At 39.4% G+C, this 576,716-nt stretch overlaps 15 protein-coding genes and 1 long non-coding RNA gene across 50 annotated transcripts; 7 read left to right on the top strand and 9 right to left on the bottom strand.

The window, feature by feature from the left end:
• Window positions 1-25,408: 25,408 nt before the first annotated feature.
• Window positions 25,409-48,806, bottom strand: LOC308194032. 2 transcript variants are annotated; one of them, XR_013950186.1, is made up of 3 exons: window positions 48,696-48,806; window positions 40,152-40,252; window positions 25,409-25,679 (listed from the first exon to the last, which is right to left on the bottom strand). It is a non-coding gene; the product is annotated as an uncharacterized lncRNA (long non-coding RNA). The 2 variants fall into 2 exon arrangements; XR_013950187.1 differs by lacking the exon at window positions 25,409-25,679 and having other exon boundaries at window positions 39,334-40,252.
• An 11,460-nt stretch (window positions 48,807-60,266) lies between these two features.
• KLF3 (KLF transcription factor 3) lies at window positions 60,267-88,900 on the top strand. Of its 2 annotated transcripts, XM_080588866.1 has the most exons (9): window positions 60,456-60,540; window positions 61,804-61,908; window positions 62,933-63,099; window positions 64,170-64,208; window positions 71,384-71,480; window positions 77,909-78,404; window positions 78,846-78,993; window positions 83,585-83,745; window positions 84,880-88,900. In XM_080588866.1, exons 5-9 carry the CDS (start codon window positions 71,424-71,426, stop codon window positions 85,059-85,061), a joined length of 1,044 nt encoding a protein of 347 aa, XP_080444992.1. In that variant the 5' UTR covers window positions 60,456-60,540; window positions 61,804-61,908; window positions 62,933-63,099; window positions 64,170-64,208; window positions 71,384-71,423; the 3' UTR covers window positions 85,062-88,900. The 2 variants fall into 2 exon arrangements, with proteins under 2 accessions (XP_080444991.1, XP_080444992.1); XM_080588865.1 differs by lacking the exons at window positions 61,804-61,908; window positions 62,933-63,099 and having other exon boundaries at window positions 60,267-60,540.
• Window positions 88,901-94,569: 5,669 nt separating this feature from the next.
• LOC308193819 (toll-like receptor 1) lies at window positions 94,570-99,839 on the bottom strand. 2 transcript variants are annotated; one of them, XM_080588863.1, is made up of 3 exons: window positions 99,713-99,839; window positions 99,418-99,598; window positions 94,570-98,006 (listed from the first exon to the last, which is right to left on the bottom strand). In XM_080588863.1, exon 3 carries the CDS (start codon window positions 97,914-97,916, stop codon window positions 95,460-95,462), a length of 2,457 nt encoding a protein of 818 aa, XP_080444989.1. In that variant the 5' UTR covers window positions 97,917-98,006; window positions 99,418-99,598; window positions 99,713-99,839; the 3' UTR covers window positions 94,570-95,459. The 2 variants fall into 2 exon arrangements, with proteins under 2 accessions (XP_080444989.1, XP_080444990.1); XM_080588864.1 differs by lacking the exons at window positions 99,418-99,598; window positions 99,713-99,839 and having other exon boundaries at window positions 94,570-97,508; window positions 97,901-98,006.
• A 4,056-nt stretch (window positions 99,840-103,895) lies between these two features.
• On the bottom strand, window positions 103,896-108,186 carry LOC308194657 (toll-like receptor 1). The gene is made up of 3 exons (XM_080590818.1): window positions 108,048-108,186; window positions 107,435-107,535; window positions 103,896-105,996 (listed from the first exon to the last, which is right to left on the bottom strand). Exon 3 carries the CDS (start codon window positions 105,936-105,938, stop codon window positions 103,977-103,979), a length of 1,962 nt encoding a protein of 653 aa, XP_080446944.1. The 5' UTR covers window positions 105,939-105,996; window positions 107,435-107,535; window positions 108,048-108,186; the 3' UTR covers window positions 103,896-103,976.
• A 539-nt stretch (window positions 108,187-108,725) lies between these two features.
• FAM114A1 (family with sequence similarity 114 member A1) lies at window positions 108,726-143,322 on the top strand. 3 transcript variants are annotated; one of them, XM_080590819.1, is made up of 14 exons: window positions 108,726-108,859; window positions 111,209-111,558; window positions 113,516-113,603; window positions 123,467-123,580; window positions 123,741-123,847; window positions 124,544-124,678; window positions 127,210-127,362; window positions 129,550-129,673; window positions 134,298-134,380; window positions 135,477-135,647; window positions 136,899-137,038; window positions 138,332-138,404; window positions 141,205-141,258; window positions 142,761-143,322. In XM_080590819.1, the coding sequence occupies exons 2-14, from the start codon at window positions 111,217-111,219 to the stop codon at window positions 142,860-142,862; spliced, it is 1,686 nt and encodes a 561-aa protein (XP_080446945.1). In that variant the 5' UTR covers window positions 108,726-108,859; window positions 111,209-111,216; the 3' UTR covers window positions 142,863-143,322. The 3 variants fall into 3 exon arrangements, with proteins under 3 accessions (XP_080446945.1, XP_080446946.1, XP_080446947.1); XM_080590820.1 differs by having other exon boundaries at window positions 108,796-108,882; XM_080590821.1 differs by lacking the exon at window positions 108,726-108,859 and adding an exon at window positions 108,955-109,521.
• Window positions 143,323-146,660: 3,338 nt separating this feature from the next.
• On the bottom strand, window positions 146,661-175,766 carry TMEM156 (transmembrane protein 156). 3 transcript variants are annotated; one of them, XR_013950787.1, is made up of 8 exons: window positions 174,852-175,766; window positions 170,583-170,864; window positions 168,763-169,023; window positions 167,568-167,675; window positions 164,395-164,499; window positions 158,145-158,249; window positions 152,332-157,862; window positions 146,661-150,090 (listed from the first exon to the last, which is right to left on the bottom strand). XR_013950787.1 is itself a non-coding variant. In XM_080590822.1 (7 exons), the coding sequence occupies exons 1-7, from the start codon at window positions 175,057-175,059 to the stop codon at window positions 150,077-150,079; spliced, it is 1,083 nt and encodes a 360-aa protein (XP_080446948.1). In that variant the 5' UTR covers window positions 175,060-175,763; the 3' UTR covers window positions 146,661-150,076. The 3 variants fall into 3 exon arrangements, 1 of the variants encoding a protein (XP_080446948.1); XR_013950788.1 differs by having other exon boundaries at window positions 152,332-152,387; window positions 174,852-175,762; XM_080590822.1 differs by lacking the exon at window positions 152,332-157,862 and having other exon boundaries at window positions 174,852-175,763.
• Window positions 175,767-177,403: 1,637 nt separating this feature from the next.
• KLHL5 (kelch like family member 5) lies at window positions 177,404-233,998 on the top strand. Of its 5 annotated transcripts, none has more exons than XM_080590808.1 (12): window positions 177,404-177,668; window positions 179,601-179,688; window positions 202,853-203,035; window positions 210,661-210,797; window positions 211,240-211,436; window positions 218,690-218,902; window positions 222,652-222,838; window positions 223,816-224,040; window positions 224,321-224,483; window positions 227,742-227,954; window positions 230,134-230,305; window positions 232,429-233,998. In XM_080590808.1, exons 3-12 carry the CDS (start codon window positions 202,893-202,895, stop codon window positions 232,483-232,485), a joined length of 1,707 nt encoding a protein of 568 aa, XP_080446934.1. In that variant the 5' UTR covers window positions 177,404-177,668; window positions 179,601-179,688; window positions 202,853-202,892; the 3' UTR covers window positions 232,486-233,998. The 5 variants fall into 5 exon arrangements, with proteins under 5 accessions (XP_080446934.1, XP_080446931.1, XP_080446933.1 ...); XM_080590805.1 differs by having other exon boundaries at window positions 177,405-177,668; window positions 179,601-179,692; XM_080590807.1 differs by lacking the exon at window positions 177,404-177,668 and adding an exon at window positions 177,821-178,485 and having other exon boundaries at window positions 179,601-179,692.
• Window positions 233,999-234,274: 276 nt separating this feature from the next.
• WDR19 (WD repeat domain 19) lies at window positions 234,275-275,470 on the top strand. Of its 7 annotated transcripts, XM_080590791.1 has the most exons (37): window positions 234,275-234,379; window positions 235,389-235,480; window positions 235,707-235,772; window positions 236,699-236,824; window positions 239,279-239,394; window positions 239,949-240,064; window positions 240,448-240,528; window positions 242,954-243,066; window positions 244,275-244,448; window positions 244,802-244,872; window positions 245,689-245,861; window positions 245,952-246,066; window positions 246,906-247,012; window positions 247,363-247,485; window positions 249,239-249,388; window positions 249,925-250,072; window positions 250,666-250,870; window positions 251,425-251,584; window positions 252,171-252,281; window positions 252,586-252,695; window positions 253,822-253,879; window positions 254,805-254,951; window positions 255,059-255,141; window positions 256,105-256,188; window positions 257,290-257,436; window positions 258,243-258,367; window positions 259,767-259,879; window positions 260,534-260,602; window positions 262,285-262,362; window positions 267,313-267,409; window positions 269,388-269,512; window positions 269,632-269,713; window positions 270,488-270,638; window positions 271,744-271,867; window positions 273,585-273,661; window positions 274,219-274,339; window positions 275,276-275,470. In XM_080590791.1, the coding sequence occupies exons 1-36, from the start codon at window positions 234,374-234,376 to the stop codon at window positions 274,331-274,333; spliced, it is 4,038 nt and encodes a 1,345-aa protein (XP_080446917.1). In that variant the 5' UTR covers window positions 234,275-234,373; the 3' UTR covers window positions 274,334-274,339; window positions 275,276-275,470. The 7 variants fall into 7 exon arrangements, with proteins under 7 accessions (XP_080446917.1, XP_080446916.1, XP_080446921.1 ...); XM_080590790.1 differs by having other exon boundaries at window positions 274,219-275,470; XM_080590795.1 differs by lacking the exon at window positions 234,275-234,379 and adding an exon at window positions 234,430-234,552 and having other exon boundaries at window positions 235,390-235,480; window positions 274,219-275,470.
• RFC1 (replication factor C subunit 1) lies at window positions 272,665-316,947 on the bottom strand. Of its 5 annotated transcripts, none has more exons than XM_080590801.1 (25): window positions 316,817-316,947; window positions 310,526-310,654; window positions 308,702-308,777; window positions 306,421-306,540; window positions 293,765-293,997; window positions 292,946-293,020; window positions 291,204-291,281; window positions 289,642-289,726; window positions 289,271-289,551; window positions 288,104-288,211; window positions 287,367-287,546; window positions 286,689-286,793; window positions 285,112-285,508; window positions 284,079-284,188; window positions 282,318-282,432; window positions 281,837-281,925; window positions 280,829-280,966; window positions 280,299-280,394; window positions 280,021-280,119; window positions 279,402-279,556; window positions 279,171-279,288; window positions 278,074-278,219; window positions 277,317-277,530; window positions 276,575-276,766; window positions 272,665-276,373 (listed from the first exon to the last, which is right to left on the bottom strand). In XM_080590801.1, the coding sequence occupies exons 1-25, from the start codon at window positions 316,916-316,918 to the stop codon at window positions 276,278-276,280; spliced, it is 3,537 nt and encodes a 1,178-aa protein (XP_080446927.1). In that variant the 5' UTR covers window positions 316,919-316,947; the 3' UTR covers window positions 272,665-276,277. The 5 variants fall into 5 exon arrangements, with proteins under 5 accessions (XP_080446927.1, XP_080446924.1, XP_080446925.1 ...); XM_080590798.1 differs by lacking the exon at window positions 316,817-316,947 and adding an exon at window positions 316,238-316,601; XM_080590799.1 differs by lacking the exon at window positions 316,817-316,947 and adding an exon at window positions 316,238-316,601 and having other exon boundaries at window positions 306,466-306,540.
• A 4,570-nt stretch (window positions 316,948-321,517) lies between these two features.
• KLB (klotho beta) lies at window positions 321,518-340,488 on the top strand. The gene is given in 6 exon segments (XM_080590803.1): window positions 321,518-322,382; window positions 322,384-323,130; window positions 331,122-331,629; window positions 335,465-335,733; window positions 337,107-338,250; window positions 339,936-340,488. Coding segments are annotated over 6 exon segments (3,123 nt in total). The 5' UTR covers window positions 321,518-322,289; the 3' UTR covers window positions 340,298-340,488.
• Window positions 340,489-343,680: 3,192 nt separating this feature from the next.
• RPL9 (ribosomal protein L9) lies at window positions 343,681-348,945 on the bottom strand. The gene is made up of 8 exons (XM_080590815.1): window positions 348,864-348,945; window positions 348,479-348,525; window positions 348,288-348,403; window positions 347,365-347,460; window positions 346,917-347,049; window positions 345,446-345,526; window positions 344,916-345,033; window positions 343,681-343,798 (listed from the first exon to the last, which is right to left on the bottom strand). The coding sequence occupies exons 2-7, from the start codon at window positions 348,522-348,524 to the stop codon at window positions 344,927-344,929; spliced, it is 579 nt and encodes a 192-aa protein (XP_080446941.1). The 5' UTR covers window position 348,525; window positions 348,864-348,945; the 3' UTR covers window positions 343,681-343,798; window positions 344,916-344,926.
• Window positions 348,946-348,981: 36 nt separating this feature from the next.
• LIAS (lipoic acid synthetase) lies at window positions 348,982-358,445 on the top strand. Its single transcript, XM_080590811.1, has 11 exons — window positions 348,982-349,134; window positions 349,274-349,446; window positions 350,121-350,214; window positions 350,924-351,004; window positions 351,247-351,403; window positions 352,338-352,395; window positions 353,066-353,194; window positions 354,339-354,484; window positions 355,688-355,758; window positions 356,550-356,661; window positions 357,559-358,445. The coding sequence occupies exons 1-11, from the start codon at window positions 349,048-349,050 to the stop codon at window positions 357,609-357,611; spliced, it is 1,161 nt and encodes a 386-aa protein (XP_080446937.1). The 5' UTR covers window positions 348,982-349,047; the 3' UTR covers window positions 357,612-358,445.
• Window positions 358,446-360,676: 2,231 nt separating this feature from the next.
• Window positions 360,677-381,895, bottom strand: UGDH (UDP-glucose 6-dehydrogenase). 2 transcript variants are annotated; one of them, XM_080590809.1, is made up of 13 exons: window positions 381,756-381,895; window positions 380,023-380,106; window positions 374,441-374,609; window positions 371,936-372,037; window positions 370,380-370,580; window positions 370,093-370,290; window positions 369,456-369,603; window positions 368,521-368,615; window positions 366,548-366,678; window positions 365,696-365,829; window positions 364,629-364,720; window positions 364,431-364,541; window positions 360,677-363,661 (listed from the first exon to the last, which is right to left on the bottom strand). In XM_080590809.1, the coding sequence occupies exons 2-13, from the start codon at window positions 380,079-380,081 to the stop codon at window positions 363,551-363,553; spliced, it is 1,551 nt and encodes a 516-aa protein (XP_080446935.1). In that variant the 5' UTR covers window positions 380,082-380,106; window positions 381,756-381,895; the 3' UTR covers window positions 360,677-363,550. The 2 variants fall into 2 exon arrangements, with proteins under 2 accessions (XP_080446935.1, XP_080446936.1); XM_080590810.1 differs by lacking the exons at window positions 380,023-380,106; window positions 381,756-381,895 and adding an exon at window positions 375,002-375,176.
• Window positions 381,896-382,324: 429 nt separating this feature from the next.
• On the bottom strand, window positions 382,325-435,458 carry SMIM14 (small integral membrane protein 14; the record flags this gene model as incomplete). 8 transcript variants are annotated; one of them, XR_013950782.1, is made up of 8 exons in its annotated part: window positions 382,325-385,483; window positions 385,948-386,096; window positions 392,761-392,809; window positions 406,785-406,895; window positions 430,887-431,224; window positions 434,498-434,578; window positions 434,695-434,773; window positions 435,277-435,458. XR_013950782.1 is itself a non-coding variant. In XM_080590812.1 (7 exons), 7 exons carry the CDS (start codon window positions 435,456-435,458, stop codon window positions 385,451-385,453), a joined length of 684 nt encoding a protein of 227 aa, XP_080446938.1. In that variant the 3' UTR covers window positions 382,325-385,450. The 8 variants fall into 8 exon arrangements, 3 of the variants coding, with proteins under 3 accessions (XP_080446938.1, XP_080446939.1, XP_080446940.1); XR_013950785.1 differs by having other exon boundaries at window positions 430,887-431,354; window positions 434,695-434,768; window positions 435,277-435,389; XR_013950786.1 differs by having other exon boundaries at window positions 434,695-434,768; window positions 435,277-435,389.
• On the top strand, window positions 435,375-473,322 carry UBE2K (ubiquitin conjugating enzyme E2 K). 2 transcript variants are annotated; one of them, XM_080590817.1, is made up of 7 exons: window positions 435,375-435,510; window positions 450,899-450,992; window positions 456,147-456,205; window positions 458,768-458,850; window positions 467,956-468,055; window positions 471,667-471,795; window positions 471,980-473,322. In XM_080590817.1, the coding sequence occupies exons 1-7, from the start codon at window positions 435,448-435,450 to the stop codon at window positions 472,052-472,054; spliced, it is 603 nt and encodes a 200-aa protein (XP_080446943.1). In that variant the 5' UTR covers window positions 435,375-435,447; the 3' UTR covers window positions 472,055-473,322. The 2 variants fall into 2 exon arrangements, with proteins under 2 accessions (XP_080446943.1, XP_080446942.1); XM_080590816.1 differs by lacking the exon at window positions 435,375-435,510 and adding an exon at window positions 448,508-448,622.
• A 13,719-nt stretch (window positions 473,323-487,041) lies between these two features.
• PDS5A (PDS5 cohesin associated factor A) lies at window positions 487,042-566,130 on the bottom strand. 5 transcript variants are annotated; one of them, XM_080590776.1, is made up of 34 exons: window positions 565,861-566,130; window positions 564,879-565,049; window positions 534,758-534,961; window positions 534,329-534,415; window positions 533,463-533,560; window positions 532,825-532,951; window positions 528,952-529,032; window positions 526,692-526,832; window positions 525,513-525,628; window positions 524,609-524,703; window positions 523,584-523,729; window positions 518,814-518,965; window positions 515,404-515,517; window positions 514,808-514,889; window positions 513,992-514,040; window positions 513,732-513,871; window positions 511,910-512,025; window positions 511,146-511,251; window positions 509,503-509,663; window positions 506,954-507,077; window positions 505,636-505,794; window positions 505,310-505,378; window positions 504,553-504,689; window positions 503,720-503,843; window positions 503,252-503,456; window positions 502,650-502,764; window positions 499,351-499,483; window positions 498,589-498,708; window positions 497,458-497,520; window positions 494,124-494,269; window positions 492,921-493,026; window positions 490,009-490,361; window positions 488,800-488,950; window positions 487,042-488,244 (listed from the first exon to the last, which is right to left on the bottom strand). In XM_080590776.1, exons 1-34 carry the CDS (start codon window positions 565,885-565,887, stop codon window positions 488,209-488,211), a joined length of 4,254 nt encoding a protein of 1,417 aa, XP_080446902.1. In that variant the 5' UTR covers window positions 565,888-566,130; the 3' UTR covers window positions 487,042-488,208. The 5 variants fall into 5 exon arrangements, with proteins under 5 accessions (XP_080446902.1, XP_080446904.1, XP_080446903.1 ...); XM_080590778.1 differs by lacking the exon at window positions 565,861-566,130 and adding an exon at window positions 565,725-565,745; XM_080590777.1 differs by lacking the exon at window positions 565,861-566,130 and adding an exon at window positions 565,296-565,484.
• Between the last annotated feature and the right edge of the window lie 10,586 nt (window positions 566,131-576,716).

Below are 576,716 nucleotides of genomic sequence, written 5' to 3'. Positions count from 1 at the left end.
CTTAATAGCCTGGTACACTGAATATTCACCTGAGATACGTATGTCATGGATTTTAGTTCCCTTCCTGAACTAGGAAGGGCCAACACACCTGAACACTGCAAAACCAGAACTTCAGTCTGGACCTCTTCTGCCCCAAAAGAAGACTCCGAACATTAGCATAGCTTTTACAATCAAAAGACTTCAGGACATTTTCAAAACAAACAAGGCAAAAATCCACAGGCTGTTCTGTATTCCATTAGGCTCTGGTGGTTAGGAGATGAGGGAAATTGTAGAAAGAGGATATAAATAAAAAGTTATATAAAACAATTGTTTTACAAATTCATGATTTTACTGTTATAGCTACAAACATTTTAATTAAAAATACTGGTAATTCCTGCCAGCTCCCGGCTATGTCTGCAGTCAGGCACTAGCAAGAGCTGGAGCCAGGAAGTGTTTCGCAGGCCATTTCGAAATGCCCTGTGCCTCGACAGTCATCCACGGAGCAGGACAGTGAACCTGGCCGTCACACACTTACCCCTGTGGTTTCTCAAAAGTGTCTGAAATGTGCAAGTCTTGCTCTGTATCAGACCAAAGCCAAATGTCAACGTCCCCCCACAAACGCTGACAAACCGTGGTGTTGCCTGCTGTACAGCTGTAGCTGCAGTACCCTGTCCTACATAGCAATGCTGAATTTCATTCAGGGAGGTCCAAAAATATTGATAAGTGAAAACATAAAGTAGACAGGGAAAGCTGTAAAAGAAACCGCTGAACAAAGCAGAGCCATAAGGAATCAATCACTATTATTCATTCCATAATTGAGATCACAATAATAAGCAACAATGAAGTACTGGAGCCATTAAATAAATCAGCAAAAGTTGTGAGGTCCAGTCTTACTGACATATTTAATTTCCTTGCAACTTTTCTATACTAATGCCAAAGGAAAAAAAAAAAAGAGAGAGAAAAGGGAAAAAAAAAAGCTTAATAGCTTAATAATTCTGAATACAGTGCTGAGGTTAGAAGCTAGTCATTTCCCTCCAGCTTGCAGGAGAAAAAATGGGATAGACTATTCTCTGTTCTGCTTGGCTGCAGAACGTTAATGATTAGGTACCTGCGGATAAATGCCTGTTCCAGAGGAAAGGCAAAGCTGTGGCCCTGCCCTGCAGCAGAACTCATGGAGAGCTGCTGAACCTCCCGAGAGCCCCACAGACCTCAGCAGAAGACGAGCAAAGAGCTGCCTCTGCTGGCAAGGGGCTAAAGCATACGTGAGGGATAAGTCTCCAAAAATCAAATACTTCTTACACAGGGGTTGCTACCACTTGGTTGAATTTCTTCTACTGGTTCTCTGCTTCAGCCATTTTCAGCTCCTTTTCACTCACTAGGCCATGAGAATCTGCGCAGGTCTGCAGATGATTTGGAGGGAGCGATTAGGAGAGGTACAAGCACTGGGTATGGCGTTGCACTGTCCTCGTCGCTCCTCAGCAAGCCTTCATGGAGTGCACTGTGACTCACTTTGTACAAATAATAGTTCCACAGACAGGCAGGAAGAGCAAGAGCATTTGTGCTTCACCACCCACTAAGGACTATTTTTGTGCATTTACATTATTCTGGGTTTGAAGAGCTTCAGCCAACCAGTAGAGACCAACACGAAACCTTTTACTGCCCAAGCTTACTTGACAAATAAAAGTGAGTTTCAGTGTGAAAAGTCCATGACCAGTTTTGGGGCTAAAACTCACTCCTCTGAGATGCCTTAAGTACTGCTAATTAAGACACTGGTAGGAATCCAGAGTATTTCACAAGTGATCTGGAAACAGAGGGGAAAAAAACAACACCCCTTAGAGTAACTGTTTAGTGTGCTTTTGTGATTTTAAGCATATTTTTAAAAAATCATTTTAAAATTTCACTGTAGCATAAGACCTAAAATCTGCAGCAGGACCTAGAGAGAAGGGGTGAAACTCCACTGCAAAAACAACATTCAGTGGAAGCCTACATTTACAAACTGACTGGAGAGCAATTGCACAAGGGAACTGGAGTTTGCATCTCCCAGCACATTTTTGTTTAGCTGGGGCTTTCTCACAGACATAAGCTCCACTGCAACTGGCTTTGAAGTCCTGTGCACACCTGCATAGATTACAAAGAAGGGAAGGCAGGTCCCTCCACACCCAAACTGTAAATTAACAATGCAACATGTCAGGTTAAGATATGCCCTCCAGCACCCTGTTTTAAAGTCAGACCAATGGTTGACAATCTCCTGATACGGTTAACCCTTTCCCTGGAATTCATACCCACCTTCCAGACTCCTGAAAGAAGCAGCAAACTTATGCGACTGTGATTTTTTTTAAAGTAATATATCAGTTCAAACTTGGGCCATCTGCTTTAATCCACGGTAGGAACTGAATTATACTAATTATTTTTTCTTCCACAAAGCAGAAAAAAGTACCAGTGCACTGGTAACTTTATTTTTTGCAAACTTCCTGGTACAGCTGTGTGGAGCAGTAATTTCAGCCTGTGAATATACCACAGGTTGAAGAAAGCCAGCCTTTACCTTTCCATTTCACCTGTTACTCTTGGAACAACCCTCTGCTATAGGTCAGTCGTGGCAATTATTGTGTGTTTTGTGTTTTTTTTTTTCTCCAAACCTCTTCATGAGGCTTTGCTCTTCTAGCAGAGAAGTACACCAACAGGCAACAAGAGCTTCAAAAGGAATTTTCACTGAGCCAAAACCAAGCATACTCACCCAAGCTACAAGATCTCGCAGCCTTATGATTGTAATCCCTCGCCTTTCTTCCTCTACTTTGCCATGGTGGGCCATTAATCATACTCATCACGTCCCATCACTTCATACCTAATGGTAGGCAACAACCCATTCCTGTACCATCTGTAATGCTGATCTTCTCCTGACCTGGTGTCCTCTTGCCTCTATCTCATCTCGTTGCTCCTGTCTCTAACATGAAACAAGCATATGAGAACAAAGAGCCCCGCTGACCTCCTCGGCGTGATTTCTGTGGGGCTCAGTGCCCATTACCACTCTGCACTCCACTACTACCTTCATTCAGTACATACAGCCCCAGAACAAGCCTTACTCACATTCAAACTTGCAAATATCTTCACAGGGTGGACACAAGCTGGCATTCAGGAACAGGGTGAAGGTACAAAGTGGTGCACTGGGGATGAGTAAGGGGTGCACTCTCTTCTCTGTGTGGCCATCTCCATGTCTCCGACATTCTTCCAGGGAGCTCGTGCAGCCCTCTCTGGCCTTTGGTGCTACCTGGCAGCATCCCAGCACTCTCTAGGCCAAAGGTAAGAGCCTGGAGACATTTAGGTTGGGCTGCCATTTTATAGTATAGGTAGAGTGATCCAGCAAGGGACCAGCCTGCAGCTCATCCCCTGGTCCAAGCCCCAAAAGACAGTGATGATTCCTGTGGCCAGGTCCTGGTTCTTACAGGGTAAGACCTGAAACATTCCTGAGCAGCGATAAGAAAGATCAGCTAAGTATCCAGCAGTGCTGCTTGAAAAGTATCACCACCCGACTCCTGTCAAATATATATATATTTTTATATATATATATAAGGGGTTACTTTATCTCCCTCTTTTCTCACATACATCTCCTTCCTTGTTGCAAGACCACAAGGCAGAGACCCAGCCATGTTCTCGTGAAAGCAAGAGGGATTTATTACAATTAAAATGCTGATTTTCAGAAGTTTTTTGTCTCAGTGAAAAAGAAATATACCTCTGAAAAACATTACCTATTCGTGTGCCTATATTAAGTGATTTACCTTAAGTATCTAAAACCAGCCACTTTGGGGCATACTCTGAGCTGCATCAAAAGAAAACACATATCCCAGAAGACAAACAAAAAGGAAGAAAATTAAGAAATGACAACCACCAGAGACTTTTATTTAAAATAAATAAATAAATAAAGAGAGAGAGAGAGAGGCATCTTCAGCTGAAAGCTGAACTGTGCCTTTCATTCAAAGAGCACCAGATAACGAGAGCAAACCATCAGATTGCCCAATGGGTGTATGAAAAGGAATAAGGAAGAGAGAGAACTGACTGATAGGAGAGATGTGATGGCACACCACAGCGCGTGGTGGAGTCTTTATTGCTTTCACCTGGATCTTGAATTGCAGGCTGCTTCTCCGTGCAAGGAACCCTGAATTCAGATGTAGGCTGCTGTTGCTTTCCTTTACAATTATGCAGTGAAGTTAACTGGAATAGTCAATGTCATGCATCATTTTGGAGCACCCCAAAATATTATCATTTACAGAGAGCAGATAATGTAGGCGAATGTAAACCGGTTTTTTTTTCATAAAAGGACACAAGTTGGCAGTCCTGTAGGCCAAGCTGAGACTCAACCCATGTTTAGAGTGATATTTCAGGCACTCTCTGCCTCCTTTTCTCCTGCAGCGGTTAAAAAGGGCTAACGTCCCACACCCACAGTGTGAGAATGAAAGGAAAAGGGCCAAGATATGGAACATTCAACATCTAGATGAAAAGCCAGAAAGACAATAACTTGTCACCTAATAAAATTGCTAAAATCTAGGACAACAGAGCATCCCAAAAGCTTTCTCAGCAATGCCAGAATGGGGAATCTAATTCCAGATGGTTCCAGCAGACTGAAGATATCAGTTGTCCTTCATGGATTGTTATGTGCGTTTTCAGCTTTTTTAAAAAAATACCTCTTCCACGTGACAACAGATCAAAAAAGCATGTATATACAGATTCAGAATGATATTTAAGATGTATCTGTGTGTGTTCATATGAACAACAGGATAGAGTGCATGCAATCAGCAGCACTCAAATTCTCTGCTTGATACAAAAATTACTTTTAGAAAATGCTTCAAGTAATGCCAGCACCTGACTTTAACTACTTTCCCTCCTTTCTGCTTCTCTGCTTTTCACTTTTTATCTCAAGAAGCTTCTATCATCAGCATTTCAAGAATCCACATTTTCAAACTCTCTCAGGAAGAGAATACAGTGAATTAGCCATAATAAGCGCAACACTGAAATGACTGACTACCCTGGTATTGATCTTCTCATGTTAGAAATGTAACACAGAGAATGCAACAAACACATAAAATGTGCTTTTTTCAAAGGAAGGAGCAACTTGGTCTAATCTGAAAATAGCAACAGGGAGTGTCTTGTTTATTGTAATTCGCTGGATTTATACGCTCTATCTCAGCTGAAAGAGAAACAAAGACCCTCTGATAATACAGGGGAACTTGAACTTTTGTAAGGAGAGGTAATCAGTCCTTCCCTGAGCTAATCTTAAAGGGCAGAGTACCTATACACTCAGTAGAGAGATATCTCATTAATTCTGTGAATTAACAACACGTAAACTGAGGGAAGTATAATTACCTGCCCTTGAAGGCCATTGCAAGCAAGGGCTAGGAGTTGCTATTGTCAAAAGTTCAAGCTCCCTTCCAGTGAATGTAATTGAACTTTTATCACACTTGTATCACCAGTATCTACAGAGCCGCTGCTCAGAGAAGAATGCTACCCAGGTTGTGTCGAGGTGAATGGATTCCTAAACCTCCTCACTTCCAGTTTCCACTCAGCAGCCACTCTCTGGCACACCCAGGTCTAAACCCTCTACTGTTTCAGAAACTGTTCTCTTACAGGGACCTTAGCAAATAATTGGTAGGTGTCCCCCTTACAAACATCTCCATACTGTGCTTCAGTATCAGAGCCGTCACTGGTCAAATCTCATTCAGATGCCTCTGGAAGACACATTTCTGCCGTCATTTCCATGAGCAGTGGGCACTCACATCCCTTCCTTCACACCCTAGCAGAAGTCACCCCTGTGCTAGCCTTATTCTTCTTCCACGAGCCTGCCTGACCATGGAGCCAGGGGTGCTGGGGCAAGCACAGAAAGAGTTAATATCTCAGGGTCTGTTATTGCTCATTAGTTGATAGTAATGCAGAGGGCCTGGGTGCCCTGGCAAACATCAGGACTTTACGGGCCAAAGACTGTACAAACAATAAGGGACAGTGCATGCTTGTCAGGCCTGAAATCTAAACAGACAGAGCAAACGGAGGTTGAGCTCCCATCCCCACTTGGCAGGTGGGAGAAGGTGCTACCTCCCCTCCAACCACCTCCTCCCCGTCCTGCCTGTGCTGCAGCGTTGTGGGGCCTTAAATGCCCCTGCCCTGAGCATGGCCAGCCTGGGGCACACAGAGGAGCTGAAGGTGGGGTGCCACCCCATCCACACTGAGCGTCCCCAGGAGCCGTTTCATAAGGGCACCCACAGGGATGTTTCCTCCCACTGCTGCATGACGTGGCTCACGCTCTGCATTGCGTGATGTGTCACACACCCTTGAACTCACCCGTGTTGTACTTAACACTGGAAAGAGTCCAGTTTCCTCAGGCCCACGTGTGTCACTAGAGGTGGTGAACTTCCCTGCCTGGGTCCTCCTCATGGCACCACACCACCTGAGGTCAGCTCTCGAGCTTGGCCTCACAAGTGACTCCCCTCACATCCTTCCTTACCCGTTCGGGGCAGGACTAAGTAGGCTGGCTGCATCCCACCTCAGTCTGGCCTCTACCAGACTAGCAGACAGCCTGGCCAGTAAATGATAAGTCAGTAAATTCAAGAAAATGGAAACTGCAGTGGTAGAAATGAAGTGAATGAGAAACAGAACCAGGCTGAAAGCATTTATCTGTGGGTGCTTGGTGTTTCTCCTGAGCCCCGAGAGCAGACTCGTAAGAGTTGCTCTGAAGACAGATCACAAGAGGATGCAAACTTTAAATTGCCAAATAATAAGGGTTATCCAAGTATAACTTCAGAATTTCTTCTCAGAGGATAAAACCATGACTGCTGGCAAGTTGAGATGCCCTTAAGTATAGAAAAGTAAATTAATTTAACAGCCAGGTTGCCATAGCTCTTTCTCTGGGATTTCCCAGATGGAAGTACGTGTGAATGAGTTCCACAGACCATGTGTTATCAACCCCACGTTTCAGGAAGCATCCAGACTGACTGAATATACTCTGCACAAAAGATCTGTGGATGTTCAGAAAATCTGAGAGCTTGGGAACATGTCTGGTTGGCTGTGCCTGCATGACTCCATTGAATAATGTGAGCATGGCACATCCAGAATTCTGGATGCTTCACTTGGACCATACTGCTAATTCACATGAGCAGAACAATGCTGTCTGAAATCCCCAGGACTTTCAGGGTGGCTGTGCATCCGCTGGGTAATTTGTGCAGACATAATCACAGAATCACAGGATGGTGAGGCTGGCAGGGACCTCTGGAGGCACCTGCTCCAACCCCTGCTCCAGCAGGGACACCCACAGCAGGGTGCCCAGGACCACGTCCAGGAGGCTTTTGAAGATCTCCGAGGAGGTCTTCTTCCATACACTGTGGAAACATTCTGGATTTCCCGATCTGTGGCCCCTCAGTCAGGGCTCTACCAGGCAGTCACTCCATAGGCCTGCCCAATGGCCCCAAACCCTGGACCAGTGTAAAACAGCACGTCTGCAAGGGCATCCCCTGGGGAACCCAGATGTGTGAGGGCTCTGTGTTAACAGCGATGCCAAGAACAAGGGCTTGCTACTGTCCGCTTCGCCTCCAGCAGACAAACGCTTGCTTTTTCTTACAGAACCCGTGCCTGGTGCTATTATTTGGAAGGCTGTGCTTCTTCGCTGTAGCCCATCAACAACCAGACGAGGAGCCCATGCAATGATAATTATATGCTAAATATTAAGCCATTTTATAGACAGTTGTGTGTCTTTATAAGGGACAAGCGCAGCAAGTTACCTGCACATGAGGTCCGGCTTAGTGCTGCAGCATCCAGAAAGGACACAGGAGAGGCAGATAACCCAGGGAGCCTTTTTCTCGGGTGCATGGCGAGGCAGGCGCTGCTTGCTGAGGAGGCGGCGGTGTCTCGTTAGTGCAGCCAGAGGCACTGCGCGCCCCAGGGCCCAGCGCAGCCGCCAGCAGCCGGGTGCAGCCCAGCCCGGGCAGGATCAGTGCTGCACCCAGGGCAGCGCCCGCGGCAGCTGCACCCAAGCCTTCCCCTCCCAAATCCCCAGGGCCGGCTCCCTGCCCAGCGCCGGTGCCTCCTGGCAGCCCCAGGCGAGCACAAGCCCTGGCGGGGAATTATCTGGAAAGGAAGTGCGTGAAGGGAGAACTGAGAGAGTGAGGGAAATGGCCAGGGAAGTAAAGCTCGCTTCACCTATCACCAAGCTCCTGGATCAGTGTGATTTCCTAAGGGGTATCCCACACCATACCACAACATCAGACCATGAACACATGTTTATTAACAGGCGGTGGTGCTCATTTATCTACTGCAGTGCAACTTCAGCTATGACGATCATTGAGGGCAAAAGCTTGGCAGTATTTTTAGGACTTGAACCTGTCTTGAACAATGAGGAATTCAGAATTGCATTCGATAAGGGCTTTTTTAAAAGACTGGAAGGCTGTAGGCTCACCTTACAAATACAAGACAACAAGTTGCTGACAGAGACAAGGACAGACTTTTTCCGGAGGCTGTTTTTTTCATGAGTGCCCTCTTCCAGATTCTCCCATATTTCTACATTTATATTAGTCACATTTGAAATTAAGAAACTGGACCATAAAATATGTTTCTTCTTTATTAATTCTGATGATAATCTGGGAGGGGGGGACACACAACAACGACATGACTCAACAAACAGAGGTCTGATTTAGATTCCATTTACTTAAGCGTATATATATATACACATACTTCATATATTTGTATTATATATGTACCTAACTCTGCTGACCTCCATGGAGCTAATCTTGATTTGCAAATACAATGTGCTTGGTCACCTCTTGGCAAATTTTTCCTACCACAGACACCATGATGCCACAGCTGGCAGCAGCTGTTGATGCTGAAGGCAATTCCAACCATGGGGTAAGTGCCCCCTAGAGTGAATTACCTGTTCCTCCTTCAGGTGGTCGTTCCAGATCAGCCGTGAACAAATTAGCAGAACATCACAAAAAAAAATCCATCTTTGGGAAAGACAAAATTTCAGCTTCTAAGCTGGTCCCTCCATAAAGCTGAATGAATGTATGTAAAAGAAACAGATCTCACAGAAATCCAGAAAGAGCAGCGTAAGATGGAGGAGTCATATTCATTGCATGTTACCAGTGCAGGCAGGAATGGTAGACATTTCCAAACCAGACACAGCTACTGAAAGGCCCACACTTCTCTCTATGCCATCTTCAGCTGCTTCAGTAGATGAGCAAGACCTAAGCTAAGGGTTGCAGAGCGTGGCTCGCCCACGGGAGAACCACCCTTCCCTCCCTCCTTTCCTCCAGGCCAGAGAAACCTCCAGGGATTAGATCATCCCTTGGTGTAGGCTGCGGAGCTGGGTTGCCAGCCATGGGTGGGTGTGTGATTAGTCACATTTACATGTCTAAAACATCAGCTCTGCAAACACCCCAGGGCATGGCTATGAATGCACGCAGAGTGCAAACATGATAAAGAAGTTCAATAAGTAGGAAAGCAGTGCCCGAGTTGAAGCACCCCTAAAAGTAGGTCAGATCTACTCCAAGAAAGTTGGCTAATATGGTTTTCTCATCTGATTTACATTGTAACATGCTTTGTTATTGAATGGTTCTTTCAATTTTGTTCATGTTGTTTTGCTGGATACACCATGTGCTCAGTAGACATCTCTAAAACGTAAAAAATTATGTTGGAGAGTCCATCAAAAGGGGCAGGTGTGAATGCACATCTCCAGCAGACATACTCTAAGCACCAACGAGAGTGGTTAAATCAAAGGGACTTCATATACGGTGGCCATAGAGAAAACTTGTTCCACCACCTATCTTGGGGTTTGCAGGCAGTCGCTCTGATGTTTTCCAAAGTTCCTCTCTCTCTGGTGCTAAGGTGTTGCTGTCACCAGAGAGTGGTAAAAACAATGAGGAAGTCCAGGCAGACTAAAATTTGAAGCCAACCTCAGAGGAAGATAATAGAGTACAACTTGTTGACGATGTCTGAAAACATACTGTAAACCCATTTTAAACATTTTCATAGGAAAAAAGAAAAGAATCCATTTTAAGTTTTCCTACTCATGCTTTTCCTTATCTAGACAAAATTAATGGCCACAGAGTCAAATGTTGTTGGGCAAACCATGCATAGGACATGAGGCTGGTGGAAAACAATTTTGAGATCTATCTATACCACACTATCAGAAGTGTGGGAATAAAATGGCTGAACTGAAATGTTGCCCAAAATCTCACCTCCTGTCCAGCCAGCTCCAAACCAGCTGTCAAGGGAGGATCTGTGGTCCTTTCTCCTCCTACAGCCCTGGGAACAGATAAAGTGCTCGAGATAGCAAAGCTTCTCAAGGGAAAACCTCATGGAATCCAGAAAAAGTCTGGAATAAAGAAACCTTCACATGGCTTTGGGGGTACGAGGCTGGGAAGTTAAGTTCGGGTGTCTGGTTGTTTTGCTGTACCCTCATCTGCACCCATACACTCCTCCTCACCCCAAGCACAGCCCTGACAGCCTCTCCCCTCCTTCCTTCACAGCCACGGGCAGCTGACCTGTGCCTGTCTCCAGAACCAGCCCTGCTGAAACAGGAGTGATGGAGCTGGCCAGATGTGCACACTGCCATGTAGCCAGGCAATCGCTTTCTTGTAATCCTAGACCTGGTGCAGCTCAGTTCACCTGATTACATCACTTTTGTTCATATTTAATGTTCATTGTGAAACCTTCTCAAGACAGGAAAAACTAGATAACAAGGGAAGAGCTCTTCTCTGGAGATTGCCACAGATGACGCTTGTGAGACGTGTCCCTTCAGTGATGTACACTTCATCTGAGTTATAGTCAAGAAACTAGCATGACATCCAAAATGTCCAAGAGTTTCCTTGAGACATCCCAAACATGCCATCATTTTTTACAGCTAAGCTGTACAAGGAATAAAATATATATTTTATTTCAGTTTGAATTCATAAAAAAGCACAGTGAGAATCCAAAGCAAGACACACAATGCACACAATCCACCACCCCTGGGGCAATAGCAAGTAACGAGATTTTTTTAAAACAAAAACCAAAAAAATATTTTGGAATAAATTGACTGTACAGGAAAAAGAGACCTAAAACAATTCCCAGGAGTGATGGGCACACCTGTTAAACTACACAGATACGGTCAAAATCAACAACCTCAAAAATAAATGAAGATGATGTTAAATCTCCTCCAGCTGTTGCCAGAAAAATAAAGAGACTAAGTACACACTTCGTATCTCTTTTCAACAACTCTGATCATAACCTGGGGCCATCTCTTACATTATTTCTGCCCTCAAACCATTATCCCTCCACAGCAACAACACAGGTCTGGCCCTGATTTCTCTCTTCTTTATTTCACCCATCCAAATACCCTCCCTTCCTTCCTATCTGGGTTGCGTTGGCAGGTATAGTGAGGAGGGAGGCAAATTGCATTCTGCCTGCAGGGAGAGAATATTAATCCTTTCCTGCTCCATGGAAAATTGGGATTTGCCTATTGTGCTGCACGACAACTATTTTTAAATATTTCTGTCATGATTTTTGGTATTCCAGGTATAGGAAAGGCTCTATCTGATCTTATCTCACTCTGTTTTCCTTGATGACCTCAAATTATGAATCTGTGATCCAGAAAGCACATAGCAGTTGGTATCACCTTACAGAATTATACATGCTGAAATGCTCTCTGACCTGCATCCATGCATTTCTCTAAGATTAATTAATTCGATCAAATTGAAACTTTCTGGTAGCAAAGATCTGTTATCAATTGAACCAAAATAAACTACTGAAAATATAATTACATTTCATTCTTTGCACTTTGCTAATGTTTTAAAAGCCTACAAGTAGTGTTAAATACAAAACTATTTGCTTAACAACTTTTCTATAAAATATTCATTTGTTGGTTTTGTAAAAGCAAACTATTAATTTCTAAAAGTCCCTCTTTGGACTTATTATCTAGACCATTTATTACAGTTTCTCCTCTGCTTGAGTAGCATAAAAGTTCTAGATTTACATAGCTAAATTAATGAGAACATATCATTTAGGACTCTGTCCACAGGTGATTTGCAATACCTAACTGTAAATAGTCTCACCAGTTCAGTGGAATAACTTGTTGCTAAGCACATGCATACAGGCTGTGGCTTGTAAGCTTGCACATAGAAGATGATGGACATTTTATAAATCACTAAGGATTGACAGTATGTGCTGGAGAGTTTTGATATGTTTTTTATTAAATGGCTTTTCGGATAGGAGGCAGTATTTTTATATAAGGAGGGTATTTGCCTTGTATCTATGTACAGTACTAACAAAAAACATAACAAACCAACAAAGCTACGCCAGCAGAAGGGTCATTGTTGAAACACATTTCTAAATCTTTGAAGAGCCATGTTTTATTGTCATTTAAGACAATACATAGGTAGAATTAGAACTGTTTTGAAACCACACCTAGCAACAGTTCAAGAATGAGTATGTTGAGCAAAAAACTTCACTTACGCTAAGGGCACAATTTCTTTCAATTTTCAATATGAAAAAGTTTTGAAGTAAAATTGAGTTGTTTGCTGTTTAGGTAGTTGAAGTTTGCTGCTCTTTCACCTTAGTTACTGCACTGACCTCAGGTGGCCCCAGAAAATGTCAACCACGAATTGCAGCCAAAAAAACACTAAAGCTCTGTCCTGTCCAGTGAATGTCCCATTGATTACAGTGATGCAGGACTCATCTGAAAAGCTTTGTTGAAAACGGTGAGGTGCAGTGTCACTTGAGGATCCCTCTTTTAAGTATAGCATCCTCAGAAACATTTAGTACCACCAAGAGAGTAGACTAGCCCAGGGTTTGCCCCAAGTTTCCTTTTCTCCTGCATGACTAAGGAAAGACTTTTGCATTGTTTCATGTGCTTTTCATGCAGAAAGTTTAGCCTATAAATCGTACCTCCTTCTGTTGGATCCTAATGCTTCAAAAATGATAAGCTGCCTCATAGCTCAACCTAATAGAAGAGCTGCCATCAGCTTTAATAGGAAGCAGATTTGGACTTCATTAGTGCAGTGCAGATGATTTTTAGTACTGTTCCAGGAAAGGAGATAGCTCTATCAGCATATATGGGACATCATTGTCATTTCTTTGTGTGAAGAAGCAAGTGGGTCTGTTGCAGGGAGACTTTTGATGATTTACGATCCACACAGACTTCAGAAATATCATTCCCTTAACAAGGACTGAGCCACATCTTTGATTTGTTTCCTCCTACTAATGACAAGTCTCCAATGAAGTTCATCATTCTTCAGTAATATTTCTCAAAGCATGGACTAAGACTCCTTTGAAGATCTGAAAGGGTTCAAAAGAGGTCACGTAACATTAGAAAAGCAGAGTTAGTCAGCTCATTTCTTCCAGGCAAAGAGTTGTGTTTACTGGCTACCAGTGTTTGCACCAGCCAAGGAACTATGATCTTCCTCTCATTGCTTTTAATTGGCTGGCATTAGTTAAGTCCCTTCAGTACATGGACATGATTGTTTATACTTGCAAGCAGTAATTACCAGCAATTCTCATTACCCCATCCTAAAGGGACTGACCTGCTGTTAATTCAGGAGGTTGTACAAAAGACAGATAAATCAGTGGAGGCTACATTTTCAGAAATCCTTTGTCTCACACTCAAAGGAGAATAGATGGCAAATAGTTCCCTAATTGTTGCAGAGACAAATAATACATGGGCTTGAAATTTTGAAACAGAGGTAGAAAGGGCTGGGCATTCAGCTGGCCTCCACACTTGCAGAAAAACTCACGTTTTTAGAAGACAAGTTCACTGGATGAGCTAGGAAGGTGGTAAACTAATAAAAATGGAATGAGTGAAAAGGGAAACTCAAAGAACACCCATCAAAATCAAGATGTTGGGAACAAAATTAGTCATGAAGCCAAAGGACACAAAATGAAAAAAATATAATTGCCTAATCATCAGCATCAAGAGCTGGATAATAGATGAGAGGGACTGAAGTTACACAACTCTGAGCAACATGACAGTCTCACAGAGCCCAGAATGAAGAGGATGTTAAAGTGAGTGGCTCGGATCTGCGTGGGCACAGGGAACAGGGGAGATGGTGTTGCGTATCATGTAAGATCCATCATTACACGTGTGCAGTTCAGAAATCACTCACAGCTCAAAAGCTTGGCAAAGACCTGCTCATTTGGTTTGTGTGTTCAACGGCAGGCTCTTTGCAACCCAAATGTTCTCTTTGCAGATCTGTTAGAGGTGTATCACCTAAAACTAATATCTGAGTTGCTGTCAGTAAAGAAAATTATCTTGAAAGCTTATGAATTAACATTGTCACATACGAAGTTCAAGATGAGCAAGCAGGTGGTCGGTTTTGCAGACTATCAAATCAAAACAATTAGCTAGGTGTCCAGATCCATAATCAGCTATTTGTCATGCCAGAGCATAAAACTGCATCATGCAGAACTACAATCTGAATGAAACATGCTGGATATCTTTTGTTGCCACTAGAAAATGCAAAAGTATACATAATCATTTCCTAATTTGAAAATGAAATGCATCCAATATAAGGTGCAATTCTACTAGAACTTGACTGAAGAGAGTTTGATAATAGAACTACATTTTTTGCACAAGGGATTGTATGCCATGCATTATATTGCAAGGCAATGAAGTCCAAGCCCATAATATATTCAGATGGTAATTTTAAAGGACAAACATTACTAAGTAGAAAATAGTAATGAGCTATATCAAATACGATTAAAAAAAAAAAAAAAGTGAATGATAACTGTGAATTCCTGAGAAACTTCAGTAGACATTCAAGGAGCCACAGTTTCAAAATGCCAAGGGCAACCATCCCTTCTCTTAGGAAGGGAATGTGAGGGAAGATATTAAATAAACTCCTCTGAAGGAGAAAGGAAAGGGATAGATAATAATTATTACTAACCAGAAGATAGGGACTGATAGAGAAATGGAAGCACAGAGACAGGAAAAAAAAAAAAGACAACAGTTTTTTAAAACATGTTATGAAAAAGAAAAGTCTTCTATAACAAATAGATTTTACAATTTGTCTATAACATATAATGTGATGAGAATGGTAAATTTTTCAATAAAAATACACGAAAGGCAGAAGTGTTAACTACATCTTTCTATACTGCTGCTGGGAACAATCCCAGTCATATAAGGTGGTGATGAAAGGTGAAGCTTTGAAGCTCTATCAGTCCTTCTGTTCAGAAAAAAAAAAAAAAAAAAAAAAAAAAAAAAGAATCCAAGTGCCAAACTCTCATTTATATCTCAAAATCTCAAAATCTCATGAATTAATTCTAAGATTCAAAGATTATGAATCTGTTGTGATGATCTAACCTGCCCTCCTACATAGCACAGGACATTGGGCTTGCATGAATCCCTTAAACTACAGGAAGTCTCCTAGGAAAACACCCACTCTTAAGACCAGAACTATGAAACTGGAAGCTTCCTTCTTGTCAAAGCTTGTTTTGATTCAACGTCTAGTCTTCGGGTCTTCCTACCTTTCTGCAACACTGATGAATTCATTATAGAAGAATACTCTTGATAGCACTGTTTACAGACTACAGCCAGGTCCCTCTTTTACCTTCTTCCCAGTAAAGTATGAACATTATGAGGCACATTTTGCACATTCAGGTCTTCCTTTGCACCCTTGCTAACATGATAACATTCTTCTTGTCCTGTGAATACTCAGACTGGATACTAAATGCCAGTAATTGCTAAACCAGTGCTAAACATATAACCAACAGCAGTGTCTGCATGAGAAAACTAAACACGAGTGCAAGTATAAGCACACGTTTGTTCACGCTACATAATGGTTAGTTCCATAGCACATTTGGGGAATATATGAACTGGCCTTCAGCCAGACTATACTTGAGCATTGTTTCAGGGATAGCGTGGGACAAGACTGCTTAAACAAGCAGTATGGATGAGGCCTCTGTGTTTGGGGGAAGTCTAGGTGTAGGGAGGCAAGCTGTGCTATCCGTCACAGGTAGAGAACTGAACCTGACATAGCCTCCGTAAGCTTCTCTAAATAATTTCCCCATATTTTTAACTTCAAGGGTCACAAAAGTTTATTTTTCAGTGACCCACACTAGCAACTCATGCTCAGACAATTATTCATCCTGCTTACCACGTCCCTCTAAACATCACTCTTCCCCAGCACGGATTTGTCAATTCCATCTCTATGACCTAAGATTTTTGTTCTCGCTACAATGGCGTTATATTAGCCCATGTTAAAGCAAGCATGCCAAGGTCACTTGAATTATAATAGTAATGTTCCCCTTTGACATTGCTAGTTTCTTCAGCATTAATGTCCTCTGCAAACTTCACTCACCCTGGTTATGTGCTTCCTCCAGTATACTTGGAAAAAGACCTGAAAAAACATTTCTCAAAGAACCTTGCTAAAACAAATCTTTTTAAGGAAGAAGAACTTGCACCCAAACAAGAGGTTGTGCAACCTCCACCTGTGGTGGTATCCCAAAATCAACCTGACATGACCCTGGGCAACTTTATCCGTCTCTGAAGTTGCCGTGGCTTTGAGCAAGGGGCTGTATTATATGATCTGCATTTAGCTGTCTTTCAACTAAATGATTCTGTGGTGACTCTCCATTTGTATTCCAAGACCTGTCAGTTGGCCAGCTTTCAGTCAATGTAACATGTGGCATGTTAATTTTATACTGATTGGTTTTCTTAATTGCAGTCTTGTGATGTTGGGTCAAATGCTTTTTGTAATTTCCATTATCCTTATCAAACTAACTTGCCATCTTATCAAAAAAGGTGGCAAATAAGTTTTATGGTATAGATTTCACATACAGTAATGTTGACTGGTATTAATTATTATTTTTTTCCTTTCATTTTCCTTTAATCTAGACCTGCATCAGCTGTTCACTCCTCTGCCCAGGATTCATAATAGGTATTATTGTATCTACCTTAGGTTATCCTGGGCTCCCAGCTCATCCAGAGAGTTTCAGGAGTTACTGAATATCAGCAGGAGTGGTTCAGACACTCTCCAGATGACTCCGTTAAAACATTATGCAAGTTATCTGTATGATCTGATTTTAACGTTTAACTTCCCCTTAAGTTTCTAAAGGAAGGGAAGTTGTCTCATCCCCATCCAGAGACACGAATGCCACTCCTGACTTCTTTCCAAACAAAATGTTCACCAAAGCCCACCGTCCGCTCTGCTCGGCGCTACCGGCAGCTTTCGGGGCCAGCCCTGGCGTGGCAGCCCTCCCGCCTGCCCGGAAAGCCAGCCTAAATGCCGCCTTCTGCTGCCGCTGCGGGAAGGGCCAGGGTGGAGCATGGCATTGAGGTTGCTGGCTCCGGCTGCCGGGAGCCACCCAGCCGCGGGAGTCGCTGCCCTCGCCCTTCCCGGCCTCCTCCTGCTGTTCCTCCGGGAGCAGCCGCCCTGCTCTCCAGTCCTCCCCGGGGCCGCCTCTCCCTGCTCCTCCCTTCCCCTGCCACCGCCGTCCCCAGAGCCGAAGCAGCCCAGCCCTTGGCACAGCTCGGCCTCCTCTACGCAGGGAATAAATGCGTTTTAGCTTCCTCTTCTGAAGAGCTCCGCGAGGGAGCAACGGCATCACCGGGATGCTTCTTGCTCGCCGCGCAAATAAAAGAGCTTGTTGATTAATTGCATGCAACTCAGAACGGGCACTATTCGGTATTAAGGTGCGTATCAAAAAGTTCCATTTATTACACATAGCCCAAATCCTATATATTTTGCAGGACAATCCAATCACAGTAAATTCCAGGAGATTCTCACTTTTGCCTGCTTACTCCGTTTGTGAGTAAGTAAGGCGCTGGCAATTTTTCGCTGTCTCCATATACTTGAGTACAATTTATATTTGTCAGTACCTGTGTCACATCCAAAGCCAAACGCCAACACCCCTCTTTCCACTTACATCATCTGCCAGTATAGACAGTGGACTAACAATCCCAAAATATCGCAAACTGACAAATTGAATACTGCTACTGAAAAAGAACAACTGATATTTCTGTACATAGTGTAGCAGTAAAGAGAAAATAAACCCTTTTCATCATTTTTTCTTCTGCCAAAATGCTGGTTAGTTTTGAAAGAGAGTTTAGTAGCCAGCATGACATTTTGGTGACTGACATTAAAAATGACACTCAACATTCCCATTTCGAACTTGTGAGAAAACTTGTAAGTGTATCTCACTACTAGTTGCAAAATCTGCTTTAGTTTTTCTCCCTGTCAGCCCTATGGGCTTTTCTGTGGCAAACTGTGTTCTGCCTTTTGGTCTGGTCTCCACCCAGTCTATGTGTGTTTTGAATCCCAGTTATTACATAGAGCAAAATAAAGGGATTTTTCATATCAGCAGGCATCTGCGCTCATCATCTGTCACTTCCTGAGAAAGTAAATCTACCTGAACCAATCTTTCCACTCTAATTTCTGTCAGTGTTTGGAGTACAAAGCTGTCCTCCAAAACACTGCTCTTAGGTTCTCCTTAACTGGTGGAGGTCACGACTGATGCCTTAGGAGGAAGCCATGGGGAGTTTTCCCTCTTCGCTGTTCTACATACCACCAAAAGTTAGGTGCCTTTAATAGCAAGTTCCTTTCGCCCGAGATGTCCTTCACAAACAATATTTAAAAGTGAATGATGAATATGAGGGAGATGAGCACCGTTCACAAGCCCTGCAGCTATGGCACACTTAATAAATCATTGCTTTGGGCACTGGGACATTAATCCTTCCCTCCCTGAGAGACAGTGAGACGCCCTACCCTCTGCACCTTATCTCCCATCACATTAGGTTTCTGTGCCATGGTAGAAATCCTGGGACTGAAATGTATCCCTTTCATTTGTGAAGGATTGTCTTCAGGAGCAGAAATGCTGAAGTTTCATGAAAAATCTCATCTTTAAGCTATTGTGGGGAGCGATATTCACAGTTCAGCAGTATCTCTGCTTGTGAAAAATGAATGTGGAACGATCGAGAGATTACAGGACAGGCCTGGTAATCAGCCAGCTTCGAGTGACTAAGCGGCCACATGTACTTATTATCCAAGGTCCTATCCTGCAAGAACTTCAACATATCCCAGAAGAGTCCACCAGGTCCTGTTGAAATCAGGTTATGTTGATATCACTGCAAATGTGGAGCACAAAGGAAGACACAAACCCTACACATAGGTTTACAAAGACAAATTGAAACAGAGTCACAATCCAGGCACGCAGATCTGCATATATCAGCACACACACACAAAAAGCATCACAGATAGAAATGGATCTCCAGAGAGGAAAGAGAGACAGATGGTCCTGGTTCAGACATGAGCGTGGGACCTGTGAGAACTCCTGGCAGTTCCCTCCACTTTCAGAGACATCCTGCGTGGCTTAGGCAAATCACTAGGGTATAAATATGTAAAAGGTTTCATTCTCATCCTTTGGCACATAGGCCCACATCGCCTATCACACTCCCCAAGCTCTTCATTTGTCCCATGAGGGGAAGGAGATGCTCACGCAACAAGGGTGCAAAGAAGCTGAGCGTGAGCTAGGAAATGCCCTGAGTGGAATGAGTATTAAGTCAGGCTTCTCCTAAAGCAGGCTTCTCCCGAAGAGCTGATGCCCAAGTCCAGGCTGCAGGGAGGTGCTTTCCTCCAATCCTGAGGAAGCTAATCCAGGTCAGCAGAAAGAGGAGGAGGAGGATGTGGCAGCAGAGATGCCACCCAGTAGCCCAGGAGGGGCAAGGGAACGCACCTGGGAGGTAGAAGATTCAGGTCTGGATGACTTCTCTTCTGCCTGATTTAGAGCAGGGAGTGAAACTCAGGCTTTCCATCTCCTTAACAAGTGCTTTAAGCACAAGCCATCTGCCACCTGGGTTCCTCAGTGTCAACTGTAATCGTTTGGATGTTATTTTTAAATACTCCTTTGGTCAGAGAGAAAAAACATGCTCTCATGTCCTGGTGTTAGCACAGTGATCTGAGATGAATGCTCCTCATCCAGCAAACACTGCAGTACTTTTACAAACTGAAACAGCAGGGACCCGCTGCAGAATATCCTCCAGTCTATTGAGTTGGGCACCTTCTACAGGACAACAGGGTTTAGACAGCAAAAGAAGGATCAGGACCTGAATTTCTACTACCTCCATGCAATAATCACTAGGTTTTGGAGCACACAGAGGCAGGGACACTTGCTTCTCTTGCTTCAAGACAGGTGCAGTGCAGAAGGTGTGCTCTAACAGATTGCACATTTCAGGCAAGGTAGAGAGATTTGGAGCTGTGAATGCCTGCAGGAAGCAGATAGCAGCAGCTCAGAGGCATTAGCCGGGGAGGGAAGATTGCGTGCATGCCCACTGCAAAAATACAGGTGCATTATGGCCTCGAATTTTGTCATCATCAACACCAAGGACACGGGTGCCTCCCAGGCTGAGCAGACCAGGCACAGGGGATTCGGGTGATCTCAGTATCACACAAATATCAGGTTAGCCAGATACCAGCCTAAACGTTAATCTAGCCCTTAATCTCTAGACTGCATCTATGCTGTGGTGTGGCAGCATCACAAAAGACGAGGCTCGAGGCCAGACTCACTTCCCATCCATTTTACTCACTTGTAGAAGCACCTTCAGGGCTGGCTGTGGGGCAGCCCAGCTGGTACTCAGAGGGGTGAACTCCACGTGCACCCCGTGCATTACGGTGCTCTCAAGGGCACGCTTACTTATGTGTAGAGCAAACAGGCCCCAGGACTCTGTGTGTAACGCCTCTGTCTGGCCTATTTGCCCTTGCAGTCATATGCTATGACCTTTACAATCACCACTGTAATCAGCAAAGACAGGGGTATTTCAGAAGAGGTGGGAAAGCTAATCTGACAAAGAGAAAGTGGAAAGGTAGAAGCTCTTTCCTAGAAGTACACCTGAGGAGCATAGTATAGTATAGAGAATAGGAAGCAAGAAAAACTAATGATAACGTCACTGGCAAATCCCAGCACACCAGAGTCACGAGTCAGGCCTCAAAGAGTCATAAGATTTCAAAGCAAAACGACTTTTTTGTTCTTTCTAGTCACCACCTGATTTTTGAGTCCCTGGGGCTCATATGCAAACTTTCCCACTAGAAAAATTAAGATGAGGTTTTGCCTTCATCACTTCTGTCCAGAATATGCAATTGTATCAAATACACCACAGAGAGCCAAGCTCTCAATGAAACCACCAGAGCTGACACGCGTATTAACCAGAGCACTGGAGAAAGGAAAACTGGGAGCAACAAGCAGCAGAGAGCTCATGTGGAAGAGGAAAAGGCTACGCACACCTCTTTAAACCCTTCCTTAAGGCAGTAAGACACTGGAAGATGGGATATAAATTAGGGAGAATTATAATAGTCACATCTCTTGGGAGAAAATAAAATTTTCCTCACTTTGCCTTCTACGCTAAAGAGACTGCAGAAAATGTTGCATTTAGATAAGCAACTTAAATGCTGAATGTTAGCTAAGGAACTGAAAACTCAGATGTATGGTATGGATAATCAGTGGCATGGCTAATTGGTGACTTCCACAATCTGTTCTCCTGCTGTGAAACATAAGATGTTTCCTTTTTGTTTAGATTGCAAGTCTGAATGGAATAGCACAAGAAACATTTGAATGTTTGCAAACATTGCATTACTTCTTTTATCAGTCAGGGTGCTATTAAGAGAAGAAATGTATTCGAATGAGTTCACTGAGGTTTTTAAAGCTTGCCAATGCATGATGCACACAGATGAGGATATGGGAAAATGTAATGGGACCTTCACCTTGTCTTCCCAACTACATCTGCTACGCCCACATCCTTTCTCTGCCCCTGCACGTTCAAGCTCTCTGCTATTGTCTGGAAGAAGGCCCTGCAGACTGCATTGCTGAAGTACAGAGCTGAGAATTTTTACGAACATGGGCAATCAAAACGGAGTTGACGGCTTACAGGAAGCAAAATAAAGAGGGTTTTGTGTCCGTGTTTGCAGTGTTGCTAATAGGCGACTTTAATATCAGGTGTTAAATACATCCAGGTAATAAATCACACCACAGTAAATCAACGTCTTACTGTACTGTGAACAGTCTTTTTTCTAACTCGTTCTTCTTTGATATGAAGTCTTTGTTCCCATTATGAAACTTGGTGTTTCTCAATGATTTGATTTATCAGTTTGCCAATCCAGTTTCACAGCAATAGAAAAACATCGGGATTTTAATCCAGTTAAAAGAAATGGAATGTTAAAACCACAGATCTCTAATAATTAATTAATGAAATGTCAGTTCAAGTCCCTCCATTTTAACCAAGGTTGTTCATTCAGATCCAAACCTTTCTTTCTTTTTGTATGGTATCCAATACAAACATACTACAAGAGCCCCAAGGAAACATAAAAGTCTCAGTTGTATCTACAGGTAATATCTTTGGGACTTCCTAAATTAGAGGAGTGTGCAGGGAAATGTTTTGATTCCTTTACACATATCAGAATAGCTAGCCTCTCCAAGAGGTAGGAATTTTACTTTAAGGTGTTGCTCCAAGTCTTCTGCAGCAGCTCCCCTGGAGAGACTGGAGAGGGTGAGAATGCTAACAAAGAGATTTCCATGAATAAAGTGCACAAAACCTCTATGCTTGTTGTAGATTGCACTAAAGCTGAAAGCATGCTGCTGTCTTACCATGCCCAAATGGTCTTTCATAGGGCAATGCAGATGTCTGCATGGGGAGCTGGACTGAGACCAGTAGTCCATGGTGCCAGCGATCCCACAACCTCCCTCACAACAGGGATCTGTCCTTTCTTTGTCCCCGTGTCGCCTACAAGCTTTTCCCTTAGCTCTGCTCAGCCTGGGGCAAGGCAGAGCTCACACCCACTGAGGAGCAACAGCCCCTCACCCCAGCCACCCTCCAATGCATCTGGTGCCTCTTCTCTTCCTCAGCAGTGCTCCCCATCTGAAAGTGCTACAAGTTTGGAGAACACGTTTCTTGCAGCATCCTCACCCAAGGGATGGTCTCTGCTTGGAGGAGACATGTTGATGGTGTCATCAGTCAGACCAGCAAAGCAAATGTCTAGAAGCTCATCTATATTCAACCCAGCTCAACTGCATTTTCCAACAGTCACGCCTCTGTCTCTGAGAAGCCTTTCAGCAGTAGGGAACCTCTCTGGCTTGCATTTGCCTCAGCTCATTCCCAGCTAGGGCCCTTCCTGAGTGAACATAAACATGACTCAGCTTTTCCTTTGAAACAGAAGAAATTTGGTTCTCTGTACAGTTCCACTTTGGTGTGCTATGACAGAACACAGATTTCACTTTGTTTAGAAGATGTGACGCCAGTAGCAATTGTGGATTTAATTATATTTCAGCTGCAAGAGAATTTCAGTTATGTTTTTTATGTCTCTTCTGACCTCAAAAAGCCAGCTTTAAACAGGCAGATCATTCTTTAATATCACTGATTGTGGCTAGGTCTGACTTAGAAAATAAATTATTCCTTTTTATCTGAAATGTTCATTTTGGCAACATCAAAAATTTCTCTTCCATATGTATATATGCCTGTAAACTGAATATATGTCATTGTATAGTTGCATAATGAATTGTACAATTAATATCTGAATTTCATAATGAAACTACATAATGAATGTCTTGCGTATACATATGTATATTGGCACATAAATATATGTCAATATCCAGAGTGTCTCTCATACACATACATTGACAGTAAAACTTCTCAGTAATCCTTATTTAGCAGATCCATGACAACCTCAAAAGAAAGCAAATATGCTTGCAAAGGCTGAACCCTCCTGTCAAATGTCTCTCAGAAAAAAAACATTTGTGATAGTCTTCATTCTGTTATATATTTAATAATGTTCTTTATATCTCATATATATTTTCTATAAAGTATTGCTTAAAGACTCATATCTGAGCAATATCACTGTCCCCTTGGCTGAGACAGAAATACATTAGCAATGTTCCATCCTCTTAGTTCAAAAACATGGCACCCCTCAGCGCTTTTACAAAGTTTCTTCTTTTGACGGGATTGTTTGTTTTTTTTTAATTGCAATTTGACCATAGACCTCAAAAAGCACCTTAGAGCAAAAAGGGGAAAGGAGGAGCTGGTATTGCGCATAACAATAGAGTAAGTGGTACATTAGGATAATGAAGAGGAATAAGCAGATAGGAGAAAAAGAGGGTGGATGTGCCTAGCCCCGCTCCCTGCTGAAGCAGCACCCTACCTGCGGCAGGTCTGGTGGCTGCATGCCCGCCCGCCCGCCCGCGCTCCCAACCCCTCTGAGCCAGGCTGCTCCTCCCAGCCCCTGCACGCCAGACGGAGCACCTCGAAGCAGGGCTTTTTAGCTGACACACCTCAAAGTTCCAGGCCCCTCTGCAACCTTAGAAGTGTTTTTTCTTTATGGGAGGGCATCATGTACCATACAGCTATGTAGTCTGCATAGGGTGCTTTCCTAGGGCTTGCCTGCACATGCCAGTAGCAGGGTTTCTTCAAGACCCAACACAGCTCTGAACCCCAGGAGCCTCCCCAGCCACCTGAGGGAAGGTGTCACAGGTGTGGCTTCACGACAAATAAAAAATGAAGTCCAGGGGCTAAAGCAGCTCCTGCTCAAACTGTTCCACAAAATCCAGTCCCCAACTTTCACCAGGGACAAGCTCGCTTTTGTTCATCATGCCTCCCCTTTCTTCTTCCCTCGTCTTCCTGCTAGACCTATTCCCGTTCCTCGTTCCTGTGTCAGTGTCACTTGGCTAAACACCAGCAGAATGTAATTTACATGAAACAGATATAAGATGTAGGGCCTCTTTTCTCCAGTTAGAGAATCAACAGCCTCAGGGGGAGGTTGTTTTATTTTCCTTCTTTGTTGTGCTGGGAGTGGTATGGGGGAAGGAGCTGACAAAATGATATTCAGAAGATGGGGTTCCTCTAAATAAAAACAGACTAAAGAAAATAAGAATAAGCAAAGAGGAAATTTTCTTCTTTCTCCATTCTCTGTGATGCTTCACTCACAGCATCCAGCAACTGTGTTGCTGCTGGAGTATTTCCCACGCTGGGCTGGGCTGGCGGGTGGCCTGCTCTCCTATGGCATTGACACAGCAGGACCAGGCAATGCGTCTGCTCTGGTCCTGAAAGCAGGGATCTAAGAAATACAGCCTCTGCCCTTACAGCTGCTATGGCAAAAGCTACGTAAATCATGATTTGAAGCTTCCCGAGCAAAAACACTAGAGCCACTTGCGTAAAACATCCATCTAGTATAAAGTCACTTTGCCAATTCAGATTGTACAAAACAGCTCTGGTGGCTTAACTCTGACCACTACCTGCAGGCTTTATGCCTGACCCATCACCCCGGCTGCCCGACACCCCACGGGTTTCCACCAGCACACAGAGGCAGCAGAAGTTTGCTGTGGGTGATTACGCAGAAATGTGATCACACACCACACCCGATCTGAATCAAACGTGTACTTCTGGGAGATCCAGTCACACACAGATCCAGCACTAATAACCATGCCGTCGCAGCCTAAGAAGTTTCCAGAGGGAAAAGTGCAGGGCCAGGAACTAGGCAGAAATTCACAGAATCTGAAGGCAAAAGAAATGCTTGCCATGACTGCAAATTGCTTTTTTGCATGACAAAGCCTGTAAAATCATGTTCTTTGAGAGCTATCGATTAAGCATTTTTTAATTCACCTAATTCTGTGGGACTGTACTGCTTTTCTGTCAGGTGCTTTTTCAGATGGTGTCACAGGGGCAGATGTCTTTCAGGAGTCTAGCAGGTAGGAGCAGGAGTATTGCTGGTCCAATTTATAATCTGGAAGAGGGGGAAAAACTGCTATGAGATTGAAATCTAGCTACCATAAAACTACACTGCTGGGCTTTAACTATGCAGCTATCCTTTACGATCAGCATTTGCATGCCACAGTAGCCCCTCTAAGGTTTTATCTGAGACTGAAGTGCCTTCCCTGTTCGATTTGCTCAAATTTTGAAGTGCTATCACACACAGACTTATGCTGGCCTCCACAAAGCGCCTTCGTGCACTGAGCTTCAACGCTGGCGGTTCAGAGAGCCCCTCAGCCAACTTCAGCGATGCTCCGGGGAGAGATTTTAAAAACGTTTGACTTCCATAGCTTCTGCTCGGTGTCCTCGGGGCTGTGGGGAGCAATGGCCCTGCCCGCCCAAGGCAGGGCTGGGCGTGTGCCGCAGCCACCCAAGGGCGTTGCACCTCGCCCAGGCCTCCAGGCCGGCCCCGGGGCCTGGCGGCTCCTCCCTGGCCCTCTCCACAGGCAGCAGCACAACCCTGCGTGTTTAGCCCTGGGGTGTTCGGCTGCTGGTCTCTGGCCACGGCAGCAAGGCAGGAGCTACAGAAAATAGATGTTACCCTGCAGCCTGATCTGCCAGTCCTTTCTGGGCTGTTCTTGTCTGAGGGCAACGCCCTGGCTGTAGGCTTTGGGGAGACTGCTTAAAGTAATTACAGTCTGTCATAACATGAGTTTATTACAATAGTCACATTCATGTAATAGACAGAAATGTTTGTTCCCTTATGAAATACACAGATGCTGGAAGATTTATGTGGGTAATGCAAACAATAATGCCATCGCAGATACGAACCACAGTTGATTTCCATATACTGTACTGAAGAAAGAACTACAGCAATTTATAAAGTTATCTGCCTAAAGCCAATATTTCAGTAAAATATTTACCTTCAAGGATGCAACACACCATCTCCCAGTGATGCATCTCTTTATTGACAGACACGAGTTATTAGCTGCCACTTTAAAATGAAATAGAAGGGCATTTGTCTGCTCAGGGAGAGGATTTCTCTTGGTTTTTAGAGTATTAACAGGCTAGATACAGCATCCGTATGTTGAGGTAACACTAGCACAAGCAGGTTTTAATTCGAACTCCATTATTTTGGCAGGTATCCTCTAAAAACACTGGTGAAGATCTCTTCTGCTGCAGAAGATGCACCCAGACCCCTGTGCCTCCGCATGCTCATGGCAGTTACAACAGCTGGAGGTTCCTGACATTAAAACAGTATTTCCCTACTCTTTCTGATCTACAGGAGAGGGCTTGTGTGTTTGTTAAGTACAGCTTTACTTCTCTGTGTCAGCATGTCCCAAGAGATGCTGCCGTGTCTTCCACCCAAACCACCACAGGCACCTCAGCAGCCAGTCTGCACCCAGCATTGAAAATGTTTCTGTGGCATGGGTGGAAGCTTAATTTGTATAAAACTGATACTTTCTGTTGAAAGTTACATTTGTGTGATAAGGTTTGTAGCTCCACCCTCCTACTTTCATTAGAGCAAAATTTGAAAAGATATTTGCATTTGGCATAATGGTTCATCTGTTTGAACAAGCCACAGTAACGTCTTACTTTAAGTCATCTCTGTGTGCTGGGATGTCGGCACGACATGCAAGGTTAACAAGCACAGCAGTGATAACAGTCCCTTCAGATCTGCTATTAATTCTGCTGCAGATGCCTATTTACTTGAGGCATTTTTGTCAGGAAAAGCAGCGAGGTTGCACCAGTCAGGCACAAGTGGGGAGACTAATCAATATTACTTACCACTTAGAAAGCACCACAAAAATAAACGTTACTTTACAGAGTATAAACTCAAAAGTGTTGAACAGATGTGCAGGACAGACCCAGCTCCAAGGAACTCAAGTTTAAAAAAAAAAAAAAAAAAAAAGGCATTCTATTGAAAAAGATGTCAGTGTTCTCTATTGAATATATTTAATTGCTTAAGTTTTGCTTTGGCTTACTCCATCCTTTCAGAGCTCTCACTGTGCTTTATTCTTAAACATCTTTCTCAAATTAATTTAATTACTTTTTGAAACCATAGGAGCTTATAGTATCCACAGTACCCAGTGCCAATGAATTCTGTTTTAACATGTTGCTTGAAGTATCATCTCTGTTTATTTCCATGATCTTCCCCCTGAATTATTTCATTTGATGTCCCCTAATTCAAGTACTGCAAGAAACAATAATCAACTCATCCCCACATACCTTCTCCCTTCCATTGCCTTTATTCATTTCCATTTTTTTTCTCCCTCAGGTGTCTGTCCCAAGGCTCAGGGATCTTGGTCTATCTAAGAACTCCTGATACAAAATCTATTCCTTATCTTTGTGTGATATTTGTGGACCTTCGCTATACCTTGCATAATGTTACCATATCCTTTCTCAGAACAGCACACTGCATTCAGAATGTGGGTGTATTGTGGATTTATACAGTGGGATAGTTTTACTGTTACAGGCAATTTAGTATCTTCAATTGCTATTTCAATTAAATTTTAAAAACATGCAAAATAATGACAAAAATTAAATGTAAAGCTCTTTGTAACTTCAGTGATCTCACACGGATTCTGTGACTTTATATTCAAGCTTAAGTTTCTGAAGTTAATTTACTGATTTGAGGAATCTAATTGCATTACTTTGGCATATAACTCTATACACAATTCTGTATATAATTATGATGCTGTAAACTTAGATTTCTATATTCATCTTGCTAACTCCTCTCTGCTTGGAAAAAAATAAAAATAAAAATTTTCTTCTCCAGATTCCTGTGGGGGAATGGAGTGGGAATTTAAAACCTCTCATCTTAAAAGTTAAAACACTACAAATCACAAATCTCCTCCTCACCTCTCTTTCCCTACTGGTATTTCTCTGTTTGCTCCTAGAAGCTAAAGATATGACCTGTTGCTGTTATTTGCCAGACACAGAATCTTAAAAAACTATATTAAACAAATATATGTATATAATCTGAATGGTCATACAGTAAGAAAAGCTTTTTGCTCTATAAAACTGATTATAACATATTATAGCCTATATAAAAGTGTATATTGCATAGCTACTGCACTCCTTATCACAGAGCATTCAGGTACTTTGAACTAAATCTAAATCCACACAGGCTCCCTGAAGCTAGTGGAGACATGCTGATCTAAATGAGTTGAAATACAGTGAAGCAACTGCCTGGCCACGGCTGAATCGCGAGAGCTCTTCTGTCGTTTTCCAAAGGACTTCCATGGGCCCAAACAGCATGATTTACCTCAGTAGAGGAGGTCCAGGCAAGCCTTAACGGTGCATTTGCAAAGGTTTTTTGGTTGCAGCCATATTGCTGACAAATGCGTTATTTACACAGGCTGGTGTGATAAGAGAGTGTAAACACCTTAAAAGTGCCATTCCTCTTGCACAATTAGCTCCTGGGTGCTGACTCAGCTCGCTGGGGACAGCGCTTCCCGCCCACCCCAGGCCTTGCTCACCGGCACCTGTCTGCATTGCCATCACACCACTGCTCTTCTGGGGGGCTCCACACCGGCCCCCCAGGCCTGCCAAAGCCTTCTACTGGTCAGCACAAAATTGCCACACTCCTTTCCTAATCCTAGTGCTTCATAATCTAACAAATCACAAGATTAGCCACTTCTGACAGCGCTCCGTTTTATTAGGGCAGGAATAGCTTGTGAGAATCCCTACAGTGCATGCAGGCTTTGTTCAGGTCATGTATAGTGTTCTTGAGATACCAAACCAACCCCCCGAGATGAAAAATATGAATACCAGTAAAAACCACTGACAGTTTAAAAATATTTTTTGCTTAAATTTACAGCTGCTTGCAAAAGCCCAAAGGCTCCAAGCACTAAAAAACTGTACTATTTGGATAGGGGCAGATATACTGTGTTTGCAAATCACATGGCACCTTCTGAAATCCTTCATCCATACTGGGTAAAAATCAATGGATTTGAACCATGGATAAAGGTTTACCTTTGATCATCTTGTAAGAGATAACAGCAGGGGTGATGATATGACCAGACAAGTGTTTGTGATCATATTATTGCATTTCATAAACTGCTGTTCCACACTGTCAGCACATCTCTGAACCACAGCTACTGTGCAGGCTGCAATGCAGTAACCTACAATATGTATGCTGTTTGCTTAATAAAAATAGGTACATCTAAATATAACCATGCATAAAAATATAAATGCATAATAAATAAAAAGTTATAGCTTGTATATCTACATATAACTTTAAACATATAAATATAAACATAAATGTCTTATATAATATATAAATATATATAATATAAACATAAACATAAATAATACATAAACGCATCTAGTAGATGCATCACATGGTAAGTGCTCACTGCAATTATGTCATGGTGTCATGGGAAGGGACAGAGACAGGACAAGAAGCAACAGGCACCAGCTGGAACATGGAAAAATTCAACTGGATTCAAGGAAAACATTTTTGCTATGTGGGTGACCAAGCACCGAAGGATGTTGCCCAGAGAGGCTGTGGAGTCTCCACTCCAGCCTTGCAGATATTTGACACCCGACAGTTCGCAGCCTTAGCGAGCTGCTCCAGCTGACCTACTCGGAGCAGGGGCTTTGGACCACACGGTCTCCAGAGGCCCAACACAAATTATTCTGTGATCCTGTGAGTTCACGGCCATTTGTCATACTACAGTTGAGGGATCAGCAGTTAACATGTGATGGGGACTTCCATATTGTTATAACTCTCAAGGGAAAGTTGCAATAAAGAATTAAAGAAAATTCTGAGAAAATAAAGCAACTATTATCAACAGAAAAAAAAAAAAAGAAAAAAAAAAACAAACAGAAATTGAGAGGTTGGTGTGGTATCACCCAGCCAAATCATCAGCTGGAAGCACAGCTTCTCAGGAAATGGAGGTTGTTTAGGCCACAGGAAATTCCAACACTCCGGAGTCAGTTTTCAACCCAATTTGAGATGAAAAATGTAGATAATACATTTTGCAGAAGATATCCAAAGTATCTAGATTAATAAAAAAGTGTTAATACTGGTAAAAGATTATGACATTGATATACACGTGCACATACATACACACACAAATTAAAAAAGCTAACTGGACAAAGAATACCATTCAGGAAAAGTGATAGAGAAGAATCAAAAGTAAACAAGATGAGATTATTAAAATGGAATATCCCATTTCAATTTTGAATTTCTTTGAAACATTCCCATTAAAAAGCCAGTTGTTTTCAGCATTCAAATTCATGAAATACATTTTGCACCCAGTGGAGTATCATTTTCCAGAGGGAAATTTCCATTTCAAAGTTTTGTATCAGTTCCCTCATCATTAGCTCAGCTATTATTCCAAGAATTGTTATCTTTGAGAAATATGTTTTTTCTTCATTGATACGCCTTCATTTTTCCTAAGCCAAGTTTTTCCTTTCCTTACAATAAAGGGAATTCTTCATTTTTTTACACATTCCTTTAGTTGTTTTTTTTTTTTTTTATAAAAAGACAACCACAAATTTTATTGCCCTGTTTCTTTCCAGACAACCCTTACAAACAACTGCTTTATTTTTAGAATTAGCCCTTCTTGATGGCTTTTATTTTCCTGTGCAGCTCTAAGATGATTTACTGTAATTCAAATTTAACTATCAGTTTGCTGCACCGTACACCTGACAACATGGCACAAATAATACCTACTTATACTCTCTAGCCAGGTACTTCATGTCCTTCATCACTAGATTATGTGAGTACCCCAAATACTGATGAACAGAAAAACATAAATAAGTTTCTTACTTTAATGTACAAAGAAGAAGTAATAAGATTAGTTTTCCAGCAATGCCAGCAATCAGTCCTCAATGACTATGAAAAACAGTGACACCATGCATTATGTTCTTGGGTGCAAGCATATAAAATTTATGGAGGTTAAGTTATGACCAAGAAAGGATGTTTGTACTTCTAGTGGTATAATACCTCTGAATGTCCTATTAGAAGAACCAAACAAAACTGTATTATAAATTTGTAAAGAACTTTGATGTTTCAAACTGATGGCAGTGAAATATTAGACCCTTTGGGGCCACCACATAGTTACTGCATGAGGCAGCTGCAGCCCTACACAGTCGGTCATGAAAAGGTTAAGATTTTCTGGAAGTGGTGTCTCCACAGATGGCAAATTCCTCTTTCTCTTCAAATGAGACTGTCAAAATCAAAACAACCTCTTTCCCAGAGAAAGAAAACTAATTTTCCACGAATTCAACCCTTCCTTCTTCCACCATTTCCTCAGCTGTTGGTCCACTGCCAGTTCAGTGCATCCTTCAGTTCTCTTTGGTTCTCAGAAAAGATTATGTTGGCTGTTTGCTGTTGTTTCCCAGCCCTAGTTACCGTACTCTTACAGCATATGTTACATCCCTCTTTCTCCGATATCATTCCTTCTTTTCTCTTTTGCCTTTACGACCCCATCCCAAGTTTGCAATATCACACACACTGTTCGGAAGACACTACCTCTCCCTATAAAACCTGACTCATTCACACCTCTGAACTCTTAAAGCTAATTGCCTGAAGGGTTTTTTCATCTTGATGGCTTCAAGCTAAGCCTGGTGATTCAGTGTCAGATCTATGTACTACCACCTACTTTTTCAGATCTTGTTTTTCTGTGATAATCTTCATTTGCTTTACTGGGATCTTCTTTAAATGTCTTTAACCTCAACAGATTTCAGGAACTGCAGCTGGTAGGTTTTTTGTTGGTTTTGTTTTCCCCCTTCAGCCTGTCTCCAAGACTGAAGGTTTCTTTTATACTCTCCCTATTTATTTTTTTTAATCATGTAAGAAGAATTAACCATATATCACAACTAGTAGGAGATCAACCATCATTGTTAAATGTCTTAACTAACCCCTGTATCCTTCTCTGAATACTTGTCCATGAGAACATGGATGTACAAATTTGCCATTTACATGTACTAGAAATCTTCTCATTATCAGGACTATTTCTCCATAAATATTCTAATCCAGTTCATAGTCTTCAGCTCTGTGACATCAAGATAGTCAAAAACTTACACATTACTGCACTTCTAGTCAAAGTTTCATATTTTCACATGGTTATAGGATTTTTTTACATATATTCTGATTTATATCAAAACCTACCTAAGAATATAAATAAGCTCTATTAGGAGAGCAAGCTATCAGGTAAACAAAATTTTGTTCACTGCAACTTGATGCAGAATAACACATTCATATAAGCAGGTCAAATTTTCGAGGAATTTCCATGAAATTCCTGAATCTCTGACTTTAGGTCTTGGTTGCATGTGCATGCAGATGGGCATTTAGCTTATATCTATACACATGAAACTGGGGCTGTAAGCTGTTATGGCAAAGGAGGGTCTGCTATAGCATTTTCATCTTTTTTAAAGAAATACAACCTCATATAATTGCTTTGTTTTGAACACATAAAAAAAAAAAAAATGAGGCAAAGCAGAGGAACATAATCCCCAGGCTCTGAACAGCCAAACTATTTGTGCAGCTGGATCACTCCTACTCCTGCAAAGGAGGCGTAGCAGACAGCCACCCACACAGCTTTTCAAACCACCTAATTTCAGTGCTGTGTTTATCCATTGGATATGCCACTTTCAAGCATTTATTCTGTCCATTCTCCCATGCACAACACACACAGGAACTCCTTTTCTAGTCTGTCTCTCTCTGCAGCTTAGTGCAGTCCAATACTAAAGTCAAGGCAAGTCTGTTATGTGAACTACACAATGGCAACAGATACGGTAACAGGACTTCCCAACAAATGAGCAACACTCTTAAATAGCAAATGCTTTTGGATTTGGGGAGAAGTACTGCTGAGAGAGATTTTCGTGTCTGTAGGTAAGTTGGATGTGCACACATGAAAGAGGGCCTTTGTTGTCTAGTGAGGTTAATGAAAAGTTCACCTTAAAGAAGAATTCAAATGCCAAAAAATAAAATAAAATACCCACAACATGAGTGTTACTAAGCACTGTTAGAATAAAAACAACAACAGCAAAAACACAAAGGTGATTGCAGGACTATATATGTCGTGATTTCAGGAAGAAACCCTAAGCTGCATGAGAGGAGTTCTAATCAGCCAAAGTAACCTCCCAGAGTGGCAAGGTGGCAGAGATGCAGGAAAATGCACAAAAACACTTCTCATTTGGTTTAGCTCCACATTGTACTTGCAGTAGTTCAGCTGATGAGGACCTGGGGAGGACATTTAGAGGTGAATTGAATAGGAGTCCGTATTGTGGAGCATATTGTGCTTACAGTACTGGGAGGACCAGGGCCAGCTTTCGTCTTAGAGCACTTAAGGCATTTGTAACCAAAAGTGCCACTGCTGTGAAAAGATCCTGCACAAGATACCTACATCCAGGAAAAGACAGGATAGGATAGGATTTCCTTCCATAGGAAAACTGTGAATCTCTTTAATGGTGAAATATCATCACATATGTTCTAAATATGTGGCAAATTAAAATGATTACTTCATCATCTTTTGCTGCTGTCTCTCAACACTTTTAATTTCACTTTCACTTCCCTCCTAATTTTAAGCCTCCCTAATCAGCACTTCTCCCAAAATTGGTGATTTCTGTCGCTACCTGACCACCAAAAGCTCTTTGCGTAATGTGCCTTAACCAACTGCCTCACAGGTATCTGTGGTGACTGCTCCTGATGAGGGAGGGCTTAGTGGGCAAAAGGAATGGAAAGTGATCTCATTTTCTTGATTATAAATCCAATTATGCAAACAGACCCACCATCATTTCTCTTATTCCTGTTTTCATGGTAGCAGACATAAATTTTCACAAAGTCTTTGAGAAAGCTGTGCTGGCTGGCTAAGTTCTTTCATGATAAATAATATTGTCTGTATCTTGGCTTTCCCTGCCAAATCAAGAGTGAAATCTAGCATGCTTAGTTTTAGCTAAGGAGCAACCTGTTTCCCTAACACTCAAACGAAGTCAAGCTAGTCAAGTTTTACATCAGGAAATCCTTACAAAACAGGGCTTTAGTCATTCCAAGGAGTTTCTTGATTGTTAAATTGAACTGTGCCATGATAAATTGGCACTTTTAAACAAAATGCAGCCTCATAATTCTCACATTTCTTTAAATAAATGTCAAATGAGAACAGGGTGGCTAAATTCCAGGTAGCTTTCTGGAAAGCAGAAAGGTTAATTAATCCACTGTGTAGTTTCAATCTTCAAATACATATATATATGTATATATAAAGAGCTCCAGGATTTTGATTTCAGCAGAGGCTGCTATGCATGCAGCAAGACTACAACGTTCTTCATCAGTGTCTGGTGCTCCCCAGTGATTTTTCTGGATAAGGTCAAAAATTTAGGATTTGATTTTTGTTCACATAGTGGAGCTCAGGCTTAAGGATGTCTGGACATCCTTCTAGCTTCAGCTGTTCATTTTTTCCTCTTTCCATGACCCCTGCCTGGCATATCTTCCCACCAGAGACCAAACTATGTGCTCCATGGTAGACATTTGCCTATTAAACATTGTTTTCAAAAGATATCTGTGACATGAAAAAACCTTATGCACTTTTCTGTTGTGTTTTCCCATTCTAGGCACCATATTTTCCCCGAAGTATGACTTGTTCATTTATAGAGAAATGGAGCATTTTGCTCCTTATTGTAATTGGGTAATCATTTAGTGAGCAACTCTTCTAAGGAGACCACTGTAATTATAGTTAGGGTCTGATCTTTGGAGATCTCCAGAAGCCACCTGGACGTGGTGCTGGGCACCCTGCTGTGGGTGTCCCTGCTGGAGCAGGGGCTGGAGCAGGTGCCTCCAGAGGGCCCTGCCAATTCAGCCATGCCATGATTCTGTGATTCAGTGATTCTGATCCTACATAAACTAGAGGTGCTTTTTCCCTTGACTTCGATGGGAATCAAACCAGATCCTAAATCACTTGGAAGATGCGTACAGAAAAATCCATATCTAATGCTGTCTGTTCAGGAGTGAGGCACATGAAAAAATCAGACCTGAAGCTGTGGTACCAAGGAGTTTTACACTGAGTATGCAATCCGATTACTTGTGCAGTGCGCATGACAAGCACGGTGACTTATATAACAATGCAGCACGTCTAGTATCAATGTTTAAAGAGCAACGCTGCAGAAAACTGAAACCTAATCTGATACTTTTGCAGTATACTGGCAGAAGGACAGAGAGGTGAAGCATTATTAATATGTATTAGAAAGGAATAAAAATTCAAACTGTGAAACATTCATTCCTTCCAGGATAAAACTGTGAAATAGGCCACAGCCAAAACAGTAAGTCTGAGTTTCATATTTCTCTGCTGTGGGGATCTATAATTTCTGATACTACTGCACTTATATCCAGGGATTAGGACTTTGGATATGGATCCAGTGTTCCCATCTTTTCAAAACAGTGTTCAGATTTGATTATAAATTCAAACCTCGACCCAAAATCTCAGTTCCAGCTCAACTCCGTTGAAAATGAGTTATCCAATTCACAACATTCAGATCCCAACTTGTCCAGCTTCCGAGGAGGTTCAACCTCAGCCAAGATGATTCTGAAGTTCTATGGTGATATTGAGATCCAGATGCCTGCAAAGTCTGGGGAAATAGGTTACCTAGAGTAAGAGGAAAACACAAGGGTGGAAATCAGAAGCAAAATAGTGGGAGGACCAGCTGACTGACAAGAGAGGAAAGAAACGCTTAGAAAAGGGAAAGATGCTGACATTGTTGCATAGCTCTTTTCGACACTTCTAGCAGGTAGGAGATAAAAAGCCAGTTCTAGTGTGGAAGCCATGGAGATATGTCAGTGTGTAATGCATCTATCCTAATAAATCTTGCTTTTCAGGTAGACTTACTGGAATGGGAACACTCCCATCCTAATCAGCTATGCAGCTCTGGGAATGGAGCTGACTTGCACTTCTTTCTGAAACAGCAGCATGACTGCTTCCACCTGTGAGCAGGTATCTGGTATTTCAGCTGGCTGACGCATTGACATGTCTGTGTGTACATGACACAAGCCTGGGGTAACAGGCCCGAGTGGAACTGACTTAAACCAGTACCCATGATATCTCCTAATCTTTTAAAGACCCTCCTATAAATATATATATATATATATATAGGTGTAAATGCTGTACTCCTTCCAAACCAAAACTGTAGCATCCTTACTCCAGCCCTCCATAAATGGAGCTGCATGTGGAATATTACTCTTCCAATTTTGCTATTCTTGATAAAGAAGGAAACCACACATCCTTGCTTGTTCTATACTACAGAAAGACGGAAAGACAAACAAGTGGCAATGCTAAGTGACCACCTGCTGTGTAAGCAGTGCCTGAGAAGAATGTAAAAGCTGGTAAGAAACAAACCTGAAACAATTCTGTTCATTCTTAGTGAGACCAGACTCACAAACCTCTTCATGCACAGTGTCTCCTTGATGAGCAAGATCCACATGGGCTGTTAACACAAACTACTCCCTGTTACCCCTCTCTCTCTAATTTCTCATGTACTTACCACTTAAAGTAACTCCTTTAGGTGATGCACAGACCCATAAAGATATTCAAAAAATGAAGGTGCACTGAAAAGAAACATGCAAAAAACACCTTGACACTGCCCTTCTAAGGGCATGGCAGAAATTCTGCAAAATTATCATGCCTAAACCAGTGGGGTTCTGTATTTTTTTCCTACTATCTATATATTTATTAACCTACTTATCATGTGCATGTGTGAAAACTGCACACAGAGCCACAGGTGCAATGGCTGCTAAATTGTGTTGCACACAACTCTGTGCATGTGGTAACAGAAGACAGAATGAGCATTTTAGTCCTGTGGCTGGGTAAGAAAGGTCAGGTCTTAGAAATGCCACCACAAAAGAATCAGCAAAGCTTTAACACACGTGTGCCAAGGACAGATTCCAGTGAGGTCCACACAGAGCTGATGGTTACATTGCAGAAACAGGCCGGGGCAAGAGCAGGGCCATGAGAGGAAAGGGAACCCAGGCTATGTGTCAGAGATGCCTGACAGAGTAAGGAGTTTGAAAACTGCAGGTTGGATCTGAAATTCTTTGGAGATTTGCACAGAGCTGCAGTGAGCAAAAAACTGGACCAAATGTGTTCTCTTACATTCCTCTTTCCACGTAGAAGAAATCCTAGTGGTGTTTAAAATTTTTACATTTGCTGAGCTTAGAGATGAAAAAGGAGAAGCGGGAGTGGTATTTACAAAAGTGATTGAGATTGAAGGTGGAGATTTTTTTTAAGGTGGGAGAAACTAAAGCTTGCTTGTATTGTGGGGTAAAAAACGGCAGAGAAAAAGGAAATTAAAGAGGAAAGTAGAGAAGAGTAGACACAGGAGGGATTCAGCCAGAGATCAGACTCAAGTGGGGCTACATTCCCTGCTGCTCGCTTCGTGCACCCCTACTACCAGCCTGCAGCTTGTACAGCACAAGCATGCTGTCTTGATAGCAGCTTGACTGCTACTTGACCACATTAACTATTAGTTAATATCTCATTAATTATTAGTTAATATCTCATTAACTATTCTGGGATGTGCTTTTGGGACCTGTTGTCCTACCTCCATGACCCCGCTGCAGCAGGCTAAGGAGATGTAATGACAAACCTGAGCGTTGGCACAGATGGACCTCAGGCATGAGAGCAGGCCCAGGCCTGTGCTCCAAACACACTTTGATTTTTTCAAGCATTTATTCCGAAGTCACATAGGAAACTGATGGCATAGCCCAGGGAGTGAAAGTTGGTCTCCAGGGCATTACACTGGCATCTACAGCACATTTTGTCTTCCATGTTCCAGACATGGTCATTTGTGGATACATGTGCGATTGCTTATATGTTGAACTGCACGGTGACTTGACATTACCCACACCACAAACACTGGGAAGCGTCTTCTCAGTTAAAACATTAACCAAATTCTTCGACAAGCTTGGAAAAAAATAAGTTAAGGTGAAGCTCTTTTTTATTTTTCAGTGAAACATTCAGCACTTGGCTCAGGTCCAATATTATGTTATATGTACTTGGAGATCTTTTGGGTATTGAGAGCTTGAGATTACTGAGCATCCCTGAGGACTGGGGAACTCAGGTCTAAGGACTGACTTTTCTAGGGAATCATTTCAGGTTACCTTTAAAATTATAGGACAAATGGCAACAATAAAACAGGTAATAAATTACTATCACAATCAGAGCCCTATATCTCCTTGAAAGCAAACATCTGAACGAAACCAAACTACCGGCAGTGCAATAAAACACAAAGGGTGTGGAGTTTGTGCAATATGTAGACATAATTTCTGCTTCATGAATCTACTTATAGAAAGAGGAAAGATTTCTGGGAAGTAAGCAAGTGTGTTTAAACAGAAAATAAACTTCAAAGAGTATCATAAAAAGAGGAGGGTAAATGCAGAGATGACTTTGTTTTGAACTCAATAAAATTGCTCAATAAAAATGTCTAACATGCAAATTTCATTTTTGTTTTAAACATTATAGTTTCTTTTGCTACTTTGGGCAACATGCTGTCCTTATCCTGGAGGCACTTCCCTTGCTGCTCTTTTCCTTAGACTCTGACCTTGAGGCTCTACAAGGACACCAGAGTTCATCCATATGGATTAGTTTGCAGGACTGGGGATTGCTTATTGCTTATCTGAGGGTGTGGAGTGATGGTTTTCAGATACGGTCACCAAAGCTTTTCTGCTGAAGCAGTACAGGTTAGCTTAAGGTAGGAGAAACTGGATGTGCCACTACTGTAGTAAAAAAAGAAAAACATTTCTCATGATTTCTTTTCAAACTACAGTATAATTTTCAACTATAAGGATCCTATTTCTGATTTTTAATTTAAAACTGCACACTTTTAGAGCAGTGGTGTGTGAGTTGGCATGTCAAGCCAGCCCCTGCTTTACTCTGCCTCCTGATCCCATTTCCTCTTTTAAAAAACTTCATAATCCTCTTCAGCATCACACATCAGATACTCACCAACCAAAAAGACTTAGAGGCAAGAGATACAGTTTCTATTAACTCACATGTTGCCTTTGAGAAGGAGAAGATAAGAATTTCTGGAAGGAAATATACTTCAGCTATATGTACTCATAAGTCCTCCTTCTTAACCTGATAGGATTTCAACTTTTATCAAATGACATAATCATATTTTACCCACAGTTTCCTTATTCTCCTGTGAGCTGAACCAGCTGACATTTATGACTTTAACTGTTAGCATGCTACACGTGATATATCTTAATTTATATACGCGCTCTGCTCACAGCAACAAGGATTGCCAGAAAAAAAAAAAAAAAAAGAAAAGAAAAGAAAAAAAAAGCAAAAAAAAAGCTACTATTCTTCTGGCTTTTAGTGGACACAGCTCCTTGTGGACGGCTACCTCCCTGCCCTGCCTTTGAAAATCCAAACCATTATTATTATCATTTAACAGTTTTTATAGCAACCTCTGTATCAGACATTTAATGTTTTGTAACCAGATTCAGAAATCAAACTTTCTAGTTTTGCATATAACAGATCCCAAGACCCCAAGAAGATAAAAATACCAGCTGAAGCCCACTGTAATCAGAAGACATATGGTGACACCAGGGACTTCAGGACCAAGGCTTCAGTCATTGTCTTCACTTGTCATTCCCCACACTGAGAGCTGGAAAAAAAAAAAAAAGTTCCCTGTTTACTCACACCCTGTCCTTCCCTTGCAAAAATCAAACTCACTAGGAGCATGAAATGTTTCTGGAGACCGTGGCATTGTTTTGATCTGGTTAACATTTCATGCTGTCAATTTTTATGATGTTTTCCAAACAGTGTTAGAACCAAAATGACCTGCTACCTTTTATTTTTAAAGAAGTACGATTGGTCAGATTCCTAGGAATAATTTTTAAAGCCAGATGGCATGTGGTACCAAAGATCAGCTACGCTTACAAAAAAGTACTTCTATAACATTTTGCTTCAAGCAGAGAAAATACAACAGATAAGGCACTGCTGAATCACATTACATTTTCCTCAAAGTAGTAAAAACAATTTTGAAGTTCCCAAAGGCGCCATCTCTGTAGGCCTGTAATAGAGGAAAAAGACAGAGGGGGGGAAAAAAAAAAGTAAGCATTGTTTTCCATTTCTTGAGAACTGCCAGGAACAGAAAGACAATGAATAAGCCTTTCTTGCATTATATATGATATTTTTGCATCTTCATGAATGTTATACATACAAAGTACACATGCACACAAATACACACAGATGTCTAGAAAAAAAAAAAATAATGTCATTAATGCAACCACAGAGATGAGAAATCCAGCATTTCAAAGACAGAAAATGCAGCCCTAAAGTAAAATGTTCTCGCTGAACTTTGCCCTCCTGTATTTATTCTCAGATAGGGGTTTTGTCATAGAAAAGAATAGGAGAAATGGTAGTGATTCCAACAGCACAAACAACATAAAACCACTTTTTGCACAGCTCAGCACAATATCCTTCACTAAAAGCAATGTTTGGCCCTTCCAGATCTACAGGCTGGAGAACTTCAGCCAATTTTCTGCAGCTTTGTTGTACTTGAATTGTGAAGGTCTATTAATTAATCTAGCTTTGCTTAAACTGCCCTATTGCAGATTTCCTATCTGGGAAAAAGTTATTTAATGCATTCAGAATGAAAATGCAGTTAATGCATTCTCCTTGCTGCAATGAGACAATGAAGTCCAATTAAATTTAACAAAGTTTTGCACAACTGAGACAAGGATTTAGAAATCCAAACTAAAGATCTCCCTTAAGTAAACAACATCATTAGTAATATTTTTTTACCCACCTGAATGCTAATGCTCTCATAAATTAGGCATCATAAATTCTGCTACATCCAATTTTCTCTTTATTTTATGTGAAATAATAATAATGAATTAATTAATTCTTTGCATTGATATCAAGCACAGACATTTCCTGAAATGCTTTACAAATTCACCTATGAACAAAGTGTCACTGTAGGTTAAAAATTACATGAAATGAAATAACATTTAGTCCTGCATCTAGGGACTGGCAACAAGAATTTCTGTAGTGTGGCAGAAGTTATCAACTGGAAACACAGAAGAGAAAACTGAGGATACCAGGATCATAGGTTGCCTTTTAGATGCAAATGTAATTATGAGTTAAATAATGTGGTCCTGAGATATTTCAGCCAAAATATTTCCATTAGAAATAGAATAATATTCACGGCAATGTACAAAGCACTGCTGCACCTTCATCTGAAATATTTTATATACAATTCTGATCGCCCATTGTTCAAGAGGGATGAATTCAGGTTGCAAAGATGGTGCTGATGACTCAGATCATCCAAAGAATGGACAGGCTACCATACATAAGAGTACAAAAGCCTTATTTTTTTAACCTAGTGAAATGAAGGTCAAATAGGGATAGAGTATAAACACCAGAAACCTAAAAAATCTTTTTCAGCTACACTGAAAATGCTGGCATTTGATAGACATTGGAATGAATAAATTTATGCCATAATTTATACTTTTAATCAGCAAAGAAATAGGGTTCTGAAACAGGCAATAGGATAAGTTGGAATAGAAACCTAACTGGTTTTACAGTGGAACTCAATTAACTTGTGGAAGGGACTGTATGACACAACTGTCTGCAACAGGAGAGACACAGACTTGATGATCCAGAAGGTCCATTTGAGCTGTATCATCCTACCTGACAGATTTTCATCCTCCACGGATGGTATATACCCCACAGGTTTTCTGCGGATCAGCCACCCACAGAAGACCAGGCATAACCAATGTTTCAAGGATTGCAACAGACGATGGGAAGTAGCACCCCAACATCACACTTTGATTTAAATCAGGAGCTCTGAGGCAGTGCCTACTCAGGTTTACTTTTTTCCAAAAAAAATAACACTCTGGGCCTCTATGGCTACATATGCATGGCCAATGCTAGTCGCTGCCAAAAGCACCTGGGGTCAAAAAGCACAGGGGAGCTCCTGTGGTTTCATCCTCGTCCCCAGGCAGTGCCCGGGGCTGCAGCCCTGCCACAAGCTGCCACGCGCCCAGCACAAGCGCTCGGAGAGCTGCAAGCTCAGAGGACAGCCTTCAAGCAGCCAGGATTTGGAAATCCTGGCTCCCAGCAAGAGGACAGTTTGTTAACATGAGCTGTGGATCCTGCAGCTTTCCAAGCCCGACTCTTTGACTTCGGCCTGTTTTTGTCAAAGACCATCTTCTCTGATGATCCCACCCAGTGCCTGCTTTCTGGTCCATCTGCATCCTCGTGAGCACACATGATCTGGAAAACTGTGGCTATTGCACACGGAAAAAAAACCTTGCCCACCTGCAGCTTGCCAACATTGCTTGCCGTTCCTTCTGCAATCTCGTTAAGCTTTGTTTTGCTTTGCTGACACCAATGCTGCCAAAGAGATCAGCTGGCGAAGGAGACTGCATTAGTAATGTGGCTGGCATTTTGCCTCCTGCAGTTGAGATCACTTCTGAGCACTGACTCTCTACTGGTCCACTTGGACAGACAGCCTAAAACTCTCTCCCTCGGTTCAACTTCCCAGTCATATAGTGTATTTGCCATCGAGCTATTGCACTGGCCTTGCTCCATACCAATGATAATATCTATAATTATTATTTTTCTTGTCTTGTATCTTCTCTTCTCTAGCCAGCCACCTGAGTTGTTGAAATACTTGGTGAGCCTGTGTTCTGTTCCTAAAGCTCCAAGTAGCCCTGTAGCCCTTTCATTGTAACTCACGGTGATGTCTCCACTTTGCTGGAAGATTTTACTTAAATCATTTATAATTTGGGCTAGAATCTTGCTTTTCCAGGTGTTCCCTTGGAAATACTCATCCCTCTCATTCATGCAAATCTTTTCATTTCAGAGATCAGAGATGTGAAGCACAAACTCTGTCTTCTTCGCACATAGTATAAACAGCCCTAAATGTAGCAACCAGGGTGGCATTCATCTCACTTCACCTTAGCCATCTGAAAGTCAGCCTCACTGAATCATCCAGATTCCCTCTATAATGATTGGAAAGGGGAAATTCTTTCCAGAAGGAAAATTTTTCTCCTTCTAATGCAGGGAGAGGTCTCACCATCTGGAGATGTCTCTCCACTGAACACAGAGCACTTCTAGGAAACCACCTAAGACTAACATTCAGAAAACTAAAGGTAGATGAGACATTTATGTTTTAATGTCTTGACAGTATGTTGAGAATAGCAAGTAATTATTTCTGGCTCTTATAAGCTAAGTAAAACTGTTTCTAGCCCATTTCAGAGAAGGCAAATAGAAGCCCATAAATAATATATCTATGGCCTGACAAAGGACGTACTGGCCATCACCGTCAAAGGCACAGGAAGAACGTGGGGGATCCTCAGTCCCAGTCCTGTGCTGAGACCATTAAACTATGCCTGTTTCAACAAATGTCCTCCTACTTGTTGCCAGCAAACATCTCAATAATAGTTTTACACAGGTTGTTAATTGTTTGCTGGGCCTTGCCTTTGACTAGCAATAAAAAGTGGTCACACAGAAAGAATTCTCCAGAACTGGGCTGCCTGTTTGTTTCCCCTACCACCTTCAAGAAGAAATGGGCCAAGTGCAGCATCCAGAGTGGTTGAGAGTGATCATTCACTGCTCTGCAGGCAGTAAAACTCCAGTGGACACAGCTGTACCAGGAAAGGATGTTTTGTTGTTGTTGTTGTTTGGTTCATCAGTTGTTTTTGTGTTGTTTGTTTGTTTGTTTTCCCCCAGGAAAGAAGGGATATGAACAAAAGCAATCTTTTCTCTGGTCACAGTTGTGGAAGGCTTGCCAGCTCCAAAAACATTTTATAGTGTAGAGCAGACTTACAGCCTTCACAGGTATCATCTCCCACCCATAGAAGTCAGGCCAATGACCCTTCAAGTTCATAGGTTGCCCAGGCCACTGTGAACATGTATCTGTGTGTATATATTTATACACACACGTATGTATCTGTGAGTGTTTGCACATTCACTCACACAATTTTATAATTTCTGGAAACTAATTCTTGATAATTAAGCATTTGGTGTTACTAATAACGTATATGGCTCACCAGAAATTTGTGTGCACATCGAGCAGAACCCTGGAGGGGTTTCATTTATTTATTTATTTCCCATTTTATGGAGCCTGATCCATCCTTCACGGCACAGAAGAGACCCACAAGACCAGGAAGGGAGAGGTATGGCTATAAAACCAGTGTAAATAATTAGTGGTGCAATGCAGCTGTAAAATCGCTGGACAAATACCTGCCGCGTCTCCAGTCCATCGAGCTGCTGAACTCCCTGGCCGCCGGGGGGGCATGCCGCCGAGCAGCTCAGCTGTGTCGGACCAGAGGCCGCATGGGAGTCTGAATTCCTGCTGCCAGCTTATCAGAAACAGTCGTAAGACAAAGGGAAAGCTTTGCTCGTTTTCAAACAATTCTGTAACTAAGAGCAGAAAATAGTGGGTTTGTTTGTGGTGGAGGTGGCAGTATATCCTGCGCTCTGCTACTGTGCAGAAAAAGAACGCATTCGAATGCAAAGCGATTGCATTTTAAGCTCAGATTGTAAAGGTTATACCCCGCTCTTCATGTCCTGTGCTTCACGCTGTGGAAAAGCTACAGCATGCCAGAAAGGAGCTCTTTTTCAATATACAGAAACAAAACTGAGGAAACTGTAAACCTACGTTATTTACTGCATCTAAATCTCTTTCTTATGGTAAGCAACAGCTCTGGCCAACAAGCCACAAACCAAAAGACACCTTAGTGGTCCAGGAAGTTCAGAGTTCTTTGAGTTAAATATTGAGCAATGCAGGTGCAGGCTGCAGATGGGAGGCTTGGGTGCGAAAGCATGCCAAGTGCATAACAAAACTCGATTGAAGGAAGCCAATTTTAAGATCTCCATCTGAATTAGCTGCACATAGATGGCAGGAATTCCACACATACCCTGTTTGAGAAACAAGAGTTTTCAAGGTTCTTCAGTGTGCGAATCACTGGCATGAAAAGGGAACTTCTTTGCTTTGCTTTCTCACAATTAAAGTTACCACCAGGCACGCCCAAGTATATGTGGGGGCAAATAACTTCTTGCTGCAATTTAACTGAAGTTTGCAGGGCATTTTGTCTGTATTCACCAAATCAATGCTTTTTCAAGATTTGTGTCTAATTATTTTAGAATTAAGAACTGACGATTTTGCTGAAAGCAAGGAGGCAGACTATCAATATTTCCATTCTTTTCACTTTCCACTTTTCTTTCACTAATCTTTTGTGTATTTTGTGTTACCCTACCCACTGGGATATGTGAAGCATTTTTAAAACTGAGAGAAATTTTGTTTTGGTGTAGTTTTCTTACCTACCTATAGAGCTCTAGTCTGTAAAACTGATATAAGTTCAAGCAATAAATCAAATTATAAAGAAACAACAACAGCAAAGATATGCCAGGGTGGGAGGTACTTGCAAAGAAATCAGCTCAGCCTGAAAAATCTGAGTGCTGATGGGGTGGACAGACTTTACCACGCTTTCAAATCTTGAATTCTCCCCATTTCTGCAAAGCAGCCCAATTAATAGTCCACTGTTTAGGGGGAGAAGATATCAGGAAGAATATACAAAGGTGATGTAGCATCTTCTTAAAGCAAATGATCCTTGCTTGGCTACAGGGCAATGTTCAAGCAATGCCTACCACAAAGCTTAAAACAATGGCAGCCACCCAAGAGAGATCCACTCTGCATAACGCATTCCACTGGAGGCTCAATAGCCTTCTGGTGAACCTACTGGCTCATGGTTTCCTTTAATGGGACCTTTAAAGAACAAAAGGAGATCTGATAGGCATTTCGCTCTTTATTAGGCTCCCCAGCTGCATACTATATCCCTGTTTAGTATGAATTTTTAAGTGAGAAAGCTGTAACACCAGCTTACCTTACTAATACCTGGCTACATAGCTACACAATAAAGACTTGTTTGACTGCTTAAGGTGTTTTCTCTTAGCTTTGTTAAAATGTTTACTAACATTAAAAAAGCAAGTATCTGGCTCTTACCCCATCATTCTATTTCATCTGTAAAACTAAAGGGAATAATAACAGAAGTGACTGTGAGATGTGAAATTTGGTGAGTGGAATCAGTTCTGCAGCCCTACCATAGCAGCCCCTTGCATTTCCTTGGAACTATTGACATGAATATTGGCTTCTTGCATCTGGATCATTGCTCATACAGTGCTTTTAATATATAAAGCACTATGTGTATGCTAACTACTTCATTACTGTTGATGCATACTTGGAAAATAGATCTTATGATTTATTCTTCATGTCCTACATTACTTTGCTTAGGTCCCAATTTTACCTAATGTTTACAGCAAGCATTTCAAGTTTACACATTATCAGTCATAAACAGCAGAGAATCTGCAGTATATTAAGTTAGGTGCATACATAAGTCTTGGCAGAATGCAAGATACTTATTAATTAACAAAGAATGATATTCTTCTTTCTGCAGTATGCCTTCAAAATAACTGCTAAACATTAGTCCAACTTAGGGTGTAAGTGGGATTTATGTGGGAAATGGACTTTTGTTGGCTGTTTACACATGGGTGAATTTTGTCCAGTGGGTGTGTATGTTTACTTTCCACTCTAGAATTTTGGATCCTCCCAATTCTTTATTACTACCTGCCAAAAACACTGTTGTTAGTTTTGGGTTTTTGTACACTTGAAGCCAGATTTATGACCTTTGTGCTTGAAATATTCCACAATTGATCCTTTTTCTGTTCACCTCTTACTCTTGTCCCCAGGCCTGATCATGACTTCTAAAAGAGTTTAAACTGATCGCTGACCACTTTATTAATTGCTCTTGTAACTAAACACTAGTTTGTGAACAAAGTTTTAGTTTCTGGAGTACTGTGGAAAAAAGCGTGTCACTGAGGACTTCTCTATGTTGATGGAGTCTGCATAAATATAAGAAACTAACTTTCTGAAGTGTTTTTTTTCTGAGAACTTCCAACTCCAAAGGACTGCTGTTTGCAACAAGTTTCTTCAGGAGAAAATTGAGAGTTTAAAGACTTGAGGTTTAGTGGCAGATTTTGCAGGAAGCATATAGCCCTTTTTGAGAAAAAATGTTCATTAGCATTCTTTATTATAAAATTATTTTTCCCAAAGCAAGAAAATTCAACTGCTTTTGAATTTGAATGCTATTTTACCTGTCATAACTTAAAAATATTTCCCTAAGCATCTTTTCTATTTTCATTTTATAACTGACACTTTTTATTATCATCTGTGAAACCCAAAAAGTAAAAAAATCTGATTTGAGATTTCCATCTTCTGAATTTATACTTCTTACCTGCAATAAGCACATTCCAAAAAGAGATGTAATTTTACACCAGAATATAATCCTACAATTATACATTTCATTTTCAAAAATCAAGCATTCAGATATGGCAGAATAAAACAAAATGTTGCAAATGGCATTATAAGTGAAAACCATTGGGGTTATCCAACGACAATATGTATTTTCTATGAAATATCAGAGGGTCCACAAGCCCAAAACTCTCCATTTCCAACTATTCATGGAATACATGGCTGACCAGCAGCAGTTTGTTCTGGCCTTTTATTAGAAGGATGCACAATGTGATATCCTCTCCTGATGTTCTCTGCAAATGCTTAAAAAACAAGAGAGATGGCAACAGACACAAGGGACTTTAAATCGAGCTTCAGACAGCTACAGTTGTTCTGTGGTGCTATGTCTCACTGAACTTCTGTGATGGTATCTCTAAATAACTGTTCACCAAATTCATGAACCAACTGTTCAGGAATTTCTCTACTGACTTGAATCTACTTTGACCATGTCTCAATAAAAGTTTAGCTGAGGGAGCTCTTTTGAGAACTGATCGCAATAGGAGTAGCTTTGCTGTTCGTAAAGGGATCCAAAGGAGCCTGAAGAGAGCATACCTTCAGTGTGGACAGACTGTAAAGCAACCTTCACGTTCTCCTAATCTTGGTCTTCTCAGTCCTATGTAATCCAGATATTGCAGACTCTCCACCTGGCACATGAGGAGCAGTGCCTCCAGCACCAATGTAATTTAAATTGCAGTCATTAACATGCCCATGGCTCTTTCTACTCCCATCCCTAGTAAAACCCTCTTACCAATTTTGTGAAAGCATCTTTGGAAAGCAGCCACTCTGCTGTCCTCCCCAGCTCCTGTTCCAACTCAGTTCGCTCCTCTCTGAAGACCTTTTCCTCTTTTCCATCTCTCTTGCATGCTGTGAAAGGAGAAAAGAGGGGTAAAGATCTCATCTACAGTTTATATGGATACAGAAACCCCTTTTTTGTGCCGTATGTGTGACCCAGGAGAGGTAAGATCTCATTTCTGGACAATTTTCAGTAACTTTTTCCTGTTTTGGTAACTGTTTTATTTCTGTTTAAACGTTACTATAGATACTGGAATTCAGCCTCATGAAGTTATATAACTGAGCTTTGCAGAGGCGAGGGCAAGGATGTCAGGAGGGACAGTCACATTCTCCTCTGTGGACCATAGGCAGAAGAGAGCATGCAGTGAGAGCACTCAGAGAGAAGGGCACCCTCCGTACCTCCCTCCAGATCTGGGAGTCTGTGTGGCTTCCTCAGACCCATAAGGACTGAACGTGTCTGAGGCATGTGGGAATGATTGTGTGAAACTAGTCATCAGACACTCGTTAAAAAGTATTGAAAGGATAACAGCACATTTTGTTCAGATGTCGGGAGGTGGCAATGCATTCAAGCAGGCATTCCACAGTTTTGGGAAGGCCAGTGGTTATTCTGAGATAGCACGAATAGAAGCAGAAATGGGGTTTTAAAAACTGCTGAAGTAACTTAGGCACTTGTGTCCCACTGGCTTTCATGATTTTAGTCCTTATTTTTCTGTACTGTTCAGGATAAGGATGTGCAGAGAAACCAACCCAGCTTGGAAGAAGCTAACTTCAGGCCCAGAATGTGGTGGGTTGATCCAGCTGGGCAGCTGAACTCCACCACGACTGCTCTCTCACTCCCCCTCCTCAGAAGAAGAAAAGGGGAAGAAGAAAGTATGATGGAAGGAATAAAAGGCTCATGGGTTGAGTTAAGGATAATTTAATTGAAGGGAAGGGGAAGAGGGAAAAACAAGCAAAGGCCATGCAGAAGCACAGAGGTAGGAAATAAAATTATTGTCTACTTCCTGTCAACGAGCGATGTTTGGCTGTGTCCCAGGAAGCAGGGCCTCAATACGCGTAGCAGTTGTTTGGGAGGACAGATGTCTTCCTAATGAGAGCCACTCCTCTCCTTCCCCTCTCCCGCCTTTTATGTGACACCACATGGTGTGGAATATCCCTTTGGTCGGTTTAGGTCGGCTGCCCTGCTGGTGTCCCCTCCCCACCTCATGCCCACCCCCAGCCTGCTGGCTCTGGGGGGTTTGGAGGGAGTTTGGTGCTGTGCCAGCACTGCTCGGCAATAGGCAAAACATTGGTGTGATACCAGCGCTGGTCTAACTACAAGGGCAGAGCACAGCACTGTATGGGCCACTGCAGGGAAAGTTAACTCCACCCCAGCCGGACCCAGCACACAGAAGCAGAGTGATGGTGTGCTCAGGTACCCCCGGTACCAGGCCCAAAGCAGAGCTAGTCAGCGTTTGTGGCAGCAGTCTGCTGGTACAGCTCCCCGTGCCTGAGACCTGAGGTTCAAAAGTCACCAGCTCGCTCAGAGCAAACTCTGAGCAAAATTACCTAACCATGGTGGTATGCTCTGTGTCCTCAGGCATTTTTCTATTACTCATGAATATTTCTCTATCACATGGCAGGGAAAAAGAAGTTTCTAAACCAACTTGTCAACACCAAAATACATTTGTTTCGCCACCACCACGTTCACAATTCTGGAAATGACTTACAAAAAGTTCATTGCCTCAAAACCTAACAATTCCCTATTGCTTCAGCAAATATAACTGGATTCGAATAAACACCTTCATGTAAGAAGGGGAAGGATGGTTCACTGATTTATGTGCAGTTTCCCAGTACTTCAAGAAAGCCGACTTCAACTCTTGACCCACTGAAACATAAAAGTCCAAGTCCGTATTTCAAAACCGAGATAGGCATTTGGAAGTCCACAGAGAACTTTCTGATGTAGACACTATAGTTTTCACCCTCTCTTGCTAATACTGCCTCAGTTTTCCATGAGTTAAATGGTGATGATGTTTCCCTATTTCACAAAAGTGCAGTGAAGAAAAACTCCCTTAGCATGTATGCAATGGTTTTCATCACAGTTTGAAGGAAAAGACAGAAGAATTAGAGATTAACTGCTTTGCAGGTATATAAAATGCCCACCTGTTTTTTATTTAAACTAGTGTCAGCAGTAATCTCATCTTTTTTGATGACTACTATAAATGCTCCTTTTGCAAGTAGCATAGCTGCTGCTGCTGCTTTGGTGAAGCAAGGAGAGTGCTCAACACGAGAGACATAGGGTACAGTCATTTAGGACTGGAAGTGTCTAAGAATTAATTAACATAACATGGCAATATAGGTAGGCAGATTTTGTGAACAGAAGACCTGTTTCACCATTCCTGTTTTTTTGCTCATGCCTGCCACCCCAGTTTTGTGTCTCAAAGCTCCTTGCATACCAAGTATACTGATATTGGAGCTTTAAACATGTGCAATTTTTAATCAAAAAAAGGCCATTTAGATATTCTTTAATGATTGAAATATTTGCAAGCTATGTGTGCAGTACTGTAGTTGAAATAGAGTCTCTAATATTATTTAGTACATTTGAAGTTAGTGTACTGTTAGTCCACTTTTGTTAGTAGTTTTCCCAAATTATGTAAATCAGGTCAGAGAAATTGAATTTGCATATTAAAAACACAGGTTTTGTGTAAATATAATGAGGGATATTACATGATCCAGTGCTGATAAGGCAAGTACGTGGCCATGACTCCACTGCTCACAGTGGGTAGATAAATACACAGACATTTCATTTCTATTTCCTCCTTCAGTCATCAGCAGCAAAATTAAAATCAAAAAGGCCAGTTCACCCCATCTGAGAAATACCAACAGTCTGAGAAAACAGTATCTAGAATGTACTGACTCCTCCCTTTTTGACAATCTGATTCCTTCAAAAGTGTCTCAAGATGCACATTGAAAAGCTGAGGATTTAAAAAGGACCTGGTCATTTTTGAAAATATAACACTGACATTAACTGTTACAGGTAGATAGGGAGGCACAAGAAGGAACACAAACGTTTAGTCTTCCCTTAAAGCTTAGGCTGGGAAAGGTTTACCTGCTAGTAATCATGCTGGTTTTCAGGATTTCATTGAGGAATGCTGAGTGATATTAAAATGCTTGTGTTATCTGATTCATGAAAAATGATGAAGTTGTTTGGCGAAACACACTGTACAAATGCTTTTCTTATTGTATTGAAAAAACTATGAGCACAACTGGAAGACTTGCACATATTGTGAAATAGTTTTTTTGCTTTCACGTCATTTTAATATCACTCAATATTTCCCAATGAAATCCTGTACAATAAAATCAACTGCAGGCAAGATACTGATACAGTACCCCATGCCTTGTGATGTTCTGAATGCCATGTCCCTTGCTATCTCACTACCTTTTCTTTAACAGTCCCACAGACTGGGCTTGAATTCTAACTACTATCAGAGTATTTCAAAGAAATTCAGTCTACTTTAACCAACTAGTTGTCTCTAGTGTGGTTCCTAGCTCAGAAATGCCAGGGTGACCTTACCATTTGCTGAATCTGTAAATAAGTAATTATTTGGCTTACTTATTAAGGTAACACACCCTAGACAGGATGAAAAACCAGACCTACAAGATAATCCTCATCTCAAGTTTCTGCTGGCTGTACTGTCTCAAAGTATTTGCCCGTATTATAATAGTGAAATTTCATCTATGCTTCGTACTGCAGAATGAAATGTAAGGCACTTGTGGTCAAAGCAGTAGTCATACATGAGTATTCTCTCATATATATCTGAGCTTAGAATTTTGCTCTGCAGATAGAAAAATACATATTCCTCACTACAGAAACTGTATTGTTGAGTATGGAATTCAAATTTTCTGTCAAATCACTTTTCATTAAAATAATTTTTCATTAAAGTAAGTAGATCAATAATGATATTACTAGGTGTCTGTGTAGTAGGCAAACGATTAGTGTATTTCACACTATAGCTGATTTCACCCTGAACATTACTTTTTGTTTATACAATGAAATTCTAAATAACATTGCTTACAAAGGTAACTTGGAAGTAGGAAAGGAAAATAGCAATGATGTTCAAAACTTTAGACATGTTAAGATGAGAAGAAATATTTTTGAAAGGTTGTGCTGCTGTACTTTCCCTAATGCTTTTTTGCTTTTCATACATACCATTTTCAACATACCATTCTTTCTGGAGTATATATTATGTGTATGGAGTACACAGGTATGAAATATGGTAGCCACTGGCTATTTCTTTACTTTGTTCTTAATGTCTGCAGTACAGTAATTTTAACTTGCAATTCATTTTCATTCAGCTTTAACAAGTACAATATTTTAAAGTTACCGGCTGCCATGTACAGCCTGATTTTGAAGAACCCAACGATCCTTATCTTCCCCTATAAGTGTTACTCAGTGTAGAATCACAGAATCACAGTGTCAGTCAGGTTGGAAGGGACCTCAGGAGGTTTTTTAGTCTGGTCTCCTGCACAGAGCAGGTTCAGCTCTGAATACGGAACAGATTTGTCTAGGGTTTGTCCAGTCGTGCCCTAAAAATCTCTTGAAAAGATTCAAGAGACTCTCTGGACAACCTGTTCCAAAGCTTCACAGTGAATGGCTTTTTTCTTATTTCAGCTGGAAACATTCGGTGTTCTTATGACTACTCTCTCATTCTCACACTGTGCTCCTCAGATTCGGTTTCAGCTTCTCAGTAACCTCAGTAACCTCCTCAGAGTAGCTGGGGGGCTGCTGTTAGGTCTCCCTGAAGCCATCTCCTCTCCAGGTGGAACAAGTTTCATTCCGTCAGCCTTTCCTCACAGGTACTTGAGTGAGGCAGATTGCTTTGCCTCTATATATTCATAAGTCACAGCCTTTACTGATTCTTTTTTTTTTTTTTTAATATACCAACATATAAGGCATACAAAAATTAGTTGAAGCTAGAGCATTCCAGGGGTAAACTAGTCCAAACTGGACACATTCTGCAAAGTTTTTTCAAACAGCAAGGGAACAAACCAATATCATGCTAACTTTAGTACATTTCTTCTGACAAAGGAATTAAATTCCATGCTGTGTCTAGTAAGTCACTTCAGAACCTCACAGGTCTGCAGACAAACGTGCTAACTTTTCAGTAAGTATTTAAAAATACTAGAGTAAAAGAGAGACAACATTTTTAGTCCTACATTAACTTTTCAAATTCTGCCAGCATATAGTTTTCACGCAACAGCAGCTTTTGAAGAAAAAAAAAAAAATTGTTTCCCAAAATTGCATGCTTTTGGAGGCTGTTTTTGAATATTGGGCATTATGAGTCATTCATGACTGTGGAAATTCCAGTAAGTCGATGGAGTTATGTCAGACCTGAATTTGACTCTTAATTTCTGACTGTACGTCCTAAACTACACAAGTAAACAAACTCCCCAAATGTGAAAGGAGAGAAAAAATGCAAAAATGGATGTTAGCTTCTTCCTTTTTTTTTTTTTTTTTTTTTTTTAACACATTTCGGTCACCCAAATTAGACCCAATTCCTTCAGTCTGGCAGAAGGACACCTAAAAACTATGATCTCTGGATATGAGACCTCCAAAGGTCAACTTGTGTCTTACTCGAGTTACGTAAAGCTGAAGCCATACATAATAAAAAAGGACAAAATAGGAAAAGAAATGCTTTAGTCAAACAAAAAAATTAACAGAATATCTTAAAATTTATCTACTTTCACATCAGTCAGGCAAATAGATAATAACTGGTGACTGTAGGTATTGCAGCCTTAACTATAGGCTACTACAGTTTAAGTATACAGTTTATTATTTAATTTTATTAAATTTTTATATTATATATATTATATTATATATAAAATTATATATTATATACTATATATTATATTATATATTATATTATATATTATATTATATATAATATATAATATATTATATTATATCTAATTATATATATTATATAAATTATATATATAAATATAAATTAAATTAAAAAATAAAAATAAAATTAATAGTTAAGTATACAGTTTAAGTATACAGCTACTTAACTCTCTTTGTCCTGGAAGAACCAAGATATATTTTTCTGTTAGGAGGAATCACAGAATCATAGAATGGTTTGGGTTGGAAGGGACCTATAAAGAACATCTCGTCCAATCCCCCTGCTATGGGCAGGGACATCTCATTTGATCAGGTTACCCTGATCTGGCATTGCATCCTGAGTTGCTTGACTGAGCAAAGTCACAATGACTTTTACATGTTAAGGACCTTCAGCAGACATAAACTGGTAGGTCTGAATTACTTTTTGTCCAAGCACAGCCAACATTCATCAATAATTCGACTTTCTGTCTAACTGGAACACAAAAAGATTTTTTGAGAGTAGCAACAAGGAGCATTACTTCTCTGGACTTCCCATTGATTCAAGACTTTCACAGCATATTACAGAATGCAGAGCAGGTCTTTCTACAATGAAAGTCAACAGCTACACGCACAGACTGGTTTACATTATATGTACAGTGAATTAAGCTGAACAGAGTAACTCACTTCTGTCCACGTGTTTTCCATTGCTTTCTGTTGAGAAAGAATAGTGGACAGAGTCTGATAAGCAACAGAACAGAACTTTTATAACCAAACCTCTGACTGCATATATTTTTTGTGAGCAAATCACATAATCTCTCCGTTTCCTGTTTTACACACTGAGGAGAAATTCCAGACACAGTCTTCAGGACAATGTAATTGCTATAAACGCACAGTAGTAAAGCTCAAGACAAGTAAGAAGTAAGAGACAGAGGATCTACACAGATGGTAAGACTGTGATCTCAATTACATCACTATCCACACTCCTCTGAGCTCACATTAGGAATAAATTTGATGAGAATTTGGTCTCCAGACCCAACCATTTTTACACATATATGTCTACTATTACTAATATAATTGTTGCTATTCTTTCTGCTATGGAAATCTCAAGTCTCCCTCATCTACATCTTGGACATCAATACTTGCTACAACAGTCTTTCTACACATCAAATAATGAAATTGAACCCCAGCAGCCTTCAGTAAAAGTTACAACTGCAACAAAACCATGCTTGTTCTCAAAAATATCAACATGTATAAAGAAATTAAATCCCCCTTCTCTCCCCACCCCCAAACCTCATCTCTGTAATTTTGATTGCTGCCTGGACTTGAGGGCTGACCCTTACAGGGCAGTTTTTTTATTAAAGGCAGTCATGTGTGACTGGGTGGTTTTAACAAGAAGGAGCAGCCGTCCATCCCTTCCTTGTGTGAGGCAGCGAACACAAAAGAACCCTGTGTTGTGGTGGCTAAAATTTGTTTCTGCACAAGGTGGGAATTCATTTTAGGGGTGAGCAACAATGGCAATTGCCTTGGTCCTCAGGCGATGGGAAGGGGCAGGCAGGGAGGAGGAACCTCGGATGGGTCAGGCGGCAGCACCAGCCATGCCGGAGGAGGGAGGCCGGGAGGGGCTCAGGCGTCTGCCTCCACCCTAGGCCCCATCCGCCTTACCACCAGCTCTGACCAAGCTCCTCGGGTGGTTTCCTCCCTCACGCACCTGCACGACAGACCCGGGAAGCCTGGCTGCTCGCCACCATCTTGCCCTTCCTTTAAGCAAACAGTAAGGTCCCAATTATGCAAACGCACGGGTTGACTCACATGCTACTCACGTGGCCAAGTGGCTACAAGATGAGGGGCTACCACGTCAACATGAGAAGCTTCCACACAGTGAAAGTGTGCCTTGCATTGTACTGTGAAGTTTTGAGTATCTACAAAAGCCTTTCATGGGGACCAGCGGGTTGACACTACCCACACAGCTCCCAGAACTGCACGAGCATCGTCAGCCAAGAGACAGGGCTGAGTCACACAATTCACAGGAGGGTATGTCTATTCTGCAGTCACAACTGATGTGACGGCAGTATGGTATAAACACAGCCGGGCAAGCTCTAAATTAGCCAGCTTGGGCACCGGTAGTAGTCTAGCCATGGAGCTCAGGCCAGCCTAACCACTCAGGTATTTACCCAGCTTTTTGGGCACGTTTTCCAGCCAGCTCTGAGTTCCACGCTGCCGCAGCTGGATTGCGCCCAGCTCCCAAGCTGAGTTGTTTAAAACCAGCTCAGGTATGTCTGTGACTGCAGTGTAGACATACCTAAGCTTCTAAATCATTTAAACTCCTACTGTCTCAATTTCCACATTTCTGAAAACTTGGAATTACAACACCGTGCCGTATCGTTACTGTGCTGCTGAGGTTAAACATTCGGTGTACAAGAAATATTAGTATACCGTTTTAAGTGTGAAATTTATGGTTCTTCCAAGAAGTGAACTGCATTTAAGAAAAATAATGAATTTTGCTGGATATATGATGACCTCTCTCTCATTCCATCCAGAGCTATTTTAGTGAGTACCAGATGTAGAGGTGAATATCTGACTTGAAACTCTGCAGAACACGGTAGGTTTATACGAATGTACCTGAATACATCAAACATGTATAGATCTTATCCTGTATCTGTGGACTAAGGACTATTTATCTGTATAAATACCACTCATTGACTAGATAGTGCATTTTGTAACACAGACCGACTCAGAATAAATGCCAGAGTAACACTTGCATTGCTTGGGACTAGCAATCCACCCCAAGTTCATCCCATAACCCAAAGATGAATTAAGGATTGAAAAAGTACACAAAAAGTACAACAAATAAAAGTACAATTCTTTTATTTTAAACTGATTCAGGGGAAGCAGAATAAAAAGTTTTACCCTTAAAAGATGTAAATTTGTGTACAGTTTAAGTCACATTTATCACAGAGGTAATTTAGCTGATAGTAGCAAGGGTTCATTTCAGCATGGCAGGATTTGGTCCTCTTATAGACATCTGAACATCTTATACTTTTTAATTTAACATTTTAATACTGATTTCTTCATGTCAATGATGCACACCTTCACCTCCGCCCACTCTAAGTACCACCTCCTGTCTGCTTATACCAGAAACCTGAATGTGCCATGCTCTCCACCACGCTTCCAAATGTGAATCTTCCATCTCGTGACAAGGGTTCATGCCATGTGCTACAAAGCAAAGCAAAGGAGACCCGAGCAATATCCTTTATTCCTGTTGTACGAGGGACTTGCATGCCACCGGTCTTCCTCCTGAGAGAGAAGTCATTCAGCACGGCAACATCTGAAATGCTGCTGGGATGATGGGCAAAGCAGAGATGGAGGAGGTGTTGTGCTGGAAGATGTTAAGGGCTGCCATCAGCCAGTCCTTTGATCCAGAAACACTTCCAGACCTGGTTAAAACTGCTGGGTCTGCTAAACAGATGGCAAGGACTCTCCGCACACCCAGCTTCCCCCTCCTGGCTTTTCAATTCCTATCAAAATCAGTGAGATTCTGCTCCCTTTGGAATTGGAACATCTCTTCAAATTTTTGAATTGCTTAAGTACAAAAACCAAACACAGGAAGATAACGAAATGCTGACAGGTGCACAGTCCTGTTTTGCACCACAAAAGCATCACTCACAACCCCCTCTCTCTTGTTTGTTAATACAAATCCAGAGTGACTTCACAGAACGCAGTAAAATTGCACTGGATTAAACTTGGTTCATCTGAGGCCAGAACAAGGTAATAGTTAACAGGAAAATCCAGTGATTTTACCAGGAGGAGCATGCTTGCTACTACTAAACATTTTCGCCTGTCTCACAATTGGACACCAAAACAACTCTGCCCCCTGACTTCAGAGTTCTAGCTAGCTGTGTAACCTGTGCTAGCTCCCAGAATAAAAGAGTGCAAATCTGGGACATAACTACTTTATCTTGAGCATGTTCATGCAAGAAAATTACAGCAGCTCCTTTTCACAGCCCTAACAAAATGTTTTGTGTCTGTGTGTATGTTCTAACACAACAATTCTGTTTATTTTATAGGCTTATAATAAAAAAAAAAAATCACACTTTATGAGCTACATGATAATATTTCAACAATACCTTGTTGTGACATGATACAGTGTAATTATCCAGGAGATACTACAATTTATTGTTATGTCACTGAGTCATACCCTTCAGGGTTTCAGACTGGTGTCTTAGTGTGCTTTTTAAAGCCATACGGACTATCAAGCTATGTCAGGGGACACATTAAAACATACTAGAACCAAAGATGTAAGCTGAACACGTGGCTGTGCACAGCGAAGCATGCATCTTGAAAACATTTCTCCCGATCCTTCTCCCTTCCTTCTGTTTTGCTTTTACAGCTTTATTGACTCGGTAATAATCAAAGAGAACAGAAATAACAACAACCCAAGCATCCAGAGGTGAGTTTCACTGGGGTCCCAGTCAGGGAGTTGAATACACAGGTTGATCCCAGGGAGCTGGACATGCCCAGCACCCACCACTGACATTACCCACAGGACCAAGCGTGTAATGAAGAGTCCCACAGGGCAACTTCTCCATCCTCTAAACGCTTTTCATCTGTCCACAGTTCACACTGCAGGACAGAGCCTTGCCGAGCGCAGCAGTTGCCTTTTGGTTGACGCGTTAGGTACCGTTTATAAATCAGAAGACAGGATGGTACATGGCACAACGAATATATAACACCTTATATACAATATATAGCTTGTTAGGGGCAGAACCTTTGCCTAAGCAACAGAGCTGAGACGGCAGGCCAGGATTTTATTTTACTTTATTAAAGCAAACACCGCTCCAAGTGAAATCCCTCGGTCCGCAGGCGGGCACGGAGACAAGCGGCTCCTGTTTCACGGACCGTACGTGCAAAACCCCAGCCTCCAGCAGCAAGCGCCGTCCCGGGCCGAGTCCTGCCTTCAGCCCAGCGGAGCCCCGAGGAGGGCCGAGCCGGGGCCGCCTCAGGCCGGTGCCCCCCGGCGGGCCTCGGCCCCCTCGGCGCGGAGCGTGAGGCGCCTCCCCCCGCCCGCTGCGCCCCGCGGGAGGTGGGAGCGCGGCCATAAAGCACACCCCGGCACGGGCCTCAGGCGGCCGGCAGCGGGCGAGCCGCCAAGCCGGGGCGGAGGCGGCCCCACACCTCTGCCCCACGCCGGCCGCCTGGCCTCGCCTCGCCTCGCCCCGCTCCCCTCTCCCAGCCCCCGCCGGCGAAGCCAACTCGGCGGCGGCAGCGCCCCAGAGCGAGCACCTCCCTCCTTCCCTCCCTCCTCCCTTCCTTCCCCCCGGGCCGTGACGGCTGCTGTGCCGCCGCAGGTCGGCCGGGGTGGGCAGGGAGGGAGGGGAAGGGGCGCGCTGCGGGGCCGGCCGCCAGGCAGGCGGGGAGGGGAGGGGAGGGGAGGGGAGGAGCGGCCGGCCGGGCAGGTTTGTCGGCGGTGGTTGTCCCGCTCCCCGCCCCTCCCGGGGCCGCTGGCGGATAATTAGTGTCTGCGCGAGGCCGGCTGCCCCCGGGAGGCAGGGCGGGCGGCGGGGAGTCACGGCGTGCCCGCCTGTTTGTGCGCCGCGACTCGCCCCGGCCCCTCGGCGGAGCCTCCACCCCGCGGGCGGGCGGGCGGGGAGCCGCCCTCCTGCCTCCCTCCCTGCCTCCCTCCCCGCCCGGCCGCGCTCCCCTCCGTGACCCTCCCGGGGAGCCGGGCAGGGCGAGAGAGGCGGCGGCGTCATGTGACAGCGCGGCCCGGTGCCAGCAGCCCGGGGGGAAGGCGGGAGGCAGGCAGGCAGGGCGGGAGGGAGCGGGGCCGGCCCCTCCTCACACACACACGACACACACACACACACAGAGCCGGAGCCACGGCGCCTCCAGCCTCCAGCCTCGCCGCCCAGCGCCCCCACGGCGCCCTCCGCACCTCTCGCCCAGCGTAAGTGTGTGTGTGTGTGTGTGTGTGTGCGCGGCAGCCCCCCCCGGAAAGTTTCCCGGAGCTGCCGGAGGGACGGGGTCGTGGGGACGGGGGGGCTTCGGGGGGGCTCCGCGCACCTGCCCGGCCTCCGGGGGGGTCCCCGGCCTCCGCCCGCCCCCCCCGCTGGGACGCCCCCGGGGCCGCCCTCCCGGCTGCGGGCTGCGGGGGCTTTTTGGGGACGGGGGGACGCGGCAGCGGCCCGGGGAGATGTTCCCGGGGGGCCTCGGGTTTTGGGAAGGGGCCGGCCGAGCTCCCGGTTAAGCCAGGGGATGGTCGTGCCCCTCAAAACCATGTCACCCCCCCTCCCCGAGCTGGCAGGGGTCGAGGTGAAGTTCAACCACGCCGCGCCGCAGTTGGGCACGGCGGTAGGAATAACGACCGCAATTTGCTTCCCTTTTTCTGGATGCCGTTCATTTATTGTTATCATTATTATTTCTTTAAGCCTAAACGGGGACGGGAGCGTTTACTTTGGACTTTTGTCAGATGCGCGTCTCGCACGGCTCGGGGCAACCCTGGCACGGGACAGCCTGGTCCGGGGGGCACAGGCGGAGAGAGGGGCTGGGAGCTGCTCAGGAGGGGCATGGAGGGGGCGAAATAAATAGGGACTTGCCTCGTGTCCTCCCCTGATAATTCACTTACTGTACCTGTATTGTCCGCTGTGTTTTATTTGCTTCCTAGCCTTTGAAAACGCAGGAAGTGCCACTGTTTGTAGAGCTGAACTCTGAAGGTTTTATTGTTATGAAAAGCTGAATTTGGGTGCCGGATACAAGAGCTTTGAAGGCTTGACTTTATTTAAACTAATATCCATAAATGCTCATTACCTGTATTGAAAACAAAGGCTCACATGGCTGCTCAGTAACGATTTTTTCCCATAGAATACTTTTAAGATGCACACTTCTGGTAATTGCATGAGGAACTTCTTGTGTGAGAGGAACTACATCTGGATTTGATAATCCTGCCTGACCCAGGAGAGATTTACTTCAAACTAACTTTCCTCTTGTATTTTTAAGAGCTTTTTGTCTAGTATAAATACAAAAACCTGAAGCTGGTGTGAGTGGCCTTTTTTTATTTCTGTCCAAGCAGGCAAAATACCTTTTTTCCCCTGCATGCGGTGTGGTGCAGACCACAAGGGGGACGGGGGCAAGGGCGGGGTGTGTGTGAGGAGGGAGAAGATATGAAGGGGTCTTTGCCTTCCATGGGAAACTGAACAAAATTTCCTCTCAGTAACAGAGCCGTGAGACAGCCCCGATGTGCTGCGAGGATTTGAGCCATGCAGTCGATACCTGGTCAGCCAAAAGCAAAAGCCTTCAGATAAAAAATGATGTAAACGTGAGTGAGATCAGTCAAAGGCTCTAAGGTACTAGAGACAGGAGTTGTACAGCCACCAAAGTTGCTTAGTTCCAGATACTCAGTATGAGGAAAGTAAGGAGCTGATATCATCAGCATAAAGCCTGCACCCACACATCGCTGTGCAGATGCTCTGCTGGCCAGCGCGCTCTTAAACACCAGCCATGGAAAGCCTGCAGCAGTTGTTAGTGCTGCTGTAGTGCCAGTCCACATAATTTGCTGTAACACGTTCTCACATTGGATAGCATTAGATGTCCCACCCCTGGTGTATAAATAACCGATGCAAAGCACGTAAGGGAAAAGAGTGCAATGAAACCACAGCTTTGAAGGAAAGCAAGTGTTGAAGTTACTCTAGTATATGACATCTTGACAAAATGCACCTTTCCTCTGCCTCCACCTTGAGGAAGGAGTTCATTTATCTGGCTGGGTATTTGGGTGTTTCGAAAATAAAAGCGCTTTATCCACAGAAAGTCAGGTCCTGAGGCAAAGTCTCTGCATATGGCAGAGGGATGCCAAAAGCCAAGCGTGCGGTGCTTTGGACAGATGCGCTAGGTGCGCTGAGCTGTGCAGGTCCTCAACCACTGAGCAGTGCTGGCCCAAAGAAGTGAGGTGCTGCCTACAGCTGCTCCTGTGGCGGGCTGATTCCCTTGGTCCTGCTCGTGTAGGTCCTCGCTTCTGGGCTAGGAGCTGACTGCTTGGAGAAACGAAGCTCTGCTTCTGTTTAGCTACTGGCGTTCTGTCAGTCCTGTAATAAATCAATCAATCCCAGGGAAAGGCTTCGGTTAATCATCATGACCCGTGGTGTCTAAAAAATCTCGTGCTCCCTCGTGTTGTTAAGGGTGCCTGTTTGTAAATAGGGCAGGTCCCCAGCATAAAGACAGTGTTTTTCTTCACACCCAATGAACAAACACCTCCACCCACTGTTGTTGTTTTAAAAGACTCCAGCTGCTCATGAATATAGGGTCAGGGAGGGCCGCCTAAATGTTTCTCTGTGCTTTCTCCCCAGCGCAGCCAGCAGAGCTGTTTCCTGTTCTTTGTTTCAAGGCTGGGGTTTGCGTCACACATTCCAAGTGGCATATGTGGTGCTCTTTCCTGTTTCAGGCTGTTTTCTGGTAGATCGGTAGCCTCGTCCAGGCCCCTTGTCACTGCCCCTCGACTCCCAATCCCCACCCAGTGAGTTATCATGTCCCTACACACTCACGATTGCTTAAGATGCCTGTGTTATGTCATCATGAGATTTCCGAGTTAACCTTTAACGCGCACCCGCGACTCCCAATGTGCTTATGGGGGTGACCTGGAGAGCTTCGCTCCCTTTGCCGAGAACGGGTACTCAAGGCTCCAGAGAACTGGGATCCAGTTTTCTCCTCTGGCTTGCAACACCAGCCAGGCTGGAATAGCTCCATTAAAGCTGCGGAGTTACGCTGGTGTAAAAAGAGTGCGAGAAGAGAGCCCACACCTTGCAGATGCACCTTTCTAAGGGAGCTTTGGCTTCTGCCCGTACCCAACCTGGATGGCCCAACGCGAGCACTTCGTAGTTCCAGTTCATGAAAGGAATAAACATTTTCTCGTCATCCAAACTAGAAGATTCTCTGTCTCATGGATGTAATACAGAAAATGAGACTGCTGGCTAATTTTTCTTTGGAATCAATAGGCATAGCTGTCCTGTGTTTTGCGTTTCTGAAGGTGCAAAAGTAGTCTTTTTAGTCCTGTTCTTAGATTTGTCTTCTCCCCACAGCCTGTTACAGGCAAACATGGAGAAACATCAAGAGGAAATCCAAAAAGAGACACAAATCTTGCTGTTGCTTTGGGTCTGACTGATGAAGAGCTAAAGGACCCAAGCCAAAGCTCATTGAAATCAAGAGAAAGACTTGCATTAACTTCACTGGGCTTTTGAATCAGGCCCCTGGATGAAAATGCAAGATGGACTGTTTATTCCTCTCTGTCATTTCTGTGCTGGAATATGTATGTTTCCTGTACACACTGAAATACTTCAACTCTTCTATTTTGCTACTTTTTTTATTTAATTTTTTTAAGTAGCCTTTTAATCTCTGCAGTTGCTCTTTAGGATGCTAAGGATCACTTGTTTGTGATCATTGCGGACGTTTTAAATGCTATTGTGTCTTTTAAGAAGTATCTGAAATACATGCTATGAACTTCCTCTTTCAGGGCTTAATTGTATGTGAAAAAAATACTTACTAAATAACATGCACATCCTTACGTAAACTTGTTTCTTGTCTATTCAGAAATCCAGATAACAAGAAGTATTTGGCCGCACAGTTTTGGTAAGTCGTTTACTGATTATTTTCACATTGGTTACTGCCACTTATTTCTACATAACTATTTTTACTTAATTTACTCAATTTGCACAGGATTTCAAACATTTCATCTTTTTTTTTCCCTGTGACAAAGGAAAACTTGTATTTAACTGCAGTTTGATATTGGAAACTAGCGTATAATAAACACAGTACATTTTGTGGTTCACACCTTTTTGTATTCAGAAGTCTTACAAAATCCAAGACTGAGATTAAAATTATAATAGTTTTGTAAACCAACTTTTTAATATTAATTAGCACTGCTAACCGGAGGTCTTTTAAAGTTCCTTTATGCTGTCAGCATTGAAGCTTTGTGTTTTCATTCCAAGGCTAGTTGCTTCCAATCCAGAATATGAAGTTTGGCAGAGCTGGTTTTAGGAGAGATTTAACCCTTCCCTATTAAGTGTTGACTTGATGCCGAGCTTTCCTTTGAGGGCTTTGTAGCCACAATAGATGCCTCCCAGGGGAAAGAAGTGCAAGTGTACATCAGCCAAACTGAACGATAAAGCTCTAGTAGGTTTTTAGTAGTAAACTAAGTCAGAATGGAAAAAAAAAAACAAGTGTGTTGTCAAGTCTGCCTATCATGGAGTCAGTACGTTACCAGCAAACTTGATCCATGAAGGCACGACAGAATTTCCGCTTTTAAAGAGTCTGAACTTCTTTGAGCACTGTCTCACTTGTACACCCTACGCTATCCAGCTCTTCTCCCTCTTGTTTTTTTCACTGCTGTAGATACACAGAAGTTCATCAGCATTTGCCCTGTATTCAAATCCTCACTCAAATTAGTCATTTAAACTATTATTTATAAATGTATACTTTCTTTCCTTAGGATTAGAATTCCTTTCTTCTCTCCCATACTATCAAGAATTTCTAATCTCTCTCAAGGTTCATGAAATAATAGAATCCTTTATGTTAGAAAGCAGTATCTTCTGTCATTCTTCCCTAGTAATATAAAAAGATAGGATTAATATTTGTCCTTTAAAATTATCTTCAAAATTAAGAAAAACACAATAAAGAAAACAAAGTTCAGTTTGGAAGGGAAAGATTATCATACCATTCCACATACTTCACTTGTTTTCAAAAGTCTGATCTTTTATCCTTACTAGACTGTTTCTCCTTGTAAGCAGTAGCTTGAGACAGGAAACCAGACAGTAGTCTGCCCTGATAAGGGAGAATATTGTCTAATGGAGGTGCCTCAAGAGCTTTTCTTTCTCTTTCCCTTGGGTTCAGTAGATGTAGAACCAAAGGTTGAACTGGACTCCATTTTTCTTTGGCAGAAAAGACACTTTTTAGTGAGCAGTGCAAAAACTTTTTTTGCCCGAAATTTTTACGTTCAAGAAATCCATTTTCTGACATGTGGCTTCAAACAGCCTGCAACAGTAATTATCAAATCTAATTGAAATACTGATTAGTCTGCTACACAGCTGATAAATGATTATGACAAAACAGTTCTAGGTCAAAGTTAGGATGTACAAGCTGCACAAAATACCAGATTTTTCAGCCTGCTTGCACTTCTGAATTAACGTAAGAGATATTCATGTCAATAAAAAGTCAAAATAGTTCGAAATTCTTTGCTATGCAAAAGGAAATAATAAAATGTGCTGTTACATAAAAATCAGAATATTTGATTGTAGTGGATTTTAAAAAACTAGTTGTTTTGATTGAAATCATTCAAGCATCTAGTTGAAGAGGCATATTAATCTTAGAATAATGAAGGCTGGAGGAGAGCTCTTGAGGCCATTTGGTCCAGCCCGTGCACTAGGGTGCATGGCATTTTTGGAGAGCATTTTATTGTTAAGTGACACAACTTAATGAAATCTAAACAAAATATTGCCATTTATCTTAATATTCTTTTTATGCCTAACAAGTAAAGCATTCAGCTGAAAATTTTTGTCCAGGTACCGCTTTCTTTTTAAACAGTATCCTACATTTTTGAACACTTTCCGCCATTTCCCAGAGGAAATCCAGTGAATAAGCAAATGCAGGGGGCTGCTGACCAACAACAGGTTTTCTTGGTGTGCTGCTTCTTCATGATTTTCCCCCTGCTGTCCTTCGTGGGGTGGCTGCTCTGTTCCCTTCCCCCAGCTCCATCTCGAGGCCTTTGCTCCTTCCTCTGCTCATGCTGTCTGGGGCTGAATCTGAGTGCTGTGCTCTGCTGAGCTGGGGAGTTTCTTTGCCTGCTGCTATTTTGGGGCCCGGCGCAGTTCAGCGCTCGCTTACTTCCCATTAAAGTTAATGGAACTTCAGAAATACTTTTTTTTTTGCTGACACAGGTCTTGATGAGCAGCCAGTACTGTCAGTGCAAACACATCTTGCTAGGAGCTCTGGAAAACCCTTTTTCAGCCCTTTCCAGGGACTCCTGCTGTCAGATGCTGTTTTTTTCTGTCAGACTATCTTCCAGGCTTCCACTGAAGGAGGCTTCTCAGCCCAGCCCAGGAAGCCTCCCCTCCCTTTGGATTTCATCAGTGGAGAGTCTTCTGATATTATCACTTCTCCTTAATAACAGGGGAAGTTTGACTTGAGGCTCACAGAAGAAGTACCACTTTCAGGGCAACAGCGTAAGTCCCAAAGGGCTTGGGCCGAAGAGCTGCGGCCACAAGACGTGCGGTGGCGGCCAGATACCAGCAGTGCTGCAAAAGCTGCCCTGTCTTTGGGGAGGCCGCTCAGGCAGTGCTAATTTAGCAGATACCATTACATTATTCTGTAATTATACCAACAGTAACAATAATACCTTGATGCTTCTAGACAAAGCCTCACTGTACCACAGGGCAGCATTCCTTGCTTCCCCAGGCAGAAAGATTGAGAAAGCAAACACTCGCGCATAGTTTTATGCAGAGTGAAGAGAGGCAGGATTTATGGCCCCCACCCTGCTCTCCGCAGCTGTGCTATCTTTCAGGTCACTGCCTGCGCTCCCAGGTCTGGAGCAAGGGCTCTGCGCTGCAGAGAGGATCTGTAGTTGCTGGATGTGCAGAGTCAGAACTGGACATCCACCCCACCCTTTCCTAGCAGGTCTGTGGGGTTGGCGGACCTTGAAGGTGGGGTACAGAGCTGTGGCAGGAGCACGATTGCTCTTCAGCAGCTGTTGTGTGGTGCAGATGTGCAGGCTGGGTGTGTTCTTCAACTGCTTTGCTCCTTTCGGCCACTGCAAATAATCTATACAAATCCTTACTGCCAGAATACAGGCTAAGTAACTTTAAGCTCTCATTTACTAATTATGTCCCTGAAACAGCAAACCGTACTTTCTTATTCACAAGTTAATCGCAAGAAGTACCCAATCCTGACAGGGACACGAACCCTCCTTCTGGAGGGGATACTTCTGTTCTTGTTGGATCGTAAGTGCAGATTTTGTGATTTTTCTCATTTGCTCTTTTCACTGGACTTCACACGTGAAAATACTGAGGAACTTTGCCTGGACTTTACCTTGCACCTGTCCTTATTTGCATACAAAACCCAATTGCTTCATTTGTCTTTCTGAAGTACAGGGTGTGAGCAAAATCTTATCAAAAGCCATGTCCTGTTTGGACAAGTTGGACTGACTTGGCAGAGATCCACAGGGTGGAGTGAATGGGAGGAGGCAAGAAAGTAAAACTGGGTGGCTTGTTAGCAAAAAAAGAGAAGGAGAGAAAAAAAAAAAGAAGAGGGTGGAACGTTTGCCTACCGGATTGCAGTTAATTATTTAGTTTCAGATTACATGCATTTTAAATTCTTTTAGCCCACGTGAAGAAAAAAAAAACTTTTAATGTAAAATAATTTATCTAATAGGTGAACACTAAAAGCCCTTATTTTTTAATACATTTAATGTAAATATATTGTTGTTTCTTCACTGTTATTTTAAGGGTACCTCAGAAAATAGGAACAGTATTTTGATTTTCCAGAAATTAGTTTTATTTACTAAACAGTTCGTGGGCTTTCAAACAAGCATATTATGAAATCAGTGTGTAAAGTAGAACCCAACTGTTTTTTTCATTCCTCTGTAATAGAAACAAGTAAGATTGTTTACTTTCCCTGTTGGCCCCTTCTCACATGTTTAGGGGAAAGACATAGTAAGGTTTTGACTTTGGTAGGCATAATTTTACAAATAACTAAGAAAAACTACTGTTACTTCTTACTTGAAGTAGCATGGTGTATTTGTGTGTTTATTAACGTGTCTGTAGCCGTATTTCCTTGTGAATGTGGGCCAAGCAATCTCTTTGGAGCACTGTTTCTAAACACAAAGAGCATGGTTTTATGAGTTTGTTTGCAGTCTTAGGAAAGTGTCACTCTGAGCTGAATTTTAAATGACAGACCAAAGCTGATTTATATTGACTCTCTAGCAGCTCTATCAATTTCCACAAAGTAAGAATCAAGCTTTCTAATCTGGACCAACAAGACCAAGTGTTATACATTCATTGGTTTTCCTTTCTTGAAAATTTTTCTACTTGCTATCAAACTGGGAAAGAAAAGCTATCTCTTAAGAGTAACACATGATGAAGGAGTACTCAATTTCTGCACTATGATGCAGCAATAAAAGTAATGTTTTCTGCTACTGTTCTTAGATGACTGCATCTGAGAAAGACCGAGAATTACTTTTCACTTTTACTTGGTGCAGTACACTTTCTGTTGTCAGTGGCACTCTAATTCCTGCACAGTAATTTCGAGTCCTTTCAAGAAACACTCAGATGTGTAGCATGAAGTGAAATGTGAAACAGAAGTCTTTCATGCACTTTCTTGGAGCAAAAGGAGGAAAGGACTAATTCTTAAATTGAAGAAAATCCAGTTTTAAAACTGCAAAATGACAAATGAATAGCCTGGGGAGCCTGACTGGTTTCTTAGAACAAACTGCTTCTCTTCTCTTCTCTTCTCTTCTCTTCTCTTCTCTTCTCTTCTCTTCTCTTCTCTTCTCTTCTCTTCTCTTCTCTTCTCTTCTCTTCTCTCTCTTCTCTCTCTTCTCTTCTCTTCTCTTCTCTTCTCTTCTCTTCTCTTCTCTTCTTCTCTTCTCTTCTCTTCTCTTCTCTTCTCTTCTCTTCTCTTCTCTTCTCTTCTCTTCTCTTCTCTTCTCTTCTCTTCTCTTCTCTTCTCTTCTCTTCTCTTCTCTTCTCTCTCCTCTCTTCTCTTCTCTTCTCTTCTCTTCTTCCTCTCTTCACTAAAGTACAAGTTGTTGTCACTGTCAATGCCCATTCAAACTAAAAACTGAAGTTTCTGGAAACTTGAAAGCAGAGTTTTTCCAAAATCTTCTGCATGAAGTCTGAAGTGGTGCAATTTTTCTGTAAATACTCTTCATGTCTAAAAGTACCTCTTTCTTCTGTTTTCACAATGCATATATGTGTCGGTGGACCATGCGTAAGTGATGCATAGATACATGTGTGTACTCAGTGCATAGAATGTGATATATTTCTGGGAAACAGTCTTCTGAAATGTTAGTTCTGTCCGGGAAATATAAAAACCTGAAAAAAATAACCATTCAAAGAAAAGAAGTATGGTTGATAACCTTCTTGCAAGCATGATTAAAGTGGTTAACAAAATTATCACAACTTTTAGTAAGTTGAGTCATCTTAAACAGAACTGCTCCTAAACTAACAGTACGTTTTAAGTTTAAACTTGAAATTGCATTGAGATGTTCTGTTTAACTTTCTCCTTTTTTTTCTTCAGTTTTGCTTTTATCAGGCCTATGATTTTCTAATGAAAAGTTATGAAGATACATTAATTCATTTTTGATCCTAATTTGATTCTGTTAATCGGCAGATATAATTTATATAATACAAATATACAAATTTCATGTTTATATTTTATTACAAATATATTGTAATATTTTCCATAACTCTAAAAACTTTATTCATATACCTGAATAATTAATGATAGACTTGTAACAGCTCATGCCATCTTTCTCTGGAAGCATTTAGCAGTTTATTATTTACAAACACATGTGGCAGTTAATTGCAAGATTGTTCATTAGCGTAGCTCATTAGCTTTACATGAAGCAGGTATATCTTAATATTTCGTTTACATTTTTTGGGAAATTTTCCAGCACAACTACAAATCTGTTGTTGAGCCTTCAGCCTACTTCCTTTGGAGTGAAATTGTCTAGATGGTGTCTGTCTGGCTGTATTCGTTTATTTCCAGTGCCATCTACTGGTCAAAAGTAAATGCAAGTTTTTTGTCAACATCTTAGAGACGTCAGACCACTTCCTGCAGGGCTGTGCAGTGTACTTGTATGTGATCAGAACATCCTCACTGAACATCAGTCATATATATCATCTCAACTAGTATATAAATGCATACCAACATCTACGTGTCACTGAGAACAACTATTACTTTGCTTCTCTTAGTTTTACTTTTTGCTTTACTTTATGGCCCACTCAGCAGAGATATTCTATTCTTTTCCTGCACAGTATCTTCCAAACTCGACCAAAGATATGTAATACAATAGTTAAGTGATGACGTGCTTTGTGCTAAATACTTTTTTTTTCAGGCAGTTCAAGATAAGTTAGAATTGGAAAAGTAAGGTTGAACATTGTAGAAAAAACAACTGAAGCTGCACAGAATACAGCCAGATTTTTTGGAGTGCTTTTCCTTTGCATAGTTAGCAGAAATTATTGTTGAATTGTCAGCAAATCTATTCTCTTGGGAAAATAACTTAGGTTTTTTTTAATGTTAAGTTATTGTAGCACGTTGAATGTACCTCTCCAAATTAGTCCTGATTTTTAATCATCTTTCCTTTGTGTTGATTTCTGTGTCATTGCATATGAAGGTTTTGGCTTTTCTGTGAGGACTTTTAGGAAAGAGATTCTCTCCAGACTCAGTTCACTATATTGTCAGCTATACAAGATTATTCTAAAGTTAAAATCATGATGAGAAGTGTATGGTCTAAACAGTGATGTGTTTACACACTGACAGCTAATGAAGGTTGATATACAGACATGAACAATAAAAATTCACATCAACTTTCATTAAAGTGAGCAGATGTCCCTTTATTTCAGTGGTGAGTGGGGAAGAATAAACTTAAGATAAATTATTTTTTTTAATGAAGCTCTGTCAAATATTTAAGAAACTGTATTAGAGATGGATAAATACAGACATTTACCTGGCGAATAGTAAGTTCTCTACAATTCAGAAAGTTAAATTGGGGCTTTCCTGCAGCTTTCTAACACATTGTCTTTCATGTGTAGGCCGGGACATCGCAGGCATCAGAACAGGTGAATAAAAAAGATGCTAATGTTTGACCCAGTCCCTATCAAGCAAGAAGCCATGGACCCTATTTCAGTGGTAAGACTTCTAAAAATATTTTAGCCATTGTAATGACTCTGTAGTTTTTCCATCTATAAATTTATACCAAGATTTCTCCAAGCTTTAGACTAGTCTAGGAAAGGCTGTGAATCTGTATTTTGATATTAGGGCAATAAGACTTGTAGTGTAAGAAGACTTTTTCTGTACTTCATGAATTTGTTGTCCATAAATGACCTGCAGCTTTACTTCTGCTGGTGTTCCCATCCACAGAGCAGAAGAGAGAACATCCAAGAACTCCTCACCCACACACTGCAAATACGATCTCTTTAGGTCATGCTGCTGATGGAAGTAGGTTGAAATTAAGCTGCCAGACTTCACAGTGAATTGGCAAGAGCCTGTGGTTTCAGTGTTACACCTTTGAACTAAATGAACAGCTTCTCCCCATCCCCTTTCTCTTTCTCTCCTGGTCTTGACCACATGTGCCTAGGGCTAACTCAGTGCTCTAACCAGCAGAAAATTAATCCTGACAAAAAAAGTAATGCCTTTTTTCCTGGGTATGCTGGATTAATTATCTTACTGTGTAATCAGATGAGAAACAGTGTAGGAGGACTGGAGAAAAAGAAGTGGAGACTTGGCTTTTTGATTGGGTTAATTTTCTCTCAACTTGGTATATAGGGTCAGCTCTGCAAAATGTTTGATAAGCAAGAGCAACAGGAACGTGTAGCTGGGAAGGGGACACTGAACTATGATGATTTAGGGTGCCAGGGAAATACAACCTTAGGAAGCAGTTTCATCTATACCTCACCTATTCAACTTCAGGCTGCTGCTGCTGCTGAAAGGAAAGATTGTTTTTTTTTTATCCCTCTTTTTCAGCTTTTTGCTCCCACTGTCTTCTTTGTATGACATGAGGCTATTGTGTGACACAGAATAACTTGGATTCTTTGGATCAGCCCATTGAATGGTCAGAATTGCTAACCCACCAAAAATACCCCCCCCTTTTTTTTTTTTTTGTCAGATCAGGAAACTAATCTGATTCACTCTGCAGCTGCTCAATGCTAGAGCAAGGGGAGGGGGAAGGAGGAGGGAACAGGACCTCCTCTTTCAGCAGTAGCCTGCAATAAGATCAGATTAAGTGTGACATGAAACCACACCCTTAGAAAGGCTGATCAATTAAAAGTGTGAAGTCAGTGTGCATAAATTAGGGTGCATTAAACTCATTAAACTCATGCTCTGACTGGCATCTGTCAGTGAAAAGTTTGTTTCCTGTTTTATTTAAAATGTAGAATAATCGCCATTAAATTAAATACATCTGTGAGCACTCTGATTTCTTTGGTGCTACTAATGACAGTTCTTGAGAGTTAAGTTTTATATTCATTTTAAAATCAAAACTTGACTTCCATGGGGCTTATTTACTTCTGAGCAGTGATAGAAAAATAATTGGCCTATTACTGAGGGTGTAAGCATATTGACAAATTCCAATATTGGGGTCAAGAAAGAACTTTAGTATTGATCAGTCTGTCTGTGACTTCAATCACAGTTATTGCATGTCCTTAGTAAGATTAGTGGTGATTATCTGTGATTATCTAAGGATGTTTTATGGTGTCTATCAAAGGCAGAAAGTGGGCCACCTGTACAATAAAAATGTTAATACATGAGTAACAGAAAATCACTATAGAGACACCATGAGCTGTCTTTTGTACACATTTGCCTTCATCTCCCAAAAAAGGTTCTGTAGTGGCTTGGGATGATGCACGTGAGAGGCGGGAGATCCTGCCCCAGCATCCTGGGCAGGGTCAGTCCCTCAGAAGGCTGACCAGGAGAGGAGTGAGCCTTCTCTCCCCCAGAACAGCGGTAGAGGGAGAACCTGCAATGGGAAGAACAAGGGCACGTTCCCAACCATGATGCACTTCAGGACTGTAGTTCCAGATGTTGTGTATTCTATGCCGCGTGCTGCTTACACATCAGAGGTGTGGTTGGACCTCTGGTGTCATCTTGGGCATCCTCTTAACTCAGTGCTGTCACTCTCAGCTGCTCCTAGAGGCTATTTGGAGCATTTTACCAAATGCGTATATTTTCAGTTACTGCATAATACAAAATAAAAGCAGGAAAGGAAGATTTGGGGGATTTTGGGAGCCTTTCCTGAGAAAGTTCAGATGAAAGGACATTATTTGGGTGACGTTTCCCTCGTGGAGATCACTCAGGTTTGCCTCGAGCTGAGGAGTAAGTTTGTTCCAGGTTCTGTACAGACGCAGGCTGTTGAGCCCAAGCCCTTGAGGTCTTCCTGGCTTCCCCAGCACTTCTTGGTCGTGTAGCTTCCCTGGTGCCCTCCTGCCAAGGCTGCCCAGCAGGAACAGCCTTTAAAGGCATGGCACGGAGAGAACATAGGAAGGGCTAGCAGCCATAGCCAAGTACGTTAGTGTTGTTGACCTTCTTTTGAGGAGGTAGAAGGAAAGACAAACTATTCGTGTCGTTTTTTGGAGGTGTTGAGCATAGGATTCAGTTTAACAGGGGCTGACATAACTCAGTTTCAAAATCAGGATTTGTATTGTATCTGTCATTCCAATAGTATCATTAGAGGTCAGACTAAATGAAGCCCTTTCGGAATGATTGGTTATTTTACCCGAGCATCCACTGTCTGTAGGTATAAAGTCTGTCTTTAAAAAATCCCATTAGTTGGGGTGGGAGAGGGAAACAAATTATAGTCTTGACTCCGCTGTATTTCAGGGCGTGTGGCTGAAAGGATTAACTATACTTCTCAGATGACTGCAGCTCGCACCCACGGCATTTCATCACTCTACCAACAACGCATGCTATTTATTGAATTGAATTATTGAATTATTAAACACATTTTATGATAATTCGTAGTGAACTAGTGTCAGAGTCATCTGAATCCTACCTAAACATTTTCTGTGAGGACTTTTTGAACATTTGGACAAGCACCAGTGACCATTTAGTGAAAGAAGTTCCTTTTCTATGTGTGACCATCTTTCTTTGAATTGAAATAAACGGTTTTCTCTGCTCCTCCATCAGTAAAAAAGAAAAACAAAAAACTTGTTTCACCCCTTTTTAAGGCAAAGTGCAATGTGCTACATGAGGGATTGTGGTCTTAACTTGTCTACTAGCATGCTTTTTCATTTATTAGCTACTCTGGACTAAATCCTGTTCATTCTCTTCCGTGATACTGATTTGACAGCTCGTGTAAGTATGTAAGCAGGTTCTTCATCTGTTCCTAGTTTTGTAAAAGTCTGGCTAGACTACAGTTAAATTCATGGGGTCATGTAGTTTGAAAAAGACTTGATGACTTTCTTTGAAATCTGTTACCCTGTACAACAAACGATATGTTTCACTGTGGCAGTTCAACAGAGTTTAGCAAATGCTATCAGAGTAGTGCTTCGTAATGTCCCCTTGTGAAAGCAGCAGTCTTCTGGGGGCTGATAGGTGCTTTTGACACGTTCGGCTGGTCTTTTTTGATAGCTCGTCAAGAAGAGAAGCATGGTGATTCTTCCTCGTTTTGGGATTACTGATTTAAATGTATCAACCATATGGATACTTTTGAATGATAACTACAATATCAGAAGTTCCTTGAACAGCAAGAAAAGGGAAATGAACTGCTTAGAAAGGTCCAAGAGGGATAGTATCATACCAAACAAAAAAGATCTGGATGGAGACTGTGAAGGAATATCAGTTGAAATACAACCCTGCATCTTAGTAGTGAGCTACTGTGGGGTTACACTGTTCTGCACAGGGATGTTTCATCAAAGCAGAACTTAAAGGAAAGTGAGAATTTGTGGGTTCTTTGTGTGTTGTTTTTTTTTTCTTCTTTTAATCCAAGTCAGACTGAACTCCTGCAGGCACTCTTAATTCCCACAATGGAAATCCAATAAAGTGTATCAGCTTAAATATTTTGGGCAGACAGAGCAATAATATCCAGTTTTACGTTGTTCCAACAGCATACTTTGCATCAATGCTGAGCATTTAGTATTTCCAACATAGGATACTTAGTACGGCTGCAGATTTGGTAGAGATCTGGTCAGGATGGAACAGGCTGCAGTCCCCAGGGGAAGGTCTAGGATTGGTGAGAAAAGACTGCTCTTGCGGGCTATGGAATACACTCCTGCTTACTGCAGTTGGTGGCATTTTGAAGGCCAAGCAGTGGCAGTCAGGCTTTTTTGTTTGCTATTCTTAATGCTCCCGATTTACAGAAGGGCACTGTGAAGTCTGTGAAGAATACATTTCAACAAAAACGTATTACAAGTAGGCTTTGACTGATAGCAGATATCCCACTTTTGGTTGTTCAAGCATCCTTCTTGTCTTTTCCACCCTTCCTGTACCCAACACAGATTTGGAAAGCCTCACATACCGCAAAAAATTAGGTACACAAATAAATTCAAGAAATTCCCCCTTTTTTTCTTCTCTTTGTTGAAATGCGAGAGGCATAAGGAGGCATTTTTCTGCTTCTTTAGATGATGAAAATCTCTCTTGCCATAAAGAAAATAATTTGTTGCACCTCATTTTTCTTTCACAACTTTATCTGCTGTTCAGATAGAAACATGACAATTACATTCATGAAAGGAAGAAAAGTTTAGAAAAATGATCCAGCTTCCCCAAACTGCCATAAGTAGCTGATGCCATCTGTGCCAGATTAATGACAACAATGAAAACCTTTTATGAAAAATACTGCAAGGCATGAGAGGTAATACCAAGTCCCTAAAATAAAGTCACTTTTTAAAAATAAAATTATTTGCTCCCTAGTTTTTAGAAAGTATTTCTTGCTTGTGTAAATATATGTTACTTAACTTTTCCAGTTTACAAGTCTCAGTACAACATCTTAATAGTTCGGTAGTTTTTCAACACACACTGAGTGTTACTTGAAGAATTGGGTACAGCTTGGAGATGCTTCATTCTTTGACTCAATGACCAAAGCCATTCCCTAAGATTTAAAGGGCACGGTCTTTTTGCTTTGTGGTATTCTTGCAGTCTTCCTAAGCTGTAGGGTTCAGACGAGTGCACTTGTGCAAGATGCACAAGGCTCTGCTATGCGTGAATTCATGCGCGCTGTGGTACGCAGAGAACTGTACAGATCACAGGAGTTTGTTATTTTCATGTAACTGATAACTAAATATTAAACTCTATCAATATTCAGAGCCCTTCATCACTTGGAATTCAAATAAATTCATTATCAATTGGCTCAGCAATGGTGGCATACCCACAGAACTTGTTTTACCCCACAATGCATGCAATAATGGCATATTTATAGAATTGTGCGGAACCAGTTACCACAAAAGATGAACATTTTTATAAACTGAATTTTTAAGTCATAAAAAGATTAATTAAAGTTTCAGAGTTTTTAATGTGATACTTACTGTTTGAATATTAAACACAATTTTTATATGCTGCTTTATTTGAAAATAACATTAGTTAAGAGTATTTTATAGACTCAGATTTGTTGTTTCTCATCATGGTAGTATGAAGGCATCAGGAAAATACAATATTTTCTAAACTCACTGTTTCAAAGAAAATGAGGAAAATTATGTTTGTGTCATTTTGCAATAATACTTCTGGTTATCATCAACATTTACAGTCAAATGTCATTTACAGGGAAGACAAAGGTAAGAAACCAGGAAGACTCACTGCTAGAAGTTTTCCTCCAAGAAGAAACATTCTGAAATGTTACAGAAATGATTGTTAATACCTTATGGTTTACAAAAAATATTTTTACTGAAATGTGGACATCATCGCGTAGGTTAAGATTAACTTTGGGTTTTATGCGATCCTGTAATGAGAACTGCTATCTACCACTAACTGACAGGAATCTTCTTCCAACGCTCCAAATATTTATGCCTTGTACTAGTTTTCCAAAATCAGACTGGCTAGTTAGCTGCTTTTTTTTTTTTTTTACCCTGAAGAAAAAAAGAAAACAGAGGTTTAGAATTTACCTGTTTCACTCTTGAGTTTATCACCCATAGGTTATATAGCTCAATTGTATATTTTTTTATCACTCACAGGCTGCAAATAGTTGATTCCTTGTTCTTGTGACAATTGTGAGGTATTGTTTTCCAGTTACTTAAGCAGTTGATTGGGATCCATCATATGACTTCGTGTTCCTCATTTTATACTTAAGTAGTGGGCATAGCACCATGTGTCTGCTGGGTCAGTTAAGTAATGTGCAACTTAGTATATGAAAAGCAGTTTTTGAGGGAGAAAAAACATTGAATGAGCTTTGAGGATTTATTTTTCACCATCTGTCTTGCATTGCTTCTGAAACAGTTAGTGAATCAGTACGTGAGTAACTTCCTCTGAGTGAAGTCTTAGGCTTTAATTCACTTTTGTTTAGAAAGTACATTAAAATGTTTTCTTGAATCTTTTTCATTTTGCCTCAGTTTTATTAGCTGTCATTCTTTTTCAGCTGTAGTTTTATGCACATCGATTCATGATTTGATCTTTATTTTTTCTGCTCTTTCTGACAGTCATACCCGTCCAATTACATGGACCAAATGAAGCCAAACAAGTACAGCGTCATTTATTCTACACCGAGCATGTTGCACAATAAATTCTACTCAAACGCTGACGGACTATCGAATGGAATCCAGATGGAGCCAGTAGACCTTACGGTGAACAAACGAAGCTCACCACCTTCCACTGGAAGTTCTCCTTCCCCCTTGAAATTTCAGACTGTGCACAGGAGAACTTCACCCGGATTGACTCTGTCCTCACCCAGCTCACCTATCAGTAAATTCACGCCATCACCCCCAGGAGTACAGCCTTTATCTATGCCCATAACAATCCCACCTGTAATGGCTGCTGCTCTTTCACGCCATGGACTGAGAAGCCCTGGAATACTCCCAGTTATCCAGCCTGTTGTGGTCCAGCCCGTTCCTTTTATGTATGCTCCCCATCTCCAGCAGCCCATCATGGTGTCCACAGTTCTTACAGATGAGATGGAAAGTCCAAGTAGCATGCAAGGTTTGTGTTGTCAGTTTCTTTTTTATATCCTCTCATCCTGGGAAAATATACCCAGGCACTTCTTCATGTGTTTTTCATGTTTGAGGAAATGGAGACATAATTTCTGTTCTTCTAAAATATGCAGGCAAAGAGTTTACTATGTAAATATTTTACCAAACTTACCATTCTGTTCTATTTTATACCTGCATAAAGCTGTTTATCTTAGTAGGCCTATTGAGATTTGAATTGATGAAAATGTGAATTGAAATTTTTTGAATCATAGTTCATCATTAGATAGACTAAAACCAGAAGATTTTATATGTTTGTATAAATTGCTGCACTAAATATAAAGCTTGGGGAGGGGTTCTTTTGCTTTAACTGTAGATTTTTATGTATATCTGTTTATGTAGCTGCCTATATTTTTGATATGTTGCCTTCCTCCTCTGACCCTTCCCCATACAGTGCCTGTCATTGAGTCTTTCGAGAAGCCTACACTGAAGAAAACAATTAAAGTAGAACCAGGAAGCGAACCATCGAAGACTGACTTCTATCCTGAACGAATGTCACCTCCAATGACCTCGTTGTCTCCCCAGCAAGTGATGCTGCAAGAGTAAGTAGCTAACGGTAGTCCCAAGATCAGCAGGGTAACAAAATGCAGTTCATTGCAGTAGTTACTAATTTGGAGGAGTGAGGGAGAGTCGCTGTGTTTGACATGTGGTAAAATACAGAAAAACATCCTTCCCCGCAGCTGCCACAGTGAGATGTGATTGCAACTTTTTTCTTTTCCTCTTTGACAACATAGGAGTAGATAATATATTTCTACATAGCAACCATGTAGATCTGTCATATTTATATAACGCATTTCTGAAGTAATGCTGCTTCCAATCCTACGATTCGCTGACAGTAGGACTGCCAGTAAGTCAGTGATACATCTTTATGTAAAACCAGCATCAAGCTAGAAAAATACATTGAAGACATTCCATACTGATTTCTGTATTTATATGACCTAAAATACCTTTCCTTAAAAATACTCTTTCGACTTTCTTTTCTTGGAGTACCTCTTTGTCTTTTAAAAAAATTTGGCTACCCAGTGGAAAGAAACCCCTCAGGCCTACAAGTTCTTTGTATACCCAGTGAAGTTCCATGTTTACCTGAGGCCATTGTTCCACAAATGTTTTTTTTGGCAGCTTAAGTAATTCCGGAAGCTCTGTCTCCTCCCCTGCCACTTGTTTGCACCCAAGTACCAACTCATTTTGTGCTGTTACAGCTGTTACTGGGACCAGTCTGTGAACTGGATCACAGATCTGATCAGGTTTAAAGCAGTCCTATTTGCAGAAAGCAGAGCAAGGGCTAGAAAGAAGAAGCCGGTCTGGGGCAGAAATTTTTTGATTGGAAATGTTAAAAATTTCTCAGCAAGTACCTGAGCAACCATGGCCACACTTTCTTTTACAATTTCCCTACAAAAAAAAAAAAAACACTTCCAACTTAACAAACCCATGGAATTGTCCAGAATTCAGCTTCAGCAGGCACTGCTCTGGGTGGACACACAGGCTGGTGGTGTGGCTCTGGCAGGACGTGAAGTTGGGAACTGAGCTAGTTTCATGGTACATGACCTTGGAATCCATTTCTTCCCTTCCTTCCTCCTTGCCATCACCCTCTGAGCCATTGTACAAGGCCTCACCTCCTCGAGTGGGGAAGAAGGACTCCGAGCCAGACTCCCAAAAACAGTGTGTGAGTGCAGGAACACCGGCTGAATCAGAGAATGGTTTGGGTTGGAAGGGACCTTAAAGATCATATAATTCTAACCAGAGAAAGCATGGGACTGGCAGTCTTCTGCATGTCCTTCAGAGCAAAGGCGTGCTGTTGTTCCAGAGCTGGCTGCACCCTACACAAGCTTCTTCCAGGCACCCCTCCTCATTTTCAAGTCTCTCAGCACCTTAGGTGTGGGTTTCAGGCTGCAGGTTCTTTGCAATTAACTCTGATTAGCATTTAATTTGGTACTTGCACCATTTCTGCCTTTTTGGGCGCAATGACAGTTAACTGGTTGCCAGCTAGCTTTCCTAAGCAGGATGCTGTTTATTTAAAAGTAAGCTTGTGTGTTCTGTTACAATGGAATAGAAAACTTCCGTGGTTACTAGGTGGTGACTTGTCTTCCGCAGTGGACCCAACACACGCGGTAGTCAGGTCTGTATGTACTTGGAACTAACTTCTGCGGGGTCAGGGGTATCAAACGCTGCACGTCTGTTCTGTGTTTGGTATCTTTAAGAGGAGCAGACCAGTAAGCGCTGTTCCTGGCTGATACCACACCCTTCCTCCAGGGCTGAGACTTCTGTAGGCTTGTCACCTGCATTAGTGATTTGCATTAACTATTTCCCAGTGAGTCCAGTTTCCACAGGAAACCCATCCGCCAAGCAAGGAATGTAAAATTTGCTGCAAGATACAAGCAGCATTGTTACATGGGAGCGGTCTGTTCCCAAAGCATCTCATCCATTTGCCCATGCAGAGGCATTGTGTTCGTGGAGACCCAGTACTCATATTCCTTCCTTAAATTGCTTCCTAGCTGACCTGTAGAGCTGTGGTTCATGCTCATTCCTAAAGCGAGCCCTTTCGAGTTCAAATTCTGCTGTATCTGCAGCAAGCAGTTTGTATATGGTAGTTTCTACCTTTCATCATTTTAAAAAATAGACAAATCACAGAAGTTACAAGACGAGAGAATTAAACCTTTACAAAATTCCCTGTTGTCTCACAGCTTCATCATCTTCTCTCTCAGCAATATGAGCTGTAGTTACACGTTAGGTTGTTTTTGTCATTTTTCATAGGTTCCAACTGCCCAAAGTTTTGACACACATTCAGACACATGGGGAAGTTACGTTACAGGGGTGTAGGCTCAGTCTCACTTTTAAGTGACTGATTTTGAATTAGCATTAGTTTTTGGCAGATGAATTATGTATATAATGTTGGTGGCATTTCTGTAGGGATTGTTGGACTTCCTAGACTGTCTGATAGTTGATGTAACTATGCAGTGATTTCTAAAATCAAACTTCAGGTAAAAATCTCTGACGAGTATAAGAAGCCTCGTTAATGTTATATTCTCTTGCGAGCATAAGTGTCCAAGTCTAACTCAAGCTAGCAATATAGTGTGGTCTCTTGGTAAAGAAGTAGAAAAAGATGCTGAAATTACAACATGCTTTTTGGAAGATACTCTTAACTATTACAGAACCATGCCTACATGGTTAGCCTTGCATGAATTTGTATCTTGTGTAAGAAGGGACGGAAGAAGGCTGTGCGTTTATTATTAACAATTAATTCTTACCTCTGATTTTTGACACCGTCTTAACCATTTTTTTTAGAACTGCCATCCCCTATCTGAATGTTAATAACATTCTGTAGTCTTAACCAGCCTGCTTTCCTCCAAATGGAAAATGAGACAAATATGCAGCATTTTATGTATGCACTCTTACACCATGAACAATCACAAATGGCATACAGTCAGTATCCTCTTTCTCGGTTTTTCCAGCTGTGACAGTATCCAAGAGTACCCTCCATACATAGATACTTAAACCAAGTTTGCTAGCTGGGCTAAGCCAGAGCTTCTCCAGAAAGAGTAGTATGCTACAGCAGTAAAACTGAACATTACTTTAAAGCATTTCTCCAGAAGCTAAAAGCCTGTCTCTTATTTAAGAGTATGTACATCTGTGTCTAAAATCATTGCCTTGGGTTTTCTGCCATTACAGTACTTTTAGCTGGATTTAATGTGTGCTTGAAGAGTGCATCACTCAACAGTCACAGAAACACCCAAGTTTAAAGCTGGTAACTCTGTAATAACAGAATGGTTACTAGAATGAAACTTTTCTCACTTCAGTAATTTCCATCCTGCTGCTGTGGAGACTAATAGAAACTATTTTTCTTGTTAAACCATGCACAAACTTTTCTTTGCTGTGCCCGATGAGTGTTTTTTCTTCTTCCCTTTTTTTTTCACCAATGGACCTTTAGCACGTGTCCATGATTTTGCTGTGAGAAGTAGTCATTCAGCATTTCTGAATATTAGGCCCTAAAGGAACTTGGTTTAAGTAACTCTCCATATAAACCTAGTGATATTAAATGTAAATCAGCTTGTAAAGAAACGTGAAATACAGTCACTGAGAAAGGACTGGAGTTGTAGAAAGCTTATATCTATCAGATGCAGGGGCTGGTCTTAGAACAAGGAATACTAATATCTGCACATTATATACTAAGTTTCAGTTACAAGCTAAAAAATAAATAAAAAAGAACCAATACGGACCTGCTGATCAGCTGAAAACTACAGCTTTGTGAGGCTGCAAGGTTCATAATGCCACTTACATTTCTGACAAACATACTTCCTCTTTTAACACTGACATGGAAGAAAGAACCAAGGTTCTGCCCAATGGTGCAGTCAGGTTGTTGTTCAAACATAAATACCTGTAGTGAATGACACCTTTTGAGAACCTCGATGTATTTTCAGAGGTGCGAATGTTTATGTTTTTATTTGTTATGGAAGGCTGTATGCAGTTAGTACATGTCCTACCTGCACTGTACCTGTGGGCTTCAAAGCAAAAAAATGTTTATGAAGGTGGAGAGCCAGCTTTAGACATCCTGTGGGTGTGTTGCACAGGCTAAACTCTACTTTTAGGAATTGACGTCAGTGGTATAGGGAGGCCGCACCCTCCTGCCAGCACCAAACAGGAAATTCTTAATTACTCTCTAAAGGAGTGGCTGGAACAATAAAGATTGAGTTCTGCTTTGAAAGCCTAAAGATACAATTTCTTTAATAGTATGGAATAGCCATTTCTAATTACAAGCAAATTAGCAGCGTTTTAAGGCAGAAGAAAAGCTGCAAATAAATACAACAAAAGTTCACTACGAAGTCATAGTTTGAAAAATCTGAGTTTGACTGAAAAACGGGAATTTGAAGGGGTTCTTTTCTTTGTAAGTTTTAAAAAAGCTAGTTAGTAGTAAAAATGGCTACATCATGCTGCAAAGTGAGTAAACATTCAAAAACATTACTGCTAGATTACATGAAATTTGCTAAACCCTCTTGAATTTTTCGACATGCATGTAATGTTGTTCTTTCTGCCAAGAGACAGCGTGGTAGTGAATAAAGGACTCTGTTATGAATCATATTAACTGACGTTTGCTGTGCTAAATGTTCTTCATTTTTAACATGGAACTTAACTTCACAGGAATCACCCTTCGGTTATAGTTCAGCCTGGAAAGAGACCTTTACCTGTGGAATCACCAGACACGCAAAGAAAACGCAGAATACATCGATGTGATTATGAAGGCTGCAACAAGGTCTACACTAAAAGCTCCCACCTGAAAGCTCACAGAAGAACCCATACAGGTTTGAGCATTGCTATGCTTTTCTTTCATCAAGCCTCTGGTAAAACAGTAGATTAAGCTTTTAGTTTGTACTAATTGCCAGATTACCACAGGTGTAAACAACAAAATAACATAGATTAGATCTGGCAGTGTTCTGAATATAATTATGGGCTGAGCGAAAGAGAGGATGTAGCAGGAAAAACCCGCGAGACTGTAAGCCAGAGTAGGATCATGCTGTATGCTTTACATTCACTGGCTCTTTGCTCATTTTCTGTCCAGTTGCTTGCAGATTACTCACTCTGCACACCCTGTAAACACCAAATCAGTTCAAATTGCCCTACCATACCTCTTACATCACTGCTAAATTTGACTGAGACTTCCATGGGAGTAGCCGGTTTACAAAAGTCTGGACTGTGTGCCAAAGACAAACAGGTCTGGTTCATGGGGACATGCTAACCACTGGTCCAATAGTGCTCTTTTCTGAGCGTTCCAATATCCCCATCACTCTTCTCCACAGAAAGGTTCACCTTGACATGCTGAATGTACATCCAAGATCTTTGCAAACAAGACACTTTTAAGTGAAATGGAGCCCAGTTTATGTCTGTCTTACATCTCTACACAAGTCAGCCCTTCCTTCACCTGTTTGGCTGCACAGTGGTGTGAAAGAGAGTGAGGATCACGTATTAGAAATAGTTATTGAGAAAGATTTTAAGTTGAGCTGCTCGTGACAGAGGTGCCTGTCATGCATACTATAGAAACTGTAAGAGGTCACAGCGAGATTTCTACCAGCTGTGTTGAAAGATAGCACCAATCCTTTCCCCAACTAATCTACCCTATGAGGTCCTGTTTTTGAAAATACTTGAACAAATGCTTAAACTTTCACACTTCTGGGCTTGATGAGACAAAACAAGTGCTGATATGGCAGAGGGAGGAACAGAGAGACAATAACAAAAATAAGTTGTGGCAGGAAACAATTTTTGATCTGTTAACTTTGCACGATTTCCAGTGCAGAATACTCTGCAGCCCAGTGCTGGTGGGAGGCTTTTTGAATAAGCTTGAAAGTTCTTGCTGAAATTTGACAAGGCCAGAGGGTAAGTCTGTCAAATAACTGATGTTTTTGTATCTTAAATCACCACTTCTGTGTTTCTTTTTCCAGGTGAAAAACCGTACAAATGCACTTGGGAGGGATGCACGTGGAAGTTTGCTCGTTCTGATGAACTAACGCGGCATTTCCGCAAGCATACAGGAATCAAACCCTTTCAGTGCCCAGACTGTGACCGTAGCTTTTCACGTTCGGACCATCTTGCTCTTCACAGAAAACGTCACATGCTAGTCTGAGTGTCTTCTGTCCCTGACTCCTGTCAACACTTTTTTTTTACACATGCATTTTAATTTGGGTTCAGCTGGTCTGAATCTCTGAGTTTATACCATTAAAGGCTTACATATGGTCAGTAATAGATGTTATCTAACCCTTCTATGTCCTTGCCACGGGTCAGACCTAAAGAATGTGAACACTTTTTTTTTTTCTTTCTCCTGGGGATGCTAAGCAAACCCTTTCTGCAGAGAGTATGTTTAATGTATTCCATTGTGAATAAGGGAATTTGTAAGCAAACGGCTTTTGTTGGTTTCTTCGTATAATCAACCCAGCATATACTGATAAAGTAGTAAATGTTACTGAATATGCAAAATGCTAGTCCTTGCCAGAGACTTTATTTATGTGCCCTCTAAGGGATACACTCTCATTTTATGCTCAACAATGCAATGAATGGATTTCCCAACCTTACTGATTTTTGCAATATGGTTAATACAGCAGTTTTAGAAAGACACCTGATTTAGAAATCCCCTCTGCCCAAACAGTGAATAACACCGTAGGAATAAATCTAAGCAATATACTTGACAGAAAGACTGAGTCATAGTACCACTCACCCGAGTTAAGAAGAAAAATTAGCAGGAATTGGGCTTCACATAATATTCTGTATCTAAACCAATGTCATCTGTCCTCTGTATTATAGTGTAGTATACAGTCCTGTTCTTACTGCATAAAGCCCTGGTGGATTTGTTAAATGAAGACCTTGCGTGACACTGTATGTCTGTTTTCTGTGCACCTGTATGGATGGAACACATACGGTACTCTCCTGTAACACGGCATTAAAAGATACTCATAGAAACCTACCACACCTCATTTCAGGGATGTAGACTATCCCTCTGTAATCACTCCCCTACATTTCCTTTACTTTAGATATTTTTTTCTTTCTGCTGTACCTCAGAAAATAGAAATTGTCATGTCAAAAATGCTCCAAACTGTATTGTTGTGAGTTCCACTTTAATACGCTACAGTATTTTAAGATATTAATTCACAATATTTTTATGACAAGATGGCATCAAATACGAAGCACTTCTGATGATAAATTGAGTCATGTATCTGTTTTGGATAAAAATGTATACCAAACCATCCACTTGACAATTCTGGTCTGTGACTCCAGTAGTCTCTCAATGCTAGGTAGACTAAGCTTTCCTGTGGATATGTCTATTGCATTAAAATGTCATATCAGCAACTCCTCACTCCCAGGTCAGTTAGCAAACACACCTCCATAGTAGAATACAAAGAGAACAAGCTGAATTCAAACAACCTACAGCTGACCCTAGAAACATTCTGGTATGTGGAACGCCACTGAAAGGAAGGTTTACATCTTTATTAGCTGGCAGATTGTGGCACTACAAGGAAACAGGATGTATTTGTCTAGACTCTAGCACACCATGGAGTTTTTGTTCTTTCCCCTATGTAAGGTAAACACCATTCCCTGCAATGTAAACATGATGAAGTCAGATTTTCCTTTCTCTTGGAAAGACCCGGTGGGAAATGGAGGGTTGTGGGGAGGAGGAAGTTGATAAAATCCTCCAGGGGGAGGCAGGTGGAGTGCCCATCTGCACTAAAGGTGGGTACTTTAGGACCAATGGAGAGGAACGCTGTGCTTCTACATCCTGTGGAGTCCAACACCAGGCTGAAATACTGCAGACACGTGAGACTTGAGTGTGAGGAGCCGTCCCTTGCTGACAGGGTTTACCAGGAGTTCAGCTGACACGTGCCCATTACAGTAGAGAAAAAGGGGAGAAACATCCTCATGGCGATTGCTTTAAAATGCAAAGTATTGTTCAAATTGTGTAACAAATCTTACATATGGGAATATGAAACCAGCAATTTTATTTAAGGAATAGAGCCCTTCATCTGTGCTCTGGAAAGGGCAGAATGGGAGTTTGCAGTGCTGGGCTGGGGCGGGTTTTGCACAGCTTTTATGAAGAAGATCCATACGCTCTGTTACCTCACCCCAAATCCTCAGGAATTCACTAGGACTCACCCTGATCGGTTTATCTCCAGAACTGAAAAACCTGGAAAATCAATTGGTCCCTGTTTGCTTGACTGGTTTGTTACTAACCCTGATAAGCTTGCTGCTGTTGAGCAGCTGTTTTAGAATGGTGGTTATCATTGGATTTTCATTTCTTATTTTCAGTGGTAGCAACATTGTGAGGAGTCAGAAATTGCCTCCTTCATTTGGCTCAAAATTTTGATGGTAATTGATAATTGTAGACCTGTTGCTGACTGAGGGGGCTGCCTGGAACTTCTGTAGCATCAAGAACAGGTCTACAGCCACTTGGTAGCTTTTATCCTGGGATAAAAACAATTCTCAATGATTTTAGGGGAAAAAAGTAGGTGGGATTCTATTAATCTGTAAGTGGGTTAATGGCAACTGATCCCATTTTTAGCTTAACAAATGCAAACGCCTAAGATTTGGGATGCTTAAGCAACATTTCTTTCCGATGCTTGATTTCTCTTTTAAGGCTTTCGCAAGATGTTTTCTTTAATGTGTTGTGGGTTTATTTTATTATTTTAAACTAGAAATATAAAATCAGATACCTTAAAGGCTGAACTTCTCTTTACCTGAGAGTCACTTTGCAGAACTTAATCTATTTTATTTACTATGTTCATTCATTAGCCTATGTACCTTTTTTTCCAGAAAATATTTATGATAATGGTGGGGACAAATACAGTGGAGATGCAATAGAACTTTTAAATGTCTTTAGCTATGTGCCTTGTGATTTAGGACAACAAAAAATTAAATAGAAATATTTGAGATTTTTTCATGTAAATGCATTGTTTGTATGATTTATCACTTGGGTCTGTGGTGTCTGTGGAATGTCAAAAAAGTCACATGCAAATAGGATTTAATCTTTTTGCTGAAAAACATGCATTTACATCTTGAGTGGCTCGTTGACTCATTTTAGCAAATTTTGCTTTGAGGGGTACCATGAAATTTTTTAATATATACAACTAAATACTTTTTAACAGCCAGTCTTTCCATCTATGACTTAAAGAGAAGCCAGTTTAGATAAAAAGATTAAAAAAAAAAAACTAATCCTGCAGACGGTGTATGTTTCAAAAAACATCTTTCACTAGCAGTGTTGCACTGTGCAGTAGGTAACAAATAATACTGTTCTACTAAAATGTTCCTGTTGAAACCATTTGATTATAATGGGTTACTAGTTTCTATGACAATCTTATAAAGCTAAGCAGGTGTTACAGTGTGGTTTTATTTAAATATACACTGCCGTGCTGCAGTGGTATTTCTAATGCCACATCTTGTCCAAATATGTTGTTGTCTCTGTCAAGGTTAGCAAAATATAGGTGAATACAAATCCATTTTACATATCTTCAGAGGGCTACACCAGTTTTCATTGTATTTTACAGATATTAGTACTTTTCTACTATTTATGTACTTTAAATGTTAGAGGGTCAAAATAATCTTTCCGCTTAGCATCTCTCACCTGCAAATATAGCAGGGGTGTTATATTTACTTTAATATGTGTATAAACTATGCAGATTTGTTTTAATAAAATGTAATATATTTTATAAGCTAATAAGACTGAATGGGTAATTAAAGGTTTCTAGTGTACATTACTATAACTTGCAAATATGGAGACATTTTGGTAATCTTTCTTACTAAAGATGTGAATGTTTAATGTACTTTCACTGTTTCTACTTTGGTAGTCCGATGGGAATTCAGTAATGACATTTTGTCATGTCAAACTGTGAACATAAATTTGTACTGTACAGTCCTCATACTATATTTAGTATAAAATACATATGTATTATACTTGTTAATAAAGCCATCAGAATATTATTTCTGGTCATGTCATCATCTACTATGCAACAACAGATAGTTACACATGCCCGACGTTCATAAAAGTGTCTAAGGAAGTGTGTAAAATCAGTACTGAATAAAAATAACAAGAACCTACCCTTCCCCCCAAGAAAATCCCACCCTATGAGAGTCTGTAAAATATGTTTAAACACATTAATTTCTAATCCAAAGAGCCTGCCATCAAGAAGTTGAGAGTTCAGGACGAGGCGATCTCTGCACTGAGGTGGGTTGGACCTGCTCAGTGTCGGTGCTTTGCAAGGGCCACCTGCAGCCCCTCTTCCCTGCAGACCCCTTTACGGGCCAAGGTGCTGGAGCTGGGCACACAGGAGATAGGTGTGTGCAAATCATGTGCAGACTGGACCAAAGCATGATGGTTTTCTTCTTCAGCACACATGAAAGGCCCCCACATTGTGAACCTAGGTATTAAATGTTAAAGCAGCCATTTGGAGGGAGAGGGAGAAATTTTGGAAACTCTAGATTCAGATTTTTTTTATTTATTTTTTTTTTCTCCATGGGCAACACTGAGCAGTGCTCATTCCTTATACACATGCCTTTAGGAAGAAGGACACAGCTCTTGCTGTAGCAGACTGTCTTAGAGCATCTTCCCCAAGGGCCTCTCAGTGAGGTTATCTGCAGAGCGCGTTTGGTTTCAACACCACTGCCTACCTCGTGAGGTACATCCAGCATGACACCACGAGAAGCTGCAGGAACAGCTTCAGGACATGCCTGCTCGGCCCGTGAATAGTAAGGTTTGTCATCAGCTGCTCTCTGTGGGGCTGCCCAGGCCCCCAGGGAACCCCTGGCTCTCCGACATGTGTGGGGATCAGAGGGCAGCTGGGATCTGCAGCTCTGGACCAGCGCCCCGTCACGACCTCCAGCCTCAGGCGAGATTTAAGAATGCTTCTTAAGCTTGCTTTGAGGTTTACGCATCGCTGAAACAGTGCAAAGGTGACAGAGAAGAAGCCAGGAACTTGTCCAAGATATTAATGTGCGCCAAGCAGTCTAAAAGCAGAAACAGATGCTTTCTTGTTCTAGTCAGAACTAACACAGCAGCTAATGATTTTACCAAGCATGCAAGTTACTTTCTTGGTTAAAATCTTTCAGGAACTACTTCCAGCCATCAGGTAGTCTTGGAGGGGGTAGAAAGGGAAATCAAGGCACACATACCCCAAGTTGGAGCCCTGCACTGGAAAAGAGGCTTCTAAATAAATATGTAAAGGAAGTATGGGTTTTTGTCTGACAAATTTACAATGAGCAGAATTGAACTTTCAGCACTGTGAAAGAGCCTGGCTCTGGAAGGGCTTCTCAGGGCAGGAGGAGGGTGATGAGTACGTATGCCTGCTCCAGAAGAGCGGGCTCCTATTTTGTGTGAAGAGAACTGGCTTCCTCCCTCAGGGGTATGAGTGTATGATGGGCAACTGAGAAGTGGACCACTAAAACAGGGTTACAGGCCACCACAGCAGCTCCTAGATGAGAGTGGACAGCAAAGTTAGGTATGGCTTTTTGTTTGTTTGTTGGCATTGGTTTGGTTTGGTTTTCGTTGTGGTGTTTGTCTGTTTGTTTTTTCCCAGTTAGTTGGTGCACTCTATTTTCACATGACAAAAGTGAGTACTCAAAAAATGAAATAGTCTCAGTGTTTCCTCAAGTAATAAAAGGGACTGACATTTTTGGTTTTGTGACAAAATTAAAAAATCATAATATAATGCTAATCAGCTTGAAAAACTTTTTTTTTCTCTTTAGAAAGAGTCAGTTTCTTCCCAACAATGCCTCAGATCTCTGATATTTTCCTTGCATCACGCATTTTGTTGGTGTTGCTAAAACAGGACAAAACCAGAGGGCAGTAGGGTATGTTATTTTATATGGAGACCATGTGTCATTTGTTTTACTGGCTGGAGATAAAGAGATTCTGTCATACTACTGGAGAGCCTTTGACCTACCAATGCAATGGAAGTATATACAGTGGTATAGACCAGAACAATGACTGTGACTCTCAAGCAAGCTAATCAAGCCATTACTCTGCACAGATGTGACTTTGTCTGACAAGTTTCTGTTACTTCTGTGACAGACGTCTTTGGATTTTGTGCCATTTAGCTGACAGAATCACAAACACTAAATATAAAACATCCCAGAGCTTAAAGTCTCTGAAGATGTTCAAAAAGGAAAAACTGACTAAACTTAGGGGTTTCTGCTTCTGGTCCCATGTGTTTCACCTCAGCAAAAGCAGAGCTAAGCGAAGGCCCGGCCTAGGCCACCAGGCTTTTGTTTCCCAGAGGGGTATGGGAGCACAGGCCGGAGGATGCCAGGAGTGGATTGTAACCTTCTTGTGAGCTGTGAGATCACTTCTGGCACAGAACTGAGGGCAGACCATGTCTTTTCAGAAACTCCGTTGGATGTCAAACACCAGCTAGAAGTTTTGACTCATCCTCATAAAGATTCGGTAGGCCTTGAGACGCCAAGCTCACACCTTCTGGTGTACTTGGCTGTAGGAGCCTATACCAGCTCCAGGTCTCTGGATGCTAAACAAATATATAGCTGAATCTGTCTCTGTAGGGATGTATTTTCCTAGCAACTAGAGATTTTTAAGATAACTGTTCCATTTTCTCTGAAGTTATTTAGGTTTCCATCAAAACAGGTATTTGTCCTTCTCTAACTGACATTGTGTCCCTTAACTTTCTCACCTCTGTTCTTTCAATAATTTATATTTTTCCACCAGAAAAAGAAAAATTGAGACAACTAATGATGTTTGATTAGAGCAAATGGTTATCCAAAAGTACAGAAAGGATGGTATTTATTGCTCCCAAAAACTGCTTCAATTAGATAATGCAAAATAAGTCCTGGGTAAATAGGATCAGATATTCAAGGAGTGTGTTATCACAAAGTATGAGGTAATCATGATTTGGGAGCTTTGACACCTCACCTGCATTTTATTCAGAGGGCCGGGCAGAGTTTGTGATCTGCTCTGAATAAACTCCATGAATATATGCTCTCTACACCCTACTTAGTAGGAGCGAGCTATGGAGCAGGGGACTGAATCACCACCACTGACTCGGCAGGAGAGCTGCAACCAGGAAGGTCATCTCCTGACCTGGGGAAAATCCCTCTTGTCTGATGTATACCACACACACCTCAAGGGGCTCCTGACTTTGCTGAACCAATGTGATTATTTGTCTCAGTTTTGCTAGCGAAAAATGTTGTGTGTATCTTTAGCACGAAGTGGAAAAACGTGTTGTATGTATTCTAGTGTGAGCTTTCGTTTTCAGGAAATGGTGGGTGATAATTTAACTGGCCACTGGGTGTCGCCCATTATCTGAGAAAAATAGCAAAATTTAAGATGAAGAGGTTGTACTTTAAGAAAATATTTCTTCATGCACATTTAAGAAATGAAGCTGCTACATCTGTCTCACCTTCCGTCACAGAGTCTGATCCTATCACACACAGAAACCTACTCAAAGATTCAAGATTGATTTTGTGTCTTTACAGTGATTTTTAGCCACGAAAACACATTTAACGTATTCTCCACAGTTAAAATTCTGGTCTGGCAAAACATGAACAAAGTCAATACATGATGTTGCTTTCATGTATGCTTTCAGGCTTGTGATTGCAGTGAGAGCAGATCTTGAATTCATTTTTATGAATACAGACATTAGCGTGACAATATTTCAAGGGTTTAACCAACTATTCATATCCTGTAAGTTTTAAAAACTCTCCAAGAAACAACTCTATGAATACGTCTTGCTTAATGAAACCTATGAAGGTTTATGTAGAACCTGATTTTCTACATTTGGTCAAAACAACAAAAAAAAAACACTTTATGAATTCACTGAACAGAAACAAGAGCTTTAGGGAAGGGGAAAAAAGTTCCGACAGAGAAGTGATGAGAAACTCCATCAGATGCTAAATTAAAGAAGAAAGGAACCCCAAAGTGTATTTTAAGTGGATACAGGGTACGCTACAGTGTGCAAATAACTAAAACTCTTGGTAAGGGCGTGAAAGATCTCTGAGGTAGGAAGGACAGAGGATAAAGGGAACACACAGGGTTAATAACCTGAAACAATAAACTTAGCAAACCTGAGAAAAAATATTTCTTTCACGTCTACTTACAACTTCAGTTTCAGAACAGTCTTAAATATGAGGCAATCTTCAAAGGCCCAGAATACCACACACATTATTTAGCATGTTAAAAAACCCCAGCTTGCTGATTGCATTACATTTATGGAGACCGGAAAGTCTGATTTGAGAAATCTTACTTCCTCTTTTCTCATTGTGTGGACAGGGCAATGTGTGCTTGTTGCAAGATTTCCACTAAATATGAATGCTAACCATGTCCTTAGACTTTTGGTAGGGGGGAGCAAGAAGCCTGATATTAGGGAGGAGAAGAGGTTTTCTTGTAGCGTTCTTGGCTGCAAAGCTCAGAGGAGCCCTGGAGAGGTAGAGGCTACAAAGCCCCTAACCATCGTAATGCATCAGCCTTTATTCCTGAATGATTCCTAAAGTATCTGAGAGCTGTAGAGCATTTCAAACCTTAAATTATAGGCATACTCTGGCCATAGCTTTCATAAAGCAGACACTAAAGTTTAGCTAGGCAACTGCTTAATAGCAGACAGCAGTGTTATTGAGGAAGCGAATACTCTGCACCAAGAGTGATGTTGTACAGTCGGGGGAAACTTGCTAAGAAGGAAATGGAGCAACTCCAGCTGTGCCTTCTGGCTGCAGCCCCACGTTGAACATCACGGCTTTTGTGGAAAACGCCCTGCAGCCTACTGTCGTAGGCTGACTGGCACATGAGCTCTGCCATCCATTTCCAGTGCCTGTTCCCCTGGCTGCTGAGTGAGGTTTCCATGAAGCACAAGTGACTCAGAGGGCAGGGCGCAGCCTTGCTGACATGACCTCCTGCAGAGCCCTAAGCTCCCATTTGAACATCTCCCCTGCTTGCAGATAACCTGCTTGTCAAGCATGCCGCATCCATGAGCTCCCACCAAAGTTCTGGGTGGTTAGCAGCCCGCGTTAGGGATCACATCCTCCTACTGACTTACTCACTTCACATGCCACTCACGGCTGCGGTCAGAAGGCTTCTCATTTCCATCAGGTAGTAAGTATAATTACACAGCTCCTCGCCACCAGTGACACGACACCAGGAAGTTTAATAATAGATTAAAAAAAAAAAAAAAGAGACATCTATTAGGTTATCAAATTAAATCCAAGTACAGCAAATAATTAGATGCCTCATATCAACAAGTATCGTTAGTTTAATTAGATTGATTTTAGCGGAGAGGTTATTTCCCAGTGAAGCGCACGCTTTTTATCCTGCAAGGTGACTCTCAGTGCCTGGTGATGAAAGGGCGGGATCACAGAGTTCAGTGAAACTCTAGAGATAAAAGGGGATTTACCTCAAAATATCAGCCTCCTGAGTTTAAATATTTAATAGATGACCTAATTCAGTGACTACTCTGCTAATGCAACGCTTTCACAATGGTTATGCAAGTTCTGCTTCCTATTTTCAGTAAGAGGGGCTTTCCTGCAATATTATCACGTGGCACACATTCTAAATACCTACAAAACTACACTATGAAGTAGGTTGGTTACTAGCTGATCCAGAGAGACAGTAATAAAATAAATCTTATAATTTAACAGAAGAATTACAGTGGTGCAACTGAGAGATTTTTTTAATGAAATTGTAGTAGATTGAGACATTTTTTTTTTAACCTTACAGTTGAAAGAGTTCCTCATAAAAGAATATATTACTGAAGTACTTATATATAACTGTACTTCTGAAAACAAGCAGCTCAATACTTGATATAGGCACAGCAGAAACAGTAATAATATAATACAATAAAAATCATAAATTCAGATATTAGCTATTATTTTGAAGATAACCAATAGCAAATTCTATGAAACGATTGCTTGATGGGTAAATCTATGCAAGCGGCTATGTATGGTACAGCAAAGTAAGAATGATATTAAACACGGATAAATGGCTTCAACTTCCATCTTTTACCCAGGACAGTCTCTGTCTGTGGTCAAGGGAAAGATTTCCCAGAAGTGAAAACAGGCTTGGAATAAGTTGCAGTGAGGTCTGAAGGTGTAGGGATACTGTACCCGCTGTTATACTAGTGTACAGAAACTGATTTAAACAAGAGTTTTTTTCTTGTTTGTATTATTTAATTAAACCTTAGGAAGCAGACCTCTGCCATCTCAACTACAAAACATTCTTGTCAGAACAAAGATTAAGTACGTGACTTTACAATCCCAATGGTATTAAACTAATCACTACTTTGTTACTTTTATATATATATAGATTCAATGGGAAACATCCAAAAAAATGCAACACAAGCCTACAAAAAGTGTAATAACTAGGAAAATTCCTTTTTCATTCTCTAGTCAATGATGGGGAAATAACAGAAAAATTCTGACTACTTTCCCAACTAAAATAAGCAGTAGCAATTTCCATATGCTTCACAACTACATTTTGCTACAAACTCAAAATATTTTTAAAAGATATTAAACACTCATTAATGCAACTTAATGCAGGACAATCAAGTCACTTAATCAGAGGCTGAGTTATACTACCAGTAGAAGTAACATCATTCTCCTCCTCATTTGCTTCAAATGACTTTGGTAGGTTAATGTTAATAGCTGCCCTCAGGTTAGCCCAGAAAAGGGCACGCTTGCTCCTCTCTTTTGGCCACTCCAGGTACGTTCTCTTTGCCATGAGAGCCTTCAGCTTGTGGTACCTCGCGGGGATAATATACTGAGGGATCGGCTCCAGCAAAATCAGGATTAAGCTGTTGCAGTTCTCACTAAACAGCTTGTGATGGGCGAAGTACAGCTCGTAGTGACACCACTCGCTCTGCACAAAGTTGGGAGACAACACAAAGATTGACTTGTAGCTCTTGTCTATGCAGTTAATGATATTCTCCACAATGCTCTTGCCGGGAACAAAGTTTCTCTCGTGCTGGCACAGCTGCACGCTGCCCTCCCCCTTCTCCAGGTTCGGGATCAGCTCGTTCTTCACCCACACGGAATCGCGCTCGCTGTAGGAAATGAAGGCGTGGAACTGCAGGACGGTTTCCCGCTCCTCGGGGCACTCGTGCCAAGCTCTGCGCTTCGTCTGCGTCCACTGCCACAGCATGCGCACGTACCACGGTACGTCCAAGTAGATGCACAGAAAGGCCACCACCCCCACCAGCACCAGCGTCAGCAGCAGAGCTGTCACCAGCAACAGGGTCGTGTTGCAAGCGAGCTCAGTCAAGTGGAAGTCCTTCAGCTGCGTTCCCCTCAGGTCCTCTGGGTACTCGCACACGTACGCCTCCGGCCAGCCGGACAGCTTCCCCCCAGACTGCCTCTCAAGACGCATGAAGGCCTGCAGTTCACAGGAGCACTTGAACGGATTGTGCCCGGCTTCCAGCTCCCGCACCCGCTGGCAGCTCTCAAAGAAGTCGGCAGAAGGGGTGAGGATCGAGTTCATCTCCATATTCAGGAACTCCAGGGCCGAAAAGCCACTGCACCCCGGCAGGTCAGCCAGCCTGTTTGACGCCAGGTTCAGCTCTTTCAAGGACTTCAGCTCAGCAATCCCCTGGGGGACGCTGGCGATCTGGTTGTTTTGTAGGTCCAGTTTGTTGACATTGACCGGCAAGCACCCAAACACGGACTCTGTCAACTGATTTGAGGACAGGTCCAGCTCCATCAGAGACTCGGTCCATTGGCAGTGCTCCTCGGCTCCATCGTTACGCAGCAAGTTGCTGCTCATGTCCAGATACCTCAGTGATTTCATATGCCTTGTCATGGAGCTCACCTTGGGAAGGCTCTCAAATTTATTCCTCTTCAAAATAAGTAACTTCAAATCTGCCAGAGTACTACAATTCTGGAACAATTCATCTGTCAGGGCATTGCGAGAAAAATTTAAATATTGAAATGAGCTTGCTTTCTCTGGACAAAGCATGTGTGGCATGTATGCATCATATATTGTCAAATTGGCAATATTCATCTCTGAAAACTCTCTGTATAGAATCTCCTGGTTGAAATAATAAACCTTATTACGAACATGCTCCAAAGTTAGCACTTTCATGGAGACATCCAGAGAGACTACTTGTTCCAGAGAGCTTAAGAAGGGTACAAATTTGTATGCAGTCAACACTCCCATTGGTCCCCGAAAAGTCAAATTTCTCACAGTCAGATTCTCCACGGGTGAATACCAAATAAGCAGGAAAATTTGCAAAATGATTGGCCATTCTAAGTCCACAGTGTCAAGCATCAGAGTTGTTGTCTTGATTTTCTTCAGAAGCTTTAAAGAAGGAGAGGGGAAATCTTTGTAGCTCAAGGTATATCTTATGTTAACAATTTTTAGGTTTTCTGAAGTGCTCATCCCATCATACAAGAGGGAAAAATTGAAGTTTTGGTTTGCCGAAAAAACAATGTGAAGGCTCTTTGTATTTAAGGCTGTCAGACTCTGAGGCTCATACAGAGAAAACTTTTCTAAGGTAAGGAAGAGAGTGTTCAGCTGTAAATGTGTGATGTGTCTGAAGTCTGACCTTCGTATCATCATGGCACTTAATCCTAGGTATTCCAAATGAAACATGGTCCCAAATTCCTGACAGATGGGCAAGACAGTAAAATTATTGAAAGAAAGATCTAAATGTCTAAGACATGAAAGCGTTTGACAATAAACTTTCCAAATGTTATTATGAGATAAATCTAAGTATTCTAAATCTTGATTAAAAATGAAGACATTAAAGTCAAGCTCTGTAATTAGATTATGAGAAAGATTTAATACTTGAAGGTCAGAAAGAGAAATAAATTCAGAGATACTAAGTTCAGAGATCCTATTATGTGATAAATCTAATACATGAGTATGGAGTGGAATGTTTTTTGGAACATCAGTTAGCAAAAGGCTTGAATAGTTTGCAATGAATTCATTTTCCACAGTTGGATGGATATTATTCCAAAGCGTGAGTGTAAAGACACAAGCAAAGACATAGATACTTGTAAGGGATCCCATTATGCCTTCTAGAATTATCTTGGTTCTTTAGAGAAACACAGAAGCACATCTCTGTTTCCTGTTCAATATGTCTCAGTGAGAAGTCCAACCCTGTGAAAAGAAAACACATGGAATTTTCTGAATGTGATGAATAGGTTCTCCGGCATAACTGAAGAACCTATATGAAGTAGCAGTACCCAAATCTGAAAGAAAACACTTAACACTTTAAAAGACTCCAAGATATTCTAGGTGTCATGAGAAATTTCCTACATTTTCCAAATTATCCCGTAGTTGCCAACTTGACAAAGAACCTCCCTAGAAATGGTGAGGGATGATGAATCTGGTTCCAGAGATCAAAAAGCAGAATGACTAAATGGTTGAGCCTATTGACAGCCTACATAGACTCAGAACGGCACCGGCTCTACCATGAAAATGCATGCTCTGGGCAGTACTATTGCGTTATCAAGACAAGACAACATAGACACAACAGACTGGCAACCAGATGTATGAATGACTCACCAATTCTTTTAGAAGACAGAGACCCATTTTTTTTTTCCTCTGCTGATTGTGGGGGTGGGGGAATTGGGCGGTGGGGGATATTCCTCTGTGTAATCTTTTGTTAATAAAAAATAAAAGCCTATTTTTTGTCAGTTCTGAGTGATAACACGTGTTAGTCCCTAGTAATTTGATTGCCTGATATCAAAACTCTTTCCTTTGCCTTCTAAATCTTCTACCAAGCTTAATCAAGTTTTCTTCCAAATAAGTAAAGCAAAAATATGTGTAATTAACATCACTAAGAGCAATAAAGGAATGAACCATTGAAGTATAAACCTACTTCTGGAGAATCAAACTGAGAAGTCAAATTCTGTCTTTCAGAAAGTTGTACTAGGCAATCCGAGCACAAAAGAGATCCTAAATGAAGCTGAGATGGTTGGTCAAAGTACAGTATCACTCGCAAGAAGAACCAAGATTACTTTAAAGAGTAGCTGACCCTGTTCTTCAGAGCCCAGGCTGACAAAAAAACTCTTGGATCAAATAAACTCTGGGGAGATGGGAAGTCAGGAACAAAGCAAGACTTTTTTTCCTGAAGGGAAAAAAAAAGAAAAAAAAAAAAAACGAAGACACTCTCTGGTCCATGCTCTATTGCCAGATGAATTGTAGTTTACTATACACACTATACTGTACAGTCCAAGGGACAATCCACCCTGTAGAGCACTGAAGTGTGCCAAACTCAAAGAATAGAGCAGATCTGTATAGCGAAGCAATATTAAGGATCAGCAGTAACCCATCCAACACCATTGTACGACAGTATTAAATTCGAGTTGGTTGAGAATGAAAATTGCCATTTTTTTTCCTTTCTTCTGTGTTGAAACTCAACATAAAAATGAGCATTTCCACTAAAATTTCAAAATGCCAGAATATCTTCCCCTGGTGAAGAAAGACAACACCTGAGATCTGATGGATTCCAAACCACCCATAACAAAAATTCTCAAATGTAAATAAAGTAGCAAATATTACCCACCTTTTGTGCATTGAATTCATCTCCAAGTGAAGGACCAGCATAAGACTTCTGCATACTCCGTTAACAACCTCAAGATGGATTTTCAAGCACATGTAATCTTCAAGCTGGAGAATCTCATACAAGATGTTAATTCCTTAACTACTGTGTCAGGAAGTAGGAAGAACAGTTTTTTACCTGTAGACTACAGAATTCCAATAAAGAATTACATTTCCCTGCAATGCAGATATTAACAACACAATGAAAGGAAATTTGTAACAGTCCAAACTCAAAGTACATTTACTTCTGCAATATTTACCTAACTATATGGTTTAGGAAGAAATAAACCTATCTGCAGTACAAAATGTTCCCCAAAAGCAAGAACATTTAAATAATTCTGCATTTCTAATTTCACGTCTGTTTCTGATGGTTACACAGATGTTCTGGAAGTTCATCAACTGCATCTCCTTTTTTGCACGCACAGAAAACAGGAAGCAGAACTTTCACAGCCAACTTCTCTGCGTATCAAAATCTCTTGCAGAGATCTACCCTCCTGAGTTAGTTTCCCCAACAAGCAGATTAATTAATGTAGCACATTAACAGACTCCAAATCTAGTAGTGGGGCAAACTGATGCAATTCAAAACATTTACAGGTCGGTCATCTTTACACTAGATATGGCTTGGATGGTTAAATCAGGGAAATCCCACATTGTAATTTAATTAAAAAAAAATTGGAAAAAAAATAAATCTAGAGATAGTATTTTCTATGATATGAAAGCTGCAGAGCAGCCATGAAGAATAAAGCCATAGAGGGCAATCTGGGAATGAAGGCATCCAATAAAGCAGTCATTCAATTAAAGTTTTGAACAGGAGCATGAGCCTAGTGAACAAATCAACAGAGCAGAGAGTCAGTGCACTGCAGAGGCAGATGTAAATAACCAAAACCAACATCTCACTCCCATGAGCCTCCAAACTAACACAACATGCTTCAGTAAGATTAATCAGCAAGGAAGAAAGAAGCCGAGATAAATAAGTGAACAAAGGTTCATTCTATCCTAATGAATTTTAAGATTAAATTCATGACATATATAATGAATCCTTCACGTATAAGCAGACTGGGGCATCTTGGATGACTGGACTCCATTTAAAGCTTACTCCCCACAGTGAAACAGTACCTTGGAGGAGACTTGAAGGCAAGAATGTATTCAGCTACAAAAAGCTGAGAAGTACGGCAATTTATTCTAACTAGTTGTGCCAGATACATTTGAAGCTTGCATTAGCTTCTTTTAAATCTTTTCCTTTGCCTTTCCAATTTTGCAAAGAATGTAAACTTTTTGCTTTGCTGGAAGAAAATTTCTGGGTTTCAATGTGAGACTGATGAGTGAGATAGTGTTGCTGAAACCTGACAGCAAACCATTCTGCTTTCCTCAATGCAGTGGATCTGAGTAACTCATTACAAGTTGAGACACCTGTGACCCTAGACAAGTCTGGGGATCACGAATGCTTCTGTCTGATTGTCAGCTGATACAGTTTTTTCTTAATGTTAAAGGAGAAGTTCCCATTGGGGAGCATTAATCCATGAAAATGAATAGACTAAGGCACTTGTTGACAGAACAATGGCAGTTTTCCTTCCACTATAACTACTGAAAAATCTTTGCTGTCTTGACAAAATCAAATATACTATCAGCTTTCTTCAGAACTGACTCCAGTGCACACAGGGTTGTCAAAATGAAAAGTACCCACACCTTTATTTATAATATGTTTAATTTCCTTACCACCCTTCTTTAGGAGACATTAAAGTACATTCAGAATACAGTTTTGTACTGCATAAAATACAGTTTTGTACAGTTGTACCATAAAGAAAATTTGGAACTAGTGAAAATAAAACTGACACTCCTAAATACCTCTGTTAATTCATTAGGGACATTGCACAATGTTATTTTTACTAACCCATTCAGCAAAGGTTTGTTTGAGGGTGGTTTCGGTTTACTGATTAAGCCATTTTGCATGATAGCAAAAACTAAAAAGCAGTGTGTACCTGTTCAAGCATCCTGAATGTAGTAGGTAAATACCACCCCTTCTGTCCTGAACATAGCTGTACTCATGCAGATACCTTGTTCCATTTTTTAAGCTTATACTGCTGTATTTTGGGGGGGTTCATTTTTGGTTTTGGTTTTGGTTAAGTGCTTTTTCTTTTTTTTGGTTGTTTTTTGTAGCTTATTCTACCAATGAGCACTTACTTTCACAAACAGCCCTTCCTGCACGTATATCTCACACGTCTGCCTATATATTGTGTTTACTTACCTAGGGAGGAACTGCAGCTACACTCAGCTGAGTATCAGAAGTTATTTAGCGCTGGACCAGCGCTGTCCTGAAGGGTCGAAGGATGTCCCCAATAGGAACTGCTAAAGGGAACTTACATGTGCAAAACATTGAGTTAAAACAGCCAGAGCAGTTAGACTCATCCAAGCACTTACAAGCAGTTAACAGTTATCAGAAGTTGCAAGTGGCTAGGTCAGTGTTTGGTCATATAGAGGACCTTAACTTCAATGGCAGCTCTTTCGTTGTCACAACTTACTCCCATGGGTCAAGTAGGCAAAATGAATGCTAAATGCCACCACAAGTTAAACTGAGCAGAGATTTACCACATTTAATGCCTAAACCTATTTTGCTTGGGCAAAGACAGACACCAGGCACACAACTTTCTCAGTTACTGGCTTATCAATACCTCTTGACTGAGCAGTGAGTGCAAATGAGTGTTATAGTGTTATATAAACGAGCTTCAATGATGATGCTTTGTAGCATTTCTAAAGCTAAAAAAGAGCTGAGCTCTCAGCAAGGCAACCCCTCTGTGTGTTGTGACTTCCATTCTGTCATAGTTTGGTTTCCTTTATGCTACACACTACATAAATATATATGTGTGTGTGTGCTTTCACTTCATTCTGCACATTTTCTAGGTTTTGGAGGGTGGTTAACTCCCACATTATCAGTTTTGTATGTTGATATTGTTCTGCATGTGAAATAGCATTCCTGCTAGTCACTGAGATGACTAGTCAAATGCCAGGAATATGCTGATATGGTATCCGACATCAGAATATATTTACATACACCCTTTTTTGACGCTTGGGAGCTACCTTCCAGAATGTGCCGATACAAGTGCCAGAAAAGAGGCTGACACAGGATGTGAGGCTAACACATGGCCCCACGTCTGGGAAAAAATCCTTCTTGGACTGAAACTGGTTTTATATAGTGTTCAGAGTATGGCAGAGGCTAAAATAATTGTTTGGAATATCCTGATATATCTCTTGAGAAATCTCTGCTGGGGAATCTGAGAAACTGGATGCAGTAATTCACAGCATGTGTAGCTGATTTGTCAATTATCTGGCACATAACGTAAATGTAGCTTGTCCTTCTGACTTCGTGAATAGAGGTCTTACCAGTTGTCCCAAGACCTGGCAAATCTTTTCAGCCTCTGACTGGTTATTGCCTTTCTGATCAGAAACTCATAGCTGTGCTGCAAAAGATACTATTTCAGCTGAAATCGACAGCTGCTTAGAATCATGAAATCGTAGAATCATCTAGGTTGGAAAAGACCTTCAAGATCACCAAGTCCAACCATCAGCCTCACCACGGAGTCCCATCACTAAACTATGTCCCTAAACGCCATGTCTCCTAAACACCTCTTAAGTACCTCCAGGGATGGGGACTCAAGCAACTCCATGTCCTTCTTGTAGTGAGGGGCCCAAAACCAAACACCCTGCTTGAGATGCAGTCTCCCCCGTGCTGCATACAAGAGGACAATCCTTTCCGCAGTCATGCAACTGGACGTGGCCCATGGGCCCAGCCCGTCCAGATCCCTTGTAGAACCCTCCTGCCCTCAGGCAGATCGACGCTGCCGCCCAGCTTGGTGTTGTCTGGGAGCTCAGTGTGGGTGCACTCGATCCACTCATCCAGAGCAGTGCCAAGCTACAGCCACCAAAAGGCAAAGTACCTCATCCTTTTTTCTCTTTAAGAATAAAATCCCCCTTCCTTCCCCACTCAGTCCGGTTCTGTCACAGCCATGCCTGTTCCCTTGCACAGGATATTCACAGAGCTCTGTATCTGGGTCCCGTGCTTTATGTTCTTCAATCTGAAACTTAACCCAGTAATACTCTCAAATTCTGGACTTCTAGACATCTCAGGATACATAATTTTCTTTCTTGCAACCTAATTTTAACAGAGAGCCTATGACCAAGATGTAATGTAGATCTCTGAAGGCACCAGCAATTCAGTCCCTCTTCCACAGGACCATACCAAGTGCTCCAGATTTTATTTCACAGAGAAATATTTACTACAATATTTCAAGCACAGTTGAAAAAAAATAAATATTCAAGTTATATCTTTGTGTCAATCTCAAGTGATTTCCAGTAAACTAGGCTAAATTTTTCCTCTAGTAAGGCAGCATAGACAATTCTGTAGAAATAGTGTTCTATAACAAAAAGTGAAATATATTTACAACAAATAGAAATCATAAAGTATTTATTGGTTCATCAAAAAAAAAAAAAAGAAAAAAGAAAAGAAAAGAAACTGCATTAGAAAGGTTCTTAATCTCTTTCTCCACACCTCTGCCCCTCAGCCACTGGCAGGTTAATATTAATAGCTGCCCTCAGGTTAGCCCAGAAAAGGGCACGCTTGCTCCTCTCTTTCGGCCACTCCAGGTACGTTCTCTTTGCCATGAGAGCCTTCAGCTTGTGGTACCTCGCGGGGATAATATATGGAGGAATCGGCTCCAGCAAAATCAGGATTAAGCTGTTGCAGTTCTCACTAAACAGCTTGTGATGGGCAAAGTACAGCTCGTAGTGACACCACTCGCTCTGCACAAAGTTGGGAGACAACACAAAGATTGACTTGTAGCTCTTGTCTATGCAGTTAATGATATTCTCCACAATGCTCTTGCCGGGAACAAAGTTTCTCTCGTGCTGGCACAGCTGCACGCTGCCCTCCCCCTTCTCCAGGTTCGGGATCAGCTCGTTCTTCACCCACACGGAATCACGCTCGCTGTAGGAAATGAAGGCGTGGAACTGCAGGACGGTTTCCCGCTCCTCGGGGCACTCGTGCCAAGCTCTGCGCTTCGTCTGCGTCCACTGCCACAGCATGCGCACGTACCACGGCACGTCCAGGTAGATGCACAGAAAGGCCACCACCCCCACCAGCACCAGCGTCAGCAGCAGAGCTGTCACCAGCAACAGGGTCGTGTTGCAAGCGAGCTCAGTCAAGTGGAAGTCCTTCAGCTGCGTTCCCCTCAGGTCCTCTGGGTACTCGCACACGTACGCCTCCGGCCAGCCGGACAGCTTCCCCCCAGACTGCCTCTCAAGACGCATGAAGGCCTGCAGCTCACAGGAGCACTTGAACGGATTGTGCCCGGCTTCCAGCTCCCGCACCCGCCAGCAGCTCTCAAAGAAGTCGGCAGAAGGGGTGAGGATCGAGTTCATCTCCATATTCAGGAACTCCAGGGCCGAAAAGCCACCGCACCCCGGCAGGTCAGCCAGCCTGTTTGACGCCAGGTTCAGCTCTTTCAAGGACTTCAGCTCAGCAATCCCCTGGGGGACGCTGGCGATCTGGTTGTTTTGTAGGTCCAGTTTGTTGACATTGACCGGCAAGCACCCAAACACGGACTCTGTCAACTGATTTGAGGACAGGTCCAGCTCCATCAGAGACTCGGTCCATTGGCAGTGCTCCTCGGCTCCATCGTTACGCAGCAAGTTGCTGCTCATGTCCAGATACCTCAGTGATTTCATATGCCTTGTCATGGAGCTCACCTTGGGAAGGCTCTCAAATTTATTCTTCTGCAAGATAAATGTCTCCAGTTGAATTAATTTATCACAGTTTTGAAAAAGCAGATCTGTTAAATCATTGTTTCTAAAATTTATGTATCTAAAGGGACTGTCAAGCGAAGGACATAGCATATGTATCATCTCTGATTCTGCTACTGTCAAGGCTTCAATGTTCATGTTTGCAAATATCTGGTACAGGTCATCCTGTGAAAAGTATAGATCTGTGACTAGAATGTTCTTCAATGCCAGTGCTTTCATGGAAGTACCCGAATACCTGAAGTTATAAGATTCAACGTCCGACAATTGCGTAAAGTTGTTGATATTGAAATATTCAATGGATGAGTGCCATACAGTCTGAAGAAGTTCAAGAAAAATATTCCAGTCCACTGACATATTTGTCAGTGTCAGATTTTGTAGCCTGGAGCCTTTTCTGAAATCAGACAATAAAGTTATTAATTTTTTTACATTGCCATTTGTGATTTGTGACAATGACAGGCTTTCTGTAGTATTTTCTACTACAACCCAATTGTATTCAACTTTGGACTGCTGACGATTTTTATACAACAGTGGAAGGCTCATGATGCTTTTGTCAGAACCACCTTCTGGAAAATTATTAGAAACAGATGTAAAGAGTTCATTTTCCACAGACAGGCTGATATTGTTCCAAAAAGTTAATACAAACAGACACTCATACACAAAAAAGTTTCCGAGATATCTCATATTCTTTGTCATACTGGTTTATGGCTCCTTGCAGATGTTCAATATTTATACATCCATCTTTATTCTGATCCTGTAACAACAACAAAAACAGATCATATCATTAAGTGTATATCCAACAGCCATCATAGACCAACTTTTTTAAGGTTCAAATTTTCTGCCTCTCCCTTTGACTCAGAAAGCAATTATTATAAACCTATTACCATTCACGAGAGGCGTTCCTGAATTATTTATTTAATTTCATTATTTAAGTAAGTGTATTTAATTTTATTAAATAATTTTATTATTTAATTAAGACATTCCTTCATTATTTAATTATTATTTGATGGTGCATTTTCATGCTTTATGATAGGATAAGCAGGGGGAAAAAAAACAGGAACCATATCTCTCTCCTGTTCCACAGCAGTGTTTTGATTGGGTTAAATAGTGGACATGATGAAAACACTGGGTAAGGTGTTTTTTATTTTTATTTTATTTTTGAATTAAAACAGAGCAGCACCTTCAGTATTGAATGCCAAACACTTGGGTTATTATCCTGGCAAAGACATAAACCAGTCTCTCTTTATTTCTGTACAACGCTGGTCAGAAATTCCATCTTAGCTGAGGTCTAAATATGGAACTAACTCCAATGGAACTAATCTATCTTTCTGGTTTAGCATACTATCATGTATTAACATTTCAGTGATTCAGGAATCAGAGGAAATAATCTTAAAAATTACTTTTTCACTTTAAAGCTTATTCTATACATCATACTTCATTTCTCAGCCCCATATGAAAACAAATTATCCAAAAAAGAAAGGGAAAGATAGGAGAGACAGCACAAAACAGAACATGGGCAATTCATATTCTCTGCTGTCACGCTGATAAGCCTTATGGTGGTGCTCTATGATTCTTTGTTTCTGTCACTATAGACAAGAGAATTCACATCTAGTTTGCAAGTGACACTTTGTACCATTGTTGCATACAAGCCATACTATTGTCTGTTCCTGACTGAAGAGGTAAAATCTTAAAGTAAGCCCTTGCTTCTATCAAATGTTCACTCTTGTTTTAGATTATAGCAGTTTAACCACACGAATATAACACAGGCGTAACTCTACTGAATACAGAATCAGATGCACATTTAATTAACGTGTAAAAACTGCCATAAATTAGAGCCTGTTATTGGTATCTCTTTAATTAAATGACAGTACACTGGCCACTGGCATAGTCTGAGTTCTCCTGTTCTGCCTACATACTATAAAGATTAGGCATATATTAAAAAGCAAAAGAAGCATTTTACCATAAATTGCATGCCATTAGTCCTCACTTACCACTCTAGTGCAATCACTTACTTGAAGATGAATATATTCCCCAAATGTCTTGACAAAAGTAGCCAAATTAAGTCATATAATGAAGTTGTTTCCTTCCTTTTTTTTTTTTTTAATATATTTACCTATTTACTAAAAGGCAATCATTATTTTTTTCTGAAACCTGTCAAGAACCCTTTAGGAAGATGATGGCACTCAACTTACAGTGATAATAGACTTCAATGAAATCCAAGGTGAGTAGAAGTGTTCATTTATTGCTCATCTTCTGTACTAATTTTTCTGTTCCAAAACCATTTGTAACATTTCTGCAGTGAGAAAATACAAGTGAAATTAATTACTGAAAAGTGAAAGAGAAAGAAAACTAGTAAATACAAGTGCTAAATTCAGCGAAGCCGTTTAGGAACTCAGGAAACTCATACAACCTCCTATCTCACAGACAGACATACACACACATTTACAATGTTCTTTCATCTTTGAGTAGCAACTTCCTATTACAATACTGATTAATTACTGTAAGATCTATTTTATAGTCAAAATTACCAGTCACGACAAGGAAAAACGAACCCCCAACTATTGAGCTCCATCTATTATGATTCCCACAAAGACAATGCCTTTACTCTTCCACAAGCTCCATTAAAAAGAACAGGTGACTCCTTAGGACTTCTTGAGAGTTCTCAATAAATACATCTACACATTAATAAATTAACCTAAAAGACACCAGAACTACAAGCATGCCCTGATACTTAAATACTCATTGAAACACCTAAAAATAAGCTTATTATTTAGCAATACAAACATTTGTTCTGCTATCACCTACCTTAATGGGAAACTTCAGAGCATTTTGCTCAATAAGTGCTAAGTCACGTAGCTTTATCCTCGTTTGTGAGGCACGCTTCTGAGAACTGAGGTTTTACTTCATGACCTCCTATAAGCAGCTCTCCTCAGTGATTCGTAAGTTTTGTTATGCTTCCCGTGCCAACAGCAAATTTTTTTCTTCAGCAAAGGAAGTCTGGTGACAGAAATGATGCTGCAACAAATCCTGGAACTGCAAAAGGGTATGCTTTGCCTGAAAACGAAGCAGCAAAAAGAGGAAACGGCGTGAGGCATCCGACTGTGACCAGAACCGCAAGTTGTTTGCCAAGAGCCAGCCCACGGCTCCTCACAGGGCTGCGGGCAGCACTGCAGGCACTTACTGGAAGTTGGCGTACGCACCTCCCAGTTACTTTCGGCTGCACTTCCTGGAAATGCAGCCAAGGTGCGGGGTGTCACCTGAAAGGCTAACTCCCTGCTGTGTAATCCTACAGCCGCATATTTCAGCCCCTCTCCGCCTCCTGAGGAGAGCGGGGCCGTGAGGGGCAGTAATGGCAGTCAGGGCGACTCTCCCCGCGGCGGGGCAGTGCTGCCGGCGCCGCCGGTTGCCCGCAGCCCCGGGCGCAACAGGCGGCTGCCTCGGAAGGACATGAGGGAGAAGGACCGAGAGAAGAGCCCTCCCTCCTCCCAGCGGCCCGGCCCGGCACAGCACGGACGGCCCGCGGCCGCCTGGCCATTGCTTCCTCCTCCCCCCGCTGCTGCCGACGTGGCGGGGCGGGGAAGGAGCAGGGGGCGCGCCGGCAAGGGGACTGCTGAGCGGTAAGGAGCACGGCGATTTCTTGGTTTGTTTTGTTTTTCCCTGACACTTTCCTGCGGGCCCCTCACTAACAACTCAAGCCCGGAGGGGATTAAACCAGGAGAAGAAACAAAAAAAAAAAAAAAAGAGGAAGAAGAAAGGGGAAGCAGCGGGTTTGAGGGAGCGGCTGCTCCCGCCTCGCCCTGCCCGCGGGGGCAGGTGGCAGCTGGGAGAAAAGCGACCCCGGGAGGGAGCGCAGTGTCGCCGGGGATTTTCCCCGGGGGACAAAAACGAACAAAAAAAAGTTATCAAGTTATCCCTGAGCGAGGCGGCGCCAGGCGCTTTCGGGGCGGGATGAAACTCCGCGGGCGGCCACCGCACCTCAGAGGTGCCGCGGAGCCTGAGGGGCTGGGGGTCGCCTCTGGCCTCGACGCCTTCTTCTGGATCCGTCAGGGGAGAGGGGCTCCCTCACGACAGAGCTGTCGCGGTCATGTCACGTCGGTACAGCCCGCAGCGACGCCTTGCCCCAGGGTCAAGCACGAGTGGACGGCTTCTTGGTTTCTGACTGATTTTGGGAGTTTGCTGTTAGCTGTTCGGGTCCCCAAAAGCAGGCTCAGCAAAGGACTTGCAGGGACCACAGCGGCCCCCAGAGATGAGCCAGTCCTGCCACTATCCGTGTGCACATGTGAGCCTTTAAAATTTGTACTGGTGTTGGGTATTTGATCATTCAGATCCAGTCCCAGTGCAAAACTGTGATGCATGTATCTACAGGTTTTACTGGGTTTAGTAGAGGATCCTCGTAACTGACACAAATAGAAGCATTTTCTTTAGGTGATGCTACCCATCACACAGAGTACTGTAAAATTATAGCAATATTTGCCTACATTATTTTATGGTGTTTGCTGTATTCGTAATAGAAAACTTCAAATGTTTGTAGCAAATGTAAACATTCTGACTTGTAAATGCATATTTGCTAAAGATAATTAAGTTACAGCGTAAGCTAAAGTAATGTAAGTGGCATCAAGTGTTTATTTATTTATGCCTCTTGTTCACTGATCCTAAATGCTATTCTCGGTACTGTTCAAACAGCTGCTCTAGTTCAAATTAGATAAACAGGCTGCTAAGGCCACAGCTGTACATGATTCTACAGACTTTAATAAAAGGTACTAGTATAAGTACATGCTTGACAGGCAGGTGTCTTACTAATCCCAGTTATATTCTGCTTTTCACCCTCTTTTCTTTTTTGCCAGTCTCTTTTAGAACCTCAGGCATTCCAACAGGTACGAGGTTCTGGACTGTTTTTAGTTCAAATGGGAGTCAGTGAAAAGACAGCATCAGCAGACAGGGTTGCTTGAGTTTATTTTCTGCCACTCAGCTCTGCATGTAGACAAGACCTTGCAATGACAGCTCTCTGTCAAGGTTTGTCTTTCAAGTATGGTGCCAGGCATACTGTTGTTGTCAACAAGTAAATAGTAGTAATTGTGACTAAAGTCCAGTGCTCTTGGCCTCTGCCAGTGCCGCTTCTTAATCAGCTGCAGAGCTTGCTCCGTGGCCATTTCTTTCTCTGTGTGGGTCCTTAGTGCAATGACTACAATGTTGTGGAGAATGCTTGGAAATATGTCAATAACTGTACCTCATGCAAGCTTACCTTGGCTTCAGAATTGAAGTTTAATCACACAGCTTAATTCCAGAACTGATCCCTGACATTTTAGGAACAGGTGAGAAGTGTTACCCAAACAGTAAGCCTTTGAGATAAGCAGTACAGACTCTATGTGAGCAGCAAATGTTTCCTATCTTTGAACTGGCTGCAGGGACCATGGCCTGTTGTGTTTTCAAATTACAACCCATCTCCAATGTATTAATATTACTGCAGCTTTTACTGGTGCTTTTTTCAGCTCCTTGGCATCTTTCTCTCTATCATTCAGAAGATGATAGGAACGTGTGTAAGTGGAGGTGGTGAAAATAGGAGCAAGAACTGCTTGGCCAATATGTTCTAGAGCCATTGCAGCTCAGATTATCACATTTTCCAGTATCCCATCAATACACCTAATAAGGAACATAGGAATTAACCATGTGGAAGCTCTTATAGTTGACTTCTCCAGGCAAATGAATATCCTTTCTCACTCAACCAGCAATATTTTGGAAAACAAAAGAATAATGCTGCTCTTTGTACTTGAGTGCAGTCCTGCAAGGTGAATAGAGTATTCAAAGTATAATCGTGTCAGGGCCAGCATGCTGTATGTACCACAGGGCTCCGTGCTTCAGGAGACCTTACATCAAGGCTATGGTTTTTTTTCAGCAATAGCTTTTGGGAAACACTCCATATTATATGATTATTCATCTAAAAAGACTAATTTATTTTCTGTATTCAGAATTGAAAATGTCTGAAGACTTAGGTGATGGCATTCCACCTGAAGAAAAATCTGAAGTAGTGGAAATGCCCAGCAATGATGTATTGCCTCACGAGTCAGTACCAGACCTTGTGGAGGCTGAGATCTTGCCTACATCTTCACATGAGGAACATGGACAGGCTGCTCAGAGTGCCAGTAATGGACAGAAAGGAGACGTATTTATTAATGAAAATCCTTTGACTGAAAACATAGCTGAAAATCTGCCTTCCAATGGAGAGCTGGCTGAAGACATGCCCACTGAGTGCAATGAGACTGTAAGCCTTGATGCAGAACCTGAGTCTGAAGAAACACCACCTGAACAAAGCAGTCCAGTGAGTAATATTTTCATTTCCATAAATGTTCTCCCCTCCCTGCTCTGTAAGAACAGAGTTTTGTAAAATTTGTATACTGCTTTTTACAAAAACCTAAGGAGTTACATACAGAGAACCTGCATGGGAATAAAATCAGTTAGACTGACTGCAGCGCCAAGCCTTTGGAAACTAGGAACAGCTGAATTTCTCTTCACAGGGTGATATTAATTTGGTCTCTCTAGCTTGGTTGCAATTAAACTGTGCCAGAGCTTGTCTTACTAAGAATCTAGTCCATTTTGAATACTCTTATAATTTATCTGGTGTTCTGTACAAATGTGCTTCATTCAGTTCACAGAACAAACCTGAAAGAGGACCGAACTTAAGCTGCATATGCAGCACTGAGACTTGTGCTTTCCAGTTTTCAAGACATTAGCCTCACACAAATAATCCATCTTTCACAAGATTCACTGAAACTGGCAGCCTTCATTCTAGGCCAGTGTTGTTTGATGTGTGATCCTCCAGCCTCTGGGAGTCCTGAGCAATTGTAAGAAGTTCATTAAAAAAGAAAAGTGCTTTTTTACAGTCTACATGACATTCAATGCACATGATGACATAGCTAAAGATATTTATATCTCCACTGGAACATTTTCAGGTATCCACAAATTGGAAAAGGTTCAAATGCATTTGTTTAGTCCCTCTACCAGTAACAGGGCCCTGCCTCCAAGACGTTACAGGGGATGTATACAGTGCACAATGCAGAGCTGCTTGGGATACTTCAGCTTTTGTTCATGAGTTAATTGTGCAGAGGCAATAAGTTACATGCAATTGAGACAACAGTTCCTTAATATGATTTAAATATGGAGTAGTGATAGTTGTTCAATTCCATGTGTTAATCGAAAAAGGTGGGCAGCACCTCTTCTGGCTGTGTTTTGATTGAACAGTTGTTAGGAATTCCCTGTGCACATCTACTGGGTTACACCTATGAGGAGACTCAGGCAGAGAAGCCTCTAGCTCTGGCTCCCCATGGAACAAAGAAAGGAGATGGATGCCTGCCTGTCCCAAAGAATAACCGCAATACATTTGCATGGCTTTGTAAGATTAGGTGCCTGAAGAAATATTAGGACATCCCTAAAGACGTCCCTAGAGTTTTATGTGCTTTCAGGAATAGGTGCTTTGAATTAAGCTTCCTATTTTGCTTTCTTGTGCACAGAGATTTGAATTTCACATAATGCCCAATCTAACACTGTCTGTAAGTGATTAGGATCCCATTAAGAATCTGTTGCTCTTTTAGGAATGAAAAAAACTTTAAAAATCTGGCTTCTGGCGACCAAACTCTGAACATGGAGGCAATATAAATCAGTCATTGTAATAAAACTACAGAAGTGCGTGTCTGCCCAGGGACAGTATATGTGAAATAAGCTAGAATGACACTTCACTGTGACACATAGTTCTTAACTAATCCTCAGTACAGACACTCTTCTCATTGCAGTTGTAGACACATTCACTGAACAGCCAGTCCTTCCCAGTCAAATGTTGCAATTCCTTAGCTAGCAGTTACCATACAACAGCAGATCCTGCAGAACCCATTACGTGGCCTTTCAGCTCAAAGCCTGCGGGGTTGGTTTAACCCGCTACAGAAGACTTTGAATTAGCCTACCTGACTTTGTATTGAAGTAGACAAATGATCGGTGTCACAGATTTTGGAGTGAGCTTGATGACCGTAGTCTGTTCCTGGAGGGAAGAAAAGGTGAGGTGGGAATAGAAACAGTCCTGCACTGTAATAAAAATGATACCTTTATGCATGGACTACTTTGCACAAAAGCTTAAGCATCTCTTAGAGGAGCTAGCAGCAAAGTTTTTGTCAGTAGTCATTCAGGGCTATTTCTCTGTATATTTTGACTCTAAAGAATCATTCTTCAGAAGGCATCACTCTGATACATGACTTCTAGACAGTAAAGTAATATGTTTGTTCTTGTAGGCCACAGACTCCTCATCTAAAGCAAGTAGATGGGGAGCTTGGGGTACCTGGGGCAAGTCTCTCCTGTCATCAGCTTCTGCCACAGTGGGTAAGTGTTTAGTCAGTAAGCTATATGGAAATAAATAATAATTTTAATATGCTATTAGACATGTTAATGTCGTATATTAAAAATAACATCTAAAGGCAAACCTTGTCTTGATTAATAAGATTTGTAGACAGTTTTCTGCTGATGGGCTGGGCAAGCTGATAGTGTGCCATGATTTTTTTTTTAATAGGATGAAGGACATTCCTAAACTGTCAGGGCGTGTAAATACTTCTCCAGGTCAAGTTATCACAGAATCACAGAATTGTCTAGGTTGGAAGAGACCTCCAAGATCACCTAGTCCAACCTCTGACCTAACACTAACAAGTCCTCCACTAAACCATATCACTAAGTTCATCTAATCTAACATCTAAACGTCTCTTAAAGACCTCCAGGGATGGTGACTCAGCCACTTCCCTGGGCCGCCCATTCCAATGCCTAACAACCCTTTCAGTAAAGAAGTTATTTGTAATACCCAACCTAAACCTCCCCTGGCGCAACTTTAGCCCATTCCCCCTCGTCCTGTCAACAGGCACGTGGGAGAATTATGGACAATGTAATAGGTTTGTTTGTAAAGTGAGTGACTTATCATTGTGTCTGCTTCGCAGAAAGGATGCATAATATGATGCAATGACTATCAGTTGTGGGTTTTGAAGTCAAAGCCTTCCATCCCCAAATCAGGCACATGTGTTTGTGGTTTATGCATTATGACTTCTAACTGTACAATGTGAATTCACTTCTCATAAATTATTCTGGCTTTCACTGACACACAGTGAAGCTGGTAATCTTATCACACCAGAGTTCAGGGAGTAGAGCAGCATATCAAAACGTGGACCCTGTACTCCCTTTCCCTGTATGCTCATTTCCAACAGTACATCAGCCCAAAATATACTCACGAAGACTTCAGGTAAAACTTAGTCATTATACCCATTAAAAACTCACACAGACAAGAAGTGAAGCATGCAATAGATAGTTAGCAGCAGGAAATTGTTTCTCACAAAACAGCTACTAAGCTGTTAGCTAATGAGTTCTCATCAAGGATCCACAAAATACCTTCAAAGGATGAACCTTGGAATTAAAATTAATCGCTAGTTACTAAAAATAATGGATTTAATGGAGTTATGGGGTTTGTGATCCCATATAAGGTTAAATAATTCTCCTAATCCTTTTTTGTTCAATGGGCAATAAATTATTTCTGTCTATTCCTCAGAGGAGGGAACTTCCCTATCATCTCTTCTTTCAGTAACACCCACACTCAGGAGTTCATAATTATCTTTTCTGTCAGACAGTCTGCCAGTTAACATGTCTAACAAACTTAGAATGGGTTTCTAAGATGTCTCCAAACTGATGTAAATAAAGGCTCCTGTTGAAAGGGGCAGGCCTGCCCTGCACTACCAATGTATTTCTCCTCATATGCTAACGATAGCCTTCGTGTAGCAATGTGGGGAGCTGGATTCTGGGACTGATTTTGCAAAGTACCACTGAAGTGTGAGCTGGTTCTTCGCCTGGATTAATTTGCAAATTCCTTAATCTGGTTCACCTTTTAATCACCTAAATGCTACTGCTAGCGTGAGTGAAATGACGAGAACAGACATACAGATGGGGATGAAGACAGCATAACTAGCTGTGGAACTGCATAAGAGTTTGTATTAAACAATAAAATTTGGTGCTTCTCTTTCAGACTTGTAGATGGGCCTTTGTGTTGAAAATTTTACTTATTTTGTTCCCAGCACCATTGCTGGGTAATAAAAGATGCTGCTTTCACAGATTTCTATGAGCCTTGCCTCTCGTACATTCTCAACATAACATTGCTACAACAGCATTCTGAAAAGAATTTGTCTTAGTGTAAATGACAAAAGAGGGAAAGTTATCTGCATGAAAGTAATTCTGCAGTTGATCAGTTGAAATTGTAATGGTGATGGATTAGTTCAGTTCATTTTTATAGCTGCAGCAATGGGTTTCTTGGAACACAGCTCTTCCAGGTGATTCAGTTTCGCCTATGAGATAGCCCCAGTTATAATCTGTTCAGGTTTTGCAGTAAGTAATATTATATCAGACGGAGATTCTAATGTTCCTCGTGAGTTCTAATATTATTTGTTACCAAACAGACATTGTTTTTTGCAGGCTTGCAGTGGCAATCCCACTTAGAGTCTTCTATTTCTTAAAAGTCTTGGCTTCACGGAGCAATCAGTTTAATATCACAAAGCATATACTTTTTCTGTGGGGCAGCATAGCCTTGGATATTTTCTTGCAAAACTGACACAAGCTTGCCTGAAAGTGATGAATACTGTTGGAAAAGGTTTGGGAGACAAACAATAATGTGCATTGTATCCCCTCTATTCCTTCTTTTTGCCTAATAAGTAAACAAGACATACTATTTACAGCTGTTTGCTGCTTTTGTCTATGAAAGCTGCTGCCAGCATTGTATATCTGTGAATTTCCATGGGCTATTTTACGATACGATCTTTTTATAACAAATAAAGTATTGGTTCAGATACATTAAAAATTCATGCTTAATTGATATTAAATACCACCTGACTGTATCAGTATTGTTACTAATTTTCACTGAGTATAAATATGCAAACAAGTTTGTTGTCTAGGCAGTCTGACTTGATAAGACTGTGTGATGTCTATTTAAAATAGGTGTATGCTCACCATGTATATATATTTGCAGCATTTATGTTATTGTAAAGTGAGCATGGTTGGAACAGTTACAAGTTGCAAAGGAGCATCCACAAGCAGAAAAGAAAACAAGAAAAAAATAAAATTATTTTTACCTGTCAATTATTGCAACTGGGAAGGAGTCTAAAAACCGATGTGTAGATACACACCAGCACTTCTGCTGTTTTCTCTTCCTGTTTTCTGGAATTTACAACTTAGACTTCCTGACCCTGGGGTCAGGGTAGGGTTGAGTTCCCATATTCCTATCTAGTAACTGTGGATCTAACTTTTCTGTATGAATTTATTTAATAAAATAGGCATTGAATGAAGCAGAAAACAAATTGACATTCAACTATCCTATAGTCAGATATACTAGGTCTCTCTGGTTTTCCTTATAAGATATTCTGAGGCTGATATGGATACTAAGTCTTAATTAACAGCATTTGAATTTATTACTTGGGTTGCTAAATCGAACATTTTAATACAGTTCGCAGAACCCAAGGTAACTTAAAATGCTACATACATAATCTTAGATTTGCTCTGGGAAATCAATACAGCAAGTAATAGTGTATATCCCTGATATGGAGGGCTTGTTTCCTAGTAGTATGTTATGGAAATTCATGCTTGATCCTGGTACGTATTTACTGCCTGCCACTATAATACACAGGATGTTGGGCTGGGTATGCCATATATCTGGTTCAGTGAGAAACAGAAGAAAAAAGCTACTGGGAATTTCTATAAGCTTTCTTCTTTTTATTAAATATTTATTATTCCCCTCAAAGTTACTCTTTTTAATATCTGAGCAATTCAACCAATATCAGAGCAGCTTCATCTCCTGTTCTACATCAGAAAATGGATTTGCCATGATCCAGTCCATTTAATGTTGCTTATTGCTTTAGTGCATGGTATAATGGTATAAGTAAAGCTGCTCTTCTGGAATTAGACTTATCAGCAACACCTTCAGTATGTGATTTTTCTGTCTCTGTCATTGTTTCTGTATAGCACAGCTGCATGCCTTCTGAAACATGACAAATATTTACCGTTCATTTTTTTCAGAATTCTACAATGTAAAAATAGCAGAAACAATTTGCGATGGACTAGATAACATATTAAAGGCCTAACCAAATACATTCAGCCTTTACCAAATACTTTCTTTCTCTTTAAGACTGAGCTGAAACAGTTGTTCAAGGATCCCAGTTGCATTATTCATCAAACCCTGATTTAGAGCCCCCAAACAGATTAGCATTTTTACTGCATGTCTATATATTTAGCATTGCTGATTTTAGTTTCCAGCAATAGTTTCCGTGTAATATTATCTTATCTCTCTGTAACTACCTGCATACGTAGCTATTGATTGTTTTGGTGATGGTTTTGTCTTCTGGACAAAATGTCTGTTGTCTTTAAAGTGACTGACATTTTTTGGATCAAAGCCCCTTTCCCTGGCATTTCTGCCTGTGAAAGGCTGATGTGATCCTCCTCCACACAACTGATAACACAATGCCTTTGGGAGTAGCAGCAGTCACTGCCTGAACCATGCTCAGTGTCTGACACTAGGTGTCACACTAAGAAAGTTATTGAATCTGCCTTGTTACTGAGGTGAACGGGGTTTGTTTTGTTTTTAAAGATGTAAGAAGTTTGGCTGTCCCCTCTGTGAAACCACAGGGGAGCAGACCCACTGAAATAGTTGCTGGGATGATAGAATGGGAGAAGTAAGCTCAGTGTGATCTGGAGACAGAACTTGTGGTTATTGTCATCTTTTTACCCTCTTTCTTTTAAATTGTATTGCTTACTAAATCAGCAATTACACAGTCCAGTGTTTTAGTAACAATGCTGATAAAACTCTATCAAAAAAAAGCTCATGTTTCTTCCTCGTCCATGTGCCAGCACTCCTGCTTTTTTGAGCACCTGGTAATCCAGTTCAGGAAGCCAAATCGGCGTACAAATAACCCCAGAGGAAAGAAAAATCAATTTTCTGCCTCTTTAGTTCCTTGAATCAATTTGCGGTGGAATGAGGTAAGTGCCAGGGCAAACAGAAGGGACAAACAGGAGCAGGAGCTCCCTCACCAGCACCAGGAAGCCGTTAGGTCAGCCTAGCAGTGACATCAAACCTTAAGCCCCAAGGCTTAACTGGGGCAAAATGTATTTGCAGCCTGTATTTGAAGCTTGTGACTTTTGTTTTTAAAAAACGGCTTGTATTCTTGAAAACTTGCCTGTTTTTTCTTTCCAACTAAGTGAATCTGCTGGTTTAAGGAAAGCTGCTGCCTTTCCACAAGCCTTGTCTTTAATATACTGTATTCTTTTATATGGATGAGCTATGCCTTTTGTATATTTGCAGAAGTTACAGCACTGAACAGGCTGCCTTCCCAAGGAAAGCCTGTTGTATATCAGCTTTTCTATGATTCTGTATCATGTTGTATGCATGTGCTTCACTCCACACAAGTTTGCGTGTTTTGTTTTTTGAAACTCCAGTGCCCTTGATTAGGCTGCCATGTGTCATTACCTCTAATACAACAGAAATAATAAAAACAGAACCCAGCTAGTTAATTCACATGGTCTGAAATTTGTATTATAAAGCTGCATAATGCATCTCTTTCATGCATTGCTTTAATTATATTCTGGTTTCTTGATAATTTTGTGTTTATGTACATTTCTCATCTAGCTCATCACCAAGTAGAACCACACACAGAAATACCCGACACCCATAGTTTTCCCCATATGCTGAAAACTTTGTTTTCCTGTCCCTAAGTGTGAGGGAAGGAAATGTCACTTGTGATGTCACTTTGTTCATGAACTTGGGTATTATTACACATGGATATGTGTATTAGTCAGCATTGCATAGCTTAAATTTAAGTCTGTGCTGAACAGAAATGCAAACGCTTCAGATAATGTCAAACTGAAGCATTGGAATGATGTGAATATCATTTCCATTCTCTACAGATTCTTTTCCCCTGTTATAAAATAAAGAGTTACATAAAAAATAGAGGCTGAATGTTATGCCTTTATTTTCTGTGGTCGTAAAAAAGGACAGTTAATCTCTTCAGAAGATGTATTTTTTTCACTGCATAATTCAGTTTTTCAATCGATTAAAGGAAAACTCTTTTTGTGCCTGAAATCACATGGTGGTCACTCAGCTATTTTGTAAATAGCACATTACAGCTGCAGTAGCAACAAACCCCTTCTACAGATCTTCCTCTCTAAGAATCCTGAGTGCAAGTAACAGATGGGAGGGATTGTGGACATGCTTTTGGGGACTGCAGTCCCATTTGCTTTCTTTATGTCTTTTAACGTGGGCTTATGATGCACCAGAGGTTGAGAACCAATAAACTGCTGTAACAGCCTTTATGCCTGTTGCTATTTTATTAAAGCCTTTTATCAGTTCCAGTAAGGAGATCTGAAACTAGTCTCATTTATGGGCTTAATTGGAATTATTTCTGATTTACAGACTGGATGGCATAAGTATTGTAAGACTCTAGCCAGTGTATTTGTTTTAACTGCAAGGAAGATAATCTTGCTAAAGCCCTGAAGTGACTGGAGTGCCAGTTGCGTAGTCTGAAAGTGAGCACAGTGTGGTCCCACTTCTTTAATGCATATGAGAGAGTTCAGCTGCCTTTTCCACACACCTATATGCATATAGTGGAGTGATTCCTTCCACCAGTGTTCAGGTTCCTCAGTTTCTCTGTCAGTTTCAGATGCTAACTGAAGGCCTTAATCTTCAGCTCAAACTGGGAGAAGCTTCGTTCATTTTAATAGGTTTAATTTCAATCAGTTATTCATCAGGGACACCCCCAGTGGTACAACACGGGTTACAGACTGGGGTAGCCAGAGACAAAATTGCAAACTGATCCTCCCTACCTGTACCACTGAAGCACGGAGTCCAGTTGCCTGGGAGTGTGAGATTGACAAGGCACGGAGTTTCTTGCAGGAGTGGCTGAGGTTTCAGATGTGCTGAACCACCCTCCAGAGGGGTTTGTCTGCCTCTTGTCTGCAGGGAAGCCAAAGCTGCTCAGCTGGGAGTTGGAAGATGAGAGTGCCTGAAGTGAAGTGGGATGTGTCTGACTAAAACATTTGTGATCGCTGCGATTTGGCCTCGGGCAGATCAGGCAAGCTCAAAGGTAGGCCATTTTAGGCAGTGCTTGCAAAAGCTGCCTTCTCAAGTGAAAGGTTCCACCCGGCAAGCTAAGCAACAATATTCTGCTGAAATTACCAGCCAATACAAAAAAAAAGTCATCATGTAGGCAAGAAAAACAAACCAACAGCACAGAAAAACAAACTTAAGAAAGCGTGTGGTTTTCTTCTTAAGCAAGCACCAGTAGCTCTTTCACGTCTGCTATTCAGATGAGTAAGTGGGGGCATCTGAGGTGCTCCTAAGTTGACGATATCAGTTCCGTTGTTACCACACCCAGTGTAAGAAAAACAGTGCGACATTATCTCTAAAATGCGGGCTTGTCTCCCGTAACCCCTTTTATTTCTGTGCTTTCTGAAAACAAAAATTATTATTTTCATTTCCAACGCAGCGTGTAGTTCTGCAGCGTTTGTGCAAGTATGTGTCTCTGACAGTGCTGCGTTGTTTCACTTGCGGTATTCTGATGTTTTGTTGTTGCAGTCAAAGGTACGTGCCATGCAGCTTTGTTCAGCAAAAATGCTCCTAGCTGACCTGAAATACTTCCTTGTCGTTCTCGTGCATGTAACCACAGCCTTGAAAATGCTGCCTAAGTCTGTAAATTGTAGTACAGCAACTGTATGAAGGCAAATCTTCTTGGAGGTATAAGCTCATCTGCAAATCTATGAGAGCCAAATCCAGAATGTTGAAAAATAAAAATAAAACAATGCATTTTTATAGAGAGAAAAAAAATTAAGAATTAATCTGAAAATCAGTAACTTTTTCACAAACACTTGAAATTTTAGCCAAATATATCTTATTTTTTATAGCATTAAAGGACAATAATATGTTATCAAATCAAAATCTTTAAGCAGTTTATGTCAACGGAAAGAACGGAATGCTTTTGCTCATTTAAAAAAAATGTGAGCAGGGGAAATGGAAAAGAATATGGCACCAGGCATCTTTTACATCAGCTTTAAAGCACAATTAATAGTTATTTAAGTGAGTCTCAGGAAAATGATGAGTAAAGAAGTGACTTAAGAATCTATTCATGCAAATATCTTCACTGAGCCAATTAAAATGTGCAGGAGGTTGGGATTAGACAAAGTAGTACTCCACTCTCCAGTATCTGCATTGGAGCAGATTTTACAAGAGGCAAATTATCCAGCGATGATTTATTTTGCTGTGGCAGATAGCCTAGCATGTCCTATGCGGTTGTAAGACACGAGATGAAATAGGCAAAGGCTGTATTTTCTTTAGACAGGTCAGAGGATTTATGTGCCTTGTTTCTCTGTTTCAGTGTAAAACATCAGGGCTCTGTGTAATTTATACTCTCATATGGAAAATCACTTGTTTCTGCTGGTCTGTTCCTTAGGGAACATCTGTTCTTTACTTTGTGTTTTCCTGCAGATACTCCAATTTTCTTGTATGTCATCTTTCAGTAGAGCTGCTTCACATATGGTTTCTGGAGTGTATTTATTATTGAATCCGTAGAGCACCTGATATGCAACCCATCTGGAAATCACAGAATCATAAATTTAGGCTTTCCTTCTTCCTACTCCATTCCAAATAGTTTTGACGTATCTTTAAAAATCAGGTTTTCAAGAAGCATATTTGTATGACTGTATATATATATATGCATACATCTATACATATGTATGTACATGTAGAATATTAAATAGTTCAGTTGGAAGGGACATACAAAGATCCAGTCCACACAAGATCCTGACCACTGGCAAATGATAGGCTGTTTTGCTGTAATTAACTCAAAAAGATGTTTTGAACTTTTCTAATAGGAATTACATGCAATTGTGAGAAAGTTTGGACAACATGTGATGAACTGTTATACTTGACTTCCTGCCTTAGATGTCTAAGTGTCTGCCTAAGCATCTGTATGAATGGCTTTACTGAAATTATTTATGTAGTTACAGTTCAGTTTAAGGTAGAGAGACAAAGAAGTACTGGATCATCATTAATACTTCTAAGTAGTTAGGACAGGTAACTAAAGTACTCTGTGTTGCCCTACTGCTGGAAATGATCAATTTTACAAGCACTGCAGTAACAGTGTACCATGCGAGACCCAGGAAAATAGGGTCACTGAAGCCATTTCATTGTGTTATGGAATAAACAGGAGGGCTTGCCTGGCTCGTTGGTTACTGACTGCAGTCAGCTGATGTGCAGAAGCTTCCAGCTAAGGCAGGTGTGCTAGCTGGGTTATTTGTGGTGAGATAAGTACATCATGAGCATGACTGCTTAGGGTTATATCCAGAAGCAGAGTAGGCAGACAATTTCAGGGTATTCTTTTATTAAGGGCAGCATTTTTCAACTACAGCTGATGCAGATGAGGAAGCTACTGCCTCCTTTTGCTGACCACCAGCCAATCTCACCCTATCCTATAGTGGAATATTAGCAGTCCATGTAATCTGCTTTTGGAAATTATGTGTAAAAAAGCATGCCAAAATGGTTCAGATAAAAACACTAATGACATATGTACATTATTTACATAAAATTGGACCATTTTAGTATACCAGAGTTAAGGAGTCACTGCATGTGCATCTGCACAGAGGGCACAATCTCTATAGGAGATTGTGCACAAGTGGAAGAATAATTGGGTCAATGTTCCTAAAGTACTTAGTGAAGGATACTGAACAACAGATTTCTCACCTCAACCCTGCAGTCACTCACAGTTCATCAAAAGGCAGATAAGGTTAATTGTTCTGGACCTCTGAAAATGGAACAATGCCAAACCCTATGGCATTATGAGAATTATCAAGTTCTCTTTAAACTTTCTAATAGAATATTCAGCATTTTGAAAAGTAGGGAACTAAATTAAACTTACTTGTGTCATTGAAACAAGTTTTACAACATCTTTGATCCAGTGTCATTTGTATTATATTTTAACTTTATTGTTTCTAGTCAGTTAATGTACTGGACATAGTAGAACAAGTGAACTATTAACCTAGAAAATAAGTGAAACAAGTGAGGTAGGTTTAATACTTACTCTGATGATCAGGTTTTTTTTGGTGATCATTCGTGGAACATAAGGATGCTACACGCTGTTTGGAATAAGCGTTCAAATCACATAATCTAAAGTATGTTTTTAATGCAGGTCATGGGATAACAGCAGTGAAGGAAAAAGCAGGAACTACCCTGGGAATTCATAATGCAAGTTCAGCATCTTCAGAAGCAGCAGAGCATCCTGCAGCTGAAACATCAATTATACGTAAGTTCAAGTTCACTGAAATCTTTGACACTCGTTGACACTGCTAGATTAATACAATTCAGAAATTTTAATATTTTGATCACAGGATCCAGTTTACTGTAATTTTTGACTCATAGGGGTGAAAGAAAACTGTAGCTTGGTCTTTTTTTGTTGTTGCTAGAAGCAGAGGATTCTCTGGACCAAAGCTCTTCTGAGAATATTCCTTCTTCTCCTTCATCTGGATCCCGTGGGATGCTGTCAGCTATTACTAATGCTGTACAGAACACAGTGAGTCATTTTAGCAGACCTCTCTCCTGTAGGTATTTTTGATCATTTTTAGGTGTAACTTCACGGCAGGTGACATTTAACAAGTGGAGTTTGTTGGGTTGTAGGTCTTTGTAAAAACAGTTCTGTTCTAAGTCTGTTTCAGGTTTCTTTCACTGAAATTGAAGTCATTAGCCAATGAAAATTCTTCTTCAGTGTAGCTGAAAAATTTTGAGTGAGGAATAATTCTAGTAAGAAGACACAGGAAAAACAACTGCATTTCTATAGACACTTCCAGAGTTATCACATGTCAAAATTTTAGAAATCAGTTAGATAAGGGCAGTCTCATCCTGTTCACGATAGACTTTGTCTCCATATTTTTCTTACCTAAAACATGTTTCCACAGACTAGCTGCCACTTAAGATAAAATAAAAGTGGTATTGCTCTTAAAATTTTCATAGGCAACAGGTGTTACACTTCTTCTCATGTGAGTCTTTCAATTAACTGCAAATATTTGTATGGTTGATTTTTTTCATTTTGAAAATGTATTCAGAACAAAGTAGCATAATTTTATGAGCATATAAATCCTAATGTTAGCTTTAGCAGAGAAAATCTAGGGAGCTGAATGTTCAAAGATGGCATCAGCAAAAGTAATACTCTTTACAGTTCATATTGGCATAAGCTAGAAAGGAAATAACCACATTTCATTATTTTATACAGGGGAAAAGTGTATTATCTGGAGGCTTAGATGCTTTGGAATTTATTGGAAAGACAACCATGAATGTCCTTGCAGAAAGTGATCCTGGATTTAAGAGAACAAAAACACTGATGGCAAGAACAGTTTCTCTCTCTCAGGTTGGATTTATTTTAATACAGCTCTGTCAGTGCTGTTTCAGATTCTTTTTGCAGAATTTCGCATGCCTCAGGGAGAGGCTTTATTTATTGCAGTAGATATTGGCTAGGCTTACAAAAATAAATATTGTGCTTTGTGTTTCCTACAGTTTCTTTTTATTCACAGAACCACAAAAGATGATGTAAAATCATCCTTTCTGCTTAATTATGTGCGGAATAGCTGATTTTGATGAGGTAATATATGTGGTAATAAATTATTATACTCTGGAGAAACAATCAAATTGTTAGTGGTTTTGTAACAGCTGTAGATAGGTGTCCTCCGGCACAAACATCCCTATACTAATTTCCCTGGAAATGAGTAATACTGGAATATGACGTGTGTTTCATTAGGAGTTAAAGCTGGGAAAAGTTATATCTTATGTCCTTTTAAACTAAATGTACCCTTAGAGAGGAGTCAAGTCATGACTTGTATCTTTAAACATTCAGAGATATGGTGATAATAGAACAGACATGTAAGTGCTGCCAGTACAAAATTATTTTAGTTCTCCAGGCACTGAGAGGATGGAGGTTGTGGAAATCAATATACATGGGGGAAGAAAAAAAAAAAAACACCTTTAATTTTACTGCACTTACCACCCAGTAGAAAGTAGTAAGGGATCTCTCCTTTGATGAGATATTTCATCTTTAGTATCAGTCCTTGTAAATTGATACAGACTATTGCTGTTGTGGTAGGCCAAAAGCAAATAACTCTTGTACAGAATGTTATCGTAATTACACATATTACATGTGTCTGTTGCAGCAGCACTCTATTTTAAACAGTCACCGTTAATAAAGTGGAAATGCACGCAGGCATAGCACACTACAGTCTCAGTATCACAGCTGAAGTCTGCACCGCAGTGTGGTTCTGAGTGTGTGTGTCCAATTCGGTAACGTTAGCCGTTGTACTAAGGCTTAAGCTTGTAGAGCATGCTTCATGGAGGGCATCCCAAAGCACTTCACAGGGTAATAGCATTAGACCTGCAGTAATGAAAGTGGCTCCTGATTTTTATAGGGACTGAAAAATTTGATCTATCTGGGAAAATTAATCCAGATTGTAGGATTCATGAATTTAAACACAGGGCTGTTTATACGGGTATATTTGATGCCATATATGAAATGCTGTCTGTATGTAAAACAATGAGATCTTGTTGTTGACTTAACCGGAGCATGTATTTGACTTCTTTTTATAGTTTCAACATTTAAAATGATTTTAAACACATCAAAATTAAAGAGACAAGTGGGATTGTCAAATTACTCAAAATTAAATTTAAACAATGCTTAAAATAAGCCTGATACAATGTAGGATAGATCTTTCAGAAGCAATAAAAAATTAACGTTATAAATGATCAAGTTCCAGTGCCCTAGCCATGCCCAATGCCTTGTAATATGTTGCTTTGCTGTACCTGTAGTGACTAAATTGGGTTTGGGCTTTGAAATGGCCTGTAAGCAGTCTGAGCCATTCTGCTGACTATACACACAGTCAGGCACATAGGGTTAAAATGAGCCTCTGACAATACCTACCTAACAGTATGTGTGAATCCACCCATAAAATTGGATGCAGAAAGTTGTATAAATCAGTTCTCATGGGTCTCATAACATAGTGCTTCCTTTTAGGTGATTTGTACATAAAACTTTATGTGTGATTTGAAGGTGGAGACTTCGAAAAATGTGTCATCGTAAGAGTTATGTAACAAATGAATAACTGAAGACAATATCATAGAAATTTTGAATGATGGAACAGTGTAAGTGGTGTGAGTTTACCTGTATTCAGAGGCTTATATGTGATTTAAAATGCGATTGAGGTGAATTTACCACCTTTACAGTGGCATATTCATACAAGTGGCCAGGCTTTCCTGGAAATTCTGCTGTATAAGAAAATCACTCCAAAATATCCCCAAGTATATGAAGTATAGTTCTGCCTCACTCTTGGAAAAGACATACCTAATTAGTCAGATCTCTTTTGTCAGTCCTGCTGTCACATCAAACTGATTTCAGTATCTACTAAAAATATTTTATGTAGGTAGGAAATATTTATGTAGGTGCATTACTTATGCAGGTAGGTAGGTAGGTCCTGAAAATAATATTCTTCCCATTTTGTGGTCTGTGAAATGGATTGCATGAGTCTTTAATGCTGTATATGAAATAGTCCTTTTTATTTTTCTTCCACTGCAATTGGTGGCTAGATTTATGAGATGGTATTCATAGCTGATATTACTTCTGAAAACATAAGCAAGATTGTTTGTTTATTGTTTAAAAAAAAAAAAAGTTAGTGATTACCATTGGGAAAAACATGCTCAGAATACTACTTAAATATTTTATTAGAGAAGTTTATCAAAAAAAAGTTAGGTATTTCAGCTCTAGAATTTCAGCTCTGTAGGTGTGATATAGTCCCAAATTTTATTACTATTTTCTAAACAAGCAGAAGCGGAAGGTAATAAAATGTCATACCTGCAGCACCACCAATAAAACAACAGGAATGATGTATATTTTTGCAGCTGTTACGAGAAGCTAAAGAAAAAGAGAAACAGAGACGGGCCCAGCAAGTTACAGTTGAAAGGACAGCACATTATGGACTGCTTTTTGATGAGTTCCAGGGTTTGTCTCATCTTGAAGCTCTGGAAATCTTGTCTAATGAAAGTGAAACCCAGGTACAGTATGCAGACTGGATAAGTCACAATGGCTGGTAAAAAAAAAAAAATAAATTGTTCTTTACATTAATTTTGCTATGAAGTTGCATGTGCAAATGAACAGTAAGTTTTCCATCAGCTTCAGAGAAAGCTGGATTGGTCCCAGGGGCAAGTCTGTGGCTTCAGGAAATTCATCTCAATACACCTAGAATTTAACTCAAAGATTAGCTCAAAAGAAACAGCTTTGCAACTGAAAGTTATTTTTGTTAAGATCATGCATAGTGTGTATCTTTCAGCTTGTAACACTGTGCAGATATCTTTTCAGAGTTTGCAAGGAGGTTCAAGTCTTTTGGTTTTGTATCAGGCACTGATACTTATTATACTCAGGAATTTCACACCTACTACACTTGGAAACCAGTGAATTAAAATTAATTCCAGATTAATTATTCAAATCCTGTCTTCTTTTTTGTTGGTTTCTAAACTTACAGAAGACTACCCCAGGAATAATTCCATTACTGGAAGTATACAAATGCTTTATGTCTCTCCAAAGAACATGCTAAAGCTACTGACACCTATATGATACATATATTTTTTAATTTCAGCTGTTGAATTGCTGACACTGCTTCTAGATCAGTAGAACACTGACAGTATATTACTAGAACTTTTGTAAATTTGCATCAGTGGTTTTTTACTGAAACATTTTTCTGAATAAATTTCTTAAAATACATTTTATTTCAGTTTATTTTAGTAATTAGCACTTCTTACCCTCTGGGTTATTTTTAATAAAAAATAACCAACTTAATTTTTTAAGGTTTTATTTGCTCACACAAATAATAGGGGCTCTTTTTAATAGCAGATAGGTAGATACTCTCCATGTTGTTTTGTTTTTTTTCTTTTACTGTGAAGTACTGCACGGTAAGACTTGTGCAAGTTGTAACCTTGAGGTTTCTGATGTGCTGCATGTTATGTCCTAGATTACTGGTTGACAGTCCTACTTTCTCAGCTATCTAGAAGATAAAAACGCATAGGACTGAATGCAACTGTCTGGGTCAATAAGTCCAATTACCTGATATATATTCCAAAAGGCTCAAAGAATATATTCAAATTACACAGTACACACCACACCACGCACACTCATACCACACACTCTCAGTACTTATAAGCTTGGGACCATAATAACAGCCTAAAAGCTACACTCTGATGGGCCCACAGGAATGCAACAGAAACTGAAGGCATTGCTGATGTCCTTGGTCCTTCTAATAGCAGGGATTTAAAAAATATATATTTTTTTAAACTTTTATTTTAAAAAATCACAGTTACCATATGAATTGGGCAAATCATGAATGGGAAATCATATGACTGGGCAGTTATCATATGAAACGGACACAAAAACCCTAGGTAGTCTGTCGTATCTTAAGTTGGGTCTCCCAGCTTTATTTTGTATTTACCCTGAGCATATGAACTGGACATGCCGAGGAGGAACACAGGAGAAGCATTTTGTGTCTCGCCAGTCTCTCACTGAGTCAGTCTGCACTTCGGTGAAGCAAGCTAAAAAAATAAACACCTCGAAACAAGCCTAAAGTAAAATTTTATAACAAGGAGAGAGAAGACATTTCTTTTGGCTTCCATAGGTAGAGAGTGGGATCGTGAGACTAACGCAACATAACTGTAGTGCAAACAGTGATTCAAATAAGCTGTTTCCATCCCTCTTGGGCATGCCACCCTATTACATATGCAGGGACTTGCAGATAATCTGCAACTCGCAGTTAGCTGAAAAGATGTCTTGATACATTCTTCAGAACATGTAGATCAGTGCTCCATCAATAAATTTTGGTGGGATTCCGAAGGAGGAAAATCAGGCTCTCATGAATGTTAAGCTAAGTGTGAGTTGTGTCTGTGCTCTTCTTGCATGCTGTCTTCATCCAAACAACCCCAACTGTTTATTACAGTTTGCAGTTAAACCACTGATATATAATTCAAAATAAACATTCTTGGAGGAGGTAGAGACCCGATGATCTTACAAGGCTGGTGTAACTTTTGCAATACTTAATCAAATGTTAATGAGAACTAAAGACAAGTCTACGTAATTTGGAAATGGAATTAGTGGAAGTTTCCATTTCTTAGCCTGTTTTGGTATCAGGCTCAAAATTAGCAATTTAACAAAGTCTCTGCTTCATTTTTGACTGCTTTATGTCCCTTCTTTTACAGATTCAGTCATATTTAGAAACGCTTGATGGAGAGCAGTTGGAGACTGTGAAAAATGATTTAATTGCTATAAAAGAGATTTTCATTCCAAAGGAATCAGATGATGAAGTCGTGCAGGCACAGAAAGGTAATCAGAAATACAGAGACTTAACTGTATGGACAGTTGTTACTTCTGTATATAGTAATTTAAAAAATTAAAATCCAAACTGTAATTTCTGTTATCTTAATATTCTTTATAAGAAAATCACTCAAATGATTACACTGGAAGTTCTGTAACTTGAAAGAATGCTTAACTTTGGATTTATATTGTAATTGAAGTATGAGATAAAGAAAATACAAGATAAAGACATGTTACGCTATTTTGCTATATCATCAGTGAAAACAAAACAAAAATGAAAAGGGAAAATAACTTTCTGGATGATTGAGGTTTTGCTACAGAGTCTGTTTCTAAAGTTGTGTAATTGGAAAGTTTAGGAGTATTTAACAATGCTTTTCTATTTAGCAATTTCATCCTAACTTTGCACCTTCCCTTGGTAGATAGGGAAAGGATTAGAGTGTAATTAAGGGACTTGAAAAATCTGAACTCTTTGAACAAAAGGCACTTTGAAACATAGTGGCAGTGCTGCCTTCTAGGTGTTGCTTGGCAAGATGTTGCATATGGAGTGTTAGAAAGAAGTTAAAATAGCAGAACATGCCTTAACTATCACAGTGCTCAACATTAAAGAGGGTGGGACCAGTGTGGTAGTCCATAAAATAGCTCACAAAATACATGGATCCTCTAGTTAGCAGGAAAATGGGTGTCTTAAACCGATTAGGACTTTTGGCATTCCCCTGAATGGACTCGGGTCAGGAAAAGTTACCATAATTTATACCTCCAGGCCTGTGAGATCCATGCCAAACCTCTTCTAGCAAATAAAAAGAATCCCCTTGGCTGAACACTGTCTCAAGCCATTAAACATTGTATTCGGAACCTTACTTTGAAAGATCTTTCTTCGCATCCTTTTGATCTTCTCAGGAGTGCTTTGCCTATATTCTGCAAGATGCTGAGGTACGATTTCTCTAACCTTCAGAAAAGTTAGAGAAATTGCATTAACATCCACATATTCCAACTGGAAAGTATTTCCTCATCAGACTGTGTTCTTTCAAGCAGTGCTTGCTCAGTATGGCTGATGTCTCTCACAGGTAGCTTATTGCTTCTCAGGGGAACGAATAGCAAGTGTTCAGTGTAAAGTCTTAGTATGGTAGAGTTTTGTGCTTTGTTTACCCATGTTACTCTTTAAAACTCCACTTCCTTCTGCGGGTTTGTGAGAAATAAGTGGAGAAAGTGTTTTACCTGCTAAAGATTGAGGATTCATGAGATGTGTGTTGTACCTTACTTTATATGGGAAATAGTTTCTTTCTTTGAAACCAGCCTCCATAAAAAGCTCTGCTTCTTGCACAAAGTGATGTTTCCTCTCGTAGTTAGAAGTTCTGTTTTTTTCAGTGAAGCACAGCTGCTGAACACTCTCCTTGAAAATTAACTGGCCTTCTAAATGTGCTGGAACCAAGACAATGAGCACCTTAAAAAAAAGGGACAAAGTCAGAGTTTGCTGCAGGTTTTCCCCTGCAAAAGTAAGTCAGTCAACAGTGAAACGTATCCTCCTCTCTGTGACAACAGAAATAATAACCACACACAAGATCTCTCTGCATTACAGTTAAATGGGTGTTACTTCAGGCTGCAATTCAAAATGACTCACATCCTTTAGTGCAGTCAAACTCAAGATTTATTAGTACTTGAACTACAGATAAATTTCACATATTAATACTAAGTTGGATAAGTTTTAGTTCCACTAGAGGACACAAAAATAATAGAAAAGTGAATCGCCTTTCAAAGTAGCTTTCTGTTAGGATGGAGTTGACAGAATGTGGTCAGACTACTAAGTGGGGACTTGTGGCATTTCTTCAGCCTCTCCCATAACCTGTAGTACATGCAACACTGCATGTACTGTAGAGAGAGTGCTCTTAACACCGTATAGTGCTTTGACACGTCTCCGCTAGGCAGTGTCCTAGTCCAAAAATATGTTGTCGTCATTAAGATCTGTCAGAGTGAGTGAAGGCTTCTTAGGAGCTTCATAAAACCTCCTGAGTCACGGAAAACAGACCTTTTCCTAAATTGTTAATGCACAGGATCTTAAGTGTTTTTAGTAAGAGGAGCAGATGAATAAAACCTCGTAAAACTTAAAGACTTCCAACAATAGGCCCTTACATGACAGCAGTCTGCCACTTTCAGATAAAAACAATACCCAGCACGTTTACATATAATGCTGCATGGGATTTGCATGTCTGCTTCCTCTGATGGAGCACAGTTTTATTAAAGTGTTTCATATTTCATTCGGACTTTGGTTTGCCAGCCTTTACATAATTCGGGTTATGTTCCAGCGACACTCTATTGACTGCACTTAGTGTTCTGGTCGTATTTTACAATTAAGTTTAGCTTTTTGGAGTGCGTCAATGTGTATCCTTCTGGGAGCACACTTGATCTTTTAATTTACACTAAGAAAATGAGTTTAATGTTAGGAGAAATTTTAAATATCATTTGGCATCCAGCACTGATGAAAGACAGTACAGTTTAACAACAGGTTGGCTGATCAGGGTTAAGTGCAGCTCATGTCTTGTTCTAAAGAGAAGGCTTCATTCTGGTTTATGTTCTTAGCCCAGGCTAACTAAGGTCCTGTTAAGCACATTCATAGTCAAGCCAGCAAGCCATATGTTCTTTTAATGGCTTATTTTTATTATAGGAGTGTATAATTTCACTTCAGCTGGCTCATCTTGCAAGAGGTAGTAGGCTATGTTAAAACCTATGGAAGAATTTTGAGTTTTAATCCTGGTTGCTAACTAGTTTATAGCTATAATGAACCTTCCTTCCATAGGATTTTAATTTTTGCTTCTTAGGTTGATAAAACGTGCATGTTTTTTTCCCTTTGTATGATGAAGCCAACCCCTTACAGAAGCCAGAGATTATCTAATGGTGTTTGAAGATGTTAAATCCTATCTATCCACTGAACAATATTTACAAACAGGTTAATCACCACCTATTGTGTAATTTGGTGCCAGTTTCTTTTGATCAAGGTCATGTTATTTATGTGGTGACATGTGTCAATGCTGTGTATATTCAGCAGAACAAGAGACCAGCTGAGAAGAAAACCAATACTTTACATTCAAATATTTGAAAAGGGTGGCTGCTTGTTTTACGTAAACTCTCAGGTTCCATTCTTACCTTAGACTCCCAGGATGTCATTCAGAGGTGTTAGCGCTGCTTTCCGTTTCTACAGTAAACACTTTCAGTTCTACACAAGGAGAAATTACTGCAGTGGTCTTTGGAGGACTGCTTTGGGAAAGGTTTGGGGCTAGGCTTTGTTTTTGACAACTTTGAAACTGGGGTTGGAGGTTTTTGTGTCTCTTTTCTAGGCTCAGTCATATAGGTGGAAAATCAGTATGAACAGAAAGGGAAAGTCTGTTTTCTGACGCAAGTAGGAGAAAGCCAAATGCATAGCCTTCTCTCTGGTGTTTTTCTCTTGCTTTGATTGTGCAATTCTTTCATGTAATTTTCACTGCAGCTTCTTTTCCTTTCAGTTGATTATGAAATATTGAGAGGCAGATACCAGAAAAAAAGTAGCTTTGCCTACATTTTAAAATCCATTAACATCAAAGGTTTTGTGTGCAAGCATGTGAGGTTAAGGGAGAAAGTAACCAAACTGAGCTCTGAATTGAATATGCCATTTATCAACAATTTTGCTAACACTGCAGTGATCCAATGAACTGCCTAACAGTTTCCAGTGTGCTGCAGTTTAAAAAACAGTTTGGCATTGTCTTAAGAACAAGCAAATTCGGTGTGTCCAAGACACAAAGTGAGAACAAAGCAAGACATGAAATTCATTTTTGAAGACTTTTATCGGGCTCAGTGTGGGGACTTTAACCTTTTAGCATCAGCAAGCTAAAAAAAAAAAAAAAAAAAACAGATTTTGCGTATTCCATCAGGAAATGTTTATGAAAATTCCAAACTCATTCAGTGCAGATGAACAGAACAACCAAATCAGCAACTTTTAGGAGCTTAGAGCATGTTAGAATATGGCATCTGCAGGTAGTCAAAGGGATGTATATAATGAAGGTGAAGTTCAAATACTAGTGGTATTTACCTTGACCTTGTGTAATAAAAGTGCAGATTTAAGGCCCGTTACTCCAAACAGAACAGAAAACATTCTTTGTTTAAGCAAAGTTCAATCTTCAAATCAAAAGAATATACACTTCTTAGATGTGGTTTGCAGACAGAACAGTAGAGAACGTGTTTTCCAGTGTGTTTCCTCTGAAACTGTATTAGGATCTGGCCCTGCTGCAGTTTTTATTCTTTGTCATGAAAGAAGAGGTTAGTATCTCTTCCTTGGTTATTTAGTAGGTCATCTATTTTTGTCAGATAACTAGGGATCATGCAACTTCTCTTCTTACCTTCTTGTCTCAGTGAAACTTAGTGGAGTTTAGAATGAAGTGGAAAGAATGGTCAAAGTGTCGAGCTAGGACATCTAGTTGTATAGTTATCTATATTGCTTTTACTCTTCTTTTCTTTGAGCATATATCTCCCCCTCTTCTACATCACCGTCACTGGTTTTCAAGTGCTGGAGTGCTTAGGGAAGCTATTTGACTAGATGTGTTTGATTATGTAGAATATTATAGCTCTAACACCCTGACAAAAAACGTTGTGTTTTCTCTTGCAACAGACATGGGAGAAGAGTTTGTGAGCATGCTTACTGAGCTGCTATTTGAATTACACGTGGCTGCTACTCCTGACAAACTCAACAAGGTTAGTGCCTATTCTGGTCTGACACAGAGCTGTAGCTAGCTCAGATCAGACAGTTCAGAAAACAAAGTACAGGAGGGTGGGACTAAAAGGGTAAATATAGAAAAGTTTTCATAGAACAGCTGAAATTAGGAAGGCAATGCGGTTGCAGTGCCTAGCTCCCACACTTGGCCATATTAGAAAGTCTTGGACCAGGGGTGTCTCAGCAGAACACAGCTCAGCAGATCTGGTCTTACGTGTTAAGAACAGTGACAACATTCATGTTCGGAATTATTTTTTCTTGTGCTTCATGTTTCTGAGGGACTTCTCCAGATCTTTTCAGCCAGAAGGGAGGTGTTGAATTTATCTCATCTAGCTTTAATCACCTAAAAGTTAGATGGCAAAAACTAATTACATTGCTAGTCACATTTTTACTATCAGGCACCCTTAAAGGTGATTAACCTGCTGATCTTTGGCTCAGATGAATATTAATCTCCCTAGCGTAGATAGACTACAGATAACCAGATCAGGCTTAGGTTTTAACGTGTTTCAATTCAACTTTACATTAAAAAAGAGAAATAATAAATTTCCTACTAACCGTAACCATTGTCTCTGAAGTTGTACACAAAGGTTTTTCCACTTTAATCTATTTTCATGCCTGGGAAGGCAGGTGAGAATACAGTAATTTTTCTAATTAGTTTTCCTTTAAGTGTTTAGGACAACTCTCTTACCTCTCCAATATTTTTTGCTTTTCTGTATATCACCCTTTTAATTTTTAATTTGGGAAATTTATTTCCATGTAAATTACTTTGAGTGCTACCTCATAAAGCTGAAATCTTTGTAACTTTGGTATTAACACCAGCTTGGTATATTAGTTGAGGAACGCCATACCTGGACAGGATTTATCCCTGGCTGATCCATCTTTATGCAGTCAGAAATACTTCTCCCTACAGTTTCTTTAATATACACTTAACTAAATGCCACCCAGAGGCATGATATATTTAAAACTTCTGAATGAAAAAAAGCAAGTAATTAAATGTACTATTAATTAACATTTTGGAATATCATTTTATATTCCCCATTTGAACTGTACTTTGGGGTTGGGTTCTGTGTTTGGCAGGCTAGGAAGAAAGCTCATGAGTGGCTGGAAGAAGCCAGTTTTTCCACATCAGTAGAAATAGAAGAGAAGCTAAACGAAAAACCTGGAGAACCTGATGAAGAAAAGACTGAAAAAGGAGAAGATAAAATTGACAATGATAAAACAGAAGTAAATAAGAACAAAACTGTGGAGGTAAAATACCTTTTGGAGGATAAGTTTAATTAAGCAAATTCTCATACATTGTTAGATAATATTACTTCTTTGTCTTCGTGTGTTGGTATTATGTGTCGTACTTATTTGTTAAACTCATGGAAGTATTGAGAAAAATTAATATAAAACTACTCAATGTAGACCCAATAGGAAATTAACTTACATAAATATTTTTACTGTTGGTCTTTTCCCATGAGTAAATATCAAAATATCAGGACCTCTGCTTATCCCTTTTTTTCCCGTCTATGTTTTCGTAAGTACACATGTTTATACACAACATACAGTGAACTGAGGCATTCTGTGGTGTAATACCTATAGGACTTCAAAGGTCGTATGTCAATATTCCTTAGCATCTCTTTCTCCCAGTGACAATACATGGAAAAATATCTGCAACCTTATTTAAACTCTTGAATAGTTCGACTTACAAACAGACAAAACAAATATTTGTTAGGCAATTAACAAGTACTAATTCTCCTTATGAAAGATAGCACTGAAGGCTAAATGTATTTTGTCCATTTAGACAACCCCTCCTGTTGATATGGTTAGTTGTTATTGAATATTTTATGTGAAGTTATAGCAATATTACATGTGGTTTGGATCTTTGTCAAGTTTTTCTGAATTAATTTTAATTACCTGCCATGTTTCCTTACACGAAAAAAAGTCCAAATAAGGAAATGGAGTTACATTGTATATATTAAAGATTTTCATGTGATTGCAAATTTCCAACTGGCACCAGCTTGTGAAAGTTGTGTTGCCAGAGTGCTAGGTAGAATTTTTTATCATAGCTGATAAAAAACACTTTTTTTATTGGGAGACTTATCCACTTCTAATCTGGAAATTCATCTGAGGAATGACTCAATGCTTTTGGCTCCATATGGAAGCAATTATGACTTACTCTACAGTTAAGGGATCTTTGTATTTGTTAGGAATAGTCTTAAAAGCTCTATTTTCAAAAGTCTGAGGGTCCGACAAAGCTCCCATCCAAATAAATAGTAGATTTTTTTCTTATTAATTTTCCAGGATCAGCATAACATCTGTGTTTTATTATCAGTGGGTATTTCATTTTCCAGTATCGTTTGTGAGGATGACTTTATGGTGCATGTAGTCCATATTTCCATTTGGGGGCGGTACGGGGAGTATTCTGTTTTACAAATTAGTTTATGTATATATATGTATGTTTATGTGTGTTGTTAATATTGATGATATTGTTCCCTGTTATTAATTTCATTTAAGGAAATCTACATGCTGTCCATTGAAAGTCTGGCCGAGGTAACCGCTCGCTGTATTGAACAGCTTCATAAACTAGCAGAATTAATTCTACATGGGCAGGAAGTAGAAAAAACAGCTCAAGATCAAGCAAAAGTACTGACAAAGTGAGTGTTATATATTTCATATATGAACATTTGACATTTGCTTGAAACTCGTGAAGTTCTGTTGAGCTTTTGGCACTTGAAGTCACGGTAAGTTCATGAATTAACAAACAACGTTGGCTTTAGGGTCCTGGTGCTATATTTTCTCATGTAATCAAGTCAGGTAGGCTACCTATAATTTTTCGACGTGGCTAGCATGTTTACAAAAACCTGTTTTGACCTGTTCGAATGCTGAAAGTTGTTGCTGTCCCAGCAAGTGAATGTATATGCTCATGTGGGATGTGTTGCCTGTCACCTCTGGAAAATATATTGTATTAGCATATACAGAATTTGCCTTTAGAGTGCATAAAGCAGCCTTATTATCTGCCAGTAGAGTTTCGTTGTCTGGTGCTTATCTGCCAAAAATAAACAAAAATCAGTCTGTGGTTCTAAACAGTAAGACCACTCTTGTCAGTAAGTTTGTAGTAATACACAACATAACATACATAAATTTAAGAAGCCAGTTTACCCAGTGAGACTTAGAATGCAGATCTAAAGCTCTCTGTAGTAATCAATTTTACTGGTTTCAGTGGGTTTTGCTTACCTCATAAAGATTTCACCATAAGATGTTGTAATAAGTTGAGTCCAAAGTAAGTAAAGCATGTAAGCAAATGTTTATCTTTAAGAATGGCCATAACCCTAGCAAAGTCCATGGAAACACTTCAGTCTGAAACAAAGTACTCAAAAAAGTGTTTTGCAGAATTAGAGCAAAAGTATGATGCACTTTGCAGGATGAGGTTCAATGCGAGGCACTTGTGAATATTTAGTAAGACAGTGAAAGATCTAGAAATAGGACTAGATCTCCTTGTTCTCTTGTGCTGTAACCACAAGGATACTTCCTCTTCTGGTACAGAATAGATGTTTTCTGTGCTCAGATAAGAAACTTCTCACTATTCACATTTAAGTTTGATTTTTTTTTTCCAACAGCATTTCTAGGAACTGTGTTGCTGCAATCAGAAAACCAATAATTAAACTAAAGGTTTAGAATTAAAAAAAATAATGTCATATCAAAAAAAATACTAGTGTTTGAGCCAACATGACATTGTTTTGTCGCTGTAGTCAGGACTGGATTTTTCCATGGGGGAATATGAAACTTATACCATGAGTAAAATTTACCCTGAGATATTTTTAATATTACTAGAAGCCAAATTGCCTTAAGAATATTGTTGGCTTCCAAGATGAAGTTGGTGCCTGACTTTTTATCCACTACCAGGACAAGGATGTAATTTTATATTTGTCTCTCTTTTTTTAAACCAGTGTTACAAGTGCCATGTGCAATGAAGTTTCATCTTTATCAAAGAAGTTTTCTGATTCTTTAACAGCAGCTGGGGTAAGATAACATTTTCTGTACCATTTGGGCTTTTATTAACATAGTTCACTTCTTAAAACAGAAATTATTATCTAAATCCTGTGGCTTTACATGAGGTACCAGCAAAGAGGGCACTGCTTTCTTCAGATCAAGAACACAAGAGCATTCTCACAGCAGATTCCCTGTTGTAGAGAAAGTCTATGAGCCTTGATAGACTGCAGTATGTCCCCAGCCTTTTAAAATCTGCCGTTCTAGAGACTATTCTCCCGTTTTTCCTCATCACCTCTCAGCATTCGTTTACTCTCACTTAAAGGGCCCCACATTTGAAGTCCCACTACTTGATGACATTTTATTCTACTTAGCCTATCCCTTTTGAATGCATCTGTGAAAAAGTCATTAGTGGATAATACTTCCAGCACCTTAAGATGGTTTCATGAGCTGTCTTCTTAGCCTTTGCTAAATCTCCTGTCCCAGGGCCGTTGTGTTTGAAAAGGTTTAAGAGATTAGAAAATCTCTTTGGTCTTCCATCTTAAAAAACACTGTTTTATATCCCAAGATAGGCCATTTGGGAACATCCACTTATCTGTGAACATCTTTGCCAGAAATGTAATTTATTTCCCATTCCTGTTCCCTTTCCTTTTACTAGCCTGAGGACATTAATCTGAAGACAAATGGGGAGACACTGTGTAGGTGAGCAGTGAAGGCCTTTTCAGGGCCTGTAGTGCAGAAAGAGTTTCAAAAATGACTGACATCTGAATATTCTGGCAGGATCCAGAGGCAAAAAAATGTGCTGTTGCTGAAATTATTCATAAATGTCAGAAAAGAGTTCTGGCTCTCCTGATTACTCCAGTAGAGGGTGAATGTACATCAAAGGAAATTTCTTCAGTTCTCCCATGAGCTCTTCTAGCACATCTCTGAAGATTTTTTTTAAGAGTTATTTGTAGAGAAGATGGCTTATTGGATTGCTTTTATTCTGAATAATTTACATTTCTTCACATTACTCTGGAAGAATCTGCTTATTTTGCAACTTGGGATTGTGTTTTAGCATATTTTTGTGACACTTGCAGTAAATACATGCACAGACACAAAAGTAAATTGCACATGAAATATTAAGCTGGCACAACTCAGGAAAATGAAAACTAAAGCTTTCATAAGCATTGCACTAGGTTTTGGTCTTATAAACTCTGTACTCAGATTGTAGGACCAGACTGCTCTTGTGAAAATTTGTGTGGGCACAGTAGAAATTGAGCATAAATACACTTCTCACTGCCAACATCCTCTCTAGAAGAAAGTTTGAGTTGGGCTGTCTGGTTGTTTTTTATGTGCTGTCCTATCCCTGTTACCTTCTGGAAGATGTGGGACTTCTGCTCATCATGATCAGGCAGGTTAGCAAGGAGCACTAATCACGCACGAGTCTTCACAAATCTGCTTCTTCCTGCATGTCCCAGTGGTTCAGTTTTCTCCTTAAGCTGCCAGCAGCATTTGGTTTCACAAACATATTCCAGTATCTTGCAAAGTGTATTACTCGTGCGAAACAGAAGTAGTGTAGAACAGAAAAGAGCGTTTTTTTAAACACATTGCTGCCCTTATTAGCTATATCTGTATAATTCAGATGTTAGTTACGGTGCTGGCTCTGCCCATAGTCTATAACGTTGGCAGTGTTTCTAAGAGTGAGCGGTAATGCAGAAGTAAGAAATAACAGCTTTGCTCGCTATGCAAGATTTCTTTCAAACTTAAACTTACTGATGTATACAGTCCGTAGTATTTGATACTGCTCTCTGTCTGTTTCTGGACTTTATTGACAATGAACAGAACATTCTGTAATGGATTTTCTAGTAACTGTCAGGAAAATTGCACTTCTTTTTTTCTAACCATCTTCCTTTTGTTCTGCCATCTCTGAGCTAAGATTTGGATGTATCGTGTTTCTTTAAATCTGTAATGCGAAAGCCACAAGGTTCTAAGGGGACATCCTTCAGTTACATTAATGGGTATTGTATTCCCTTTGTTCTAAAGAAGTTCACCATTCAGTATTAGAAGAAAGCAACTCTTGCTGGAGGTTAATATCGTTCTAAAAATCACAATACAAAGAATAGTGAGGAGAAAAAAAAGAACTTCTGCCATTTTAAAAAGCAGAAGAGTTGATGAATCTGTTTTCTAGGGCTTTGATTTCTGTAGCCTCTAGTAATATCACTACCCATTGTACCCATCTTTATTCCTGTCTGGTGGTTGAGAAAAATGCTGTGCTTGCTGAGCTAGTCGCACACAGATTCACTGGTCAGCCGGTGTTGTCTAGCTCAACATACACTGCCTCCAGTTGAAGATCTGTTTCATGTGTTTTTCCTTCTGAAGGGGAACTAATTGGGGCCTTTTACATCTGCCTTTTCCTGAAACTTCTAAGAACATCGTTATCTTTCCAATGTGTATTTCTCCTTACTTCCTTGGAAGTCAGCCAGGGGTTAAAAAACTTTGAGGGGGATGAAAAGGGCACTGGCAGACAGATGGGCAGACAATGTAATCGCATCAATTTCATATCCGTAAGAAACCAAGGCGTTTGAAACTCCATGGTACATGAATTAATGAAAAAGTAAAACCCTGGGTCTGCCTTAGTTCATTGTACTCAGTGGTAGAAATACATGGGGTCTACTGAAGTGTGCATGAAATGTAGACGCAGTTATAAGGAATACTGTGATAAACAGTCTGAATAAGAATCAAGGTGAAACAAGGCCTGTCTAGAATTCATAAAACCACTGCTCAGATGCCAATATATTTCTGTTAAATGTCTCTCTTGTCCTGGCATTTCATTCTTTTTTCTGGTTTACAGAGCAGTATGAAGGCAGAAGTTCTCAACCCCCTCATCAACAGCGTGCTGTTAGAGGTAAGCCTTCACCTTTTCCACATTAGGAAATACCGTAGGAAGATGATTTTGAAATGAAATGGCCACATTTATGTCTGAAGAAAGAACTAAAAAGTAATGGCAATATCATTCTGGCTGTTCAGTGCCAGCTCATAAACGTCTTGTTTTTTTGTGTTCAGCCTCTCCCACAAATACTGTAGCAGTGATACTGCATTTACAGAGGATTCTTACCAACTGTGACTGAAATGAGACTGGCCAGTTCTTAAGTGCTGCGGCTGCATGGGTCAGAGCACAACAGGCAATTAGTGATGTGCTGCTTAGCCCTTTTTTAACCTATGCACAAGTTGCCCGGGCTAAGTCTATTCTTACTGTTCTGTTACCTATTTCAAATCCTACAAGTATTTCTTACTCACAGATAGTTTCAGCCTATGTTTTCCTTTAAAGTTTGGGTTGCAGGAATGCTACGATGTTTCCTGTCCACAGGCATTTAGATTTCAACAAAGATTCACGGTCTAGCTGCTGGCTTGGTCAGCACATGGACAACCATGCATCGACATCAAAATGTTCATGAGTGATTTCTTCTATTAAACATCACATCTATTTTTCATCAGAAAAGCACAGTAAGCAAAATGTGCCTCAGTTTTACTGAGGAGAGAAGAGGTCAAGAGGAAGTAATATGTTCATAAAGTACTACACGTACTAAATGTGTACTATCTGCAGCATTAATTCTTTTAACTCAGCTGATGAGATCACATCTTTAAACAGACATACACATACAGCAGTGACTACAAATTGTCATTCTGTATCTAGCAGCCATGATCCCTTAAAAATGAAGAAAAGGTTACTTTAAAATAAGCATTTTTTGCAATAGATTAACAGTAGCTTTAAGGAAAATAATGGAAAATTGAATAGAGCTGTAGTAAAGATTGCTATACAGTTCCTTTTGTTATGGGGTAAATTTGCTATTGCAGCTGACACATCTTGGTATGGAATTGCAATATCTGGGAATGTCCAGAATTGTGGAATAAGCTGTTTTGTAATTTTTAAACCTCATGATTTGTAAACAAATATGTACAGCCGAGGTTCACGGAGCATTAGAAATTCCGTAAATAGTACAATGTTTTTAAACTCTTATCATAATTCAAACTGTTAATTTCAGTGACACTTCCTCCTACACCAGATTCAAAATTAGTTCTGTTGATGGGAAGACTAGCTGATTTGTATTACAAGAGTCAAACCTACTTCTGAACACAGTGGCATTTTATTCTACTCACATTACAAACAAAACTCTCCAGGAGTCCAAACTGAGGGGAAATCAGATTTTTATATAGGCCATGCTTATTCTCTGTAAACTCTTTGAATGCATTTTGTTATCTACAGATTGTAAAATCTTGTGTGAATACATATGCTAATATAACATGGTGCAGATCTAAAAAAGGCACTGTTTGTTGAAAAAGTACAATGCAATTCCTGAAACGCATGACAGCTATACTGATAAACCATGTGTTTTCTCTCCCCATTAGGGTTGCAACAGTACTACTTATATTCAGGATGCTTTCCAGCTACTGCTTCCAGTTCTGCAAATTTCACATATCAAGACCAGTTGTCTGAAAGCACAAGAGTGACAGTTTCGCAGCAGTTGTGACCACTGGGCTTAACAGAAACCACAGACCTAATCCCTTTAATGTATGCAGATAGAAGAGATGGTATGAAAGACGTCTGGCCACTCAGAGTCCTGACACTAAACGCGGTTTTGCACATACAATATTGAGCAACTTTTTAGTACTCTTTCAGACTTTTTGACTGTAGAAGTATTTAGAAAAGTAATTTCTTTTCCGTTAGAGTATATCCTTTGCATTAATTTAAACTGAATCAATAGTTTATTGATGTTAGTATTGACATAAATACAGTTTCTAAATATTTACCCTTTCAGCTGTAGACAGGGTGAAGCAAATTAGAATGTAAGGCTTTTTTTAAACATTTCAGCCCAAATGACCATTTTTATTCTTTGCTTCCTAACTGCCAGTTAAAAATGTAAATTTCAAAAGTTGGTTTCAGTATTTAATTTTAGCCAACAAGAACAAATTATCATGGTGTTGTGGCTGTTAAATATTATTTACAGCAGTAAATAATAACCTTGTAAAAATCGGTACCACTTACATAACACTTTGTGTTCAAGGAGTTGTACGGTAACAGGCATTAACTTTGCTGAATTAAAATTCTGGAGGCAATGCATACAGAGTTATCCTGAAAACAAATTGTCTGAGCCAGTTAGAGTACGGGTAAAGCTCTATATTTGCTGACCCATAATTTCGTATTCATTTATGTCTCTCTCTTAATTCCAACTGGCTGAACAACATTGCAGGCAAAGCAATTTGTCAAATATGCAAGGAACAGAAAACTTCTCTCCTTTTGTTTGTTCATGAAACACCCCCAAAATAATCTCATCTCAGATGTGTAACCAGAGTACCCCTTTAGGTTTTAACTTGGTATTGAAACATTTTGAACCCTTTTATCAAATTGAGTTAATGACACCAACAAGTCAGAAACACAGTTTTGGGCATAAAAAATGAAGTCGTGAAGAGACAATTGCTTTGGGTGGGGAGGTCGTATGTCAGAACAATCACCTTTTCTCTGAAGCAGTGGCTAGACAAAATATAACTGAGCAGCAGGAACGACATTTCAGAATAACACTAACAACCGTGATAATTTGTCCATACCCTTAGCTTAAAATCCTGAGCTGTGAATCTCAGAGTCTGTTTAGCCTAGTTTATCTTGAAGACAGGAAGAACCTCCCAATATTTTATGTAGCCTGTTCTCCTCGATTTTCATTGTTTATTACATTTCTCACAGCTATTTTGTATTTTTTTTCCTCTTGATACACTCACAAATCGCATTTAAATGTTTTTAATTGTAGCTAACATCTGAATATGTTTAATCATAGAAGCATAGTTCATACAAAAATAAGGGAATAGAACATGAGGAAATACTTTCTTGTCTGCTAGAAATGAAAAACCATGTATCTGCTTTGCATATGGTAACTTCTGTGGGTCCATAAGCAGTGACAGAAAGGTCTGTTTATATCACATGCTGTTATGATCCCTGTTGTGCAGTCACATGCACTGTTACTTTTCCATCTTTTGATATTTGAAGGAGAAATTTTCACTATTCCTGCAATACAGTTTGTTATTCAAAATGTATTTTCTGCCACCCTGTAGTTTTAGAAATCAGAGATTTCTTTCTGGGCAAATAGAAAGGGTACAGTCCTCAAATCCACTTGCACAGAATGTTTAATAAAAGTACTGGGAACCAAAATAAGCAAGCCCCTTGGCAGCTGAAAAGGGAAAGAAAGCTTGGCATTCACTGGTATTTATGTCATACTGAACAGCTAACAGTACTACAACATGGTAAAAAAAAGAACACTAGGAATTGTAACTGGCAAGCAGACTCGCTAGCTGAAAGATAGGATACAGCCCCCACTAGCCATTATATCTGTGCCACTTCCATCTGAAATGGCGTTATTTCTGAAAGCACATTTTCAAATGAAAGATTTTTTCTTACCCAGTGCTTCTACACTTTGGGAATAAATGTACTCTTCTATGGTAGTCCTTTCTGGCTACTGGAAGAGATGTGCACGTGCACGAGTCCTCCTTGACCAGGGGTTATTCCTCTATATACACTTGGCCCAGAAGAACAACTCCTTAGTGTGGATTTCTGAAGACCATGTGCTTTTTCCGTGCGCTTGGCCATGAGCGGTTTTCAGTTGTGGATCTGGACACCAGTTTAAACATTCAATGGCTTGTAAAAAGTCCTGTTTGTTTAAAGCTTTCTTTCTGTTGTTCTACACTGGCAAGGAGAATAATATATGTGGTTAAAACCTTGTTTATTTTTCAAACAAGGACTGATAAGAAAGTCTAGTGCTTACGACTATCAATCATTACATGTTGGAGTTTTTGCTTTAATTTGATCATAACTTTTTGTCAAGAAGCCTTTCTGCCCACGTCGGAATAGAGCTCTACATCAGGTACCTGTACGTGTGGTATTACTGCCCGGGGAATCATCCAAAGAACATAGCAATAGCTCTTTTATATTGCTCCTATGCCAAGTTCATGTTTTCTGACATAAATGATTTTAGTAACTTTTTTCTTATGGATTTTTTTTTCTCTGAAATGCGGTGCAGACTATATAGTGTTAAACCTGTCAGAAAAATGTGATTACTAATAGTGGTGCTTTTTAGTAGAGGCTGAACAATACAGTATTAGAAGCCTCAGGGGATCGTGTTTGAAATCATTGAGGGACGTTCTTAAGACAAGGATCGCTTGTCTGACATATTCCTTAGGAGAGGTCTGTCTTCCTTAAATTATGTATGTATTGATTAAAGTACCTTCCTTAAAGTAAAAGAAGTTACAAAAAATGACACGTAGAATTGAGTATTCACATCTGTACAATGTAGGAAGAGAAACAGGGGCAAACAGAAGCATAGGGATACTCCATCTGATCTCAGATTTATCCCAGGAAAACTGAATGCAAAATCTTTAAATCAATTTTAGGTAAATAATATTTCAATAGAAGAGTACTGTGTAGATGTACCCAGAATATTTTGTTTACACTGGTTTGTATTTTTCCATCAGTCAAATAAATCATTTGAGATGTTGAACTGGGGCAGTGTGCTAAAAAATAATGTTATGAATAATGCGATGGTTAGATGTACTCAGTGAAGTTTCTGATTTTGTGATTTACGTTTGGAATGAGTGATTTTATTGAGAGTCTGGCAAAGACAGATGCAAGCCTTAAACTTTTAAGGGAGACTGACTGTTCCTTCTTTCATCACCACCTTTTTCCAGGTCAGTACACTGAGTGTGCTCTGGCATTTGTCAAACTACTAGGTTTTAGGTACTTATTTAAAAAAAATAACTTCAATTGTGAAATTACCTGTTATCTTGAGCAGATGTGTTTTTCATAACAATTTTCTCACTTTTGAGTACCCTTTTGTATGCAGAGAAGAGAGCTTTGGCTGAGGCAGGCTTTTGAGCACGCAAAGTTGAGAAATGGGTCAAGGTGAAACTTAAAGCAGTGTCTGCACACCTACAGACTCACAAATAATCCACTGTCATACGTCATCAGTGAAGGAAACTATGAGACAGGTCACTTATTGTATTCATATATTAAAGGTATTTGCATTTTTTTTGGCAAACAAAGCAAGCTGTAATTTCTTTGCTGCTTTTCAGGGTGTAGTCTATTCATGTGTAAACATCTCTTCCCTATGATTTGCTCCAACACTCCTGCATCCACTGCCTCAGACAGCTAAACAAAAGAACCGTCTCTCCCGTTTCTTTCATGTTGCTTAGATCATCCATTGAAACCATTAAGATCTTTCTCTAAAATGTGCCCTAAGCAGACAATACAAAATTACAGCCATCACAAGATGAGGTGTTTTTTAATGATGTTTCCAGAGTCACCACCGGTCAGGATGCATAACAACTTCAATGAGTCTGAAACCCCACAGCATTTTGAGTGACAAATACAGATTTTCACCTTTTTTTCTGAATCACAGGAGTGTTTTTTAGCATACAAGCAGTCACCCTGCTCATAGGATTATCTTTGAGACGTTCCACTTCTATCTCAAATGACAGCCCTGTCCTTTCAGTTCGACTCAAAAGAGTGTAAAGAGTGGAAAATGGCTTTCCCAAGTTCTTTTAAAAACCATCTCAGAGCAAGGCTTAAAGTGACACCATCAGCCAGCCTGACCTACTTTTGAGATTCCTACAGTCTGACTGGAAAACCCTCTGGACTTTAAACAGTTTTTTTTTCTGGCTTGGGTCAACCTTTGTTGCTGAGACTATGAGGACACAAACAGCTGCTTTTATTGTGCAACCTGTACGTTTTCCATGCTTGGACACCTGCCCCAGCATTCACAACAGACAGTATTTCTAGAAGTGTATTGATGATGGTGTGCAGCCTTGGAATTAAGAAAACAGAAAATAAAATGTCAAAAGTTGAGCTGTCTTAAACAGATAGGAGAGGGAAGATGATTTTTCAAAGGCACAAAAAAAAAACAGCAATGACATACTCTCTGGAAAGAGGAACAATTTTCAAGGTTGGATTAAAGAAAAGACTTTTTCAAAGAATTTTTCAACATTGTTCAAAATAAACAAGAAATGACATCTGATTAGTTCCAGCAGAACTGGAATAACAGCACTTCTGAAGTAAAAGAAAAATCTGCGTGAAGTTGAAGGAAGTGAGGCAAAGATAAGAACATTCAAAGAGGTAAAACTGAGAGGAAAGAAGACAGCAAAACTGATCACACTAGATCTGCAGAGCTCATTCTCCCTTTATTACCTGTACCCCAAAAGTCTCTGAGCACAGATCGGCTAAGAACTTACTACTCTCCCCACTTTGATCTCCTTTACACGGCTTCTCACAGATTCTCGAGCAGGTGCCCTAACAGACTCAGGAACAAGCACTAGCCATTTGCTCTGCCTTTCAAATATTTTACCCAGGGAGTGAAAGAATATTTCTTACGTGACAGTACAATAATGCAGAAGTTAAAAAAAAAAGTAAGACAGACCCTTGTGAAAAGGAGACTTAACAGCAGGACCTTGCCAACAGGGAGGGGAAATGAAGGGAACTTGTATACATACATCCCAGAATCACACTTCTTCATGAGTGGTGTGAAAGAGCGGTGTCACCGCTCTGACAGGCTGACCAGGGAGAGCTCTGCTACAAAGGACCTCGGGGGCCATGGTGAGGAGCGAGTCGGGCGTGAGCCAGCAGCGTGCCCGGGCAGAAAGCAGGCCGACAGCCTCCTCAGCTGCAGTAAAAAGAGCACTGCCAGTCGGTCAAGAGAGTCAGTTATCCACCTGGGCGTGCATGAGACCACGACTCCAGCACCGCATCTGGTTTGGGACTCCCCAGTGCAAGAAATGCGTCAGTAAACTGGGGTGAGCTCAGCAGAGGGGCACCAGGCTGGGCAGCCGGTGCTGGAGGAGCTGCCCCGTGAGAGGCTGAGAGGCCGTGCTTTCCTGTGGCTTGGATCATGCTTGCAGGACACGGTAAGCTCTACTCGACAGATTAAAGGCTTGTAAGAGCCTCTGGGTTTTACTTGGTGGTGGTGTTTTGCAGAGGTAGCTCGGGAGATGCAAACTTCCAAGGTAGTGAGACCAAACACCTGGGAAGCTGTGGGATAAGTGGGGGTAATAACGGGACAGTTCAGCCATCCAAGGGAAAGAAAAGGGGGAGTTACAGGCAACAAGAAAAATAGAATTAAATTACAGGAGGAAGGAAATTAAATCGGGGTCACAAGGAGCAGGGCTGTCCCTACTATCAAGATCCCTGGATTACTGAAGGGGAAGAGTGATAGATAGTGCCATCATTTGAAGGAAGCATTTACACACTGGCTGAAATGGCCTTAGCAATTCTGCAGTGGTTTGAGATAGGTATTTCTCTTCCATCTGTCATGTGTAAGGTGTGGTTCTACAGTAACGTAAGGAAAAATAATAAAAAATGTGAGAAGTTTATAGGATGCATTAGAAAATCCATTTCTGAAAAGCCTTAAGATATTACCATAGACAAGCAATAAAGCCTCAAAAGCCCCCAAATCAGGAAAGACAGTATTTTTCTTGTCTGTTTGTTTTTTATAAAAGATGGTAACAAACAATAGAAACAAATGCTTCCAATTTATCCAACTAAATTTTAAAAATTCCATATGGTCTCAAATCATTCAGAAGCTAATGTTCACAACTATTCCTATTAAATCTGAACTGCTTGGTGCGGTGTAATGACTGGATAAGCAATTTCAGAAAGCTTCAGGAGGGAAAAGCTATATAAATGTAAGGGATGGAGGTTATGAAGTATTAACATGATGCTAAATTGCTGCATATCATATTTGCAATGGGCAGTTTACAATCTGTTCATCCTGATGGATTTAGCACAAGGGAGTCTGAAGTCCTAGCTCTGCAATTTCTGTCTCTGCCTAGTAATTTATGGTCAGATTGTACCCACAAATAATGGGTTAGCACCGAATGAGTTTGGGACCCTGCTCAGCCCAAACAGCTCCACTACACTCAGAGGAGCAGCAATAAATGGAAAGTAAGGAAAAGTTCCAGGAGACAATGAGTCTGAATACTAATGACCTAAGCTAATACAAAAGATGGAAATGCAATTTATCAAAGAGTATAAAACCCATTTGGTGTCTTAATGAGTTATAAAAGAAATAATAACAATAACGATTTAGTGGATTGAAGCCAAATGTATATTTTTTTTCCACATTTTTCTTCTTTATCCACCAAGATGTTGCAGAATTTATGAATGTCTTCCTGGTTTACTGCAGAAATTAAAATGTACTGCAGAACTCCTTCCTTCTCTATTCCTTTGGCCACTCTCCTCATCAGCCAGAAATTCTCTCTTAAGCATCTTAGTCACCTAGAGCATTAAAAAGTCTGAAAACTATGTTCATTTCATGAAAATACAGGTTCATTTCTACCTTCAATCAGGATTTTATCCTGTGGAGAAGATAAATTTCTTCCCAGCTGGAAAAATAAATTATTGCAAGGATTATCTCACAGCCTTATGATTAAGCATTAAATCCCAAAGGAACAGAAAATAGATAGGAAATCTATAATTTCCTACTGAAGTTGATTCTACAGCAAAATGTGTTTGTCCATTATTCATATTTTCTTAATACCAGGTAGTCCTGATAGATAAAATGAAGCTTCTCAACTAAACGGCGCAGTTGGCATTCTCATGAGAAGACGGATAACAGAGCTCCCCAGACTGAAAATGGATATGCTTTCTTCTGTGGTGTATTATGTTTCTCCTTTCATGCAGTTGGAACTGTACGTCACGTGGCGCCACCTGAAACAAAAGAAAACATTGGTATCAGAAATAAGAGAAGGTTAGAAAGCAGTATTTTCTAATTTACTTTAAATGTCGTTGCAATGTAATTCACAAGTCTACGCTTCTTTTAACTTTTACAGTAACTAATTTTCCTCTCCCACAGAAGGAAAAAAAATAAAAAATGATTAAGTAGTAGAAAAAATAGAGGATATACCCCAGATTGGAGCTAAAGGCCTACAAATGATACCTACCAATAGGACAGTGCTATAGGTACCTGCCCCACAAGACTGTGGTACAGGAACCTGAGTGAGAAACACTGCACCTTGCTTTCAGGGAAGCTTGGCGGCACGTGCCCCTCTAAAGCACTGGCCACGTACACCCAGCTGAAGTGAGCCAGGAAGGATGTCCCTGAAGTGTCCCAGACTGGTTTCTGCAGAGGGTCTCCATCTCCACAGAGCTATCTGGAACTCTCCTTTAAAGGTACGCGGTGACTGATCTCCTTCTTTGAAATAACTGAGCAGGCTTCAGTCTCTTTTCTTCCCTCCCAGCAGCTGGATGAGGGGAGAGGAGTTTTGTGTAACACCTGCCTCCTTTCCGCACTCTCTTACTCTGTGTCAGCTCCTGGATGTCTCTTTGTGAGCTGATCCATCTGCAGCAGAGTGTTCAGAAGTAAATTTGGGGTACTAAAAGGTCTTATTGCAGCTCGACCAAAATAAGCTAAATTATCCTAATGAAAGTTTAAAAAAAAAAACAAAAAAAAAACAATCCAAACCACCAGCTGTGAGGAAGAATTTGCAAACCTGTGCCCAATTTCATTTCATGTAGTACACCCATTTACAGCAGGATAAATTTGGAAATAATGAACTATACAATGCTGGGGGGAAAAAAGTACAGCATTTCTTTAGTCCTTATTCTCCCACTGAGTGAAAAAGCAAATGCAGCTTGTCACCCATTCTGGTAGTTCGTGTAGCTGAGGGCCGAATAACAACATCTGTTTCCCTTTTCCTTTACATCATAAGAACTGGGATAAGAAGTGTTTCTTTGGCTGTGAAATCATACTGGAGGCAGCAGCTGCTAAAGCAAGCTAGAAAATGACAAGTGTAGGCAGGATACAATGCATCAAAAATTGATGCCAGCTAATGGAACAGAGGTTTTAAACAGCCTGTGCAGCACCCATTACAGTCCAGTTCTGCAAGCAAGCGGGAGTGCTTCCCTTCAAAACCCTATGAATGTCTGGTTTGGAATGAAACGCATCCTGGTATGCATTTTAAGCAGAGACCAGTAATCGTGCCAAGTACCCTGGAATGTACTCCGCCATCTGATTCTGTGAGCTGTTTCCTAACTAAGGGGAGTTTTAGATTCAATGTGTGATTAAGACTTGAATCTATTATGGAAGCAGGAACAGTGGAGGAATTATCTTTTGTGATATTTTAAAAATAAATATATAATTGAGAGACTGCATGCAGTCCTCAAAAGAATTTAAAGCTGCATGCAAAAGCCCTTTTTTCATAGTTATCTACAGGAATTCATGAAAGCATAAAAAATGACAGCTTATATAAATGGCCAACTGGCAAATCCAGATGTGGCTGGTTGGAACTTCTGCCTTCAGCATCATCACACCCAATTTTATTATGACGTTAGCCACAGCACATCTATCTATCACTTCTGAGAACTGAAATGATGTTTTCCAGAAAAAGCATCAAAAGGATAACTGGAAGGATCCCACAAATCTGAAATCACAGCTACTGTTCTTTACAAATAGACATACTATTTACAAAAGCAGCCTAACTAATCTTGCTCTCGCTCCTGAGCACATTTGCTATGTGCCTTTGCTAGAATGCTTTGAACTATCAGTGCCACTGTTTCCCCTGCATAATTACTATCTTCTGTTGTTTGTGTGGGTGTCTCGCTTGAAGACACACCACAGAGGCGTTCTTTGAAATAGGAAAACATTTTTGCAATGCCATGATCACGTAAGGAAAAGCAAAAATATTTTTAGTTGCCCTTTCTGTTGATGCTACTAAATTCTGTACTGATAGTATTTGGAGGCCTCTTCAGGACGGCAGGAGGGGTCTGAGCCCAAACCCAGGTAATTCCCTAGGTGGACCAGCACTGAATCGGGTATTAGCATGGTATTAGACCAGACTCTACCACTACCTTTCTACACTGCAAGGGGAGGGCATCCTTAGAAAATGACAGCAGTAAAGAAACGCTGAACATATCTGGATGGGAGTCAGGCTCATACACATAGTTACTTACTGAGCTCTTGTGCCGACCAGCCCACACGGGAGGTGGTGTGTCCGCCTGCTTTTAGACTGCAAGAGAGGAGAGGGATGCATCAATTCTTGTATTTTCTGCAAAAGAGGTTCTCATCTTTTCAGCCATACACGTTCTTCCCCAGTGCATCGTCCCTGTCAGTTGCCTGTCATCTACCTTATGCTCCAATTTTATAATCCATTTCACCTGAAGATAAGATTGTGCCTTAAATTATGCATTCACTGAGAGGCCAACTCGTCTTGTTTAACTGTACAGCTACACTGCCACTCAGGAAGAAATACAGAGACGTGAAGCACCTTACGTATTCGAGGATCTGAAAGCTCTTTACAAAGAGAGATGGAGGTGCTGATGGCAAAGGGAAGTGCACTAAAAATTGTTGGCAATTGCTGATGTGGAACTTTCATTAGCTTTTATGCAGCCTTTGACACCTCAACCACTTTTATTAAGAGAATTAATGGGAGGGAGGACGTTAAGGTTATTTCATCTTGTCCTTGGGGAACTGACTGTCAAAAAGACTGATGTAGTAAATAAAGTGTTTGAGGTAACAGTGACCAATTTGTGGGAATTTGATCTAACAGCAGCTCAGAGCGTGACACTGGACAGTTTTTACTACCACAACAACAACAAGTCCACCACTGTTGGCTGTAAGACATGGAGTTTTCTCTCTCCCTTCTTTCTTTCCCTTTCTTCCTTTTTCTTTCTTTTTCTTTTTTTTCTTTTTCTTTCCCTTTTTCTTTCTTTTTTTCTTCTCCTTTTTTTTTCCTTTTCTTTCCTTCTGTCCTTCTTTCTTTTCTTTCTCTATTCTTTCTTTCATTTTTCTTTCTCTTCCTTCTCTTTCTCTCTCTTCTTTCTTCTTTCCTTATAACATGGCAGCACTTCATCCCAAAGCTGTCAGTTCTGTGTCTGTCTCTAAGGTCCCCCAATAAGGCAGAACTCTGTTCTGTCCTTAGTCACCCATGAAATCCCTTAATGCTCCTTTTGATTTGGAGAACACACCGCTGCCTGAAAGGGCAGAGGACAGAAATACTGTAGGGGAGGGCTCACAGTTACTCTTCATGCCATAACACATGCAATTATTACTCTGCCCTGATCACTGTAAGGCTGAAGTGTGTCTGTGGCACGGAAAAGTCCAGCACGTCCTGCACCAGTCTGCCTGGACTCCACACGGCCCCACCACTGGGGAAGGACAGACCACCACCAAGGGCAGGACTGGAGAGAAGTTGCTCCTTGGGACCTGCTTACTTCAGCCTCAAAGGATAAGTTTAACCAAAGGCTTCCCTATGTAACAATGATTTCAGGGCTAACCATCAGCAAAATCGTCTTGCTGAATGCTCTTCGGATAGGCTGTTCACCATACATAGGGTTGTTTTAATGGCAACAGTGATTTGACACTTACTTGCCCACTTTTATTCCTTACTGCAATAATTGTTTGCCTCCACTGTTTTAGGGAAGTGCCATTGAACCCAGTGCATTCAGAAATGTTAGTCTTCCTGTGGTTTGCCATGCTAATTTCTTTAGGGAAAAGGAGCTAGTCGTCTAGCTTTCATACATAAAGTCAGTATTTATTCTTCTGATCTGCTTTTCCAGATTTCTTGCTAGCAGTGCAGCTTTGAGTTTCTGTCTTTCCATTTATCACAAGGAGGATATTCACTGCTGACGCTTCCGAAAAATAAATAAATAAATAAATAAAGCAGCAGACCCAGATAAACATCTCACAGCATTTTAGAGCTGCTAAAAATAATAGTTGATGTAAGTAGTGCTCTTTAAGTTAAAAGCGCCGGTTGATGCAAGTAGTGCTTCATAAGTTAAAAGCACAACACAGTCTCTTTGTTTTAGCTGGGATAAACTGTGATTACCATGGTGCAATTAGTAATGAGGAGTCACGGGCAGAGACTGAAAAAGAAGTTGGGTCTCCAGAGCTTTATTCTAGCAGGCTGTCCCCTGAACAGCGCTACCTCCTCGCGCAAATATTTGCCCTGAATAAAATGTTCATGCTTTCTAACCAAATAAAAGCAGCCCTGAAATCTGCAATAATTCTTATGTCACCATTTGACAGCACTAAGGAAAAACATCTACAGCTGTCATGCATAAACAGAGAACTGTCTTAAAGCAGCTGAGAGATTTGGCTCCTTCATTTTTTCCAGGACAGTTGCTAATGTGGCTCTTTAATGAAAGATGGCAGAAACAGAGAGGGATTCTGAAGTTCAGCACTCACATGTAATAATAATATTTTCCCTGAAAATACACAGAGATATTCAAGTGACCTCTACTGAAAAGATTCTCCTTTGTCAAAGGTGTATGGGTACAGAAGATGGTGCATTTTTTATTAGCTGAATTTTTATTTGTGTGCCTTTTGGTATATGTGTGCACAGAAATGCACGCACCATTACTTACTATCACACTGCCAGTCTTCATTTTGTTTGTTAGCCATCCAGAAGGAGATCACCCTGATTTTTACTTACTTTATTTAATATATTTTGTCATAAACAAAATTTGGTGATGCTAACAGAGAGACCCACTCCTGCCTTCACTACATTTTGGATCAGGTCTTTTCCTACAAGGCTTAAAAGCAGCAAAGTCTAGTTTGTGGCTAACTATAGGCTACTTCCAATTGAAAAATCAATCATATCAAACCTTCATTTGAGAACTCTCAGAGATGCTGAGATATAGGTAACTACACAAAGTCCTCTCATATTCTCACCTTAAAAACTTACAGAATGCAATGTTGTTTGTTAAAAATAAGTATTATTTATTTCTGAATCCCTAACAAACACAATGAAGACTATTTCCTGACATCAAAAGAAACATTCAGCAGAAAGCAGCAATGTCATCAACTCTTTATCTGCCTCCATCTATTTGCAAGACAAATGCTTCTCTATAGCAGAAGGGCCAATGAGAGAGTAATGTGCCTTATACTTTGCTCTCCTGTCTAGTCTGGATTTTAACTTGCTAATTTTCTGTGGCTACAAACAGTGCTGTGGAGTCTTTCAGGCAATGTGTTGCCCATGAGCCCCAGGCTAAGGGATGTTGCTGAGGCCACCAGCAGGTTCTCCAGCTCACGGGGAGAAGAGCGAGCCTTCCTCTTCCTCCCTCTTGTAGCTGCTGTTACACCTACTGCATCTCTGCGTAGCTAACCTCAGAAGAATCAGATAAACATTTTGTGCTGGGCTGTGGTTAATGTTTTCTATGAGCACATATTCGGCTACCTGGAAATCAGGAAAAGCACGACTCAAAGACAAGCGGATTGCCTGAAGCCCACCTCAACAGCTGAAGCATTTTCAAACGTGCTCCTCTACAAAGAAGAGGAAGAAGGTGCCTTGGTCAAGCAAAGAGAACTCAGCTGACAGCCTGCGCTGACTTAATAAAGATGACCCTAGCACTCATGGCAAAAGTAGATCGCAGCCTCCTTCCACAGATGAAGTAACCCAAAGTTTTCCAGCCAGCAAGCTGTCCTGTAGGCTGTCCCTGCAGCATTGTTACCTACTGAGCCGCCTGCAAACACAGGTAGCAAGGAGTTGAATCTGACCTTTTTGGAGGAAGGGGGAAGTGTTTCTTTGCAGGAAATGAAGCAAGACTAAACAGGAAGTGCCTTTGTTGGTTCTGCAGAGTATTTAGCTTCAAGACAGTATTCCTGTGAGAAATATTATTCAAAACCCAGTTGCAACAAAAGGCAAGATCTAGATCTAAGTTATTGTCTCCCCAGGCACAAGTTAGTCCTTCTCCAGCCACACCCTTTAATAATCTTTCCACACAATGTCACGTAACATTAAAATACTATCAAGCATTAATCCCAAGCATCACATCCATTTCACCTCACTGCCAGCAGTGGTTCTTACAGGAAGATTGTGTTATGCCCAGGAAAACAAGCCTGCTTCAGTACAGCACAGCACTGGAACAAGATATTTGGGGTTTCTCAGGACACCCAATCTTTCAGTGACAGGCCCAGAGTTAAGCAAATGGATTACTTCATCCCAGAATGTCCTGAATTTCGTATATTACCTCACAGAGCAATCAGAAAATCTGCAAAGCTGCTCTATCTCTCCTTTTTACCCTTTAATACATAACATGCAATACAATAACAGCTTAAGGAGTACTAGCAGGTCAGTCTGAATGGTTACTCTTACTTCCAGGAACACAGAAGTTAAATTTGCATGGAAATGGAGCACACAAGCAAATGCACAGCATTTTGCTTCCTGCTTCTAAAAGATGAGTTTTGGTGAAGCCAATATCCTGGACGGACATAGTTTGCTACTGCTCAACAACTATACAGGATAAATGAAGGCACTGAACACTACTGAGCACCCACCCCCTCAGTAATACATGCTATTGCAACCTCAGAAATATCTATTTCTAACCCAAGAGTAAATGCTGCCTCTCTTCACAGGGAACAATTAAGGTGGGCAGGTACATGGCAGATGGGGACCCAGGATGATACTACCTGCAAGATAGTTGACACCTATCAGAAAAACAAGAGGACTTGTACTGAAGTGGTTGGGAGAGGTCCCTGAAGAATGGAAAGTGTCCTACGGAAAGGTTGATGGGGCTCTGGGAAAGCTCATGACATCCAAACGGCAAACAGATGAACACAGGTGATATGGGAACTGCTGTTGCCTATGTCACTGACTTCCCAAGTCATCTTTCTCTGCCTCCTGATAGCCTCATTTTAGGATGGTAACAATGCCAACTTTCCATCTTTACAAGTCCTCGTAAGATCTGTGGATGGGTGCCATTAAAAAGTTGTCAGCATTTTTAATCATGACATTATGCTGTCCCGTAACACAGCTAGTCTCTCTCAGAAGCCAAACAATAGCCTAGCTCAATTATTAATTTATTATGAAAGTACCTCACCTTTTGCCAACAATGCTGTTCCAAATTGCTTCTTTAGCTCTGCTGTCAACATACAACCTCACTGTTTATGGGTCCATGTGAGGCACAAAACCACACCATACATCAACTTTTTTAACACGTTAAAAAGATAGTGCGATACAATACTGCATTTTCAATATAACTCCATCCAATTTAAATATTTGTAGAGAATGACTTCTTATGCTTTTAACCTAAAAAACTCACCATGTGCAGTAATATAAATCTATGCAAATAGCCATAACCCCAAGTATGCAACTGATACATCAGTCTGTCTGTATCACTCATTTGAGTAATCAGCTTCTAGGCATTACAAGTATTGCCAGAAAGAGGAATCTCTTACTGTACATTTCTCTTCCAACTTGTTTCATTACATCTGGACTTCCTGAAACAATTATTGGAGTACAACGGCTGAAGAAAGTTAGAAGTGGCGTACTAGTTTTAGTTCCAAGCTAAAACCAACTTCTTGTCACTTATTCTGGCTAGTGTAATAACAGAGCAATTATTTTCTTTTATTTTGTGAATTTTACCAGCTCACTATTTATTTCAAACACATGATTCTCTTCAGAGATCATCTGAAAAATGCTTCTTTCTTCTGCTCTTGTCAGAAACAAATGTCAGTGCAACGCTGAAGTCTAGGACTTGATGTTCTGCACCAGAAAAATAGTGTCAGAATTAGCAGGGCTGCCTTCAGGGGCACACAGGGTTTAAAAGGCTAACAGATAAGTTTATAGATCACTCTTGGTACCAGAAGGAAAATTGATTTTGTTTTCTTGCCATCTAGCTCTCGCAAAACACATTTTCCAGTTTGTCATCTCGTATATTTGGCTAGAAGAAGTCGTAATTTATTTTGAGCAGATATTGCTTACCCCTAGTTCTGAAAATATGAGGCTAAACAAAAAAAACCTGACAGTTGCAAGGTATTTACTTACCTTCTACAGGTGATGCACTCAGATGACAATGTTCTTGTTCAGGAATTATGGGTAGTACCTTCTTGGCCTGTGCAGTAAGTGGAACCTGTTGTTCATTGGTCTTCACTAGGAAAAGGTAAAATATTTTTATCCATACTGCTAAACAACAAATACATCTGCAGAGTGCTACGCTTTGAATATGCAGTTTTGAAGATCACTGAGAGCTATCTGAATGCGAGACAGAGATGCACAGCCAGTTTTTCAATGGGATTTCAGTGCCTAGAAATGCAGATACACATCTGGGAGTCCTGCAAGTACTAACCACGTTCTGGTACTTCGCTTCCTCTTGGCACTACCCAGACTACAAGTTGATCCTAAGTCTTCATGGAAAACAGCTTGAGGGTAGGCCACTAAATTCTCTTGAAAATTTACTAGTAGTGAAAATGCAAAAGCATGCAAATATGGGGTTAACTAAGGGTCTCCCAGAACACGAAAAGCTACAGGTGGCCAGTTAAGCAGAACCAAGTGAAATTTAGAGTGTGAACTTTCCGATTCATTCTCACAGAAGGACAGCCCAGACTGTGCCTCAGAGAGCTTGCCATACACACAGGGAGAGTAACCGGGTGTCGTACAGTGCTTAACAGAGATGACAGCATGCACTTCAGAAACAGGCAGAGACATGGTGATGCCGTTAGCACGCTGACACGCAGACATGGTGTCTTGCTGGGATACACGTAAGGAAGCACAGAAGCAGAGTTGCCAGGCTAACGATGCTTTGATGCAATGTATTTTTTGAAGAACTACAGTAGAAGACACAGCATTTTGACTCCAGGTCCACCCTGTCCCTGACCATCCATAACTTCTGTTAACCTACAAACAGATTTCTCCTGAGTTCCTAACAAGAGGAAGAACCATGCCATTTATATTTAGCCATATCCTTTCTCTACTTTCAGTATCAACTGGGCTTCTCTCCTTTACAAATGCAATTAAAAAGTGGGGTTTGGATCTTGGTAATTAAGCAGCTGAGTATGAAAGACAAAGTTAAAACAAAACTGGGGTAGGTTTAAAAATAGCAGTGGATCGTATTCCACCCTCAGGCTGAACCTGAAGAGAATGGGAACGTAGGCTGATATTCCCTTCGGAGCCCGTGTGTAAGGCTGCTCTGCACGCATGCAAACGGAGCAGGGAAATGGCCCCTCATGTATTGGTGCTCTACTGAAAGAATACAGGGGCTATAAAAAGCTCCCTAAAATTACCTGTCTCCTATAGATTTTATTCTCCCTTCTGAAACAGCAAAAGACCCGAAGTGGTAATTAGGCTTCACATTTTTCTCTGGAAACATTGCATCTTAGAAACACGTACATCTGTGTTGAGTACTGAACACCGTGACAAGCTTTGCTTTTCTCAGCATTATTCATCTACGTTGCTGAGGTAGAGACAACTACACAGCTATGTCAAGAACTAACTAGGAAGGATCGGAATAAAATATGTGATGGTTCACTTAGCCAAGATTAAACAAATTTCTCCTTTCTTGGCTTTGCACGTATTTGGTGCTGTAGAGGATGCATCCTGCCTGTCCTCTTTGCTTAAAAGAGAAGGTGCCACAGAACACAAGGAGGACTGAGTCCGAATTCATTGAGATGCCAGCCCTGACACTGCTGAGCCAGGGATTGGGTCTATTTCCAGCCTGTCAACTAACCTGAAGCTGTAGCAATACATCAAGATATGGCAGAACTTGGCCCACTTCTTCTAATCTTGTAGGCAAGGAACTATTATTTTAATAGGGTAGCACAGAAAACAATATAGGAACTCAAATGACCGAGGGGAAATTTGTCTTATTGTTTCTTATGTGCAAATTGTAGTTGTCAAGCCCACTTATATCAGATGCTATGGATGTCACAAAGTCTGAACAGTCCAGAAAACAACGGCAGGCCAGAAACCCTGAGGTTTTATTCTCTGAGTCCTGGTTGTCACCATGATCGTATAAAGTTCTTCTTTCAGGATGAGTTATGAAGTTACCACCCAATTGCTTAGTGGCTGCAGGTCTTTCAGCAATTTAAAGCATGTGTTTTAACCAAGCTACCCCACTTTTCATGTAACTGGAAAGTCCAAAATTTCTATATCTAAGAACTGTAGCTATTTCCCTTTGCTTCCAGCATCTAGGCTATTTTTCTACTTCTGCATTTCTCTTAGCCTGAACCAATTGAGTCAAACCAGACACTCAAATTCAACCTTTCCCCTAGGAGAAACACAAAACACCTCTGCAGTAGCAAAAGCTGTACCAACTGCTGACCATCTGCCCCAGTCCGACCCACAGGGGTGGGTGGCTGCTGCTGTATCGGGAACGGCTGCTGGTCTGTGGGAGGAATTTCCATTGCTGCTGGGGGCTGAGGCCAAAACCCCAGCTTGGGTCTTTGCTAATATAGAGCTCAGCAGGCCACAGTGTAGCTAGGTGCTCTGCACATTTGCTGACACTGTGCTACTTTCATTTTCATTAGAGAAAAGGTATAAGTAAGTCTAAGATGCCAGATAAGTAGCATAGATATGAATATACAAATACATCTTGTAATTCACAGTCTATTGAAATCTCAATTAAATATGTTACTGCTTCAACAAATACAGTCTTCGGAATACCCGATACCATGACTAGGATACGTTCAAAATCTGTTCCAGCAAATTCAATATGAATATTAATTTGATATGGTTGAAAGCCAAGAGCATCATAATATAATCAGAAGAAAACATACTCAAATACATCAGAATTAACTTTGCATTACTGTGAGCCAGACGAGTCAGGGAATCTTGTATTTGTATCCCAAAATGTAATGAACCAAATTATTACTTTGAGCCAATGGAGTATTGCTGAAAACGAGAGAAGTAATACACAATTTCAGCAATATAGAAAGCATTATGTCAGAACTAAGGTTGCTCACATAGACTGCAGGGTAATAACATGATGATATTAACAGTACGGTTGCGTGTTTGCACAGTCCCATTCTAGAATGGGAGTGGGAGCAGGTTTTTTTTCCAATAGACCTTATGCTGCTTTCAAAACAGGACAAAAATAAATAAGGAATGTCATTTTTATGCTACAGAAATATGGTCTAGATGGGAATTTATAGTGGTAAACTTGTAGCGACATAAATTCACACTGCATTTTATAACCCACATACTTACATTAATGAAACTTCCAGTATGAAAAGACCCTGCTAGGCAGATTCACTCATAGGTACCAAAAGCACTCATTTATGCAATTTGTCTTTCTTGTGCAACATTTCTTTTTTTTTTTTTTGAACAGTGTAGTGTATAGTTCATAGATGCTGGCCTGCTCCCAACATATGCCATGTCCCCAGGAGTTAATTTTTTAGGATACAGTCATATGAGAATAGCTATACTTAATCAGTTCCTAGTAGTGGAAAGGGTATTTAAGTGTTTCAGGGAAAGTGGGTTAAGGAAAAGTGTAAGAGCAGAGTAAGTATAGCTACCTTCCATTTCACTGGAACCAAGGCAATTTAAGCAGTGAGCTGTACGTGACAGTTTAGCAATTTCTATCTGAGTTCTTTTAAAACACTTCGGGGAATACTATCTAGTCCTTATAATTGCTATTATTAATTTATTAAGTTGTTCCAAAACCTCTTCAACTGCCTCTTCAGTTTGAGAAAAGAAAGTCTTGCAATAAAAGCCTCTGATGTGGGAATCTCCCTGACATTCTCTGTGATGAACACAAAGCAAGGAATAGATTTTTCACCTTTGGTTTATTTTCCACGAACTACTACTAGCGAGTCCTATTTGATATGAAAATGCTCTGTGTCTGGAAATACAGGTCAGCTGCTTAAAGAACACATATTTCTTGCACTGATGAAAAAGCATCCTGTTCTCTTTCCTTTCTCTTGTGGCTGCACTAAAGGGCAACTGAGTTTTGTCAATTCAAACCACTCAAAGGACTATTTTACATAAATGTAATGGCAGAAACAGATCTAAAGTCTAGAAAACATGCACTGTACAGCTCTGTACACGCTCTTTCACATTCTTTTTTTTTTCTTTAGCTTAACAGCACAGACATGATACAGCCAACGTTTATGACCAGAATGTTTTAAAGCTTCCCTATTTCCACTGTATGTGCCTAATCATTCACAGTACTATGAATTTCTAAAGTTGGAAGGTTGTAATTTTAATCCTGCCCTAGAGAATTTACTGAAGGTTTTTCCTGCTTGGAAGAAAGGGACACTGGACTGGATGATGATAATTTGTGGATGTAGAGGCACTAACAGTTTCACAAGACTAGCATACATGCTGTAAATTATCTATTTGTAGGACCCCAGTGATATTAAGCCACTAATTTACTGAGCCTATGTAGGAAAACATTCTAATTTTCAAAGTGCAGGTTTCCTTCTTTTTCTTTCCTCATACTTTCTGAACTTTGACTAACCTTTGAGAAGCACCTGTACATCTTTTCATCTATATGAGATACTGTCACATTCGCTTATATATACAGTTATTTATCCTCATTGCAGTGTTTCCAGGATGGTTGTATTGTCTTTGGTGCACCTCAATGTTGTGTTCAGAGATTCCAAGCTGTACACTAATGATAATTACACTATTATCAAGGGCTGTTGAATAAGTAATCTAACACTATTTATAATCCACTATCACAGTAGCAAATCTTAAACTTAGGAACTGGAAAAAATGTAAACATTTTTCATATGGTCTTGATTCTACTTTTAATTATATAAGTATAAATCAGGAAATTGACTGGATTGATCGGAACTATGGTGTGTGAAATCAATGAGTATCAGATTAGAATAAGGCCCATTATTGCAGTTACAACTAAGCATCTTTCTGGGTTAAACTGATAGGTTGAACCGGGAGGAATACAGAGGTAAGAACAACAGACCAATATGTGATTCCTGTTCTCTTCAGCACAGTAAAACTAGATTTGAATTTCCATAAAACTTTATCATCAAAAATGCCTTTGGATATACAACATTAAAGTTGCCATTGTGAACATGCTGATAAAACAGTTATGGTATTAGTGAAGCTACTAAAGACAAAAGGTGGCAGAGAGATAATTCCTTTCCTGGGGGATGAAAATAATGAGCTCATAAATATCTTAAACCTTAAATAAAATCTTAGAGGTAGCCAGCACTCTAAAACTGAGGAGCATAAATTGTACTCCCAGGAGAGTTCAGACAGACGGAGAGCTAGCTATTCACTATTTTCTAGGTAAAATTGAAATGCAGTGAGTTATTGAGTTGCAGAGGGAAATTATCAAGCCTCCTCTATTTCTCAAGGAATTGACAAGACAAAAAGCAAGGTAGCCAAACCTAGACAAATTTAAAACCATTTGTTTCATTTGCTGGCTTTGTAGTTCTTGTTTTGGTGGGAGATTTTTGTTGGTGGTGTTTTGTGGTTGTTTTTTTTTTTTGGTGGTGGTGGTGGTTTTGGTTTTTTTTGTTGTTTTGTTTTGTTTTTCCCATTCAAAGCTATTATTCTTCATGTTCATATTAATATTTAAAAAGCCAGAGCTCCCTTTGTGAAACCAGGATCTATGGCATTTATTGAAGCATACGACTTTTCCGGCAGTATCAGTAACATTCAGAGCTGTATCTGCTAATTTCCCCTCACCCAGAGATTTATAATCAAATTCTAATTTCTGCAACCAAAACGTGGAGTTTAGCCATGCCTCTTAATTTATCTGGGCTAGCCACATTATACTCTCAGAAGATCGCATTTTAATACCTGTCTGAAACTATTAAATTGTACTTTGTTGGGATTTTTTTCTAGGAATAGTCTCTAAATGCCAGCAAAGCCATTTCCTGAGTCCTGCTGCAAGCGTCCATTCCATTCTTTGCTAGCAGATTTTGTCAAGCCAAAAACACACAGAGCATACATATATGTGTGCATATTTGTGTACACTTTTAATACACACTCAAAGCACTCAGCTGCCAGGCTTCAAATATGGCACACAAGATCACCAAAAATTAAAAGGAGGTAAAAGAAAACAACAGCAAAGTCCTTCATGCAAAACGTTTGGAAGACTAAGAGAAGCGTTCCCACATACATAAGTCTTTGTAGAGTTTCACTGTGAGAAATATTTATTTCCGATAGAAATATGTATCCGTAACATAAGCCAGATCAAATTTGTGTAGGATCAAGGTAACTCTGAAACAAAACTGAAACATCCCTTGACAGGAAAGTCTTAAAAGGCCTTTCTTGAACTCCCCAGGCTTCACAAATTGTTAGGTTTTTATTTTACTTTTATATTACTTACCAGGAAAAAGTTTAATTTTAGTAGCAGAAATGGTGGTTATTGCATGTCTGGAATCTTCTTTGCTTTGAATAGTATAAACTGCTGCTGCTCCTCTGTGTTTACAATCTGTTTTAAACAAAATGAGATATCTTCAGCTATAGAAATACAGACAGCACTCATTAGAAGGAAAGCTGGTACAGCCCTTATGCCTAAATTGTTTAACATTTTCCATGAAGAAACAGGAAGGTTTTGAAGTAAGGTCAGGAGGAAAACCTAGGGTCAGATGTTTTATATTTTCCCAAGTGAATTTTTATGACTCTATGTTTGCCCTTTTCAAATTCTTCTTTCTTTCTCTATAGCATGTAACTTAAGCAGACTTTGTAAGATTATAAAAAAAAGTAACCACGCATGCTGTGGTAATAGCAAGGATGAAGTGTACTGGCTCCCTAGGAAGCTGACAGCTTCTTTGCAAGTGTGTGGTGTTCATTTTTGGGAGCACAGTACAGGAACAAGCCCTACACCACCGAGACAAGATAGAGCTGGGTTGAACACCTCTGACTGCCCTCAGCACCCAGTGCTTTCCATCATCCTGCCACTCTCTCAATGGCAGTCTTCTACAGTGACAGCAGCTCAAGACTCAGCTTGTGACAGCAGACTTGCCCCACTTCTACACAACAGAACTGATTTTTTTTTCTTTTGAGAATGCCAGGAAAAAAAAAAATCATCTTTAAAAATTCATTAAATTAGCATTATTTAGGTCATGACGTTTTTATGAATACCCAGGTGAGAGCTAATATGCTGAAGCCTTAAATATGTGCTCTGACAATTAATGTCAAAAGAAACTCTAGAACTGGCTGTAAGACAAGAGTGGAAGAGTAAAGGCAAAAGGACTAATTTCAAATTTAGCTCCTTTGTCAAGGATCAGTTGTAACCTCCTCAAAGTTTATTTGGATATTTTATTTTATGCACTCTTGGAAATAACTTCATTAATATTTCAAAGAGTCTCAGAGTCTGGCTAGAAGAAAGTCTTGGAAGGTCTCAAGAGGAAATGAATAATTCCATATTTCTTACCAGCTTTCACTAGTGCTCAGAAAGTGAGAGAAAAACTAGTAACTGAATTATGACTGTAAAAATTCTGAGCAGCTGTTTTAGGCACATAGTAATATTCTGATAGATTCTTTAGGCACCATAGAAAAAAAAGCAGCATGTAGACTTTTAATTAAAGGTGGCATAATATATACATACAAGAAATAAAACCCTTAAAACTAATTTTATGTGCTTATCTTTTTGCCAGTAAGATACTGCTGTTGTATATGATATACATTGTAAATTTAACTCATGAAAATACTATTCCTCTATTAACAGAAAACATATTCTAGAAGTAAATCAGAAATCAGAAGCCCAAAAAGGGCATCTTTTCCTCCCTGCTTGTGTCCACAACAATTCTGAAAAACTTGCATTTAATAGAAAAACGATGTTTAAGGATAAAGGCAGTAAAATCATTACTCATCGCTACTAATGGTTCTGCATTAAAAATGAGATGTTATGACTCAAAGCATAGAAAATCTAACTCATGACATTTATGGTAGCTTTCAAATTGCAAGTAAAAGTCCTTCAAACTAGAATAGTTAATGGCCCACTTATAAAGACCTATTTTACAGTTTGTGTGATTCTTATGTACATAAAATAGGGTTCAGACTTTTGTTCCAGCAATAAGTAAAAGATCATGCTATTCAATCAAGATAATCTGATAAGGAATTTCTTTTGTTATTTGGAGGGGGATGCAACAGATGTCATTTTAAGCTACTGTTTCACTTAATTGATTAAAAATAAATGCATAAAATATTTACATTTTAAAAATCACAGAAACATCTTGAGTGTAGGCATCCTTCTGCCTTCTGTTCAGTTATGACTAAATCTCAACTTTTATTGCTCTTTCATTACAAAACTGCTTGTGGATACAATTAGGATGATCACGGGAATGGATGTAGCTTATCATTTTTTCATTACCCCTGTGATGAAGGTCTCTGTTCTGCAGCTCTGGACTACAAGAGAAATGGACAGCTGTCTGGTAATAGCAACTAAATGCTGGTTCTCCAGAGGCTTTCTACCCACTCAGGGCTGAAACAGGCAGAAAGTCTCAGGAAATTGCTGTGAAAAGCATCTGAAAGCTATTATCCCAGGTAGCAGGTTAAGTAACACTCATTTCACATTGACGAAAGGGAGTTTGCTCCCTGTACCACCTACCTCTGACTTCTGATGAAAAATGAAGACCAGCAGCTGAAAAGGTCAATTTTCTGCACTCTTTTTGCACAGAGGACTTTATCTTGGTTGCTCAACCGTCTCATGCTTAAGGTGCTCCTACCACTTATTGTTGCTTTCTCCATTGTGTATTGCTAGGAGAAATACCGTAAACCCTGGTTTCAGCCTCTATTCCAAGCGAATTGCATAGGAAGAGCCTGTTTTGGGTGGTGAGTGCATTATGCACAAACAATTGTTTCAGTCTCTGAAGTAAGGACAAATTCTTCCATAGCAAAGTTACTTTTTTAATCACTTGGAGTAGTCAAATAGTGCTGTTTCAGAAATCACAGCATTATTTTCTTTGCTGCAATAACAGCACAGAGAAGAAATGTTATCTGAGCTTAATTCAGCTCTGGGACTAAGAAGACACCACTTGGTTGACCTGTGTGGCGTTGCACCCCCACTGTGAATTCAGATGACCAGTTTTTAGGACAGACGGCTGAGTGCGTATCTCCTCATATCTAACCCATAATTTTTCTTGACCATGACCTAGATGAATCATCTTCAGGAAGGAAAAGGTATTTCTATCTATTTCTATTGGTCATTGGCATTTCTGCTTAAGACCTTTGTTAAGGCTCAACTTTAATCTTAAGATCTACTAAAATGACTCTGAAACCAGAAGTTCATTGGACTAAAGATCATAGGCCACCAAGCATCTGTCAAAAAAACATACTTCATTCACCACCACCAAGCTGGATTTGCATCCACAATTCCAAGATGAAAGGGGATAGCATCAATCACCTGAGTATTCCAGTTCCTCTCTAAGAAACTCCTATCATATTACAATTAAAATACTGTTGTCTGAACCACATTAATAATCAACAACTTCCTTATAGTAGATTTTTCATTGTGTAGAAATTTAAATTCATGTAGATTAACTTTTTGTTACTTACAGTTTTGTCCATTTTCATGAACTATTTTGTAGATGACGATTGAAATAGTAAACACAATAATGACTAGAATCATACTGAGCCAAATGATCTTCGCCATACACATTGGATCTGTCCAGAAAAAGTAGGAGGGATTAAATAAAGCAGGAAAACACTGACAGAAGAAAGCAGAATAATTTGTCTTGATTGTTTTTTTGACTATGCCTATCCCCACAGATGAAAATTTAAACAAAACAGAAGGTTGCGCCTTTCTCTTTCAGCTTTCTTTGTTGTTTGCAATTGAGTTTTCTACCCAGAATTTAGTTTCATTTTCATCTGTATCTGTCTCTCCATGTCTGAAAAAGTTAAAAACTATACTAGTATCATAGCTAGGCCTACTTACTATAAACAAACAAATAAACGAACAAAAAACAAGACATAATCTGCCCTCTCTTCAAGAGGATTTTCCCTGGAATTATTTTACACTGCTTTAGCCAACTCAAAAACACTTACTGTTTTCCATTAAAGTTACAGCATAAAATGTATTTGCCGTATAAAACTAAATGAATGTAATATAATTCACCAATTCCCTGATGGGAGGTGTTGCATACATGTACTGGAAGCCCTGATTGTGGTCAGGCAATCTCCTGCAGCACAAAGTGAAACTTGAAAAGCTGATATTTGTCCTCTGGGAAAACTAAGCCTAGCTCAGTTGAATATTTCTCTTTTAAGTCAGGCTGAACGTAGGATATTGCAGCAGGACATTAGGAAAAGTCAGACGTGTCTTCTGGTTCTTCTAGCTCTTTCTAGTTAACTGAAATTGTTTAATTTACCACAGCAGAGTTATGCCAATATGAGGGAGGGAATAGGAAAAAGTAATTCCAGATTTTTTCAAACATGTATTTTGTAAGTCTGTCATTATTAAGTGGAGAAAAAAAAAAAAAAAAGAAAAAAAAACGGCAAACTGAATGTACAGACACTTGTTTTGCTGTATAGCTTCTAGGAAAAATAAAAGCAGAGCTAAACAGTTGAATATAGACAACTGTCAGGTGACTATTAACGATGGTCTTTTTCTGTGGGATGATCAAAATCGCGTTGTTTTGTTGTGAAATACTTTCAAGTGGTTTCTGAAAGCAGAGAACTACCTACTGGAGATTTTCTCGAACATTCAAATTGTTTCCGAGTTTGATTTCCCTTCTGACTCTCCTTTGTAACTTACATTCCACGTAAGACTCCAGTTGCAGTGAAATATTTATGCAGTCATTTTGGTCGTCGATCATTGCTGCTAGACAGGAGTGATTTAGGTATTCCTCAGCTGCATTTCTTCCTCTGACTGTAGAGTTGTTGATGCGGATTTCCAGCATATAGAAGATACTATCCTCTACTTCTTCATTTGCATGAAGCATAGTGAAATTAAAATATTTGTAAAAATAAATAACGTCTTCTGTTTGCTCTTCCAATGAGCCTTTTTCTTTTGGATCTACAAATTAAAACAAAAACTGTTATATAATGATAGACAAAGGAAGACAACTCTTAGAAGGAGTGATAAATATTTTTTCTGTCTCATTTGTGAAAACAAATAGTAATTTTTTACATTACTGACTATGATAAAAATGGACAAAAGGATAAAATGTAAAACCATTCTAAACAGATCTGAGGAGTATTGATTATCTACACACAATACATTTCCTTAGCAAATTATAGCCTTTTTTTTTCTTTTTTTGCTTTACTACCAGCTTCGAAGCTTTTAATATTTTTGTTGCTTTGTCAGCTGTTGTCAAAGCTAATAAAGACAAAAATTGGGCTATGAAGAAAAACAACAGGAAAAGCTGTATGATGCTAGACATCTGAAGTGTACATCTAGCCTCTGTGCTATCAGTTGCAGAAGGGTTTTGTTCCATTTCCAACCACAAGCTGTGAGACTTGCAGAATGTTAACAAATTCATGTAGGTGAGACTGTGTCAGTTGTGTTAGAGTTGTACAGGTATAAATGAGAACAGAGATTGTCCACATATTTTCTGCATTGGTGTTTTCCACACTCGGAAAGACAGCTACCTTTTACTAAAGTGATGCAATTTGAAAAGAACTGCATTTCTCATACCTAGGACTTGGCCTCTTGCCCCTGTTGCTGACAATGTTAGGAAAGCAAAATTCAGAAGCATCCTCTCCCCCAGATTGCCAGATACAAGTGCATAAGGCACAGAAGGAATATGCTGCTACTGCTCTGAAAAACTGTGGTTGTTGCTGAGCTCTTCTTCATATTGCTGGGCCAGTCCTTACTCAGTGCTGCCTTCCATCAAACAGGTAAGGCCATTTTTGATGCTAAACAGTTGTGGATACCACAGGCTATAAGCAGAAAAATTGTTATTTTAGTTCTTTTATTTCTTGTGTAGCTGCCACCTAGACTGTTACCATCTTTGATTTAGTTCTTCAGATACTTGCTTTCATCATATCAGCCATCAACAGAGTTCCACAATGACTTAAAAGCAAATTCTTCAAGAAAACTCATCAAAAACTACAACTCTTTATAAATAAATGAAATATTTTGGAAAACCCAGCAAGAATTATAGAATAAAGATAGAGATATAAGAGTGCTCATAAAAAACAGATGGCAGAGGTCAGATTTGCAACAGAAACATTCCAGGTGGCTGCTGGATAAGGCACTCTTTTCTCACAGCACCCTGCTTGCAGACTAATACAAATCCCCCTGAAGATAATGAACCCTCCCTCACACACATGGTTTTACATAAGATTCTCAAAGAGAAGAAATCGGCATTTTGCGGCTCATGTTTTTCTACTGAGAATCTGTCATAAAACCTGCATTTTGCAGCAATGCAAAGAAAAGCTATTAAGGACAAAAAACAAAACAAAAACAAACAACAACAAACAACCAAACAAAAAAACAATGTTCATAGATCTTGCAAAGCCCATAGAGAACCAGCACCGTGTTATCATTTTCTTTCAAATAGCAAACAAAACCATGCATTTTATGTTGTAATTAACGACTTCCAAATGAAGTATTATGCTTTTCCTACTTACTTTTTTTAGTTATAACTCCTGCTCCTTGATGATCAACATCCACATCTCTGTTGGATTCACATTCTGAGTATTTAGTATGTGGCTGTTGTTCCCTACTAGAGGACTGGCAAATACATGGAATATTTTGGAAACTGGAATGATTTACAATGGTCTTCAGTAAGATAGTCTGGTTTTCTCTTCTTTGTTGCAGTGATCTTTTGCAAGAATTATTAAAAGTGCAAAGTGGAAAAGTGGTGTTACTTAATGAACAGGTATCCATGCACGAAACAATGATAGTGTTAGCTGAAAAACGAAGAGTGTCGTATTAGCAAAACCATCTCAAAGGGTATAGACAAGTACGTGTGTTTACGTATCACGTAACATATCCTTTAACCATCATACAATGAAATGCACTTTCTTTCTCGAGAATTACAGCAGCACAGTGAATGCATTGCTGAATTACATGGAATATCTTGCTGTACCAACTTGCATTTGCGGTCATCTCTAGTCTCATTCCTGTTTCAAACTTGTTCAGATTTCATTGTACTTGAAGAGAAGATGAGACTGCTCATGTTTGAAAAGGGTAACACAGCCCTGGAACTGTGCAGTTGCCATACACCAGGGTGATCGTGCTGTAAAAGAGCTATAATGAGGATGAAAACTTTCTCTTCAGTGACATTGAAACCTTACAGTGAAACTACAGAGAAATGCTGCTGATTTGTCCAACCACACCCTTCCTGCTCTCTGATATTCAGTCACGAAAATTAATTATAACCAATTTTGTTAGCTGAGTTTCAGTATCAAATTACTGCAGCTGGAGCACATTAATGCAATTCTAGCAAATGACAAAAAACACATAGTATTCATTATTAACGAGTGCTATTTTAGCTGTCCTCCATATTAAAGTAAGGCTTTATTGTATGAATCATGTATTTTTACTTGAGTTAACCTTGAACTATTTTTTCAATATGAAAGAACTGTAAGAGTAAAAAACTTCTGGGACCCCAGCATGAAATCTGTATTTATGAACACAAACAATCAGGCTCATGTGTTGACGTGGCACTAGCCCATAGTTTTATAGCTGAGCTTCCAATTCTGGTATTACCTTTGCACCTCTGAAGAGGAAATTTTGCATCTACCACTCATTATGAGTAATTGGGATAATATGTTCGTAAATCCTTATGTATAGGCAGGAAAGCAGCCTTTGATTGCTCCAGTACTCAGCTGCAATCTGACAGTTTCAACAGCCATCTGTGCTCACACCGTAGCGGGCTTGCCTCAGAAACAGTTCAGTGAGGGATTTCAGGCAGAGTACAGAAATAAAACCTGAAATCCAGCACCAAAGTCAGTTACCTTTGCCTACTCTACCCTCCTGGCAAGGCATGGTGCATCTGGGCAACTAGTCTAAAACCACTGCTGCAGCTTTCAGGGTCAACCAACGGCAATTCCCTGCTGTGTCCCTTTCACCGAGGAGTTTGTACCAGGACTTGTGGATCCACTGACTGTGCTGAGGCAGGGCTCTATGTACAGCACCATGCACTCCGTTTTGCATCACATGCTCCGCATGAGCAAACAGACTCAAGAGCTGCCTAGCGTTGGTCGTGTTGTAGGTATGTAAAAGGCATGTTAAACTAATGGAAAACCTTGAATGCTGTCCTGTTAGGGAGGGTATTACTCTCCTCTCAAAAGATCTTTACTGAGAAAGCCATTCAGTATCACTAAACCCCACTTTCTCCCATCTCACAGGACTGTGGACTTTCCAGGGAAGAATATGCATTGCTGAGCAGTAAGCATGGCAGCAAAAAGGTGGGATTTTCCCAGTGGATTACATGGCAGACAGACAGCTGTACCAGAGTTTTGCTGCTCAGTACAGGATTGGGAAACATCCCTTCCCAAATGTAAGCACCACTGGAAACGTGGAAAGGGTTTCAAGAAATATGAACGCAGACAACCTTAAGAATTATGAGGATTACTGAGATGAAACCATGCAAAGCATCTTTAGGAAACTGCTTTATATTCAAAAATCTGTAACTCACATGCTTAATGTTAAGTTCTGTGACTATGAAATTCATTTACTAAGCTTCTATTTACAGGTTGGGTTTGTTTGTTTGTTTGTTTGCTTCCTATAGAAAATCCAAGTCCATTAAAATGAAATTATTCGCAGGAAAAATTTGAATTTAAAACAAAAACAAAAAACTTGTTTCCATCCAGAAAATCATAAATATTTTACTTTTGGATTAGCTTAACTTTTTTTTTTAATTTGATCTGTGATGCCCTGTTTTGAGTCAATTCAGCAATGTGTAAAATTGCATTTTTATCACTTCCTTACAGAAATGGTAGCAATCCCATTATATGGCAGATATAAAGCCTTCTGTACAACTTGGGGAACGCATAACTGAGAGATTATAGGAGATGCAGTCCACCAAACTGTACAGGACTGGGACTGAGTGCCTCAGGCTCCAAAACAAGTTCCTGTTCTAAAGCAACACAGTTTAAAGTTTCAGAGACCAAAACTGGTGGGTTGCTTTACAAATATAAAAGAAACTTTTCACTTTTGGCAATGCTGAACTGTATTCTTTTTGATAAATTTTTAAAGGCTTGTTTTTTCTGCAAATTCATTTTCCCCAAAATTTCTGTAAAAAAAAAATCTAAGTTTCACTTACGTTATATTAAAAACCTGAAGCACCCACAGCTTTAATGTGATTTTAGAAAAGCCTATGGGATTAGGTCTCAACCATTCATTTAGGAATCACCTGTAGAGGAAGGTACAGTGCCTATGTTTCACATCTCAAAGAAGATTTCTGACAACAAATTTGTGTGGGGAAGTAATGTCCACAGCCTCATGTGGTAGACAGAAATCTGAAACAGCTACAGCAATGGAATTTTGTACATTTTAGGCTTGCTACAAACATGAATTAAAACCAGTTTCCAACAGAAGATTTTCAGTGAACCAGAAACTCCAATTCCTTGGAATTTTCAAATTAAATTGTTCAGCGTATTTACTTCCTCACATAATTAAGACATTGTATTACAGTCCTATAGTTTTTAGAACATCCAAAATATGACTATGATCATAATTTTCTAAATATAATTCTGTGCTCCACTCTGCCCATATACATCTTACTTTAGACATAATGTGATCAAGACCATACATCAATAGCAGAACTGCAATGATCATGCTATTGCGGCATAAAGCAACTCCAAGGATAATCTGGGGCAAATATCATGGAAAAGTGCAATTGCTCTTTAATGTTTGACAGTAATATCAATGTTTTCTTCTGGTAATATTCATGCCATTGTTTGTTTGTGTGGTCTGTGATAGCAAGTACTTTGGTTACTTCTGAGTGGAGGTAAAACATTAGTTGTTCCAACATCTTAAACCGTATGATTGTTTTTATAACATTTGACACTTATGACATCAAGTGTGTTGGTTTATAATCTATAAATATGTATAAATTATATTCTAGTTAGTATCACAATTACATTTTTTGGTGAATGAAAATAAAAATGTAGATGTAAGTAACCTAATCTGGGCATGCTTTGATACTAATTTGTTTGCAGAAAATTATGCTTTGTAAATAATTTAATGATGTCTAGGAACACACACCATTTGTCAAGGGGATTATTTTTATTATTAGATTTATCTCATACAAAAGCTTACTTAGGAACAGCTGTAACAAAACTATTTTAATATTAATTTATTTATGAATTTTTAAGAAAGCACTGAATGCATTACTTATACACGTAGATTTTGCATTCATCCTAAATACAGTATTGACCTTTAGGGTCACCAATATGTATTTGGGATTTGGGTTAAAAGATTTGCTTCAATAAATTCACCTATCCTGCTCTATTATTTTTTTTTATCATGCTACCACTGCATATCACTTGCATAAACACCATCTCACACAAGATAGTAACTGTACAAAGATTTATAGGCATTTAAGTACAGGAATTTCAAAAAAGTTATTTTTTAAGACATGAGTAGCTGCTGTGGAAGAACATAAGCATTTTAAATACTACCTTCATGCTGAAGATAGTAAAAGTACAGTTGCATGGAAATAGTTACAACATTTTTGCTATGTACATAAATGAATGGCAAACTGCTTCCAAATTAACACATATAATTAACTCTTTGGTTAAAAAATCTAAAGAAAACAATCTATATGTTTTACAAAGTCCATGTAAGTCCATATAATAACCACCACTTTCAGGAAAGCACATGTCAACTTTTCAACTACAATCAGAGTTTAGAATAAATAAAGGCACTTTTAGAAGCTGATCACTCACCTTCATGGATTTTGAAAAATTCAGGTAAGCATAAAATAAACATGGTAAGTACTCCTAGTACTAATCTGAAGAGTTCTGATTTTCTCAAAATCAAGCACATGCCACTGAAGCGCTCCCACCTAGCATAGTGGTGGTAACTTCCTGGTTTAGCTTTTAACTTAGTGCAGGCTTTATGCAAAATAACATCTATCCATTTCCTTTTTCTCATATGACTTTTCTTTTTGCTTCATGCTACGTTAAGTTGAAGAGAGGTAACTTCTGTTCTTACATTGGCATGGCTGCGCATGATTCAAATGAATAAAATGAAGATAAAACTAATGTACTGGGATGAAAATATGAGAAAAATGCACAGAAACCATTTTACTCATTTGGGGCAATTTTGTTTTAGGAACATCACCCCCTAATGGCCACTTTCATATACCTTCTGAACAACAACGTAATCATCTTTGTGAAGGAATTTTATTCTCACTTGGCCAAGAAGATTCTTTAAAAAGTGAGTCAGAACCACATTACAAAAATCAGTCAGAGCCAGATGAGTCAGATATGGAGATTTTATTATTTTATTTATATACCTATGCCCTGGGGCTGGCATGTGTGCGTGTTATAATTTGACATAATACAGTATCTTTAAGACTTGAATAAACTATTAATTTGATCATTAAAATTCTAATCTAGTAAATAAACAATGTTTTAAGTACAAGGAACTGAGTGTGAGATGTTCATAGTATCACTGCTGCTATATTCTCAAAAGACAATGGATGTGTTGCCAATCTGTACGGTGTCTTCAGTGCGTACGTTACTAATCTTTACATCACAGGAAGACTGGGAAGAGCCATTGCTATTTGTATACATAGTAGTCATAATTTTACAGCTAAACTTTCCAATTAGAAAAGTGAAGTCCACCATGATATTCTATAAATTCTTTCTACAGATGAGACTGCAAAGAGCATTTCTGAAATGTTCCATATAAAAGTACTCTGAATAATGCGTAAGTAAAAGCAAACAATTTTATGCAAATATAGATTACCTATAGTATGAAGGATTTAATTAATTCAGAAATCTCTCTTCTGACACGGAATTTTTCCCACAACCCATTTAGAGCTGAGTACTACCAAACTGAAACAATGCCACTGAAGTTAAAATAAGAAATGTCCTACAAACCTGAAATGCCCTTCTTGGCATCCAGCTGGCTCAGATGAGTAAGCCAGGTAGAAGTAAATACAGTAATCATCCTATAGGAAGACTCGTAATGGAGCTTTAATGAATATAAATTTAATGCACTATTTTAAATGTGGCATTTTTATGCAATGAAAACAATAAAATGAAAGAAAAATGATTTTTTTTGACAGTATGGTGCAACCTAAGTAGTAAGGATACAGAAATTCGTAGGTATGAATTTAAAATGTAAAATACACCCACTGCACAATTTATATTTGTTGTGTTAACAAATTGGCTCTACTTTGTGAGAGACTGTGCTGCCCCTTAAGTATCTGCCATATCAGCTGCTTGTACTTTCCTGTTTTCAAGGGTTTATGGTGTTTGCCCATCTTTTCTGCCCAGAAGGAATGAAGTCTCTTAGGGACTGCAGGAGGATTTTGGCAAGCAATATGTGTATCTATCCCTTTCTAATACGTTCAGACTTTTTTTCAGGCATGTTTCAGCTCAGTCTCTGAGTTAGGAGAACCACGTAACAACCTGACCCCACGACTCACAGGGACACCCTAAGCCTTACACACCATTAGCCTGAGATGGCCATGTGTGTGTAAACTAGCACCTGCCCGGACTGACTGGCCAACTGCAGTGAAACGTGTGGGTTTTCCTTCTCGGGGACACACTTTTCTCCATGTAGCTAATAATTTGTCCACAGCATGAAACAATTAGTGCCTTTGAAAACCGTACTCCTCAGTCAAATTTAGTTAAAAGCGGGTAAATCTTTTAAAGTCAGCCAGGAAGAGCACAGGCAGGCAAACCACACAACGAGGTAAGCTTCCTATGCTTACCAATCAGGCAAAGAAAGCCCTACGTAGATCACCGCAGCATCAAACTTCTGCCACCACGCCTCAGCTATGATCTCGCACACCCTTAGATCAGTTTTATCAGTAGGAAGAAAAGCTGACTTGTCACGCGGGCTGATAATTTGGCAAAGTATCCTAGCTTTGGGTGCCAGAGGTAAGGCAAATACGAGGAATCTGGCAAAAGCCAAGGTATGCGTGTCCATTAAAGGGTGAGAATGGGCTGCCTCAACACCACACAGCACCAAGGCCCCGAGAGGAGGTTAACTGCCGTGTCACTAATTATTTATTTCCCCTAAAGGGAGGGAGCGGCGTGACAGCAGTGCTTAGCGCTGCGGTTTCGAGACAGACCAGGCTACCCATGGCGCGGGACGGAGCCTTCAGTGGCGTTAACCAAGAGAAACCCCACAGAAGGCCACGCGCACCCCCGCCGCCAGGGCCTTCGCGCTGAAGGCGGCGGGCGGCAGGAGGCGGAGCCGGCGGCGGGGCCGCCCCTGCCCTCCCCCGGTGTGCGCGGCCGGCCCGGGGGCCGGGGCCGGGGCCGGGGCCGGGCCGGGGCCGATGGGGACCCGTTAGCGGCGGGAGGGCTCGCCCCGGGCCCGCCGCCTTCCCTGGCAGAGCGGGGGCGCTGCCCGCCGCCGGGACGGGGCGGGGCGGGGCGAAGGGAGGGGGGGGGTGCCGGGGCCTCCCTCGGGATTTTTTTTTCATCATTATTTTTAATTTTAAAATTTTTTATTTTTTTTTTTTATTTTCCCGGCCACTCCCAAGCTACCCCATACACACACCCTTCCCCCGACCGAGAGAGGTGAGAGAGCGGCGGGGGCTTGGCGGCGGGGGGGAGAAGGAGGAGGAGGAGGAGGAGGAGGAGGAGGAAGGCTGCTGCCCAGGGGCGGGCTCCCGGCGGCGGAGGGGGAGCGGCCGGGGGGCACCGGGGGGGTCCCGGGGGACACCCACAGCCGGCCTGTGGTAGCGGGAAGGGGGCAGCTTGGGGTCTGTTGCTCGTGCTTAACAACTTGTTGTGGCGTTGCACAGGCTGGAGGCCGATCCCGGTTTCGGGGAAGGCTGTCGCTGGGGTTTTCTTGCTAGCGTGAATGGGAATAAAAGAACCGAACTCGTCGTTGTGTCAGTGTAGGTTTAACAGAGAAACCCCATTTATATACGTAGTGCGTGGGGGAGGCTGTCCTGTTTAAAAAACAACTCACAAGATGTGTTCTCGTGACTGGTTCATTAATTTTGCCAGAAACGGTCGCTGTTCATGTCTTGTGAACATATTTTTGCGTCAGGACTTCAGCAGATGCGTGTAGATGGAGGTTTAAAAACCAAAACAAAAACCACCACAAAACTTGAACTTCACGGCTGCGTTCCTGATCGTGGAGATCATGTTCCCATCGTACGCTTTTCCTGTTTTCCACTTGCTGAACAATGCTAAGGAGCATAAAGCAGGATGGGGCTAAGCTACCCGTAACAACCCCAGTCTGTGTCAGACAGTGTTTTCCTCTGTCACACTTCATTGAGCCAAGCCTCGAGTGTGTCCCCTGGATGGGCAGCGCTGCTCCTGAAGCCAGCGTGTGTATGTACCCCGTGGCAGTGGATTTTGAAGCACTGTGTTTCACAGAACTGCAGTGAGTATGAATATAAAACGAGAAAAACTTGCCACAAAGACGTAAAGATCTTGCATTAAACCATTATGGTCAAGCTAATTGCAAATTGTTGTCAACTGGCGATTCATATTCATGAACCTGTTTCAGTTATCTGGACCTTTGTATCACCAGTGCTTTTAACAAAGATCAGCCTCCGGTTATTTTGATGTTCTGTGTTTTTTCTAGATGTATTTCACTGTTTCAGGGTATGGTAAGGAAGACTACCTAAACATAATGTGACCCAATAATGAAAGTTATTGCAGCGTTTAGGACACCACAGTGTGATTTTTACATTTCCTTTACAAAACAGAAGGTGATAGTTTGACTCCTTTCTACCTTTGGTGGAATGTTCCTGCAGCTAGCAGAAAAGATCAGAACATGAACAGACAGATATTAGATATTCCCTTTATGCATGCATGCAAGTGCCTTCCAGGGCTATGTTTTCTTTCTTACAGTGACTGTAGTCGACTTGTTTGGTTCCAAAAGTAGACACATACTGTCTCAGCAGGGTAGATTCTTTGAGTAGGAGTCTTTCTTTGACCAAAAAAATTTTGGTGGCCTGCAAATAGAAAAGGCCCGAGAGCCACTCCAATGGTAAGGGTTTGAGACTTTGTATAAAGCTGCTCCATTTGTTGAAGGATGTTCAGTGGTGATCCAAGGCTTTTTTCACTGATGTAGTTGATGTTACTCTTTGGCAATACTTCTTAGCTTAGGTGGTTCATCAGGCAGAGCAGTTCTTCAATTCTCTGTCTTTTGTGCAATTATGGCTAACCAAAGATAATGAAAATGCACTATTTAAAAGAAAAAAAATACTGTCTTGTAATGCAGTATTTCTAGAGAGTTTATGTATTCAGGTTTCATACACGTTTCCCCTCTTTCTTTGCAGTATTTGTTGTCATGTATGTAACTTGCAGTTGTGGAAGGAACTGAGGTGACAGTTGTGCAGGGGCACGCTTCCATCTCCTTTCTTCTTTCAGCTTAGGAATCGCAGGACAAATGGAAGGGAGTTGTATCGGAATAGACTAAGCGATCTGCTTCCAAGATTTTTTTCAGTGCCTGGTTCTGATATTTTTGCTCTGTTATTTTTCTCCCTCTAGATTTTTTCTGCCTACCTCATCTTTTTGGAAAGAGGAAGACAAATGGAACTACATGATTCTGTGAACACCTAGAGATCATTCTGGTGTTGTAGGTAGTTATTGTACTTACTCAATTCCAACAGTGTGATGCTACAATGAATGTGGTTTGAGCCCACAAATGTATTGTAACTTCCAGGTTACACCTTCACTGATTTTTGTGTTACACGGCTTGTGAGGGCTTCCTGCTGATGTGTGTATGACTACAGATCCTAGCGTTTGGGAGATTTTTATGTAATTTCATCACTTACCACTTCTCAAAGTTACCATCTTTATCAAAGCATGCTTTATGGAAGACTGTTATATTTACTATAAAATTAAGTTTTAATCTTTAGAGAAAGGTTAGAGAAAGCTCTAACCTTTAATCTTTTAACCATTGTGAGAAAACCAGGAAAATTTGATAGTGACTTTGTAAGAGAAAATATTTCTTTAGAGAAATGCTTATGATAGAAGCCTACCAACTGCTCAGTCAAACCTCATTACGCCATTAGTACTAACTGGCTTTTGCTTTCCTTCATTTTTTTAGAAGGAAAGTAGTAAGACTTTTCTAAGCCAAAGTCATTTTCAAAGGGAATAGCTTTGACATTGACACAAAGCAAAGGGGTAAAAGAATGCTGAATGCATGAATACATGAAAGAACCTGGCATTATATGAATTCTTTGTAAAGTAAAATACTGCTGGAAAAATAGTGATGAGGGTAAGAAAGGCAGTGCCATTAATTTAGAGATAGTAGGCTGTACCAAAATGAAAAAAAATATTCTTTCTTGGCAGTGAGATATTCCTGCTTTGGGAATGTTGGTAATGTAACTTTTTTGAAATAACTTTGTACCTCTCTGTTGTCTAGAATTCATTCATGTCATTATACAAATGCAGAAGAGAGGTGTTTTTTCTCACTCTTTATTTCATCATTTCTCAAGCCACTAGCAATTTACAATATACATACCACTTTTGGCAGTAGATGCTTTAATTTGTTCTGTTGTGTATATTTCTACTTACCTGGTTCTTGACAAACTCTTTGGCACAGCATAGTGTATTTTGGGGAACTGCAAACTTTGCGTAGCTTTCCAGAAGCAGGCAGTCCAGAGGAATGTTGCAGTTCTACACGCTGTAATAACAGAAAGTCTGCTTTAAGTTAATTGAGCTCAGAGTGATTGCTGAGCACCAGATGCAGTGTCCTTTGTGGCTGCTTGCTGAGACGATTCTAGTCAAGAAGTACACAACTCTCAAGGCAACTTTTATTAAGGGTGGTGACAAAATACTTGAGAATTCTGGTAGTAGTTATTACAGGTCTTATTTTTCTCTGAGCATTTCCCATGTTTGGCCATCACACTTCTGAGTTAAGATATCATGAGGTTTGGACGTTCTGAGTCCATTGCCATCCTCTGTCCCTTCAAAGAACACAGTGAGCAATTTGGTCACTCGTTTTTGTGTATTGTTTCTTATTAGGCAGTTAGGAGAACTTCAGTATTTTTACTCTAGATTGCTATTTTCTTACATATAAATTAATTAGTCTTATTTCACATTTCAAATACTGACTTCTCAACCATCAGTGCATCCAAAAAGCCACCATGGTTTTAGTTAGTATAGTGAGTATTCAGGCTAAATGGAATTCGTCCTTTTAAGCCTCTAGTACTTTGAAACACGGATCAAAACAGCACTTCAGTATTCCTATTTCTTTAGGTCCTGAAGAAGAAAATGCTTGTTAAACATTTAAGTAGTGTATTCCAAATTTAGCATCGCCAAAGTAATATAGATAGTGGCAAGTAATGGGCAGTCAAACTGCTTGCACGACCCGTGGCAATCATCAATACCAACTGCAGGAGAGAATTTGGTGTTATATTAATCTCCTGTGCGTTTTTTGTCGATGCAGGCTCAGATAATACCAAAACAAGAACCTGTTTCTCGCTCCCCATTGCTGTCATCCATATCAAATGTTTCAGTATTGTAGAGTGGAAGGATGCTTTTGGTACCTGTTGCTGCAGACACAGTGCCCAAGTGGAAGTTGAGAGGCACATGCTTAAGCTCAGTCTTCCTCTGACTTTATTCGGGTCTGATAAGTTAAAAGCACGGGGTTATGAAGATCAGAATCAAACTGTCTTGAATAAGTGTCAATCTGTCTTCCTTCAGGCTGGCTGCCATATTTTCTGGGAAACAGTAGGCTTTATTTAATTTCTGGTCTTACCAGAAATGTTCTACCTTTCTGGTCTACCCTGGTATTACTGAGTGTCTCAGCACCCACTCCTTAAGCGTTCCCTGTGCCTGAATATTAATCTGGGTCTGGGCTCTTACTGCTTCAGCCTTGTTAGTGATCCACTCGTTACCAGCGCAATACCACAAACAAAAGACAGAAAATACTGAGAGGATTGAATTCCAGTCAGGCTTTTTATCCCATTTCATTCTTTTTTCCTTTTCTTCTGTTCCCTTCCCCCAGTCAATTTATATTCTTGTTGGTATCTTCTACTGTAGATGACTTAGAAAATTTTCACAGCTTTAAAAAGGATTGAAACTGCTAAGATTCCCCTAAAATTACTTTGAGAACAGGCTTTTTGTTTTCACTATTTTGCAATAGCTCAAAATATGGTAGCTTCACTTATCTAAAATAGCCAGCCTCATCCAGATTTTCAGAATTTTTAGACTTGACCTGCACCTTTTTCTTTAGTGATCGTGGAAGTTGAAAAGAATTCAAAGGAAATGCCAAAATGTACTCAAAAAAAAAAAAAAAAAAAGGAAAGAAAAAGGAAGAAATACGCCTTTGTGTCTTACTGCAAGGTCGAATAACTATCAAGCAGCGATGCTGAAGAATAATTGTTTTATGGTCTATGCTGGCATTTTTCCAGAGGACTAATTTCTGTAAAGTTGATAAAGGAATTGATTTCAGTCTGTTCAGAGATTGATACTTTGCCAATGAATTACCTCTTCAGCTGTAAGTACAATTGATGTTGAAATTCTGATGTCCTACTTGACAGCAGGATTTATTTTGAAGAATTTTTGGATAGCAACTTGGATTCTTCCAAGAACATCCTTAAGACTTTCAGAATTAGTGGAAAACTGTTTATAAAATTGTACAGGAAGCATTTGTAAAACAGAAATTTAACACACACGAATGTCTAGATCTCTTCTAAAATACATCCAAATAGACTTGTCCTACTGCCTTAGTTAATACTCTGTCAAAATAATCAGTGTACTTTGTATTGACTCTTTATTGAAAACTTTAATAAGAAATTAACAAACTCGCTTGAAATTTGCGATGGTTTACAATTCAAGAAATTGTCACTTAAATCACCATTCTACTTTTATTTTGTGAAACATTCTGTGGTCCTGTATTATGTGTACAGTGGTGGATTACTTTTTTTTCTTCAGAGTGTATTGATTTTTCTGGACATCCTTTTAGCTATATTCTAAGTGTTTTCCTATCTAAGGGGTGCATACGTTTTTAACTTGGAGAAGTGTCACCCCTTACAGTTTCAAAAAGCTGCAATTTGTCCAAGTGTTTTGTGTGATTACAGCCTGTTGAGCCTGTGGGAAATACTTTGAAAATGTGTAAGGAGTTTCTCATTCTTACACATACTTGGCTTTACTGGGGGGAAGGAGAGAATGTCTTATCTAAAAAGAATGAAAACCTAAGTAACATAGTGCTGTGGACGATTTTGTGTTTTCAGTCCTGTTTCTGATGATGTTTACTTGAATATTTCCTTTGGGTTGTAATTGAAGGCTCTTTGTTCAGTTAGGCTTTTTATCTGCATCAATAAAGCAGTTCTCACCTTAGCAAAACTACGCAAGTAGCATTGGAAAGGACAACATTAAATGAAAACTTAATTAATTTTGTGAAACATTGGGCATTATGAGGCCAGAACCATGACTATTTGTTTCATCATTTTTGTTTTGTGATTATAGTGTTCTGGAAAGTGATTATAATATTAAAAAACAAAAACAAACCAAAAAAAACCCATCCTTTCCAACCTCAGTTCCAATTAGAACTTAAACCTTTAAGATAGGGACTCTACAGGACACAGTTTATTTAATACCTGAGGTACATATTTCTTCTTCTGAAATATCGTATTAATAGCAGTTAGTAAAAAATAATAGAAAAAGGACCACGACAATCTAAAAAAAGGCTAAGCATGAAATATTAAAAAATAGTTCAAATTTACAGCTGTACGTTTTCAGTTGAGTGAAATGTTTTGATTTTTAAACTATTTCTGCTCTATTTGCTTCCTGCTAGTTTCCGTGAAGTTACCTCTTTTCATTTTTCTCTTTTCATCAGTTTAATCAATAGGTGATATATTTTAAAAGCTGGACTTAGATGGAGCAAAATGGATTTCCTATTCTTGCTTCCATATGTTTCACACAGTGTTTTCAGAATAAATGAAAGGGCGTTGTACTGTAATCTGCTTATGGTTTGGTAACCCTTTTATGCTCAATGTTGCTTATTGGCAGCTGTATTCTCAGCTACAGGAACTGCTTTTCTGTAATGGCTTGGAATATGGAGATCTTGCAGCCCATCAAACTGTTAGCTGTTTCAGTTTCTAAGGACTCCTGTTTACTCCTGGCATTCTTGAACCCACTTGCTGTATATACATTGTTTATAAAAGGGAAAGAGCAATGAAGAAAGAGAAGGGGAGAAAAGAAAAATCTGTGGTCAGAACACCTCCTTCATTCTTTGTATCATCCTGCTATCTAAAATTTATTTCAAAGTGTGCTAAGCTGTCACGCAATCATAGTTATTCAGAATAAAATTTTTAAAAGGGAGCTGCCTCATCTCTTCTAGATTATTTTCTGGTGTATTTTTTCTGGTGTGTCTTCTGTCTCATATCTTCTGCCTCCCCTCCTTTCTCCCCTATCTTAAGAAGTTCAAGAGAAAATGCTGATAACATTTTGGTATGAGTTTTATAGGCATGATGAAGATGGTAACATAATCTGTTTAGTACAGATTTGAGTTGATTTGAGGGGAAACAGTATAATTCATTATTTAAAAAATGCACACCATTGTAGCCTCGATTTCAGAGCCAACAGAACTTGTCAAAATCGAGCTAAAGTATACCAATAGAACAGATAAAATAATCATAGTCTGTGGGCTAGGTACAATGTACAGTAAGAAACAAATCGAGTTCAGAGAGGTTTACTAACCTGAGCTGTAAAGAATACAGGTAGAAATGAAATATGGCTGAATTACCATATTAACAAGTAGCATGTATGCAGTGAGGAGAAATGAGAGAAGCTCATGTGAAAGTCTACCTTTTTTCAGTGGTTTTGGCAATTGGATTGTTTGCATGCAAGTTCTTATTTGTTGTCAGAGCAGACAATTTACATTGTCATTTGTGCAAATAAGCTATTAGCCTGATGTTTGCCATTCCAGGTAAATATTCTGCAGTGAGTATTCATTGCATACAGTGTAAGCAAAATGCATTTGGCGGGTAGATATTCGAAAATGTATTCTGACAGTCTAAAAACAACTGCTTTTGAATATTAAATGATCGCTCAGTCATTGCCAAAGATAAAACCAAATTTTAAAGCTTGCTTTTCTATGTGCAGTGAGAGAAATGCTATTTTGGATGTAAATATAATCACGAGCTTATGTATTCAGACTATAATTAAAACATTATGAAAGTAGAGGAGTTAATGATGTTATCATAACTTGATAAGGCTTGGCATGCTCTTCGCCAAGAACTACCATTTTCGGCTTGGAAGTATTTTCCAAACAAATAAAAGTAATTAACTAAAATTAATCTATGCATTCATAAAAATGTAGGCAGATCAAGTGATAAGTAACAACTTCACTGCTCTCACTTCCTGATAGATTTTTTTCATTAACAAATACAAATTTAAGTTGCACCTTTGCATAATAAATTGGCTTTTAGACTGAAGAACAAGTGCACTTAAAACAGATTGTGATAATTTCTGTAAATATTCAAACATTATTTTCTGGAAATGTATAAACTCAATAAATGAGAACACTTTATATATAAATACTGTAAGCTAGATAAGGAATTTTTAGAACTTTGAGCTAATGGGGAAGATAGATGAAGTGATTGCAAACTATCTAAAGCTAATGATAGCTACATGCAGTAGTACAATATGTTAGTTTTGTATTTTCCTTAAGATTTAGATGGAGTTGATAAAGAAAAAAATACCCAGTAAGCAAATAATGAAAGCTTTCTGTCAATTATGCCTTTTCCCTCTGGCAGCTTAGCAAACTGAGTTCAAGAGTTGTCTCTTTTTTGAGCATGCCACCTAGATAGTGGATTAATGTCCCTAGGAATGCCAAAGGTTCTTGTACTTCCGCGGTTTGGATTAGTATCCTGTGTTCCTCCTCGCAGTTAATTTATGTTGCTCTTGCCTTGTTCTCATTTTCTGTGCAGAATAGGAAATATATTAGGAATTCTGTAAAAGCAGGGGTGAGGCAGCTATGATGATGGGTCAGTGTGCCTCTTGGGATAGCTAAACAGTTGACTCGGCAAGTGCTTTAATGATTAGGAGGTTTAATGGATGGCCTAGACTTCTACCATTGTTGCTTTCTTTCTCAAGGTCATTTTAGTTTTATGCAGCTGTGGAAAGGTAGGAGCTCATTGTTGTGTTTCAACAATGTCAGACACCGTGATTTCTGTTCCACTCTGTTTCTAAATCTTAGGCTTAGGTGATATGTAGCCATTCCAAGGTAAGGAGGAAGCTTGTGAGCCTGCAAGTTCCCGAGGCAAGCTGGATTTATGTCTTTTGTTTTATCAATTCCTCCCTAATATCTTGTGTGTCTATTTGCCAGTTTCAGGCAAACTCTGACGGAACCGAGCTTTTCACATGTTTAAATTTCTGAAAGGTATTGAAAATATTGGATAAGTAGGGAAGTCTGAATAAGTAATACTACCTGACTTGCCAGCTGATAAGCCTGTCTGCATCTGGGTCTGAATATGGCAAAGGATTTGCTCGTCCTGCCTGTCGGGTGTCAGGTTGGGAGGGATCTGTGTGCCTGTGGGTGAGGGGACCAAGTGAGAAGAAGCATCCAGGAGAACAGGAGTTAACGTTAGAATAGCCTGTAAAATAAATAAAAGTGGGGAACCTAGCTGTAAATAAAACTGTAAAACTGTAAAATAAATAAAAATGGGGATTACTTCTGCACAAAACTGCAGAAAGAGAAGGGAGAGCAAAAGAAATCAGTCTGGGCTAGTTTTACAATTCTCAGATCAATTTGTTTACTGCCGTTGATTCAAGTAAATGTATATTTGATAAACACTATTCAGCAATTAACATTTTCTCTTTACTTACTGTATCTATTTATAGTTTAAGATTTGCTTTCTGGTCACAAAATTCAAAAAGTAGGGTTTCTTTCAGGTCAGAATAAAAGAATTACTTCTATTGGTGTTAAATTCCACTGCTGTTCTTCAAATATATCTTCATGCAATTTTATGTAGGATCAGTGATTATGGTTAGGAATATGTGGTGATTTGATACATGATTTAATCTGAAATTAAATAGCATCCAAATAGAGAATTAAAGGATATTTTCCCTTACGTGCCTCAGATACATATTATTTTAAGCAACTTTGACTCAAGGCGGAAGACTAGTTTTGTTTTAGAGTGAAGGGGATAATTAAATGTACCATGATTTGTTCTGCATTTTTTTCCTAATAATACTTCCTTGAGCCAAATCACTGGTAAAATCAATGGAAACCTTTAATTAGCATCTCTAATTTAATCATGTTGATTTTATGACTTCGTGAAGCTTATTGTAATGTGAAAACCCTATTGTCAAGATATGATGCTTGTAATTAAAGCAAGTAATACAAGGCATTTTATTGTGTATTTATAAACAAATACATATATGATCCAGTTTAAATATCTAGGACTATTTGATTAAGAATACTGCACTCTGGTATTGATTTCACATTTCAGTGCTTTATTTCAAATGTACAGTTACTGATGTAAATGTTACTCATTATGGCAAAATAAGATTAAAGGGTTGGGTTTTCTATTCTCCAAAATAATCCTTTCTAGTAACATACATCTGCCAGATGCTAGTGTGTCTACTGCAGCTAAACAGGATTTTTAGTAGTGATTGGTGTTGATGCACCTCACTAGCCCTTAATTGGAATAACATTTAAATGCTCTTTTAAAAATCTTCACTGTAATACATATATTTCATAAGGAATTGAGATAATTTCTTTCTGTGGCATTTCTTGTGTAGTCATTTCTTCATCTGTGTTCAGTGAATTGTATAAAGAGCAATCATCATTGACAAGCTGAAATGGAAAACTGCTGCTTTGCACTGTGCTGCTGTATTGAGTTAAATCTCATATATTTAGAGTTAGCCTAGAAAATTTCATACCATACTGGAAGGGGGAGAAGAAAGTGTGCACAAACGGTATCCTTGTGGTAACGTTCTAGGAAAGAATACTTCTAAAGTATTTGTTTAGAAAGTAAGGCATTTATTACGTTTGTTTATTTTGTATAAGAGATGAATGAATTCTTCATTTAGCAGCAGAGATGAGAACATCCTGTTCTGGAACAACACTTCCATTCCATGAGTTTTGTGGAATTCATGGTTTGAACTCCTCTCTTCCTGTACTCCTAGTTACTATGCTTGGCAGTCATCTTCAGTACTTGTAAGGATCATAACCACAAAGTGGCAGTAGATCAAAATGTTTTCTATCTATCCAATCTTGAGCTTACCAAAATGATTTATTTCTGTCCAGCTGTTACTTTTAAGGCTCTTATTCCATAAAGGCACTTTTCTATGGGAGTACACAAATGGAATTAGGATGCTCATTTGGTAGATTATGTCGCTTTCATGTTACTTGTGTGATTACTGCTGGAATTCTGTGAACCTCGTATTCTGCCATCCTATTTTTGAGTTACAGTTGTACACAAAAAAAAATTCCAAATGAGGTCACACTGTTTATTTTATAAGAATATAATAAACCATGATATCCTTATATCCCTTTTGCAGCCTGTTGTCTCGTGGGGGAGTAGGGGCTTGTTAACTGAAGCTACTAATTAAGCAGAAGTCCTCAATGAGAAAGATACAGTGAGTCTCTTGAGGTGTCTTTCAGTGTTAAATCATTTGTTTAGGATGTTTACATCTCTGTCTTGAAATGCCTTGCTTCAGCAACTGTGGCATTGTGTAGCTTGACGTTTAAATAAACTTTTTGCCCACAGACATCTATGTAGTACTTGAAGTTTATATAGACTGTCATGGAGTGTTATCTTCTATTACCTGATGACACGCACACGTACTTTCTTCTTATTGTGTTAAAATCTGGTAGTTCACTATATGGGGCCTAACACCAAACTGGGAGCACCTGTAATATTTTGCTGAACAAGCATCCACTCCTTTATTGACAACACTGGTAGTGGTGTTCTTTACTGATTTTTCCTGTGGGTGTCTGAGGGAAACTCAAGATTTTGTGGTGAAATAAAGCTGCTGATGTCTTGGAAAAATGTAAAAATACCTTCCCTAGTTTGCCTGCAAATTCGTTTGCCTACCTTCAGTTGGTCTGCAGATTTATCGTCACAGGTGACCTTGCCCATGTTTGTATTACCTTGATAACAGGAAACTACCACCATGTGATTTTGTTTGGGTTTCCCTTGTTCTTTTAATGGTAGTATATGGCCTTTTGTAGCTTTATTAGGCAATACCTTCATAAACTGGTACTAAAGGAAGGCTTTCCTTTTGGCAGGACTTGTTAACAAGTTCATGAGGGGAAAATCCTGCTTAACTAACTTGATTTCCTTTATGACAAGGTTGCCCACCCGGTTGACCAACAGAGGCTAATAGTTGCAATCTTTTGGGATTTCAGCAAAGCTTTTGATGCTGTCTCCCACAGTATCCTGCTGTGGATAAATGAGGTTACGTCAGGCTGGCGGCTGGTCACTGGTGGCGTTCTGCAGGGCTCTGTTCGAGGACCCGTTCTCTTCAATGTTTTTATAATTGATCTGGATGCAGGACTCAAATTCATACTAAGTTTGGGGATGACACTAAATTGGGAGGAGCTGCTGACTCCCTTCAGGATAGAGAGCTTTTGCAGAAAAATCTTGACAGATTAGAGGGCTGGGCAATCACCAATCACATGAAGTTTAGAAGACAAGGTAGTGAAGGGTCTGGAGGGGAAGACATACGAGGAGCAGCTGAGGTTCCTTGGTTTGTTCAGCCCAGAGCAGAGCAGGCCGAGGGGAGGCCTCATGGCGGCCTGCAGCTCCCTCACGAGGGGAGCGGAGGGGCAGGCGCTGAGCTCTGCTCTCTGGGGACAGCGACAGGACCCGAGGGAACGGCATGGAGCTGGGACAGGGGAGGGTCAGGCTGGGTGTTAGGGAAAGGTTCTGCACCCAGAGGGTGGTCAGGCACTGGGACAGGCTCCCCAGGGTCACAGCACTGAGCCTGCCAGAGTTCAAGAAGTGTTTGGACAGTGCTATCGGAAATATGGTTTGATTTTTAGGTCATCCTCTGTGGAGCCAGGAGTAGGACTCGATGATCCTTGTGGGTCCCTTCCAGCTTGGGATATTCTATGGTTGTATGAAATAGCTGGAGAACAGCATTTTGCAGAACTTGTCCGTAGCAGTGAGGTTTCTAGAGGAGATGATTTGTGCTGGAGTGTTAGTGTTTCCAGACTGATTTTACCTTGTTTTCATTAGAATCAGCTGTATGAGTGCTCCTGGAGAGTACCAACTGGGAATCTTTTGCTTCTCTTAATCTTTGTGTGACTTTGAATCTTTTGGTTGAGAAAACTTTTATGAGTTTGGGGATTGACATGTCATAGTGTTGTCCATCTTGTGTTATACCTGAATTTTAACTGAAAAAACACCTGATGTACTTGGAGTGCAAACTTGAGAGTGAATAGGCTTCAGGGTGCTTACTGTGGTGTTACTCAGGAATAGCTCTGCATTACTTTTACTTGCAAATGGTGCAGTTCTTGATAGTGCTTGGGTATCACTTAGACAGAAACCGATGTTTAATGTTCGAAGGTTAAAGAAATGTAAATGTGTTGGGTCACAACTGTTGTTCTGCGTGAACTACTATGATGCTTGAGCCAAAAAAATCTAGGATCTGACAAGCGTAGTCTTCTATAACGTATGGAAATCTGTGTCCATTTTTTTCCTTTCTATTTCAATAAAACTGCAAAACAAGCTGTTGCTCTGTACAGGTCTTTTCATGCTAATGTAAAGCTGTGTGCTGTGAAGGCAGTGTTTCTAAACATATGGCTTGTACCTCTCGAGGGGGATGTGTAGTGCTAAGTGGCAGAAAGTTGCCATGCAGTGCCCAGAATTTGGCAGTAGCTCATTTCTGCAAGTCAGAACAATGACTTTAAATACATATAGTCAGTACAGCCAGTAGCTGTAGTAGTTTTCTCTTTTTCTCCTGTATGAATTACACTGTTGCTGCTGTTAGGGACTTTTCACCTAAACATGAATCAGAAGTGTTTGGGGTTACAAAAACTTTGGTATAGGAAGTAATTACTGCTTTATAGGATCACAGAGCATGAGTGTAACTATCTTTCTGAAGTCTTTGTTCATCAATTTCTATAATTTTTGGACTGGAACACAGAAAAAGGAAACATTTAACACTTCTTTTAACCTAATCATACTTAAAAGTGGAATTGCAAAACCAGGGTTTGTCTATAGCAGTTTTCTTCAGACAGTTATTTTAATGCCTCCAGATATTTTAAATTTTAAAATACCTTTTTAAAAGGTGTTAAATTTTGAACGTCTTTTATTGCTGTAAGTATGCATTTGATTAATTGATGAACATCTTACGGTCAATGAGCCATTCTTATGCTTCAGAATAAGTATCTAGGATCTTAAACATTGGCAATAATATAGTACTTCATTACCTCTTAACAAGTCTAGTTATGTCTCAAATTTATCTTTTTCTATGTAATGCTTTTGTTGAGAAGTAAAGTATTTTTTTTTCAGGAGAGAAACAGCTCTCCTGCAGTCAAAACAAGGACTTAATTATTTTGACATGTTCGTTCTTAATTGGCACTTAAAAGGATCATTAATATCTAGGCCTTTAGTATAAGGACTAGCTGAGCCTTTATTTCCCTAGATCTCCAATTTAAAAATTGTTAGTTTTAAATTAACTTGACAGAATATATACCTTGACAAATATTGTATCTGAGTTGCCTTGAAGTTGGATGGAAATAGGTTTTTGAAGCCAAAATGTAGCTGTAACAGTAAAAATGTTGCCATGAAAAGTGATGTTGAGCTTCAAATCTTAAAAACGCCACAAAAATGTATTCAATAGATGTATTTGCTTATTTGAGAATTTATCTGACTTCCTAGTGAAAAAGGAGAAGTTGTAATGAGTAAAAGCACTTAGATCTAATAAGTTAAATAATTATTTTTATACATAGCCCAGCGATGCACTTAGGTATGTCTGAATATTTGGAAATAAAATTTAGGCAACATTTTTACTGTATTAACTATTTGCTGAATTGCATTTTTCCTTTAACATTTGTGTAAATAAATAGATCATATGCAAATCAAAGAATGTCAGTAAAGCTAATTTTGCTGATTTTTTTTCTGCTTTCTCTATCTCTGTGTAGATAAACTGTTCTGAAAATATTGAAATGAGCAATTCATAAAGCTGCCATGCCATGTTCTTGGTGTTACTTATTGGCACTATTGCGAGTTTAACATATTTTAACATATTTTGCCTTAGTAAATGAAAAAAAATATTTTAGAATCCTTGCAAAGTCTGTATATACTGTGCTGGATTAAGATGCTGTCATACAACCTTTTTTTTTAGCAGTTTTCTAAGAAAAGTTTTAGTGCATTAGAAAGATTTATGGTGGGAGCAGACATAGGCTGGGTGTGAGTGTTTGGATCTGTGAGCACCCACAACCAGAAAAGATGTCAGAGGTAAGGTGGTCCAAGTAAGCAGCAGTCCTACCAACTCATTTGAGATCTCCTCAGAAGTCTGTTAACTGCCAGCAGGGGGACCTTATAAAATCTATCATAGTCACAATAAGAAAAATTGTTGGAGAACAAGAAGAGGACCTCAATTATTCCTGAGCAATCTTACCAATTCACACTGAAGAATTAAGTGCCACTTGCCTCATTTTGTCCTTCTTTGTATACAAGCTTGTATCTAATTCATATGAAACAAAATATTTTTATATATATAAAAATGTACTTTAAAACTGTAAGTTGGGAGAGTGTATAGAGGAACAGGAGTTTGTATAATCTAGAAAAATTAAAGAAAATAGAAAAGTTGGTTTTCATCTTTTAAAACTACCACACATCTTGTTTTTTCTATTCTCTGTTTGAGCCCATAGCTGCACAGCTGGAAAAAAGCAATAATTAGGCTGTGTTTCCCAGTGAGTCATAAGAAAGTGCTGAAAAAGCACCAGAATTGGCAAATCTGCCATTGTTGTAGTAGACTTTTACTGGGACAGTTTGAATTTCAAATGAGTCTGTTATGCAAGAAAGAAAATTCAGGTCAGTCCTTATGTATAATGGATTTACCATACCAGCAGAAGTAAAGGTATTTAAAATTTACTTTTTATTGTTAAACAGATAATTAAAAACCTACTACTGTGGTGAACATTAACAAATACACCAGTCGCTTATCCTGTTTGTCCACCTTTGGGGAACACCAAACACCAACACAAAACGTAAGGCGAGGATAAATAAAGATGCCATTTTGTTAATTCTTCTTGAAAGGTACTGTAGTTTCACCCAACTTGCAGTTGCACAAAGTGTTGGAACACTGCACTTAAGCTTTTGAAAATTGCATAGCTGTACAAGATGGATAGGGACTGCATTTCATATCTTTTCGGTTCAACATGTGTGCAGATTTATGCTTCTATGTTAAATTACTATCCTTCTAAAATATTTCCACGTTTGACTGTGCTTAAATGAAATCCCCAGCGAAGATGACTACAACATCATATATTTATTTACTTGATCATCTCACCTCCTGGGTTACCCTTAACTGTTCTCTGGGTATGCTGCAAAGGCCATGGTACGTACCTTCTGGTAGACCAAGATGTTAGCAAGGTAGAAACTTTGAAATTCAGCATCTCTTGTAGAGAACAGCTGGAACACTGTTTCTATAGAAATGAGCTTTGATAGCTTTTGTGAGAAGCAGTTTCATAAATAATTATGTTCTGAGTAATGGTGGGTGAGCTTTTGAGGTTAAAACTAGCCCTTTCAGCATTGCTGTTCCCAAGAAAATAGCATGTTTTTCTCCTGACATGAAGCAGAGTGTTTGCTTTTTGGGTGGTAAAATTGGGCACTATTTACGTTTTCACATGGGCTCTGCGTATAAGCTGTTCTAAAGAACCCTACACAAATCCTAATCACAAGATCAGAGAAGCATATATTGTAGCTGGTAATGCTCATCTGAGAGGTAGTAACTTCCACTTCTGATGGTAAGGGGAAAGGATGGAAAAGAAGCAGTTCCTATAAACTTGTTGAATTTGTATCCTGGAGATCTGAACAGACTAGCTGAACTGTGAAGATCGAAAATGTAGTTCTGTCCATTAAGGACTGATGAAATCCAGTGTCTTTGGCATTCTGAAATTGTTGTTAGCGTGTGATTGCAACGAGTCCCAGCATTTTAGACCTAACTAGCTCCATATGTCATAGAGGAAACAGGCTAGTTTTTCAGAGGAAATATAAATTGGTCGTTGTGTATTTTGTCCTTTTGACTTGATTTTTCCTCATTCAAGTGAAAACATATTTGCATAGTTTCAAACATTACATACCCAGACCGCCTAGTGGGAATTCTGTCCCAGAAGTACACGTACGTCTTTTTCCCTCCTCTGTCACAGTGTCTTTATCCTGATCTGAAACAGCTGACTCCATGCGATGAGAAAGAAGCAAAGGTCTTCTGCTGGCTATTTTGCAGGGGGTGTTTCTGGTGTCTTGGACAGTGACCAGTTGGCTTTGGTTGCTGCTTCTTTCAGTGATGTGCAAGTGAATGGCAACCATTCGCTCGCTTCAGAAACAGAATGTGAGAAATTTTGGGTTACTGCAGACCTAGATTTGAATCGAAGCACAGCAAGATGAAAGGCTCCATAACCCAGTATCAGTCCCTTGAGCCTTCCAGGCTGTTCTTTTATTGTTTTCTTTTACCTTTTTTTTTTTTTTTAAATTAGTGCTTGTCCCGTAACAGGAGAAAATCATTCAGCTTCTTCCCGTTCAATACCCAGTTCAGTTTCTCCTCAGTACAGTCAGTTATGTTGGGCTGGTTTTAGTCTTTTCTGTGCGTTTATTCTTCAGCAGTGCAGGAAGAATTTTGATTGCTTTGTGCAGTTCCCCCCCCCCCCCCCCCCCCCCCCCCGTAGTAGCAAGAGTTAACAGCGTGAGAAGCAGAGATTGTGTGATGCAGTACAGGAATTACGTGCATTTGTGGTTTAGGAAGAGGGGGTGGTATTCAGCTCTTGAAAGGGCTTTAATGAACACTGTTTGGTGTGTTTGAAAGCTAATGGTCAGAGGAGAGCAACAGAAACAGCCTCGGAGCTTTTAGGGTAAACCGATTAGCATTTTTCCCAATTGAGATGGTTGTTTCACCTTCCCTTTTTACCACGAGATTTTTCATCCTCCGTTGCCTTTTGTTGGTACTGAAATGACATACGGTTAAGGAAGCCGCTTCGGTGTGAATGCAGTCCTTTCCCCCTCCTTCTGTAGAATCTCTGCCTGCCACAGACGGGCAGAGCATGTGTTTCTCTTGTCTTGGTTGGGTGCACAAATCTTCTTTTATGTGTGCTGCTTCTTACCCTGTTGCCTAGACGATCACTGGCTCTCACTAAGGATGTCTGGTTCTCGTAAAGAGTTTGACGTGAAGCAGATTTTAAAAATCAGATGGAGGTGGTTTGGTCATCAGGCATCAGCCCCTAATTCCGCAATCGAAAGCCACCAGGGAGACTTCTGGAATAGAGGACAAAATGTAACAACTGGTGGCACAAAGTTTTTAGATTCGGGTAACCTACCTTTAACAGCAGTCGGTTACAGAAGGTCTAGCCAACAGGATTTCCAGAATTCACCTCCTTGGCCAATGGCATCCACCTCAGAAATCCCTGCATATGAATTCTCTGCAGAAGACTGTGGAGGTGCACGTTGGCTTGACAGACAAGAAACAGATGATAGAGCAAGTGAAGAAGAAAATGAATCGGACAGCAGTTCGTGCAGGTTAATTATTACTTTCCTATTGTGAGCAATGTGTTTTCATTTCATGTTTACAGATGGCATGCATGTGTAGGCTAGCCTTTATCCTAGATTGAAATGCTTCAGAAACCTAGCAGTTGCTGTGCATCCGAAACAGAAAATGATTTATAAACAGGTTTTGGTGTGTTTACTCTGACCTTTTAAAAAGGTAATTTTATTTAGTCAATGTGGATAAGTAAAGTGCAAAGACGTGCGTGCACTCACTGCTGGTTTAAATGTTATACCTAAAACTTGCTGCTATGAATAAGGTGATGTCCATTACATGGTGATGTTACAGGATGCTTTCTAAATTATTTTGAAGTGATAACTGACTGTCTAGCTATGCTGAGAATCTGTCCCAGTTCGGAGAAAACCGTGAAAATTAAAGCAACTTGTCACTCTTATCTGATGTTTCCATGTATTTCTACAGATGAGGGAGATGAAACAGTAAAGAATATTTAGGCTGTAAGACAAAAAATATCATTTTTGTTTGTGCATGTACAACTTGAAGAAAGAAATAATCTATTGAAAGTCAACCAGGTTGTGCTGTAAACTAATACCAGAAGGTTGCTTTACAATGATTGCAGTTGTCTGCTCAGCTGCCTTAAACTGTACCTAGTTTAAAAGAAAGAATGGTTTTATTGTGTCTATAAAGATGTTTTGGTGTTCTTCTCTTGCCTATTGTTACTAAAGATGAAACCTTACAATTTGTTATTAAATGTGAAAGGTGTTTAACAGTTGGTGGAAAATTAGGCAAGGCAATATCTTTCTTGTTAAGTATTAGTTTCTTTCTTTTACCTCCTTTTAGTGCTTAAGTCAGCCATTCTTCACTGGAAGTATTTTTCCTCTTTTATACTGCATATATTGCAGAGTAGTTAGCTTACCATTTCGAGTAAATTTTATGGTATTTGCTTTCTTGATTGTAAGATAACTTTGCAATGATAAAGCATTTTGGAAAGCATGCCTATTTAAAGGGTACGGTGTTTAATAAAGCATGTTAGGGACAGATCAATCTAGTTAAAGCAGTTTTACTGTTTTCCATTCCCCAGGAGAAGAATTCATTTAGTGCAAGGGCAAAGCAGTCCAGAATATAAACACTAACTATTTGTGGTTTATGCAACCTTTATAGACCAGAGGAAAGGAGGAAGGGTAAAAATGCTTAGGAGTCAACACAGTGTATTTGTTTTTGTCACTTACTGCAAAAGTACTAAAATTACAGGGAAAGGAAGTAATGCCTACTGATTCTTCGTAACAGCAGCCTTACCGTGCTGCAACAACTACAGAGCTATAAATAACGTGCCTCTGAAGAGTTCTTATTTTAGGTGGTATTCAGGTATAAATTTTTAAATAGCGGTGTCACTAGATAACATATACGATATAGATGTAACATCACCGTATCACACTTATCTGTGGTGTGAAATTTTTATGTACCGCGTTACCCCAAGTAGGATATTCTCACCGTAGCAAAGCAATCAGTGCAGAAAAAAACATGTAATTCAGAGAGATAAACGTGTAGCTTAAAATTAGTACAGATTTGGTTATAATTGTAGGAGAATTTACATATGACAAAAGTAACTTGTCACTTTGTAGAATTGAACTGCAGATACGTATTGAGGGGGTGGGAGAAGTCTTTATAGTACTACTATTTTATTTATGGGTTTGGGTCCGTTTGTTTTTGCAGACGGAGTAGCAGACTTCAATGCATTTAGTATTTGAAATAAGTCAATGTTAAGTGTCTTTTAATTATGTATCGAGTCACATACAGCGTTTGGACTTGTTTTGTAATTTCTTTGTCTTGTAATTCTTGCTAGGGTTTTATTTACGTGCTTTAAAATAAGTATTGTAGGTAATTTTTGAGTTCGGTGTTGGTACAATTTAATATGTAACTAATGGTAATATAAGGACTCGCTTGGTATTGTTGTCTGTGTTTTTGTTCTCCAGGGGAGGTTGTACTGACAGCATATCTTGTTCATTCCCTTCATTAAGAATGTATAACCCACATAAGTCTGCCCAACAACTGTTGTTTTCCTTTGTTAAGAACATGATAAGGTGGTCCTCTTTTTCATTATCATCAGATACAGCTGCTTACCTATTGACTTGAGTAAAGAAAACAGAACTCACTTGTGCATGTAGTTTTCAGAGGGCTTTTTTCCCTTGTGAAAACCCTGTGTTTCCTCCGTTAGAAACAAGTTATGTGTATGAAAAAATCCTTCAAAAAAGAGACAAAAAACTTTGTGGACGCTACAGAGTTATCTTGCTTCTTCACTTCTCTGAACTTCTTGCCTGGTTATGAGCCTTGAAAGCCTGCGGTGACAGGAGCAGCTTCGCTGCTCTGTGTGTACCTTTCTTCTTTGCTGGGTCATATGGCACAGGTAGAAGAGCATTTTGGTCAGGCCTGTGGCGTTCTGCAAGCTTTGGATCACTATAGGATTCATTCTGAGGAGAGAGGATGTAGAATTCGGTTGTCATTAGCACAGAGCTTGGTGGCATAAGGGTAAGTGAATTCCAGGTTTGGTTCCCAATTTCTGACAAAGGCTGATATCATAATTATCTCAGATGCAAACAGATCATTCACATTCAGGGATCAGAGCTAGCTGGCCGTAAAGCTGCTCATATCACGCTCTTATGTGCTGCGACCAGTATGATCTTGAGCGATAGTTTGCTGCATTTCATCTCTCCGATTTCCTCTCTTGCTGCTGTTTGTTAACTCTCCTGCATTCCTGAGGCGATGGTCATCATTCTGGATTTGTAGACATTGCAAAATTCTCCCATGGGGTACAGATCGCTGTATTAGCAATAGATTTCTTTTCCTCTGCTTTTAGTGACTGCCTTAAAAGCAGTCCTCAGACCTTGAAGGCACCATGGATAACAAGCTGAAAAGACCTAGAGCATACCTAGTATGCATTGTATAGTTATGTTTGGTTCATTTCACCCAGGCATATATTAAAGCATTGGAAGTGGTTTGCTGTAGATATAAGCACAGAAATGTCATCAGCTGAGATTCTTGTCCTTCTAACTTTGAAGAAGGAAATATTTGACTCTGTAAAGCATCATATTAAATAATGGAAGCTGGCAGATTATTATTTCATGTCTCCCCATGCAATAAAATGTCAGCTAGCTTGGAGGAATCACTGTAAGTAACAGAACTGATTAAAAAATATATATTTTGACAAGTTTTATGTAAAAACTCCAATGCAGGAAACCACCTTAATGCGACAGTAAAGATTACTTATCTCTACACCTCTTTTATTATTTGAACCATCTTGAGGTGTGTAAACAAAATTATTATTGTTAGTCTTCTTTGAAATGTCATTAAGCTTACTTTTGTCAATCTGTCTGCACTTTGAGGTATCCATATTGGCTTGTTGATTTTCTGTTTGTTTAAATGTCATAATGTAAAAGGTTATATTCTTCATGTATTAAGATTTAAAATGTTGAGGGCTGTTGCCTTATTCTCTGAAAAACAAACAGGTGTTCACTGGAAGCATCTTAGATGATGAGAAAAGTAAATTTGCATATAATTTTCAGACAACGATTTCAGAAAATTTTACACATTTTTCAGAAAAAGATTTTAAAATTAATTTCAAATTCATAGTTCACTCCTCCCTCTGTGTTCCGAAATTAATAGTTTGAAATGTATATTTATTTTTTCCTGGTCATATTGAAGTCTTTCTTGTTTGGTTTTTATTTAAGAAACGAACGTGGAGATAGCTAACCTAAAAGATACCGTCAGAAAAATAATTTAGAATGTAGACCACGAAGTAACATGCTTGAAAAAAAAGTTTTGGAAACTTTGTTGTAACCAAGGTTAACACTTACAGGAATTCTTAAGTTTTAACTAACATGTGATTGGTATACAATAACTACCGTAACTCCTCCTTTAAATTAATAATACTTTAAAAGAAAGACGCAAATCCTCTTAATAGGAGCAGATTGTGCTTCTCCCCCATAAACTGAGATACACAAGTCTTATGTGGAAGAGAGATTTAGTAAAAGTGGGAGGAAAGAAGAAGGCTGGTATGTGTTTTGTTTTTTACATTGCAAACTGTGCTGTGGCTTCGTGTAAGCTACAACGACGAAACCTCAAAAAACAGCAGAAGGAGAGGTGTGAATTCAGCTCTCCAGCCACCATCGTCTATGCTGTTACTTTTGAAACTCGTTTATGCCTGTTTTGCTACCGGCTCGGTTAATTGCTTCGTTGCTTTGCGATGAGCTGTTTGACTGGGCAGAGCTTCTTGTTCCAAACATCCTACTTCAAGAAATAAAATCCTTTGAAAGTGAATGGTTTTATAGCATGGTTTGTACATAGCTTTGATTTTAAAAAGGCATGCTCATATATAAATCCTTCGTCAGACAGAGAAGTCCAAGAAACCCAGCATCTTTAGTATATTATTTTCTTTACATTTGTCACCAGGATAGTAAAGTGAGTAGCTAGCATGGGAAAGAGATTGTCCTTAGAGTAACTTAAGTTTATATGATCATCCTAATAAATTATTATATTTAAATACTTAATAAAGTTATTGGTTGGTTAGTGTTAGATAGGATTGTTTGGCATAAACAGGGAATGAAAAGAAACACTGAAGTGAGATTAAAGTTGAAGACTACAAAAAAAAAACACGCTACTAACATTAAGTTATCAATAATAAAAATAAAGAAATAATGATAATTTCACTTAACTTGGTAAAAATATTTTAAATCTTAAAGGACTGTGTAGAAAGGGTTCTTCAATACATGTAACCATCTTACATGCTGACAGCATCAGTCTAATGTGTGAGGTGTGCAGATGAGCCTCTAGCCTGTGGGAGGGAAAGTTTGTGCTGTACTTAAAGATGAATCTGAGTCGAGAGCCAAATCCAAAAGGAGCAGGACTGCTGTGATGCTCCGAGGTGCAGGTCCCCTCGGCTGGATGTTTGCTCAGAGCATGGAGACCACAGGTCAGCGTTAGGTATCCAGCTTTCCTCTCGAGGAGCGAAGGATGTCAGGCAAGAATTTGGAGAGGCATTTCGGTGCTGCTGCTGGGCGGGAGAAAAGCAGGGCTTGCCCTGCCGCTCTTCTTGCAGCTGTCCTGGCTGAGGCTGTGGTGAACTGAACTGGGAAGCAGATTTGGAAGAGAGTTTGGGGAAAGGGTGGGAGGATTTGAAATTTTCATAGGCAGTCATTGGGCAATAGGCATAAATAGCCCATATCTCCCCTTTTGTGCAAGCACCTCAACTATTCAGGTGTCTCTTTCGTGTTCTCTTTATAGACTATTAAACTTAATCTTTCTTTCCCTTCCCTTTTCATTTCTCTATGGAAAATGTTTTATAAGTTATTTGCTAGAAGAGAGGACAGGTGTGGTGCTGAACTTCTTCAGGTAAGGGAACAAACTGAGCCTGGCTCTGCTGTGTCCTAAGTGCTTTATCTTGGGCTCGTGGAAAACAGACATCACTGCGGTTCCTTTTCCTTATTGACCAAAATCAGGGCTGTCAGTGAGCCCTGCACAGAGGGTGCACGTGTGCACCCTGGGGACTGGCAGTAGCTCTGCTGAGGGTGTGGGCCAGGAAAGCGCTGGCTGAGAACGTTTTTTGCTTCTCTGTACCAGTTTCTTCGGTCATATCTGCACAGCTCTTTTATGAGGCTGTAATATAAGTCAGATCCCTGATACCTAGTAGATTTTTTTTTTCTTCTTTGAGATCGTTTTCAATGGGGTAAGTTGAAGAATCAGATTTAAAATACGGTGCAACAAAAGAGTCCCTTTCCCTAAGTACTAGCTCCTTCGCTGTGAAACGCCACCCAGTTTGACAACATCATGTTTTGCGTGGTTACAGAGTGAGTCAGGTCAAGGAGTTGATACGGGAGAAAGGTAGTTTTTTTCCTACCCTCACTTATTTTCCAGGTATATGAGTTCCTTGATTCGGTTTCACACATGGCCACAAAGAAGACTTGTTCCAGCATGTCAGAGGGGCCGGTGGTGGAGCAGAACAAGTGACTCATGGGGGGTGAGAAGAACTTGACACAGCTTAAATAAATGCCTAACCACAACTTCAGAGCACGTTTAAGATAAAGTCCTTCCAGGGAAGTAGGTAGGCAGGTATCTCGTTTCTGATCCATTACTAGATCTGAGTTTCAGTGTCAGATTACTTGGCCTATTTAGCTACCTGGGCACATGTGCACACCCCAGAAACTTTACAGAACATCTTTCTGCTGAAAATTTAGACTTTGATATTTGAGGATTCCTCTTCAAATGAGTATCCCAAGCTGAGGACTGAGCTTTGTGAGAACAGGGCTCAGGATGTCGGTCTCATGAATCCATGTCTTTCCAAATACTATAGTAGGTCTAGAGTATATTTTTAAGTTGCCTGCACAGTGCAAAGTAAGAAGTAGTCAGTGAAAAAATTGTGATCAAGAAAAGGTGTGCTTCCCTCAGTCTACATAGTTAGGATCTGGCTCCTGTATATCCTAGACCCATGCATTCCATTTATATTTTTCTCCCTCTTTCTTGTTAACTGCTCTGTGTATGGACAGGAATAATTTTTCTCCCCATCCACCCTTGCTTTCCCCCCCTACTGACTTCTTCTGTGCTGGATCTCATTTCAAATACTTAAGGCTTCATGCAGCAGGAGTGGTAGTATATTGATGTGTTTCTTCATGTGTTTTTTTTCCCTTGCATCCACACTCCTTTTCTGGCTCCATATATGCCAAGTTTTGCTCTAGGCATCCCAAGCTAAGTGTGAAGTAAGATTTTAACATATGTGCATGATGGGGTGGCAGGGAGAGGTGTGATTCCTTATTGCATCCTTCCATCATTTTTTCACTTTGCAGGGTCTTGGTAGATGCCTGTTCTTTCTCCTGTCTGACAGTGATAGATAGATGTGATTACTGGACTGATCGCTGCATGTCCGTTAGTTGAAAAGTACAGCACCGAATTATTGTATCTGTTTTCATAAGGGCTTAGATTGGGTTTAGAGAAAGAAAGTATGAATATGAACAGAAATAAAATTGGAAGGGAGTATGGATGTGGTTTTCATTTTATCATCTGCATGGAGAATTGTTGCACCTTAATATTGTGCGAACTAAGATTTCTGTTATTGTCTTCGGCAGAACCTCCAACAGCAGTCATACCTTATCATCTTGTCAAACTATGGAGCCCTGTACATCAGATGAGTTTTTTCAGGCTCTCAATCACGCTGAACAAACTTTTAAAAAGATGGAGAATTATCTAAGACACAAACAACTATGTGACGTGGTGTTAGTTGCTGGTGATCGGAGAATTCCTGCTCACAGGTAAGTTTGTTATAATTTGGAGTAACCTTTTATCAGTTCACAAATGTGGTGTCAAAGTGTGTGTTCTGTGCTTTGTAAAACATCCAAACATCCTAAACAGTTTGGAATACTTTAAACATGCTTATGTTTTTTTTAACATTTATTTGTAAACTAAAAGTTAATTTCTGTCTTTTGTATGTGACATAGCATCAAAAATGTTTTGGGGTGTTTTCACATTACACTTTTTGTCTCCAAGCATATAGTAAGGTATTTGCATAACAAAGTAAGACCCCAAAAAAGTCCCGAATGCAGCCTAAGACCATTAACAGCAGCAGTAGTTTTTGTACCATTGAATGGAGTAAATAAATTTTCATAGAATGAGTTTTTCTTTCAACTTATAATTAAGTTTTTGGAGTCATAATTAGCAACAAGGACAGTCCCTTGTCCACATGAAGTTTTTTGTCTCCCATAGTAACAAGTCCTTTGATAGCAGATTACTGAGCACTGACAGTAAGTGCTAATAGGCTGAATTTGATCAAACATTACCGTATCTGCCGTCTGCATAATTAACAGATAATACAGTATGCCATTTAAATGCTAGGAAAATACCAAAGATTATGAAACAGAAGTATGAATAACTGAAGCATGTTATGATATTTAATGCACAGGATTAATAGTTTGAATAGGAACCTAGGTGTAATTAAACTGTGTTTTTGTAAGATTAGTTCTACAGCAGGAGTAATAGCCTAAAGCATTCCTGTTTTCCATCGCTGATTTCTACCCTCGCAGTGAAACCACAGCTTAATGCTGTTATAGTTAATAAAGTCTGGGATAGGTTTCTGGTTTGGGTTTGGTATTTTTCTTTAAAAAGCCAGATTTCTGCTTTTATTCAGCCACACTGTTGTACTAACGCAGCTGAAGGAAGGACAGCATGGGGATGGGAACCAACTTGGGGAGCAGGGAGGTAGTTACAGTATAACTTGCTGTTGCTCTCAGAGTGAGCCTTTGTTTTATGAAACCTCATTTTTAAACAGTCAAGACTGTAATCAACACGGAAAAATCAGGGATAAAGCAAATCTTTCTGCAATTACTGCTAAAATGGGTGGCCCTGCTCTCCCCCCAGCCCCTGACCTCGATTCCTTTGTAAACACTTTTGCGGATGATGAATTTTTTTGGAGAGACAAAGGAAGTGTGGTTGAGCAAGCTGATTTGACTTTCCCTATGGCTACAGAGTTGCGTAAGATCAGTGCTCAGCTTGTTCAAATTAATCACAAAACTTCATGGTTCCTATGCAAAGAGTAAATCAGATGAAAACAGGGAATGCACGTACCCCTACTGGACTTGCACCCACTGAAGTAATTTAGAAGTCAAAGAGCTTTTTTACTGCTTGCTGTAAACTGCTGTAAACAGAAAAAAATAGTTGTGATAATAGTACAGAAATAATTTAACTTCCTTATGGCACCTTTGCAGTATATAGTTCTGGGTTTGGTTTATTTAATGATTAAAAAGCGTGGAAAGGGTGCAGAGGACAGCTGCAACTATCTCCTAAGGACTGGAAGATTTTGATTCAACAAGATAAACACAACATTCTGTATGCTAAAAAGTTCTTTAATGTGTTTTTTTACCTGTTCCTCATTTATTTATAGAACTGACTTTGCTCCCTCAGTTTCTGCTACTGCATCTGTTTCTGTAGTGCATTAGGCTCATGCTGCCACCTGTTACTTGCTCTGTCCTCCTCTTCAGGAGGAGAAGCATCTTGCTGTAGTTGGAATATTGTGTTTTAAATATGCACAAAAGTTAGGCCAAAGAAGCACACTGTGTGCTTGTAGCAGGAGGTGGGAGGCTTATGTTTGTCCTTAGTTCACTTTTTTAATGTTAGAACAGCCTACAAAGAAGCTTTGCCTTTTGCAACAGTAAGTTCTTTCTCTTACTGTTTTAAGTTATTTTCTGAGGGAAACATAGAAATAACTACGGTCTTCATCTCGGTGCATTCAAAGCACCTCACTGAAAATTGAGCTTTTCCAGAGCACAAAATATAAAGATGGAAATGTCACATTTGGTTCAGAAATTTACAAAAAGCAAATCAGTGAGAAGATTGGCTTGATGCATTTGTTGTAGCCTGTGTTGTAAGAAAAAATTCTGTAGGATTTGTACTGCCTGCATCAACCTGTCCAAGTTCTGACTTCTTTAGCATTGTCCGCAGGCTGGAACTCTCCGTATATTTCAGAAGAGTCGTGAATATTTTACCTTAAGGTTTAATAACTAACAATATTTATTAAATAGATACTAGATTAAAGGCTTAGCACACTAAGGGCATGTAAGAAAACAAAGTTTGTTTACACTGGACAGCTTTTTTAATTTAAAAAAGTTTTTCTCGGTATGTGGTCACATAGAATTAGTAAGAATATTTTTCATTATTATTAATCACTCTCTTGTATAGAGCAATTTGCAGATTTTCTGGTTTGAACCTGCAATTTTGAATAGTTCTTGTATCTTTTTTCTTAATTCCCAGTTTCTGCTTTTCATGATACTTGAATGTTCTGAAGTATATGAAGTAAGTATATATTGGAGAAAAGAGCAGTGAGTTTGGTGTCTGCAATAGTAAAAAGCACAGGTAGTACATTACTGTAAAATTCTGAGAGGTTTTCATTTGAGTCTATTCAAAGAATTAGGGCTCTGAGTCTACTACAGGTAAGAGTATCACACATAGCCAGAATCTTTCTGAATATGGCATTTTCTGTTCTTTTAAGGCTGTTTATCTTTTCCTTCTGTGCTGAAATTATAGCTTAGAACTTATTTAAGAGATCAAAAAGTAAGTAGAAAAGGGGACAGTTCTCTACATGGAAAAAAATGCATTATACTTCTACTCCCTAACCCTCCACTTCTGTAAAGAAATGTTGCTGGACTCTATTAAATGTGAGAAATGGAGTCTAGTTTTTTGTATCAGGTGGTGTTCATGCGTCCACAGCAATTTCAGACATTTCAGGTCATTTACTACGTTTCTGTTTATTACATTCATCTAACTGCTATATCCACAGTAAAAGTTTAGTAATAACTTGATGGTCAGAACTCACTTAAGGAATGGGAGATCTCTGGCCAGAGGGGATTTAAAGCCTGCACTGCATCACATTCTTTAACCAGCAATCTGAAAATCTGTGCAGAGCCTTTTTTTTTTTTTTTTCCTTCGTGTTGACACTGACAGATGAAAATATTAAAAGGCATGGCACTGAAGGAAAGAAGGGAAATGGAAGCTTATGTACTCTAGTGGCTAGTAAACTTGTTTGGAAGAGTACAAATCCTGGTCTGCAGGCATTTTTTTTTTTTTATCTTGAGGTCTATTTATCTTTGTACTTCTTTTCCATATGGCTTAATAATACTTCCTTACTTTCACATACTGTATTATCTTACTTTGTAAATTCTGCACTGCAGTTTTTTTATTGTTGTAATTACATGTTTATAAAAGTTGAACACACGGTATGTTTCTGAAAAATCAAAATATATCTAAAAGCAGTTCTGTGCTAGGTTTATGCGAAAAAGTTATTTGTTGCTGCTAACTGTGATTGTTCTGAAAGATTTTACTAAAGGATTTATTGTAACCATCGTTTTGTGTCAGAAGTGGCAAAGGAATTTTGAAAGGTTTGATTTCCCTGGAAGAAAGATGTAACTGGATGTCATTTCAACATCAAATTCTGCACGCTACATGTATTTTTGGGTATTTTAAATGAATTTAATTTAAATATACACAGTGGTTGTATGGGATGGTACCACTTTCATATACACCTTTTATTACTGACATGTTTTGTTATCGAGAGTAGAAACTAGCTGAAGCAACCACTGTACGCGGTGCTTCGTAGCAGGAGGTCAAGCTGTCGAATTCCCTAGGACTACTCTCAGCCGCTACGCAGCCAGAAAACAGGAGGTGCCTAGGAACTGCCCCTTTTATCTTGAAGATGTTAGGAAGCTTAATTTCATTCCAACAGGTGAATCAGGTTAGGAGATACTGAACCTATAAAGTGCCAGGTTTGGCAGCTGTCAGCATTTTACCCAATAATTGCTTTGAAAGCCTAGAAAACTGTCTAGATGATGCACCTTATGGCCATTCCCTCAAGAAGTACACGTTTTACTGGCTCTTAGTAAGTAACAATGAAGTTAGCCTAGCTCTTCAAAGTGAGTTAAGCTGTCGTGGTGCCTCTTTCTGGTTTTGGATCAGTACAAACCACAGAAATTGAAGAAATCAGTAACCCTAGAACCTCCCGTAAGAACAGGAGAGCTTACTGAAACATGCAGATTTTGCCAGTATTTAGTGCGTAACCATTGAATGTTTTTCCAGAGAGACTAACTGTTCACACATTTTACGATTTTCCAGATGAAAAATTTTGGCATTTGCATACTTTTTTGTCTGCATGAGAGACTGATCAGTAGGGCTCAGGGATCCTTGTGGGTGTCGTGGTTGTACCCAGCTGGGCAGCTGAATACCACCACAACTGCTCTCTCAGGCATTTTGGTTGGGCTACTTAGGAAAGAAATGTTACTGACAGAAAAAAGACTACAAACTAAGAATACAAAAAAACATAACTTCAGTTTCTAAATGAGGAAAGGCAGCATTTTGTAGCATCAGTAGTTCCCAGTGAACTCTTGATTTGGTCAAATATTTTTAATTTAATGATTTATAAATAATAGAGAATCTTTTGGTGTTAAATACTTAGGAAGCCCATATTTGCAGATGATGGCTCAAGCTGTCAGGGAGATTGTGGGTATTATTTATAAGTGTAGTTTCTATAGTCATTGCACAGATTTTCTTCTGAAAAATTGTACTTGTCACATAGCTATTTCAGAGCTTTTTTAGCAAAAACATCAAATAAGGGTGGGGAAATCCTTCTGTGGACAGTTCAGTTACATGAAGGTATAACTGCTTCACATTGTACAATCTGTATGTAGGAATGCAGTTTATCTTCAGACAATCTAAAAAAAAATCGAAAGAAAAATCAGTTACTAGTAATGAGATTAAGAAATCAATGAACAAGTGGGTGTCAAATGACATGAGTAAAGTAGTAATTGATTTTTATTGACTACTGAGAAAAACATGGGACAAAATAAGGCCAGATGACTGAGAGTCTGGCTGTGTTTTCTTTTATGCTAGCTCAGTGTCACCTTGATGTGTTGTCACTGTATCTTTCAATCCTCTTTCTTTCTTTGAAAAAGTTATATTTAGAGAAATATGTGGATACCTGTTCAAAGACTTTTTATTGTGAACATGTTTGTTGGCTAAAATTAAAATTGTTATCCATGTAATATATGCTTTGGTACATTACTTGTTTTAATCTACTCCTGGGCTGGACATGCTGTTTTGGCATATGGAAGTCACTCTCTGGAAAGCACATAACATTGTGAAGCATATATACCTCCTCATCAGTCTGAACAAGGTTAGCAAAAACACGAAGTGGATTGCATTTTGAATTTCAAATAATTTCTTCTGGAGGACTTCAAGACTGGAAATGACTGGGAGAATTTTGCTGATACCACCGCAGCTGGTAGGAGATGTTTGTCCAGAGCTTTGGGTTATTATTTGGCGTTTCTTCAACAGTTGTTGCTAAGATAAGTACAGTCCAACCATTTTGTATATAATGGTGCAGCTAACTAAAACAGTTGCGCTGTTAGATTAAAAAAAAAAAAGTCAATATTCGGTGTTAGGTTCTGTTTCCCATGGCACAGACCTTTCTTCTTCACGCTCTATTCTACATAGAAGTTCAAGACGATATTGCCAGAGTTTGAATATTTTGTTTGCTTTTTTCTTTTTTCTTTTTTTCTTTTTTTTTTTAATTAGAATTGCAGGGATACTTGGATTATTTAAATCTGTCCATCTACACACTTTGCTTTGTGGTAAGAACTTCTATTTTGCACACACAGATCTAATCTTGTGAAATCAAAAAGCAGTTGTAGAAACTCTCCCATGTTGTTTATATGATTTTACTCTAATTTCACTGAACTTCTGCAGATCTTTAGGAGGCAATATTTCCATTCAATTGCAGGTATCATTAAACGTGAGGTTAAAACGCTTAGAAGTGATGCATTTAGAGGTTCTATTCTAATTTTTCTTCACAAATGAGATACAGAATAAATCTTGTATTTCAAGAACCATATATTCTTTAAAATAACAGAACCTTATTTCTCATTACAAAACTTCTTCAAATATACAAGATTTTAAAAAGATTTTTTTCCATGTACACTCTTACAGAACACTATTGACTTAGCAAGTAGAAAAAAATGATTACCTGACTGTAGACCTGTCCAAATGGTTATTGTTCAGAAGATGTGCAGGGAAAAAAAAAGTAGTTGAGAGCAGTCAATATTTATTACTATGCAGTTAATTAACTAAGAGACAGTTCTTCGCAGTTAATTTTGCAGTTAATTAAGAGGCAGGGTTTTTTTTTTAAATTTATGACTTCATATATGTACCTGCAAATCCTTGCCATTAATACATTTGAGGTTTATTCTTCTGGTGCTCGAATTTTAAGTGAATTTTATTCTCTTTTGAGGTCCCGCATCTCTATCATCTTAACAAGCCAATGTAATGACTCAACACAGGATAAACTGATGTTTCCTGAAGTATCAGATTTATTGAATATATGCAGATGGACTGTGTAGCATATTTGCTGTAGGCTTAATTCTTGTGTTTGGTGTTTCTGTGGCTCAGTAACTATGCAAGTGTATTTAGATTTGAATTCTATGTGAGAGGGACAATAGCGTGCTGCTGCAGCACAAACATTGATCCAACCTACAAGGCTGTTCCTGGAGGTATTTTGGGAACAAGAACAGCAGGCTTCCTTAATAGTTCTGGTAGGTTTCACACAGCAGAAGTATGGATTGAATATTCTGTCTTCAGTGGATCTCCTTCTTTAACTCTAGCCTTGTGAACGCATATTGAGACATCTTCATGCTTACATATGTGGAGTGGCACTGAGAATAAAACATGAAGTACATATAAAAATAATGCAAAAAGAAACACTGTTGAGCATATTACCACATTTACTTACTCCGTATCTTCAAATAATCAGAATTAATAAAATGCTCAGTACATATCCACAAAAGAGATTACTTTGTTAATTAGTTTGTCCTGTGCGGCATATTTTCCTCCTTATGGGGTTTTGTTGTCTGTACCATCTCCATGTTGACTGTGTGTAGTCCTGTCACCAGCATTAGTAGATGAATGTATGTGTGCATCAAGAGTAAAAGCGTTTTAAAGCACTTTGAAAAAGGACTAGCAAGTCATTCTTTCACATTTGAAAACGTAACCGATATAATACAAATGGATCTCAACTTTTTTTTTTCCAATTTCCATTATGTTTCTTTATATTCAATTTCCAATTTATGTGGTTTTGTGGGTTGTTGCCACGTAGACTATCAAAAGTCACTGAGCTTTGAAAGAGTAATTTGTTTACTTCAGCAGCAAATGTAGATTCAGTCACAGTACTTCGTTATGCATAGAGGGGAACTGGAGTGTGGAGCAGTTTGTCAATTTAAAAATGTTTTTCTCAGTACAACATTTTTTCAAATTGTAAAATAATGACTCATAAATGAACAAACATCAGGTTGACTAAGCTTTTTTCTTTTCCTCTCTTTGTCTTTCTCCTGCATGATGTGCTCAGATTGGTTCTCTCATCTGTTTCGGACTACTTTGCAGCGATGTTTACCAATGATGTAAGGGAAGCAAGACAGGAGGAAATCAAGATGGAAGGTGTGGAGCCAAATGCATTGTGGGCTCTGGTTCAATATGCATATACAGGTAATTAGAATGAAAATGGCAATTTGATCTAATGAATTGTCCTCCTGTGAGCATTATATTCTATTACTAGATTTCAAATGCTCTTAGGAATTGTCATTCACATAATTTAATTCCGCGTTTACATTAAAAAACCCATTGCTGTTACCTGAGGCAACCTGGTTAGACGTAGTTTCTCTGATAATACTATATGCTGAGTTAACAAATTAACTCAATGTTTTGAATGTATAATGACTGATGAAAAAGGAATTTTATTAGGATTCCCTTTCCTTGCATCATTATAGGTGCTGATTTTTAAAAGCTGGTTATCTAAAGTTGAAGGTGATATTTGCCAAGCCTTATGTTCTGTCACACAACCTGTAAATAATTCTGTTGCATCTGAGTTTTGCGGAATTTAACTAATTTTAAATGCAAAAATGTATCATCTGCTTTTTAATGTTGATAGGTCGCCTTGAATTAAAAGAAGATAATATTGAGTGCCTGTTGTCTACAGCTTGCCTTCTTCAGCTCTCTCAGGTTGTAGAAGCATGCTGTAAATTCCTCATGAAGCAGCTTCACCCGTCCAATTGCCTTGGAATCCGATCTTTTGCTGATGCGCAGGGTTGCACTGACTTGCACAAAGTGGCTCACAATTACACTATGGTATGTTGTTCTTTTAAGCATCATCCAGTTATTTTAATAAGCAAAATACAGAATGTTTGTCTGAGTAAAATAGCAGTGTTTTTCCTACAGAAAGCCTTGACCATTTTCCAAACAAGAATGCACATATGTTACCATGATGAGAAATGACAGAATAACTGTAAAGTTGCTGGTTTAGAGTTGGAAGAAAGGAGGCATGCATAATGCTTCCTTGTAATGGCAGTGGAATTGTGTGATACGCGTTCAATAAAATCATTCAAAGGCTAGTTCGTATTTCTGTCAGTCAAAAACTACACACTTAACAGCGGGCTAGCTGCCGTCGTCTAGTCCAAAATAACAGATCAATAAATCAAAAAATTTCATAATGAGCTGGAGTAATCAGGTTCTAAGTTACACCTGGGGTATAAATGTAAGTATTCACCAAGACAGATTCTGTATTATACTTGATTTCTTAGTAAAAGAATATCAGCATGGCGTCAAACGATTTGATCTTAGGCTATATGTGGCCAAATGCAAATTTGCCAATGATATTTGCAGAGTTCATGTAGAGAGAGACTGACCTGCCAACTTAATTAAATTTCATCTTTTCAATAGTCATGCTTTTATTTTAATGTAAATGTTCTTTTCCTTCTCACCAGCATATTTTAGTAATGTTATCAGCAGAAGAAGGCAGGATACTTATCTCTGAGTTAAGTCAGTTCATCTGTTATTTGCAGAGTTATGTGAGGTATTTTTCTCTCTTCTTGATGAAATTTTGCCTGCGTAAGCTCCTGGGACCTGAATGAGGTCATGAAGATACTGCATTAGGGATGTGGGAATGGAGATAGTACTTAATTTGCCTGTGTAGTTTGGTGTTGCATTGTCACTATGTTTAGATGGATCCAAGAGGTTTAATTTTTTGCTGTGCAATTGCTATTAGAAGCCCATGGCTTTCCTTCTGCTTTCTGAATTTGTGCAGTTTTAGAAAGTGCTGTCGTCTTTTTTGTTTCTTCTTGGCTTAAAGTAAATTTAGTTTAGTATTTATTACAGTTTAAAGTAGCCATCTCTTTTCCAATGATATCATTGTTCTTCCTCAGTGAGTGGATCTCTAATCTTTTTAAATTATGTACACATAGAAATTTACCAAAAGAGGTCAATAAATAGTGTGTAGATTGTAACTTACATGGTTCCATTCTTGACCTTCATTATTGCTTAAATGAAAACAAGAAGACTTCAATTAGATAGACAGTTAGATGAAACAGCAAAGATAAACGTGTTTTATGCCTTTGAGGACTATTAGAATTAACGTAGAGAGAAACAGTGACACGAAAAGCACAAAGAGAGCCTTCCTCCTTTGACCTGTTTGTTCTTTTTCAGAATAAGCCTGTATGTTATTTCCATGTCCCTCCCAACCTTTATCAGTCAACTGCCAAGATCAGAAAGTTAATAAATGTTAGACTCATGTATCCTTAAGATCACTATTAGGGATTGTAGTCATACTATTTTGATTGACAATTCATGGCTTTTTATGGGGGAAAGAGGCTACGAACTTCTCTCTTACAGCATCTTTCTTTTGCTCAGACCCCAGGAAAATAGTTCTATGCCTTTTGGCCATTGTTTACTTCTGTGGCAAAATTGTTGCTTTAAAGGCTTTGATGTGGATGAAATTTAAATTAGGTGGATTTTAAAAAGCCATTTTCAAAACTAATTAGTTGTGCTAGATGGATTCTTCCCGAGGCCTCTTTTAATGTTGTTTAGTTCCAATGGAGACATGAAATTGAATTTTTGTAATAATGAGTAATAGAGAAGCAGCTTCTTTAGCTTGAAATGAATGTTGCTATGGAAACTGCATAGAAATATATAGTCCAATTGAATTGTCAATTAAAATAAATCCCCAAGTAATTTCATTTGTTTAAAAGCTGTTTGAAAGAAGAAAATGTTCAGCAGTACTAAGTGCTGGCCACTCGGTGCTCTTTCCATTAAGAAGTATTAGAGCATAAGGGTTAAGCACACTGGTAGTACCTGTAAATTCTGCTTATTAAAACAGTGAACTAATTATATGCTGCAATAATGAGGGATTACACTGAGTAGTTATATACTTCTGGCTTTTCCATGTAATTGTGCTCCTTTTTGAAGTAGGAGGTAATGAATAATACAAAATGGTTGTATTTTAATTTATATATGTTACATTCTGTGAGATTTTCTTTTCCTTTCATAAAATGAAATTGTCATATACCTGTTTTTCTTCAATTAAAGCAACTTCTCAGTTTTAACAGTTTTTATGACACATGCATTATTTTGATTAGCATCTCACCAGCTTAATTAAAATATTTCTTTACATGAAGACCAGATATTCAGATGAGATGAGCATTTGGTTAAACTGAAGGACCAATCAGTGAGTTATCCCAGTAGGCTTACCTCTGTTAATAGACCTGCTCTGTCTAAGTAATATTCATTAGTGTCACTGGAAAACATTAGCATGATTTTGTGGCATGGTTTTAATTGCACCATACAATGTGATTAAAAATATAAATGAGTCGGATGGATTTGAATGCTGCATCTCTTCATATCAGAGTTTATAGATGTATGTTACGCTAAAAGGGCTTCAGTGTTGCATTATTTTATTGGTTACTCTGTAGACAGTTAAGCTGTTTATTCAGAAGAGAGAAATTTTCAAAGTTATCACCAAAACAGGTCAATTTTTTGACACTGCAAGCTAAGCAAAGCTTGAAAAATCCTCAGGGTGCATTAAGTGAAATATGAAATAAACTGAAGTGATCACTTGTGGGTGTAATGCACTTTAAAGAGTAACTCTGTATTTGATTTTTATGCATTGGGTTTATAATACAATTGACAGGATCATCAGATGTGTTTAGATCAAGGTATCTTTTGTACAGAGATTATCCTGTTTTGTTGTAGTTTTTACGTAGTATTGGGGTCATACAATTATAAATCTAGAAATTTTATTAGGCTAGACAGTAGTATATCTGTTCACATTAATTCATAATGCCTTTTCAAACAGAGTGCCTTCTGTGCATTTTTCATGCCCTCTAGCATAATGCCTGCTGATGAATTTAGCTGTCTTCAGGTCAGAGAAACAGCTGTTTTTGTCTTCTTGCTTGTTTGAAATAGTTGATAGCGTACCTTGAATGAAAACCATTCACTCCTCTTTCACACAAAAGGGAAGTTAATATTTTCAGATGAGAAAAAGGTAGCCAATGTTATTTTCAGAACATGAAATATCTGTGGTGAGTAGAGGTAGCTGTGCTTAGGTAAGCATCAGTAGCTTCATCAGTAGCCAAATTTATACTTTAATTACAATTTTAAAAAAAAGATACTTTAAACATTAAATGCGATAGTGCTTAAGACAATCCGTGTCTAGATAGTTTTGTAATGTTTGTTTTTCACCTCTCCACACATTAAAGCATAGTGAAAAGTCATGTTACATTTCATCAGAAGTCTTCCGGACATGAAAAGGGGAGAAATTTCAACACTTTTTTGTCTACAGAAGGCCAGACCCAAAATTTGTGTCAATGCCTAAAGCAATGATTTTATATTCTTGCACCTGAGATTGCAGTACCCTGCTCAGTGATTTTGAAAATAGTTGTACACTTGTTTTCAGCTGTGAAAACTCAGGATATTTCTGTCTTTTAAGTTCAGTACAGTTCTGACTAGCACAAAAGATCAGTATTGTCTTGGTGAGACTAAATAGTTTTCTGCATGCTGCCCAGCCTGTCTCAGAATCCCAAAACTACGTAGGGAGGTGCAAAGCTGCAGTAGTTGTACTCCAAAACAAACCCAGGGCATGCGAAGAACCCTTAGGTTGGTTTATTGCTAAACACAGCAGTGAAAGCTGTCTAAAAGGAAAGTAGCTGCCATCCTATATATATATCTGCCTATAACAGTTTACCAGGAGGTCAGATAGCTCAGTTCTTCTTGGTTAATGCATACCTCAGTTGACCAGCTGACCAAAGCAGCCATTAGATGACAAAATTATATTCCTCTTCAGATCCTATGAGTCAAACGCATCTTGCTTTTCAGTTTTGCCCAAGTTTGGAGTTCAAACAGATCCCTGTGGTTAGAGCATCCTGTGGGACTCCTGCGTACAGTTCTTCTCAGCCTGTGGGTATTTTGATGCACTCTGAGATTTTAATCCTTCTGATATAGTACAGAGGGAGCCTAACTATCTAACTGGATTCAACTGTGGGGATGAAGTATCACTTAAAAATAAATATCATGACCTCCTTCATGTGCTCGTAATATTTTTTGCTCTGTACCAAGACAGGCCTCTGGTTAAGAATATCAGTATTATTCACTCTGCAGCTGCTGAGGGGTGAATTTAAGGCTACGATCTGGATGAACAATGCTACTGTGTCCCTGTTTTAGCCAGTACATAAAACTCAGGCTACTCGTTTGATAAAGTTTCCAACCGAAACTGCAGACCATTTGTTCTCTGAAATATCCTGTTCCTCCACAGAGAGTTCCCATAAGAAGAAGGAAAGCAAAGGCTAATGAGGAGGTTAAGAATGCTAGGAGATGACACGCTGGCTCCTCTTTTTTGTCTTCAGAATCTCTGTCTGTAGAGGAAGAGGAATTGTCAGATTTTGATCATAAAAAAAAAAAAAAGAAAAGAAAAACAGACATAGGCCAAAGATTGTGGCTGTATTCCCAGTGGAATGCTTTGATACTGTGCTCACAAGGAATCTACTTTAAAAATAGAATTGGAGCAAGAGGAAGTTGAATTTGTTCCCATCAGAAAGCAATTGTCTACAAGCAACAAGAAGGAAAATCAGGCTTTTTACACACAACAACTGTTGAAGTGATTAAATCCAGTTGGAAAAAAGCTTTCTAAAGAAGATTGCTAACTGTCTTATCAGCTTGTCACTGCCTTCAGAGACAAAGGAAAGTTTCCCTGCAGGTGCTTTCCCCTTCCTCTTCCTGTGACCCGGATAGACAATATGGGAAGTTTAAGGTAGTAAGTGTTGGCTTTTCTCTTTGTCACAGCTGTATATTCAGCATGTATACTGCTGTAGATTTTCCTGTATATTCCGCAAAACTAAAAGGACAGCTCCAGCTTGCATATGCTCTAGCACAGAATCAACCAAAAAGCAGCCATGAAAGAAATGACTTCAGTGGAATCTGAATTTCTGTGAATGGCGTGTTTAAACCTGGAAATAATTTTGATGGTTTTTCAGCTTCAATTTACTCCCAGAGTAAAATAAATAAAAGTGGGTGTGGGTAATGCTACAGAATATTTATATGGTCCTTTCACCATTTTTATTATCTGTATTTGCTCATTTTCTTAACTTTAATTTTGTAATACACGGAATTAATTAAAGAGGTAAAGAGAGTTCTGTCCCCCTTGTAACCTATTACAATTTTCATGCAGAAGCGCTATGTTTGCGTAGCCAGTTGGTTCTCTCTACTAGGAAAGCTTTTCAGATACTAAATCTCAAAATTTCCTTTCCAAATTCTGTCCAGGAATACACAGTTACTATGTGCACAGATTAACACTTCCAGTTATTTTCCTAATGTTTCCTATTCTTAAATCAACTCCAGAGTTACCCGTGTAGTGGAGTCACTTTGATCTTTCCTCTTAGACATCTTGTAGCATAATTATATGTGTGTAGCATTCAAATAAGATGGATTGTTTTAATCCTTACTATTCTTTTTCTCTTTGCTCAATATTGTTCAGTTCATTAGTATTTTTGGAGTACTGAGGTACTCCACTTTGAATTTAATGCCTTTGTTGTCATGGTGTCTTTTGGCATATGCAGTGCCAAACTGTGCTGTATGTTTTGTTTGCCATTTTGTTGCCAAATTTATACCTGTTTTGCAGTGCCCGTCCTGCTTCTGTTCACACCTTGATCCCTATTTTTCACCCTAAAAATGGTATTTTTTTCCTAGTTTGTAGATGCTTCTAATGCAGAGGTTTTTCATTAGTGTGCATTTCTTTCTAAGTCAATAAACAAGATACTCACTAAGAGTGATTTTGGTATTTGGTCCAGTTAGACTTCCCCATCTGTGGATCCTAATGCATTTAATCCTCCATGTGTTTTATAAGCATAGGTAGCAAAACCAGAACGCAGTTGTTTAGCTATCTGGCAATTAACAGTACGTTTACTAAATTGATTGTAATACTATTTTACTGTCATGAATCTACTCTCACTTTGGAGTATGAGTTAATTGGTTTTTGAGCTATCAAAGTATAAGAACATGTTGTGATTTATAGAACATGTTGTGATTATGTGCTTCTACTTTTCTTTCCTGTTCTGCCTAAAGGTGTATGGGAAAGGAATATATATCATCTCACCCTTTTCTCTCGCATTCCAAAAAAAATCAGGTTTCTTACTGTAAGCTCATAATGTTGATTGTATTTCTATATGTTTTTCTGCTTTTTCTGTCTAAGCCCGTGAGAATCCATATAGAATATTCTGCAAGTCGTATTGTTCTGAGGTAATGGGATATCAGTGTGAGAAGTGCTATATATTGCAAATTTTCTTCCTTTGAAGTAAGAATCTGTTGCTGGAAATGACAGAACAAGTTAGAAAATTGAATACTCCTATCGAAGTAAACATTGTTAATAAATCAGAGTGTACAATATTGTGGATTCTTTGTATGTTTTTCTCCCCCTCAGCCTATCAGATAAGCTGTATAAAACCTGAAAAACAGTAAAATAAACTTCAAATGTCCAATTGAAAATGAACAATGAAATTGTCAGTGTTGTTTATTTCCTCTGAAAACTTGAGTCACCATAGCTTAATGTAGCAGTAATGAAAACAGTTAAAAGTGTACCCAGTAGGTGTTGCAGCATGTTATTCTCTTTGCTTCACAGAGCATCTCACATTGTGTTCTACATAGACAACAGAAACAAACTACACCTTTTATTTTTTTTAACATGTACTTCAGAAAGTATTTCTTCAATTTGCAGCGTCATGATAATTACCCCCACAACCCAGTGCTCATTTCTGTCCATGCACTTCGCCGTCGGTTGTTTCAGCACATTTGTTTGTGGAACCTGGTGGTAGAGTCTGGGAAATGATAATTAGTCAAAATAATTCATATTTTATTCTCCCTGGTCATTCCTCCAGTGGTATTTCCTGGCACAACTGAGAGGTAGCATGAAGGACGGACAAGTGGGGAAGATGTAGTAGGAGTTAAATAAACTCCTTAATAAATAATAAAAATAAATAAATAAATAATAAAAGCACCAAAAAAAACTGTCCTCAAAGGAAGCTGTCAGCTGTATTCAAAATACTTTTCTTTTTCTTTTTCAGGAAAATTTCATGGAAGTAATTAGAAACCAGGAATTTCTGCTATTGCCAGCCACCGAAATTGCAAAGCTTTTGGCAAGTGATGACATGAATATTCCTAATGAAGAAACTATATTGAATGCACTACTTACATGGGTTCGACATGATTTGGAACAGAGAAGGAAGGATCTCAGTAAACTCCTGGCTTACATTAGACTGCCTCTGCTTGCTCCACAAGTAAATTGCTCAATTTCTGCCTAGTTTCTCTCCTTCCTAGCGTATACCGTGGTTATAGTGGGCATGCCTACAGCATCTGTATAGCGATAGTGACAACACACAAAAACTTCTAAATTCTTTAGTGATTTGGTTTCTTAGAGCTGCGTGTAAGGATTTAACATGTTGTATAGGCATGATAGTTATAATTGTCCTTGAGATGTAGGAGATACAATTTGAATAAATCATTTGGAGTTATTCTTTTCTTCCATTTACTCTTGGTAATACATCTTCGGGTACATTTTTTTTTTCCCAGACGGTACTTTTTATTTTTCTTGAAGATTTACACGCATTGTTGAGGAAGTCTTGAGTTTGGTTTGTTTGAACAGTTGTGAATGACAGTTTTCCCAGTCTTGTGGGAATGACTCCTCTTGTTAGTGTCACGTGTAGGACTGTAGTTGTTATCTGTTAGCAGGCATATAAACTGTTTTTTTTTCCCTTTTGTTATCCCTCCTTGCTGTCCTTTCTTTAGTAATATTTAACGCTTATTATAAAGTCAAAGGACTTTGCCATGCATTTTTCCTGGGAATTATCTCTTAAATAAGAAGAGATTTTTTTTATGAAATATGTATAATAAGTAGAAGTCATTAATACAACAAAAAGTGAGATTACTTGATTCGCAGCGATACATACAAAACATTCCGTGTGTTGTCTCTCATTCAGTATCTTGCTGGCTGGTAAGATTCACAAGGAAGCATTTTATTATTAGTGTTTCCATACTGATGATTACATATGCATTGGCAGGATTTTCTCAAGTGCAGCCTTGACCTTGCAATTCACTTCTTCTAGAAACGTAATACAGTGCAAGCCAGTTGACCTGGAGGAATCATTCTATTTTTGCACATTTAATTAATTGATGATCACGTATAAAGTCTGTAACCACTTCTGTGTTCCTTTTATTTAATTAACTGCAATTGAAACATCTTTATAAATTGAAAGTAAAGAATTTACCCAGAAGTATATACTGAAATCAAATTATGTCCAGTCAATAACTGATTAGAAAAATAGCAGAATGAAACACAAAAGCCAATATCATATTTCATTAATTATTTTATCCTTATTTTTTCATGTGTTCTCCAAATACATACTTATATTTTTAATATCATATTTCACTGTCGCCTTTTTATTTATTACTTTAACAAGGTAAAGTGCTACAGCTGTGATTTTAATAAGGCAACAATTAGTGCATTGAATAAATTGGGTTGAAGTGCACAAAAGAGTCTTAATGAGTTTTCAGGATCATGTTTTGCTTCATGATCCCATGACGTTAGGCAATCTGACAGCAAACCTAACATAATGAAAAGGTCTCCAGTGTTACGGTTGAAGAGTTAAAGCTGTTTGAAAGAAATTAAATTAGAAAATTGAACAACTTGCTGAAATCAATAATGTTGCGAGGAGAGATGTGAAGAATACTAGATTCGTATACTTAAGGAAAAAAAAAGCTTCAGGAAATACTTTGAAACTGCAGCAATGTAAGCCAAAAAAAAGAAAAATCTTTTTTTTTTCCGTTAATCTTTTTATGCATCTCTTTGTATATAACACTGTTATCTCTTTGGTTAATGCAGTGTCCTAAATACTTGTAAGAGGCTAAAGATGAATATGTATCATTTTCGTAAGTCGTAAGGTAGCAAGTGTTTCTTCTCTGATAAATACGTGAAAAAGGTGATTTACCAATTCCTGAGCTACAAGATGAGTTCAGCTTCCTTTCATTCTGGAACTCGTAGTACTCAAGTAGCTGTACTACACTTCTCGTCATCAGGTTTCCAGTTACTAGAGTTTCATGCTAACACGTGCTCAGTTATAAATGCTTTTAGTACAAGGATCTACATATATAATAAAACTTGGAAATAATAGGAAGATTTCTCTTAAATAAGACAATTCCAAGTACTTTTAAGTTAAGGATGTTTACAGAAAATTCTAGTACAATAAGTTCGGTCTAAAGAGTGTGCAGATTTTTAGGGTACCAAAACTATCTTAGATTGCTTTTTTTTTTTTTTTAACTGAGATGAAGCAGAGTGAGACTTTGTGCTATGAGAAAACTTCTCTGTAGGTAGGAGGAGGTGAGAAAACTGGGGGAAAGGTGGGTTGTACACAAAACTCACGCATACAGACATAGTGTTGCTTTAAATATTAAATGCTATTCATCTGTTAGACAAATGTATCGGGGATCTGAATTGGCAATGTTGAGTACAAGCTGCAGTTTTCAGTGCATGCAACTATGACAGTGTTCAGTTTAGGACAGTATTAATTCACTGTTATTATTTTTTTTAACTACATAAAATAACATGGCATTACATACTGACAGGTAAAAATGGATTTTAGTGTATTATTTTATAATCACGAAGTGGCTCTATGAAGTGATAAAAGAGGTAAGCAGTGCTTTGTGTCAAGAGAAGAACCAAGGGAGGGAAGGACTGAAATTAAGGAATGAAAATTAAGTTCCTTTAGATAATTTATATGAGAACATTTTAATTTGCTATTACAAATAGAGCATTAGCCAATTACAGAAATAATGAAAAAGTCGGGCTTAGTTTCCTTAAAAGTCTCTAGTGACTTTAAAAGTTTAGTTTAGTTTAGTTTTTTATTCTATGTATGTTAATTCTGCTTTCTGTCATAGTTTCTGTTGATTTGCCTTGATAGAGAAATGTCCAGTTGAGCAGCCTGTAACTATCTGTATCTCTTCTGGAGCCATGGATGTCATTTGCTACCTGACAGTCCTAAGGCAGTTTTAAGCCAGGGATATGCACACCATTGTATGCACAACTATTTCATCATGAGTTCCTTTAGTGCTCATGATTCCTGCTTTCACAGCATTTTTATACCTGTCATCAGCTGGCTGTCAACAGCTCAACAACAACATCTCATCGTGGTTTGTGGACTTTGTATTTCTCGTATTTACAGCGTTTGGATTTCGTGATGGGGAGTGAGAGGCATTTGTCTTGCTGTCCTGACAACTGCCAGAGTCCCAGTGGGGTGCTTCCCTTGTTTTTTTTCTTCCGTTACTCAGGTCATGTCTTGCAGCTCAGAAGAACACCAGTTGTCTAGACTTCTAATAATTACAGCTGGGACTTATAACCTACTAATACATTTTTCCTGCAGTCTGACAAATGCGGAATACCAAAGGCTCCAGAATCTTCAAAGTTCAGAACTTCTATTAGTTTTTATTTAGGTTAGAGTTAAAATGTAACACTTCTCAAATTTGCTAGCATCCTTGATTTGAAAATATTTAACAAAGCTTTGTAATAATTTATATCATACTGTAGGTCAGTTACAAAGTTATGAATAGAATGTATATTAAAATATTCAGCCTGCTCCTGAAACCGCTTTTATCGGCATCTGGTATGGGTGGGTTTGGGAATCAGAGAGTGAGGTTAAACTGACACACATACTTGGAGTCTGATCCATTTCTTTGAACATACTTTCAGCAGCACTGAAACACGAGGAGATTTTGTTTTCTTCTTTGGACCATTAAGCTTAAGTCATCCATTAAGATCAGATGGTCTTCCTGTTTTTTATACTCAGTGGTTTAGCATCAAATGTGAATGTTTTGTTTATCTTTACCCTAGTCTTATTTATATGACCTTTTTGAATATACATTTATTCTAAATCCAGCAATGGAAATTTCTGGATAAACTGTTTTCTTCTAATCTTGTTTTTATTCTCCATGTAGTTTATAACAATTCAGCTTGTTTAATTTTCTTTCATGTTTGCAGTTTCTGGCAGATATGGAAAATAATGCACTCTTTAGGGATGACATTGAGTGTCAAAAACTCATTATGGAAGCAATGAAGTACCATCTGTTGCCAGAGAGACGACCTATGTTGCAAAGTCCTCGCACCAAACCTAGAAAATCTACAGTGGGAGTGTTGTTTGCTGTTGGAGGAATGGATGCAACAAAAGGTGTTGGCTTATATAATGAGTAGTTGATGAGCTGGGGGTTTTGTTTGTTTTGTTTTTAAGAAATGTTTGACAGATGTTTTTATAACGTGTTAATTCTAAAATTCAAAGATTTCGCAATATAAAACAAACATCATAAAAACCACTATTGGTTTAAAAAAAATAGGTAGCATTGAAGATACTGTAAACATTCTGGAAGCTAGAGTTATGATTGATTTGAAATTGTCAGGGGAATATTGGATTTCTGAGTAGTTAAATGTTGAATTGAGTATAAACTATATAATTATTTACTTGTGTGGGAAGTAATTTGGAAAAGGGAGAAAATGACAGAAAATGCACAGAGATGACGTGCACTTGTATAAAACCAAAAATATGCTTTTCGACTAATTGTTAGATAGCTCCGCCAAAGCTACTTGATTTTTTTATCTTATGTAACCTCCAGTACTGTCTAGTTGCATTTAGAAGGAATCTGGCAAGTTAGAAAATTTATGGTACAGAAGGTTCAGTCTTTGTTTTAAAGTTAATACTTCTAGTACAGATTACATGGATATTGGTAGTTGTTTCTTGTTTCATAGTCTGTGTGTTGTGCTTGAAAGCTTCATGTCATATAACACCGGGTTTTTTCTAGTATTCTAGTATTTCTAGTATTCTCGTATTTTTTAGTGTTATGAAAAAGCTGATTTCAATATATAGTTGCATTTCATAATGTTCTTTTGTATTCCTAACATGCATTTTTCTAAAGGACTCATTCTGTATGTTAGAAAAGATGTTAGAAATTCTGCTTTTTGTCTTGAAAAACACTGAAAAATCCTTATTTATAATGGTGCAGTTGATTCTTGAGGAAGTCAAAAAAGACTATTCATATACATAGGATTAAAAACATGCAGTAGGATTTCTTGCTGTCTTGTAGGATCAGCTGGAATAAAAGTTACCTTAATTCAGATTACACTTTTTCGTAACTTGTGGGTGTTGTCATTTAGGAGCTACAAGCATTGAAAAGTATGAACTTCGTACCAACATGTGGACTCCCGTTGCAAACATGAATGGACGAAGACTACAGTTTGGAGTTGCAGTCTTAGATGATAAATTGTATGTTGTTGGTGGCAGAGACGGACTGAAAACATTGAATACTGTGGAGTGCTACAACCCTAGAACGAAAACTTGGAGTGTAATGCCACCGATGTCCACACATCGTCATGGTCTTGGTATGTAGCTTTCTGTGAAGACTGAATGCTTTTTTTAAAAAGGTTATCTGTTTCTTTAGGATTGGTTGAAAATTATTCAGAAATTAAAGTTGGAAGGGGGAGAGGTGTCTGTTTCATGCCAACTTGTTATTGAACTTCTTTTCTCCTTCAGATTATATCCAGCATTGGCTGCCAAAAGGAAACTTGTTTTTTGTTTTAAAATATTTTTTGGTGCATGCTGGACTGTCGCTAGGAAAATGAGATCTTTTTTTTCTCCAGCTTTTCATATTTGTGTTTTTAGGAGTAGCCGTATTGGAAGGTCCCATGTACGCTGTAGGAGGACATGATGGCTGGAGCTACCTGAACACGGTAGAAAGATGGGATCCACAGGCTCGTCAGTGGAACTTTGTAGCTAGTATGTCAACTCCAAGGAGCACTGTTGGTGTAGCAATATTAAATGGAAAGTACGTGAAGGCAACTTTCAATTTCTATCTCATTATTTTAATGTAATTATAGGACATCCTAAATGACTATAACTTCTCTTGATAGATACATGTCAATAGCATTAAGACCCAGTGAGACACCAGTGATTTCCTCTTACCGTGATAGCTTAAACAATCAACTTCTGAAATTATTGTAAAGGTGGGGAGTACTTGTGTTATATTACATTAACTCAGTGCGAACAAAACTCTGTCAGAATGAAATCTGATCTGGAGTGGTACCTGAAACTTCTACAGCTGTTTTTTCAGTGAAAATATGCTTAGTTCCTTAAACAAAGGAAGAGACCCTCCGGAGTCATCTGATCTAACACCAATTCAAAACAGGACCACCTTTAAAGTCCTTGGACCTAGTTTCAGAGTTAACTGAGGTAGCTCAGGTCATATCTAATTGAATTTTAAATGTCTCCTAAGGATGGAGATTTAACGCACCCTCTGGGCAGCCTGTTCCAATACTTGACCACCGTTGCACTGAACATCTTTCTTCTATGATATCATTGGAATTTCCTGTGTTTCAACTTTTCTCTTCTTTCACTGTGTATCTCTGATAACTGTTTTCTATATAACCTCCCATTAGGTGTTTGAAGATGCCTCCTTAGCTGTCTCTTTTTAAGACTGCACAGTTCTCATGTATCATGTGTTCCAGCTCCCTTATCTTAGTGACCATCAGCTGGACTTGCTCCAGTATGGCAAGATCTTTCTCTTACCAGGAGCCCAAAGATGGACACAGTATCCAGGAGCAGTCTTACATGTACTGAGTAAGGGAGATCAATTTTAATTACTTCAAGGGCATACCGTTGATTTCAGTTCAATTTGTTGTCTGCCAAGACCTCCAAGTCTATTTTTGCTAAGTTGGTTTCTCTCCAGTCAGCTCCCAGCCCGTACTATTGCATGGGAATAGGCCATTCCAGGTACAGGACTTTGCACTCTTACAAAGTTCAACAAAGGCAAATTCAGTCAGCCCGCTTTTCAAGCCTGTATAAGTCTCTCTGAATAATAGCCAGGCCCTCCAGCGTATCAGCTACTCCCCTTAATTTGATATTATCAGCAAACCTCCCAAGGCTGATTTCCGTTACATCTTACAGATAATTAATGAAGACATTAAGCAGTATCAAGCCACAATATCAGCCTGGGAGGAACAATACTGGTAACCAGCTGCCAGCTGGTTACTTCATGCTGCTGATCACAGCCCCTTGTTCTGAGCAGTCCATCCAACTTTCCACCAGCCTTTTAGGCAGTTTATCTAAATCACGTATTTGCCAGTGTGGCTACAGAATACCAAGTCAACCTAACTTACTTACTGTGGTTATATCAGAATATTTACAATCTTGACAAGAAATTTTAACTTCCTGCTTATATCCTATCTGACACGTCTCCCTTGAGCTGTTTGAGTATTGTGAGCTAGCAAAAAGCTTTTCACGATTTCTTCTTTTTTTTTTTTTTTGGAAGGTTAGTCACCTGCTAAATTAGTACAGCTGAAATGCACCTGCAAAGGGTCCTGTGAGATCTGGAACAAGTCCAGGAATGAGTGGAAATGCTCACCTGGGTGCAGGAAGGAGGGAAGAACTTGAACAACCAGCAAGCAGAGTGCCTTGAGCTGCCTTGGAACTGCAGTCTCAGATGCCTAAGTTAGGTCTGAAGCTTCCTATATATTCAGCAGAGAGTCCCAGGTGTGGTAAAAAACACCAGAATTAGTCTCACATTTCTCTATTATTTTAGAACATAGCCTAGACTCTTAACATAGGCAGCAACACTAGATGCCTATAGCTAAAAGGTTTGAAAGCACATGCAAATTTATTGCCTTTGAGCTGAGGGAGCAGTAACTTCTGCATGTTCTAGTAATATGTGTCTGTAACTTGATATATTTCAGATGACTTGCTCAAAACCTTCATGAAGAGAAATTAATTTATTCTCCATATTCTGCATGTGAAATCACTGCAGAAGTGATCAAAATTCTGACATGTTTTTGGGGGAGAGAGAGCAGGGGGCTTCATTTAAATGCTGTGTTGCATAGCGGATTGATTTTTAGTCACAAGTTTTTTGGAACTGCAATATGATTTTTTAAATATACTTCAGTACATTCCTTATGTTAAACAATTTGTGTTATTAAACATGAGCACTCCCATGGAAATGCATTATTTAAAGAGTATTAAAATTTATATGGAGAACTACTGGGTCAACCATATTTACAAGAGGTTTATATTTAAGTTTGTTGGTCAATCTACTCAAAACAAACAAACACAAAGTGTTTCCCAAACTGAGGACATCTTAAGTAGTGCTTCATGGTAACTGTTGTGAAGTGTTCGCTCTATCATCATGTGAAGCCATAGAATCATCTAGGTTGGAAAAGACCTTTATGATCATCAAGCCCAGCCATCACCTAACACTACCAAGCCCACCACTAAACACAGTACTTAATGTTTATATGATTATTGAACTGTACTAATCTGCCTTAGACCATGAAGGGATTTCATTAATGATGCTTCATCTGATCTCTCAAACCAGAATTCACTTCTGATGTGTTGCTTCCTTTTTAGAATGCCTTCTGCATTCTTACCTTTCAAAATAACATTGCTTGGCATTTCTGCTTTTAAGCCTATGTTGCTCATAAAAGTTGCATAAACTCTTTAAATGCAACTGATTAGTTTTGAAGATTCATTAGTGATGCATTGCTCCTAAAACCCATCTTTTCCTTCCATCCTTATTTTCAAAAAAAAAATAATAACCCTTTGTTTTATATCAAATGCTAGAAACCCTTATGTAAGAACTGAGCAAAATAGGCCACCTAGTGGGTGTGAGGGACTTAACAAAGCGCTGCCATTCATAAACTAAAGTTCAGATCGAGAAAAATACTTCAAAAGGCAGTTCTTACATGCACACATCTATTACTGGATTTTCACTATGACCCCGTTAGAAATGCAACTTTGTCAAGTCACACATTTTGAAAATCTTAGCTCTGGGCAGAGGTTGGAAAACAAATGCTGTGTTATAGATATAATCCATTTTCTGTAAATGATCGTTATTGTATACTAATCACAATACAAAAAGATTGGAGCGAAAATGTACAATCTCAGTGTTAGAACCAGAATGTTCTAATGAAAGTTCAAAGTCTCCTAAACTTTTTAATAAACTTGGAAGGCCTTCATACATCACTGGAAACTTATGTAACTTCTATCTTGTTCAGACAATACTTATTAATACCTTTTTTTTCTTTTTACTTTACAGGCTTTATGCAGTTGGTGGTCGAGATGGAAGTTCTTGTCTTAAGTCGGTAGAATGTTTTGATCCTCATACAAACAAATGGACTCTCTGTGCTCAAATGTCAAAAAGAAGAGGTGGTGTAGGTGTAACCACTTGGAATGGGTTCTTGTATGCAATAGGTGGTCATGATGCCCCAGCATCAAACTTAACATCCAGGCTGTCAGACTGCGTAGAAAGGTAATATCCTGATGAAGGTGTATCCTGCTAGTAGTCCTAAAAATGCCAGTCTATAGAGTGATTTAGAGAAAGATCTGTAAGTAGAAACCCAATAAAATAGACATATTTTTAAGGTGAGCAGAGGAAACCTATATATAAAAACATACTGTGTAGTCGTAAGCTGATTCAGAACGTTGCCAGGACGGATTATTTAAAGTAAAATGCATGATGATTGATTATTGAGAACAATTTGGAGTCTAAGATGTTTAAAAATGGAGTAGTTACTCTTTCAGAAAAGAAACCTGTACCACTTCATATTATAACTTGAAAATGAATAATTAATCCAAGTTGGTGGACCCTTAAATATATTCTTTCTTGTACCCCCTGGTGACACTGGAACGCTTGTAATTCAGTTATTCCAAAGTTGGTATGTCCTTAACGTAAAGTTATTGTGGAATTGCTGTATTAGAAATGGCAGAATCACGTCTGATCCATTAAAAAAAAAAAAAGTAAAAATGACAGTAAATTCTTCATAATGCAATGCATTAAGTCTTCACTGTCATTTCAAGTATTTCTGAAATATGCTTTAATTCTCCTTTTTTCCTCAAATTTTATTTCTTTTTCCTTGTTATCTCCCAGCACTTAACAAAAGTGATTCTTTGTTACTCATCTCCATTTACTAGATTTTCTTATCTGATTTGCCCTCATAGAGAAAAAAAAAAATAAAGTAGTTTTCAAACTTTGTGTTCTAATAGACCCCAAAATACATAATATGGTCTGTACCACTTAAAATGTGAAAGTTGTTGAAAAAGGCCCCAGAAAGGTTTACAGATTGGAAGCTACCTCTTAGCTAATATCAAATTCTTAGAGAAGTATAAATAATTAATTAGCCCAAGAGAAAGCAATAGGTTCATTATTCTTCTGCATCAGTATTCTCTGAAACAGTTACATAACTTATTACTTTAATAATTACGAATGATCTTGTAATGCATGTTGTCCTTGTTTTTTAAATGAGGTGAAGATGGAGGAAAATGAACCTCATGGGAGTAGCTCCTCTAAAAAATTCTTGTTTCAAAAAATGGCATTAAGCTTCCAAATAGTTGTTTACCACTACATTCTGCAATAAAAGTCACTTTTCCTAGAGAAATACATTGATTTATAAATGAATTATAAACTAGCTTAAATTAAAAAATAAATTATATATGTAGCTCATGAATCACCTTCTTTCGCTACATTATACTTCTGTTTGCAGCATGTGCTTTGGGTGGTATTTTCGTGTTACAACTATGCTCGCATAAAACATACATTTCTGCAATACTTTGAGTATGGAACAAAAGATGAAAATGTTACCGCTCATTACATCCATGTTCTTCATGCAAACAAATTAAGACCATTTGCTTCTAATAAGTATGGTCTTAAGGTGGTGTCCTGGCCAAATAAGTATTTTCCTTGTATAGTTCCTTAGAGCCCTTCAGAGCCTGGGATTCCATCAGTTGTGCTGTAAGCATCTGTAATCTTACATCATCTCCTTCAGTCAGGTTACAATGTGTTTCTTGATATAAGAATAGAATGGACCCTCCTATCTAATTATTGACTTTTAAAGAATGCAGATATTATTCTAGAATGACATTTTTTTCATTAAACTGTTTTTACTGATGATTCTGATGATATGGAGTTATGATTCAAGCAGTGCTGTAGATTGTCTTAAGAATTTTGCATTTTTCTCCAGCTTTGCCCTTTGGAATGGTAATCTTCCTTGACAAGTTAACTGTCTTTAGAACCACATTCAATCCAAACAGCCGGTGCTTTGACATTTAGTAGTTACCACGTAATGCAAGCACTTGCTCTACTGTCATATAGCAGCAGAACTGTTTCCAGAGTGGTATGTTTATCAGTGCAATAAAAAATACAGTAAGAGCATCTGTATGCATACGTATATATCACTGTATGGAAAGCAGCACTAGATAGATAAGAATCTAGATAGTACTAGTAGGTAACTAGTACTGACTGTGTTACCAGATGACTAAGGAAACACTTTAAAAGAGAGTGTCTGGGGAAAAAAGTCCTTTGAAATATTAACAACCAAGTCTGTGATCTCCTAGTAATACCTGTTCTCTACTATGTTGTGTGTCAATTCCAGTACTTTTTTTTCATTAAATTTTGGCAACAGTTTTAGAGCATAACACAAATTATCTTTTAGGTATGATCCAAAAACAGATATGTGGACTGCTGTGGCCTCTATGAGCATTAGCAGAGATGCAGTGGGAGTATGTCTTCTTGGTGACAAGTTGTATGCTGTTGGAGGATATGATGGTCAAACATACCTTAATACAGTGGAGTCTTATGATCCCCAGACAAATGAATGGACACAGGTATAGTTTCTGGCCAGGTCACACACTACTAATTATTTTGTAGTTATTTCAAGCATGCTTCGTTTTGCAAGGAGAAAAAAATTACAATTAATCCTTTTCTAAGAAGCACTTTCTTGTTAGCCTGTTGTAAGTTAGTCAATCAGTCTCTGTCTCTCTCTCTCTCTCATCTGCAAGTTCAAGGTGGTTTTCTTTGAACAGACAGTTGTTAAAGTCTAATAAACTGCCCTTGTTTCTTTGGCAATAATATAGCTATTTTCTCTGACAATTTCAGCTACTGTAAGAAAATGTATTGACATGTTCCCGAAATTGTCATAAAAGATTCTGTTTATGCTGAGGATAAATGATAAATGTAGATTAGTTTTAGCTCTAACATCTCTCAGCAAGCTTATCAATTTCTTCAAGGTTTTGGTCATCTTTTCATAAATAATCCCTTCCTGATATGAATGCTATGTACAGTGTGTGCAACTTTCAGAAAGCCTTTTCCCGTATCTTTTTACCCATCTCAAAAAAATAATCTTCAATTCATGATCAGAAACCATTACTGTCAATTCAAAGCTTGGTTACTTTCACTTTTTTACAGCTCCAGGAATGTGCCTTTCTGTGAGAGGAGCCTAGGCAAGCTGTCATTAGGTATTTTCTGGCATTTAAGATACAAGGAGTGTCTGAGACATCCACAGAAGGCTGGAGGATACGACAGGGAATCTGTAGGAGACAGAGGCCCTTCTGGAGTCCAGTTACAGGATGAATGTTCTAGGTCATTAAAACAGCGTTAGACACCAGTATTGAGACAGCTGGATTCCGACTTAATTAGGCAATTGAATTCTGACCTTATGAGTATGCTATTCCAATAGTGGCCCCAAATTGCTCGTTCAAAAAGAGAATAAGGAGTTTATTGTTTCCTAAACTGTTCTCTATCAAAATCTTTGTGATGCAGAAAACTGAACTCTCCATTTCCCCTCACTTCATACTGGTTCTACAAGATTTTTTAAAAGGGTAGGTCATCAGACCTGGGGTCCTCCAGTGCCAGAACTGATAGTGGTAACCCATGACAGCACTCGTTGTGCTAAAGGAAAAGCAAAAATGTGTACCAGAGGAGAGGAGCTGTGCATCTGGCCGTTGCTTTTAAATGAACCATGTATGACAGCTAGGTGGTGACTGTCTCTATCCTTATCCTCTGTCTCTTTGTATTCGTAGCCTTGACACTATGCATCTCCCTGATTCCCAATCCCAGTACATAGGCTAGTTTTGAAACCTTACTAGAGGTACTTGGAAGCATCTCTGTCCTTTCCTTTTCTTGTTATCTCAGCAGTCTGCCACCACTTCATCCACACACAGCTGAAGTACGAGTAGTGCAATTTTCTCAGCTTAAATTTGTTAGAGCCACAGACAGCTCAGGGGTAAGTCTGTTCCTGGAAAAAAAGTTACAGGAGAATTGGCATAAACACCAAAAACCTTTTTTTGTCTTAAGGACAGTCTCTGTAGCACTTAGTATTGGAGCATAAAAATAGCATGTTGTGAAATTTAAAAGGGGAAGCTAAGGTGAGTGTTAGACAACTACCTTCATCTTTGCAAGTCCAACAGAATCTCATCAGAAAAGGGTCTTGTGAGAAGTAATTTATGGTTACAAAAAAAAAAAAGCTTTTCAAATCAGAATCATTTCCCAGTTTCCATTCAAAAGGATTTTATCAAATACTTAAGTAAAAAAGACAGGTTGCTCCTGACATTTGGCATTCTCTGGCTGAGAAAATAATCTATAGTTTTGCCAACAATTACTCAGACTGTTTAGCTCAGGTATCTAGTTTGTGCCATAAGAAAGGATTATTTTTCCTGTAATACTAAGCAATAGAAATTAAGAATTGTTTCATGTTCTTGTCTTTTTCTATGCTTTTGAAGTGTCTTACCCTTTAATATGTAACAGCTTCTCTTTTTTCTGCATGTTTTTATCCAAGTTTTGAGCCAATTTGCTACTTTTTTAGGTTAAGGTAAAAGTGTGCAGATGATACTGCTTCTACTGCAGCTGTACAGCTGTTATTAAAAGCATTAAATACTGTCAGTTTAAGAAAAAAATACTTAAACCTGACTACATTTCTCTCATGGATTTTTACTTTTTTTTCCACTTACAGGTTGCACCATTGTGCTTAGGAAGAGCTGGAGCATGTGTTGTGACTGTAAAACTATAAATTATTTTCTCTGTGAAGGTGACAGTCTCTTCTGTAGGAGAATTTCTTATTTCCTCTAGCCAACTAAAAGTGCACCAGTAAACACCAGGTGCAGGATATCTACAACAGCAAAGTGTTTGGTCTCCAGCTGACGTACACCTACCTGTTGTTCTTACGGACCAATATTAAGCACTTTTTAAAGAATCATCTTTGTTACCTGTACATTAGAAGAACTGCAAGCAAATCAGCTGCAACCAAGATGTTGCCAGAGGAGGACTTCCGTTGAGGAAATACTAAGAAAAGAGCAAACTCATTGTGAACTCACTGGGATAATGAAATGTTATTTAGGGCCTTGATCCCTCTAAAATGCAGAGGAGTGATGTTATTAATGGATATAGCTCCACTGATGTCATTGAGTCTATCTCTGGGTGAAACAAGTTCCAGGATTGGGCCCCATATATTTAATTTGCCTATAATAAACATGTTTTGCTATAGGTATCTGAACTATTACAATGCAGTCTGACAAACCAATGCAAACCATTGTAAATGGCAGGTGTAATGCTTGCCTTAAAAATGAAGTTGTGTATTTGGTGAATCTTTTGCACTTTTATCATCATTCCTAGTTTAGAAAACTTTTTATTTAACCAAAGCCTTATTTTAAATATTGTCTTATTATGCTAACAGAAATCTGCTATTTAATAATATCTGCAGATTTTTGATATCCAGTGTACTTTTTTTTAAAGGTTTTCCGTAAGATGGAGAACATCATACCTTTTTCTCTACTTTGGTTCTTATATTTACATTGTTATTTTTAAGGAAAAAGCTGTAAGCATGAGTTATTAGTTGAAAAAATTCTAAAGTGTAATTAGTTAACCAGTTCAATAAGAGCACTTTGGAATTTTCAAAGCATTCCATTGCATCTAGACTCAGAGTCTACTTTGATTCTCTTTAGTTGTATTTTACATGAGGCTTTGCACTAATTTGAGAAGTATGATTTTATAAGATGAAATGAAACTGTTGTCTGTCTTTTTTTTCCCAATAAGATGATTTCAAAATGTAAACAGCCCTGTCCTACAAGATGCTCAACTACCACCACTTAAGCATGTTCAGCATCTTATAGGAGAGCTGTGTGCTCCTGGCGGGATTATATCAAATCAGCTACCTTATTTAACAGTTGCTTAATTTTTTTCAGAGGCTTTATGATTTGCCTTTTTTGGCTCCTCTGCTATGTCACACAGTTGCTTTGGAGGGTCTGAATGTTTCTGACGGTCTTTCTGTATTTGCTTTTCTGTGCCTTGCTCCTCCCCTTTTGACAACAGTAGGCGGTTGCTTGTAATGGAGGATGTGGAGATGTGAGCTCATTGAATGTTTCCCAAATCGAAGCGTCCAACACCCAAAGTCTTTGTACGTTTGTAATTTTAAATTGACGTGTGTCAGTGCTCTTGACGAACTATTTATTGGTTTAAAGGAAATTGCCAAACTTTGTGACGAAACCTGCACTGTTTGAAACTGAATACAGCTAAACTTAAACGCAGTTCGGGCGGACAGTGCCTTTTTTTCTGTAGCTTTTGGGGGGTGACTATTATGTTAATAATTAATGTTCTTTTACGAACGGCCGTCGTAGCCTGTCAGCACTTGCGCAGTCTGCGCCCCCTACGGCGCCCCGTAACGCACTGTGCGTAACGTACGACTCTATGGGAGCCTCCTCCGCAGGCCTCGCTTTCCCATTGGCTCCGGGGCGGGACGTGGCCCCGCCCACCACCCTTGATTGGCTCCGGCCTTCTCCCGCCTTCCCCATCTCCACAACAACGCCGACGCCGGGCGGGGTGAGGGGGGTCCGGCTCCCTGCTCGGCTTTGGGGGGGGCGGCGCATGCGCACGGGGGCGCTGCGCAGCGAGCGGTGGGCGCGATGAAGGTGAGGCCGTACGGGGTGGGGGGGGAGCGCGCTCAGGTGGGGGCCTGAGGCGGGGGGTGGGGAGCGGACGTCGCGCCCCTCATGGCCGACCCTGGCGGCTCCCGAGCCGTCACCGGCGGCCCTGGGGCCTCCTGCTGCCGAGCGTGAAGTGCTGGAGCCCGTCTGTGCTCCCCTGTTAGTCGTCGTCGGTTAAATGCTCGTTAAAAATTGCGTCTTTCATTAAACTCGCTTCAAAGCTGAACGCTGTTGTCGGGTGGTTTTTGTGCCTCTGGCGCGCAGCGCTTGTGGTGTTGCTCGTTTTGTTCACTAAAACGTAAATTAAACGTAAAGAATGCCTCAGAAGAAGGGATAGAGACCTTTTGGGGGAAAAAATAATACGAAAACAAGCCTTCCTGCCGTTTGTGGGAAGCCAGACAGTGGTGTTCAGCTGATGATGTGGGAGGGGGAAAAAATCCTAAAAGTTGTTGGATTTATCCTACACCCTAGTTATGGAAAAATTATGAGGGTAGTGTGAAAGTTAAAAGAAAGTCGATGAACTTAGTGAGAAATAGAAAGTTTTTACAGTTGAGTTGCTTTGTGGCCCCAACTTTTAAGACCCAACGATTTAGGGAGAACAAGATACTTACACATCTTTTAAAAGAGTAGATAGTGAGCTCTGTTTTATGCACTGAAGATGCTATTTGGTCTCGCACTTCGGCATGAAATTTGAAGAATTAGATGTGTTGGTCTTTGGATGTGAAGGGGGGAGCCTTGTGCAATCTTGATTCTAGGAACACTAAGTGGAAAAAATGGTAGTTGTGGGTAGAGTCCCAGTAGTTCTCAGTGCAAACACCCAGCACCAGAAACTTCAACTTTTCCAGCACAAACCAAAATATTTTTATTTGGCATTTTGGTACTTCAGTACATTAGAATCATCCAGAAGTTGTTGGTTATCTTCGTGTAGAAAGTTCTGGCATTGTTTTATGCTTACGATGTTAAGATGTGCAATTTTCCTCTTTTCGTTCCACAGCAAGTCTTCAGTCTAATAGAAAAATCGTGGTCTGGTTCCTCTGTGCAGTTTGCTTGGCAGAAAACTTTGGGAAATTTCCTTGCTGTAACAGGGTAAGATTACAACTATTTATTGCATAGAAATCATTGAAAGTAGAGGAAAAAGCATTATTAAATAGATCTAAACCAAAGCAAGATATCTGTCAACTCCTTACAAATGTAAATACATGATACTCCTGAGCAATGTTACTGCAATTATAAAACCTCAATGTGGAAAAAGTTTTAACCCGTTATTTGCAGATAAAGAAAGGGAATTATTCCATATGTTAATATTTTTTAGAGGTGATCGCACTGTGAGCATTTTTGATCGTCATGGTCAGAAGAGAAATGAAATTACCTTACCAGGGTAGGTACTGAGATGGATTTAAATTGTTTTCTTCAAATTGTTTTCTTTAGAAGTGCTATTCTTCTGGTGAGGTGCTTATACAGTAAGAGAACTTCATAGGCATAGATACTAACTCTGGTGTTTGTGCCTGGAAAAGAAGACAAACTGATGAGCACATATGGAATATGAGACGGTAAAAGCTGAATTCATAGTAAGCTGTCAAGGTTAGTCAGAAAAATACATCTTCAAACCCAAAACACTTCTTATCAATAGCAAACTCAATCTAATTCTTTACAAATGTTAGAAGATATGTATCATGACAGTAAGAAAGAATATAGTAAGGTCATAAACAGAATATCCATGCTATGCTAATTGTGACTATATTCTTGGTACTGTGCATTTTGTGGTACTTTGTATCATAGTCTTACTGAGGAAAGATATTGTATGTTTTAGAGTACTTTTGCCTGTACTCATTCTGCACAGCATTGCCCAGCAATTATGATAAGTGCTCACTCTGTTGAGCAAAATGCCAAAAGAGAGGAAAGTTACCAGGTATACTTCTGCATAGTTTTCTTGTCCAAGATCATCATACTTGTTGGTCTAGGAGAAAAATAATTCCAACACTAAATAGTCTCTAGAAAAATCGAACCGTACAGGAGGTTTTTATTGTCACTTGAAAATTGAGGTGTCAGTATTTCAAGTATTAGAATGTAGATAGCAGTTCTTTTAGTTATTGACCTTCCTTTCAACCTGTGTCATTTTGATGAGATTTGGGTAAGGGCATGGTTGCTATAAAAATAAACTTTCCAGATAAATCCAGTTTGTTGTGGGTTTGTCAGGGAGGGAAAAGGAAGGATGGGGACTTCAACTGGTTAATTCTGCCTGTTTCTTTATATTTTCAAACATATTTTAATGTTATTAGTGAAACCCTACTTTTTTTTCTTCAGTAACTGCGTTACTCTGGACTGGGATAAAGATGGAGATACTTTAGCAATAATCACAGACAAATCTAGTGCCATTTATCTCTGGGATGCCAACACAAACAAAACCAGCCAATTAGACAGTGGCATGAGGTAAGGAAGTCTTGTTTTGTTTTTAAAGTGTATTTGAAGACAGACCACTCTGCGCTGCTGCTCTCTGTGCTCTCTTTTTTGTCAGCTAAGAAGCTGATGTGAAGGTAGAATAAAGGAGTTTGGTTTTTAACTTGGTTAAATTGCCATCAAGGCATCATACTCATGCTTTGTAATCTTTTTTTTTTTTTTTTTGCTTGAGTGTCAAGTATGTGTTGCATTTAACTTGTGAAATCCTATAGTTATGCGGCTATTTGAGAAGCCTGTTAATTCATGTGTGTTTTTCCAGAAACTGGAATGCATACTGACATGTGAACCACGGGCCCATTCATCTGGTGTGAAAGCACTTATATTCTCTAACGTTGAAGTCCAACTTCAGGCTTCCAGTAGAGAGAAAAAAGATAACCTAGCAAATTGGGTACCCAAGTGCTCAAGTTACCCTCTGAAGGGAACCTTACTGTTTGTTTACTAAGAGTACAGAAAGACTAGGAGATAGCTAAGTTAGATATGTACAGTTCGAACATAGGAGTTACCATCCCGTTCCACTTCTCAGCTTTGGAATTTCTTTTTTCTAGTATTTTTAAAGAGCTTCTTTAAAAGGCTTGTTGATGTGGAGGATATATTGCAAAGATCATCTTTTTACTGGAACCCTCATAGCACATTTACTCTTAAGCTAATATGCTACAGTTTGTTGCTGGTTTCTTTCTGGTATGATTTGCTGGTTTTGAAGTGGTTTTCGGTTGGTGGCGTTTATTTCTTTTTTTAATTGTCAACAAGGCTAAAGTCCCAAAAGAGTTTCTCAGTATTTCCACTCTGGTAGCAGCAAGGATGGGTGACTTTTTTTAGGTATCTGCACGAGCCATGCATTCTCCAAAGCGTATCACCCAAGTAAACAGGAACTTAAAAGTAAGAGAGGTGATTTGTAGTGCTGTTAGTATTTGTTTCCCGTAGGTTATGAAGGGACAGAAGTGGCATTCAGAAAAGAGACTGTGTCAGGATGAGAGGGGATATTGAAGGCACAGGTTCAGATCCCTGTCTTTCTGAATTGGGTCACAGACCCTCTTCTGAGGTTTACATAACAATCAAGCATTAGGTTAACAAATAAGCTTGGTTTAACAATTAAACTCATAGATTTTTTGAATCTATTCCACTAAACTATTCTCCTCTACATTAACATTCACTGTGTGTAGGAAAGAGAGTGGAACTGAATCTGTCATCTGGTTATTAGGGCACTCACCTGAGCAGAGAAACAGCTGATTGGGTACTGCCTCTGTTTTATTAACCTAAATGGAGACAAAGTCTTCTGATTTAACCCTTCTTTTTATATGTTCTTTTACAGTAAAAAATAGTCAAAGATATTAAAATCCGAGTGTTTCATCCACTAAATAAAAAAAAAAAAACAACAACAAAATAGGTCAGCTGGAAAAATGGAGGTGGGGAGAGATGCTGGGTTTTTGGAGGATATTTTTTTTTCTGGATTTAGGTTGAAAACTCTGAGTCTAGAATATGGAAATATTCCATCTTTCCACTGCTGTTTACACTTGTAGTTCGTAAATTTCAATAGGAATATTGGATTATGAGATATTTCTGCATTTTAAAATCTAGTACCATATATGAGTATATTAAAACTAGACATAAGCAGAACAAGCAGAACTGGATGTAAGCAGAACAAGCACTAAGTCATATAAACCATGTGGTAATTGGGCTTTTTTGGTATCTTTTTCTTGAAATTAAAAAATCACAGGCAAAACCCCTCACATGCAAAATAAGTATGTATTCAAATGTTATTAATTAATGAATGAAATTTGTTTGAAATTGATATAGTGTTCTTGCAGTAAAAGTTAAGATGATCTGAGAGGCATTGATGGAAATAGCCACACTAATTAGAAAATTCTGATTAAAATTGTTTTGCTTTTTTAAAATGTCCTATGTAGTACTTTTCTGCGGGCCCTTAAATATACACTAAAACTATCCCTGCTTTATCAAAAAATTCAAGTTAAAACAGCTCTATCAAAGTTTTTTGTATTACATTGACTAATATCAAAGAAGTAGATCTACTCATTTGGAATTGACTGAATGCACAGCAATTGAATTAAGTACAAAAAACAATGCAGAAAGCAACTGGAAAATAGCACTTACCTACATGATAACTTAGAGTGCTTCTTAAAGCTGCGTATTTGGTCAAATTACCTATGAATCCATCAAAGCCACTGGGTTTGCAGGCACATTTCCACTTGTACAGGTCTTATTCCATTACTTACTAGCACTTTTTTATTACTTTCACAATTTTTGGACACTTAACTCTGATACTTCTTGTAGAGAACATTTGCTTCATTTAGAAGTTCTGCTTTGGTCTGTATGGTTTCATAAAACTTCAAACCAAGTATGCAAAATGCTTTTGTATGTAAGCACATGAAAGGAAGCTACTACACAAAGTAAATATTTTGTTTATTTTAGGGATGCACTGTCTTTCTTGTTATGGTCTCGAGTTGGAACTTTACTTGCCGTTGGAACCACTAAGGGAAACTTGCTTATATATAACCGCCAGACTTCTCGCAAGATTCCTGTTCTTGGTATGCATTGTTTTGAAATTAGGCTTGCACATTTGAAATGGTGGAATTTTGTTAATGTGCACGCTTTTCTTTTTTGTTCTGTATGTGAGTACACAAATCAAAACTGCTTATACTCAACTTGCACCTTCCATTTTTTATATTAGTGGGTTTTATAGTTCAGTACGTTAAAAATACATATACACATACGTGATACTGTCTCATGAGAAACTTGTGCTATCTTTCTTCCTTTACAACTTGCAAGGGATTTATGTGGTTATTGGTGTTGCTAAGTTACTTTCCTTATCTGCTTAGGACACCTGTGGACAGAAAAATTAACAATAGAAATTTGATGCAAAGAAATGGAAGAGCAGGGGCTCTGCAAGTTCTATAAGGTCGAAAGACTTCAATCTGGCATTAGAAAGTTAAAAAATAAAATTTGACTGTTGAGCTTGTAATTTCTTTGATAAGTTGCTTCACATTCTAATCATTTTAGCAGCCAAATAGAATATATTTCCATTCCAGATTTTTTCTGTGGTTGTGTTCATTGGTGTTGTATAGGTTTCTTTCTTTTTCAGGTAAGCACACCAAGCGGATTACTTGTGGTTGTTGGAGCACTGAAAACCTTCTGGCTCTAGGCGGTGAAGATAAAATGATTACTATAAGCAATCAGGAAGGGGATACTATAAGACAGGTAGTATTTATAACCCACATTTGATTTTAAGACATACATTGATACTCCTGGTTCTTGAGAGAGCTACAGCGTAAAGGAACTAGGACGTATGGGAGTCTATGCCTTTTAAGTCCCTCTGCTTGCAAGGATAAAGAGGCTTTGGGAAAACTCACATAGAATGAGGGTTTATCTAAACATTTGAGCCTTTGTGTTATGCAGCATGATTTATGATATTAGAATCTCTGCAGAGATTCTAACATGTCATTATAATCCAAACTGACTTCGTGTTTGTTCCAACTTTTTTTTTTTTTTGTTACTAAATGCAATAACTCTGTCTATCTTGTTTATCATTGGTATTTGCTGCATTAAGTACTAATTTTTCAATCTGAACTTCTTTCTTGCAGACCTCAGTGAACTCAGAACCCAGTGATATGCAGTTCTCAGTTATGAAGACTGACGAAAGAGTATCAACCAGGGAAAGCACAGTAAGAAGTTAATACAAAATCCTGCAAAAAGTGTTAATCTGCTGGCAATAAGTGTGGGCCAGGATTTTTTTTTCCCCTGACTTAAAATTTGATGGTAAAGCTTTCATTTTGTTTTTTAGTTTTTAGGTTTTTTTTCTTCCCCCAAAAAACTTCCATTAAAGCAAAGCTATACCCCTTTGTTCACTAAGGATGTGTTCATAAAAAGGGCAGCGGTTAGCAATAAGACAGATGACAGCAGTTTTGCAGTAGTAGTAAACATAATAGATGGAGATGTGTGCAGGAACTTACAGAAAGACACAATATAAATACACAACAATATATGCAATATGGAGATGGAAACAGGACAGGAATGTCAAACCTGCAGAGATGCCTCCTTTCAGAGGCCAGTTTTTCAGCAGACAGCAGATCTGTTTTGGGAACAGGTCAATGGTCTTTGGGTTTTTGTCTTGTGCAAACCTCAGCATTGGTGAGACTAGAAGCCCGGTATCAATCTTCCGTGTGAGCATGATGCTGCTTCTGTCTAGATGGCTGCATTTTCTTTGTCTTCATTGTCTTCCTTGAGTGAATCAAGGTTCGTTAGATCAGTCAATGGTGAAGTACATAAAAATGGGGCAATGATAAGGGTTAGCAGAGCATGTTAGTAAATGATCAGCAGTTACGTACTAAAACTAAAATCTGTGGATAGCAAAGTGGTACTGTGTTACACTTAGTCCAGATCCATACACTTAACTATAGACAGATAATTCAATTTTCAAAATCAGATATAGTCTATGCAGTATAAGGATCAGGAAAGAATTTCCCCTGTATTACATTGACAAGGACCTGTAGGGTTTTTTTTTTCTCTCTGCATGAAGTGCAGTGTTCTCTGCCTCCTAGGGTAATTTTAATTAACAGATGTTTTGAAAATGCAGGAACCGAGGGCTTTGACACCATTGATTTCCTCTGCTGCTCCTCAGGATGTGCAATAGGCCAGGCTTCTCCCTTTTTAGTTTAGTTTGTTTCAGCTCTCAAGTTTGCTGTAAAACATTAGAGAACGTTCTGTAATTCTGTAGTTCTTGGTTTGTGCTTGAATGGTGTGTCAGCAGCTTAAACCACATACCATTTATTGTCTAGGTGTCTGTTCTTGTAGGGAGCATGGCTTGATAACGATCAATTCCGGTCTGGTACTTAATGACCCTGGAAAAAAAATTACAAGTTGGATCAAAATAAGTAGTGTGTTAACATGCATTGAAATATTAATTAGTGATGTGGTTTAGTGGAGGACTTGTTAGTACTAGGTCAGAGATTGGACTAGGTGATCTTGGAGGTCTCTTCCAACCTAGATGATTCAGTGATTCTGTAATTAAATAATTCCTATAATTTCTTAGAAGCGTTTAAGAAATAGTACTTCTTAAATAGTTCATCGTTAAGCTGCAATGGAATTATAAGCAAATTGTCTTAAGAGACAGAAAACATACTTAAAAATAGGGAGTAAATTTAGGAATTACAGGTCTGAATTTGAGTTTGTATTTCTGAATTAATGGATTTCTAGGTCAGCACATGCTCAGCTTGAAAGTACCTGCTATGTCAAAGTACAGCTTTGTATTTCAGTCTTTCAGCACTTATTTTACAAATAAACCATCCTCTTCTTTTTAGACAAGGAGGGCTGGAACAGAAAGAAATATAAAATGAACTTGTAAACAGCCCTTCAAAGTATCTTTGTTAAAGAGTAAGGTGAAACAATCTCCTCCTCCTTTCTCTTTCTAAAATGAGTGCTTTACTCTTGCCTGACAATCACACACTCTGCTAACAAAAATAATATTAAAAGAAAAAAGGTTCCATCACCCTGCCTTCGACTGTGAAGTCCAACAACTCTGTGGTGTTCATCAAAATAAATGTGCTTACCTTGACTGATATCAAACTGTAAATATGCATGGTTAATACAATCTGAACAGGCTGTTTCTTGTGTTTTTGGTTTGGTTTGGTTGTTTGTGTGTGTGTTTGAATTGGTGTTTTTGTGTTTGAAATCTCAGCAAGTTACTTGAAATAACAGTGTTGTGATAGCCATCACTACAACCTTCCAGATAGAAATTCTGTAGATTGAAAAACACGCTGTTGATCAAGTGAGAGTAGTCCAACAGGATCCATGTGGCCTGCTGCCTTTTCCTCTGAGGAAATAAGTTCGCATAATGCTTCTGCAGGGACAAGTGTTGAATCTGAGATGTGTGCTCTCCTAGGCTTGTATTTAGATCTGTGAACCACTGGCTCACAAGGGGAATATCCTGAAAATCTCTTCCATTATTAATTAAGACTCAGGATTCAAATCCATGGGGCTCTTAAGGATTACCTTAAGTGCTGAATCTCATCTTTTAGGGAGAATGTAGGGCTTTATTTTAAAGTGATGCTATTCTTACTGAGTTAATTTTTTCTTTTCATTCGTTGGCAGGTAAGTGTAGTGGTCGGCAAGAAGACTCTCTTTCTTTTTAATTTGAATGATCCTGATAACCCGATTGATCTGAAATTTCAGCAGTCTTATGGCAGTATTGTAACCTACAGATGGTGAGCAGAACTTCCTTAATGCAGCATTCTCATATTAACTAGTTGAAGATTTTCCCAGTAGTTCTGATAAATGCTGGAAATGAAAGCATATATCCCTTGCTCACACTGGACTTCTCTTGGATGTATGAATCTACATTTTGTAATTCTTTTATTTAACAATTCACTGGCTACGAAAGCAGTGTTGTCAAAACGTATTCGCCATTGGTATGCTCTGTTTTAGAACAATAATACTGTTGCTGTCCTGACAGTAGGTAAAATTGAGGGCTTTATAAGTTGCTCTCTATTTCGATGAGTAACTGATGAAAGAGCTGGGGGTGGAGTTGAATCTTTTGGCTTTTTTTCTGGGTTTACAAACTTAAGTAAAGTTCTTGTAGCCTCCCTGCTAGGTAATCTAATTAGTAATGTTCACTTGAAGAAACCCCTAACCAGAAGTTTCCATTCTGTACCCAAAAGTACCCATCCTGTTTCTGTATCTTTGACACAGTCTTTGTTCAGTCAATGTGTTATTGACATTTATTGCTGACACATAAACTCTGTAAGAAAATTTGTAGCTGTATGTTTCTTTATTTGTGGCCACGTATCTAACAAGGTGAACCCAGACGGTTTCCTTTGTGATTTTTTTTTTTTTTCAGTTAAGCAGATCAGATACAGCATGTCAGGGTTAATTCATACAAGTAACTATTTCTGGTTTAACCTGGTTATTTGTACTTGACACTGTGAAAAGTAAACAAGCTATCTAATCACAAATACATACTGTAGCTTTGGTACTTTCACTGTGTTTGCAGCAGCATGCCTTAAGGGCAAAATGACTGCCGTTATTGTTTTTAGCATAGCTTTGAAGTGACAGAGTCAGCCATGACCTTGAAATGGAATTTTCCATCTTCTGGAATGCTTATTCTAATGATGATACTCACATTCTTTCTCCTAGCATCACTGTCATGTATTCTGCTTGCTGAAAGTAGAAGGGCATTAAAGAATTTAGAAGAGAGAATAAAGAAGATTTAAGATTAAATGCTGAGCACACTTGCATGAAAATTTTGGTTTTCTCCTTTAAGATATCTGTGTTTTTTTCACCTTAATCTGTACTATACTGTGTTGTACTACACTGTATATATAAATTCCCATACTTTGATTATTTTTCCCGTTAAAGAGAGGCATTGACAGATTTTCATACGACAAATATATCTCTTCTCTTAATTTTTTAACAGGTATGGTGATGGCTACATTATGATTGGTTTCTCACGAGGGTGTTTTGTAGTCATTTCTACGCACATTCGTGAAATAGGTCAAGAAATCTTTCAAGCTCATAATCATAAGGATAATCTAACCAGCATTGCTATATCACAGTCATTGAACAAAGCTGCATCATGTGGAGACAATTGGTAAGGGATAGTTTTATACATAACAAATAGGGTTCATCTCTTGTAACTTCATCTGTTTCTTTCCCACCCTGGAGGCCTTCCAGACTGGATGAGTTGTGCCTTTTCCTCAGATTTTAGTTCTGTGAACAAATCATTTTGTACAGTTGCAGTGATAATCTATTTAGAGTGGTGGATAACAACGAGAGAGAAAGAAAGAGAGTGTGTGTATTGCTCTTTAGGAAATAGAAGGCATTTTACATTCATGCTCTAATTTTGCTCAGTTAGGCTGTCTTGATAGGGCTGGATTGGGTTTATTCCAGTTTATGATGACTGAAAATTATAGTAGCGAGAATGACTGTTTATTTTTGTTTTAGCATTAAAATCCATGATCTGTCAGACCTGAGGGAGATGTATGCTATAATAAACTTGGACGATGAAAACAAAGGTATGTTAATAGTCTTCTGCTTGAGGACTGAAATTTTTTCAATTGGGTAAAACAGAATTTTGATGGTGACTCTGTTTACATTCATGCATTAACAAAAAGCATTGTTGCTGAAAAACTATATAAATATAGAAATTACCATAAAGTCCTTCTTTCTCAATTAGTATACATTCAGTGACTCATAGCAAAATGGGAAAATACAGTTTTTTCTAACAAGTTTTACTTTATCTGTTTGAAGTATAGAGAAGTACAGCTCTAAGAATATTTGATTAATTAGAGGTTGTCAGTTTTTCAGGTTTGGTTGTGGTTGTTTTGTTGGTGGTTTTTTGGTTGAATTTTTTTTTTGAATCTGTAATATGTTCTATTCAGATTACTAAGATAATATACTTAACCGTTTTCTGCTTATATCCACGTTTTTTGGGTGATTGAGTCTTTTGGAGCTTTTCTGCATCTCTTGGACTATGGGATGATGCCTAATCTGTTCTCATCCTGATTTGTGCAAGTAGCTTCCAGAACATTGTTATAAGTTCTTGAGTAACGAGTTACTACTATCATCTCCTGTTGCAATATCTGTAGATATTTCAGTTATTATTATACTCACTCTTAGGAAGATGCTAAATCAGTAAATTATGGTTTTGGTTTGAGTGATTCTAGTTAATCCTGAGATTATATTAATTGGTTAGGTTGTAATACATTAGTACACATATTCCTAGGTAGGAATTCCTGTCATTGTCGCATTCTAAAGTGAAGTGATTGCTTCTTGGTTTCATTTCAGTAGTCCTGTAAATGATTTTTTGCAAAAACTTGTAAATGTTTTAGGTGTAGAACATCTGGCTTGGACAGATGATGGACAGTTATTGGCAGTATCTACACGAAGAGCATCCCTTCATGTTTTCTTGACAAAGCTTCCAATCCTGGGAGATGCTTGCAGTACGCGGATCGCATACCTCACTTCTCTTCTTGAAGTTACTATAGCCAATCACGTGGAGAGAGTATGATAGCCTCTTCCTTTTAAACTTCGTTTAGATAAAAGTAAAGTAAGAATTAATAGTGGATGGAAATTGATACTCTTTTTCTTACAGGAGCTACCAGTCACTGTCTCTGTTGAAGTAGAGCCCAGTTTTGTTGCTATTGGTGTCTATCATTTGGCTGTGGGAATGAACAATCGGGCTTGGTTTTATGCACTTGGAGAGAACAGTAAGCAGAGATTTCATTCTCTTATTTTAAACTACTGCATCATTGCATGTCTTTTCTTTTTTTTTTTTTTTTTTTTTTTTTTTTTTTTTTTTTTGTAAATGCAGTATTGTGTTTAGCAATGCTGGACATTCTGCATTGTACAATAACAACTGCAATTGCCATATGGTCCTATTAGGACCAGATAATGATTTTCACAAACTGAAGTAGTCATGACAAGACATTGTAAGTAGAATCATGGAAAGGTTTGGGTTGGAAGGGACCTTAAAGATCATCTAGTTCCAAACCCCTGTCATGGGCAGGGACATTAGATAAAACAAAGTATTGGTTTAGGTTCAAGGTATAGGTAATGAAATGTAGAATTTTATTTATTTATTAGATCATGTTGTTAATTACTGAAAGCCTTCTAAGTTTTTGAGAAATTGTTTGACCCTGTCTTTAAATACTAAGGATCTGTATGATCTGTATTAAATGCTGAGTTTGGTAAATGTTTATGTTGTTTGTGTGGTGTAAGGTGAAATTTGTTATGCTATAATCAGATTTTGGACAGTGGTGTCTATAGCTTTCATGCCTCTCTAACCAGAACCTTTTTTTGAATAACAATAGATTAATCAAGACTGTAAGAATATTAGTCACAGTTGCATAGGAAGAGATTCTCTTGTACTTTCTAACTAGTTTTCTGACTGCTAAGAAGAAAGTCTCTGTATGTATGACTTGTCTCTCTGCTTATTTGTGAGTTCTTCACATCTGGTTACTCAGCTGCAAATTTAGATTATGATAAATGAAGACCTATACAAAATCAAAATGCTTATATCTGTTTCTTTTCCGTTTGAATTCTGTAGATGTAAAAAAGCTCAAAGATGTGGAGTACCTGGGTACGGTAGCAAACATGCATCTTAATTCTGATTATGCTGCTGCTCTCTTTGAGGGTAAAGTCCAATTGCATATGGTAAGAGCTCTGGCAATTTGGAGTGCTGAACTAATGAGTAGATTTAAGTTAAACAAGTTAAGTTTTAAACTTGAGAGAAAATGGTGTAATCTTCTGTTAAAGGAGATAAAAATAAAAACTCTTCAGATATTTTTTTTCTGGCTAATTAAAATATAAAACTGAGTTTCTAGAGACTTTAGAAATATAAACTACTCTAGAACAGGTGAGAGAAAATGTTTTCTTTTGAATTATTTCCTGTGGACAGGAAAAGTTGTTTTCATCTCATTTGCATACAGTTTGATACAGGCCAAACTTTGATACATTGTTGTTAACGGTGGAGTTTTTAAGTTCATTTTATTCTTCATATTTAGATAGAAAGTGAAGGTTTGGATGCTCAGGAAGAACGGGAAACTCGACTCTTCCCAGCTGGTGATGATAAATGCCGAATTTTGTGCCATGCTTTAACTGGTGACTTCCTCATATATGGCACGGATGTGAGTATTATTTCTGTTTTTAAGTGTCTTTGTAAACAGAATACATTTCTACCAAATGATTTGGATTATTACTCATTATATTTTTAGCAGAAATTATGCTTCTGAGAAATTTAATGTGGATTATCTTCTATGCAAAAGCAGTCAAAATTGCATCCAACTTCCTTTACTATTGAATTTGTATGAGATGCTTTGGCAGGAGGGTTAAGTTTTGCTTTTACTAGTGTTTAGTGCAAAGGGCTGCTTTTTAATAGCAGAATTTAATGCTATTGCAGTAGTGAGAGGTTTGGGAATCAATGTGTCTTCCAAATATAAGCAAAAAGATAGCCCTTGAAAATATGTTGAATTAGGTGGTAATGTGATAGATGTGGACAAAAAGGTAATGAGGTAAGCAGGTATGATACGTAAATGGAGGTCTTGACTTACTATTGAAGCTTTTGTCAGAAGATTATTTTTTAGGGGTGTTTCAACCAGGATAGAAATTAAGAGGGCACTGAAAAAACGATGTGAACATGTGCACATTGTTATGGTTTTGGGGGGAGATTTGGGGGGGGGGGGGGGTAGTTTCTTCGGGTTTAGTATTTTCTGCCACTGGGATTACAAGGTACATTTGACATTGTAGTTCTGTGCTCTTTATAAGACAAGGTGTGACCTTCCAGAGGAAAGACAGAATTGCTGTCTTTGGTGTTATCACTGGTTTAATAACTTGAATGGTTTTCTAGGAGTCAAGTGCTTTCCTGTCTCCTCAGTTGCCTTTTTATCTAGGTAAAACTGGTATTGATGAATTTAAAATGCCAGATTCAAAGCTGATCAATTTGGTGTGTGCAAGTTTTACAATTGACTTCAAAAGCCTTCTTTTACTTCTGTTGTTCTTTGTGCAGTACTAGGTGATTAACACAATTTTTCAACAGTAAGTTTGGTTACTTTTTTTCCCCCTGGATTAGGTACACCTGTACTTAAGAATTTTTAGTTCTTCCTGGGAGTCAAATTTTTCAGCATGGGTTGAAGGTTAAGCTTCTTTCAGGAAAGAGGCAGAAATTTCCCCTGGTTTGAGAACTGTGCAGTAAAGATAGTTGTTCTCTGTAAAGCAGAGTGAGAACAAGAGCACACCTTTTCTATCCCCTTCTCTAAAACTCGCTCATGGTTATGTTTTGCTTGAAGAGAAGTCAAGTAATAGGAACCAAAACAGAACCAAATAAATAGGTTAGTTTCCATTTTCTCCTGTATATGTGCAGAGAAAGAAGCACTTTCAGTAGGTAATTCAGATCTTGGCTGAAGATCTTATTGTTATGTTGGTTAATAATGCTCTTACATTAGGATGTCTAAAGTTTACTTGGATGAATTCAGATCTCTGGATTCTTAGTTTATTTCTGGTTTTTGCAGTCACATGTACTGGAATTCACAACTAGTACTAATCAGAGAAGAAAGAGAAAGCTCTGTCCTGCTACAGTAATGGATACTTGTATCTTTTTATTAGGGAAAGCAGGAAATGGGGTTTTCATTAAAATAATAATAATAAACAAAAATCTTCAAACATCCTTTTTTTTTTTACCCACCCCCTGAAAAGACTCAAGTTTTCCTGTCCTGCCCAGTAAGACCTGTGAAGGAGGAAAGAAGCCAAAAAAAAAGTTGGAAATAATTTCTTTAAACACACTTCATGCTCAGAATTCTAGGAAGGGAAAAACTACGATCCTGTTAATTATCTACTTGCCATTTATTAGTGCCGTTATTAGATTTTTCTGATATTTCTTGTTAGACTGGAGTTATTCATTATTTCTACATTGAAGACTGGCAATATGTGAATGAATATCGTCATCCTGTCAGCGTGAGAAAAATTTTTCCCGATCCCAATGGAACCAGGCTGGCTTTCATAGATGAAAAAAGTGATGGCTTTGTCTACTGTCCAGTAAGTTAGTGTGGGATACCCATGCCATTGTATTTACAAGTAAGCTCTTACAGTGCGTGTAGTAGAGAATGAAAAAACTTATGTCACTCCAGCACGTATGCTGGAAGAAGAAACTGCCAGAAAGGCTTGAAGATAACCTAATGGTACTGTAAGGAAATACAAATGTCACAGTAGATCAGGACAATTTAATTATACTAATTTCCTTGTCAGTAGTTGTCAGAAATGAATGCATTTGTGTATTCAAATACAGATAATTTAGCCAGGTAACAAGTACTACCTTTCAGTTTCACTGCCTGTCTCAATACCCTTCTTCTAAGGAAAGTAAATATCATGCTTATAACACTTATTTACTTCCTTTATGAGTTAAACAATTATTGTTATTCAGAGTCGCTGCTCATAAGAAAACTTCTTTGTAATATGAATTTCATATTTCTGCACTACTTTTGTTTCTTTATTTTTAATCATTATCATGATGAAAATTTACCTTGTGTCATTAGTCTTGCTTCCTAGTAATTTTACTTTTGCATTATTTGTAGGTAAGTGATAGATTATATGAGATTCCAAATTTCTCACCAACTATTAAAGGAATCCTGTGGGAAAACTGGCCAATGGATAAAGGTGTTTTTGTTGCTTATGATGATGATAAAGCATATACTTATGTCTTTCATAAAGATGCCATTCAAGGTACTGTAAATTCTTTTAAAATCTTATTAACTATTTCAGTTAATAAAGCAAAGCATGTTCTATTTTTTCTTTTCTGTTAAATATTTTCGTAACTGCATATGAAAATGAACAGTGGTACACAAGTTTTGAAGTGTAACTGATTAACAGAAAACTAGATGTTGCATAGGTTTCTCTGTAAAGTTGGTCTTAACCCTTCAGGCTTTTTGCTACTATAATCTTTTGCCTGAAATTTACATGTTGTGCTTTAACTGAATTTTGAAATATTCATGAGAAACTCTTCAGATTGAGATGACAAAACTCGTATTCACTTACTGTTTACCAAAACTGTAATCATAGCAATTTCTGTATTTTTGACAAGCACCAGTAAATTTATCTACAAACATTTGGAAAATGACTGTAATAATTTAGAAGATTTAAATTATGTATTTCTACAATGCTAAAAAGCATACACTTGTACAGTAGATCGTGACTATGAGAATTAGAAGCCTTGAGTTTAATACCCAGCAGATCTACGCTGACTGCTTACTATATTTTTTACCAAGTAGGGATTTTTTTAAATGATGTCTTCTTTTCTTCCTGATCCTGAAATCTAGGGTCCAAGGTTATATTGGCAGGTGGCACGGATGTCCCCTTTTCCCATAAACCTTTGCTGTTGTATAATGGAGAACTAACTTGTCAGACTCAGAGTGGGAAAACAAACAATATCTATCTCAGTACTCACAGTTTCCTTGGAAATTTGAAAGACTTTGGACCTAATGAGCTGGCAGAAATGCTTACTCAAACGTTAATGTTGAAAAGGTACATCTGTGTTTTAATTATATTGTGTAAAATGTTTTCTTCTGTGCTTATAGCTCTATACAGTGTATCCTAGCGATCTAAAAATGTCATACTGAGTATTGATAAATGATATTGATCCCTCAGGCCATGTAGCTGTCTATGCAGACCAAAGTAAGTGACACACTGCTGCTTTATTTGTTTTTCCACTGTCAAGTAAAAGTAATTTTTTTCAAAACTGATCTGTGGTTCTGTGACAGTGGCTCTTCCAAAACCAGCTAAAAGTGATTCTTGCCCATTCACCTCACAATGTAATGAAACAAAGAAAAATCAGTATAACGGAAAGAATGCCAGAATAGGAAAAGCAGGTGATTTCCTGAAAAAGTGTGGTAGGAGGAGAAAACAGTGCTGTAAGTTATATATTTGTATTTCTCCCTTCTTTCTGGTAATTGTTTCTCCGTGGCTTAGAAGTAGAGACTTCTTGGGTTTTCCCTGCTCTAGTATTAGGAACAGAATGCGTTGAGAAGGAATTTTAGATACAAGTAATATTAGTTTTAAATTACTTTTGTCTTCTATAGGTTTTCTGAAGCATGGGAGATATGCAGGCTTCTGAATGACCCGTCTGGTTGGAATGAACTGGCCAAAGCCTGCTTATATCATATGGAGGTGGATTTTGCAATACGTGTTTATCGGACATTTGGTAATGCTGGGATGGTGATGTCACTAGAACAAATAAAGGTAGAATGTAAAGTCCCTTTTAATGGGAAACATTATGCATTAATTCTTCTTAAGAATTGCTGAATTATTATTCTTTTTGTGGAAATTTTGTTTCTTTTTAAATAAAAGGTGAATTATTTTCAAGGGAGTTAGTAGTCAGACATTCAAACTGCAGAACTCTTGACAGTTTGCTCTTCAGGTGGCTGCAGCATTCTACTGGGATGCACAACATTGTTTCCCACATTTGCTTGAGAGCAGCAGGATATGTTCATGTGTCAGACAGGCTCTTTGCCTTTGTTATTTGTGAGAAAATGTTTAAGGCCACTAATGTTTTTTAGGCAGATTGAAGTTAGACTTCTAAAAGTGTACGTGAAATTGTACCTTAAGAATATGCTTCTGCAAAATGCTGATTTTAGACAGTGATTGCAATACTGGCTTTGAGCTACAAAAAGAAAGTGAGGGCTTTTTCTGGTTTGTAGAATCTGATATGTGTAATTGTCAAATGTCCAAATGTATTGTTTTACTGTGTATAATGGATTATGTTGTTTATGATCTTTTTTTTTCTTGTCTTTTGGCATACTGTTGGACCTATTGTGTCTTTTTACAGGGAATAGAAGACCACAACCTTTTAGCAGGACATCTTGCCATGTTTACTGCTGATTTTAATCTGGCTCAGGATTTATATCTGGCATCCTCCCGTCCTACTGCTGCACTTGAGGTATTCAAGATGTGTGAAATTTTTTTCTGCAATTTTCACCTTAATGTTGGAATATTTTACCTTCTGATAATTTTGCCCTTTTATAGTTTTGTTCGTGCTATTGTGTGACCACCCAACATTCTTTTAGGATGTATGTAGCTCTCTCAAATTGTCTGCTTCCTTCTAGAGTACTAGCTCTATAACTGTATTTATATAATATTATAAGTATTATAAATATTATAGTATTATAATTGTGCAAGTATAAATTTCGTATTACAATTCAGAATTTGATATCTGCATCAGAAAATGTTACTCTTTTTAATAGATGCGAAAAGACTTGCAACACTGGGACAGTGCACTTCAGCTGGCTAAGCGGTTGGCCCCAGACCAAATCCCATTCATATCAAAGGAGTATGCAATGCAGCTTGAATTCACGTAAGTTCTCCTAAAATGCTGCTGTATAAAAATATTAAACCAGTGCTCATGCTAATTAGAAAAACAATGGAATTGAGATACATTAGCTTACGTTATTGCTGAAAAGGGAGCCTGTCAGTTCTTGCCACTATAGTGCCAGGAAAACTAGTTTTGTGTGAATACTTCACGCTAGAGACATAGGTTAGAAAATAATAGTTACTTTTGATTAATTACAGTATATCTGTGTTCTTTTCAACTGGTAGGTCAACTATATAATATAATCTACTAAATAGTACTTTGTTGCAGATCAGTGTTTGGAAAATAGAGAAAATTCACAGCATTTAACACTTCTTATATCAGATGAAAGCCTTGCATTTAAAACTTTAGCCTGTCTTTCTTTCAACACCCAAGAACCTTCATATTCTCACACATTTTAGATAGAGGAGTGTCAAATTTCAAGCCTGACAGTCTCTGAAGGAGAGAATGTATCATCCATTTGCCAGATTTTAAAGTCTGTTCTATAGCTAATTCTTTGTAGATTAAACACAGTCTGTTTAACATCAAAACCAAGGGGAAAATTTCTATATATTAGTAAAGTTCCTGGAAAAACTCTTTCCCATCTCCATAATGCCCCTAGATCTGTGGGAGGACGCTTGCTGGTCACAGAAAGAGGAGGGAATGGGCAACTGAAGCTATGTGACCATCTGTAACTTGTGTTGTACTTAAGAAAACTGAAGGTACTTAAGAAAAAAAAGCTTTCATTTTTAGGATAAAAAAATACTAAATAATTTTAGAAGATTGGTTTATTTTCCAGCAAAATGTGTAGAAGTAGAGATTGAATTATTGAGGCATATTGCACACTTGGGTACTCTTTGCCTGTCTTTCAGGGAATTGTATTGGTCTCAGTGTAAAGGAATTGAGAAACGGATGGCCCTTTTCACTAATTGCTTAATAAAGTGTGAGGGAAACACAATCACATACTGTGTGACTTCCATCTTTTGTATACCTTGCATCCTTGTATGCAGTCTTTATGTCTGAAGCAAGACAAATAGATGCATAACCTGTCTCAAAGATTTGTTGTAGTGGGAAGGTAATTATCACTTCCTGTTAAAACTGTTGTTCCATATAACTTCCAATTTTCTTTTAGGGGTGATTATATTAATGCTCTGGCACATTATGAGAAGGGAATCACTGGAGACAATAAGGTAATTCCTTTTTAGTAACGATAGCATGTGTACTATCATACTGCACATTTAGTTGTCATGTTTCAGATTTACTAGGTTTTTGTATTCAGCTCTAAATCTGTACAACTACCGCTTTTGGGATAGTAGTCTTTGCACTTCTGTTATTTTTAATACACAGAACGATGCTTTCTCTACTTTTAAGGCAGTACTGCCATTGTATTAACACGGCACAACTAGACTTAGTTTTTTTTTTATCATTTGAGCAGTTTCATAATAGACATGCAAATACCATGGGTAATATTGCCAGGATTTTCATTGTTGAAACAAAAGTCCTAATTATTCCTTCTGTTCTTCTTTACTGAGTTGTTATCTGCATAAAGATAGACAAGGATTGCATGAGAAAATAAACATAATGTTCAATAGATCCTCCCTTATTCTGGCATTGTTTTCCCTGATATTTGCAAAATGTCTATTATGAAACAGATCAAATGATAATAGGGAAACGTAATAGGGAAAATAGCAATTGTTTTCTGAATTCAGGCCATTTGGCTTTATAAAATATCAGTGGGATCAGCACCTTTTAAAAAAAAATGAAGGGAGACTGCAAGTGTAATATTTCCTTCTTTTTCTGTTTTTACTGTTGGTTTTGAATGAAAAAGAGGAATAGTACTGAGCCAACTGTAAAAACATTCTCTGTAGGCTTGGCCTGGACAGATTTTGTAAGTAAAATGTAAAAATTTAACACCAAAGGTTAAGAAGAAAACTAAGTGGAGTTCTTAATAAGTAAATAATAGTTGAAGTTAAGCAAGAATTGCTAGACAAAAATTGATTTAACTGAGACCATGTAATATTTTGTTAATTTGATTCTGTGCTTTGTTGCTACAGTTTTGTGAGCTGAGGTTTCTGATGTATAACGTATAGTTACTGCTTTTTATTTGATTGCTAGTACCAGGAACATGATGAAGCTTGCCTCGCTGGAATAGCTCAAATGTCCATTCGAACGGGAGATATCCGTCGAGGGGTAAACCAGGCTATTAAGCATCCCAGTAGGTTACTAAAAAGAGACTGTGGAACTATTCTGGAGAGCATGAAGGTATGCAGATGAGTTAATAAAGCTAAGGTTGAATTTGTGAATACATTCAGATATTTACTTGTAATCAGAATTTACAAATGATATTATAACGATTTTCAATATTACAGCAATTTTCAGAAGCTGCTCAGCTGTATGAAAAGGGACAATATTATGACAAGGCAGCATCAGTATACATCCGGTGTAAAAACTGGTACGTACAGGTTCCAGGGAAGTGTTACATTTCTTGAGACAGAGGAAGTGCTGTGTGCTCTTTAGGAAAGAACAAATCTGTTAATACTGCAAAATGTCTTATGTTTCATTGATTTTTATGGTTCCCTCCACCAAGCTTGAAGAAGAACAGTGTTCACCAGATATTCTCAAAAGCTAATGTTGGCTTAAATATAGTCTTCCTGGAAATGGAGGATAGCCTTCCTATTTCTTCTGGTTGTGTGATATGTTTAAATTAGTTACGTGCGGTTTTGAGTCCTTTGTGTGTGTGTGTGTGCACTGGATTTAATCATTTTATTCTTGTAGTTACTGTTTAGTTCATTAAATTTCTTTGGTTGTAAAATACATGGCTGAGACTGAATATTCAGATGGTTGGAGACAGTTCTAAGTTTGTGGTTCAAACGGAGTCAGTATCATGAGCTGTCAAAGCAACTAACATAATGTTCAATAATATTAATGTCTAAAGTGAGTTTGGTTATTGTGAAACTTACAGGGGATAAGTACAATTTGTGGAGAGACTTGAAGCCTTAGTTTTTACCTAATTACGTTTTATGCATTTTTAATATCAAGAGTAGATTATAGTAGAGATCAGAAATACCCCTCCTGTAGGTACAGTTTTAATACTGTGCTGCTTCTGTAGATGAGTTGGAGAATAATAGAGACAGAAATGGTCAGTCTGGCACTTCTTATGCTCATACATCTCAAACAAAGAAGGTACTGTGCTACTTAAGGCTTGTATGCCCATGAAGCAGTCTGTAATTTCCAGTTCCGTTTCCATCAAGTGCAGCCTTTTGAAAATATAAAAATGCCTTCAAAGCTTATAGGTTATGTTCAGTTACTGCTTTTTCCTAACTCTTTTTCAGTATCAATATAAATATGCCTGTTTTACTGGAGAAAATCTGAAATCAGAAATATTTCTTAAATGACTACTATCTCGTCTGTCTAGGGCAAAGGTTGGTGAGCTTCTTTCTCATGTGTCATCTCCGAAGATTCATCTACAATATGCAAAGGCCAAAGAAGCAGATGGCAGGTGTGTTTGCATGCTTATCTGCATTTATAAAATAATATTATTTATGGAATACATTGTTCTTTCTATAAAAGACTTCAAATTTTACACAGAACATCCTTGTGAAAAGGGCTTCTGAAATCCATAAGTTTAAGTGTTACATAAAGATTTTAACATAGTCTAAGGACCTACCACTAGTATCAAAGATGTGTTTTAATTGTTTTTTTGTGTGTTCTTTTTTTCCCATTCAAGCATTACTGTCTTTTTAACAAAAATTATTAAAGGTTTTAAGGTACTGCACCCAATGCAGCATTTCAGTTAGTAGAGCATTGAAGTCTAGTTTGTTTCTAACAGCTCCTTTCATAAAGCTGTGATTTTTAAGGTCATTCAAAGTGTGAATAATCATGAAGAAAAATTCATTCTAGAAACACATGACTGTTACATCTTAACTGCCCTTGCAAAATACTGAATACAGTGAAACTATTGGCTGAATGAAAAAGCCCCAGATAGGTTATATTTAATCACAAAAAGTAGTTTTCTGCTTGTCATTGCTTCTAAGTAAATGCGCTCCAGAATAATGACAGCTTATAATGGGAGACCACCAAAGCTAAATGATTGGGTTGATAAGAAAAAAAATACTGTTTGTGACAATTCCATAGTGTGAGAATTAGACATTTCTTGAACTTGTTTACAGAGCAGAAAATAAAGTATAATTTTTGAAATTCTACAACTAGCTATCATCTGTTTGGATTTTATTATTCTCTCGGTCCTAGGTGATTTAATATAGAACCGATGGAACAGATGATGTTCACTGATGGAACAGATTAACTACTACTAAGATATACCCAAAGGGATGCTGGCAGAGTAGGTCAAAAATACTGGTGTGGTAGAAATTTTTCTGTTGTCTCAACCTTCCATCTCCCAAGAGAAAATAAAGAGTGAAAGAAGAAAATAAAGAAAGAGAGAAAAAAATCTTGGTAAATACAGAACAAGGCTATTAAATGCAAACTGAAAAGAAGGTGACATAGAATAACCTCTTAGAAGTAAAATACTGTTTGTTTCTTTCATAGCGTACTGTAAAGAGTTATTTAAAAGTTAGACAAACTGAAACCATTGCTTTTACAGTTACAAGGAAGCTGTGATGGCTTATGAAAATGCAAAACAGTGGGACAGCGTAATCCGACTGTACTTGGATCACCTTAATAATCCTGAAAAGGCTGTTAATATTGTGAGAGAAACACAGTCTCTTGATGGAGCAAAGATGGTGGCCAGGTAATAATACATGACATAGATTAAAAAATTAGTCACCTTTGAGAGCTATTAACTATGTTTCTTTCTTCCATGTTGTTGTCTGAGACTAAAATTGTGCTTAGTATAGTAAACTGAATTTAAATAAATCTTGTAAGCTTGTAGAATATATAATATTTCCACAACAGCAGTCTTTATGCATCCCATAACATCTCTCTTCTTACATTTGCTTTCTTTCCTGTTTAAATCATGTATCACTCTTAAACCACAATTGTATTTATGAAGTTAGTGATTTTCTAGATGCGACTATGGAGAACATAGTAACATCAGTTGTTATACACAGTATTCATATTAACTTCTCTCAGGAGTTCTTTCTTAGTGTTCCTGTTTTATTGAACTTTCTGTTTATGGGATGGGCAGTCAGTTTAAAAAGGGTAAGAGAGGCCATACCTATTGGAAGTTGGTGAGGCATGCTAATGTGTCAGACTCTGGTTATTAGTGCTTGGTCAATGACTATATATTTCAGTTTAGTGATTTGAGTTCTCTAAAATTTGGGCAATTAAGCAATTAAGCAGGTACTGTGTTATTAATTTAACTTTTTAACAATTATATTAGCCTGAAGTAGTGAGTTTAGACAATAATAAAAATTGCCATGCTGTATTATTTATACTAAGTTAGTTTTAGTAACCTTCTTAAAATATTCGAGATATAAAATAAACCAGAAATGTATCATAGTTGCAGGCCACAAAATACAGTATGTTTCTTAAAACATTTGGAATATTATTCGTTATGTTACTTAACTAAAGTATTAATTTGTTCATTTTGACTAGATTCTTCCTGAAGCTTGGTGACTATGGCTCTGCCATCCAATTCCTGGTCATGTCCAAGTGCAATAATGAGGCTTTCACATTAGCTCAACAACACAACAAGATGGAGATTTATGCTGATATCATCAGTGAGTATGCGAGTTCAGCAGTTTGTTTGTAATGTGTTGTGCTATTCTTTTAGTTGCTTTAGACCAATTTGAAATGATAAGACAAGGGCTGTGAAATTTGGTTTCCATTTCTGGTCTATTTTCAGTCACCATGGTCAGATTTGTCACCCTGTGTCTCATTCAGGCCTATAAGCTAGGGTTCACTTTCAGCTCAGGTGTCTCCCGTGATCCTCAGTATAGGTTGTTCTTAAATTCTTGACTGTGTTGGAGCTTTTTTTGTTTATCTACAGAGGTAAAGCATTTGTCTAGACTGTTTTCCTATGTCAGTTGTGGAATCCTTTTCTTTGACCTTAATATAGTTAGTACTACTTTTCTGAAACTTAGATTTTTACTAGTAAAATTGATTTTTATCCCCTCTTTTCTTTTTGTCATGGTTCCAGATCTTTTTTTTTTTTTTAACATTTATGTTATTTGTCCTTTTTTTTTTTTTTTTTATCTTCCCTTAAGGCCCTTCATGGCCTCCTGTTGTCTCAGTGGAAGGCAAAAGGAGGACTTGCTGAGAAGCTCACTTTTACCTCAAGTTATCAAGTCAGTTAGTGGCCAGCTTGTTGATTTGCAATGCATTTTCTGTTTTTCTCCCCTGTCAGGCAGCCTTCTTTGTGGACACAGTTTCACATAAGTACATAAGTTTCTACCAAATTGTCTCGTGTTATTGATTAATCTCTTCCTTTAAAAATCTGTTCTTGCTATGGTAACTATAAAAGATTGACAACAGTTAGCTTAGTGATGTACTATTACAGCTGCTTTTCAAGGTGGGCAGTATTGTCCTATTATTCCTTACGCTTTCTTCCTTCCCTCCTATCCAGAATAGGGTGTCTCAAATTGTAATTTAAGTGGGTGGAAAAACTCTTTAAAACTTACTCTGAAGAAGTGGCTGTCTTTGTTTTAGATGTGTGCAGTAAAATGGAAACTTGGTTAGAAGACTTGGTAGTATTCCCTGCTGCTACATGGTTAGATTGCTCCTGATAGTCTTTTACTGTGCAATACAGATATACTCTCATAATCTTAAATAAAATAATCCCAGTGATAATCTCATAATTATTTGTTCTGTTTTATTGTTGCCAAGACATAATGAAAAAAAATAATTACTGGGTCATAGTTATGCCATTTTATTATGTCTGTTAAATAAAAAACAGAAATCCCGTTACAGTGTAAAACCTATGGAAACAATTATTACGCTGCGTTATTAGCTCCTGATGTCTGACATTTAGTCTTTGATTAAGTAGAAAAACGAATGTGTAAGACAATTTGAGTCTAGCTGGCTTTGTTTTCCTTTGTAAAATAGGAATTTAATTCTTTGGTAGGCTTTTGTCTTACTTAATAAGAATACTCTGCTATCCTTCCTTTCTCTGTGTTGCAGGTTCTGAGAATACTAGCAATGAAGATTATCAGAGCATTGCACTATATTTTGAAGGAGAAAAGAAACATTTTCAAGCAGGAAAATTTTTCTTGTTGTGTGGCCAATATGCACGGGTCAGTACTTAAAAGATAAACCAATGAGAGTTGAAGGGTCATAGAAACTGTCCAAAGTACAGGACTTCCAGATTAGAGATGTTCATGGTAGACTTTTTATCTGCCGTAACTGATATACATACTTAGCTTTTTTTACACGTTTTTATATTAGAGTGAGCTCTCTGTATTTATTATTGGATTCTATGAATTATACAGTGCCACGCACATAAATTTTTCAAACAGTAGAGGCTCCAAGTGAATCAACAACACACTATTCTCTGTGAATCTCTAAATGACGTGAACGGATAAGTAGAATTTACTTAGAGTTTATTTGCTTAACCAGTGAAGATTTGGTCGCTGAAAAAATAGGTTATTAAATAGCATTGCATATCCAAACTTAAACCATTATTTTAAAAGAAGGAAGTATTTCAATTGACACTCCTGACACACAGGTCTGTCAGATGATGCCTACTAAGTGTAAATACTCTTTCTTGCAAGAGTAAGAGCTGCTGCTACCTTTATAGCATATGTGGTTATCCTGATGGCTATAAGCATCAAGATAAGCATCTAGTGCACCACTTTTCTGTCAAAAGACAGAAAGAAACAACTTGATAAAAGTGAGGCAAATGTTAAGTTCATGTATCTCAGTTTTAACTCTTTTTTCTTTCATTTTAGGCATTAAAGCACTTTATAAAAAGTCCAAGCACAGAAGATAACTTGTCTATAGAAATGGCAATTGAAACGGTAAGCAACTTTGTTACAACAACAAAAAATCTCATCTTTTCAAGAGGTGTACTTTCAGTATTATTGCATTTTCTTAGTGTCAATGAGTGTGTTTGGACAGATTGCAAATAGAAGGAAAACCCTATCAATAAAGGTGATATTTACATTGAATAAATTAGTTCTGACACAAGTGGAAAAAGTGTTTTCAGTGTTCCTAGGAGAGTTTATTAATACATTAGTACCTTTATGGTTTCGAGTCAGAGATACCTGAGTGTGGAACTTTCTTTTTGTAACAATATCCGTATATGACTTCTCAGTCTTGCTGATTTTTCCAGTCTGTGCACTGTGGTAAGAGAGGTCAACATGCCTCCATTCTCTCTTCCTCTCTCACAGAATCACAGAATTGGTGGGGTTGGAAGGGACCTCTGAAGGTCATGTGGTCCAAGCCTTCTGCTCAAACAGGGGCACCTAGAGCAGGTTGCCCAGGACCACTTCTGGTCAAGTTTTGAATATTTCCATGGGTGGAGACACCACAACTTCTTTGGGCAATCTGTTCTAGTGCTCAGTCACCCTTGCAGTAAAATAGCGTTTCCCTGTGTTCAGGTGGAATTCCCTGTGTTTCACCTTGTGCCCATTGCCTCTTGTCCCATCACTGGGCACCACTGAAAAGAGCCTGGATATGTCCTCTTTGCACCCTCCCTTCAGGTATTTACATACGTTGAGGAGATTCCCTCTGAGCCATCTCTTCTCTAGGAAAAACAGTCCCAGCTTTCTGAGCATTTCCTCGTATGAGAGATGCTTCTGGCTCGTAGTCATCTGCGTGGCCCTTTGCTGGACTCTCTCCAGTACATCCATTATCCCTCTTGTACTCGGGGGCCCGGAACTGGACACAGTACTCCAGATGTGGCTTCACCAGGGCCGAGCAGGGGGGAAATACTTAGCACTAGTGTTTAGTGCTATCTTCTTTCCACTGTGCAAACTATGCTCTGACTGCATCTGTCCCCTTGAAGGACTCCCGGCTTTGAAAATCTTGTTGGGTATCACTAGAGTTTTTTCAGATCCTTAAAACAGTAGAGCTGACTCTGCATGGAGCTAGCACAGCTACTCTGAAGGCCTTCCAGCTCACAGAGCTATGGGCAAGGCTTGTAAGACTGATGTTTGAGGTGTTGAATGATTCATTCTGGATCCAGATGTTTCAGCCCAGATGAGTAAGCCAAAGGCTATGAAACAGCACAAAGGCTATTGCTGCAGTTGTATGATATGGATCACTGTGGAATCCAACATCTCAGCCATGTTTTCAGACTCTCTTCAACTTTGGCCAGATAGTGCTGGCTTTATTCTATTGATCAGCACTGAATATTTCTCTGAGATACAAATTGTGCTGGGTTGATAGACATAGCTTTGTGACAGTGCGCTTCAGTTCGTGGTGCCTAGATTCGTAACCCTGAAGCAGAGGAACGGTTCGTGCTGATAGAGACCTGTTGGTTATAATCCCGACATAGCGCATTAAAAAATAAATGTGAACCTACTGCATGTCAGAGCTGGTGAACCAAGTAACCATCTGGTTTAAGCACACAGAACTAAGAAAAAATGTATTTTAAATATATATAGTTTCCGTTTTTAATAAAAAGTCTCCTTGTGTATAAGTATTTTTTTCCTTCCTCTTTCATGTAATGATAATTTCTTCTGTCTTTATTTAATAGGTGGGACAGGCAAAAGATGAAGCCCTAACAAATCAGCTGATAGATTATCTTATGGGAGAGAGCGATGGCATGCCTAAGGTACTGGATTTCTATCACTGCTGTTGCATCCTGTTGCTGTACTGCAAGGTCTTTTGAGTTTATTTTGTCCTAAATTTTTTGGTAGCTACAGATTGCTTTTTAGCTTGCTCTTATTGGGGAGTAACGCATATATGATCACTCTTTGAGCCATTTCACCCAGTAATTCCAGTTTCAGAAAGATAAGAAAGCAAGTAACTATCTTAGGTACAATCATCTTTCTCTAAGCTTAGCAGAGTAGATCCAAATTAATGCTCACACTGAGGAAAAGAGAGAAAACTTAGCTGTTTGGTCATAGCAGCAAGCCAACTGGCAGTTGCCTTTCCCAGATGGTCAGTCAGCAAGACAAGCTGCAGCACTGACGTCTTCTAGCAGAATGGGGAATTGGTCTTACTGTTGTTGCAGTGGAAGAAAGTAAGGTAGTAGTAGTAGTGAATGAAGGACAAAAACCATTTACACATCAACTTAGGACAAAAGTTGTGGACAGGCTTTCAGAGTTACTCAGCTCTGTTTTTTCTTAAGTGATCAAAGACTCAAAAAGAGCTTAACCCAAAACAGTTCAGTTTTAAAATGTGAATCGAAGGGAAGATTTGCCACTGAGATCACCTGAAAATGTACCGGCTTCGTGTGAATGCCCATATGACAACGGAAACTTTTTTTTTGAAAAAAAAAAATCTTTGTTTTTCTTAGTATGTTTACTTTAAATTTCAGATTGGTTATTCATCAAGTTAGTTTTATCTGCAAATAGAGGCTGCACTTCTGTAAACTAAAACAGTTTCTGCTCTGTGTTGGAGAATACATATTTATGATAAAAAAGAAAATGAAATAACAGGAAGTACATTTGAAGGTTTTTGGTGTCAGACCTTACTAGCATGGAAGTTTGATTAACAATAGGAAATACTGTGGACGTTGATTTTTATGTTGTCATTCATAGGAAATCTTCCTTGGATCCTTAAAACCATATTTTTTTTTTGTATATGATTTAGGAGGTGCTCTGTGTGCTAAGAGGCAGTTGTGAGGCTTCTTTTAAAGTCATGTGATAAAATTTAGAAATGATCACTGTCCTTCCTTCCAGGTTTCCTGCTCCTTTGTTAATTGCAAAGCATTCACTGGGTGTAATAAAAGGCTTTTGGTAGACTATTTCATCTCTCATGTATATAGGTAGGCATGTGGGAGTTGAAAGATATTTGCTGACAGATTTTTGTGTATTAGTAGCCAATACCATAGGTTTGGTGATAATAGAAAATGATAATTCACAGTGTAAGCAGAACGTCTGTTAGATTTATGCTTGAAATACAAGAAGTAAATTTTGATCATACTCGGTTTGTGATTTTTTTTTTCAGGGAAGATTAAAAACTTCCACTGTAAATACGGTGCTAGACATCACAACATCAGCATTGAGGTTACGATGACGAACAGCTCTGTTGCAGGGTGACTGCTGGTGTGTGATCAGTGAGCCAAATGGCACTGCACCCAAGGTTTTCTGCTATGGAAGCCAGACCTCAGGTGCAGGCACTGCAGTCTGCAATTTATTCCTCAGTCAAGGAACTTAAGCTCTTGAGCTCAAACTCACAGTAAATATATTCAGATACAAAATTATATTTATAGAAGAGAGTAAATTCTGCCTTACTGAGGGGAGTAAGGTTTGGTAACAATGGAGATGACGTGGTCTTGGTGCAGTAAGGCTATTTCACCCCTAATGTTACAGATGTGGTTTTTGATTCTTTAGCGAGATTAAACAGATTTGATATGTCAGATTTTTAGACACAACTAGACAGCTGATGGCCGAGTCAACCTTGCTTTTATAAAATTAAAATTAAGAAAAAAATCCTCTATGTCTATAGGATCTCTTTTTATTTACCTCTTACTATTCATCTGTGATTTGAATGTTAACAATAATAAAATTATGAGAGAAGCAAAACGTAATGAAGCAAACAGAATCCAACTGCAGGAGACCAGAAGAGAATGAAGCCGATAGAGGCACAGTGTGAAAAATCTGAGCAGCATCTGTGTAAGCAGAAGTAGTTTCATATTTATGCTGAAAGTAGGGTGGATAGTAGCTGTAGCATCCTGTCTTTCTTCTGTGAGCAGCAGCCTAGCCATCTGGTTGAAAAAAGTGCCTAGGATTGGGTAAGGGGAGCGAGTTACAGCATAATCTCCATAGTGAAGAGGTTTTAAAGATTTTAGAAGACATCCAGCAATTGTGTGAGTGCTGTAATTGCCATATTTAACATTGTTTTGAAATTCAATGTAGAGCTTTCTTTTCTGTGTTTAAAAGCTCTTTCTTGTTCTTCTGAATGCTATAATCCAATCTGCCATAGTCTCTCTCAGTGAGTAACATAATTTTACTTAATCAAATCATACCTATTTGTTTAAAAAATCGACTTAGAAAGCAATTCACCCTTATCCTTATTATGCTATGGAGCCATACCAAGCACATGGGGTTGGTTTTAGAGAATAGCAGCTTTTATGTGGTAGTACTTTTGTAAAGCTGAAAGTGAGAGTGAATTTAAAATAGCCGTGCAGCAGAAACTTGCTAATCCTTTTGGCATTCATCTTCGAACCCGGTAATTGCTCAGAGCAGCCTGGTTGCTTTTCTCACCCAACAACCATGGGATTTTAATGAAGTACCATATTAAGAAAATTATTATACCTAGCATAATTTTGCTGCACTATTGTCTAATAATAAACCCTTTCTTTTAATGTGTTATTATGTTGCCTATTGTATTTATTAACTTGCAAAGATTCTTAATTTTTCACGTGTGTCCTGTTGTATTTTTCAGGAAACGTTAACTAGCAAGGTTCTGCTGTTTTATGTGTGCATAGTTTCTAAGTACAAGTGGTTTAAAAAGCAAAACTAAATTAAAATTCTGGCTATCTAAAATTAAGATCAGTTAGATTGCAATAATTCTTTTTTTTCTGAAGATTTTAGGAAATGTGGTGACAACTGATTATTCCTTCCTCTATTTATTGCTTTTAAACAGCTAATTTTGAAAGTTATGATATGAAAGTAGAACATAAGACTCACTTCTTCTTAAATGCCTTCTACTTTTATATTTCCTTCTACATACAGCTGCTGCGTGAATTATTTAAATATTTTATTTAATGAAAACACAACTGAGGGCATGGCAAATACCGTATTGGGTGGCTGGTCTTCTCTGGGACAGGATCCTTCTTCCTGGGCAGGAGAACAGGGAGAGGTGCAGCCTGGAGGGGGAAGCGCAGCCTTCTGCTACCCGCGGTGTAGCAGCTGTCTGCATCTGTGCTAGGAGGTGTCAGGAGCTGGGAAAAATTACATCCTGACCTACCACTCATAATATTTTTCTTTCGGCTCAACTCAGGGAACTCAGGATAAATAATATTCACTAATAGACGCAGTTGTGTTTACTTTATTGTACAAATAACTGTTTCAAAATTGTTAAATTAAGGTACTTACCATGTTCTAACTTTGGATTGAGTGTTACTTAAAATTCCATTCCATCATTAGTTTACTTTCAGTCACTTAACATTTTGCCTCATATTGAGAGTTAAAAAGAAGAAGTTGACCTGCCCTTTTTCTTTCCGTATACCAGTCTTCCTCTCTTGCTTTTATTTCAGTGATTTTTCTTCTGTTTATTTATTTATTTTTTTTTCCCTGCCTCTCAAGTAAGAAGTTAATCTTTGCAGTTGTCTTCTTTATCAGGAAACGCATTTATACCTTTCATATTTCTCTTCCTTTTAATGTCTTTTGTTTGTGTGTTTGAGACTTGCATACAGAAGCTACACAGTATTCCAGAGAACAGCACGTTGATTAATACCATTATTTTTAAGAATTTTTTTTATTATTTTAACATAAATATATACTTTGTGTTTGGTTTTACTAATAATATCACAGAATTAGTTGTGTTTGGCTTTTTTTTTTTTATTGGTTTGGTTTTGCTAAGCTGTCCATAAAGCTACCAGTGTTTTGGTTTTTTATTTTTTTCTGATTTGCCTGTATTTAAGTTGGGAACATACCATTATGTACAGTATTGCAGATTAAATTAATCTTGACTATTTCAAAGATTGTTACGCACTTCTTTTTTTTTTTATTCCATTTTTGAAATCACTGTTAAAGATATAAAATAGTGGCCCTAGGCCAGATTATTATTTTTTTAATAACTGTTCCTTTTCCTCATAAGCAAGGCCATATTATCTTGCAGTTTGTATTTTGGCTGTGTTTTTAGGAATAACAAAAGGGTTTTGAGGGTTTTCTCAAAATACCCGTGGAAGTGCAGTTCTCTTGATGAGTGTGCTAGCTATTTGGGTACCAATGCTGCCATCTTGCTTTTTAAAGTTTTGGTTTAAAAATATTTCACTCGGTTTTTTGATGTTGGATTGCCAGTTCTTGTGTGAACCCTTTGCTGCATTTGCCATTCTTGAGTCCTCTTATATCAACAGTACATATAGTATAGCAAACTAGAAATCTTATGCACTTTGTTAGCTGATTGTCCCCATAGTTTTCAACTCTTTTATCTGTCTTGGGTGTCTGCCCTATTGTCCTGGTGCAGTACAAGCTTTCACGACCACCTATAGCCATCCTTATTCATGCTAAGCACTATCACGCTAAGCACTATCTGCATCTAGAGCCACAATAACAACTTCAAGCATCTCCAGCAAGATTTTGGAGTCCTTTGGTTCTCTCCTGTTGCCGTAGATGACTTCAGGTTGGAAGTTGTTAGCTTTCCACCCGTACAGGGCAGCTAACCCCAGGGCCCTCAGGGGGCGTTCGTCTGGCCCTGGCCGAGCAGCCAGAGCTCCCGGGGGAACAAACGTAGCGTGGCTAAAGCCTGGTGGTGTGGACAGTGCTTCACAAACCAAGGCAGCTTGTCCACGTCCTTTGGAAAGCGTGGTGGTGGGACAGGCAGGTCAAGAAGGGGAACACAACAGTATGTGTTTAGTCAGTATTAATTGCTTTTGTATCGTTTAATTAAGGATGCCAAGTACCTATTCCGCTTGTACATGGCACTGAAGCAATACCGAGAAGCTGCCAGGACTGCTATAATAATTGCCAGAGAGGAGCAGTGCTCAGGTAAGCCTTTCTCTTCCTGATATCACAACATATCTGATGCTACAGCCTTGCAATACTGCCGGTACCGTTATTCGTATAGGATTATACTATATAATGTATCCTATATAGCCTTAGAACAAATCTGTTCTGTAAATAAAAAGTTTTTAAGTATATTCAAGTTTAGTTTTGAATTTGAAGTAGCCTTTGTGAAAAGATTGGGACTCGTAACTGCATATTACATGTTTGGAAAACAGAAAACTATGGAAAATAGCTGCATTCCTTATATTGAAGTAAATTTATTAATGGGGTCTAGCTCCAACTCTGCTTATCTGTATAGCACAGATGTTACAACTGCAGTTAAACTACATGCAGTTCCCATGCAATCAGTTTACTGATCCTTTAGTCTTTGCACATTTAAGCTCTTGATTTTTTTCAGTAGGAGATGTGCACAGGAGATGTTTTCTGCTGAAGGATCAGATACCTGTTTACTTAAGTCTTGTTTTCCCCTGAAGTTAGAAACAGAAAAAAAGAAATTAGCTAATTTTGTTTCTAGCCCTTATTTCTGTCTCCTCCATTAGCTGCATTTTTCTGTAGCCATGGCGACAGCCCTACTGTAACACTGCTCACTTTTCATTTCATATAAGTTAAGAAAGATAATCTCTAAAGGAAAAGTAGCAGCCTCAGGAACAGGAGGACAGTTATGCCCATGCAAATTAACATTTATGGACTGCTCCTCAGCAGTGGGCTAAGCCTGGGGGAGAAATCTCTTATGCCTTTGAAAAGCATGATTTCCCAATTCATCATAGCAGTAAATAATTCATTTGTGCTAATTATGTAAGCCAGAAATGTAAAGGCTCAGGGGTTTAATTATTCAATTCACTAGATGCTTTGAATCTGAAAACGTACACCTAAAATGCCGTACCCCATGTTGTATGTCATATTCCCTGCCGGTATCGATGTGTTCTGCAGCAGTGTGTAAATAAGTAGCACATTTTTCTCAGTAAAGTCACCTGTCTTGCAGTAGCTGTTCCCTCTGCAGAGGCACAGGTTTAGATTTTCGCCTCTTCCTTCAGGAGATTTCAGTGAGTTTGATTTTGAAGTTTTCACCAATATAGTTTATTCTTTTCCTTAAAAATCCACTAAAACTTAAACATAAGTCTGTACTGTTGGGCATTTTCCTTTGGGTATGCCATTTTATGTTCACCTGATTTTAAGACTGACAATGCTATACTGAGAGTCAGTGACACCGCATGAAAAATTAATACTGTTTTCCAGCAGCTAATTCTGGAGTGATACTCAGCTGGCACACCAATACAGCAGCTTGATTCAATTATAGTCTGTAACAAAACAAAACAAATTGCTTTGTAGAGATGTAGAGAAAAACTATTGCTGAAACAACTAATTCAGCTGCGTTGGTAAGTCAAGGGAATCCTGTGGTTTCTGGAAAGTCCGGGCCAGTAACCTTGAAGCAGTATAATCTAGTGAAGTAACACTCAATGTAAATCATTTCTGAAAGGTCTGGGGCTTGTTCAGTTGCAGAGGCAAGGAGATGTCAGAGCAAATGATAAAGTATAAGTTCTTTACATTAAAATTTAAGCATTAACTTTTAAATACCTGACACTGAAGAACAGAAAAAGGTAACAGGTCTAAGTGCTCTGATGCTCTCACAGAACCTTTTCTCTACATTACTGTGGGAGCAATATATTGGATACAGCATCTTCCATTTTTAAAGTTCTGTTATGCAAAATTGTCATCCACGTGTGTATTTTGCTGCTGTTTAGATGTCTTCTGCAAGTGTAATTTTTTTCTTATTTAACTCCCTGGCTGATACTGTTTAGGATACAACGACAAGCAGCTGCTTGACTTTCCAAAGAAATTGTCATGCAAAGGTTTTGCTCTAAGAGTTATTATAGCTTCCTGTCTAGCTTCCTTTTATGTTATTAGTAAAGAAATTGGTAAGAAAAGTTAAATTTACTGTTCAGTTTTGTTTGTTTTTAAGGAAACTACCGAAACGCACACGATGTTCTTTTCAGTATGTATTCAGAATTAAAGACCCAGAAGATTAAAATTCCTTCTGAGATGGCTACAAACCTGATGATTCTACACAGCTATATTTTAGTAAAGGTATTGAACTTAAAAACTGAGTTTGCACATATGTTGCACAGTCTCTGATTTATTGAAGTGTACATACGGATGCATACCCTCTGAAGGCTGCAGGTAATTTGCTGTTTGTTGTGTTCCAGGCTCACGTGAAACGTGGAGATCACATGAAGGGAGCGCGTATGCTCATACGTGTAGCCAACAACATCAGCAAGTTCCCGTCACGTAAGTACTGGCAGCGCAGAGGAGTTCATTAAGCCATTGTGTTAGAGGTGCATTGTCCTCCTGCAATCTTACTGCACACGCAACAAAGACTCTTCAGTGCCCTGCCCTCCTCCACGGGACAGCTCTTCAGTACACCAGTTCCTCATCCGTCATTTAAAGTGGCCTTAACCACTGTGACTGCAACACTGAGTTGCCTGAGCCACGCCCAAATCTCAGGATCGTACGTAACGAGCTGGTCGATCCTGTGACTTTATCACAAGGTTTTAATCAGGCTTCTTTTGAAAAATACCATTTTTTGTTATATTGAGCTTCATTAAAGACAAATTTTCTTTGAGACCGCTGTGTGCAGACTCCTGTCACATATGACCACAGTACTGACAGTGAGTGCATCCGTCTTTGCATGTGCACACAGGCCCTTCTCTGTGCCGCAGGTCAGCCTGTCCTTTGTTAATTCCCGCTCAGTTGTAATCCCAGTTTATCTTTTTACAGCCAGTGTTCCCAAATACTTCATTACAAATTATGTCTTTAAACTGCGTAGACCAGATTTGTGAGAAATTGTTGTAATCAAAACAGTCCTGGTGCAAGGCAGTGAGAGGTGAAAACATAATTTTTTGGTTATGGTTATGGGAATTGCAGATTTGTGCAACTGTGTACTGTGAGGCAGAAGACAAATACTGTCATTTTTCATCGATACTTGTTAAGCCCTAGTAGCTCAAAGGCTTTCAACATTAATATTAGTAAATAAATATTTGGTATTATTTCATTCTGTTGCAGACATCGTACCAATTTTGACTTCAACAGTAATTGAGTGTCACAGAGCAGGACTGAAGAACTCCGCCTTCAATTTTGCTGCCATGTTGATGAGACCCGAGTACCGAAATAAAATAGATCCGAAATACAAAAAGAAAATTGAAGCAATGGTCAGGTGAGCAGTGTTAATCTGTGCTTTCAGGTGTACCCAGTATCAAGGTTTTATTTGCAATGTTATTTTTGCTCCTAAAGCCTACAGTCTAAAGGCTGGCCCTGGCTCCCCCCACCCCTTTATTTTCTTGTCATTTGGTCTCAAAGTTCTTCTGGAATTCTTTGATGCTGGCCCATATTAAGTCTCAATATTATTTATGAGCTGGCATCAACACCATATTTTATGAGCATGCTGAACAGAGAAGTGTCCTGTGAGAACCATTTATCCTATCCTGCTTAGTGTCTTTTAACCATTTTGTTTTAAATTCACGCAAGGTCCATCCCTACTGCTTGTTGATATTTCTAGAAAATTCCAGGAAGCTTCTAAAATAGGACATCAACTTTAAAAGTTGTGTTGACTTGTCCTTAATGTATATTGCTTAGCCATGCCTCGGGTTTCTTAAGTGGAGACAAAAGAATAGGCCATTGCAAGGGACAGAGATGCGTGCTCAGGTTAATCAAATGTGAAATCAGTCTCCCTACAGACTAGCACAGGAAGCCACCTACTTGGCTCAAAACTTGCTAGGCTAAACATTAGAAAAAAACGTATCTCATTCATTGTTGAAATGAAAACATGCTAAAAGTGAATCTAAAGTATTTTTCTACACATACTCCCTACAACATTAAACATTAAGGCCAAATAAAAGACCTGAAAAAAAGAAAAAAAAAGAGTCCTCCTCTTCCCCCTCCCCTTAACCATGGCCAGGATGTCTGGATCAGGCCCGGCATTCTGGCAAACAGTTGACAAAAACAGACGTGTGATGTGGTGTTGGCCCAGTCAGATGGCAGGCTTAATTCTTGTTACTTTGTGGCCAGTTTTGAAAGAAAGATATCAAACTACAGTTATGTTGTTTACAATTAGACTAAAAACTGACCCATTTCTGACTTTACCTAACGGTGATGAAGCTCAGGTGATAATTGCAGGAAATTATCTGGTAGAACAAAATAGCAACTGGAAGCCACGCAGCTAGCTAAAAGGAAAAACACTTGCTAAGTATCAAAAGCATTGTAAACACCTTTGTTCGAGTTCAGAGCTTGAATTTTTATTCACACTGGTGCCTTACTTCTAGACGTCCCGACACAAGTGAGGCAGAAGAGCCAACGACAGCCTGCCCGCACTGCGCCTTCCAGCTCCCCGAGTGCGAACTCCTGTGTCCCGGGTGCAAAAACAGCCTGCCTTACTGCATTGCAACGGTGAGTGCTGCTGGTGATGATGAGCACAAAGCTTTTTTTTTTTAAAATCCTTCTAGGTGTTAAAAATAGAACCTTCACTTCGCTAGTAGTTTCAAGCTGAGGTTTGTTTGCTTTCTCCAAGCTGTTACCACATGAGTGAAACTCATCTTCAGCTATCACTGAAGGAACACCCAGCAGTGTCCTCAGCTGCCACCCACACAGTGCCGGCCCATAAGGCTGACCCTAAAAATCAGAGTGGTTCTGGGAGGCTTCACCTCCCTGGGACAGCAGCTCACGCTCCAGGACTGCCCTGAAACCCGTCACATGTAGAGCTGGGTGCAGCGGGTGCGTGGCAGAGCGCACTGACAGGCAGAGCGCTACTGGTGGATGTAGAAGTCCCCCTTTGGTCTTTGGGCAGGTGCTTGTGAAGGGCACAGCTCTCCTCCCCTAAACTTCAAGCTGCCAGGACTGCTTTTAAAAAAGGGAAAGGCTCCACAAAACTCCATTGTTAGGAACGGCCAGAACATAACAAAAGTTTAGGGCACTTCCAAGGTTAAGTAATGGTAGGTTATTTCAGTACTACTGATCCTAACAGAAATGAGAAGCCCTGATATTTTTGTTTCAGGATTCTTTACAGTATATTGAAGAGGCATGGAGCACATTTCCTAGCAGAAGAGCTATGCCTGTCACTGTTACTAACCTCATTACAAATTCTTTATAGTGAGGTTAGCTACTGTGTAACACTTTTTACAAGGTTGAAGTGATTTGTCACACTAGAATTACAGAATAATCACAGATTAACTCCAACATTCGATGCCTGCTTAAATAAACATTCTTTATTAAAACTAAAGAATCAGTCTTACAAAAGATATATAGCTTTTCTTTTTAAACTATTGGATTAGCAGAATATTATGATCAGTATATTTCAGAAGTACTATCTTAAGGGGAAAAAAAAGTTCTTAAATACATAACTTTGCAAGCCAAAAACCAACGTACGTATTCATGTACATTTCACGTAATTAGGCCACCTCTTAGTTATAGCTCAGTTACATCACAGGTATTTGTAACATCATGAGGACAGCAGAATTTTCTAGTATCTTTTGAAAGCGTCAGAAGTGTTTACTGTTGTATATTGTATTAGAGCATAAATTGCTGAATACAGTTCAAGGCACTGTTGCATGTTATAATGTTGACCAACCTATATAACAATTCTCTGTATCAAGAGCAAATTAGAAACCATACCGAAAAAAAAAAAGGAAATAATCTCTGCTTCAAGTGGCAAGTCTCCGGACTGCCGCTATGCTCACAGACTGACAGTCAAATGCAACCCCCAGGGCTCAGGTGACACGGCTTGGGGACTTTTTTTGAAGGTCACGTAACATCAAAAAAAAATTGTCTGTAAATTTACAAACAGCCCTCCCTATGCAGATTTACAAATAGCATTATAAAATTGCCAAACTAAAATAAAGCGGTAATTTAATACTTTTTTTTTTTAAAAAAAGGAAATACAAATCATAATGAAAATGCTGTCTCATTCAGAGCTCTTTTTCTAGTCACAGAATTTACACAATAAGTAACACTATTATGGTGGGGTTGTTTTGTTGTTTTTGTTTTTAAATTCATCAAGACCTTTAGAACGTTGTTGCTGAGACTTTCTCACAGTAACAGATCGACACCTCAGCGCCCAGTCTGCTAGGACACTACATACCTTTTAACAACTTGTTGCCGTTGCGTGCAGGGCCGGCACATGGTACAAGATGACTGGACAGTCTGCCCCCACTGTGACTTCCCTGCCCTCTATTCAGAATTCAAGAAGTAAGTTGGGATTTTTACTTCATTTTTTCTGTTGAAGGATTCCAATGTTAGTTTGTTCACAGTTTAGCAGCAAACAGTTTTCTTTGGTACTTAAAAACAAGCAAGCCTCTGAGGGTGGGGAAAAACCTCTTACTTGAGCATTTCATCAAACATACTCCCAGAACATTACTTTCAAGTGAACCAGGCACAGCAGCAGCCACCGAAACAAGAATATGCACCCACAAACACAACTACCACCGCTTGTCCCTGCTACCCATCTGTATGGGAATGGGCTTGGGTAGCTTGTACTGCAGTCAGGAACTGCTTCTCCAGAAACTACCTTCTAGCCCCAATGCTTTGTTTGTGCTCTAACTGCCACATTTTCCCCATGCCCCTATACACAGCAACAACCTTCCTGTTGCAATCTTAGTTCTCAAACGTTAAAAAAAACAAAACTTTTCTCCACCTAGACAGAAGCACAATGTATTGCTCTAGCCTTTATTTTTACAGAGTATAGGTTTTACGGGTTTGCTAGTGTTAGAACTACCCTTTGATCTGCCACCCTTCTTTTAAAACAGCATGTTACAGACTGAGAATATATGTCCAATGTGTTCTGAAAGAATTAACATTGTTCATCTTAAGAAAATAAGTGACTGCACACAATACCTCAAACAAGAAGACATGGACCAGTAAGTTCTGGTATGTACAAGAAACGGTTTTTGTGTTGTATTGTGTTTGGGTTCTTTTGTTGCTTGTTTTTATTTAACAGGGCTCATTCTAGAAGACACTTGAAGTCTTTCCCAGCAAGGAAAGCTCAGTGTTCCAAGAATTTAACTTAAAGCCTAGGCCTCTATCCCTCAGATCACTGAGGTGCAGATTTATCACATATTTGCACTCAAGTGCACGCAGCCCAGTAGTTTTTGGAACTGGAAGGAACCTAGCTGTTACATCATTCCCCCTGTGAGACTTCGGAACCGGTTTACCTTTATGACCAGGTTATCATCTGCAGCAGTCTGGGTTGGTGTGTTCCTGAACACCAGCTGTGTTTTAGTGGCACAGGGAGCCGTTTGAAGATCTCAGCAAATCCTTCTACTGATCAGCCATCGGATTTTAGGAGGATGGGAGGAGGGAAGAGCTCCTAACTAGAAGGAACAGAGCTGAAATGCAGGTTACATGATCTTATGCTGTAGGGTTTCCATGATAGAGAAACGATCTGTACAGTAAGTTCCAAATATATTTAACACGGAAGCTATCACAGGATAACAGCAACATACTATTGGCTTGACATGCTTACTTCAAAGACTGAAACCAAGGCTTTGTCTGTACCACACAGCTGGATCCAGCGGTTTGGTTTTGTTGAACTGGTAACTGAAAATGCACGAACAAAGTTCCTCGTTTATTTAACTGTAACAGTTGAAGGCTGATGTATTGGTGCAGATACCTTATATGAAAACTTAGCTATAAAGGCAAAGTAACAGGAAGTGCCATTGTGAATTTATATATATATATACACACACACACCATACTGACCTTATTTTTGCATTTTTAATCACTTTTTTCTATTTACTCACAATCATGTAGTTTGCTACCAGAATCTTCATTTTGGGGTCTGACTAACTGTTTGTTTGTTTTCAGAACAGCCTGTCTTGTTCAGCAAGCTGCAAGGAACTCTATCACTGCATTACACGTTTTCTCCACTGGGATTTAACAACCACCATATCACTTCTATTTTGTGATAATCTGTAAATATTTAGCTTTTGATAAATTTTGTACTTTGATTTATTATAGTAATAAACCCCACTGATTAAATTAAAATCTTATCAAGCAAAACTTACATTTCGTCTGCACCAAAGGCAAGGGGCACCGTGTGATGTGGGTGGCGGAAGACCTACGTGTTCTCTTATCCAACATCAAGTGAGTTTTAATCATGCTAATTTCTATTTAACAGTGTCTGTTAAACAGTTTTAGGTATTAAACAGTATTTAGGTATTCTTAGGTATTCTGTTCTAGCTTTGATTAAAGAGAACATTTTAGTTCCAAACTTTGAAGAGACAGTGCTTAAATCCCTCACTGCTTTTCTGCATCTCTAAAACACAAAAGCAAAGCTGGGGGAAAAAATATAACCACATCCTGACAGATGCAGAAAAGCCAGAACCTCAAAAGGAAAGGAGAAAGACAAACATTCCAGGAACTTAAGCAAAATTTAAAAAAAACTTGTGTGAAACACCTTTTATTGTAATCTTTTATACTGCTTAATTCCTATAATGTACAAATATGCAAATCAGATTTCTTGCATCATGTACTATTTACAAGATTTCACCACATAATAACAGGGATTTATAAAAAAAATGGAAGTCCTACGAAGACTTAGCAAAAACACCAGGTAACTAAGCATCACATTTGTATCATGTTCATGCACCCTGGAGCTTGTTTTACAAGAATATTTATAGCTTGTAACGTAGCACGTTAAGAGTAAGTACAGCACTGCATAGTGTGAGAATACAGTAGCTACATCACCTCTATAAGAGGAGCATTTTCAACGCGCTGGTTCTACTTTCCCAGCTACATCAGTGGAGCGTTCATGTTCCTGACAGAAGTTAGATAAGCAAAGCCACATCCAAAGCAAGATTACTGTGTTTAATGTCTTGTTTTCTCCTTCCTTTTCCCTTCTTTTTTTGTTGGTTCTTCGTTTTTCTCTCTTTTTGGCAGCTTGGAAGACTTCGCCTTTTTTTGCTACAAACAGAATAAGCGGACAGTTTAAAATTCAACTGTAACCTGACAAAAAGCACGTATCAAAAATGCAATCAATGGGGGAAAATAGGGGGGAGATTTGCTCATCTCTCCCCTCCCCTTCCAGGAATCCCATTTTAGACATTTTAGTTAACTAAAAAAAAAGTTTAGTGTGGTAGTTTAGCACTGAAGAAACTAAGTCACCTTAATCATTGCATCGCTTTCAACACTGTCTTGCTCATCCTCATCAGACTGGATCTCATCCACGTTCAGGTCTTCACTCAGTTCAGAGGTCGCCACGGATCCTGACTGCCTTTTAGATGTCTTCACAGAATTAAGGGAATACGGAGTCAGATGTGCCTCTTTGTTGTACGCACGTGTAAAAGCGGCTTTGACCTGTAGGAAGGAGACTCTGAGCATCAGCTTAGCTAACCAACTCTCTAGCCAAGAGTCTACATCACCTTTCCTTTGGGGTGATGTGACCAAAAGGGTTTTGTTTTTGTTTTTTTGTTTGTTTGTTTTTCACAAAAGGATACAGGAAAGCATTCAAGAGCAGTGCGAGAAGCTGATACAGCTTGCAGTCAGGAGCCTGCATGTAGGAAGCACCTGCGCAATCCTGCTTTCCCTTTCCCTTCTCTGTTCCACTTCTCACTATGCCCCTGACACAGCTGACTCCCACTGATCCTCTACTTTGGGGGCAACATGAAAGACTGCTGAATGAAGCGCAGCCTTTATCTTTCAGGACGTGTCCCTGAACCCTTAGTAGCATGCCTGACAGCTGAGCTGCAAAGGCCTTCTATGGTCTCAAATTATAGTTAATAAGATAATTTATTTGCATCTTCCCCAGCTTCAGCCTTTCAACAGCATATCCATACCATGACTACCATTGTAGAATTTCCTTTTAAAATATGTAAGATAAAGAAAAAAATTACTTGTAAATTTTTACCTTGGGATCCAGCTTTGAAAAAGGACTGGGTTTGCCTCCCCACATGCTTATTTCCATGATATTTTCAACATCTTCTTTCATCAGGCAGTAAGAGTCCATGAAAGTTATAGCTTGTTGTACACCATCTGCTCCAAAGTCTTTCAAAGGCTGGACAAGTGCATCCCGCAGATAAGACAGATACTCCATGTTTACTGTCCTCTTGCACATCTGGGTTCTTTGTCAAATTAAAAGAGAGGAGTAAATCTCTACAGCAACTCACAGCTCGCTCCTCAACACGACCAACCTGTAGGTGGGCTCTCACCAAATGGATTATCAGCTGCCTTAAGAGTTAACTGCAAGCTGAATTGTGTCATTTCTTTTGCAATACCTGGACTAGGGATAACCTGGTGCAAGGAATTCAGCACCCAAGAACTGAGCAGTCTGGGGAATTAAAGAATCACAAAATAGGTTAGGTTGGAAAAGACCTTAAAGATCATCTAGTTCCAACCCCCCCCGCCATGGGCAGGGATAACACAACCCAACTTAAAACAAAAGAAGAAGAAAAAAAACAGCCTCCAAAAAAAGTCAGTCAACTGTACTGAAAGTGCCCCAAGTCCAGATTAATGCTAAGAAAATGTCACCAACAACACCCAAGGGTATTCCTAGAATACACATGTAAACTTGTACCAAGCACAGCAAGGAATTACTGGTAGGCAACGAGCTACAGGAGAACCAGATATCCCTACTGATATAAACCAAAGAGAAGAGTCAGTACTACCTGAGACTCATGTGCATTGCCAGTTCTTGAACGATCCGTTCGTGTTTGCCTGTGGATGAAAATTTCCCCAGCCAGCTGGGAAAGACAGGAAACTGGGACATGTAACCTCTCATCAGCTCCCCGGGGAGAACACTCGAATAAATAGCCTGAAAAAAAAAAGTAACACACATGGCAAACTTAAATCACAATGAATTTAGTCTCGCTGACACCAAGACATACTACTCCACTTGTTTCAATGAAAGTAGGTAGGTGAATACAGATAGCTCCTCACTCTAAACAGCGAGTTTTAAGAGAACTTTGCTTGTTTCTCTTCTACATCCTACCACTTCCAGGTTACAGCTTCATCTCTTGTACCACCCTATTTATCATGTTCTAAAATAGCTATGAAGGGGTCTGGGTTTTCAAAAGCCTTTATTTAGAATGGCTTGTTTTGCCTGTCCAGTTCCGAGTACAGTCACACAGACAGCTGACTTCACACAAACAAGTGCTATCATCTCCAGCAGACGGGCATAGTGAGGGAGACATTTCAAAAGAACACAACTACTTAGAGATCTCTAGAACAAAGCTACATAAGCAACTTGTCTACTCGGACCTGCATTAAGCAGGGCAGGCATGTGCTCAGTGACCTCCTGAGGTCCCTTCCAGCTTTATCTATGATACATTCTCTGGTGCCAGACATGATCCTTTAAGCATACATCTTGTCAAAGTTTCTGTGATCACTGAAAGAGGTACAGTGAAGAAGCGTCAGTCCTCTGTGCTTTAGGAGAAATACTGGCCTGGTAAAAGGCTGGAATAGGAAACAAAACCCAGTAGGCTTGTAACCACGTCAGAACTTGTACATGCCACATGTTCCCACACTTTATAAAGAAGGCTCAAGCTTTTCAATGTTTCAGAGACTTCATTTCACGAGACAGCATGGGTTCAACCTCATGTTTATGTGGAAACTGCTCTACTCCCCAGCAGAACAGAAGAATACTACATGAAGCATGAGCTATAATAGGTCATTAAATTACACAGAAACCTCAGTTTTGAGGGATCAGCCTTGTATACTGCACACCCATACCATGAAGCACACAAAATGAGCGTTGAACACTCACCTGCGTTGGTAGAAGGTTCCAGTTTTGCTTGGTGCGAATCTGTTTGTCCACTAGATCACCATCACATATACTATCAGCTGCTCTACTCAAGAGCATCAAGTGCTTTTTCAGATCTCCCCTGAGGGGAAAAAAGAGTTGATTTTATTACATAGCAGAAACATCCATATAGGTTTTAGTCTAATTTCACACCCCGGCACAAAAGCTGTCAATTTAAGGTATAGACTAACTCACCCAGCAGCAGCCGGTTTCACATGTACGTAGTTCTCTTGGACAAAAAGAGGTGCTAGGGAATAGTCGTGGAAGAAAAGGTCGGATTTGTCTATAAGAGACATACGAGAAGCCTCCTCTCCAGCAGCAAAAACCTTCCGGACAACGTCAAAAGGGCCCTAAGTAAATATTTCAAGAAGTCAATGGGTTGCAAGTCAAACAAACACTAAGACACAGCACAGAATTGCTACACTGATTGCACCCAACAATATCTGGACTCAGCAGCACAAGCTCGATGTTCTTTATTCTACTTTTAAATGTACTTTATGAATAGCGCTTTGCCAGTTTTGAGAAATGAGTTTTACTTTTGACATTAAAAGAATTTTCTCCTAAAGGAAAGAATCAAAGTGCAAAGTATGAGCTTCGTAACTGCATCTTTCTTAGAAGACCAGTATATCAAAAAACATACTCAGTCCTGGATTTACTGCTCTTCAACTATTTGTGGCAAGTTTGACATGTACTCAAAACACTAGTCAGCTCTTTGTATCCAAGCTATTAGTACTTTATTTCAGAAGATGCTTATAAAGCCAAGTATTTGTATCAAAATAACACAATAAAAGCCCGTCCAGTATTTTACACTCACCAGTTTGATATCCTTTTTAGCTCTGCTGGCATCTGTTTTGGCCTCATCATAAGTCAATGACTTATCTTTTGCACACCACATATTAAGATTATGCAAAACCTAGAGAACAAGAGTGACAATTTGGTAGCATAAAAGCACTTAAATGAAAGATTAAGACTTGAGCAGAAAAAAGCGGGATCCCTATACCTAAAAATAATAGTATCATTCAAATACCACACTGAAGTCAAGGACGACTTCATACTTCTCTGAATTGATGCTAATGCTGAACTGGCACTGACCTGTCTGATGTCTTGATTTGCTGCCAGGATTATCTCATGCATAGCAGGTGGTGGAATTTTTAAGCCTTCTTTAAACGCAATAGACATCATGGCACCCTGTAACAGACAGTTCTCTGAGAAATTGTCACCAGAGAATTCCCATTAATTCTTTTCCCCTACAGAACACATTGACACAGAGAGTTGCATTTTTTTCCTTTTTTGATAAAAGTATAATTTAAATAGTTTTCTTGCAAAATACAAGTCAGCCCTTCTCATTGGTATTAAAAAACATAAAATGTAAAAAAACATAAATGATCATCTAAAACAAGTCTTTGGATATAGTTAAGATGGGCTTCTAAATCTGAAAGGCTTTGTAATCCTTGAGTCTTTCTTCCCAAAAAACTAAACAACCCAGCTGGTAAAGCAGAGATACTCAGTGAGGTAATCCATTAAGTTTCAAGCAATGTTTCCAATTCTGTATGACTTCTGCCACACGGAGACAGAAGTTGCTGATGGTAATTCAGCGTAGCCCATAGAGCCATCCTCCTTACCTTAATCTGCTCTAGACGAGGTCTCTGAAAACGAAGATCAAAGCAGTAGTGGACCAAGGAACGGATTTTAGGATGGTTTCGATCATTACACATGCAGATGATGGGGATTTTTGTGTGTTTAATCAAACCAATCAACTCCTGCAATATAAACACATTACGATCGCATCAGATACTTCAGAAGAATGATTAAGATGTCATACCAAGCAGCATCAGTCCCTGCCTTAAATCAGATCCTTGTCAGATTCAAGCCTATAACATACTTGCTACTGTGATTTCCACACTGAAAACTTTGCCCCCCTTTTCCTACTTCATCTGCTTGTGATTCTATTCAGCTGCAGTAGTATTGGTGCATCTATCTGCTTCCACTACCAGCAATCACGTTTTGACCATTTTTCAAGAAGCAACAAAGATAAATAGTCCAGAGTACAGCTGTCCACCAGAAGGACTAGATCAGTTCATCCAAAGATCAGTTTGACCCAGCCTGTGCCTGCCCAGAGGGAGCACGCTGCTTTTCAAACACACCTTGCCATAAACAAGGAGGAAGCCCAAAGAGCTCAGCCCTGCGGCTTCGGCATTAGTGGACTTAGCAGAGCAAACTTTGTCTGTTCAAATGAAGGTGAAAACCAGTTTCAGATTCTTGCAACGTAAATACCTGTATTTGAGCTAAAGGTCTGTATGCCCCTTATTGTCAAAGTACTGCATGCAACCACAGGAAATCTTCAGAATCTAAAACCTGAGTTGCTGAAGAGAACAAGTACCAGTTGCAGAGACCTTGGGACAAATTGGGTGGTTTTGGTTGTGCTTTTCTTTTTGTTTTTAAAAACAGAAATGTCTTTTCTCCATCTCTACCACTGCATAGTTCTTTCAGACTTCCGAAGTCCAAAGGACAAACTTCTAAAACAGGTACTCTGGAGACTCTACAGACCACAGACTGAGGACAGTAGACTGGCATGAAATATGGTGTGCACTCTTAGCAATGGCATTAGCTAGTAACTGTAGCAGTTTCACCTGAATCCCTCCTCTGTCTTCATTGCCTGCCATACCATCCACTTCATCCATGATCAATACATGTTTCCCGCTAACTGATGAGGATGTGCCTGAAAATGAACATGGACAAGAGAATGAGATTGCAATAGAGTATTTTATTCCCACGGGAATAAAATAGGGGCTTGCTCAGAGTTTTACCCCACACTTTATACTGATGCGAGCCCAACCCACACAACTGAAGTGCTGATGAACCTTCTGTTCTCATTCTACCACTTGCTGATGCAGAATTTATGTTCACAGAATAGAGCTGGCATTGCATATCTTCCAAGAATTAAACCCCATGCATCACAAGAGCAACTGCAGAGCTCCTTAGTAGTTTCTGCTGATTAATAACTGATTCTCTGATTCTCTTCCTAACACTGCTGTGCAATAAGGAAGCTCTGTCCCTCCTGTAACCAGACACTTAGCACAAGAAGAATCCTCCTTCAAACAACAGAAATACCAGAACAGAAGTCTTTGATGCTGGTGTTGTTAAGCGATTCAGCAACTACTTCCTTTAGACTGTTCTTACTTCGAGTGTCACTGGCATTCAGCTCCACGTAGCTATACCCCAGTTCCTAGTTCAAACACACAAAAATGAGAACACAGATCAGTGAGAAGAGCATAAGCATACTCAATTAAAAACATCATTTTCAGAGTTCAAGAAGAAAGCTCTTCTAACAGCACTTCCAGATCTAATTTGTGGCTTCGATTTCTTTCTCCCGTTATACTACTTCTCTCTTGTACTCCAAAAATACTTACAACCAGACATGGAACAGACGTGCCCAAAAGAGCACAAAATTTTTGCATGAAGAAGTCAGAGGCACAGATTTAGCTGTGAAAGATTAACAGAGCTTCCACAAGGGACAGAAACAGAACTATGAGCTGAGGCTGACTAAGCTCCGTACTATCTCCAGATGCACATTAAAATCTTGTGTTCAGAGTCAGGAGAAGAAGCATGTCGCATCCCTCAGAAAGCTGATGGAAAGAAAAGCTTTTAACTATTTAACAGCTAGAAAACACATGGCTCTCCCAGCAGCCCGACCTCTTCACAGCAGGGCGGGGCTGCCTGTCACTCCCTTCAGGACCTCAACCCAGCTGCTCCTTTATCAGCAAACTCTCCCACCAGGGCATGCCACGCCGCAGCAGCGTGCTGCGCACAGCTTTGTTCTTGGGGTCTGGATAACCCAGTTTTGTCAGTTGTGTCTGGGGAGCACAGTGAAACACTCTGCAGAGAGACCCAAGGCAGCTGTGAGCAAGCTAAGTTGCAAACTAAAGGCAAAAAATACCACGCTGGCGTAGAAATGAGCCCAAGTCAGCACACCCAGCTCTAGGTGCAGCATTAGCCAGAGAAACAAGCTCTGGATCATCTACCTTTCTGTGAGCACAAAGCTCTAAGGTCTCTGGAGAAGGAGAAGCACAGTTGGAATAAAAAAATGAAGCAAGATATTTTAGCATTTGAGCTGTAGACAACACGTAATCTCTCTTTCCCAGCACAAAGACCAGACAGCTGCTAATTCTTAATATCCTATTTTAAGAGAGTTCTTGCAAGTCACTTAAGAACAAAATGATCTGCAAAGTCAGTACTAATGCTTAGCTTTAAGGGCATTCTTACAGTATGGAATCCCCAGCTGACTCTCATGAACAGTTGAACACAGCATAACCCTAAGTTCACAAAAACAAATTCCTAAATTCAGATTTAGTAACAGACATCCTGCTGTTAACTTCACTCATCCTACAGAGACATTTGAATTTGAATAAGTCTGGGAAAGGTATCTTTGTTAGATATATTAAAAAAAATCACAATCAAGGAAACTTGTCAAAGTAAGGAATTTCATTCTTATATCTACTCTAAGCCTACCCTTTTTTAGTTTAAGGCCATTACTCCTTGTCCTATCCTTACACTCCCTGATGAAGAGTCCTTCCAGAGCTTTCCTGTAGGCCCCCTTTTGGTACTGGAAGGCAGCTGTAAGGGCTCCCCGGAGCTTTGTCTTCTCCAGGCTGAACCACCCCAACTCCCCCAGCCTGTCCTCATAGGAGAGGTGCTCCAGCCCTCTGCTCACCTTCATGGCCCTCCCCAAGCCACCTGCAAACCTGTTCTGACCAGGTGGAGCTAGGCTGGGAGCAGAACCCGGTAATTTTGGAGATAGCCACCTGCACACATCCAGCTACAGAATCAACACAAAACAAATACTCTTGGGAACAACTATTAATGTGGACTTACCTTACAAACTAAAGCAGCTGTAGTAGTTTTACCAACTCCAGGTGGACCAGAAAGTAATGCTGCTTTAGAACTAATACCATCATCTTTGCCTCCAAGTTTGCTGGCCTTTGCTATAAAAGAAGATTCCAGGTTTTATCTACATATATATTACCAAATAATCTGCACACATCATGTAAATCTTTAGGGACATCAACTATTACTGAGTTCTACATTTAAGGATTGATACGAGTATCAAAAAAATACATGCACACCTGCATCCTAAGCATATGGGGAAAAGCAGTTTAAGTCATATTAGGTAACACTTGCAGAGATTCTAAACTGAAAAATGTTACTGGAACACAACTATTTCGGCAATTTTCTCACACCCACATCATAACAAAGAACAAAAAAAATACACCACAAAAAAAAACACTACCTATTATGGTTGCAGTGAAGCTTGTATGCTATTTTATCACAAAAAACTGTCCACAGGATTATGCACTATGCATGACACTGGCTACATGACAAAGAACAAGGGCCTTAACAATTCATCTCTTCCCCACATGTGATGACAGCCCTCTAGACATACTGCTATCCCGCTTTTTCCCCATGTGTACACGGGTCAGCACTGGCTAGCACTTCTCATAGTGAAAAATAATGCAACAGACTGAATGTGAGGGCATTTTATGTGTGTGTGTATTTTATATTTATACACACACATATAATGCATGTATGTATGTACATGTACGCACGCTGCCAGCTTATTTTAGTCTATTTTGGAAATAGTCACATTTAAGAAAATATCACACAATTCTAAAAAAACATATCTTCAGACAGTTGGCTGTTCTGTTTTTGGGGGGAAGCGGAGGGGATAAGTGAGCAACTGCTTCAACAAAACCCTCGGGCTCAACTGCTGCTAAAAAATGCATTTGACTTCAGACTCATTCCTGATTTCTGGAGTTGTTCCCCTCTCCCAGAGGACCTATGTCAACACACAGAACCAAGCAACGTGACTGGCATGGAAGAGCACAGAGAAGTTAACCGCGCTGGTCACCTTGTCCGTCTTCCGAGGTATTCTTGTGCCAGTTTCGGAGCCATCGCAGAAGTTTATTGGCACAGCTCTGCTCACCCTGCTGTCCAATGATTGCCTTGAGAGACGTAGGCTTGTATTTATCCACCCATAGCAATCTCTCTGTTCCATTTTCATTAATCTCAGAGACCAAGGTTCCCTTAGGTTCTGGGACTTCTTTCTTCTCCGCTGTTTGCTGTTTAAAGTCTGCAAGCTTTCGAGCGGCAGCAGTTTCTTTCTTAACAGATTTGAAGGTACCTCCCTTCTCAGGAGTAGAATTTCTTTTTTTAATATCAGCTTCCCTTTTGAGGGGGCTAAAATTCTTTTTGCCAGTTTCAGTTTTCTGTGGTGTCTTTTTATGTCTCGACTCTGTTTTCTTTGCCTTAGGAAAACAAAAGATAAGAAAATTAAAGAAAAATTTCCAGAAATAAATACGTTAATCAAACATGCTATGTTTGCACATACGCACAAGAGTGCTTAAAAAAGTAACAAATCTTCTGTATTGATTTAAAAAACTTCCAAGAGGAGATCAAAGAGTGTTCTTTGAAAAATAAACCACTGTTAAACACGGTGTCACCTGGTTCTGTAGCACAGCCCACAGAAGAGGCAGGAAACATTCTGGGCATTCCAAGAACAGTAAAAGTTCCAGCAGTCTCCTTACTCACCAAGCCTGACAGGTCATTAAACAAAATAATCCAAAACTGATGACTGACAAGGTGTAAAGAACAGGCCATCAGACACACATGAAGTGGAAGTGCAGCTCTCAAAGCAACACTTCCAAGCTTGAACACACACACACAAAAAAAACATGCCAGGAGCAGGATGAAGGGAGCAGGAATGGGGAACAACCTGCATTCCATAAATGAAGCGCTCTTCAAGCACACACTGGCTAAAGAGAAACACAGTTGTCATTTAAAAATAAGCTGAAAGTATTCAACCCAAAGCAATTCAAAAGGGAACTAAAGTAATTAGCTAGTACAGGCTTAGTGTTGCTTTTCCTGAAGGTACTAACAGTATCTACACACAATTCACAGCCGCATCGGAAACAACAAAGCAGTATCTATACTGAACATCAAGCATGCTAGAGCTAACTGAATTTTTAATAACATTTTATCAGCCACTACAGGCTAGATTTAATTGTGCATAAAAACCTTATTACTGTTTTTTACAGTAAGTACCACAAAGATTAAATCCATTATCTATATACATGGTTTACAAGTAGCTGTCCCATGTTTACAGTAGAATTTTTTAATTGGCCTTTCCAGGTACCATATATCATCAAAGAATAAACAAAGGCTCAGGGTTTAAAACTGAAGTCATCTAAGAAGACGTGATTACTCCCTCAGTCAGATACCTAAAAATACAAAATGTCTGATTAGAATAAACCTTACCTCTCTAAAGCAGAATCCTTAAAGCACAAGCAATTTTTTTTTCCTTTTCAATACTTCTAACCTAGTAGGTCAAATCATAGGATTGCTGTCCACGGAACAAGAGATCAAAGCTCCCTGCAATCTGGGGAACCACACACGACACACAACTACGTTTGTAACAAGTGAACAAACCTCCGATTCAGCTGCCAGCTCATATTTGGACTTTTTGCCTGGCATAGTTCGAACAAGATCAAATAGGCCATCCTCATCAATAATTTTTGTCCCTAAAGCCGATGCCTGGGAAAATAAGAATTAGAAGGTTAATGAGATTTACATAATTCACTTCAAAATCCTTTCCAGTAAAGGTTATGTTTAGGAACACAAAATAAGAGCAACAAAAAGCTGTTTTTGTTGTGTTGTTGTTAATGTGTGTATGTATATATAGAATCGTAGAAAATCCCAACTTGGAAGGGACCCACAAGGATCACTGGGTCCAACTCCTGGGTCCCCTCAGAACCACCCAAAAAATCAGATGCTGTGTCTGATAGCACTGCCCAAACACTTCTTTAACTCTAACAGGCTCAGTGCTGTGACCACTGCCCTGGGGAGCCTGTCCCAGTGCCCGACCACCCTCTCTGTGAAGAACATTTTCCTGATTCCCAGCCTGAACCTCCCCGTCACAGTTTCATATTTATATTTATGACATAAATAAAATAAAATGAAGCCCTAAACCATACTAGGTAATTTTTTCTTTTTAACATAAATTTTATTCATAGCACTCCATTTCAGAGGAGATTACTGTATTGATTTCCAGTAATATACAAAATTCACATTTTCACTTCTGCCTAGCTCAGGCACAACACTACTCACCTTTTCACATTTAGATTGGCCACAGTCTCGTCCCATAACCAGGTAGTTCGTCTTCTTGCTGACATTCCCAGTTACTTTTCCTCCGTAACGTTCAATCAGAGATTTGGCCTCATCTCTTTCAATAGACTCCAGAACTCCTGTAATTACGAACGTCAGGCCTTCCAAGCAGTTTTCAGCTCCCTGAGAACCGTAACATTGTAGAAAACGCCATTAACTGATGCAATGCTACAGATACCCCTTTCACCACAAACCTTTTTAAACTTCTACCATGTCAAGTGCTCAAGGAAAATTTAAAAATGAACCTAACCTGCCTGAATATAGATAGCAGCTGTAGAAGTTCAAAAGCTATTAAAAGGAGTAGCTGCCAACAAAGTATCACAGAGTTTACCTATCCCTATCATACCTCTGACTAACATGCTGTGCTTGAAGCACAGTGTTAAAGGACTGACAGACCGACTGACTTCAGACTTTAAGACCAATAACTATTTTCCATCATAATGGCTTTATAAACCAGGTACTGAGTTTCATTTCTCAATATATTTCCTTTCATATAGTCACCGTTTTGCATTCCAGTTTAGCTTTTTTCCCCCAATATATACTTTGTATTTGAGAAAAAATATATATGCCAGTTTTTACATAGTTTAGTTGATACTTGTTAGATCACTTTTAAGAACTGGAGGGAAGTCTATGATGCACACCACTGCTACACACAGAAATTCTACTGTAGCCAAACTTACTTGGGGTATCTCTTTGGAACCCAGAGCTTTCGGACCCTCGCGATTAAGGAAGCTTCGGTAGGCTTGATAATTGTTTCGCTTCTTTTCAGAGTCCTCAGGACTTACAGACTTGGACAAAAGAAAAATAGATAAATACATGGTATATATAAAAATACATATATGGTACATTAAAAAAAGCAATGAAATAAACTCAAGGATCACAATTTAAGTCATTTTTACGCAGCAAAGAAAAAGGAAGTTTAAATGTTTTTAACTTATTGCCAAGGAATACAAAGCTCAGGTTTTTGGCTTGGGGGCTTTGTTTGTTTTAATTTAAAAACATTGTACCCAACCTTTATTCTCAGTACATTCATCTGCATTCTGCATATACATAGTCATTTTATTAATAAATTGTTGTTTTAAATTCACATCCTATTTGATTCCAGAATGATGATCAGGTATTGGTAAGATCTACACTTCTATAAAATCTACTTTTAGTGTTTCTACTTAAGACATCTAAGCTTTTTATTTGTAAAAATCTATTTAAAACTCACCAGAAACAGTTGCAGGCTCTCCCTCCCAATTACAACTGTTAATTAAATGTCAAATAAACGTGCTATTTTGTATTTAGGATTAAAAAGTACATTTTTAAGTGGCCGGGATGGAATATGTTCGCTAATTATAGTTATTGAATCAGACAGTTAAGAGAACACTAAGTTATTGTTAACGTATTATGTACAAATATAAGAAATATACTTCAGAAACATGAAATTGGAGATGGAAGAGAGGGGGGGAAAAAAAGAATGATAGTGGCATTGATTTTTAACAGCAGTATAGCATTCACAAGGTCACCTACGCTCACATAAGAAGTTTCACTCACCAGTCAAGTAGCAGAACTCCTGCATTCTGCAAATTTTCAGGAAAGTTAAGTGTGAAAGGACAGTGAATTGTTAGTGAGCATTAATGAACTCTCAGTTCTTTGATGTATTCAATTTATATTTTTCCAGCTAATTTCTTTCCTACATTTCTACAGTTGCTAGGAACTTGAATTCTGGTAAGATTTGAAAGTCACCTAGAAGGCTCAAACAAAGTACCAAGTGACAACAGTGATATATAAACAATAACAATAGAAAACCGTTTCCCTGTGAACTCTACCAAGCTAACTAAATACCTATGGATAGCTCCTACCTCAGCCTTCTTTGGAGAAATTTTCTCCTTCTTTGGTGTTTTCTTCTCTTCTTTTCCCTGAAGTTTTTCTTTTGATACTGAACTTTGAGTGCCTCTTTCCTTTTCAGCACTCTCTTCTTTTCGTTTAAGAGCCACAAGCTTAGAGGTAGGTTTCAAAGGCAAGGTCTTATCAGTTGACTCTTCTGCTAGTTTACCATCAGTTGATCGTGGGGGTAAATGGGACCCTTTTGAATTTTCAGATTTAGGTTGTTTTGCTTCACCTGCTGAGTTTGTTGCTTTCACTTTAAAGATTGGAGAAGAGCACATACATAAGAATGTATCTAATTGAAAATTGAGAACATTTCATCAGATCTATAATATTAGCATCCTACCTCTTTGAGATTGCTTGTATCTGTCTGTCACATTAGGACTGCTCTTGAAGCTCAGTACTGCCTGCTCTTCTGAATCCCTCCGAGCCTAAGTGAACAAACAATGCCAAAGTCAGAGATGCCATGTCCCATGTTACCATCAAGTCCAGATCTGTTAGGTTCCCCTTCTGTTAAGTACATCAGGCTGAATGACACACCTACAAAAAAAGACACACTGATCCCTACCACAAGTCAGAATACAAACTCTTTCTAAGGTGGGCAGGTGAGCAAATCCTACACTCAGCCATGCACGTAATTATTCCTCATTTCAAACACCCGACAAACTCCCAGGTTACAGTAAGTATCAATCCTAATCAGTTTACTGAATAATCTGGAAGTACTAATGTTTGCTATATTCATATTAGCAATCCTAAATTATAAAAGCTTTGATGTACAACCCAACAAATACTTCACTGTGCCAGACTTAGTCTTTTGCCTTACAACACAAACTATGGAAACTGGGAGAACTCACATCACTGAGGTTAGAGTTAAAAACTTGAGATTCCTGCTTGTTCTGATGAAGAAAAGTATTTTCCTCCTTCCTTTTTCTCCCATTATTTTTCATCAACTGGTGCCTTTGGCTCATTTTACTTGATCTGGTCCTCCTGAAACAGAGGAGCCATGACTGATCTAAGGCATCAGTCTTCGGCACCTCACTTCACTTATTACAGAGAGGCAGTCCACTCATTTGAGATGAGTAAAAATTAACCTACAGAATATGCTCCATTCTGCCACAGCCACACCATTCCAACTGCCAATTTCTCTGGTGCTCTATTGTGCATACATCCCCTCAGATTTGCAATTGGTTCAACAGCAAATCTCAGCATGTTGTGGGTGATTGCCCACTAAAAAGAACCTTGTGAGATCCTAAATACATAAAAAACAAATCTGGTTCAAGTCAGTGAACTGGGAATGGTTGGAGAATGGGAAAACTCCTAGGAGAAGCATTCTATTACTCAAACCATTCTCATGCTTTTTTAGGTATATGCTTTCATTCACTGCAACTAAATAACAGGGGACATTTGACTCAGTATAGCAGATTCTGATTATATAAATGCCATCATCACAAAAGCTGCATTCTTAGAAACTATGATATTATGATATAGAGCCTTATAAACTTTAAAAATCTTTTCATAACTGATTTACCTAAATATTTGCATTCAAGTACATATTTGATAAGATGATGAGCAACGGTGAAAACAATGAAAACAAAACATCTTGGATATAACTTCAACATAATTGTCAGTGGGTAATTAGAACTATAGCTTACATTTACATTTCAAAATAAATTGCACAAAAATACAGTAATGTCTGTAGTTTTATTGGAAATGAAACAATTTACTGAGCGAGGAAAATCCAAGAAGAAACTATAAAAAATTGACCATGTTCTTTTCATGAAAAAACACCTTCTTGCTGTTTTTAAGGCATCTGTATGGAAGCCTCATGACTTTAGACATAGATCAGGTGTCTATATAACACAATTACCAACACACTTTCTAGAAAATGAAGTTTAAAAAGAATTCAACCTTTTTCTTCTGTGGTGTTTCATCCAACATGGCCAAAGTCCTAGCAAATTCTTCATCTTCATGCAACTGTCTCTCCAGCTGTAATGAGGGGAAAAAAAGTTTTAGATTAACATCTGACAAGTTTTAATTCTACTATCTTTTAAAACTATTTGCTGTTCAAGACAAAACAGTTATCTAAAATAAGACAGCACATAACTAGAAACATACATATCCTACCAGATGCAAATAAACTTGTGAAGGTGATACTGCAGAATGACTTGTTTCTTCAAAAATGACAGACAGAACTCTAATGCAAAGAGCAGAGTTTGGGTTTGTTGTACTAGAAATATCAATAGGCCCAAACAATCTGTTTTCAAAGACAATTTCTGTCCCTTCATAATTTTATTGCTGTGTATCCTTTCCATTTAATAAGTGATCGAAACTTGAAGACAGCATCTCACAACCACCAGCTTGCGTTGAGATGCAACCTGTTAGCTTCAGAAAAGCTTTCAACAATGGTCCCAATAGAAAAGTAGGAACAAAGGCCAAGTATTATGATGTCTCAATAATGAGTTTTACTCTTTGTTTACTACTAACATTATAAAAAAATGATGTGGCAATTTTGGAGAAGTTAACTACTGCCCTTAGCTCTACTTTTATTTTGTTTACTTCATGGAATTTAATTAAAATATATTGTAAGTTTTTAATACTGATATTTACTTAACTGATTTTCTTTGATAGAAAGAGCCATCAAGAACAAATACTCAAATATTGCACATGGAGTCTAAGAAAGTTACTTATTAAATCGTACAAAACAAAGTCAGGTTTGGTTTCGTTTCTGTTTCACCTAACATGATGCTGTGGCATACAGCGTGACAACTGATCTTCAAGTTAACTTTTCTAACCAACACGGCCCTTTGGGGTAAAACCTTCTCTCTTCCTTAATACAACGTGCATTGTTGTCAATAAATATTGACCTCTGGGGAGGTCAAGGATAAGACCATATTTTGCATCTGTGATGTTTATTTTAAAGGATGCTCAATATTACCAATGGGAAATGAATTGATTTTCCCGGAGTGAAGGAAACGTATGACAAGTACACCTGTCTCTCACATTAGCACCTATTCAAATAGGTAAGTGAGATACACACCTATCACAGAATCATAGAATGGCTCGGGTTGGAAGGGACCTTAAAGACCATCCATTTCCAATGCCCTGCCATGGGCAGGAACACCTCCCACCAGATCAGGTTGACCAGGGCCTCATCCAGCCCGGCCTCAAACACCCCCAGGGATAGATGAGGCATCCACAGCTTCTCTGGGCAACCTGTGCCAGCACCTCACCACAGATGAGTTATGGGTCATTCACATTTTTCTCAACTACAAGAAAACTCAGATGACAACAGATGAAACAGTCACAGGTGAGAATGGTTTTTAGTTTTTCATCTGAGGGAATAGGGAAAAAAAACACAAAGAAGCAAAAAGTGAAAAACAAAACTATTCTAGATACCATCAACTGCATAGGTAGAGACAGTCTGCACAGATGGAAAATACATTAGGTGAGACATGGTTCTATTTACCTCGCTGAAATAACATCCGTGTGACTATGTTTGCACACATGCAGAAGAGTTCAAGTATACAGATTACATGAACATATTTATTTATATATAGCGTACATGGAAAGTCCATCTTAATTTCTTAAAAACCATTTTAAGTTAAACAAATTGCTCCTGGCATGCAGCAACAAATGTATACAGCTGTTACCTCTGAATCTTCTTCAAGCTGCAGTTGCCTAGCAATAGCTTCATCGTCCACTGTGCTGTCCCTGCTTTGTGAGGGCTATATTTAAGAGGGGAAAGAAAAAAAAAAAGTATCAACAGTTCAGTTTCTCCAATATTGTGTAAACTGTAATAATTTAACCTGTACAACTCATTTTGTGTACTTCTAGAAAAGGACTGGTAATTAGACATGCAGCATTTTATTCCTAGCTCTCTAACCTATACATTATTAACCACAGTTGTTTTCCAGAGATTTTACTATTCAAAACAAAGCCACATCATCTACATGCCATTTTTTCAAAGAATGCTGAACACCTCTGATGCTACCACAGCTGGCCAGCTTGACAGAGACAAAAGCTACATGGTGAATTTTGAACTTCCTCCATACTTTATTTGGTGCTTTGTTATTCCATAAATATATATGCCATAAAGCTTTGGAAAACAACATGCTACCTCTACCCTCTGCGCAACTCCTCCCCCTGAGCTATAAGCTACCCCATCCACTCACTCCTCTCAAAAGACTGTAAAAATTTTAAGGAAAATCATATGGGAAACAGTAATAAAGAAAATACTACTTTCAACTTTGTACTTTCTTCTCAAACATGGAAGTTTTACTCTGCTGTTGTCTTTGAGGATTTAATATGCTTGTTACATACCATCAAAATTGACCTTACACCTGACTGGTTATGAAAATGTAACATCCAATAGGACAAGCAGATAAGAAGGTTCTTAAAGTTATTAAGTTGGCTATTTTGTTCTCCTATCAAACACACAAGTAACCTAAAGGAACATCATTAGTACTCACTTCCTTCCTTTTACTTGCTACCAGTTTCTTTTCTGATCGCTGGACACTACTTGTTCCAAAGAAATCGAGAGCTGAGGTGGGAGTCAGCTTCACTGGAGATAATGGTTTAGGTTTAGCTCGTGGTTTTACATCTTCCTTTTTCACCGTCGTTGTTCCTGGACAACTGATTGCTGATGCCCCATTCTCCTTTGGTTTCAGGGAAATTCTCTTATTGACAAAGTCGTCATCTTCATCTAAACATGAATAATATTTTATTAATTCTAGTAGATGGTTCTTATAATTCTTGAGAGTTCTTATGTCAAGAGAAACATTTTGGGCAGATCCATTAACACAGACCTTAAGAAAATACTACAAGTGTTTAGAAGTTGATTTGGAAAAAGAAAGAATAAGAAAAAAAAGTAAAGTTCCATAATATAATATTTAGCATCTAAATAGCTAATAGCTAAGTCTGAATAAATTGAGAGCTAAAATAGAGAGACAGAAGTCTGCTACTTGTATAAATGCATTTAGAAAGGTTTGCAAAGAATGCCTTCCCTTCTTCTGTAAGGAAGCAGATCCTTATGCAAGGATGTAACAGAAATCTAGGTCACTGAAATTTGAACTCTCTCCTCCCCCAACACAACATCCAACTGCATAGCACAACCTTCATATAAAAAGTGTAGCTTTGTATTTCACATATGTTTTGTTATTTTGTAGCATTCACTAATAGAACAGATAATGCATGCTTTGTAGACTTATATACTCTTAATCCCTCAACATTGTACTATCAAGCAGGGAAAAAATATTACAACATTGTATTTACAAAGAGCCCACATGGTAGCTTCTTGCATAAAATTATAGGACAGCAGTTACTCAGTTATTTGTAAAGTACTGCTCATACCTTATGAATGTTTTTGTTAAATAATGGTGTCAAAATGTTTCTGCTTTGCCCTTTTTACAAATATTCTGTGAGCTGTTTTCTATCCTCTACGTCTCTGTACTAAAACACAGCCTCCTTCCAGTACAGTCAGAAGCATGTTAAAGAAATGCAGCCATTTCACAGGAAACTGGAATCATACAAGAGCTCACCATACAGATCAGATTTTTCAATTAAGAAAAAAAATTAAAAACACCAAATAACCACCATTAAACACACTAGATGGGGGAAATGGCTCACACAATGTTTAGTATTAGCCCACAGATCACTGAACACAAAAAAAAAATGAAACATTGCTGGACAAACTTTATGATCAGTGATAAAAGCAGTTTCTTTGTGAAATCTTCAGATTTCAAAAGCGTGAAAGGGCTAAGAAGCAAACTGCAAGAGAAGTCCTAAAATTAACAGAAGATACAAAAGGAATAAAGCACAAAGACTTGGCGGGAACAGAAACAGAGGCAGTCTTATTTGCATGCTTCTAACTGAAGTCTGGTTTTACACTTCTCAAAGTGTGGATGTTTAGACCACTCCCCTCAACATATCAGACACAAAGAACGTTCTAAACACGTTTTATAATTAAACTTAAATTCACACTACTATTGCAAACATACGTTCATTTTCCAGTCACTAACTTAAGCCCCCATATTTCCTTTTTCATACATAAATTTTTCTTAATCACTTCCCTAAGTTTAGCTTATGTTGTATGTCTATTGGATCTATAATTTGTTATATATTAGACACGCAACAGAGGGAATTTTTTCCTGTGTAACCTTTTCTCAGTAGATAGCAGCAACAAGGGCATTTTAGTCATCAGCTGGAACTGTCTGCTACTCATCACTTACTAAGCAGCAAATAATATAAATGGGGATCCTGGCAATTCCCGTGAGAGAAAATTCAGACAAGGAAAAATAAAGCAGAGATATGACCGTAAGGGAAGAAATTGTCTCAGCATTTAAAATCAAGGCCCCCCTCCCCCCCCCCCCAAAAGAAGTTATCTACCAGAAAAAGGCATTTTAGCCAATTTGATTCACAAAGACACGTGAATGATAAAACTCAAGCCCAGGTCCCTCAAATGGGAACATCAGCAGCAAATTTTACCAAGAAGCTAAAAGCTTTACGATTCTTAGCCAAATTATGTACTTTCCTTAGGCAGAGGTAAATCTCTTACTGCCATTTAGCTTAATTTAACTATTACATATCTGGGAGATTTAGACACTAGATGCTTTAGGCTCCTAATTTGTAATAGTTTGAGATCTGAATATAAAAGACTGCTTATCTCAAAGCTAATTTCAGAATATTCTGCTTCTTTTGATTTTTCCAGTTTAAATGAGAAAATACATTTGCAGGAGTAAAATGTACCTATTGCTAAAAATCAACAGATAATGCAGAGATAATTATATTCGTCTGGGGAAAAAAACAGATTCTGTTCTGTTGACCACTCACGCACTTTTCTTAACCTAGGGACTGCTACAATGCTAGAAAAGAATCTCTATTCATCATTGTTATCACATGGTCTGCAAGCAATATTGATTTATTTTTTTCCTTATTCACTCATAACCATTTAAATAATAAAAAAACAGGATATTGCTTTCTCTCAAGTAGAGAGATGCAGAGTAAATATAATTAAGTTTTTAATTAAAAAGGATGTGGATTTGAGTCATTTATGATGCCAGTACTAAATATTATCAATGGTTAGAGCTTTGCTTTAATTACGTCCTTCCTAGAAACGACAGAATTAGAAGCATTTATGCTCTGTAAGTAGTAGCTCAAGAAGAACAAGAGCACTTTGGGACAGTCATCTACAAATGTAAATAGTGAAAGACAGGATGAAAACACGGAAGTGGTCATTAGGAAACAAAATTCATCCCAAGTCTGTTAAGTGGGTTTCAACAGATGTTTTAGCAGACAGGTGCTCAGGCTAGTTTCATCCCAGGTTCATGAAATCCACAAGGCACACCACAAGTTTGCATGATCTCCAGGCATTCTCCCTTACTTCAAATACATAAGAACTTCAACTCTTGCAGTAACCCTTCACCTTAACACTTCTTCCTTGAAGCAAACCGCTCGCGCATGCCTACTGCCCCAGAAGTGAACACCACGCTTGATCAATCAGTTGTACACTCTCGGTTCCACTAGAAGGATGAAGATGACTTAATTTGCAGCTTTGAAAATACCAGGGGAGCCCCAGCACTGCTACTGGTCTGTTCAGATCTATGTTTTGCAACACAGCACCTGTAAATCACTTGCAGCCTACAAAAGGGGGAGAAAGACATTCCCCTCCCACACAATTTATGAGAAAACAAGCACAAAAATTTGGATTTTGGCTTATAAAAAAGTCAGTTGTAGTTCAACTGCATTTTTATAGCCATGTTAAAGAGCAATTGCTAGGTGAAGAGTTGAGATAGGGCGGTGGTGGGTTTGTTGTTGTTGTTGTTGTTAACTACCTGCCTCCACACAAGGCTAAGAAATGGGAATCAATTTTATCATCAACTAGACAACTTTTACTTTGCAAAATCTTTGTATAACAGAACACGACTATTCTCAGAATCCTATTTGCTGTTTACATCCACACATTTCTTGTGTGCTATACAAGGAACAAGTACCCAGAAAATACACATCCGTGGTGTTGTCATTCCCCCCACCCTCGCCCTCCCAGCTCTGAAGACTTGCAAATGCAAGCCAACAGCACGTCTTCTGGTCAAGGTTTCTGGAAATTAAGTAGATGTGACAAAAGAGCAAGATACTCATGTGATTAATGGAACAGACAGGCGTGACAGCCAGGAGATTGCTTTCAATTAGTTTGGATGCAAGCCTTACACATGAAGCAGGGCCCCATTATGCCAGGTAATTTCCAAGAACAAGCTTCCCTAGCAACAAACAACTGTTAAATCCTGAGGGGTTTGGGAACTATTCTGTGACACTTGAGCACATCTGGCTCTGTTTTACAGGCTGCTCTAGTAGCAGCACAACTAGGTTAATAAACTAATGCCCGCAGCCCACCTGCAACTGTTTGTTATTGCTCTTCCTCTTTCCTGTCCCTGTCCTTCCTCAACTGGCTCTCACCTGCTGATTACAGAGCAACACACGTGGTTGTTCCCTAACCCTACTCTAGCAAAAATTATCTAGGATGTTTTACGCATTTCATTAAATTCAGCTCACTTAAAAGACTTGGGTTCAGGAATGGCCTCAGCCAATCTGAAAAGGTAGCGACCTACTGCAGGGAGTGACAATGGTGACAAGCAGCACAGGATGGTACCCTGTGGCCTTCTGAACCGCGTATTTATTCATCTCCATTTGATCCTGCTGTACTGTTGAGCTCCTCATCAGTAGAGTGTATAATTCCCTGGTTCCTATCCTGTTTAGAATGCTAAATATTTCCAGGCAGAGACAACCTCCAGGATGTTCTAAAACCAACTCCAAACATAAGCAGTGCAACCAGATGTTAACAGTAACTAGTACTTATCAGGATAAACATATGCTAAACCAGTAAATGTTTGCAGACTACCATATAAAGGACTTCCACAAGGAGCTAGAGGACTGTATCCTATCCAAAAGTCACTAATCCTACACTATTGTACAAGACGACAACATCCTGGACATTGATAATTTTTAGTGTCACGCATTTGCAGAAGTACTTCAGGCAGCTCCTGCCCTAATTTGCAGTAGGTACTACTGTCCAAACTGAAGTTTAAGGTGGAGGAAATAGTGTTTGTATGAAGAGAAGTCATTGCATCAGGCTTTCATTATGTTAGTACGCATTTATCAGTACTTAACAGTCCCAATACTTGTTAGGTCTACATGTTTTGTATTCATCTTTTGCTTAAAGTAAGTCTTTAAAAACTGCAAGATAACCACCACTCCTCAAAAAAAAAAAAGCCAACAACTGTATTTGAGCTCATCAAGTATAACTCTTTTCAAAATGAATTAAACAGATGCTATGTACGACTGGTGAAGTGTTTTTTCCTATTGTCTTCCTGCTCTAAAAACACAGTAGTTGCAACCTACCTTTTAAAAACTGGCCTCTGTAGTCATTTAGGTTTTCAATGTCATTTCTCAACAAGCTCATTGATTTCAGATGTACTACAAACATGCACTTTAAACCACAATTGTTAGCACTCTGCCTATATCCACATGTCAAGGTTGCATCCTGTTATAAAAATACAAAGCCTACCAGAACCACACAAGTTTTACTCCTCTGAAATCAACTTACATCTCTTTGGCTTTTCCAATTATCAGAGATAATTTCAAGAATTTGTCTGTCACATTTTTCACTAAGGGAAAGTGGTTTGGGATCCCCAAACTTTAATGCAGTAACTGCCATGTCTAATTGTAACTGGACACTTCAGTGCCTTCAGTGCCAAACCACATAGCTATATGAAGTCTTTTGTCCAGCATGTGCCAAATGAAATTCATAGTCAAATATGTATATTTATATATTTTTTTTTTAATCTTTAGAAAGGCACTTCGGTGGCACTACAATATATCAGAAGGCTGAATATATTTAAGCTGAAATAAACAATCATCATAAATGATCTGCAAAACCACCAATTATTGCAACTTTTCCAATTAAATAATCATACCTGCCATATAAAATTCCAGTTTATTATAGAGTTTATTCCAGTTCATTCACTTGAACTGGTTAGTTTTACCATAATAGCAGCTTTATTTCCCAAAAGCAGATATGAATCCCCACCATGCAATCAAACTCCCTCTTCTGCTTCATTGTCTAAAGTTATCTGCATGACAGGAATATTCAGCACTGTCAAAAAAAAAAAAAAAAACAAGGTAGGGGAGGAACCTTGAAAAAATCCTGGCAAGTATAAATGTTCCCCCCCCCCCCCCCCAGCTGCAGCTCAGTCAGCTCAACTTACTGAGCTACTCAGGTCACACTGATCCACTTTAGATAAAATGAAACAGTCTACCAAAAAACACTTTTAAACTAATCCAGCAAAATAACTGAGTAAAGTCAAACTCACTACTTAAGTAGCTCAGTAAAAATACCTGAAAGGAGGAAAGGGACATCTCCACCAAGAAGAAAGGAATAGTCAGAGCAAAGCAGCAACGTCTTCAGCTAATAAAGCTACTAATAAAGCTGCTACTCTGAAGCCACTATTGACAAGCCCCTACTCTGAAGAATGAACTTGCTAAGTGACATCAAAACATCACATTCATATTTAAGTCAATTTATTTAGAATGGGGCAGTCAATATGAACTATAACAAAAGCTTCAGGCAACTTATGAATAATAAGCAAAACAAGGCAGCTCATATGCTGGAACCAGTTTCAGCAGAGAACACAAACCAACAAAGTATTTTTACTTTGGTTGAGGGTTACTCACGTGGGTAGAGTTGGGTGTGTGTTTTTTTGTTTGTTTGTTTTTTAAAGAGCAACTTACAAATGTAATGGGCAAATGATGCACTATTTCAGAGATTTAAGTCTTTACACTTGATCTGTTGAGCAGACCGCTAACTGGCTGCTTGATAAGTCTAAGTGCAGTCAAGACAAAGCATCATTCCTCTTTAAAAGAGCTTTCAGAAAAAAACTCAAAGCCTTTACCTCAAAAATGAACAAGTCATCAGAAACCTTTACACTGAGATTTTTAAGATAACAATGCAAGAAAACTGAACTGCAATACTATATCTTAACTGCAAAACTAAACAACCTGACAGTGTTATGAAAAATTTTATTTAAAAAACCTATGCCATGTGAGACCACAGCTTAAGAGAGGTAAAACGTTACTGCATAAGAAGTGTTCTTCTATTTTAAATTGCAACTCCAGACTGTTTTAACAATAACTACATCTTAATGACTAGGTGGATTTTTTTTTAAAGGATCTGCATTTGAGGTCAAGAAAGTTCCCTTTTATTATTAGTCTAAATAAAACAGGCTTGGTAGTTTTCTTAACACACTGATTTCATGATGAACATTGCTTTATTTCAATGGGAACAGGTAAAGCAGAAAACCATACACCCATTCTAAGAGATGCTATGAATTCTGAAAGGAATTTTCCTAGTTTGCTTTTTTTAAAACAATAGGCCTTAAAAATAACTTTATCCACAGAAAAACTGTAACTTTAATGCCTAACAGCATAACTCCAGAAAACTTTATTAGCACTCAGCACACTAATAGTCGCTGCAAAAGAAACAACAAATGCATATACACTACAAAGGAACTGAAAAAAGCCCCTATTAAATTGCTCTATCAGAAGATCCAAAGGAGAAAATTTTCAACAAGTGCTATGCTTTCCTCAAGCCCATGAGAATTTAAAGAAAGTGTTACAGTCACACGAAGTTCACACAGGAGAATGGGAACTAGGGAACTTCACCTGCCCAATGTTATCGTTCAAATGCAATATCCTGAATAGGTAAAATGACCTTTTCTCAGAAATACCATGAGGTTATCTGTGTAAGCATTGAAGAAAATTAAAAGGAGAGGATCTACAGCAAACAACATGAACTGTAAGAACTTCTGAAATTCTAATTTTTCTTCCAAAAACTTTTATCCAGTTAAATACAAAAATTTCCAGTCTCTTCACATGCTTTTGAAAATAATTAAAAACCTGCAATAAGGCTGTAAAAATACACTCCTACATCTTAAATTTTTAACTAGTGAATAATTACCAAGAAAGTTTTAACACAATAGGTGTGCCATGTGATATCTATGCAAAAAAAATATATATAAACTCCACACCATAACCCTCGAAGTGAAAAATAAAAAGCAAAGGTACCTGCAAATAAATTACTTGTATCCATGCCACTTAAGTACCTACAGTAACAGTGTACTAATCAGTGATGTAGTAAATAATGTGTTTTTTTCAAACGGCAGTTACTTTGTAAACAGAAATAACCTGCGAGAGTCCATATTTATGAAATTTTACTCCCAAACATGCTCCTAGGTTCTAGCTTAAAAGTGTGCTGTCCTGTACATGACACACAGCCTGAAGAAAAAGTGATTTGTTTTTACTTACAGGTCAAAAACCATTACAATCTGGTGAAGTATTTTATTAAGTGAAAAATAACCTGCCTAATCTGCAACTGGATTCATGAGTCATACTAGAGGTGAAAAGGAAACAGACATTAATTGGTTGAATAAATGCTGTTCTCACCACTTCTGAGTGCAGTTATTACAGGACCCTTACAATGTACTGCTGGTATTCCTAAATTTATGCAAGGAAAAATGAGGCACAGAGACAAGTTATCAGGAGTAAAGAGCGCACCTTGGCACCTAATGAAGTAAATTTCTGTAGGGCTTGCTCTTAAGTACCTTCTAACATTGCCCTCTGCAACACCAGTTCTTGCTTCTTCATAGCATTTCTGCCAGAACTCGTAACTCTCCTTCCACAAAGTGCATTTTAAGACAAACTCCCTTGAGGTTCAACTGCATACTCTCAACTGACCTTTCAAAAAGCATTTTAAAGGAAAGCTGCTACATGAAGAGCTGTTTTCCACGAGCATAGCTACTTCTGCAAGCATATACTGTGCTAATATTGCCCAGAAAGTAAAAGTGACAATTTTTTACTCCCCTATTAGATAGTTCAATGTGAGACGTGCTTATTCACTGACAATCTGCTGCTAACTTGAAACAGTGTTTGGACTTGAGGGCTTCTTTGGTCACTAGCAGTTATCCAACTCTTCCTGATTTTTCCTTTTGATATTCTCTATATTAAAAGCGGTGATATTCAGCCTGCACATTCACAAGCTATTCTTCTTGCCCTGTATTCTAAGCCCTCAAGGAACGGCTTTCCAGTAACCTACAATCCTACGCGCTTTCTACCACCTTCACTTTTCCTAGCTTTATAAATAATTCAGCCTACCACCTAGAACAAGGCTAATTTCTTTTAAAGTTACATTTTGCACTATTCAGACTGTTAAGACAATTCCTACATAGACATAATTACTGCTACACAACATATATGAAAGACCAAGTGTTCACTAAAAGCAATTCAAGTCCCAGTTCCTGTCAAACAGCCACTTATGATGAAACGAGACCAGGCTCAATGCATCACAACAGCAGGTCATCTCCCACAAACAAAACTCAAGGTTCCATACTTCATTAAAATAACACTTTGTTCAACTGTTTAACAAGTACAACAAACATTTGGGTTTTTCCCAATCTGCCAGACTCTTCTATCACAAGGCAGGCTTTTCTTTTTCCCTTGTTACCTGCTAAAATGGCTTCTACTCTGGCCATCAGTAAACTAGATAATTCTTTAAATTAAATATTTCAATAACAAAGTATTACTTACATAACCACAGAGAGAAACCACTTTTGCTTTACTTTGTCTTTTTTTTTTTTGATAAAAACTACATACTTTACAAGCTAATAAATCTACTCCTAGACAAACCAAAAAGTAATTCCCACAATAATCTTCAAGAAAACTGTATCCCACAAAGCCATAAAGGAGAGCTGAAATAAAGTTCAAGTAATCACAGGAGGTTTCAAATCAGATTCAAAAATGGGTTGAGACAATTGACTACCAAGCTCCTACCGACTACTTGATGTCAAAAGACTTTTTCAAACATTTCTGAGGATATAGCCCTGGAGAACGATACTGACTTTGGGGCAAGTCCAACGACACTATTCTTGATCTGAGTTTTCAACTGCGTAACACTAAAAACAAGAAAAGGACAAATTCCTACAGTGTCATTAGTATCTTCTCTATATTCCTATTCTTATAAAATGTGTTTAGCCCAAGCTAATAGCAGTCTCACACTCACTTGAGACAACCTCTCCCCAGCTCCAATATGCTGAAGAAACAATTTATATGGATTAAATATAAATGAAAGTCAAGTGTTAAATCTCAAGATTATAAAAGCATTGTTTTAGTCACAGACTATAAGTCACCTGTGTGTACTTAAGGCTCTTTAGATAACAGTAACCTTGAGCCGCAGTTTTCAGGGATTTCACTAATAACCTTGACCAGCATTCCCATGGTATCCCTATGAAGAAAAGCTCGATTACACCAACTAGAATTGTGTAATAAAGCTAAATAGCTACCATTTATTCCTCAGGAATCTGATCTTTTATCTACTCTGGCGTCAATGCTATTAAATATTATTTATAATTAATTAGGAAAGAGTTGTTGGCAAAACTGTCAAAAGAAATTAAGTTTTGAGAAACAGATATGGACATATAAGATAGATGAAGTGTTCAGGATAGTTTATTAAATTGGGCTCATCTCAGTATGTGACATGTTACAGCTAAATGCCAGGTCAAATACCTAGGACAAATAAAATAATTACAATCCATCTCAGAAACCATGATTGTGAAGAGAGCCTGGAGGAACAAAAAGGCTGGGGAGGAAGCCAGCTGAGTGATGCCTCTGATTGGACACAGCAGCAAACAGTACTTTTTTGTTTTAAAAACACAAGGAAGGATTAGGGAGGCAATGTTTATATTCAGCAATTATCTTAACAAAAGAGATACCAAACCCAGGGACGGTGTCCACTTTTCCAAGTTATGCGTTCTAAAACTCAAAGAGTGATACCAGAAGAATTGGCAATCTAACACTTATAGAAACATGTTTTATACAAGGTTTAGCTTCAAGTCTGCATAGGCCTTAAATTTGATCACAGTTTCTAAGAATATATACCAGGGAAGTACTGCAACTAGTAAAAAACTACACTATGAGACAAATGTGTAAGACCTGATATTTAAAGCCTCAGCTAAACTCAGACTGGATAAAGTAAGAAAGTAAAGTAAAGCAGTAAGAAGTGGGCAGATGCATCACAAATGTAAGAAACATCTCTGTGACCAAAATGTGCCCACCCAGTGGGCAACTCAGAGGAGATTCTACAGCTAGTGTTACACTGGTGATCTGAGTACAGTAACTGGTGTTTGGTATCAAATACCTCAGTTTATCTGCATTACAACAAATTAACATGAAGTTACCATAGACCCAGTCCAGAAAAATAAATAAATAAAACCATTTTTTAAAAGCGTACCTGTCTGAAAAGAACAAACCTAACTAGACAACATTTTACTTGGGTAGCTCTCAGCTCGAAACAATGTATCAAAAAAGTAAAACACTATTTTCTATCTTATAAAGTGAACTTCAGTCAAATTTGATATGTTTCCAATCTATGCTATTCAGTAAGTCATGAACATAATTCATCCTACTGTCAGAATCTTAGAAAGTGAATTATTTCTGCCTGCATATAATCTTAACCTTTGCTTATATGCTACTAACAGCTCTCTTAGTTAAAACAGAATGGGAGAACTACTACTAGTAAAAGCACACCCTGAAGCTGCAAGGATACTTGCACATATTTCAAATGTTCTCAAAAAAAACTCTTCACATGACAACACACATGAACACATATTCAGCCAAGCGTCTGCAGATGCCAAAAGAAGTAAAGTTCATATTCAAGAAGTACTGAAATGTTATGTGAATACTAGAAGACCTGTTAATTTTCTTCCACAGATCAATTTTCACAAAAACTGTATTTTCATCTATGTTGGTGGCATACCTTTAAGAACGCTCAATTCACAAGTGAGACACAAGTCTGCATAAACTGATGTTTACCAGTCAACTAATACCAATACAACTTCTCATAACATCTCCAATTTAATAGAGGAAAATGCATGATATGAAGTAAATAATTATAAACAAAACTGCTTCATGATAGAACTAGGAAAACCTGAAGGAAAAAAAAAAAAATCACTATCAGTACTTTGTTTTGGCGCTGAGAAGGAAACCTCTTCAATGAGGATTCTGCAAGATACAGGTTCCACAACAGCAGATGAATGTCTCCTTCAAGTTTGCAATCTAACAAGACTCTCCCCGAGAGCACAAACATCAGGGATCACACAAAAAGCAACACTGAAAAGTGATACTAAGGAACCACAACCATGCAAATAACCACCACAACAAATTAATGCACAATAATCTTCAAACTGACAGAATTTGCTCTTATTTGTTCCACTGAAGTGTATTTATGGCTTGAATTAAGATTGTGGTTTTGGCTGAACTATACAGCTTCTAAAGAGGAGGCTAATTCTAGGCAAAACTGCTTAGAATATAACAGTTAATCACTTTCATGATTCTTTTCAGAAGACTACAGAATACCCCAAAATGATCAAGAGTGATTAATTATATCCACTCCTCTTCACAAAAAGCAAAAAACATCATTTAGAAAGCTGAAATGCAAGACTGAGAAGTATGGTATATACAAGTTCATTACCATTGTTTTTTCCAATTACTGTTCTTCCTAAAAGACTAATAGACAAATAATGTTAAAAAAGGTCTTATGCTGTCAAGGAAATAAAACAAAAAAGTGGTGTTTTTTTTTTTCAGTCACCAATATATTGGTTAAAGGCAAAGGTTAAAGACAGGGAAAAATCATATACCAAGTTTAAAAAAATCCAGGTTTTCAGACCTATGTATGGTAACCATTTCACAAAACGTGCTAGTGAGTCGCTTAACTATATTAAAAAGACATCCTGTACTTAACTGCTTTCCCTAAATCTATGAAATACTCAAACAGAAAAAGTGTTATCTCATGAAGTTATATGCCTAATTAAATCAACTAAGCCACTACCCAACATCACCTCAGTTTTACCCTGCTCTTTACAACATTGGAGACTAACTTCTAAAGTGCTTTAGCTTAGGGAGAATATAATTTTTTGTCCTCCATATTAGGTCTTATAGATGTATTTAAGAGTACATCAGTCAAACAATGCATCCCATCTGTAACACAATCCACCCCACTACAGCTGAACATACGACGCACTTCCATTACCTGTCTCTGAAACATAAACAACAGGATGCTGCTTTAGAACTTTACCAAGTTTTGGAGTGGCTGCTTTTTTCTCTGATGGCTTCTTGGACTTTTTCACTGACTGCACCTCCTCTTCTGAATCTGTATTTTGACCACAGCACAAATGTAGATTTCCTCCATATACAATACATACTTTAAGTAACAAATCTTATAACATCAGTTAACATGTTCACATACAACCAGCTGAGAAAAAAATATTACGTAGAAGGTCAAAGCACAGCTTCATTTTTCTCCATCAGCTAATATTCGAGCCATCATTTATTCTAGCATGTACATGGCTAAATCAAAATTTGTAGAGAACTCAGTCTAGCCAGTAGTTTGGTTTTTTGGTTTTTTTTGTTTGTTTGTTTTAAGTAAAATGAAATACGGTTACATGTTTAAGAACTGCTACATCTGTATAAAAGCCTTTCCAAAAATTAGTATAATTGGCAGATTACCACATCAGATTATTTTTAAAAGAAAAAAAACAAACACCCCCACAACAACAAACTTTTAACATAGATTCATTAGCCTGATTAAACTTATATGGCAGTATATTATGTTGGTGTATTCCACAACATCTACTGCAAAAGCTAACATCAGGCTAGAGTAGAATCATTGAATGGTTTGGGTTGGGAGGGACCTTAAAGATCATCTAATTCCAACCCCGCTGCCATGGGGGGAGTGTATCACTGGGGTTCTACTCCCTGATTTTTCAGGAGAGCACTGGTAGACCGCCACTCTCCTCAACGTTCTCTACATCCCAAAAGCTGTCAAGAGGACAAACTTACACCACTGAAGATTATATATGCCAATACCCAAATAAGTATGCAGGACTAGCTGAAGAAGCTGAGACAACTAACATGTAACAGATAGCCACTCTTCAGAGCCTACCTTTTTCCATGCTAAAACCTAATATATATCTTAATTAAAATTACAATACATATAAACATGTGTATAAATTTTGTATCATCAGTTGACTTCAGTCCCTAAAAACCTTCTCCATCATTATGTACTTAGAGTATTTCTCTTTTTCTTTTCCAACTGCTAATGGGCTAGAAGTAACAAAACCTCCAGATGATAACAGCACTAAAGCGGAGGTGTACAAATATTTTAAAGGTAGCGGTTGAATTATTTATTACTTTTGTACTCCAACTCTAAATGCAGAAATATTTCCACTGCAATTCCCCACAGCAAAACGAACTGTTTTAAAAACAGTTTATCTGAAGATTTGAACAATTTCTCCTGTTTATAATAGCATCAATCTGACAGATGTCTGTCATCCTTTTTCTTATACAAAAGAAGCAATCTTCTATTAAGTCACTAAAAATTCAAGCTAAAGGCTTCAGTAGAAGTCAAGAATTGTACAAACTCCTGCTATCTTTTCAGTTTCACAGCTATTCAAAACTTAGAATCCAACAAAAGAGGAATTAAATCACCTAACAACTGAGAATAATTTAAAAGCTTGAAATTCCTAGTTTAATTTAACTAACTTGACAGGTAAGTGGCTTTTTTGTGATTTTTTTAAAATACAAGCACTATAAAAGGTGTTTTCCTTAATATTATATTCCAAACAGTATTTTAGAATATTTGATGAGTGCTTTAAACAGTATTGTGGGTGTTCCACATGGTAAATTTACAACTATGGGATTAACATTTACAAGATTTCTAATAGAGAAAGGCACGTATCAATATATGTTACTCTTTTAAAATAGTCTCCTGTAGTATGCTGCTCATGCATTGTCTGTAATTGTGATGTTACAGTACACAGTCAGCTTCCTGTACCCAAAGTTGGATGTTATTTATCCCTAACACAGCAGCAAGCCTGAAACTCCCCACATTTTATATACATCTTTGTAATCAAAAAGTTCTGGAATTTTGATAGAATTGGCTGTCTGGACTAGTTTTTATTTTACTTTTTTAAACAGAAGCTTCGTTAAAAATTACTGTATATAGTATATAGCGTGCACTGTATATTACATGCACTGTACACACCGCACTATTAAGAATCACTTTAACTATCCAACAATCATTTTAAATATCCAACAATAATTAGTATGAAGTAATAAAAATTACCGGTGCATTCAAAGATCTCCCCCTCTTCTAGAAGGGTGGCATATAAAGTGGTTTTAATATTGCATTTATCGAAGACAACAACAAATAAACCAAGCACAGCTTTCTTTCAGATTTACATTTACCTAATCCACCTTGAACATTTATGCAAAGACACAAAGGAGCATTCTGAAACCACTGCAAACATTACCTGAATCATAGATGATTCTTTTTTTCTTGTATGTCTGCTTTTGTTTGGGAACATCTTCACTGGGGGAATTCTTCACCTAAGAGTAACAGCCTATTAGTTCAACCAGTAAATGAGTCCTAAATTTAACTGAGTAAAAGTTGGAAGTTTCAAACAAATCCTAACAGAAATTATTTATTTATTACAGTTGAGAACAGCTTTTTTCTAACTCATGAATGGGAGAAGAGGGGCAGGGGAGAAGAAACAAGGAACAAAGTGCACTAGCAAAGCTCACCGTGATCCATGTAAACAGCAGATGATTATTTTGAGAATTAGTATTCAGGTTTAATGCCAATTAAAGTAAATCAAACAGATTTTCAAAGTTCCAAGTTTTAATACAAAAAAGAAACTGCATGGTCCCACCCGAAACAAAGGTGGTACAGGCCAATACACTACTTCTAAGGAATTCAGCCAGTACGCTCTTGGTTCTATTCTGGACACGGCTCAGCCATAACCACCATAATTTGACATAACTTCAGAGTAACAGCTGATTGAAAAAGAGAAGGAGGAAAAAAAGCACCATACACAAGAGATGAAGCTAGACTGATTTCCTATTCAGCATCCTAGTTGCTTGCACCTTCTCTTCTCACTGGTTAGACAGTGCAACTACCTAACACACTGCACCAATTGTCACAGTGGACAAACATGTTTTATCTGGCAGTAGCTAGTATTAACTCACCTTAAGGATTTATTTTTATTATTATAAAAAAACAAACAAACAAAAAACCACTGAGATGTTTTAGGTATTTAGGAAAATCACAAGCTGCACAGAAAGAAAGGTTTGTCCTTGGCAAAATAAAAAAAACTATTGGTTATGCTGTTTTGGTAGTCACACGCAGCTGTAAATGCTTTGAAAAATGTAATCCTAGATAAACATAACTGTATATGCTTTATGATTTGCATCCAGTTCTAACCTGAAGCTTGTAAAATTCTTGATGTAATTGGAGAAGTGCAAAGTAAAAATAACAGCTCACAATGCAACTGTGATGTCTTTCCATTCCATTGAATGGCCCTTTATATTCACATTGAAGCACTGAAATTATATGCACACGCACTACACCTCTTTTTGTTTTTTAAAAGGCCACCTTACTTCTTGATTTTGATGCTTCAGATTAAGCAATCCCATTAGCAATCTTTCCTCCCTCTAAGTGATTTTAAAGCCCTCTAAAGCCACTCCTTTCTGTTTTATAACAGTTCAGATGAATAACATGAAAAGTACTGTGAATCTAGAGCACACCCTTATTTAACTTGTCATTTTACAATATTCGGTCTTTGCAACAAGTTTGCCTAAGTGTCCCCTCCAAGAAAGGTAATGTTAATGCCTCCCTCACAGGTGTTTAAAAAAAAAAAAAACAGTCAGAGAGCATCTTCCCACAGACATTTACCTGACTGGACAGTATGAAATCTTTACAATACATCTACTGTGCATAAGCATCAGCCTTAATCAAAAAATAAGAGAACTCCTTAGAGAACTACGGGCCATACCTAAAATAACTTCAAATACATCAGATTGCTCCTACATTAGCACCTGACCATCTTAACTTCTACCTACCTTTCCTTTTTCCTACAATCCAAATATTTTGAAAATTAGTCATTCCCCCTTCATCACCCACAAAGTTTTGCTGCTAGAAGTAAGCATTAAGCGAGTTTACAGCCATACCAATAAAAAAACTGACATACCACATTGTTTTTTAAGTATCTGAGAAGAATTATGACTTTAAAAAAAAATACAAACAATTGCATATCAGAGAAACCAAGCACTTTACAAATAAGAAAAGCAAAACTAACCTTAGTCTCTTTTCCCCTCTTTTTCCCACTCGAGTCTCCTTCCCCATTTTTTATTTTGTCACTCTTTTTCACATTCTCGCATTCTTGTCGCTTCCCAGGGGTTACAACACCAAAGAATTTCCGGATATCCTATTAAAAGGAAAATTACTTTCGTAAGTTTTTAAATACAAATAACTCTTAGAAGTTTCAAGCTGCAAAACAGCAGTGTGTTTAAAAGAAAGATACTCTCTCAGCAACTCCTGTTACAATACTTGTTGATCTACAAGTTTTGTTTAAAATTAAGACAACAAAGACCAGCTAGTTAAAAACAGCTGCTCAGACACTGCACAACCTTTCTCTTGTGTCTGAATCATGAAAAAAAGTTTATTTTCCCCTTCTACCAAATTCTTCAGCAATATACAATTGAAAACTTCCACTAGCAATGGCATAGAGTAACTTCAAACAGATGTCTAACTAGATTTTTTTCCTCAATTAGTTATCACAAACCTAGCTCAGTGTTTTTATTGTTGAAATGACCAACTCAGGTAGGAAGTAGCATACGATGTAAACAGGAAAAAAGCACCAAGATCTAGAAAGCAGTCAATTAGTGGGACTTACTGCATCCTCCACCTTTTTATAAATTTAGGTCAGTAAATCTGATCTCACTAAGAGAATTAGCCAGCAAGAAATAAATTGAGAAAAAATACATTAAGAATATAATACAAAGAGCTCCAGAAAGGTCGGTTTTGTAACCTTGTTTTGTTATCTTACCAGAGTACAACTATAAAAAGCTTCCTAAATAAGTAAGATTAGTAGCTGAAGCTTCAATTACAACATGCACTAGCCTACACACAAACACCAATCTGTTTAAAAACCTAATATTACAGCTCCATTAAAAAACAAACACAAAAATTGTACCTCTGTGGTACCACTACCCCCAGGGGTAGCTGCCATTGTAAAGAAAGACAGAAAGTTTCTGGTATGGCCTAAATATATGGCAGGTAAGGGGTGTGGCTCAGGGCCATACTCTACCCAGCTGGCAGCTACTCCCCATCAGAGAGTGAGAGCTATCACACATCTAGGTCGTGCTTCCTTCTTATAGGATCTAGGGGTAAAGTAGTAAATTGTTAAGAAAATCTTATTTAAAATCTCCATAAAACCATGACCGACGATTATGTGTGTATCAGGCTCCTTTTCTCTTATCAGTCCTGTGATGGTTTGGATTTGGATTATCAAAGCTTATAGGGCTAAAACCAAGGGAATACATGACTTGAAAGCACGAACAAAGTATGGGACACATATAGATTTATTTAGTATATTTAGCTTAAAACAATTTTCTAGACTCAGAAGTATTATTTCCTGGAAAAAAAAAGGATTGTTTACATTTTACCTGCATAAAATTTTACTGATTCAGCAAATGAAGACCGGCAGACTGAGAAGCAGTGAGACTACACACACTTCTGTCTATGGAATTCATGCCTCGAGGCATAAATTTTCATCACTTAGCTATTTTGCATGTACTCCTACAATATAAACGCAGTACTATACAACTCTGAAATTGTAACTGCAGATACCTGTATTCAAAACGTCTGAGGAAAGCACCTATGTAAAAAGTTACAAAATAGATTCATGGACTAGATCACTCAATCATCATCACTGACTTCTTAGTCATAAGGTAACACAGGCAACACTTCTCATTAGATCTTTTACATAGTAAAATGATTTAAATACTGCAACACTATTTCTATTTTTTATAGTGATAATGTTACTTTAAGCTTAAAATATTTGGAGAACAATTAATTTTAAATCAACAGTAACTCTCTATTTGTTTCAGTAATTTAACAAAAAACTCTTAACTAGTAAATGAGCTGCCCTGCTAGCATTATATGCAGTAATACTTGATATTTTTTAGGTACTGCTATAAGACAATACTACTGTATCCTGGGTTATTAAATGCAGATTTAATAAACAAAATACATGAAATTGCCCTGACAATTGGCCAAAGACCCAGCTACTTCCACTATTTTAATCCCAGTTCCTCAACTGCTAAAGCCCAAATTATACCACGTAAATTATTCTTTTCTGCCTCATCAGATCACTTTTTTTTTTTTACTCAAAGCAGTATCTTCTAACCATCAAGAAATCACCATTAAATTGCTACTTATTCCTTGAAAATACTGTTGTGAGACAGCATCTAGAGTCCAAAATCGCCTCCCTGTGCTAACACTACAGTCTACTCTCTTGCTGCAAATTACACCTCAGTCCTCAAGAAATTGCAACTCTTTTTTTTTATCATTACGTGTTTGTGTTTAGTTGTTGTTGTTTTTTTTCAAAAATACTGTAAATATAACAGCACAGAAGCCACCTAGACATTTTTGAGTAGAAGATTCTGTACGGGTAATAAATTTTCATTTCCCCTGGTCACAATCTACTTAGGAGCGACTAAACTACACAGCCCTAAGCTACAAAGGAAATTCAGCAACTATGTACAGTCTTCTTCAATCTTCAGAGTTATACATTCTCCAATCTTCTTCAGCCAGCCTACTCTAGGTAACCTTGTTAGACACCGCTGGACGGTAACAGATTGTGAATTCAGAATTGCTTGGGAGACAAGTACGTCACAGTACAACAAGAAAGTTATCTTTCACAGATGCTTTTATCTGAGACTCAAAAGAGAAAGATTTTTTTTTTTTTTTGCTATTTATTAAGAGAAGCCAGATGAATAATTAATTCACTGCACAACCAACTGCAGAAATGAAGCAATATATGTATCTCTGGAGACACATTCACCAGCATGGCTGTCCCAGGTGATCCCCACGGGACTGGAATTAAAGAGCTGGGACTGTATTACTCTGGCTCCTCATGGGAGCTTCAGCAACAGCAACGCTAAGTGTAACTTTGAGCAGTTTCACCCAAGTAAGAGGGAGGGTTGAGAGTTTTTTACTCTGGTCTGTACCAGTCAGATCTGAAAATACATATGATGAAATTACTACCGAGCACTTCAGTTTAGAGGCATCTTTTAAACCAATGCTACTAAACCAAGGATTCTGATCCACATCTTGACACCAAATGTCGCAGAGACCTAGCCACAGCCCCAGATAAGGCGCTATTTCTGATCACTCTCACTAAATTAGGGGGGTAGCTCATGCATAGCGTCTGGACAGCCTGAAAAGCTGTGTTCAGGTGCACTGCTTCCTGCCGAGCTGTCTGCGCAGCGGTACGACCTCAGTAATGGCTATGCAGGCTAGGTCTTGCCAGCTCTGACTATTGTTTCAAATCCTCAATCTTATGCAGTAGCAGTAGACAACTGAAATTAATCATGGTAGGCTGCAAGTTTTCTCTTGGAAGATTGTTATACATCAGTTTTACTGAGGAGAAATAAGGCTAGTAGAATGAAACCTATTTGTTAGGTAGTAGAAAGGCTCAAAGAGTTTGTAAGGGTGACCTTTCAGGCTTCAGTAAGTACCCAATTCAAAAAAAAAGTCAGTTATAAAAGTCATAAGCATTCCCTATTGGCTTTCTGGCACATTTTTTTCCTGCATTTCAAAAGCATCCTAGACCAAAGACCAACACCTGGATGCTGGAACAATCTCAACACCATAAAACCCATTAACCATAACAGGCAGTGTTTTTGGAAGACTAGCGTCCAGTAAAGCAGAATATTTTCCAAAATAACATAACTAAGTTTGCATCTCAGAACTACATTATGAGGTAGAAAATTGAATTTTATCAACCTAGCTAGCTCAATAGGAAGTAGCACAACTTCAGGTACTCCAAAGAGTGTCTGTAAGAGCCTTCCATCTTAAGAGTCATTTGTATGTATTTACTGTCTGTCTATTTCAGTGCAAGTTTTCTGCAAATACCACCTCTGATATCTGGCACATCCAGAAAAATTGCACTGGCTGAAATCAAATTTGTAGTATCACTTGAGTTAAACCAGTAACACCTGCTTGTTTAATCATATTAAATTAAAGATAATAGTGGTAACTTAATCAGAGAATGGTTTGGGTTGGAAGGGACCTTAAATATCACCTAGTTCCATGGGCAGGGACACCTCTCACTAAACCAGGCTGCTGAAGCACAAGTACTATACGGTATTTTCAGAGCAGTATCACAGTTCTGAGTACATTCCAGCTAATGCTACAGCCATCCATATGACTGCTTTTCTCAGCTAAAAGCAGCTCAAGGAGCCCCTGCTCCCAGTCACTCATTCCCCTCAGTTGTACCAGTATAGTTCTCTGCATGGGAACTGGGTCAGGCAACTAATCTGAGTAAAAAATAAATCCCCTCAAACACAGATCAGTTCGTTGTGTAACTCCGCACACATCCACTCAGCACAGCTGAGAAGATGCTGCAGAACCAACCTGACAAAGGCCACTTATGTTTGGCAGTACATGAAAAAGGCCTGTTTGAAAGAGTCTGATATTACATCCCAGTAAGCCTGAGCTGTCACTGCACATCAGCGAGCTGGGGACAAGGCAACTAGCATCTCTGTATTTTTGCCTCTATCTCCACAGCTGTACAGTGATAGTTCTGCCTCTTTTCAGCACTGAAAAAAAAAAAAAAAAGGGAATGGACTGAGGCAACTCATACTTTTCCAAAATGATAGCTACCTTCCTCTCTTCTAGGAAAGTGCCAGACATTGAGAGATGTGTAACATTCAAAAAGACACTACACAGGGAGAGAGTGCCTTTATACCCGGGGGTAGAAAAGGAGGAAACAAGTCTTCCAGTAAGCTGTTTTTTAACAAGGTGTTGGCAGGGGAACAGGGTAGTCAGCAGAAGCCTCACCCTCCCAAAGAACATGGGTAGTTTGTGGCTGATGACTAAAATACCACCGTTTATTAGTTTCAGGATTCTTAGTGCTGGCAGGCTGATATGGTATCGCCCATCATGGCTGAATATTGAGTGTGAGATGTTTTAAAAAAGTTAAACTCTATGTGAAGGGGCCAAAACCAAAGCTAAACTGGCTTTGAACTGCATTTTTAGGTAAGCCAGTAAAACATCTGCATGGAGACTCCACCTAAGCAGAGGCAAACGTGTCTGAGCAAGAGGTGACGAGGGGATACCATCTTATAATGGCTGCATAAGCGAGCAGCAGTTTGTAAAGTATGCACATTTTGGAAAGCAAATACACACACACACACAGATAGAAGCTTATATTTTACAATCTCTTCACGCCCTGTTTAGGACTGCATCCTCCGTTGTTTATCATCGAGTTCCAATTTCCAAGTTATCTTTCCCCCTTTCTGTACCAACACTGCCCCGTTTTGACACAGGAACACCCCGACGTACGTTGACCAAAAGGGGCGCGGAGCCGCAGCAGGGGCAGGCTGCCTCCCACCCGGGCTGAGCACACGGCCTGTGCCTCGTTTCCCCACCATTTTCTGGGGGGGGAGGAGGAAGCAGGGCAGTCACAGCCACCCGGGGACGAGCACCCCAGGGCCGCTGCTCCCCTGGGCACGGCTCTATTTTCCCCTCAGGGCGGGATCCCCGCACCCTCAGGAGATGGGGGGGGGGGGGGGGGGGGGGGCGGCGCGCGCCGCGTGCCAACGGCCCCAACGGCCCCAACGGTCGCGGGGCTGCAGCCGCGCGCAGCCGGGCAGGCGCCCACCGGCCGCCGCGCGCCATCTGCGCAACGCTCCCGTGCCCACCCCCAGCCGGCGGAGGGCCGCGCCGGGCCGGGCCGGGCCGGGCCCGCGGCCTTGGCTGGGCAGCCCCCGCCCCGTCTCACCATGCTGCTGGCGGCGCGCTGCCTCCTCAGCGGGACGCCTCCGGCTCCATGGCCGCCGCCACCGCCCCCCCTAACCCCGGAACCCCGCAAAGCTTCGCGCCAACTCCCGCCACCGCGGCGCGCGCCGCTGTCGTCACAGGCGCGAGGGGCGGGGCGGCGGCAGGGCTCGGCCCCGGGCGCTAACGCTGGGGGCGTTAGGGTGGAGAAGGGATCCGAGATCTTCGCGTCCAACCACCCCCCTACCGCCACTGTCGCCCACAAAACCACGTCCCCAGGCACCATGTCCAGCTTCTCCTTGAACACTCCCAGGGCCGGTGACTCCACCACCTCCCTGGGCAGCCCGTCCCAATGCCTGACTGCTCTTTCTGAGGAGAAATGTCTCCTCATTTCCAACCTGAACCTCCCTTGGCACAACTTGAGGCCATTCCCTCTAGGCCTATCACTGGTTACCTGTGAGAAGAGGCCGACCCCCAGCTCCCTACACCTTCCTTTCAGGCAGTTGTAGAGAGCAATAAGGCTTCCCTTGAGGCCTCCACCAGACTAAACAACCCCAGCTCCCTAATGGAGGTGGCAGCTCACCTCAAAATGGTGGCCTTGCAGTACGTGCAGGTCTAGAGGAACAGGTGTTTCCTTAGCCTTGCCATTTGCACTGGCAAGGTTTACCTCCGCTAGATAAATCATTATTTTTTTTTGCGCTGAAGCGCGTGAGGCACACAGGGGCAGTGTATCCCCACAGGGGATACAGCCGGCCCTAACATCGCCTCCCTGCCGTAACAATCTCCCTGCTTTTTCTTCCCCTTCCCTGGTCCTGCAGGAAGTGCCAGGAGTTTATTCCTCTGCCGGATTCTCCCGCATCCCTAAAGCCCCAGGGAAGTCCCAGGCCTAGCAGGGAGTCTTGTGAGAAGCACAAGCTACAGGCCCAGCACACCCAGTCACCTTTTTGCATCCATTTCCAGTGAAATCGTGCATGTTTTCTTCCATTTTCTTCTCTACTTGCTAATTAATTTTCTAATTAGATCCCCTCTCAATAAATATTTGATGTTTAAATTCACCCAACCTACTGAATCTCAAATTATTGCCAGTCTTGCAGAAAAAAAAAAAAAAGAAAAAAGAAAGAAAAAAAAAAAAAGGAGAGGACAAGCAGAATTTCTGACATTTAAAATACTGCCATTGGTATAGAAAACCACTCATAAAACAGCAAAAAGTCCAAGTTCAATTTGTACTTGTCTCATAGTCCTATTTCCCATGCTATCATTTCTATACCTTCTGTATTTATGTACCTTCTGTATTCACCTCTTTTTTTTCCCCATAACAAGACCATTCGGTGACATGATCAAACTCCAGCAAAGACACTTACACAGATAAAAGACAGATCCATTTGCCTAATCTGAGAAATCATGCATGTTAATGATACGAATTACTGTTCAAGTTTACTTCTTTAAGTTGGACGTCAAGTAATTGAAAGATCCTGTTTGTATAGAAGTTGCTGGTGGATTCTTTCTTTTATATCTGTAACATTAGCACAGCTTGCAAATTTGGATTAATGCTTAAGAAGCACATGAAAGAGCAAGCAAGTAAATGTAGACCAGAATACAGGCTACACTTTTCAGTACTTTTTGCAAGCCATTCTGTATCTACTCAACTATAATGGCTATGCAAACAAAACCAGTATCTCTTTAGAAAAACATCTCTAGCTATATGTTTGTATTTACCTGTTTAATTCTTACGTCATTTTTAAAGCTGTGCATGTCCCTGATACAAGAATTGAAGAGGAGTTAAAAAGGCTGACATTTGTAAGAGCCACACAAACTGTTTAAATAATGCTAAAAGAATTATTGCAGGTGGTTATCTCTGTTTGTATTTGATAAAGCTACCGAGAATAACATCCAGCAGAGCAGTATCTGCTTGTGGGCTTGTGACATGTTCATGTTTCTTGGAAGGCATGAGTTTAACCCTTCATGAAGAAGGGTTAAACCCTTTAGATTGAATGTTTGGAATTCATTTCTGGGTACAGCAGGGGGATGGTCTGTTTCTGCATGCATAGCTGTGAAACCACTGCAAATAGGAAAAAACATGTACTTCCACAGGAAACAAACCTGAATAATCATTGTATTAAGATGTGCTTTGCAAGGTAAAATGAAGGCAGTATCCCTCCTGATCCTCTAATTGATCATGGGTTATGTTTTAAAGGCATATTATCCCATTTAAAATGCTGATTTTTTAAAACATAGCAAAAGTACACTCAATGTCGCCACTGTATTTATGAAACACAAATAATAAAAAATCAGACTTGAAAATCAGTTTGAAAAATGTTTGAAAATCAGACTGTTTGACTTTTCAGTTGATGTTTTCTACATTAAAAAAAAAAAACTGAAATGTTAATTTAGCTTTAGGCTTCTTCCCTATTGAACAAAACCAGTCTTACTGTTGTTATTAGGGAAGGCCTTTTCAAGTTTATAAGGCAAAAGTGTTTTCTTATACTGATAAAAGAAAAATAGTCTGTTTCTTTTTGTTTATTTTCACATTTTTGTATTTTACTATGTTGATACCATTTTGGAATTGAAATCAACTTTCATTGTAACTATCTTGAGGTAATGTTTTTACTGCTCTACAGATTTGAATTACATGAAACTTAACTGAAGTACAGAATAGATAACATTGTATCATAACACTGATATACTTCTGAAGTCCATAAGGCAGTGTTTCTGGACTGTTTTAGGGGACAATTCATGTCATGTTTAAGAAATCTTTATGATGTATCATGCAACAGAGATGTTCTGAGCTTCACAGATGTCCAAAGAACCTCAGAGGTTAGGAATTGCCCTAAAGAAGTACAGTATCATAATTCTGTGGGAAAACACAGCAAGAGTATGTTTCTTGAAATTAAAATTTCAGGTTGAATTCTACATTTTTTCATGGCATTAATAAACATTAAAGTACTCATTTACTAGATGGTAGGCTGTATTTTGGATGAATCCTGTAGGTAATAGTCTGTTTATTAGAGTCTCTGGTTAAAAAAAAAAAAAAAAATACTTTTAGAAACAGGAATTTGCATTTTGTTGCAGACCAAAAATTCCTTGTAAATCTGTGCTCTAGTTTCTATTGACGTTAAGCTTTCTATAGTAGCCATCACAATTATGTGTCTTCAGAAAAGAGTTGATCCCATCTCAAACAGTTTCTGCTGTATAAGGCAAAGATAAGTTTTAGACTTGCATTGCAGCGTGAAGGACAGTTACATAAGTCATGCTTCTGGAGCACTTAACATTAGCAGATCTGAGCAGCTGATGCTATTGTAAACATCACACTTTTTCTAAGTGAACTTTGTCTTTAAGTCTTTTCTCTATCTTCATTTGAATATCTAGACAGAATGAGTGTCTTAACTCATGCTGACATTGTATACATTCAAACTTTGCAAGTAACGTGTTCAACATTTCTGCAGATCAAACCCCAGGTTTTCAAGATGAAACCCTGACCCAAGAAACATAATCTGTGGTCAAGTGAGAAGCTGGTTTCAGAATTTGAATCACTTAATCTTGGCAGAGGCAAGAATAGAAAAGGAAATTTGATAGATGTGAATTGAACTGTGTAATTATTAGGCCTCCTGACTACTGTAACAGCAATGGCAGGTGCCCTGGAGACCACAGCCTCTCCCAGCGGTGATTCATTCTGAAACCAGGGCCATTAAATGCACGGCTGGGGGCAGGAAGTCCCACTGTGCAGCATCTTACTGACATCCACAAACAGCATCAGGGCTAGAGCCTGCTCTGACTTTACCACTTGAGCTAGTGGAATAATTAATTCCTGCCTCTTCTCTTCCCCTCCCTCCGCAACCTCGCTTCTCAACAGTCCCTGATCACATCTCACTAGCCTGTGTTAATTGTTTTCTAAATTAACAGTCACATATTTCCTTTCCCCCTCTCTGCTCAGCTAGCTAATCACAGCCCCCTTCCAAATTCAAGTCACTACTTGATTCTCATCAGTTTAATTGCTTCCTCTTTAACTTTATGAAGTTACATTATAGACTGAACAGTTGAAGTGACAAAGCAGTAAGAAACTAGATTTGGAGTCTTGTAGTGAAAAACATTTCCAAACCTTGATTGGGGCATGCTCCAAGTCATATCAATAATAAGGAAAGAAATCCAGTTCGTGACTTTGTCCAGATTAAGCATCTGGGAGCACAAGTCTCTGCTGCACCTTTCACATCTCATGTATATGCACCCCGTTGCCTGCAATAAGATGCAGGTTGTGCAAACTCTGCTCTAGTTGCTGGGGAGAAGCCTGATGGTTTTACCTCACCAATAAAAAGCCACAGTGTTACAGAGCTTCTATGGGCGTTTTGAACTCAAACATCCAGTAATCGTGGTAACAAACTACCTTAGTGATATAGCAGCATCTACAAAGACTTGTGTTGCAGTTCTGTTTCACAACATACAATACAGTAGAGCCCAGCCAGTAGAGATCTGCAGTGCAGAAGATGTCGGTGGGAGCTTTCTTCAACATCTATGATGAAACTGTTTCTTGTACAGGCACTGCAGAGAAATGTTTACAAACACGCATCAAGGTAGATGTTCTGTTGTTTATCTTAAAACAAATATAATATGTCTTCCATCTTCCATTGTCTTAATCAGCTTAATTGTTAAACTCAAGGTATGTCTGAATGGCGTTATGCAATGCTGGCCAAAGACACCCAGGCTGCTTGCAAACATGCTCGCAGAGGTAGCAGGAACAATAAAGCAGCAGTAGCCCAGCAGTCCATCTGGACTTTCATCTCCTACATGTCAGCAGGACTAATTCATCCAAACACGGTGCTATACTTATGTGGTAAGTTGTTCCCATGCTCAGGTTTCAATGTATAACTGTCTTGCATGTAAAGATGCCTCGTATTGCTCTTGAGCAGCTGTGATCTAAGTGTGAATACATTTTATATTACTGTGCCTGAAGAAAAGCAAAAATAGCAGGCATCAGCCTTACTGTATTTAGTAAATTTACCATGTCTTGACGCATGTAGTTTTGCTGTAATTTGAAATATGTTAAAAGATGAGATTATAAAATATTGTCTAGCTGCTCTGTAAGATATTCACTGTACTGATAACCCAGCTGCATATACTGAGATTGTTAAATTAATCAATACCAAAATAGCATCTCTTGAGCCTAATTATCTTTGCTAATTATTTTTATTTAAAGAAATTAAGGGAAATTGCTTAAGGACTAGAACAGACCTTGTTAATTTTGTACTGCTGCTGTGCATAGAGCTGCACAGAGGACTTTTATAAGGGTGCATGTATTTGGAAGAAATATTGACCTGCTTTGTGTTTATACATAGTCAGTGGGATGTGCATATGTCTAAGTGTTGTAATCTTCATTAAGTTGCTATGCTGTGGGGAGAGACAAAATAGCACTCAGGGGTCTCCCCAGAAAAGGAGCAAGCTCGGTCTTTTCTCTGAGTGGATGATATGAGGAAATATTCACAAGATATTGGTAAATATGTGGAGATTTGTACCCAAAGAAAAAACTTCAGAGAGAAATTAATATGGTCCAAAGAGGGGAAAAATGGAGTTTGGTTTGTTTTTATTGAGTCTGTCTTGGTTCTAGTAATAAACTGTATCCTAATGTTGTACGTTAAATTCACATAGGTAAAGTTAAACTCTGGGAAAAGACCCCAAACCCTTCTGGCATGCTCTTTTTATTTAACATGTGATTCATTAAAAATTGATAAATTGCCTTTTAAATGAAGGCTGTAGTCTGAATTCTATTTCTTCTCCTTGAAACAGCTGCACGAGGAACAAAGAATGGGATAGCTTCTGAGCACCCTTTGTCACCTATATGCTCTCATCGAGTGACCGAGCTTTTCGTATTGCTCAGGTAACATGTTTTCCTGCAGGAAGAACTCAGCCTAGGTGTCTCAGTGATCATACAGAGGCCACCTCCCTAAAAATTACGCTGTTCTCTGACCCACTCCAGGTCTCACAGTTCAGGCTAATCATTGACAGGGCTTTTACGATCGCAAGCTTTTAGTGAAGCTTTGATAAGACACTCCAGCAGTTAGTGGCAAATGAAGACAGTCTGCACAGCAGGGACTCCAGGGAATGAATGGATTTTTTTCAGCGGCAGTAAAGGAAATCTGACTTTTAACACTGGCGTTATAAAACGGCATAATGTGTGGCCGACGGCTGAAGAGATTTGTTGCTTTTTGGACATTAGTTTTCATAAGGATAGTCGCTGGGCTTGCCGGAGAGGGAAGATCTGTGTGGAAAAAGGACCCTAACTCCAGTCCCGTGAGTGAAACACAGATGTTTTTGTATGACACTTTCCCCAAAGAGTTTCTCTGGGGCATAGGGACAGGGGCGTTCCAGGTGGAAGGCAGCTGGAGGAAGGACGGGAAAGGATCCTCCATCTGGGACCGCTTCATCCACACGGAGTTCAGAGATGCTGACAGCACGGACGTTTCCAGTGACAGTTACAACTTGCTGGACAAAGATCTGTCAGCTCTGGATTTTTTGGGAGTTACCTTTTACCAGTTTTCAATTTCGTGGTCGAGGCTTTTTCCCACTGGGGTGGTAGCAGCTCCCAACGAAAAAGGACTCCAGTACTATAACACCCTTATTGACTCTCTAGTCTACAGAAATATTGACCCCGTGGTTACCCTGTACCACTGGGACCTGCCCTTGACACTGCAAGAACAATATGGGGGATGGAAAAATGAATCAGTAATTGATATATTCAACGACTATGCCACCTTTTGCTTCCAGACCTTTGGGGATCGTGTTAAGTATTGGATTACCATCCATAATCCTTACTTAGTTGCTTGGCATGGGTATGGCACAGGTATTCATGCTCCCGGAGAGAAAGGGAAAGTAACCACTGTCTACACTGTAGGACACAATCTGATCAAGGTACAGTATAGTAAGGTTTTATAAACTGATCTTGCACTGTCATAGGAAATAATGGGATGAATCAATCGTGTAATCAATGTTAAAAAAATAATCAAAGAATGTGAAAACATCAAGAAATAACCCTTAGCTAAGGCAGTTGTTTTTTTTCAAAATCTCAAATTGATTTCAATGTTGTAGTCACAACAGCTGACTCAGTAATTATTTGTTTTAAGGTGCTTGTTTATTGATTTATTTAAATTTCTTTTTGCCTACAACATCTGTCTATTAAAGACCATAGTTTTCCCTCTTTTTTCTTTTCATTTAGTTACACTGAAATGACTGTTCAGTCATTCAGCTACGCTAAAATGACCGTTCCATTAGTTTATACAGAGATTTAGTTCTATTTGCCTATTGGATCAGTTTTACTAGCAGTAGAAGATGTGTATATATGATTACTTCTGGCTTAGTAAGATCATACTGCAAAATGTTTATCACTGAATTAGCGAGGTCATCAGTTCTTGGTTTGAGAAGAAAACAAATGTCCCCTTCAGTATTTAAGAGTTTCAAAATTACATTATTTCTGTAGCATTTTCAGCATTTTAATTTTTATGTTGGTGCTATTTTATGTATTGGCTATCTTCTACAGAATTACACAACTGAAAGGCTTGATCCCATGATCAATAGCTTCAGCAGCTGCAGTACTGGGTCCTAAGTTCATGGTATTTTTTTTTTGGAAAGGACAAAAAGAAAAGTCTGAAGTGGGTTGTATCTTTAAGGAAAAATGCGGAGACATTCATGCTGGTGCTTTACAGAGTTTACAGCATCTCTAATAGATTATGAATTTCATTCTACAGAGTAGCTTGTCTGTATGCATAAGAATATATATTCTTATTTTCTCATGCTATTATTTTAAAACAATTTCCAATAACAGCAGTTTAAGATAATTAACAATATAAATATAGCTTTTTTTATCTGTAGTGCTCAAAGTACTATAAAGAGCAAGTCATGGTCCTGTCTGTTTGATAGAGAAGCTAGTATAATGCCCCCTGCTCAAACAATTCCTAGCTGTCACAAAGAGAATTTTTGTACTACATACCCTGCATTACAAATATAATTAAGAAATAAATCTGAATATATTTGTCATACAGAAAGAAATATTTATGTTGGGAAATATTAACTACCAGAGCAGTTAAAACATTCTGCAACTTCTATATCATGTATTAGTTTCCAGGCCTCGACTTGGAGAATAACCTTTTTCAGAAAACTCACTCTGCAGTCAGTAGAAGATTTATACAAAAAAAAAAAAAAAGTCATTCAGTATCTAGAGTTACTGATTTCAGACAGCACAAAAATAATCTAACTATAGAGATTTGTGAAGCGTCTCAAAGAGAACTGACGTCCAATCATTTTTTTCATTCTCAAGTGTTATATATGATACAATACATGTAAAAGACACAACACGAGTTTGTGGTATTGCTTGCCTGAGTTTCTGAGTGGCACAATCAAAATTGGGTTATCCACTAGGCAATTTCTAAATTTTCCCACTCTAAAATCCATGTAAGCAGCACACAGCACAGAGCGCGATACCTCTGCTGAAGAATCAACTAGGTGTGCCAGGAAGTCAAGCACAGCTGGGTCTGATATTCAAATTACTTAATTAATTTCCTTGTATAATATTATTTAACTCAGTCTTTATCTAATAGTTCATTCTAGCCTTAAAATCTGTGCATCCAAGTATAAAACAAATTACCTAAATGAAAGAATTAATGAGACTTTTCAGCAACATTAGCTGTTGTTGTTGTTGTTGTTGTTACTGGGCAGAAGTTATTTTCATGTGGTATCTTTCTCACAGCACCATGAAAATTGCCTGATGTACTAGCAATTTTCTCCTGTGACACTAAAATTCCTGAAGATTTTAGGTCTTCATTACAAAGTATCTTAACTTTGTAGTAATGCATTTGAGAAACTGGAGCATGATGTTTTGGGGTTGGAGATGGAATTGAAGCTCTTGAGGAGCCTGTTGACATGAGTCAATTTTGTTGTAAAAATTCCCATTTATGTCAGTGGCTTTAGGAAGAGCCAAGTTCTTGTCCATATGAAGGCTTCCTTTTCGGACAGCCTGTTGAAAGACAATATTCTTATCCCATCCTAGGTACATTACCAGGTACACCTGTTAAATATGCTGAGCAGGAAAACCAGATCTGTAATGCTCAAGAGAAACTAATCTAAACTAATCTAGCCATCACTCTGTTACTTAGCAAACAGCTGAATAATCATTCTAAAGCCTTTTTGTAGAAATATACAGAGTATCTTTAGATAAACCATAGATGGGTCTCTCTCGTTAGTCCTACTTTTAGTTTAATTTGCCAGTGCACTGTTGCAATTGCAGTGTTGTGAGAGCAAACTACCAGTTGCATAAGGGAGTGTTTTTATATGGTATATCCATTATAAACTGAAGCTAGGTTTCAGAGAATCACAAAAACAATATAACAGATCATAAACTGCAGCTTTTCTGGACTTTGGATTATTTTGTTTTAAGAACAGTTTGAAAGTCAATGAAGATTTTTGTGTCTCTAGAAGAGGGCTGAAGAATTTTTCTCTTAACTGACAATTTTAGTAGATTAAAGAAACCCAACAGCTCAAAACTCAAATAATTGGGTGGCAAAAGGAAGAAGTCCATACAATTTAAAACCAATAAAATAACAGTCTGCTTCCGTGAATGAATTCTGGTAGGTCATTAGGTTGATAATTATCAAGGATTTTCAACAAAAGGAGGGCTTACCTATCTTCATCAAACTCAAGAGACATATACTGTTATTAGCATGAAGTATTATGTATCAGCTAACACGTGCTTTCCTTCTTTCCTGCTTGCATCCCTCTAAGGCAATACCAGATGCATCTACATCTAAAGGCAAGAGACAGTCTTGCCTTTTACATAAATAAAGAGGACTACTGAACAGAGAGGCAAAGGCTGCTAAGCAGAGTGCTTAGGAACGCCACACAGGGAAAACAGTATATAGAAGAACACCATTTCAATTTAAAATACACATTGCATGTTACTATGTATGATAAACACAGAGGGTCATAATGGCTGCCAACCATTTTAAAGGACCTGATACTACTTGCCAGGAAATGAATAGGAAATCTGAAGTTTGAAGCTTATGAATTGCTAAGGTGTTCACGTAGGTAAAACTCTTTTCGGTTGGATGATCATTATCACTAATATTTGGAACACATGAAATCTTATACCGTATGGAGAGTGACAGTCAATCTGTATCTCCTTTATTCATTAAAGCAGACACCACTTTACCAAAGCAACATTGCAAAGCAATTAATAAGATGTGACTTGCCATGTGACACTTGAAAGACACATCAAAGACACAGAAACTGTGAGCTTGCTTCTGAGGCAGCTGTCATACTGAGATAGAGAAGAAAAAAATTGCACACAGAAAAATTACATGGATTTCTTTGATTTAATAGTAACTAAATTGGACAAGAAGCAGGAAAGTATAAAGCAGGTGAATCATTGTGACTGGAGCTAAATCAGATATTTACCTGATCTATCATCACCATTAACTCTGGATCTAGTTATGTTCTTTCTATATATTACTTAGACTGAGGTTTGTAAATATCACAAACTACAGACCAGGCTGCCTTTTCGTTCTCTGTATTGGTGCCCTCCAGGCACTTCTGCCTTTGCTAAGTAACAGGCAGATACAGGCTTGCTTTTTTGTTTGTTTGTTTGTTTTCTGTTAAAGACCATTCACACTCCCCATTTCCTTCCATCTTGCAGAAAACCCCAGGAGAAAACTATCAGAATACAGAAATCTCCCTACAATTTTTTATTTTATTTTCATGGGCTTGGTTTCATGACATATACTGGGAAAAGGCAACACATTCCCTTTCAAATATGATGTCTCCATATAGATCTGTTACAGATCAGGTTCATCTCTGAGCCCAGCTGTGTTACTCCCTGCTCTTTGGTAGCAGTCTCTATGCCAGGATCTCTTCATGGACACCATCATCTTTGGGATGTTTGGATGAGCTTTTCCCAAAGAAGTACCATAATTCATTCTCTTAAAAAAAAAATTCTACCGAATGAATGGGGAATCATTTTTATCTCTAAGTCCACCCAGACACTTTCTTCCTTTTCTGCAAAGGGTCCTCCTCTCCTCAGGGTCTAGAAGGATGAAGCTACGCCAGTGCCCATATTTCTTACTGGAGGAGGGAAATTGGTCTCCATCAAGGATAGCTCTAGGACAGACAGTGGATTTGTCTATGCTTGTAAATGTCTTTGCCAGAGGATTTTTCAAACAGTGGCCATCATCAGTGATGACAGTATTTTGCAAGTTTTGAATCAGAACTGATTCACACCTTTTTATACAATTAGTTATTTTCAGCCTAGCTTTCTTACACTTCTTGGAAATCATCAGGAAAGATGCAAGCCAAATGCAAGATGGATAGCATACAACAAATTTGATAGTAAAACCTCAGTCCTTCAAACCACTCGTTCAGAAACTTAGTCACCTGCATGTCAAGAGCCTTTTTTTTTCTTCACAAGGATTCAGCTTCAGAGTCAGTTTGCCAAAAAAAAAGAAAAAAAAAAAAGTTTTAGCTCTACTGACCACATGTCATCTTTACCACAGACCAGAAGTGCCTTGAACTGAAATAAACTCTCCAAATGAGCCCCACACACCTGTTCTTCTTCTAAAGTGATTTTTACACCATCGTCATCAAATTCTCTATTCTAGCTCCTCATGGTTTGAAAAAACAAACAACACAAAGTGAGAATCATTTTATTAGGATTTTTTAAATTCTAATTCTAAATGTTCTTGCTCTCTAGCACTCTGAAATAACTCCGTATACACCTGGCTTTGTTTTGTGTGCTCATTGCTGAGGCATTCAGGGAAAACTGCTTTACTTTAATAAACCTTATGAACTTGAAAGTGTCGGTCTTTCAAGAATAAGCTTTTTGTCTACATACAACATAATTTACAGGGTCAGAGTTTGAAGCACTATGAGAATATTTCAAGAAGAGGGGAGAACAACACAGTTGTCTTTATTTTATTAAATCAACTCATTCTATTTAGCCTTTTTACAGGGTTAATGCTAACTGACATAGCACTTGCTGTGCCTTTCAAATCTATGGAATAATTGCTATACTAATACCAGGACAATATGCTGAAATTAATGTCATGCATATCTAGAATAAATACACAATATCGATCCTGCTTTCACTGTGTACTTAGCCTTGACATTTGTCCTTGATCTAACAAGGAAAGTGAAAGATTAGGGATTAAACTGTAACTGAAAGGGGGGGGGGGGGGAAGAAAAAGAAAAAAAAATAGTCAAGATTTTCTCAATATAGCCATTATAATGGCTATAATATATATATATGATAGAGCTTTTAGAATGATGTTTATTTCATGCTGTCTTACAGAACAAATGCTAACAATCGGTTGGTTCCATCAATAATAGTGTGTTTAGAGAACACCCTTCATCTGAGGGTGCTAAGCTGCCTTACAGACAATTAACTAAAACCAGAAATATTGACAAGCAGATGCTATTGCCTCTGCTACATCTGTAAAGACCTTAATATAGACCAGCCACAATTATTTTTGAATAGATGTAACCTTCAGAACTAGGAGATGACACACATGAATTTGTGCTGTGAAAATGCTATCTTGACTTACCCTAAATGTACGTATTTGTATTTGTACTAGACGTCTGCTCCTGTACAATTGTACCTGTGGCTGTTTTCACAGGTGCAGGCAATGTTTTAGTAGTAACTTTACTTTCTTCCAATCAACCTCCTGAAATTGTGTATGAATATAATGAGTTCTCCCTGGTTGTTTTGTCGGTCATGCATGCTAATTAGTTGTTTTTTTGGCAAAGACTTCTTTCTCCACCTCATTTAGAAACATGGAATTGCTAAGATTTACCTGATGCCACTGTCATGCTACTTGGCCCTGTGAATAACACAGTTGATTTCAGCAGGGCTTTTCTTGTTAAGCCAGTGCAAATATACACCTTTCATTAAACAGTGGTGGTAGTAGGCTGTGTCTGGGAAAAAAATATATATCAACCATGTGAGAAATCCCTTGGGGCAGATGCCTGTGCAGGCTAACACCAAAACAGGCCTGGCCACCTGGGGCTGAAGGGACCTTCTGGAGAGGACAGTGAGGGGATGGCATTGGCCATATACATTTTCTGACAAGACCAGTAAGAAATCCCTTTTATAATATCATGACTGTATCTTGCAGTTCGTCTCCTGAGTACAACTTTGCTGATTTCCCTTTAGCCTGAATCTCAAAGGTTAATGTTGCTTTATCAGTACTTTCAAAGACAGACCTTGAACGAATGTTACGAGCATGACCTTAGAAACCATAAACAACCGATACAAAAAATTTCACAAACGGTACTTCTGCAGTAGTCCTGAGCTTAGCTAAATATCTACCTGACACCAGGCCGTTTGTTGGTTTGGGGTTTTTTTAAGCTGTCAAGGCTGTGCATTTCTAGATAAATTAACTGAAATTTTTGTCAAATGTAAGCAACACTGTTTGGTTTGGTAATGATGACAGTCTAACTCAGCACTCTAAGTGTTTCACAATGCTTCTTGATGTTTTTTCTGGGTGCAAACAGTTATTTTCTTTCCAGCTCAGCATATAGAGCCACACTTCAGGAGCAATGTAAACCTTGAGTTATTTAAAAACTCATCAGCGGGAGAGAGGTCAGCTCCTCTCCTCTGTCACATCCTCCTCCTTCACCCTGATCCAGAGCCATCCTTCTCTGACACCCTAACAATCCTGTTTTCCTATAGGACTCAGGACAATGCTAGTGGTTCCTAAATCTCCCATATATTCCTGTTAATGCATAGGCCGTAGAAAGCTTGAGTGCTGTGATCTCTTATTTAAGCAATTAACAATGTGACATTTGAAGGTAATTCTGGTGTGTGACAATGTTAAGCCTTATAAAATGTGATGAAGATCAGAAAAATTGAATTAAGATGTGATACAAGGCATGCTTTCATTGCCACTAACGCTCTTAGCAAAACTTCTGTCTATCCTAGAGAAGTCCGTATTTGGCCTATCATGAGTACTGAATCATGTCATAATCAATAAAATTTAGGAGATGAGGCTGACAGATTTTCTTTTCAAATGAAAGTGGTACTGCTCTCAGAATGAATACTTAAAATGAATATTTGCTCTATTTCATGTACTGTCAGGAAAATTATCACGTTATATCTTCAAAGAAGAAATGAACTAAAAGCCTGGATCAAAATTCTCACACAGAACTATAAAACTTGACATTTTATTTCAAACTTTGCAGCTGCAGCTTGCACCTTTCTCTAAATTTTATAGTTAGAGTCTGTGCAAATACTTAAAAGTTGAACACTTGTGCGATTAGTCCAAATTCAAACCGCTGGAAGTAAATGGCAAGAACAACAATATGGGGTGGACGTGGTTTCATCAGAGTAAATCCAGGTTGCCCCCATAGTACAGACCAATCAATAGCACAGAGCCAACGTTGACAAAGGAAACATAATTTGAGGTTTATCATTTATGTAAAAATTGGAAAAACAGTTTAAAATTTTAACCGTGTCAGTGATCACTGCTTTACAAAGAAAGAACTAGCTGGGACTCTGTTCTCTGAGTTCAAATCCCACTGTCAACAGCAGTTTAGCCCCAAAGTGCCTGGAAGAGCTATTCCACATACCTGCTGGGACATCTTGCAACCTTCAGACCCATGTTAAAAGACAAAAAGCCACAAGCCTGATGTGTCACAGGAACAGCACACAGGAGATGCTGAGCATTACCATCATCTGAGGACCTTGCATTACAACAGTTATTGCCCACTGCAGCTGTGCAGTGTGGTTATTGTACCTTAACCATTCATCAATATTGCCATAGAATTTTGCAGCAAATCAGATCTAGCTACCTGGTTGTCTAGCTGCTTGCACATGCAGGGATTTATTAAAGAGTAATAATTTAATGTTATTTTTCTCTTACCAGGCTCATGCAAAAGTTTGGCATAACTACAAAAAACACTTTGAACCATATCAGAAGGGGCTGATGTCCATAGTCTTGGGATCCCACTGGATCGAACCCAACAGATCGGATGATGCTTTGGACATCTCTAAATGCCAGCAGTCTGTGGAGAGAGTACTTGGATGGTTTGCTAAACCCATCCACGGGGATGGTGATTATCCAGAAGAACTGAAAAATGAATTATCTTTTTTGCCACGCTTTACTGAGGATGAAAAAAAGTACATAAAAGGAACAGCTGACTTCTTTGCATTTTCCTTTGGTCCTAATAACTTCAAACCTCCAAACACTCTACCGAAAATGGGACAAAACTTGTCACTCAATTTGAGGGAAGTACTGAACTGGATTAAACTGGAATACGACAGTCCTCGGATCTTGATTGCGGAGAATGGCTGGTTCACTGACAGCCATGTGAAAACCGATGACACCACAGCCATCTACATGATGAAAAACTTCATAAATAAGGTTTTACAAGGTTTGTGTGCAAGTTAGTTGTTGGATTTTTGGAGAGTTTTTAAATATAATTTCTAAGATCATTTAGCTTTTTAATGATTTAATCTTTTTTAAAAGACATAATGGTGACTAAGTTAATTATTAATTTTTTTCTACTGCATGAGTACAAGTCATGGATCAGGATCCACTGGTGCTAGGTGTTGTACAAACAGAAAAAAAAAATGTAGTCTCTGTCCCAGGAAGCTAAAGTCCAACATCTGGGTACAAAACTGAGTCAGAAATGAATGTAAACAAATATATTGCATATCACTTTTTCACTGATGGCAGCCCAACTGTAAAATCTTCATGTGGGTACATACCTTGACAGCAGGAAAATGAGGCAGTGACAACAGGCTGTCATCGCCATGCTGAGGTTCTACTCTAGTGCCAAACACACAAAGTAAATCAGCAGAAAAACAGTAATCGTTCCTCAAGATTACGGAATGGCAAACAGAGATAATGTGTTTTAAATACACCGTTTTAATCTCGGTATTTTCCCTTCGTAATGCCAGAGTGCAGGGTGTGCTGTCTGAAGGCAAAAGATTTAATATTATACAAAACATAAACACTGTTAATAACTGAAGCCTCTGCAAAACCAGTATTATTTTTCCCCATCCCATTTTTCAGCTTCGGTGCTGGGGGAGTGACACCTACTGAGCCTTAGAGCAGGGCAGTGCCTTCTGCATCATATACCACATGCCATATTGTTGTCATGGGTTGGCTCAGATCCTTCATGAAAAACCTTTCTTATCCTCAGAAAAGGGAAAACGTGAGAAGTCAGGAAGTCAGGAAGTCCTGTATCACCAAAAAACATAATTAAGCTTCTAATGAAGATTGTCCATGTAAAGTTGATCCAAGTCGTAAACTTCACACAGGCTAATATATACGGTATGGCCTGACTTTGCCAGATTTTGAGGAGGTTACGTTCCAGTATCCAGTTTATGCTATTTTAAATACTGCATTGACACAGCGGGGAATCCTAGGTGCAGGCCTGGATTTGAAGATGCGTAGCAGGTAGATTTCTGGACACTTATGGAAGAAATCCATAGCATGCACCTTTTCAATCTTCTAGAGCAGACCTGCCTGTAAAAAACATCTGTGCATCCAAACTTCTGAAATACTTGGTTCAATGTTCAACCAATAACCACAGAACTGTAATCTACATTTATATGTATAATGATACTTCAATCCCTGCTTCAAAATACAGGATTACCTCTTAACTAACGCATTTTCTGGTGAAGCAAACTTTGTCTAATCAGGAGTACCATTTGGAATATATTCTCATATTTTAACTGACAGAGAAGTCAGGTATAACATAAAGGTGCTCCTTGCAGCAAAACCAATGAGATCTTTTTAACCTCAAAATGTCATTTATATAGGCCAGATTGTAATGGGCTCGTGGCTATTTTTTGGGTGGTCCTGTGTGGAGCCAGGAGCTGGACTCAATGATCCTTGTGGGTCCCTTCCAACTCAGGATATTCTGTGATTCTAATTGGAGCTATAGCTTTTTGGTGGCACGCATAAATCTGTCAATATTGAAACCAACACTTCTACAGGAGGACCCCAAGACTCCAACTATAGTAGACTCATAAATGCCTCAAGATCTGCTTCCATGGATGTTAACTCTGGTGACAAATTAACTCCTGACCTCTTCTACATTCAGCCCCTTGTTCTTGCCCCTTGGCCATCCCCTTAGTTTTTAGGAGGACTTTTCTCCTTCTCGCTCCGAATTTCAAGTGAAGATCCTGACTTCTGTTGTCTTCTCCTCCTACACTGTATTCTCTGCATAGGCAACAGACACCAGTTCAGACGCTTCTTTGCAGGCAATGCACAGATTTATGTGTCTATTCAACAGATCTCTCTTTTTTGTCTAAATGCAAAACTTGGTCTTTTTCTCTCTGGTGTCACTATGTGGATGGTTAGGTATTAGTAAAGCTCAGCAAGGCAAGTAGCCCTCCTTAATTTCTTCACCACATTCATCCATCTCCTTTTGCTTCCACTGCAAACACTACAAATATACTCTCATTGTGATCCACAGGATCTCTACCTATCATCCATCTAAATATTAATTATTTTTACCACAAAATGTACATAAAATAGTGTGTGTGTGTGTGTGTGGGGGGGGGGTGGTCCTAGCCATTTAAACAGCCAAATCTCTCATCTAGGCATGCATCATCACAATTATTGCAGTGCCTTTTGCTCAGAGAATTTAATTTAGACTCCATCTATTCAGAGTGCTTCTACAAAAAATAATTTTTCAAAAATGTCATTTAGGCTGTCCCTATGTGCCTACTTCCAGTGACTCAACCTTCCCAATTTCAGACATGAAGTACTCATCTTTGCTTTCAAGGGCATTCTGGCCTATTTCTTTATTCTCTACATCATTCTCCGCCTCCAGGTTTTGCATTTGATATTCTCAAAGATTTTTGTGTCTTCTCCCATGGTTACCCTAATATTTAGAAGTTGCTTCTCTTCAAAATACGTGCATTACTTCATTAAATTCCCTTATCTTCTTGCCAGTGCTCCATCCTTATCTAACTGTTTCTTATATACTGACACTAAATTCTTGGGCTTTCTGATCTTTTTAACCAGCAGCCAGTAAAATACACTGCTGGACTATGACAGTACACCTGGGTACCTTGTTCTCTGCTGTTTGAATACAAATACTGTGCAAAACCATCTTCTGACATTGCAGCCTGTTGTGACTAAGGCAAAAAAGTTGACTGGAAATATAAAATTATGCAAGCTGAAATGCTGTCCTGGGAAAATAAGGCAAAATATTGTTGGGTGAGAGCTTTACATCGGAATACTTCATCTTTATTACTTGGCGGACAGGTAAAATACGGCTGTCCATTTGTCTGTGTCAACATCCACAGTAACCCTGTTTGCTCACTGCTTTGCCCTTGATATTCCAGCCCTTATGAGTTAGCGTGGGGAGTTATCCTGCATTAGTTCCTAGCTAAAAGGTGGCAATTAGCCATTAACAGGACTGATTGTGGAATTTGGACTTTTTTCTTCCAGGTTGCCAGTTGGCATGTGGTCTAAGTGCGTGATGAATGTTGATATTACTTGGTGTCCAGCAAGAAGCTGGTTTGGAAGTTTTACCATCCTTCCTAGTGATCAGGTTCCACATCAGAGAAAGCATTAATTTTGTTATCTTCCTCACACGCTAGACGTAAGAGCATAATCTTTTACAAAGTATAGAGACAATAAGAAGAAACATGCATTTCATGTGACTAAACCAAGCATTTCCATCTCTGGGTTGATCCATCCAGCTTCTTCTGAAGTCATATGTCCATACCAACACATTTAATTTTTAGAAGCTGAAGAGACATTCATGAATGTTAGAACTTGCAGGGATACTTTAAGTAAAGGTTGGACAATAAAAGAAGGCTTTAGCCTCATGACAAGTACAAAAAAAGAAGCAATCTAAAACAAGTGATTTTTAGTCTTACTTTTTAGTCAGAATTCTCTAATTTTATTGGCAAAGATTTGTTATGGAAAAATCACCAAATGCAGCTAAAAAAAAAAAACAAACCACAAAACATTCAACACTAATTTCTTAAAGAACCAGTAACAGGTGGTTGATTTTTGGTTGGTTGGTTGGTAGGTTTTGGTTTCGTATTTTTACTGAGTAAGGACTAGGCTATACAATTTCTATCACAGTTTTGCAATGAATTACAATGGGCCAATAACCCTCTTAGCACTGACAAAACCCTCAAGATTTTCAAAGTGAATAGACCTTTCTCATAAATCATCCCTCATATATGTTAGAGTCCTAAATATATGGCTAATGAATGTTAATTTCTTTTATGCAGCTATTAAATACGACAACATAGATGTGTTCGGTTACACAGCCTGGTCGCTCCTTGACGGCTTTGAATGGCAACATGCTTACAACATCCGGCGCGGGTTGTTTTATGTAGACTTCAAAAGCGAAAAAAAGGAAAGGATTCCCAAGTCATCTGCACGGTATTATAAGCAAATCATACAAGAAAATGGCTTCTTCCCAAGAGAGTCTACCCCAAGTTTGCAAGCTCAGTTTTCCTGTGACTTCTCCTGGGGTATCACAGAATCTGTTCTTAAGGTAAGCGTAAAAATACTGAAAAGACCGGTGCTGGGAGGGCAATTCAGAGTTTTACTTTGTGAATGGAGGACTGAGTATAGCACCTTTTGTTCAGGAGTCTCAGTGCACATTACAAGCAGACCTTTTAAGCCTAGTCATAACTGTATAGGTTCAGTTTTATTGGTTTGATGGGTTCCTAGTGTGAGCTAGTCACAGGGTGCTGGGCACGTGTCCTTGGCAGCAGCAGACCCCAGTCCTTTGCTCTGCTCACCTGCTCCCAGCTGCAGATCAGATCAGGGAATTTTAGGCCAAGACATTGCTCCAGACTGGGTCGTTTTTCAACCAGGGGAGTTTGCCAATGCAGTTCACAGCATGGATATGTGGTTACCCACAGCAGCACAGGGGAAAGGGTGGCACAGAGCAGGGACAAGGTGGCCACCCTGGTGCAAGGAGAGTTAACTTCGCACTAGAGACCTCATCTAAAGCTACTGAACAAGACAGGAACAGATTCTTGGGTTGAGCCTGGCCAGAAGTGCCACTTACACAAGCGGGCAATCAGCCATTCTTTAAAAAGACTAGGCCACAGGTGAAGATAACCAACATCAGCACATGTAGCCTTTATCATTTTTGCTCACATCTAAAAACAGATCATGCCATTTTTTTTCCTAAACTGTTTCCCAAAGTACCTAGTTCTGCTTCAAATTTGGTAGATAATATGACCAATATCTATTGTCAGTGTTGAGATGCTCTTTGTCATCGTATACAGAAAAGTAGTCCAATGAAAAAAGTCAGCTTCAAAAAATACCAACAAAACTTTGTAATGTAACAGATTCACTGACACCTATAGAAAAAAAAAAAGTAAAGCTTCTATACATTTTGTTAATCATTCCATGTAAACACACAGCACAGAAAAGTCCATTTCCTTAAAAAAAAAAAAGGACATTTAATCTAAGTATTTTGAACTTCACTGTATGATTATAAATCCTACAAAAATGTTTAAAATTTGGAATAGTAAAAAAATATATTGCGTGACACAAAATCTTGTTAACATGTAGAAGATAGCAAGGATATAACTCATACTAAACACTACAAATTGTTTGTGTCAGATATTTGCATAGGCAGAAGGACTACCGGTAAGAACAAGGATCGCTGTACCATGGTTTCACAAGATTGATCTTAGCAGCAGTGCCAAAACAGTCCATGTCTGCCTTTTGCATCCCCTGTTGCTTCTTCTTAACCACCTCGTGGTCCTGTCAGCACCATGAGAACCCCTCTTTGCATGACCACAGAGTGAACCCCATGAGAAAGATTTATCTGTGTGAAAATGTATGTAGTGTAGGCTGGTGGCAGGGTCAGTATGACCCCACTTTAACACACTATTTTCGATTCCACAGGCGGAGTCCGTGGCTTCCTCACCCCAGTTCTGCGATTCAAACCTCTACCTGTGGAACGTCACAGGAGACGGGCTCCTGCACAAAGTGGAAGGGGTGAAGCTAAAAACCCGGCCAGCACAGTGTACGGATTTCGTCAGTATTAAAAAGCAACTCGACCTCCTGGAAAAAATGAAAGTCACCCACTACAGATTTGCACTTGACTGGTCACTAATCTTACCCAACGGAGATCTGTCAGTGGTCAACAGGCAAGTGCTGAGGTATTACAGGTGTGTGATCAGCGAGGTGCTAAAACTCAATGTCCAGTCTATGGTCACCCTGTACCACCCGACGCACGCCTACCTGGGCCTGCCGGCCCCTTTGCTGCAGACGGGAGGGTGGCTGAACCACTCTACTGCCTACGCTTTTCAAGACTACGCAGCTTTATGTTTTCGGGAGCTGGGTGATCTGGTGAAACTTTGGATTACAATAAACGAGCCTAACCGACTCAGCGATGTCTACAATAGGAGCAGCAGCGACACGTACCGGGCTGCGCACAACTTATTAATAGCTCACGCCATGGCCTGGAAGATATACGATGAGCAGTACCGGTCCTTCCAGCATGGCAAAGTGTCCCTGTCCCTGCACTCGGACTGGGCCGAGCCTGCCAACCCCTACTTCGAATCCCACGCCAAGGCTGCCAACAGATTCCTTCAGTTTGAAATTGGCTGGTTTGCCGACCCCATATTTAAGACCGGGGACTATCCAGCTACAATGAGGGAATACATTCTCTTTAAAAACAGAAAAGGCCTCTCACACTCTTCTCTGCCGTCTTTCACGAGCGAGGAAAAGAAGCTCGTTAAAGGTGCAGCTGACTTCTACGCGCTGAATCATTTCACCACGCGATTTGTGATTCACGAGCCCCAGAATGGGAGCCAGTACGAGTTTGACCGTGACATCCAGTTTCTGCAGGACATCACCTGCCTGAGCTCCCCTTCCCGCCTGGCAGTGGTGCCCTGGGGAGTGCGCAAGGTTCTGAAGTGGATTAAAAGAACCTACGGTGACATAGATATTTACATCACGGCCAATGGAATAGACGACCAGTCCTTAGACAACGACGAACTTCGGAATTATTACTTAGGAAAATATGTACAAGAGGTTTTAAAAGGTAAGTATATGATACATTCAAGCCTCTTGGAGCTCTTTTCATGGCATAGACCTAAGCCTTGCCCCAAGCAGTGCAAGTAGCTTGGACGAGGGGAGGGGCCTGCATCAACAGAGTAGCTAGTCTCAGAACTTCATAGAAGATGTTATTTCAGATCAACAAATACCAAGAGACAACTCTAATTTCTGCTCTACAGAGAAAGGAAAGAGCCTCCTTGCTTGCTTGCTTACCTAGAGTCATTGGACAGTAAAGCAGAAACAGGCCCAATGAGACCTGGAGGGGGACACAGAGGAAAGATGGCAGGTCATCAGATATTAAGGAGCTCCTATTGAAGGGAGAGTTCCAGTTCCTGCTCCTCTACTTGCTCTTCGCTCTGCACCTACAGAAATCTAGTTCTTTACTTTTGAGAAAAATTAATAGTTACGGAGGTAGAGAACAAAACCCAAGACTCTTTCTTTGTCCAAGGCAATGATCTTCAGCAATAGCTTATTGTTTTGTAGCAATGCCATGGAGGCCTCATCCCTCCCATCCCTTCTCCTCCAACCAGACATTAAAAAGGAGCAGTGAGCTCCGCACAGCTTTTCATGAGAAACACAGCAGAGCTCAGCCATTAGGCTGGGACCCAGGCAGCCACAAAAAGTTACCTGAAAGGCAGTAACTGAACCATACACCCAAAATAAGACTTTCAGTATAACGCTGCACTACTTCCTACTGGCAGTCACTGAAGACTTCCCTGATCAGGACATGGGGTGTCCAAAAGCTCTGCTGAGGAGCCTGTCCCCAAACACAGCCTGCGTATACTGGCTCTCTAGAAGCTAGCTATGTAAAAAATCAAATTACTCATGGCTAAACATGGCTTCAGATTACTTCTGGACACTAACAATAACCAGAGCATTCCCCCTCCAGCACTTAGCTCTTTCTCAGTCACCACAGGACTAATGAGTATTTGCTGATTTACTTTTCGTGCTGACTTCACATTACAAACAAGAGGACAATAAGTTATTCTGCTGTTACCCAAAGGAAAAGGTCATTTAAAGGGCACTCATCATAGCGTTCCCATTTTGGTTTTCAGATAGCATGATACTTCAGATACTTCACAGAAAGGTCTCCCCACTTTACAATGTTCTTGCTGAGTCCAGCTCACATCCCCAGTCATGTTCCCTGCTTACATATGGATTGGAGAGACCTTTACTCACCAAGGACTGCTACTTATGATTTTATTAAAGTATTTTCACTCAGTGCTTCCGTGCAGCATACTAACAGCCAAGTACACTGAGGGGCTGAGCAGCTGGATCTGGAATAAGGCAGGAACTGTGTGAATGTTTCTCTCAGGACCCAGACAAGCAGCTGCTCCCTGTGGGTCACTGCAGGTGGGTTCAGGCATGGTCCCATTGCCCAACTCAATGCAGGGGGTGGGAAGAAGGCTGGCAAGCACTTACCTTCCAAAGTGCCATTAATAAATGCAGGAATTCAAAGATACAGGCTAAGTATCTTTGTAAATCCACCTTTCACAGAGTAGGTCCAGAAAATCCCAAATTCTTTTATTTATTTATTTTGAAACAGTCTTATAATTAAGATAGCTGGAGCTGAGCATTATTGGAAGCACTAATTGTAAGTAAATATTTTCTGATGGTTATGCTTTTTACATTGATAATCATTCATTTCTCTTTTTTTTTTTTCCCTCCCAGCATACTACATTGATAAAGTCAAGATTAGAGGTTACTACGCATTTAAACTGACTGAAGAAAAATCCAAGCCCAGATTTGGATTCTTCACTTCTGACTCAAAAGGGAAACCTTCAATAAAATTTTACAACAAGCTGATAAGTAATAATGGCTTTCCTGCCGACTATTCAATCTGTGATCCTTCCAACAAAGAAAAGGAGTGTAGCTTCTGTTTATTTATTTCTCAGAAGAAACCATTAATATTCTTTGCCTGCTGTCTTTTCTCTACTCTTATCTTGCTCTTAACCATCATTGTTTTTCACAAAAGAAAAAGAAGAAAACGTTTTAAGGTAAAGAATATCCAGCGCATCTGTGTGTCACTTTAAAAGGGGGCACAAGCCCACTTTCAACAAGATTCATTGCTGCGTGCGTTCTACAGAGGGCCACACAGAATAGACAGTTGCAGAAAAGCACTACGAGTCACTCCAGTTATACTCACCAAGCATTTCGTTTGGAAACAGAAGGTAATTGCATGCACAGGAAGAAGAGCTACGACAACATTTGTCTCTCGTGAAATTACTTTTCTTCACCTTCTGTACATAGAAGAAAAATTCGTCTATTTAAAAAAGGAAAGAAGAAAATTTTACGACTCTCCTGTGCCTTGGAATAACCTTACAAACAGTCTGACTTGAAAAGAGATATTAAGCTGTGAGAACTGATGCGCACTTTTATATGAACCTCAACCTCTTTGGACCAGAACTTTCTGTGATGTATATTCATGTCGTAAATGTTGTTGAGCATGAAACTGCAGTCGTTAGGATTTATAAATAAAAGTGTTATTAAAGCCCACAAGCTTTCGAGTAAGTGCAACACCAGGAATGAAATGTGCTGGGCCATCGTCTGACGATACCTCTACAAGAACAAATCCAGGTTAACTCCATTATCGACCAACATACTTGTATCTCATATATTAGACAAAGAGATCAGATTTTAACATTAGCCACAGGAAACAAGTCATAATTATATATAATCACTATCTTTCCTCTCCAAAATGGGGCAGTCATAAACTTTTTATGAGCAGAGAACATGAAAATAAGTAGTAAATATTAATATACTTGAGAGTGATTAATCTAAACTGCACTTTGATAGTTCATCAAATATATTTTCAATAGAAAATCTGATATAAATCATCATCTTAGCTCTGCTAAAGTACCATTGCAAACCATGGCTGGTATAAATCCCATGAGATAAGTTTATTATTCTGAAGTATTTATTCCATTAAGAATTGTGTGCAACCTTTTTAGTGAAAATGACGTTTTCACAGGTTTCTGCCAAGACACCTTTCTTTGCATGAGGTTTGCTGCAAAGACCTTATTTGACAAATTAAATAATATTCAGAGATGCTATTCTACCAAAAATGTTTTCTAACAGCAGCTCTATTTTGTTGTATTTGGACTGAAATGTATGCTTTTTCTTTGTTTCGTTCATTTTTGAGTAACTTGTGAGTCTGGGTTATTTTGTGAGTACCTAGTTAGCAATGACCAAGGGACTCCCTTGCATTTACAGAAGATACCTTGCCTAGCGCAAGCTCTGCAGCATGACAATGCTAAATTGTAATATCTCCCCATAGATTTGAGTTACATCAAGTCCATAGGAGAAGCCAGCCTAAAGCCAGCCCTTCAGCTGTAGAAGCGAAGGGGACCGTCGGAAGCTCCTCTCCCAGCCCCACCAACCGTTCCAACCCGCTGCCAGAGCTGCTCATTGCAGTACGCCACAGCAAGAGGTGTGCTTGGATTAGCAGTCAGTGCAATACAAGATCTAGCGAGTGAAACTGTGCTGAAGACAAAACTCCTCCACGTTTTGATGGGGTTTACTTTAGTGAAGCTCTAGACTGGCCCTGGGAATGCTGTGCTGGTGGATGGAGCTCATCGTGGAAACTCCTGCAGCACCCCACCTGTTTAGCATCAACCTAGAGCAATTCGGTTTGTGTGCTGCAAAACTGGTCTCAGTACATGAAAAACTGGCCTCCAACAGCCTACGGGCAGTGGAATACAGGATACAGTTGTCCTACATAGCTTCCCTAGGCTAGACTTCATTCGACCTCTTCAGTTCCTTTTGAATTCTCTCTATCTAGCAAGGACTTTAAACTGTTGAGCAGAAAACAATACTGAAGTTGTGTTACCATTTTATTTCTGTCCTCTAGGCTGGGTTTCATGATAGCGCTGCATTAAATGAAAGCTACCAACCTGGGCATAACGGACTTCAAGGATAAATGAACCTTCTATTAATTTTTCAGGTACCGGAGGTTTCCCTTAGTTTGCTTTCGGCAATCTCAAAACAAGCCCCGTTTTTTTCCCCACGAGCTGTACCATCACTTAAATTCACAGCGGCCAGCCTTCTCAGTCATCCCATCAATGCATCCAAAATGCCTGCACAGATCACACATGGCTGTGCAGGTACAACACACCTGGAGAGAGGCAGGGAGGCAGCTCTAGGGATGTACTGACAAGATGTAACTTGTTTCCAGTTTGTTTTCACCCACGTTTTGCTATGCTAGAGAACTTCCAGAGCAATGTATCCCTAGCAGCTTCTATAGCTGAACTCTTTTTTTGGTTTTCCTCTCCTCTAAACACCTGAATTCCAGCAAACTGTTGGCCATGTTTAGCCCTGTAACGGGTCTCTGACACAGAGCGCTGCAGAAGCTAGAGCCACAGCTTGAGGGAAGAGCTGGGGGGTGGAAGATGCAAGTACAAGCAAGAGCAATCGAGCTCCTACCACCTTTCTCCGCTTTACAACCTTCCCCTGTGGTAAATACATGTTCAGGATGCAGAGAGCCCAGTGTTCCCACTACAAGCTAGCTGCCTCAGTCTTGTGACATCCTCACCCACCCAGAATCTCACTTGTGGCTGTGAGCTCCCACCAGTCAGTACGTCCAGGGAGAACTGCCTCAGGTACCAAATGTGCATTCTGACATCAAAGAACTGTGGCAGCTCCTTATGCAGAACCTACAGAAGCTTCTCACGTATCCTTGAACTAGCACATTGCACAACCGACTGAACCCCAACTCCCATTACCTGGCTGAACCCTGTGTCAATCCATACATGCACACTATTCGTTCCAATATATTGCATGTATCGGCCATCACAGAAGGTTCATTTATCCAAAGGTAAGTACCAGACCAAACCTCCCTGATCACTTTACTGTTTTACACAATAAAACATTCTACCTGTGCAGCAAATGGTAGAGGTATTAGAGGTGCACACATCCTTCCATTACCCAAAGTCACAAATTACCACTCAAAAAATCCCAGGACAAAGCTCCTCTTGAATTCTGTGATCATCATACAGAATTCTGGGACTGATTTAGTGGGACAGCTTGAACAGTAGAAGGCCACGTACAACTGCCATGCCCGCAAAGTTTAGGATCACTCCTTTGCTGGGCTCAGGTTTTGCAGTCGTCGGTTTGAGGTTTTGATATAACACTGAACACTAATTTCCTCTCTGTGAAAACAAGGCTTTTGCCGTTTCTTAACACTCTGGTTTAAAACTACCGCTTCATGGTTTTATGTGGCACAAGGATTCCCATCCATCAGCCTTCATTCAGTCTGAATGTCCCGAGACCCACACGCAGCACTGCACAAACCGAGGCTGCAAGCATGTACGCAGCATTAAACTATTTTGCATCACCCTGTGACAATCTGCTTCTCTCGAAGACAGACCTTGAGCAGGATCACATCATCACCGTTTAGTTCTTAAAGAAGAGGCCAATATATGAAATAGGTTTTATTTTATTAAACCTCTCATCTCGATCAGTTTTTGTATCAGATGCTTCAATCCAGCACTTGCTGATACGCTGTCTCATGGTGGTTTGTTTCAAGATCTAGACAACTGTAAACAGAAAGTGAAAGAGCTTTTAGAAAGGCTTTAACATAGCAAATGTGAAATTGAACGTTTATGTACACATGACAAGTTAATTGATCTGATAGGTTTAAGGCAAGACAAAAATTAATAGCTCAAAAATGTACTTAAGTTTATGCAGAAAATATTACTTGACAATGAGAAATGGTTCAAAATTGCTTAACAAAGGTAACAAGTCACCCTGTCTCTCAAGAACTCTGAACAGCACTAAAAATATTTTTTTCAGTAGCCTGTAAGCGCCCGGTATCTGGCTGCCACTAAGATTTAGTTTATGAAAGTCACTTCATGAGGATCCTCTTTCCTGCTCAGGTTCAGAAGCCACACAACATTTATTTTAAATACAACTCAGCCTGACTCATGCTACACAAGTATTTTGTACCACGTATGGAATCATATGTAGCTGAGATGTCTCAAACTACTCCACCAGTTAAAATTCTTAAATCAACCCCAAATCCTTGAACTCAACTTCAGTAGCAAATGTGCATACACAACGTTAAATAGTTGTCTGTCACATTGACTTTGTTTACAAGAATTTACACACACTACACAGAAGACCCCTATATATAAATTAAGTGCTATCCACTTTTTTAAAATAAAGTCAGTGTCCAACCAGGAAGTCCTCTCTGTAAATAGCTGGAAACTGGTCTTTCATCCCAGGTCAGTTGGTTTTCAGTTCCCAATAGCTACCACAACTGGCATTCACAGCACAGAAATAAAGCGCCTCAGTTAGATGTTTATCCCTACAGCAGTGTAAAGCCAAGTCATTAAGAAAAATCAAGAAATCTGGTAGAAGTTTTACAAGAAGCCTTATACCACTGCATCTCTATAGGCAACGTGGTTCAGCACTGCCTCACTGAGGCAGATGAGCCCTGTCAAGTCCCCCATTCAGGTAACCATCTCTAGGTGTTTGCTTCTCAAGCACGTTGCCTCACATCCCTGTTGTTCCCAGCTCCCACATTCCCAAAATCACAGATTTGAAGAAACAAGCTAAGGTGCCAGCCTTGTCCTCAGAAAGAACTTAACACACCTGACAAACACAGCATAGTAACGTACAAAATAACACCACTCTCCCTAAGACGACACCAACCTGTTAGAGTTTTACTCATCTGCCTGCTGTACTGTTCCCTTCTCAGAGACGTAGATACCGTCCAAGAATTTCCTGATATCCTTGTTCTTGACCGTAGTGGCTTGCTGGATCAAGGCAGCTACGAACAAAGCAAGACCGTTAGCACAAAACAAGAGGCCCAACCAAATGCCTCTCCAGTATTTCAACTAATAAATAATGCTGTCACTTGGAGAAGGGAAACAATAGCTTGAAAAACTGTCAGTTCTGATGAAGAAAGAATACATTTCACTGAGCCTAGCTTCGCAACTTTGGGTAGAGATGGTCTATTACTGCATACTTGTACATCTGAGAAGCTGAGGTTTTCTCTAAGCTTTAAAAAAGCACAACCACCAATGAAAAGCAAATTACACTGACCAGATTTAAAAGAACAAACACACTGAACTGTCATTTACCTCAGTATTAGAGAAAAAGGAAAAGAAGTTTGCTAAACTGACATCTTCAGGTAAAAGTGACGGTGTCATTAAATCTCCCCCTGCATTGACTTCACAAACCTGAGTTGGAGACCAATTCAATGTCATTTCCTTCAAGGATCAGCTCATCTTTCTGGGCCTGAGACACTGCACAGGTAACACCTACAGAAAGCAAAACGCACAAACCATCTGTCAATGATGAAGACAGCAAAGATGTATTCAGGACACAGCGGTTCTGTCCTACCACAATTCACGGATCCTGACAGTATTACTCTAGGTAATAACGAGCTTCAATGACTTAGTTAAAAAAGTCTCCCCAAATGCTCTTCCAGGGCTGCCCTCCCTCAAGAGTTCCAGCACACAAAGATTAGCTGCCTTCAATCCAGAAGATGACCTGCACCGAGTAACGTTCCTACTGAAGCGTTCCTGCATTACAGCATTAATCACCCCCGCAGCACACAGACTAGACATTTTGCCAGCATGACATTGTCAGCTAGGTGGTGCCATTTTCCACATTCTTACGCTCAGACAAAACTGGATTCACCCAAACTAAGAGTCATCAGGGAAAACCCCACCCTCTGACACGTTCAGCAACATGTCACCAGGCACACTGGAGGCATTCATGGGGTAAGCACTACCACACTCAAGAACTGAACGGGAAACTTTCACTTGCAAGAAAAACACAAGTAAGGTTTCATAGCTTGATCTATTTAATTAATAGATGTTAAGCTAGCATTTTAACTAACACGTATCTTTAAAATAAAAGCCAATTTTTAAAGAAAGCAAGTAGTCAAATTAATATTCCACTGTAAATTGAAGTTGCAGCTACTGTAAATCACTCTACACTGTATCACATCAGACCAGCCTGGTGCTTTCATCTAAACCCACCCTCAAACACCATCTGTAACACCAATACCTTCATCAGCAGTAGAACTACCAAAAAAAAAAGTTTCATCTGGGAAGTACCCCCTACAATCTTAGGGTAACTGTGTTTAAGAAATGTTTTGTCTCTTCCTTGTGGAACTTTAATAAGATCCATCGAACGCCTGCCCTGTCAGACACCTAGCTAAAACTCCAATTATGCAAAACTGGGTAAGATGAAAATCACGATGTATGCTACTGGCTAATCAAGATACTCAGAACAAAGTAACACTTTAAAGACCAAAAATATGAGGTACTGTAAAATTAGTTCACATACTACATTTGAAACAGAAACACCAATTTAAAATTGAGCACCAGCAGTTATAATGCCAATGAACACTGTCAAGATTGAACGATGATGAAATTAAACTGAGATCCTTGTAATTCCTATTGCATTAACTAGCTTTAAGCTTTCTCCCTACTAAAGATTTATGAAAAGCAAGTTACAATCATTGTCAATTATAAATCTGAACAGCAGTAAACATATTGTAAGGTTCCATATATTCAGACAGACTGGAAAATGCTGCTTTGACAGTCATTTGCCATCTCCCGCTGTCTATGGCAGCCTAAAGAAGACAGTTTAGAAACCCCATCACAAACAGTTAAGTGCAACACCTGCAGGTGCGCTCACCTGGCCTCATGCGCACCCTGCGGATGTACTTCTCTCCCAAGAAGTTTCGGATTTCCACCAGTGAGCCGTTATCCTGGATAACTACGTTGATGGGGAAGTGAGCGTACACTGACCTCATCTTGTAACGAAAGCCCTGGGATAAAGGACATCGTCAGATATTGAAATAAAAGCACATCCAAAAAAACACAGGTGCATAATGCTTACTGGATACATTTAAAAATGAAATATACTGACGATAGTTTCCTAGTAAGGACAAGTTGCTAAGCCCAAGAAATATTTGAAGCTTATTGTTCAGGTTTTTCTCCACCTGCAGAACTTGTTTGACAGCAAGGGGAGAAAAAAGAAGCATACATGCACACTAACTTGAATACTGAAAAAAGCTTGCACTGAAGTAAAAGGCTATTGCAACAAAAACGACGTGGTTCTCCTACTTCAAAATACAACTTACCAGCGTAACACCCTTAATCATGTTCTGTACATGGCTGCAAATTGTGCGAACTGTTGCCAGCTCCTTCCTGTTACCCCACCACTTGTCAACACGCAGCTGGGTTAAGAAAAAAATAACAAAGCTTTCAGGACATTTCAAAACCAAAACCAAAGAACTTTGTGACAAACTAAGAGGGAGAAGTTCAAGTTAACTACTAGAAGTGTAGAAGTATTATTGGATGACTGTTGAATGCCCATCCAGCTCAAGCCTTATGTCCCAACACCCAATGCAAAGTTTTTCATCTTCTTTTTGCCCCATTACCCACAAAAGTTCAGAGAAACTAGGACAGGCAGTGGATATAAAAAAGCTCTGACACCTTGGCTCTTGAAGAATACGATAACCTTCCAAATAGCACACCAGTTGTTCTGGGATCAGTCACCCATATGTAATCTATCAGCTTCTTAATGATGCACTGCATAAGGAGCCAGTGTTTTTATGATCCAGCAGGTGCTTGTCAATAAGTTACTGAAATCACCCACTCTTCCCGTTTTTTCTTAAATCCTTAAGACTACGCAAAAACATTATGCACCTATTTGGAAAACACCAGCTCTCCCAATGTAACTTGCCAATTCTGAAAACTTAAACGCACAGAATTAATTTTATCTAGTTTAAACAGGCCAGCTCAAAAAACAGCATACAACAGGGAACCCCTTCCCTGGTAGTTATAACTGCAGCTACGAAGGGAATCAACCAACAACTTCATCCCAAAACATGACAGAACTTCAGGACTGTCACGGAGCCTGAGTGGGTCAGTGCCCCACAACTCCCCTTTCTTTCAGAAAATACAAAAATAAACACTCAGTAATTTACTTGCAGCATGAAAGACCTGTTACACGCCCCCACCTTCTCCCTAGGAGCATAAACCCCAACCGTGCAGCACTCACCTTCTTGTGTTTCTTCCCCAGTAGAGACAGCTCCACGTTGATGTGGTTAAAATCCCTCCGCAGGGTTCCCCGGGGCCCCTTCACAATGACGGTGCGGCCCTTCAGCAACACGCTGACTGCGAACCAAAGACAGAACCGCGTTAGCCAGCCGCGGGGCCGCTACCCGGGGGGCTTTCCGCACGCAGCCGTACCTTTGTCGGGGATGTCAACGGTCTGGTTGCTGAGAATGGTCTTCATCCTACGGGCGACAACCAGAAGGAGTTGGGAGCCTCGAAGACGAGCCCCTCGCCGCCCCCCTCCCCCCCTCACGCCCCCCAAGCCCCCCAGCTACGGGCGCCGCCCCACAAGCCCAGGCTAGGCCGCGGTGAGGCCTCCGCCGGGGGGGGGGGGGGGGTGAGGAGGCGCCATCGGGGCGGCTCCCGGCCCGCAGTCTCATCAGAGCGCCGCGATGGCGGCCGGCACCGCCCCGGGAATCTGCCCGCACCCCCCGCGGGGCGCTGCGGGGACCGCCCGCGGCGGATGGCAGCGGATGCGGAGCGGCCGCGGGGCGGATGGCGGCCGCGGGCTCCCCCTCACCTGGCGGCGCGCGGGGCGGAAAGGGGCGGCGCGTGACGTCATCACGTAGTTATACCCGCTCGGCCCCCTGACGTCATCACGGGGAGGCAGGCAGGAGGGAGCGAGGCTCGACGCGCGCCAACGGGGGCGGGCAGCCGAGCGCCGAGCGCATCGATCGGGGGAAGGGCTGGGGGGGGCGGCCGCCATGTCGCTGCTGCCGCGGGGCGGCCGCTGCGGGACCGGCACCGCCGTGATCAGCGCCCGGCGGCTGCTGCTGGGGCCCCGCGCACGGGTGAGGGGGCGGCGGTCGGCCGGGGGGAGCCTGCTGAGGAGTATTTAGTGTTACGGGCTTGGGTGGTTGTGAACTGGCGGTATTTATAACCGATACATTTATAAATCAATAAACTGTGCCATCTCTTGTTTATTTTCAGGTGTCGGGGAGCCACGCGTGTAACCGGTACGGGACATCAGGTTCCCTGCCAGAGGAAAAGAAGAAATTTCTCCAAAATGGACCGGACTTACAGGACTTTGTCTCTGGAGATTTGGCGGACAAGAGTGCCTGGGCTGAGTATACGGGCAATTTAAAACGCCAGAAAGGCGAAAGGTAATGGTCATTTCGAGCAGCTGCAGTTGCGCCCATGCAGTATCTCGCATGTTTAGTATGAACTACAGAACATACACAGTGCGCTGTCTTTAAATTATCTTGTCAAAGTGCTTGCCAATTTGATTTTTGAAGAAAAAACACAGTAATAACTTTAAATACATGGTGAAGCATTAAAACATCGTGGTATTTTGCTCACTTGAGTGCTTGTGTATCAAATTATAAGTATACATAAATAGGTGAGTATAGTGAAGTGGTGAAAAACTATTATCGATATTGAAAAACAAATTAATGCAGAGTAAATTTTAAAATGCTTAAAACATTTCTAGTTAGCAATTTGATCAGACTTTGTGATAGGCGTGCAAATTACACTGCCATTAATTGCTGCCATCTCCACTGTTGCACTATTAAATCCCACTGCTAACAGTTTTAAACCTTCCAATGACAACAAACTCCTACTTTTGAATATTGGGATGGTAATAAGCATGGAAGACGGAAGTCTGTTACGACTATGAGTGATGTTAATATTGGTCACTGAGCTGTGTCAATATCCAGGGAACCTTTCCTCATTGTGATACGTAACAAGTTGACGTAGATCTAAGAAATTAATGGAAACTTGCGTAAATATTTTATTAATCATAATTTTATTAATCCTGTTTGCTTGATTTCTTTTTCAGGCTGCGGCTTCCACCATGGCTGAAAACAAAGATTCCCATGGGAAAGAATTACAATAAACTAAAGAATACCTTGAGAAGTTTAAATCTTCACACGGTAAGTCTAGTACCAACCAAATTTTCCTGTAGAAATAAGGGATTTTTCTAATGATGCAGAGTTATTTTTTTGTGGAAGACAGGTAGAAATTATGTCTTGCATGGTCTTGCAAGCCCAAAGCTGGTCCTTTTTGACTGTGGTGAATTTTACCCTTAATGAAAAAAAAAATCTTATAGAGAATTTCATGCTTTTCTGCTATGATTTTAAATATTAGAGTTTACTGCTTGCATCACCAATGAGGTCAGAAGATGCTACATGTGACTATTTTTAATGGAAACAGTTTCAGAGCTATATAACTGTTTTGTAAGAAAAGAAATTTTAGAAATACCCATTTCATTAAATATATGTTCAAGATGATAAAAAGGGGTGGGTGTGCATGGAGGGTTGTTTTTTTTTTCAGAGCAAGGTCATGCTTTGATGTATCATAGATCTTGTGAATATTGAATCTTGTGCAATTGGTAAATGTAAAATATTAATGGCGCTGCGCTAATTAATAAGGCAGTTACTTGTCTGAGGAATTTTTGGAGTTGTGGTAGAGGAAAGGAGTGGAAATGGATGTAATGCACCAATGACTTTCTTCCTAGCAATTCTGCTGACTGCTTCAATAACAATGTGTGACTGTTAAATCTCATTTATCGCAGAAGGACTTAGGTTTAGTTTGTAGGCTAGTGTTGAAATACACATTACAGGACTGTCTGTTTAACCTCAGGTATGTGAGGAAGCACGTTGTCCCAACATTGGAGAATGCTGGGGAGGTGGCGAATATGCTACAGCTACAGCTACTATTATGGTAAGCTATTACCTTTTTCATAAGTATTCTGTTGCTGTTTGAGCTGATTGTTGTATCTCCGACAATATGCTACAATCTCTGCTACAGTGTTTTGGGTCTGTTATATGAAATCTATGGTATGTCACTGTCCTTACTATTTTCATTATTATTGGGATTTGTCTGATTTGCAACATGTGGCTGTTTCTCGGCTGAACAGTAGTGATGTGTGACATGTAAATGTAGGAATGCCTTTCTTATTTCAGCTGATGGGTGACACGTGCACTAGAGGTTGCAGATTTTGCTCAGTAAAGACAGCAAAAAATCCACCTCCACTGGATCCTGAGGAGCCTTACAACACAGCTAAAGCTATTGCTGAGTGGGGCTTGGATTACGTTGTATTGACATCTGTGGACAGAGACGGTTAGTACGTTGTCATTAACATCTTCCAGTGTAAGCTCTCATATGCGTTACATGGGGTAAAGACAGACCTTACTGCTCAGCACAGTTGTTGAGGATTCCTATTTTAAAGGAGTCAACAATCTGAACCTCCCCTGGAGCTACTTGAAGATGTTGCCTTGTGTTCTACCACTTGTCACCTCAGAAAGGAGACTGACACTCTCCTTTCTAAAAACCCTCTTTTTAGGTAGTTGTAGAGAGCAATGAGGTCTAGACATTAAAAATATCACAATATTTTATTAAATATAATTACTTTTTTTTGCAAAGTACAAACATGTGCACTGTATTCTGTTACTTGCTGAGCAAATAAAAAAATAAATCTACATTCATACAGAATAATATTACAGAACTTCCTCCCAACAGCTAAAGCTGAATAAATTATTCTTAACAATACTGAAAGTTGCTTTTTTCTATGGTTGTAGTAGCTCCTTTGTGGTGACACCACATAGGTGGGCAAAACTGTTGTGAAGACTCTTCAGTATACTTCAGTTGAAAGTCCAGTAGCTTCAAAGTAGCTTACAATAAAAGAGCAATAATACTTAGTTGGAAATATTTATTTTTTGTAAGTCTGTTTGTCAGATCAAAACCATAAATGGTTCAAGTCATTTTTTGCTTAGGCCGACAGTGCACCCACAAAACCAAGTAAATTTAGAGTAAACATTTGAAGCCTGCCCTAAATGATCATATTTAGTCTGCGTGCAGAATAAGGCTTGGTAGAATATCTGTTGTAACCTTCAGGCATAAGCAGTAAGATAAGACTGGTGTTTCAGCTTTTGACCAAGAACTGCTGCTTTATTTGTTTGTATTTAAATGTGACTCGGCATTTTTTGTGGCACTGCTAATAAGTGAATACATTTCTTGAACAGAAAGCTTAACTGAGTAATTGAAATGCTTCTAGATATGCCTGATGGTGGAGCAGAACACTTTGCCAAGACAGTCTCTCATCTGAAAGAAAGGTATATTAATAATGTATTACTATTACTATTAAACCTTTAGAGAGTGGTATGGCATGTAGGTCAAAATTACCTTCCGGTGAATTATTTCAGGGACCATACATGTACAAAAGTCTGCCTTTAGCCTGCTTGTATACCTTTTTTCCCTGTTTTTCATCTTTCTGGTGTAATGGTCCCAAAGTATGGTCTCAATTTTAATACATTTCCAATTCAGGTTTATTTAAAGCTAAGCTCTGGATTATTTCTTTAACCATGTGTCAGGTCAGGAATATATCTCCTCTGTATATCAAAGCTACGATATTAAAATAATATTGAAAACCTTTTAAAGTTAACCTGCAACTGACAAAAAATCACGTACAGACAGTTAAGTGTGATTGTTTAAGAGACTGCAAGAATGGCTTTTATATAATTTGACTTTCATTCTGTGTTAGCTCACATCAGTAAAATTGGAAATAAACATATTGCTCTTTAATAATATTGTAGTTCAAACAGAACAGTAATCCTTAGTATTTGGAGAAGTCTCTTGTTTTAGCAATGTATCCTGAATTAACTTTGCTTTGCTTCTCAGAGCATCGTTGATTCAGGTTTTTTTGTTCTGTTTTTGCTGTATTGAGCTTTTTAGCAACAGTGATACAAATTCCATAGATTTGTTCATTTTCTGTCTCTTTTTCAGGAATTCAAAAATTCTTGTAGAATGCCTAACTCCTGATTTTCGAGGGGACCTTCAAGCTGTGGAGAAAGTGGCATTATCAGGACTAGATGTGTATGCCCACAATGTGGAAACCGTTCCAGAATTACAAAGGTAAGCAAAAGTAGTATGTATAAATGGAAGTAGAAGACGGTATAAAAACAAAAGGGATTTTGTAAAAGGGATTCTTTGTGACAGAGTCAAAGCTAATTATTTAAATCATTGTTAAGGCTTTGGCTGTCAGTTCTCTATATTCCATTCACGAGTGGTACTGACACCCCAACGTTTTCCTGTCTTATATAACCTGCCAATGGAAAAAATGTTATGTATCCGTCTACCCTGGGGTTTTATATAGGCTTTTCAAGGGAAAGGATTGTCCTAAAAGTAAAAAATTGTATTTTGTGAGGTACTCTATTTGCAAAACTTTCTCAATAGTAAGTGTTTTTACCCAACTTTAGCCTACACTTTTTTTTTGTTTTGTGGTTTGGATTGTGTTTTGGAAGGAAACGTGCTTGCTTTGTTGGGTATGTTCATGTCAGTCTTTAGCATGTTGTTTTTCTGCAGTTGTAAGGGCATCATCATCACACCTCGACGTGAGAAAAACTTTGCTAAGACAGGAAAACTCTCTAAAACTAGACCAATGTGGGGCGTCAGACCTCATCCCTGACACGGCACAGGGACTAACGCCCAACCCCAGGCTGGGGAGGCTGCCAGAAGCCGCCAGCTGGGGAAGGAGCCGCAGAAGCGAACCAAGAAGCCCCCAGCCCCGCCGGGGGGGCTCCTCACGGCCCCCGGTGCCCGGCGGGGAGCGCTGAGGAGCGGGGCCGGGCCGGGCGGCGAAATGGCGGGGGCCGGGCGCAGCTCCCGGCGTGCCCCGGGCGCGGCGGCGCCTCCCTGCCCGCCGCCCGCCGCCAGAGGGCGCCGGCCCCGCACCCGGGGGGTCCTGACGGGATCCGCCGCGACCCGGCCCGGCCCCGCAGCGCCCCGAGGGGCCCCGGGGGCACCGAGAGGCTCCGGGGGGGCGGCGAGAGGCCCCGCCGTGCCCCCCTCGCTGCTCCCTGCCTGCCCGCGGAGCCTCGTCCACAGCAGGGGGAGTGTCAGCAGCCGCCTGCTGGTGTGAGACCCCTGAGTGAAACCTCTGAACTCTCTCTTTTTCTTCGTAGAATTTAGCAGGATTAAGCTCTCTCGGCATCTCTGAGTTACCTGCCTTCTTCCTCTCTCTCTTTCTTTTTTTTCCTTGTGCCGAAAATGTTAAAAGGAAGGTCCGCGACCCCCGAGCCAACTTTGAGCAATCCGTGCGCGTGCTGAAGCATGCTAAAAAGGTCCAGCCTGGGGTTATCTTGAAAACCTCCATCATGCTGGGGCTGGGCGAGACGGATGAACAGGTGTACGCAACGATGAAACGTGAGTTGGGGCTGAAATACACGTTTGCGTGTATGAACTTTATTACGTTTGAAAACAGCGGTGAGCATCCTCACAAATCAGTTTCCTGGAGGAAAGGCTTTCAAGGCTTTATGGGAAAAAAACGTTTGGTTAAAAATGACCAAACTTCTGAAATACTTAGCTTCCGTATGGCTGTCAGGTTTTCAGAAACAATTTGACATGTAGATCCATTCCCTGTTGATTTCAGTGGCAGATATAACTATCTTTCTGTGACTATTTTAACATCCCTAATCCTTGCAGTAATCAAGCAATGGGCTTGCAACATAGTTGCCTTAGTGCACATTTCTTTTTAGAAATAAGACGTTATTGTTTAGTTTACTTTGGCTTACTTAGTTGTTAAAAAAAAAAAAGGCTATCCCTGGAGTTGTAGCATTTTCTTATGTGTTGGTTTTTTGGTTTTTTTTTTTTCAATTTATTTTTAATAGGAGAAAAGTTCACAGTGGTAAGTGAATACAATGTACTTTTAAGAAGAAATTATTTAATTATATAACATTTCTCCTATATCCAGCTGAAAGAATGTCTACCTGGTACTTTCTTTTGTGCACAACAACCCATAGTTAGAATGCAGTGATATAGTCTATTTTTTCTACACCTATCCTACAGTCTGGACCATAAGTTACATAAGGTTACAGTTCCTGATTTTCCCATCCTTCCTGCCTCGTATTAGCAGACCGCTTGCAAGTTTCTGCAGGCATCAAAACTAACATATAGCCTTAAGTGTGTAAAACTGTTAAAAGATGTTGACAACTTCCCTTGGATTTATATCTCTTCAGACAAGTATGCATAACTTCAGCATGAAGACTTTGAAACAATGTAGAAGTGCCAAGTGTATGCGCGTGCATCCATTTTTTGTCAAACAAGGGCTCTGACCTAAAGACACAGTGAAAAGCAGTAAAATAAAAAAGAGCGTGTCATCTCTGCAGTGAGACAAGTGACTGCAGTGCAGAGTGACGATGTTCTCTCTGGCTCTGAGCTACATCAGGCCTTGCACGAGTGAGGATTGCAGAATGCAGTGCGTGGTTACTGCTCATGGAGACTGCAGGATGTAACCCCCACGAGATGCTGCGGGGTGACCCTGGTTCAGCCTTGCAAGTAGGGTGTTTCCCAGCTGCTGGCAATCCCTTGTGATACTTTTGCCACTGATGAGGAATTTTCTTTTCACAGTATTGCGTGAAGCAGATGTAGATTGTTTGACCCTGGGACAATACATGCAACCAACAAAACGTCACCTAAAGGTAAACATGCCTTTAATTTACATGCAGTGTTTTGGTCTTTACCTTGCAGTAAAGTTTCTTCTTTCTACAGTGGGATTTGATATGCATCCTTGACCATGGATGTTGGGAAAAATTTCCTTCTTCGCTGAACTTGATTTTCGTGTTACAGGCTCCTTGCTAGAAATGACTTCAACTGTCTAATCCTTTCCGTCTCCTGCAGACTTCACATTGCTACTTGCTACTATTAGCTGGGGAGACAGCTGGAGCTGAGGCATGATTCTGCAAAACAAGAGCCTCAGTGTATGCCTCGAACGTAATGGCTCAAGCCAGCTCTCGTTCGCTGCCTCATAGGCTGTCCCGTAATGGTGCCACTTCAGCTGTGAAAATTACCATTTTCTCCTTCTGTAATCTGTCCAGAGCCAGGGTCTTTGTTCTGTTCCTCTGTTCCACTGAAATAACTGTTAGTGAAGAGATTTGTAGGACTACTGTGGGGTGTTTTTTTTTTTTTTTTTTTTACAAATTTGGACAAAAAAAGGATTGTGCAAAAGGACCATTCAAAAACAGAGTAAAGAAAATGATGAAGCAACAACTAGAAATTATATTCTAAACTTATCAGCTATATCTGAAAAGCGAATAAAATACACCCTGTGGGTGAAAAGCAGAGAGGAAAATAGTTTTCATGACTTGACTGTTGAAAGTTTTGGAACGTTATGTTTTGAACTTGAGATGTAACTGTTTCATGTCACTATGTGCTGTCTATATTTATTTCTTTTATATTAAGACCTGATCAAAATTAATTCTTTTTTACCTAGGTTGAGGAGTATATAACTCCTGAAAAATTTAAATACTGGGAAAAAGTAGGAAACGAGCTCGGATTCCATTACACAGCCAGTGGGCCTTTAGTGCGTTCCTCCTATAAAGCAGGTAAATTACTACAAAGTGTTAGATTATTTAGGACATGACTTTTATATAAAAATTAAAACTGTGAAGTAATGGTCAGCAAAGCTCACCTTTGCTCAAGGGCAACTTATCTAGTCATCCTTTGTTTTTTTTATTATTTACCCTTCCTGTCTTCTGTAGTTCATCTGAGTGCATCAGTGTGGCACTACCCGGTATTTGTATGATAGCTTAATGCGGGAGGCAGGATCCATTTAGAGGGGGCACCAGCTTCAAGATTTCCATTACATTCTGCCTCTTAAATACTTCAGGGTTTAAGGGGGCCCTTCGTGATACAATTTTGTTGCTGTTGGCAGAATTTATTTGCAGTGCCCTAGAAATAATTAGCTGCACTTACGGCAGTGCATTTTCTGACAAAGCACTGGGTAGTAAGTAGCAACTGATCCTGCTGAACTGTTGTGCAGATCCAACATCCTGCCTTTTCCTAAGCAGAGAGTAATCATCATCCAGGGGCACCCTGCTTCTCAGACGACTTTAATGCCAATTCAAACAAGATTTATAGCAGGCTTCGCTACAGGTTGCTGATACTTTATAAAATAGGAATTAATTTTTAATTAAATCAATTCACCTTGGCCTGGGTGAAAGCACAAAGCAGCAGAGGTTGTCCATAAAATTGGGCATGAAGAAAATAAGGATTTTTAGGGGGTGAGAGCTGTTGCTTGTTGGATTATGGGTTTGGGTTTTCTTATGTCCTTGCTGTATGTATTGAAAGCAGCGTTGTGTAGAATATAATTGCTACAGAATAGCGGTAAGAGCAATTGTATTGTAGAATACAATGCTCATTAAGTAAGAATGTGTATTTTCGTTTATTTCATGGAAACACAAAAATCACTTTTGCTGTGTTTTTTTTTCCCCTTCGACTAGGTGAATTCTTCTTGAAGAACTTAGTAGAAAAAAGGAAGACAAAAGTCATCTGAAAATGAGAGCGAACCTATTTAAAGCAGTCAGTTTTAAGGATCCTTTTTTCAGCTCATAATTACACTCAGTTCCAGAAATACAGAAGACCAGATGGTGGAGGCATGAATAAGCTTACTCTCCTTCTAGAACACTTTACTCTCGCCAAAACACTTAACATCATTTTACCTAATTCCTCCTGGCAGTGCTACAACTACGTAGTACTTCTAGTGTTCAGTAACAAGTCAGGAGACAGAACTGCTTCTGAAAGAGCAAAGGAATTGAGGTGGAGGAAATGTAAGCTGAAATAATCAGATGGGTTTAAATAAACAGGTGTGATAGTACCATCAATATTGCTGCAATTAGATCCTTGTTACGATGCTAATAACGGGTAATTCAAAAGGTACTGATCTCTTGATGTATCTTACCATTATCATGCAATGCAAGCTTGCAGGGACTCCGGGAAATAGAGGTGTATATGTCAAAGGACCACAGTAGGGCTACGGTTAGCCACACCAGAGGAAGTATTGTTAATGATCTTTCAAGAAGTGGTGTCTCTTATCTGCATCTTACAAAAACTAACTGTGCCCTTCTGATAGGTAACGCTCTTCATCTGTACAGAACCGTGGATGTTCCGTGCTGTGTTTGTACGCCATAGGTATTGTCTGAGCACTGAAGGGGAGAGTTCAATACCCAGCCTAAGACTGGGGTGGTTTTGTTTAATTGGTCTGGTTACCTGCCCCTTGGAGGCCTGATCTGGCTGTTAAATCTGAACGCAGAGATGTGGATGAAATGTGGAATCTGTTATATACTGTACTAAGCTCAAGTGAAATTAAAGCATGGCTTATGGTATACTAGCAGTTGTAGATTTTTCTCTTTTCAGTCATGATAGTCTCTCCGTTGTCTGCTCTGAACATCATATACAGTTTTTGAGTTGGTTTAAGCTTTTTTTTCTTCATGAAATTGTTTGGGAAACATGCCAGGAAGGGGTTCTCTAGTTCCAAACCAACTTCGTTGAAGTAATCCTGTAGCTGGCTGCAGTACTTCTGTACGCTGCTGTTGTCTAGAGGAAGGAGAGTGGACGCTCCACACAGCAAGATGTTAGAAGGATGACAGCTAATTAGCAAGTTAATAGAATAACAGAAACTTGGTATTGTCACAAACAACAACAGTCAAATTATACCACCGAGGCCAGGGGCGCACAATTAACTCGTCACGAAATTAAGTAGAGCAGTATTAAAGCATTATGAATACAAACAGTCTTAAGGCAGTATTAATTAAACAGCATAATGGTAGTGTAAATTAGGGGGAGACATACCTGGGTCATAAAGAACGTAGTAATAGCTACATGTTGTAATGGCAAAAAACATAAGTTATAATAAACTGTCTGCCCATTAGTCTTGGAAAGACCAGGCACACTTTGAGCCTGGCCAGCTGAAATACACCAAATACCAGAGCAGGGGAAGGTTATCACTCGCTGTGGTAAGGAAATGGAATGCTCCCTCCCCAACACCAGGATACCCACACGTTTAACAGCTGCCAGCGTTTATTAGAGGTCCTACTATGAATAATGTTGTTGACTTGCCTGTAGAGCAGATTTAAGAGAATTTCCGTTGCTTTTGCCAACTTTCTACTCTTTCAGCATATTGACACCAGAAAAATAGAAAAAGGAATTCTGAGCCACACAGTTATTTTAAAGCCAATAAGAGGACATTGCACAATAATTATCCGTGACTTTTTTTCTAGCGAGAGAAATAATGCTTCTCTAAACCCAGTAATGTTATTTCATGGTAGAAGTATTTTGTGAACTGCCCATGGGTGGTTCAGATGATCTCACGCTTTTACACAACTGTCTGACAGGAGGCACCAAGATACACAAGCTATATAAACTATTTTCTAATCACATTTTGCTATGGTTTCTACAGAAAGCAGATCCGTTTTGACTTTATAAATGAGTATACAAAACAGAAAAAATATAATTAGTCTTTGAGGACCTCTGACAATTTGTGCAATAGAACTGTCTAGTCTAGTTCTTTTCCTAGGTGAGAAACTGGTTTTACAACCATCTTTCTTCCCTATCACCCATTTTTTCCTATAACTACATTTTTAAAGGCACCAAATATTTCAAGAACTCGTGACTTTTCCAGTTTTGTTTCTGATGAAGTTTCATGGTTAGTGACATTTTCTTTCTGGATGTCACTCTCTTCCTTTTGTCAGCATTTCACAAAACAGCCATAAAGTACTATAAAAACAGTAATTTTCCTCACAAGCAGGAAAACGAACACTTTTGGGACTATGATCTCAAATTAACACAGATTCTTTAAGAGAATAGCTTTTTTTTTTAACATTATATCAATCTACTACACTGTCTGAAGCATAATTAAATCTTATGCAGCTGACTAGAGAATTGCTGCATCTGTGACTTAGAGTCTCTAGGTTAAATAAACAAAGCAAGTGTTCATTTAAGAGTAGTTTTAATTTATTCCCCCCGCTTCATCAGCAAATAATATTGGTGTCCCATTTATATAAAAATTAAAGGGGTATGCTTCTTTACAACTTCTTATCAAAGATGATGTTCAACTTACAGTAAAAATTTCAGCTTGGAACAGGGAGGGAAAAAAAAGTAATGAAACCTGCCTGACACTAAGCAATAGTCCGTAACCTGTTATTTCCTGTATTGTTTTACAATTCATTTCAAACCTCAACTTGTTGAGCAAGATTATAGAATACTAAAAATTAACAATCACCTCCAACAGAAGAACTTTAAGGGACGAAAAGAGGTATAAAGTTGTTAGCTGCTATGAAAGTTCTCCTCTAACTACTAGCTTGATCAAAAATGTGTTTGTTCTATTCACTTGTAGTATTCTTGACTACCTCACTCCAGGAACCTCCAGGAACCAGACTAGTTTTAGCTGGACTAAGAGACATATAGAAGAAAAAGCAGTACATCTTGTCTGGCACATGGATTTGTCTAAGTACACGCTGAGTAAGACCACGCATACGTGCGGTCCATATGCTGTTCATAGGCTTGCATTAAGCCACATTTGCTTCAGCTGTTACAGTCACGCTTTTGCAATGGAAAGCCATATTAATGTTGGATTGTATTTTATTAAAAAAAATCAAAAAACAGCACAGAAGTCTATTATTCATAGTATACAATTCTCATCAAGAGTTACATGCTCTAATATCCCATAAACACAGACTCGATCACATTAAGAACCACCTCTTCCATGCATTACTTGTGAGCACAAACTCTTCAAAGCAGGAATGCAAGTCATCTCCAACTCTATTTCCCTGGCAACCGTACTCTGAAGAGGATAACTGGTTATTCACAGTGCTGCAAAAGCTTCTGAACGTGTTTCTTTTGGCATGTGGCAAGGTTCTCTTGCATATATGCAAGGTATTTGGTATCCTGAAGGCATGCACCACCAGCTGTTCAAATTGCTAAACCTGACTCATCCCAGAACCTAGTGTCCCACTGAAAGAATGCAGCAGATGAAAAAAGTTGACTCAAGAAAGCAAGAGAAACACCAGTACCAGTCACCACCTAGTGATCTTCAGAAAACCATCTGCCACTCCCCAGTTAGAGTGGTCCCAGTATAACAAAATTTCCCAGTCTTTGTCATCTTGATGATTAGGACAGGTCACACTCCAGGCTTCGGCCAAGTCCTCAGGAAAAACAGAACAGGAATAGGGCTATTCCTGGTTCCTCGGTCTCCTTGGGAGCATGTGAAAAGGCACTGGAAGCCTCAGGAGTCCTAATCAGCCTTACAGCTCTTGCATGGCCAACAGGAAAAACACTTCAGAGGAAGTTAAGTGTTTCATGTTGCTACTTCAAACTGATGAAGACAGGTCCGATAGAGAGGCCACTATTAGAGCTACGTGCAAGTTTTTGAATAGCATTCTGATTCTCTGTAGTCGCTATCCACCCATCCTGTTGAGTCCTGAAACAGTGTGCTGCTACCCTGCACACAGCTCAGGACAAGAGAGCACTCATGCTGACTGAAGTTGTGCTAGGAGGCTGTTGGCAGTACCCTCTTAATCCCCGAGAAGTTACCAGCTTGCCCTCTGGTACTGCTGGGGGAAGCCCGGAAGGTGTCTGCCTGCACAGAGGGTGTGATCTCCCCTTTGCGTTACAGCTACACAGACCACAAGGGTACCGCAGGGTTGTCCTTGCCCTCTGGGTGTTGTATGAAAGCAGCACTAATGATTCGGGAAGAAAAGATGTCATGATGGAAGATGATAGTTTGAGTGCGTTCAAGCCCCCACAATCTCCACTCTCTGTGGCTATCTTATAACATATTCAAAGAAGAGTCTTGTGATACAGCAAAAAGCTCGAGGTGTATTTGCCCAAAGCATTGAACAATTGCTACTTAGCAAGTCCTCATCTAGAAGCCATTGAGGTACAGGATCTGAGGGCATCTGGCACAAGAATACAGCTATTGCAGCCAGAACAGATAACACAGCCTTGCATTGCCTCCTCAATTTGTTACATAAATTCCTTAAGTCTTCAAAGATCTGTGCTAAAGCTCACATTGTATCTGCATTGCTGTGGGTAAATAGTTCCAATAACAGCACTCTCGTTACCAAGTCGCTGATCTTGTGCTCCCAGTACAACTATTGGTATAGCATACTTGAAGGCACGTCTGTTGAATAAAACCAGAAGGTGTTCTGTGACTAGTTACAGGATTTATTTATTTTTTAAAAAGACATCCCAACACTACTATTATTCAGCTAAGACTTCTATGCCTTCTAGTCCAAAACCTGTTTATGGTCATCTTTCTCTAGAACTGCATTCTTTTCCACAAACTCATGCAACAAGGCGAACACAAACTTCATAATCTCAAGGATTTTAATAGCACTGGCCAATTGAGAATAAAAACAAGTAAAAATAAAGGCAAAAAGTATCAAGATACATAGGAACTATTAATTCCTGCTAATTAAATGAGGTAGAAAGCTGACTAACTTATGGGGCTGAATTTTTATTTTCTGAACAGCAGAGGATAAGTTTTGCAGATTCATTAAGAAAGCTGCTTTCAGTTGAAGTATATAAGCAGAAAGGATGGAAAAAAAATAACCATCAGGTAGCTTCAAAGCTACCATTTGCTTTCTGCTTGGGCTGATACTGGATTAAGGTAATTCTGCTTAAATTCAACGTTTAAACAAGCAGCAAGCAGAACGCTCCTCTGCTGAAGATGGGTTGTATTGTGGTAACTTAGGAAAAACTTGCCCCAGGAATCTGATTAACTCAATAATTTATGTGCTGCACATGGAATGTAGGCAAGACAACCAAGAATCACAAGCGAGATTTACCAGCGGATCAGTTTATGGCTGCTAGTCCACTGCCAATGACATGATAGATGTCTGCAAAACTATCCAGCCTCCCAACAGCTGCGGCTCAGACTGCATCCATGCCCATTGATCCCAGTCAGGATCAGGGCATTACGGTTGCAGTCAGCTCTGGGGTAGGGCTCAACCCAAACCTATTAAGAGATTTAAGTGAATTTGACTTCAATGCCAGTTAAAACAGGCATTTAACAGGGAAAAGAATTAACCCCAGAGGAAAATTTTAAGAAGTGAGGCCAAAGTTCCTGATCACTATCTATAACTGGACTGAAGTAGAGAGATGTTCCATTTCTTTCCCCCCCCCGCTCACATCACTTGAAACATTTAAAGTGCAATTTAGGAACATTTCTGGAAGCAAAAATTTGCAGTTTGATGGTAACTTTTCCACTTAAAAGGTTGTTTCATTATTAAAAACGGGTCAGTACCATCTTCAGTAACCAAAAAATTGCTATAAAAATAGATATTTGAAAATAGACTGAATTCACATGTACCGGGTACCATTTCTAGTGTAAAATTGCCTTTAGTTTATGAAAAATATTTTTCCTTAAAAAAAGCATAGGCTTACAGTTATTATCCTTAAGAAGGTCCACATAATTCCTTTAGTACCTACTAAACATTATACTCTAGGCTTTTTGACAGGTGGGTCCTGCAGGCTGAACTTAGGAATTTCACAAGAAGAAGCAAAAGGGATTCTTTTGGCTGACACCTTCTTCCCAATTGTTTCAATCTGAAAGACAAAGCACATTTAGCAAGTGAGCACGGCGAAGTAGCAGAGTCATGTAGGCAGAATCACGAGGAATACAGAAACTAAAGCCAGGGTGATGACTACATTTGATGAACACTAGCATAATAGAAGCTATAAAGCAGTGTGCCCAGGGACAGTTTCTGAAAATACAAGTGCAAGTGCAAAGAGTTAAAAAAAATAAAAATAATAAAAAAAGCCTTTCACAGGTTCCCACTTCATGTATCTAAAGAGCTGCATCCTGCAAATTTAAGCATTCGTGTGCCTTATCTTCCATAGGACTATCAGTACAAAAAAAAAAAAGAGAAAAAGATATCAAGAGGGAAAGTCTATGGCCATTAGGCAAGTAGTCACTGTGCTCAGGGATACACAATATGAAATTGAAATGTGCATCCAGTCTTGTTGATTTTGTTCTAATTGTGACTGGCTGAGATGCTTTATCAGATTATTCAGGGATTTGGTGATTTTAGTATTACTCAGATTCTGTCTCTACTAGAAGTGTTTCAAGGTGTGCTTATACTGTTGAATGTTGATGGCAGAGTCTAACGTAGCTTGGTGTTTTGGAGTACGAGTTTTTAAAGTACCAGGAAGGTACTGGAGGAAAAGTGCACTAGTGAAGAGAGACTTAAGTACAGATTGATTTAAATTTAAAACCTCTCCTGAAGAGAAGAGTTTCCCCTCCCCCTCCTTGCTATTCCCTCATTTCACTGTGCAGAAGCAGAAGGAAAACCCTGAAGCATCACCCGCTGGTTACCTGGAAGCCAATGACTTGCAGCTCATTATGAAGATCATCAAGAACTCTCCTACCATCAAAGATAAATGCAGGCTTCAGCATCTTCTTGTGAATACGTTCATAATCCAGCTCCTGTAAAAAGCAATTAAAGCATACAGAATAAATACATAGCTTGACACTTTATTTTCCTTCAGTTAAGTTTAAAGATGATATTTTTACCTTAAACATGTCCCATTCAGTGCAAATTACAAGGGCATGAGCACCATCACAGGCTTCGTATGGATCTTTACTTATAGTCACCAGCCGAGACACTGTAACAAGGAAAATAAAGTTTTGTTCTGCACACATCTGTGGCAATCTGGTGCACTCCTGGCAAGAGAGTCTTTGTCACCCTATTCAAACAAGGTGAGTTTTGGGTCACTTATCTAGACACGTCTTATGTCATTATTTAATGACAAAGTGACAAGCTGCTTTCATTACATTTGTACCTGGCGTCCAAATAGAATCTGGTATTTTGATGTTTGAAGTTAAGCACTCAAATTTGATTTAAACACAGTCAAGAGCATCTCTAGACCTGGAAGTTACTATCAACTGATCAAACGCCAACTCCCATAAAGGTTACAGACTGTACAACACCAGCACGCCACAGTTGCTGTTTAATGCTCACTTCACACTAGAAAAAATACACGTCTCATTGCATACACTAAGGGCTGCCTTTACCCTCTTTCTGCCTCAGCAGCTGCCTAGAGGCACCCCTCCCATCATCCTCAAATTCAAGGACTTGTCAAATAACACACCTTCCTCACCACAGGTCATTTCCGGCCACTCTTCACCACTGGAAACAACTCAAGAGGAAGCTCTACAGTGAATTCCAGAATTATTTCTTTACTTCTGCTTTACGTGAGCAGGCAAGATAGGACTCAGCACACAAAGTTGTTCACAGAATAACACTATTCTCTCCTACTACAGGACCTTCTTGTTTCTCTTCCTTTAAATTATGCAGAGAAAACTTTTTTCCATGTATTCAAAGGATTATTTGTTAAAAGAAAAGTGATACAACAGTACAGAATTAGCCTTTGCCTATAAAGGTTAAGGGGAAAGGGAGAAGAGTTACAGTAATCTTCTGAGCTATGGCAATCTTGTATATTAAGTAGAACCAACAGTACATCATGCCAGGGTGAAAGTGATTGCACAGTATTTAAACAGACCTTGCATATTTTGAGAATAGGTTTGGGGGGATTTCTTCTTGTTGTGGGGGCATGGAAGCTTTACATGAGCATTCTTACCTTGATTATCTTCTGAGACACCTGGGTGTGAGAGATCCAAGATGATTTGTTCCTTAGGTACTTTAGGATCATAGATGTGGAGCTTTGCTCCTTCATCCATTAAATACTTGCTAATGTAGATACTGGATGACTCTCTAGGGAGGAGAATTAAACAGCTGAAGAACCTGATGTTATGTTCTAAATAATGCAAGTCTTCAAGTGTCATGATATGCAATGCCAGAGCCTTTATACTGGTTTTACATTAAAAGTCTTAGTGGTAATCCATGCCAACAATAAATTAAAAATCTTGAGGGAGGCCAAGAAGAATAATACAAAGGGAAAAAAAAGCTTACGTCTCTTTTGCTGAATCATAAAAGAAAGACAGTACACCCCAACACTCCTGCCGACCACAAGTAACGAGGCATCACTCTCATAAGTGTGCCCCACAAATTGCAGTTGGGGAGAATTTTATTATCAAGTCTGCCCTTTACAGAAAGAGGGAATTAAACATCTTTGGGGAAACAAAGCCGAAACTTTGGCTTCAAACAGCAATTTAGAGTCAGTTGCAAAAATATTTGCATTCTTTACTGTGGAGAAGGAGTCAAACAATCATTCCCCGTGCAAGTTAAGGACTTAACACAATGAGTTATCTGTTCTAGCTACTGAAAGATTCAGGTATGTTACAGAGATCAGTAATCAGCTGTCTTACTCATTTAGGAACCACTATCCATACAACAAAGCAATTCATTCAGAAGAGCTGAAGGATCCCATGTTTGATCTGTTTTCCTTAACAGAATTGAGCTGGTGGATTTAGCTGCACAGCTGTGACAAGTGTAGGGAATCCACATTAGCACACTGAATTCACTGTCTTACCTGGTGTCCCCAGTATCCTTTTTGAATGCAAACCCTAGAATAGCAATCTTCTTATCAGTGACAGTATTGAACAAACTGTCAATAATACGGGAAGCAAATCTTCGCCTCTGGTAATCATTCATGTCTATTACCTGAAATTATAAAAAAACGTTATGGCTTAGAAGAGAGCCATTTTAAACTGTAACTGGATTCTGCTAATATTCAAAGCCAAACTAGCTATGCAAGTTTAAAAGAGGCTTGAAAGACAAAGCCACGTATTTTTGCTCAGTATCATAAATAGCCCAAAGATTAATTCAGTTCATTTATCAACTTGAGATACATACAGTTTTAATCAGTGACTACAAATGCGTTTATATACACACACCCCATCTTGTATCAGCTAGTTCAAAGGCCAGACTTTTTCTGGTTTGTGATGTAAAAAAAGTGAGTTACTACATGTTCATTCTAGGCAGAAACATGGAAAGCAGTTTCAGAGTACCTGAAGTCACATGGATATCCCATCGCCAGATGAATGTTTCCCTACCTGCCATATCTGATTGCTGTGAGAACACTTCAGATTTTTTTTAATCTACTTTAACTGATTTCAGTGCATAAAACTAGCGTGACTAAACTAGACCTTAAAGTGTCTTGGTTTTGTTATTACATAGAAGTACGTTCATTCAACTCGGCTGCTTTAGTGCTTTCCTCCCAGCCTGCTTCAAACTTTGATCCCCAGCCTCGAACACACGGGGCACCAGATCGCTGGTAGAACAGGGAAGGCAGGTTCCCCACCTAGTCAATGTTTACCATGAACTGACATGGAAGTGTCAGAAATCAATAGAAAAGTATAGTTAAACTCAAAGCAGGAATTAATAGCAGCTATGTTAAGCTTATGTTAGGGAACATGAGGTATAAACAATAAAGAAGGATATGGGTGAGCTGGGTTTCTTTGAGGAAAGGAAATAAAAGCAGTGAGATTATACAAGTCAGCAGGGTAAGGTGGTGATGGGGAACATAAGCCCAACAGGTGACAGGGCAAGAGAGATACATTTCTTTCTGTATGTGTGTTGTCAAGTGAAGAAGACTTTAGTCCGCTGACAGTGCCATATTCATGGTGCAGGGAAGGGATTCACAGTTGCTTATTGCACGTATGGATTACGTGAGCACCTGAGCACAGTGGGCTGGGATAGATGGACCTCTGCAAGCTGACAGTGCTCTGAGGAAGAAGGTGCAGGTACAGGATCACACTACATGAACACAGCACTTTGGCTGCTGCAGGGTTAGGATAAGGTATTCTTACTGTCTGATCTGTCCACAGCTTAAGTCATAGAGAAACACTGCAAAGAATTACTCTTAAACCAAAGTAAGAGAACTTAAAGGCAGTAAAAATTTTAAACTAGTTTGTTTATATTAACATAAGCCTAAAGGGTTCATTGTTAATTAAAAAACAACCCCATAGAGAGCAAACCATAAGTGTTCCTAAACATTTGGGCTGCCAAGACTTCAGCTAGGTTGCATAAGGTAAGTATCCTTATGATCTCAGAGACTAAAGAGCCAAACCAATTTGTCTCTTGTCTCTTTAAAGACTAGTAGCTTTAGCATTCTTCACCAGATTATCAAGTTGGTGTGGTTAGTTCCTGCAGCCCTCACTGCTCCAGGGATTGTCTGCTTTCATTTTATACTGAGTAAACTGAAGGATGTCTGAGTTTCACAGGTTTGAGGAGTTACAAGAAACATCCAGCCACATTTCAGATAATTAGAAAAGAGTACTTTGCACTTTTTGGGGAATAGACTCCTGCAAAGCCAGAACTAGGAGTCCAGATATACTTGTACTTTGCATTTTCTATTGCTACTTCCAAACAACTTCCCAATCCATTTGGTTCAGACAAGTTAATTCACTCCAAATAAAGCCTACAGAGCGTACACATGGACAATACTCAAGAGCTGAAGAAACAACACCCTGTGGAAAAAAAAAGTGAAAAGGAAACTTGTACCTGTTGCCAGTATCTGGCTACTTCAGGTAAGTTCAGTGCCTCACAAAGGTACACCAAATTCAAGACATCCTTCTGAAAACAGCTACCTCCAAACCCTGAAAGAGAAGGCTGTTATTTCACAGGTGCCTTGCATTAATAAGGTACTACTCTAACCCATTCTTTGTAATCAAGTAGTTTTTGGCAATCATTGACAGTCAGCATTATAGTTTTTCCCCAGGATGTCACTGCTAACAAATGAAAACCCCTAGGGATCTTTCAGAGTCCAACACCTGGAGCTACTTTTTGTCAATTACAAAAGCATTAATGTCTGCTTCAGATCCCATTAAGTCAATAGAAATTTTAAACCTGTCTCAATGAATCGTAAGAGTCTCTAGATTATAGGACGCTTTTATCAATAGAAGGTAGACAAGCTCCTAGGTTTGCTCATCCCCCACCTAGAGATGTGTACAAGTATTTCTCAGAATACACATGCAAAGATAAGGTTCTTCCCCTTCCCCCCAACCCCAAATGGCTATTTAATCATAGCCAAGAACCAAGAGATCACCACAGCTAAGAAAGAATTGAAATAATCAGTAGAAGGATCCTTGACCCCTAGAACTTTACTCAGAGTCCCAGAAGCAACACATTGTAGGATGAATTTTAATAACCAAATAGAATTTTGGAAGTGTATTTACTATTTACTTTCACTCTTGCATGAACTTCTAAAAGAGATTAATTTAATAAGGTTATTTTGTGCATCACATTACCCAGTCTAGAATATCCTCCATCCTAGACATTTCACCAGAAAGCGTTTTTGTGCTGGCACTTCACAGCAGTATTTTTCCATGATGTAGATGATTTTAGATTATCAGATCATGTATTTCAAAACGCTATTAATAGATCTATTGCAGTAATAAATGGAAGCCGAGAAGGAGGAAAAAAAAAAATCCACTTACCAACACTGGCTTTCAGGAACTTATTTCCAATTCTTTGGTCTGTTCCAATAGCTCTTGCTACTTCTTCAACATCTGCCCCTGTAGCTTCACACAGAGCACTGATTGAGTTAATGCTGCTGATTCTTTGGGCAAGGAAAGCATTAGCTGCCTGTAGATACGAAAAAACAACGTAGTATAGAAAATGTAATTCCTCTGGAAACCAGGGTGCCCACAGATCAATGAGTAAGATACTAAAGTAATTCTTCCTCCAGTACTGTGTAGCTCTGTTGAGCAACTAAATGGTAATAAGCAGTTTAATACATAAATGCTAATTAATGAGATCTAAGCAGAATAACATAATACTTAACTTGCAGGCCTGGAAACATTTTGTGAAGGTAGACAATTTCTGCAGTACTGATGGCTTATTTAGTAATAACACAGCAATAAATGTGAGGCAAGGATTTCATGGGAAATTGATACAATCTATTAGATCAACCAAGATCATTGATAAAGACGAATATCCTTTGACATACACTGGGTCCTCCAAACCCTGTCTGTCTTTGCTAGCTGCATCACTCAGTTTCGGTGAACTGCTTAAGAGCTTTGTCTCTCTTGCATCCTTCACTCACTACAGAGACAAGTGGTGAGTAGTACTAACCAGTTTAGAAAGTTCTGATGACCAGGTGTTAGTTGTGAGGATTTTCTCTTTGGGCACCCAGTGCTCATAAACAGCACAAAGTGCACGGACAGCTTTCTGTCCCTCTGGAGAGTCATCTCCACCAATAAGCACTCTGTCCGGGTTCTTCAGGTCCTTGATAGCTGTTCCTTCTGCGAGGAACTCTGGATTAGACAGCACCTGCAAGCACACAGTTGAAGTGTGAAATAAAGAACAGCTAAAAAGCAAAAGCCAGCACCCTTAAAACACAACTCAAAGATCATGCTTACCTGCAAATCCAAGTTAGGCTTCGTATTGGCATCAAATATTCGACGAATGCTCTCTGCAGCACGTACTGGAACAGTGCTCTTCTCAGTGACAATTTTGTAGCCATTGGAGTTTTGTACAATTCGTCTAGCACAAGCTTCAATGTATTTCAGGTCAGCAGCTCGGCCTTTTCCCATCCCATAGGTCTTTGTGGGAGTGTTAACCTAGTTACAGATACACAGGCAGAGAAGAAACATTATTGGTCTCTCAATTTCACCTATTCAGTTGGTCCTGCGTTAGGACAGACACTTTGTTTCCCTGAGCCCAGTTTGGTTCTGCCCCTCAATTACTCTAGCTGCAGTATCAGGTGAACAGCTATTAGCTTTCTCAGTTACGCATTTTGTCTTCTAAAGAAAGCTCACTAGCCTCTATTCAAATAGAATTTAAACAAGAGCAATTCATAACAGCTCTGCAGGCTTCTATTAAGCTTAGGCCCTATCCTGGACACAGCAACAATTTATTTATTGCTACAGACAGCCATCTTTTATTTCCTGTCCAATGTAGGAAGTGTTAAAATTCACATTATAAGAGTCTTGCAACTAGTGAGGCAGTGAAACGCACTGCAAAGTGGGTTTAAACTTAAGTGTAGAGCTGCTGAAAAATCACTATAGTGAAGTATACAGAAAATGTTGTTCAGTTTAAGAAAAAAATTTATTTTTTTTAATTAGAATTAGATTAAGACAAAGGGTCTTTTTTATTAGAAACTCAAAGAAATAGCAACAACATAAGAACTGCTGGGATTTTACAAGTCTGACAGGAACCCAGGTGGCAATACATGGGTTGTATTAGTGGCAATCTTCCAGCCAAGTAGCATTTATTTTAGCCTTCATGAATGGAGAAATACACTATCAGAAGAGCTCTGTACTGAGGTGCCCTAACAAAGAGAGGATCTCAAGAAAAGAGGACTTCAGTAACAAGTCTCAGCTGCGGCCTACCAAGATGAATAGAAGTCAGTCCTTCTGGACTCTGCATTGAGAACAACCTTAAGAGAGGTCACACTGCTTATGTTTGACTGGATCTGCTTCTTAGAGGTGTCAACAGCTTAGAAATATTAAGGCCTCCTAAAGGATATTAAGGGAAATTCCTGCCAGCTCCTACCATTAATACATAGCTTCTAGAAATAAGTCACCTTTGTAACCAGTGCTCAGTATATGATTTTCCATCCCATTCTCGGAATCCTATCAAACTCCCATGGCCTTCAGTACACTACAATGAAGGATCTGCACTAAATCCTGCTCCAGGGCCCCAAATACTTAACCAAGCTAAACATCAGCATTATCATTTGGAATTAGGGCCTGTTGGCCTGCCAAGTGTTCTACTGGCTACAAGAAACCAAGTGCAAGATAAAGATAAAATAAAAAGCTTACTACTGTTCCCCACAGTATGCAGACAAGGAGAAATCTGTGACACAGTGACATGACATGACTAAATGAATCCATACGCTAAACCAAAGACCTCTTCCCAACATAAAAACAACAACACATAGGAGATACAGACATACACAACCCCCTAAACTTACAGAAATAAATACAAGATCAGCTTCTCTAATGGCATCATCAATACTGGTGGAAAAGAAGAGGTTTTTTCCTCGGCACGACTCTACCACTTCTTTTAACCCTGGCTGAAAGAAAACAAAAAAAAAGCAGTTAAGGTTAATGCCATACATTAGTCTTTTGGGGCATACAGAACAGTGAAAGTACATGCCCAAACAGACAGCATATAATTTCAGATACTTTTTTGCTCAGTGTGGCATATTTTCAGTCTGTCAGATGTAAAGTAAAGCTTCTGTAGCTTTATACAAGGGCAAAAATAAATAAATCCTTTTCTTAGTCAAGACACTCAAAACAGTCTCAGATTTCAGCCACACTGAGTTGCTATTTACACAACAGGTTTTAGGCTCCAGTTATTCACATGCTTAGCTCTATTGCCATGAACAACAATTAACATCACTCTACAGGTTCTTTAAGTAGATTCAAGAACAAAGTCTTACAATATTCCCAAGGCTGTGGGGAGAAAAAAAAAAAAAAAAAAAAGTGTCTGCACCTCTCCTTGTCCCTCAGCTATACATTCCATGATCTCCCAAACAAATGAACTCAGATCTAATAAACTGATTCACTATTAAACAAACAAACAAACAAACCCACAGAATCAATTTACACTAAGTTAGCAAGCTCAAATCCAATGAAAGAGGCAACAGATTGACAAAAGGAGTTGTCTTTCTCTCCTGTGTCTACCACACGTGTTTGTACCAGATTACCAGACTAAATACTAAATTTATCCAGGAACCACACCTGCAGTGCAGAAGAATCACAGGCACAATTTGATGAGATTTTTTCCAGATACACAGACAGTGCTAGAACACTTTTCCTTCCCTCAACACCTCCACTCAGACAAGGGGAGCAGGTCATGTGTACGCAAACAAGCCTCTGTACTAGGATGGGCTATAGAATGTTTTAATTTAGATATGTTTGTCATAGATAAGAGAAGCCTTTATATTCTGTTTGATAATAAAGTCACACACACTGTAACCTTGCAATCAGGTCTCCAACTTGTGAGATGCCTATCATGACATGAGGTATTTGAGTAAGTGCCAGGAAGGCAAAGGTTCACTGTAGAGAGAGAGAAGGAAAATGAAGTAGAAGCTTTCTTATGCAAGGCATTTTTGCCGTCTCACTTTATACCAGATATCTAACTGAAAAGGAAAAGTCAACATAGGCAGAACAACCCATCAAATATTTCATCTATAGTCTTACTGGGATGTAAATAGAGAGGTAGCTCACTAGAAAGTGAAAGAATTTCACTGTACCTTCTGACACTGGATAGAAAAAAAATGAAAAAAAAATACAAAAACCTCTGTGTGCAATGACTCAAATTTACAACTGTCTGAACTAGTTCTTGGCAGTTTTTGTACATTCTTTGTAAGGAAAGGACAGTTCCAGGAAACAGATGTTGCTCTGTTTAGTTTGTGTGTGTGTGTGCTTTTAGCTTTTTTTTTTTTAAAAAAAAAAAGAGCCAAGATTATTTTTACTTAAACTCGAAGTGTTAGTAGTCTAAGTGTTAATACCAAACAAAGTACTTCCTTTTGTGATCTTTTTTCAAGTCTTGCCTGCTAATCTGAGCATTACACACATTTTCCTTTGAATATGCTTGACAAAGGAAGTCTACTCATCTCTGCTTAGAGTCAAACTATTTTTTGTATTTTTTTTTCTGCTCTTACAAATTAAGTGCTACAGCACAGACAGGATTCAGAAGACTTCTTATAGCCAGAAGAAGCAGTAACTGTTAGTAACAGCACCTTGTCATTGGGAGCCACATGAAGATAAGTTTTCATTACCATTTAAGAATGGAACCTGAACCTAGAACAACTATATCTCCCGAAACAATGAAGAAGAGAGAAAAGACTGACGAAGGACACTAATCCTCTTTAGCATTAGGGAAGTACTTACTACACTTTCAAATTAAAAGCCTTCTGTAACAACGGAAAAAACAGTATGATACTTTTAGAAATCATTTTAATATGTCCTAATATTCCTAGCCTAAATATATATGGTATAAGCAAGTCAGGAACATGACTGTCCTCACCTAACAACACAGTTAAGATGGGCAGCACAGGCTAGATTTTGGCAGCATTCAGAACAGAAGAAGCTTATCGCCCACTATTACACATTAATATTGTGCAACAACACAGCAGATATCTATAACTGATTAAGAGGACTACGTTATGGTTAAATAGATCGCAAGAGAAAGTCAGCATGATTTAGCACAACTCACTAGGAAAACAGTAACGTTTGTCATTACTAGGCCATTGGTAAATAACCTTTAAGTACCCTCCCACACCAGATATCAAATTCTTGTTTCAAAAATCTGATTTAATGAGCGGCTGTTCCAGAACGCTCATTTTGAAGGCCATCATTGTGCTACACTTCTCAAGCTTCAGGAGAGGGCCATGAGGAGATGCCATGTGGTGGAAGGGAAGCAAATGCAGGGCTGGCTCAAAGGAGAGATGCTAGGGAGACAAGTTTACCTCGTAAATGGGAAGCGTGTCCGAATTCCAGGCGTTGATTCTGGCCTCGTTGACATCCACAACGGTAACGGTGATATTAGGGCACATCTGTGCAATCACGCTGCAGGTTGGCCCTCCGACATAACCGGCACCGATGCAGCAGATCTTCTTGATTTCGAACATGATTGCTCTGGCAAGAAGGGGAGAGGAAACAAGAGAAGCGGGGGGTCACAACAGGGAACGGCCGGCCAGGCGCCCGCCTTGAAAGGAAACCTCAAAGCATCCGTGCTCCTCTGCTGGGCTGCCACAAAGAAGCGCGTTCATACAGCTGAATCCTAAATGCGCGACACAATTAATAGGGAAAGCTTTCAGATCCAGAGCATCGAGGAAGCAATTTTGGCGGCCACCCCGCAGCACAAACACCCCCCTTCAGCCGGGAAAGGGCTGGGGGCACGGGGGAAGGGCTGGGGGCCCCCAGCGGCGGGGAGGGAGAGAAAGGGAAGGGAAAAGGAAGGGGAAAGGCGCCTCGGCCGCGGCCTTCGCAGCCCGGGGAAGGCGCAGGCCGGCAGCCGCGGGACTTACAGCCTGCGGGCAGCGGGGCTGAGGCGATGGATGCTCGGCGAGCTCAAAGCGACGCTCCGCTGCGAGCCGGGCGGCGGCTATTTAAAGGGCCGCCGCGGGGTTGAGGCGGCTGCTTCATGCCGTGGAAGCCGAGCGAGGCCCGGCCCCGGTTCCTCCCTTCCCGCGGGGCCGGGGCGGAGCGGAGCGGAGCGGAGCGGAGCCCGCCCGCCTCCCTCCCTCCCTCCCTCCCTCCCTCCTCCGGCCCCGCCGGCGAATGGGCGCCGGACACCTCAGGCGCCGAGCCCGCCGCGCAGGCCCCGCCACCGCCCCGCCGCTGAGGGGCCGCAGGGCCCCCGGGCCCGCCTGGGGTCTCCGCGGCCCGGCCCCGCCGCGGCCGCCTCCCGCAGCCCCCCGCTGTGAGGAGGCTGCGGGCAGCGCCGGCCCCCCCCCCCCGAGCTCCGTTTGGCTCGGGGCGATCGGAGGGGATGGCGGCGTGTGGGGCCGGGGTCGCCTCTTGGGCCGCTTCAGGGCGTTGTGAGGGAAGGGCTGCGTTTTGGTGGCCGACTATGAGGGTGAAGTATGTTTGGTCCTTCGGCTGTGCTTACCAGAAAACAAAATTAGAAGCACAGAATCATTAAAGTTGGAAAAGACCTCCAAGATCATCTGGTCCAACCAACCCCCTGCCACCACTATCACCCACAAAACCACGTCCCTAAGCACCACGTCCAACCTTTCCTTGAACACCCCCAGGGCCGGTGACTCCACCACCTCCCTGGGCAAACCAGTTCCAGTGAAATTCATCATTCCTTCTCCCTCGTGTACTACAGGGCCCTCTGAGCAAAGAAGTGTTGTTACAAACGTGGATAGGTAACAATAAAAATACAGCGTTTAAAGTCCAGTGGCAAACATTGCCACAGTAAGGCACTGCAATGAACTCGCACTTTCTTGCCCTCGTGATCTGGGCACTGCCCAGGGATCTGGTGCCCTTTTGTATCAAAGTTCTTGGATATGACTCTTGCCTTTTGTATAAATGCCGTGTATTTCTGTTACACTTTGTCTGACCTTGGGACTGGAAAGAGTGTGACAAATCTCTTGCCTTCTTCTCCAGTCACTTAGAAGATTACTTTTGTGTGACAACTGCAATACTGTAGTCTTTATGCTTTTAAGAGATCACTATTTCTATGTCAAATGTTTCCAGATTAGATGGGTAATACATGTAAAGCCTAGCTGACAATGTTGATAAGTGTTGCCTTGTTCTCATATGGCGTTTTCATCCATAGATGTTAAAGTATGTTTAAAACAGATTGGATTCAGTATTTCTGTTTTATATTTTACTGTGTTACTATTTTACTCTGAAAAAAGATCTGCTCTTTCCCTAGAAGACTCTGTGCTTACCTAAGCAAGAACATATCCTAACTCACTGGTCCTTTAGAAATAGTACCACAAAATGTGTCTGTTTCGACTGAAAGAACCTACTCAAGCCTTAGTCCCAGTGCAGGATCCTGGTAGGGTCAGTGTGGTTAGCCAAACAGCTCCCTGATGAGGCTGTAGGGTTCACTGTGTTTATCCTGAAGTAAAAACAAGTAATGCCTTGTCTCATTGCTAATTTGCACAGATGTCTCAACTCTGAACACATCCTTTTTTCTGGGGAACACCGATCCTAGGCTAAGCAAATTGAACCACAGAGAGTTCTCACTCCTGAGCCAGCCCAACAGCCTTATCTATACCATCGTCTTCAAAACCCTGCCGATCAATCTCTTATAATAGCTAAAATAGCTGTCTTAGAATAGCTAAAAATGCATGAATTTGTACTAGACCAGACTTCATCTGGTCTCTGCACATTCAGCATGCAGTCCTTGGAGCAAGTCATGGAGCCCGGTCTTTTTTCTTAGCAAAGGGCCTTCTTGATAGACTACATTGTCACACTGCCTGCCGATGACATGCATCTTGAATTCTCTTTGGCAGGACTACACAGTCCTTACAAAGTCCCTAGGAAGGGGACTGCTTTTGTTATTTCCCCGTAACCTCTATTGTAGTGGTTAGGGCACTGCTGGGAGGGGGAAAATGCAGGGCTTGAAGTCACTGGAATGAAATAACAAAGTCTTGTTACTGAATAATCTAACTTCTAAATTACTGTTTTTCTCTCTCTCTCTCTTTTTTTCTTTTTTTTCTTTTTTTTTTTTTTTGGTTCAGGCAGACCCATCATTTACCAGTATATAGAATGTTTTACAACACTGCACAGAGGCAATAAAGCTTCTGTAATGCTTTGGGGCATACCTTTGAACCTTCTGAAGCTTGCTGCTTGGGAAACACAGCCCCGGGCTACAGGCAAAACAGATGAGGCTGGTTTACTTCTGGCCACATTTTAAAATAAGTGTGAATTCTGCTCTGTTTTTTTGAAGGCTATGTGCAAGTTATGAGTCTTTTTGCAGTTCAGGGGTAATAACTCAAATAACATGAGGGATGGTATTTCAGGTATATGTTTGTCTTTAGCCTGTCAAATTCTGATTCAAGACAGATGTCTTCCAATAGTGAAGATAAATAAGTACTGACACAGTTCAGAGATCGTCCATCTCTGAAAAGCTTTTCTAAAAGATATTTTCTAGTGAAAAAAATAAAATAAAAATTAATTAATTAATGTAAATCCTGTGGTTTGTTCTATACAGGATGTCAAAACAGATGTTCACAGTAGCCCAGTCTGGCTTTATAATTTAAGAGTTTAATATGTATATTATGCAGGTTTTAAACTAAAACACTCCCTTAGCTAATTGCTGAAAGATATCTTGGTGGGTCATCCATTCAGTTAAACAACAGCATCAGTGAAGGATTGCCACTATCCTAAAAAAATTTCCTGCAAACTGAGTCAAAGCTTCAAAGCTTTCCTCATAGTATTCATCCTCTTCTTTTTTTTTTTGGTTAAGTTCCTGTGTGGCATTTTGGAATCAAAAATTGAGAAATCTACTGATAAGACTGATGAGTCACTGTTCATTCATTCAGGATTTTACATTTTAAAGACTGACATTTGCACAATAATTTAGCTATAACTAATCTATACTTATGACAGCACTGCTCACGTACACATCCTGCTGGAAGATCACCTTTTCAGATCCTGATATTAACAGCCAGCACTGCACTTCATGGAGGCACCCACGACTAAGAAAGTTTGGTGACTCCCATGAGACATACGAACATGCTTGAGGACAACAGGCATTTTTAGAGGTATTTGGAAGTCTTAGAATACAGATACACATCAGACAGAATTAATAACCTAGTCAATAACCTAGTGTTAGGGGATGGACTCCAAAAGGAATATAATAGGAAAAGATACTAAAGTTTTAACAATACATCTCCTTATATAACTAAAGGCACATCTTCTGTGTGTGCTCAGGTCTGCATTAATCTAATCAGGCCTGATTCAGCTCACTTGCCTATCTCATATCTAAACTTGACCTGGTCCTGAAAATGAGCTGTCCCATTGCTACATGCTCTCAGAGACCTCGTCTTTAATGTGCGCTCAAAGTCTAACACCAGCAGGATCAAGCTGCATCCAAGCCAAAGTTTTAAGACTGCTTCATTCAAAGAAACTTGGCCAAGGCAAGTGGTAATGTCCTTTTAGTATAACAGCTTAGTGGCCAGAGCATGTACTGGCAGCAAGAGATCCGATTCTGTGTTATTTTCCTGTGAAAAATGGTGGGGTGGGCTCAAGGCCATGTCTCCACCCCTGCAGAAGCCGTGGAGCTAAGGGTGATGGGGATGCCAGAGCTGGGCGGAGGGGCCACTCGTCACCTCTCATACACAAGCTGTTCCATGACACAGGAGAGAAATGATGACTTATGAAGGATTTGTGGGATGAGGGGAGGGGAAGGTAAAAAAAGAAAAAAAGAACATACGAGTTCGTGATTGTGTAATCTCCCGGTCAGCACCCTGACGTTGGAGGTGAAAGGAAAGGCAAGCAAGGAGCCTCGGATATGAAAGAAGTTTTGTATCTTATATAGTGAGTGTCTAATGCCAGATTAATTCCCTGCCAGTTTTAGCTGATCATTAACTAAAGGCAGCTGTGTTTGTGCAACCAGTGTGTGACACTGACATCTGACACAGATTCAACAAACACCATTGTCTATAAAGCCTTGCTTTAACTTCTCGCACAGCCCGGCCAGGGGGACATCCCCCATGCAACAGAAATCTGAGCTATTGGGCAGCAGTCCCAGAGCGAGGGACAAGAGCACCCAGAAGACTTGCCCACAGACCTGTTGGATCAGTATCTGAATCCGCGCTTTGTGTTTTACAATGCTGAGAGGAAGGAAGGAGACGCAGCTAAATAGATTACACAGGGACGTGTGGGACTGGGCATGTGCGCTCCTCTGGAAAAGGAGCGCAGCTGCGTGACGAAAACCATACGGCAGTTTTGGATACTTGCGAGGAGGACGTGCAGCTGGGTGCCAGCGCTCCCACGTGTGTTTGGAGCCAACCATAACAGCTCCTGGCGCAGAGGCAGAGCCACGAGTCACGATGAGACAGAGGAACTCATTTTCTGCCTGGCACGCTGCGGCCTACGCACTCGTCTCACCTCTGCCTCTCCTGCTCACCAGAGCATTGACTCTGCTCTTGGGTCTGACCCTTTGAAAGCTCAAACTGTTTATGAATAATCTGATACAGCGTTTCTGTTGGTGACAACCAGCACCCTCAAACTGCAATTATTTGTCCCCAGATGCAGTGAGTTTGGGGTCAGGGCCAGCATGCCTTTTCATACAGAGCCTAGGGCATCCGGACAGCTGGACTCACAGACAATACTGCGGCATAAATAAAACCACAAGGTCATGCAGGATTGAAATAACCTTTAAAAATCAAAGACCACCCTGAAACCTGATGAGAATGTCCTTTCAAACCCTATGCTTTTATTTATTGCCTGACAAAGTTTTGCTTTCCAGTATATGACCTTCCTCTAATTAGATTATTTAAATCTCTTTGTATACACAGAAATTATTCACACTTCCTCCCAGGCATGATTACAGTTAAGGCCTTATCTATTGTTTAGTAAATACCTCTTTTTTTTTTCTTCTTCTGATGTTCTTCTGAAAACCACAGACATTATACCAGACATCAAAGCTCTTCCTTCAGAAACAGGGCTGTGGGCAGCAGAATTGTCATTATGAATATGGAGCATAATAATCTCCCAACAGGAGGGAGATTTCAGGCATAACAACCATTTCAATAAAACAATAAGGAAGTTTTAAATGCTAAAAGTAGTGCAATGGACATAAGAACAGTCAGATAGGGAACTGCTTTTCATCACAGCCCCACTGGAAATCATCTTGTAGCATGACATATTTGAAGGATTTTCCTTAGTAAGGTTCTCCCATTGCCTTAACAATTTCCACATAAAATAGGTAAAGATTTGATCCGCTGTTTTAGAACAGCTAAAAGCAAATTTGGCTTAATTCGTTCCCCTACATACTGAAGCCCAAAAGAAGAAATCAGCTGGGGGATGTCAAATATAAGATATGCTTGTGATTCAATTTGCAAGCTAATATTTCTTCAAGAGCGAAAAGTTCATTTGAAAATGAAATGGGAAAGGCTAGGAAGGCTAGGAATAACTAGGAATTCTGAAAAAAAGCAGATTTTTACTCACCACCCCCACCACAACAAAAAAATCAGATTTTATGTGTTACACAGAGCGCTTGGTGGTGTCCAGTCCTGTGAGGGTTTCTGTGGGTCATTTCCTTGCCAGTCATGTTCAGTCTATCATTTATCATTTCATCTACAAGTTCTGCTCTTAACTGAGGTCCTGTATGTTTTCTAATTTTGTTTTATTTATTAAATTGAACCACTGTCTGTGACCTTTGAAATGATATGGAGCATTTGTTTGTTTGTTTGTTTTTCTTTTTCATCAACGTGCTCAAGAAATATATTTTTCTGGCTCTCATATCTTCTCTTAGATTTTAAGGATATTTTTTTCAGAAGAAATATTAGAGGAAATTTAAAAAACATCAAGAATTTTAAAGCAGCTATAAGTCTGAAAACTGCATTATTCCTCTGTTTCACCATTTATAGCTTGGAGGACATAATAATACAACCTCTAAATGCAAAATCCTTTTTTTTTATTTTTAAGCTTCCTACTTGTCATCTTTGACTAGAAATTATTGCTGTATTTCCAATTAACATTATGTAAGATATAACTTTCTATACAAGCAAGAATAATGTAACCTTTAAAAAGTTGTGTGTATATATGTGTATATATATATTTGTTGCGTTAATATTTATTGCCATGCATTGAAGTACATTTCTTTCAGATGCCCTCTTTGACCAAAACTCTTATCTGTGGACGTTAAAAATGCAATGTGGAAGCCAGATTCTAATTGCTATATCTTATTATGAAGTGTCTGCTATGACAACGGGCAATAATTTTGATGCAAGATCAAGCAACACAGGCTCAACTGTTCTTGAACAGCAAGAGTCAGATCTTCAGCTTATGTTGATCAGCACAATTCTCCAGAAGCCAACGGAGCTGTGCTGTTTTACTGGTGACGATTTGGTTCACCATGGGACACCACTTCTTCCCCAGCCCCAAGTTCTATGTCTCTGCAGTGAATTGCATTGGTTGCTGTTACTGAACAAGTAGGGTAGGAGGAAACAATCTAAGTGGTCAGTTTGTGCAAGGAATCCACTTCATGTTACTGGAATATACTGCCGTAATGATTTGATGTATTTCTCCCAAACATGCTGTATAGGATATTGTTTTTTCAGGCTCTAAGGCAGAATAATTTTCTCTACTTGCCTGGTGGTCTTGAGCAGCCAGGCTCATGCAGATCCATTCAACACAGTGAATTTAGATTTGTGGATTTTTCTCATTTTTCTCATTTCAAAATGAGTCCTTTCATGACTTTTCGCAAAAGGAATGTGTATTCTTGGCTAATATTTCAACAAGTGTACCTAAAAATAAAATTGGAAATAGAAAGATTAGTTTCAGTTTTAGGGGTTATTCATATTTGTAAACTCACGTTCAATTAAAAGGGCAGACTTGGTGAGCAGACATTAACAATCCCTGACTGAGATCATACATGCCTAAAGCATGTTATCAAATTATTATTACTAAAGAAAAATCCAAATTTTGCTTCTGATTCTCTGGTATTTATAGTCACTATCTCTGGATAGTTGTATATTATTTTAAACCCTAATACTCCTCTGACCTGAGCTGCTGCTGGGGCAGTGCTCAGCAATTTGTGCTCTGGAGGGAGGAAGCAGCAGCATTTCTATTTTTACTGGTACTTGTTTCAAATCACCTTAGAAATTCATAGGTTGGTGCAGTCCTACATCTTATACAAAGTAACAGACCAAGACAAAAGGTTACTAATGATTGCTATTTATTTTGTTTAGTCAATAAAAAGTGCATAGTACAAGCCCTTTATCCCAATCCAAGTACTCAGTAAAAGATTACTAGGAAACCGCAAATGGCACAGATGATTTTTTGTTTGGCATAATTCAGACATTTTAAACCACTGATTTACATTAGATACATCACATCGTCACTCTTCCTTTTTCAATAATGAACATTACAAGGCTAAGTGATCGGCAGACAATACATGAATACATATGATTTCTCATTTCAGAGTATAGTAATTGTGTTAAGCAGACTCTAAAAATACTATTGTTTTAACAAAGTTCTAAGCTAAGGTATAATTGTAAACTTTCCTCCATATCTCCCAAGTCGCTACAACTCGTGTCTCTTACTATGTGAGCTTAACACCGTTATTAGAGAAATAATTATATCCCGAAGCTTCACATCCCACTAATCTCTTCCACGCTTCTTTTCAAAATTTACCATAAGCACCTGTAACCATGATACAGTTATGTCAGCAAACCACATCACTGAAGGCCAGATTTCTGCCACCCTTACCAAAGCTGCTACTAGTACATTATCTCAGAGTAGTCCCACCACAAGCTTCAGTGCAACTACTGGATGAGTAAGGCACTACTTAACATGAATAAGAGTGGCAAAATACAGTCCTATCATTAGTTACTTTTCATTAAGAGTGGTGACCTGGAGGTTGTGTCTTGGAAAGCGTATCTGAATTTAAAAGGCATACACTTTGATTTGGGATAGTGGCCTGGCTCTTTAGTAAAACATTTCACAATAAAATATTCCAATGATTTTCTTTTACATAGAAAATTTAAAATAGCAATTTACATGAGGAAAGCATACAGGTATAAAATCACTGGGACAATTACTTAGAGGAATTTCAAGCAAAGACAATTCATTTAAATGTAAAACACAACATTACTCTGAACAGAAAGTTTGTTTGCCAAGACCGCTAGAGCTGGGAGCACACAGTGAGTTTTACAAATACATCCAGAGACATTTACATAAAGCAAGAACAATCCTCATGAGTGAGGAGCATCTGCTGTAAATCTCACTAACTTCCAGCAGGATGAGGAGTGGCTCGCTCTGGCTGAAATGAAGCCTGTTTCATTTTTATTTATTTATTTATTTTTTAAATCAATTGGAAGCCTGTTTTATGCATCCAGTAGTAAAGGATTCTGGCCAAAAATCTTGGAGAAAAGGTCAGTGTAGTAGATTATGCATATTTCCTTGTTGGTTCAACAAAATGAAGCCCTATTACTTGCTTTGTTCCAAAAAGCATTCCAAACAGAAACATACAAGGCAAAAAGCAAGCACAGTCAGACCGCTTGTCCCAGTGATACCTTTACACAGTGTTTGTGGCCTGGACACCATCAGACACAATGGGACAAACTCAGCTTCTCTGCTGCAACTCCATTGCTTTACAGGGCAGCGCACGGATGTTACTGAGAGCACCTGGCCCAATCTTCTTCATTTGTTTGATTTTTAACTCATGCTCCTGTGCTTGGGAGCACACTATTCCACAGAAATTCAAAGGGTGATTACATCAAACTAGAGAAGCCTTTCTTCAGGCCTACACTGTACCTTTGCAAGGAGGCTTAGCTGGCCCACTGTTTACCCTGAGGAGGAAAACCCTGTGCCTGTCAACCACGCGATTGATGTGAGATTTTTGTTAGAGCCCATTAATACAAACCTTTATGCACCTGAACAGTTAGCCCCTTCAGCTCCGTAACTAAAGTCCTCATGAAATAAAGGTTTCTAGAGTAAGGCCTTGAATTCCCATCCGCCTGTTCTACTGACCTTTATGGAAAGAAGCTTCGTGCTGGTAACATAAAAATGTTCTTTACATTATTCTCATCAGTTTTTCATATTGATCAAGAAAAATATACAGTGTTGCTTTTCTGTACATCTTTAAAATGTTCTTAAATTAATGTACATAAAAAAGTCATTCCCATTTGCTACAATGGGAGATGTGCACCAGTACGTGCACAGCCACACATACACACACGTAAACACACCACACATACACACAAGTATTAGAGGGAAGAGACATGCCATATGTAATCACCTGCAATTTTGTTATTCTACTACTACAACCAGTAGATAAGGATGAAATGTTAGGAATTGCTGATAACGTACAAGTGAAAAAAACTGAACATCCAGGATGTGTTGCATACCAGAAGTTGGTAACCTCTTGGTACGATTTCATCCTGCCCAATATACATTACTTCATGGCTAAAAACTTAAAATAATGATTATTAAAAGACTATACCAGGACAGAAAATTCTGCCAAGTTCTTCTCACTAGATTTCTCTTCTCATAAAGTCTATAAGTAAATAAATCTGATTTTGGAATATATATTTTTGAAAATATATTGAATAAGATGCATCATTTATTAAAGAAGATTAAATTAATTTCATTTTTGGTGGTAACATCTTTTGTGTACAGTTCCCAATATATATGTCAAGACTTTGACAGTAGCAGTTATATCACATTCACTTCTTTGCACACACACACAAACATACAGTTTAATTCTAGTGGAAAATCCGTGCTTTTGCCAACAATCCTGAAAACTATATTAGTGGTCCGAAGACCAGGCTAAAAGCTGCTCTGAACCCAGGGCAAATAGAAAATAATTTCATTTTTTCACAGCACAACTAAACTAATAGTTGCAACCATAATATAACTCTCAAAAGTATACTGGAGAAAAAAATTGGATTAATCTGAAGAAAGATCAGTAATTTTTTTCCATTATTATAGATGCACAGGGATTTTCATTTTCTTTCAACGCATATCAGAAACCACTGCAAAGAAATTAAGATCACTGTAACAAGACTGAGTGGAATGTCCACACTTACGGTAACAACCAAAAGAACCCTGCAACGCCTTATCATTATTCAAATTATAACCTACCAGGAATTGTAGTAACATACAAAGCAAAAATTAACTTAAAATTGAAGTAGCTAAAAGCAGTTCATGTAGATAACTGCTGAATTCTGCTCTATATAAATGAGAAGAGAACAGTATTGAATGGGGTTTTGGAGTAATCTGGTCACTTCGTCCATTTGGTCGTGCAAGGTTTTAGCTGCTGAACTTTTCTGATCCTGAACGCTCTAGTCCACTGGTGGGGCTGGTGGTTCTTGTCCCTAGGGGAAGGAAGGAGAAAAAGAAAAAAAGCATACACAGGATTAAGAACATGGCCTCACAGAAGAGGTCAATGAAAAAAATGAAAATGATGAAAAAAAGAACTCAGGAGACTTTTTTCATATTTTCATGCTACAGTTTTGTTTACTTACCTAAAATCTATGATACATAAAAAGCAGGAGGCAGTTCCAGCCAGAGACAGTGTCCACAGAACGTCCTTACCCACCCTCAGTCACCTATGCATACGCACCTATGCACCTTAGCTCCATCTGATGGCAGACCTCAGAGCTGGCTTTTGTGATTCTGCATTCACTTTGGTTTGACTTATTTACATTATTAATAGAGTTCCAAGAAAACGTAGAAGAAAGTACAGGAAAAACAATTTAAGGAAAAAAAAATGACTTCAACGTGATCTGTATTAAAACCAAATACATTTAAACTATTATAGTCCCTCTAAGACACTTACATGACGTGGGCTGGTGGGCTTTCCGGCTGTATTGGAATCTCTCAGATTACTAGGTCTCAGTAAGAACAAGACAAATGCAATCACAACCCAGGCCATCACTATCATGGCGAAGCTGATGGCATTGTCACCGGAGAAATTTGGTCCTGGCACTACAGACAAGGAAAACTCAAGTTATAAAACAGAGCGACAGCAGAGTTCTTTCCTCAAAATGAAAACAAAAATGCAACATAAATATCAGAAAAAAGGTAAACATTTTTCAATCCAATTTTCTAGTTAGTCCTTCCTTTTGTGCTTAAGGCAAGTAATTCTTGGTTAGTGTCACTTTTTTGAAAAAATCACATTCATCTGGTAGACCCTGAAGTTTGACCACCACGCATGAAGTCTGTGGCACAGTACGGAATTCAGCTTGATTCTCAACATTAGCATCTTCATCTCTAAACTAGCTTCCCTTTCACGCTGCCAATAAAACAAGTCATGTTCTAGTCCATAAAATTACCAGAATCAGAGATTTGTTTAGTACTATATAAGGCTGTTTTTTTCTCACTTCCTGAAAATGCACTATCTGAAACAAGAAAATCTGTCATTGATTTTAAGTGTTAACTGTTTGTTTTCAAAGGCATTTAATACAAAGCTATAATGAATAACCTTCAAAACAAGAAGAACCATTCTATTTACTACTTCAGATGAAAACTTCAACACATGGGAAAATTCCATAGGAACACTTGTATCCATCAGATTTTTCAGTTGTCTCATCGACTCATTTGGATCATCTCATTATGGAGTCAAATCTGGATGCAATATGGGCTGGAAGCTGCTATGATTTAATGTTTTTTAGATAACTTATACCCAGTAAACTGCTGAAGTCAGTCATTTCTTTGAAGGCTGATGTTGATAGCAAAGAACCATCCTCATCACTGTCATACTGGGTAGCATTGCTATCAGAGACTCTTCCGTGAAAGTGGTGTCTTGGTAACACAGATAAGACACAGCAGCGGGCCACTGTGGGGAAGCTTACAGCTAGCTATTCCATGCACAACACTGCTGTTCTGTGAATAAGACTTACAAACCAGGGCTTTTGGACTGATGCCCCTTACCAACATCATATATACTCAAAAATGTCAAATAAGAAAAAAAAATGTATTATGGAAGTTCATACTTCTCACAGTTATCTACAGAATCATTAACGTGTTTGAGCAAATGACACTGCCATATAGTTCCTGCCTTTTGAATGTCCAAAATATAGACAATTCACATCTTAAGAAGTTGCCAATGTACAGGAACTTTATTAGAAATATATACAATGAAAAGTGAGAATTCGCTTGGAGATCTGAGTCCACAAAGGGTGCTATATATGAGGAGCAGTGCAAATTGAATAAATGAGAATCTTACAGCCTTTAACTCATTAAATTCTAAACACAAAACTGACTCAGAAAACATACGTAATATGATGTATCAGTATGTCAAATCTTGGATGACCTTTGTTATATATGCAGCCCAGCAAAGCAGCACGCAATTTGGCTTGAAAAGAACAACTGCTTCACCTGGGGGCTTCCAGGCAACGTTTACAGCCACCCTGAGATCACCTTCAGCAGCACATAGGACAGCCTTAGGTACCTGCTTTGGCACGTATGCTCAGGGAGCACTGAAAATTCAGATCACTTGTTAACTGGATTCTACACACAATGCAGGGAAACAAGGACTAGTCAGGCTGCCTTCCTAGAAGTTCTTGGATTTGTTGGTGAACCATAGTGCACTTAGGGCTTGCGGTTAAACAGGATTTAGGGTAAGCAAATGGTGGTAGGTCGGCTCATGCTACAGGTCAAGGAAGGAAGTTAAAGGAACCACAGTGGGAAACCACAGGCATTCCTACAAGGCATAAATTCTACCCAGCATGCGTCGTAATACCATTTGGATGGAGCCAAATGTGCCAAAACGTGTTCTAGACTAAGTGAGACAACAGCTGATCTAACACGGCTTGGCCCTGCGCTACCTACTCAAAGCATGCCAGATACTAAAACAGCCACAACACTGTTTATACTATTCAAGTACCACTAAAGCCACTTCTTTTACAAATGGACATGTGTTTTAATAAGGATGAGAGAGATTTCAGAATCTGCTACTTTAATCTCTTAACATGAGGAGATGAGAATAAGCAAAGTCTCACACAGCTGGGGTAAATAACACATTTCCAAGCTTGGCATCTCAAATCAAGAGAACAAACAAGAAGCTGTTACAGCTACTGGGAGAAATAGCATGTAGAAGTCGTGAATCTTACACTACAAAGAGCTCCAGCACAGAAATCGGAAGGTAATCAGATGAGGCCAGCCTATGGATAAAGAACAGCTGAGTGAAGCTGAAACCAAGTAGGATGCAATTTATGCTGATGGCCACAAGAAAACACTCTGAGAGTTCACAAAGCAGTTTCACCTATAATTGATATTCTGAGGTAATTTTGGGATGTTTTTTGATTTCTTGAAGATTAAAGGTTATCCTTTTAATCTATTAAAGGTTACCTGGGTGATATTTTCTAATTTCTCCAGATAACTAGGAGATTGTCCTGTCCTGACCTCACAAACAAATGCTCCTGCCACCATCCATTTTGATTACAGCAAGATCTAGTAATTAATCTTCAGTGCTTGGGAGACACCAACTACTACAGAACATCGCAGTGCGTTTCCCCCTTATAACCTGTCTCACTCAGTGAAATGAAGCTTATAGTCTCTAACCTGGCTTTCCACAGAACACCAAATCCAGCCCAAGGCCTTTATTTTCAGAGCATCTGGTCCCTTGGGCGCAGCATACCTACATACCCACGCAACTCTGAACGAAGCCTGGGAGCAGCTCTGCCCACGGATGTTTTTACGCCATGGCTGAATTATCTCTGTGCAGGAGAAAGTTTTATGAGGGGCTGGTTTGAGACTGTGGGATGAACTCCCATGGAAGCTAATGACTATACTGAGTCACAGCTGTTGCTCCACATAAAAGATATATATTATTTGGCTTGCTTTCTCCTACAGAAACAGAGACTAGAACAGGTAACAACAACACTAGGCCACATCAACCAGTCTTCTCTCAGAGAGAGACTGGAAGGCAAAAAAAATCTTATTTGGCAGATGTTTGCCACTTCATTTAATGTTCTACTAGAAGGCAGTCAAAGATACTAAAATGATGAGTTTGATAAAAATAATTTCTAAAGATTGCAGCTCAACCACCAGATCATGCAACTGAAATCTCAAGAATTAAAATAAGTACCCTTGTTAAATACTCCTTACATGAGATTAGTTCTCCTCTTAAAGTGCTATTTTTCATTCAAAGTGAGGTTGTACTCTAGAGAAAAGGAGGAAAGACTGCATTTATTTTACAGTAAAAAGTATAATCCATGTGGTGCTTTTTGTCTGCCCTCTCATGGTAGAAATGTCTCCTTTTGGATCTTCAGCTTTTTACTGTATAACATCAGCACGTAGAAAGGCAAAAGTATGTTCTCTGACTTGTGCCATCTTCTTTCCACAGTGCTTTTAGCCTTTCCTGTTCTGTGAAAGAAACGCAGGAAACCATATGAAGAGAGGTATCTTACAGATGAATTATCAGGGAAGAAGAAGAGCCTGTGGGACCTTCAACAGACAAGCCCTGGAAGCTGACAGACTCAAAGGCAGGGACAAGGAAACTGAAGAGAGCCAAAATGGACTCCAGCGGAGGAAAGGAGAAACGAATTACCAGAACAGGGAGGGAAGAGCTGGCAGATGTTTCATGTCATTAGGCTAGGATGCTGTGACTCCCCCAGAGGAGTACAACTCAACATGAATCACTGATACACATTAATTTTCAAATACATAAAAATTTGGAAGTAGGGTAGACAACATTTCAGACAGTCGTCTCTTGACTGTTAACATTACAAACCAGTAGAGCACTGAAAAGAGTAGTGTTGAAAATATGAATGCGGAGAATCCAGGTTGCTACATCTGGGAATTGCTAGAACACAGAGAAGAAACTCAGGCGGTGGCCCCTGATTTTCTTCCACGGGGTAGGATGACTTTGAAGGGCCATGAGCCATCAGTGCAGCCCTGTGCCAGCTGGGGATCCTCCCTGGGCTGGACGAACCACTGATGTTACAACTGGAACACACTTCAGAGAAACACTCTCCACTCTGCTACCCTACATTTGCATTAAGCAGAATTCAGAAAAGAATTATCACTTCTATTCCTCATTTTATTGGAAACTGTAAGATCCTGTAAGGTCTTCTGATGTGCTGAGCATAAAGAATCCCATAGAACATTAATGTGTCGCAAAAAACTTGCATCCTTCTTTCTCCAAGGCACCCACTGAAACAGAGGGAACAGTCATCAGCCTGATGCATGCTTTCCCACCACAGCAGATATCCTGATGGCGAACAGCCATCGAGCAGAATGCCCAAATGCTCTCTGAAGTGGTGCTCATATCCTCCTGTGGCAGGCGCACAAATCCAAAAGCACTGGCCCCAGACCTGGCAGAAAACTTTCCACAAGGCAGTCACTGCAATATAATGGTGCGAACAACCGTAAAAAAGAATATAAAGCTAGTAACACAAAAATGTCACTGAGGGAGTCTTGTACTTCAGCTGGTGCTACTGTTTTGATCTGTGTCCAAAAATCTAAAAAAGATCTGAAATCAAGGGTTGAAGAAACGAAGTGTTTACTTGGGAAGAATCAATGTAGGGCGTTTCTGAAAACTTCCAGCTGGTATCAACAGCAAAACGCATGATGCTGCTGTGACACTGGCTGAGCCACAGCCCCGACGTTTCCCCAGACAAAACCACATACGTTTCATCAGTTATTCCACAACCCTGCAACTGAAGAATTTGTGTATGACAACACTCCCAGCTGTGCTTCCAAAAGGAAGATCAAATCCAGGGAATGAGCAAATGGGTGGGAGTAAAATGAGTTTCTTCACATTGAGGTCCTGAAATGAGGAATCAAAGGCAGCAAGTAGCACAAAATGGAGCTCTGGGACTTAGGGAAGAGGAGGTCCACCTCAAACATGAGCTCATTGTGATATAGCTCAAAAGAATGGGAATGAGGCAATGGGCAGAAGATTGGTCCAGAACTGTTTTAATCTGTCTCCGAAAATGTCTCTAGAAGCTTTTGCAGGCTCAATCTGTTTATTTTTGCCTTTGACTCCTGTGAGTCTCACATGTTGGTCCAAGTGCAGAACCACAGAAGCATCACAGAATAATCTGACAAATAGGCAGTCGCTGTCGTTGCATCAGCAGAAAAATACCTTCGCTAAATTTAAAGCAATATAATAACATAGGAGAGGATTTACTCTATCATTTTTGCTTTGGTTTTTGAAATAAACCACTGGTTTGGAACAATTGCTGCCAAACTGCTTGCATCTGCACAGACAGTTACTGCATGGATCCCTTTCAGGATGGAAAGCAATTTGCCACAAACCGCTCACATCTCCACTGTACTATGACTTGGTAGCACAAAAGCAATCCCACAAGCTTTGTGCTCATACATAACAGAACTTACTCATTTATACAGCCTTTAGCCTAAGGGACGTATAAATACTGATGATTTCCTCTCCTATATTCAAGAAAAAATAGACATAGAAGCCTAAGGTCTAGAAGACTAAAAAGGACAGGTGTGCTTAGGAGAGGAGGTTTGCTGGAGGTCTCAGATATATGGCTGGAAAGTCCATAAGGAAAAAGTAAAGCCAGCAGTGCCATTATGGCAGATGTGCTTCCCACTCTTTTAGAGCTCATAGGTTTTCCTCTTCAGCCCATCATGACAATGAATCTGGGAGCGTTTCACACCAGGAGGACACAGTGCAAATACAAGCTAGATGCCCGTCTCTAACCAGGATTTACTGGGGAGTGAAGAAGGAGGAACATGAGTGAATGAAGGCATGCACTCTCCCCAGCATCTGAGAAACCTTGACTGTGCTGCTCCCAGACCTGTAGAAGACACAAGCACCTTCTGCAGAAAGAGCATCGGCTGCTCCTACTTCCAGGAGCACTGCTCAGGTGCTCCCTGGGAGCCTTACAGTAGTCCTGATGCAGGCTAATTGAGCAAGTTTATACGCTCAATTGGTAAAGCAATATAGGAAAAACAGATCCACTTCATTTTTATTTATAAGCATTTGGCAACGTTCCCTTCAGACTATGAGCAGTGTAAACAGAGCACCTCTGGGCAAGCTCACATTACTGCCTAACTTCTACACAGTCATACTTCCCTGCAGAAGCTGGTAATGTTTGATTATTCCAGTAATGCTCATTGTTTGGGAGGTTTTTTTTTGATGTGTTTCACAGCAAATTTCAAGGAAGTGTACACATCAGTACTCTGCTTCATTAACTATACAGCCACCGAGTCAAACAGAAAGACAGTCACAGTGTATGTTGGCTTACCAGCCAGAGCTGCCAGAGCTGAATAGCCAGGCTTTACTGGTAAGGCTGCCATGACAGTAAGGGGGAAAAATAACACCCCTCTCCAGATTCTCTCTTTAAGGTGAAAATTAAACTTGAAGCTTACTCGGAGGTCAGTGGTAAGATTCAATAGTGCTTGGTGCCTGTTCAATGCTTGTGCTGATGTACTGGTACCTCCAGCTCGCTCACCACCACCCCTCCCATACAATGCTTCAAATGTATAAACCTTAATCTGAATCACAGATTCTCAGAAATTACCTCCCCCACATGATTTCAGTACTGTAGTATTTGATTTCCTTTAATATGTTCCTATAACAGGAGACCAACTGCTGTATTTCAAGGACCAGTCAGACTGCATTTCAATTACGACTGTTTATTTCACTTCCATGCACTTGATCTCAATAGTTACTCACATTCCTGAAGGCATTCTGTGTCTGTGCAGTACGACTGTGATTGTCTCAGCTGGAACAGAAGAAAAGAAAGGCAATGAGTTAGCAATGACTTAGCAATGAGACTCAGGCAGCTTGTACTGAAATCATGATGCGGTATATTATCAGAGCACAAGTTCAAGGGAAGGGAAATTGTAACCCATCTTTTACTGCATCACGTGGCGTACAGTACATGAAGAATCCCAGGCACTGAGGTAGTTTCTGAACACTATTTACATAATAATTTAAAATCACCTGACTAAAGTGTTATTGCTTCCACATGGATTGCAGCCACTGAATGCCTTTTAAAATTCAAGTTAAAAATCTATAGCAATATAGATTCTGATATGCTCTCCACCCACACACACATTTGGGGTTTGAAATAGATACGTGTTACTACTATTATCTGAATCAAGCACCATTGAAATACTCTGTGATCACCTAACAATAAATGAGCAGGCATGCATAGAGATGCAAAATTAAAGTTTCACATTTAAACATATCAATTACTAATTTTTCCACCTAAGATCTTTCAAAACAAGATTTTGATTTGTATTTTACTGTTTTTCCTGCTTACCGATGGGTAAAAATTAAAACACTTTTACCATGCACAGCTGTAATGATCATTTGCATTTACAGACTACGTAAGCTTGGTAACTGCAAGAAAAGTCAACACCGGACAACCTGTCTATGAGTATAACTATTTTACACATGACAGAGTCAATACAGACAAATATCCCATTCTTCATCAGGAGAGGATTTAATATGCTGTATTATGGAAATAGGTTCTACTCCCTCCTTAGGTAAACTACACTGATGAATAATAAAAGTTGTAAAATTATAGAATTGCTGTGATGCCTTGGTTAGAACTGAGATTTGCTTTATGACAGGTTTTATGTCACAGTAATGCCACAAAATCCCAATACTCTTTGTCACAACAGGCTAATCCATTTATTATCAGTGTAAATACACAAATGCAAAATAGAAAAGATGTTATTTATGAAAGAAACATGAGAATAATTTCTACAAACAAAAATTTCCCTGTTAATGACATGAATGATATGCTTATTTGTCATATGTAGTCATAATATTATACAAAGCACACCAAGGAAACAGCTGGGCAACTGCATGAGGAAGACACTTGGAAAACTTTAAACTCCTTTAATCGTAATTAACTTCAATGACAGGCATATTTGAGAAAGAAAAAAATGAGATTAGAGATTAATCACATTCATTTTTTGATTAATATATTAAGATCTGCTAGTAAACTTACTGAGACTACCAAGAAGTTCCTTAGGAAGTACTGGGAAGGCTGGGTTTCATCTTTCGGTTATTTCTATAGTTAAAAACAACAGCAGGGAAAATTCAAGCAGAAGTCTTCAACTTACCTTATAAAAAAATGTTATCCAAGTACGCATACGTTTTAGCCTTCTTACATAAAAGTAAAATCTCATTTTATTTTCAACCTTTGGAAGTCTTTCTCAAAGGGGAGATTTTACAAAGCAGATAGTACCAATTTCTACTGTCTGACACTGAGGGATTCCTGAACTGAGAAGACTGGATGTTGCCATGCCCATGTTTTATGGAGATCAGCAACATAATCTTCTTCTGCTCTTATACGGGTTTAATCTTGAAAGGGGCTTAATTTATAATCCCTAATCTGTAAAATGCAGTTTGCAGGTATTCTTCAACACAAAATAATGCTCAGAATTAAAACAGGTAATAGCTATAGGATCAGAAACATAATACAAATCAACAATCATACAACATCTACCTGTCCCTCCCCGGTCCCCAGGATGGCTAATACTCGGGTAGCCTTGTCTCACTTGCCCAGATAGGCAACACTGCCTTGGGGCTCTCCAGCCACAATGTTATTTACTCCCTTTCTAAGCGTTACACCCTGTCCAAACACAACCTCTTGAAACCATGCCATTAATGTTTCAAAAAAAGCCACCTCAAAAACGGTGCGTGTGCTTTTTAACGCTGTTAACAACCCCATTCCTTCAGCTGCCTACCCGACAGGCCCCCACTGCTACCACAGAAAAAGGACGGAGGGCCAGCTTTGACTGGCACGAGTACGTTAACCACCAGAGAAGCTTACTCCACGAGAGCGGGAAGACATTCTGCCTACAGCTACGCCTTTCTTCAGGAGTGGTCTCAGGGGCACTCGAAGCACGGTGTGGTCATGGCCACGTGGGTGTCTTGGCCACTTCTGCCTGAAAAGGCATAGGCTGCCTGGAAATGCCTGCTGATGTAGGAGTAACATGATTAAGACACCAGAAGTATTAAAGCCCTGAGATTTTGTGTGCCCAGAAGGTGCTCATAGGCTCCTTGTCCGTAAGGCACAGAGTTTTACCCCCTGGGCACCCTTGGTGACTTCTCAACAGATGGGACCCTAGGCTCCAAGACCCTAGAACAACGAGCGCTACTGGCAACACCAATGACATAAATATTTCAGTAACTGAACAGTCTTAAGAGAAATACCATTAGGAATTGCTCTACAGATCTCTGCTGAAAAAAAAGAATTGCTCTTATACTAAATAATATCCTGCCAATATGAAAAAAGTCTGCTTATGTATGGAGGAACAATGTACAGAGGAACCTTTACAAAGCAGTCATCTGCACTTTCCTAATGGGACTGGGCTTTCCAAAGGACTGGAGCAATATTCCATTTTTTCTATGGCAATTGAGAAACTAACTGCACAAGGTAGGTTTAGAAACCCCAATTTATTATGTGAAATAGTTACATGAGGAGATATGAAAAAAGTGCATTTTTTATAATTCATATAAAACTCCTCTAAATTGAAAACAATACATAGTCATATATCATGCAGATTTAAAAGTCCCAGCTAAAAAAATTACACTGCATTGCCTCTGCTCCTTCATATCCAGCAGTAAAATATTTCTTAGAAAGCTAACTCTTCCAGTTAATTCCAAAATTTCTTACAAAACTCACTTGTGCTGGAGAAGATAGCACAGGAACACTACCCATAGAGTAGGTAGTCAGGCTTTCAGAAGCCATACATGACAAGGTAAAAACACACTCAAGCATCTCCTCATGCTCTCTTCCCCTCCTGAGTACAAGCACGTGTAAAACCTCACTGTCCTACTAGCACAAGCTGTAGGAGGGCTCCTTATACCAGCAAACACATTTGTCTTTTACATCTCAATGACTGGCCGTGTGTTGCTCTCCTGGGACGAAACACGACAGATGCCTGCAAAGGAGCAGCAGTAAAAAACAGGCTTTTCTCAATTCACTCAGGTGAAGTAGGTCGTAACTCTGTAACCCAGTACAAATCTGATCCTTTACGGTCACTAAATTAGTCAAAAGATGAGAACAGATTCTGGCATGTGCATGAAAAGCTTACGTAAGGTGAATGGTTGGGAAAGGTAATACCTTTTGCTGAAACACGACTGCTCCTTTGCCTACCAATTAGCTCTCCTTCCTGTTAACTGCACCCTTAAGGGACAGAAAAAAACTCAAATGCAAGACAATTCAATTGTCAGATAATTGAAAAAAGAGCAATTATCAGGGACTAGAAATAAGCCATCTTTTGTACTCAGGTTTGCAATTCTGATGTGGAGGGGGAGTTTGGATGAAAGTTTGTGCAATAACAGTAAAAAGCAGAAGGTGACTTTCCTTCTTCTCAAGAAAACCCACAAAAAGACTTTTCAAATACGCCTCACTTTTACAGGTAAGCAGTTGCTCAGACAATTTTAATGGTGATACTTGATTGTAAGATGCTCACAGGACCGCTAGAGCTGGGAACACTTCGGAGTCAATAAGAACAACCTGAGCAGAGAAGTGGTTCTTAGGATATGTTAACTCTTATGTACTCAAAGGCATCAAGCATTACTGATGGTGGGTTTGGTCTTATTCACATTTCAGAGACCCTAGTGCTTTCAAAAATGTGAATTTAGTGAATGACAGATAGCTGATTGCCTGGCCTGATAGCCACTGAAGTCAGTAACAGCCTTTTCGTATTTTTCAGTATATTTGGGATCAGGCCCTTAATAAGAACACAGAAATCAGGTGAGTGAAACATCAGGGCTTACTCAACAAAAGAAGAAAGAGTGACAAATGTTACAAAACTAAACACTTATAGAAAATATTATTTTTTTCCATTTAAATGAATAGTTTTATATCTGAATTTTAAACATTCTCTGTGCAGTTTGTCATCCAAATACAGTAAATGTCTTGGTGCATGTGAGCCAAAAATGAACTAATTTATTGCTTATTATCCAAAATGAAGTAAGCACAAAGTGTAAACAGAATAAAAACTGAAAAGGCTCCATATTTTTTAGTTTTAGCGCAGTGCAGGCTTGCAGGCAATATAAGTAAAAATACTAATTACAAACGTATGCACATTATCTAAAATACAGCTGTGAACTTCAATTCCTTCAAAGTACATTTAAAGGGTTGAACAGTTTACAATAATTTAAATTAATAATCCACACACCACAAGAACTCTTGGTCAATATGAGTATCTGGTTTATACAAAGCCCCTCATAAGATAGATCTTGGAACTAGGAGGCACCAGTGGCTGAATAACAGCAAATCAGTGTCCACTTACTGATAGATCTTGAATGTAAACCTGACAAAATGTCATGAAAAAAAAAAAGAAACTGAGATGCTTTCGTTGGTAAGAAAGAAAAGGGCCTTTCCTCATTCTTTCCCCTTGACACTCATATTTTGCATTGCAAAAATAAAACCAACCAAAAAAAACACATTCAAAATGGCTCCCCATTCAAATTTGAAATAGCTTTTCCCTTTTTTTTCTCCCAAAGACAGCTTGTAGCCTCAGATTACACTAACACAGCCGTGTTTAGATACTGATCCTTTGACAATGTATATAAAGTATGGCTTCAACCTATTGTGGGTCAACAGCACCTACCCACCAAGCACACCCGAAACCCGACTGGCTCTTGCTGCTCCTCCTGCCATGCTCTGACAAGAGTCTACAATGGTTTTTTCAATGAGAGCCACCTCTTTTTGCAGTCCCCAGCTGCGACCAAATCATTCACAGTCACAGAAAAGGGGGCCAACTAACAGCTTCTGGAAATGTACGTGAAGTCAGTGTATGAAGCAAAGTCTCTGTGTTTTCCCATGCAGACCCAGTACGTGAGCAGACAAACATGCTGCTGTGTGGTGCAATCAGGGCGTGAACTTCTCCTGCATGCTAGCTGCTCCACAAAATCCAAGTGAAATAGTGAGCCCAGTGAACCTGCTTCCTCGAGCCAAACAGAGAACTTGTTTTTCCCACACAGTGACCTCAGCTCCTGCGATCACTTCAGTCTTCCCATGAAAGAAGTTCAGCTACTTTGCATTTCCCACTCATCACAGACAGCTACTGTGGAGGACTCAAGACATCTGCCTACCTTCACAGTGACTTCTTGTGCCACACAACTCCCTTACTTCCTCTTCAGATGAGCTTTCAGAATTTGCTACCCCAGAGCCTCTGGGGACTGGTCTTGCAATCTCTGCTCAGACAAACTGTTTTTCATTAAAGTTGACAGCAAAAGATTATGAGTTCCTATCCAGCATGAATTGGAAGGGGAAAACTTTTTAAGGGTTAAGTATATAACTAGGGTTAAAAAAGGAGAAAAAAAAATACAGTGCTTGCATAATATCAGGAAGATACCGAGGATCACACAGCTCACAAATGTGTCATTTTCCAGAAGAAACAATGACATAATCCCTGTCCAAAAGCACTTTCAAACTCTTGAAACAGTGTTATAAAGAGGAATGAGGCTAGTGGCAGGAACTCAAAGCCATAATCAATGAAGTCTAGTCATCTGTCAATGGCAGATGAGCTGAAAATAAATTATGTAGGGATCATTAAAATAATCGCCTTTTAGAGTAACTTTTGAGACAGTTCAAATCAGAAAGAAGTCCTCAGAAAAGACATGACTGAAAAATTAGCAAGTTCACGAGCCAGGTCAGGAAAAGACTTCCATACGAAAGATTGTGGTGGAATAAAGCTCAGAGAAATGTGTGAAAGAAACAGGCAAATTAGGTACCAAGATAAGAGAGCAGAGACAGATAAGGGTGGCAAGGAAAAGAAAAGGATAGATAAGTATGGAAGCAAGGACAAATAACTAACTTCATATGGTCATTTATCCCCTGAATAAAAGTAAATTTAAAATGGAACCATAAGGACTGTTGATAGAAGATTTTGTGCGATAACAAGGGCAAAATATCCCTTGTGACAATACTTTTTTGCAATTCAGACCGGTTGTAAGCTCTGCCTTTTCTCCCCAGCTATGGCAGAAGATGACAGCCCTACGGCATACTTCTGATTGCATTCGGATGCTTCTAGGTAATGAAATCACTGTTTAAACTTTGTTGGCAGCCACATCTGTTCTGTCCAAAGTATATAAATGATTTAGTAAACAACATGATAGATAAATTGCTGTGGTACGATAGGACAGTCCTGAATACAAGGCAGGTTGCAAATTGAATTGTAGCATTATCCGCAGAGTTCAGACTTAAAGATGCAAAAAAATGACACCTACACGCATTATTCTGCTACAAGCTGGCCAAGAGAAATAAGAGGGAAAAAAAAAGGAGAAAAGAAGGGCATACTGATAGTATTAAATTGTCTCCTAAACCACATTAGCTTCTCTTAGAGGAACAAGCAAGGAAAAAGTGAACACTGCCCTCCCCACTCCCACTCCCCATTTTCTATGAGCAAGTGCAGAATTAAGATAAAATAAATGCTTGCTCATACCAGGGCAGAACATCAGTCTGCTACAGAAACATGGAGTTTGGTCCTGTGAGGTGACAAATAATTTTCTCTCCCACAGGAAAAGGGTGAGAAGGATGTCTGGTACCTTTCAGAACAGTATTCCCAGATTACAAGCCAAGTCTCGAGACCCAGAACCACCAACCACTTATGACAGAGGGAGAACATTACACCAACTTTCATAGTGAAAAAATAAAATTTCACGGCGGAAGATGCAGCAGGTAAGTATGAGTGACCGCTGTACGACCAGGAGCACTGATTTGCCAAGAACTCATTCCTCTCTTCATTTTCTCTTTCTCCTTGGTGTCACACAGAGCTGCCTTTTCAATTCTTCCCTTATTTTCCCTCAATTGTGTAACTTTTATTGGTACTGGCCTTGAGGACCTGGGATATGTCTGACATCCTACTCTAGGTGAATGTGAAGCAGAATGAATTAGCAGAGGGTCAGGCAAAAGAGGATGAAGCAATGTGAATGTCTGGATCAGCATAAGGAGGTCACAGTGCCTCTGACTACATGAAATACTAGACAACAAATGGATAAGGTAGAAATAACCGAACAATATCACTACAGAAACCTTTGAAAACATTCATGAACAACATAAACAGATCTCCCAAGAGGTTACTAACAAACTTGCATCTGAAATACAAACACAGAATACATGTTTGTTTTTTGACCAGCTGAGTATCTTCTGCTAAATGATGCATGCTAGCAGAAGAAAAGTGTGCTCCCATGTAGACAGCCTTGAGGACAAAGGCTTAGAACTAGGAGTTCTACCAGTGTGCAGTGTTGATTACATCCACATGTGGCCTGAGAGACAAAGCACCATTTTCTCCTTGTTCCTCAAACGAGACGGCTGTAACACAGCTCTGATCATCACAGCCATCCATAACGCAGGTTCTGTCTAGGAACTACCGCTGGATTATCAAGCGGCCAGAATTCTCAATGCCTATTCTTCCGCACTGCTCGCAATACTGTTAGACTACACAAGCTTTATTTTGAGACAGTCATGAGGGGTGACTAAGACTAAGACATTACATTTTTATACATATATATAAGTGTAATACGTATATATAGATATATTTATATTTAAATATAATTTCTTAAATACAATGGTTATATATATATTTACTACTATATTGTTTTTATTTATTCCTTTTTTTATATGTATGCATGTATTTGTGTGTATACACACACACACACACTAGTTAAAAAACAGCAGCTTCCATCATGCTACAAAACTCAGTAATGGGAAATGCAAAGAATGCCAGGCACCTTCAACAGTTCTGAAACCTAACCCCTTATAGGCAAAAATGGTCTCCATGGGACTTAGACCTAGAGTGGACAACATTTTTCATGTTTGTTTTTTTTTTAAACACTCACCTGTCTAGAAAAATAGCCTTCATTTGTACTGCTTGATCTAGAATTAGTTTTTAGTTTACAGGCCATTAGCAGTGCATGATTTTTGTGATCTAGTTTTGGGACCTTAAGTTGTGCAGAGCCAGCATCATGAGCACCCAGTGAAATCAGTGGAGCAAAGGGTGCTCAGGACCAGCTAGTATCCTGCCACTCTCCTCCTGTGTATTTATTCTTTTGGCACAGTGCCTTAGGAGGTACATCAGGTCTCTCCTGCATCTCAGAAGGATGGTAACTTCTTCTTCGTCCTAATGAACAACCTAACGTTCAGCTCTTGGGAAGGGTCCTTTCTGAATCAGCCTGGACTCCAAGAAACTGGGAACAGAAGGCATGGGTCTGGAAGAAAAGGGGTCAGTGAGAACAAAATGTGACTTCCTTAGCCAAGCAGCCAGGGAGCAGAAGGGCTACAGACTAGCAGCAGTAGCAACTGCTATTAAAAAATAACTTAGAAGGCAAATGCCATGGAACATGGGTAACAAGTCTCCAGGGCAACCTCCATATTTAGGTCACCTTAAATCACCACATATTCATTCAGTGTAGTTCTGCTCTGCTTTCAGTAGAAAGCCACATCAGTAGGGTAACTCATTTTTGCTGGATGCCTGAAGGACTATTTAAGTCGGGCTTAGCTGTGCTGACATCCTGAGAACTTTTCAACCATTTGCAGCAAACAACGCAGATCTATTTTAGTCATGTGTTTATTCTGTGCTGTTTGCACTAGGTCTCGCTCAGCCAAGACTCATGGCTATGCTGGATACTATTTCAGACTATGCCCGTTTATAACAACAAGACTCTACAGTGACCTGGCCAAGAGAATTATGTGGAAATCTGGCTCACAGAAGAGTTTTGAACCATTTTTTTCTTTGGAAATAGCTTGAAAATTTGCATCTTTTTGCTATAAAAATCAAATGGCACCTCAAAATACAAGACAAATTAAAAAATGATTTGCTTTATATTCCCCAGAGTTTTTGAAACATTCAAGCCTTCTGGTACAGTAACATAACTAGACATGGGCCATTACTTTGCAATTAGCTACAGAAGAGCATAGCACAAGGTTGTAATTCCCACAGAGGTCTGTAAGGCCATCAAATCTCCGCAGCAGAACTGTTGGCTGTTCATCAGAACGGGTCCTTTTATATTACAGAATTAGAAATGCTTTGGGGAAAGAACATATTGCTCGTTTTTGTAGAACCCAGTATGAAGGAAATCTAAAGTCACAGTTTCAGTAAAGCAAATAATGCTGTATCAGAGAAAAACTAAAGGACCTTTACACCATACAAAATTAGGTGCCGCTGGCTCACTTCGACATTTCTGGCCACTTTAAGTAGTCATATACAGGTGTCAGGCTTCATGAAAGATGTTCTCTGCATGATTATTCCTGCCACCTCGGGCTTTCACAGTCTAGTTTTCACACTTGGATCATGGATCACATGTTTACTCAAATAGCATGGAAGTCTAGAGGAACTATATAGTGTGATCAGATTTTTATTTTGCAAGAGAAACGAAGAAAAGGGAAATACAAAGATTTAAATATAACATCATTCTCATCCAGAGATTTGCTATCCTCTGCCACAACTAAGACAGGAATAATTTTCTCTGGATACCACAGAATATCCTTCACTGAAAATCTTTTAAACAACTGGTCCATTGTCTGTCAAGTGTCCTCCCCATTAAAGTCCTTGATTTTGTTTGTTGTTCTTCATTCTTGAACTTTGGCTCTTCTTGTCAAAATAGGTTTTGTAGGTGGAAGAGACTGAACAGGAGATAAAGTCATACGAACTAACAGGTCTGTCATTGTCTCCTAACAACGCTTGTGTATTTGCAGAAGATGGAAAATCTGATGATATTTTTCTTCTATGCTTACTTCCTTTTATGGAAGTTCCCAATTATCTGTTATATCCATAGTGTAAATAGTGAGCCCAATATACAATAGTCAAATTGTTATACAACAACTCCAAATCATAACAGATGGCGTCATGGGTATTACATACTGGAAATAATATTTATGAAGTCACAGCCAAGGATTTTTGATTTCTGCTGTTTGCTAGGAATACTTGGAAATCATAATATTTGCTTATTATTTATGGTGGCCATGCTACAGAAGTTTACTATGTGCAAAACACCAATGAGAAACCTGAAAAATCCACTTCAGGAAAAACGATAGAACATTTAACAAAAGGTAAATCAATGCCACTTATGCACATGTACGTAAGTTATAAGAACTGCGGGCATGAACAGCATCTTCCAGGCAGCCTAATAAGTAGCAAAAAAATCTTTTAAAATGTTACGTGCATTAGAGATATAAAATCCATTGTCTATAAAACCATCACGGTATTATGAATTAAGAAGAAAAGGAAACAAAACAGAACCTGGCTTAGTCAAGTAAAATGAGAGACAGAAAAATAATCAAGTCACGTAGCTTAGTAAAAGTCTTAAAAAAAGACAGCTTACTTGTTCATAATTTTCTGTGGTGTTGCTAATAGCAGAGAAGAAGAGTTTAAATGACAACAACAAAACCTTTTAATTTTATAAGCATTAATTGTAATGACAAGATGAACCGAACATTTCAAGTAGAGATTTAAACTATGTGCTATCTATACAAAAAAAATCCACAAGTTATTGTACTTGGAATACCAAATGCATTTTATAAGAATTTCAAGGTAAATACACCAATTAGCTTAGAAATTTAAAGTCACACTTTGGGAATTAAAATGAGAACTTCAGGTTGTAAACAGACCTTTTGACCTCCTGCTGTCCTTGGCATAACATCATCACTGAAATTTTCCATACAGTTAACTGTAATGGAAATCCTGTGTATTTGAATATGTAGCTTTTAACTCTACATGTAACAGCCATACTTAATACATCACAACTTCTTCATCAGCAGAAACCTTAATTCTTATCAGTGTTGTTCTATACAGGTATAAACAGATCAGTATGTAAGAATGACTTTAACCTAAATGCAAGCTATTAAAGTCTTTACATCAATCATGTTAATATTTGCACAATGTCATTACTGAAGGATTCTAAAACTGTATTTCCACACTTGAGCACCTCTCATAACTACACTGCTATTCTGATAAATTTGATCTTAAAATTGAACTTCTAGGTTTACAGGGCTTGGTCTAGAGAAAATTACAACCCACTTGTTGAGTCCAGACAAGTACTCCTAACTATAATACTGTTCCAATGTGCTCTTGCTTGTTTTATATCTATCAAGAAGAATCAACAATTTAGTATGTAGTAGTAGGGAACCATACTGCATATACAACATGTCTGGATTTCCTCTCCTCCGTTATGAAAAACTGCAGATTGCCTACTTTTCTTGTATCCCAATGGTTTTGGAATACAGGTTTTGAGAAACCAACTTTCAGAAGTAATAGGCACCCAGTCTCCAATGAGACTTGTGGAGTTCAGCAACCTTGGAAAACGTCCAAGGGTTCCTTTTAAAACAAATAGTAAAATTCCTGTTTGCTCACGCTGTGTACAATTGAATGACAAAACAGAAGCTTAGAAAGCAAACTCTTCCCGAACAATAAAAGCTACCTACATAATAATGGAGAGTTAGCAAGTCTGCTAAATCATGCAACAGGTCACTTGAGGATGATTCTCTGGCCACTGACAGAGTTTTGAGACTTTGCCTTTCTAGATTCCACTGAACTATCCCAGCTCGTGATTTGCTCTTATAAATATTTAGCAACAGCTGGTTTCCCTTTTACAAGGGATGAAATCTGGCATTTCCCATTACTCCTCACAGTTTCAAATGTTGATTCATACCATCTTTTTGGAAGCTGAACATTGAGCAATAAACTCTATACCTGCAGCTACACAGAACGCTATAAAATTGGCCTTGGTGACCACCCCACTGAGGATGACAGCTGTGATTTGCTCCGTTTACATTCACAGCACAGGAACCAGTGTGCCTCCACATCATCCATTTGCACCCGTCTTATACTGCATGGTGCTGCCCAGGAACAATGTCTCACACACCTTTGTGGCACGTGTAACTCTGGACACAACACACCTCTACCTAGACCCCTCCAGCCACAGCAAAAGAGCACTAGCAGACTTGTGCCATTGTTTATCGGTATCTTCCAGCAAAAAATGAAAAGGTGAGAAACGCAGAACCGGCATCAAAAGTCTGGACCATACTGCTTCAGGCTTGCATCTGACGAGCCTCAGAGGAAAAAGCAGCAAACATGCATCCTCCTTCCTCCCTCCCAACTTCATGAAGCTTGGTCCTGGGGCTTCCTCTGCCACCTTAGCATGTATCATGGCACGTATCCATAAGACAAAAATCCTTCTTGGGACAAACTGTTGCCTTTCAGTAATGAAATATGAAAGCAAGCCAGCCTCTAATGACTTGTGAGACTCAGGCAAGAACTGGCTGCACCGTACTTGGAAGCTACCAAAGGGAAATGATATCAGGCCCATACAGAACATGGAATTGGCTATACAGACGTGCTCTATTTGTCTGGTGCCATTTCGGGCTTTAGTGCAACTGGCCACTAGATTTGGATGGTTGGCAACCTCAGCTTTGATGCATAGCACAAGGGTTTCCACGAGCCAAATGCTTGTTGTTTCCTCTTGCCCTTGTGGGGAGATCGTTTTGCCTTCTGCTGCAGCTAGTGATGTAGCCCTCCCACTGACAGAGCCTGTTTTTTTGGTTGTTTTTGTTTGTTTGTTTTCAGCACTGCTTTGGCTCCCAATGTGGCCTATATTTGTTTTTAAGCCATTCTTGGTGTGTGGGCCAAGGGGCACAAGGTGAGAAGATGATGGCATGGATTCCACAGTGCTGCATTATGGAGATCCATGGTGAACACTGCTTGCTCTGAGCACAGTAATTCTGAAAAATGGGGTCACCTGGGCTCCTGAGAACACAGGTACAGCTTCTGCCTGGCTTTAGGTTCTTCCCCTGGCAGCCCAAATGAAACAGTACAGTGATGCACTCCAAGGTCAAGAGAACACGGACACTCAGGACTCTTGTCTTCAGGGTGAAGTGGAGCCGTATCAATGAAACCCATACATTTACAAGAACAAGCTATAAATACTTCTTGCAAAATACTGTTTAAAGCAAATTTGTCCTTCCTGGGATGTATGCAGGTGGAACTGGTTTTATTATCAGGTCAAGAACAGGAATTGATTCCCAGACATATATGGCTTGGGATTTGAACATTATCCCTCCTCTTATCATAGACTAGTTGGAGACCATGTTTTCCCGAGAACCTTCCTAAAACACTGATAAGAAACCCTTTGAAGAAGGGTCTGATCCTAGAGAGGCTGCTCTTCACACGTACTGCCTTAAGCAGTTGGTGTACTCAGTAACTTAAAAGGAAATTATTTTAAACCCTAAGAAAGAAAAATGGGATAAAAACAAATATATGAAAATCAACAAGGGGAAGCACATCAAACGGAACTCAGAAGTTAAAATCACTGGATTCTCAAATTCAGTATGTTTTTAAAGCTTAGTTAAAAAAATAAAATCTGTTAAAAAAACATTAAAAAAATCAGCTTACCACATGGGTAGGCAGAATTTCATGTGTGTGGTATCAAACCGAACTCAAAGAGCACACAGGGTAGTTTCTTTGGTTTTATGCAGATTAAAAAGAAGGTTACAGAGAAACATTTCAATAGAAACAATGCCAATGCTGTAAAAATGCAGCCCTGGAAAATGAGAGAAAGTTATCATCTTTATTAAGTATTCAAATGTTCATCAGAAGGTCTGATACAGAGATTCTGGCTGTACATGCAACTGAATAAGCAAAATCAATAGCATCAGTAACTGCAAGTGTGCAAGTGCTGAAGTAATGTCTGAATAACCACCCTTCCAAATACTCTCATATCATCCTTACCAGATTAATCAGTCTTCTCATTGCATGTTCATGTGAGCAAATGCATTCACAAGGATCAAATCCACCTTCTGCCATGGTTCTCTGGATAAACCTGAACTTGTCTGTGAACACCTAGGAAGAATAAGAATAAAGGTACAATGAACTCTTTTTTCAACTGACCTTATTTTACAGACTCCCACATCAAATTTCAGCTCATTTAATGCCAGAGTGAAAAGGCAAAACAAAGCAGAGTAATCCTATTATTCCTTTGGCAGCATGAATGAAGAAGTCTGGTATGTGCAGTTACCTTTTGATGTTGCTGAAAGCAGTGTCTCACACAGGCTTCCTTACAGAGCCAAATAATTTTTTGCAAGTATTTGTGAATCCCCCCTGAGTTTTCCTACATACCACTATGAAATGTATCCTGACAAACAAGAACTACACAAATTAAACTCTGGTTTCTCATCTGCATAGTGGGACTTTTAAGTGTATGAACACAATTTGAAAAGTCAGGGGAACTTGTGTTCTGAAACCCCTTACAAACTGTTGGCATTCTCCCCCTGGATCAATGTACAGGAAAATAATTTAAAATTCTGTAACTTCTTTGCTAGAGGGAGAAACAATCATCTTTATTGTATAATGAAAGCAAGCAGCAGGGGTGCAAAAGTGGATGTACTTGGAAACGCTTTAAAAATGGAGCTACTCATACTAATTTTAGATCAAAGAAGTAGGTCATTCAGTTAGCTACAAAGAAAACAAAAGTTCAGAGATGCTGTAATGGACACAGTTGGGAAGCCATTCTAGGTTATTCACCTGCTAAAACCACTTCCACACCAGACGCTCAGCAATAGCACGAGCACACCTTTACTGTTTACCAATAGTTTTCTCAGTGACTTAATTGATGGTCAAAAGGGGTAGCAAATTGAAAGGCGTTTCTACCCCTGTGGTCAAGTCAGGGATTGTCTCCTCTCTAACGAGGACTGTTACGATGCACTAGATCAGTTCTCCAGAATGATACTTTCAAAATAATACTGTCAAACTTGGTATTAATAAGGTGAGATTCAGATGGTGTTTGTGCTGCACACACTGGGGTCCTAATGTGAGATAACTAGAAGGCTTAATAAAGGCAGGAGCACAGAGCAGATACAACCTGTCCATTGCCTAAAGTAAGTAGCTTATGAAAGTGCCAGCCTTTTGATGAGGGTGTGCTCAATGAGCAGATGTGCTCTGCAACCTTCACCTTTAAAAACTTACAGCCTTGATTACACAAACATCCTGATATTCTAATCTCATTAGGAGAAAGAGTAACAACCCTATATAGCTGTAAGAGATCTTCATACAACAGAACGTATCACCACGGTAGTTCTTCCTTCCTGGGGTAAGAGGTGGAAAAAAGAAAATGCACTTCGGAAGTCCTTCCTCCATTCGCTCTGAATGCTTGCCACTTTTCCATATTACCCTCAGCCATGGTGCAGAAGGCCAGATAGTGAAAGAAGCTAAGAGGTATCTGCATCTGCATTACAGAATATCAACTTCAGTGCAGTTATCTGCTTGGGTCTTCACTTTTTAAAAAAGAACACTAAATACTGAAGAAGAGCAAAAAATTATTGAAGAGATGGACAAAAGACTGTTGAGATAATAAGAAAGATTAATCAGACAATTTATTGAGAAGACTGAGATGACTTGATTATGAGACCTTTGCAAAGCAAAATAAACCTAAGTATTGATGAAAGTTCTTCGATTTTAGCATGAGTTCTTCTATTTTAGCATGAGGAACAGGTAAAAGCACTGATTGTCAAATAGTGCAAAATGGTTTCTCTGGACATAAGCTGACACCCAGAACAAGGCACTTGAACCACTGAAGTTGCAAAACAGTATTTAATACTAACTTGAAGGAATTTAGGAATCAGTAACACATAATAATGGCAAAACAATTAAGAGAGCAGGGTTGTTAATCTGTATAAGACCAGGAGAAATCAAATCATCAAATAATCATCACCGATGAAACCATCCTTTGTTGAGCATGCAACTGAAAAAGACTAGACAATAACAAGGAAAAGAAATCTGTCATATAACATCATAAATATAAAGAGAGGTGTGCTAGAAGGGATTTACTCCAAGGCATCTGAATTGTACATGACAAATTACCTTAACAAGCTAAAATATAGCAGAACAAATGTTACCAGGTAAAATGCCTTCCAAGCTTTTCAATACAATCTTCCTTACCAGCTTTCTCACCTTCAAATGACACTTAAAGGAATCATCCCCCATCTTTTCCTCCTTCAAGCCTATAGCAAACTCTTAATGGCAAAGGAACGAAGATGGGCCATCTATTGTGAGAAGAATACTATTTTTTCTCCTGATAAAAAACTGGATGAAATAGATTTTATATGCATCTGTCCAGTTATAAGGAATAAAGAACCACTCCGTACTATATGATGATTTTCACTTGAAAAATGACACACTTTTGTCTCTGTATTCCTCATTATTGGCTTAATAACTGTATTATTTGTAACACACTGTGAATGTACAAAGTACTAAATATCAACTAAGCTCTGTAATTAGATCCCTACGTTTATTAACTTTTCACTCCCCTGTGAGATTTGGTAATAAGAGACCAGTATTTTTATCTACCACGGAGCAGGATTCCTTGGCTCCGCTGTGTGCTCTTAGGCAGCCCGTTCACAAAATCCTGTTCCAGAACTGCAGCGTGCTTCCTGCCTGCCTCCTGGTACTTGCAATCGCCTGACCTCACGTCAGCTGCTAGTTTGTTCTGCCCAGCTCTGACCTCTTCGCTGAGCCACACCAACTCCCCACCTTTTGCAAATACAGCTCTTCCACATACAAGCTATTGCAGAAAGAAAAAAAAAAAAAAAAAGGATATGCTCCCTTCTTTTCTTCATGACCCGGAGAAAGAAAAAACAAGCTGGTAGTTTTGTTTTACTCTGTTTTCTGTACATTCTGTTTATTGTAGCTTTGGTTTTCTTGGGATTTAGAGAGTAACTGGTGAGACCACAGCAATTGGTAAGGCCATGACACCAAATAAACGCAAGCACTCAGAGAGAGTTACTTTTAACCTAGTTAAAATGATTGCATTTTGCTTTGGCTACACTATTGGTAAGGCAGTATTTAATGCAGGGTTTACAAACAGCTGGAAGACTTGTTTGGCAAACACGCCAACGCTCTCAGTGCTAACAGCTGCGAAGGTACGTGTTATGGCCCCTAGACTGAGCAAACTGATAGAAAGCATAACGAAGGAGAGAGCCTGTAAACGTGGACGAATATGACATGCCATCAAAGAGTCAATATGACTTCTTCAGTGTAAAGAGGCCCGTGGAGGCAATCATGAACAGTACTTCTGAAATTAAAGTGCTGTAGTCAGAGCCAGGACTACTATAATTCAGGAGCAAAATGGAAGACGGTCTCTGATGATTTAAGGCAGAAATAAAAGCCCACCATTACCTCCCGACTTGAGCATCTATTTGCAGTTGTAGGCAATGAAGCCATATTGAAAAGCATTTCTATGCAATTTTTAAAATCATGAGTCTTCTCAGCTATGGTAATTATTGTAAATTGTTTTTTTCTTTTATTGTCTTTCCCAACCTGAGCCCTACAGCTGCATGGTGCATTTTATACATCCTACTATCAGAAAAACAATCTGAATGTTGTCTTTTTTTTTTGGACCTGGAGACTCTTCTATACTTTAAAATTCTTGTAATGACTATACATTATTTCCCAATTCAGCGGCATCTCTCCTGAGTGAATAGCATGCAGCTGGTGAGCTCTGGGAGACAGAAATTATACTCTGCTTTTCTCCACCCTAATCATTACAAAACTGAATTCCTTTCTAGCATGAAGGCAAACGAGAAGTTTTGTCCATTTTCCACGGGCTGGATGCTCTCCAACGTGACTCCAATACAATGCTGTTTAACAAGATTGTCAAGGTACATGTGTTGGTGAACCCTACTCGTTAGTAAAAAGAAGTGTATAAAATTATTATTCTAGTTTTTGAAGAAACTCACTACACACAGCACATCGCCAGAGTTGCTGCAGATTTACCACAGCCCGAACGTGGCATCTTCAGCACTAAAACTTTACACCCATTAAGTCTCATCTTTCCTGGGTCCAAGCAGTCTTGAAAATCACACATAGTATACACGCAATAAAAGAGTCTTTTCTGCCAAGTACTATTTTTGCTGTGTTGCTATTTCCTTGAAGATTGAAGGTTAGAAGTGCTTGGGAGTAAAATACCTCACAACACAGCAAACAAGTAGCAGAACCTTTCCACCTTACTTTAAAGAGAAACAAAATCTCCCCTATTTAGCTCCCTGTTATTGTTTTTTAGACAACTGCAACATCTCAAAGCACAATTGTCAAATATCTCTAACAAGCCATAGAGTTAATTTTGCTTCTGAGTTCAATTTTAGAGAAGTATGGCAGAACAAATGAAAATTTGTACAAGAATTGAAATAAAAACGTAGAAAGAAAGCACATAACTTGTTGAAGACTCTGCAGGCATTCTGAAAAACTGTAAAGGGCTGGAATACCAAAAGCCCCACACGAAGCATGAACGATTCACTGCCTCAAAGATAAAATGCCCATTTTTATCTTACTGCCACAGGCAGAAACCCTCCCTCCTGTAATTTTCCGTGATCTCCTAAAGGATCTGTGTTTCCATCAAAAGGATTTGCTCTCTTGCCTTCTTGGGTGCACCTCGGCCATCCTGGTATCCGAGTTTCCTTAGAGCACCTTACGCTTTGCTTTCTGCAATTATTTTCTTCGCAGCATGCTCCTGATCGCTGCTTTTCTAGCGCTCTCCATCACTGCTTTTCTAGGGCTCTCCCTCCTCCAGGCCACTGCGTCCTGCTGGGCACCATTAGCGCTCGGGGCGAGCAGCACCCCAGCTGGTTCATTACCAGGCACTTCAAAATATAAAGGTACAAGCAGTTACTCCAAAATCTGTTCCTAATCCTGCCTCTTCTAGAGACTGGGCACACTCAGCCCTGCCCAGTTACACAAAGTCCAGTTCAACATCACGTAGGTATACGGTGAAATTACGTGTAAAGGTATCTCCACTGGGGCAATGCTGAAATATTGCTTATTAGAAAGCAATCAATAAAGAGTCTAAACATTCAAATCCAGTGAATCCAAGCTGAATTCGTTATCTAGTGCATTTTCCTGCTGACTGCCATCTTCTCTAATACTTGTACTTCATGCACAGCCACAGAACCCTGAGTGGTTTTTTAGCCTTTTGATGAACCACCTACCTCCAGCTCACCAGCCCGTTATTTGGCTGCCCACTATTTCAGTTGTGCAACCAAACTCTGTGAGTAAGAAAGGCCAGGGAATTTTACCCGCTGACTTCTGCATCGCGTTCCTCTTCACACTGGGTTAGAGCATAGAGTGGAAAAACAATAGACATGGATTTGGGGTTTCTCTCTTAAACAAACAAACCGGAGACATGTGCAGATGGGACTGGCTGATTTCACCTGCAAAGAACTTGGTGAAATTTCTCATTTCTCAATTACTGTCACCAGAAATGCAGCACGTTTCCCATCACCAGAGCAATATAAAGGAGGAACAAGGCAGAAATGATAACTGAGCCATTGAAAAAGCAAAGGAAGCAAATAACTAAACACAGGATAAAGCTACAGGACAGCGTAAGAAAACAAAAGCGTTCGTCGTTGAATAGGGAAGAAACATTACAAAAGGAGCTACAGAAATAGGCAGAAAATAAGGAGAAAATTTGCAGTGCTTTAAAATAAATGCATGCTACTCTGCCTGAAGTTAGTGGATGCATATTCCTCACAGGGACGAACCAAAATGAATCCAGAAGCCAAGGACCTGGCATAGGCATCCCGTGGAGGTGGCCATTTAGCCAAGAGCTTTCAGTTGCTGGGGTTATGGGACTGGCAGTAAGGAGCTTGGAGATTCCTACTTCCTTCACAAAGCAACTTCCGCAGTTCAAACAAAGCTAAAAATAGGTTCTGTAAAAAAGAATTTGTATACAAATTGATACTAATTAAAATATCCCAGCGACCTGTTCTCTATTACTGTAATTTAAATAGCTCAAGTAAATATTCCCTCTCAGAAGTTAGGTCTGAAACACCGCAACACTCCATTTGGCTATTTTTACAATGGTAATTTTTTAATCCCTTTCATTAACGATGCAAGGGAAGCTCTGTCCCATCATTTCTTCCACGCTTACAGCTCCGTCCGACTGGTACTGAAGCAAATACTCCCACTGATGTTGGCAGACCAGGATCCAGTGGTCCTGGAAGGTCACAGATCCTCAGAGGACTACTAATGATCTTTCTCCACCAGGCCTACTCCTGGGCATTACATTGAGTTTTCAGGACAAAAGAAAACCAACTGGCTGACTGGGCACGAAAGCAGAACAGCAGGATGCAAATGTGGGCCCTGCCAGGAGCTGCGCCGCCACAGCGAAGTGTGGCTCCAATTACAGCTTCCTCCAGCTAATTGTCCCGGTTCAGATCATCCAGTTAGCTCTCCTCGTGAAAAGGGCTGCAGTGATTTTGATGGCTGATACAATACCCAAAGAGAGCTCCTAGGCACAGCAACACTTTCAAAGCATAAACCAATTCCCCTCGGTCCCTGCCCTTAAAACTCCAGGGGGGAGGAGGAAAGCAGCTGATTTTGTACTCGAAAGCATCAGCGGGTCTCCCTGGACTTCCAGCCGTAGCCTAATGAGTTGGCAAGTGTATTTTGCACCGCAACTTTTCTCAGGATAATTAACAAGATCCGAGATGAACTTTTCAATGCAGATTAAGCTCAGCCAGTTCCTTTCCCCATGGAAAGCAGTGCTTAGCCGCGCACACAGACGTACCGCACCGGCGCTGTTCTTGTTGGTTTCAACAGAGGCATCACGAGCAGTTGGAGCTCCAAACAGAACTGTTCACCCGGCACATCCTGCTCAGCGCACGCTGATGGGAAGCTTTCCTGCTGCCTCACAAATCATTTGGTATGTAAGTAAATTAGGAATTAATTTTCCAGTGTAATCCATCTGGTGCTTATTACAAATGCTAATTTACTATAAAACAGCTCCTTAAAAGTAGGAGCAGAACCAAAGAAACCAAGAAGCGCTGATCCAGGCACAAAAGGACGCTTCAGTGACATGCCCAAACCAGGGAAGGAGCTTCTGAGCAGGGACTGGCTCAGAACCGAGGAGAAAGTGCCAAGGATCTTCCTCACCTTCTTCCCAGTGGTCTCCCAGGACCACAGCAGCATTGGCGCATCCCTTGTCCCCGCCACCCTGTGACTGTCGCAACACCACCAGCATCGCTCAGCCACCAGTGTTTTCACCCCGACGTGGCCACCTGGACGTGTCCCAAGGAGGTCAGCAGAAGACTTCTTCCTGGCAGCAACGAAGCAGAAGCCACACAAGAGAACTTGGAAGGGTTATGGGACAGACAAAGCCCTCTCACAGCCAAGCATCACGATTCTTCTCTCGCCGAGGTCTGTGCGAAGCTCACGCTGCTTCCAAGGGTGGCAGGAGCTGGTACAAAGCTGCCAGCAAACGCATTGCTTGTGGACACCACACGAGGCAAACGAGGTTAAGAGCATGCCGAGGTAAATCAGTTCAGGGCCAAATGGTTCATCAGGGAGCCACAGATGGCACAGATGCTTCTTTTAGTTTAATCAAAGCCAGGCAGTGTCAAGCACAAGCCTTAGAGGACAAGAGTCCACGCATTCAAACCCCACTGTTCCGGTACTGATCCCCACTTTCCTTTTCATGGCCAGTCCCCAGTATCTGAGGGGGGAAGAGATTTCAGACGTGAAGGCTACCAGCCTGCCGCCAGTGGTTTAGCTTCTTGGGGAATTCAGCATTAACAGGACCCACCAAGATTAAAAAGAGCTATTTACTTGTTCCCATGCAGGTGGCCTAACATTTCTTCTGGGCGAAACACTTGAAAAGGAGCTAATTATGCACATCCAGCCAGGGACCAAAAAAGCAGTCCAGCTATTTTAGAATTCATTTACTAATATTTGATGCAGAATGCTATTGCCAAACTCCAGCTGTCAGCATTTGGTCATCCTTTTGTTAAAATGATGACATTTTCCTGAAAGAAATCTCACCCCTTGCAACATGAAAGCTAATTAAGAGAAGATGTCAGCGGCACAGAACATTGTCCAAGAATAATGCTCTCTTTTCTGCTAAGTAAATGCTTCAGCTTCACTTCAACATTTATATCTAAAGTAGAAACTGCGACAACGGTCTAGGACAACGGAATTATTTCTATTACACTGAATGCCTAATGGAAATTTAATCATTTTGCTTGACATACGTTAACGCAAAAGGCTGGGCTACCCTCTGTAAAATTACTAAGCTGCTGCATCTAACCAGTTTACAGAGCAAACCGGGAGCCCCCCCCCTTGGTCCTTAGTAAGGCAAGAACCCCCTTTGACTTTAATGGGATTTTACCCTTGAGCCGGAACTAGAAGAGCCAGCTCCAAGGCAAATTTGCTTACTTTCCTGCTTTTGGATAGCACCAGAGACTACCCACGGCTTCTGCTGACATTCCTCTTCCCATTCCCCAGTAACAATTTCCAGTCCCCTCAACTCAGCACCCCTGGAGCTGCACCAGCACCGTGCTGCTGCTGGAAGCCGTGTGCGCTGAGCCCAAGAGCCCTGCGGAGAGCAATCCTGCATCAGTGCTGGGAGGACACCCGTGCTGTGCCACGGCCACCGGGGCTAAAGGTTTGTGTGGCCGAGGGCCTGTAGGACTGATCCAAAACGAGCAGTGACACAGGCAAGAGGAGCTGGAGCTCCCTCCTCACGGAAGGGAGCGGGGCTTTTATGGGGCAGCAAGGACAACAGGAAACTGCCTTCGGTCACCCAGCCGGAGGGGTGCTTTGCACTTAACTTTCCTTATTCAGACACATTATTTCCTTTAAAAGATGAAGTGTTGACAAAGAATACGCTCCTATAACAAACTACACAACCTATTCGCAAAGCATCTCTGCTCTCGTGTCAAGATTTCCAAGTTAAGATTACCAGTAACGAGTTCAAACATACCAAAGCAACTTAGGAGCTCGAAGTGAACCTCAGGACTGCAGCTCATAAGCAAATTACCGCGGCGTAACAAAGCTACTGCACAGCTGCTGAGCTGGGACAACTGTCCCCAGGCACGCTCTTAACCCTTGGGACTTGTGAGCCGAGGGGACTTTTAGTCCACAAAAGAAAAAAGTTAAGGCAAGACACTTCACTCCGAACTGCCGGGGCACCCGGGCAAATACTGCAGCTCCGATCACCTGCAGTAACTCACTGGTTTGAAGTGACTTTATCTGGATGCTCAAGAACTAAGAATTTAGACATTTCATCTCTTTGCAAAAATACATATTAAAACATTCTCTTACTCCTTTACAAAAGAAAGTACAGTTTGAAAACAAACAAAAATGATAGTTTTTCCACTGTATTGAGACAGAATGCCTTGTAGCCCTAAGCAATGAAGTTTTTTGAGACTTGTTTATTAAGAGGACAATTATTTAGATTATAAAATACCTTACTAAATCCTTAAAACTGTAAAAATAGGCTATTCCTTAATGTTACTCCAACCCCACACAAACATAAAAACTATACTGAAATTCTTTGGAATATTTTCCTTATTTTTTTTTCTCCAGGGATGACATATGTTTCTAATAACTTGCCACTGAGAAAACAGATTTAGCAGGGTAGCAGCATGCTGAGAAAGATAGCAGGATTTTCAATTTTCAGATGAAAGCAGCTCTATTCCCTGGCAGCCCTACTCCTAACCCCTTTAGGCCAGATCAAATTTTATCTGAAGCCAGCGGATGCCTGCCTTTGCCTTCAGTAGAAGTTGAATCAGGTTTTCTACATACCTGCAGTAAACAACTTTGAGCTTATCAGTTAGGGTATTTTTAATCAGCACTTATACCAGAGGGAATCTGTTGCAATTAACAGGATTTCTGGGCTTGGTTATTTACATATGTTCAGCTAAAAGAAGACCCAGTTTTCACCACAGAATAACATCCACTCAGCAGACTCGCTGACTAGTTTAGATCATCAAAGGGAAAGTGTTATGCAAATCGTGCGAGTCTCCCCTGCACCTACGAGCAACAGATTTTTCAATCTACTCATTTGCATAAGGAAAATCCGTGGTACTGTTTCATGAGGTCAGGATTAGTTGCTTTGAAACACGTACCGCATCTTTGTCTCCAAAGTCCTCCTGCAGGAAAGAAGGTAGATTTCATCTTTAGACACTTTTCTTCTACATACGGACTTGAAACTGAAGCATCCAACAATCTCAGTGCCTCAGAAAAGTCTCTATTGCCATAAATCCAGGAATATTATACTGTAATATAATATACTAATATTATAATACAGGAATATTTCTGTATTTCGTGGAGCTCTCTGATAAAATCCTCATCCCCTGTATTTTCAAACAGGGGCACTGATGATAGGCGCCACCTAACCAGCCCCAGCCCTACACGAAAGCGGTGAGCCCCTAACGGTGCAGTAACCGCTTGCAGAGGCACTCTTGTTAAAGCAATGCTGCTCACACCAGGAAGCTTTGTTTCACACTTGATTTAGTCCGACTGTCTGAAGAGCTAACACCCGACTTTTCTTCACATCTGCATGTAATTTTATTTAGATGGTTTGTTTCCCAAAAATATTTTTTTTATATATGAAAATTGGCATATAATGTTTTATCAGATTCTCTAAAAATATTGCCTTGCTAAAAATAAAGCTTTTACGATTAACCAGCAAGACATACATGAACATGTACATATGACTACGTGAACAAAAGACAACCAAAACTCTGTTACGCCAGGTCTGCATTTGGCAAAGATTTGACAAATAAAGCATTGCAAATGCTTATATTGTATTAATGGCTGGAGCTGCATTTTTGTACAGCTTTTCTGTTCCTTTTGATAGAATCTTTTCTTCCCTAGCTCAGTGCTTTGGATCTGACATTTGTCTATCAGTTTTATAAAGTAAAATGAAACTATATTTAGCCCCAGAAAGCCACGGGTCTTAATGCATGCAAAGCTGCTGAAGAATCAGAACTAATCTTAATGAGGAAAACTTTTATCAAGTGTAACTCTGTCTGTTCCCACCCAAATGGGACTAATTTGTTCTGTTATCTCTAAAAATACCAGCTAGACTCTTTGACTTAAGCCTCTGAAGCATATTTGCTCAATTAACAACCATGCAAATGTACAACCACTCAATCATGCCAGGGGCTGCTCCCTGCCCCCCTTCAGACCTTTCACGAAAAGCCCCATCGGTCACTGTCAGAGAGCTTCCTCCTGCCCCCACCAATACCACAGGAGAGGTACCACGATGGAAAGGGGAGGATAGGACCGTTGTCCTCCGTCGTATCGCTACTGAAGTCCAGCAGAAATAACGCTAACACAGACTGATCCTTCTCATACGCCTGGGTGCATTCCTACCTAATGAGGAGTTGAGGCTTTCTTCAAATCAGGGTTCCTTGGGAACCTGGGAAGCTCGCTGTTGGTGAGTCAAGGCCTGCAAGCTGAAGGAGCTATTCTGGGAAAATCATATATATTTTTTTTCTTCCTTCTTTTCTTTCTTAACGTGATGAAGCGCTGCAAGATTTGGCTCTGTGGTATAACTTCACAAGATTTTCTCAGCTTCCACTGCGCTGAGAGGGACTTGGGAGCACCTGGATCTCCCAAGTACTCAGCATCTTGCAGCACCAGGTGCCTCATTAGCAACTGTATAGTTCTGTATGTATTAATAAATTGAATCTAGGAAGTTAGAACAGAAAGCATGCTTAACATCAAGTGTGACAGTATATATGAGTACGCTCACGGGCTCTCTAATTTGCTTCCCAAGCAGAATATGGGCAGATGACATCAATTTTTCTATCTATAACTGCATCTGCCAAAATATTTCTATATCTGTTGTGAAAAGAAACCTGAATGTTCAAAGCACACAGCGTACGAAAGTGATACTTGGTATTGTCAGGGCACCATACACTTCCACTCATATGCACTTCTAAAGAATAGAAAGAAGATCTTGCTACTTCCATTGCGCTGGCTTGAATTTCTGCGTAGACTCTTGATATTAGGTCCCTTTCTGCTATAACGAACTTAGCAGAGACAAAATGTGGCCTTTAAGGGTATATGTCAAATACCTAAAATATCTAGGAGGGAAAATTCTGAAACACGAACACAGGGTTTGTTTTATTACACATCTGTTATGCAAATAATACTCACGCATCACTAATTCTGAAGTATAAATATATAAAAGCAGAAAATGAGAAGTTCATAATGAAACAAGAAGTCAGTTAGAAACTAACTTTCCCTAAAACCAAATATCAAGCTTTTGAAAGCAGACAGGACAGTAACAAAACAATTAAAACTACAAAGCATTTTTAAATTGTTTGTATGTAGACTACTTCTTTAACAACAGGTGTATTTTTCTCATTTTTCCTTTAGGACAAAGGAAGAACACAGACTGCAGGATGCAGCCCAGGTAAGCAGGCTGTGCAGTTTGCACTTAATGGACCAGACTTGTGGTTTTGGTAAGGTACTGCAAAACCACCACCAGAAGCACGGCGTACGAAACCCCCCACAGAACCATGCTCATAATATTTATTTCTATAGCCAGCTAGGCTAAAATATAATCCGACCAGGACAACAGAATGGCTCCCACTACAATCTCCGTTCGGAAGCGGACCCTCATGGCCCTGAGCGGGTCAGGGACTTCCCCGCTTGCCAGAGAGGCACGTGCCCCAGTGTCTTGTGCAATGACCAACAACATACACCCAGTAAGCCCTCCACCCTTCTTCAGCACCTTATACAAGATGATCTTAAACCACTTAAAACACAGAATTCCATGCTACTCTGGAGTTGGGCGAGAAAAGTACATCTCATTTTACAAAAAAAGTGGCAACAGAACCAAAAAGAGCTCGCACTCACCTACCTCAGCAGCAGGGGAAGAAAAGGTGCTCAGGACTGAGCCAGCGACCGTGCTGCTAACCGTTACAATCACTTTTCTCTACCAATTGCTTCTACCGTTTCGAGCCACGCTGTCAGTGACAGGGTCACTTTTTAAAAGCAAAAATCTATAATCAACAACAACAGCTTGATTTCTTTTATCTGGACAAGTCATACGAATACGAAGAATGAGATGGAATTATCAGGGACTTTACTCTCTGTTGCTGCATGCAGAAAGAAATCGGAAGATTTTTTTTCTTGTTTTGTTGTCATTTTTTTTCAGCTGATGCCTGCTTTTGAAAGTAACATAAATGAGTAAAGGTCAACAGCAGTCGAAGAGCTAAACATGAAAGACTTCTTAGAAGCAACCTGCTAAAGCTCACTGCGGCCATGCACCTTCCCCACTGGGCACAATAATAACATTAACATAATATGCTATAAAAAAAATAAAATGTCCTTATGTTTAAACGCTGGAGATGAGTTTTCAAGACTTATCTACGCGTGTACACAAGGATGTTTACCAGCACGTAACAGACACACTCCCTGTAGCAATAAATCTATAACCCAAAGACGATCCTGGAGACGGAGCGGAGAAACAGGTGTCTGCCGGGACGAAAAGTTTCCGAGGTAGGTCACGCACGGGGCTCACCTCAGCGAGGAGCTCGGCTGGGGCCTCGAGCTGCCAGGGCTGGGTGTCTGGGGACCCAGAGCTGGTGGCGCCTACGGAGGGATGGCTACGGCTTGTACTGGGGTCTCCGCAGCCAGCAGCCCCCTGCCCGGCACACCTGGGGGCACACAGGTGAGGAATTCCCGTCTGGGATCCTATTTGTAAGGTGTCAGCGGTAGCGTGACGCCGTCCCTTTCCTGGAGGCTCTGTGCCCTACAAGACAAGTCCAACTCCCCCTCCAGCCTGCGCGCACAGCCCAGCTGTCAGCGTGTCACTTCTTCGCGGAGCGCAAACCAAAACCCTTCCGCGCGCCGAGACCCTCTACCAAAAGGCACTAAAACCCCAAAGAGGACCGGGGACGATCCCCGGCCACCCCCAAACCCAGAGGCGGCGCGGCCCCGGCCTCCCTGCGGGCACTGCCCCGGGCCGCCGGGGGAGCAGCGGGGCCGCGGCCCGGGCGGCTCGGCACAGCGGGGGGACGCGGGGGGCGGGCTCACCGTGCTCCGGCCGCCGTGTGAGGAGGAGGAGGAGGAGGAGGAAGAGGAGGCTGACGAGGGCTGGGGCGGCCGGGCTCGGCCCCGCTGCTCCGGGCCGGCTCCCACGTCAGCCCGCACCACGAGACCCGGATCTGCCGGCTCCCGGCGGCGGCGGCGGCGGGGCCGGGGCCGGGGCGGTGCCGCGCCGCTCCCGCCCCTCGCTCCCGCCCCGCAGCGGGCCCGGCCGGGCCCAGCCGTCTCGGGAGGGAGGGGGGAGTTCCCGGGAACGGCCCTAAAACGAAGGAACGGCCCCAAAATGAAGCCCCCGGGGGGGTGCGGGCAGGGGGACGAGCCCCGCCGGTGTGTGGGATACGGCCGGTCCCCTGGCTGCTCCCCGCGCCTCGAGCTGAGGCGTGAGGGGCTGGGTGGTGCGGTTCGTCGGCCAGCGCTCCGCCAGGAGCTCCTGGCCCCGAATCCCCTCAGCAATAAAAGCCTCTCTTGAAACAACGCGTTTAGAAGGCGGGGAATGAAGTTAGGATGGAAAACTTCAGGTGGTGGCTTCTCAGGTCAGCCAGGTGCCATGCAGGAGGATGGGGCCAAGTCCTGTCCTGGGCACAGTGACACCATGCCATGAGGCACCGGGGATTACGCAGGAAAGAAAATCTGGTCCTCCAGTTTTTTCAAGGCTGGATTACATCCTTCAAGCCAGAAAACATGGATGCTGCTGAATTGCAGCGAGAAAGGCAGGCGGGATGGGAGTTGCGGGCTCCCACAAGTCAATACCTCATAGCACGAGTGCCTCCTACGGTCTGATACGGCCCACACGGGGACAACCCTGGCTGTTCTCATCCCTCTTTTCCGCCATCACTGGGCTTTCAGACCTTCTTTCATGGCTATAGGGTTGCCATTTGTTTTCATCTGAGCGTTTTTTTCAACGCTTTGCGTGTCAAGCCTTCATTACTCTGCCAAGTCTCCGGCGCATTGCCAGTTGGCAGTCTTGCCCCTCCAGTAGCTTTTGGTGTGCAAAGCCATGTTGTCCCTACAACGTGGTTAGCCTAACTGCCCACTCCCATTGCAGGGCTGGCCCTGGGCATAACGGCCCACTTCCTGGGAGGCAGCTAGCCATGTCCCACAGTCCTGACTTGTCGTGGATCTTTCCTCTCCCTACCCATGTGTCAGCCCTTTCTCTCGTCTCAGTGCCAGACTAAACAGTGGCAATACTGAAAAGTGAACAGAAGCACAGACACAAAGCCAGGCCATCACACAAAAAATCTCAAGTGCAGAGAGCCTATGTTGTCTTCTCTTCCTCGTTCCAGGGAACTGAACCTCTGGTAAGGCACCAAGGATGCTAAAATAGATCTCTAATTTGGGAATACAAAATGACATCCCTACAATATTTCCTGGAAGAACAGGTTTCTTGACAGCCAGTCCCAGGAAATTAGAGTGCAACAGAAACCATGAACACCAGCTGCATCGAGGTACACTTGGCTGGGCTTTCTCTGGCTTGAAGTATATTTTGGTTGTCCTGGCCCAACACAGGACAGTGTTAAGTTATCTGTGTTAATGGTTTCCTGCACAGTGTCAGAGGGTGGTCATAAGCAGAATGATCAACTGTAGCTGCATCTTTGCTCGCACCTCTCCCTCAGCTGTCATCCTAAGCCTTTACCAGGGAACGAGCCATCCCAGAAGCAAGCAGAGATGGTTTCCCAACACCATTAAGCAGCCTTGCCTATCTGTCTACCCCTCCGTACCAAGTACCTAGGGCTAGTCACTGTTCTAGAAAATGGAGGTGAGATCCTGAAATCCACAAACCAGAAACAACTTAGCATACTAGTCCTGGCTCAAATAAGAGAGGAGAGCAATGGCAACTCATCAGTAGTGGAGAGGAAGGTTCCTCCAGTCAAGCTAAGGCATGAACACTGAACACTTCTATTTTCTTGCCTGTGGGTAAAGCCAAGCAGTCTGTTGTTGCTAAACGGCTGACAAGCACACTTGGGGAAACTGCTGGAATTGGGAAGAGAGTCTCAGAGTGACTGATTCTTGGCAAACAATTTGTACAATCCTAAAATTGGAAGGGATAGACTAAATGAGCTAGACAGGCTCAGATGCCTCGTCTGAAAAAACATGAACTTGCAAAGGGTCTGCAAAGGAGAGGCAGGAGCTGATGGGGATGAAGACTGAGCAATCTACAAGAAAGCAGCATGGAACGATAGCACTTACAGCTACAGCTGTGATGACTTTCTCTCTTTGACTCAAATGCAGCCTCCTCGAAACTCATTGTATCACATCTTTCTCACTCATTTCTCACATCACCCCATCCAGGAACTCACATCACAGTGTAATCTCTTGAAGTTGTCCCTAGATAAGATATGCATGCAGCAGTGTCTGGCCAGTTGGGCAGCATGCTGGGTGACATGCCAGCACGCAACAAACAGCTCCTCTCTCCTTAATCTTGTTTCTTCCCCTCATGTTGTCACTGCAAAGTTCTACATATCTGTGAACAATTTTACGTTACTGGGCTCAGGAAAAAGCTGACCTTTTCAGTATTGCATTCTGCATTATTTGCACTGCCTCTTTGACAGCAAAATCTCATTAGTTTTCTCTGTTCAACATGTATGTTTCCACTGGCATGCTTGGAGAGCTAGAAACCTGATGACCCCAATGAAGCATGGATTGTTGAAAGAGTGATCCTTGTGGAAAGAAACTTCAGAATATGAACTGCCAGGGGAGAGGGACAGGCGATAGGAGCTACAGATAGTAGAGGGCAGGAGCAAGGAAAACTTCAGCTTATTGCTTTCAAATCAGCAAGTACATATACAGGCAGAAAGCAGCTAGGTATTTTGCATAAAGCACTCTGCCAGAGCATCCCTCAGAATTTGGCCCTCCTGGTTCCCACGGGCAAATGAACAAGCCATAGCAGGCACTGATTCTATCTCAGCTTCCCACTCCCAAGCTTCAGCCATCTGCTCCCCTTACACTCACAAATTTAGTGCACGACACAGCAATAAAACGAGATCCTGATATGGAGGCTGTGTTCAGACTCACTCCATGAATTCTCCCTTCTGGCAGGCAAACTAGGATGAAAACAGTGATGACTTGGGCTACTGGTAATGACTTTACGAACAAAGGCATGAGATGCATGCAAGATCAGCTAGCAACAAGGACAGAATAGTAAATCCATTGATTTTGGCACACTAGAAAGGATTGTACTGCCCACTGCCAAGCTAGAATATGAAAACTCTGCTTGAAGGGCAGAAGATGGTAATGTTCCTTCCACCCATAACCCTGTACAACAGAGGAGGGTGGGAGCTGAGCAAAACTTACTGTGACATTCTCTACAACTGTCACATGAAAGTCGTGTGGATTGGGCACTCTGTAAAGCAGCAGGCAGATGTCACATTCCAACTCCTGGTGCTAGCTTTCAACTTTTTTACCCTAACAGGCAATGGAAAAGCAGGAGTCATGCTGGTGAGCTAACCTGCCAAATAATGCATGACCTTGCTACAGATATCCAAAACCTTATTACTTTTGCCATTCTGAAGTTCTCCTTCTGCTGATGTCCTTCTCCTCTTTGCTGCCTGACTTGTGCCACTAGGCATTGTATCGCTCCCATCGAGACACTTTGTGGAACGGAAATTCTTCAGCTGCAATTCATGCATGATCTGACCTAGAAATGGGGCAAGTCCTCTTAACGAAACTCCTTTCCTGTCTGCTCCCTCTTTCCCTGTATGCAGTCCATAATGACTAGATAATGCTATTCCCAGAAGGAATCTGAAAAAAAAAATGTACTGCAAATTTTGATACTGAAAAGCCACTTGGAAGATGTCTGAAGCATGGTCTGAAAACGGCATCCAAGAAGTGGAAGAAAAAAAGACTATAACGTACCCTTGCAGTAGTAGCAAGGTATGAGTTGCCTTTTGGCAGTGACATGTCTTTTTAGCAACACTTTCAATTAGAAGGAGGCATCTAATTTTGGAAAAAGAATCCAAGTCCTTAGAAAAGTTGCTCACAGACATTCCTAGAATTCAGCTGGGATGGCATCGCACAAAGCACTGGAGAATTGCAAAGCACCCCGGGATACTAGGCAGCAAGACTGCGAATTAGCTGGCACAAAGACCGTATTGTGTGCTTAGGTTAATGTAACTGAAATTTAGTCATGTAATCCCAACTGAAACAAATTTATACTGCTGGATTTTCTCAATGTACAGATACAAGCTTAATGAACATCCGACCATAACCTAAGCTGTCAAGACTCACAGAAGAAAATATGGCTGGGTGGAAGGAAGAAACCCCACTGAAGCTTTCAGAGGAGGGCTTTTGTGCTCTAGAAGCATCGACACACCAACACAGACTTTGAGATGTCAGCCATCAGTCAGGGGAAACGATCACAAAGGATTGCTATAATGCTGCCAGATTACAGCTGGCCAGTGACGTTTTCCAAGCCAGGAAATGGAGGAAGGAACTCTGAGACTGAGGAGACAAGGATTATTTTACAGTTAACTAGAATGTTAGTTACAAGATCAGGCTGGCAAAAAAATATTTAAGAACGAAAGATTAAGACCTGATCCACTGAATTTTTAATGACAACACTCATCTGAACTAGGCTGAAACTTGGATCTGGAAAATAAGAACAGTACTCACTAACAATGCAAGTTAATGAGACAAAGGTCCACTGAATTTCATTGTGATTGATAATTATGCAATCAGTGTCAGGAACATATTTTGCAAATACTTTGGGAAATCCCCTCTAAAAATGCGGTCTAAGTGAACCAACACTAGCATAACCTTAACAAATTGTTTTTCCTCTGGGGCAGAAACCATAATAGCAGCTGCACAGTCGTGGTAGCTTTCTTGCAAAGAAAAGATGAGAAGCAGTGTGAACTGCTTCTTGAGCCACTGTAGTTCACAGCCATAAATTATCTGCAGCCATAAACTTACCAGCAGCTAACGTCGCTATATTTGTCTGAAAACTGCTGCCACTCGGGAAAAACACATATCATGTCACCCTCTCTCTATGTTCAGAGCCATTTCGCCATTCTGTCTGAATCTGCCTCTGAATATGAGTCAGAGCCCTCAACTGTTACAGTTCTTACAGACTTGAAATAAAAATGAATCCCTGCTCATTTTCCAGGTGAACGTCTAATAGAAGAAGCCGTATCCGATAGATGAGCCACAGGCACAAAACGCAACCCAGTAGGTTTTTGATGAATGTTAGTGCAGAAGAAAACGTGAGAAAAGGAAAGGAAAACAGGGCCCCAAAGGATTTTTTGGAACACTTGACTATCTGACTAAGAAGCAGCAAGGAGTCAAACCTTTCTGGTCAGGATTTGGGAATTATTCTGATCTGAAATGGATATGTGTAGTTTTGCAATTGGTAATAAGCACTCAGTATACAATTGAAATTTAAGAGTAACCATCCATTAAAAAAGGTATTATCTCCCAAGAACAAAGAGGGACGACATTTCATACATCACTGAGGAAGTGTATCAAAAGGCATAACTCTGCCTGTCAGTATTTTGTCACACAGAGATGGCTGCACCTCTGTATGGACTCCAGAAGGAATAAATCAAATTGTTGGAAGAGAACCCGATCTATTATCGTGGTAAGTGATACTTTGGTTTCTACAGCACATTCAACCACGCTTTTCATCTTGGATCTTAGTAGGTGAGTATTGACAAAAACGAGGAATAACTCCTTTCTCAGCTTGCCAAGATCTGTGTGAACTTAATGCGATGGTTTTAGCTGGTGCACTTTTGCTCTTTGAGGACGTGGTTATGGCACAGCTGGATGTTTGCTGCAGTAAGTTATGTCAAACCTATTGAACAGGAGCTGTAAACCCTAAAAGTGGTTTAGCATATAAAAGATAATTAGAATTTACAGAATTGATAACGCTATCGGGTCAGGAACAAAAAAAAAATCTGTAGTATTCAGCTCATACTTCACACTTAGCAAATTTTGCAAAAATGTTGCATAAATTAAGGGAAAACATTTCAATGTTAACAGCGTGAATTTACATTTCCAATGTTGAAATGGGTTCTCGTTGTTACCTTTGTGTTAAGCTACTGAGGTCTAAATTGGACACAGATGTTGCCTCTAAAACTGGAGGTAATTACTGAAAAAAAGATGAAAAGGATTTGAAGCTGGTGCCAGAAACAACTGAGGGAGCTAGACTCTTAGCAGCACACAGTGTCAGGGCAAGAGCAACGGGCACAAACTGAAACGCATGAAATTCCAGCTGAACATAAGAAAACACTGCTTTACTCTGATTCTGGTTGAACATTACAACAGGTTGCCTGGAAAGGTTGTGGCATCTCTGTCCTTAGAGATATTCAAAATCCAACCAAACATGTTCCTGGGCAACGTGCTCTAGCTGGTCCTGCTTCAGCAAGGGAGTTGAACTAGATGATCTCATGAGAGCACTTCCACCATAATTTCAGTGGGAATAAAATTCTTTAAGATGGATGACACAAAAATACAGGGATACCAAGACACCCAGAAATAGCTGTGCAGGAAGACAGTGCAGACACAGACTATTTGGGGTTCACACGTTTTATGCCTGCTGTATGATTAGGGAAGGGACCAACGGCGTAACACCAACCACAACATTCTTAGGACTAGGAGCTGGGAGCTGCAAAATCCTGAAAGACAATCATCCAGCATGACTGAATTTCTCCCAGCATGACTAACCTCTAATTGGGGAAAGAAAAATACAGTCTAGAATACTGCCTTTTAAAAGGTGCCAATTTCCAATTTACCATGCAATCTTTTTGCACTCTGTCAGGAAGATGGGAAAGCTGTAATGGAATTTTATGAGATGGGTTACACCTCACTGAAACTGCTATAATTGCTACCCCTCATTTGAGAAAATGCACAAGACAAGCTCCTCATACCCAAACTGGATCTTCCAGAAACAAAGGCAAGCACTACTGCTGAAAACAAAGGCACACAGAGCAGCAGGGATCTTCTCGATGCTGTCCTGTGAAACATTATGTACCTGACAGAGATCCAAAGACCAGAAAAATTGCCTGCTTCTGCTCTGTTCAGGGACATTGCACATGAGCTGATACACTAACCATACACCATTTGAATCTTGTTTGTTTAACCTGACTTTATCCTCCATTTCTTCCTCTAATAACTTGCCAGATCCCATTTCCTTGCTAGCCCCGTAGCCAGACTGGAGACAATTAGATTAGGAAAACAACAAAATCAGTTTGTCTTAATTTGTATTCTTGAATTGGTAGTTACTGGTTTATATGACTACAAATGCCGTTCAATTAACTTTTCCCATGACTGTGGTCTAAACAGTGAGTAGTGATTTAGACTTAATGATTTAGCTAAATTAGTATTCTACTGTAGTGAGATCAATAGAAAAGTTTCTTTTCCTAATACAAAATTGTTCTAGCAGATACTTTAGGATGGTATCAACAGCAATACAACATGATAAATTACCCATCTGTCATGGATGAGCTCTTTTGGGATGATCTCTGACAAACTTCACTAGCTTGTAAATTTTTATTCTAGACAGTTCCAAAAGACTTCCATCAGTTGTGGATTTGGTGACCATCATGACAGATCATACTGTAGTTTAGCAAGATGGCTCTCATTAGAAATACGTTCAAATTCTAGTTAGAATCTTCAAAAAGCCTCAGAATCCCAAAATTGCTAGATCAAGCAATAACAGCTGAATACAAGAGCTCTAGATTTCTTTTTTATTAAAAGGAATGATATTTTCCTCTTTTCAGGATGCCTAAGAAATCTTGTGTGCTACAAAACAGATTGAAAGGATTCATAACAACTGATGATGCAAAATGCTCTGGAAAATATCTTCTCTGTGGTTCTCACTTCCTCTAGAAGATTTCTTATTTTATTGCATATATGTTTCACATACTGTGGTTGTTCATACGTCGTTAATCTATAATCTCTTATAACTGGAAAGCTTTTTGGAGTAGGGACCAGGTGTAATGTGTAGCTATTGCCTGCAGGAGCTTGATCCCTATTTGCACATCCCTTATTGCCTGCATTGATGGCTCTGTGTCTCAGATCACATAGATTTTTGTGAAGAGCAAGAGGTGTCCAGTCACATCCCATTCTCCCAAGCAGACACAGTGGTGATGTAGCAGAACAGTTTCTAACATAAAATACCCGAGTAAGTGTTGCCTGTCTCCTCAAAAGAAAAGGGAGGAAGCCAGTCGGAAGCACCCTGTGGACCCCAATCTGATCTACACGTGGTCAGTTGGAGCAATTTGAGCACAAAAACCTTTCCAGCAGATAGCTTTTCTACACTTTCAGGAACATGAAAATATTTTGGCAGTTAATGACCATAGTCTACTACCAGTGCTGTGCAATTAGGCTGTTACTGCATTCACTTTCACTCTAACAGAAAGCGTTTTTATTTTTTATTTATTCTGGATTCCCATATTCATTCAATTAATGCTTCACAATAAATGCTGCTCCAGTTCTAACTCTAAATTAATTTGTCCTAATGAGATACCCTAACTCCACCCCCAAGCAATCACTCCACAATATCAGTGCCATTTTAATCTTCTCTCTCACTTTCTCACTGCATTTAGCTACTTCTCTTGCTACTACTGCGCCGAACAACAAATTTAAGCTTCTAGCTTCAAGGTTGTATATGCTTCAGCCCTGATGACATTTATGAAATTGAGGTTTTCTGTGCATCAGTCTCAATCTGATTTGAGTCCCTATGGTCATTAAAATAGCAGGGATTGTTATTCAGTCAGAAATACTAAGGACAGAGGAGAAGATGATGTCCAGTTGTCCAGGAAAAGCTGTCCAGCTGCCCTTTTAAGGCAGCTCTTAAGTCCCTTTTGTATCTATCTATGAAAAGAAGACTGCCATATTCTATTAAATAAAGTTACACAGATTTGATAATGTACTGTAAGTTATTACATTATTAGATGGTAATGCAAAATGCTTAAACTAGTACAAATACTTCAGTCAGAGTAGAAAATGTTTCTAAGTGGAAAAAAATATACCAGCAAAGCAGTGTGGTAACTATATCATTTATATTATTTGCCAAATCCTCTCTTCCCTTATAACTCTGATACTCATAAAACTAATAATAATAGGTTGTGAAATCTATTTTTGTACTCCCAACTTGCTTTCATTTTGAAAGGATCCTCAAAAGGATTGCTAGCTTATTTTTTGTAATAGGAAGAAAAGAATACAGCTTCACAATTTTTTCCTTATAAGAAATGCTTTTAGTTCCCTCTGATAGATTTGTCAGTCTTCTGAGGCCAAATTTTTCAAGGCAGATGTCCGCTCATTAAGAACATTAAGAAAACTGGGTCCTCCCACAGAATTACAAGAAGTCTGTCATAGCCAAACCTGTTTTTTTTTTTACTTTTTTTTTGGTTGGTTGGTTGTTTTGTTTGTTTTTTTTGTTTGTTTGCTTTTTTTTTTTTTTTTTTTTTTTTTGCCTTTCATGAACCCACAAGAAACAGCTTCTGGGACCCAAGGTGTATATATTACCAGTTGAAAATGACTCCTCCACAAAGCGTAAGTTTAAAAAAAAAAATAAAAATGCTGACAGACTTAAAAGGGGGCTGTTTGTATCTCAGTTTTCCTACCAAAAATATCAGGTTCAGATAAAATATTAATTTAGAAGATATTGCTTTGCCACCAAATTAATGAAAAGTCCAGGGCATAACATCAATTTCTAATGAAAATCCTTATCAAGCGAAGAAAAACAGGGTATTACTATTAAACTACCAAAACGTTCTGGGCAGGCATCATTTCATGGAAATTTTGCTAAGTGTTGTTTAAGCCATAGATTGATGTAAAATCAATAGCTATATTAATTTCTGATCTAACTCCACTAAGTCAAGCAAGTGGCATCATATGTTTTCAAACCAAGTGACTTCAGATAAATCTGATCTTTAGCTAGCGCACTTACTGGATTTTAAGAAGATATATTCAAGCTGCTAATGACATGAAAACCACAACTTTAGAGAGAGCGAATCGTGACTGAATGCAGCATCTCTCCACTGGGAACACCAATTTCTGTCCTACCGTTTCAGGCATTCCCGACTGCAGAACTCCTCCAAGTCCTTCCTGAACACCTTTACAGGAAAGATTAGACGACCATTTTTATACAGCAGCAGTGCCATGAGCTCTCTGCAAGGCAAAGAGCTCCCCAACAGCGGGATCTGTCTCAGGCGAGCAAGAAAATCCGCCCAGTTCCACCCAGGAGAGGGCACTGTTACACCTGGCCACAAAACCGGACGTGGACACGGATAGGAGGAACAGGAAAGTTGAGATGACGACTGAAGAACTCGGTCAACTCGCACAACCAGTTGGTTATTTTTATGATAAAGCTCATCTTCGGAATGAGCTGAGTCACCCGGACGCTGCCACAACAGGAACACAACGTGACAGGCAATAAATGCGCGGGATAAATCTGTTTTCATAGTCTCTGTAATGAGCAAGATGCCATGCAGGTAAATAAAACGGCTTCTGGCATGCAGACCTCTATGCAAGCTGGAATAACCGAGAGTGTAAATTTGTGGGTGTAAATTTGGTGTAAAACAAGAGCTAAATTTTAAACTGGCTTATTTTTATCAATATTCCGTGCTTCAATTTGTTGCTGATTTCTTAATAAAGCATATTATAAATGAGCTTATGAGCATTTAACTGCAAAGTGAATACCATCTAATACTAACACAACCTGTAAGGTTAATCCTTTCATAGATGCCTCTTGAAGATAAGTCAAATAAGAATACAAAATATGTTACAGTGAAGTAAGAATACAAAATATGTTACAATTTCAGTCCCTCTTCCTAAAGTGTTTGAAATCACCACACAAATCTCTTGAGACAGCTCTCTCCTCCGGTAAGAAATCCTCCAGCAACAATGAGAGAAGACCAAACTTGACATTTCTGATTTTTCTAAACTAAAGAGGCCAAGATGGGGGGGCAAGGACTGAAGTCTTGTTATGCAAGATGGAAAAGAGCAAGAGAAGTAAAAATATGTTGCATGCTGAAAAGTTACAGATTCAGAAATTGTATTTTCTTCTTCTTATCACGGGGAACAACCACAATAATTCCAAATTCTCTTGAGTAATTCTAACAGAAAAACATACTACTGACATGAACTGAATAAAATATGCAAAATATGGAAATGAGAAAGAGATCACCAAGAACTGTAACTTGAAGAGAAGCAATTTAATCACCCAGTGCTGACATAAGCATCTTGGAGTCCTCAGGCAGTATGCTGGGGTTGAGGGGAATCCATAGTCTCAGACAGATGAGCCATGCACATGCTGGTTGTTCTGTATTTGCAGCAAGTCCAGCATGCCCACACAATCTGTGCGTGAGAAAGAGCCACTTTTCCATGAAAACGTGGGGAACTGTTTCTGGCATATAGGTTGTGGGATGGATAACATCTCCCATGTTAAGTGGGAAATGATATATTGTTTAGCACGTTTGGTTATCCCAGCATTGGCAACAGCAGCCTTTTCCTGCTGAGACTGGGCTGATGTCTTAAATCGCTGACCTCAGTTTATAGGCACTGATCCTATAAACTTTCCTCCCGCAATAATATTGTATAGTTACAACTTCATTTAATACACCATATTTCCCCCTACTTCCAGAACTATTTCAAAGCAATATGCCGAACACACTAAACGCGTGGATACTCAGAACCGTACCTCCCAGTCTTATTATTTATGACCAAGACCACAGGCAAAAGTATAGACCACTGCAGCTAGTTTGTGAAAGCTGCTATTGAAAGAACTGTTTGCTATAAGGCTAAATTGATGATGGGATTAATGAAAGAACAATCTTCTGAACTGAGATATACTACAAAATTTCACATTGCAAAAAGTGAGCTATGTTCAAAGGACTGCAGTCTTTTGTATGTGGGTTTTTCTAAGGGTAAAAGACTAATGAGAACTTAATTCAGAGGATACACGTAGATTTGTATTGTCGACATACTATAAAATGTATAATGAAGTCAGACATGGAAGTCACTGAAATTATGCAAAGAAGCTGAGTATGCTCTCATTTTTTCTAAGCATTGTTTTCTTTCCAAGCATTTAAAAAAACAAATAAAAAATACTGTTTGAAGACTTCTAGTCTACAGTCCTGTTGTGGCCTAAAACCCTGTAGACTCTTCTGCAAATTAGTAAACTGCAGTATTCTACATAGAATATAGTATTCTATGGTATTCTACATTCATACCTAAAGGGGGTATATGACAATAACCCCAGTATGCTGACTACAGAGTATTGATTTTATGCAATATTTTAATGCTGGCAGACCTTGCCACTACTCCTTTCTACACCACCACCACCCCTAAAAAAAAAAACAAAAAAAACCAACCTTTTATATTCTCTATTTTTTACCAAAAAAAATTAAAAGAAAAAGGACAACTGAAAAGGGGAGCTGGAAAAGTATATGGTGAATATGAAACAGTTGCAAGATAAGAAAAAATGCCTATTTAAGGACAAAGTAAAGGAGTGGGTTATAGTAAGGAAAAGAGATATGGTAATTCGTATTAATTTGATTTGCTTTTTGCAGTAACAGACTCTGACATTTGTAATCCAAATGAGCACATGGGAATGAACCTAGATACAAACCAGGCAAAATCACTGCCCTTTACTGTGGCTGTTACTGGATGTTTACTACCTATAACATACAAACACACTCACAGGAACACAAAGGATTCTGACACTTGATACAGGTCATGTTTTCCACTCCATTCTGAGCAAAATCTGAATATTAAAAGCTCAGCTTTTTTACTACTATGAGCTGTCTGAAAAGACACGAGGCATTTAACCTGCAGATTTTATGTACTGCCCTTTTATTTTTTGTCCATAGGAGCTCAGCACACCATAAACCAAACTTTCATCCAAAAGCTCTGCGTAGCTTATTACCCTTACCTTACATGTGAGAACCTAAGGCACAGAGAAATCATGGCCTACCTCCTCAAGAGGAACTTAAGCACATCATCAGGACCTGTATGTCTAAATTACTCTGAAGATGAAGGCCCAAGATCACACTGGAAGTCATTAAAAAGAAATAAGGCCTACTGCAAAATTGTCCTTCTCAGAAAGATTCTGAAAAACCTCAGCTGAGAGACTGCATTGTATATTGTGTTAAAAACAAGCTTTGATCTGAAGAAGAGCTAATTTGGTGAACAGATGCACATGGTACAACACTGTAGCAGGAAAATGGGCTTTTTCCAGTCAAACCACTAGGGAAAAGTAAATACACACAGAAAAATAACAATATACATCTGTATTATAGCTGCCAGATTATTTTTTTTTAATCTGTTCAGCCCATACTTTCTTTAATGTGTATGTAATGGTCAAAATGCTACATATACTAATGGAGATAAACAGATAGCACTTAAAGATGACAGCCAGACTAGAGGCAGACAATCCCAATTGGAAGCCACTACAATCTGTTCTAAGAGAATGGAAATGGACTTTGTTGAGACAAATGTCTATGCTGTATATTGTCCTGCACTGTATAGAAAGAGCAGGCACTACAGAATCTTTCTATAGACCTCAGTGTCTTGAAAGGCCTCTAGCTCCTGAATAAACAAGCTGTAAATGCAATCTCACGTTCCCTTCTGAAAATCTATCTACGCTGCTCGGTACCATACCATATTTTGCACACCTTAGACTGGCAGGGATGGTTATTGGTATCCTGTTCCTGTTTTCCAGACAGAGCAACATCTGTGGCTTGCAGCGTTTGGTTCTGCAATAAAATATAACAGTCCATTAGACAGGACCGACATGTTCACCTTTTAATCTGCTTTTAAAATCTTGTAGCAGAATCCATAAAAAGAGTTACTTGTGCTGCCTCCCCGTAACCTGCTCTGGGGCCTGCTGTGGCCCATGGGTTCCCCCCGTGTGTGAGGAGACATCAGCGCACCCAAGGCGAGGAGCTGGGCTGGGAGAGAGAGACGATGGGTACTGTGGCTTTTTCAAGCGAGAATTTTTTTCAATTTTTATTTATTTATTTATTTATATGGGGGAAAAATAGATGGGACCTGCTGTATGGACAGGTCAAACAGATTCTCAGGGCATGGGATGAGCCCTCTCTGCTGGGTTTTGCTCGGGGACTGGACCAGGAGGCTTGGCAGCCAGGGGTTTGCTCGGGGACACCTCAGGCCGCTCCCTGCCACCTTGTCCCCCCCGGGGGCCGCTGCTTTTCGCCTCGGGGCCCCCCTTCCCCGCACCGCCGGGGAGGCCCCGATGCCTGCGGCGGGCGGGCTCCTCGCTGCCCAGCCCGCTCCGTGACAGGGCGAGCGGCAGGCAGCCGCCTACCCGGGGCGCACCCTCAGGACTTGCGGGGAGGGAAGCGACAGCAGCCTCCCCTCGGCGGAGGAACCCCCCGGGAGGCGGCCGGGGCCTCGACGCCCCCCGGTGCGGGCCGGGCTCGGCTCCGCTCACCCGGCGGCCCCTCCTGAGCGGCGGCGGCGGCGGAGCCGGGCTCCGCAGCGCGCATGCTCGGCGCCGCCGCCATTTTGGTGGGGCCGGGAGTTATCCAGCGGGAGCGGCGGCGGCGGCGGAGCTCGCTGGGCCCGGCTCGGTGGCGGCGGTGGAGGGGTGCCCGCTGCGGAGATGGCCAACATCGCGGTGCAGAGGATCAAGCGGGAGTTCAAGGAGGTGCTGAAGAGCGAGGAGGTCAGAGCCTCTCCCCGTTGTCCCCCCCCCCCCCCCCCCCCTTACGGACCGCCGCCGCCACCCTCCTCCTCCTCCTCCTCCCCCGGCTGCGGGGGGGAGGCGGCGGCGGCGGCGGCCCCGCCGGTCCCCCCCGGCCCCACCTCCTCCTCCCCGCCGCCGGGGGTGGGCCCGGCCCGCGGCCCCGGGGAGGGGAAGGGCGAGGCCCGGGGAGACGGCACCCGCCGGGCCCTTCCTCCCGGGGGCGGAGGGGGGGGAACGGGAAGGTGTGGGGAAAGCCCCCGGAGAGGGGCGGCCGCTGCTGGGCCTGCCCCGCCGCCCCCGGCCCTCGCCCCCGCAGCCGAGGCCCTGCCCGCCGGGGAGAGGCGGCTCGGGGTGGGCCGGGGGGTGCTGGGGCTGGGGCAGGGGGAGGTAACACCTCACAGCTCCCTCCAGCTCGCCCCGCAGGGCTGAGGCCGGGCAGCGTGTCTTTTACATTATCCTTTTGCGTTTCTTGCAGGTAAATCCCCCTTTATGTAGGGTGCTTCAATGCAGAACTTCCATTACCCCAGTGTAGGTTCTCACCTTCAGGTGGATGGATTTTAAAACCTCACTCGTTTCTGTCTTGCTACCTAGCCTTCCTGTCTTGCTCAGCAGAATGTTTCTGGAATGGTGTGTACCTGAGGGGCGTGTGGTGGTCGGTAAGACAAGCTGGCTGCTTTCAGGGGGCATCAGAGAAGTTTTGGAGCTGTTTGGGGCCATACACGGCAGCTCTAGCAGTGTTGCATCAGTACAGCTTCTGCTGTGTCTGGGGCTGAGTTGGCGGACGTCAGCCAGATAGGATTTAATAGTTGTGTCGTCATTGTCATCCTACTTGGGATGATGTTGCAGGTTAGATGCTTGTGAAATGTTAATGTGAGCCTGTAACTCCTGCTGCTGGTGTTTTAGAAATCTGGACACATTCACAGAGCACAAGCTGAGAGGATATGTTTCTGAAGATAGTGATGGTTTAAGGAAAACGCGTTTAGGGTAGCAGTAGGTGATGTGCTTTAAAATCTAGAGTGCTAACAGTATTGTTGCTATGCAGCTTGAACTAGCCCCTAGAAAAACGTAAGGGCCTTGTTTTACAGCTGCCTTTAGAGCCCAGGCTGTTGTCACCAAGTTCTTGCACACTGACTACAGGATTGCCCGTTAGCTAAGAGAAATTTCTAGGTGGGTATCTTCATACCAAAGCTACAAAGACTAGACCTGGTACCCCATATAACAGCTCATATTGTGGGAACAAAGAAGACTTTATTTGAAAGTGCTGTACAACAGCTTTAAGATGCCTTCCCTTTGCTTGATGCAGGGAAAACAAACAAAAAAAAAACGTTCTCCAGTTCAGGTGGGGAAGGGGAATCCATGCCAAATTTTCTTACTCGAGAGGTTGGATCCAGTGAAGCACGTTTTTTCTCCATTCCTGTTTCAGTCTATGCAGTGACGAACTCAGCATAGAAGGCTGGAAATAAAGACCGTTTCATAGTATTATTTAAACTGAGCAAAACTTCCCACAAATAAGACCCCAATAATAAGTTATGAAATAAATTACGAAGTTTTAAAATTAAAACATGAGAGTTTGGTATTTCCCTGCCACTAGCAAGCTGCATATGAGTGTTATGTTGGTATAGTAGTGGATATATAGAATTGCTGGTTACAGGATATATACTGCCTGTATCTTGAATATGGAATTTGGGCATTCATCGATGCTTAAAAGTTTAAACAACAGAATTTTATTGTGAATGTTTGTACGTTCAAAGGCAATCAAACTGTGGTGTCAGTAGTACCACTAAGCATGAAAATACCTGGAATGAGATAATGAATAGGGAGATATAACTAAGTATGCAAATCAAAGAGGAAAACAAATGTTTTCTTCTGCATAATTTGTGTATTAACTTAAACCTTGCTCCTTTTAAAAAAAAAATCACAAATGGTGGTGCTAAATTTGTTACTTAGAAGTTTAAGCTTCTCTATGAAGGCAAAGTGGCTCACATTATCTACTCTCAAATTATTCTTGATTTGATGCTTTGAGCTACACCTGAACATGAAGGAGCAGCCCCTCTGTTTCTCTGCAGATGCAGTAAGAGCACAAATGCCCAGGGGAGGGGGTGGGCACACTTGGAAAGAATACAGAGGGAGTTTGCTCTCTGTCTTCCAGCACTCATCTGGGGACTGAAATAGGGTGGTAGAACCAGAAATCTTTAAAAAGGAGAAGTTGGATGGTAATTATTTCTTCTGCAATTGAAGTGTGTATTGGGAGCACCAAATTTCACTTCTAAATATCGGTGCAGAAGGAGTTCTGAAAAGTGTGTTTATCCTTGCTGTAGATAAAGTGTGTTATTTATATGAATAAATACACTTAGTGCTCGCTGTTTTTGTGATATAAATGGTATTTCTGGGAAATCATTAAAACAATTTTTAGACTTGTCTTAGTCTGGTTTACAGGTAAGAGAAGGGAAATTTTGGGGAGGGGTGACAGCATTTAACATCTTTACACACTAGAGCAGCAGAAGCATTTTTTTCTGCTTGCTTTGTTTTTTTTTCTAATTTTATTATAAGTTCTCAGGCCTTAAGTTAAGGAATGGGATATTGTGCATTTAGCAGAGATCCTCGTAGCTTTGCATCTTTTCAAATATTTGAATTAAGTAGGTAAAGCTAACAATTTCTTTGTCAGGAGTGCTCCATACCCTTTTGCGTGTAGAAAAAGTTTTAAAATTCTGAGGTAGGTGAGGTGCTGAATTTTTAACAAAGATGAAGCTGTTAGTCTAGGTAGTAACTTGACAAGTTAAATGTGATAATTTACTGTACTATGCTTATATTAAAACTTAAAATAAGTAAGCAGTACGTTAATTCACACAATACTTCAAATCCTAGCCTAGGCAAGGCATCAGTTGCTCAACTTTCTCTTTTCTTGTTCTGACATTTCATTAATTTATCTCGTTGGTTTCATGGGTTAGGCTAAATGAAACTAAAGTAGCAAAACATAAAAGTATGAGGCTGCAGCATGATGGAGAAACCAAACATTGCTGGAGGGAGAGTAGCCCAGTTTTTTTTTCATCTTCCTTTTTGATAAGCAGATGATGGCTTTGGTGGAGGTCATTATTATTTCAGAATAAAGTTACTGGAATGCTGCAGTGGGTAGCCAAACTCTTACCTTCTTTCTGTTTATAAGCAGCTGTCTTAAGAGAGGAAGAACCTGGCACTTAATTACTAGAAACACTGAAAGATCTTGTGGTCATTTAAAGACTGACGCTGAGAAGTGGTAGTAGTTCATCAGGCATGTTAATGTGAATTTTTTTCATATTCTAATAAGCATCACGTGCAGCGCTTTAAAGGAATGGTGTTATGCTAACAATGAAGGGTTCAAACTTCTTTTTCGTGTAGAAATGTAAGGAGTTCTCTTGTCACCTGTAAGTCAAAGGCTACTCTAGGTAACAAAACCACTACTCTGGTACCGAAGGTAGCACGCTGGTAAACACAGCTTCCTTCTAGCAAGGAGAGAGTTGTTGGTGTCTCTACCACAAAATGTGCCTCTCGTGTGTATCAGAAGGCATGGGCTTATCTGCATGGGAGGTAAACCCAGATAGGGCTGAGAATAAATTAAACTCAACAGCAGTTACGGAATATGAATATCTGCACGAGCAGATACGTGAAGGAGCAGTTAAAATTTGTAACTCACTGGAATCCAAAAGAGCTTTCACGTGGAAACAGTGGCTCGATGGCAAAAATTTAGTGACCCACTTCCTTCTTGGGGATGCAGTGTCTGTTCTGGAGTCTGCTACCTGTTTGTGCCCTACAGGAGAGAGGGAGAAGGGAAAGGTAGCGTGCCAGGCCGTGCCCCTTCCTCGGCCTGGAGGGAGAGCTCTAGCGAGTAGCTCTGGTGTTTGCTCTTAGCTGGTGATCCTGTCAAATCATGAGGTGCTAAATGGCATCGGTGAAACTTTCTTGCTATTTGGAAAAGCCATGAGCTGGGGCTTGAAAAAACTTCATTACTTTGTTCGTATATAAGCAGTTTTAGGCGCTAGAAAGCGACTTCACTAAAATGGAGGCTTTCACTAGTAAATGTGCTTTTTACTAGTAAGTGTGCTTCGGTGTCATTAGAAAGGCCTGGTGGAAAGAGTGGATTTTTTTCCCTTCCTATTTGTTATGTAGAACCAACGCAGATATAAAGGAATGAAATGCCTTCTGTTATGGCTTTGAATCAACAACAATGTTTAAACAATGTCAATTTTCTGCTCATCTACGTGTCTAAGCTTTGATTCATAAGAATGGTCTGTGGAGGTCAGTCGAGGTTTAGTGAACGCAGCTGGTCTGTCTGTGAGTAGAGCTAGAGCAGGCCGAGTTAATTTAAAAAATGTTTAAAAATGAGAACTTTTAAACCAAAGTCAGTGTGTTGGTACCAACGTCTGTTCAGCATCTCAGAAAACTTGTGTGTTACCAAATAGGGCAGGAGGGAGGCATCAACGCACTGGAGCACGGTCTGCTGTGCGCAGGAACCCATGAGCTGAACCATGTGGAGTCAAACAGTTAAGTACCAAGCCCCGCATCTGGGAGGAGATGGCACCATGCATCAGTAGGTACAGACTGGGGACTGATGAGGCAAAGCAGGTTAGCAGAAAAAAGACCTCTGTGCCCTAGTGGGCATCAAGTTGAACATGTTTCAGCTGTGCCCTTACGGCAAAGAAGGCCAACTGCATACTGGGTTGTGTTAGTGAGAGGGTTGAGGGAGGTGGTTCCTTGCTTTTAACCTGCATTTCTGAGACTATATGTGGAGTACTGTGTCCAATTCCAGGTTTTCCTGTATAGGAAAGACATTGATTTATTGGAGTGCACCCAGCAGAACACCATAAGGAGGATTAGAGGGCTGGAACACGTGAGGAGAGTTTGAGAGAAGTGGTTAAAAGGATGTCTTCCTGCCCTCCACAAGTACCTGCCTCTGGAGAAGAATCAGACTAATTTCAGGAGTGCACAGGGACAGGATGAGAAGCAACAGACAAAAAAAGCTGGAGCATGATGAATTCTGACTGGACACTGAAAAAAAATTACCATGACAGTAGCCAAACATTGAACCAGACTGGCCAGAGAGGCTGTGAAATCTCTATCCTTGGAGATACTCAAAACTCAAGTAGTCAAATTCTCTATCTCATGCTGCTCTTGTTGGACCCACTTTGAGCAGGAGGCGTGGGACTAGATACCCTCCAAATACCTCTTCCTACATGCTTCTATGTCGCTAGTATGATATATACAGTCTTCTTTAATTATTGGTGGTTTTTTTCCTGTTTGTGGAAGAAAGTAACACGGAGGCTACAACTGTGTCACCACACCTGGCAAAACATTTTCCCTGTAAACAAACTGAAGAACTCTTAAGTAGAGTTTTTGTCTACAGAAGCTTCCACTATTGTAAGGCAATAATGAATCTTCTTTGTCTTCAAGTTAGAAGTTTGTTTTTTTTTTCTGGTGGATGCAAAGCTGTCATGGTTTTTGGGTTGAATGAGTCTTGGGTTGGAATCATGAAGGCGGAAGGGATATGAGATTCATAATGCCTCTTTAAGCTGCGTTTCTCTGAAATGTGAGGATCTTAACTTTAAAATAGCTGTTGTGGTGTCCTTTGTACGTTGCTGGAAGGAACTGTCTACTCTGTATTTCAAACTCTGCCTGTGATCATAGGCAAGACAAGGTTTAGAGCTGTTTCTTATAATCAGAAGTTACCTAAAAGGATACTGAAATGCCATTACTGTGCACCTTTTGGTTTTCTTATTCCACTGTGGTGTGTTTGGTTAGGTCTTCCAGTTTGTACTAGAAAATCGTAGAATCATCTAGTTTGGAAAGGACCTGCAAGATCAAGTCCGACCATCAGACTGACCTGTCAAGTCGTCTCAGTAAACCATGTCCTTTAGACAAAGTAACTCGGAACGGATCTGTGCATCTCTGCCTTTGAAGGAGCCGGTCCATAAGTCACCTGTTCTTGGTAGCTAAGGAGTAGTTTGCTGAAAACAAAATGCATTTACTAGGGTGTTTTAAGGAAAGTGCTTACTATTCTCACTTCTAAGGTGATCTTTCTGAACTATTGGTTTACGTATATTTTTATACCTGTGCTTTTAAAATAAGTATGATGTAGTTACTAATTAATGCTAGCATTATGAAAAACACTATGTAAATTTATGATTCAGAATACTTAATGCATACTAGTGATCATTTGACCAGACCAGTGAGTTGGCCAAGCATTGGTAATGGGAATATTTGTGCAGGGAAGGCAAGATCTACTGCTTGTTCCTGTGTTCAGTTAATGGCATTTTTCTTGTTAATATGTATCCAGCTGAGTCCAGGTTTCTAGTGAACGGTCTATATTGGTTGGCAGAATCCCAAAGATACTGGGAGTTAATGGAAAGCAGGAAAAACTTGGTTTCCATTAAAGTCAGGTTCATTTGGTTGCCTCTTTTAATCTCTTAAAAACCTGAGGAAAGACAGCAGGTCATTGGTTACAGGACTGGGTTAGTCAGTTTAGGATTAGGGGTTAGGCTGCAGCTGCCAGATGGTTCCTTCCGAGCACAACTCTGTGTGGGCCTAAGGACAGCAGAAACTAGCCCGTCCTTTAACCTTCCCAGTCTCCCATTCATTCTTCTGTGCTTGTTTTCAGGCGTTTGGCTTTAATAGGAAAGAAGTGTACGAGTTCGAAGGTTAGTTCACTTTACTCAGTCTGAAACTTAAAGAAATTTAATATTTTATCATAGTAAGTTTGTATAACTACAAAACTGCAAGAAAATAACGGTTTACAGTCCAATCTCGAGTTGCCTAATAGTCTTTCACTTGCATTAAACTTGTTGAATTAGTGCAATACTCAGTGTAGTTCTTAAGTTACTTACCTGTTAAGTGGTTTCTAGCTTGTTTTCATGATCTAACAAGGATTGTTGTCACTGCTTCATTTTTACACTAGTAAAAATGAATTACACTATTACAATTACACTATCGATGGTATTAAATTGAGAAAATGCTTTCGGTTAAACTTTATAGTTAATACACAGGCCGTCTGTATCTGACAGACTAGGTAAAACCTTGCAATTTAGATGAAGAAAATAAGCAATTTAGTTCTTTTATCACAAAGACTGAATTTAGAGAAATGGTATTCTCTAGGGACGTAGTCCACCTTTGCACTACTAACTTAAGCTTTTCCCCTTCATATGATATCCATATGATATTCATGTGATACCCATATCATATGAAGAACTATGAGTGTTAATACTTGTAACATTTGAATTGGGAGCACCTCAATCTGCTTGTCGGAAGTATATCAAAAAGTGGTTATCCAGATAATAAACAAAGTACCTCTGTGAGCAGCAAAAGTAACCTTGTTTGAGGACTAGATCTGTGTCTGTTACCGTGTTTTAACAGAATTGTATTAAGCCTGTGGATTGTTCCTCTAGTCATCAGTGTCCACACAGGAGAGAGATGTGAATATCTTTGGCTACAGAAGAAGCTTCATTCAGTCCTACTTCTGACACCAGAAAACTCAGTCAGTCGCGCTGCATAACTCCAGTTTGGCTATGCTCATGTCTGAGACGGCTGAGCTCACACTGTACATCGTTCTTCTGTTGGAAGGGTGATAGGGACTATCATGCCTACTTCTGTCTGTTGTCACGAGACACATAGGAAACTAATTTCTATCTGTTATTTCATCATCTCTCTTCATTACTAGCCAGTAGGACCAATAGTTCATTAGGGAAAAAAATGACTAATGATTGTGTAATTCTAGTTGCTTTGGAAAATTGAGGTTTAAGGTAACATGCCTTCAGATTCTGAAATGGGTTTGTGCAATGATTTATGGGGAGAAAACAAACAAATGGATTTTACTTAGGTAAGCATTGTAGTTCAAGTCAAATCAAGACCCAGAACGAGAGACACAAATGTATTATTTTTAGCTGGAAATGAACTGAGAAAGTACTTTTAAACACATCTCAATACAGCAAAAACTTAAGTAGTGGAGGCTATTATGAAATAAAGTAGCGTATACAAGTGGAAATCACAGTAGCTGTGTTATATTTGCTTCCTTTCTGGAAACTCTTGGAGCCTTCATGGCATTTGAGTAAGCCCTTTCACTTTGGAATAAGGGTGTCCATATGGGAAGCTAGCATGGAAAAACTGTTCAGAGCTATTTCCACGTCTTCAGGCTCTGGGACTGAGTGCATTAGCATAATCGATTTAAAATGAGCTGAATCCTGTGATTCCTTTGTATGTAGAATTACTAGCAACCTAAGCAGGGCAGACTTAGAGAACTGACTGCAGAATCTGCCTCAAATGGTGTTGTGTGTTTATAGAGTGACTAATTCAGAGTGTGATTCAAACTGTTTATTAAAGCATACTTTTAACTGTAGGGTTTTTCAGTTGTTTTGCATCAAAACCAGAACTGTGCGTGAAAAATGAAGGACATGCATCTTGCATTCCTACAAAATGGCTTGTTCCTTTACGCTTTCCTGAACTGGTGGTCAGTATCTCAGGGGCACTCACATTAGGTTCAGGTTCCACTGCTGCAACTCCTGCCATGATTAATGCTTCGAGGTACTGTAAACATCATGCGTAGTTAAACATAGACATAGCCTATGTCTGTGTGAGGGTCCTCACACCAGTACAAGAGTGCAAGTATGCTGCTGTATACACAGCTTGCGTGGTGTGGTTAAGCTGGTGAAGCTGTGCCATCCCCCAGAGTGAGACAAGCGATGGTTGTGTAACTGCTCCTGGAGCTTATGCTGGCATAGCTGTGTCAGTTACACCTCTGCATGCCCGTGACTGACACAGCTATTTTGTCAGAAATAGTTTAGACAGACACTAGAGCTGAAGTTTCAGAATTCTTTTTAAGCTGTCCTAAGGCAGTGCCAAGAAGCGGTGTCACGTTCCTCTTGCAGCCTGGTCTCCTCTTCCTGCTTTAATGCTCTTTCTCGTTGCAGTTCGTGGTGAATGAAATAAAGGGGTTGGGTTATAATGAAGGAACCTTCTTAATGAGATAGCTGTAACCCAGGTGACTGCTGTGCAGTTGTGCGAACGCCTGCACAAAATCTTACCCCCTTCTTTATGCTGTTTCCAGCAGGACCTTGGCAGCTGGTTGACGCTGTCCTGATTTTGGTAGGGTGATGTTTTAACAGCTGAACATTATCAAGAATGGCATTTAGATACCTTAAAGTTTTGCTAAAATTTGGTGTTATGCTAGGTCTAGCTCTTGCAAAATGAAGATGTTTAATACTGATGTTTTGTGTCCTTACAGAAAAAAATCCCCCAAGTACTGTTCTTGTATGTAAATACTGGTAATAACACAATTTTAAAGTTGATACAGGTTTAGTCTCCTGTTAAAACGCTTCATTAAAGAAAAATTTTAGAGATGCATTTAACTTGAAACCGTGATAAATATGAAAACTTTAGTATGAGTCTATTGCCAATACTACAGAAATATTCCACAGTATTCATATTTGTATCTCCTTAGAGATATTTGTATATGAGTTACGTATTAGTATGTTGATGAATAGACAGAATTCTTCGCTATTAGGATACAAAACTAACTTAATTTTTCTAAAACGTGCGTAACAAGAAAACGTGAAACGCAGTGAGGTGAGATAGAATGTGAAATGTGAAGGAACTTCGAGACTGATAATAGCACCAGAGTTTTGTAAGAAAATGCATTTCTTTTTGTTGACATTTTCTTGTGTAGGAAAATTGCTCTTTAATGTGCTTTAGACAGACTTGCTTCCTTTCTTTTCCTTGCCCCGATTCTATGAGCATTGCTCCATGCCTTTAAGGTCAGCAGGAGCTCTTCCTGAGAATGCAAATATGATCTGCGGATCTCAACTGATTGTGCAGTGCAGATAACTCATAGCCATGACTGTCACAATTACGTGACACTTCTGCTTCTCTTAACAATAACAAGCTTCAGGTGTTTTAGGGCTCTGGAGATGTACTTCATGCCAGCTTTTAAGCTGGAGTGAGTCTGAAGAAATACTTCCAAGGTATTGAACTGTTGCTTCTTGCTTTGGTAGTTCTTTAGAGTTGGTGACAGGTAAAAAAATGTTTTTGCATGAAGCTCAACATTTCTGAAGTAGGATTTACCATTTTGCTGCAGTGTAGTGCCTTGCACTTTGGTTTGCTTTCTAGTAAGGTGATGCATTCTGCCTTTCTGCTATTTTCCCGTTTCTCGCCTAAGGGTGAGCTAAGTGGATGTGATGTGCTTGCCCTGAGCTGCTCTGGGAGAGCAAAGGGTAAAGAAGATAAAGTCTTGGTTTGCAAAGAAGGAAAGCCAGGGAGTTGAAAAGGGAGGCTGATTAGTTGACTTCTTAGCAGCCTTAGAGGTGAGCATTTGAATTTTCAATTCAAAAAATCTGGCATATGGGAGAAGAGTCTCAGCTGAATCACTGGGCTCTAAGTTGAGAGAGCTAATGCTATTGTTTAAAAAAAAAAAAGTGTAAGGAAATAACTTGGCAACTATGACAAAATTAATTTGAATACTTTACCGATGCCTTGTAAACTTGTGGATAACAGGATAAGAATGAACTCGTTTTCATTTTTGAAGTTGTTACTGTTAATAATGATGCCTAGTGGAGAATTTGAATTGTTACATTTGTATAGAGCAAACTCTTTATGCAGGAATCAAAGGTCTAATGTTAAGGTAGTGTCATGGTGAGAGTAAGTAGAGCTGGTTGGTTCTAGTATAACCCCACACAAAATTTCTTAGCTGTATGCCTTTGTCCTCTGTTATTAAGCTTGTATTTTGTAGCTATGACTGACATGGAGATATTTGGGGGTGATTGTTTGCTTGTTTTTGTGGTGTGTTAAATAATATTTTATATGTGGGAAAGAAATGTTCAGAACAACAGTGCAGTTTTTATCATCTTGCATTAACGTGTTCCTGTGTTGCTGATATGTTACCGTTTTGTCTTGGCTTTTTTTTTTTTGCTTTTAATCTTTTGTGAAGGAAACTTTCAGATTTTTGAGTGGAAGTGTTCAACTAATGAAGAGGATAGTTGGCCATGAATAACATACAAGTAAAGGATGGAAAAAAGGCAGATTGGAGAAGAGAGGAGATGGCAGAGCCCTCTGAGGGACTCCTTGTTAATGCCTGTAGATCTTGGTGAATACAAAGAACAGGGCTCTTCGCTGCCGAGAGGAATGTTAGAAGGTACAGAGCTGCTCATCAAAAGCAGTTGAATAGATTAGCGAAGACAGTACTGAGAAGTCTTCCCGTGTCAGAATTTACTCTTCAAGGTTTCTGCTGGAATGGATTTTGTGTCCTGTACAAGGAAGGTATTCGGATAATAAGACTCTACAGTGTAATTCTTCTGCTTTTTTTTAAGAGCAGGCAGGCAAAGACATGTCAAAGTGTTAGAAATCAAATGCCGCTATGATAAGTGCGATTTAATGCCCAGTCTTTGGGAGATATTTGCAGAATGACTCCTCAGGAGTGATTGATTCCTTTGAGTTTCCTTTTAGAGAGAACGCTTTTGTAATGGCTAAAAGTTTACATGAATCTTCCCTGACTTTTCTCCCTCACTCCATCCTTGGGTTTAATCGCCACGCAGGCGGGATAGAATTGGGTAAACGTGACTATAGCAATGCATACGGAAAGTCTCACCAGCTAGGGTGGTCTGAAAGGAGAAGCTTCTCAACTAGAGCACTAGCGTGAAGCAGGGGAAGCATTTAAAGAAGGAGGAAAAAAAAAGAGGCTATTCCTGATCTGACTGGAATATAAAGGAAAAAAATTGAGGAAATGGCACCATGCATTGCATACGTTGCTTTAACTCTCGTTTTTCTTATTTGTTGTCAGTCTAGATCAAAGTCACTTTCAAATGAGATGGAGGGAAGTTCTGCTGGTACAGCACTGGGCTTGTAGGTTCCTAGAAGAAGATTTTGGTGTGGATGGAGCATTTTCATCTTGGCAAGAAATACTAGTGGGAATTGGGTTGTTACAGAACTTAACTGCTCTGGACTACGGAAATAAATGCTGCTAGTGATGGCGTGGCTCAGATACTTCAGGAATTGTTAGCCCAGGGATTTAGTCACCAAATTGCTACTGAATCAACAGGAGGTGGTTTTGGACTTGGCATGGCAGAGCAATAAGGTCTTGGTAGGAGAATTGCTTCTGGAAAACCAGCTCGTGTGATCACAGGTTGGTTCATAAATTGAGCAGCTAAGGTGGTGGTGGTATCGGAGGCATGTTTTTGGAGCACTGAACAGAATGCTGCTGGTGGTAGTGTTCTGGAGACAGCTCTGATGATGGTGCTGGAGGCCAGGGATTTATTCTGTTAGAGCTGCTAAAATGAAGTAATTTTATCCTATGTGATCCTCATTAAGGGGAAATATTGTAGGAAAACACTCCAGATTTAATTGGCTGAATAATCATTTCAGTACAGTTTAATATTAGTTATTACTCGAGGGATGTACAAAACAGCAAGAATTGGCAAGGTCAAGCTGAGTTGCACCTTGAAAAGTCTCCTGGAATAGTAGAGAATTGCGTTTCTGTTTACATAGCTAAAGAAACATTGGTTATACGGGGGGCAAGGCAGAACCTAAGCACGATCCCCAAACTATGTTGCTCCATACGCTGCGGTGGTGTAATGCAGCCCGCTGTTCTTCAAGGCTGTGCACCAGGGAGCAGCCACAGCTATCACAGTAAGCTCACCATCTCATGGGGGGGGGTCCAGGCTCACCGACTGGGAAGAATGGATGACAGGGTTAGCGTTGGGTTGCTCTCTTCTACCACGTGCCTCAATCAAGAGGGGCTGGTTGTGGGAAAGCGGCTGGTGTGGTGCTAACTGGGATGGAAGATGAAGGTGGGTAGCCAAGCTGCTATGTCAGTGTGCAGGGTCTTAAAGAAAACGCTGAAAAAAAGTGAAAATACTAAATAGAAAATTAAGTAGTAGCATGGGTTGACTGTAGACTGCGTCACTGACATTCACCCCTTTTGCTCTTGCTTCAGTCCTCAAGATGCATAATTGTGGGTTTACTTGCAAAGAACAAGAAGTCCTGCTGTAAACTTGGAGCTTACCAGTTGCAGCTGACAACAGCTTAGCAGTTGACAGCCGGAGAAACCAGCGAACGTTAGAATGATTGCAGGACCTGAGCAGGTAGCTTTAGTGACCTGTTAACTAACTAGTGGTTATCTAAACCAACGTGCTTTCCTGGGAAGTAGGGACAGCACCTCTGATGGCACAGTGCAGGCACTGAAGAGGAGGTAACTGTTTCAGGAAGGCTTACTAGGACTCGCACGCTTGATCTGAGCCTTGTGCCATGCTGCCATGGAAGGAGGCAAATGGGCTTCCAGGGTGTACTGGCTGTGATGTGTTTTCAGGGAGCGCAGCAAAGAGCGCACGGCACTGGTTCTGAAACTTCGTCTGAATTCCTCTACACAGGGCTAGTTAGGTGCTAGGGGACATAAAATGGAGGAATTGAAAGAAAACAATTGTTGTGGAGAAATTAATTTCAGCTTGCTTACAGCAAAATGAAGGCTGAAAAAGGAAATCGGTATAAATATAACAAGAGAGGAGTAAATATTAGAGGTAACGAAACTTGTTTCAGTTGGGAAAGAATGCTGTCACAGGAACGGGTGGGTGTTAATAGATTGTAATTTTGCCTAAATCTGTTTTTGAGGAAGCTTTTAGCAGTTGTGAGTTTGTGCAGTGACCTGCCAATTAAAATAGTGATGGAGTTAAAAAATAAAGGGGGGGGGAAGCTTGGAAAGCTTGCAAGAGGTATGGGTTACCTGCGGTTGATTTGGGGTTCAGAGTCTGTGGCAGTGCCTGGCTTTCTGGGGGCAGTTTGCCAATCTGCTGCTCAGTATTATGGAGACAAAGCTTGGAAAGGGTCCTTGAAAGAAAACTGTTTTGGTTGATCTCTGGTCAGGCGATTTCTGTGAAAAGTAGCAGAAAAGAGAGCCAATCTGAAAACTTAAAAATGAAGGACTGTGTTTCATCAGTTCTATTAATAGCATCCTTCACTTCTCTGGTGTCTTAGCTAAGGTCATGCAAGATGACACAAGAACTGATGCTGAGTTTAAAATTTAAAAAAAAAAAAGTTTAAACAAGTAATTTAAAATTAAAAAAAACTAAGTTTAAACAAGTAAAACACCCATTGGTAAATACTGCCTTTCAATTTTGGAGGTGCATGATGCGTTCTTGATTTGTATTGTGGTTGACTCTCTTGTTTTTTGAAGTGTGCTTTTGCTTGTCCTCAACTATGCAATTGCAGGTGCTTCCTCCTTCATGTGGGTTAAGGGGTTTTCACCCAAGTTTAAAAGCAAATGTGTGTCACTAGAGATGTAAAAGCTCTCAAATCATTGTTGCATTAACTTGTTGGAACTTGCATTTGGTATCCTTTACGTGGTGAAACTGTTACTTAGGTTGATTTTAAAAAATAATCTTTTATAACTGTGAGCAACTGTGGTCTGAAAGGCACACTTTTTTGGTGGGGGAGACTGGATCTCTAGCATGTTTATGGAAAGGAAATACATTAGAGATAATGTCCTAGCTGTTCCTCAGTGAATTCTGCACCCGTAACAGCTCACATCACTGGCAGGTCTAAGAACCAGCTGATGGCAACCATCAGCTTCATGGTGTAAGGGCCTGGGAAGATGGTACAAAGGCTTTGAAGAAAATAACGTTCAATTCAGGAAATCCCTGATGTATTCAGTGAGCATGGTATATAGGATTATACAGAACAAACCTTCAAGAACAAACCTCTAAAAATAAAAAACTTCATAGTGTCTCTTTCTAAAAAGAAATTTTGCTTCACAGTGTCCAAAAAAAAAAGTTACTGCCTGAAGGATCTGTATGAATTTCATTAATGCTGCTCTCTGGATTTGGAAGGCAAATTCAATGGAATGTATAGCTCTGGCTACACACTTCTGAAAAAACATATGTTTTCCAGAAACTACTTTTCAGTATCAAAATCCAGTGTTTTTATTTTGTAGGCAAGCTGGTATGGGGTGTGAAAATGCTGAGGAGGTGACAATGAAATTCAAGTGTATAAATAAAACAGTACCTTACTTCTGACTATTAAAGACAAACATGATCTTAAACAAGGCTACAATATTCTGTTTAGTTCATGATATTGTTCAAAAATAGTGAGCACTCCATTTGGGGAAGTCTTCCTGTATCCCAGTGAAAGTGACAGATACGTCTATTATTAATTTCATAGCTCTAAATGAGAAAAGAGGCAATATGTGATTAAGTCAATGTAGTTTTAGAATAATTTAGAATTCACAGCTAATTTGACAGATTGCAATGCTTCTGGTTACTGAATTAAAAAATAAAAATGATTCTGAAATTTAAAGTATCTTATTTTGGGGGAAATCTGTATGTCAAATGCTTACTTATGATTCTTTGTTTCTCTGTTTATTTTTAAGACGAGCAAAAATCAAATTAAAGTAGACCTTGTAGATGAGAATTTTACAGAATTAAGAGGAGAAATAGCAGGACCTCCGGACACACCATATGAAGGCAAGTAATGTTTTTGTGTATGCAGTCATTGTGCACTTCATGTGTCGTGAGATGCTTTGTTTGTAAATTAATTTACAGCATTAAAATGTAGAGCTATGTGTTTTAAAATCTGTTTAGTTTTTTAAATATGAACTGAAACATTTTTTCAAGCTTAAAGTTTAACTTCTCTGTTGCCTGAAGATGCATCTGTTCTACAGCAGGACAGACTGTCCAATATCCAAGGTTAGTTTACAGATACAAGCTGTGCAGTATGACTGGTGCAATGCTGACTTTGTTTACAGTTTTAGATGTCTTAGCATCAAGAAACTAAGTTTCACAGTCTAATGTAACTATACATTTGTTTCTGTGGTGGTCATTCAAAAATCTGTTGTGTTACCCTGTCTGAGAGAGAGACGCCATCACAAGTTAAATCTGGGATTAATCTCAGGCATCTGTGGGTCCCAGTACTTAATTTATACTGGAGCAGGAGACTCTCTTGTAGAACTTCATCTACAGCTGTCCTCAAAACTTACCTTACGAACTTTCTAGTTTGTTAAAAACTGATATCAGCAGTCATGCATCTCTATCTCTTCAGTCTAAAAAAAGTAAGGTGATTTAATACGTATTTAAAAACAAAAAACTTAAACTGATTAGGTATGTGCTCTTAGCTTTTGAGATAGCAATTTACTCAATAGCGCTTATAAATGCGGATGTTATGTTTGTGTGTAATACCTATGGAGTTGGCAGATACCTTTCATTAAAGTTCCTTGATGATAAATGATGGTGGCTTTTAAAAGATTTACTTACTTTTAAATGGTATTTTATCCAATTTTCCCCTGCCCATCTACTTCAATTTGAATTTTTAGCTAAACTTTCCTTGAGATATTTTTGTTTACTGAATGTTGGAGACATTGTTTTGATGAAAATTAAAACCATTTTCCAAGTTTTCAGTTACTCTAGTTGCTTTGTGCCTCGAAGCTAAGATTGAGATTTGAATATTGCCTAGGGATCAGACACAGGCTGTTTGTCACTGGTCTAAAAGATAAACTGTAATCAGTTGGGGAAAGTATCCGAAAATTGTTGTCGGTATAGGTGTACATGCACTCAAAAGCCTTAGTGGCTGCTGATGAAAATCCTCTTGTCACAGCTTCACTGAGAAGGACTCCCCTTGGGATCGCATCCACAGCAGAACGGGACTGAGAGTAGGGTCTCCCAACACTTCTGCCTGCTGGGACCCAGCAAAGGACAAGGAAACAACCTAATAAAGGTTGAAGCTGGAGAATATTGGGCGGGGTAGAAGGCGTTGGAAATGAGTCTGGGAGGAGAGAGTAGAAAAGTGGAGGTGTCTGTAATGTAGGGGTGCTCCCTTCCAGAACTTGAGTCCCCTCTGCTGTCAAGCAAGTAATGATGCTTCCCTTCCCCTGTGTCTCCATAGCCTCAGCCCATCAGTCACTAGGGTTTAGTTGACAGAAGATAATGTCTGGAAAGAAGATAATTTATTCTGATTATAACATGTGCTTTCAATTTAGAAGGAGAATTATGCTGTGGACTTAAAATATGTGGTCCTTCTGGTAAACCCACTTGGAAGTGAATCCTGCTTTGTGGAGTAGTTCTCTTGAAAATAAAGTTGGTCTTGTAAAACCAAATCTTATTTACAGATGTTAAGATTACAAAACGAAGTAATTGGGTACTATGACTAGGATACATCTGAATTGTAGGGTTTTTTTGGTTTTGTTTTCCTCATAGTTCATACCCCTTGGGTGAATAGGTATATGATGGCTTGCCATTTTTTTCCCCTCCAGGCCAGCATTACCTTGGTTTATAAAATGGGCCTTTTTTGGAAAATGTATTGAGGGTTATTGGAATGAAAGATATATTCGTGTGTCACAAAATTACAAAACTAGCAGCTCATGAAGAGAGTAAAAAAGGTTTTAATGCCTGTCTGCAGAACTGGATTCTTAGCCCAGAATGCAGCTAGACCAAAATCTCAAAAACTGAGCACTGTGTTCACGTGTTCAGCGTATCCTAACGAAAACCAGCAATGCATGTTTAGTGATGAATTTGTTGATGTGAAATGCACGCAGGCATACTCGCATGCATACATACGTACTCTTATGTTTAATGATGAGGATGAAAGGATATAGTAGACACCCCTTTCTGTGGGGAGTGGGAGAGAATTGTTAAATATACTGATTGTGGCAGGGGTACCATGGAAAACAATGTGACCCTGTACGTCAATCTGCAAGGCATATGCCCCAAAGGGCAACATTAGTTTCTGTCAACCCAAATCCCGGTGTTTCCTGACATTTGTGTACTTTACTTTGGAATGTTAATATTTCTGTAACATTGTAATTACATAAGGGAATAAATGCATAAAACCAAAGGCTTGCCAGTGTGTGTAGTTTACATTTTATGACTAAAACAGTAATGCATGCTGCATAATTACTAGATGATTTCCTGTCGTCTGTGGTCTGAACGACACAACAAGTACTTTATGGAAAAAAGCTAGCACAGCCGTTCATGTCAGACAATTCCCTGATACAGGAGGGAGTTCTAGGGCTGTTGTGAAGTGAAAGAACAATAATATTTATCACTGACCACAACTGATGGGGTATCTGAAAACAAACTGCAGCTACAGAATTCTCTTACAGGCCATGCAGGGGCATTGGCCTAAGTATGACTGAGAGGCCGAGTGCAATCTATTTTTGACAAATTTACAGCTTTTATTTTTCTGTAAGTGTTGTCAACTGATACTGATCAATTTTCAGAGTGTTGCAATACAAATATAATTCAAATGCTGTTGCATTCCACGTTAAAACACCTGTTTGGAGAGAGAACCTTTAAAAGTCTACGGTAATAGCTCCTGAAAGTCTATGTTAATAGCTGCTGTGTTTTACTGGAATTCAAGAGCTTTTTGATAATCAAATTTTTAAACGCTCTGTAACCAAGGTATTAATTTCAAACCGAGTTTGCATGTGAACCGCAGTAATTGTGGAATTTGTAGTAGGATGTTTCTTCAAGGAAAATTATTAAAACTCACTCTAATTCTATTGTGAGATGTCCTTTCCAGTAGGAGTACAGAAGGAATGGTCTTCATTAGTGGCTAATTTGATCTCAAGTATTAAATTTTAGAAAAAGTTATACAAATGCATGCTCACTTTTTCTTTAAAAATAAAAAATCAGAAATACCAGGATACAGGAGTTAGTATGCTGTTCACTTACATATTAAAATTAGTATTGAGGAAATTAAATTGATTGTCCAGATTTGTTCAGTTTGTTTGGTCTTCAAGCCCATATATTTAACTGTAAACTTCAGTGCACAGCAATACTTTATAAATAATATTGCCAACTCATTGCTCCTTGCAGTTTTAAAATCTTCTGGAGTTGTATGTTCCAGCTGGAAAATTTTGGCAGCCAAATGGTCTATTATGGAGAAGGGTGTAATAGACTGTCTTTTACAGGCAAATTTTAACAGCAAGCAAAAGAAATGATAATATCCAAGGCTAGGCATTATATTGCATTACAAAATGGCATGGCAGTAAAATCGTAACAGGGATTGATGAATTTCTGTAATCCAGCAGCAGTGTAATTGGTCTGTTTCTTGGGGAAAAATTGCTGCTGAATGGTACTTCAATTCAAACAAAAGAAAAAGCAAACTTAAGGTTTGTTGTTGTAAATATTGTCTACAAAAGTATTTTGCCTGTGCTGTCTTGTAAGTGAAGACAAGCAATCAACGTAGAAATTAGCTATGATAATTTTGAACTTATTGGCCTTTATTCTGTTGCATGCTTTTCTAAATCTTTTGGAGTTACCCTCAAATCAAGTGAGGAAGAAACACTTTTGTAGTAGGAAGTGTAAAATATCAAACTCACTAAGCAGTTTCAAGTGTACTGCATTTAGACTTAATTAAATTTTAAAAGTGAGAGATGTTAGTACCTTTCAATATATGTTTTGGCAGAGATTAAAAAGGTGCCATAGGCTTTACCTGTTCAGAGTGGTTTTTTTCCTGCATGTGGACCTCACTACCTCTATTAAGACTACTTGAACTGTTTTTGTGTAGAGGTGTTGCAGAGTAAATCACTCCTGAAATCCTAAAGGAAAACAATTGTAAATACTTTAATTCACCAAAACTTATGAATTGTAACAAACTATATTTAAGAATAGAAGGAGTTTCTTTCAGAACAAGCAGAGGCAGAATGGGGGAAAAAATAGCAAGTGAGAAGCAATGCTTTCAGTTTCTATAAAAACTAAACCAATGTCTAAATTGGTGTATCTGTTTTGTTATAGTCTGCGCTTTTCATCGTTAAACTGCTGCCTGGCAAATATTCTTTAGTGAGTAGGCAGAGAGAGTTTGAGATTGATCCAGAAGACAGAAGTATTGATAGAAAGCTTGAATGTTAACAAGACTGTAATTGAAATAGACTTAGGTAATGATATAGTAACAGGGAGAGGAAAAAAAAATGTTTAGAGAAGGGCAGTAGAAGATTCCATCCTCAAAGCTCATGCTATTCTTTATTACATGCTCTTAATTCTACAAACTATGTTAATAGTGCTAGTATGTAAAAGTGCAGAATTGGAACGTAGTTACCATCTTCAAATAGTAACATTAGAACACACTGTAAGTAGCATCGGAAGTTCCTTTCTTCCAAAGTATGGTAACTTTTCTTAGATGGCATCCTTGAACTTTCTGAGGTCTGGAAAGCTTAAAATGAATTTCAACTGTGTAATTTGGAGGGGGAAAAATCAACCTTGTTAGTAGGTATGAGGCATCAGGAAAGAGTCAAAATGATGTTTCATATTTACCCTGTCCACTTCTGTGGCTTTTCATTTCATTTGGTATTTTTCTTGGGAATATTGTTTAGTATTTTGGTATATTTTACTGAAATAGAATGTGCAAATTATAATTTTGGAAATAAGTATAGGTGAATGTACACATTCAGTATACCTAAGAAATATATATTCTGATTTGCATAAGCCAATATGACTTTATTAGATTTTGTTTATATTCATTTATTTATAAAGTATGTGAAATCTGGAAGTATCTTCTAAGTAATACTTCCGAGTAAATTTAATTACTTAAAAACCTCTGCATTTAGAAACATGGGCTTTGCCGACATAAGACTAAGCTTGATTAATACTCTGGTTTAATTTCTGATTTGTTTTTGTCTTTTGAAGGTGGAAGATATCAACTAGAGATAAAAATTCCAGAAACATATCCATTTAATCCTCCTAAGGTAATATAAACATATTTTGGTAAAATAGTTTGTCTAAGTTGTTTTTGAGTATTCTTATTTATTTGCTTGTGTATCTTTGTAGTGCTTACCTTCTGTTCCTCTACCCTGGGGGCTGTCTTTTCTAGGTAGAAATCATGCAGGCTGTATAACTGTTCAGTCAGATGCATAACTATTCAGTCAGAAATACACTCTGATTATTCTTCAGAGTGCAAGCTGGTAAATTCTGGGCAGCAGTTTACTGAGCCTCCTGTAATTTCTTTTTGGCAAGATACAGCTTTCAGATAGTTTTACTTGATGTAGAGAGTATTGGTTTCTGCCAGCCACACCTCAGAGGCACTGATGAAATGCTGTATTAGATAGATGTTTGTTCTTTTAATTCCTCGGACTTCATAAGCTATATTTGGTAAAGTCTTGGGTTTAACCTGCCAAATTTCTAGAAATAATTAAATGCAGCTAGACATACAGTTGTTACATGACCTGAAGGACCAATAGAAATAGTATGATCTTATTGCAGCCCTCTGGAAGGAATACGTAAAATAAGTGCACGAGGATGAGAGATGTGAAAAATGTTTAAATTTACTTGTATGTTTCTGGAACTTAGTGCCCTTCCAATTCTACCACATCTTTCTTGTGTCTTTCTGGCATTTTCAGTTTGTCTTTGCTTCCATCTTGACTAGATCAGAATAGTGTTCTTCCCCAGCTGTGTGCAGCTGCGGTTTTATATTCCTGTATCGTTGTTTAGTCCCTTCTTCAGGGGCTTATGATGAGTCAGCAGACTCCTGAGTTATCTGACAGCTGTCTTATAGCTTCTTGATTGGCTTTCTGGTTAAGTCTGAAAGATTTCTTTGATTTAAGAATGTGCCCTACGTCCTGATTTTTTTCACTCTAGTGTAACACTGAGAAGGAACTAGGGAAAAGGAGGAGGGGAGCGGTGTCAGTAGCTCTTAGCTCTTGTCCTTTGAGTGACTTCCTTAAGTCAGGAGTGAAAGACACAGTTCTTCTTACTGAAATGTCTGTTGGTTTCAGTTCTCTCATCTGCATGTGTTCTGGTGGGGAGCTAAAATAAGTAGGGCTGAAACTGGCCATAGACCCTGAAAGATGGGTCTGTGAACCGTGGTTTAATTGCTGCTTTAGGGCTTGGTGCTCATTGCCAAGGCTTATGGATAGCTGGTAGAAACTCAGTGCACTGTAGCATAGTACTGCTTTTTCTGGAGTAGGAATTTTGTGAATTGGAGGCCTTTTTGCTTGTGTCTAGCCCTGCCTTTCATCTGAGAGATTTCTTTATCTTGTTCAGAATGTGGTTTGACAGCCATTGTTAACCTGCATTCACTGTGAGAAAATATCCAGAATTTACATGGTGGGTTTTGTTTTGTTTTTTTTTTTGTTTTTTATTTACACAGTTGAGGTAGTCAATAAGAGGCTCAGCAGACATGATCTCGCAGTTTCTGTCCTGGAAAGCAGAACTGTATCGCCTCACCTATTTATACTCCATTTTGTGTATTTGATTTTATCGTAGCCCTGTATGTACAGTATTTTGCAGTAGTACTTGACAAACGATGTGTTCTCCGTGCTTCACTTGCTTGCAGATCAGGGACAAAAGATGAAGGAAAATCTGTGCCATTCATAAAACGTTTGACGAGGGTTAGGGATTAGGAGATAGAGATGGGAAATGTAGACACAGGTGAAAGTCAGTAGAAAGCAGTTAAAATGCAACTTAGAATTTTCTTCAAATCTCTTATTTTATATGTAATCACAGGCTTGTATACGTTCCTTTCAGAGGACAGCTTTGCCTTATGAGAATTCTAAAAAAAAAAAAAAAAAATGCTACTTCTAACTTTCTCAGTGTCCTTAAAATAAAAAAGGATTTTTAATACATGCTTTATAAGCATGAATACACTTTTTAGTGTTTTAAAATGTGGACATGATCAATGAGTGAGTGCTGAGTCAAGATTATCCTAACAGCAAAGAAAAATAATCTAGTTAGGGTTTGGTTTGTGGAAGAGCATTCTGCATAGGGATAACAGGACTGGATAGTTGTAAAAGTAGTAGTGTCAACCAAGGACATTCTTCTAACTCCTGTAGCTATCAGCAATTTAGCTGAACGCCGAGATCCAATGGCTACATCTTGCGTTCAGGGACCTGTTTCACAGCATTAATTGAGCAGACTTTCCAGCGTTTAAGCTAATTTGACAATGTTGGAAGATCTATGTCTGTATTTAACTGTCTGTTGTTGAAACATCGGTAGTGCTGGAAGGTATTTCAAAATGACTTTGTGGTGTGAGGATGTGCCCATGTGACAGTATCTAGGAAAACAGCTGGGGATGATTTTGGTGTACTCAAACGGGTAGTCGTCCATTTCTGAGTAAAGCAAGGCTGTGTTGGACTTGCAAACCTCCTGAAATATGTCATATCTTATGTCTTTGTTCTGTTTTTAGCTTGATCTTTCCTAAATTAGTATTTCTTCATAATATGATTAGAAATGATGCATTTTAAATGTTTACTTAATATACTGCATGTAATAACCATTTTATTTTATTTTTTTTTAATTTTCTTGTGTTTTAGGTGCGGTTTATCACCAAAATATGGCATCCTAATATTAGCTCAGTTACTGGGGCCATTTGTTTGGATATACTGAAAGATCAATGGTAAGATTCCCTACAGGCTTAAATATGCAAAATCAAGTACGCCAGTGTCCTGGATGGGAGGCAGCAGCTCATGTTTGCATCTGTAATTTCATGTGTCCTTAAAGTACTGCAGTATAGTATTTTGAGTTGAAAAGAGGATCCTAATGAAATAGCTGGGTAGTAATTTTGGGAAGTACTGAGTACATATTAACTGAGTAGAGAGCTTTTTCAAATTTTTTTTGCGTTAGGATTAGGGTGAGCATTTCTTTGTTAATGATTTTTATTTAATTCTCTAGTAACAAATGCTACCTGTTGCCTCCTGAATTTTGTCCTTTCAGCCTCCTGAGGCGTAAGCAGAAAAACCAAGTGCTTATCTTCATTGTGATTCTTGGCTTGTGCTTCCAAATAAAATTAGTTCCCAAAGAGCTAAAGCAACATATGGAGTATATCTGGGAATCTAAGAGTGTAAAAGATAAAAGGTAGACAACAGGAAAGAGAAGGAGACCACCATACTAATTCTGTCTCGGTTATAGTTTATAATACTTACGATATGAACCTCTAAGCCATTTGCAGTTAAATTGCTTGTCAATTGCTGACTTTGATTATTTGTTACTGTAACATTATTGAAAAGGTTGTAATGACTAAAATCCTTGGAACGAATCTGTAAGTGTCCAAACCGTAACAGCCGAACTCATTGTACGCTTGTTTTTCCAAGTGGCGCAATATGAAGTGCGTTCACCAGTTGTACTGTAGTTCTGATACCCTGCATAAGAGTGGAGCTCATCTCTGTTACTTTCCTCCGTGTCTGCCCCAAAAGAATAGGAGTGTAATTCCCAGCTAGATGGATGCTCCTGACTTCCACAGCTTTATCAAGACCAGTGTTGTCCAAGCATCAGCTGGGTTTGGAAGAGAAACTCTGGAGCAGAAAGCTTGAGTTCAGGTCTTACAGTTGACACATTGAGAGTATACTTCTGTGTGGTGATAAGATTACATGAAACGTGGCAGGGTATGGTGCATAACTCAAATGAAATCATAAGAAGCCGTAAGTTGTCATTACTTGTCTTCATTATTGGAAGTGCTTATTTTTTCTTACAATCTTCCAGCACTTGACTATATTTCAAGTAGTATAATCTTTCAACATACGTGCTATGGTACATTGTATAACTTTTCTGTCACTAAAGCCGGTACTTTTCTAATCTACACCTAGTTATTCATCCCACCCTACAATTGTACTGGAGATAAATGCTGCTTCAACTGTGCAAGTGCAGTTTCCTCAGATTATAGCCAGGTTAGCAAAAGGGCAGAAGGAAGGCTGGCTGGTTGATTTCTGTGCTGGATTTTTTTTGGTTAGCTGTTTTGGGGTTGTTTTTAGTCAAAATAACAAATCTGGGGGGATGTTTTTAAGAGATTAGATCAGATCAGCGAAACAGAGCACGTGAGCCTACCTGGCAGAGCAGGTTTCACTTGGGTAAGGCTTAGATAGTGACCATATGGGAAGGCATTCTTTATTTCTAGCAACAAAGATGGTTAACGGGGAACTGCATCCCAGTGTCATTAATACTCTCCTGCAAGGAATTTTTCCAAAGCTTATAAGTTCAGGGTTGTCTTTTTTTCTTCCATCTTTTGCTACTCCTTTATGCGCTGTCGGGTTGCTTTATTCACAGTATCAAGGTCTGTGACTTTAACAAGTATCGTCAAGGCTAATCTTTCCATACTGAAGCTCCTAAACATCTGTGTTTTTTGTGTTTTTTTTTCAAAAATGACATTTATCTATCACTTTCTACTGAAAACTTGGAGGAAAGAGTTCCTAGCAGAAGCCTTCCTTATTTATCATATTTTGAAATAAAAGTGAAGTCATTTAACAGATCTTTTAAAAACATTTTCGTGTCATCTTCATGTTAATACATTCCCAAATTATTGTTTCCTTTGAAGGATGGATATTCTTGCCTCTGTAGCAGTGGACTAGGATTCAGGAGGCCACACTTTGGTTTCCAGTCCTGGAACAGGTCATCTTTTTGTCTTTGAGCATTGCCAGACATTGACTTAACAAGTCTCACAAAACTCAGTCTTACCCCACACAGTTGCTGCTGCTTTAGGAGTTAGGCAGTTAATGGCTTTCAGATGAAAGCTCCTGGCCTTTTCAGTTGCTGATCAAGCTAAAAAACGTAAAATATCAAAAGGCAACAGACAAACATTTAAGACCCAAAGAAAGAATGAGCTTTCTCTTCTTTTTTTTTTTTCCTAATTGAAATTTGGCAAGGAAGACCAGGAGAGGAGATTTGACTTGCGTTCTTGTGATCTTTGAAAGTTAGGTCTTGCACAGATCGCTTAATCTGTGTCTTAGTTCTGCCAATAAAGAAAACATCTTACCTTCCATCATCAAGATGTATACAAAATAGGGGTATTTGAACAAGAACTTGCCTTCTGTGTATTTAAACTGTCTGGTACAGGGAGCACCAATATCACACAGTTTGTGTATCACTGAACTCTTCCTTTGTAATGCTGTCCTCAGTTAGAAGCACTGAGGAAAGAATTTCGCAGAACTTGGTGGTGGCAGAGGGGTAAGGCTGCTTATGTGCTATATTCCCTTTTCAAAATGATCCTTAACGTAGTGATCCCTTACTTTTCTAATGTGTTGCCCTTGGTATTTTTTTATGTGTGGTCATCTTTGTTTTGTTGTTTTTTTTTTAAATCACAGCACGTTAAGTGAAAATTGCTAGGGTGGTGTTGAAGTGCTTTTCAAAGCCCCAGGTCCTTTGGGACAAAAGGACATGGTTGTGGCTACATCCATCCTTTCTTGTTTGAACAATTTCAGTGTTGTGATAGTTATTGATACCTGAGATATTCAGATACCTTTGTTCTAGAAGGTAGATTTAGTCTCATAATCTCTCATGTCAAATCTTTCAGTAACAAGCCTGGCTTCTGAAGTACCGTTGACTTGTAATGGTCTTAACTGAATAATGCTCTTGTTGCTGTGTTTTAAATGTAACTTTTAAATTCCAGTGTGTATCTGTGATTTTCATTGAGGTCAGTGGGAGTTGAAGGACAGAATTCAGGCCTATGAGAATTTGGGCCTAATATTGCTTTTTTAAGAGTTAGTAAAATGATATACACGACAAATACAAACACAACAGCGTTCATGTATTTCTGTAGTTAAAACATGTCTCTTCCCTACTTAACCATCCCATGATAATGATTTTCTAGCCTAATGAGCATGGCTGAGATATTGTTATGCATATTGGCAGAAGCTTTTGTCAGATTGTGAAGTAATGCCTTTAAATGTTTTTGTAATGAGTTTAATGAATTTCTTTCTCCACAGTATATGGTGGTTGCTGAAATTCTCTGCAGCTGTGGATTTTCATGTTTAGATTTGTAAATACCTGTTGTGCCACTTTGTTTGCAAAACAACTATTGTTTGCTGGTAGAATTAAAATTGGTATATGATTTTATAGAAAGAATATCTTTTTATGCTGATCTGATCTGACTCCTGTTATGTGGTTTCGCTTAATGTAGCCTGTATTTATCTTCCAGGCTAGTATTCTATCCCTTAATTTTATTCTTAAATATAAAATGTATCCAATACTTTTTATTGAAATCTGAGAGCCAAACTGTTTGAAAGCTGTTTTGCATGCATCCCTTGAGCAGTGAATATCAAACGGGCGTGTTGTGGCTGTGTGTGTTGCTACAAAAAACTATTGGCTGTTGTGGTTTTGACAAGCAAAATAAAAATTAATTATAAGAGCGTGGCTGTACTGGAGCATTCAACCTTCAGTTTTAGTTGAGATGCAAAATCGTTTTTATAAGTGATAATGCAATTTTAATACATAAGCAACAACCAGTTAGTAGTAATCATCCTGGGCATCTGTACCTGCTGGGTTTTGTTCAGGCTGTTTGAGGAACACAGCCTCTTCAAAGCTTTGAGAGGAATGTCGAGAACATTAATGCTGTTTGAGGTAACTCACTGGCACCCTGCCATTCCCCCCAGCCCTGATGTCAAATCCCCCCCGTCCAGTCTTGTATTTCTCCTGTTATTTAGTGACTCTACAGCAGGCTCCTGCTTAAAGGCCTGATTCATCTCCTCCCTCCACAAACCCTTGGTACAAATTCCCAGGGCTTTCTCTTGGATTAACAAGTTTAGTTTTACCACAAATTGAATAAATTTTGCAGATTATTTAATTAAAATAAAAAAAAGCAGTTTCCAGCAGCCATACTTGGTTGACAGAGCAGAGCAGCAGTCTGCTGGCTGCAGCTGCTCTGCTGGGTTACCTTTTAAAGGTGAAGTACCAGAAAGACTGTTTTCCGAGAGGAATGTATAGAGCATAAATAGAAAATTACTTAGCCTTTAAAAATGATGGAAGAGGGAGAGAAACTGGCAGTGTTTTGTAATCCTCGTAGGGCTCTTTCAGCTTATCAAAAGGTAAGAGATTCCTTACCTCAGGCATGCTGGGCACAACTGGGTTGCCATGCTTTTTAATGTTAGCGTTGTATTCACCCCCAACTAAGGCTGCTTATTTTTAATGGAAAAGCCCCAAGATAAAAAAAAAAAAGGCAAGCATGTCTGCATATAATGTATATACATCAGATCCATCAGCTTTCTGATTCACTCCAGGTTTCCCTTAGTGGAGTACTTTATTGCACTTCACCTATAAATTTAACAAATGCCATGCCAATGGAATGCCTGTATTGGGGGTAGGAGGTGCAGGGTGGGGGTTTTGGCTTGAAGTTCTCTTTTCCCGTTTCCCACCCATTTTGTGTATGTCAAGATAGCAACCCTGCTTAGTGGCTAAGCAGTATTTTTGGGGCAGGGTCAGGAGTTACTAAGTTTAAAAGAACCAGAAGCCAGTAGTGTTACGGGACTTGTTGCAGGGCAAATAGGATGCTGGGATGTAAAAGGTTTACCTTCAAAACTCATGATACAAGCTGCCTGCTTTTTATTTATAATTTATAAGGTTTCACGTGAATTGCTGTACCCTCTTTGAGCATTGTGTTCCAGGAAAGATAGGAACCATTGGAAAAATCCAGACTAAAGTAGTAAGAATGATGGCCTAAGCAAATGTGACCTTAGAAAACCATTTCAGCATGCTGAATAGCGATCACAGTGAAGCACTGAAACAGATTTTCCAAGAAACTTGTGAGGCTCCAGTTAAGAACAGATTAGACAAAAAGCTGTCAAGAGTAATACAAAACCATGCCTTTAGCAAAGAGGAGAAAGGGAAAAATAATTTAAACCCAAACGTGCAACCAGCTTGCATTAGTAAAGGGAATTGCTTGAACTTGATGATAGTATGTTGGTGCATAAATCCACACCTAGAAGTGAGCTTCAAGTATAAGGAGAGTTGGAAGTCTTTTTTTTTTTTTTTAAGAACTGTATTCCTGAAAAATAAGCCTTTGAGCAACACTGGAAAATGCAGAGCAGAAGACGTGTCTTTCTCTTGGAAGTTGGTCTTAAGGAAAATTCTCACGACTTTTTTTGCAGCACATTTTTTGTAGCTTGTGGGCCAGGGATTTTGTGTGTGCCTGTGTGTTTTCTTGTTTGTTTTTTTTTGTGCCACTGTCAGCCTAGATTTTACTCCAGAACTGATGATGACAATTGTTCCTGCTCTTTGCTAATGAGGAACAGGTTCTGCGTTTCCATTGTCTCTGAATGTATTCTGCAGTCATCTCTATTCTCTTTATTCTCCCCAGAGAAGGTGATGGGAAGAAAGAAGAGGTCTTTTTTAAGGAAATGGGGGAATAAAAATCTATTTTTAGCTGTCCCTCCAGTTTCTTCTGGGAATCTTAATTTGTTTCTGAAAAATTAAGTCTAAACTATCTAAGTACGAAGTCTTTTTTTAACTTTGATAAGGAAAGCCAATGGATGTCCTCAAGGTAGAAAATGTTAGATGAGTATATGATAGCTACGCTAAATATGTCAGATTTTCTTTACCGTTAATCACAAACCTTAATTTCCATTTTTAATAGGACCTGCTACACTGCTACAGTTTCAACTTTTTTCTTTTATAACTTAAGGATATTTCTTTAATTGTGTCCAATGAAGACTTTTATTATGCATGAGATGAGGAAGCCATTCTGAGAAATGAGACTTGCAAAGTTGTAAACTACATTTTAAACCTTTTTACATATGTAGCTAAACTAGTCATGTCTATAAGCTTATTTTTCAGAGTTTGAGTTAGCATATAGCCATCTGTATATCCAAATGGATGAGGTATTTATTTTTATTACTCATTTTGAAATTGGAATGTCAGAACAGAAGTTCAAGTCCCAGTATGCTTTATATAAAAATCCACAAACAACAGATGAGTGAGGACTGAAAGGGCCTACCAGTCTTGAAAACCAGAGACTGCTGGAGCCACCACAGGACGTGCGTTCTAGCTCTTCGTGGCACTTTTTGTGTCCTCAGTAATGCTCCTGCCCCCCGATCTATCATTTTTACTCCTAGAAGATACAGTGCAAATGGAAGTAAATTGCTTGTAAAAGTGGCACATGCAGCTGAAACCCCTTTCCTGAGATTTACTGCAGTTCTAATAATGGTAGTATTTCCAGACACCTCTGAAGTAGGATTTGTGTAAAGGAAAGTTCAGAACAGCTTTTATTTGGTGAAAGTAATTACAGTATCGGTTACAGTTGATAGATACTTAACGTTAAGTCTTTCCTGAAAATGACACTAAGCAGCATAATGAAATAACTGGGCAAAAAAGAGCTTTGGGCTTATAGCACGTGTGGCGGCTGTGGTAGTTTCTGAAACTCCCTGCATAGAAATAAAAATTATGTCCCTTTAAGTTTAAAGGCCTGAAAGACTAGTGGTCTGTGACACCTAGGTGCCAGACGAGTAAACACATTGCATTAGGATTTGGTCAATATTAGCAGATACTGCTATGAGTTGTGCCAGCAATACATACGTTAAGCAGATGAATTTCAAATGGCATCAGGCAGTAGAAATGACAGCATAGAAAATCATAAGAGCAAAATAGCACAGGTGCATGTGAGGCAAGAATATTTTATTGTTCTGTCACCCTGTTTTTTGTGTGTGAGAAATTTGGGTATGGAAGAACAAGATTTGTAACTTTGAGTTTCCTGAGTTAGCTAGGATCTCATCATGCAACTGAGGTTATGTTTCAATAACTAGGTGTTCTTTATCTGATTAACTATCTTACTTAGTTAATCCCCAGCTTTCTTTGTAATTTAAAGAAGTATTCTTTGGCTTGGGGGAAGCATTTAACTGGAAGAGTCTGAAATCCTGGGGAAAAAATCTTTAGTTACCTAAAGAATAGGTTTGGATTGTTTGTGATGGATTTGTGATCTGTCAGAATATAGATCTTAAAGCATTAAGGTTTTTTCTTTTTTGAAGAGTTAAGTCTACAAAGCTAAGCTTGAGGGACTTGAAGCTGATGTTGCGGTTGAATTAAGACAATATGTGCTAATTAAAATCTCTATCACTTGGGATGTTTCTCACTTGCATTTTGATGTGGAACATTGCACTGTGAAAGCTCAGTGTGATTGTCAAGTGTTGGTATTTTTTTTAAAAAGCTAAGTTTCTAGGAAAAACATGTAAGAATTAGAAATGATTAGGGAAAAATGCCTTATTTGACTGTGAGTGACACAGCAGGAAAGCTGTGCATACATGTGTCTAGGAATATAATATTCAGGCGTCACAAATGTACTTCTCACATCTTAACAGCATCTGTTCATCAATATGCTTTGCCAGAGTACCTCAGTACAGTGCTTATGTACTGGAAAACATTGAAGCTTCTGGAATCTGACACTGGAAATAGACTTGCAGACTGTTTATTTTTGTATCTGGACCATCAGGTGAAACTCCACCCACTCCGTCAAACTCAGGGCATTTACTTTCAGCCTTCTTGGGGAAAAAAGCTATTTTCTGTCGATTGTGCCTGTGTTTCACAACTTTCCTTTAGCGCTTCATGTGCCATAACTACCTTGCTCAAATGTAAGATGTCACATTTTCCCACTTAACCTTCTACCAGTACTTAAGCAGGTAAACAGTTTTCTGTGTTAGCTTGAACATCCGTCCCTGCTGGCACCACAACAACCGAGTCTGCTTAGCTGCTCAACTCAGTGGGGTCCTTATTTGATCGCCAGTATGTGCCAACCGAAATGGTAGATCACAGAGATGGTATCCATTATCAAAGTGGAATTAAATTATGTATTTGAAATATTACAACTTTACAGATTAGTGTGTAACTAAAAATTTCATGCCTCTTTTTTGAACAATTGACCTTTATGCACATGCCTGGTTTTCCCTTTTAAAAAATCTTGACGTCTCTTATTCGAAGTAGACCTTGAGATCAAGATAAATGGTGAGATCTTAGAGTCTAAGCCGTTCAGCTTCTAGAACTACAACTGGCTTCTTTCGCAGAGGCGTACAAATGCCTTTACAGCACCATCATTTCTACAGAAATGTTTTCCTGCGCTATCTGGAACTCTTATCTATCTGGAACTCTTATCGCAGCTGAAACAAGGACAACTGGTTAAAACTGTCAGTAGTATCAGGTTGAAATGAGAGGAAGTTGAATGTTTTCACTTGCATGCTTCTGTAATGGTCAAACCTTTATATTATTGTATTAGTAACTTACTACATAAATCATTAAATTTTATTGGGAAAAATGTCATATTTAAAATGGTGCAATGCAAAAGATGTCAAATGTGTAAAATTTCTTATCTGTTATGAGAATTGAAAATATAGGTCACCGTTTCTGTATATGGTATTTTGCTATCAAGAGTGCCAGCAGAGGGAGCACACGTGGCTCTGTACTTAGAGTTTATGCAAGGTACTGTTACTGGAAGTAAGGAAGGACAATGCAAACTTCAGGCTAAATTTTTTTGTGCAAGTGAAATTGATTTTGTTAAGTGTATAAGGTCAATTGTGTAGGTGACTGTTCTCCAAACACTTTGGAAAGCATTGTTAATGACAAAGTCCACATTTAAAACTTCATTTTAGTATACATTGAATGTTATTCTAGTTCCTCTAAGCTGCAGCAGTTTGAAATTGTGACATTTAGCTTTAAAAACTCTCTGTATTTTTATATCTTCTGTTACATGAATATAACAGCACAGATGACTAAAGACATGGGATTTGGTAAAGTCACTTTCAAATTTTAATTCTAGGGCAGCAGCAATGACTCTAAGAACAGTGTTGTTATCACTGCAAGCATTGTTGGCAGCTGCAGAACCAGATGATCCACAGGACGCAGTAGTGGCAAACCAGGTAAGGTGCTCACTTGACTATGAACTTCTAATACATTTGTAACCTTTGTTAACTCGGACCAAGTCCCAAACCTTGGGAGAGATAAAGGTTTTAAATAATGTATTGGAAAATTGCTTTACAGTAAGCATGAGTTACTACAGTGTTTTATGGGTTTTACTCTCTAGGTTCCAAAGTAGCAGTTATTTTTACAGTGTCAGGAGATTTAATTTCAGTTTTCTTCCTGATTTGGCTTGTCAGAAATGTCAGAAGATAACGTAGTAAAACAAATTCCAGTGTAAGTTGCCTTTTAAAATCTAAGGCTTCTAGTATTTAAAAAAGTGTTAGTTTAAGGCAAGTTTTAACTTGGTGTTCATTGGATTTGGTTTGGCTTGTAGCTCCTCTTCTAGATTATTATGAATATTGTAGAGCATTGTACTTGTTAAATGTCAAAATTTTGAGTAATTACTTGTAGCATTCAATCCTGAGATGCGTTTTATCTGAATGAAGCATCCTTTGTATTTAACCTTTACAAGTACTTGGGGTAACTAATTTAGTCACTAGTTAAGTAGGTATCAGTAGAATTCTAATGCAATCAGCAAGGTTTGTTACTCTTGAGACAGTAGCAAGAATTTATAAAAAAAAAAAAAAGTGTTAATTGGGTCTTGTTCCGTACCAGTGCTATTTAAAATGTTGATTAAAGATAGGAATGATCATTCCATGGCTTAATAGCTTGACAATTTTCAGCAAAATCTCAAGTATGTATGTGTTGTCTCTCCTTTTTTCTCAGGGGAGAAGGGGGAAGGGAGAGAGAAGGCTTTACTTTGCAATTGACTGATAATAAGGGTACATTTCAGTAACAAAAAACCCGAGCAAGTAAAAAGTTCTTCCAGCATTTCTTCCAGCATCGATCTCATCTCTATCTCCTCTAAGTCAGCGCACTCTGGGGAAGAGAAAGAAGTGTGCGCTCCTTTCCCCTGAAAAGTCTGTGTAGGATGATAGTTTATCAAACCTGTCAGGTTTTAGAGGGAAACATGGAGCTCAGGGTAGCCCATTATGTCACTGGGTGGAACAGCTGTTCTAAAGCTACACAAATTTGTATATTCAGTTGTAAGTGTAGAACATTTGCTTCTGTCGGACTGAACTGCTGTAGGCAGGGAGAGTACTTGCAAAGCCACCAGGCGTTCCATGCAGATGATGCCCCTGCACAGGTTTTTCTTGCCAGATGCTCGTCCTCGCTGTCGCATCCTCTTTTAATGCAATCAAAAATCAGTTTTTCCTTTTCACAAAGAAGAAAAACGGTGTTTCCCATTCTGGCTGCTTCTATTAGAATTTTGTGTGGGAATGCTAACAATTTCATAGAAACATTTCAGCTGGAAATGCCTTTCTCTCAGACAAAAGACTGAATCCAGGAATCTTCCTGGACTCTGAAGAGCAATTTTCCAGGCTGCATTTTAGGTTCCTGTAGGGATGTGTGCAGTGGGACTGTGGTGTGGCTGGTGTGGGGAGGATTCAGTTTTCCTGTTCCCTGCAAATATCTGCATGAAAGCTGCATTAGCAGATTGGCCTTCAGTTATGTGCTTGTGAACGTAAGTAGAAAGTGATAATAGTCCCTTTGAGAGATGTGATGGTAAGCATCCAGTTCCTCCATGTGGGGTGTATGGTTTCTTGTTTCTTTCGTGTCCCCTGTCCTGTCCCTCCAAAAAAAAACTTTTCAAAGACAAAAATTGACAAGGAATTCTTTATCTTCTATGCTTTTACTTGGTGAATTTACTTAACTATTTGTTAGACTACTAAACTGTCCAGGTAAATGGTAGTGTCCTAGAAGAATTAAGCTCAATCTCAGGGAGAGCACAGTGGTGTTCTACTCCTGCTTAAATAATGGCAGTATTTTCAGACTCCTGCCACCTTTCGGACACTGTCTGTCCAGTGTCAAAACTACCTCAACATACTTGACTAGTTGCAGGTGTTTTTTTGTTGTGTTTTAAGTACAGCAACATAACTGACTGTGATTCCTGATACAGAGACATCAGTAAAAGGTGCCTGTAGGCTTCTCAGTACAGTGAGAAGCTGGATTATTTACAGATACCTAACTAAAGTAGTTTTATTTATAGAACAGTGAAAGCTAGTTCTGAATAAAGTGCAGTTACGCAAACACAACTTCAGTCCTTTGCACTTCATCTGGTTGTTTATTAGGCTTACGGTGTTTTCAAATATATTAAAACCAGAAAAAAAAATAAAATAAAATCATTATAACTTGGGAGGAAGATATGTTAAGAGCAGAAAAATACAGTACCCCAGGATGCTGCTGATGCTACACTTACTGCTTCCTCGTTTCTTTGGTTGTAATAAGAGATTTATTATAGATCACTGTGTGTATATATAACACTGAGTTATTCCCAACAGTAGGTTCTCTCATGTTTGTTTTAATGCCATTAATAATTGGATAGTAACTACACAGATTACTTAATGTGGGGCAGAATTAGTGTGAGGTGTACAAAGCACACAATGCAGTGGAGTTGGTGTGTGTGCTGTTGGAAATGTAAAATGAAATGAGTAGTATTCTCTTTGAATGTGTTTTACAGATCTAATGATCATTTACATGCATGGGTAAAATATGTAGAATTATAATAATCAGTTGTATTTCCGTCCTTAAAATGTGTCTAAATAATTGAATAGTGTATTTCCCAGTATCGTCTTATTTAGTGCTAAAATTACGTAGTTAAGGATGGGAAAACAGTTTTTCAACTGTAATGATTAAGGGGGAAGAAGTTGTCTTTTAATAAAACAATATATGGTTATGTTGATTTTAAAAAAAATCTATTTCATAGATGAAAGTTGCTAAAATAGGAAACTTCTCTTGCTTTGTTGTGTACCACTTATGACAGATGACCCACTTTCTTGTCTTGGAGTTCCTGGCACCGGCTGAAAACTCCGCTCTGGTCCATTCCGTTATTTACTGGCAAACTTGTTACTGACAAAAACTGGTGCCAAATAATATTTACGTACCCTGTGTGATTTCTGTTTTCTGATGATCAGTAGCTTGCATAGAGTTGCAACGTCCTGTTTTCTCACACATGTTCACCTGTTTTTTCAGCCCTTTTTTGGTCACACATACTACCCTTATCCTCATTTTCCGGAGGAAGCCCTGCAGTAAAATGTCAAGCCTCCCTAAAAAACTGCAGACCTACTTGCAGTGTGCAAAACCAGGCATATTTTCTAGTGATTAGAGAAATACTTCGGTGTGCAGTGCATACATTCAGCAGATGTTAACACGGGTAGCTTGTGCTTTGCTGCACTGAATGTAAAATCTCAGTAGCTGTGCTAAATACAGCTACTTAGCTCCTGATCAATGCAGCTGAGAGCAGTTATCTGACTGTACTCATAAAATACCTATAGTGCATAATTTAATCTAAAGGCAAACACGTGAAGTTAAATGCTTGCATAAGCTTTCTCTACCAGAAATCCTCGCCTCCAAGTTTCATTTCAAAAATATGAGTATGAGCGGTGTGAAACAGTGTTGAAGATGTTACAGAAAGAATTACGGATAGGAATCTGCTGTATCATCGTACTTTTTGGTTGGATTGCTGAGCTGGCTTAACTTTCCCATTCTCCCCTCTCTCTCTTTTGTGCAGTACAAACAAAATCCAGAAATGTTTAAACAGACAGCTCGACTTTGGGCACATGTGTATGCTGGAGCACCAGTTTCTAGTCCAGAATACACCAGAAAAATAGAAAACCTTTGTGCTATGGGCTTTGATAGGGTAAGTATCTATAACTTAAATGTTCTTCCGCCTCCACCTTTTTTGAAATAATCGTCTTATAAATGATTAGTTATTTCTTAGCAAGTGGTAAACATGTTCTGATGAATCTGCAAACTTCTCATTCTGTTTCTCAGCTGCAGGCTCACGCACTGAAAATGTTTTGCTTTTTGTTTTCTAATTGCAGAATGCAGTAATAGTGGCCTTGTCTTCAAAATCATGGGATGTAGAGACTGCAACAGAATTACTCCTGAGTAACTGAGCCATGTAGAGAGAGCTGCTTCGGTAGTCCAGCTTGCCCCTTCTGGAGGAGCATCACCATCTGTTATTTTTAGGATTCTATATAGATTCTCTTTTAAAACTGGCACTCTTGCCTGATGATGCTATCTAGGCACTATTGGAGACTGAAAAACCGCTCTGTAAATAAAGCTAATTAAACGTCTGTGTAAATTTAAAAAGGGGAAATACTTTAATTTTTTTCTTACTAAATATTGTAAAAATTCTTTGAGCTCAGCTAAAATAATGGGGGAAAACATGCCTACTTTAGTGTTTAGCAGTGTGACGAAGACTAGCAGGAACTTGCTTCAGGATTTTGATTTAGTAATTCAGAAAGCAACATTTTTGAGTGTTAGTCATCAAAATTGTTGGTGCCACTCATCACAGCTATCTTACTGTTTTTAACATGGATCCTATGTGCCTGTGGATTGACCTATATTTGCATGCTTGTACTTAATAGACGTATTAGGTAGGGTCGCTGAAGAGAGCACCATTTAAATACTCGAGTGTTCTTGTACCTATTTTCCTGAAAGACTTAAGATTTACCCAAAGTTCCAAATGGTGACCTATTCAGAACCTTTTTCTTCCTAGCTTATAAATTGGGAAACCTCAGTGTCCTCTCCCTTACATCATACAGCTAAAAACCCTCACTGGATTATTTTTCATTATCTGTTGGTATTGTGTGCCATTTACAGTAGCCTAGGCTCCCCTTTAAAGAATATATTTTGAATTATCAGTGATGATTTTCATCCATCGTATTTTCTACACATCTCATAAGGGTTTATTATGCCTCAATATAGCACAAAAAGATGGAGCTGGTTTTCTTTACTTTTTTTTGTCTTAAATGGATGTAAAATGCTCAGTATATCCTGGATAATATGATTTCACTGGATTTGAAGGAGGAAAAAGCTAATTCTCTAGCATACTGAGAATTTTTTTTTCTTTTGAGTACTTGATATGATGCAATCAGCTGTTTTTGCAGCAGTTTTCTAGCTTTATTTTGGGCTTCAATTTAAGGATTGCTTACCAGGTACTTTAAAATTCATCCTTGCTTGCATTTTTCTCTAGTTGACACATGGAGGCTGTGTTGGTGTTTTTTCTGTACATACTTCAAATGCACATAGACGTAGAAGTGTGTTCTCAATTTAGCTTTCTTTTGGATTGATGTTTCTGATAAACGAGAACTGAACTCTTATCTTGGCTTGTACATACAGTCAGTCGTTTTATTCGTATTAAAATGACATTTCATCCTGAGTGCAAAAGCTTGAAAATTATTAGTTTTGCAACTTCAAACACTAGTACATCTATTTAAAGAGAGCGGTAATGTCTTTATGAATATGATGCTAACTCTTGAGAATATATCTGACAAGGAAGTTCAGAGAAATCCTGAGAATAGAGCGGGGATTGTTGATCATAAAGTACTGTACAAGTCTTCTTTTCCGTGACTTTCTTCTCCTGAGCAGTAGGATTCATGGGGTCGGGGTGGGGAAATACATGTCTGTTTGGGATTTTTCTTGAACTATGAAGTACAAGTTGAAGTAGTTTCACACTTCATAGACAGGCTGTTTATAAATTGTATGAGAGGTAATCAGAAACATTATTGTATTTGTTAAATATCTGGAGCATAGTCATAGTGGAACAGAACCAGAAAATAGAGCTGTAGAGACCTAACTAGTTCAGGGATGTTCCCTGGGCTGTTCTGTCTGACGTGTCCAAGCTTAAAATATTTCAGGGCACAGACAGTAAATACTTGTAACTCATATCAGTGCAATACTAAATGCATCTGCTTAGTCTTTACGGCTTTTTAAGGTGTAGTCAGTGATATTTTTTTTCTTGAGTTAGTGTAAATCATTCTCGAAGATGCCAAAGGAAATTGTTTTGTCTTATATTTATTTATATTTTTTTTACAAAAAAACTGCTACTGTTCAGCTGGTTTGCTAGGTGAAAACCAGGGACGGTAGGAAACTATGGCGGATGCCACTTGTGTTAACCTCACGTTAATGTCTTTTCTGTTGTACAGGCTAAGAACTTCTTGGTTACATCAACGCTTTTTTTTATACCCTGGTGGTAATTATAAATTGCTGACTACTTTCCCTTGTTCTTCGCTGCTATTTATCAAAAGAAGGAACTTGGAAATCACTGTCAGGGGACGTAAAACTTCTCAGTTACGGGCTGCTGAATGTCTTGATAAGACCGGTCTCCTCTGAACACCACTGGGAGCATGTGCCCAGTGATAACCAGAGCAGGCTTCCCGAACTGTGACTGAAGGGGTGAAGGAAGAGAGGGGAAGGGAGACGGGGAGAACAGAGGAAATGGTTATGAGGTGGTCAGGGCCACCACCAAAACAATACCCTGTTGTGTTTTATTTCTCTCATGAAGTTACCTCATTTTCGTCTCTACAGAAAAACACTCGCCTTCCCCTTTCCCCTTGTGTATAGACGTTGGACACTGCTTTTTGCCCTCCATCCATGTGCTTTATAGCAAAGGTACCTTGATGCTAGCACAGATGCTGGCAGAGGGAAGCTTCTCAAGACCTGAGCTGGGAAGGAAAATGACCCAGCATTTGAGGAGACATCTGCGGTCTGAAGTTCCTATGAGTTTTGACATGTGAGTCCTTTATAAGGAATGTTTTTGTATTCTTGGCAATTATCAGAGTCGAATTTAGGGGTAACGTTGTACAAGGTTAGTCGAACTGCAGCTGGGGCTGAGCCCTAGGAAGTTTACTGTCAGTGTTCAGTTTATCATTGTGAGTTTGTTCGTGTAAAATCCGAGTTCTGTTTTCTGTGTGATCATCTCTACATCCAGGGCCCTGTGCGTTTGCAGGCGCGGCTGCTGCACGTTCTCCGCTTACTTAAAACAGGAACGTGAAACACGGGGACAGTTGAGTTGCTTTCTACGTACAAATAAACCCTGCGTTGTCTTCCACCGTTGCTTAAGAAAACAGCTTGGAGCAGTGCTTTTGAAGTCCAGATGGCCCAGTTTTTCTGAGCAAGGTGTTGGTACTGGAGCTCACTGCTTGCCAGAGCATCAGGCTTCGCTGCGGAACGCTGTGATGTGCATCTAGCCAAGTGGTTTCTCTCTTGTTTTGTTGGTGGGGAACAAGCAACTCCTGTCTCATCCAGTTCCTCAGGCTCGAGTATATTTTTGCTTAGAGGTAAAGAAATGTCTTTCTGTGTTGCCAAAAGCCTCAGATTTCCTATGAGTGCCAAAAGTCCTCCCCATATCTCACCCCCACTTGCCGAACTCGCAGCTTTCTCCTGTGAACAAGCTGTGTCCTCAGTGCGACGGACTGGTACATCTCAGAGACAAAAATTTAGTAACATATCCTTCCAGCAAGATGTGGCGCTTAGTGCTGCTCATTCTGCCTAGCCCAAACTTCCCATCTAAAGAAAAGAGCTTGCCACAGCTTTCAAGTTCATAGCAGCAGAATTTCATGCGAGTGAGCGGCTTTCTAACAAGGCTCACGTCAGCCTGCCAGAGCACCTGGCGCCTTGACTCTAACTGGTTCAGGAGCATTTGTTTGAGGAGTTAGGTACCAATGGTGTAGGAATGTCCTTTTTTTTAATTGCCATTGTATTTAACTCTTCCAAGTAAATTAGCATTGGAACACTGACATAAGGAATATAGGCTTTTTTTCACGTGTGTGTGTTTGAAAAAGAGGAATTAAATAGCCAGAAAGAAGCTTACCTTGTAATGCCAAATCTGTGTTAGATGGTGTGGGTAACAAACATTTAAACTATGCAAATCTAGGCTTAGCAGCTGTGAATCAGACTAGGCACTTCAGAGCATATGGATTACTTGTTTAAGGGGGAAAGGGGAGGGGGGAAAAGCAAACCTGAACCAGAGTTTCAAGCAAGAGTTCTTGTTTACTGTATCGGTCATACACTGTTAATGTGAAATGTTCCATTTTCAGAGCAAGGGGAAGCTTAGCTGTGTGCATGGCCCTTGTTTCCTTCCTAAATACCAACAAAAGCTAGCTTAGACTTGGAGGCTTGCCCAAAGGGGAAAATGATAAATAATTTAGCAGTGAAGGCTAGTTTTATTTAATGTCTGCTTATGAGCAGGCACAAGAAGACGACGAGAGGTCCCCTCCTGCTCTGCTTTGTTGGCTGTGGAAGCTGATCAGGAGCATCTTGATGAGCGTAGCTGCTGGTCTGTGATCCAGCTATTTGCTCTGTAGGGCTTGATGAGCACTTGGCTAAGAAATAGCTCGCGAGAACGCGTTTCATCATGCCCTCTACTGCACCACAGAACCAAAGTGTGAAAGTGAAGATGCTCATTGAGTGCCTAGGGCTCTTTCTGAGAAGACCACATAGGCGGTTTCACTGCTACCGTCCTCATTTCCCCGGCACAGCTTTCTCCTATGGTTAGGTAAAGGGGCAGGTGCTTCTTTCCTCTTGTTAGCTGTCCGATCTACTCCAACACCATCGGTAAAAACACATAGCTTGCTCTTCCTGTTGGTGCTGTTAGCGTCATCGGCCGATTCATCCTTAGCCTCACAAGGCCAACCGTCCTTAACCCATTTTGCTTCTTGCTCGGTTATTCCAGCTGCAGCACTCTGTAGTCAGCAACTTGAGTTTTCAGCTTTGTTCTCATTCGACAAACTCTTGCAAGTCATTTGCACTGTACTGTGATGTGATGTTCCTTCTCTGCTGTTACCTGCTTTGTAGGCATCAAAATAGCTAGCCAATTGCTTACGGTGCTGAGCCATTCATTGAAAATGTAAGTTGAGAGACTCAACAGCTGAGGAAATGTACTGTGAAAATGCTGTACTTGTCCATTTCTGGTTTCCGACAACTGCTGGTGCTCTGTTGTGGTGTCTGAAGGAGGCCGCCATCATAAGAATGCTGATGTCAACTGTTGAAGAACCCTGCTTTACACTTACCTTTTCCATCCGAGATTCTGACTTTTCTTAAAAAAATTTAAAAAATAAAAACAAAAAAATACAGAAATATATATATATATTGCAGGAGGTTGGTTCTTGAGCATCAGGCTTCCTGTAAAGGATGAGTGGGTGGGCTGGAATGCAGCATCAGTGTTTTTTGTCTTGAAAATAAAAACTACACAAACACTTTTGTACACAAATGATTTTTTAAATAAACACACATTTTAAAAGATGTTGATTTTCACTGGGAATGCTTAACAATAAATGCATGTTTCCCTGAAAGTAGTTTTCATTTTATTTCTGGGAATTCAAATTGTTCTGCTGTTACATGGTATACTGTTTCCATGTCAATAACGAGAGAGGAAGGATGAGAGCTGTCCTAATGCACATTAAAAATTTTGAGGAAGAAATTGTGTAAATATAATGTGTGATGGAAGAGTGTGTTGTTTCACCTAAGACAGTAGGAAATGTATTTACATAAAGAAATATATGCATACATGCGTAGTGTTTCCTTTAAAAAAAAGTCTAAGGCTGTGTCTGAGGAAACAAAAAATGTTTTGTTTTCGCTACCACTCATGCTCATCTTGTCTCTGTACTTTCTATAAGCTCCAGCTGCTTCCTACAGGAGGAGGCGACAGCCTTGTGCCTGGTTGGGCAGCCATAGGAGGATGGGGGGAGAGAGATGTGCCTGTGCAGTGCTGGGGTGCCGCTACCTGCCACCAGCGCTTTGGCGTGTTTTGGTCAGTGCTTGCGGCACGGAGCAAGGCACTTTGAAAGCTGTCCTCTGCACACCCAGCGCTTGGAGCAGTGAGCAGGGTGGGAGGCTCCTTGTCACACGAGTTTTGTTTCTGCTTCGTCTCTGCAGGCTGGTGTTCGGCCCTGGGCAGGTTTCGCAGGCTCCCATGGAGGCTGTACCAAATTTATTAGTGTCACTGCACAGGGATGGCGTGAGAATTAGAGGAGGGTCTTCTATTTACCATCGTCATAAGCTGTGTGATACCTCATTCATTCACAGGGAGAGGGACCGCGCCCCTCTTGGTTGGGGGCTTGTCTCTCTTAGCCTGTCTGGTACTTTAGAAAAAAACAAAACCTATTCCCTCATCCGTGTAGTTAGACTGCTGTGCCATGAGTAACTGAGCTGCTGTATACAGAAATCCTTGTGAACTTGTCCTACAGCCTTGTAATTTCTTCCAGCACCCCAAAGCTGGAAGCACGTTTACAGTTGAACTGGACGAACAGTATCTCGATGCCTCCTGTGTTTAATTTTGTATTTCCATAGCTGTAATGCTGACACCTTTTAGCTCTCAGCCAGGTAACTTTGATAATGCCTATGCAGCAAATCCAGGATTTAATATTGTTTTAAGGTCAAGTCTGGGTCTGGAGCTGGAGCACCCATGTCTGGTATAATGTCAAATAAATTGCATTGCTTCACTTAGTGGCTGCCTTGTGTTGAAATACATAAACTTTGTAGGTGGGTTTGTCCCAGCCCAAGGGGAAATTAAGAGTAATCAGCTGGCCTTGTGAGGAAAAAAGGAGGCTGGTGTTGCTGGATGGGGAAAAGTGGCTAAAAACAGCCCCCTTTTCTTACAGAGGGGCAGGAGAAGGGAACGGGGATATAGCAAGCACCTTGTTTTCCCTGCCCAGGTCTCTGCCTGGCTCCCCAAATTATGATGCTCACTGCGGGCAGGTTAAGAGAGAAGCTATTGCTGAAAATAAGCGAGGCAGCGAGTAGTCAACTCCTGCCCATCCTGTTGGAGAGGTTTGGGAGGCTCCTGCAGCCCTGCTGTGTTACCTGGCTGTGGGGGCAGCCCTTACGTGGCTTGGGGCAAAGCAGCTGCCCACGGGTGTGCTGCAGGAGCGGGTGTGGGACAGCCCTGAAAAGAAGTGCCAGCCAGGCTCTGGGATGAATTTTGGTTCAATGAGCAGGCCTAGAACTGACTGGGCCCATTTCACCCAGGAGGTGTGAGAGCTCACTGCACGTAAACCTGTTTGTTACCAAAGAAATAGCACCAGAAATTGTAGCGCTGCTGTACCTTCAGCTTGCCCTAACTATAAGGCTGAAGAACAAGCCCCAGTGACAGAGCAGGACACGGCTGCTCCTGGCGCTGGTGGTGGCCAACGCGGCTGCAAGGTGGTGAATGCAACGTGGCTTACTGTGTAGAAAGTGATTTAAGTGGGATAAAGTTGTCAGTTTAAATGCGATGAAAAAGACTCACATCTATGGCTTTTGCCATTAAAAGGACGAAATCTGGAAAATGAAGCGTGTATTAACTATCCAGAGGCGCATTACCAACCGGACGGGGCATGGGGGAGGGATGCTCGCCCTCTTTGCTTTGTGTGCACATTCCCTTTAGAGCAATCTCCAGTCACGTCCTTAACTGGTCTGAACCACATCAAAAATGCCAGGAGTGAAGTGTCTCTAGGCCATACGTGTCAGAAGGGAGAGCTATTTAGAAGTAGACGTGTATGAACAAAGCAAGCACCAAAAAGTCACCGAGGTGGATGATGCAGATGAGGAAAAAGCCAAAAGGTTTGTAGGAACAAACAAGGACAGCATTGTTCCTCATATTGTTCATTTGCCATTGTTCTCACCTGGGACTGGGCCTTACCTGTGGCTAGTCGCAGGAGCTCATCAGTGTCTGTGAACGCCCAAAGGGAGGGTGTAAAGAAGATGGAGCCAGGCTCTTCTCAGTGGTGCCCAGTGCCAGGACACAAGGCAGTGGACACAAACTGGAGCACAGGAGGTTCTCTGTGAGCACCAGGCAGCACTGCTGTGCTGGGCAGGTGAGGGAGCCCTGGCACAAGTTGCCCACAGAAGCGTGGGGGGGGGGGGGGGGCGGGTCTCCTCCTTGGAGAGCTTCAGAAGCTGCCTGGACGTGGTGCTGGGCACCCTGCTGTGGGTGTCCCTGCTGGAGCAGGGGCTGGGGCAGGGGCCTCCAGAGGGCCCTGCCAGCCTCGCCATCCTGTGGTTCTGTCCCAAACCTTGAATTTGTAGCTGTATCACAGTTAGGTGTGCTATAGCAACTGGTAAGTTCACTTTCACAAGGCTGTGCTGACTCTTTGCTTTCAACTGCTTTGAGATCACTGAATCTTTTCTGCAGCAAACCGCTGTGGTTTGGGCTGCTGCATAAATCACGGCTGCTACGTCTGTAGAGGCCTCTTTGAAACCACATCCAGTTGACAACAAAACAGTACATAATGGGAGAAAAAAAGCAATATAGTTATAAATAAAACTGTGGTCTTTGCTGTGTGTGCATGCCAACATCGCTCATGGCCAGGGTACCAGTGACCCCCCTTCCTGTGAGGGCAAAGTGGGGGCCTTGTGTGTGGCAGTTCCCTGGGAACTGCTGTTTTACACCGATTCGTTAGTCAGTGACAGGTTTTAGGCTGTTTTCTGTTAGCAAATTGCTTCTTTCCCCCCTCTTCCAGCTGGGCACGTGTGTGAGGGTGACCGTGCACAACAGTGCTGGGTCCCACAGCCCTGGGTGCTCCTGAGGAGGGGACGGACAGCTGGATGGACAGACGGTACCACCAGGAGTGGTACCACCACTATTTTTAACAATTAAATGAAATTTCTTGTATTTCAGTTTGTGCTGATTGCCTCTTGTGTGTTCACCAAGAAGAGCCTGGCACCACTTCTTTACCTTCTCCTATCAGGTGCTTATCAGGTGCATTAGGCCCTGTGGCCAGAACGTTTCCCTACAGCATTCGGAAGTTTGGCCATCCAGTGCCTGGCAGGTCCTGAGGCGGCTGCTTGGGGCCAATAGCCGGGGAGACATCAAGGTAACGTGCAGCTGACCAGCACAGAGGGGTACGCTGTGAGAAACAACTCCCTACTTGAAGAAGGGAGAAAATAACAGAAGAAACCTGTGCTAAAATAGGGAGGAAATCTACTCTGAAGAGTCCTTGTGGGAAAAGTAGAGTTTTAAATCCTGTTATCCTGAATCGTGCCCTGGTGCAGGGGCGAAGGGAAGGCTGAGCCCGGGGAGCACAGGAGCAGGTGGTGCCACCACAGCCCGCCCTGCCACCCTCCGCCCTCTGGTGACACAGCCAAAATTGAGCATGGCCGTACTTCCCTTGTGCTTTGGGAGACGGACGCTGCCATTTTTTTTGGCTTCAGCAGCTGAATGCAGTATGGTTCCTGTCAGAGAAACCTGCTGTCCAGCCTCTCTTGTGGGCCTTGCAATGTTCTTGAGCAATTTGAAAGATAAATGGGACTTTACGGAAGAGATTGCTTCTGTTTTACTTCCCTAGCCACCTGAAGGCTGCAGAAACCCCCAAAGCAATGAAGTGATCCCTGATCCCTGTTTCCAAAGACCAGCCAGTACCTATCTACTCGAGCTGGGATAGTTTCGTGCTCCGAATGACGGCAAGGAACAAGTGTGGCTCTGTCACAGCCGGGAGGAACGTGTCCAGTTTGGGGACGGCCTCCAGCTGAGGCCTACCCGGTGTTTCCAGTCTAACTCACACAAACACCACCTCACCTCTGGTTTCTGGAAAACCACCACAGAAATTAAAAGCGAATGCTGTTGTACTGAGAGCAAACGTCACCATTAGCTTAGGATAACTCGCAATGACCTTAAAAGCAGGGACTCCAAACCTTAACTCAGAGCAGGAATATTAAGTTAAGCACATCTCTCCAACATCCAGCTGAGCATGTGCAAAACACTGGTGTGAGAAAGTGAACTTTTAGGCCAAAAAAAAAAAAAGTGTTTGGATTGAAATGACTAAAGTCTGTACTGCAGTTTAAAAGTACAAGTTAGTAAAGACAGATTTTCAGGGGTACATAGGAAAAATCATCTTTTTAAGTGACAGAAGCCCCACAGAATTTGCTCCTAATAGTGCTACTTGTAGGCACAGAAGAGAAGGGAATGCTTGAAAGACCTGGATTAAATAAAATGTTTTCTAAGGAAAGCATTTTCATTATTTGTAAAGTATCAGCTAGTTTGGAGCATCACACTGCAAACCCTTCTGGGTGGATTGAGGCCTTGCCCAGTGCTTTCGGTGCCTGTGGTGCAAGGCAAGATGGAGCTGTCACTGCAGCTTGCAGGCACAGCACAGCAGGATCAAGTCCAGGCCTGCGTGTCACAGGCCCCCATAATGTCAAATTCAGAGGCTTATATAAATCCATCTTAAATCTACTCCTCTTTTAGAAGGTTCTTCCAAATTTCTGTTGTTTAGATGGCTAGAAACCATCTCTTGATTTCTACTTTACCCATATCACGTTTCTGTGGTCTTTTACTGCTCTGCGTCACCAACCCCAACCAGCCCCGCGAACCCCAGCCTTTAACTTGACCACTTGTGGGTCTGACTGAGATCACACTCGAGGCTAGAAAGGCTTTCAGTAATGAAGCAAAGAGATCTGTTAAAGCACAAGAATCAGCTTTATGCAGCAGCTATGTGCGAGTGTACCAGACAGAAACCTCCCCCAACCAGACAGGATGGGAAGACACAGAAATCAGCTTCCCTGGAGAGGCCAGTGTTACCCCAAAACATCCCAAACATCCCAGCTTTCTGTGGGGAAGGGTGCCAGGCTGCGAGCCAGCTGCCCAGCCAGACAATACCTCCACAACTATGCTGCACCAAGGAAAGAAATCAGATTATTGCCGACAAAATTTCTAGAGCAGTGATACCTACCTGCTGTGGAGCACTCAGACCCAGCACCAAAACAACTCGGCTCACGTCTGGGACTGCCGTGATCTTAGTCCAGCTTTTGCTTCACAAGCTTTGGTGTATCAGGGTCAGCAAACATCAGTCTCGGCTTCCTGGGCAATGAGAGAAGAATTAAATGCCTGAACTTAAGGAGCAAAACGTGTCTTTCTTGTTCTGGAGCCCGCCTGCCTTGCAGCATTATGAACACACAGCTGGGCTCTTGTGGCTGTTGAAATAACAGTCTTGTCGTGGGTGGAGGACGCGCAGGGTATGCGAAGTTGTTCGGTCATGCTTCGTACCGCAGCTGCCTTGCTGCTGAGACTGCCCTGCTGCCAGCATGACTTCTCAACGAGTTACAGACCAGCCCAGATAACTCCCTGCTCCCACCGAAGAACAGACGGGTCTCCTGATGGCTGTCCCTCCTCCACAAGGACCCGACTGCGCTGTCTGGACTGCCCACAGATGTCTCAGCTCTGCTGGCCATGGATCGAGCTGCGCAGTGATAAATCCACCGGGTTGAAAGTGGAGTGGCTTCTTGTAGAAGCTAGCGGGGTCACAGCAGGTCCTGACTCTGCCTCCTGTCGGCTGACAGCACCCAGCCTCTGTGCAGCTGAGTGGTTCAGAAGTTTGTCGTGTCCTTTGCCAAGCAGAAATGGAGCGAAGTCATGCTGCTACAGGTGAGCAGGACCTTTCCATCAGGTCAAGCAGGAAGGCTTCTCCCAGAGCAACACTAAAATGACTTTACACTGCCTGGCACAGGCAACAGCTCCCTAAATTATGTAGCGTAAGTATGGTTTGCATCAAACACCTGTGAGCGACACCACAGCTCTGAGGAACACGGCCACACTGTCTTCAGGCAAATGTGACTCCAGCTGAGTTCAGGTGCAGCTGCTTCTCCCAATTAATGGGGTGAGTGTGCCTGCTGCTTTGGCTTTGTGACCCAAGTGAAGGAGGTTATTTGAACAGGAACAGCTAGCCTGGGGTCCCCCCAGATCAGTTATTTCTTTATAAGCAGCTACAGTTGCCTAAAACTTCACCATTTCCTTCAGAACCATATAAAATAAGGGACTCAGAGAAGAGTGGGAGATGTTTCTGCTAAGTATTTAAAGTCAGATTTGTGAAAGTAGGCACTTTGTGGGTTCAAACAGTGACTTGGTGCTGAAACATGACTAATGGAACTGTGGGACTGGCCATCTTCAGTCAGGAACAGAAGATGCTCTGTACTCAGATTAAAGCAAGAAACGGGGTAACTCACCCCCTTTGTCTCTCATGTGGTAACAGCTAGAGGAATATGAAATTTTGCTCTTGAACAAAAGCCCTTGCTCCATCATGAGGAATTTGTATCAGTGGGAAAGTAAGCACAGTACTGTAAAACCAGCTCTGAAAAGAAAGGTAGCTGGAAAGCTAGAGAGATGCCAATGCAATTTCTGGAATGGCTTTGGCTGAAATAAAGTCGCACCATGCTTGAAACACGAGAGGCAGACGTCTGGGTGTGTGGCTTAAGGAGAAAGGCCAGCATGAGGTTGTAAATTTGAGCAGTTTTGCCAGGCTTTTAGTGCTGTACCCATGGATCCACTCGCCTGACCCAGGCCGTGCAGCAGGGGAGGGGAGGCTGTTATCTCTGCTTCTGTAGTAGGACTTCCAAGTTCTCCTGCGGGAGTCTGATCTTGTTTGCTTCCTTCCAGGAACCAAGACAAATGGATCCAGGGAATGCCAGGCTTTAAAACTCTTTCGAAAATGAAAGAGTCACTAGTCTTTGAAGTTTAGGAGTATTTTCCTCCAAGAGAATGTTCTTTTCGTTTGAATTTCCCTCTTACCCCTTGAGCACCCCAGGCAGCGGGGCAGGACGATTCTCTTTGTCAGAAACGTGAGGAGGAGCAGGCTTCCAGGGATGTACCACGTGCTGCTGTATGGAACAACTTTTTAAGTTGCTGTGCGACACCTTGCTGTTGGCTACGCATACCTGCCGCTGCACCGTGACACAATTCCTCTGGCTGAGACCAGCTGGTCTGTGAACAATTTTGGTTATCAGCCATGCACGCCTGGCTGGCGAGCAGGCTTTATAGTCCGACTGCTTTCAGCTATTTCCTTGAGCGCTGATTTGCGACTTGACTTCTGCACACAAACAAATGAATCTATTACTGCTGATAACGTAACCATGGAGCACACGTGCAGGTGAACTAGGATCATCACGGTCCATTTCTTTAAGCAGCAAGTGTCCTGTGCATTGCAAACGTTTGGTGATCCCAAATCTTCCTGGATCTTTAGACGAGACAGTTCTGCTACGAGAGCCCCATGAGTCAACACGAAACTCCACAGCCAGTCTGACGTTGAACGCGGCCCGATGATGTGTGCTAAGCAGCTATTGTCTGGAAGTCCATTTTAGATAAGGATTTGTTTTGTTGTTATATAGCAATTCTAAAGCTTAAAGGCTTGACACAGCACATGCCGAGAAGATTCATAATGCATATTATTCTTCCTGTGTAAGAAATACAGCAGGTTGCTCTAGAAATATTATACCAACTGTTCAGATTCGGTTCTGTTGAGTGGTACAGGTTTAATTTGCTCCATTTACAGAGGATGGTCCCAGAGCAGCCTTACTCTCATTGTTACGAAAACCATACAGTCCAGGAATCAGAGGAAACAAAGCAACAGAAATAAATGTATGTCCGCCAAGAAACAAAGCCACACTTTTATGAAGATGGGAACTTAAAGATGATAACTTAGCTCTGGCTATGGAACTGAATGTGAAACCTCAACACCTCAGTCCTACCCTGGATAAAAGCCATATGCACTACATTTTAATTGGGCTTCCTTTTATTCCTTATCACACATTAAAAGTGAAAAACCTCGGAGCATCAGCGCTCTTATTACAACGAGACAATCCCCATTCTTATGTAAAATATTTTAAAGCTCATGTGTGATCAACTACAAAATAAACATCTTCTTTGCAATAATTTGCCTTCAATTCCACAGCTCTACACTAATAGATTTTTATGTTTTAACTGCAGGAAGAATATGAGCAATGCATACATTTTGTGTGTATAAAATTATGCCTGTACTTCCCTGTAACTGTTATAAAGGCTGAGGTTCACCCCTGAGATAACTCTGAATTTTACCATGTGTACGCTCAGGAGTTTGGTGAGGAGCAGCAGGGGGCAGGCAGAGAAATTCCGCACGTAGCCTTGCCTGTGGCAAGGTCCCGTGACAAACCAGTGCACCATTAGGAGACCTTTTCCTACAGCCTGTATGCGTTTTTGCTCAGCCAATTACGCCCAGCCTGATTTGCGGCATGAATGTAATAATTTTCTTCGACTATACTGGCAAGTCACCATACAAAAGTAAGTCTCATGTCCCTTAAAGAAAACAGAAGAAACAAACTAACTCTAAAAAGACACCTGAAAAACCTTGCTCTGAGCATGGCACTGAACCATCTAACCTCCACAAACACCTTCGGAGTTATTCTGATGATGGTTCATTGACATCATCTGGATTCATCTACTTGACATTTAAACGGACTAAAAACTGACACACACCCCCCCAAAATGCACTTCACAAAAATCATAGCTTTTTGAAACAGTTCTGAATATTTGCAAGATTTGTCAAGTCCAGATTTCAAATCACTGTTAGATGCACATCACCAGGTACCAGAGCTCATTTCTAAAATAAACAAAAAAGTTTTAAAATAGTTTTAAATCAACACAGCACATCGTCTCCATGAAGGAAGTATTTGACCAGAGCACCAAAAACTGTGTTATGATCAGTAAAACTGAATTGTAAAAATATTTCAGCTTTAGATATCAAAACCCTGATGGACCAATGTGTAATTAAATGCTTTTCAAATCTCCCAGTCCCTCCCCAGTATTTAAAATAAAAAAGTAATTAATAATAAGAAAGTATTTAAAAAATAAGGAAGTATTTAAAATCCTTCAAGTCAAAGCATCTGCTTGCTTTAGGCACATTTCCACGCAAAGAGTTTATTTTCTCTGGTACAGAGAAAAAAATAACTAACACCAATGAAATGCTGGGTAAGGCAGCCTCAGTCACTGCTTCACAGCACACAGCCGCGCCCTATCCATTTCAGGACAGCAAGTAATCCTCAGCTTACGTCCAAAATACCCAGCTCCTCTACAGTGCACCAAGGGATTTCAAAACTATTTGCAAAAAAGCAACAGGGAACTGATGCACAGGGAAGCAAAGTGCACTGCTCATGGTTGCTCTGCAGACCGAGCCCCTTCTTCCCATGCAACTTTACAAGATAACTACCATAATTTCACCTCAAAACGTATGTTTTTAACTACATAGCTGTCTGCATTACAACTTCTTCGCTCAACGTCTTATTTCTATGAATACCCAAGACCATGCATGGATACAGAGCAAGTTGTTTTTTTGAGGGAGAAATTACAAAAAGGAAAAAAAAAAGGAAGACTGCCACATGACACCTAGAAGCGTTTATTTTATGCAACAAACTTAAATATGATCGTGTGTACATAAAAGTGTACACTTTATCTATGCTGAACAATGCCAGGAAACATAATATTGATGCAACAATCTTCTAAAATAAACATTAAAAAATGAGCCTGGACAGGAAGACAAAATGCAAAACAGACTTACTTCCAATCAGCACGATGCTTAAAATTGAGAGCAATCCTAAACATTTCCAACTTTCCTTACAAAGCTGCCAAAGTCCAACTATTTTTAAAAATCGATTTTTTTTTTCTTTACATCAATAATAAAAATCTGGTGACAAACATTATAAAATCAAATGCTGGACTGTCTTTACTCCTTTAAAATTTAGAATATTCCAACAGAACCGCAGGAGTAAAAACACTTAAAAGTGATATATGTTTTTATAAAACAAACATCAATATGTACATTTATTGCAAATTATATTAAACTAAAATGGAGGGAAAATTAAAAAATGAAATGTCTACTTGCGAATTAATAATAATTTTAAGTGATTACTTTCCCACTCTGATAAAAATCAGAAAGCAACATTTATAAAATTGCCACCACATGACTTTTCATAGCAGGGAACTGAAATCTGTACATCTTATTTTTGCAGAAAAGTAGGCAGGCAGAAAGAATTATACATAAAACAGTCTCCAAAAGTAAAGCAAAAAAAAAAATTTTCGTGAATTTTTTCCTTTAGTCTTGTTTAAAATCCATTCAGTAGACTTCTACTTTTTCTGTGAAACATGGGAATACCTGGCTCTAGGATCATGAATTTTTCAATGTCAGTGTAAGGACCTCCTCTGACTTCCTTTAAAAAAAAATGCAGCATGAAAAATTAATGGTGTAAATACACTTTTAAACTCCAGAATGCAGGAACTGGAACCAAGTGTTAAGCAATTTGCTTAATTATTGACTTTTCATAAAAAAAGTCTCTGGGGAAATAAGTACAGATGCTTTTAGCCTCTTTCTCAAGAGTTTCTGCTTTACATTTCCATTGAGAAGGATTAATTTCACGTGAAAGGGAAGCATAGTTTTCCTTCTGTTTTCAGAGCTGAAAGCTGTGTGTTTTGAAGTAATTTCAGTTCCTGTACAGGAAATTTCTGAATCCTAGTTTTTGCAGAAGCTTGGAGCATGCCTTTATTTGGCCTTCATTTCCTCCCTTTTCGAGTGAGTTTTCTTTTTACCTTTTTGGGGGGAGAGAAGGAAAGAAAAGATAATCGTAAGGACAAGGAAATGACAACTGATTCTGAATCAAAATCCTATCTATATTGCTTACATTTTAGCTTATACATTCTTTACACTGTGATTCTTCCACCTCTAGCTTTTATCTTCTCAACTACTATGTAATTAATTCAATACAACTGAATTTCCTTATGTATAGCATAACTTTCTGATAAACTTGAAAATACACAAGTTCAATTATGATAATTCCGTAAATTCTCTCAAACAGAAATACATTCATTCATAGCTTTCACTGGAATCAGAGAATAATAAAGATAATCTTGTTTTAATTTACTGTATGTAAATACCCAGGTTCATAGAATAAGCCTTAATTTAAAAGCCAATATTATTTCTTTTTTGAATTTTTTACACTAACTTGTAGGTTTCTACGTAAAAGCAAAAAAAACTAAACATAACTATTTTTTATATACATCCTTCTAGAAATGAAAGACAAATTTCTTTAATTCTCTGTTGTTTAAGTAACAAGAGGATCGTCCTATGTAAGATGTCTGCTACACCTTAAGGAAGTCTCCCTCTGCTATCTCTGTATCCTCAGTATCTTCCTGGCTGCTCTCACGGGCCTTAAAAAGATCCATTGTATTCTGGGAATATCCTGGACTTGAGTCTATCTCCAACAGTGAATCTCCATCACTTCCAAGCACCTGACTTCTGAAAAACGTTAACACCGTTTTGGTATTTTTTCCAAGAAACATTGATGTATTGCGTATTTCATAAAAGCTATCTTATACGAGGGGTTTATGTAAGGCTATGGATAGAGCAATTTTTTTAATGAAGATTTAAATAAATTTGACATATAAAACAAGCATTGCAAGGCAGTACACAAATACTATTCTCTTGAAAGACTGACCAATTTACTAGTATGCAAATCTTGCTGTGAAAAGGGTAATTCATTTTTGATCAAGGTGCTCTGCAACACCTTCAGTTTCACGAAATCTCTCTAGAAATCAATCAGTCCAATTATTCATACTTCCTTTAGATTAAATTGAGATTTCTTCCAGCATGCTGGTTTGCTGACCTTACCCCTTATCGCTCTACAACTTTGGACACTTTTTCATTAAAATGACAATTGTATCTGATTCAGCTAAACAAATTTCCTCAGTGTTTTTTCTGCATTTGTGGTTTGGTTATATTGGAAATCACATTAACACATTTCAACATTAGAGGACAGAAAATAAATCATCACCCAAGAGTTGGTTTTTAGATTACAGTTTCAAATTCTGCTGTGGATTTACTTAATATATTAAAATTTTGTTAATATTAAACAAGCATCAGATCCAAAATATCAGAAAATAATTAGTTAGAATTTCAATTTATTCTGTTCATTGAAGATGGTCAGTTTTCAAGCTTTCGTTCCTGTATATCCGTTATTAATGAATGCACTAAAAGACCCTCAACTCTTGGTTCTTTTACACAGCAATTCTGGTAAGCCAAACCAAGATGCAACATTCAAGAAATAAAATTTGGTGAAAACAGCTTATGTTGTCCTGCTCTGAGAGAACAACTTCAGTTTCCTCTAATCCTAGTTACCCTTTCACTTACATTGAAAAAACAGAAGATAAATATTTATGTTGAACCATGAACCATGGCGTTTATAAATTACTGTGGTTTAGTTGTGCCCTTTAAAATATGCTAGATCTGTTATAATTGTATAAATGCATAATTCACGGTCTACCTTGAAACGTATTTTTAATTTTATTCATTTTTACCTTTGTAGATCAATTTGTCTCTGTGCTGCTGCTGGCTTTTTTGCTGTGTCTTGCTGTTTTGGTGCTTTGGCGTTACCTGCCTCTAAACTTCCTGGACTTTCTTGACTGACTGCTGCCCTTTTCCTTCCCCTGACAGGTGGTTTATTTGTTTCCTCATTTTTTGCAGTGGTACCCTGAGGTTCAGGTTTGGGTGGACGCCCTCTCCTGGTTTTTGCTGCGAGTGATGGTCCTGTTTCATCTGCATTTTTTTCTTCTGCTTTTTGATGAATATTCTCAGTTCCAGATGCCGTTGCTGTTCTTTTTTTCCCACGTTCAGTGCTGTTTCCTTGTGTAGCCTGATCAGAATTAATTTCCTAGAAAAGAAAAATCATTCATGTGAAGAAAGATTCCTAGAGGCAAACTCAAACTGTTCTGTTCTGTCTGACAGAAACATGAGTTTCTAAAACAAAGTAAGAATTCTTATAGAAACATATCACATAGGCTTAGATCTAGTAAAAAGTTTTACTAAATGGGGTTATAACATTAAACAGAAAGAGATTTTCTACACTGTGTTATGATAATATCTGTACTTAATATATCTTTTAGTTGCTTGAAAGTGAGACTATAGTAAGACTAATAATCACAGCTCCTCCCATGATGGTTTTTACTGGACAGTCTCCTTTAGTGCCTCTCTGCTAATATGCAGGAAGGAACTGAGGAGTGGGAATAATGACGTTGGTACAGCAAATACTTCAATAAATGCAAATTTTGAGCACAAACTCCAGTGAAGTGCAGAATACTAAAGCACAAAATACCATTAAAAAGAAGAAAACGTGGCTTGTGGGCAATAAAGGGATTAAGGCCAAGTCATATATGAAACTGTTAATTCTGTTGAGTTTAAATAGGTATGGCCTGCATGCATGTTTTTCCCAATAAACTGAACAAAGTAATGGAGGTGTTTGTTTCGTGAAGCGCCGTCTGTACGTGAAGGACAGAAAGGCTGGTAGCAATGTAGGTCTCTACACAGAAAACTATTCACTTGGAAACAAAGATGAAGCAATTGGATGCTGGACCTTCATTTGAACACTGGCTTATGAAACAGTTAGGAAGAGAAGCAGAGAAAAGGGTATATAGAAGTCCAGCTGGGATGACTTAGCAATTTCAAACACACCAATTAAGTGTGTTTGAAATTGAGTGCCTCACTATTAAAAGTGCTGTGTCTGAACCAAGGACTTTTTTTTGTTAAATATTCTTCCATTATTATAAATGTTTAAATAAGTCTTGCAGTTTCTGTAATCTTTATTATTGTTCTAATAGATTCAAAAGAGACATTTACAATTGCTATTCACAGTAACAGATCACCACTCCTTGAAAATTTCAACTAAAGCCAGGTTTAAAGAACCTTGAAAGCATTTCAGACCTATTTCATAAATGCCTCTTATCTAACTTTTCAGAAGAGCTCTATTTTGGCAAAGAAGTACTAAAAAGGGGAAAAAAGAAGAAAAGGAACTATCATACTGTTGACATTTCTAGAGAAAAAAAAAATCTTCATTAGCTCATAGGTGTGAATATCATGTGGATCTTATTTGAAAAGATCATGAAAAATTAACTTGTTTTATGATGCAAATCCAAAACACCTGTTTATTACTCTGATTTCATCTAATTGAAAGAGACTGAGTAGATGCATAAATTCTTAAAATGTGTAGAGCATGAACCATCTCTACATATCCCTACATTATCTGAGAAAGCTGCTTTGATTTTAGAATCACAGACTCATCTAGCTTGGAAGTGACTTCTGGAAATCATCTGGTCCAACCTTCTGTTGAAAGTAGGTGGTTATCCTACTTATTGCCATCCTACCCTTGTCATGCCAAACCTTTAAGAGCATTCCAGTGTCTAGTTTTCCTCACAACGTATACATTTTTTGCTTATATCCAGTTGAAATTTCCCCTGAATCAACTTCTGCCTGTGGCCTTTAGTCCTGTCACCATGAAGCGTTAAGAAAACCTCCATCTTCTCCGTGAATACCTTCTAGGTATTGAAAGGCTGGTAAGAGGCTTCTCCCTTCTAGGCTGAAAAAGCCCAGTTCCTTGAACCTTCCTTCATATAACAAATTCTCCAAGCCTTTAAAATCTTGGTGGCCTTTTGAAAGACTCCAGTTTTTCAGTGTCTGTGTTGAACTGGGGAGGTTAAGGTGTTCCAGGTGTGGTCTAAAGAACATCAAATACGGTGGAAAAAATCACATCCCTTGATCTGCTGACCATACCAACACAGCCCAGGACTCAGTTTGCCCTCAGGCTGCCAAGATGTGCTGCTGACTCGTGCTCTGCTGGTTTGCCACTGTGATGGTCTCTCTGGTCCTTAGCAGACCCAGCAAGGCAGATCCCAGCCTGTTGTACTGTTGCTTGGCTTTAATCTATCCCAGATGCAGGACTTAACATCTACCTTTGTTAAACTTCATCTAGTTACATGCTTTATAAGTTAAAAAAACATTTTGATTTAGGCAGGGTCACCTCTCTTTAATAGAAGGGGAAGGAGGCATTAAAATCCTCGAAGTTTAAATAACATTTAGAGTTACATGTTCGTGCTAGAGGACCGCTTGAAATTTTCTGGGCAATATCTTTGGTTACTGGAAAAACAGCATGAAGGTGGGGATCTTTAGGTATTTTATAAAAAAAAAAAAGAAGGAAGTACTTTCTGATTTTTCCTGTGTTATTTTTGAGCAAGAGCTTTATTAATTTCTCTAGATTAAATTTTTGAAAGTAGTTTTGAAAATAAAGGGTCTTTCATTGTGCTAAGAAAATGAAACAATTACATGAAATGAAATCTGACATTAACAATTCCTCAGAGAATATCCACAGTGATGTATATTGAATAAACCTCCAATGCCAAGCTAATTATAGAGATACAGTCTATAAAATCCCCAAACATACCTTGTTTTTCACAGGTTCTGTCTTTGCTGGTGTGACTGAAATGATTCTCACAGGATTTTCATCATTTTCACTGACCCCAGTTTCTGATATATCTGAACTTTGTTCCCTTGTAGCATAATCGAAGACAAAATAAAACCAAAATACACACAACAAGAAAAGAAAAATGTCTGCAACTTTTTTTTTTTTTTTTAAATATCAACACAGTCAGGCTAAATTAAAAAAATACAGTTGAATTCGCCTCACTCCATGCTCACACCCAGACTGAAAGGGCTGGAAGGGATTGCCTAGTTACTGAGCCAAGTCCCTTATCACACACACACAGCGCCATATAATTATTTTCACAAACATAAGAACAGTGCTGTAAACAAGACTGTGTTCTTGTTTCAGATTGAAAAAGCTAATACTGGAAAGGATAGGGAGGAAAAACACAGACCAGCAATGCTCAGACTAATTTACACAAACATACAAGAGTTTTAAAAACAAAATAGTTTTAAAAAAAATCAAGATCACTGCAGCATATATCACGCACACATACAGAACACATTCAGAACTGAGTTATACTTTCCCTTGGCTTTATGAAATGTAGCAGCTAGAGTTAACTTTCTCTGCTTTCTTTAACCCTTTATCTTATATCTTAACCAGTTATCATTTCCTAACAAATTAAACTTGATCTTAAAATTTGAAAGTGTAATCCGCTTCTCCAGATTTCTGACAAATTTAAAAGCACTGGATCCACATTAAAATAACTATTACTGGAAGAAAGACAGACTATTACAATTATGTGTTACATCTTTTCACTGAGCTCCTAGTCCTCTTAAGGATGCTCTTTTCTATTATTCTTAATTAAGTTGAATATTTCAACTACATCAAAAAATACTTATTACCAGTCAGGATTGATCCCAATTTATACATCACAAATGTGTGAGCTGCAGAAGTGTCCCTTCTGCTATATTATATGTGATTACAGGCAGGACACGCCTTATACACTTTAATTAATTTTCATCTATTGAACACAAAGAAAAAGCAAATATAGCTATCTTATCTATAGGCAACTACTGATATTTATGAACACTGGACAAAGCAAGATATCCTCATTGTTCAAAGACAGGCATGCAAACCAAATCAACTCCTGTACTAAAGCATGCAAGTACACTGGAAAACATGAAATAAAGAGATGATGAAAGAACTTTCAAAGTCCTGTACCTTGATCTGTTTCCTGCAGAAGAGCTCAGTTCAGAGTTTACACTGATATTGCTTCCAGTCTCTGATCCTGTAGTTCTAATATACGGTCTCCTTCCAGTTGCAGATAATGGTTTGTTTACTGTACCTAATACACCAGTTGGTTTTGGCTAAAAGAAAACGGTTTAATTTTAAAAGCAAGAACTTCAGATACTTATTTCATTTTTAAAGTATCTCCTTGAATATTTTAGAATACTTTTTCTGGATTAACAGTATCGGTCATGATGCCATCCGTTTAGAGCTACAGATCTCATCTTTACTTAACTAGCAGTCTATCATACGTTCATTTCTCATCATTTAACAGCAGTTTATCAATTGCTTTGCTCTCCCTCCTGCTTTGAAGGGTTAGTGGTTAGAAAAGACTCAGCTAAAGGCAGAAGGTTAGATAATACTAGGTGACTGAAACAATGGAGCAACATCCTATATTTGCAAAGCAAAACATCTTTGGGAAAAAGCTTTCCAAAACATAATGCAGAACTAAGTTAATTGCAACAGCAGAAAATGTATACATTTTTATTATGTAGAAAGTAAGTGTACAGAATCAGAGAATATCTGGAACTGGAAGGGATCCACAAGGCCCACTGAGTCCAACTCATGGTTTCACACAGGACTACTTAAGAATTAAACCTTATTTCTGAGAGTGTTGTCCAAATGCTTCTTGAACTGTGGCAGGCTCGGTGCTGTGACCACTGCCCTGGGGAGCCTGTCCCAGTGCCTGACCACCCTCTGGGTGAAGAACCTTTTCCTGATAATCCAACCTAAGCCTCCTCTGCCCCAGCTCCATGCCGTTCCCTCGGGTCCTGTCGCTGTCCCCAGAGAGCAGAGCTCAGCGCCTGCCCCTCCGCTCCCCTAGTGAGGGAGCTGCAGGCCGCCATGAGGCCTCCCCTCGGCCTGCTCTGCTCTGGGCTGGACAAACCAAGGGACCTCAGCTGCTCCTCATACATCTTCCCCTCTGGACCCTTCAACATCTTTGTAACCCTCCTTTGGACACCCTGTAATAGTTTTATGTCCTTCTTATTCTGTGGCACCCAAAACTGCACACACTACTCAAGGTGAGGCCGCACCAGAGCAGAGCAGGACAATCCCTTCCCTTGACCAGCTAGCAATGCCAGACCTTTTGGCTGCCAAGGCACGCTGTTGACTTGTATTGTTTCTTAAAACACCATCTATACTGAGGTTCTCTGATACAATAATGATGTTTTTATCTTGCTACAGCTGCTGTCTGTTGACTGATTTGGTCAGGCTGAGAAGGCAGTAGGAAGTTTGTGTGGTTTTTTTTTTTTTTTTTTGTCTCGAGAGAAGTCAAGGAAGTTTTCATGACTGGCACGTCACATTCTTTGTGCAATTTTACATTTCCTCAGAGAACAAGTTAGTTTATTAACACATTCTCACAAGAAAAATTAATTCCCATATGTGGAAGCTGAGGGAGGAGGCAGGAAAGAGATACCACAAATGCTGGATAACATCTGGCCAGCAAAAAAGGAACATCTCTGTAAAAACAGCCTGTTACTTTAGACATGTTCAGTAGCTGCATCATCCCAGTGCTAATACCATACTTTTACTTTAACATATTCTTCTTGTCACATGTTTTATTTACTCAATTTACTCAGTATTTTTATAAAGTAGGAAGTATTTGGTGCAACCCACATAAGAGAGAAAACGTTTAAGTGGGAATAGAAAGTACTTCTTCACAACCACCAGGTTGTGAATTTCTGGCACATACTGCTATAAGAGGTTGTGATAGCATAGTATCAGTAGGTTCAAAATAAGAGCAGATAAATTTGTGATCAAGTCCATAAACAGATATCAAAACCAACAGGCAGAGATGTCTACCATCCCATTAAAAGTTACGAAAGCTGGGAAATGTACTGCAGAAAGTGGCTAGGCCTGCCTTATCATGTTGCTTTGGTCACTCTGGAAAGCGAGTGAAACGAACAAAACATAACTAAAAAATCCTGCTAATTTAAGATAAGACAGTTTTAGCTTAATTTGCTGAATGCCTTGAAAAAAGAAATGTTTTAAGTTTATACAACCAACCAGAAATGCTTCTTTTATCATATTTGAATGTTGTCAAAGGTGAAACAATTACAGTAGTAGACATATAACCACCAGCCTGGTACTGGCTGCTGACAGAGAAGATAGTCTTCTGCCTGCCTCCTCTCTTCATAACATAATGCCAACACTTGCTAAATGAGCACACAACCATTTACATGCGCCCCCCGCCCCTATTTTCCTGCCAGTGTAACAAGCTCAACCAGCTCACTGAATAGCATGCAGGCTGGTGTCAAAGTGTGAACATGAAGCAAGGAGATGCAGGATTCTGCCAGCTTAGCAAACCTCACCCACATGAACTGCTCTGATAGCAGAAGTTTTTGTACAGAATCAAAAATAGTGTGAGGAGCAGCAATTTTAAATGATATGGCTATTCACAGAGTGATCATCTGCCTCCACCCTTAAAATGAACAATTATCGTAAGTAAGTTCTGCTCTTACTGAAAACTTTAGAAACTAATACAGTAATTGTTCACTTAACACAGAATATGAAAATTAATAAGTGCACATTGAATTTACATTAGAAATATGATTTATACTGTTCTTGGAATTATTTTTTTTTAAACAGGAAAAAAAGCCAGCATCGTTTCACTAAGCTTAAGAAAAAAAATCTGCTGGTTTTGTGAGCTACATTAAAAAACATTCCAGCATACTTTAAATGGAACCTTAGAAAGACAGTTTTCAAATCCCAAGAAAAGATGGCTGATGGAAAAAATGGAATAAACTGTTGCTTATGGTGATTTTTCCCCACTAGCAAGACACGGTATTTTCTCTCCCCTGTGAAGGTACCAGTCAAATTATGTCTGAAATAGTCAGCTGTTCAAAACGATGTAGACATGTATAGTTAAACAGCTATATTACAAGTATTAAGACTACATATTTAATACCCCCAATGCTAGCAATGTCATGGTTAAGTGTCTGAATTATAACTTCATGCCATACTTATCTGAATAAAAAAACTGTAATTATGTGCAAAACTGTAGTCAATCAAGAACCTATGTCTCAGTACAAGACGGTGGGCTACGCAAGGGTAACAATCTTGACGTTTTGTCCTCAACAAGTAATATGTGGAATTACAGGCATTAATTATTCCATCAAATAAAAGAATGTTAAATCATTGTACACGAAGTGTTTATACAATTTTTAAACTACTGCAGTCCACTTCATGATTTATAATAAAACTAAAAAGAACATTTAAAAATCATAAGTAATATTCAAATTAATTGCAACTTGTCAAAATATGCTACCTTTCCTGTCAAAAGAAGAACCCTTGTCTCTTCTGAAATGTAATTCCTGTCATTGCAGAAATCCTGTGTAAAAAAATAAATAAATAAAAATCAGTTTGTTTGATCTCTCAGTCTTGCTGTTGTTTTTTATATATTCATGATTGATTTCTCAAATGTGATAATATGACGTGCTAGAGATCTTTTGTATTATGCAACCTTCTACTGATAAATGAATCAATCTAATAAAGATAGGTCAAACTAGTACTTTGGAGATCTGTAGTGAGCATTATTGAATGACAGTATGCCATACTTGAAAGTTGGGATTAATTTTTTTTTTCTTAAGTGACATAAATTGTTTGAATTGAAGAAAAAATGACTACCCTATTGTCCAAAGAGAGGAAAAGAGTTGCTGTTTTCTCTAAACAAATTGTCATCTTTGTCACTCTGGCTATAATTTAGAGAGATCAAATCCGAATCACTGCAGGTAGCAGACACCAGCTCCCTGTCACCGCGGCACCTGCCATTTCAGAATTAAATAAACTATATTTCGCTTAAACAGACTCTGGAAAGGCAGTTAGCAGTCTGTGATAGTGAAAAGTATGAAATGTATTCTTCAGTATGATCAAAACTAGTCTGGACAATTACTTGTGTTCCACTTACACTTTTTAAAAGTATGTCTCTTAAATAACAATAATGCTATTGCTGACAGTACAGCTCTACTCACTACGACTACTGCTGAGCAATAAGAGGACTGACTTGTGCAGCAAGCAAAATAGCCACAGTTATTGACAACTACAAACATACCATGGATAACATCAAAAATTTTCCCTTTTTCTTTGCCTGCTTTGCATTCTAATTCAGATATACAGACAGAATATACATATATTCCCATTCATTCAGACGTACTTTTAAAATACTTTAATGAAATGATCTAGCCATACCTATTAATGTGTTGATATTCTAATTAGCTCTCACCTTGTTATGTTAATGAGACATAGCTTATGATACAGCCAGTGTTAAAAAAATTATTATTGATGATAAAAAGTATACATTTTCCCACTCGTGATTTTATGTTATGGAGATAACCTGCTCTCAATTATAAAATCAAACTATTTCCCCCTATTACTGTGGAAATTAAAGTAACAAATTTACCTTTTCAGGTTGCGTAAAAAATTTGGTTGGCAATACAGGGTCCTTTGGTGAATCTGCATTGCATAAAGCACTTTTGCTGTTGATTACACACAATGCTACATCACATACTGTATAAAGTTTCTGAAGGAAAAAAAAAAACAAAGAAAATAAAAGTATGCTTTAGGAATTACTGTTTCTACAGGTATACAGAGAATGTAGTTCTTTAAGAAGTTTTAATCTGTGTGTGAAAATTACCACCACTGAGGACACATTTTGTAATTACACCATTAACCATATTGTTGGCTCTTCATAGTATAATATGAAAACGTGGGCTTCTCTATTTAATAAAAACTAGTAAAACTATACATGCCTAAGCTGTACAATAAAAGCTCTTAATCAAATCATCACAAATGGTTTTTCATCTCTGCTGGAAACTAATAGTTTTAACAGTAGCAATATACTACAGCATTTCCCCAACAACAGAAGATACTTATGTCGGGAAATTAGACATTTGGAGTTAAAACAAGCAGTTGGGCAGTAACAGGAACATTTAACAAATTTTGTTTATTAACTTCACTGGGCACAGTGTACTAGCTAAGGTCAACATGGTTCTGAAAGAAGGAGGTTGGTGACATACAGACAGTGCTCACAATTAACACACTCTCTAAAAGACAATAAAAACGTCTGAGCTAGTGCTTTCAAATTTCCTGCAAATCCTGTTCAGCAACTGCTTGTGAAACCCTTAGCCCATCACCCAACACTTATCTGAATTGCATTTCTTACTTCATTGGCCTTTGGCTCATCAGGAGACTGAGCATCTCGGGTAAGCTTGATGTTTTCTGCCATTTTTTTCATGAAGGCATGGCTATTGTTCTCATTCTTTGTCATTAAAACTTCAAGCATGAACCACAGGCACCTAAAAAGCCATAAAACCACAAGCAATTACATTCCAGCTTTTATACTGTAGCTCCCACTTACAGTAATGTCTTATTATTTATTTTTGCCAGCTGTACTAGCTTTTTCTTAAGCAACCACACTCAGTTTGAAGATATCATAAACACATAACATCCAAAGACGTAAATAGAGTCTAGACCTTTAATACTAAGGGTTTCAATCGTACTCTTGAGAATAAGCCTGCCAAATTAGTGTGCTTCTCTATTTTATCTGTAAATACTGCCCAACCAATCAACATTTTTCTCTTCCAAATATGAATAGAAACAAGAATTCTAGTGCTACCAACTTGTTCATGAAACTCTGTAATCACTACCTCGGGCTATGTCTATGATACCGTCAGCAATGTGCCATGACCACGCTCAAAACAGGTTTAAACAAACTATCCTGCTTCTAGACGGTTACCCACTGCATGGGAATACTGGAACTCACGTACTAGAGGATCCTGAGTGAACAGGTCAGATCTTGTTGATGCTCAATATGGGAGGAGAAAGAACCCGTATAGATAGAATTAACTTTTCCAGCTTTCTTTCTGTAAATCTAGTTTATTTATAGGGAGAAGCTATTATATTTTGACTAAATGCTTGTTTTAAGAATTTTTAATCTATGATATAAAACACATGTGGTTCAAGTTATGGTTTGCTATCAAGCTTCAGACCTGCAAGTGGCTAGGGGGTCAACAACAGTCATAATGTGGTAAAATACTACTTAGCTGGGAAAGACATACGGGTGGGGTCTGAGAAGCGCAAACTTTGCCAGCAGCTAGTTTAATTCTCTGTAAAAGAAAGTACCTTCAAAAAAAGAGGCTTAAAAAAAAATAGAAAAGCTAGATGACCAAACATTAGAATTCCCTGTCCACAAAAGGCCCAATCTTCTTTACTGATAGAAATTAGAGTGTAATGTACAAGATGAAAGAATACTTTTCTCAAAAACTCAGAGGGTTGTACTTTATCAAAACATTTAAACAGACATTTTAATTGAACATCAGATAACTACTTTCTGACTTGCATCCAAGAGCTACAAAGGATAAGTAAATAAACGTATTAGGTACCTTTACATCCATCTATTCACTATGCTCAAGAAGTTAAATGGGACAAACACAGGACTGTTACCATGCCACACCAACCAGCTCTTCAAAAACCCTGTTCTGTCTAAAGATTGCTACTGAGGACGAATTTTACTCTGACAATGCCAGTTAACACACATTAATTTCAATAGCTTGATTTCCACAGTAAGTCAATAGATAAATAAATCAAACCTGAACGAGACCTTTCCAAAACAAGTAGGATTTAATGTAGAAAAGTATGCACCCAGAAGAACAGTCACACAAATAATGTTCACTCTCTGTATGCATTTCATTGTTTTTGGAATACAAATGCAGAAGGAAGAGACATCGTCTCAAAAAAACAACAAACAAAAAATAAAACCCACCAACAATTCCATAGGACAAGCTTGAAAGACTCAATAAGTATCACAGATTATGACTAAGGAATTTGCTAAGTATATTTTTACTTTATGTGACTGTATTTAGGCCATATAAAGCCCAAGATGAACTGAGGAGACAACTGCAAAACACACTGCCAGTCTGTTTCTACAAGTTTGCAAGCATCTATGTCAACACTTCAAAGTGAACACTCCGACTCTCAGAATTCTTGAAAGAAATTCTGTATTACATTGTATGAGAAAAATGTTTTGCATTTATCTCAGGAGACTCTTCAGAGAAGTATTCCTGCCAAAATTCCTGTACAGAGTATTTCTTTGTTTGGAGCAGTCCTCTCTGGCTAGTTCAGCCAGCCTGTGACAAGCATGAGGGAGGAAATCTGACAACAAAAGAGAGCTATACAAGGGGTATCCAAAAAAGCTCTGTGCACTAGAAAGCACTTCTCAGAGAGAGTATTAACTCAACAACTGCAAATCAGAACTTGTTCCTCACATTCTGGATAGAACAGTAAAGTACACATTGGAGTGCTTTCAGATGTTGCCAGGAACAGGGAGTCCTGGGACAAAATGTAGACTTGATGATTAGGTAAGAAATCTTCCCTGGCTTCAGGTTCTGACCAGGTGGGAGTCAAGTAACTCAGAAATCAGAACGAATCAAGTTTTTCATTTAAAGAATCAGACTTGGCCTCTCACCGGTGAACGTGCAAAATGAATTAAGATGCGAACTGGATGGTCGATTTGTGCCAAGAATGTATTGCTTTTCTAATGAAATGTATTGCTAATCGCTAATGTATTGCTTTTCTAATATTGTAGTATGTTGTTATACATGCTGCTGTAGTACCAAAACAACATTGCTTACAGTTCCACCTAAAAGGAACACAAGAGAAAACCAGAACATCAAAAACAAACGGGCTGGGGGGGGGGAGAGGTGTGCCTCGACAATTAAAAATGTAAATTTAACAATTTCTAAAAATTCATTAGAAAACACTATGGAAGACAAAAATCATACTTTAGGTCGCAGAGATTGTTTGAGGCATACAAAAAGGTCTGGGAACAGTACAGAAAGCACAGAACAAACTTCTGTATGGAACTCTGGTGTAAAATAATCTGTGCTGAATACGTTCAACATTACTTACTAATGCTGTACTGCAGATTTACAGTGGACATGGAAAGTTAGCAGCAAATTTAGTATGAATTCTGGTAGGTTTGCACAGAGCAAAATAATGGATTTCCAGTGAAGCAGGACTTCAAGCATCACTGGCATTACATTTTTTAGTTTTAGGGAAGCTCTGTATTTTATAAGTGTATATATATATATATATATATATTTATACATAATATATACACACACAACAAACACGCACGCGTTTGGGCTGACATTACTTAGTATTACTGTTGGGAAATTCTACAGATATTCCTAGGCACAAATACAATAATCTAAAACCAGTATTTCACTTTAAAAGAAGCCCACACAATTCACTAAACTGGTATACTGAGGTGTGACGTAGAGGTTACCATTTGGGCTTTCAGAATATACTGCTAAGCAGTTTCTGATGCTTTCCTCCCTTTCCAAGATAAGTTTTGCCAAATGCTGTTGATAAAACAAGAGTTCCTTGTTTTTTCCCTAATATTTTTTTCCAAGCACAGAGAAATTCTCAGCAACAACAATTCTAGAGTCATTTGACACTTACTCTTTAACATCACGAAGCTGATCAACATCCTGAGGTTTTGTGAAATCTGGATCATGTGCCAGTAAGTGAATCATATATGGTACCACATATTCAGGCAACAATGATAGCAACTTTTCTACAGTAAGAAACAAAAAACATACACACACACATGCATCACAAGACACGCTGTTTCAGAGGATTACTTTTTCAAAAAAAGAATGTAAAACTTACACTTGCATTATTTTTGCTGAGAATTTTACTTCCAGTAAATCATTAAAAATAAACAAATGAGTTTTACTACTACAAAACTATTTGCCCTCACTTCAGGAAGAGGTCATAAAAACATCAGAAAACAAAATTTTATTTTTCAAGTAAAACAGCTACCATAATAACAGCACTGTATTTTACACATATAATTCTCAGAAATGTATAGAAAAGTATTTTACTGTTAATGCTAATGTTAAACTAAGTACACTTAAATTTGAATGTATTTAATATAAAAATGATAAAACAAATTAAGCTTAGCATTTCTTTACAAAAACAATTTGCTTAACTTTAATGATTACTCCTTCTTGTTTAGTATTCAACTATTGTATTCTTAACAATTTTACTGAAATACTAACCGTTAGCCATAGGATTCTGCTTAATATATTCTCTTCGTATACTGATGTTTTTGAGCAAGCACTGTCTGGCATGTGCTCTTCTCTCTTTCACAGGGTCTTTGGCACACAAAGCAAAGATTGCCATATATTCCAAAGGGAGCAGTAATTTCACAAGTGCCTTATGCAGTTTCTGGGCAAATATCTGCCTCACTTGGTAGCACTCATCCTATAACAACATAAAACATAAGAGTGCAACCATAAAAATCTTGTTAAAAAAAAAGCAAAATCCATCAAGCTGGAATTATAAGGAGAAATATTTTTAAAATATCAACAGATGCATCATAGTAAATATTTGAAGTTTTAAGAACTCTTTTGAAAGCTGCAGTGAGGAATAAAAAAATACTAAATTTAGCAGCAACAAAAGCTCAGATGTTAGGACTCTGTACTCATTTAATTAAGAGTCACTTCAATTTAAATGCAGTTACTTACATTAATGACAAGTGCACAGAGTTGGAACTGTTCTGGGGTAATTATTTCATGGTAACAGGGTTCCTGTGCAAGCTTCATTATTGCACTGCCAGCAGCTAATCGTAGTCGAGACATATCGGATTTACTGCACAAACACGAGGGGGAAAAAAAAGAAAACCACAACTATCCTTAAATTAATTGCATATCATGATTTCTTCTTTTTACAAGATCATTCAGTGAGCAATTAAGATTTTTCTCTGTCAGATCAGATCACAGTTCTATAGGTTCAGATCGAGTTAAATTAACCCAACCAAATTTGTGAAGATAAGGTGCTTTGCCTTCCTCCTAGAAACTTAATTCCAGTGAAACAGTGAAATGAGAAGAGTCAAATTTCTTGTCTGCATACCACTATGTAAATCAAAGCAAAGCATTTGTCACAGATTTTCTTTCCCTCACCCTCTCAATGGAGATGAAGTGTAAAGTAACCTCACTTGGAATGAAGAAGCTCCACCCAAAATTGCCCTAGCTGCTAAAATGTGTTAAATCTGATCACCCAATTGTTTTCAAAGAAACTGCTAAAGGTCTTTTTGTCTCTGGAAGGTCCTTTACTAGCAAGATATCTACAGTGTTCTCAGATAGATTATCAGTAAATTGCAAGAAAGAGGGAGTATCAAGTATCTTTTCCTATGTGCCATTCCACTCTAAATTTTAAACTCCGGTCAGATCCATTTTCTATCATCCCAATTATCCAACATGGTCTTCACCTTAAAATTCTAGAAAAGCTCTAAAGGAGTTAGTATTCACTGAAATTCTACAACAAAATTGATAGAAGCTTGAAAGTAACAAAATCTGACCTGATTCGTTTCTGTTCTGTTAAGTCTCCTTCACTGACAAGCATAGCTGATAATAACCGGAGTGTGGAATTTGCAGATTTTGATTGGTTGTTTTTCATACCCAACAGCCAGCGTACCAAAAGCTTAATTGCTTGCACCTATCAAAAATGGAAAAAGAAAAAAAACACAATTACTTTCTAAACTTGATAGGCAGTAAAACCTACTGTTGTCAAATTGAAATATGTAAAGACTTATTAGAGTTGATATATTTTTAAAGGAACAAAATGAAGCATTAAATATTTACAGAATGAAGAAGGAAGTATCAACTATTGTTCAGTATCATCTCACAAGCGCATCTATGATACTTGCCACATGATTAGAAATAAGACCAACTAGATAAGTATTTCTAGAAATGGCCACACTTAGCTTGACAGTAAATAACCTATGAAGTTGAATGAAGAAAATTAATCAATTTATTTCAAATCTGTTTAGTTGGTAAAGTCAAATTACTTTTCTTATAAGAAAAACTAACACTTTTGAATGTCTTAATTTTCTCAATATACACAATGTCAGTAAGTGAAGACACCAAAACACATGGTTTCCACCACTTCTGTAACTGTGTGTACGATCCAAAAAAAACTCTAATAGTGCATATTCTAAAAAGACTAATACCAAAGTACTCACAGGGATTCACTCTTATACTTTCCATTGCTTAACTTCAAAAAAGTAAGTTTTTAATCTCAAATATATACGTTATTATTGAGAGCTGATCATTCACCTTTGCTAATACTTCTGGAGAAACCTCTTCATCTGGAGACCACAATTTTCCATTTTTCTCACCTGTTGACTACAGATACTCATGTAAGTTTAAGAACTGGTTCAACCCATACAGAAAACGTAGGGATAGAAATGAAGAAGAGTCATGGACTAAGCTTTCTTTCACACAAAAGATTTATTTTTATAATGCAGTATCACTGTACTAGCCATTTATAGAACGTTCCTTTATTGACCCAATTTACAAAAAAACAGCTCTATTCCCCAGAGAGTTAATAACAAGCAAACAGAACAGCAAAGACTTATTAAAAAAAAAAAAATAAATCTTACCCTGTCATTCATTAGGAGATCTTTCACAATGAAGTTTGCAACAACAGATTTCATTGGAGAAGCAAACTGGTCTGGGGCCAACATAGAAATATGACCCAGTGAGACTAATGGAGTTATAAGTTGTTCTGGTACATCAGCATTCAAACTTCTACTAAGAGGCTAAGGAAGAAAAAAAAAATACAACTCAAAATGAGCTACAGATACGTAAATTACCATGCCCCAAAATCACTTATTTTACTACTGGACTGCTGATGATTTTATGTTTTCTCCCTAAGAATTAATAATACTAGCCAAACAAAATGGAGAAAGAACGCAATTTCCCAACTAACAGAATAACCAAAGATCTCACATGAGATACAGGCAAAACAATGTTATGATCTTCCCTGTTTTAACAGTGAAAACATTAAGTCTTGGGAGACCTGGGAAAAACCCTCAGCTCTATTCTATTCATGACTTGTGAAAAGCTGAATTTTTAACTACAAATGCCAGAAAATAATAGGAGGTTAAAAAAAAAAAAAACACCTTGGAAGCAACCAGCGATACTTCTATTGGTCAGTATTTCCCTTCCAGACAACAGTTACAAGGATAATTCCATGCTGCTGTGTCACTCAGTACCTTTGCATTGTATCCTGATAGTAGCGAAGGGAACATGAATTTGCACTCTCATGTAAGTCTAAGCAGAGAGATCAAACTCTGTAATTCAAAGATTTTCACACTTCTGAATTATGTTCAAAGACAGCCAAGGTGGAGAATCTATATTTTACAAGTGCAGATTAATATTATTTAAGAGCTTGCAGTGAAAAGTAATAACTTCTCTGTTCTGTATAATGTGTTTTACTTTACAATTTGTCTAAGTAGCGAGCAGTCAGTTATTGTCTGAGCCTAGTCAGTGTCAGAGTATAGTTACTCTGCATTAACTTTCTTAGTGAGAATGTGCTGTATGAGCACAGACCTTAGAGCATGGTAACTCAATACAGTTTGGAAGTAGACTATGTTATTACTCATTTAGTATCTGCTACAGGTGCTCTCATGGGAGTTAGCGTGGATCATTCTGGCATATTTAGTTTATTTTCCCCCTACTTCTCCCATATAGACAAGAAGGAGTACCTTATGTATCAGAATACTACAAAATCAAGACTGCAAGAAATAGAAACATTAGTAATTTGTTATTGTGAAATTAATGACTTATCTCAACTACCATGTACCTGTAAGGCTTGCTGACCTTATAAACTGTTATCTGTTAATTAGATGTATGAATTAAAGAATAGTCTCAATTAAGAACAGAAACAAATCTTAAGAACAAAAAAGCAAGACATACCTCAAAGATCTGTGCAAGCTGCACTTCTTTATTTGAAAATATGGCATGTATACAGTGAACAGCTTGTTTTGCCTGATGAGGAGTGCCTCTTTTTGCTTTCTGATGCAAAATCGGAATTAATGTTCTGTGAACATTAAATAAAATACTTCAAAATAGAATTTGCAATCTACAAAACATAACACTTTTCACCTATACAGATATATCCTCATAGAATACAGTCTTACAAATCATGTGCCCCTTTGAAGTCTGTTAGAAAAGATCGTAATCACAAACTGAAAAGTAAAATGGAATTTGTTTAGTATTACTTGTTGAACATCTGACTGTACACTGTTAAGCAGAAAAAAAGCCCACAGGGAAAATCAAGCATAAAAAAAAAAAAACAATGATCAAAATAAGATTAGCTAGGAATAGCTGTTAAACTATAGTGGGTTTAGTGCTTTAACTTTGGTCTTTAATTGCAATGTATACTCAGGTGAATAACTGCTTTGTTTTGAGTTTCTACATTTGAGTCCCCTAAAATCCATCTGCTGATCAGAGGTCACTGAAGGAAAGAGGAGGGCAAAAGCCACTGGAGGGACCACTCCTTAAAGTGCGGGAAGGCAGGCCCGTTGCCTGAGATAACACTGCCTGAGACACTTACTCATGAGGTTTACCATGTAACTCAGTCACTGAGATGAGAAAACAAAATTGTTTACAGAGCATCTGACAAACATTTAAAAAAATCCTACTTTATGGAAAAGCTCAGTAACAATACAGCATTCGGTACATGGATTATTTAGCACTCAAGCTTCACTAACACATTCTACATAATCAGAAGTAGCAAAAGAGATGGAAGAAAAGCTTGCAGGGTTGAAAGAAGTCTTGAACTTTTTTCCTCAAAAAAGCACAGAGCCTGAAAACTAACAAATCATCAAAGACCCCTTGAAAAATGTTAACAGCATCCTGAAGTATGTGAAAGTCTCTTCTCAAACCTGCTAAGATTCTACAAGCTGGATTAAATAAGGAACAAAACACCACAGAATTCAGTGAAACTTACAGTTAAAATAAGCATCAATGCTTAACCTACAGTTTTAAAGTCTAACTATATCTAGATTAAAAGGCCTTTGCCAAGGGTTGATGCATCATTCACAAACCATACCTCATCATATCCAAACTGAGGTAAATCTGCAAAAGGTAGAACTCAATGTGTTTAACGGCAGTTACACTTGTAAGTTATTTGAAACTCAACCCTGACTATACTTCAGCAGTATCTGGCTGAGATATGAAGCCAGAAGAAATGTCAGTGATATCAGCTCCTTTGACAGAAGATGATGTACCCCAGCAATGCACAGTCCTAGTTAAACTTTAGTAGCTTCTGGGAACTCTACTGACAAATGGGTTGCTTGGCTTTTCCTCCTCTTCACCTACAAATGTTTTTAAAGGTGTCTTGTATGTGAACTTGTAACATATTTCTTTTGCCCAGAATTTGATTCATAGAATCACAGAATCATCGAGGTTGGAAAAGACCTTCAAGATCATCAAGTCCAACCATCCACTTGACCTACCAAGTCCCCTCACTAAGCCATGCCCCTCAGTGCCATGTCCACACACCTCTTAAATACTTCCAGAGATGGGGACCTCACCACTTCGCTGGGGAAACTGTCCCAGTGCTTGATTACCGTCTCCATGAAGAAATTCTTCCTAGTGTCCAATCTAAACCAGGTTTCCAATCTAGACCAGGTTTCTCAAAGAGTCCCATGGTCTAAAAAGCCAAATCCCTGGCTATAAATACCACCAGTTCCACAACCACTCAAAGCCGTAAGAATCACTGAGGTTACTGCAGTTCTGTTGGTATGCACTGTTGCATGGTAGTACCCGAGATGTTATTTCAATATATGAGAACTTGAAAACTCTACTTTATAATTAGGTAGCAACTAATTACTTAGTAACTATTATAACCAGTACAAATATTATAAATAATTAGTTACTAAATGGCGAATTTTAAGGTTTTTGATGTCACCCACAAAATTTTGAAGTCTGCGAATACCTAGTAGCTAATCAGCTGTTAAAGCACGTACTGTGTGATGGCTTACAGACAGCCAATTAATCTTCATTAGAAATTCATGCTTGCTTTTGTAACTTATTTACCATTTTGTTTCATAACAAACAGAGCTGTTAAGCATCAGAGATTATATTTTCATTCCTTACAGATAGAAAATATTGTGTGAAGGAAAGATATGAGTAGAAATCATGCCAAGAAATTACATTTTCACCATGTTTTTGTTTTTGCTTGTTTTGTAACCTGGAAAACATACTACACTCTGGCTTTAATGCATCTATTACAAGAGGACTTTCAAGAAGCATGTAACATCTTCAATAAATACACAAAAATTGAGAGAACACAATTTAAAGATTTAAGAGACAGAAATGCGTCGAAGGAATACAAAATGATGGAAAAGCTGCTGCTCATACTTATGGCTATAAAGTAACATTAGGGGCAATATATTGAACAAAATACCAAGAGCCAAAAGTCTACGTATGAAAAGTAGTGTGTAGGAAATAACACTCACGATCTTATCTGTGGCAGGTCTGTTTCTATTTTGTGACCCGTGTTTCTGAAAATCTGTATGGCTGCCTCAGCTACCTTATCATCTTCCATCCTGAGGCACTGCAGCAGAGACTCATAGGTCTCCGCAGAGTGAAACGAGGTAGGATGTGTAAAGGACAGAACCTGCAGAGATACACATTAAAACAAAAGGTATATTTACCCATGGCAAATGAATCATCAGAAAAACAAAATTATAGCTGTTTATGAGCCTTACCATCAACATAAATAGCTATTACCTGCTCTTACTAGATTATTAAATTCAATAACTGCATTTTGAAAAACTGATACAGGCATTTTCAAATACATTCATCTATGCTTTGTTCTTCAGGACCTCCCCCCCCCCCAAAAAAAAACATTTTATAAAAATAATGAATCATTTGAGCATGGAAAAACAAACATTTATCCAGGAGTATTCAGTTATATTCCAATCTACTTAAGAACATATTTTTTCTACATAATTTAGCTGAACTAAAATCTTAACTTCTCCAAAATCTATAGTCCTGGAGCAGAAAAGAAATCTCTTGATTAAACTTCTTAGTTTAATATATACACACAAATAAATCACAGATTACTGTCTTTTAATTTAAAACTAATGAAACACAGCACATTCTTTTAAACAGAAGTAACATCAAATAAGAAATTAAGTGTGCAGAGATTCAAGGCAGGATAAGAGAACAAACTGTTATCCTGAAGCAAAACTATATTAAGTATTGTAAAGTTCAGATAACATATGGTAGAGAGAACAACGAAAAAATGAATATATTTATGTATTTTGTGGGTTTATCTCATCTTGGTTTCTTTGATCAGAGTTGCCTACTTCTTGTGTGAGTATCAATGTGCGAAATAACATTCTCAAAGGCATCCAAGTCACACCAACAAAATCTTCAAACTTGTCAGCTTTCTTTTCTGAGCTACGTTAGCACACAGACATTTCTTTCGTGTGTACTTCTGCGTAACTTTTTCTACCACACTGTTGCCATTACCAAACTTGGTGTGATGAACCTCCATAACCTCTAAGTTGTTCATTCACATTTCAGAAAAGTCTCACCTCAATTATGTGAGCTTCCTCTCCACACCCTACTTGATATTATACTGCTCTCTTTGTAACATATTGAAAATACAGCCTCATTAGCGAACTGCCAAACCCATCAGAGATGTTTCCCAGATATTTCAAATCCTTACTTCTCCACCCAAGCATTTCTCACTCATCACCACTGGTTTAAAAAATAAAATAAATTTCTCTACAAACTTGGGTTCTTGAATTTATTGCTCATTTTCCTTTCAGCCTCCCCTAATCTGCCCTTTTCTCTTCCTCCCACATAACCTCTGCAAGTTCGTCTTTGACCTCCCTAAGCAGAAATTGATTTCTACTTTAATGTGCATACTTCAATTCTTGGTGCCCTTTTCAAAACATACTTCTTCCAAAAAAAACGTTTCTTTCATTATTCTTTTCCTAAGCAAGTATTAGTAATCAAAACCTTACTTTCATTAAATATAAAGAAGTTACCTGAACAATAGCCATTAAAAACATGCTAATGTTCATTCATTAGTCACACCACTTTAGTCCCTTCCTTTACAAACTATAGCTACTTTAATGTAGATTACCTTGAGAAGTTCAAGTCCTGCACGAATAGCAGTGTCAGGACTTACACCCTCCTCTTCATCATCAGCTGTCCCCTCTATTGATTTATTCATCAGTTTTACTAGTGCACTAAAATAAGAGATACAAAGGAAAAAAACAAATGAACTTGACAATGTGCAATGTTAAGGCTGGACACATCAGCAAGATTACTTGTTTTTGACATTAAATAAAGGGATGGTGGTTTTTGTTTTTAAACCAAGCTGTTCCAGTATTCTTTACCTTCAAACTTAACTTACTGCAAAATTTAATTCTTTAGGAAGAAAAAGACATGTTGGCAGCATTCAGATCAACACATAGTTGCATGCATTTCAGATTATAATTAGGTTGCCAGACAATTCTCAAAAGAAATCCAAACATTCTCTTACTCAATCCCACAAAAACTAATTACTTCATCTGTTATATGGAAGACTGTATTGCAGTTAGCTATGTGAAAATTATGATCATCATTTTCACCTTAAACCCCACAAATAGCAGTTTCACCAGGAACAACTGCTATAATTTTAAAATCATTTGTAGACTTAGCATTGCAAAGCAGTAGCTAAAACAAAAACCCTCACATTCTCTAGATTGCTAGAAACCTACATCTATAAAAATGCTTTTTTTTTTTAAAAAAAATGTATATTTACTGTTATGACAGACTTATTTAAATCCCAAGAAAATCACTTTTTTTGGTCATTTAAATCATCTTTGTAATCATTCATGATTTAATAAGATCTTCCAAACTTACCTAATGGCTTCTGAGTCAATATGTACAGGGGCAATTCTTTCCAAAAGAAATTTGACCATTTCCAGAAAAGGATTTGTTGGCTGCTTAGGATTTGCAAGTTTCCGGGCTATCTCTCTCTACAAGAAACATTACATTGCAAACAAGAATTATACTCATTTTAATTATTTCTTAATCATGTTGAATAAGCCAAATAAAACCAGTTCTTTGAACTACAGAAAATGTGTATATAATCAATGAAATGTATTTTAAGGGGGACTGTTGTTATCCCCATGAAAGCAGACATACAACAGTATTAAAACTAAGACGTGTGTAGGTGCCTAATGAGAGGCAGATTCATCAAAAAAGAACCAACGGAGAGCTAGAGTGCAACACAGAATTTAAATATCTATGTAGGCAAGAATAATCCATAAATCTGTATATAACCCTCCTGCATGCTTCATATTCCATAAGCAACAATTGCAGTAAAAGCTACACTACTGCAGATGTGCAGAAGCACTACGTGCTATTTTGGCTACAGTAGATGTTCAGACCCCACGTTCTTGCCCATGAATGTCTTGGAATCAAAATCTTCTTTTCTCTCTCTGAATGCCTCAAGTGTAAAGAATATTAAATTCAGCTGCAAACCCAGCAGAAGGTGGTGGATAAGATATTTTTGTTTTGAACAGAACTCTTACACGTCTCAAAGAAAGGATTTCTCAACCTTCCTTCTCCTGAAGGGTTAGAAGTTGTAGACCCTACACAGACTATGAAATAGTCTTAACCATCACGCTATAGTATCTCCAGAAAGAGGAAAGAATCCTTCCTTCTAAAATTGCATCACTGTGTTCCCAAAGCGCAAAACTCGCTAGTTTAGAAGGAGACGTATTCCGTACATTAGTGGTTAGGAACATAATTCTGAAAGCCATTCTGATTTCTTCCCTGGACAATTATAGAGCCATTACACAAACACTGAGAAACCTATGTTTTGTGATTTCTGACAACCAAATTGCTTGCTTTATTTTAGGACCAAAATGGGGGGGGGAGGGGGGGGGTTCAAAAAGATGTGATTGTTGGCATTGTAAATCTCTGGAGAGGTTTTATTTAATATTAATGTGTGTATTTTCATAGCACAGTTAAATATATGAGAGAAAAATAAAGATTGATCTCAAAATAATGCAAGAAGAAAAATAAATGAACAATAAGCAGACATTATTATATAATGATATAGCATTTGTCTTGTTGGTACTTATATATATATTATATATATGGTATTTTATACATAATATGTGTCTTGATGGTTCTTACGTAAGTTTAAACAGGGTCAGGAGATAGTTTAAGAACTTTACCATAAAAGAGACTCTTTAAAGACTAATTTCATTTTTTATTTCAAGTTTATGTTCGATCCCCATAACCCCACAAGGGAATAAAACAAACATTTTCTTAGAAGCAAGATGATAATCAGAAGTTGTATTATCAGTAATCTCTGCTGTTAATCAAAAAGGTATTTCATAGAATCACAGAATGGTTTGGGTAGAAGGGACCTTAAAGATCACCTAATTCCAACCCCTCTGCCGTGGGCAGGGATACTTCCACCAGACCAGGTTGCTCAAAGCCCCATCCAAACTGGCCTCAAACACCTTCAGAGATGGGGCATCCACAGCTTCTCTGGGCAACCTGTGCCAGTGCCTCACCACTCTCTGAGAGAATAATTTCTTCCTTATATATAAATTTCATGAAAATAGGAAATATATAAAATAATCACATTAATGTACCAAAACAGACCATTAGCTTTGAATAACTGTTTTAATGCACAAATATAAAGTTTGCTTTTCCTTTTCCTTACCACACAGACATCTGCCTGTTTACAAGAACACGTAGGGCTAATTAACAGTTCAAGCTGGGATCGAAGTTTTTCATCATCACCTAGAACCTGATTGAATTTCTTCACAAAATCTTGTGCTTTTCCAGGATCTGGTAGGTTTTCTGTATGATTAAACACAATTTAACATTAAATAAATTTGCCACTTCAGTATGCCAGCATTCACAGAAATACGATTTCCAAGAACGTTGTAATAGCAGTTTACAGAACTTATTAACACTTACTTGCTATGGTCATCAGCTTTCCAAACATGGCAGCACTGTTTGCTTCTGACTGGGGAGGACAGAAAATACAAACAAAGTCAGCACTATCTCCTTTATAAAATAAAGCCTAAAGTTTTATTATTATAAAATAAAGCTTTAAGATAATCTGTCAGTTCTTCTGCAGCAGTTTGTTCTACTCTATAATCTGGGTTTTAGGTTTTTAAGAATAAACACCGTCTTAAAAGCTGTTACATAGCAAAAAGGGGAAAAATCTTCTTGCAATACCAAAGAAATGCAAAAATTCACTAAACCTTGACAAATCAGTTGTCTGTACTGTTGGAAAAGACCTAAAAAATTAAGCAACAAACAAACAAACAATTGCCCCTCAATGGGCCAACTCCCCACACTAAATTCCCAGACCAACCACGAACTCCCATTAACAGTTTCTGCTAGTTTGATGATATGCTTACAGGTAACATTCCGATATAAATACTCCAAAAACTTCTGTTAAAACATTCCATTTGGAAAATTTTGAAGTAGTTTATAAAGTGAGAATCAAAAAAGGTCTGTCAAAAATGAGCAAAAAACTTGGAAAATTTTCTTGACTTCTTCCAAAGTTATTGACTGGTTCATTATTAAAATCATTATAAATTTAAGGAGGCCAAACATACTTGCATTACCTGCAAACATTAGCGAAAGCAACTTTACTTAATGAGAACAGAACTTGGTCTATACTTGGAAATCAACAGTCAACTGAACAATTAATACAGTATTAAAAACCTGTAAATTAGTCAAACGAATCTATTGGATAAAGTATTAATATTTTCAAAACCGTACTGTGGGCTGCTTATGCAAGTCTAGTAATTCGCGTACGTGACTCCTTAGCATGTTCTGGCACTTCCACATCTCATTCAGCGCTCTGCAAAAATGCAAAACCAGAGAAGAAAGCTTACCAATTTGTATATTGCAAGAACATGCTGGACATATTAGTAAACAAGATTATTTATTTATTTAACAAGTGCAACATCTCAAACCTACTACATATTAAAAATAACAGTTACAAACAAGGTAGAACTAATCTCTTCTTGGATAACATCATTTTTCTTTTTTATTCAGTTGCTTGTATCAGTTTCATATGTGCAGGACAACCACAGTATGTCTTGTAAGTGCACATTGTTCTCATTGGATGAAAACAGATGGATAAAACCCTGAAACCACTATTCTCAAATATCAAGGTATCTTGTGTAAAGGCCTTGTACAATTTGTATATAAATGTTTAGATATCTAAAAGGAATGTTTTGAAATAATAATTGCAAATAGTGCTAAACATCAATTACTTATGTTATTTAAATCCTGATAATATAAGCAGACAACAGAGATGTTAGAAAAGACTGAAAAAGAGTAAGTATTTGCTGAATACGAACTATACTCACTTGACAGCATTTGGATCCAAGCTAGCATACAAATAGTACAAGCACTTCATTCGCTCTTCTGTTTCCAAATTGTGTGGAACAAGATACTGAGCAAAGATTTTCTCTACTAGTAATCTGCAGGGAAAGAAGAGATAAAAACCTCTATGCATCAAAAAGTGGTAATATCTTTCAGACAAGCTGAAAGAACAAGAAATATCAGAAGTCATTGAAACTACTTTTTTTCCCAACAGTGAAGAAAACAAAACTATTGGTCTTTTTCTTATCTGTAATGATCCCTTCCACCGTTAATAGAGATTAGCAAGCACTGCTTCTTGAGAGCTTTTCCATTCATTTTCACCTTTAAGAGGGTGTAACTGCTTTATTTGTCACCATCTAAATTCTCCTTTTTTCTCTAGGTTTTGAGAATCTACCTGTGTTCAATCTCATACATAAGAAGAAAGGGATACAGACAGCAAAAAGCTCAAATAAAAGAGAAAGAATACAAGAATATATCTTGAAAAGGAGTAAAAGTAAAAATCTGAAGTATCCTAGAGGGAAAGGATAAGATAAAATTGTATTATTTAACAAAAGAACATTTGAAACACTCATTCCAACACAGAAACCATCAGCATTAAAAAAGGTAGAGACAAAGGAACACCAAAATGTATACAGCAAAAGGAGCAAAGGGGAAACTAAGTGAGGGCAAACCAAACGAGCAAAAACCTTCTCCAATTATATCTTCTAAAAAACAACAAATCAAATACAAGAATACATACTTAAGGTTTTAAATAAAATAAAAAGTTGAGCTACTGTATGACTGTACAGATCATCTAATAATCTTCCCCTCCAATAAAAAAATCATTCAGATATTAATTTAATTCATAGCAATGAGATCTGTACACAATGTCCAGCTACACAATTTCATATTTATGGGCAAATAATTTATGTGCTTGCATTTACAGACTTTGTTTACTATGATTCCTAAAGGCACCCTAGGAGCACCTTGTACAAAAGAGCAAATAAGACAGCAGAGGTCACACACACCTTATTTCTACTCAAAGAAAATTCCAAGGCACATGATGCTATGGCAGAGGAATGAAAGGATGACCACGAATATGGAGTTACCTCAAGGCACCCCAATAATATTAAAGAAGACTTGGCTTTTTCCCTTTGGGCGTACATTTTTTACTACTGATGACTCCAATGACTACATTACTTGGGGGACGGGATCTTCAGATCTCAGGAGATTGGAGGCATCACAGCTATCTACTTTACTAATTTCTGAACATTGCTGTAGCCCATGTCTCCACAGATACGTCTTCCAAAAAAGCTGTCAATACAAACAGTGCAACTGTATTATGACTTCCCTGGTCCATGTCACTTAGGGTACGTATTTACTAGTAGGTAATACCTCTGCAACAAAGACTTTTCTCCTGTGAGGAAAGTCATTGGCTAACGTATCAAGAATGAGCAACGGGTCAGTGTGTAAGGCGTGGTTATTCTGAGCCATTCCCTATGCATTTGTTGTAGAACGTGAAATCTCAGAGCACGATAAACCGCCCTTATGGCTTCAAGTTCTCAGTCCTGAGTACACAAACTCATCAATAGTTGAGTAACATCAAAACAAGTAGGAAGTGACAGAGTTAAGGATGTCTGGAGAAAATTTGTTCCATTCCACCTCATGCCTGCATACTGTATGATGCTGTGCTATTATCTTCTGAAAGAACTAGTGTTATTCCATGTGCACAATGGAAAATACTCTGAGGCTCAGACAGCTGTTCACCGTTATGTTTTATCCTCCTCCCTCATTATGGAAAGAAAATAGACCAGAGGTTGCTAATTTTGACTTATGCTTGTATGTTTAAAGGACTGAATTGACTGTGTCTTAAAGATAATAGCATTTCTACGGCTCTTCTAGTGCTTAAAGTACTAGCTTTCTAATTCTGAACGATGATAACATTGAAATACATTTATTTCTCCATTCTGAGCACATCAACCCAATGCAACTGAACAAGAATTTCATTGTCAACTTGAAAAACAGCAGAATTTGGATTAAAATTCAGGCTGTCAAACTGAACTAGAGGAATGCTGAGAATCAAGCCGCCAATCTTTCAGCAAACAGCTTACAATCAGTGCCTGCTCATGAAAAGGCTGACTTAAATGGCTCTACAAGACTTTTAGAAGAAACCACATTAGAGAAAGAAACTCTGCTTTGATGACACAGTCCTTCCTTGAAATTCCTTGTCTTGTTTCCTTTACGGTATTCTGCATTTCCAGTGAGCAGGAATACTGAAAAGATCTGCCACATTCACTGCAGAACTTTGATTCATTCCTGGCTCACTATGAAGCCTGTCTGCTGTATGAGACACGAACATACTAGAAAAAACGTGAATCTCTCCAGGCAAATTAAAGCATATTTGATGCATATGCGAAAGCAGAATTAGCTCTGTAGCTCTGCATGAACTATGTGGGGATTTCCTTATTTTCCCCCACTATTTAACACTTCTATAACAGCAGACTTTCAACATAATTTTTATGTGTAGAATCCTACAACTGCATCTTTCTTTTTCCTTTTTTTTTTTTTTTTCCAAAGAGCAATGAATCAAATATGTAACTCTGACCCACTTATGATCAGCAAGATGAACAGAAGTGAGATCCTTCACCAGTCTTTTGTGATGCCATCCGTAAGAACTAACTATAATAACTGGAAACCAAAGGAGGCTCTTAGCTCATTTGATGCTAAGAAACATTATAAAGCAATGGCTGGATTCTAGGTCTGCTGCATTAAACATCTAAGCTGAAATTCCATCTTTCTGTGATCTCATAGTTTGGCTTTTCTAGTGAAAGACAAAGAATTAACACTGGGAGCTGAAAACTATCTTCCAAAACCTAAGCCAAAATACTTTCCCCTAAGCCAAAATATTATTTCAAAAATTAAAGGGACTGAGTGACAAAACAGGGAAGATTAGACAATGGTGGAAGCATCCCTAACATTTCTTCAGTTTTTGTTCTAACTAAAGGGTCAATTTCCATGTAGCATAGCAAAAGGAGATGTTGCTGTGGTACATACATGTATGGTGCTCACAGATTGACGATTTCTACATGCTAGCCTCTGGGAAGTAAAAGGCAAACAACAATGGGGCATAGTAAAAGCCAAATTTGACCCTTTTTTTTTTTCTTTGCAGAGATTAATGACAATTTACTATCATCACAGGTATACTTCCATCAGCATACAGAATAAATATATGAACAGATAATTCCACTATCCCAAAGATCTTAGCACGTCCTACTAATTATTTAAATATACAGTACTTAAAACCACAAATATGGAATGTACTACAACAGCTTTCTCAGGAAAAGCACATATTTTCATTTTCAGAGTATCTCTTATCACTATACAATTAAAATTAGGAAGGCTTAGGTTGACTCACTTGTCATCAATGCTATTTTGATAATATATGTGCAAAAGTTTATCCTTTATCCAGCTCACTTTCTCTGCAGCATCTTTTCCAGCCTCGGCGTGAAGACAATACTTCTTGTATAGCTGGGCAAGACCCATCATAGCTTCTTTTCTTACTCGCCACTTGAGGGGGAAGCAAAGGAGATGGGAAAGTGGTTTTGGTAAATAAATATCAAACATATACAAAATACAGTAAATTAGAAGCATGAAAGACAAAATGGCCACATTCTGACCTCTTACATTTAGTCACTGCAAAAGCTGAAAAATGCATTTTAGAACCTCTAAGTGAGAATTTGTAAAGCATACATAAGGTGTTTCCTCTCTGCAAAGTATGTATTATCTGTACAGAGTAAGCCAGTGTTTCACTGTGCTGAGCAAAGAAAATTTAATTGTCAGTATATTAAAAAAAAAACTAAGTACAGCTTAACTGTATGTGCATGCCTGAGTAAGTGCTGCCTTAAACCAGAATTTGGAAGACTTACCTATTCAGAAATGGGCACTGATCAGTTGTGGCAGCTTTTATTCACACAACAGCCTTACAGTTGGCACACTTGTCCAGGAATAGAAGATCTAGACCTTAGGTGTAGCTAAACTTGCCAGGGCTTGAACTCTGAGGCCACTTTCCACAATAGCGGGAGAGGCCATCTTTGCCAAAGTCTTTAAGTAATCGCTGTAAGACTCCAGGGATGTCAAAGGGAGGTTTGTTTCTTTTTTTTTTTTTTTTCAAGCAGCAATAAAACGCCTCACTGAAGCTTCCATAGATGGCGTTCCTAGGTTTTCATCCTTATTTTTGGTGGTCACTACTTTATCCACTCACGTAAACAGGAAATCTCCCGTTATTAAACACTTTAACAGACAAGGCCCAAAAGCCCTCTCGCACTGCCTTGCGGAAGAAGTCATACCAGAACAGATGGAGGATTAATTTAGAGAAAGAATAGTGTCTCCCATTGAATGGTTTACATAGGAAGCCTCAGAAGGACCTTACTTCCCTCACCATTCAAAAGAAATGCATGAATTGCAGACTGCAAGGGAGAATTTACTTCAGAACACAGCTAAATGACAACTTTGGTCTTGAACTCCAAGTACTAGCAATGTTCAAATTATTTCACCCTGACAAGCATAGATGTAGACACTGTTATTCACATTGTGCACAACTTCTTCAATCTTGTTAAACCGAGCACTTGCTCTAACAGCACAAAGTGAGATATCACACATTTAATTTCTTAGTATCTCTACTGAGTGATTTCCTTTTCTAGAAAGGCAAAGAAAAGAAAAATCCTGAAGATGATATGGCTTTATGTCAGCACAACAGCCTGCTTAGCATGAGATGATCAAGTTTTATCAACAGATGATGGAGAAAAAAAACCTGCCTTTTTGTATGTACTTCTTAAATATTAAAAAAACACAACAGGTCAAGATTGCATTGACTTTGACAGTATAGCGCATGAGATGTTTTTATGAAAATGAAAAATTTTAGATATCAACAGAGGTTATTGTTCAACTTCTCTGCAGGAATTTGTTTATGCTTGTTGCACATCTATAGCACATTTTAAAGTGTAATCAAGGCGTGAAAGAGAAACGCTTTCAGATAAGTTTTCTTATTCTGCATTCAGGTATAACCATCCAATGCAATACTATCACTTCATTAGATCTTCTATGTAAGACAGCAAGGATGGCAAAACTGTTGTCAGGACACAAAGGAGAAGGATTACAAGAAATGATTCTATAAAATTTAAGCCTAAAATGAAAGCAGAGTACTTAACGAGGGATTATAAGAAGGGAAGTTTGGATTGTCAATAGATTCCTGATCCCTGAAACTGCTGCAGAGAGCAGAGGTCAGAGAAGGCAGCTTTGGACAGAACACGAGGCACTGGACAGGCTGCTTAGAAAATGCTTTGAAACATCATGGAAGCAGTCACCCAACAGGAAACACAGGAAAAAAGAATAAGGTGCTACTGAAAGTTGAAGCAACAAACAGTAGGGTAAAAGATGAAGGCAAATAAAAAAAGGGGAAAATAACGATCACTTTCAAAGGGAGCAACTAACAGAAGTACTACCCTGATTTAATTAACAAAAGAATTTTGACCATCTTAGCTTCCTTGGTTAACTAGCACAACTAAACTCCTTCACTGAAGACTGCAGGGCTGAGTTATAGAACTGTTAAAGTTCAAGATAACTCCTTAACAGTTGGAATCTATGTCTTCAAGAGAGTTAAGAATAAAAAAATCTCAAATATTCCTCCTTCAGCTGAGAAAAGCCGCAGTGTTTGTTAGTACATACGGCAAACAAGGAGTCAAAACTAATTCATGCAGAAAGTCTTAAAGAGAACTAGAATAATGGGATAATTCCCATGAATAATTCCTATGGCTTCTCATTCCACAGCTTCTCCAAGCTGATGATGTGAAAGTCTGTTCCCATTAATGGACTAAGTCTCTAGACCACAAAGACTGTTTGGGGAAATGGGAACGTAAGTCAGCTTTCAGAAACTCTCCTCTAATTTCTTAGATTCTCAAGGTTATTCCAGCATAAAGGGAAATTTTTATTTTATTTACTTATTTGTTTTTAAAGTCTCCTGAAACTAACTATTCTAAAAAGTGAAGACACTAGGAAGACATTAGAGATGGTGCTCTAATGGAAAAGGGAAAATTCATCAGGACAATTCTTACCAAAGACTGGATTCCAGTTTTTTTTGAAAGTGTCTGTTTCCAGAGATGCTTTTTCAACTGGACCAGTAAAACCTGTGTGGGTTGTTGTTTTGTTTTTGTCATTTTATTTTATTTTTATAGCTGTAATCATTGCACAAAATGCCCTTACAGATCGAGTTACCTAAGGACATTTTATAAAAAATGAAGTACTGCCTTTTAGCCAAAAACTTTTACTCTTAAAAAAAAAAAAAGCTATTAGGCTACCTCTATTAATAGTGTGACAATTAGAATATAGTCAGGAGAAAAAACATGTTGCATACATGGTATAACGGTTAGTATGCTTTAATTTTAAATTGTTCTAAATTTCACTTTGGTTTACAAAGGCAACACTGAAAGGAGATTAGTGTGTTTAAATAATCAGCATTTTACTTCAGCCTGTTTGATGAGTGTTGTTCTTACTACAGTATCTGTAATCATTTGACAGATAACTGAAAGCCCCCCAAAATGAGATGAAGTCAAATTTATGAATCATTACATATGAGTTTGCAGTGGATTTGTCAAACAGTGACCCAAATAAAAGAGGTAAATGCAGTCAGCAGAGGATCAAGTTCTTAAAAGCAAAGGAATAATTAAAATAGGTATAAAGCATTATGTCTGGAACTGAAAAAAAATCCCGTGGAAAAAAGTATGAAGACTGTTGCAAGGATGTATCAATGCCCCTCTCCCAAACTGAAGGAAATAAATCTTAAAAAGAATAATATGCAGAAAGTTTACAAGTGCTTGATATTCACTGTATAACACATTTCTATTTACAAAGAAATACTATACTGTTACGGTCTACTTCAAATCGCTCAGCATCTGTTGTAGTTATTTCTAGTTAATCCTCAACTTTTATTTTTCCTCAGGATGTAGTTTCACTAAAGCTCTCACCCGAGATTTTTATGAAAGAAACACCACCTACAGTTGAAGTTATTCTTCACTGATTAATGCCTGAAAAGGCACCCAAACTGTTGATATGCAGTATCATCAAACCCAGGACTGGTGTGAAATCACCACAACAAACATATCAGTAACATTAAAAAATACCACACTGGGTTTAAGGCTATGCAAATCGAAAATTCCTAGCTCTGTAGAAAGAAGTATTACAATTGTACAACTGACTGCCTGTCACAAAGTGAAGGATGGTAAAGGAAAAGAGAGATGCTATGTAGGAGACACTAACAATCATCCCAATCTGAATAGGTCAAAGTCCTGGCAGGTAGTGGTGGCTGGACTAAGAATTCTTAGATCTCATAAGTTACTTTTTGGGGGGGATATTTTTTTTGATGGCTGAAGAAGAAGGAAGTGATTTCTCTTAATCACTCCTGAGAAGTGACTAATGTTAAGCGGCAGGTACAACTAATTGAAGATTCGCTTTATAGTAATGAACATAATATATTCAAAATCAGAATTTCTGTTTGTGCAAAGACAACAAATCCCTTTTCTCCAAACCCATTACAGTAACATTTTCATCTAAAAAGGCAAACATAAAAAAGAGAAAAATATTTAAAAAGAAATAAAGGGACTATCTAGAATGATGTGGTTTATAGAAAGGACGCTGCCTACCAAAAAGGAACAGTTACATACATTAAACTTGAAGTAATTGGTGCAGATGCTGTGGACACCTATCAAGTACAAACAGTTTCAAGAAAGAACTTGATAAATTCATAGAAGAAAGTTCCCTTGAAAGCTATGATGAACATGATCAAGGAGATTTAAGAAATTGACAAATTGCTCTAAGCCAAAAACTGATATATAAGACAATATAAGGCTATAGGGACCTTTGGCCTAAACCTACATGGCTACTCTAATGCTCTTACAGGATGACCGTATTCCTCAAAAACGATGACTGTACTTGCTTGCCTACACTTGATTAGTGTCTCCACAATATGCTCTCTTCATTAGGATGCTCTGGTAAGAAAATTTTCCCCACAGCTTTCTAGTTAACAGTTAACTATAAGATCTTCTATTTCTGAGGCTTTGGTAAAAGTTAAAACAAAAAAAAAACAAATGATATTAAAGGCAGACATTCCTGGAAATAAAATATTAACACTTACCCGTTTATCTAGTGTTCTTTCCCTTACAAAGCCAAGCAGCTGGTCATTAACTAAAGAAAGATCTCTCTTGCCCGCAGTAATAATGGTAACAATAACATCATGTCGAATAGCTTCCTCTGGGTCATGGGATCTAACTTTCAAATATTCTGTTATGAAAATAAACAATGAAAAGTTTGGCTTTTTTATTTAGATATTATGTATTCTGATTTATTAATATTCATAATTACAAGTTAAATTTGCATATTCTGTCACATATCACAATTTTAGTATCTATTAAACATGGAACTGCCTTTAAGAACACCTATTCTACCATTTTCTATATTACATTAATATATATATACACACATTTAAATATCAAAAGATTATAAAAGTGAATAGCTTTTACAGTAACCTCATTTGCAACAAGCAATGATGTTAAATAAAACTGATTAGAATATATTGAAACTAAATAAAGTTGGGAAGGAGAAAAAAAGCAACTCATTCGCAAAGACATAACAAGGTAAATAATTTAAAAATATTAACAGTTGCTGAAGGTTAGCTCCCATCAAAAAATAACAGTATTTTCAGTTAGGCCTGAAATTCTGCTCATAGTTAGAATGATGGTGAACTAAAGGAAGAAACTTCATATTTTAGACCAGCACAATGGCTTCTTCTAAATTCAGTGTGTTCTCCAGTACTCTCTTCCACTTATTTTTGAAAATAATTCAGTACATTGTACAAATATTTTCTTTGATGTGCCAAAACTTTCATTAGAATCTGAAAATACTTTAAAACTCAAGCTGCAACGGGTAGCTTCTTAAAGACCCTTACAAAGCCCACACAAAGTCGCGCATTCCATGTGCAAGTGTGCTCTGTCTCATGCTCTTGTCTTCATTAAGAAGCAATTACACATTAGTTAGTTCTTCCATTCAGTATCATGCACTTGGTCTGATACATTTTGGAACTATACTGCTATGTGCAGAAAAAATTATGTTCTTCCCTGCTCGTATCTTAAATTATTCTAAACACCAGTATTAGCATCTCACCAGTGAGGTCTTTTGCTAAGTCTGGATGGTTCATTAAACAATGACTGGCGAATTTCACACTCTCTAATCTCACAGGGACATGGATATCATTGAACCTAGAGAGATAGGAGATGATGAATGTTAATTTTTAATTAGCCTTGCAAATCAAGATTATTCTTTATGTAGTAACATGTGTTGAAAGTACGTTTCATTAATTATTAGAACACTTTCAGATGGCAAAATAATACATTAGAAATATTTTGAATTTATTTCCATAATGTACCTCATACAAAAGTTTGTTACTATTTAAATTAGGACTACAATTAAAGAACAAATATGCTACATACAGGTGAAATGCTGACCCAAGGGTCATCATCCATTGACATAAATCTCCACATCTATCAGGTTGACCATCAATCATCACTATATATATATATATACACACAGATATACACACACACACGTGTATATATGAAATTATACAAAACATATATAGCCATATAACATGTACCATTTGAAAACATTCATTATTTTAATGTTGAATTTCTATGTTTACTTAAAAGGAAATATTACTTCGTTCAAAAGATAAATGCCGAATAAAAAAAAGGTACAGTTGCAGATATAGTTGAACAGAAAGTATGACAGCATTATGTGGAATTTCATATTGTGTAATTTCTGCTATGTATCTAATGTAGCTATCTATCTAATCTATATTCCTCTAACTGACAGCAACACAGCGGCATTCAGGTTTTTTATTCTAAAATGTAACTGTATGCAATTCTCTGCTTCAAAGGCTTAAAAAAACAACTAAACAAAAAAAAAACCACAACCACAAATAAAAATATTATAATAAAATAAAAATATTATTAGGAAAATTCATCACAAAAAGAATGTGAATTCAGAACTCTATCCCTATTTCTCTTACCGCCCAAGAAAGCACTGCCAAAGAGGACGATTTTGCGTGGCCAGATCAGAATCTTTAGAGCCAAAGAGTTTAGCCAGAAGTCGAACAACAGCCAAACGTTCTTCTCCATCATTGCTCTAAAAATCAAATAATGAAAAAGAAACTGTAATTTGTTACCTGTGATACCTTAATAATAATTTCTGGCTTCCTTTTCCTCCTGCTTTTATAAATTAGATTAAAAAGCCATTTTGAAATAATTTCTGATAATCTCCAGTCTCCCTAATTAATTAGATGAATATGATGAAAAACATACATACCTATTAATTTAATGTATTACAACCACTGATGGCTGTTCTTTGAAAATTCCTTTCAGGAACAAAAAAAACTATACACAGTAGTTTGAATAATGTATATCTCCAGCAATTTCAACAGTAAATAATCTTATTTTTGCTTTAAAACATACTTAAAGACTTCTGTGCATGTGGAAAAAACACCAATTAAGATTTTCTAAATAGATGGGCACTAATAAAAGATATTAAATTGATAGGATGTAATTAAATTGTTTTTTTTATTATTTCTATTTATTATTTTTTTTTATTGTCACCATACCCTATATGTACAAACACAAACACACTTCTTCACAATTCTTTCTCTCTCCACTTACAATCTTATGAGTCATATAGATATTTAATTAAAACAGCAACAAAAAACCACAACCAGGATAAATGAACCATTTCAAAAGATTCAAAAGCAGTCACCTGACTTACTAGCTGATTACAAATCCAACAAAATATTTGGAAATAATTCCTCTATTATTAAAACATTCTTTTGTGAAATAAATTCTGTAAATCGATATCGAAGCTGACACTTGCATTCCATGAGTAAAGCCAACCACAGCCCAATTACTTTATAAATTCCAAGTGAAATCCAAAGTATATACAAATTTTACATTACAATCCATTACATATGGATTTATGATTGCAATGATTATATATTTTGTGCGTACGTAACATCCATTTGCAAGCACAGAAAGTATGCAATTGTGTACAATGCTTCAGTATTAATAATAAATGTAATACTAAACAAACTGATAAATATAAAATTTCTTTCACTCTAGTAGAACACATTAAATCTACAGCACCTCTCTCTTTAATATTCATGTAAAATGTATTACTTGTCTCAAGCTACACTGTAACCTACCTTCAGTTTGAATTCAAGTTGTGGCATGACTGACAGCAGTAAGTGAGGATCTATGGCAAAAAGCTCTTGTATCAAGTCAAACACATGTTCTGATAAGTCACTTACTGAAGACTTTCCCAGTACCAGAACCTGGTTAAAAAACTAGAATGCAAGTGTTATTGTTTATAAGATTTGCCTTCATTAATGCAAATATTATTTTTACAAATTATTTTAACCTAAGATATCATTTATACTTCAGTTCTATTGGAAAGTACTCAATACACATTTTTGATTCCATCAAAGCATTTCAACCCTTACAGTTTTGGTTCAAGCAAATTAAAGACAAACATCCTCCAAAATTCAGTTCTACTACTTCTATCATATCAATTAATCCACAGAATCACAGAACGGTTTGGGTTAGAAGGGACCTTAAAGGCCAGCTAGTCTAACCCCCTGCCACGGGCAGGGACACCTCCCACCAGACCAGGTTGCCCAAAGCCCCATCCAGCCTGGCCTTGAACACCTCCAGGGATGGGGCATCCACAGCTTCTCTGGGCAACCTGTGCCAGGGCCTCACCACCCTCACAGTGAAGAATTTCTTCTGAATAGCTAATCTAAACCTACCCTCTTTCAGTTTAAAGACATTACCCCTTGCCCTATCACTACACTCCCTGACAAGGAGTCTCTCTCCAGCTTTCTTGTAGCCCCCCTTAAGGGGCTGGAATGCTGCTATAAATTCAGCCTGGAGAAGGCTCCAGGGACCAACCCCAGCTCTCTCAGCCTCTCTTCACAGGAGAGGTGCTCCAGCCCTCTGATCATCTTCATGGCCCTCCTCTGCACCTGCTCCAACAGGTCCATGTCCCTCCTGTGCTGGGGGCCCCAGAGCAGATGCAGCACTCCAGGAGGGGTGTTAGGAGAGCAGAACGGAGAGGGAAAATTGCCTCCCTCAACCTGCTTCTTTTGATGCAGCCTGAGATATGGTCAACTTCCTGGGATGGAAGTATGTCCTGCCAGCTTATGTCCAAACTTGATAATTTGATAATATGATAAAATTTTATAGTAACTTCATGATAATATAACAACTTGATAATTTAAAATATTACTATACCCCCAGCCAAATTAAATGATAATAAAATAATTAATTTCAAATTGAAGTCCATTATAAGTTGAGAAATAAAGTGTATCTTAGTTTTGATTTTCTTGTAATATAAGAGCAATCCAAATCGAATATCATGATGTATTGAAAATATAATGTTTCCCTACTTTTAGTCCATTTTAAAGAATGACACATGACTGTGATAGGTCTTGTAATATTTGAAGGTCATGTATCAAGTTTCTTGGCATTCTAAGAGGAAAAAAAAGTAGCCTAACATATGAATGATTTCTCATGGATTTGTTAATATGTTTGATATGCTTCCTACTAGGTACTACGGATGATAATATTTGAGTAATGCAAATGCTACAAAGCTATTACACACTTGAGCAAGAACATAATAATATTAAATCAACTCAAAGGTCACTGTCTACTATGCTGTTTTCAGCTATAACTAATTACAAAAGCTTAAGGAAACACGGGAATTGGAAAGTGGTACTTGTTAGCAAGACTCCCTGAGCTTTTAAATACTTACTGATTAATCTTTCATGAATTTGCCTAATTCCCTTTTTAATCTACTCTGACTTTAAAGAACACCATTGGCTTCAGCACCAAAGAAAGACAACAGAATGGAACAAGCTACATCTCCCACAAGACTGTAGTAGCTGTTTTAATTGTTAGAACAAATTATTGATATTCATCAAAAGGAAACACAGTAGGAAATATTAAAAAAAACTCAAGTCTTAGTCTTTCTGACTAGAACAAGTTTAGGACAGACAAAATCTATTAAGGAGCTGCTAGTCGAAGTGCTTCATCCTGCAGTTAGGCATAAAATAAGGATGCCTGGTTGCTGGACATACAAAGCACTAACGATTCCTTTTGTTGCAACAGAATTTTTTGGTGCTCAGTAACGCTGAAAGACAGGTCACCTATTTTTACAGCCTAGATTTATATGCTTAAAACTGGAATGGATAAAAATTTATTTCCTTCTCATTAATTTGAAACACCTCACTTTTTTTATACAAACAAACTAATAATATCCTATCTGGAAAAAATGTATTCTTTTAGCTCCATTACCAAATGTGAATTTTATAAGCAATACTGTAAATAAACAAACCTTCAATTAATCAGAACATTAACAAGAATACTCGTTAGTCATAGTAAATGTGAATGAACTAATTGACATACATTGGCAATACACGGTTCAATGGTCTGGACGGTCCTCTTCAACAGGACTTTTGCAAGATCAAATGCTTGTTTATTAAGGTTCTGAAAAAAAGGGGGGAAAAATATAAAATTTTAAAGACAGACAAGCTAATTCAGTTGACTTCACTTTTCTATCACAACCTTAAAAACCCATGATTTTAGTTAGGTATGTTTTGACACCAATTTATTTATTTTCAAAGCAAACAAAATTCAGTTATATTAACTACAAAACCACAGACTTAGTAAAATCTTTAAGTAGTTTTTTTGCATACTTAAAGGAAATCTAAACCAGAAACATCACTTCCTGCACATTCTTCTAGGACTTTATCACTCCAGTTGTTACCTTTAGTACTGTACTAGTATCTAAAATCTGTTCTTACTTGTAATGATATTAAAAATTTTGAAGAAACATTGCCACACCTCCACACTTTAATAATTACCATGCACTACATTTGTCACGCTGAAGAAAGATGAATTACCTAGTTGAACTTACTTTCTAAACTCCCCCAAATGTACACCCTGTGACAGAGTTCACCCTTGTCTAGACGGTAAAATTTTGCATTGAGTTCTGTGGACTGTGCTGCATGCTCTAAGATCACCCACGGAGAGCACCTAAACTTGGGCAGAGCTATCTGCAACCTTTTTAAGTAAACATTTGATTGCAACATAACAAATCTGAACATTGTTTTTCAGTAATCTCAAGCAAGATAAGAAATGTAAGAGCACATATGGAAACTGTGACTGCCCAAAAAATCAGCACAAAATACAATATGCAATATATCATCTCATCTAGGGATTAATACAGCTTGGAGAGGAGAGGGACAAAGGAGGGAGGGAGAGAGAGAGGGAAGGAGAGGAGGAGGGAGGGAGAAGGGTGGATTCACTGATTGCCCTGAAGATTACAGACTACTGCAGACAAAATACAGATAAAGTCTAAGGATGACCAATTCTTGGAAGATGGTATTTGGCAAGCCTACACTGAGAATGATTCCTCCTTGTTCTTTTAGCTGACAGGATAACAAAAATAATAATAATAAAAAAAACAGCTCTCCTCCACTGGCAGTAAAGAGAAAAAAATGGCCACAGGCTCAAACAAATACCTCTTTAGTCACAGTGGCACTAAATTGATGACATATTATATAAACCAGACAAATATGTATAAAACTGTTCTCAAATTCTGACTATTATACAGCCTAAAACAAAACAGTTTCTCTCCAAACCAGACAGACCATCATAAAAATCACGTTGGTAGGTATGTTTGTATTAAAGGACTGCCAACTTCATATATAAAATATATTTTATTTGGATCTTCAATATAGGCTCAAAGATTTATTTTTGAACATTTTTGGACACCTCCCACCCCAATAGGTTCACCAGAGCTAAAAAAGTCTAAGTGAGCAAGTATATATTGACAAAATAAACAAATATTAGTACACAATACAAATAACCATTCTGTTAGGCATAGAATAAAACCTTGAAGCTCTGGATTGGCCAGGATGCAGAGAAAACCACTGATTTGAAGTACATAAAATATATATTTTTAAAGCAATAACCTTAACAAGAGCAGCATGAAGAAAAATATTCACTAAATAGACTGAAAGCTCTGGTTTTGAAGTTCAGAAAAAGACCTACAGCTTGATGCCATGGATCTTCTGAGCAAGGCGTGACATACCATACCGCTATTGAAATTCTGCATTTACTAGAGGGGAGAGCCACGTTAGTGCACACAGAGAAGAACAATGCATATTAAAACCACTTTACTGATGTTGGAAATATAAATGAGTATCATTTAGATACTGAGGTGGACTGTACTTCATGTTTAGGTATTGTTATATCTATCTTTTTTTATTGCAGTATTGTCTTACACAATGCAGGAGAAATTATTAAAAAAATGGAACAGACCTCACCCAAAGTACATATTTCAACTTTGTTATAAGGATGAATTTCCATCGACTGCAATAGTCCAGCCACACTGATATCTTTATTATGTCACAGTAGAGAATGACAACTCTTCAATTTCTTTGCATGGACGTAAAAATATTGTTATTATATGTTCCTTACCAGAAAATAAACTATGCTTTTCACGGTATGGTGATTCTGATTTACATTAACTAAGGACAAACAATTAATAGAACCACACAATTTCCTAGGAGATCTGTGCATGAAAGGAGAACTTAATTACTGCGGTCAAACTCTGCTAGGCAGAGAAAACAACAAAACTTCCTGATTTTTATTTATTGATTTTTTTTTAAAGTACCACATAAAGCAGTAATTTAAATTCTGTTGTTACAGAAAACAAAAAAGTTAAAACAGATCAAAATATTGAGCAAAGGGTGATACTGAACTCTGACTACAGCATATTACTTGTTCAGTCATGATAGCCAAGAACCAGTGAGGACTGGAGACCAGTGATATAAAAGATATTAAATACAGAGTACGCCCCAATATTTACTTAAATTTTACCTTCCTCTTAAAAGGCGTGAGAATTTTCTTCATTAAGCAAAATTATACTATTAAACTAACAATATTACTGATTAAGGATTGTGTTCATTTTTGCTTTGCCTACACCAAGAAGTCACAACACACTGTTCAACTGAACAAAGTTTACCAGGTCTTTGCATCCTCAGAGCAAGTCCACCATTGTTAACAGCATCACCCAGCACCTGCCATACACACCTACACTCCACTATTTCCACTCTTGATCTCTACTGCCTATAATTGATTAGAAACAACTTTGTCTATTTTCAAGAAGACTCTTCTTCTATAGTTATGAACAAGAGGCCTCTCTTTCCATTAACAGTTCTAATAAGACATCATCTCATTACTGTCAATAAAAATGAATTGATAAAATGACACTGCCAGCTCATGGTCACGACAGACTGAATGCAAACTGCCCTCAGACAACGGCTATTTTTATATATCAGCTGTTGGGGTTGCACAGGTTAATGACAATCACCACTGCTTAGTCACTCTTGTGCTATGAGTTTCATGAATACATGAATTCTGTCTCCTTTTTTTATGTAACTGAAGAATAAATCTCTGCTTGTATGCACTAATTTAACTTTAATTATGTAGTCATGGATGGAATTGTCTTAATTGTGTCATTATTTTAAATTAATAAATGAACAAGCAAAAACACATACTCAGCAATGAGAGTACAGTTCATTTACTGTAGCTCATAATTGAAACTTACTGTTCTCCATACAGTTTTTAGCAAGAAGCAGGAGCAAGTGACAACAGTCACTTATAGTTTAGTTAGAGGGATGCTGAACTCTACAAAATGTAGAAAGATTATGGAACTTAAAAGTATATGGAACACTAAAAGCAGCCAACCAAACTACAACACTGCTACATAGCTTCAGGTAAGAATAGGACTTATTAAGACAAAAGTTGAAGGAGAAGAGGACAGGGAAAAAAATAACAGGGAGGTAGAAGGGAGTTTGACTGACAAGCTGAGGCAAGCAGCAAGTCTCCGCAAAAGTCTTTGGGAAATAATTTTGGTTTTGTTTTGTTTATTTGGTTTTGTTTTTAATGAACAAAATACTCCACACCTTTTCAATTTAAAAAACGCTTTCTTATTAGAATATTAAATTTGCTTGAAGACACTTTGTTTCTGTTTAAGTACATAGTTCTTGACATTGCAAGTAGAAAAAAATCTCTTGATATTGTGTAATCCAGACACAGCTAAAGAACAGCACCAAATAAATCCCAAAGAATTTTCAATCCACTGTTACAAGGCTGGAAAAATTGCAGCAGCGATCAGTTCCCTGAAGTGTGTGGAGAAATAAGCAAGCTAAAAGCTATTAAAATTATTGTTATAATGGTATATTACTATCATAATTTTACTTTGCAGACCTTGTGTGCAGGAATGAGGTTAATCAAAATGGAGTCCAGCAGCTCCTGAGTTACTCCATCGCCTTCCATGATGATAGAACTCATCAAATCCAGCATATGCATTTGTACCTTCTGGTTGTGGCTATTACTAAGAAGATAAAAGACTATTATCAGCACTGCGTTTTCAGACACTGACAACTACTAACAGTGTTTTTAAGAAACGATGGATTAATATCTAATAATCTTAAGCTTGCACTCACTTGTATTTTCCAGATCAAAAAACTCAAAACTATTTTGTCTTTCCTCTTTTCTTGAAGGTTTCAAAAATCTACAACACCCTAGCATAGCTTTAAGAAGGGAAACAAAACAAACAAGCAGCAAACATCCAACCACAGAAATAAAAACGTACATAAGTCGGAATGAAGTATACCACTGTAACATACATATTTTTAGCAGTTAGTAATGTCTGCTTTCAGGAACACACCTCTCTATACTGTCAATAATTTGTACTCAGTTGCTTTCCCTTTATCTCCTTGCTTGGAGGAACGAGGACTTGTTCTATTCAGATCTATTCACTTGCAGGCTATGTAAGGATTCAGTCTATGCCCGAAACTGATGATATTTTGACAGTTTAATATAATTGAAGTGATTCAACTTACTTGATAACTGAAAAAAGAGTCCTAAAAAGCTGAATAAAAATTTCATTGCAATCTTCCAACTCAAAGCAGATGTTGTAAGATTTAACCCAAGCTAAATTCTAAAACAAAAATAGGATATTCAGGATATTACAACTTTGCAAATCACATAAATACAATTATGTTAGTTTTTTTTTTTCTATTCAGAGAAGAATATCATATTATAAATTGTAAACCCTTCACATATATGTAGAGCTTAACACACAGGGGCTTTCCAATATACATCCAGAAGAAAACTAAATAACCTCGTGTCTTAGGTATAAAAGCAGAGTGACAGAAAATGTTAATATAACAAGGCCATATCTCTAGACTTTTTTTTGGATTCATGTTATGAAACAATGCTGTTTTAAAAAATTAGAAAGTATCTTGTTTGTAAACATTTTACTAAAAGCAAGCTGATAAAACCCCCATGCTTCTTGTTAAGAGTAGGTTTTTCTGATGTTTTTAAACCAAAATCTCACTGTCCTTCTCCCATCATCAATATAAGGATGTCTGCATTTTAATCAGCATTTGAATTTCTCCCTTGACAATAATACCTTAAAGGTGCACAGTATGAGAAACTGAAGGTCTAAAATTGTAAGACAAAGGCTAAACATTAATAAATACCAATCATTTTAACACATCCTCAACTATAGGCTGCATGATCTTATTAAATGCAAAAGAAATTGTAACTGCTAAAGGAAGCAATTCATTGAACATTAAATTGTCTGGTATAATTGACAGCATACACATCTGTAAAGCTGACATATCTGGACAACAGCTGATTACATTCGTAGGCTCACAGAGCAAATAGCATCTACTGAAAGTTACAGTTAATATAATGATGTTACCTCTAACAAGTAAAAGTATCTGTTAAACTGGGGGCTCTTTGTGTCCTCCAAGCCTTTTAATTGTCTTGTAATAAACAAGAATATGTCCTGTCAAAAAACAAGGAAGTGTTTACAAGCTTGATTCTGCACAGAATAAAAATACAACCCTTTACTACTGACATCTACCCACTTTTACAAGCTTGTGATATTAAAAACATTAAATTGTCAGTTTTAGGCAACGACAGAAATCTATCACCAACACAGATACTGTTTATTTAGTAGCTCTTTACACATTTCTGGCCCTGAGAGTACTCCACTGACTCAAAGGACTAAGGCAACATCTCTGATAAACTCAGTATTAATTAAATGTGAGTAAACAATATTTATTTATTTTTAATACAACAAGAGAACAAGGAAGGAATAAATCCTTTATTTCATAAAGTATTTTACCTTAAGTTTGTCATGGGAAGTATATGGAGCTTCAGGAGCATAGATACGAAAGATATCAGCCAAGCAACATGCTACAAGGAGGCGCACGTCTTTATTGGGATTCCTGAGGAAGAATTCAGATGCAAGGTGCAAGGCTAATGGGAGATACTGCTGTTTCTCATCTTCTGAGTCCTGGTCCATATCCATGAAGGTTTTTACCACCATCTGGAAAATACAGCAAAAAACTCATTCAAGTGCTTTTGGCATTTTATTCCAAATACTAAATGATACTTTCTAACAGATGAAACACTATTGATACATTTTAGACTACCTAGTTACAGTAATACATTTTTTTTTTGTTTGGACAAGCATCATAAAGAGAGAAGCATTAATCTGATACTTAAAGGCTTATTGAACATGAACGTGATATTTTCAATTAAGGCGCTGGAAAATGCTTTGCAGCTGTGCTCATTCTGCCAATCCTAACCTGAGGTGCAGCACAGGAACTGCTTGCTACACACTGATGCGGTTGGAGACAGCAGCACCTCTGCACCACAGCAGTCCTAAACCACTTGAGCATGAGGACTTGTCTAGTGCAGGCAGTATGAGGAACTGCAAGCCATCACAGCCAGCTGGCCTGAAATACAGGCCACAGTACAGGGCAGCTGCTTCATCAGCCATACCAAGACTTAAGAGGATCCTACAAGCAAGCAGTCTTATACTGGCTATGAGCTCATACACACAACCCTTTCATCTTTATTAAATGAACTGGGTACCAGACAAGAATCTCATCCCTCATGTAACACACTTCTAGCACTGTGGATCTACTCTTTCTGCATACTCAAAACTACATCCATATCCCTACCTATATAATGCAACAATCAACTGTACCTTGTTTCCTTACCTCTAGCACAGCTAAGAACTACTAGTTCCTGGAAAATGTCACCAGAATTGTTTATTTAAAATATGTTTCATTTCACTGGGGTCGTACAATCTCAACATAATCTGTTGGCAAAACTGAAAGTGAGAATTAGTTTGAAGAAATAAAGAGCTGTAGGCTTAACTTTTGGAATAGGGGTCATTAAATGCCAAAGGATGGCGTCTAGGATACCAGAGTAGAACTGGAAGACGTGCCACAGGTTCTTAGCATGACCTCAGTCACATTGGTCTCTGCGTCCCATGTCCCCCTGTACAAGTAACCCTATAGATAAAATGGTGAAGGAGAGCCATATTGCATCCTGATAGGGTTTTGTATACCCTTTACACACACAGCACACAAACGAAAGAGAAATAAAGAGCACACATACTATAGGAGAAAAAACAGAGTAAGTCAACAGGTCAACTTTTGCCGCTAGAATACAAACAGTAACACACAAGAGGAGATAGACTATTAGAAAACCAGTAAACACCTCTTTCGTTACTGCAATCATTTTATTTCTATGTCACTTAAATGATAATAAGATTGTTCCTCCTTTATCAAACATGACACATGAAAATGTTGTCTTTCAGCTTTATTCCCTCCCTGAGTTTTGGAAATCAGTTTTAAACACAGTAGATCTTACTAAAATGTTTGACTGCAATATTTCCTGCATTGTTACTTAATTACGTAAAACTCTCCGATTTCTATAAATGTGTAAGTTCATTCCCTCATGAAGCAACATATAGCAACACCAAAAATCAAGGGGGGTGACAAACAAAAACCCACCAGAATGAAGAAGAACTCAAAAGCCACTGCCCACAAAATTCCAAATTCTACCTGCATTGGCCTGTTTCCCTCAAAACATCCTTAAGCTATACTTGGAAGCATTACTTGAAAGGATAAAAACAGAACTACAAAACTATTTCACCTCCTTCTGCTGACAGCACAGGTGTCCCTGTTTCAGTGTCACACGCTGCCTGTCTTTTCTAGTTATTAAAAAAAAAAAAAAAAAAGAAAAAAGGATAACAGACTTCAAAATCTACCAGATTCGTTCAATAAGGAAGGTAAAAACCACCTCTTTGTCTGCTGGTGGCAGGACAAGAAATAATGGCCTTGACTTGCAACATGGGAAGAGCCTGAATTGCACACAGGAGAACTGCAACCGTAGCTATTGTTAAGCATTGATTCAGATAACCGTATTACTGAAGGCTTTAAGAACAGGGTAAAAAGGACTAAAAGATCTGTGGATTTGGAGGCTGGTAATAAACTGTATCTGTACCATGTAAACTTGTCGCACTAGGATTCCTTCCAGTCGATAAATTTACGGATAACCTATATAAAGAATCTTTTGATCTCTCCCGTAAGCCCCATCTCCTCTCTCCAGGTAGGTATCATAAGCTTCACAAGCAGAACACCCTTGTAGATTCAGAGCCCTCTGAGGTTCTCATATTCATATAACAACATGCCAAAGTCTTGCCTAAATACCTCCTCTGATATGTCAAAAAAAGACAACGTAAGACAGCAAGGTGCTGTTAAACTCAAACAACTTTCTCATTTGGTACCAAGGATATTCTGGGATTAAAATAATCAAACTCATCTTCAGCACTGCGTTACCTGTTGGAAAACACAACAGCCTCATGGATTAATTACCCCATGGTTCTCTTGTATTCAGAAGGAACTGCCAGCAAATAGCCATAAACCTCATTCAAGTTTCCTGCAAAGCAATCCTTAATATTTCTTTTCTATTACAAAACAACGCTCAGGCAGTAATTGAGCCATGGGCAAGCTGCAGCTGTTATTTAATGTACTGATCTATGTTTTCTCCATTGTTTCTTTTTAGTCCCATACCTGCTTGTATTTGCGTGTTGTCTTTTGTTTTATTATAAAGTCTTTGGTGCGTGACGTTCTGCTGATAGCAGGCACAAAACCCAAATAGAATAATGTCTTGGTCTTTATGTAAGATCCTAGTTACCAAAGCAATACAAATAAAGAATAATATGTACGGGGTATATAAAATAAATAGTATAAAACAAATAATTGAAGTAATATATGAACTCATTAAAAAGGGCTATACAACAGTTAAAAGCAAATTCTTGCTAATATCAGGCATATAAGATTCTGGGAAAAGGTAATTAATATTTTTGAAGACTTGCATTTAAGTACACCCTATATATTTGTTGGATTCTGTCATCATAGTTCAACAAAGTAATTCAGTACGTTTCTTGAATGTATGCAATTAACTGTATCTATAATCCTACATCCTAGGAGAGTACTCTCTATAGCCACGCAACTGCTGGCATTGATTAAGGTACTACACAACAGAATGGCTTCCAAACCCCTGCTAATCTACCTACGGCATTAGCTGTTGAAATAGAAGGGAAAAAAAAAAAAAAAAAAAAAAAAACAGTCCATACATTAAGTACAATACACACTTGGCTCTTCACACTTGCTAGAAAGCCAAGAACGCACTCAAACCTTCACCAGTTACAAGGCTGGTACTCTTGTCCTCCAGCACAACTGAAAAGTTAATCAAGCAATAATCAAGAGGGCAACTTAAGTCTTCGGAAATATAAAATATGGCACATTTGATTAAATCACTTATTTGTAATAGAACTATGCACAGCATCCTGGAGCACAAAACACTTGCCTTTCTGTAGCCATCTGCTGTCTTGTTTTCTCTGGAGCTAAGACAGGAACTACCTTCCCTTCCTTCCCCAGGCTTACACCACTTTAATGCAAAGTCCTGCTCTGTGACTATGGGTCATGAATACTTCCATGACAGTGAGAAACAACATGACAACATATGGTAAGTTCCTTTCTGTGTTAAGGTCTGACCAAAAAATAATAATTTATTTTTATTTATATATATATATATATATATATCTCTCTCTCTTAAGGACTAAAAATTCCAAATAATTTAAAATCTTTATTATTTTTTTTAAACAAACTAGAAACCACTCACGTAAATAGTGATATACATAAATGCAAGAATGAAGGAATATGACAAAGCAAGTGCAAAAAATTTGAGCCTGTGATTAATATTTCATTGGACCACAGAGAAGAAGTACAACTGCAGACAGGAAAGATATGAATTGCTACTGCCAGACAGATTTTAGTACATTTATTTTTTTTCCAAGAATATACATGACCAGTTACAGAAATTCTTCTTTACTGAAGTTGTTCATATTGTAGGTTCTCTACGAAAGCATCCTAAGTGCCCTTGCTCTAATTGAAAAAAAAGCCCAAAGCAAACAAAAACGCTCTCCAATTTCTCTTTGTATGAAGGTTTATTTTTCAAGCCTAAAATGAGTTTCAATTTCCAGAATATTTGATTTAACTATTACACAAATACTTCCCTAGCAGAATGAAGTAGTTATTTCAGAGTTAAGTGTTCATTATTATCACACTAAGCCAGTTTTTATTCCAGGGGAAAAAAAATGATTAAACCACAACAGGAACTCACTACTTTTTCAAATCGCAGTAGTTGCCTAACTGAAGTCTTGCCATGCAGTAGAAGCAACCCTAGCTAGAGCAGCAATATTCATTTATATAGAAACCTAACAAACTTAATAGCTTGCACCACAGACGACTGTCCTCTGTGCAGAAAGCAGGAGATAAAACAGTATTATCTGAACATATTAATGTAATATCATCCATTCTTTTCTGAACAATTAAGCACCCAATTTCCATACTAACTGCTAGCAAAGGTAAACAAAATACAGCTATTCACATTTAAGATTAAATTCATTCTGTGCTGCTCTTAATTTAGTATGTCTCCATTAAGTAAGTTATCACACACTGGCACTTCAGTTACCTTGTAAAAATAAGTGTTAAAGCTATTCTAGAAACTTTCATTATTGCTATTTTTACCATGGTACCTTGAAATTCTCATTATCAGCCTGAGATTTCACCCTCCCAGGCTCTGCAAACATGGAAGTGAAACGCTCTGGTTGTAACACGTGAGACAGCACCGAAATGCAAACAGCTTCATTCAGCTAGCCAGAAGGTTAAATTAACACCAGTAAGTCACTCTTTACACGTTATGAACACATCGAAAATTGAAGAATTTCAAGCTTTCAGGGTGGTACTTATCCGATTACATAAAAGCATGTGCTGTGCAAGCCAGTCACTCTGGGCTACTCTTTACGCTGGCCGCAGAGAAATGAACAGATATCGCCTGAACTCAAGCATGGGTGTCTGATGACATCTACAGACCTCAGCTCTACTTCCCCTGAAAGTGCCTAATTCTCTCCAGCTATGAACGGAGTGCAGTGTGCCTAGATGATTAAAGTAAGGTGAGATGAACTCTACCTGAAGCTTCTTCTGAGGCTGTCAGCCTTTCACAGTTGTATTGATTCTCTACAACCAGCGGTTGCCAAATCTTCTTCACTATCTGCCTATACCTGATGCAGTTTACATGCGTGCTTTTGTCAAAATCAGCATGGTAGCTTGCCCTTAAGCATCCCAGCTGCTCTTGTGCAAGACCTGTGCCTCAGACAGGAACACCAAGTTTTGCTGTTCAGTCCCTGGTTGATGTTTGTTTACCACACAAATTGAGGTGCATGGCTTACTGGATCGGAAAGCTCAGCTACCACTGGAATATACTGATCATTCCAATCACATAGGGAAGAGAGGTGCATAAACACAGAGAAAAGACAGGGCAGTCAGTGCAGATTTAAAAAAAAATGACCTACAATGGTGCTTGCATAGAAGAAGCAGGCAGACCTAGGAAAGCTTTGCTGCAGTTGGCAGGGTAAACAGAACTCCAAGCTCAACACAGCCTTGGGAAGATGCACGCAGGTTGCATTTGTTCTACTGTTCTTACAACAGCTCGTTTGTAGCATTGCAAAGATGTAACATTTAACTACTCTTGGAGCTAAAAAAAGGCTGGAGAAAGATGGACAGTGTTTTAAAATTTCACCATGCAATCACCAAAGGAAGAAATTTAACCATTAAGAGATTTTGACAGGACTTACTGTTACAGGAATAATATTAGATGTGCACTGCAGTACTAACATTAAACACAGATATTTAGAAGTAAAACTTGTCAAATTGGTGTGAGCTTAGCTCCCTCTTGAACAGCATAACTGGCTCAGGGAAACAAACCGAGAAAGTTTCTGGAATCAAAGTCCACCAGAAAGCTGAAATTTTCCATTCTGTCAGTGTCTTTCTCTCCTTACATGGTTTTAGCAATGTTATGGATGGCCTTTGCCATTAGCTATTAACAGTCAGTGATGTTCTTTGACTAAGACCAATAGTAAAATCCAGAGGTGTGTATCTATGAAAAGTACTTCTCAAAAGATACAGAATTAGTGGTGCAGATTTGGGATGAGAAGTCTTGGTCTACCTCAGATACAGTTTTATATATCAGTTGGAACCACTGGGCAAATATGGAAGCATGGAAATTACTGTATGGATAGATACAAAACGTAAAGATCTCTAAACAAAGGGATTATGCAAATCAGGAGGAGCAGACGATTTTGGTTTCAAGAATTATAAATAACCCACAACGAAATCACATGCTTAGTAACTGTTTGTTTGCTTTTCTTTGAAATAAATCAAATGAGAAGGGTACCACACAGGCAGAAAATAGCAAATGTTTACCTAATAATCAAGAAAGGTGATTCAGCAACAAATCCAACAGGCTGACATCAACAGAATTTCAGGATACAGACCTAACTTGGAAAGGCTCAATAAACACAGAGGTTAAGAAAAACGCCGTAAACACATGAAAAGGGAGTTACAAGGTTACTTTGCTAACCTAATAACCAACTCTCTAGACAAGGCAGACCATGATGGGCAATTAGTCTGAGTGTCAAGAAGAGCATCACATTGAACCACATGGAAATTGAGTTGGAGGAGATGGAGTTTAGTCCAACAGTGTAATTTCTCCTTAGCCATTTTCAAAAGCGTTAACTTGAAAGGTCATACTGGACCTGAATGAACTTATTAGCAGAGAATGGCATTATAATTGACCCTATTTGCTATTTTCATAAACAACTGTGGCATAAGAAGTAGGAACGGAGCATAATGACAACCGACAGCTAGGGACTGGCAGTAGAGGACAGGATATTACATAAGAAGAACAGAATAACACAAATTAATCTACTAATAGTAAATAGTCATGTGTCTAGTGCTTAAAAGCAACAATTTTTTCCTATGAAGAGCTTATCAGCTGGCAACAACAGAAGAGAAAGATGAGCATTTATTATGCAACTGTAAAGAGATTATGAGCCAACACCAGGCTATGTGCATGCAAACAATGAACATGCAATTGCAGGATGTGACAGAAGAGGTATTTCCAGGCAAGGAAAGGAAAAAACAGCAATACTACTCATGAAATGCTAAAAATACTAAATGGTGACTTCAAACACTTCACTTAAATCTGATTATCCCCACTGACGAGAACACAATTCAAACTGGGAAAGGAACAGAAGATGGCTATTAAGAAGTTTAAAAAGCCTTTTCTTATATGGGGACACTACAAGACTATGATTTGTTTTAATTTACCAAAACAGCCCAAAAAATCAGTCTTAATATGCTTTAAAGACATGAGTGCTATTTTATGCTAAGGGAAAAGACATTTACTTCCCTTTTAAATGGGTGAGTAAATATGGATAGAACTTGGCCAGAAGCATCTCCAGGCTGAAAAAGGGGACAGCTTTTTGATCACAAGGGATCCAAGCTGAAGCACCTTTGTTATGTTTTTACCACATGACAAAGTATTCCTTCTGAGAACCCACATTTACCAGAGTCCTAGCTTGACAGAAGCAGATACACAAATTAATCAAGGCACACATGTGAACCGTAGAAAAAATGAAATGTACAGGAGCCAATGTATTTTGTTAAGTTAGTAATGTGAAGAGTAGCGCTCCCTTCTTGGTACTGTTAGTAACCCTTGAAGAAGACATTTATCTCCAATCTATACTCTCTGACATTGCACTTTCTCTGTGCTTTCTCTGAATAAGTTGGGGAAAAAAAAAGAAATTGCACAAAATACTACCCAAAGCACACTGTAAGCTCTTTAAGGCTATTTGCTCCCTTCTTTATATGCTGCTCCCCAAGCTAAGCCAATGACAAGGGTTTCTAGATGTGACCACAGATACGTAGAGACGTAAGCTTATGCAGGAGCAGCAATGGCAGGCTGCCCAGCACTGCCCCTGTGACTGGGCAAACAGCGTGATCACCTCTCCTTCCACCATCTTCACCACCATCTTCACATTAGTACAGCAGGACATTCCGTATTATTTTACTTACATCAAGCAAATCTAATGAGAATATTTTCTGGAAGCCAAGAAACTAATGTGACTTAAGAAAAAGCAAAGCCAACTGGCTACTACTTATAGTAAAAAAATACACTAAGCAGTTCATTAATTATGTGAAGCAATACTTTCGATACTTACTTTTTTAAAGTAAATACATAATGAATATAAACATCAGACACACATAACGTTGTAATCCAAACAGGACAAATTTTGCTACAAATGTGGGGGGAGAGAGAGTACAATTACCTACGTGTTCTATCTCCATAACTAAAAACATAGCAGACTAAGTTCTGCTGTAAATCTAGATGATTCCTCAAGTCACACAAATGCTGAAGATGGGTGGGGTGTTTCCATGTAGGCAAATAAAGTATGAGAAAAATCAGATGCCTTGGTCCATAGTGTCTTTCACAGCAGAACTTAGAACATGGTATTTAAATAGTGGTGGAATGTTTTGCCCTGCAAGATGAACCACTTAACTTTGATCTCTTGATTACAGTAACGTGTACGGACCACTGCAAGAAAAGGTTGTAAAAAAAGTATTCATTCCAAGATTATAACAGCACAAAAGGAAGTAAAATTGTGTCCTTCCTGCCCAGCATTAGATAATCCTAGTACTGTTATCACTGTATGTGATAAATCTTGTACTCTTCGGCCATGAACAAGCCCAAGGGAAAAATCACTCACAATGTGCAAAGAAAATATTCCATACCCTTCCTTATCAAAGTTAGACACAATACAACTTCTTAGAACTATTTCAGGTACTATCATCAACACTTTGCTGCAGTAAGAACTGGAAGATCCAATACCATTTATATGGCATTGTCCCTTCCTCACATCCTCCACTATGATATGTAATAATGATTTTTTTCTTCTCCAAGCCAAATGCTACTTTACAGCCAAGTCTATTTCTTTTGTCTTTAAGCAGAAACCACTATCCTTCACGTAAGAACATCCTGTAAATTCATTTAGAGCGACTGTCGTAACAATGAGATCTTTTTCATCTCTCCTCTGCTTTGAAAGAGACTATTTTAAACTTACAATAAAGAACTCCATCCTAACAGACCATGCTTTTGTTTGTTCTGAAGATATCACAATTGGTCATTTAGGAGAAAGCAGCTTATAATCAGTGTTAATGGCCAGGAATTTAAGAGAACTTCACTTGTAACTGACTGACCGGAGGTAAAAATAAGCTTGGAGCTGGTCTTACTTCAACAACCACTGACTGACTCTGTTGATCTGACCTCCGTCAGGAGCACCCAGCGCAGCTTTTACTGCCACGCTATCTTCACTGCAGTTCTGCACATAGTGATAGGGTACGAAATACCACAGGAAGACGAAGCACAGACCGAATTTCAGGCCTGTTTGCCAAGCAGGAATCGCAGCAGTACACAGTTCACACCCCTCTCCCAGTATTTATGGTTTTGGTTCCACGTGACACGGAGACCCAGTTCGGCTGCTTGCTGCCTCCACCTGCTTCTCCCTTCCCCACTGCTCACCCTGTCCTGCTGCTGGCCATGCAGTGCCACCACATATTTTACGCTGGCCCCAACACGTGTTGAATAATTCCGTGAGGCAATGTAATTTATTGATCTGGCAGAAGACCTCAGAAAAAGTCCTGGATAGTTTTGTGACAGGCATGGTTATATCTCTTGGAAGGATCTGGTATGTCCCAGGGCCAGCAGAAGGGAAGGTCCTAGGTCTTCACCTGACAGTGACACAGACTCTTAGCCTCGACAATGACAAGCACACGAAGCCTGAAACAGTAGCTGTACACACACCCTACTAATCCCCCCCAAAACTGGTATTTACCTCCATTCATTAGAAACCAACATAAGCATACGATGTGATCACTGATAATTTTATTTTTTTTGTCTCAGAAACATTCTGTAAATTCCAAAACTTGTATCTGACGCATCAATCCATTTATTCTTTTCAAATTTAATGATCTATGTCCTGGTTTTGTACCATGACCTGAGACAGCAGAACTTCCCCATCATATCTCTAGACCACTACTTGTATTTTGTTTTCCTGGTCCTTGTTATTCTCATCACTTCCTCCAAAGGGTCACTACAACTGCAGTGTCACACACAGCATATTCACACAGTTTTTAAACTAGCACAGATGCCCAATTTATATAAAGAAAGCATAATATCCATGCTGTTTACAATTCTGCTCCTTATACAATGTCTATTCGCCTTTCTGGACAGATGTTCAGTGGAAGATTTTCACTGAGCAACCTACACTGATTCAGTAGTCTTCCCCAACTCAGTTCTTTAAAAATCATAAATTCACCAAACAATTCAGTTTTTTTCTTGCTATTCCTTACCTTACTTTTATTAACTAAGTCTAAAATGTTCATTGAATTCACCTCATTCACTTAAATTGACTGAAATCCTCACAGAAACATGAATTTTGGGACCAACCAAACCAAACTCATCCCACTGTGCTTCCAGTTTCCCAAAGAGCTACAGAAAGGTATCAAGCATGCAGAGTACTAGGTAACCTTAGTTCACTGTACGGTTGGTCATTAACAAAAAATATTTCCTTAAATCTATTTCTTGTTTACAGACAGCTTTTGAAGCATGACAATACTTGGCTATTCAACTCAAGACCTTTTAATAAAGTAATTCATTTTAAGAAACGTTGAGAAATACTGCTAGTTCATCCTTACCATATTGAAATCCTTCAAGTATTTTATCCTAGTTTTAAAACTCTTTTGCCCAATTTGCTATGACAGCAGGAGATCAAATCACAAGTTTTAAATGTGTGTATATTTCTTCTCCAATAATGGGAAGTAAGGGACAATGGATGTATTTATCAGCACGTTATCCTTCATGCTCATGCTGCTCACCACCTCTGAGACATCTATGATTTGAGCGTGGTGCCACAGCATCAGTTTTATTTATTTACTTTGTCAAGCAATTCAGTCCTAAGCAGTATCTAGTCTTTATTAGTGGAAAGATTTGGAATACGATTCTTTCCAGCTTTCCCTGCCAAAGCCTAACAATTGTTTAAGTACTCTAAAGAAGGTTAAGATTTTCATAAATTAAAACACTGGAAGTCTTCTAAGATGTCAGAAACTTTTCTTCCACATAACAAAAGAGTATTTGCACAGGGACTAAAAAGAGACTATTCTTTAAACATTCTAATGATAATTCAAGACATCATCAGTTAGAAGCATTTCATTAAGTAGTCCTTTTCCCCTAGGTACACTAGCAAGTGTTATATATGGCTGGGGCAAAACCAAAACGTTCTTAAAAGCATATTCCCCACGGTGAAGGAGTTTCTATTTCCATATGAAGTTTCCCAAGTACTTTGATAATAGCCTCCAGATGTGAAAGAGAGGATTCTTTATAACCAACTCATTGCTGTGTGATAATTCATTTCCTCTTCCAGAGGACAGAAGGTAGTGATGAACAAGAAAAACAAAAGCATTTTGATTTCTACTGTGAATTGACTGCAAGGGTTCATTTCAAAGTGAATATTTAGACTCAATTCTCACAACAAAATCAACTTTTAGACTTTGACACCAAAACAAAACTAGAGAGCTACACTTACAGTACTAGTGATGTTTTTAAGGAATATATCCATGACTATTTCTACACCACAGTGCAGGTGCATTCCATGGTGCATCATATAGTCTTCCCCACCCAGCTATCCAGAAAGAGGATGCATAAAGCACGTCATGCTCTCTCCTGCTTGTGTTCTGACACAACGAATACATAAGGCAAAAAAATATATATATTTTCTAAGAATATACGGTTCTTTTATTTCCACAATCTTTTTAAATATGGTGAATTGAAAATTTACTGTACCTACTGAAGCAGAAAATTATGCAAAATATTTGTACCTTGATCTGCTCAGATTACACAGTCTGCAACAGCAGCAGAAGAAAGAAATTAAAAGTTCTTTCATGGAACTTGTTCAGTGATTGGCAATTACACATAATACCGTCATATTCAGTAGCACACAAAGGTGTGAAGGTGAGCAAGAAAACATTCTTCAGCTGTGACATTCATTTTCTGGTTTCTTTAGCAGGCAGACTGCACTGAGCCTGAATGAACATTAGGAGCTAAATGATGCAGTGCCCTAGCATGAACCTATACCTGGTGATAAAACTGTATTGAAGAATTTTGTCTGTGTGCCTGTTATCTGCTGGAGCCTCAATAAAGGACTCTCATTTTAACAGGGGTTATCTAGAACGCAGATGATGGGTTTCCATTTCCATGTGAAATGGCTGAACAAAAATAAAAATTGCCAAACTGTAAAAAGTCGGTATTTCACAGTCAAAACTTATACTACAAATCAGAAACAGCACCAAACCCAAGCCCATGGCACTTAAAAGCAGAATCTGCTAACCAGAACTCACTGCCTGAAAGGGGCGTTCCTGCAAACGTCAGCCAGCAGCCGGTGGGCATAGCGGCTCTTGCACGTATCAAACCACAGACGCTTCTGCGAAGAATTTCTATTCAGATAAATTATTCCCCAATGAAGTACTATTTTACCAGAAAACTCTGGTACCCCATGAGCATTATAATCTATATTATTAGGAAAAAAAACAATATTTAGGCAGCCATCAAGCTCAAAATGGAGTATTTTACTACTCTAAAATAGACTGAAGGCAAAAATGAAGAAGTTTGCTTACCATGTGGTGGGATCATTTTATTTTTTTGGTAGCCTCATGAAAAAGATAAAGTTTCTGGAAATTCTGAAAGCACTGGAAAAAACAACGTTGCATGAATAGAGAACTGAAACATATCCGCAGTAGTTTCCTAGCTGTACGTCTTATTTAAGTCTTTACGAGGAGTGAGGAAAAAAAGTATGTGTAATTACTGCATGGAAACTGTTGTATTGGTAGAATTTATTAAATCCATTTAAATTATTTTACTCTGAATAACGACAGATATCCCTAGTCATAAAGGCTGATTTCTGATATATATATTGAAAGAATAAAAGATGTTCAAAACTTTTCCTTTCTTAAAATTTTTTAAACCCCCTCCCCTCACCCCCCCTAGAAAAGCACCGCCATTGCTGATGTAATGATATGAAAGTCCATCACATAGTACTCAGAAACAGGACGATGCTAAACACAGAATTCCATTTCTAAGAAATAAGGCTGCAAAATGAATATGACATCCCGATGTGTTTTATTACTATGTAGGTAGCAAAACGTAATGTGAAACGTCTACAATAAATTCAACTTTTATAGAATACTGCCATCATAATTGCCAATATTGAAAGTGTGGAAATATTTCAAATGGAATATAATATTTTGGAGGACTTTACATGACAATATTTAAAATGTTATTACTAATGGTTTTTCTCTTCATTTTATGATGCACTATTTTACACAAGGACCTAGATTTTTCCATTAGGAGTATGGGAATGAGGTGCATTTGCATGTCTAAGGAGAAAATAAATGGAAAAGTTAGGAGACGGAGGGAAAGAGATAGAAAAGACAGAAAAAAGGGAGCCTTGCCCATTCATGTCTCTGTCTCAAATCTATTTTTATTTATTGGATCTTGATGTCAATACCCCATCACCAGGCACAGGACAAATTTTCACTTAGTTCAGATTGCTAAACATATTAATTATATTTTCAAGCTGAATAGGTATCTTGAGCTGATTAAAAATTGTCCTCCCCAATCCAATTCAGATAATTGGTTCCCAAAACAAAGACTTTTTTTTCCTAATAAAATAAAAAAATAATAACAATTCAAAAAAAGCAACTTTTACAGAGCTCTACTACACCGTCCTGTATTAGCAATACTGTCTTAGAGGACAGTATGTTACCTCCCAGTGTTGTGGTGTTTTTGTTTATTTTCCGCAGTTATTGTAATTTCAGGCTAATAATTCCTTGTCTGGGAACGCTTCACTAATGTTTTGAGAACTTTAAGTAACTCCTGATTCTTTCCATGAGAGTTCTGCAACCATTCTGCTTATCTGTTCTGTCAATTTTTTTTTGCCTTGTGGCTAGCTAGAATATGCCAGTAATTGCTGTACCTGTCCCTCAACATTCCTCATACGCAATCGCAGTTTTATAGCTGCTGATTTTACCGAGATAAGTAGCAGGCAATACACCAGAAACAGAATATTACTGCAAGGATTCCCTTTGGTAGAAAGCTTTCAAAACATGTCTAACTTCTTCAAGTTACAATTAAGGAGTCCTCTTGTTCTAAAATTTTCTGAGAATTATGTGAAAAACACTGATGTCCCAAAAATCAGTGACCACTACAATTTTCTTTCTTTCCCAAAACCAAACTTCAGATGAAGGTATCATAGTGTGACCGTTCCCATTACAGTACTTTCCCATTTTAACCTCCACATTCATTTCTGCTTCATTTCGAAGCTCTCCACCTAATGTTACCATTTCATTATCTAAGCAAAGATACATTCTGGCATATACCATACAAGAAAGAACTGGAGTCACACAAACTTCTCACATTACAAAGGCTAAAAGGTCATTGCATACGATTTGTGAAATTTTCCTGCTTGAAAAAAAAAATACACCAGAAAAGTTTGGTTGCATAATTAACCATGCTGAATTTAGATTAAAATAACATTTATCTAAGCTATGCTGCTGAAATCAGCAATCTGCAAGTACTAAACACCATTTAATCAGCTAGCAGCAACGTTCTCATAAAGAATGACTGAAATAGGAAATATCAAAAAATTTTGAGATGTGCACCACACTTAAAAAAGCATTTGAGAAAGAGTAGTTTTGTATTTTCAAAGTGTTCATGTTTCATGTGTACCCAGAAAATCTTTCATCTTATCCAAGACAAAATTTGAGAAAGGTCAACCCTAAAAGTACAAAACAACGTAAGATTTGACCTGTTTCCTGAGGTTATAGCACTATTGATATTTTGCATTTTGTTTCTTTAAAATTACTTTGTCTACTTTGAAGAATGTTAGAAAACAAATATATGTTTCTTAAATTGATTTTAGAGTTTTTAGGAGGCCCATAGTACAAGTTTGCCACTGTTACGTCTTAAAACGGTGCTCAGATTGCAGCAGTGAGTGCTTAACTTGTGCCTTCACTTGAAATAGTGGAAAGATGAAGATCAGACACCTGAAACAATACTAACATGTACCCCGGGCATGAACATAAGTTTGGTACCCATGGGCAGAGGATTTGGTCATTTCACAAACGTCTGCATCTGCAACAAAGAGACAGCAACAGTGACTAAGATAAATCTGAGAAGCTTGCAGAGAAGGCAGCAAGCCTCAGCCTCAAGCATAATTGCCCAGAAAACATAAGAAAGCGCACGCTTTGTCAAGTGTACTGGCTTAAAGTGGCCTGAAGCTACAAGCAAAATTAATGCCTCATTGTTTAAAAATGATCTTTGTTTTGTTTCCCCGACTCAAAAATTGAACAGAGAATAAACTTCATTTGCTCAGCTGCGGTGACCTCAGAATAGCAGCCTGCATGCATGTGCTGGATATCCAAAAAGCAATTAAAACATAGAAGTTATAAAAAACACTGACTGGGAAACTGAAAAGATGAGGGGAAAAGTTATCCGCAAAAAGATGCAACAGTTCTCTCTCACATACAAACTCTACAGGAAAATGATAACTAATTGACCAGGCGATAGTTAAAATCAATCATTTGATCTTTTCTAAGCATACCCAAGACATTTTTAAAGCCCAGAATTTAACTTTTCATAACTAAAAATCTTCTGGCCTGTATAGTAACTGCCTGCAGAGCCTGAATCCCACGTACACTTCTTAGCCTTGCATACAGAGTACTTGAAGTCCCATTCCTTTAGCTACTCTTCAAAAGCTAAGACACAACGAAACTCAGCGCTTTCATTCGTGTTGTATATATTTTGTCGTTGCTGCAGATTTCTTTTTTGATCACCCTCACGATCATAGCATGCAGGTCAGTAGCATCCTGCAACGGTTTAAGCAAAAACTGTGGGATGCACCTTGCTGTTTGTTTTCCCACCTTCCCGCCCTACAGAGAAAAACACGGCAGTGTATTGTTTTATTCTGCTTTGTTGTTCTTAACTCAAAGTCAGAACATTCTGCAATGCATCTGCATAGCATGACAGGAAGGATTTAGAAGTGCACCTTGGCCTACAGATCGCAGTTTTGCAACAGTCTCTAATAGCTGCAGGACTTAATTTAAAAGCCTAAAAATGCTGATGGCTGAGATTTATGATCAGGGAACTAAAGCTATCAACTATAATCTTCAGTGCCTAAAACTCGGGCATTGAGCAGAAGCCTTTTAGCGCCTTCAAGAAAAGGGCTGAGACCTAATGTTCAATGATTAACTTTATGGGAGGAGACAAGAAGTTGTGGCCCAAGTAAGTCACATTGAGGAAAATGTTTCATTATTTCTATTACCTATTCCCCAAATACATCTACATTCGTGATGAGATTAATCACAGAACTCCAGGCCAGATGTTGAGAGCAGACCTAATAACCAAACCAAGGAGAGGGCTCAAACTCCCTGCCAAGTAGAGAGGCCAGGAGGTGTTACTCCCCTATAGGACTCTTGGCACTTTCCTCACTAGTGCTAAGTGCAGCCCTGTATTAAGGACAGAAAAGAAACAAGTACTACATGGAAACATCCAGCAAAAGACACGAAAGGATGCAGAAAGCTATGTCCTGCTGCCCACCTGAACCCGCTGCCTTGCTCAGCTTTAACTTGTCTTTTGCCAGAGCTGTGACTGCTCACCCACAAGGTTACGTCGGTAGTGGTGAAGTCGGCTGGTAGCACACAGACCAGGTTGTGGGCCATCTGTACCCGGCTGACACCGAGCCTGCAGCATCTGGTTTGAATTTGCTTAGGAGCTGCTTTTACACGTCCAAAGGAAGACTTCAGAAAAGAGTTGGTTCTTGTGAGTCACGTACTGAGATTTGAAATATTCTCTTTCAGCTCAAGTGCTGCGTATTTCTGTCTAGTTATCACTCATCTTGGGTAAGAGAGCAGGATCTCCTGGTCGGCAATCTCAGAGAAGCCCAGGGAAATCAGAACAACTTTCCCCTTCATTTTCACTAAAACCATTTTGCATGCATTCTGGTTCAAATTAAGACAGTGCGAAGTCAGTTTACAGTATTAAAACTGGTATTGAATCTCATCTAGCTTCCCTTTGCAACAGGATTAACATCTAGAACCAACATACCCAAGTTGCTGTGTGTTGGCCAAGCCACTGAACATTTGATCCCTTGGTCACGAATGGTGTCAGTGACTCATAGCTTTTTCATAAACCATCAGACACGGAATTTATTTACAGATTTTGAACCAAGACTCACTCGAGGTCTCCAGAATTTCTTTACAAACAAAACTGACAGAACCCCAGGAATCCCAACAGACTACTAACTGGTGAATATACGCAAGGCAGATCCACGTGCTTATTCCTTATGCATTATTGTGCAGCTTTCTGAATTGAAGATTACAAATAAAGATTTGCTTTAATAATAATATGAAATGAAACAACTAAAAAGAACAAGCCACAAACCCACTCAATAACATGAGATGAAATCAAATTATTTTAAAGTGAGGGTTTGTATAATCAAAATTATCCATACAACTTCATCCGACAGCTCCTGGCAACATTTTCATGCTGCTATTTTCATAGAAGTTTCCATATACAAATTACTAATGGAAAAACAGGTAAAATTGAGTTCTAAGACTGGCTAAAGTTGGGCAGCTACAGAATTTCCATGCATACAATGCTACAGGAGTGCAAGCTCTTTGCAAACAGTGTCTCTTCAAAGAACAAACAAAATTATGCTTGAACACTTTTCAGTAGCTAATTGATTTTTACCTAAACAAGCATACCTGAATAAAACAGTCCACATATTTTTCAGACCCTGAAGACCACAAAAAATACAAGTTGAATGACTAACATTTTAAAAAGTGTTTTCACTTTCTATGAATACTTGTGGAACAGCTGTACAGTACAGTGCAACAGTAAACTCGTGGTCTATCTGTGCTATGAGCCCAGCAGAGTGTTACTAATGCTGGCTTTGGGTTGACACAAAAAAGATTTACTACTTGTACTCTATCAGCTCATGCTTGAGGGAAAAGATACAAGCTATTTACAGTGCTTATCTTCAGGGTAGTACCTTTTTTTTTTTTTTTCAAAGTATGATTATTTACAAGTAAGATTCATTTCTCTGTATGATGTGTAAGTTAGTGCAAGTCTTTGTTTAAAGAACAATCAATTCCAGCAGGCGTTAGGAGGGGGAAAAAAAAGATTGAGAGCTGGCATGAAGACAAATCTGTTTGCAAGCACGGGCCTGTACCGCCTACTCTAGTTCAAGTCACAGTGCAGGACTCAGTAGTTGGGACTGCAGAACAGGAAAAGACCAGTCTAAACATCAAAGACCACATCTTCTGATCATAATAGCAGTACAGAACTGTGAGCCGCTTGGGACGGCCTGAAAAACACTGAAGCCTCAAATTTTTCTTCCATTTGTATAAGTGAGAAAGACTATAATGGGAAAAAACAAGACAAAAAATAAAAAACAAAACCAAGCACCCCTAGAGAAAGGAGAAGTGTAAGTACCCCTTGCTAAATATGACCCTGCCGATTCCAAATTCCCATATAAAATCTATTTATTTTAAAAGCAATTATGTATTAGCATGAACGATATGATCTATTACAGCAGCCAAAAAAAATCATTGTGGATTCCACCACATTCACATTAGTTCAAAATTACTGGCACCAGCAGGATTCACATTTGTATATACGCACAGCAGTGATTTAAATTGTTTCTAACCAAATGACATTCTTCTCCATATCATGCTTTCTTTTCCAGACAGGGAAGGGTAGCACATCACTCACTACACTTACATTTGCAGCTCTCTGACACAAGAGACATACTTCATTTTGTCTCAACAAATTGGGAGGGGAGGGGGTTGGTGTACAATTTCTTAGGGGGCAATTTCACAGCAGCGCAAGTCAATCCGAATCTGTCGGTGCTATCCCTCCACTCCACCAGCGCTCATGTGATTGACGAGTGGCACTACTGAAACACCACGTTTTTGGCCAGGTTACTTTTCAGATAGATCTGCTTCCTGAACCGGCTCACTACGTGGCTGTAAAAGTGCTGTTGTCGGTACAAGACAAAGGTCTCCCCGCAGGGGAGGGTGGAACTGCTTCAGTCCAATCCTAGGGTGCAGTTTAATGTATCTTTAAGTTGATCTAATAAGGTCTAACCCAACGAACAGGGTTCCAAATTAAGCTGTCACTGGAAGTAACAGTTCTACCAGCTCGCGACTGTCACGCAGATTCTGCCAGCACAAGGAGGGGGCACCAAGTGACAGCCCAAATCGTGTTGATCCAGATGAAAACTAACCTGGAAAAAAATAAGTACAGTTTTGGATAGGATCAGTTCCATGATCCAGTATCCTGCAGGCTGCAGACACACATGGGCTGGCAGGTTGGAAAAGGATGGCCCACGAGCAAGTAGGACTACTTCTCTGGCTCAAAGCGCTGGTTTTGGTGTTGCGCTTCCACACATTCCAGCAGAGTGAGGCACAGCGGGCTTTGATTAAGGGTAAGCCTCCAGCTACTGGTGGAACGACTCCATACTTTACAACTTGATTATTTCCCTGCTCCCCGCCCCCTCCTCCAGTCACTACATACCTCTATTTTGCACTTTTCTCCTCTTACTTGTCACAAGCTTGACTTGTTTCTACAACTTTGGGAGAGCAGCTGACTCAAAGAAGGTAAATGACTTGGAATTGGTATTCCCTCAACAGCAGTGGCAGTAGCAGGAAGGGTGAAAAACTGCTTCCTTCAGCAGCAGTGTCACCTTAGAGCACTCAAAACAGTCAGGTACAACACTGTCAGGATGACAAGCCTCCACATACAACTTTGGCACTCTGTAAAGAGGACTTGCATTTTTTATTTTTAGATAAACTAACTTACTTTTGGCTATGTTAAAGTACCCGCTACGCAGGTCACCTTAGCTTACCAAACTGACTCACAACTCTCTGCAGAACTAACCTGTCATTTACCCACCTGCCTTTCCACCTGCCTGCTGAAATTATTTTTGCTCCCAATTGGTTTTGCTGTGCTTTTTTTTTTTTGAGCAGATGATTGACAAAGATGTTGAAAAACACTAGGAAAATAATAAATCCTCTAGATATGTTACCAATTAGTATTTTTTCATCTATAAAATTTTGAGGAGATCAGCCGAATATAAAATCAATTTTATGTGGATATGGCATGACACAGCCTTTTAACGATAATGCTGATAGGCGTTAAATCACTTAGCATGCAGGAACTTTCATACTCATCGCAGCCCACACAGGGACCCAAGTAGGAATGACTCAGAAGAATTCAAAGACAGGGTGAATTAGGGTGCACTTTCACTGCACAATTTCTCAGGAGGAGAACCAGTGTAAGAGTCTTTGAAGAAGTCTCTCAAATCAGCTTCGCTAGAAGCAGACCAGAACCAGTGAAGAACCAAAACTCAGATCAATAGCTAAATATGTCAAAATGAAATGAAATTCAGGGGCAGCCATTCTTTGTAATCTGACTGAAGGTGTTTTAACCTTTACAGGGAAACAAAGGCTGGGAGCGAAAGAGTAACTTTGGAAAACGCTACATGCTGCGCCCACTTTTCACAGGTTTAGAAACAGACTTGAAATTGGTTTTCACTCCCAGTTCAGAGAGAATTAAAAAAACCCTAAATATTAAGATTTCAACTGACTTCTTTCAGTTGTAGCAGAATATATACCATGTGTATAAATTCTACAAAGACATGGTTTTAGTACTTGGTGAAACCTCCTATTTCCTAAAGCAAAATTCTAATGACTTACCAGCAGTCTGGACTACCAGTTCCAACTGGAACAAAACTGAAAGTTTATTTCCAGATTTCCCGGTTTCCCTTAGGCTACAGAGTTATGCCTACTTTCATATTCTATACATGCTTTCTAAGAAAAAATGTCATTAACAGCTCACAAATGCAACTCCTAGACCCTCATTTACTGACTTCACACAAGCAAAAATAGTTCTTCTTTTCTTGCCACTAGAATTTTCCTGTCGATAGCAGAAGTGGGAGTTTTGGAGAAGAGACGTATTAGAAGTTTTCCAGAAATAGTGACACATATCATCTACATTTACAAAAGATGACTGAATAAGGTATTTAAATAAATGTATTTTCAGCAAAAATCTGTAAATTTTTCTTGCTTTTCCTTTTGCTTTGCTTTTTAAGCAAATGAATGTTAACTCTCCAGCAAGTCAATGCTGAGAAAGAACCACCTGTCAAAGAAAATAAATTAATGAACTGTACCTACCTCGTCCACCTCTTCCCAGATTGCTGAATTCTGCTTCTGCCATCAGAAGTAAGAAAAGTCTACTTTATCTCATTTTTATTACTGCAACAGTTTAAGAACTAAAACTTCCTTTCACTTCAACTACAATACATTGCGTCACTGTGAGAACAAAGGGCATAATTTCTGAATGATTCCTCTTTGGCTCTTCAAGTAAACGAAGATTTTTTTTAAAAAAAAGTTATATCCTTTCTAACGGACTAGGACAAAAGCCCACGGTTATTCAGAGTTAAGGGACTGAGTATTGGGTTTCATTCTTTTAAATCACAAGAAGAGAACAATTTTCATGTTCCTCAAAGTTTAATTTCAAATAATTCCCTACTAAATTATAACTATGGTTTCTTTAAGCTTCAATAATGAATTTATTATGGGAAGTATTACTGCATTTTGGATAATTAAGTACATGCCTCTATTTTCAAGCAGGAACAGAATATAACGACAGTTAAAACAAAAACAGACAACAGGACCCACCCTGCTTTGACCGCTACCTACCTGAAGGCAGAATAAAACTTTTAAGGGGAAAAATCCAACAGCATTTTCCTTCCATTAAAAAGGCAACACAAATAACGTCAGTCAGGTAAGAGGGGTTCTGTTTTTGTTTTGTTTGTTTTTTAAGCAATTTATTCCAAACTTCTGGAATAATCAGATAATCGCAATTCTCAAACTACAGATCTTCTTTACATGAAACACTTCCTAAATTCAACTATTTACTTTCATCTTTTTCAACTTGTGAGAGACGAATTCTCAGGCACTTAAAACTACACTAATAAGATTTTCACAGTAAGTAAAAGTTTGCAGTTGGCATTTCAATGGTCTTCAAAAGACTCCAGAAATATTTGATTTCTGCAGACTCCTTTTAAAGTGTTGTCCTTAAATGTTTCTCCTTCTATGTATCAATTTTTTTTTAAAAAAGGAATTTTTAAATAGAAAAGGTTTTTAAATAAGGTTTTTAAATTTTTAAATAGAATTTTTTTAATGCTTATGAATGTATCTTGCCAGTACAATATTTTTTTTACTGCTTCATCAGTTTGGTGAGTTTTGACAAATTTCCTGGAGATAGCTGTTAATTTATATGAGAAGATAATAAAAATGCAACTCTAACAACAAAATATAAGGCCTAAAATTGCTGATGACCACACCAAATAGTGTTTCAGTAAAGGTAACAGGCTGTATTGATGGAAGACAACAGAATATCATTAAGATGGTAACAGTACTTAACAAATAGAAAGAAATGGTCACTCACTCGAGAACAACTAAGACATCAAAAATGCTGACCACTCTTAACAGTACATTTGCATGGATTTTTTTCCCCCACCATGGCTGCAAAACTGATTCTAGAACTGCAGTTCTGACATCTCCATCAGATAAGCATGTATTACCTGTCTCACATTAATCAAACATTTAGGATACCCCATGCGATCTAGGTAGCACAAAATTTTCAACCTTCATTTCTGAGCAGGAGCACACGTTGCACCCCTTCCATCTTTCTTTACCCTTAACAGCACTTCCTCATGCTTAAGACATCTTTGCGATAGCCAAATTCTGATGTCAGCACAGCAGTGGGAATACAGTTCATTAGTTTACTGCAGCTGCAGAGTCAGCAAACGCACACTGCTCTGAGTGACACCAATAATAAGCATGTGGTTTAGATTTCTAGGTAACAACGGTGATTAAGAAGATATTACAGTCTGGAAGAGCTTCATATATGAAGAATGTTCAATGTGCATTGGGATCTAGACGAAAGTTAAGAACTAAAATGTCTCTAATATATCCTGTGTATATCCTGTGAACTAATGATCTGGGTTGGCTTTTTTTCCCCCTTTTTGGTAGCAAAAGACTCACATAGGCATCAAGCAGCCAAGTGGTATGAATTGATTCAAGCAGACAAGGAATACAAGTAACCTCAGATGATATTCCATTTCCCTGCCTATCAATCAGCTCCGTACTGCTGTCTGCAAACCAAGGGATAACCTCGCAACAACGCTATACAGTGAAAGAAAAATTAACACTTCATTTACGAGGCTTTGAGCATAGCTAAAACTACTGCTGTTTCGCTAACTTATGCGTACAACCCCCTCGTAGGAATGCAGTGATATGTCAAGGATTTTATAACCAAACTTTGTTTAAAATATTTGAATACACCAGGAGTCTCCCACATTATACCATAAAAATACATACTGCCAGGCACACCCACCTAAAGTAAGTGATTTACATGATTAAAGCATGCTTCTTGTACAAACCACAACCTAAGTTCAGCTCTGCTCTGCCACAGTCTTCCAGGACGAGCCTGAGAAATAGCTAACCTTCAACAGTTTTTACGTCCAATTTCAATTAATGCTCTTTTTTCATGGGGGGTGGTGGGGAACCAGAAATTTGTCATTTACTATCTGTCATTTTGTATGCTTTTAATACAATTCATCTCTTTTCCAAGGTAAACAAACCCACGCTTATCAAACCTCTGTTCAAGCTCCTCAATCCTAATGTTAATATGGTATTTGCCAACTGATCACATGCATTAAAAAAAGCCCCAAAGCTTGAAGCCATTGCTTCTTACAGTCCACAGAAAGGACTTGTGCTGTAGTTAATCAAGGTTGTTTACGAGAGGAGCTTATTGCCCAGCAGCCACCTTTCTTATTTATTGAAGCTGGAAGACCATAACTGAAGGAAAATAATGCAGGAAAGAAATATTTTATGCCCTGTGTCAAAACATCTGAGCCTAAAGACTACTGTATGCTATCCTGTCACCCCTTACAAAGTTTCTGTATGCTGCCTGTTAAACAACCTATAAAACTTTTCCTAGAAAAAAAATAAATCATTTTCTTGGTTCCTAAGCAGACAGGAGGAGGCCTGCTTTAAAGAAGTGCAAAGCACCCAATTACTGTAACTGAAGTCCGAGGAACCTGTGGTCTGAATGGGTGAAATGCAACAAAACAGTCACTTTGGAAGTCTCATTTTAGATGCGGCAAGTCAGGCGTACGAAGCCAGCTTGCCTCCCCAGCAGCTCTTCACTTCCCCACCTTTTAAGCCAGGGTTCCCATCCTGCCCTCACCTCACAGAAAAGCACGAAGCAAAACAATAAAACTGAAGAATTCTTCAAGGTTTCCAGCAGAATAAACAACGACATGAGGACTTCTGACCTAGTCTCTCCATTTTGGTGGTGTGTCACCACGAGTGAGCATGTCTCGTTCAGCAAACTTTGGTTTTTCCCTTCTCAAACTGGGACTGCTTCTTTTGTAATGTATTTACCTTTTTGTTGCCACGACACCATTAGAATAACATTGTGCATGTGAAGTTACCATTAATTACCGACGTGCTTGTAACAAACGAAAATTACCAGATTAAAAAAACAAAAGGTCTCATCATCAATCAGCTTAAAATAAAAAGTAACATCTGGGTGAACCTACACAGTCTATTTCTCCAAGGACTGACAAAATTGGGGCATTTACAAAGCAAACAGCTAACACTCCATTAGCAAAAAAAAAATCAGTACAAGATTTCTTCTTCTCTGACTAGTGGCCTGTCCTAGTTAATGAAAAATTTGATTGTTAAAAGAGTCAAACTAATTAAAAAGATTAAACTATGAGCAAATGCAAATTAGAAATTTGGCTTTAGGCTTCTCTGGCCAGCAATAGCTCAAGAACTGCAAACTGCAGTCTGCAGTTGAATACAATTAATGGAAGTTTAAAAAGTGTTAGAATAATTATCTGTGGCAATTACCCTGGCAATATGACCTCCACAAAACTACTTATATTTCTTAAATTTAAGCACACATGTACATGCAAGTCAGAGGTCTCAGCCATGAAAATACCCATCTCTTATCAGCAATTTATTAATATAATCCAACGTACAATATGGATACTTTGCCCCCCCCAAACACAATGTAAAATAGATTTTCTTCTCTAGTTTATATTTTTTAAAGTTTCCATCAAAGTAACTACATAACCATAGCCAGAGCAGATCAAAGGTCCTTCTAACTTCACTACACAAGCCCAAATAACGGCCGTATGCAGAAATATCAGGGAAGTACAGAGCAACGTGGTATTTTCCCCTCTCACACACCTCCACAGCCTACTCCAGAACACGCAAATAGCAAAACAGCAACCTTTCTCAATTTTAAAATTCTGTAACAGATGCCTAAAAAATATCTGCGCGTAATAAGTTATAAGCATTAACTGTTTCCAGCGATAATCTCCCAAAAATACAAACACAACAGGCCCAGCTACAAGAGGCCACCTCCAAATAACCAGAGGAACACCCGGAAAGACAATGGGCAGGATGGGGAGCGCTCCTTTCACCCTGGCTCAAGCCCAATAGCTTTAAAATGCCATGGGACAAGATAAGGAAGACTTCAAGGCCCGCTAAGAGTGCTGACTGCTCCAGCTGATCACAAGCTAGGACTTGGGGTGGGGCAGCAGGGGGAGATACGGAGGGGTGGAATAAAAAGAAACTTTCACAGAAAATACCTTGCCAGACTGTCACCCTGGGAAAAGCAACAAGACTACGGGACTGACTGCAACACCGCAGGAAGGTCACCCCCCCAAAAAATTAAAAACAACCGCAGAAAACAGAATGGTAACCCCAGCTATGGCAAAGAAATGCATCACCCTCTATCAATTCTGACCTACAGAACTCTTAATTTCGCAAGAAGTTTTTTTTATGCTGCCTTAAAGCTTTGTTAAAAATCTCTACGCAAACAAATCTATGAATCTACTCTTTCAGAAGGTTTCAGAAACTTTTTGTTTGCGCTTCTGTATCTTTGGTGTCTGACTAAATGTGCTTTTTACATATTTTATGAGTTAGCATTGCTTACAGACTGCTATGTATGTAAAACCAAGCACTGCACTATAAATACTTTCCTTTTTTCCTACAGATCTGTCACACACTTTATCAAACTGCATCGTTATTGATACAAATCTATACTGGAACTTGTCATCACGCATTATTTCTTCTACTGAAAAAAATTAACATGCAAGATAAAAATGGGGACTTTTGTATAGTTTCTGCATAACTATCTCAAAACATAGCCTTTGCAAACTTACACATTCAAAATTGACTCTGGAGTTTCTTTAACACTCTAAGAAAGGACTGCCACAAAAAAGAAGTTGCCTTCTCCCCTGTGCTAGCACAACCATTTGTGAGCTCTTGAAAAAAAAAAAAAAAAAAAAAACAGGCAAGAAAATGATTCAGGCTAAAATTAACACAGTATTTTTTCTCCTAAGTTTTAACCCAAATCTGTTCACCCATCAGTTTTGCCATGCGGCAAAACAAAATGCTTGCAAAGAGGGTAGAGAACAGAGGCAGGAGACAAGCAGCAGAGAGCTGCATCTTTCAGTGGCAGCTCTTGCTTCGCCTACAAAGGCTCCGAGAAAGTCAGTCTCTGAGAAACTCTGTGCATTTTGGATTGATAGAGCTATTTTAAGTCTATGTGACAATCAAGTATACTACCTTAATCTTGCTCGTAATGATGACATGGACTACATCAAAATATTATCTTGTGACCAAAGAAAGTGTATCTGAAATTTGGTATTTTACTGGCAACAATATTCAAGTCTGGAGTTTGACAAGGCAGTAAAATAAATTCAATTTTGAAAATTTTCAATAGTTACATTTTTTTGAGGTTGTAAAGAAGCTTTGCAGGACAGCAGACGGTGAGTTTCTAAAACTTCCTTCAACTATCTTAAAGGAAGAAATATAATACCGAGAGCACAATTGTTCTCAGCTTGTATTTAATTGCTGGTCTGATTTTAGACCTGAAGTATGACTTAGGTGACTGAATTGTTTGTTGTTTTCCACTTGTATTGCTCAGTGAAATAAAAGATACTGTTTCTCACCACAAACCTTACTAAATTGACAAACATTTTATTTACAGCACTAAAACCGATTGCTATCTAATGAACTGATGCATTGTAAAGAGAAACATTAGCCTAAAAAAAACTCATTTTACACCAGAAGTATGTAGCAGTAAGTTTCAACACTGCTACTCGCCAGCTGCCTACTTTGGCTTGAACTTAATTGGATCCATGACACGGACACTTGTCCCCAGCCGCAGCACAATACAGTTAAAAATCACTTCTTTAATATCTGAAATTATACACACAGCATACTGCCCCACTCCAGGAAGGCACTGACCCATCAGTGTAACCCAACACACCAAAAAAAAAAACACTTTGACACCATTAAGTACCTGAACTCCTGGTGTTTCATTCAACATACATATGCAATTCAGAAGCTTTTCCTTTCTGCATCGCTCAGAAGGTACGTGCTGATTTCCAAATTCTCAATACTTCCATTTTTGGGACAACGCTAATGTTATCATACAGATGTATCAAAACACTGTAAATGAATCTGGCCTACATTTTTATTACCCACAACCCCAAGCAGAAGGAGGGAAAGGATAGAAAAACATTCTTTTAAAAAGTCCTTGGCACAAAAGCTGCTGCTCAGGCACTCCGGGACAGGTGCCCAGAATGTCTCAAGTTCCAATAATAAGAAAACCCTTCATTACGAGAAGAGGTCTGGACACAAAAATACAGATGTGATATCAGGAAAGTTGCTAATACGGGCACAAATTTGTAGCCAGTTGTGTTGACCATGAATTTATTAAGTTAAAGAACAAAAATTTGCATGAACTGACCCAAAGACTGGTCGTCGGAACACCAAGTTACATATGCATCTTCTAAAAAAAGACACACGGAGCATCTTTAGGTCATATATGGCCGAGGAAAAGGAGAAAAAAAATAGTTGCAAGGATCAAAACATGCCTGAATTTGTACATCGTGCTAAAACTGGCTCTTATCATTGTCACATTTAAAGCTCTGGAGAGCTATCTTTATATTGAACAAAACTTTTTCAAGCATTTCCATCTCAAGTACTGCATCATAACAATATTCCATGTGCCAACGTGACTTTTTTCTATAAATGAAGCTGATGTAAAGAAGCATGGATTTCACACACAAGGATTATACGTCTATGCAAAAATGAAGAGCAACAGCATTTGTTGGTTTAGTTTTGAAACACAGCACTAGTACTTTCAATCCTCTTGATGCTTCAGTAAAGTGAACATCTGATAAAAAAAAAATCCTCAAGCCAAGATTAAGCAGTACTAATATAAGAAGAAAAATCTTTCTCTGTTGCTTCAGTGACAGTGGGGCCACTCGCAAAGTACTTGCTCCCATTTAAGGTTAGTCTACAGTTCTGAGCTCATCTGAATACCTTAACGGCACTTAATTAAAAAGTGACAGAATAAAAATATCTTAACCTGTAAGTTACATCCAACACACAAACATGTGAATTCTGTGAAACACATACGTGTGACTTTGAAATGCTATTATTTCTATTATCTCAGATGGCATGGCCCACCATTACAAGTTCTCCAACTGGGACAAAATAAAAGTCATTTAGTCTCAAAACTGCGCTCCTCCCCACTCCACACAGACTGTGATTCAAGGTCTCTGTCCAAACAAAGCTCTAGGTTCTTCTCCTATAACTGGCAATATTCCACGGCAGCTCTGAAAATACCAGGTTAGACCCTTGCATTCAACAGACAATTTTCAGAACTACAATTGGACAGCACGGCTCATTTTCCAAGTAACAACTGGCATATACCTCACCACTTTGAGAGCATCGGACAAAGCTTATAGTCTCTTCACATTTATAGTTAAGGCATATTTCAGGGTACTCAGTGACTAGCCAAGACCACAATTTCTATTTTTCAATCTTTGTGGGGTTACAATTGTGATGGGAAACACATCATCAGATGAGAGAATATTTCTGATCTCAGAAAAATCATTACTACATCTCCACCCTGGGCACAGGACCAAATCCCAGGTTACGAAAACTTTCTGGTCCAAAGACCATGGCGTTAGCAAATGAGCTGTGCCAATATTAGAGAATAAAGTTAAGTGTTGATCAATCTTCAGCACAGAGTTAAGAAATAATATGATTGTATCATAATATTTCATGTTTCTAATGGAAAAGCAGATTTAAAAAAAATTAAAAACAGAGGTAAGCCTCACAGTCCCCCAGGATGATGTCAAACAAGCAGGGAAAATGCTTTTATAACAATCCCTTTTGTTTATGAAAATTTAGCAACTTTGCCAAGCACCAGTTATACTGAATAGGAAAGACACACACAAGTTGAATCAAATTACAGAATCTGAGGCATTTTTACATATGAAACAATTTCGAAATTCCACCTACAAATTCCAGAAATTCACCTTCGTTTTCTGTAAACACGGCTAGCTTTTTGGTCAAGAACACCCTACACTAGATCGAGTTTTTTCCCCCACCCCACTACATCTTGCTCTGCTGGAACCCACAGACATCTTCTAGCTTGACAGCGAGTATTTTTGGTAATATATCCCGCAATTGTTACTTAGGATTTCACTTCAGACCTGTCTCCAACACCGCGGATGTATTTCACACACAAATTAGCTGCATCGACTCCGGCTTTGAGTGAACACAAGGGTACAGTCACAAATTACAAAAAAGGATTCCTCCTCATTAAGGAGAAGCAAGGGAGCAGCATTCCTACAAGGGTCTGTAGGCAAGGAGCGGACATTTCAGCCGCGGCAAGAAACCCCTGGCAGTCCTCCTCTCCCGCGAGGAAACGTTTCCTTTGAGAAGGGAGAGTTGCGGGGCAGAGGAGCCGCGATTACTCACCTTTAACCGTTTAACCACCTCATCGTTGGTAATTTTGTCCGTGATCTCCTTCACCCCGGGAGGGTAGTAGATGATTTTACCGTCGGCGGCAGGTTTCGGCTGGGTAGCAGGGAAGTCCATCCTGGCGCCGCCGCTTATAAACTTTCCCTCTGCGCAGTCCTCTACCGGCCTCTATCGGTCAGAAAACAAAAGTTCAGCGGATTGGGAACGACTTTCTAACCCTCTTTTTCCCATTTCTAACCCTCAATTCGCACAAGGCCCCGCTCCCCGCCGCGCCGGCCGAGCCCCCCGCCGCCGCCCCCCGCCGGCCCGGGCAGCGCCGGGGCCGGGCCGCCGCCTCCCCCCGCCGCCCCGGCCCCTCGGTTCCCCTCCGGCGCCTCCTTTCATCGCGGGGCTGCTCCAGCCCGACGCTCTCACTTCGGAGCCGACGCTTTTACAATGAAATTTCGGCCCCCATCCGAGGATGCCCCGGCCCCGGGGGCCCGCTGCGAGCCCCGGAGGAGAGGGACCGGGGGGGGACCAGCCCCGGCCCCGAGGGGAGGGCTTCGGAGGCGGCCCCCCGCCGCCGGGAGCCGAGGCCTAAGCGGTTAGGCCTCAAAACTATCAGGAGGCAGAGAAACCAACGGCGGAGGGGGAGGGAGGCGGGGAGGGAGGCAGGGAGGCGGCGGCGATCGCAAACAAAACCCCCCCGGCGGCCCCCCCCGAGCCCCACGGACCCCTCCCGGGGAGGGGGCCAGGCCGCTGGCCACTTTCCGTTTGTTCCCGCAACTTCATGGCCCCCCCCCCGGCCCCCCGGCCCCTCCTCGCCGCCCCGCCGCCGCCCCTCGGCGCCCCGCCGCCCCTCACCCCAGCGGGGCCCACAAAGACCCCCCCCGGGCCCCGGCCCCGCGCACCCCCGGCCCCCCTCGGGGCGGAGGAGGAGGAGGAGGAGGGGGGGGGGGGGAGGAGGAAGGAGGGGAGCGGGACCCGGAGCCGCCTTTACCTCATGCAGCTCCGGAAGGTGCAGCATTGAGCAGGCTCCGCACCGGCTGCTTCTCGCCGCTCCGCCGCCGCCGCCCCCCCGCCGCCGGCCGCTGCCCTGCGCTCCTCGCCGCCTCCCTGCTCCGCGGTGCGGCGGCTCCTGCTCGGGGACGGGGGAGGGGGAGCTGCTCGCTGCTGCTGCTGCTGGCGGCGGAGGCAGGGGGAGACGGGGAGGCTCCGGCGGAGCGTGCGCCGCGGGGCCACAGTGCCGCTCTCCGACCGGCCGGGGAAGGGCAGCCGGGAGGAGGCTCCGCGCCGCCCCTTCCCCCGGCCTCCCCTCTCTCCTCCCGCAGCCCTAGGCAGGATCCCCCCCTCCCCAAGCCTGGCCCGGCACGGCCCGGCACGGCCCCGGCCGCAGGGCAGCGGGGGTAACCGGCCAGAGAGCGGCGTCCCCCCGCCGAGCCTCCCGCAGGGCGGCGGCGGGCAGTACCGGGCACGGCCGCCGCAGCGCTGCCTCACGCTTGGCGCCAAAAGCCCCGGAGCGGCCCCTCAGGGCTCCCCGCGACCCCTCGGGGCTGCCTGAAGCCCTCAGAGCTCCCCGCAGTCCCTCAGGGCTTCCCCTGGCCCCTCGGGGCTGGCTCCAGCCCCTCAGTGCTCCCCGAAGTCCTCAGGGCTACCCCTGGCTCCTCAGGGTTAACCACGACCCCTCAGGGTTAACCCCGGCACCTCAGGGCTGTCCCCAGCCCCTCAGAGCTCCCCAGATCCCTCAGGGCTGTCCCCCGGCCAAGCCCCGACCCTCAGGGGTCTCCTCCTTTGCCATGTGAGGTGTGTGTGAGGACTGGGGGACACAGAGGGGACTGGGACATGTTTGTCCCCACAGTATGTGCTCTCCACACCAAGGTGCGTGGTGCTGTTGGTGGTTTTGGCGGCGTTTTGCAGCTCAACCCCATGTCTCCCTTTCAGCTCTTACTTCTTACCCCACGGATGGTGTTGAGGCCCAGCCAGTGTGATATATCACAAAATTGGTGGTAAATTGTGCACAGTGGCACCAACAGCGTGAAGGCAGGTAAATAGCCCTTCCTCAGAGAGACTGGGGATAGATCTGCAACTACACATTGACATCTACATTTTTTGCCCTCGCTGTTGGCAGATGAGCATCTCAAACATTGGCTTCCTTATAAATCTTCAGCAGGAATCTGAAGGTGCAGATCGAAGGGGCCCTTGCCAGTAACCTCAGGAAGGCTTTCCCTGTGAAATGACTCTGTAATGTAATATTCTTTCATCTTTACAAGAGATGGAATATGTCTGGAAAGAAGGTCAGTAGCAAAGTAGGATGTATCTGTCCATTTTGAATCTGCAGTTCATGTAACACATGTCCACGTATAGACACAAGTACTTATCCAGCTGCCCGCCCTGTCTCCAATTTCTTGGTTAAGCGAACCAGCTGAAAGTATCGTTGTTCTCACTTTTGAACATCTCTAGTGTATTTTCTGCAGAGGCAATTTGAGGAAGACAGCTGGGATCAGCGTGACCGAAGGGGACAAGGAGCTGGCTGAGTGTACAGGAGCAGCAGCAGAGGGGCTGGCCTGGCCTGCAGGAGGGATGAGCCCTGCAGCCTGTGGGAAGGATGTCCGTGTCCGGGTTTACAAGGGCTGGGAGGAAAACGAAGACTGAGGAGCTCTCAGGTACTTCAGGTGTAATAACGTGTGGGTAGGAATTTTCTTTTCTGCACCTGTATTCCCTATTTGCTTGCAATGTTGTCTTGGAGGAGTTAAATGGAAAGCCTTGAGTGTCCGTAGCCTACGTGAAACCAGCTCGGAAGGGTGATAGTGGAAACGACTGAGAGTTGCCAGAAATACACAGCAGATCCCAGATGCTGATTTGGGAATCTAGAACGATGCCAGGCAAAGGGTTTAGATCTGGTTGTAAGTCCAAGGTTAGAAAAAAGGGATTGTCGCCAGGCTTAAGGATCAGTGGATTGGGACACTCACAATAGAAAAGTGGCCGTGGGAGTGGGATACAGGATTCAGTTTTAAGGAGGTTTTACTGATTGAAAAGAATAATAGATAATAAAAAGCCAACTTCAAACTTCAGTGGCCGTTTAGATTAGATTTGCCTTAGAGCTCAAGTACTCAGACTAGCTGTCAACCCTTATTTGTTGTCAATAACATATGAAAATGCATATTGTCAGAACTATTATACTTTTAAGGAACTTGTTTTTTTCTTTATCTTTACCATTCTTACATTAGGTACTTTGCTTCCCAATTCAAATGACTAATATGAGCACTTCATTTGATGTAGATACTTCATTTTTAATATACTTTGAATTAACACAATAAATCAGAAACAAATCCTAAAAGATTATTCTGTTACTAAAAAGGAAAAGTATATATCAAAAACCTATATGAGCTGTCTTCAATTTAAATAGAAAAAGAGAGAATGGAAGTTAGTAAGTAAAAATGGTACAAGAAATAAATTTGAAGTGACCCTTTGTTGGATTTTTTTTTATGACCTAAATATGAAGGCAAGAAGATACTAAGCAGACTTTGTTGAGCAGAACTGAAGTCACATAGGTGTCATATTCTAGAAATTTCAGTATAATCTGTGAAGTTTCTCTTTTTAAATGTTTAAGTATTGTTGTATCCTTGAAAAGTGGTGTTTTATGTAAATTGTTAATATGACCTGGTGTCTTGTGATCTTGTAGTTACGAGTGTTTCACAAACTGACTCATCTTTACCTAGAAACCTTTACACAGCAGGTCATGAAGTAGGGTAAAGAATGAAAGGGGAGAGGGCTGCTCTCCCACAACTTGCTTTTAGTCTAAGTTAAGAACAAACACAGTACAGAACTCTACTGTGCACTTCTCGTCATTTTTATTTTCCACTGAAGGATAAGATAAACTCTTGTATTATAAGATAAACGTACTCTATAACTAATATGTAGTTAGATGTGACAGTTAATAGATTTCACTTAGGAGTGCCAGCTAAGGTTGGCTCATTCAGTTATATTTCATCTTGAGCAAGCTGTTCATGAAGCCGTGCACTGGAGTGCTCTTGGTTGTGTGGACCAAGATCTTCTTGCAGACTTCAGATAAATAGTGAAGTTAGTAATTACTATGGAATAATGTTTGAAGATTCTTAATTCTCAGGGTTGTGTTTCTGGAGTATATCAGAGAAAAAAAAAATCCCAAACACATCAGTAGAAATCTAAGTATTGAAGGAGAGGTTTACAGTAGATTTCTGCTTTCATAGACACGATTAGCCAGCAGTATGAAAAGTCTGGCCACTCCCCAGCACCGATGTTGTTGGAGCCCTGAGCTATTAAATGTAGATGCAGCTCTACTGGTAGGTAATTCCATTCCTGGTAGGATTTGCTCCTGCTCTCAGACTGTAGTTTCTGGTATCAATACAAAGCACAACCTCACTGACATACCCTGGGTCCACAGCAGGAGTATTTTGCCAGCGTGCTGGCGTAAAACTGTCAGAGGGCTCTTAGGATAGCTATTAATTTAGATGCTGTTAGTCAGATATACGCTGTTTTGAATGAGTCTTAGACAAATCATGATCAGCTAAGTTGTTGAGAGAGGAGTAGGTGCAAATTCTGTAATCACGGGCTGATTAGGCAGTGGCCCATCTCTCTCTCCGCAGCAGAGGCAGAAGGGAAGCAGCAGGATACATACTTCTGCACCATTTGAAATTCTAAAGGGCTAAAACAAAACGTGCAGTTCTGATATCAGACCCAATTAAGGGAGGTATGAATGAACACTTAACTGCCAATTAGCTTGAATGCACGCATCAAGTTTTCCAAATGTGCAAACACAGAAGCTACAGATCATCTGACCTGTGGTACTCGTAGTCTGAAGGAAGAGACCTGAAATCTGCTCGCAGACATGACTGCAGCCGCTAGTGTCTGGTTTGTTGCCTTTGCTTATTTGACCTTCACCTTTCTAATTTCAGCATGCAGCTGAGATCTGACTTGGACTCTGCTGCTTTTACAGCTGTAGCCAGGTTCACATGATCAGTTGGGTTTTAATGGATGGCTCTGTCTAATAATAAGACCTAGTCCTTTAGTCTTTACTCAGATTTTATTGAGTTCCTACCTGGCCAAATTTCTATTGAAATCTATTTACTTTTAATCCTGTTATTTTCTTTGAAGTACATTTAATCCAATCCTTTTTTTTTTTTTTAAGTTTATTAATATATTTAATCTACCATTGCAAGTGGAATTTATAAACAGACTAAAACAAAGGGTGCTATACACTCTTGTGGGGCAAGTTTGTTCCACTTCTTTCTCTGCCATGTCAGGAGAGGTTAAAGGAAAGTAGCAGGAAAAGAGGAATGTTTTTTTCTGGTAGGGGAAATAATTCAGCACAAGATTCTCAGAACAAAACGGCTTTCAAGTGGAACAGAAGAGAGCATGGAGTGATAACTTTAAGCACAGGGAATCCCTTAGCTCATGTTAAATTAAGCAACGTGCACTTAATGGTTGTCTTCAGGTCTTTGTTAGTACAGTAAGCACAGATAGTACAAGTGATCGAGAACGAAGAAGTAGTCGTATCAAGACACTGCAGTGTATCACGAACTGCAGAGTAAGTCCTATCTGTCAGTCAGCTGGGCAAACAAGTAAGAAATTCTATCTGGTGGGTTAGCAAAGCACTTGTCTTCCTAATAATAGCTATGCTCTTGGAAAGTCCTGCTTTGCAGAACCTCTCTGCAAAGGTGGAGTGTGGTCCTTCACTGTTGTATTTTTTAGGCAACAAATAGGTCAAGAGGAAACAAAACATCGTTACTTGCTTTCAGCTCTAGTATTTAGCCAGTTTTCAATATCTATCAGGTTGCTTCCTAGTTATGAATGTTTTTTATTTTTTTAATGAAAACCTATTTATTTTTTTCCATAATATACTTTTATTCCTGCAATACACAAGTTCCTCTGAACTCAGTAAAAGTCAAGCCTTAGAAAATATTTTTTTTTTGTCCTCAGTATTGCACAGAAGGTTTCTTCTTTAGCTTTCTGACTTCGGTATTAGTCCTTGTTCCTGTTCTTCTTTATTCTTTGTCTGTCGGTTTGTTCTTTCACGTATGCATCTGCACACAGCGCCTCCAATTAAAATTATAGCCTCTAAGTTTGCTGTATTGCGTTTTCAGAAAAATCCTTGATGTTTCTAATTAAACTTTGCAGTGTAATATGTCTTGGATAACAGCATCTAATTGTTTTAACTACCTCTTTTTATATAACAGTTGGTGCTTTTTACATCTTCTGTAAATTGAAAATGGTGGTTACACTCATCTGAGTTAAAGGTAGGTTTCTAAGCAATGTGTGCTGCTACAACAAAAGAGCTCCAAAATGCATCCCATTGTAGAGGTTATTTGCAGTGAAATGACTCTCATCTAGGGATATACCAAGAAGTGGTGCTTTGTCCTCACTGTGGGGACTTAACGTCTGTGTTCCATGTTCTACATTGGCCAGGCAGAAAACAAAGCCAGGAAGAAAAGTCTTCCACTTGTACGTGATAAATGCAACAAAGATGGCTTTGGAAGCAAGTTGCTTTGATCAAAGTAAAATCCATAAAAGCCTGGAGGGAGACTTGCGAGTGCTATCTCATGAAGACAATCAGCTGGAGACAGCAAGGGCTTCCTCGGGAAAGAGAAGGGAGAGTCCCACGACTCACTGACGGCTCATGGAATACCACCCGTTTTGAAGTAAGGCAGAGACTGCGTACAGGATGGGTGATGTTCTCCTTTGAAACTGATTTCTAGCCATAATCTGTTTAAATGTGTTGTTTTTTTTTTTCCCCTGTTTTTGTTAAGGACAGTTTTCTCCCGTAGTGTCTAAAACTGTCCTTATTTTGAATCACACTTGCAGATAGGGCAGTTTTACTTGCCGCCAGACTTTCATGATACAAAGCCACATTCAGAGATAACAGGGATTGGCAAGCTAAGGTAAAAAAGTGTATACTTGCAAATACACTTGCAATTTATAAAATACCGTATTGACAGAACAATTATGGTTGTTTCCTTTACTTGCAAGTTAAGTAAAATCAATGTATCAGCACCTGCATATTGGTGATATCATAGGAGAATTTTTAGAAGCCTCTTCAATCCATTGCTAGTTTTGGGCATTCACTACCTGAAGTCACAGCAATCTACTGCCTGCCATCTATCCACCTCCCTTCTAGCGGTTCTCTATTACGATGACTTGTCACCATTCACTCCATAATTACATTTTCAAGGTTATTTCCATCTCTACTCCTGATGTCTCCAAAGCACATACATTCAGACCGATTCATTTCTGACAACCAAGTCTACTTTTCTCCAATAATATCTTTAATATGAGCATTTATCTTCTTTTCTGTCCCGGAGATATGCAAGAGTCTTTGCTTGCACCACATCTCAAAAGCTTCAATTTTCTTCCTGTCACTATTAATAATTTCTCAGGATTCACATTCATAAATTGCTACAGCAAAAAATTAAGTATTTCACCAGTCGAGCCTTTCTCCATTTTGAGGTGAAATGTTTTTTCAGGCTTATATAAGGAAAGCCATGGCCGAATTAACTATTTTTCAAAATTTTCCAGTTTCTATTGGACAGGTTCTGATTGGATATATTTGATTCCAGGTAATTGAATTCATGAACAGTCTCTGTAGCTAGACCATTAAGCATAAAGTTAGCTTATATTCTATTTTTATTAATTAAGTATAGTTGCTTTATTTATGGCACATTCAAGACTAGCTTGTAGTTTTCATTATCTTTTTATTGGCTCTCTAATACTTGCTGCACAGCACAAGCATTTGTGACAAAGAGCACTAAGTCATCAGCCTACGGTCACTTAAGTCTATTGCAAATCCAACTTTTCAGTTCTGAAAAGTCCTTCACATTTTTTTTTCCCCAGCCAGGTTATAAGGAAATCTGCAGTTAGCTGCAGTTGCAACAGTAGCACATGGCTATTTGTTTGCTTGATATTTTTTGAAAAACAAGGCGGATTTGGGGAATTTCTGAGTGCATAGGACCATTCTTAGATGAAATACCACCAAGAAAACTGGGAAAGTTTGGTAATACATTTAGCCCACAACAGCTGCCCACTGAAGGGGAGATGATAAGAACAGTCTCCCTCTTCCCCAGTTAGATGGGGACTGTTCTACGATCTGTTAAAAATGAGAACACGTGTGGTACTAAAGTTCTGATTAAGAGGCTTCTTCAGGAGAAGTATTGATTGGGTTTGTAATGCTGCTGTTCCTCATTCTTTCTCAGGTACAATGCCTGCTGCTTGCAGTAAAGAAAAGAATGATATGAAAATTACAAGTGAGACCTGGAATTTACCATTATGGTCAAAGAAAGATGTTTGATGAATGGATGCGAAATCTCAGAACTGTAATGTAATGATGGGGTCACTTCCTCATGATGGATAGATATGTTGTGTACTCTTCAGAGCCTTAAAAAAAGGGTTGCATTCATCATACTCAGGGAAGCTTCAAAGTGTTCGGGTATGACTTGAAGCAATAGAATCATTACAATTTGCCTTTGAACAAAGTCAGGAAATGTATTGATCATATAGGTTTATGCTGCTAGAAAAACAGCTAATGATGGCTCTGCCGATGTGTTCTGTGAACAGCTTGAGGGAATGTTCATTAAAACCTTACACCATGTATGCCGCTGCACCATTTGGGAGCTTGAATGTAAAAGCTGGAATTACAAACCCTTGTAAAGAACAATTTGAGTTTGCAAAATACAATAGCATATCTGAATTCTGCTGCACCAGTCATTTCACCCTTACAAAGCTTCTTCGGTTAATGCGTGGGATTTTTGCATCCATGCAGGTTATGACAGCATGACAAAGGAGCACGCTGACAACGCAGTGATCATCAGCATGGAACTTCAAGTGTCAGTGGAAGAACACTTTCCTAAACTCAGGATATGTGGTGAACCACAGCATGTATGCATTTAGTATAAAATTAAATCTCAATATGCTGTTTCACACATCTCTTCCTCCTGGTCCCTTGTCTAGAAAACATGAAAACCATAGGACTTTTGTCTAGAATAGTGTGGTGAGAGGTGAAAGAGGAAAATACATCAGATGATGTCTGGAGTAAAAAGAGCGCTCTTGTTTTCTCGAATGTGCTGGTGCATGGTGTTCAATAACAACAATACTGGTCAATAGAGAAGGTGACTGAGTTTATGTGAGCCAGCGCTTGAATGGGTATTTAACAAAGTGGACCATGAATGTGTGTCTAAGGAGAGGACAAAATACCGGTTATTAAGCAGACAAAGCCAGAAGTAGGCTAGACAAGGCAAAAGCAAACACAGAAATGAGAAAAGCATAGTCTTGACAGGCATGAATGCTTAGCAATACAAAAGTTGTGTTCACAATAGCCACATTCCTAACCAAAAATTTGCTGTGACCAAATATTGGAAAGTCCGCGATGGTATGGTCACAGAACGTGGTGTTATTGAATGCCAGCATTCAATCATCAAAATTCATCCACTTTGTAAAGTGGAGTGATACGTATCCACTTACAATTTTACCAACATCTAATAGCACTATTTATATCCTATCTGAATTTGGCAAGGCAGCTCATGTGTACTCTGTGTAATATACTGTAACTACACTGTATGAAGTGCATAAGCACTTGCTTTCTTAAGTATATCTTGGTACTGTTCTTTTTATCTTCCAGACACTGCGTATTTATGCCTAATCTATTATATTTTCAGTTAAGCACATGCTAAAACTGTCAGCCTCCTTTATCTGACAGTATTAAAAAGGCAGACAAAGATTTTTAGCGAGCATGTGAACATTTTAAGCTGCTACTTTATATGTACTCATTTTTTGATTATGGGATGTCATTGATTTATATATGATAAATATTTTTTAAACTTCCTTGAAGATCTGCTTAGCAGCCATCTGTAATCCTGCACATGGAGAAAAAAAACTCGAGTGAAACAGTTTCTTCATTAATTTTCAGTATCATTTAGCTCTGACACTGCCTTGGTTCACTCAGTCAGGCTTCTATCCTTCAAAAAATGTAAGAGTGTGTTCTCTCACAGAGCTTTATAGTAAAAAAGATTTAAGTGGAAGAATAAGTTGATAAATCGAACAGATTCTGGATATAGTAAGAACAGAACAACATTACTTATAGAGGAAGAAAACGTTAGGTAGTAACTCACAATAGGTCCTTTAAACTCCTAAGCAGGTAGCTTCATATAGCAAGGAAGAAATAAGACTAAATAAGTACACAAGTGCTGACATAATCTGTGAATAAATAAATAAATAAAAACAAGAGCTTTACAGTTTCCTGAATTCAAGCTAATTTGCAGTAATATTTAGTCTGCTGTAACAACCCCCAGTTTTGGGGTTTGTCTCTGTTTTCCTTTCTAAAAGGATTTTCCCATGGCCCATTGCTAGCTATGAGAAGTGGGAACACAAGAAAAAGTATGAATGAGCAAGAGAAATGGTAGGAATTGCGATGAACACGTGCTAGAGAATCTGGAGCTAGCTGAGCATCAGGGAGTTTCATGTGAGTGAAAAAAGTAGAGAGAGAAGGTGAAAAAAACAGCCCCGAGTGAATCGCAGGTATATTTTAAATATCATTGTTTATGATCAGTAAGTACACTGTTGCCAAATTCAAGTTGAACTGGAGAAGCCAAATTTTGCAAACAATATGATTAAATGCTCTCTTACATATCTTAAAACTAGGTACACCTACGGTTAATATTTACTTAATATCAACCTACTTTCTAGTTTGATTTTGGCTTTGCATATTTGGAAGCTACAAAAAGTCTTCTCTGAAACTAGATGAAAGAACTTGAAATATTTTTACGAATCAGAGCATACTAATAAAATTCAAAGTTAAAAAAGAGATTGTTGTGGATTTTTTCTCCCGTTTACATATGAAGGGGAGTTCCAGGTCAGCTGAAGAGCCGCATCAAAATATATAGGGAGTTTTTGTTTCTGCATGCCTGCTTGCTGTTTTGAGGCTCCCATGGTTAGTAAATGTTAGTCTTCTTGCTGAACCTGGGGAAGAACATGTTTGTGACAGCAGCTGTAGTTGTCCTTGGGAGTGATACAGCCTGCCATCCACAAAAGGGAGAACCTGACTGTTTAGACTGTTGACAGGTAAATTAAACAAACCTAACATAGAGAAGTGTTGTTTCTCTTACACTTCATTTCTAATAATAGGTTTAAACATAATCCGGATAGAGATTTGTTTTGTATGTGCCTTTAATCACTGCTGAATTTGAAAAGTGGATGTGTAAGCAGCAGCAATTAGGAGTGTCCAAAAAGATTCACCAGGAGTCATCAGAGGCACGGACTGCGTAATGCTGCTGAGGAGAGTAACTGCTAACACATGCATGGATGAGGGAAAATTTGTGATTTGTTTTTCTGACAAGTATTTAACCATTTTCAGTTTCTACTCTTCAGTACTATGTAGTATATATAGTTTATTTTTAGTATGTAGCAAATGGTCCTGTTCATAACAAAAAATGACGCGAAGATAAAATTCTTATTTGGTTTCAAAGTGCCCATTGTTCTCTCCTAACCATCACCACTGCGTAGGAGAAATCACACCTCAGGAGTGGAAGAAACGCATAGAAGAAATGAATTAATCCTCTTTCAATGTTCTTTTAAGTTATTGTGTTCTTTCTTCCAGGTTTTGGGGAGTGTAAACAAGATGAGTCAAGTAATTGAAAGAGTTCAGTGTTTGATTATCTATTTGAAGAAAGCTTAAACATGTTTTCATGCTAGTTGTATTAACTGTTTTTGTTTCTTTTTTTTTTTTTTTAGGTTGTCTATTACAGATGGGCCCACATCCAAATTGCAACATCCTGAATTGTGTGTGAGCTAAATCTGGTTACAGATACAGATCTGAATATCATGAGCAGGGTG

This window comes from Anser brachyrhynchus, assembly GCF_964034855.1.
Source record: "Anser brachyrhynchus genome assembly, chromosome: 4".
Taxonomy (NCBI): domain Eukaryota; kingdom Metazoa; phylum Chordata; class Aves; order Anseriformes; family Anatidae; genus Anser; species Anser brachyrhynchus.
This window is presented reverse-complemented; position numbering and strand designations above follow the sequence as displayed.

Bases quoted from the DNA above. Each gene is read 5' to 3' on its own strand.
- KLF3 (XM_080588865.1), top strand. From the start codon at position 71,424: ATGCTAATGTTTGACCCAGTCCCTATCAAGCAAGAAGCCATGGACCCT. The intron at 78,994-83,584 runs GTAAGTAGCTAA...TTAACTTCACAG, and splicing joins CAGCAAGTGATGCTGCAAGA to GAATCACCCTTCGGTTATAG. The intron at 83,746-84,879 runs GTTTGAGCATTG...TTCTTTTTCCAG, and splicing joins TCACAGAAGAACCCATACAG to GTGAAAAACCGTACAAATGC.
- LOC308193819 (XM_080588863.1), bottom strand. From the start codon at position 97,916: ATGGGATCCCTTACAAGTATCTATGTCTTTGCTTGTGTCTTTACACTC.
- LOC308194657 (XM_080590818.1), bottom strand. From the start codon at position 105,938: ATGACAAAGAATATGAGATATCTCGGAAACTTTTTTGTGTATGAGTGT.
- FAM114A1 (XM_080590819.1), top strand. From the start codon at position 111,217: ATGTCTGAAGACTTAGGTGATGGCATTCCACCTGAAGAAAAATCTGAA. The intron at 124,679-127,209 runs GTTGGATTTATT...ATATTTTTGCAG, and splicing joins GAACAGTTTCTCTCTCTCAG to CTGTTACGAGAAGCTAAAGA. The intron at 129,674-134,297 runs GTAATCAGAAAT...CTCTTGCAACAG, and splicing joins AGTCGTGCAGGCACAGAAAG to ACATGGGAGAAGAGTTTGTG.
- TMEM156 (XM_080590822.1), bottom strand. From the start codon at position 175,059: ATGAGAAAAAGGAAATGGATAGATGTTATTTTGCATAAAGCCTGCACT. The intron at 169,024-170,582 runs GTAAGTAGGAAA...TTTAATTTGTAG, and splicing joins AGGAGTTATAACTAAAAAAA to ATCCAAAAGAAAAAGGCTCA. The intron at 167,676-168,762 runs GTAAGTTACAAA...TTTTCTGGACAG, and splicing joins ACTGGAGTCTTACGTGGAAT to ATCCAATGTGTATGGCGAAG.
- KLHL5 (XM_080590804.1), top strand. From the start codon at position 195,381: ATGTCTGGTTCTCGTAAAGAGTTTGACGTGAAGCAGATTTTAAAAATC. The intron at 222,839-223,815 runs GTGTTGGCTTAT...GTTGTCATTTAG, and splicing joins AGGAATGGATGCAACAAAAG to GAGCTACAAGCATTGAAAAG. The intron at 224,041-224,320 runs GTATGTAGCTTT...TTGTGTTTTTAG, and splicing joins CACACATCGTCATGGTCTTG to GAGTAGCCGTATTGGAAGGT.
- WDR19 (XM_080590791.1), top strand. The intron at 260,603-262,284 runs GTAAGCAACTTT...TTTATTTAATAG, and splicing joins TAGAAATGGCAATTGAAACG to GTGGGACAGGCAAAAGATGA. The intron at 262,363-267,312 runs GTACTGGATTTC...CGTTTAATTAAG, and splicing joins AGAGCGATGGCATGCCTAAG to GATGCCAAGTACCTATTCCG.
- RFC1 (XM_080590798.1), bottom strand. From the start codon at position 316,519: ATGGTGCCTGGGGACGTGGTTTTGTGGGCGACAGTGGCGGTAGGGGGG. The intron at 291,282-292,945 runs GTAACAGCTGTA...CCCTCATTACAG, and splicing joins AGCTTGAAGAAGATTCAGAG to CTGGAGAGACAGTTGCATGA. The intron at 289,727-291,203 runs GTTGAATTCTTT...TTGTTCACTTAG, and splicing joins AAACACCACAGAAGAAAAAG to GCTCGGAGGGATTCAGAAGA.
- RPL9 (XM_080590815.1), bottom strand. From the start codon at position 348,524: ATGAAGACCATTCTCAGCAACCAGACCGTTGACATCCCCGACAAAG. The intron at 347,461-348,287 runs GTGAGTGCTGCA...TTCTTAACCCAG, and splicing joins TGGGGAAGAAACACAAGAAG to CTGCGTGTTGACAAGTGGTG. The intron at 347,050-347,364 runs GTAAGTTGTATT...CCTTTATCCCAG, and splicing joins TGATTAAGGGTGTTACGCTG to GGCTTTCGTTACAAGATGAG.
- LIAS (XM_080590811.1), top strand. From the start codon at position 349,048: ATGTCGCTGCTGCCGCGGGGCGGCCGCTGCGGGACCGGCACCGCCGTG. The intron at 349,135-349,273 runs GTGAGGGGGCGG...GTTTATTTTCAG, and splicing joins TGCTGGGGCCCCGCGCACGG to GTGTCGGGGAGCCACGCGTG. The intron at 349,447-350,120 runs GTAATGGTCATT...TTTCTTTTTCAG, and splicing joins AAACGCCAGAAAGGCGAAAG to GCTGCGGCTTCCACCATGGC.
- UGDH (XM_080590809.1), bottom strand. From the start codon at position 380,081: ATGTCTGGTATAATGTCTGTGGTTTTCAGAAGAACATCAGAAGAAGAA. The intron at 374,610-380,022 runs GTATTTACTAAA...CCTTCTTGCCAG, and splicing joins GAAGAAGAAAAAAAAAAGAG to AGCAATCATGTTCGAAATCA. The intron at 370,581-371,935 runs GTAAGTTTAGGG...ATCTGTAACTAG, and splicing joins CTGATCTTGTATTTATTTCT to GTTAACACTCCCACAAAGAC.
- UBE2K (XM_080590817.1), top strand. From the start codon at position 435,448: ATGGCCAACATCGCGGTGCAGAGGATCAAGCGGGAGTTCAAGGAGGTG. The intron at 435,511-450,898 runs GTCAGAGCCTCT...TTTATTTTTAAG, and splicing joins AGGTGCTGAAGAGCGAGGAG to ACGAGCAAAAATCAAATTAA. The intron at 468,056-471,666 runs GTAAGGTGCTCA...TCTTTTGTGCAG, and splicing joins ACGCAGTAGTGGCAAACCAG to TACAAACAAAATCCAGAAAT.
- PDS5A (XM_080590776.1), bottom strand. From the start codon at position 565,887: ATGCTGCACCTTCCGGAGCTGCATGAG. The intron at 509,664-511,145 runs GTAATCTACATT...GTATCTCTGCAG, and splicing joins CAGGACTTGAACTTCTCAAG to GTTCTGTCCTTTACACATCC. The intron at 504,690-505,309 runs GTGAATGATCAG...CATTTTTGATAG, and splicing joins CTCCAGAAGTATTAGCAAAG to GTGCAAGCAATTAAGCTTTT.